General features: G+C 42.3%; 23 protein-coding genes across 57 annotated transcripts; 14 read left to right on the plus strand and 9 right to left on the minus strand.

Moving 5' to 3' along the window:
• The first annotated feature begins 735 nt into the window (after positions 1-735).
• LOC114786781 (zinc finger, SWIM-type containing 6) lies at positions 736-53,913 on the plus strand. 2 transcript variants are annotated; one of them, XM_028974234.1, is made up of 14 exons: positions 736-1,162; positions 26,070-26,426; positions 28,781-28,929; positions 29,036-29,186; positions 35,118-35,297; positions 36,407-36,583; positions 36,840-36,986; positions 38,128-38,277; positions 40,621-40,884; positions 45,527-45,662; positions 49,193-49,350; positions 50,441-50,604; positions 50,857-50,938; positions 51,034-53,913. In XM_028974234.1, the coding sequence occupies exons 1-14, from the start codon at positions 736-738 to the stop codon at positions 51,894-51,896; spliced, it is 3,405 nt and encodes a 1,134-aa protein (XP_028830067.1). In that variant the 3' UTR covers positions 51,897-53,913. The 2 variants fall into 2 exon arrangements, with proteins under 2 accessions (XP_028830067.1, XP_028830068.1); XM_028974235.1 differs by lacking the exon at positions 736-1,162 and adding an exon at positions 14,331-14,417 and having other exon boundaries at positions 51,034-51,896.
• Positions 53,914-82,924: 29,011 nt separating this feature from the next.
• Positions 82,925-95,192, plus strand: LOC114785146 (kinesin-like protein KIF2A). Of its 5 annotated transcripts, none has more exons than XM_028970939.1 (21): positions 82,925-83,134; positions 85,092-85,186; positions 86,108-86,242; positions 86,837-86,891; positions 87,000-87,107; positions 87,467-87,567; positions 88,069-88,164; positions 88,606-88,660; positions 88,752-88,914; positions 89,159-89,249; positions 89,551-89,614; positions 89,695-89,786; positions 90,136-90,278; positions 91,051-91,255; positions 91,326-91,436; positions 91,534-91,601; positions 92,723-92,836; positions 93,235-93,385; positions 93,780-93,881; positions 94,050-94,185; positions 94,263-95,192. In XM_028970939.1, exons 1-21 carry the CDS (start codon positions 83,074-83,076, stop codon positions 94,346-94,348), a joined length of 2,232 nt encoding a protein of 743 aa, XP_028826772.1. In that variant the 5' UTR covers positions 82,925-83,073; the 3' UTR covers positions 94,349-95,192. The 5 variants fall into 5 exon arrangements, with proteins under 5 accessions (XP_028826772.1, XP_028826774.1, XP_028826773.1 ...); XM_028970941.1 differs by having other exon boundaries at positions 92,723-92,806; XM_028970940.1 differs by having other exon boundaries at positions 82,926-83,134; positions 86,108-86,230.
• Positions 93,920-135,682, minus strand: pitpnm2 (phosphatidylinositol transfer protein, membrane-associated 2). Of its 8 annotated transcripts, XM_028970933.1 has the most exons (28): positions 135,036-135,232; positions 134,411-134,682; positions 120,899-121,089; positions 115,350-115,564; positions 114,905-115,026; positions 114,172-114,405; positions 112,970-113,302; positions 112,510-112,605; positions 111,908-112,012; positions 111,744-111,808; positions 111,083-111,139; positions 109,571-109,815; positions 109,226-109,415; positions 108,914-109,033; positions 108,540-108,769; positions 107,389-107,567; positions 106,862-107,032; positions 106,070-106,207; positions 105,225-105,389; positions 104,722-104,976; positions 103,749-103,897; positions 102,416-102,532; positions 102,179-102,295; positions 101,922-102,070; positions 100,829-100,978; positions 100,180-100,363; positions 99,722-99,850; positions 93,920-99,267 (listed from the first exon to the last, which is right to left on the minus strand). In XM_028970933.1, exons 3-28 carry the CDS (start codon positions 120,974-120,976, stop codon positions 98,914-98,916), a joined length of 4,347 nt encoding a protein of 1,448 aa, XP_028826766.1. In that variant the 5' UTR covers positions 120,977-121,089; positions 134,411-134,682; positions 135,036-135,232; the 3' UTR covers positions 93,920-98,913. The 8 variants fall into 8 exon arrangements, with proteins under 8 accessions (XP_028826766.1, XP_028826767.1, XP_028826765.1 ...); XM_028970934.1 differs by lacking the exons at positions 134,411-134,682; positions 135,036-135,232 and adding an exon at positions 135,496-135,682; XM_028970932.1 differs by lacking the exon at positions 134,411-134,682.
• Positions 135,683-136,244: 562 nt separating this feature from the next.
• Positions 136,245-153,875, minus strand: mphosph9 (M-phase phosphoprotein 9). Its single transcript, XM_028974714.1, has 24 exons — positions 153,788-153,875; positions 152,975-153,273; positions 152,746-152,893; positions 151,460-151,549; positions 150,679-151,169; positions 150,346-150,478; positions 147,710-147,782; positions 147,149-147,252; positions 146,948-147,070; positions 145,835-146,247; positions 145,536-145,685; positions 143,908-143,995; positions 142,974-143,189; positions 142,710-142,757; positions 142,566-142,630; positions 142,378-142,479; positions 142,160-142,294; positions 141,620-141,771; positions 141,305-141,475; positions 141,092-141,212; positions 140,536-140,636; positions 140,139-140,356; positions 139,519-139,587; positions 136,245-138,729 (listed from the first exon to the last, which is right to left on the minus strand). The coding sequence occupies exons 2-24, from the start codon at positions 153,235-153,237 to the stop codon at positions 138,628-138,630; spliced, it is 3,576 nt and encodes a 1,191-aa protein (XP_028830547.1). The 5' UTR covers positions 153,238-153,273; positions 153,788-153,875; the 3' UTR covers positions 136,245-138,627.
• A 936-nt stretch (positions 153,876-154,811) lies between these two features.
• cdk2ap1 (cyclin dependent kinase 2 associated protein 1) lies at positions 154,812-157,536 on the minus strand. The gene is made up of 4 exons (XM_028973898.1): positions 157,357-157,536; positions 155,656-155,750; positions 155,441-155,567; positions 154,812-155,302 (listed from the first exon to the last, which is right to left on the minus strand). The coding sequence occupies exons 1-4, from the start codon at positions 157,421-157,423 to the stop codon at positions 155,235-155,237; spliced, it is 357 nt and encodes a 118-aa protein (XP_028829731.1). The 5' UTR covers positions 157,424-157,536; the 3' UTR covers positions 154,812-155,234.
• A 1,109-nt stretch (positions 157,537-158,645) lies between these two features.
• Positions 158,646-172,967, minus strand: sbno1 (strawberry notch homolog 1 (Drosophila)). Of its 3 annotated transcripts, none has more exons than XM_028973327.1 (32): positions 172,548-172,967; positions 171,472-171,582; positions 171,169-171,270; positions 170,680-170,971; positions 170,145-170,245; positions 169,967-170,060; positions 169,654-169,814; positions 168,322-168,455; positions 168,149-168,239; positions 167,903-168,064; positions 167,663-167,798; positions 167,473-167,578; positions 166,889-167,042; positions 166,545-166,727; positions 166,337-166,434; positions 166,077-166,222; positions 165,683-165,877; positions 165,065-165,241; positions 164,793-164,965; positions 164,317-164,448; positions 164,097-164,232; positions 163,798-163,910; positions 163,643-163,714; positions 163,460-163,559; positions 161,984-162,058; positions 161,428-161,574; positions 161,240-161,334; positions 160,991-161,077; positions 160,774-160,911; positions 160,620-160,696; positions 160,036-160,229; positions 158,646-159,905 (listed from the first exon to the last, which is right to left on the minus strand). In XM_028973327.1, the coding sequence occupies exons 2-32, from the start codon at positions 171,577-171,579 to the stop codon at positions 159,763-159,765; spliced, it is 4,122 nt and encodes a 1,373-aa protein (XP_028829160.1). In that variant the 5' UTR covers positions 171,580-171,582; positions 172,548-172,967; the 3' UTR covers positions 158,646-159,762. The 3 variants fall into 3 exon arrangements, with proteins under 3 accessions (XP_028829160.1, XP_028829161.1, XP_028829159.1); XM_028973328.1 differs by having other exon boundaries at positions 170,680-170,968; positions 172,325-172,967; XM_028973326.1 differs by having other exon boundaries at positions 172,325-172,967.
• kmt5aa (lysine methyltransferase 5Aa) lies at positions 172,835-175,843 on the plus strand. Of its 3 annotated transcripts, none has more exons than XM_028973329.1 (7): positions 172,835-173,089; positions 174,029-174,137; positions 174,668-174,761; positions 174,853-174,940; positions 175,086-175,145; positions 175,237-175,427; positions 175,607-175,843. In XM_028973329.1, exons 1-7 carry the CDS (start codon positions 173,039-173,041, stop codon positions 175,815-175,817), a joined length of 804 nt encoding a protein of 267 aa, XP_028829162.1. In that variant the 5' UTR covers positions 172,835-173,038; the 3' UTR covers positions 175,818-175,843. The 3 variants fall into 3 exon arrangements, with proteins under 3 accessions (XP_028829162.1, XP_028829163.1, XP_028829164.1); XM_028973330.1 differs by lacking the exon at positions 172,835-173,089 and adding an exon at positions 173,197-173,651; XM_028973331.1 differs by lacking the exons at positions 172,835-173,089; positions 174,029-174,137 and adding an exon at positions 174,230-174,332.
• A 2,510-nt stretch (positions 175,844-178,353) lies between these two features.
• snrnp35 (small nuclear ribonucleoprotein 35 (U11/U12)) lies at positions 178,354-180,060 on the plus strand. Of its 2 annotated transcripts, none has more exons than XM_028972794.1 (2): positions 178,354-178,390; positions 178,719-180,060. In XM_028972794.1, exon 2 carries the CDS (start codon positions 178,719-178,721, stop codon positions 179,481-179,483), a length of 765 nt encoding a protein of 254 aa, XP_028828627.1. In that variant the 5' UTR covers positions 178,354-178,390; the 3' UTR covers positions 179,484-180,060. The 2 variants fall into 2 exon arrangements, with proteins under 2 accessions (XP_028828627.1, XP_028828626.1); XM_028972793.1 differs by lacking the exon at positions 178,354-178,390 and adding an exon at positions 178,395-178,493.
• Positions 179,477-187,462, minus strand: rilpl1 (Rab interacting lysosomal protein-like 1). Of its 4 annotated transcripts, XM_028972789.1 has the most exons (9): positions 186,980-187,462; positions 185,473-185,623; positions 183,812-183,930; positions 183,214-183,456; positions 182,616-182,780; positions 181,562-181,716; positions 181,374-181,478; positions 180,982-181,069; positions 180,186-180,326 (listed from the first exon to the last, which is right to left on the minus strand). In XM_028972789.1, exons 1-9 carry the CDS (start codon positions 187,265-187,267, stop codon positions 180,321-180,323), a joined length of 1,320 nt encoding a protein of 439 aa, XP_028828622.1. In that variant the 5' UTR covers positions 187,268-187,462; the 3' UTR covers positions 180,186-180,320. The 4 variants fall into 4 exon arrangements, with proteins under 4 accessions (XP_028828621.1, XP_028828623.1, XP_028828622.1 ...); XM_028972788.1 differs by lacking the exon at positions 180,982-181,069 and having other exon boundaries at positions 179,477-180,326; XM_028972791.1 differs by lacking the exon at positions 182,616-182,780.
• Positions 187,463-187,614: 152 nt separating this feature from the next.
• Positions 187,615-200,046, minus strand: hip1r (huntingtin interacting protein 1 related). Its single transcript, XM_028972787.1, has 34 exons — positions 199,913-200,046; positions 198,851-198,914; positions 198,553-198,695; positions 198,396-198,452; positions 198,215-198,295; positions 198,035-198,111; positions 197,887-197,948; positions 197,651-197,791; positions 197,522-197,579; positions 197,112-197,187; positions 196,818-196,943; positions 196,687-196,739; positions 196,507-196,564; positions 196,006-196,189; positions 195,834-195,922; positions 195,528-195,644; positions 195,322-195,423; positions 194,665-194,859; positions 194,321-194,431; positions 193,485-193,679; positions 193,164-193,311; positions 192,839-192,925; positions 192,632-192,739; positions 191,434-191,570; positions 191,220-191,330; positions 191,076-191,134; positions 190,847-190,877; positions 190,699-190,761; positions 190,490-190,590; positions 190,308-190,413; positions 190,080-190,203; positions 189,355-189,416; positions 188,176-188,481; positions 187,615-188,078 (listed from the first exon to the last, which is right to left on the minus strand). The coding sequence occupies exons 1-34, from the start codon at positions 199,994-199,996 to the stop codon at positions 188,070-188,072; spliced, it is 3,525 nt and encodes a 1,174-aa protein (XP_028828620.1). The 5' UTR covers positions 199,997-200,046; the 3' UTR covers positions 187,615-188,069.
• A 659-nt stretch (positions 200,047-200,705) lies between these two features.
• On the minus strand, positions 200,706-206,302 carry ccdc62 (coiled-coil domain containing 62). Of its 2 annotated transcripts, XM_028974112.1 has the most exons (13): positions 206,004-206,302; positions 205,868-205,908; positions 205,689-205,799; positions 205,189-205,375; positions 204,932-205,098; positions 203,898-203,999; positions 203,651-203,822; positions 203,206-203,307; positions 203,034-203,122; positions 202,654-202,754; positions 201,611-201,722; positions 201,325-201,528; positions 200,706-201,227 (listed from the first exon to the last, which is right to left on the minus strand). In XM_028974112.1, exons 1-13 carry the CDS (start codon positions 206,074-206,076, stop codon positions 201,186-201,188), a joined length of 1,503 nt encoding a protein of 500 aa, XP_028829945.1. In that variant the 5' UTR covers positions 206,077-206,302; the 3' UTR covers positions 200,706-201,185. The 2 variants fall into 2 exon arrangements, with proteins under 2 accessions (XP_028829945.1, XP_028829944.1); XM_028974111.1 differs by lacking the exons at positions 200,706-201,227; positions 201,325-201,528; positions 201,611-201,722 and adding an exon at positions 202,020-202,502.
• Positions 206,303-206,564: 262 nt separating this feature from the next.
• On the plus strand, positions 206,565-211,288 carry denr (density-regulated protein). 2 transcript variants are annotated; one of them, XM_028973066.1, is made up of 8 exons: positions 206,565-206,719; positions 207,381-207,490; positions 208,942-208,961; positions 209,070-209,154; positions 209,359-209,448; positions 210,394-210,510; positions 210,635-210,774; positions 210,987-211,288. In XM_028973066.1, the coding sequence occupies exons 2-8, from the start codon at positions 207,391-207,393 to the stop codon at positions 211,029-211,031; spliced, it is 597 nt and encodes a 198-aa protein (XP_028828899.1). In that variant the 5' UTR covers positions 206,565-206,719; positions 207,381-207,390; the 3' UTR covers positions 211,032-211,288. The 2 variants fall into 2 exon arrangements, with proteins under 2 accessions (XP_028828899.1, XP_028828900.1); XM_028973067.1 differs by having other exon boundaries at positions 209,368-209,448.
• Positions 211,289-214,543: 3,255 nt separating this feature from the next.
• Positions 214,544-215,690, plus strand: LOC114786930 (hydroxycarboxylic acid receptor 3-like). The gene has a single exon (XM_028974529.1). The coding sequence runs from the start codon at positions 214,621-214,623 to the stop codon at positions 215,590-215,592; it is 972 nt and encodes a 323-aa protein (XP_028830362.1). The 5' UTR covers positions 214,544-214,620; the 3' UTR covers positions 215,593-215,690.
• A 679-nt stretch (positions 215,691-216,369) lies between these two features.
• On the plus strand, positions 216,370-233,314 carry clip1b (CAP-GLY domain containing linker protein 1b). Of its 3 annotated transcripts, none has more exons than XM_028972809.1 (20): positions 216,370-216,484; positions 218,333-218,503; positions 218,680-219,173; positions 219,479-219,603; positions 219,700-219,895; positions 219,974-220,171; positions 220,286-220,389; positions 220,555-220,615; positions 221,545-221,649; positions 222,286-222,417; positions 222,832-222,948; positions 224,122-224,179; positions 224,281-224,531; positions 225,219-225,284; positions 229,137-229,243; positions 230,189-230,249; positions 230,328-230,484; positions 231,350-231,402; positions 231,489-231,601; positions 232,072-233,314. In XM_028972809.1, exons 2-20 carry the CDS (start codon positions 218,416-218,418, stop codon positions 232,292-232,294), a joined length of 2,709 nt encoding a protein of 902 aa, XP_028828642.1. In that variant the 5' UTR covers positions 216,370-216,484; positions 218,333-218,415; the 3' UTR covers positions 232,295-233,314. The 3 variants fall into 3 exon arrangements, with proteins under 3 accessions (XP_028828642.1, XP_028828644.1, XP_028828643.1); XM_028972810.1 differs by lacking the exon at positions 216,370-216,484 and adding an exon at positions 216,819-216,896; XM_028972811.1 differs by lacking the exon at positions 221,545-221,649.
• A 120-nt stretch (positions 233,315-233,434) lies between these two features.
• Positions 233,435-237,351, minus strand: LOC114786043 (B-cell CLL/lymphoma 7 protein family member A-like). The gene is made up of 6 exons (XM_028972813.1): positions 237,022-237,351; positions 235,594-235,675; positions 235,417-235,504; positions 235,090-235,257; positions 234,902-235,002; positions 233,435-234,771 (listed from the first exon to the last, which is right to left on the minus strand). The coding sequence occupies exons 1-6, from the start codon at positions 237,111-237,113 to the stop codon at positions 234,682-234,684; spliced, it is 621 nt and encodes a 206-aa protein (XP_028828646.1). The 5' UTR covers positions 237,114-237,351; the 3' UTR covers positions 233,435-234,681.
• Positions 237,352-237,543: 192 nt separating this feature from the next.
• Positions 237,544-242,026, plus strand: ddx55 (DEAD (Asp-Glu-Ala-Asp) box polypeptide 55). Its single transcript, XM_028972812.1, has 14 exons — positions 237,544-237,940; positions 238,024-238,074; positions 238,341-238,427; positions 238,526-238,617; positions 238,697-238,759; positions 238,874-239,023; positions 239,119-239,308; positions 239,593-239,675; positions 239,769-239,900; positions 240,044-240,136; positions 240,375-240,489; positions 240,915-241,083; positions 241,389-241,681; positions 241,765-242,026. The coding sequence occupies exons 1-14, from the start codon at positions 237,833-237,835 to the stop codon at positions 241,891-241,893; spliced, it is 1,755 nt and encodes a 584-aa protein (XP_028828645.1). The 5' UTR covers positions 237,544-237,832; the 3' UTR covers positions 241,894-242,026.
• Positions 242,027-244,432: 2,406 nt separating this feature from the next.
• On the plus strand, positions 244,433-253,339 carry ptpn11a (protein tyrosine phosphatase non-receptor type 11a). 2 transcript variants are annotated; one of them, XM_028971901.1, is made up of 16 exons: positions 244,433-244,690; positions 246,080-246,202; positions 246,311-246,505; positions 247,398-247,590; positions 247,687-247,806; positions 248,268-248,381; positions 248,490-248,586; positions 249,032-249,129; positions 249,228-249,386; positions 249,472-249,603; positions 249,909-250,063; positions 250,171-250,238; positions 250,307-250,458; positions 250,617-250,729; positions 250,808-250,901; positions 251,118-253,339. In XM_028971901.1, exons 1-15 carry the CDS (start codon positions 244,677-244,679, stop codon positions 250,875-250,877), a joined length of 1,803 nt encoding a protein of 600 aa, XP_028827734.1. In that variant the 5' UTR covers positions 244,433-244,676; the 3' UTR covers positions 250,878-250,901; positions 251,118-253,339. The 2 variants fall into 2 exon arrangements, with proteins under 2 accessions (XP_028827734.1, XP_028827733.1); XM_028971900.1 differs by having other exon boundaries at positions 250,808-250,892.
• Positions 253,340-255,004: 1,665 nt separating this feature from the next.
• pla2g3 (phospholipase A2 group III) lies at positions 255,005-259,111 on the plus strand. Its single transcript, XM_028974994.1, has 8 exons — positions 255,005-255,139; positions 255,827-256,310; positions 256,400-256,532; positions 256,623-256,757; positions 257,040-257,374; positions 257,452-257,581; positions 257,683-257,799; positions 258,952-259,111. The coding sequence occupies exons 1-8, from the start codon at positions 255,005-255,007 to the stop codon at positions 259,109-259,111; spliced, it is 1,629 nt and encodes a 542-aa protein (XP_028830827.1).
• An 847-nt stretch (positions 259,112-259,958) lies between these two features.
• On the plus strand, positions 259,959-404,507 carry ttc28 (tetratricopeptide repeat domain 28). 5 transcript variants are annotated; one of them, XM_028971082.1, is made up of 25 exons: positions 259,986-260,071; positions 260,144-260,285; positions 264,154-264,441; positions 343,353-343,500; positions 349,214-349,486; positions 351,681-351,811; positions 373,177-373,684; positions 379,713-381,054; positions 382,571-383,094; positions 384,984-385,093; positions 387,770-387,899; positions 388,672-388,890; positions 389,688-389,862; positions 394,060-394,200; positions 395,357-395,501; positions 395,654-395,833; positions 396,941-397,449; positions 397,985-398,232; positions 398,334-398,458; positions 398,733-398,964; positions 399,383-399,459; positions 399,840-399,863; positions 400,228-400,357; positions 402,038-402,145; positions 402,247-404,507. In XM_028971082.1, the coding sequence occupies exons 2-25, from the start codon at positions 260,256-260,258 to the stop codon at positions 403,845-403,847; spliced, it is 7,398 nt and encodes a 2,465-aa protein (XP_028826915.1). In that variant the 5' UTR covers positions 259,986-260,071; positions 260,144-260,255; the 3' UTR covers positions 403,848-404,507. The 5 variants fall into 5 exon arrangements, with proteins under 5 accessions (XP_028826917.1, XP_028826916.1, XP_028826918.1 ...); XM_028971084.1 differs by having other exon boundaries at positions 259,959-260,285; positions 402,038-402,085; XM_028971083.1 differs by lacking the exon at positions 399,840-399,863 and having other exon boundaries at positions 259,959-260,285.
• A 349-nt stretch (positions 404,508-404,856) lies between these two features.
• Positions 404,857-414,685, plus strand: pitpnb (phosphatidylinositol transfer protein, beta). 4 transcript variants are annotated; one of them, XM_028971092.1, is made up of 12 exons: positions 404,857-404,933; positions 406,356-406,386; positions 407,219-407,364; positions 407,473-407,564; positions 408,563-408,570; positions 409,339-409,413; positions 409,850-409,933; positions 411,536-411,613; positions 412,046-412,156; positions 412,232-412,354; positions 412,912-412,999; positions 413,959-414,685. In XM_028971092.1, exons 1-11 carry the CDS (start codon positions 404,914-404,916, stop codon positions 412,957-412,959), a joined length of 816 nt encoding a protein of 271 aa, XP_028826925.1. In that variant the 5' UTR covers positions 404,857-404,913; the 3' UTR covers positions 412,960-412,999; positions 413,959-414,685. The 4 variants fall into 4 exon arrangements, with proteins under 4 accessions (XP_028826925.1, XP_028826924.1, XP_028826922.1 ...); XM_028971090.1 differs by lacking the exon at positions 404,857-404,933 and adding an exon at positions 406,200-406,278; XM_028971091.1 differs by lacking the exon at positions 412,912-412,999.
• A 3,215-nt stretch (positions 414,686-417,900) lies between these two features.
• On the plus strand, positions 417,901-424,322 carry mn1a (meningioma 1a). Of its 2 annotated transcripts, none has more exons than XM_028973309.1 (3): positions 417,901-421,253; positions 423,264-423,322; positions 423,528-424,322. In XM_028973309.1, the coding sequence occupies exons 1-2, from the start codon at positions 418,442-418,444 to the stop codon at positions 423,272-423,274; spliced, it is 2,823 nt and encodes a 940-aa protein (XP_028829142.1). In that variant the 5' UTR covers positions 417,901-418,441; the 3' UTR covers positions 423,275-423,322; positions 423,528-424,322. The 2 variants fall into 2 exon arrangements, with proteins under 2 accessions (XP_028829142.1, XP_028829143.1); XM_028973310.1 differs by having other exon boundaries at positions 423,264-423,318.
• Positions 424,323-442,109: 17,787 nt separating this feature from the next.
• naa25 (N-alpha-acetyltransferase 25, NatB auxiliary subunit) lies at positions 442,110-460,573 on the plus strand. 2 transcript variants are annotated; one of them, XM_028974550.1, is made up of 24 exons: positions 442,110-442,197; positions 446,285-446,370; positions 446,463-446,601; positions 448,373-448,491; positions 448,615-448,689; positions 448,771-448,878; positions 448,965-449,043; positions 450,396-450,507; positions 450,596-450,682; positions 450,763-450,935; positions 451,422-451,534; positions 451,639-451,846; positions 452,228-452,317; positions 452,547-452,727; positions 454,111-454,210; positions 454,362-454,513; positions 454,614-454,739; positions 455,618-455,861; positions 457,423-457,549; positions 457,689-457,754; positions 457,826-457,923; positions 458,144-458,254; positions 458,494-458,637; positions 458,917-460,573. In XM_028974550.1, exons 1-24 carry the CDS (start codon positions 442,140-442,142, stop codon positions 459,034-459,036), a joined length of 2,916 nt encoding a protein of 971 aa, XP_028830383.1. In that variant the 5' UTR covers positions 442,110-442,139; the 3' UTR covers positions 459,037-460,573. The 2 variants fall into 2 exon arrangements, with proteins under 2 accessions (XP_028830383.1, XP_028830384.1); XM_028974551.1 differs by lacking the exon at positions 442,110-442,197 and adding an exon at positions 445,084-445,549.
• A 1,729-nt stretch (positions 460,574-462,302) lies between these two features.
• On the minus strand, positions 462,303-465,384 carry m17 (IL-6 subfamily cytokine M17). The gene is made up of 3 exons (XM_028974267.1): positions 465,292-465,384; positions 463,922-464,070; positions 462,303-463,653 (listed from the first exon to the last, which is right to left on the minus strand). The coding sequence occupies exons 1-3, from the start codon at positions 465,347-465,349 to the stop codon at positions 463,186-463,188; spliced, it is 675 nt and encodes a 224-aa protein (XP_028830100.1). The 5' UTR covers positions 465,350-465,384; the 3' UTR covers positions 462,303-463,185.
• Between the last annotated feature and the right edge of the window lie 3,963 nt (positions 465,385-469,347).

A 469,347-nucleotide genomic window follows, 5' to 3' on the forward strand; every position in this document is an offset into this window, starting at 1 on the left:
CATAAAATGCTGTAATATGGATTTTTGTCCAGTCCCTTTCTATTCTGTTCCCTCAAATTTTGGACCACGTTCTGCATTCTGCAGCAAACCCAAACATATATGTATATTTGTATATTGATGGTGTCCAACACATCCGTGTGATTCTGGCCCCAGTGGTTACCATGACGATGATGTCTGTGGAGTCGGGGTCTCTCCAAATTTCAGGGAAAAGCTGCGTACGAGGACATCCCAGAGCCAGACCAACCCACATTCTTTCAAAATAAAACGTCAGAGGAAGCGTCTCTCCCTCTCTCCCCCTCTTTCTCTTTTTTCATTCCATGCGACCGCCCTCCGCTCCTGAGCGGCGTGGAATGTGAGCTCCAGTCTCCCCACGAACTTTCCCCCCGCCCCGCCAAGCCGTTTCTCATTTTTCACGGTCAGAAAGGCACCTTTGAGACGCGCGGAAACGTGCGCTCAGGCGCGCGTAGTAAATAAAGAGGAACCGGGGAGAAGCTACACCCGCAGCCGTTCGGGAATTCCGCCTCCCGGTCCTTTTTTAGCGCTGCGCCCGGACGCCGAGGACACGCCCCCCCGCGGCCCGTCCACACAAAAGGCGCCCGGGCCCCGCCCACCGGACCAAATATGGACGCGTTGCCCAAACACGGCGAACAATCGACGCGAGCGTAACCTTTTCCCTTCCTTATCCCGTTTATATGGTGCGGCGACTTCCGCTGTTGCTGGTAAAGCGGTGCGATCATGGCGGAGCGCGTTCAGCAGCCCCCAGCTAAACGGCTCTGCTGCCGACCCGGGTACAGCACGGCATGCAGGCAGGGGCAGCGGGCCGGAGGACCGGTATGCGGCGGCTCGGGCCCTGCCCAGGGGGGGTCCAGCAAGACCCTGGTTCCGGAGTCGCTGTTGGACATCGCCGCGCGGAAAGTAGCGGAGAAGTGGCCCTTCCAGCGGGTGGAGGAGCGCTTCGAGCGGATCCCGGAGCCCGTCCAGCGGAGGATCGTCTACTGGTCTTTCCCCAGGAGCGAGCGGGAGATCTGCATGTACTCGTCCTTCAACACGGGCGGGGACGAGAGCGGGGCGAGCGGGGAGAACGGCGACGAGACGCGGCTCCCCTTCCGACGGGGCATCGCTCTGCTGGAGAGCGGCTGCGTGGACAACGTCCTGCAAGTCGGTGAGCGGCGCGGGTGGGGGAGGTGGGCGACGGCGCGTTAATTTATTCATCGTCTGAAATCGCACGCCGGCGGACCGCGCCGGGCGCCCGGGCGGCCCCGGTGGTTCTCCGTCCGGCGGCGGCGGAGGGAGCGAACAAAGGCGGACAGGAGCGGGGCGACAAAGGGCGCACCGCGGGGCTTTAAATCAGCCCTCGCCGGAGCCCCCGTCCCTCCCGTCCGCCGCTTTTCCTCCATTTTCTGCTGTTTTGGTCGACGACAGAAGCGCGTTTCTCTCTCACTCTCTTTTTACTAAAAAAAAAAAAAAAAAAACACGCACACACACGCATCGCGGAAGTAGGAACCCGAATATCATCTGTTCACGCGGCCGAGCCCTTTTCTCGCGTCTCTCGGACGTCTGTTCTGTGGAGCGCCCGCGTAACATTCCGCGTGTTTTCCTGCGTGGAAAGTGTGTACCTCGTGTTTTCCACCCCTCCACGTCCCCTCGTCAATTATTTTTTCTTTTTTTTTCTATCCCCCCCCCCAGTGTTATATTCGACGCGGTGTTTTCATGTGTCGAGTGGCCGTCGAGCTCCGGGGCCACTTTGTTCCCGTTTTCCGTGTTCGTTCGTGTCTTTTCAGCTTTCTGTCACCCTCGGAAAAGGAAGGGAAACAAAAGCGCCTTTTTATTTCTTTTCATTGCTCGTTAAATAGAAGAGATTTTCTTTCTCTTTTTTTTTTTGTAGGGGAAGAGGTGGGAGGCAGTGGCGATTTAAAGCTACAGGGCCACTATTTGTATTTTTTCCCCCTCTGTGTCGTTGGTTTGAGGGGAAAATATATGGCACTTGTCACCGGAGTGATGCCACCAGGAGGGTGACAGCCTGGGCTTCCCATTTGCATCTCCTGCCACCTTTTTTTTTTTTTTTTTTTAATGCAATGAGTTTCCAGAGCGCCGCCCTCGGAGGGGCTTCGGGGGTCCATAAAAAAAAAAAAAAATGTTCCTTCCTTTATTTTTTTTTTTTTAAACCCTCATTACCGTCCGTGGCTGATTGGGATCGTAACGCAATTTTCTGCATGACCATTCCCCCTCCCGTCCCTCCTCCGTGGGCTGCTGGGTCCGCGGTGCCTCATCTGGGCTTTGTGCCCTTCTCTCGGTGCCAAAACGGGTTTCGGCCCGCGTCTTCATCTTCCCCCTCCTCCTCCTCCTCTTTACAGCTGTTCTGATTTTCTCCGACAGGATTGTTGTGGCGTTTTATTTTTCTTCCTCCTCTAAGATCAAGAGGCGCTTTTTTTTGTTGTTTTTTTATTTCCAGTGGATTTGCTGTGTTATCTGAGCGCTTTTTTTAAGGCGTGAAGGAACACTCTGGTCTTTGTGCCTTGCGAGAGATCGTGCGCCCGGTTCTGTGTGCTGTGGATGGGAAATGACAGGAGTGCACACACAGGGAGGCTTTCTTGGCTGATTGCATCCTGGCCTGGAATTTTGCTGCAAAAATAAAGCCAAGAAATTATAAATAAAAGATGCAATCTTCTGACACGGGGCCCAGCCAGGCGGCTGCTCCTGGCGAACCTGAAGGAAGCTGATAGGCTGTCTCGCTCCGGCTTTATTGTTTTGCACAACACGGCGGAGGAATTTATTTTTGGTGCCTGGTAGGAGGATGGGATGTAGTGGGGGAGTGTTAAAAGACACAAAAGGCCCGGGGTTCTGTTGATGGGGAGACAAGCAAATATTCTTGTGTAAATATGATTTTGCAAAGCCCCTCCAATCCCCGGCATGTAGCCGCAGCCGGCCGCATTTACATCCTGAAAGCAGGGAGCGCCCCGCCACGGGTCTGCATGATGCCATACGGGCTCCACCTCTGGAAATCGGGTTTAAATTGCTCTTACACAATCGTGCCATTTTTACGTTTTTTTTTTTTTTTTTTTTTTTTTGTGCCAGACCTCTCAAGACACAGCGCTGTGGCTAATAGCTCTTGTCTGGACGTCAGGGTCAAGTTCAGACCTCCCCCACTGACCTACGATGGCCGCATCACCTTCTGTTACGCGTCTAGTAGGGCAAAGGTCAGGCCCCACCAATGCCAGCCTATTGTCCCAGGCCGATATCCGTCAAATTCCGAAGCGACTCGATATTTATTACAGGCGTTCCGGCGAGCTAATTTAGAAGTGGCCTGCTAGGCCTGTGTGCCGCGCTGTGGGCGTGTCGGTGTGTGGGTCCTCTTGTTGGCGTGGAAGGGGGTGTGCACGCTCGCTCCTGAATGGCCGCTTGGGGGAGGCGGGGGAGCTTTAAAAAAAAAATGCAGCGGGGCATGACATTTCTGACTCTTTGTACACAGAAGTGCAGAATTTCAGATCAGGAACTTAAATTTTACATGAGCATGGGAGTGCTGCTGACGGCCCGTCCACGGGCTTTTCATCTGGACTAGCGGAAAAGAGCGAGTGGCACCGCAACACGCAACGCGATGAAGCCGTCCGGGTTTGGCATGGGATGCTTGTGTTCCTTGAGAGTGTAGAGGCACTTTGTTTAAGGTTTAGTTTAGTTCATGTTTCGCTGTTGGTCTGATTTGTTGAATGGGATTTGCTTGGGGTTTCCATGTAACCATGTAAACACACCCCCACACGATACATATGCATACTATATGCTTAATATATATTATGCGCATGTGTCATACTTTGTGTGTGTGTTGCAGCTATATCAGTGTAGAAAGTGTCAACAATGAAGCAAGGCACAGAAATAAAGCCCAATAGCAATTTCTGGAAGCTGCAGAGGGCCTTACGGTACACATTTCCATTCTCACATTCCTTTATCTACAACGTGTTTCGTGAGAAGCTGTCTATATGATCCTGTTACACTGGAAAAGTTTTAATCATTTTTCCACACTAACATCGTCATGCGTTTCTAATCATACTGTTCACGTCAACACAATTCCACAACCATCATGCTGATGTTCTGAATGGAGCCTGTCTGCCATTATCATGTCCTCTTTTATAGATGCGCCTCTTTTTTTTTTTTTTCTCTTCTAAAGTAAGACATGACCCAACAGCCATGGTCTGAATGTGCAAAACTAGTCTTGTGTTTCAGGCAGGGCTGCGTTTGTGGAATTGAAATGGGAGATTAGATGAGAACACTGATTGACTGGAATGCAGTCGGCCTCCCAACATCCAAATACTTGACTGGCATCCAGTACCCCTGGCGCATAGCGAGAGTGGCTCTTCTGTCGGGGCGGGCTGCCGGGGCCCCAGCCGTGGCTGAAATAAAGAGGCTTAGATCAGCATCCCAGGCGCAGGCATCGGCGCCCTATCACCGCAGCCTGCTCGGCGACATCTTGGTGCATTTCCTGCTCGGGCTGAAATGGAAACAGGGCAGAGGAACCCAAGGCCGGATTTTATAATGGCTCTCAGTTAGCACTTGAGCTACTGCTTTCGACTACGCCGTCTCCGCCGCCGGGTTTAGGGCAACGTTTGGATATTATACACGTCAGATATGCTCTCAGGCAGGGTCTGTGTAAAACCATGATGAGGAAACGGGCCTTTTCGGCCCGAACCGGGAGCCACGTGGGCCGGCGCCCGACCTCTGAAACCTGGTTGGTTAATGCTTTAGACTCGCGCTCGCTGCTGACACAGCCTGTGGGCTGGCGTGCGCTTATTTATCCTGGATACCTCCTGTCCCCCTGCCTCCACCTGAATCGATGAGCCGGAGCACCGGTTCACAATGATTCTTCGCACGTTGCACATTCAAGGCCCCTTATTACAACGTGCCGTTGACCTTTTTATGGTTAATCCAATGTGCACGTCATATCGGCTTCATTTCGGATTCCCTCCTCGTTTCATTGCAACTGCCGTATGCATAATTGTGTGCTGTTTTATCAGTCAGTTCTGACCTGGCGTTTTCATTGGCTGAGGGGAACGACACTATAGTTCACTGCCTGTGTCAGTGAGGAAAAACTAGTATGGGGGGGGAACAGTGATTGTAATCTATGATGAGGTGTAATCTGTGCTCCAACACAGTATCCCCTCCCCGATCTGAAAGGTTTCCCTGCAGAGAAAGGCCACTGTAACCCCTCTGTTAAGTGGGGAGTGGTCTGAGCGTGTGTGTTTTGGGTGAAAAGGGGCTTTAATTGTTTTCAGGGCTCCAGCTGTATGTATTTTCTTCCCTCTTAGTTAATATTTAGTTAATCTTTAGACCCTAGACCTGTGGGATTGTTTTCGCACCACGCTCCATCCATCTTACCCTGATCTGTATTCAGTCTCGTCCCGCTTTGCCATTAACCTTCATCGGAGGTTGAGGGAAGAGGAGGAGGAGGGACGGAGGGGGCAGGCGTTGGAATGGGGAAAGAGGGTTTTCTGTCTGCTTTGTTCTTTCTGTGTGACACCTGCTGTCTTCTTGTCCATTTTTGGCATATCTGGGAGCAGACATCAGGAAGCTCAGCAGGGCTGGACCCTATAAAAAGGTCCGAACAGTACAGCCCAAAATCTGCCTCGAGGCTGCAACGGGAAACGTAAGGGAGTTACCACCGCGGACAGATTGTCATTCCTGTCACAAATCCAGTCACCAGCGAGTGTCTGGCAGCGTGGACTCATTTCGGGTCGACACCCTGATGCACCCGTGACGCACATCATAGGATCATCCCACAGAGGAGCAGGTTAGGCCACGGTGCGAAATCGCAGGATCTCTGTGGGCTTTCGGGAAACGAGGCGGGGTACGACTGCGAGTTTGTCCTTCCTGCACTGAAAAGGAGGCTGGAAACCCAATCAATCCTCGTTATCTACAACGCTGCACTGGGCCCTGGGAACCGCGGGGTGATAAATTGGAGTTTTAAGTTCACATTAATACATAAGCGTGGCCCATAAAGAGGTCTGCATTTGCATGAGGTGGTTGATGGTTCTGCTGGAGATGCATCTGTGCATGAATTGTTTTATAGAGAACATTACAGTAGTAGTGCGCAGAGGAGGCAAAAGTCCGCCTGTTCGTCACTCAGTCTTAGATTTTAAAGTACAAAAAAAAGCAGCATGGGCTCTGAAACCGGACAAATCGAGCTCTTCTGCTAAAAGCTAACCGGACCTCATGACCGAGTAATACAAATGAGAAGGGTGTTCTCCTAGGTGTGTCGGGTTTTAGTACCTCAGGTTCGTGACATATTTCTTGCAATTTTAATGCCAGATCAATGTTTCCAATGTTGTAGGAACTGTAACACCTCTAGTGACTCATATGAACACTTTCTGCTTGAGTCAGTCCCTGGTTACAGTAAAACTGACTGCACGGATCCGTGATACTGCATGTAGCATTAGGGTGAGTGTTTAAAACAGCTATTATTGTAGAGGTTCTTAGATCAGGTTATGTTGTGCTCTCAAAAAAATCTAAAATTGTCATTCTGAGATCTCGAGAAAATAACCTGTGGTCTTAACAGCTTTTCAGTTGAGATCTTGAGGAATGAAGTCATGATAAAATTAATTTCATGTCCTCTCCGGACTACCACCATCCTGGTAATAATAATTTGGGCCCTAGTTGTCTGTTTCCCCTACTCTTATGCCTTACTAGTTATGTCGATGCCAGCATTGTGATTGGGCTGTGAACGTGACATTAGCAAACGCAACCATGTAACATCTTAATCAGCGCTGGGAAAATATTAAAATGAAGGTTTTTGTCATTGTGATACACCACAAAATGTGTCCCCTGCGTTCAACCTGTTACCTAGTGAGCAGTGGGCAGCCATGAAAGGTGCCTGGGGAGCAGTGTGCGGGGACGGTACCTTGCTCAAGGGGACCTCACTTTGGGATACTTCCTTGGCTGCCACACCGCCCCTTGCACATCTAGCTCACTCACAATCTTTAGTTACTCAATCCTAGGTAGGGTCATGGCTTCTGGAGCCCAATGGGTTCAGCTATCTTAGCACGTTTTTTATATTTATATTACATTTTTCCTTTTGTACCTAAAGTTTATCTGATTATCTGTTTGCCTGAATATTTGAGACTCCCCTTTTCTAAAACTAATTACACAAAATGTAATATTTGTTCCCAGTCCACCAACGTTTTTGTCTGGGCAACAAATTACCAAATGTAAGGTGTCATTTTGATTCTACTAGTTTTTTTTTTTCATTATAAATTCATAATATTCGTTATAACTATTTATTTATTTATTTATTTATTTTTACTTTTACTGTCAGCTTTTGTTCAAATAGCTGATCAAGAATTACATTCCTTGCTAAGAGGACCATCCACCCATTAAGCGTTTCAAACATTGTTGAAGGCCCTTGAAGGGGGAGGCAAGGATCGTACGGAACCCTTGAGAGTTCCTGCTCCCCCACAGGGCTACAGTCTACCCACGATCCAAATTGCACGATCGGCCTGCCTTTGTGGTTCTAATCAAGAATGTTAGTTCTTGGTCGGTAGGGAAGCGGAGCCTCACTGTGACGCCCGACCGTCAGTCCTTGGGGTCACAGGTTGCACTGCTTCTTCCTGCTTGGTCTCCCGCCTCCCTGGGGCTTGTGTGTGTTTCACAACGCCTCCTATCTCGTTTGCTCAACACTCGGTTGACGAACGTCACGCTAATGAGTAATAAAGCAACGCTCCGCCACCCCCCACCCCCCCGCGCCACGAAAAAAAAAAAAAATTTCTTCGGTGACTCCCTGGGTTCGTTCTCAGAGAATCCGGTTACCTACCCCATCAGCTACACACCCACATGTCCTGCCTGAAAGTAAACAAACACACGGCCCGCCTCCGGGGGTCCGCACAAGTTCGCACAGGCATGGTCTCACCCTCTTACGAACAGGCATGTCCTCCCAACCGCCCGGGCGGCCGCCAGACGTTACGTCCAAAACCAGAAGAGCCTGAATTATTCGGTTTCGGAAGGGGATCGTAAAGCACCCGGGCGCAGGCTGCGGCGTGTAGACACCCTAACGTTCCTCATCCGGCCTCGCCGCCTGGCAGAACGCCGCCATCTACGGCAGTAGGAGGAAGTGCTGAGTTGTGCTTTTGGTGACCCCGACCGCACCTCACAGCACCGAGCACACATAGATATGTATGAGATTAGATGTGTGTATAACCAGAAGTGGGGGAAAACGCACACACACGCGTACAGAGGATCGAAGGGCAGTTATTGTGGGATAGTATAGTGTACCTTATGCCATGACTATTGGCCATTTATGCAACTTCCCCGTAGCAACAACCCCTTTCTCTGTGAACACTACTACCGTTTTTGCGTAGCATGACGTTCTATGAGAACGGCATTACAGGAACCGGCCTCTTCATTGTCATGGGACCAAACCAGAGAAACAAGTAGAGAATTTGGATTCATAATAAATTTCTCTGCATTGTATGCACACTATTGACTGGCCTTAATCATTTTTATTTACTCTGAAATGGAAGAACAGGGAGGCGCGGGGTACGCTCATCCACTGGCAAACCCCAAAACCAATCAAGATTTATGAGGGCATAAGCAAGACAAATGGATTGCCAGGCCCTCACCACAGAGGACGATCCGGAAGGAGAAGGCCGCCTAAATGACACATTTAGAGCAGGAGAATGGACCTGTGTGATTAATTTAGTGTGAAGAGAGCTCGGTATTGACGGTGCCATGGAATGGGGGGAAGAGGTAAAGTAATGAATGTAATTCTGTCTGCTAGCTGTGGAACGGGGGGGGTGGTGGTGTCTCTTTTCTAGAGTAGATACTAATAGTCATAGCAGAAGCGAATATAAATTGGATATTCAAGGCAGCATGACAAATCACTCATGCCAGAATGAAGGGTTTGCACAGAGACGTACAAAGAGGGGGCTCCTGGGTGGCGTTACTGAATCTACCGAAAGTCAAGTCTCTTTGAAAGCTGGCGGTAAAGTGAGTTTGGACTTTTGCCTTCGCCAACTTCCTAGAATGGATGCAATGCCAGTCTACTGTCCTCTGAATAAGTGGGATTTGAACCTGGGTCTTCTGGTTCATAGGTGAGTGTGTTACCCACTAGGCTACTAGCACCCTAGACATCACAGTTCATGTTCATGTTCACTCAAGAAAACTTTGTTTACATCCCAAGCTCCGGCTAAGCCTGTGTTTTGTTGCTATTGGTTTTGTGCTTCTGGGAAGTGGCCACATGTGCCTGTAGCGCTGACTGGGAATACGGGCTGACACATGGCATGCGGGGGGGAGCAGTAAAGGGGGAGGGGCTTGGCACAGGGTTTCGTCTTTGTGTTGCCGCGCCATTCAGATGCCTGTGTCTCGATTGCAATGTCAAGCCATTATTGTAGCCTTAATAAACCAAAAAAAAAATGTGTGCCAGACCATTGGATGTTGATTAGGGGTGGTAGTAGCCTAGCGGGTAACACACTCGCCTGTGAACCAGGAGACCCAGGTTCAAATCCCACTTACTACCATTGTGTCCCTGAGCAAGACACTTAACCTTAAGTTCCTCCAGGGAGACTGTCCCTGTAACTGCTGATTGTAAGTCGCTCTGGATAAGGGCGTCTGATAAATAATGTAAATGATTATTCTTTTATCGCTCCGGTGTCTTTAACCCATGATCGTCCAGGCTGTGCGGACAGCATAGATGTGTGAAATCCTGTAACACAACCTCAACGATCCACTGTCAGTGTGTTGAGAATTGTCCAGCACCTAAATAAAATCTGGTCAACAATCATTACCCGGACAATGCAGCTGACAGAACGCTGTGGTTTTGAATAACGGGACGAGGACAGAAGTCTAAGTGAGTCACCCCATTGGCCAGAGGCTGAGCGCTGGTGAATTTTAAGCAGAGACTGATGCCCCATTTCTACCTGTTTGGGTCTCAGTAGTAACACACTTGCCTATGGACCAGAAGACCCTGTCATGACTGCCCACTGCTCAATAAGGGTGATGGTTAAAAACAGAGGACACATTTTGTTGTGTGCACCGTGTGCATGTTGGTGCAGTCATGTTGTCCTACATCCGCTGCCACAATGATTTCAGGACCAGGCCGTTTATAAAAAAAACTATTTGTCTGGCTCGGGTGTCCCTTTTAAAGCCCAAATAAAGCTCTGTTCCATGGCTACATCCACTCTGTCTATCCTGTCTCCTCTCTCGCTCTGTCTGACTGCAGCATACGTACTTTCAAATTTAGAATATGACATGGACCTAATGTGTTGCTCGAACCACAGGAGTTTACAGAGAATTTTTTTCCCAATTCCTGTTTGACCTCCAACATAGTGCGACCACATTGTCCATTAACATGTTTTGGAATATACTCCATTATCAGACTGTCTTAACAAACACTGGCTTAACCATGTTGCCACCATCAGACTCCTTTTCCAAGTCCGTTTATTTCATGTAATGTTGACTTCCTTGGGGAAACTGGGGCTTTTAGAACAGTCTATACTTTTAACTGGTACATCTAAGTGTGCATTACGGTATGCCAAATGAATGGTAAGATGTAGAGAGGCCATACACCACTTCCTCTGAGCAGAATACATATGTGCTATGCAACACTCACATCAACTTCCAAGGCTTTTTTTTTTTTTTTTTGCCCTGTTGTGTTGACCTCTTGGAAACAAGTGAAAAATGGCTTCCTTTGAATTGGCCAAGTGAGAGCATATGTGTGGCCCTAGTGTCTGTTCTTCTCAAGTTCTCAGATGTTGGCATGCAGGTTATTAGGTTTTGTTCTACCAAAAGCGATCTGAAATGTGTTGCAGTAATTCATCATTTTTTTATTTTTTTTTTTTTTAAAAGGTCCCGTATGCATCTGGATTCCTGATGGGTTCGGCTACAGTGCTAAATCCTTATCCTGAGCGTAGGAAGTACTCCACTTTAGGGACCACTCGAGTGGCCTCTACGTTCTCTAATGCTAACTCCATTTATTCATCTGGGATTGATTTACCAGGCATTTTTTTTGTTGTCTGGCTTGTTCAGATGGAGCTGCTCTATTCCATGCAATTTCTTCTCACTGAAGACCAACCTGTTGAAGGTTTTTTTTTTAATGTGCTCCATAGTACACTCTGTATGCAATAACACAAGAAAAATGTCATTTTCCATATTTCTTAAGCAGTTAGCCAGCTATGATAAGCTTGTTGCAGTCTCTGTATTGTTGCCAACATTTCAAGTCTTCTGTAGCTACATTTACATTTTACAGCATTTATCAGACGCAACTTGTCCAGAGCAACTTACAATCAGTAGTTACAGGGACAGTCTCAGGGATACAATGGTAGTACATGTAGGCTGCGTTTGAAGCATTGTCCACGTCAGCCTGAACTGAAATGGCCAGTTGCCTGCATGTTCCCAGGCCCTGTTGGTTCCACAGACCGTCTTTGGCAGGTGAAGAATAGTCTCAACTTTTCCCCTCTCTCACTATTTTTATGCCCGCTTTTGTTTGGTATGTATGTGTGCATCCACAAACCCATAGCCAATTGTGCTTTCAACAGATTCATTAATTCATCAAGCCGGAGTATAATATCTGACCTTTGTTAATTAGTTTGCTATTTATGCCCTATCATTTATTCAGTCATTTAAGTTGGGGGCTGGGTGTGGCCGCTTTTGGCGTTCATTCCCAGCAGTAAGTCCAGTGTATTTCCTTTTCTGTGGCTTGTGACCGGTTTGTTCATGTCTTGGCGTATTCCTTGCATCACGACTGTGGTACATATGAGGCCCTTATATTCCTGTTGTGAAATCAAGTCCTCTTTTGGGTTTCACTTCTTTGATCAAAGGGCGGAACATCTTAAGGCCTGGAGGACTCCTCTAAATCCAGCCTGTCCTCCCTCCCCTTCCCTCCCTCTCTGTAGCTCTTCATATTCCCTGGGCCCTGCACAGAGACTCCCAGTGAGGCGGTCAGATTAATATTCATATGGATCTGGTTCAGCCTGTTGATCCCTGCACCCAGGGGCCGGGGGCCCTTCTCTCTGATCTTCAGCCGGGGCCAGGAGCACACAGCCAGGCCCCCTCCTCCTCAAGAAAGGGAGGATCAAGCCTGAACCCACGGACTATCACCAAAAACACGTAGGCCTCACTTTCGCTCCGCGAGGCATACTTAACCCCATCATGGCCCCAGTGTGTTCTTGAAATGGTTAGTTAAGGAATTTTGCATCTGGCCTCCTCTTCTTGAAGGATCCTCTGTTTAAGATTTTTTTTTTTTTTCCTCTCTCCTTCAAGTGTTACTCTGTGGTACAGCCCAGGCGTAAAAATCTCCCCCATGCTGTTACGTAAATCACCCAAGGTTACGAGAGCCTCGTGTTCGTCTCTGTGGGCATGAAGGTCTGGACATAGGCGGCCCTCCTTCGCACTGATTAACCCGTTAAGTGTCTCTTTGTTAACATGCACCACACTCCCAGCTCCCCCTTGGTGCTTCAGCATGGCTGAGCTCCTCGCGTTTGCTCGCTTTTCTTCTTCATGCTTGCTTGTTCTCAGCGAGGGGGACTGACCCGCGGGGACTCTGGCCAGTCCAAGGAATTAAAAAGGTGGACTGTGGAGGAGGGGGAGGACGTCCGTCACTCGAGGCCCTTGTTCTTGTTCTACCAATACCCTCGCAGCTGGTGAGAGGAGAACAGCTGACAAAACCTCGGACCAGGAGGCTCATGGGAAACCTGCGCTGTCCGTCAGGGCTGGAAGTCGGGAACGCCGCGACAGCTGGACGCGGGCGACTTCCCTCTCCGGCCCAATCGGAGCGCGTAATACGTCCCAGCGCTCACTGCTTCTCCAGGACCTTTACATGGCAGCTGCCCACAGTTCCGCTGCCTTCTTCTTCTTCTTCTTCTTCTTCTTCCCCAGCTGCTATTCTGGGGCAGTGAGAGGGAGTCGACTCTTCTGCACAAATAATCTTTGTCAAGTGGTTTCATTTGTGATTCACTGGCGGAATTTATTGGTTATTGTTTCCGAGTGACAGATTCCCACTGAGTCCTTCTGAATGGATCTCGTGTTGGGGGTTTGCCACGTGAGCGGCCGGGGTGGGCGGGGCACGACGAGCCAATGCTGGCGGATGTGGCTTTATTATTTTTGGAGTTGTGGGGGTCTTCCTGCTCTGGTTAAGTATAAATCTCATCGCGAGCGTCCTTTTGAAGAGCAGACGCGGCTCCGTTTGGTGCGTTCGGTGGGCTAATTTTTAAACCCGTCCGCCGGTTACAATGAGCTGCCAGCGCGTCGTGGTGGCGGGGAGAAAATAAGCCGTCGCGCAGCCTTGGGCGGCGGCTCTTTTCTCAGATTAGTTTGTTTTTTTTGTGCGTGCGAAATCCGACCAGACGTATTTGGGTTAAATATTGTTGCGCTCTCAGGAGAGCTTCTGTCCAACACCAGTTTGAGATTTTTTTTTTTTTTTTCCACTACGTTCAGTGAAGTGGCTTCTGTCTCTCGCCCTTGCCTCCCCCCTGGTCTTTTACGTCTTTTGACCGAATCTACAGTCAGATCCAAGACCTCGAGTAGTTTTTGTCGGCTCTTCCTCCTAACTCGTCCTTGGAAAACAAGTGAGGGGGGTAAAGGGGCCTTTGAAATTCTAAGCGGAGGGTGTGTGGTGGTTTTTTTTTTCTTCTCCTCTCTCGCTCTCTCTGGCACTCGGTCTTCATTGTCTTGGCCTGGTGAGAACTTGGGAGCGCCGTGTTTGCCAACAGTTGAATTCCGAGGACAGTAGGAGCGCTGCGTATCAACACAACAGGCATGTGTAGCGCCCCTCGCACACACAGAACTAACAATGGGGCCGTTGATGAGGTGCAGGCACTAAAACCAGCGCCATGTGCACACAGTGACATCTGTAGCCCCACGCTGCCGCTGCCGCAGAGTTTATTTACTCATAGGAAGTATTTATGAAGGACCCGGAACTACATGTTAACGTTCAGAAGAAGATCAGTTCCGTGTACACAAGTCACTTAGTCTCATGTTCTATTTTTTTTTTTTTTTTTTTTTTTTGTTACGAATAACCTGACAAACTTGCATGAATGAAATCAGCATTCTATTGGAGGACGACTTGTTGATAATGTTCCTTTCAACATTCATGCAGATGGTTTCATTTCACTGACCCCATTTTCAACTACAACACTCATTTACAAAGCGGGATTTTTGATCAACTTGATGTTTTTGGTTTCAGAACATGACCCTAAATGACCCTTAAACCTTTGAACAGTAGCATAGTGTAGCCGCGTGACGACACGAAAACGAAAGCCTCGTGCGCCGCGCAGCTTGCTTAATGTCGCGTACGGTGCGTGAACCCAAAATAGCGGCAAGGTGCGACCCGACGGTTTGAAGAACGGCCCCCACGGCGTCTGCGGGTTTGAGTGACTGCTGAGGACCGCTGGCCGTGACAGGACGGACCGCCACTCCCTGTCAGCAGCAGCCCTCTTCCCCCCACGGTTTGTGTTGGGGAAGCACAATTTTAGACTCGTTCGCTCGGCTATCGCCGGGAGAGAGGCTGCATATGAGCGGGCTGAGAAGAGGGGGGCGCGGGCGCAGCAGCCGTCCCACCACGTAGATCACCGTTTTATCTGCTGACACCGTCCCGGCTGCTGCTCTGGAAGCAGTTATCGGCCGCAGCCCGGCGCGGGTCAGCAAATGAGCGCATCCATTTAAAAAGGGGAGTTAGTCTGAGGTCAGGAGCATTTGTCTTTTCGTCTCTTTTTAACCCTCGTTTGACTTGTTCGTATTTTACACCGTTTTTTTTTTTTTTTTTTACCCCATAACCTGACAACCCTGGATCGTTCGACTTAACCGCGGCAAAACGTATTGGTGGAAAAATTAGATTTTGAGCGTGGCTTTTTTTTCTCCCTCCATTATATTTTTGAATGCCCCTTTGTTATTAAGACAGTGGGACGGTGGGAGCGGCAAAAGGTTCCTCTGTGGCCTCAGAGGAACCACGTGCCCCCAGCGGCGTTTAAAGAAAACGTGGCGTCGTGCAAGGCTGGGATGTTCCTCGTGCGGGCGTTTTATTAAAGCCGACCGGGTAACAGTCACTCACGTTGATCCGTTATTCAGAGGGCTCCTCCGAAAAGCTGACATGAAAGCGGCACGACTGCCCATGACTGCGCCTCTCCGGGTATTCCGGCGTGAAAAATAGAAATTTAAACAGCAGACGATGGAAAAGTTTTTAGTTTCTGTCTCTCTTCCTGGGTGTACGTAGGCAATTTAAAGAACGAACCGCCCCGGCAGGTTATGTCTGAGATCTGGGCTCCGTGTTTGAGGAGAAGCGGAATACGTGGAGTTCTCAACGCAGATCAGACGCGCCCGGCTTCGGCGGACACTTAATAGCGGCGCGATGCTCGTCTCGGATGGAATTACCGGCAATTAAATTTCAGTCGCTCGTTAGTAATGGCCTGCAGCTGGCGAGGAATGGCGGCCCGAGTTCGGGGGCGGGGGGGGGGGGGTCTCCCTGAAGAGCAACGCAGCGATGCATCATCAAGGCCGATGCCAGTGCCACCGGAGCCTCGCCACGTTCACCTGCTGAAAGTGGTGTTGAGGTTTCTCGACCAAACACTGTTAACAAAAAAATAAATCATTTAATTTCATTTAAAATGACGCACCAAATAAAGAACAATGATCGCTCGTTTCAGCAGCCGGGCTGAAAATATTGCAGATAAGTAATTATCACTGTATCACCATACTCTCACTCACACGCCGGCAACACGAGTGACCACGATATGCTGCCCGCGCCAACGATGGTGTGAATTCAGTGACCGAGTGATGCCATCAGATGCCGTACCTGTGCTGCTGTAGAGCTTGTAGCCGTTGTCTCGTCTCCGCTATTCTACCTGTGGCTTCATCACCGAGAGACCAGCTCGGCCGTCCCGTTTGGAATAGTGTTGGTGTCCGGTTGTCTGGAGGTGCGGACGGCCCTTGTTCTTTTATTCAGGTTCTCACCTTCGGCCAAGCAGCAGGGTGGACTAACTTATTCACACCAACAGAAGGAGCGTTCCGTTTAATGCACCACTTTATGAAGGCTGGGCCACCTCGGTGCAGAGAGTTTTGTGTTTGCATTATTAAAGTGAGTAGGTCGTGTCTGGGAGCAGAAGAGCACATTTCCTCCATCTCCAGGCCATAACTATGTGTGTCATTTAACGTTACACTGGGCTACCTTTTTTATTCTCTGTTATTTGTGGGTTTGAGCAGTTGGAGATTACTTCAGATGGCCTTCAGTTGACCTAGTTTGGTGAAAATTCCTAATGGAGAGAATTTGTGTGGTTCCCCCATTCCCAAAATCCAATTCTCTCCGAGTTTTTCCACCATTTTCCACATCCTAGCCAAACTGGCACAATAAGAGGCTCAGATTCCTTGTGGCTTCCCAGCACATTCACAAGGCCGGAGAGGCATCGTAAACCGCCAGGGCCAGAGATGGCAATTGTCTCCTTCACACACACTCTTCTTTTCTCTATTGGTGCCTGTAAAGGGCAGATTCACCACTACATTCCATGGGCCATGGTGGAGCTCTGGTGGAGGCCAGGAACGTGCACATCTTCAGTTTTACTGAACTGAGGGCAGGATCATCGGAATCGTGTAATGGCCTGCTCCATAACACTGACCAATCTGAAGTGGAGTTGGGTCAACTGTCGAGGTGTTTGGAAAGGTGTGTCCATCTGTAGATCTTCATTAATCGATTAATAGTGAAAGTGAAAGACCGTATAAGGTTGCTTAAAAATGAATTTTTTTGGGATTAGAAATGGGCGTGGTTCTAAACTGAACCCAATGTGCGGAGCAGCAAGAGGTGTTTGACATAAATTTAAATCAGAATTTTAATAAAGACGTTTAATGGCAATGGCATACATTATTTAATTTTTAAATGATGCGTTAACAAGTGTTTTGCATTGTTTCTGGCATTTCATGGCGTTGTGTGTTGTGCATGAAGCTGAGCTCGGAATTCATCGTAATATTTGAAGAGCGTCAGTCTTCGTTCTCCCCTCGGCTGTGTGAAAGAAGGACTGTAAGCCCCTTTTTTCTGTGTGGGTGTGTGAGGGTCGATTCAGGCAGAGAGGCTCATTTGCCAAATGCAATTCGCAGGCAGGCACCTTTCTCCTCAAGGTTGACATTTAAATCTTATTTGCAAGGGAGGAAATACAGGTTAACCTTTTCAAATGTGTTCCCTGCTCTCGTTCAGAGAGACTGCGAGCGCAGACCAGGGCGGTCCTCCCGCCGGACTGGCTGTTTGATGGATATGGGTGGACAACCCCAAGCTATTTATCGTCGAGAATGACGAGGAAAAAAAATAAAATTTTACTGTAGTGCAGCGCTTGCTCGGTTTCCTGTTTCCTAATGAGAGGCGGGGGTGATGAAGCCATGTCTAGTCACTTTAAATATAATTTGTATTTCATTGGTTCATTACATCCCAAGCGCTTCGCTTTCTGACCAGCTTGACCCGTTCTCCCGAAGGAACGCCGGTGCCCCGCTGAACTAGTTCCCCGCTTTGCCGGGGCGGGAAGGGTTAAGGGTTGGTGGCCGCGGCCCAGCGCTGGTATTATGCAAGCTGTTAAGCAGAAAGGAAGTGCATTACAAAATGCTGAGCTCAGAGCTCTGGCGCGCCGCCAAGCCTTTGCTTTTTCTTCTCCACAGCTGAGGGCTTTCTAAGCTTCCCACCAGTGGGTTTGTCCACTGTTTAGGAATTCTCCCTCCCTCTCTCAGCCCCTCCCTTTTGCTCTCCCTCTCTCTCTCCCCTCCCCCCGGTTGCCATGACGTCAGTTGCAGTAGAACGGTTCAGCTTAGGGCCAGGCGCGGTCGAGGCTGGGCCAACGGTGGGGAGTGTCCTCAGCACGTTTGTGTGTGTGTGTGTGTGTGTGTGTGTGTAGTCACACAGCGGATGTGGATATCTGCCAGTGTGTGTGGAGCGGATCCCTTGCGGCCTGGGCGTCAGCTGACTGTGGAAAACTGTGGAGGGGGAGTAGTGCTGGTGGGCGGGACTTTCGCGGGGCTCCTCCCTTTTCACTTCCTGTATCTTGCGCGCTTATTTTTCGTCATTGCGTCTGTTGCCAAATGCTTTGTAAGGTTCTTTTTCTTTTAAACCCTTTTAGAGTCAGAATTCCTTGAATTTTTGAGTAGGTCAGGCATGCAGGAGGATGAAAAATGTCTGTGTGTTTATGCCATGGGGAGGGGGAAAAAAAAACAGAAACCTATTAAATTTTTTAGCATCTTTCATAAGAAGCCCTGCTTTTTTTTATATGCATTTTTGTGGTTATTGAAGAGGTAAACGCTGCCGGTTTTGTTTTTGTTTACAGCGCCTCGGTAGGGATGCTCCCACTTGGAAGCAAATGCAGCTGCTGGATGTTTTTGAGCTGGTGGTGGATTTGAAGAGCCGTCCACAGACACCGAATTCGGCAGCTGTCTCCGCCCACCACTGGCTGCTCGCTTGTTCGTAAAATCCACCCAGTCCCGCATATTGGACCATTTTGAAGGGCGCTTGGCTGGAGAAGGGCATCCCACCCGTCTCCACACGTCAGCGTGGGGCCTTTTAACAGATGGAACGATGCGCTTTCATAAAGTTTCCAGGTTCAGACAGGGAATGAAGTTCCATATTTTGCAGTTCATAAATTATTATTTTTTTTTTTAAATCCTGAACAAGTCAAGTCAACCAAGAACTGTATAAGAACCATAACATAAGTATCAGACACTAAATAATCTGGTGCATGCGTCCCATCTTTGTTTGTTCTGAACTGCTGCGAATTAGCAGCAGAAACGATCATATTTAAAAATTTAAACATATTTGATTGACTTGAATATTCAAATTGGTCTTACCAAACAATTCTTCAGATTATGTGAATAGTCATTTAGTGACTATTCACATTTATTTAGTGATACATTTTGTAAATAAACCGAATGAATAAATCATAGACCTATTTCCATTGCATTTTTAAAGAATGTACTTTAAAACGTTACTGGTTTTATTTTAGCACATTTTTGATGTAGGTGTGTGTTCTAGAAATTCTTTTAACCAATTTTGCCTCTTAATTTGTTTTGCTGTTTCCAAATGAGGGTGGAATGCTTTCATAATGCCCCGCACATTATGAACGAAGGAAAATCCAATATTTCATCATTTTGTAATTGAATATGACTTAAACAGCTACTTTTTGATATAGTGTCGGTACCATGTTGCTTTTTAAGCTTTGATCATGGTCCCTTCGTTCCTCCAGGCCGGAATGTGGTTCCGGGGGAAGCCCCACTGTTTCCTGCATGTTTGGTGGCTTATCATGCTTTCCCAGGCGTCTCCTCCCCCTGGTGTTATGGCACGTTCTGTCTTTTTAAGGGACCAGAATTCTTGCCTTCCACATTACCACCGTGTCCCAGATAGCAGAGCCCATGTTTTTTTTTTTTTTGTTGGCGGTGGTGTGTGTGTTTTTCTTTTTCTTTTTTCCCCATGAAATGATGAAGTGGGTCGTAACTTCATAACCGCCAAGGGCAGCAGTATCTTTGCTGGAGGAATGACCAGTGCACATTTGCTGAGCCTCACTGTGGTCAGCGCATCCATCTTCTCCCTGGGCTCCGGCCTGATGGTACCGGTTTGCCAGGACAGGCCTGCCTTTTACACATTTACGTCCCTAATAATTGTCTGCTCAGGGTCGTACCGGAGGAGGGGGGCGGATTTGTATAGCTGCTGTAGTCCCCTGGTGTTGAAGTTGTGTGTGTGTGTTTTGAAAGGCCTGGTTTAGCGTTTCATCGTGTAATGTGAGGAAAGGCAGCTTCCATCCACCCACGCAGCGCTCTGTTGTATGACCTAAGAGACCACCCCCAGGAAACAGGTGTGTTTTCAGTTCTCCCCACCAGCTGACTGCGCGTGTGCACGGGCACGTGTGAGAGCACCCACGACCCCTGACAGAAATCTGCAGTCGTGATTTACTTCCTCCGTGTTCTGTTTTTTTTTTTTTTTGGCTTTCCAGATTTTTCAGACACAGGCTCGGGGTGCGGGGCTCGGGGGGGGGCGTTGTCTTCTGGAACCCGGACCCCCTGTGGACACGCCACTGTTTTGCAGCTGCGCTTTTCCGGGCCCGCGGGTCGTAGGGAGATCGGAGCAGGCCTCTGCCCGGCCCAGTGGCGCGGGCTGCCGTTCCCAGACGGGACCACACACCACGCCACTCGCAGGAAGCTTCCTCCTTCCATTAGTGCATTGCGGTATTAAGTCAGCATGGAGCCGTTTACAATGGCGCTGCTTCAACGGAGCTTTGCGTGGCACGAAGGCATGAAAAGCACTCTTATCAAAGGCAGGGAAGACTGGGGTGGGGGGGGGGTCTAATTTGAACGAGGTGTTTCATACTTCCAGACAACCTCCGCTTCCCAAAGCACAGAAGCAGCCCAAGCGAAACCAGCGAGACCAACGCCGGCGCTCAAACGGACAGTTTGTTAACGTGTCTGGATTCAAGGTAACAAATGAAGTGTGAGCGAACGCCACCTCTGGCCGTCAGCGGCTCCGAGTCGGTCAGATGTAATTCCAGACTGCGGCTACAGTCGAACCCCGCGTCCTGTTAGGCCGAAGGTAGAGTCGCGGGCTGTCCTTGGGTGAAAAGGGGCGGACCCTTCGCTGGGAGCTCAGATTTGATTACGGTGGAATCGCAGGATTAGATTTTCCGAAGTATGTTCTGCCATGATGGAGCTCACGTGGTCGCCGGGCTACTTTTCTGCTCGTGGTGGGGGAACCCGAAAGTGCCTGAGTTTGTTTAACAGGATTACGACTGATTCCTGTTCCTAATCTGTTCACCAGGACAGAGCTGGATTTTATTTATTTGTTTTTGCGACCTCCAGATGCCACGATGGTCTAAATCCACCGTTGGGTTCGGGCTTTTTTTCCCCCCCTGATTATATAATACTACAAATAGATTTCCTTAATGCAAAGAACACATCTATTTAATTATCTTGCCAGCTCCAATGTTACTTAACATAACCTGGTAACGTAAGGAGAGTAGGCTGCATATGTAAGGCTAGCCATGGGTTTGGCAGGTGTGTGTGTGTGTGTGTGTGTGTGTGTGTGTGTGTGTGTGTGTGTGTCACCAACACAATGTCTCCTGACATTCACCCTGCACCCTTTTACATTCATACAGCATAAACTACATCAGATATCATTTTTTTTAGTCGCTTACCAGCGCTGATTGGTCATTGGTCCTCCTTCGGGGTCCGACTTTTTTTCCTATTTGTTTGGTGTACAGTGTCCCATTCGTGATTTTGTCTATATATTTCATAAAGAGCAGTTCACAAATAAACATTGATTTTGACAATCAATCTCCTTTCCGTTCCTCCGCCGGCAACGTCCCTCGGTCTTGTGTTGCGTTCGGGTGCAACACAGATCAGTTCATGTGGACCAAGTGGGATTTCTGGTACGGATGGGTTGGTTTCTAGGGCAACAGCGCACGGCGTGCTAAAATTGGACTCTTGCGGAAACGCTCCGGCCTTGCGGAAACGCTCCGGCCTTGCGGAAACGTTCGGGCAAATAACCTTAAGCCCTGGGACTGGGGCGAAAATGTCAGGGTTTTAATAACTTGCACATGAGATCCAGAAGGTGAAATATCCGAGGAGCGTCTGCTGCTGGAGAGGTGAGGAACACCCTGATATCAGTCTCCGTCTGTGGTGGAAGTGGCCCGCGTGTTAATGTGAGCAGCACGGAGCGGTGCATTGTGGGTATTGCTGTGAAGACTAGGAACATGATATGGTCCCTGCTCCCCACCGCTATTTAAAATATCAGCGTGGATGAACTGAATAACCTAATGTACTTTTACGGAGGGAACGAGACTCCCTGAGACATTTCGTTAAAAAAGTAAGCAAATACATCATTTAGGGCTTTTCCAGGGAAACCTAAAATAGAGTAAAACTGAAGCTTGAGTGTGTGTTTTTGCTGTAGTCTGAGACGGGGCATTCTTTAGCCTGTTTTTCTGTCTTTCTGCTATGCCGCACCACCCCTTTCTCACACACACACACACACACACTTTTTTGGTTTTCCGTTGGTGATCATCTCAGTGGCAGACCTGTCTTCAGGGCTGCTCTGTAGGTCATGGGTAATTGGAAGTTTTTGAAAAGCCGGTGCTTGAAAAGGGCAGTCTTGAGTGGAGAAAGGTTAGTGGGCGAATTGGACCGGGGACAGGATGTGTGTCCTTGGTTTTTTGGGAATTCTCTGACTTGTCTGTTTCCCAAATGCTCTTAACCACATGCAACCCCCATTTTCCTTTTTTTTTTTTTTTTTTTTTTTTTTTTTTATAAAATTAATATTATTATTATTATAAATTTCTGTGAGCATGTGCATGAGTGAGAGTGACTTTCGGATGACTGGGGAGATGGAGGGTGAGCGTCACTTTGTCGGCGCTGAATACACCTCACACAGTTTATTATTGTGAGTGTGCAGGTTGCCCTGTCATGTGACTCCTCTGAGCATTTCCTAAGTGCTTTAATATAACTGACCGGGGTGGGTGTGTTAATTAAAATCACACTAATTGTCTGGTATTCCCAGTAACTCCATTAACACCAGCCTCGCCGTTGGCTTTGGGGGCAGTATATTACCCCCCACCACGTCTTTGATGGGTTTAAAATACTCTGACATAAATCAGAAAAAGTATGAAGTGGCGCGCGACCGCAGACGACTTTTGCATCGTTGGAAAGTTCAGAAAGTGGGGCTCATTACGTGGGCTGGAACCTTGGTTGCTGGGGGAAAAAAGGGGGTCAATCAGTCCTTGTCTAGTAAAAGAGATGAAATGTCATTGGACCGTGCCTACTGGCCTTATAGGAAATAGGACATTCAAGGTTTCTTTGTTGTCCTGTCTAGTCGCATAGTTAGAAAACAAACAAGTAAATTGCTGTCAAATACTAACCCATCCGTAAACTGGGTGATCGGACGAGTGTTTTGAGTGGAAAATGGCAGGATAGTTGCGGGAGTATATTACTTTCCGTTAAAATCCAGGTTTTCAGAGCCCATCCTAGGTCTGATTTATACACACTCGTGCTGGTGCTGGAGCTGTCCCTGCGTGTGCCGATGCGTTTTATCCAAAACAATGATGCCGGCTCCGGCGAGCAGCGGCAACATGAGTTTACAGGTCCGTTTCCTTATCCACTAGGCCACAGTTTAAGGGCAATAAACATGTATTGCAATCTCTGTTTTTTTGTCATTCTGATATCTAAATTAGAACGTATAAGTAGCTATATTATTCAGTTAACGTGGAAATAATTGTTGATCATTTTTAGGCAGTGAGTGGCCTAGCGGTTAAGGAAGCGGCCCCGTAATCAGAAGGTTGCCGGTTCGAATCCCGATCTGCCAAGGTGCCACTGAGCAAAGCACCGTCCCCCCCCCGGGCGCCTGTCATGGCTGCCCACTGCTCACCAAGGGTGATGGTTAAAAGACACATTTTGTTGTGTCTCCGCGTGCTGTGCTGCAGTGTCTCACAATGACAATCACTTCACTTTCACTTTCAGGTGCATCATAGAAATAATTGCTAGATTAATCGTTTAAAAAACAACCCTAATTTGCACACACACACGCTGCCCACTTTCCCTACATGTGGATTTCTCTCATTATAAATATTTAACATTTTGAACAATAATTATTTTACAGATGTTCATAGCGCTCTAACGGATTCTTAAGTCACATCACAGTAGGGGGAGAAATTCTGTCACTCAAGCAAAAAGGAAGAAGAATTTCTGACATTATGTGTTGATATTGGGAGGAGCCGGCAGTTTGCACACACGTCTGTCTGTCCTGGGTTTTCTTATAGTGTGATCATACCAGTCAGGTGAACATCACAAACATATTCCCAGTTACGGCCGCCTCAGCACCACACCCACTCACAAACCGAACGTGCTGATAGGTCATCGGTGTTGTGGTGAGCTGGTGAAATGTAAGAACACGCGCCACAAAATCACACGCACTCACACACGCGTGTTAAAATGAAATAGGAAAAGGTAGCATTGTTATTATTATTGATTGTGTGTGGGTGATTTTGTGCTGACAATTATAGTGATAAATTTCATGCAAGGTTTTTATTCAGAGACAGACAATTTTTTTTTTTCTGCGTCTGCATAAAACAGATGCACTTTTAAGAATTTCTCTGCCTGCTGACGTGCAACAATAAAAAAGTTTTTAAAAAATGGCACTAAATGGAAATGCTTGTATTCCTTTTTCTTTTATTACGTTAATATTTATAGTTATTATGAGTATATTTTAATTCCTTAGCTGCGCTCATCCTTTTTTTTATTATGCAGCAGTAAATATAAAAAAAAAAAAAAAAAAAAAAAAAAAAAAGAACTAGAATAAAAGGGAAAAAACATGGTGGAGTGAGCGGAGTCTGGAGCCGGCGCAAATAATTCACCAGCCTGCCAGAGAGAGAGAGAGCGAGAGAGAGAGAGAGGACCAGGAAGCGCCGGGGCCGACTGTAACCCGGGCAAACAGATGGCGGCGATCTGATGAACTGTCCACGACACGAGCCGGCAAAATTCTGTCCTCCACACCCACCCACCCACTCCCATCGCCGCCTGCTCATTAAAGCGCTCCCCCGTCCGACCGGCAAGCGCGCGCCAGCACAACTCGTACGTGGGCGCGTATTTGGGTGAGTGGGTGGCGAGTGTGAGAGTGTGTGTGTGTGTGCGTGCGTGTTTGGTTGTGAATCCGGTCTCGTTGGTCATCGGTTTGATTAGGTGCTGATGAATGGAGGGCTCGTTCGGTTCTCCGCTTCGTTAGTCTCCGCAGGTCTTTGGGAGAAAACTTGGTTCTAGATTGTGAAGGTGGGGACGGTGCTCCGCCTCCCAGCCGGCAGAACGGAATTAAGTAAGTAGGTACCTAGAGACCCGGTCGCGTCATTTGTTTATTTGCTGAGTGGCCAAATGCGAGTTTGCTTTCTTTTGTTTCCCTGTGTGCGAGCTTTTCACTGTGTGCATGTCGCTTTTTGTTTGTGTGTGTGTGTGTGTGTGTGTGTGTGTGTGTGTGTGTGACACACGGCTGCGTATTTCATATGTACACAGAGCCATGAACAAATCCTTACAGATAATGTGTTTTAAGCATGTCTGCTGTGTACCTTGTGTAAAGTATGCAGGTGCAGGAAGTGTGTGTGTGTGTGTGTGTGTTCCCCATGCTCCGCACCGAAGCTCAGCCCGTTGTTGTGCTCTTCGCTGTGTGGAGGATTTTGTTGTGAAATTGCCTCTGGCTTTTCTCCTACTACAGGCTAAGGGTTTTGTCAAGAGATCAAACGCTTTGTGTTTGCGGGGGGAGCAGTGGAGAGGTGGGCCGTGCAAGGTCAGCATGTACAGTAGCCATGGCGGCGTGAGGGGGGGGGGGGTGGAACAGAAATAAATAAAAACCCGGCCCACCTCTCACATGCTCTTGTTGCTGAATCTGTGAATCGGGTAATACTGGGGAATTCAGTAGCGCACGAATCTCGTGATCTGGGCGTTTACATGGCGGGTCAACTGTCCTAAACAAAGGTTTTAATATGAATCCACGCCTTTTAATAAGAGCATACATCGAGGCATTAAAACCGCCATTGGTCGTTACCGTAGTTATAAGGTTCTTTTTAGACAAGCCTGTTAATAAACTGAACAGAAATAAGTCGTATGTAATTTGCTGTAATACTTTTTGTATTGAAACAATCAATCAAACGTTTTTTATTTATTGCCCCCCCCCCCCCCCCCCTTTTTTTTTTTTTTTTTTTTTTTTTTATAGTATGTAGAGAGAACTGTTTTGCTGACGCGTACAGTAGGGAACGAGGAATTCACCATGTTCTTCTGAAACGTGTTGTGAATTGCGGACTCCCCCGGAGCCGTGTCACTGCACGTCATGAGCGTATCCTGGACGCACGTTGCCTACTTCAGATGTTCTATTTAAATGATCCGTAAGGCCCGCATTTGTAGTGGTGTGCCGCCGTGGCTCTGTGTCCCGGTTCAAACCCCCCGCTTCTCCTCCGAACATCTGTTCTCCAACCCTCCCTTCGTCTTCCACACCAACTCTCCTTCCGTCGCGATCCCACTCTGTCTCTGTAGATATTATTTCAGTGCCCTGTCCCTTCGGGGGGTTTCTGGTATCTTCCAGAGTCTAATTCTCCTTCTCTCTCTCTCTCTCTCTCTCTCAGGCTTCCACCTCAGCGGCACAGTGACAGAGCCAGCCACGCCGTCGGAACCGGAGGTCGTCTGCAGCGTGGCCATTAGCTTCGACCGCTGTAAGATCACCTCGGTGACATGCGGCTGTGGCAACAAGGACATCTTCTACTGCGCCCACGTGGTGGCGCTGTCCCTGTACCGCGTACGGCGGCCTGAGCAGGTCAAACTGCACCTGCCCATATCAGAGACTCTTTTCCAGATGAACCGGGACCAGCTGCAGAAATTCATCCAGTACCTCATCACAGTCCATCACACAGAGGTGTTGCCCACCGCACAGAAACTGGCCGACGAGATCCTGTCGCAGAACTCCGAGATCAACCAAGTGCATGGTGAGGGCGGCCCCACCCTCGCCGAGACCGCCGCTGTGGACGGGGTCGTTTCTGCAACGAGTCTCTTTGCTTTGCTTAGTTTCGGATTCTGGAGGGTAGAAATGGATGTGATCAGAGGGAGACGGAAATGAAGGATGGATGTGGCTCACTTCACGCAGAAGCTGAATAAGATGCTTGATTTACAGCCTGACAGTATTCAGAGTGAAATGGTTATTGACCTTTGGTGATCATATTATGCATATACTGAAATATAAGCACTAATTATGGTGAAGGTTGCCTGTTCGAATCCCGAGCCTCCAAGGTGCCACTGAGCACCGTCCCCACACACTGCTCCCCAGGCGCCTGTCATGGCTGCCCACTGCTCACCAAGGGTGATGGTTAAAAGCAGAAGACACATTTTGTTGGGTCACCGTGTGCTGTGCTGTGTTTCACAATGACAATCACTTCACTTATAGCTATAGTTATATTTTTATAATTTTTTTTTTCTCCCCCAATATTTTCTCCTAAGAGAAAAGAGGGAGGCTCCAAACCAAGAGTTCGGTTGTTTTTATGAGGCCACTTTGCTCTGGCTGTATGATTCATCATAGCAGCCTATATATAAAAGAAAAGTGGTTCTAGTCTACCATGCACTTGTGTTTAGAAGTCGTCCCCACCCTCAGTAACATGTTCAATAACACTTTATTCTCACAGTAACACTTTATTCTCAAGCGCATCCTGCTGGCCGTTGAATTGTTGCTTTAATGTATGTATCTGTATACTGTACAAATGAACAGAATATTTTCTGTAAGTTCTTCGTCTTTTCTTTCCATTTATTGATTTTATAGTGGTTTTATTTGAATTGTGGCATAAATTGTTTGATTTTATTTTATGACTTATGGGCGTCTCTCCTAATTTTGGTAATGTTGCAGGGCAACTGTAGGGCATTTAATGCTTTGAGAATTCTCGCAGCAAAGGTCCCTTATCCTTTACAACCAATTGGAATATTGTGTTACCAGACAGATTTTTTTAATATGGAATTTTTCTCCAGAAATCATTGATTAATGACTTCTGTATTGTGATGTGAACTTGCTCTGAATACCCAGGACTATATTTAGTTATGTAGTTTATCATGTATTCAGTTTTAATGAAGATGTTATGTTTTTATTCCTGTATATTAAGTATTATAGGCCATAGCTGCCGATATCTAGGACTGGCTAGTCAGTGTAGCTCAGTGTTTTTCCCGAATTACAGAGGATTCTAAATGAATGGTTGCCTTTCTGTTTTCTACTTTTTTTATTGTTTATGTTGGCATCAACAAAGTGCATGCGATCTCAATTTTCCTCTTTATGATTAAGTATATTGAGCCAAGCGTGCATGTGCATGCATCTTTCAGCATGAGCTCGCTGAAAATGACAAATTTAGGAGGAAAGGGCCCATCTTCTCGCTCATCATTCCAGCTTCCAGCACGCACAATGGCTTTATTATATTTCTCCTTAGTCAGGAAGGGGGAATCTGAAATGAATGCTCCAATTATGGGGCGAAAAATAAAGGGAAGTGGAGCATTTTGGGGGTAGACGGCAAATGCTTTCATCAGGACGGGGCTGTTTGACTTCATTGTCGGAATGCAGGAAGTCGGTTTGATGTGGTGCATGGGGAATCTTCCTAATAAGCCTTCAGCTTACTTCCACACATAGAAATCATCAACCTTTGTTACCGACTTGGGGTTTGCTTGCCTCAAACAACATATGTTCTGCAGCCGTGTGTATCTGAGGTTTCTCTGCACCCCTAAACAACTTTTTTTTTTTTTTTTTTTTTTATCTGCATGTGTTTGTTAAAGGAACAAGGGAACATCAGAATGTACTTTGCCCGAATGCTTTATACTGATTGTACACATCATAACAGAGCAGAGCGGCATAATTCGTGGCAGTGCTGAGCGGTCTGGTGAAGGTGATTCATGAGTACGGGTCAGGAGGGGAGGGGGGGTGAGCATTTCCGACCCCGGATATCTGTACCCCATTCAGTCCAGTAAAAGCTTGCATCAAAGCTTAATAATATGAGTGGCGTAGCAGCTCATGCAGTGTGGGAGCGTTAAATTATTATTTGTGAATTCAGGGACAGTTTCACCGAAAGTCAATCGCAGGCTAATTTAGTGATTGACTACCAAGATTATGTTATATTTTTAGATGCCCTTGATCACCCTGTTGCAATTGCAACTGCTTTTTGTAGATCTATTTCATCCAATCGTCCCTTTTTAAAAGGGTGTTCAGTCTCCCAATTTTCTAGTTCCACCACTTTTATATAGGCTGAATGTGGGGTAAAGTTTCCGTCGAATGACCGCTGTACAGGGTTGATTTTCTGTGTCTTGTGTCCTCCAGGGGCTCCGGACCCCACTGCCGGGGCCAGCGTGGACGACGAGAACTGCTGGCACCTGGATGAGGAGCAGGTACAGGAGCAGGTGAAGCTTTTCCTGTCCCAGGGAGGATACCACGGCTCGGGCAAACAGCTCAATCTGCTCTTCTCCAAGGTCTGCTCAGCATCCCAAATCCTGCTTATTAATTACACCTAAATTAAGTCATTTGTTTTAGTGTATTGTTAACTGCTATGTAAGCATTCAGTGTGTCTGTGTGTAGGTGAGGGAAATGCTGAAGATGAGGGACTCAAACGGAGCCCGAATGCTCACGCTGATCACAGAACAGTTCATGGCCGACCCGCGGCTGGCGCTATGGAGACAGCAGGGCACCACCATGACCGACAAGTACCGCCAGCTGTGGGATGAGTTGGGTAAGTATGCCGCGTTTCGCCAGGCCAGTTCCCTGCTCATCGTGGAAAAATGCTGTGCCTGGGTGGGGATTCTGGTTTAGGTGGAGGTTGCTTTACTGCGTGACGGAGCGGTGCAGTCGAATACCAGACACTGCCCTTGCTTCTGGAGCAAACCGTGGATGCGAGACCTGACTTACACTCTTCCTCATCCTGGATTTGGATGAATAAAACCAGTTAGACAGCTTTTAAATCTTGTATGGCCAGTATTAGCAGTAATATAGACAATCACATTTACAGCATTTATCAGACACCCATATCCAGAGCGACTTACAATCAGTAGTTACAGGGACAGTCCCCCCCCGGAGCAACTTAGGGTTACGTGTCTTGCTCAGGGGCACAATGGTAGTAAGTGGGATTCGAACCTGGGTCTTCTGGTTCATAGGCGAGTGTGTTACCCACTAGGCTACTACCACCCTACTCTTTGACTTGAAAACAAGAAAATGGAATGCATTGCAACAAATTATATTTTGTAACCAGTTTTAACTAGTCTTCACCAAGGGGGGGTTATCTTATATTTGGGCCTACACAACAATATAAATGTGGATTAGAAATTTAAATTAAAGGAGGCTCAGACAGAAGGCTCATATGATGAAATTCCGACTGAGTTTAATGAATGGGTTTTTTTTTTTCTCTTGTAAAAACTCACAAAATTCCATCACTGAGTCTTTTTTTTTTTTTTTTTTTTTTTTTTTTTGCGAAACATGACAATTTAAATCAAGGCAGAGGGCTGAAAGAGAAGACACTCTAATGCTAATCATCCTGTAAGTGGAGACTCGTCCGCTGCCGCCGCTGCATCCTGGGCGGACGGTGTAGCCGCTTGCTAGCGGGAGGCCCGTTCGTCTCAGAGGACGCCCATTTAGGATATGCTGCTGTTGCCAGATTGCACATTCACAGCATTTGGTCTTGATCAATATTGCATATTCTTTTCCCACTTAAGGCCCTCAAGGGGCTGCAGCCATTCAGCGCTGCGCGATAAGTACAGTCTACAGTTGCAGTGAGGAAGGGCAGCGCACCGACGCTGTTCCCAAATCAAGGCTCGTGTGTTTTTCTGCCCTATCCTTGTAATCACCATCACAGGACTCGCATTAAAAAAAATGGCTGCTGGAGCATATTTCAAGAGTACTTTAGTGACAACGTACCATGGAAATGTGTGTGCGCCTGCACACACACATTTCATTCTCCTTTATCTGCATTACTGAAGACGGGAAAATAATTGGAACGATGCTTAATCATTTTAATTGTGACTGGCTTGCCACTGCACACTGCCTGCCAAAGCCCAGAGCCTGTGATGTTTCGTCAATTTGGCCTTGGCACTCCCAGGCAGGCACAATAGCATAAGTCCTGTTCCCTGGGCAAGAGGGAGACTGGCTGAGTTATGATCCTTTCATTAAAACTTAAGCTATGCCGCTTTGCAATGCTTGCCGCGGGTTTCGAGAAGTGCCAGCACAGGCAACGTGGCGCAAGTTTGGGATTTGTGGTGGCCCAGAAAAGGCGAGCGGGAGCTGGCTGGTTTATTCATTATTGGACAAAAGCGATGAATGGTTGTAAATGGTAATGATATTTCCTTCAAAGTGTCAACAATCGAGTCAGAAGTTTCGTACACAGCGGCGTGGCTTATGTACGCGTAGACGCCGCAAGAATTTTAATCTGACCTTTTGACTGACCGGCCGACTGTATAATCAAGGGAAGTAGGGTTTGGACAATTCAATGGGTTTCAAAACAAAGCCTCTTCATAACATGATATTAATGTTGGAGTCGGAGATGAACGGCCTTTTTTTTTATTTGTCTGTTTTCTTCTGTGAATTAGTCTTTAACCACAGACGTGTTATTCAGTCTCGTGTGATCGTCACCAAAAATAGATGTGAATCTGGACAAAAACACTTGCATTATAGATCTGTATTTATCCTCACCGTGTCCCCTTTTAGCGACCGTGCAGTCTTGGTTGTATGAAAAAGTTCATCTGCTTTATTGCAAATGTGGGGGTTTGGTTGGATGTTGGGGGGTTGGGGCAACGTCCTCCCTCTGTCGTGAGGGTGAATCATTACTCCTGTCAGCCCCTCCGAGCCCCTCCATAATTGGAGAGGTCTTCGTTATGAAGGCAGCTCCCCCTTTCTCCTGACAGGTCCCGATAGTGCTTGGACCGTTTCATTAAATCCTGGACACTTAATCTGACACGAGTGGTCAGGTGAGCGCCGCCGAGATGAGACAGGAGATGCGGCGGGCAGAGAAGCGAGGCGGCCCCGCCCCCACCCCAGCCTCGTTCCTGCAGCAGCCGCGTTGATGAGTTAAAGATTAGGGTAATAGATTCCTACAGTCCCCCCCTTCGGCTGTTTTAATAGAGCCATATCGAGGCGGTCAAGTGTGGTGTCTGTCCTGGCCAGTGAGCGGTGGTAGCGGCGCGGCGTGGCTCTGGCGGCGGAGGGATACGACTGCACCTCGCACCCCGGCCTGCAGGAGCTGGTCGGACAAAGTAGACGAAATGGAGACTGAAGGCTTAAATTAGGGCCATAAAGGAAACGGAAGGGAGGGGGAGGGGAGTTCTTTCGTCCACACCCAACCACGCACAAAGCACGTTGCGGGCGTATGGATTAGTCCGCTCCGCACATCTCCGTATTGTTTTAATTAAATCTCCTTTTCATCTACATCATGTCCCGAGCAGGAAGGTATGAAAAATAGGCCACGACTCTCCTCTCCTGACACAATTCTACCGGCGAGCTGTAATCCCTCACGGTGTCTAGACGGCAGGCCTTGGAAGCGCTGCGGCAGCAGAGCAGCGCGAGGAAGAGGACTGAAACAAAGGGCCGGCCCCATCTATTAGCATAAAATATTTGTTTTGCTTGGTTTGCTCTTCCTTCCCCGCCGGCTTATCGCCATCTCGTCCTAATGACATATTTGTTTTGGTGCTGAGACATCAAAGCTGAAATGGCTTTTTATTGTCTTCACAGACAGTGGCTGCCTATTTTATTTATCCCCTTCATCCTCTTGTACCCCACTCGGCCATTTCTTTATTTTTCATTTTCACGTCAGTGGGCTACGGACTGGGCCGGCGAGGCCCGCACCCTGCCTAGACCTCCACAGATCCCCACCTCGAGTCTGTTGTCCTTGATGCCACCCCCCCCAACCAAACAAAGCGCCGAGGCTGAAGCGGCCCTTCCCCCACCCACTTTCCCCCAGCGTTTCCTCTCTGCCTCTCCATATCCCCGTTCATCCCATCCTTCTTCTCTCCCCTCCGCTCCTTTGTCCTTGTCATTTCTGTTTTTCGCTGTTTGTCGTCCCCCGTCCCCCCCCTCGCTTCCTTTGTGGCGAACGCTCCGTCTCCATCTCGCCCGCTCCATCCTCCCTCCCTCCCTGTCCGGTGGTTACTGCAGGTAGTCTCAGCGTGTCGTCCCGCAGCCGGCGCGCCGAGCGGAGGGAGCGATTAAACCATCATACCATACAATACGCGCGGCATGTGGCGTGGAGCTCCCGTCAGGAGCCATACATCACTGCCTAACGCAGCCAATGGGAGGAATTAGGGCTGGAATACGCCGGCCGGGGCCGGGCGCAGTCACGCCCGCCTGAGCGTCCCCAGCTCTCTGTCAAAAGCCTTCCTGGGGATTTTATGGTTGCTTGTGCGCTGAGCGACAGCGTGTCAGTGTTGTACAGTAATCAATCCATGTGTTGTTTTTGTGACCTGCATTCATTTATCTGAGAGTTACCGAGTGTAACATACCAAAACGAAATGGGCCTGTAAGAAGTAACACCGCCGTTAAGCGCGTTATTTTTAACCTGACTCCAAGCACGAAGCTTTATGATTGTGTGCTATTGTAAGGGAAGCAGTACTTAGGATTCACATGTGTTAGAGTTATACGCCGTTCCAACACTTATAAACCAGAGAAGAATGACACGAAGCAGTTGAGCTCTCTTTTTACTTGCAAGGAGAGCGATCAGAGACGACCATGCCTCCAAAAGCTCTGCCGTCTCTTCCGCTTCCTCTCTTTTTATATAATAAAGGGCGGTACATTCATCACAGGATCACACCGTATAAGCTTATAATTTGCATGTAGGGTTGTCTCTTGGTAGACGCTCCATCGCAAGGTCTTCTTGTTTTCTTGAATAAAAAAATGAATAAAAAAGAGAAACTAACCACCCATTTTGTTGGGGGTTTTTTTGTTGTTCAGAACACAACCTTAAATGTTTAAAATGTAAGGAGCCAGATGTTTGGCTACTCTGTCTCACACACACACACACACACACACACACACACACACTACTTCCTGGATTATTTAAATCTATTTATTTATGTAAATCCTTTGACCGGACTCCAGGTAGCTACTTGTAGCGCTGTGCTTAGTGGCGGCTCAGGGACACACAGTAGCCGAATCGGGAACTCACGAGCTGGCTGGACTGGCTGGATGATGGCAGTAGCGTAGCAGCTAACAAGCCAAGCTTGCGAGGCACATGCATTTCAAACACCTTGCACGCAACACTCCGTTTATCTCATGCCGAGAAGTAGCAGATCGCCGAGCAAAGTGTATATAGGATCAGCGTGTCATGGGCGTCAAACGCTGAGATCTGTCAAAAGATCTCTCCAGCTCGTTCCTTTTAACCGAGGAAACAGCTAGAGCTGAAATAGCATTAAAAAAAGATGATGTTGACCTCCAAAAGGAGCAGTTAGTCCCGGAAGCAACATCAGAATTAACAAGCTGATTCATGGAATCAGGTCAGTGGAGTGGGATTTTTTTTTTTTTTTTTTTTTTTTTTTTTTAGGATTTGTTGGTACTGGGTAAATTCCAGCCAATTATTGCCTTTTTTTCTGGGTAAATTACAAAGTAAGGTTTAAAAACTATAAAACGCTGAATTTGGATTGAATTTTGGATCATTTTTACAAGTAGTTGTAATTCCCATGAATGCTCTCTGTGAACCATCTGTGAATCAGAACCGTTTTTGCAAAGATAAATTAGTATTATTTGGGGCCATGGAACTGATGTTTTGAGTGACTGTGTCCTTAACAGATTTATTTTGACCAACGTTTGATGAAACTTCCTACTCTACTATATATACTCTAAGATTATTTGCACAAATTTCATGGCATTTTAAGGGATTCAGTATTTCCTCTCTCTCTCTCTCAATATATATATATATATATATAAATAAAATAAACTGCCATCATGACATGCTTACAAGCAGAATAAGTTTGTCATTTCAAACCATTTTGAAATTAAAAGAATTCTTTAATCTCATCATTTTACAGACGCAACGTTGACTTTTGAGGGGAACGGTCTGTTTTATTCTTTCTGTGGGCATGTTCTTTTCCATCTGCTCAGTAAACACTAACCTGAATGAGATTGGACATTGAGGCCTGGCCGGCCCCTCGTTGTGGCAGTAATAACCCAGAGGAGAGGTATGGCTGGAGGTCGCTTTGATTGTTCGAGGTGGCTGGGCTTATTGAAGCAGTCAGATGACCTATTTCTTTGTTTGTCTGTCTAAAGTAATGAAGCTGTATGTGAACTGAATGCAGCTTTTGTCGTGGCGGGGGGTTTAGGCAGTGGTCCGCCGTCCCTGGCCTTTCATTACGGACCAGAGGAAGCCTTCAATCTGAGGAGGCTTCTCAGAAATGCAGAAAGCCGTTCTGAAAGGGAAGCAGTGGTGCTGTTCTTTAGCAGTGTATGTTGGGTTTTTTTCTTTCCTCCCCTCGAGGGTACATGGCTTTGTACACAACCGGTTGTGGTAAATAAAGAATGTAAACAGTAAAGAGCAGAAGCCCGGGTCAGGTCCTGATAGGCCAGGCCTGAGTGGCATCTCAGTGTGAGGGAGAGTAATTGGTCGGGCTCGGAGTGGGGGGTTGGGAGGGGCGAGTGTGACTCCTCGCCGCCTCTCCCGCTGAGCTCTCGCTGTTTCTCTTTCTCCCAGGTGCCTTGTGGATGTGCATCGTGCTGAACCCCCACTGTAAGCCAGAGCAGAAGGCGTGTTGGCTCCGGCAGCTGAAGAAGTGGAACGGCGTGGACGTGTGCCCCTGGGAGGATGGTAACCACGGCAACGAGCTGCCCAATTTAACCAATGCGTTGCCTCAGGGCGCGCACGGCAACCAAGGTGAGTTGAGCCCATGCATAAGGAATTGGGAGGTGGGGGCTTTTAATCAACTCTCCCCTCCCTGTGCCCTCCCAGCTTCCCTTTATTAGCCTTTGTGTGACTAATGAAATGGTCCTAATAATACAGCCCCAGTTCTGTTCCGCAAGCTCCAGTCTCCTTTATCCTCTGTCCTTGCTTTTTGCAACTTGCGACTCGGGGCAAATTACAGACAGAAAAGGCTTTCGGTGCAATGTTGCTTTTATTTTTGGTGCTGTTCGGTTTTTTGTTTTTATGAGCAACACAAGTTTCTGGAACTTGAGGACATTTTCTAACTACTTAATTTTTTAAGGCCTTCGTTTTGGGGCTACTTGGGAATGAAAATCAGAATTCCGTTTTGCACTAATGATTTTTTTTTTTTTTTTTTGAGAAATTCTGCATTTATTAGCACCCAGGGAACCATGTTATAGGCAGAGCATATATTTAATTTACGTTTATGGCATTTATAAGACGCCCTTGTCCAGAGCAACTTACTATCAGTAGTTACAGGGACACTCCCCGGGTAGACGCTCGGGGTTAAGTGTCCTGCTCAGCGACAATATTGATACAATATAGCCAATATCGATACGTGTCAAAATATATGTGGGTTCTACTCCTAGCAAGTTCATTTTTGATAGCAATTTTTTCACAATTGAACTAAGAAGCGATGTTTAATGCTTAAAATAGAATAAAAAAGCGGTGACGTGGTCAGGTTTGCCCGTTTATTCGTAACGTCAGTGCTGTGCTCGTCATCCTAACCTGTTCCAGGCTCAAGCTGAACCGCACGATGGATTCAGCGTGGCACTGTTCTGCTTTTTCATGTCATCTGTCAGAACATGAATGGGTTCTTTCGACTGTGTTCAGCAAGATAATGATCTTCATTGTTTTATTGCACATCCCTATTTAAAAGTAAGAACACAGTATTATAGAGTAAGACTGAGGGGTGCCTCGTTGCCTCTGGCAATCGCACTGGCTGGACTGGCACTGACCGCTCCCACAGGCCCTGCTCGCGAGTGTCACAGCCATTCTCCCAAATTCAACACCGCTCTCACAAGGCCCTCCTCCTCCTTCCCCTCTCCACAACTCTCCCACAGATTCGGCCAGCAGGCCCCACCGGACTGTTTTCACACGAGCCATCGAAGCATGCGATCTCCACTGGCAGGACAGCCACTTGCAGCACATCATCAGCAACGACCTCTACACCAACTACTGTTACCACGACAACACTGAAAACTCGCTCTTCGACTCCCGCGGCTGGCCTCTGTGGCATGGTAAGCGGCCAGACCGGAAGAAAGACGTCTCTGTGGTACTTGCAGCAGAGGAAGAGAGGATAGTGAGTTAAAGAAAGACTGGGTGGGAGGTTGGATGGGGCCTACAAGGGTTTTTTTTTCCCCCTCTTTTATTTTTGGATGCTGGTAATGTCGCTGGGTGTGAGAGGTGACCGGAAAGGTGTTGCCTGTTTTTTGTGTGCTTTGACTAACTGGGAACACATCAGCACTGGCTAATTTACACCCTTCCACCTCACAGAGCACGTCCCCACGGCCTGCGCCAGAGTGGACGCCCTGAGGTCCCATGGCTACCCCAAAGAAGCGCTGCGGCTGGCCATCGCCATCGTCAACACCCTGCGGCGGCAGCAGCAGAAACAGCTGGAGCTCTTCAGGGCACACAAGAAAGGTGAGAGGGAGGAAGATGTATACAACTGTCACTTGATGGCCTTTTTTTAAAAAAGCAAATTACAATTTGTTCTTAAAAGTAAAGCTTGCTGAAACGCATGTTTATAACTTTAAAAGGTGTGGGAAAGAGGCTCAGAGAGAAAGAAGGAGTGACTGGGGGAGGTTCTGCTCATTATTTTTTACATTTTTTAGCAAAATTAGGTTTATGTACTCCGTTGATTTGAAATGACGGCCCAAAAACGTTGCAAACTTACTACCATTGTGTCCTAAGTATCTCCAAGGGGGGCTGTCCCTGTAACTACTGGTTTTAAGTTGCTCTCGATAAGGGCGTCTGATAAATGCTGTAAATGTAAATAAGTTAATGTAGGGTGTGGATTCCCGTGTTTGAACTCATTGGCAGTGTCTCCACATGAAATTGTCATTAATATAAATAATCTATATAACACCCCTAAAACTGTGTAAATTTTATTAAAACACCTATTAATATTTAAAAGTAATGGTTTCGATTCAACTTTTTCAACAGCCATAATATGTACATATTTTTGTTTTGTTTGTTTAGCTTGGACACAAGCATTTTTTCTGTTATTGGTATAAAAGCAGGGCGTGTGAGACTTTATCATCGACCCCCTACTGCTCTGATGAGTCGCTCCATTTGATTAATCACCCGCAAATCTCTCCTCAGCACTGTCCACGGCCAGAGTAATGCTTCATCTGCTGCGCTCTGCAGCCCAGCGTCCACTCTCAGCGCCACCGCCGGGTCAATTGCATTTAAATGCAAATGACTACCTGTTGTGTGAAATGGTGCCCACGCATTTTTCAAATTCAAATGAAGTGCCTCAGTGGCCCGCTCGGAACATTAATGTAAAGTGCCAACGCAAAGCTGCCTGCCTTCACCTGAAATGTGAGTCGCTCGGCACCCATAGTTGACTTGCGCCGGGATGATTTTAGTCTGCCTCAGATCCTCTTTTTCTTTGTGGAGAAGGCCCATAAGAAGGGGTGCCTGTATGTTAGTAAAATAAAATGTTATTTGGTGACTACTAGCATGTAATCTACAACCCAGCAGCCTTTACATGTGTAAAGATGTTTCATGTCTCAGTGACGTTGGTCTCCTAATAAATCTCATAACGTTGCTCTTATTCCAGATTTGCTTCACAAAGGGATCACCTCAATCACCAATCTGGAGGGGTGGGTGGGGCACCCTTTGGACCCCATTGGCACCCTTTTTAGCACATTGATGGAGGCTGGGCGTGGGGATGAGGACAGCTCATCGGGGGGCTTCCTGGACTTCTCAGGTATTCATGCTCACACTGTACCTCATGTTGGGTAGTTCAGTAGGGCCTCCACTGGCCTGTCAAAGCCCATTGAGACATACTATATGTGATTTTGGCCTATATAAATAATGTTGTTTTTATATTGGTGTGACCATAAAGTGTCATCTACTTACTACTTTCATGAGAGTGCCCGTAAAAGGCACATTTGCAAAGAAATCACACAACAAAATGTGCCCTCTGCTTTTAACCATCATCCTTGGTGAGCAGTGGGCAGCCATGACAGGCGCCCAGGGAGCAGTGTGTGGGGACGGTGCTTCACTCAGTGGCACCTCAGTGCTCAGCTCGGGATTCGAACCGGCAACCTTCTGATTACAGGGCAACTTCCTTAACTGCTAGACCACCACTGCCCCAGACCTGGTCATGTATAGGTCTTCCTGCTTGGAATTAAAGAAAATTTTAAGTAGACAAAAATGTCTCTTTCGATAATTGCCGCCAAGTAATCGAATAGGTTCAGAGGCTTTTCATTTTCTGACACCAAATGTAATATTATCTTTCTGTTAAATGTTGCCTGCACAATCAATTCATGTACAGTGTGTGTGATTCTGTGCTTGAATTGAAAGTAGAGGCCCTTTCATCTGGGCAAAGGAACTGGCACTGACTTCCCTCTTGCATTTTTAATGTCTTGTAATTTTAATGTTTTTATTATGTATTTATTTATTTATTTATTTTTGCACTCTTGTTTCACATATCTTATTCATGAGCGTTGATTGAAGAGATGACTATCACAATCAGAGCACACCATGGTGTAATTACTTCTTATTACAGCCTTTGGGCTCGGCCCGGACTGATTGGCACTGCCAGACGGGAACAAATGTTCCCCTGGCTCTGCCAAGCCTGCTGAAGATGGCAGCCATGGAGCTGGTTTTGGACCTACTGCTCTTTATGTGCTCTCTGTGACTTTACGGGAATTGCAAGTCTGCATTTGGCCTTCTGTGTTGGACCTCAGAGTCTCGATTCTAAAATGATTAAAGAATCTGTGTGGAGGAAAAGAAAATGTCTTGCATTTTTTGTACTCTTGGGCTTGGCCCCAGAGGCTCCAAAAGCATTATTAAAGCATAATGATGGTGTGGATAAATAACCCCTGGTGAACAAAAAAAAAAAAAAAGAGAGAGAGTGAAAATGGTGTAAAATGAGAAAAGAGGGGGTATGGAGTCAGAGAGACCATTTCCTTCTAATAATGATCCGATGTATGTTCTGACCACGAAGTTCAGTCATTAACAGGGCAGCATAACCATGGGCTGGCTGAGAAGTTAACTTCCTCCGTGCTGGAAAATGAGCTGCACTCACAGTGGCTTCAACTGGAAACGTGCCTCATCTTTCACTATTATGACACATTAAAATGTCGGAATGTGCGCCGTACCCAAGGGGGATACCTGTTTGGCAGCCAATTAAGAGTCAGGCACTGGTTTTTAAGCAGCAGAGGTGGCTCGGCATGTTAGCGGCTATGTAGCCGGAGAGCAGTGGCGGGTGAAGAGCTCACGCTGTCTGGATTCTCCCTCTCTGGGAGCCCTAAATCCAGATCAAAGAGAAATTTTTTTTTTTCGGCACATTTTCTTCATTTGTTATTCGTCCTGTTCGGTGTAGCTGCCTTATGTGGAGAATGGAGTTTTTTTTTTTTTTTTTTTTTTTTTTTTTTTTTTTCCCTCTCCTTCCTTGCATCGGAAATCCGAAACTCAACGGACATTGCTGCATGCAAATACTGTTACCAAATTAAAATGGCCCAGTTTCATTCCGTTTGTTGTTTTTCATCCCTACTTCCTTTTTAATCACTCCAGATTTAAATCATCTTAATTGAAGATTCAAATCAATCTTGTTCACATGAACACTGTTGACAATTATCGTATTGCTGTGTTCTAATTTAAACCTTTGCTGTACAGTACCGACCAGACGTTTGGCCCCACCCTTTTTTTTAATAATCCATAATTCCATTTCAAGTTAAAGCAACTGACTGGTTTTGAATAGTTTTCCAGCCACAGAGGCTGAAACTATTGTTTGTGTGTGAGGTTAGTACACTGACATTTAGTACATGCTTGAAAAGGTGCTGGGAGGATTTGGACTATTTTTGTTATTTCCAAAAATGGCAAGAAATGGATTCAGTGAATCTGTGCTGTTGTGATCAAAGGCATAAACTTTCATGTTAACTTCCAGTTTATGTTGTGTGTTTCTGTGTGATGAACACTTTTTTTTTTCGGGAGTAGACAAGGTAGACAGACTAAACCTGAGAAAAGCAAACATGATGTGTGATTATGAAACTATTTTAAAATTCTTTTAACTGTTAATATAATTAATTTATCCCTCATCCAGGCAATATGAGCTCAACTAAGTGTTCGGAGATGCAGCTCTTCCCGTCTTCGCCGAGGTTCCTGGAGGAGGGCGAGTCGTTCTTGGCCTTGGCGGTTGAGACTGCCCTGATGGGCCTGGGCCAGCAGCGGATCATGCCTGACGGCCTGTACGCCCAGGAGAAGGTCTGCCGCAACGAGGAGCACCTCATCGCCAAGCTCCAGGAGGTGGACCTCGATGACACTCTTGTCAAGATATTCCGAAAGCAAGCAGTCTTCCTGTTAGAAGGTGGGTGTGGAGAACGTGATAAACCATCTCTTCCAGAATTATGCTTTCACAAAATTTCACAAATAAGTCTCCAGCTCTCAACCTAAATGAACACCTATAAGTGATATATAATTTTTTTTTTTTTTTTGAGGCCATCTGTACCCCAACCCTAACCCTCCAACCCTCCTGTAGGGTATGAATGACATTTTCCAACTTGAAATGTGTCACTCGCCAGAGTGTGGACTGATAATGAGAGAACGTGCAGTGTGTACGCTGTGCTCTGTGAGGCTCTGAATCATCTCAAGAAAGAGGTGACTGATGAGCCTCGATGGTAAATCCAGCCACACGGCTGTGGGCGTCCGCCACCGCCGCGCTTCCAGTAATATTTTCAGTTTCGTAGGCGCTGACGTTTCAATCAAAATATCTGCCCTTTGTAAAGAAAAGGGAAAAAAAAAACGTGCCTCGCTTCTGTTGACTGCAGAACCGAGGACTAAGTTAGTCCGGGCTTAAGTGGGCAGGGTAGAAGATGCCTACCGCAGGGACGCACTGTCTGTCTGAAGCCTCTGGTTCAAAAGGAATGAAGAGAACTGATAGCCACAGCCTGCTGGGTTGTTGCCCTCATTCTGTCTAATGCCAAGAAACATCACATGGCCATGCAAAACAGGAAGAGCGCGCTTTCTATTCTGTACCGCCTTACAAAAGCGAGAGAAAAAGACTGCAGGGTCTGCAAATGTTACAAAGTCGGAGAAACCTTCACAAACTTTGGTCTCATGAATAATTTGAATTACTTTGCTTTGTGGTTTTTGTGTGTGTGCGCGCACGTTCATGCATTACCACTGTGTGTAGACGTGTGTGCGTTTGTAAGATTTGGCCTGTTGTCGGCCCGTCAGTTGAAAATAATCTAATGACAGGGAAAGTAAGGCTCTGGCATATGGCTTCCAGCATCGCAGTCGTTTTGCAGGAAAGTGTGAAAAACCATCCATACACAAAGTGGATCTGTGGTTTCATCTGGAACGAGGATGAGAGCAGAAGCTTGTAAAGGGGCCTGTAAGCAGATTACTGTCAGGGCAACGAAAAAAAGTATCCCACCCCATTTAGGATCTCTTTTTGTGTCGTCTCCCTATGGAACAAACACACTTCGCCTCGAAAAACATATTTTCCTCCCTTTCAGTTCTTCTGGCTGGGAGAGAGCGTGACATCCGGGTCGGGTTTCCGAGGCTGTAGAGGAGCAGGGTGGGGCCTTGTATGGGCAGAGAGGAGGATGATGAAGATCTCTGCCTCTCACAGGGTCCTGGGTCCAGCTGTAGGAATAACCACACACACGCACACGCACACACACACACACACACACACACTTGATCCATTGCAAATGCATATGAGCCATTTGCCTGATGTGGGGTGGGAAATGGATAGTCTGAGTGCTCCATGTTTGTACCTTGTGGTAGAGCTAGATGGCATTCCATTAAACGGATAACCAGAAATATCATTAAATGAAATATGATATTTAATGAATTATCTTGATATTCTCAGCAGTCATTTTACAGTTAATATCTTCACTTGCCGTTTAAGGTTAAAGATACCTGGTACAACAGTACACCAAAACTGAGGTCCTGCCCTCCACCCTCAGTGCAAAATGCCATAAAAAAACAGAAGATTAAAAGGTAGTAACATCAAAGAAGTTACACATAACTCAAAATAAATACGTAATAAATAAAAATAAGATGATCCTTTATTTGTCCCACAAGTGGGAAATTTACTAAATTCGTCAGGTCAACAAACACTGATTAGAAAAGTAAAAAATACCAGATAAAAATGACCAGGACTATTAAAAGGCGGTAGTGCATGGTGTCATAATTAAGTTAGTGAATAAAAAAAAAGGGGAAAATAAGAAAGAGAACTCAAAAATGAGTAGAGCTGATGTAACAGGCACACGGGGGCGCTGGATGAGTAAATAATGAGTAAATAAATCTGTACATTGGTGTGCAAAACAAGTCAGACGAGCGAGGTAGCGTACTGGTATGAACTGTAGTATAATGTGATGTAGTAGCAGCAGAGCAGATGCACTGTGTGTGTGTGTGTGTGTGTGTGTGTGTGCGCAGGTCATGTGTTGACTTAATGAGTGGTATTGTCTGGTCGTAAAAACGTCATTCAATTTGTTCTTGACCTCAGCGCCCCAAATCTCCTGCCAGAGGGCAGCATCTGAAAAACCCCATGTCTCGGGTGTGTGCAGTCTCTAGTGATGCTACGTGCCTGATGGTGTAGACGTCCCTTAAGGAAGGAAGGAAGAGAGTGACCAATGATTTTCCCTGCAGTGTTGATGACCTTCTGTAGTGACTTGTTCCCTCCAAATCGTGCAGCTTGAGTACCACACAGAGATGCAATATGTCACTGGAGCAGCGGTAGAAGACAGTCAGCAGCTCCTTCCTCAGGTTAACTCCCATGAGCGAAATGGAGTCACTGTTGGGCCTTCTTTACTACCGAGGTGTTGGAGCTCCGTTTCAAACTGGTCACCTTCTCCACACCCTCCTCGTTGATGTAGATGGGTTGCAGTTGGGTTGGTTTTTGAGGAACAAGTTGTTTTTTTTCCACACACCATCCCACCAGTCTCTGGACCTCCTCCCTGTACGCTGTCTATTCGTCATTGGAGATAAGCCCCACCACAGTGGTGATAGCATCATTTGGGTGGGAGAGTGTACAGCGTGTACAATAGAGGGCTGTGGAAAGCTTTGAGCCCACTCTGACTCTGTTTTCGATCGTAGAGAAAATCTCTAATCCGGCAGCAGATGGAAAGGGGTAGGCTAATGTCCAGTAACGTTTCTGTCAGTCTGATCGGAAGCCTAGCATAGCACCCCTGCTGTTCCACGTGGGAGATGATTGCTTTTTCAGTCGATCTGTTAGCTCTGTATGCAAACTGGTGGGGGTCGGATGTGATGGTGAGAGGTAGGATGGGATGTGGCAACAGACCAGTCTTTCAAAACACTTAATTATGTCCTTAATTATGGCTGCTGACGGTGGTCTTTTTGGCCAGTGGGACAATTGTGGCTGACTTCAGGCATGGTGGAATAGGGGATTGGGACAATGAAGCATTGAAAATCCTGGTGATCGCACCGGCCACCAGGATTGGTGGTCAGTGCACTATCTGAGGAACCTCCCAGTCATCCCGTCTGGTCCAGCAGCCTTCGTTCACCCCTCACCTCGATCTCCTGCAATGTGAAGCTGAGGCTGCTGCAGACTGATGTTCAGCTGCCATGTTGTTCTTCTGCTTGCAGTGGATTTAGATGTTGGATTCCCTGTTGTCGATGTGACCCTCAATCCTCCTCTTATATGCTGCCTTGGCCTCTTTATGCCTCTTTTCAGATTGGTTCTGGCTGTGCTGTACTGCGCTCCATCGCCAGATCTGAAAGCGGCGTCGCGTTGTCCCAGCAGGTCCTGGACATCTTTATTCATATTGAGTACACATGAATATGTTTGTCTACCGTGACACAATCTACACAGACGTTTATGTAGGAGAGCACAGATATGGTATGTTCCTCAAACGATCCTGCAGCTGATGTGTCGCGTCCTCTGGCCATCTTTTTACCATCTTCAACTCTCTTCCTTACTGTGGTGTGTGCTGGAATCAGTAGCAGGGACATGTGATCAGACAGGCCCAGATGGGGTAAGTGTTTTTGCTCTGTAGCCACCCTGGATGCTGCTGTAGTCTTTATCCAAAGTCTTCTTTTAATATGCTGTATACAAATCTATGCAGTGCTGTCTTTATATCAGCCTGGTTTGAAGTCTCCAGCTATGATGTGCACTGCTTCTGGGTGAGAGTTGTGCTGGTTGGTTAGTGCTTTTGTACAGCTCACCCATGGCAACGTTAGCATTAGCATCTGGTGGAACGTATGCAGCCGTTGCCGCAACGACTGTGAACTGGAGGGGTAGATAGACTGGTGTACATTTATCCGTCAGAAGTCCAGCGAACACTGACCGTCCATGTTCTCCGCATTTCTGTATCAGTCGTTATTTATGCAGACCCCTCTGCTCTTACCAGAGTCCCGGTTCCTATTGTGACTGTCGTGTGGCTTACTAGCAGCGTCGGGTATCAATGGTTTCAGCCAAGTCCCAGTGCTCCCAGAGACTTGGGAGCACAGAGGTTACAGGTCTGAGGTTGTTCCTCCAGTGTGGTCAGGATGCCGCACGCTCAAACATTCTTGCTGCCAGGTCAACAGTACTGGCAAAAATCTACGAGATTTGTTGGTTGCATCACCATGACTGATCAAACATTCCTATTACTGCTGATACCTGATTTAAAGCTCATTCTAAATGGGGAAACAATAATTCAGTCAACAACAAACATTATATCACAACAGTTATTCATGGAATGTATGTGTTTATATATTATGTTTTTTTTATATTATGATTTATTTTATTATTCACGTTTTTCACCTAGTCGTATAGTAGAAGCCTATTGGGTAACACACCCACCCATGAACCAGATGGCCGCATAGTCACAGGTTCTAACCCCACTTGCTATTATTGTTTCCCTGAGCAAGACACTGTCTCTGGGGGACTCTGTCCCTGTAACTACTGATTGTAAGTCGCGTCTGATAAATGCTGTAAATGTAAATCATTTGGTGATGCTGAGTCAGTGTGTGACTGTATGTGTTTGTGTCTCCTGCAGGTGGACCCTACAGTGGTCTGGGAGAATTAGTCTACAGAGAAAGTGTTCCAATGCACACATTTGCCAAGTATCTCTTCACCTCCCTCCTACCTCACGATGCTGAACTGGCGTATAAAATTGCACTGAGAGCAATGCGGTAAGCAGCAAAACCCAAAACCTGTCAGGCCTCCCTGCTGTGGGTGGGACTCCCCTCTCTTCATTTCTCTCTCACCTCTATACCTTTTATTTCTTTTTCTGGCCCTGTTTTCCAATTCTTATGCTTTGTCCTCTACTCTTCCATTCTCTACCTCCCTCTGCATCTGTTTTGCTTCCTCACATCCTGGCTCGCTCTCGCTCTCTCTCTCTCTCTCTCTCTCTCTCTCTCTCTCTCTCTCTCTCTCTGCATCAGCATGCCTCCCCCGATCTCTGTGCATCACTGCAAGATCTGAGGCATGCAAAGGAGCGAATTTACACTTGGAAAGATCAGGCCCAGAAATGGAAGTTTTTTGTGTGTGTGTGTGTGTGTGTGTGTGTGTGTGTGTGTGTGTGTGTTTATAGATGGGTGCTATCCGGGCTGCTGTTTAATCACAACTGCTTTATTTTTCTCCCCCCTCAGAACCTTGCTGAATAATTCAGCACTACTGAAAATGAGTTTTTGAAAATGTGTGAATAATAAATATGTGGCACAGAGTCTAATTTTGTCCGTAACGCTGCTCGGGCCTGTTCCTGTTTCTGTGTGGAAGCTGGTGGCCCGCGGAGCTGGGAGCCTTTTGGCCGTGCTGAAACTGTGTTTCCATGCTTTTTCTCTCCTTCCCTCTAGGACTGCAGAATATCCTCAAATGACCCTCTCTCTCATGTTCCAAAATTAACTGCCTCGGATATAAATGTTGCACCCACTTTGTGAAATATTTAGCTATTTTCTTCCGTGTCATTTTTTTTTAAAGGTAATCGTGCTTTAATGCCAGCAAAAAGTGTGTGGTCGTAAATATCAGCTCAAAAAACACCTACCGCTGCGATTTTCAAGTCAGGAAAAATAAAGCAAGGATTGCTCCCCTGGGGTCTATGGAATGCATCCTTGCCCCAGGGACATCCCATTTGCTGCCACATGGCAGACAAGTCCGGTGACCGCCGCTCCAAGTTTGAACTGTAAGTATATAGATGTGAGAAGCCACCGCCCCTCACCTTGGACTTAACAGGCCCAGGATAATGTAGGACCTGTTCCCTACAAAGACGTACCTATATTTAGCAGTCATGGCAACCCTAGGAACAGTATTGACTTGCATTATAAAAAGAGCGTGCCTCCCTGATTGGCCTGAGAAACCAGCCTTTCCTCCCCCGGTGAAAGGCCTTTGTGCCGTCTTATTCTATACTCGCTTCTAAATAAAAGAGTAGGTGTATTCGAGCTGGTTGATATAATATTGGCCCTATGAAAAGATTGTGCACAGTCCAATTGTGATCGCAATCGCGGCGGCTTGAATGCCCACCCGCATTCTCAGCCTTGGCACGGCCTTTTGTGTGTTGAGACTCCCAAGGTGTCTCCGCATTTCACTTTGAGCGGCCGGTATCTAATTCGCGAGCGCTTTTAATTAATCATCGGGGCTATCTGTGGCATTGCAGACGGAGTGCAAGTCACGGCCTGAACAGGAGCCGCCAGCGTTTCACCGGTTTCCCCACCGAACCCATTTAAGCCATTTGAAGCCAGTTAAACTCAAGTCAGACGGCAGGCATCCAGTTGAACGTGGACCAACTACGAATTAACCCAGCTTCCACCGTCACGCAGATGAAGATATTTGATAACTGCTAAGTGTGTCCAAACAATTTAACAGGGAGAGTTCCTTTAGACAGGCTCTTTGTAGGAAGGCGGGAACCACAGGGCTATGTAAAGCTTCTAAATTATGCCGGAGGGAAAAAGGACCGTCTGTCTTCTCAGAGCACCCCTGTTTTGGTGCAGGTGAAAAGTTCACCACTTCCTGTGATGTTGAGCAGAGCCTCCCGACAGCGGTCCGGTTTCAGGGAGTTATTGACATCCTCCCACCCTCTGGTGGTTTTACATTAAACGCCAGCCTTTGACTGCAGCTCTGTGAAGGATTTTGATAGGACAGGACTGATTCGTAGCCACTGTCGTTTCTAATTGCAGAAGAAACCTCCCCTGCAGTCTTCATACTCCACTTTCACAGGCTGGCCTGCGTTGTCCTTAACAACAAAATACCTTACTGGCCTGAATATAAGACTTTCTACCAAAAAAAAGATGTCTTTGGCACCATCTGCCAGTATTGTAACACATAGTTTGCTATGTTTACCTTATGCTCAAAAATAAGGAAAGTCTATTTCAAATATGTCATTTGGCACCATTCCATGTACTTTCGTGCATCATTTACGTTGATGTTGAGCAACACATTCACTAGTCCACACTTTCAAGCCCTTTGACAAAAACAAACAAGGCAATGGTGTTGGAGGATTTCTCTAAAGAAAGTCTTTCTGACATTCTGCAACTATTGGCTAAACTGCCCACGTGATGTATGGTGGTACTGCTTTAGGTACTGAAACCTTTACATCCAAATCGCTCTTGAGTAAATAACACTGAGTATAAACGAGCCTTTATTACCAAAATGCCATTCCTTATAAAATGGATTTTATATATCAGGGGTGTTGTGTTCATTTTGGCTCCATTAGATTCTGGTGTTTTATTCCAACTGAAACAAACCAAAGACTGAAAACACTAAGAATGTTAGCCCCCCCTCCCCACCCAAGAACACCTATCCTGCTCCCCCACTTGCTCTTAGCAGCTCCGGCATATGCTTGCAGGAGTCTGGTGTGTTTTCTGCAGGAGAAGATGGGGTTCATTAAGTCCCATCAGCTGGAGAGCAGACACTTGGAAATCAGATTTGATACCACTCCAGCGAGGTTAGTTAATGAAGCCAGGACCCCAGAGACGCTGGCTCCAATCTAACCAGCGTAACAGCAAGAGTGCGCAGCCACAACACAGGAAGTCTCAGGCAATGGCTTTTAATCCCCCCCTCTGTGTCTCTCTGGCCAAAGGAGCCGGGCCCGTTCGGCTGGCCGGTGCTCCAGCCCTCGCAGTTCTGTGCTGGCAGTGACTCAGCTGCGATGCTGTTCCAGTCAGGGTCCTTCTGCAACCTCTCCACTTCATCTGAAGCAGCCATTAAGGATCAGGCACATGCTTTCGCCAGCAGCTGGGGCTCTGCAGAGAGGGTGTTCTCACTCAAGCAGTGGGGTCATGTGGGGTCAGAAGGAGGTGGCGTGACTCCACGAGTGTGTGTGTGTGTGTGTGTGTGTGTTTGCGTGTGTGTGTTTGCGTGTGACCAAGTAGATAAAGATAGGAGATCATCATTTCATCATTTTCAGTTGATGCTCCAAATCATCCCATAGATGTTCAATCACCTTATTTCAACCAAGCTGAGTACCCTATTATATTATTTAAACTAAGCTTATTCAACTCTCAGCCTGACTCTGCTTTGCCAAAGAGTTGAGTAGAGCTTGAAGATCCCTGATTTACACACTTGTCATGTTGATGGGAGCATTGTAGAAATATTTCATAGGATATCAGGGGACCCAAGTCCAGACAGAAATACAAAATTGGAGTTCTTATTTACAGTTTTCCTTTCGGTGTGTTACCTTTCTGTTTCTGCATGACTAACAAGTCTCTGTTGTCTGCTGTTTTCCTAGGTTACCAGTGTTGGAATCCACAGCTCCTTCCGGCGACATGTCCCGGCCGCACCATATAGTATCAGTTGTACCCAACCGTTACCCACGGTGGTTCACCCTCAGCCACATCGAGTCCCAGCAGTGTGAGCTGGCCTCCACCATGCTCACTGCAGCCAAAGGTCAGTGCTGCCATCAAATCCCCACAAATCTCCTCCCACTGTCATGGGCTTTGTGTCCTTCCCTTTCCCAGTAACCTTTATAGCAGGTGTGTGGGTATGGATAGCCAGTGACAATGCAGGTTTTTGGGGTTCGCTTTAGGTCAACCACTTAATTAAGGTCTTGACTTGGCCCACACTCCTTGCTTTAATTAAAGTAATTAGGGCTTTGCTTCAAAACCTGCATCCACACCAGACCCCTTGAGGCATCAACTGCTCACCTGTGATATAGATTATATACACTGTTGTCTCTCTAATCCATTTTTCCAGCCTAGTGTTGGGGAAAAAAAAAAAAAATATCCTCACAAAACATCACTGCAGCACCTTGAAATCGATCAAACCCCAAAAGCCCCGAACAGTCAGCCAGCAATAACAGTTGGCTCTTTAAATATCAGTGGCTCCATTCCTGGGTCTTGCGTATTGATGCCATGCCTCCTTCTCCCAGTGGCGAAAAATGAGGCATCTTCTTTGCCCAGGAATGTCCTGGCAGGCTGTTGTGGCTCTACCCAGGCTCTGGTCGGAACCCTGTGCCAGGGAACGGTGGAATTATGAAGGACTGGTTATGCTTCTTCGCAGAGAAATGAAGGAGATCGAAAGACTGTAGGGTGTTCTCCCGTTGGCCTGATATCAATTTATTTTCTCAATTTAAGTCATGCATATTTAATTTGTGAGATAAGAAAAACAAAAAACCACCAGTTTTCGCTGTTGGGAGATATGTAGGAATCCGTGACCGTAAGATTAGGGAATTTAAAGGATGTTTTGTAGATCCCCAATTATCACTGTTTTTGCAGTCCAGTTGTTATTTTTGTCACTTGATTGTCATCCACAGAAGCTGCACTTGACAAACACCAATCACTAATACATATATTCATATTAGGGGAAAAAATGGCACCATAGCAAACTAAATTTTGTCTTACTGTATTTGTACAGTGCTGATTCTTTGATGTATCCTACAAAACTGTGTGTTGTCCCTTATGAGAACGCATCCATAAGCACATAGATGCAACGTATTGCAAACATAACATTTAAAGACTTTATCACTTTTCTGTTTCAGGTGATGGCCGAAGGTTAGAAACCGTACTAGAGTCCATCCAGAAAAACATCCACTCGTCTTCTCACATCTTCAAACTAGCGCAAGATGCCTTCAAAATTGCAACTCTAATGGACAGTCTGCCTGACATCACCTTGCTGAAGGTGTCGCTGGAGCTTGGGCTTCAGGTAAGACGGCACCTCAGAGACACTTTGTGGGTCTGCTGGACTGTAGCCACGTTCGATTGCAATTAGGCCATAACTCCCAGTGTTAATCTGGTCTATAGATAATGAGAGGTCTGCCACTGTTCCCAGCCTGGAGAGGACAGGATTGACCCTTGCCGTGGTCTTTTTTTGTTGCTTTGTGACTATAGAGCACTGTACTGAATGAAATGTCAAAATTTCCATTTTAAACAAAAATGATCGTATATTTTGCTCCAGGTAATGCGAATGACGCTTTCAACGTTAAACTGGCGAAGGCGAGAAATGGTACGATGGTTGGTCACTTGTGCCACGGAAGTTGGTAAGTTATCGGTCTGCTATTCTGGTGTGACACTGATGTAACGGAGTTCCCTTGAGCTAATGCATGTCTCCCTGTGTGTATGTGTGTCGCTGCAGGAGTCTACGCACTGGACAGCATCATGCAGAGCTGGTTTACGCTCTTCACACCCACAGAGGCCACCAGCATCGTGGCCACCACCGTCATGTCCAACAGCACCATCGTGCGGCTGCACCTGGACTGCCACCAGCAGGAGAACCTGGCCAGCAGCGCACGCACCCTGGCCCTGCAGTGCGCCATGAAGGACCCACAGAACTGCGCCCTCTCCGCCCTCACGCTCTGCGAGAAGGACCACATCGCCTTCGAGACAGCCTACCAGATCGTGCTGGACGCCGCCACCACAGGCATGAGCTACACGCAGCTCTTCACCATCGCCCGCTACATGGAGCACCGCGGCTACCCCATGCGGGCCTACAAGCTGGCCACGCTGGCCATGGCCCACCTCAACCTGAGCTACAACCAGGACACCCACCCTGCCATCAACGACGTGCTGTGGGCCTGCGCGCTCAGCCACTCGCTGGGCAAGAACGAATTGGCCGCCATCATACCCCTGGTGGTCAAGAGTGTGAAGTGCGCCACCGTGCTGTCAGACATTTTGAGGCGGTGCACGCTGACCACACCCGGCATGGTGGCGCTGCACAGCCGCAGGAACTCTGGGAAACTGATGTCGTTGGACAAGGCCCCGCTAAGACAGCTCTTGGACGCCACGATCGGGGCCTACATCAACACCACGCACTCCCGGCTAACTCACATCAGCCCCAGGCACTACAGCGAATTCATAGAGTTCCTCAGCAAAGCCAGGGAGACGTTCCTCATGGCGCACGACGGACACATCCAGTTCACACAGTTCATAGACAACCTAAAACAGATATACAAAGGCAAGAAGAAACTGATGATGCTTGTCCGAGAGAGATTCGGCTGACGAGGGAATCTCAGCGCTTTGTTTACTTGAGTCTGCCTTTGTATCTTTCTAAGTTATCAATGAAAAAGGTAAAAACAAAAAAAAAAAAAAACAGACAAATGGATTGGGGAGGAAAAAAATAAGAGCCACACCGGTATTATGTGTATAGACCCTATTTAGTTTGCAAAAAAGAAAAAAGGAAAAAAAAAACAAGATAAACTGTCATGTCGTGGACGTTTGTGTGTTTCCCTTTATTTGTGTGAATGAGTGAGAGAGCAAGATAAAGAGGTTTACACTGAGTATATGTTGTCCAGTGGCAAAAGCCCACATAGCACTCCTCTCGTTTCTGTTGACATCCCAGCCTCAAAGAGAAGAGATAATGGCTTTAAACCAAACAGAACACCTCCATCCTAAGTGACAAGTACCTCGTACGGATCCAGCTTTACTTCTCCGTCACCCAACTTTCACGTATTTTCAGTGTAGTGAAGCATGCGTTCCGGCTAAGAAAATAAGCAAAATTAGGTTTTTTTTTTTTTTTTTTTTTGGTTTTTTTTTTTCTACTTTTTTTATTTTGGGGACAAAAAAATGACAAAACATGCAGGCTAATAGACCTTTGACCTTTGCAGTGCTGTTCGTCCAGAAGCATGTAATTACACAACACACGTATCTCGCTCTCTCAAATACACACACACACACACAGATTAACACAAACACCCCCATTGTGCTTGCGCTTGTGGAAACTTAGCAACTGTCAACATACATTCTCAGGGATTTCTCTAAAAAAAATGAAAAAAGAAAGAATGAGAGCATTTTATTGTACTGTATATATGATAGTATATGTCTGAATATTGAAAAAATGTATACATTAACTAATTTATAAAAAAAAAATTCTATGTAATGCAAAATACTTGAAGCTGCAGTACCATGGTTTTAAAACAAAACATATCAGAAGGACTTAAAAAGTGCGCCTTGCTACAGAGGCAGGATATTAGGCAGTGATCTTCTATGCTGGGTATCTATGCAGAGCCACCTTCTCAACTGCATGATTGGACTGGTGTATTTTAACCGCGAATGGGGTGCGTTTTGTATGTAAATACAAGAAGAAAAAAAAAGATTTGTATTCAGTGTAGACGCAACTGTACAGGGCATCAGAGATACAGAGGGACACCCGAAGAACCAGAGCAGCAAGCCTTAGCATTAAGAATAGGGAATGCAAGAATCGCAGGCCCACGTGCCTCAAAAGCCTAGAAATGTAGAGATCCAACAGAAAAAAGGACTTCTCCTTTTGTTTTTTTTTCCACATATCTGTGTCAACGCAAACATACAGCTTGAAACTGGCCTGGCCGCACATCCATGATTTATTTTCCGCAATGATCAAATCACAAAGAAAAAAAAAAACAAAAGACTCACGTTTATGCACAATAACATGTACATGCCTACTCTGCTGACATTGACTTTGTGCAGGACAGAAAGTTGCTGTATAGGTCTGACTGTTCAATTTCCTCCTTTTTGTTTTATTTTTAATTTTATAAAAATGCTTTTTTCACTTTCGTTCCTCTAGAATTCCTCAAACAAGAACAGCCTTCTTTCTTGCCTTGTCTTAACGCTTTAAAATAACCAAACTGGAGTTCTAACTACCAAACGTGTTCATTAAAATGAAAGCCAACCTACTTTGGTTACAACTGTCTTTAATTTTAGCTGAATGGTTATGTAGATTGTGCTTTTAAAAAGCCCTTCTTTATTTTTTATTTTCCTTTTTCGGTTCTTTTTTTTGGTGCAAAAATGTTGTCTAGTGTCTCTTGTTCTCCTAGAGGTATGTTTGTAGCTCTTTTTGTTTAGGAACAGAAATATCATGTTCATTTTATTTATTATAAAAGGTAAACGATTGTACTTCATCACCTGTGTCAACATGCTCATGAAGTTGAAATTAAGATTTGATACACCGATATCAATTTATTTATGTAACTAAATCACTGTTTTATAAACTTGTTAATGATTCAACATTTTTTGTTTTAATTAAATTAGTTTTTTGAGAGGATGAGATGTTTGATTAATTTATTTTTTTTTGGGGTTTTTTCCTGTTGTTCCAGTAACATTTGATTGTTAGGATTATTTCATTGGCTGAAGGATGCAGAGGATACGAAGAATGTGTGGATGTCTGAAGATGATGTAAAGGCTGATCTGAACTGTGTTCATAGCATGTTATTGCAAGACAATGACTGTCAATGTACTGCTAAATTTACCTTTGTCATAGCAAAAAACAGTCAGGAAAAAATAATTTGAACCCCTGCTGATAAGAAATTATCAGTCTACAATTTCAATGGGGGGGTTATTTGAACAGTGAGAGACAGAACAATATAAAGAAAAAAGCACAGAAAATGTCATTTCAAAAATAGCTACAAATTAATTTAAATTAAGGAATTATTCAATCACTTTGCATAATGTGTACTTGACCTTGTGCAATAATGTGCAACTCGAACCTTCAGATCCCTCCACAGATTTTTCTTTGGGATTAAGGTCTGGAGACTGACTAGGCCAGTCCAAGTTCTTAATATGCAACTTCTTGAGCCAATCCTTTGTTGCCTTGGCCGTGTGTTTTGGATCAGTGTCATGTTGGAATACCCACCCACCACCCATATTCAATGCCCTGGCTGAGGGAAGGAGGTTCTCACCCAAGATTTGATGGTGAATGGCCCCATCCAATCCTCCCTTTTATATGGAACAGTTGTCCTGACCCTTTGGCAGGAAAACACTCTCAAAGCATAATGCCCTCCTCCAAACACGGACCTCAATTTTGGTCTCATCTTCACCCAGTCCTCATCTGTAGTGTGTTACTAACTATTTTCTTGTGACTATAGTACCAGCTGCCTTGAGATCATTTAAAAGTTCCTCCCATATAATTATTGGAAGAATCCTTACTCTGTTCTCCTAATCATTGAAATTCCTTGAGGTGAGATCTTGCCAGAGATTAGTAGTTATTTTATGGTTCTTCCATTTGTGAAGAATTGCACAAACTGTTATCATCTTCTCCCCCAGCTGCTTGGTGATGGTCTTGTAGCTCATTTTCAATGACATTGGCTGTATGTTTTGGGTCCCACACCACCCCTCTGCTACGCTCCCTCCACTGGCTCCCAGTAGCTGCACGCATCAGATTCAAAATACTGATGCTGGCCTACAAAGCCAAACATGGAGTAGCACCATCCTACCTCACAGCCCTTATTACACCTCGCACTGCACCTCGTATACTCCGAACCTCCAGTACTGCTCGCCTGGTCCCTCCATCTCTGAAGGTAAAAGGAAGATATTCATCTAGACTCTTCTCTGTCTTGGCCCCTCATGGTGGAATGAACTTCCCCTTGAGGTCAGAACAGCACAGTCACTGAGCACCTTCAATCAGTAGCTCAAGACCTTCCTCTTTAGAGAATATTTAGATTAACTTGTAACCTTCTTATAGTCTACCTTATGTATAGAACACTGTGAACTACAACAGAGTGAATAAAAAGATTGTATTCATAGTTGGGGATCCTACTGAACCAGAATTGATCACTTCATTGATTGTAACATGGAAGCACATTGGATAACGGGCAAATGCCTTAAATGTAAATGTCTGGGAGAGTTCTTGTTGCTGCGGTATAACTACGTTGTGCCCTGTTTCTTTGTTCGGTCTTGCCGTGGTGAATGGCCTGTCACTAAACCGTCTTCCACAACATCACCTTGGTAGCAGAGTTTGCTGTCCCTCAGAGAGTTTTAAACCTCCTACACAACTGTTGGTTTCAGTAAGTGACCGTATATACTAATATGTGAAATTGATGATCATTAGAGCCTGTCTGCTATAATTGATTAATAATACCTCGATTTAATCCTATTCCAAAAATATACAGTACAGGCCAAAAGTTTGGACACACCTTCCCCTTTAATGTGTTTTCTTTATTTTCATGACCATTTACATTGGTAGATTCTCACTGAAGGCATCAAAACTGAATGATCACATGGAATAAAGAAAATGAGAAGGTGTGTCAAATTTTTTTGGCCTGTACTGTACCTTGGTGATGGCAGTGGTGGCCTAACGGTTAAGGAAGTGGCCCCGTAATCAGAAGGTTGCCGGTTCGAATCCAATGAGCAAAGCACCGCCCCTACACACTGCTTCCCTGTCATGGCTGCCCACTGCTCACTCAGGGTGATTGGTTAAATGCAGAGGACAAATTTCATTGTGTGCTGTGCTGCTGTGTATTACAAGTGACAATCATTTCACTTTAAACTTTAAACTAAAAGAAAATAATGCTTGTTTGAAGGCAAAGGGTATAATATCATGATTTGATTTGGATTTTTCCTTTTTTTGCTACACAAGCTACAATTATGTAGATTTTTGAAAGCATTCTTAGTTTACAGCATTTTTCACACGAGCACTCTTGCATAGTACTGTAAATAAGGAAAAGCCCTGTTCCTTTTTTATTTTTAGTTGGATGAAGGTGCTGTAGATTTGAACACCACTATACTTGGCAGGATTGTTTGCAGCTGTGTTATGATGGTTGCAACCTCTGAAAAGAAACATAACCAAAAGGCACTATGTGGAAAGTGAACAAGCATTCTTTTAGTGAGTTTTTGTATGCTGCTGGGCATTTCTAGATTACACAAGGCACAAAGCTATGAGTGTCACTAATTAGATTCAGTATTTTCCTGTAGACAGTGACAACAAATCCCATTGTCTGTTTCATGAGAAATTTATGTGATTTAATGCTATGGATCATTTAATAGTTTCATGTCGTATGGAGCCTAATTTCAGAATTGCTTCATATATAGTTCATTTGACAAATTATACCCAGTCGGAAAAGATAATTTTGAATGAGAAATGTGCAGGATGGGGAGTAAAACAGGTTTCAGCTATCAAAATGATACATTTACTAATGCTAATATTTAAAGCATTCTGGTATCCTCCAGAAACAGTGGAGTGCATGTTGATAAGTCAAGCCAATCTAATTCCTTTCAGTGGTTAGCTACAGCTATAATTTCTAAATTAATCTTATAAATGATTAAAAAGGTATGTTTCAGTGAGCAAAGTACAGAAACTCTATAATAAATCATGTATTGTTTTACCTCTGCCCTTGCTTCCGCCTTGCCAATGGACCTTAAAATTTATAGTCTGTAGAACTTCTGAGGCCCAAAATCAGCCAAATTCATCTTACAGAACCTGTCAGACCAACTTCACACCCTTAATGTTTTCAATGGCCAACTTCCAGGTATTAGCTGGCCAGAAGTTAAAGCATGTCAGGAGAGATGATTAGAGAAGTAAAATGTGTCAGGAAGCACAAATCATGATTGGGATACCAGTGTTCATAGTGTTTCATTCATTATCATGTATGAATCAAGTTTCTTGGAAAAGCTGAGTGAGAAATCTTTTACCTTTTTTTGGGGTAGTTTAGAAGATGCCATCTCTCTTTCTCTTGAATGTTTTGCAGTGGGGCCAAATGTACTCACAATGACCAGACAAGAGGAAGCTTTAATGGATGTAATTTATCACAATGCTTTAAGATTTTATTTCAAGCCTAAAAGCATCAAAAGATTTTGGTTTTTGGTTATTGAGGTTCATTATGAGGCTAGTTTTACCCACAATGAGACAAACGAATGTGCATGTGTATGTTCACTCTACAATGGCCTGGTTAATATTAGACACTTTTCAATTTTAGTCAATTAGTCAAAATGTGAAACATGGCAAACATGACTGCATTTCTTTTTTTAAAAAGCCATTAGAAAATTGGCATTGTTTTTTGATTGAATGTTTTGGTCTGTATTGTTGCGGTTTCTAGATTCACCGATGTCTGTTTCCTGCCCTATAGGAAACAGTGGCTATAAAACTCACCCACTTGACTGAGTTTTAGTGGATGGTGGTAAACATCTCAATCCCTTATCATGAGGCCGACTCTAAAGCACCCTGCAATTACTCCTGAGGCAGAGCAGTTAAACAGCACCCTTCATGACACCAGCAGGAAAGCAACTTGGAACAATAAACCAGTGGAGCCGTCGTTTTGAGAATACAGCTTGGACAAATCAGTCATCCGCAGAGACTGACATTTTGATGAATTTGCTTGATTTCAAAGGCCTAGTGAAAATCAAAACTGGTTTTATACATATTCTCTCATATTCTGGGCTTCATTTGGGTCTATTTACACATTGTCATGTCAGGCGGTGCATGAATGGGAGGAAACACCTGGGAGCGATGGAAATGCCTGGAGTTGAGACTGTGGCTCAATGCCAGTGTCCTAAGACGCTTCCAACATACTGTGTACTAGCCATTTAGAAATCTCTGTTGTCATTGGAACCAAAAAAGACAAAGAAATTAAAAAACAAATCTCTTGACTACATGTCTGACTGAATATAGTCATTTTGGGATGTGTTTTTGGAAAGCTTCTGTCATTAATAAGAATTGCGCCACTTCGAGCCCTGCTCATACTGACCGAGCAAGCAGTGTCTGTGAATGCTGGCTTTTGTTCTAGAATGCTTCAGATATAAACACTCACACAATCACAACATACTAGACATTTCCAGAATTCCAGAGCTCATCGCTCAGTTATGCTGGGGTTGGAATTTGCTTAGTGTGGAAAGGAAATGTGGAATCATAGTGGAAATGTACATCATAGTGTTTAAAATTCAAATCAAACCATTTTTTTTATCTGCAAACTGTTGCAACTTCATGAAGCAGAGCTGATGTTCAAAGTCTTTTTTTATGTTTTTGTTGGTACTTAGCATTTCATGTCTGCAATCTATTTCCATCACAATCAGGATTCATTAATTATGTTTTGACATATCTCATCATTGTGTCCCCACAGGCCAAGATGTTGAGCTGATGAGAAAGTAATTGTTATGCTATAATCCATTTTTCATTCACAAGGCTAAAAAAAAAAAAAAAAAACTGGGAAATTCATCTGGTCGGTAATACAACACATACAAATAGACAATCCATTCCCCTAAAGACAGACAGCAGAAATATTAACATATACATATGCGGTTGTAAAAATGTATTTATCTGCCTATAAGAACAGGGTCTGCAAACTGTAGCAATTTTGCTCCGTCATTAAGCCGGCAGTCACCACTTCCAAAGTAATGAAGCTTGAAAAAGTAGTGCAAGGAACCAGCTCCTTTGAAGAGAACATATGGCTTAAACTCCTTGGCACACACATTTCCCAGGACCTCATGTGGTCTGATAACACAACTGATGTGAAGCAGCTCTACTTGTTAAGGACGCTAAGGAACGTTTGCCTGTCCAAACAGCTGCTGGTGTGCTTCTATTACTGCTCTGTGGAAAGCATATTCGCCTTTGGCCTCCCGGTATGCTGTGTGGTTGAGGAGATAAGAAGATCAAAATCATCACAGAAAACCTCTAATGGTCACCAACATTAAGTAGAGAAAGGGGTACAAAACCCAGCGGCCATATGACAGGCCAAAAACATCAAGGACTCACTCAGGCCACCTCTCCTTCCCTCTGCTGCCCCCTGGAAGACGCTATACGGCTTTCAAGTCCCGTATTTCCAGATGTCTGGAAAAAATTTCCATCTGGCCATCATCGAGCAACCAAGCTCTGCTACGGAACCATGCACGTCATCGAAGTACAAAACCTCATTATCATCTTGTGTGCATGTCTAACCCATGTTATCGCTGGGGCTGGGTTCAAATTGCTACTAATATTTCTGGAACTGAGTACAAGATACTGCCTGAATGGAAAAAATAAGATATACAAGTATGGGAAATCACCAGTGGCTGCCTGGCATGCAACACAGGGGCGACTTTTGGCAACATGCTTTGGGCATTTTTGTCTTATAGGTTCATATTGAGAGTTTGACTCTTTACTAAAGTTTTAGACTTAGGAACTTTGTATAGGTTGCATGAATATTGTACTAAACTGTGATCCTGCTAAATGTGATACCATCTTAATCAAAGTCGAAGTATTGATTGCATTCTGTTGCCCAGAAAAAGAGGCTGATGGGTGATGGAACAGCATCTAGAACGTAGACTAAATGTGCCCACTTCAGCATCCAGGTTTCGGAATAATATTATGTAAATTATATAAAGAGCCGCCAATTCATGCTGGTGTTTCTGTGTCCAGAGCCTTGTAGTAATATGCTAAATGAGCTTTAATGCAATACGAGAGACAGACCTCTTTAGATGACTGGATAGCACAGTGCACTCTGGTCTACGGTGGCCAAGAAGTGTAATTAACATTTCATGATGTAATTTGCAAATTTGCTTCAGTGATTAGAAAAAAGTGTCTTGCATATTGTAAATTAATTTTATGAAATGTTTGTTCATTTTCTAAAACGTTAATTTGATTCACAAAGTTTTGGCCACCGTAGTGTTCCTTACGAAGTGGAAGAAGGTGAAAGTGAGGTGACTCAATGAAATGTGTCTTCCGTATTTAACCGATCTCCATTGGTGAGCAGTGGGCAGCCATGAAAGGTGCAGTGTGTGGAGACGTTAGCGGTTAAGGATTTTAAGTCCTCTTCCTTACATGCAAGGCCAACCACTGCCCAACCGCTTATTAAACATTAACAATTAAAGGAGGACACCATGGGTGTTTAATCCAGTGACGCTTCTACCAACTGCACAAAACAAGGAAATGGTATCAAAACATACTTCTTGAGATTAATTGTTTGTATATAATTGGTTTATTCTCATTATATTGTTAATCAGATCAGATAGCAGCGGGTTTATTTGAGTTTGAGGACAATGAAGATGGAAAAATAGGCCCAAGCAGAGTAACTGTACTCTCAAATGATGAGTAAGCAGTCCAGAAAACTGCAACAAAAAGTAAGACATCAAAATGTAACCATGTTCACCCTCCAGACTAACATAATGCTGATGAGATCTTAAATGAAATAGTATGCGCTGCTCAAAAGAACTTTTCTTCACTGAGATACGTTTTTTTGAATTTCATTTTGCGTCAGTACAGTGCTTGTCTTTTTATGTTTGGCATCCAGTGGTCCGCCCAGCTCAAGGACCATCTGTGCCAAACGGAAGGGTGACTGACTGGGCACCCAGGGTCAGACACGGAAGAGTCTCTAACTTTCCAGACATTCGAGTCCACTCCATTAAGTAGATACTCAGCCATCCGCTTCTACAGTCCTCACATCACATGATACTCAACATGAAGACAGAGAGCACAGATTGATCAAAATAGGCTACAGAGACTGGTTAGAATATAACACTAATATGACACAATCACAATCGTATCACTAATAAACACTCAAGGTCAGCATGATTTGTGTGAGTGGTAGTAGCCTAACATGCTTAGTAACATGCTTGCCTATGAAGACCACAGGGTCACAGGTTCAAACCCCACTAACTACCATTGTGACCCTGACCAAGACACTTAACCCTGAGTGTCTCTAGGGGGGCTGTCCCTGTAACTACTGATTGTAAGTGGTTCAAGTTAAGGGTGTCTGAAAAATGTATTTTGATCTAGTAAATAATGTCAATGTCAAGTTCAACAGGTCTCTCTAACTTTCTATGCCAAGATTAGCATAAACCTATTGGGGTCTTCCTCCATAGACAAGAAAAAAAAAGAGGTCAACAGTCACTGACAAATTCAATGGAAAGTTGCCTTAGCCACTACCTTGTTGGCCAGTGAGAGCAGCATGTTGCTCGGTTTATACACAAACCGGGTTTATACACGTCTCGTTGTCCTGCCTTGAGATCTCCCCCGGGACCTAAAGCATGCATTTTAACCAAGGAAGACAAGTATAATCAAGGACCACATCAAAGTTCCTATTAAGAGTGTCTCATTTTAGAGCTTCTTTGCTGGAAAGAATTGCATGAAGTAGCCACGTTCTGGTGAATCAAGTATTGAAATATTAAGAGATTCACAAAGCTACATTTCTGTGATCAAATTTAAAATACTGTGTCAATTTAAAATACTGCATATTTTAGTGTTAATATTTAGTGTTTCTCTTCTTTTCATCACCATTTTTACAGCATTCTAACATCATGCCTTTTTTTTGTTCATGGCTTTAAGATTGTAAAACTCCAGGGAGACTTGAGGTATCTGAGGTGATTTATTTATCTTACAAAATGCCCCTTTTCTCTTATCCCAGGTGAATTTCCATAAATGCTTCATAAATAGCTCCTTTATTTTTATTTATGGACCTGGCGTTTTATAATTAAATTGTAATTAATATCTCCACTAGTCCAGTCTGCAGCTTCTTCCGTAGCTTCAGCTTGGTGATTAATGAAGCCCATCTATTAACTTACCGAAAAGCCAGGCTCCTTGCCACAAATTTGATTAAGGCATCACTCGAAAGAGCTCATTTCACACAAAAAGATGGGTTTCGGATTCATGTTAAAATGGTTCTTAATAACAGCGGTAATTCTCTGCAACCTGAGTACTCAGTGAAATAGATGTCTTGTAAGATTTATAATAAATGAAGGGGAATAGAAGAACATCAGTAATAGTCATAACTTCGGCACCATTTCACCAGAGAAATTTTTTAGATTGTATTTAAAGCAGGGGTAATGAATGACCTTTTAAACCACTTTATTCCTCAGATACTTTGATGGAGCGGAAAAATGGAGGACATACATTGGGGGGCGGGGGGTGTGTGGGTTCAGGGTGTCACATTGGACAAGAAAATGTCTGTTGCTCAATATGGTTCATGTTTTACCATCAACAACTTTGCAGACTCATTACATTTTCATGTATTTGTGCTTTTGTAATACTTTGCAAACGGATCAATGCCTCCTTGTTCGTATGCACAAGGAGGCTCCTCCTAGTTTAATATATATCTGCAGCCAAATGAGTTGTGAATTGATTGCACAAAATCAATTCCAGGTTGATCCAGTTCTGTTTGGGTTGCGTCCTAACATTGTGGTGATGTGAATAATAAATCAAAGCTGGCTTTAGAGCTGCTAAATATTTTTGGTGTGTGAGGGAAATCACTTTCTTTGCCGGTGCACTTTGATATTTATTTATACGTTTGTCCAACATCCTCTACATTCCCTCTCCCCACAGACGGCGGATGTCGATCGCTCCGCCTGGACAACGCTGTGATATTCCTGTAATCTTAGAGGGCAGACATAAAACACCACTCCTCAATTATTTAGAAACAGTTTTCAGCAAAAGCGTGAAGAAAATTCATCACTACTCATGTGAACTTCTGAGGATTCCTGAAAGGAAAGAAATGATTGGATATGCTCTGACAATACCAGATTTAAATAAACCTATTTATGGAATTGTTCTACTTTATTATAACATTTTTTAGAAGCCATTCATATCTTCACCTAGTGAAAAACCAAACATATTTGGCCTCAATAACCTGCTGAGGTCAGAGAGTACAATCCTTTGTTAGTCTGTCCCAGACAGTAACAAGGTAGGTTTACTTGAGTACTGTGAAAGTGAAAGTGAAACACTGCAGCACAGCACATGGTGAAACAACAAAATGTGTCCTCTGCTTTAACCCATCACCCTTGGTTAGCAGTGGGCAGCCATGACAGGCGCCCCAGGGAGCACCAGGGTGCTTTGCTCAGTGGCACCTCAGTGGCACCTTGACAGATCAGGATTCGAACCCAAGGGCCGTCTGATTACGGGGCCGTTTCCTTAACCGCTAGGCCACCACTGCCCGGTAATTTATTTATTTATTTATTTTGGTCGGGGGGTGGATGCTGGAGGTGTGAGGCCACATCGCTAACTGCCACGCCACCATGCAGCCCTAGTCTGATGCCATTCTTCATAAAATGTTGGAATTCGACAGATGCATCAGGAGGCTGTAAGGTTCTGTCAGGCTATTCACTCAGGCCATGCTTTCTAATTAAAAAAAATTTAGTTGTTGTTTTATCATGTGTGTGATGTAGTGAGGCTGTCCTAAATAAGGGCCAGGGACCGTGGTCACATGACTTAGATGAGCAGTGCTGCAGAGCCGTTCCCATTTTTTGCCAGTTGCTCCACTGATCTCCATGCTTTTCCTCAGCTGAGATGAGGTGTGATGAAGGAGGTGGCGGCTGAGATCACACCTGCTGTTCCAGCCCACCTGTTTGGTGACGGGCAGCTGAGCAGATGTGTGTCACCAAGTGAGCGCCGTCACAACACACACTTCTGGGAATCATCAGAGTGTGTTTACCACAACATGCAGGCAGGCGGTCGCTTAACATCTCTATTTCCTCTCCCTTTGCAAATTTGGGACAGCTACACTGGAACGATGATGCTCTCATTTCAGTTCCTTTTAGATGTGACAAGATCTCTGATGGGACTGAACGCAAAGCAGCAAATTATAAATCTGGATGTCTTTTTGCAGACATGCAGAGAGTGTACAAAAATACATGATAAATAAAATAACACACAGTACCATGTGGCATGGTACACAAAATTTTATTTTTATTTTATTTACTGTCAGAGTCAGCAGTGTGTTTTATTTAAAAAAGACCAGATCATCTCCTGTCACTCCCTGTCTGAGCCTCTTTCCCACATGTGTCTCTAAAATATACTTTACAGCAACCTTTAGTCTTAATAACTATTCCCAGATCCATAGCACTGAAACATAGATATTTTTAATATTTCTTTAGTGGGCTGGAGTTCAATCAGAGTGAAAAACTACACCTATCCATAATAAGGCAGAACCTAAAAAGATGTAATTATTATGATGACAAAAGAGCCCTGTACAATCCAATCCCAGCTTGCTTTTCTTTAACATTTACACTACTAAGATTTTGTATATGTAAATGTCACGGCCAGTGTTTAAACTGTCTTTTTGTAAATAACAATAATGAAGAGAAAGGCCAGCCTACCATTTTATTTAAAGGTACCTGGAGCTCCAGGGAGGGGGAAGGGGTAGGCAGGCGGTGCAGGTTTCTCCTCAAGCAATCATCCCAGATAATAAGCATGAAGGTAGGCCCAGCAGTGGGCCTGTCACACACAGTGAGAGAGAGAGAGAGAGAGAGCGAGAGAGAGGCTGAAGGAAGCTGTCGTGAGGAGCACCAGCGGGTCCCAGCCGTGCTGATGGAGCCGTCAGCCCAGGCCCTGACAGGTGCCCCATAATCCACTGCTCGGAGGTGTTCGTTCTCCACTGTTGCATAATGGACTATTGTTCCACATCACAGGCCGCCGCCCACTCTCCTGAAAACACTCTTCCCTGTGTGTTACATGAGCAGAGTTTAAAACAGGATGAGCATGTCTACACTCAAACTAAACACTAGTTAATTTTCTGAATGACCCGTCCTCCCCATCTTCAAACATAAGCCTTAAAAAATAATTGCATAAATAAGCATAGGAGTATCCAGCCAAGGAGGTGGCATTCTGAAGCCCCATCGGAAAAGGTGATGATAGGAAAAGGGGTGGTTGTCTAGTGGTTAAGGAAGCGACCCCGAAATCAGAATGTTGCCAGTTCAAGTCCCGAACCACCAAGGTGCCACTGAGCAGAGCACCGTCCCCACACACTGCTCCCCGGGTGCCTGTCATGGCTGCCCACTGCTCACCAAGGGTGATGGTTAAAAGCAGAGGACACATTTCGTTGTGTCACCGTGAGCTGTGCTGCAGTGTTTCACAATGATTTCACTTTCAGGAAGAGTAACCTTGCTGGCGGCGTTCACAATCACTGTCCAAACTGCCCTGATTCAGCGGTGTCCAATGTGTTTCTGTTCCAGCTTAGCTCTGCAACACATGATGCTACTAATGAGCCCACCACCTACTAGTGAAATCTGCTGTCGTGAAGCAGCGCTGGAACAAAAAGCCTGCAGACTGTGCAAAGCTCGGTGAACTGGGGTGGATAGCGGCGCCTTAATTACATTTTAATCTACTTTTCATGGGCGCGTATAAATCCTATAAGTACTGTGTTCTTGTTCAGTCTTGCTGCGTATCATCCTGTCAGCACAGAAACGTACAACCTGTTCAATACCCTGTTTGTAAAGATGCCAAAAGATTTAGATCATTCAAAATAGTAGACTTAGTTCTTTTGACAGTCATGACTTACCATCCCAGCTATATAGATGTATGTACAGATGTATGAAAATGATTAAAAAAAAAAAAAAACAACTATGCACACCCCTGACATCTGCATGTCGTTGCCTGGAATTTGGAGATTCCTTCAAAGCTTTTGGAAATTTCGTTGATATCATCATCTGTCCAGCTGCTCTGAAAAGTTGCTCCCTGTGCCACTTGAATACTGGATTTATTACTTTTTTTTTAAACAATGTGTCTGTTTTCCATTTCAGGCATGAGGAATCCGGGACCGCAACACTTCTGGACCCAGAGCAACTGGTGACGTGTGAAGCAAAATCTTCAGTTCGGAATCTGCCAAGCGTTGTGTTATCAGCGGAGCATGCTTAATGCAAGAAATTAAATGCAAGAAATACTTCGCCACAGCAAACAGAAAACCTTCTCATGGGCAGAAACTAAATGTGAGAAATGCAAGCCCATCTGTGTCCTATGAAGACGGTAGTTGAATTACGATGCCATTGTCATTGTCCATGAAAACAAGTCCATCCCTTTTGTTTTCTTTTGAAATACACTTGTTTCTTGAAGTTTAATAGAATGGATGCAACCACAATGCCAAAGGAATCGCGTTGGGGAAAAAAGAATGTAATATATATTAATTATTAGTCCTTAACCACTAGACAACCACCCCTTTTCCTTTCATCACCTTTTCCAATGGGGCTTCAGAATGCCACCTCCTTGGCTGGATATTCCTATGCTTATTTATGCATTTATTCTAAGGCTTATATTTGAAGATGGGGAGGATGGGTCCTTCGGAATGTTTAAATATTAAGAAAATGCACAAACAGTTGTGTTTCTGTGTAGCAGTCATTTCCTGAGGTCGTCATGTCTGCGCTGCACCGCTACGAACCTCAAGAAGCGATGGCGAGTAACTGAAGTATCACTTCTGCCCTCTCTCCCACCTTTTCATCACCAATTTTCTCATATTTTGCTCTTATGTGCGTTCATTTTTCATGATCTTACATATTTCGATTTATACTAAGCCTTTTTTCTGCTAATTGCCAGGCTGACTTTTCACTGTTTTGAGGTCTACTGATGACTGAAGCTTCCTAATACAAGGATTTAAAATTGGGTTCGTTGTACATTCCAATGAATAATTTGGGGATGAAAGATTTTGCAGTAACCTTTTGTTATGAATCTCCATGTAAACAATAGGTGACACATGTAGATGCCGATTCTGGGAAGCCTCACCTAACTGGCACCCCTGGGCTGAGCTATATTTTCCACTGCTCAAAGTGCATCATGGTCTGGAAGCTTCGTACCACTAGACAAAGTGATTCCACCTGCTGAGCGCACCATACGTGCTGCAACAAATCACCTTCAGAAGAGCTGAGCCTGGCTTTCTCTTTCCTCTGCCAACCTTTCATGTCAAGCAAGTGAAAAGAATTAAAATAGTAAATAGGACAGCGCTCGTGTAAGTCTACCTGGCCGCGACTGAGAACGTGCAGCACATAATTCAAGCCTTTTGCCGTTTGCCAGACGTTCAAGCAAGATAACACAACATTTCCACAACAATATTAGGTACTCGCTCAGCAAAAAGAAAGGAGAACGAGTGCAGCGCGCTGCAACGCAACTACCGTCTGGCAGGTAACGGGAGTAACGGGGAGCATGAGACGCCATGAAAAAGAAAAGAGAAAATAGATTTCACTTGTCACTCGTCTCCTGAACGCTGAGACATGGGCTCATGGGCTCAACAAGACAGTTGAGGGGCCGTGAAATGGATTTTTTTTTTTTCTCCAGCACGTGTCAGTCGGCCATTTTTCAAATACTGATAAATGCTGCGGTCTTAAACAAAACCCCCCGTCTCTCTCCGGCCTTCTTCTTTAAGCTTGAAGAGCCACCAGGCTAACAAAAGCAAGGTCACCTCAAGTGACAGCCTGTGCTCAGGCTTTTGTTGGGGGGGGGGCATATTCATCTCCCTATCGCCCGTCACCTCTTGACAACTTTTCATTGTATCCATGCTAAAATGGCTTTCAAGGGTATTAATTTGCTGGCGGGTGCCCCACAGCTCGCTGCCATTCCACCTCATTCTCTGGCACGGCTCTTCTTTCCTTCGTCCATCCTTTCTTTCTTCCTTCCTTTCGGTGTGTAAGGCAGCGTGCTTTGCGCTTTGAAGCGCTGCTGACCCTGGCTGAGCGTGTCTGTAATAAAGCAGAAGTGTGAGTGCTGGAATGAAATCCAATGAATTCCTGCATGGTGAATGCAATAGAGGGAGAGAGAGAGAGAGAGAGAGAGAGCAGCAAACAGAAGGAGAGGGGTGGGGCCAAGAGAAAATGCAGGGAGGATAGAGGAGATAAGAAGCACGGGACAAGAAGAGAAAGAGGAAGATGGAGAACACAGCAGTTCACCTCACCCTCTCTTTCACCTTCTATCTGCTAGCAGAGCGTATGACTTGCCACCTGACATCTGATCCCAGACTTGAAAAGAATTCAGGGTCTTCAGCATTTTTTTTTTTATCCCTCCGCTCCTCAGCATAGCTGCTGGGATTGAATCTATTATACAGTTGCTATGGAGACCCAGGCACAAATGCTGATAAAGTGTGTGATCTTTTTTTTTTTGTTCTCCAAGTCTCCATGAGGCAGACTGCAAACGAGCATGTCACATTTTGAACAGCCTGAAACTGCATGTGTCAGGGTGTGGGTGTGGGTGTGCGTGTGCGTGTGTGTGTGTGTGTGTGTGTGTGTGTGTGTGTGTGTGTGTGTGTGCGCTCAGTGAAATGCCTGATTGGGAGCCTGAATACTTGAGAAATGTGCAGCCCTAGGAGCCCGCAGTTCCCCCAAAAGCAGATGCAGACTGGACTGCTGTTCGGACCAGGCATCTGGTCTGGACGCCACTAATAATGAGCCGTTTTCAGTCGAAAGCCGGAGTGCATGCAGCATTGACAGGTTACAGGTGACTGCAGAATATGGCATGTTTAAAAAATATATGCATTATCATTCAAACCAGATTCCAAAAAAGTTGGGACACTAAACAAATTGTGAATAAAAACTGAGTGCAATGATGTGGAGATGGCAAATGTCAATATCTTATTTGTAATAGAACGTAGATGACAGATCCGAGTAAATTTATCATTTTAAATGAAAAATATGTTGATTCATAATTTCACGGTGTCAACAATCCCCAAAAAGGCTGGAAAAAGTACATTTGAGCATAACAAAGAGCTGGAAGACCAATAACACTAATTAGGTCAATTGGCAACATGATTGGGTATAAAAAGAGCTTCTCAGAGTCTCTCAGAAGCCAAGATGGGTAGAGGATCACCAATTCCCACAAAGACTTTACATCTATCATCATCAACTGTGTATAACATCATCCGAGGATTCAGAGAATCTGGAACAATCTCTGTGCGTAAGGGTCAAGGCCGTAAAACCATACTGGATGCCCGTGATCGCCGGGCCCTTAAATGACACTGCACCACAACCAGGAATGCTACTGTAAAGGAAATCACAGAATGGGCTCAGGAATACTTCCAGAAACCATTGTCAGTGAACTCAATCCACCGTGCCATCCGCCGTTGCCAGCTGAAACTCTACAGTGCAAAGAAGAAGCCATTTCTAAGCAAGATCCACAAGCTCAGGCGTTTTCACTGGGCCAGGGATCATTTAAAATGGAGTGCTGCAAAATGGAAGACTGTTCTGTGGTCAGACGAGTAGCGATTCAAAGTTCTTTTTGGAAATCTGGGACGCCATGTCATCCGGACCAAAGAGGACAAGGACAACCCAAGTTGTTATCAACGCTCAGTTCAGAAGCCTGCATCTCTGATGGTACGGGGTTGCATGAGCGCGTGTGGCATGTGCAGCTTGCATGTCTGGAAAGGTACCATCAATGCAGAAAAATATATTCAGGTTCTAGAACAACATATGCTCCCATCCAGACGTCATCTCTTTCAGGGAAGACCCTGCATTTTTCAACAAGATAATGCCAGACCACATTCTGCATCAATCACAACATCATGGCTGCGTAGGAGAAGGATCCGGGTACTGAAATGGCCAGTCTGCAGTCCAGATCTTTCACTTATAGAAAACATTTGCCACATCATAAAGAGGAAGGTGCGACAAAGAAGGCCCAAGACGATTGAACAATTAGAGGCCTGTATTAGACAAGAATGGGAGACCATTCCTATTTCTAAACTTGAGAAACTGGTCTCCTCGGTCCCCAGACGTGTTGAGTGTTGTAAGAAGATGGGGAGATGCCACACAGTGGTGAAAGTGGCCTTGTCCCAACCATGAAATTCTGAATCAACACATTTTTCCCTTAAAATTATACATTTTCTCAGTTTAAACTTTCCGTAAGGTTCCGTGATTTATGTACTATTCTGAATAAAATATTATCCACATCATTGCATTCAGTTTTTATTCACGATTTGTATAGTGTCCCAACTTTTTTGGAATCCGGTATGTATATGCAACTCATGCTTTATCCTGGGAAATTAAAGTGAATCAGTTGATTTTTAACAATACTTGATCATTAACATAAATTCAAAGTTGAGGGCATTATATCACTTCCATATTTCCAACCACCCAGCGTCTGTCTGACACCAGGACCCAGTTTCAATAGAAAACACACCAGAGCTGTTAAACACGCTCTTCCTGCAAAAAGAAATCTACTGCCACTCATACTGCTCCTTAAATAGTTTTGAAAGGCAGATTTGTCTTTCCTAATTATCAAAAATGTTAAGCAAGAAATTGTTTAAAAAAAGGCTAATGTATATTTAACATTATATTTAACATTAACACTGAAATGACTGACAAGCTTACAGAAAAGTTCTATTAGTTAAAAAATATATATTCTTGCAATTTCAATGGTTCATAGTGAAAAAATAAATATGTTAATGATAAAATAGTTTTTTTTTAAATGTATTTATTCTGTAATAGTGTTGTACAATTTATTATTATATAAATATAAAAATGTTCATCACAGATGGCACCAGAGCTGGCATGTGGAACTGGGAGAAGTGTGTACTCTGCCGTATGCCCACTGAAGAAATATCTGTGTGTAAAGTGAGCAAAAAAAACACTCTTTTCCTGCGTCCAGACGTCAGTCGTCCACACATGCCGGGTGTGAAACATGCAATGTATGCAGCAAACAGTTTGAATGCTATTTTTTATTGTTTGTTTCATTCCATAGATTCATTCTATCCCTGATCAAATTAATTTCACAAATAATTAACAACAAAACTGTCATTCACTCACTTCTCACCACCTAAGGTATGCAAATACATACACATAGAGCATGAAATCTCTCACACATGGTCCGAGCCAGGATTCGAATTCACACCCTTAGAGGGACAACTGTTGAAATAACTTTTCCATAGATGTTCCACTTCATAACTTGCTTGTTGCTAACGTCTCGTTGTCAGGTACTACCTTCAGAGCTCTTGCAAAACCTATGCATGGTCACAGCTGTTTTTGTGATATTATGGAAACCTCCACAATATAAAGCAGGGGTTTTGTTGTAAAGACTGATTTGTGTATTTGAAAGGAAGGTAAACTAAACTACTATGGGGCTCAGGTCAGGGGACATTGATGGCCGTACCATATGAGGCACTCCAACTGTGACAATTCTGCCATGATGTGGTGGAGCATTATCATCTATGACAGTTGGGGGTGTGCTGGCAAAATTGGGGGATGATGGGTTCTATGATGTCTCTGAGGTAAGAATGTGCAGTGACTGAGCCATGCACAATAAACAAATCTGTTTTGCGCTGAGTGGAGATGCCTGTCCAGAATGTTGCGCCTCCTCCACCAAAGCAAACCCTGGGGACCATGTTGACCTCAGTGTATCGCTCACCTCGCCTTCTCCAGCAACGCTGACGCTGCAAGGTGACCCAACACTCTGCATGACCATTGCTGCATTGTCCAGATCACATGGTCTTGTGCCCACTGCAAACGTTCATGGCGGTGTCTTGGTGTCAGTGGAATCACCTCCAACGGTTGTCTGGCATTCAAGCCAAAGCGGTGGAGTTGGTTGCGAATTTGGTTTGTCTGGAAATCTTGTAAACGGGCCTGCAGCTGTGACGCTGCTCATCAAAGTGAAACACCGTAGGTATGACATCCATTAAATCTCTCACAATATCCATAACTTATTGTGAGTAGTGTATGTGTTCATACTGTTTATGTATGAATTTGTATTTCTTTTTTTGGTGCTAGTGTTAGAAGAAGCCATTCCTGCGACTTTCTTTTAGTTTGTTTTTGCACTGCCAAGTGGTCTGAATTGCCATTATTTTAGATGCATTCCTAATGCATTCATTCTCCATTTCTGCAGAACAGCAGGAATCTTTATTAGTCTTTATGCGTAGCTGCAGCTAGAAGCCATGGTAGCACCTCCAACCATGGCATGCTGATATTACATACCAGCCTGCTCGGCATTGCTCTCGTCTGCAAATGGCTGCAGCAAGGCAGAGGGATGAAGGATGCTGTGGCAGTAGCTCTCCGTTGCCATTCAGCAGAATCCAATTTGCAGAGGCAATGAGGGATATGACACATAATATATACTAATTTCAAATCATTTAAACACCGCTTCAGCCATGCTTTATGTACATGCATGGCATGCATGTACAAACGCGCCCTTGTGGAGGATGTAGAAGACGCGTCCGAAGGGCTGAATGTCAAACCGTAGCCCCGTTTATCTCTCAAACATCCCCGTTACCCAGAGGTAATGACGACTCATACATGACAACTTATGACAACATGCAAAAGGTCTTTGGTATGCAAACACACCACGTATGTGCCATCTGGATAATGTCTTCCCATTGATTATGCAGTGCTGTGAATCGAGCCCAAGAGGCAGAAACGCCACATGCTCATTATAAGAACCCCGGCAGTTTATAAACCAAGCGCTCTGCTCGGCGGTACAGACTACAGAAATGAATAAATGTGTTGGAAGGCGCGCGGAGGCAGGCGGCCTCACGGCGATGCAACGGAGGACAAAAGAAATTCCTGACCACCTTTGACTTGTTTCATCCACTTAGGCCAGAGCAGCTTCAAAGTTCATTTATCAGTTTACAGATCACTAGCTCCAGTTAAAAGCTGTGCTGGCTGAGATGCTCTGACATGAGGGAGGGGGGTCATCTGGAACTGAAAGGCTCCATCGCTGCCGCACAGAAACAGGCGGCCATTACCATGCCATGATAGCGGATTTTTTTTGCCCAGAAAATTCTGTCCCTTCTGATACCAAAAGGCATCTTTTCACTCCTAAAGTGGTGCAGTAAGGCCACCATATTAACGGACGATTCCCAGAGGCAAATGAAGCGACTTCACATTGAAACGGTGGCAAGCATTAAAACAGATTTGTTCTGATTTCATGTTTTTTTTTTTTTTTTACATTACAGTAAAGTCACCTTCAAGTCAAATGACAATTCTGTGCATTTTTTGCATCATCAGAGCTGTTTCACTTCAGAAAGTTCACATGATGCCATTGTGTGATTTTGGAACACTGTGACAGAAAGCTACCCCTCTAGACTCAAATACCACCCTCACCCAATGGAGCCTTCTGAAAAAGTTCATATTTATTCTGAAGCGCTTACTCTATTCCTCTCAACACATGGAAGAAACACTAAAGTTAATGTTGACGTTAGCACTGCAATTTTACAACATCTTAATGCCAAAATAATCTGTGGTTAAAAGTTATAAGGTCTAGTAGGTTTTGTCATGCAGGTCAAGACATGTCTTCTAGTGGCATTTTCTCAAATTCAGATATTGCCATTCTTAAATGTTGCTTACAGAAGTGAAATAAACAACAACAAAAACAACATTTATTTCTAACATAGCCCAAAATCACATACAGTACGTCAAATGGACTTTGACAGGCCCTACAGTTGACACCCCCCATACACTTGACCCTTCTGCACACAAGGAAAAACTCCACACAAAAAAATCTCTAGGAGAGAGAGAAAAAAAGAAAGTAAGAAACCGTGGTAAGGAGTGATACAGAGAGGGACACCCTTCCAGGGTAGAGTGAGCCTGCAAATGGTGTCAGTGCAGGGTTTGTGATGATTTGTCCAATAAGAGAAAAAGTCCTACAGTTGTAGAGGTGGTGAAGTCCAAAGTGTAGTCCAGTGTCATGCTACTGGTCCATTTGAAAATCCCTGAAGCTTTAGTTGTTACAGTGGTGGTGGCTGTGGTGACCCTCTGGTTCGTTTCATGATAAGTCGTTGTTTCGCAGTTGCCAGCCACTCGGATTGAGATGATGTTTCTTATTTTTGCAATATTCTTGAGGTGAAAAAATGCTATCCTAGTGATGCAAATCGAATACCAACACCAAACTCAAATTTACTATGTGAAGACAAATCACCATTGATGTCCACAAACTGATACCAATTGGTTGGACATGATCTGAACCATACAAGGGTATCCTTAATTCCAACAACATTCTCTAACCTGTCAAGGAGAATAGCGTGATCAATAGTGTCAAACGCTGCACTCAGGTCAAGCAGGACAAGCAGCGAGATGCGGCCCTGATCAGAGTGCGATGATGAGGTCTAAATCCCGATTGATATACTTCTGCGCTCAGGTGCTGGGCTACAAGTTTTAAAATTAAAGAAATTCATAAAATCATCGCTACTATGATGATATTGAGTGATAGTATCCGTTTTATCTGTCTTATTCCTGGTTAGTTTGGCTATAGTGTTAAACAGGAATCTGGGATTATTTTTGTTCTTGTGTATTAACGAGGAGAGATATGTTGATTGAGACCCACTAAGAGCCTTCTTATAGTTAAGGAGGTTCTCCTTCCATGCTATTCGGAATACGTTCAATTTACTTTCGATGCATTTACGTTCTAATTTCCGGGCAGTCTTCTTAAGCGAGCGTGTGTGATCATTATACCAAGGTATTACATTTTTATCTCTTACTATCTTCCTTTTGTCGCTTGGTCGAGTTCAGCGGGGTCTGACTGTGATCAGCGTTGAAAAATCTGGTAGGGTGCTCTGTACTTGATGTAATTGTCCGTATGTCTCTATAACAAGGGGAGTTTAGTTTATTGTGTCTAAGACATATTTTAAAAGCGATAAGGAAATGATCTGAGATTATTTCAGATTGCGGAAGATTGACCATGTCTTCTATATTTAAACCGAAGGTCAGTACAAGATGCCTGTGACCGCCTTCATGAGTAGGTCCTATTATATTCTGTTTAACTCCAACTGAGTCTAGTATAGACAGGAATGCTGTTCTTAGGTCTTCTAATTTATCACAGTGGATGTCGCTGAAAATGATGACTTTATCCACATATACAACCAGGTTGGAAACAAAGTCTGTAACTTCACTCGGCGTAAGGTCCAGGGGGTCTATAAATAATAATCAATGGAATTAACTTATTTTTATTTAGCGAGACTTTGGTTTATGTATAATACCGAGATTATCATTATAAATGACTGCGACGCCAGTTACTCAACCTTTGAATCAGGAGCCACTACTTTTCATGGGTGATGATAAGAAAAAAAAAATTTTTTATAAGATATATTTTTATATAAGATTTATTTCTTAATTGAAAGAACATTCTATATCCAGTTTATACTACCGGCATTATTTTCAGTGAAATAAAAATTCTCAGAATCAATAAATGCAAAGGAAAATGGGCGGGGTCTAGCATGGGTGGGGCAATCCATGGGCGAAGCTGGACTTTTCTTTTGCATCATGCATATCTGAAAGCGCCGCGGCCCGTCACATGCATCTCATCCGCCTCCACATGCACATCGAGAAACATCTTTTATCATCACCATGTGTATGCTGCAGATGGGGGGGATAAAACATGCATGAGTCGCCCGCAGCTCTGAAAATAATTTTACTCATTTACCAGAGACGGAGAGAGGATGCATCCAACCAAGTCACCACCCATCATAGCGACAAGCTCCCAGCATGCTAATGAAGACTTAAGACAATGACTGACCAAGTGAATGTGCTCTCCCTCTGCTAGATACTGCAGAGTCTGCGCTACACGTCCGTTTCTTCCTGTCAGCGTGGGTTTGGCTGTGCAAGATAAATGGCAAAATATGTGCGTTTGAATTGCATCTTAATTCTAATGCGGTTTTCTGTTTGCTCTTCTCAGCTGGATGTCAGAAGGCAAGGATGCATTATAAACCACACAGCAGGCCAGCGTTTATCCCCCAAGTGTCACAGGCGCAGTCTCATATTCAGCCAGCAGCAGACTTGGCCCGTTCTAGCCTGGTAGTGAGCCAAACCAGTCCGAAACAGAGTCAGCTTCCCTTACCTGGCCGCAGCGTTGCAGCAGCCCAGACGCAGGAATTGATGAATGGGACGTTTAAGTGTGGAATATGAATGGAGGAGTGGGGCCTTGTGAGAATTCTCAGTGCTGTTGTAATCAACCCTGCTGATGGCGTCCCAGCCTTTGACTAATGGTCTTAAAAAGAAACCTCTTAGAGGTTGATTATTAAATTTGCTTTTTTTACAAAGCTAGTCTGCACACCCCCAGCTGCAGGCTAGTGGAAATATCCATCGATAGCAAAAAAAAAAAAAAAAACACGAGTTTATCTTTCTCTCTTACCCCCCTTCTCTATGTGTTTTTCCATCCAACCTGTTAAAAATGTTTCGGTCAGAGGTGGGCACCTGCTGAATGAGTTGTGATTTATGTCTTTCGATATTAACACATTTTTCATCCCATGTCTGTGTTGGAAACCGAGGCTGATGAAGGATGGGAGGTAATCAGGGCTCTAATGTGAAGAACGCCTGCCCACAAATGAGTAATGAAGTTGCTAAGAATTCAAATGGCATTAGTTCAGACGTTATATAATAAATAATTACAATGACTTTCACATGTTCATAAAGTCCTCTGGTGCAGTTATTTTCAGCCTTGCAACATTATTTTTTAATTGTCGCCTGAACATAGGGACATCTGAATATAGGGACCTCAAGAATAAATTTTTTATCTTCCATTTTAAGCTTTGTTCAACCTTAACAGAATGATTTTTCACATTATTGTTCTCCAAGCATTGACCACATACTAAACAGATGAGCGTTTTCATGTACAATTTTTATACACTGGAACTCAATGCTAAGGGGGTAGCATTTGTACATGGGGAAAAATATTAAAGGAGAAATATTTTTTGCTGTCATGACCCTTTAAGTCAGGGACTCCACTAGATCTCTGCAGTTACACAACAGACTGTTATGCATTGTGTATTATGAAACTTTTCTATCAGAACCAGCATGAATATTTTCAGTGATATAAGCTATTGTAACTTTTCTATTGGATCGTACAACACAGTCCCACCCATGACCCTGTCGCCAGTTCACCAGCCTTGCATGCAAGTTCAGAGACGGTTTCCTCTGAGTTGGTTTCAGACAATGCCATTGATTTTCAAAGGGATTGAGATTTGGGCAGCAGCTCCAGTGTGGGTTTTTTTTTTTTTTTGAAAGAAAGAAAGAAATGTTCTCATGAGCTTTAGTGTTCAGCACACAATACCAAATTCTCTTGCAGTATTTTGTTCCATCCATGCCTGCCTCTGATTTACAAGATGTCCAGTCTCTGTTGATGAAATGAAACCTCACATTTTCATACTAAAAATTGTTTACTGTATACTCTGAAAAGTTATTAGTACAAATTCCCACCATAATTTCAGCAGGTCAAAATTCTCAAGCATAATGGCAAAGACACACTTCCAACAATATAATGCCGAATGGGATAAGAGTGAACCATCCCAAGTGCTGACAACTCTTAATTCCTCTGAACTTCCATTTGAGAAAGCAATAACAAGACCGGACACCAGCTCCAACAGTTCTTAAAACCTGTAAGGATTAATATAGTATATAACATGAGATAGGCATAGTTTTAGCCACATTGGCAGTGGTTATAAATTATGTTCTTAATCATGGTTTCTATGTTAAATAAGAAGTTTATTTGTCAGCATCATTTACCATAGTAATCTTTATTAGAGACAGTATTATGTATCTACCGGATGTGAAGTGCTGGAAGATCACTGATATAAAGTGAATAGAATCTTGAGTCGTTGGCCTCTGAGACATTCCATTGACAAACCTACAAGCAGTAATTGGGCCACTATGGGTCTTAGAGATCTCTATTGATTTTTTTCTGTTTTTAGGCTGGGTTGAATCACCATTGTCTAGACATCAGCATTCGCATCTCAAGACCCCATGCTCCTTCTTTCTCACTCTGTTTACAATGACTGTGTAAAATTCATCAGAAAGTCAACATTAATTGAATATCAGTACATAACCTGACCAATTAGCAAGAAATAAGTTGAATTTTGAACTTGTACTCATATGAGTGTTGTTTAATTTTCAGATATTATATAAGAATGAGAGTGATGCCTGGGGAATCTCCTGCAGAAAGACATCATAGGGACATGAGGGAATATTGTTGACTTGAAGGAATCTCTTGCCACAGTCTTCAAGTATATGGGTACATGTCCACATTTTTTGTAGAAATACTGCTTTTCATGTCCCTAGTAGCAGATCTCAGCAGTGGGGTCAGCTTGTGCCATTGTGCATTGTGAAGCATTGTGCATTCTGATAACTGTCTACCATGATCAACATTTTGTGCTGTAGTAGTGAACCTGCATGATCACACCAGATAGACTTCACTCTTTATCCGTTAGTCTAGCAACCAGTTTACCAGTAATCCTTCCTTGGACCACTTTTGGTAGAAGCCTATTACTGTCAGTAGTTTTAATGTTCTGGCTGATTGATACATTCAGGGAGTATTGCATATGTGGTAAAAATGTGAAATTAATATATGTTAAATTGTACAAGCGCTTCACATAGAAGAGGTTTATTTGATAGCTGATGTGTCATCAAACAGAACCAGACATGATTTAGCTCTCATCTAAATTCAGATAAATAAGCAATGAATAAATGATGACGATTCAGCAGTGGAGAAAGATGCAGGCCTTATCTGGCCAGTTATGGAATCACTATCAGGCTTAGTTTAAGCTGGTATGGTCCAAGCTCTCTTTTTCTTCATTTTAGTTAATTGAAGTATTACAAGAGTTAATATGTGGTTTTACAGACCCCTGGTGCATTAAATCATGTTGTGGTCATTGTTGTCATGTTACCACAGTTTGGGAATGGTGATCTGCTCCAGAAAATTAATCCACTCAAGGACTGGGAAACATAGAATATTCGTAGAATTGTTGGGGAGAAAGCCCCCACCTACTTGGAGAACCGTATGACAAGATAGATGAGTCTCATTTGAGATGAGCTGTGCATATTCAGGACCAGCTGTAATAAAATCAGATGGATGGTGGGGTCCTTGCTAATAAGAGATTGCAAGTGAGGAGAGGGGGAGAGAGACTCTTTGGGCCAAAATAGAGTTTTCATAAACCTCTGTGGCAGTCTGTGACATGGCAGTAACATTAAATCCAGTCTGAAATGGAAATGCAAACTGAATTTAGTGGATCATCGGAGCAAATGTATCAGGTTTAGATTTGAGATTAGATTTGAAATGTGCATTAAGCTGTATTGCCCCCTGTTGAGATCAGAATTTATCAAATATTGCACCATTCCTTGCACAACGATATTGAGTATATTGGACATGAATGCATTGTTGGGGACCCCAGGGTAACAGTGCCACTTCAGGGGCTCACGCTGTAACTGCAGGAAGTGGCTGCATTACAGGCAACTTTGTCCAATACACCTTGGAGCATACAGATCTACAGTGGTGTACATGCTGATGCTTCATTATTACTACTAAAACTTGCACTCCTACCATACATATTGTTTTCAGACATCAGGCTGCCTTTATACTGTACACTATTTTAAGCAGAAACGCTGTGTGCAGTGTGTCTTGGTGGATATCTGCGGAAGGGCACTTTCAGCCTAGCTCATTGACGTGCAATTTAATCTAAAAGTATTTGATCACATTCCATTTAGCATACACTCTGATCCACTTTCAGTTATGAATTTTGGTTTTGTGTCAGACATTGATTCTATGTAAGAGTAGACATGGCACAGACATGCAGACGACAATTAAATTACAACTAAAGTACAAATAAAAAATGAGTCTACAAAAAATATTTAACAGTGCATCTTCACTGTACTAAAGGGCTCAAATAAACCGGTGAATGAGAATTTACCGGACCAGTCCAAATAAATTCCCTCATTCTGTCTTAATTTCCTACCCCTCCGTTTGTCATTTTTGGTATCAACTGATCTCCGCACTGACATGTTTGTGCTTCATTGATGGTGAGTCAAATATAATTTGAATAATAGAGGACGGCATGCCATTTGTGAAATATGCATTTTCCAACAAAAATTGACACGGAAATTTAATCTTAGTTCAGGGAGTGGCTTCAAAGTAGTCACTGGAGAAAATTAATTGCTGCCCGTGCTGCGCAAATCTGTGACAGTTTTTGAATTGCCGAGATAATGGCTTTATCATCAAAGCATGAAGACACGCCATGACATAAATGACAGCTAGCAGGCTGGATATGAGAAACAATAGGTAAAATAAAGAACACATTGCCTCTCAAATTCAATGAATACCCAGAAACAGTGTGAAATTACCAAACAAACAAATCGGTTTCCAAAGACATTATTGCAAAGAGAATTTTGCAAGGCCGCCACACACGTTTAGGGCGGTGCTGCTGCTGCTTATTTCTGGCTTCTTATTAGGGCTTATTAAAATGGACACCGAGAATTATCATGTTAATAGACAGGATGAAATCTGAGAATTATAAAAATTTTTGTCTCTTGATTGGGTGTCAAATATTAAGTCTCACAGCTTAGAATAATGCTGAAATGTCTGCCTTATTATGGGTCTATTATGTTAAGATGTGTAACTTAATTCTACTTCATTCATATTTTCTAACTGATTTTGCATGAGCTACAAACTTGAGTGTAGAAAATGTAGAACATTTGTAGAAAAAAAATGAAGAAAATCTGTTGTGACGGGATTAATGGGGTTAGTGTGTAAAAAAACGTACATAAATAACAGATCTCCTTTCCACAGTTATTGTGACTTCATCCAATCCCGGTACCATTACAAACATATCATTGAACTGAGGAACGAGGGAAGGCCAAAGAATTTCTAGAAAACCATGACTGCTACAGAGGAAATAATAACCTCCTACATGCATAAGAGAAAAGTAATCATCAAAATGAGAGATGGTCGAGGAGAAGACGTAGAAGGCCGGGTTGCTGGGATATAATTGGAGATCTTTAATGGTTTAGAGTTCAGGTTTGTGTAATGCTCATTTAATAAAACTATTACTGTTAAAGAAAAGATTTCCATGCACTGTGATTTAAATTGGTTTGATTTTGTATAACTGTACTGTTTATTTATTAACTGCATAACTTTACTGTACAGAAGCACTGCTTCTGAAGTCCACAAGATGGTGCAAGGCCACGTTCTTCTCTTGCTTCTCGGCCGACTTTGGAAAGGAAGTCAGAGACTTGCGGTTTGGGTGTGTGGGTTTCTTTCAGCTTCCAGAGCACAGCCAACGTTCACCAAATGTCCAGTAGGTCCCTGTGATCTCAGCGTTGAATTGAGTTAAATTGTTTTGGGTTCCTTATGTCTGGTAATATTATGGCCTGAATGTAAGTAATTCACCAAAAAAGAAAAACTGAGGCAGCTCTTCGCTGACTTCTACTCAAGACATGTGCATAATAATACATACAGCTACATTCTTTCATAGCCGTTAAATGTAACAAACAAGGTGGCACATTTTAATGGAGAATCGCCTACTGTACTGTTCAGAATGTCAGTTGTTTTATAAGAGACCTTTAATTTTTCTCTCCTTTGCCCATTAATCGTACAGTAGCCCCAGCGAACGGACTAGCGCGCCTTCAGATTTTGACAGGAAGGGGTTGTTGTTGCTGGGGAAACAAATGTAAGACAGCAGTGGCAGCCACCTCGGGGAGTGGAGAGGTGCTTTGAGTTGACACGGAGAAGGGGCAGCTTCATTCATCTACGGGAATGGAGTGCTATTACAGAGAGGAGTGACAGGCCAGCGCAAGGCACGGAGGGGGAGATACGAGACAGACTGACAGATGTTACATGGAGGGGGGAAAAAAAGAGCCAGCGTGCAAATTTACGATCCAGTGGCTGCCCCTGACGCTGCTGCAATTCATCCTGGGCCTTTGCGAAGGGAAAATGCACACCACGCCATGAGACGTGCGGGGACGCCTCTTAAGCTATGATTATAAGGGCCCCTGTTTGAAATGGGAGGGCGTTGCAGCGGTTTTCTTGCATTAAAGTGCGACATGAACACAGAGCGAGAGGACGGTATTAGAGTGCCAGTGTGTACCTTTGCAAATGAATGTTTGGGCCTGGTTGGTTTAATGGTGGCTCTGGTTTTGTGGCTCTGAACATGTATATTATTGGCTGTTTGAGAGGACATGGTGTGGATGACCAAGTCATGGGAACAATTTTTTTAATAAAAAAAAATACAGCTTTGAGTTGTCGGATCAACTGCGCTGATAAACTCTGAACTTCGTGGACTATGTTAGCGGCTAAAAACGTTTGAATACCTGGCAAAAACCTGACAACAAATGTAAATGTGAATCATGTCTACATTTTCTGATCACTGTCCAAAATCTGTGCAATATGGGTGAATGAGAACCACTCGTGTATTCAGCTGAAATCATTGTGTGGAACGATGAAGAGAGATTTATGTTTTATGCCACAACACCGTCACTACACACAGTGCTGAAAACATCCTGTATTTAGTTCAACGTGCCCCGGCCTCCAGCCTCTCCAGGACCATGTTTTCAGTCCTCTGCTGCCACCAAGTGTTTCAAGGGACACAGAATCGGAAAAAGACTTCAAAGCTGTAAAATAAGTCCAAAGGAGGAGAAAAAAACAAACAGCACTATTCAAGATAGAAAAAAATATCCTGCCACCCTCTATGAACCTAACGCATTATCTATCTATCTATCTATCTATCTATCTATCTATCTATCTATCTATCTATCTGTCTGTCTGTGTGTCTGTCTGTCTATCTATTATTGTTGTTGTTGTTGTTGATTGTTGTGGTTATTACAATGACGAGTCTGTAGTACGAGCCACAGGTTACAGAGGACGATGATGATGGTGATGAACAATGTCGCCATTCTCTGCAGAACCCCGTTAGGCCATCTCTGCTCAGGCTGAATCCTCCGCGCATGCGCAGTCCGCCCGCTCCCTCTGCTCTGACCTCCTCCCGGTTTCCGCAGCGCTGAGCAACTTGGAGCCTCTGCCATACAGACACAGACATAATATCCGTGCAGCGCTGTCGTATATATATATATATTTCATTTTATTTTTTTTACATGTGGGATGGCATCCCTTTTCGGCAAGATCCTGATCGGCATTCATGTGGAAATCAAACGCAGCGACGGTAAGTCACACCCAGCTGGGCTAAAGAGAGGATGCATCTGCGCCGGCCTCGCTCCCTCCATCGCCCTTCTCGTTGTCGCTCTCCGGCTGGACCCTCCCGCCCGTTTTAAGCCGGTTCTCCGCTCCGGAGGTGTTAGCCGCATCGTCGCCTCCCTGCAGTCCATCCTGCACATTGTTCCCGCGAGAAGCGAATTCCTGCCTCTCGCGATCGCGAAATGAGGATATTCATGTTCATTCTGATTTCCATTCATGTACACGCTGCAGCTCCCACCCTGCAAACTGCGGCTTTCTGCACCGAAAACGCGTCCTCGCCGACCGGACCCCGGAATCTGCTCCGTCCCCACTCTGTAGGACGCGTGTGTCGGGTTTTCGATGCGGGAATGTCGGGCAGGGGGTGAGGGACACACCCGTCACCGGACCTGAACGCCCCAGAAAGCCCTCAGCAGCAGCGGCCTGAGCTCTTTATTATGGGGTCCAGCTGAAAGTATGACAGTGAAGTGATTGTCATTGTGAGACACTGCAGCACAGCACACGGTGACACCACGAAACGTGTCCTCTGCTTTTAACCCATCACCCTTGGTGGCGCCCGGGGATCAGCATGTGGGGACAGTGCGTTGATCAGTGGCACCCACGGGATTCGAACCCACAACCCTCCGATTCCTTGCAGTGATAGTCCCGTGACCGAGAAAATCTTCATCCTCAGTACTTGTCGGCAGAACCATTGTTGTTGTCTGGTATCTTGTACCCAACGTGGTCTTTAATGTGTTCGATTTTGGTCCAAAAGAAGCCGGGTTCGGAGGCTTTATTGTTCCTAATATTAATATCATTTATTATTGACTGGCACCCGTTGCCGGCACTGCAAACACCACAGCAAGTGAGGATGTTAAGAATAATAATTACACACAGCAGCAGTGAATATGAATTATTAGAGATTTCTCACATACCACTACAGTGTGAACCACAAGTGTGAGAGTCCCTAAAACAGGATCTTTTTTTTGTATTAATATATTTATTGATCATTGACAACAACATTTTGGCATCAGCACAATGAGAAACACTATACAATTTAACAAACCAATAATACGGTGTAAATACAGTGTAAGCGAACATGAATCTAAAAAAATATATTTTGCATGAAACAGAAGAAAAACAAATAAATTATGAAATAAAGTAAAATATCAATACAAATAATTAATAGAATAGTGGGGATTCGCAATTTGATTAGAAAACCTTTCAAAAGGACAATACTGAAAACAATACAGTACAATTTTATTGTCGGCGTCCCACACTTGTAAATGTCCATTGTGAAATTGGCCATAAAATTAATGGCTGAAATACTGTTTGTTAGTCGGCTGCTTTGCAACACATTGATGGTATAAAACGGGGTTCACGTCGTCTCGTCTGGGTTCCGGATGCCATGTTCCTCATTGGGATGTGAGGGGGTCTTCCAGTGTGGATCATCCAGTCTGGGTGGGCTAGCGGGTAAGGAAGCAGAACCGCAAACAAAGGGTTGTGGGTTCAAATCCCTGACGCAACCCTACCCACGTACCCGGGCTTCGGACCGGCACCACGCGCTCATGCCTGGCCAGGGCACTGAAATTAGCCTGGTTAACCTGTCTTTTGCTCACTTCTCATACATTGTCACTGAAATGCTTTAACATTTAAGTGAAAAATCGAACGGACGGTGTAGCCTCGATTTCTCCTCTCAGGTGGTTTGTTGCTCGGAAGCTGAGAAAATGGCTTTCACAAACCCAGACAGCAAATCGAGGGCATGTTATGGCTCCTCGGTCTCCAGGCCATGGTTCCTGCCTGCCGGGATGCTGATGGGTTGATGCAGTTCAACGTTATGTGAATGACAAAGGAAATTCATTCATCAGGCTTCTGCTGGAATGAGCTGTTATTTTTTCTATTTTAGTCACATAGCTCCTCAAAAATCATTTTTCTTTGCCTTGTTATAGGACGAATACACCAAGCCATGGTTACGTCCTTGAATGAAGACAATGACAGTGTCACAGTGGAGTGGATTGAAAATGGAGACACCAAAGGGAAGGAGGTACGTTGTTGAGATGTTTTACCTTTTTATAAGGGGTAGTAGATGTCTAGTGGATAAGACACTCGTCTATGAACCAGAAGACCACAAAATTCAGACACCACTTACTACCATTGTGTCCCTGAGTGGGACACTTAAGTCAAGACACTGAGTGTCTCCAGGGGGACTGTCCCTGTAACCACTGATTGTAAGTTGCTCTGGATAAGGGCGTCTGGTAAATGGCAGAAATGTAAATATAGTGTCCGTCTCGATCTTTACATGCGTTAGACGTTGGAGTTCAGGTTCTCTCAGTTATCTTCAACATGTTATGTCAGCAGCGACCACGAGGAGATGGTGGACGTCTTCCTTCCTTGTGGTGCTAATCGGACTACACCAAAATACTAGATCTTTCTGGAGAGTCATGAATTGAAGGGCTGGGCATGATGTTCGTATGATGCTCATTCTTAGTTGAGAGTGGCATACACAATGTAAATACGTGTTTCGCTACTTGTAAAAATAAGGGATCTTAATTGATACATGTGGTATTGACATTTTCCTAATTATCTTGCTATCTAATAAAATTCACTACACTACAAGATTATGAAAAAAAAAGTATACATGCACATCATCTTATTAGGTAATTTTTTTTTATTTCTCTAGCAGAATTACTTCGGTTTAGAAAGTGTATCTAGCTCTTTCTCTGATGTACATGTGTCAGGATGAAGAGAGAATTATCCCAAAGCTGCTTTAGACTTGTGTCTTAAAATAGCAAGAGGGCTGCTGTTCAACACTTTGCAGACTCTTGTGTGATGAAAGATATTTAATAGGAAGTAGCATATAATATATTGATTTGTATGGATGGTTTTATTGTTTTTTTTATTGGTGCTTGATTCTTAATGTCCAGCGGTCAACTAAGCTTGGTGTCTGTGCATTTTTCCCTTATAGATTGACTCTGAGAGCATATTTGCACTAAATCCAGATCTTGCCCCTGATGAAGAAATTGCACAGAGTCCTGAGACTCCTCCACCTCCGACTTCCAGCTCTGGGAAATTAAACAAGATACCCAAGGTCTCTGAAAATGTAACCAGGCTTTCTAAATCATGACTGAATCATGTCGGATCATGGACACTGGGTTTAATTTGAATAGTAATACTTTTGCATTGGCAATTTATTATTAGGGTCTTTGAAATATTCCATTGCTTTACATATATGTTATGTGTTCAGGTAGTGAAGAATTTGATAAATTCTGATATGTAGCTTAGTTACATTTGAATTGTTACTGATGGGTGTGTGTAGTACCTGTGTAACTAATACTGGTATGTACACAACTGTTTATTAGCTTATGGCCATTTAGAAATGTCCTTGTTATCCATGAAAAATAATCTAAAGAAAATACTACAAAATTAATAAGAAATTACTCATTTGGGTTCGACTGCAGTTAGTCAAACCCATATGAGTCTTTTAGTAGTGAAATTCAAGACTAATTGATACATTTATACAGATATTCCTTATTTTAATTGACAAAACCACAGTTTTCTGTTAAAAAATTCCAGCCAAGTTTTTATGATTTTGATAACTGCCCAAATAATTATTTTTACATCACAGTTCTGTCACGATACCAGTGTGATTCATGTTTGCAGACCGAAGATAATGTAATGTTTTAATGTATTTCAGGCCCGCCGAACAATCGCTCCCCCGAAGAATGAAAACCCATTGAGGGATAATCGAGGTAAGCTTCCTCTGACCAGGCAGTAGAACATTTTTGCTGGCTTCTCGGGAGTCTTCGTTATGGCCGTACTGTTAATGGCCATGCTTGTCCCACTCTCCGTCTCTCCAGCTGTGGGAACGACACGCGCCCGCCCCAGTCAGCAGGCCAGCGAGCCGCCCATGCCTGCCCCGACGCCGCCACCCGGCCAGCAGCAGACCCTGCAGCAGCAACAGAACAGTACGGCCCGTTTACACACACAGTTCCTGTGGTTTCGCCTGTCAGGAAGGTTGGACCTTGGTTGCTCCTGCATCAGGACATCCTCTTTCTCATTGCTGCAGTCTATAAGCAGAACAAAGGGACTTGAACAACAAGATCTAGCAAAGAGCTTGAAGAATCCAGAACAGTATGCATCTGTTGACCAACTCAAACAATAGAGGCCTTTGTAGATGTTTGTTCCCACAGCGATGTTCCCTCATCACGCCATTGTTTATGGCTCAGTTTGATCTCAACCTATCAGTGAGGAGAAGGGGTATGTTGTAAAAACTGACATGTTTAAGGTGACACAGAGGTTTGGTAACGTGGCAGCTCTGTTGTAGCTCGCAGGAAGTCCAACTGTGTGAAGGAGGTGGAGAAGCTGCAGGAGAAGAGGGAGAGGAGGAGGCTACAGCAGCAGGAGCTGAGGGAGAAGAGAGCCCAGGTACTCTCACAGTGCCCTCTCCCAAACTGGGAGCCTGTCACGCTGCCAGGAGACTAATTCTGAGACTTATTATGGACACGTTCTAAGTTTCACAATAATACAGAGAGAGAGAGAGAGAGAGAGAGACGTGCTTTATTTTATCTAAAGAGATACAAGAAGCTCTGAACACATCAGTTCATGCTGCATCATGGTCTCCTTAATCACCCAGTGACTTAAACAGTCATCATAAGCACAGCATTTAGAAGAGGAATTTGCTTATGATAGAATAATTGAAGGAAAGAAAAAAAAAATTTTTTCAAGTCATAAAGAGAATTTTTGTATAATAATCACCAGCCTGTGATTATTATAAGGTGACACTGGGCCTCGTGCAGCAAGAGTTCAAGTTTTAGAGGAATTACAATGACTGGGTTAAACAGTATTTCCCTATACCGTTCCCTACTGTTCATGCAGTATTGTTCATACAGAGGCAGGTTGTTGAAGTTGGTGTTTCAAACTTTCCAGGATGTTGATGCCACAACGCCGAACTATGAAATCATGTGCATGATCCGAGACTTTCGGGCGAGTCTTGACTACCGGCCACTAACCACTGCAGATTTGGTGAGTGACAGCTCAGAATGATACGTGACTTTCAGTTAATGTACATGCATCTATGGGTGGAGCGTTTGGTCAGTAGAATGAGGTTCTCACCAGTCCAGACAGTCCTTACAATTTAATGCTGCAAGGCGAATATCAGTGAAAAGCACCTTCTCTGGATGTGGATCAACCACATCTCTCTGGACTTCGTATGTGAGGGTCTCAACTCTCCTTAAATTCCTGGAATTAATGGTTCAGCTCATCTGCATGGAGTATAATTTTTATATACTGTGTACAGACAGATTGTTGGGGGGTAGGGTTTTTTTATAGAGCTATAAAAGACATATAAGTATGTAAATGTAAGATTCACCAGTTCCCCTGGCAAAATTATTGCACATAACATCTGGGTTTTTTCTTCAGCAAAACATCATAATTTTTTTTTTACCTGAATTGTCTTATATTCAGATCGAGGACCACAGAATATGTGTTTGTGTGCGAACGCGACCACTCAATAAAAAAGGTAAATAATATATTCTGAGATTAGGAGAAAGTGACATCTAGTGCAAGCGGGTTGCTCACTGTCTGTACTCCGTACTTCTGTATTTCTTTAGAAATGACGATGAAGGACCTGGACGTCATCACCATTCCCAGCAAAGACGTCGTCATGGTCCATGAACCCAAGCAAAAAGTGGATTTGACCAGATATCTAGAGAATCAGACGTTTCGGTTTGATTATGCTTTTGATGACACTTCCACTAATGAGATGGTTTATAGGTAAAGCCTCTGTCCCTCCTGTGACTAGCACTTTATTTAAGGTTCTGTTGGAGATGTTCTTGATACATTAGATCTGGATGTTAATTATTATTGAGAGTTTTTCAATAATAATGGACACCTTTCAATAATACGTTTGTAAGAATGCTTTTGTAAGAGTTATGATGAGAGAGTGTAATAATTAGTTAAACCCAGTGGGTTAAGTGCAGTGAGTCTCAGATGTTCCTCTGGTGTTTGCCACCTTCAGGTTTACAGCGAGACCTCTAGTGGAGACCATATTTGAGCGGGGAATGGCCACGTGCTTTGCCTACGGACAAACAGGAAGCGGGAAAACTCATGTGAGTCCTTTTGAATTGATGGTTTCTCTTGGATATTATTGGTAGTGACACACTTTTTGCGTAATAAGACCTACATTAAAGGAAAATATTTCATCACAGTTGCACCTTGTTTATTTTCTCTTCTTTTTTATTCTTTCGAACCTTTCTAAACATTCACAAATTCATACCAATAATCTGTTTCTGTCTTTCCTGAGGGAAATTCTGTGTGGTCATTATGTTGTTATATTTCAGTTCATTTCAAGTGTGTCAGTACAACAGTGGCTCTGTAAAGATAATATACTGAAAATGTCTTTTTCCATAGACCATGGGGGGGGATTTTTCAGGGAAGAACCAGGACTGCTCCAAGGGCATATACGCTTTGGCAGGTACGTACCGTTCTTAAATTGAAATGTGCTCTATAATTCTAGATAATTTTATCCTAATCTAACTCTGTGTTTTCATGTAGCTCGTGATGTTTTTCTTATGCTGAAGAAGCCAAACTACAAGAAATTGGATCTTCAGGTGTATGCGACATTTTTTGAGATTTACAGTGGGAAGGCAAGTACAAGCTCAGTGGAAACACACACACACACACACACACACATACATACATACATATATATATATATATATATATATATATATATAGAGAGAAAGAGAGAGAGAGAGCATATAAAGGGTCACCAACCCTGGTCCTGGAGGCACTTTTTTTTTGCGTTTACCTTCATATAGCACACATGATTCAACCTCTGAACTCGTTATTGAATTGAATGAGGTGAGGTGGAACATGGAAAGATCCAAGCTCTGCAAGACTGGTGCCCTCCAGGACCATGGTTGGTGACCCCTGACCTAATAAATGACTCTGGGCATGAATGCAGTGCTAGAGCTGAGCTGTCTATGGCCGCAGGTGTTTGACCTGCTGAACAGGAAGGCGAAGCTGCGCGTGCTGGAGGACGGGAAGCAGCAGGTCCAGGTTGTCGGCCTGCAGGAACGGGAGGTGAAGTGCACAGAAGACGTCCTCAAGCTGATAGAAGTCGGAAACAGCTGCAGGTACGGCATGAGCGTGTGGCATGCGCCCGTACAGACTGCCTACAGAGAGCTAAACAATGCATGGGTCACATCTTTACTACTTTTTCCTGTGGCTAAACATCCTGTTTAATTATTATTTATTTGTTTGTTTGTTTTACATTGTATTACACTAATTTAAGACTTTCACCCAGAGTGATTGTCATGCCACATTGGGGGAGAAGGGAGAGGCGTAAATGCTTGACATTTGAAATGAAAACGTAGGTTTTAATAAATAAGACAAAAGGCACAGAAAACAGAACTGAAATGCAGCATAACATCCAACTAAACAGAACAATGCAGGACGAGGTAGTGAGGGAGAAAACCAGCATACAAGGGGCATCCAAACAGCCAACAGATGGGGCAGATTAGAACCCTGGTGTGTATGTGACTGGCAGAACCTGACTCGGCGCAGAAGCTTCAGGACAGTAGGGGACTTGTGCATGTAGTTTTAAAGAGACTTGGAAGAGAAGTAGTGAGATTGTCACTGGTCCCACAGAGAGGGATTGGGCTGCTCTGATAGTCGGTAGCTCATTCCAACATTATGGACTGCAGACGGGAACCAACTGGACGGGGATGGAAACGGCATCTGACATTCCAAGGAGGAGCACAGTGGTCTGAACTGAGCAAAATCATTTCTGACTGAGTTCAGGCCCTAAAATAATTTAAAAAACGACACCCAATGTCAGATTAACTGCATGAAATCAGTATTGGATTAGTAATGGATTTGTTCTTTGTCGTTTCTTCACCTTCACAGAACATCTGGACAGACGTCGGCCAATGCACACTCATCTCGTAGTCACGCCGTGTTCCAGATCATTCTGAGAAGAAGGGGGAAACTGCATGGCAAGTTCTCCCTGATAGACTTAGCGGGAAACGAGCGAGGGGCCGATACTTCCAGCGCTGACCGACAAACCCGTCTGGAGGGAGCAGAGATCAACAAAAGCCTGCTGGCACTGAAGGTTGTAATGATCTAATGATCTGGATGCTCTCACTAGCACGTCCATGCTAACCCCACCCTCTGTCTCGTAGGAGTGCATCAGAGCTTTGGGTCGCAACAAACCTCATACTCCATTCCGAGCCAGTAAACTAACCCAAGTCCTCAGGGACTCCTTTATTGGGGAGAACTCCAGAACGTGCATGGTGAGATGCTGCTGTTGGACGAGTTGAGGTGGATGGTTTTTAATGTTGCACGACTTTTCCAGAAAGCTCATTTTACTGGACAATTTTATTTGCATAGATTGCAACCATCTCCCCTGGAATGGCATCTTGTGAGAATACACTGAACACGCTGAGATACGCTAATCGGTATGTACACTGTGGGGTTTTTTTGTTTTACGTCTTATTAATACTAACTAGTCCAACCCTTATTTTATTCATATGTTATATTTCTCAGCTGATGACTGTACTACAGTAGCGGTTTCGACCTTCTTGTTGTATAATTGGCTGGTGTGACGTGAGGTTTATAAACGAGGTAAAGGTTTGAGGATTGGTAATAAATGTCATTATACATCCGCACCAGTAGGTGGCATCAGTTACAGACCACACAAAAGGCGGAGAAGCCTGCTGTAAATGGTTATATACTGTAGTCTATGTTGGTTAATACATTTAATGTAATAATATAATAATGTTAAAATGTTAATGTCTTACAGGGAATCTTTATTTCATTAAGCCCTTAAAATTGCATAGACATGTGCAACATTTGCAGAAACTGGAGTAGGGATTTTATGTGTTTTTATTTTGCAATGACGTGCAAAAGCTTAAAATGTCTGTTAATGTGACAAATCACAAAGTTAGTGGTTTAATGATGCAGATTTAAAAATTGAAAAGGCACATAATTCAGAAGTAGCTTGTCCCAAGGTTCCAGGTTCCTTATAGAGATGTGACCTGGTCCTTGGTCACAATCATCGGAATGAAAGGGCCGGTGATGCAGATTTACAAGGACGGACACAGGGTGTCCTGATTTATTCCACAGAAGTGCTTATTAAAATAATTGGCTGTTGTACATCTTCATATTCAAGTGTGGGGCAGTGGTGGCTTAGCGGGTAAGGAAGTGGACTGATACCTGAAGAGCTACAGGTTCAATTCCAGAACCGCCAAGGTGGCACTGAGGTCCCCTTGAGGAAGGTACTGTCCCCACACCCTGCTCCCCGGGCGCCTTTCATGGCTGCCCACTGTTCACTAGGGTGATGGGTTAAATGCAGAGGACACACTATCTTGTGTGCTGTGTGTCCTAATGACTAAATGTTAATGAGTAAAATCGTTTCGCAGAACACTAGATTGCTAATTTTCTTATGATCCACAGCATGCTGGGTGTTTATGGGGGTGGGGCAGGGTGTCCGATCTGTGCGCTTCCTTCGCCTCACCAAATGATTTGTGTGTGTGTGTGTGTGTGTGTGTGTGTGTGTGTGTGTGTTGGCCAATCTCAGGGTTAAGGAGTTTGGGATAAGCCCTTCCGACATCCCGTTCTCGCAGGGAGGCGGCGGTCGCTCTGAGCTCTCACCAACCTATGAGTATGATGACTTTGCTTCCTCACCCAGCAGGTCTCACCCTTTTCCAATTTCTCACCAACACTTGAAGAAACTCTGCTGTTTCTTTGTTCTTTCTCTTCTACTTTTCTTCTGTTGTAAAAATTGTGTTTGGTGCCATGGTGGGAAATAACAGAAGCATGCTTGTGTGTCTTTTTTTTCTTCCTACTTGCTCATGTCCCCCATCACTGCATGCTTAACACTTTTGACCATCTCACGCGGTGCCTTTGTTGAGGTGTCCTGCTTATGTTTTTAGATGCAGCTGGACACGTCTCGTAATCAGGGACCATTTTATGTTTGACATAGTTACCAGGATGCATCTCACGCTTGTTTGTGTTTTTTTTCTTTCTCCCATTTATTGGTTTACCCCATAACATGACTTCACCTCATGCTTCTGCCTCCTCTTATTGCAGGGTGAAAGAACTGACTGTGGACCCCACCGGGGTCAGTGAGGGGCGTGGCAGTGGTAGCCATGCAGGCAATCAGCTGGACATTCTGGAGGCGCAGTGGGGTGTGGGCAGCTCCCCCCAGAGAGACGACCTAAAGCTGCTGTGTGAGCAGAACGTAAGTCTGTGGGAACATCTTGCTGGTGGGTGAGGCGGAGTAGACTTGGGCATCATCTAGGCTCACACCATGGCCCCAGTACCCCAGTGGATAACACTCTCGCATAAGAACCACAAAGTCACAGGTTTAAACCCCACTTACTACCACCGTGTCTCTTAGCAAGACACTTAACCCTGAGTGTCTCCCGGGGGGGACTGTCCCTGTAACTACTGACTGTAAGTCGCTCTGGATAAGGGCGTCTGATAAATGGTGTAAATGTAAATATCGGTCAGGATATATTTACCTGGTTGGCCACTCCAGCCGTGACACTGTTCATAAACCGACCTGTATTGATAAGGTAAATGCAACTAATAAGATGCTCCTGATGAAATGGATGGTAAAAATGTGTGTGCAGGAAGAGGAAGTGTCTCCACAACTCTTCACGTTCCATGAAGCCGTGTCTCAGCTGGTGGAGATGGAGGAGCAGGTGCTAGAGGACCACAGAGCCGTGTTCCAGGTACGCAGTCATTTAAAAGAAACATCTGGACTATCCGGTTTCCATAATTCATTATCTTTATTGATTTGTACAAATAAAACATTGTAGTATTCACATAACAACAGCCAGTGTAACAAGATTCATGTGCAGCTGTGGGTCCATTATAAGAAAACAAGTTTCTGACCGCAGGAGTCCATACGCTGGTTGGAGGATGAGAAGGTCCTCTTGGAGATGACAGAAGAGGTGGATTATGACGTGGACTCCTATGCTACACAGCTAGAGCAGATTTTGGATCAGAAAATCGATATATTAACAGAACTCAGAGGTAAGTGGCGAGCTGCATTTCCTCTTCCATTCATCCCGTTTATGACACATTTCTAAACTTTCCACAATCTTTCACAGACAAAGTGAAGTCTTTTCGCTCCACCCTCCAAGAAGAGGAACAGGCCAGCAAGCAGATAAACCCCAAAAGGCCACGGGCACTTTAAGCCTTGAGATTCCCTGAAGAAGTGGCCACTAACCTCCTGCACATTTGCATCATTATAGCTGTCAGTAACAGACTTTTCAGCGTTTACACCATCTCCAACACCGTAGAAACATAAGTGTTGTACCTAAAGGACACAAAGGCTGCTTGTACAATAACCTGATGTGTTTTTTTATTGAAGTTTTTTTTTTTTTTTTTTAGTCCTGAAAGAAGAAAGCTGTGTTGGTCCAAGATAGCATTGGCCTGTTGATGTTTGAGGTCAGAATGTCGAGTTGAATGGACCCACTGAATGCATGCACACATCTGACAACACTGTACTGAAGTATTCTTAACAGATTTGCCCAGTGTGCGTCCCTCTGGCGTGTGTAAATATGGGAATTTTTTTGATTAGGTTCGAGTTCTTCTGCCAACTAGGTGCTTAACCTTCTGGTTACGAGTCAGCCACTGCCCCAATTATGTGGCTCAGTTCTGTTTTCTCGCAGAAATCGGGTGTTTTCATTTGGATTTTTGGTCTTTTTCCACATGTGATGTTTAATTAGGGACTAATTTTGAATGAAATGTGAACCTCATTCACTACTCGACTCTGACTCTACATCCACAATTAAGTTTGTTCTTTTTGTTCACTTTACTCCTGCAGAATGTCTAGTGTTTACAATTTGTTCCCATGTTGTTTACCTTCCACTGCTGATCATAAAAGAAAATCATCTCATTTAATAATTAAAAAAGGTTCTTTAAGAAGAGAAAAATAAAAAATAAAAAGTTCAAGATGAATAATCAGTGCAGCACTGGTTTGGGGGATATCTGCTTCAATGTGAAATGCTGAAAAACAAATAAAACACTTGACTGACTGGGTCGTTCCTTTTATGAGGGGGTTTTATTATTATTACGTTATTATTATTCTGTAACCTCCAAGGTTGTGAGTTCGATTCCCGGCTTGGACCTTCTGTGTGTGAAACAAGATAAGATTATACTTTTTAGTCCCACAAGTGGGAAATTTACATTTTCACGGAAGAAAATGGACAGTACAAGATAAGAGCAGAAAAAAATAAATAGCATAGAGAATGTGCAGACTGTATAATATGAAAAGTTCACTATACAAATAAACAGTCTGGATAAAACCGGATTAGTGTATTAAATTCTCATAATTTGCATGCACTCCCTGTGTTGGTGCAGGTTTCTTCCCACCATCAAAAGGCATGCACACAAGGTGGATTGGATGCAGACACACAGTCACCAGTGTCCCAGCGATGGGCTCCAGCAGTCGAGACCCTGAGTAGGACTGAGTTGTAGAAAGTGTGTGAGTAAAACTGGAACTTTAGCTTCTGGGGCTATATAGAACATTCTTCACATCTACCACATCAGGCATTATACAAGTCCACCTACAAGTGGCACTATAATAACATTTTGGTTCACATCAGGGACCATATTGGTACATCTTTGCCCTCTGAAAGTGAATGACAAAACATTTTTTAGAAAATTGGGAATCATGTGTGATTGTACATTGGAAATTATCTTGCAAATGGTCTTTACCAATGGAGCCTAAAAGATTATTCCTGCCCTCTGATGACCCCACAAATCCAGTGTGAGCAACTGGATGAACATTACTTCATAATTCACAAGTTCACCTTTCTTTCTGTGGCCATATGCAAGCTATCATTACCTGTGGCCAGTTCTGAACACACACGTCACCAGTACAGAGTAACAGAAACTGTCCAGCTCTTTTTAGTCCATAGAACATACATATTGAACAGTGAGCACATCCAGATACAGGATGGTAGAAAAGGAAAGGTGCTGGAAATGTCCTTGTGCAGATCAAAAGACTCTTGAGTTTTTAAAGGTGCTATGAGAGAAGCATGTACACAGAGGTTTAATCATGGTAAATGTCACCCCAGTAAAACCTACAGGATCCTAAGGATTACACCGGGAATAATAATCACATTCATCTTGATTATTGCCACTTCCATATACACCACACATCCATATTTTACAAGGTTACATAATTATATATAATTGTAAATATGATGTAAAATATGCAGTATTTTTATAATGCATGCTATACAACTATAACAAACATATTATATATACATTGTATACATACACACACACACACACACACACACACACACTGCATATGTTAAAGTGGCAATAATTTAATTTGTATGATCACCACATTAGTTCTACTTCCATATAATAAAAATATCAGATGGTGGTTTTAAGTTACACTTTGTGCTCAAGTTTTTTTATTTAATATTTTATATGTACTCAAGAAGCAAGGCCCAGTCTGTATTTATACTGCAGGGATTTATAAAATTGACCTGTTGGAGAAAACGTGTTATAAAATTCATACAATTTAGGAAAGATGACACTTCATACTAAACTACGGTAAAATCCTATGATTTGTTGACCTGTAAACTTAAGTGACTGAATCTACAAATCTTTGCTATAATTCGAAAGTCAGCAATCTGATTAAGCATCTCCACCATTTGGCTGTGCTCCTAAATAAACTGAAATATGCTGAAGTTATTTAATAAGTGAGAACTTGAGGCGGTAGATCATACCTCACGGCACAGAAAATCCCCACTTTTAGGCTTCATGGATTCTTTTTTATTTCAGACTGACCCAACATAGAGCCAAAGCACAAATTGGTTCATTGAAATAAAAAGGACCAGCTCCTTAGATGTTGAGTTATTACCATTAAGCAAAGGATTTCGGCAAAGCGGTCAACACTATTTCAATTTCTAGGGTTCCTTCATGGACGCAACACAATAGCTGGATTTGTGACCTTCTGCAGCATGTCTTGGTGAGGATTGAGGGTGGCTGGCTGGAGAGCTGATTGTCAGAGCTATGATGCCTCTTTAGCTCAGCTATGGAGAGAGAAGAACAGAAATGCTCACACACACCATTTTAAATGTAAGATTTGAACAGAGTGAACCGCAATGTAAATGTCCATGTAAATCAACATTTTGCAGCTCTGCTCTAAAAGGACCATCTGCCAAAAAATGCTGACCCCCAGCTTCATGGACCAGATTGTTTTCTGAGTGTCCGAATGCGGAGCGTGGCAGGTTGGAATGAAAGTTCTTCTAGAGTTGTTCTCCAGAAACAAGGCTGATTCAAATAATTCTTTATATAAATCATTTAAATCATCTTAACATTATCTACACATGTTCCTCCTGGTTCCGCCTGCATTCTCCAAAAAATACCTAGCATTCTCCAACACACAGCTCAGTAGATCAATTCCTAATCAATGCCAATAAATATATTCAGATAACTTAATGCTATACAATAGTTAACATTAGAATCAATAGCTATAAACAAACTATATATACACAATATAAATACAGTTCTGTTCATTACAATATACCCTCATACTCTACAAATAAAAATAAAAAATAATAACAACGAGCATTAAATTAAAAATACCCTCTCTGTGGAAATAGCTTATATGTGGACAATGTTATGTGGTATCAGACATAAAAAGGGTGTAATTTGCACATGGGAAATAAAAAATAAAAAGTTGGATACAAGAAATGCCTACTTTGGCACACATGCCCTGCAGCATCAGGATTATGCGCTACAAAAAAAAGGACAATATATGTAGGGATGTAATGTGATGTAAAAACACTGGCTTGCACAAGTGAGTTACTACAGCTTTCAACATATGATTTTGGCTGGACGGTTGAAATCCATGGTGCTACAGGAAGTGCAAAGCTGCACGCATGAGTACCGATCACATTCAAATGTTCCTTCACTAAGGAGGACAGCAACCTTCATGCTGAACGACAGAGAGAAAGAGAAATGCCCCTCCCCCCAAAAAAGACCTGAACTAAAAACACAAAAATCAAGTTTCGATTTGTTTCTTTCTAAGAGGTATTTGAAGCAGATGGCCAGGTAAAGGGATTGCGAGGAAGAGTCCCAGAGTCCAGCAACGCCATTCGTGCCATGCCCTGTGACCTTCCAATACTAGTGTTTACTAAGTCAGGCCTCGGATGACTTGCAGGCCATGCTAAATGCAATTTTATGGGTTGCTGGGTGAAAGGGACCATTCATTATTGCCAATGGCTACATGGTGGACTTAAGTTCATATCCTTCAGTGAATAGGAGTTTTTGCAGAAAGAGACAAAGAGCGAGGACTTTAGGGACAGGTTCTCCATGGCTGTCCTGAGCAGGCAACTGATCTATAAAGGACATGATAAAGGCCAGCGACATCTGACCCCTCTTACTGGATGGTGGCGATGGGGGCAGAGCAGCACTTTATCCAGCAAAGCAGCTATTTGTTTCAAAGCAGCCATCAGTCTCAGCACAGACTCTCCACAGGGCTTAAGGCAGGCGGTTCCCTTCTTTTTTCCCCCAAACACCCCATTTTTTAAAAAATTAAATAAAATACTGCTGGCCATGCTGACTCTCATGCTACACTAGTAATGCCACAAATGATGTGTCTTCGTTTGCGTAATGGGTAACAATCTCTGTAACATTCTCTCCACTTTTTGGTCCAGAGTTCAGTGCCTGCAGCCTGTAGAGATCCAGCACATTAATCTCAGAGCCTCTCTGGATTAGGGCCTGGAGAAAGCTCTACTTGGGTGCTAGCACCACACCCTCCAGCTTAGTGCTCCCAGTACGCCCCCAGCAGCCTGCAGCGATGCTCATGCTGCGCTGGGCGCGCTCGGCTCTCTCCCGGTCACCCTCCGACTGGCTCTGAGTGCGCTCAGGGCGGCTGGGCAAGGTGGCAGACGCAGATGAGCCTGGGCCCGGTTGGGAGTTGATGGTGCGGAGCAGGTGGTTGCGCTTGCGCAGGAAGTCGCTGCCGCCGCCCAAACCGAAGCTGCTCTTGCGCATGACCATGCGAGTGCTGTTGGTCTTGGCAGGTCGTGACCTTTGGCTGTATTCCAGCTGAGACAAGTGAGAGGCATATCCATCGGATATAAACTGTGGGATAAGAAAAGAAAAGAAAAAGAAAAGCTAAATGTATACATACAAAACATTTACTGAAGTTTACTGTGATCAGTAGTTTAGGAATATAAGAATGGATTTTTTGCACAGAATATTCAATATTCAATTCATTTTTCCAGTATTTGTTCCCAGTCAGCATCAAACAGGTGACCATAACATTGTTATTATTGAACCATGAGAATGAGCTGATAGCTGTGACATCATCAGTAGCATTTTAATAGCCCTGTTCGAGTTGTAAGGAAGTCTGGTGCATGATTGTCAAGTAAACCCTGTGGGGAGATGAGTAAAAACAGGACTTTACTCTTTCACTGCACAAGTCAAAATTTAAATCAGAGTTCAGAGGCTCAGTACTGCCTGGCCTATTGGGTAAACAAAATGACATATTCAGGACATTAATGAATATTCAAGACATTATTTCTTAATGATCCACCTGACACTGGTGTTGCATCTTCTTAGTTGGCCTTCCAACAATATAGATCTGGGACGGGGGCAGGCCTAAAGAAGAGTAGACAGAGATGTCCTTGGTGGAGCCATAGGCAGCAAAGATCTTCATGTGAGCCTGAGGATTACAAGAAACATAAAAGGCAAAATATGTATGATCAGACATTCCTGATGTTTCTGTTTATAAGTAATATTACACAATCATTTGAATAAAGCAGTGATATCTCAGCGTTTGTATTTTTAATAAATTTGCCTTTTTTACGTTGTCATTATGGGGTGTTGTGTGTAGAATTAATTGGAGGAAAAATTCATTTAATACATTTTAGAATTAGGCTGTAACATAACAAAATGTGGAAAAAGTGATATGCAGTGAATACTTTCCGGATGCCCTTTATATATTATCATTCATTATCACTTTACAAAACCCTCTGTTTCTGCTTCTCTCACCTCAGAGATGAGATACTTGAGGAAGTTGGCTTTGTGTCTGAGTGGGTCATGCACCAGGCCATCACAGAAGGATACGATGCCATGAGGAAAGTTATGCTGGGACAGCCAGGCCACAACCCGCTGCTTCTGCATGTCCGGCCGCCCAGTCACATAAACAATCAGAAAGCCCAGGTCCTGCCAGTGCCTGACAGACGAATCAAAAATATATACCTCACCACACAAGACCAAGGTTTTGAAATTCAGGCACACACTTTAAAATACATATTCTGATGCTTGCCCTACCATGCACTGAGAAATCATGCCATGATGAGTGATTATAACTGATAGCCTTAATTGGCTGTATGTTCATGGAGAGGGTGGCAGTAGTTTAGTGGGTTTAGTCGCCTATGAAACAGATGACCACAAGGTCATCTTACTACCGTTGTACCACTGTGTCCCTGAGTAAGACACTTAGTTGCTCCAGGGGGCCTGTCCCTATAACTACTGATTGTAATTTGTTCTGGACAAGGGCGAATGCCAATTATTCTTGCGAAAGGAGTAAAAATTGTCTCTTCATGACCTCCTTATAAATCATGCCAATATGTTAGCACTACAGTAAAAGAAAAAGTGAAATATTTAAGTCAAAGGCTCATTTTTTCAAGACATCTACCTAACAACATCCACAGCTCCAGCTCTGACTTTAGGGTCACTTCCCATTATTGATACACTGGCCGCAAAGGATCCATCGATGCTGAACACCACAAACTCAGTGCCTGTGGGTAGCACAGTCAGGTAGCTGTCTGCAGATGTGTGGTCACCCCTGCTCACAAAAAACAATACAGTTCAAATATTTACTCAAACGTCTCACAATTGCATCTCAAAAAAAATTGAATATCGTGAAAACTGTCAGTTGTTTTCAGGATTATCTATCATTTCTGAACACTCATAAATGCAATATTCATCTGCATCTACAGGGCCTATAGAAAGTATTCAACAGAGAGGCAGCACAGAGACCCCTAACGAGTTCCACAGTAAAGACTGGAATATCTGTCCAGAGGACCACAATAAGGTGTATAGAGCTGGGCTTTATAGAAGAGTGACCAGATGTTCTGGTCAGGTGAGAGTAAAATTGAATTTTTTCGGCCACCAAAGAAAATACTATGTCTGGCGCAAACCCAACAATCCCAAGAACACCACCGCCAGTCAAAAATGGTGGTGGCAGCATTGTGTTTTTCGGGATGTTCTCCACTTGCAGGGACTGGGAAACTGGTCCGATATGAGAGAAAAATGAATGGTGCAAAATACAGGGATACTCTTCAGCAAAACCTACGTCAGTCTGTCTGTGATTTGAGACTGGGATGGAGGTTCACTTTCCAGCAGGACAATGACCTGAAGCATACTGCAATAGCAACACTCGAGTGGTTTAAAGGGAAACCTATACATGTGTCTAGTCAAACATTTAAATAGTCTAATCTTTGGCCAAAATGGACAAAAATACCAAGATATGCCAAGCTCATACAGACTTATGGGGTGAGCCAGCAACCTTTCGATTATGGGTCCGCTTCCTTACCCGCTAGGCCACCACTGGCAATTACATCGGATTGTTAAAATATTACCTATGAAAGGATTTCCCAACAAAGCAATGCATTAATAATTGGCAGGAGCTTCAGGTTGGAAGGTTCACCTTTTTAAATTATATGAAATTTATGAAAACGAAATCTTTCACAATATTTTTAGATTCCATTAGTAATGCCAAAACTCACCTCACCACCATCTTTACAGGGTACACACCAATGCCTAATCGCTTACTCTCCGGGATGAAGTAGGAGATCCGGCCACTGCTGTTAGTCAGCTCTGTGTCAAAGTAAACCCATTCACCTGATGGAGGCTGGGTCATGATGTAAACGTCCACCTTCAGGCAGAGGTGGAGGTGAAGGTGAAGGGGCAATGTTAACCCAGATGTAATCCAACAACAACACAGATTAAGGTTACACAGAAGCTAAACAGAAACAGTGCTGACCTTTTCTCCAGTCAGAGTGACCATATCCAGGGGCCCGTACATGAAGCGACCCATGACCACCTGTGTACCGTCCTCCGTGAACACGGCATCATTTGCACGATGGTTGGCTGTAACATTCTACAACACACAGATACACACTTTCATTTAATAAACCATTGGGAATGAACATAATATACAACAAAATAAGTAGAACATTCATGGGATCTGATCTGTAAAAGAAGTATAATAACGACTGACTCTGATTTTCACGTGGGTTCTCTTCCTCTGCCACTTCTCTCGTGGTTTATTTGGAGTGAACTCTGACACCTCCTTACCATCCAGCTCCAGGATACTGGAGTTCTCATGCCTCATCACCTGAGAGAAGGAGATGACAGCCAAAGGTTTATAATTAATATCACATGAAGGTAAACCTCCCAACCTTAACACCATCACAGACTACAGAGCGATTTGACACAGAGAACACTGTCAGACCAGACAGAACAGATGACACTCCTTTACTGAAGAGGAGGTGTGTGCAAGCCTTAGACTCAGGTAAAAGTGTATAAAGCATCAGGACCTGACGGAAGACCTGGCAGGGTCCTCAAGTCATTCGCTACTCAGTTGGCTGGACTTTTTCGCAAACATGTTCAACCTCTCCCTCTCACTGTCTGTATTTCCTGCCTGATTCAGCTATCATTATTTCTCTACCCAAATCCTCAATCCTTAAATGACCAGTTCAGTCAGCACTGCCATTGGTGGGAGGAAGGGTGGTAGTAGCCTAGTGGGTAACACACTCGCCTGTGAACCAGAAGACCCAGGTTCAAATCCCACTTACTGCCATTGTGTCCCTGAGCAAGACACTTAACCCTAAGTTTCTCCAGGGGGGGGGACTGTCCCTGTAACTACTGATTGTAAGTCGCTCTGGATAAGGGCGTCTGATAAATGGTGTAAATGTAAATGTAAGTCAGCACCTTGACACAGTGTTTCATGAGAACCACCTCATACTCAACATGACCAAAACAAAGAACTGAGGTATGGTAGGTGATCCTAACAGGTAACTGGTATGGAAACAGCCCTGTCTACAGCCGCAAAGCTCTGCAAAAAGTAGCGAGGTGACATAAACCAGCAACACGTGGACTTAAACACCTGCAATTTGCCCTATTGCACAATATATTTGCATATATAACTGTGTGTGAGTGTGTGTGTGTGTGTGTGTGTGTGTGTGTGTGTGTGTGTGTGTGTGTGTATATATATATATATATATATATATATGTGTGTATGTTTCTACATACATACATAGTACATACATACACACACACACACGCGCATATATATGTGTGTGTGTGTGTGTGTGTGTGTATATGTTTATTATTTTGGCATCCCACTGTTGCTTGAGAAGCTTTGTACACAAGAATTTCCCTTACATGCACTGTATTGTATTGTATTGGTGCAATTTCATTTGTCGTCACAAAGAAAATTTCACAGTCCAGTAAAAGACTGGCCTGAAGTTAACCACAATCACAAAATTAGTTTTATAACTTTTCAGTTGTGTTATACATATAATAAGTACAAATACTGAAATGGACATTACCTGTCTGAGTAGAAAAGACACCACATCGGTGGACTCCCAGTAAGAGGCATGGAAGAGGTGAGGAAGGGCCACAGTTGGGAAGGCGGTCAGGGCATCAGGGCAGTACAGGGCAAAGTCAATGCGCTTTGTGCCCCACCAGCGGGCAGCAACTTAAAAACAAAGCACAAAGTTGACGAGATTATTATCTGATGATTTTGGAACCAATTTATTCACTTGTGGCATGTTAAGAAATCAGAGTTTCAGAACATGCAGAATTTTACTCAGTCTAAAAAGGAAAATTCTCAGTGGGAAAAAATTCAAAACAAATCATGCAATGTGATGTCAGGCATAGTAAAAATGTAATATATTCACTGTGTGTTTGCAGTGTTCACAGTTGACAGTAAATAATACATAATATTCATATTAAGAATAAAATTGTCTCTTGCATAATTTATTTTAATAGGCCTATTCCTATTTGAGAACCACTGCCATGTAGCAAAGTGTCAGGCAAATGTGGAGGCAGTGTGTGTGTGTGTGTGTGTGTGTGTGTGTGTGTGTGTGTGTGTGTTTGTGTGTTTAAGGATACCAACATGTATCTGTATGTGTTCATGCTTGTGTTTGTGTAACAATTATCTTAATCTTAAAAAGATTAATATATGGAAAATATTAAAATGGCTGTGTGTCACATTGCATCAATTGTCCTGCTTTCTTACAGATTCATTTTGAACAATAACACAGGTATACATATTCTTGGTGCAAGACTGAGTTAGAAACATCCTGCAGTACTATGAAAGTCTGTGGTAAGGAGAACAAGTATCACACATAATCGCACGAGTTTGGGAAAGAAACTCCACCATCTGAAGTCCCAGATGGCGTCACAGGAGGAAAGGGCTCCAGCCAGGGACAGAGGTGTCTAAGGGACCTGAACAGAGGGATACCAGGCAGCAGGGAAGAGGCACACCCAAGATGAGGTGAACTCTTCAGCCCAGACTACCTTGCTCGAGGTCTAGCTGTGCAGCTGGTGATGCCGGATCAGAGTTCAGTAGAGGTGGAGACTCTGAACACACAAAGCTTCCACAGTCTGTGGAGTCCAGGAGGCCGGACCCTTCGTCCAGCTCTATGTAATTACCCAAGCGCAGTTTGTTTCGTTGCTTGGGTGAAGGGCTCCTTATGGACAGTTTATGGTATGGGAGGGCGAGTTGGGACAAAAGGCTAAGTTTTTTGGAATGATTAAGTTGGCATGCGTGTGCTATGAGACAAACAACAAAAACAGAATACAAAAGAAATAAGAGCATGAATACCTAAATAAAAGTGAAAGAAAAACGATAGAAAAGGTTTTATTTATAACAGGATGGACAAGAATGCAATATGAATTATCCTTCAGGCATGGTATCTGACCTATGATGGTATCCAGATTGTTTTGTTTTTTTTTTATGTACAAAACAGTGAACAGGAGTATCTCTTTCATCACCATGCATAGCGCACATGACCACTTACTGTTGGCTATGTTGGTGGCAGTGTAACTGTCGGCCATTCCTGAGACCTGACTGGCAATGCTGATTTCGCTGGCCCTCCGTGGGGCTCGGGACAGTGAGGCAAACAGAGGGGATGACGGGAAGGAATTCTCAGAGAAGATACCACCTTGAGAGTGCACAACATCAGCTACAGCAGGAAGACAAGACAAGACATCATTATAACACCAAAGCAGTAAAGGTGGCTGACATACATTTTACAATTTCAGAGGACACATTTAACAAATACAAGGACAAGCATGCAGCACCAAATATAAAAAAAAGAGCAGTACTAAACATAGCGCCATCAAAAGCATTCATTTTACATGGTACTCGGGGTCTTATTGGAGATAAAAAGCATCTGACTAAATTTACAGCTGCTGTGTGGAACTCTACTGGAAAACCATTGGTTTAGTGTAAATGAATGAGCTAATGCATCTATATAAGAATGGTGCTTCATTATAATCAAACAAATTTCTTAGGTTAAAAGTAAATAATCTTTTTTTTTTTTTTTTTTTAGAAAAGTACAAGGATACTCACAAAGCGCTTACATTTTACAGAATTTACTGATTAACCCAGCGCAACTAGCATTGATTAATTATAGGCCCAGCCCCACCAGAGCATAATAGGGTTTGGTGTGCTGCTGAGGGCACACAACTGCAGTATTTAAGGTATTCACCTTATGACTTTGTGCCTCAGCTGGTAATAAGTTGAACTGCAACCCAAAAGTGTTTGACTACACTTTGATTAATTAAGAGTATCCATGTACCCTAAGCAGCACATACAAAAACACAAAGAAGATGGCAGACAGAAACAGGAGAGGCTACACACATTCTGCTGAGGCTGGCGGCACTTGCCAGTTTAACACCGGAACAGGGATTGACGTTTCGCTGATACCATCCTGGCAGTGCAAGGGCAGGCTGCCCCCACCGTCCAACAACAGGTGGGGGTTGCTCTGGATTGTTTCCACTGCCAAACAAATGGAAGTGCAATTGGAGAGAGTGCCACAAGGGGGAGGGGGAAGACAAAAATGGAGACACAAAGAAAATAAAAATTACATTTACAAAACTACAAGAATACCTTAGTGAACTGACTTCATTTATGGACAAGCAAAAGCTGGCTTGACCTATGACCAAACTTTCATGCAGTGCTTGTTTGTTGAGTAAATTAAGCATGTAAACTGTTAATAAATAAAAAAGATATTTAAAGTGTTTGACTATTTGACTAGTCATTATTAGCCTCCCTCAACAAGTTCCAGGAAGCTGGATTCTGTACTATTGAAGAGGACACTGCAGATCAGCGGCAACATTAAAACCACTTGACCTGTCAAGACCTGGACATCAATTTGGGTCATTTATGATCCCTGCTGCACGCCCCAAAGATCTGAAGCACCAGTTGTCTAGCGCTGGTCATGTCAGGGGTTACTTTGTTCTGTAGCCTTGAATATTTTTCATGTTGATTGACGTATGCCACCACATTGACAGGCACCATTGTAAACAAATAGTTAATATTATTCACTTCATCCCTCTGTGGTTTCAATGTTCTGTATGATGCTCTAATTTAAATCAGCCTTAATGTAAACATTTGTTGATTGTGTGCAGTGGCATGAAAGTTGAGACGTACCAAGCAGAGCAGAGTTGCCATCTCCCAGTGGGAAGCGCTGATAACGAGGTACATTAAAAGGGGGCAGGAGGTGGAACTTCTTCTCCAGAAGGGGCTCCAGGCGTGATGCTGAGGGATCAGCAGGGTGGAAGAGGTTGTATACCTGCTGGCAGGCTGGTCGGAGATGAGACACTGGAGAGAAATCCAATCCAGAATGACCATGAGTCAAAAAGCATAAAGAGTACTTCATACTTCCTATACAAGTAGTCATTTACATCATCAGTCATCAATCCCAATAAATGAAGTGAAATTTTCTTATGTTGTCTGTTCTGTTAAGTCATGCTCAATCATTAAACGAGGTAATGGACTAGTTCACTCCAAAACCTTATTTTCATGAACAAATCTAGTCTCATCCATCCTCCCCAGACTGTGAACATGCTAGCTTCAGCTATGCCCTTAGATTTTCTTTAACAAAAGGGGAAGCACTTACTCTAATATAATGTATTATTACAAATCAGTCTAATGTGAATGTTTTAATGTGATCTTACCATCCAGTGTTGGAACAACAGTCTTCCTTAGGGCCAAAACCAGGCCCAGTGGCGAACCAAACAAAAAGAAGTCTGACACCTCAAAATCAAATTTGCCAAGAGCCCCTCCTCCCTCCAGCATGGTACTGCTGCTGGATCTTCGGGAGCCTGGGTCATTACGCAGCACACTGGAGTGCAAACTAAAAAAAAAAAAAACACACTAAATAAAGATTCTGCAGATTCAACACACCCAAACCGCAGCAGTTCTTGTTCCACCTGTCTTTGCATATAACTAGAACAATGAGTGCAATGCAGAACTGCTATATATCTATAGATGGGGATTAAGGTATTTCTTAATTTGTCTATTTTCAAGTCTTTGTTAGTGCATATGCGCACATGTGAGTCACCAGGAACAGACAGTGCTACTAGAAACACACCCAGAAAGCCCTGGATCTGGTGCAAAGCCATGGCAACCACATGGTATAAACAATTAAGTAGAACTAATAGAACTAATGTTGGTCCAACATTATCAAGGATCTAACTGAGAAGAAGCAATGACAAAAGGTGATAAGTCACTCTACATTTAATTCATTTATTTTACTGTAGTATATTCACTAAGGTGCAAGTGAGGTGTGAACGAAGTGTCAAACTGAAGGTGGCATTTCTATTGTTTTATTGCAGTAGCACAGGCACATTATGTTCATTGGCCAGACGCTTTTATCCATTTAAGCTAAAAGAAATATAATGCTGCTCAATTCAATTGCATGGTTTAGGAGAAGATGTGTCCACTAAGTTCACACGTTTTCTATAGTTTCTTAAAGGAGGTAGCTCATTCCACCATTTGGAAAGATCTGCTTTAATTGGTCTAACTGGTTATTGCCAACTGTTCATTGCACTGATTTGTTGCCCTGTGTGCCCTTGTGTCTCATCATCTTGAATGTCTGTGTTAATTTAATAAAAAAACAGACTAATAGCTCTATCAGAATAAACCCAATTTTTGTCTAAAACAAGAATGCCACATTTATAACAAGAACTACTGTACCTACTGTACTGAATGTTTAGTACTGGGCCAAAAATAAGAACAATTCTGTAGTACAGATGTCCTTAAGACTCTTGTGAAACATTTTAAATGCATCCAATGTGTGTCAGTGAATGTGTAAGAGCACTCTGACCTAGACAGAAAGGCCTGGTGCTGTTTGATGGTGTCAAGCTCGTAGGTGGAGGAGTCACTGCGTTTCCGTGGAAGCTGCTTTTTGGGGTCATCGGGGCCGCTGCAGCGTGGGATGTCTATATTGCTACGGCTAAGGTGCCGGCTGCCCTCCAGAGCAGACGGAGAGGTGGACCCGGAACCTGATAGGTAGCTGTTGTTGATCATAATTCCCGGAGACAGGAGGTCATTGTCCTGATGAGTGGGAGGAGTTCATGAATTGGATGGAATGGAAACAAGTAAGATGGAAATTAAGCGCCTCTGCTATGAGAAATAACACACATTTTCGCAAAGCGAAATCAATGTCTGAGTCTGTGCTAATGCTTTGATGCCTCTTACCTGCATGCTGATGATGCTGCCACGTCTGCTGCTGTTCTGGCTCTCAGGCACTGTAACACTACTGCTGCAAAGTGCATCAAAAGCCAAAATCCCTCCGATGCAGTCACCAATCAGACACACCTACAACAACAGGTCTCAATCAACACTCTGCTGAAGATGCTACACTGCTACCTTGGTTCTTGACCATTGTTGACATAAAAATCAAATGCGTATGGTGATTAGATCACATGCTTTTTGAGAAAATGTAAAATACAGGAATTATGTAGAACTCCTACAGCAGAAGAATTCTGTAGAAGAGCTTTTCATACTAACCTGACCTGAGAATATGGCACCTTCGAGTGACCTGATGAAGTCACTATACACCTTATTGGCTCGCACAATCACCATGGCCACGGCGTCCTGGTACTGCGGGGCAGAAGTGGCCAGCAGCGGCAGGGCTGCCAGCGGTATGTGGTCCTGGCTGTTGGAGAGGCAGCCCTCGTCATAACTATAAGGACTCAGACTTAAGATTGAAAGGAAACAGGAAGCAAACATGAGTGTTTTCACACTTTCCACACTTAACTTCAGATATTTGCTATGAATCAGAAAACAGAAAAAAAAAAACTAAGTAGGGAGGGTGTGAGTGAAGAAGCCTGCCCAAAGTATCATGTTGCTCACTTGGACACCAGGGAAAAGGCCTCAGCGCAAACTGCAGGGCAGGGCACCAGGCGGATGGCGATGCGGCCCAGTGCAGCGGGATAATGCACACGCATGACTGTCTCAAACGCGCTGCTGATGGTGTTCACATCTCCCTGCTTACTGCTCTGCTCCCCTACGCCCGTGTCCAGTATGTTCCCACCATGGAGGACCAGGATGAGGACATGGATCTTTGAGGGCTGCAAACTTGTCTGAGCAGAGTCATCCTGAGTGGAAGGAAACATAATGTAATATTACACCATATGTACAGATGAAGGATCGCATGGCAAACTTTCAGTCAATGTTGCAAATCACATGCCCCAAATCACATATGGAGAATGAATGGGATTAAGCAAACTACTTGGGGTTTTTATGAACAAAATAGACAGCAGTAAAGTAACAGTGAAGCTGCAAATGATGCAGTGTCCACTAATGCAGCATATGTCTGCCAGGCAATGGATCTGCTTTTCTTGGTCTAATTGGTTATTGCTAACTGTTCATTGCACTAATTTGTTACCCTGTGTGCTGGTTGCATTACCCAGAAAGTTGCCTTGTGTCTCATCTTGAATGTCTGTGTTAATTTGGGCTCTAGTATTCCACAAAAAAAAACAAAAAAACAACAACAGACTAATAGCTCCATCAGAATGAACCCAATTTTTGTCCTAATTCTAAAGCGGCCTTGTTGCATAATATATGATACACATGCCTCACGTGCACATGGTCCAAATTATCCGTAAAACAGCTACACATCAAAATAGACCATTAAAAGCATGATTGAGATAGCGTTCGCAAAATATTTAACAAAAGAGACTGACAGGAATATTACACTTGCATGACCTATCAAACAATCAGATAACAATGTAGATTATAAAGCCTCGTTTAAGGCGAAAGTTGTTAGTCATGGCAATTATTTCTCCCTCTTTTAAATTGGAGCAAGCATGGAGTGACTTGACTGGAGTGAAATGAAATTAGAGTGGAGCACGGAGCAGTATTGAGTGAAACTGAGGTGCGGACAAAGCAACAGCCTTGTGAGCGAAGAGAGGAAATAGTCTCCATTCCTCTCACAAGATCAGATGTATATTTACTTAAATAGTTTAGATGGAGAAACACAACAGAATAAGGTGATTACACTATTCTTAGACATGAAAATGGTTCCAGGTTCCATCATATACTATGACATTTTAGCTGGAAGGAGCTTGATTGAAATAGTCTGATTTGATGGAAGTGCTGTTAATCTGGTGGATCTTTTAGTCTGATTACTGATGTAATACTAGTGTCCATGTATCCAGGGACAATAATAGCAGGGAGCTTTGCCAAATGGCAGAATACAATTTCTTCAGCATGCATTCCTAAGACAAGAAGAAAAATGTAGCTGCTAAATTCTAATAAATACAGACTGCAACTAGAGATCCTAATAAGTAATCTGATCGCAGGGTATCTAGAGGGACTGAGGTTGAAGAGGTTCAGATCCATTAAACCTCTGAGAATACTCACAGGTGAACATGCAACTCTGGCCTTGTGGCGCTTTCGGATTTTTACAGGGCGGAACTTCTGAACATGAGAAAAGAGAAACGATGAAGAGCACCCCAGAGAATCTCAAATCTGAGAACTACCCTCCCAACCTAGCTGTCACTTCAGCATCATGAAAGCGGACCCATGATCGGAAGGTTGTCAGTAAAAAAACTCCCAAACCGCCATGGTGCCACTTAGGGACGGTACTGAGCAAAGTACCGTCCCCACACACTGCTCCCCAGGCGCCTGTCATGGCTGCCCACTGCTCACTCAGGGTGATGGTTAAAAGCAGAGGACACATTTCGCTGTGTCACCGTGTACTGTGCTGTGTTTCACAATGACAATCACTTCACTTTCAACTTGACCTTGAGTTCACACACGAGAGACCTTTTCCAAGCACGTATAAAGCCTGCACTTAACAATTTCCAAGCATGTTCTTTTTCTGACATATTAGGCCTTATCAGGGCTTTTAGTTTTGTAAATCTATAGAAACCAAACAAGAATTGCTGGTGTCTTCCTCTTGTAAATCGCTTTGGATAAAATAGTCTGCTAAGTAAAGTAAAGTAACAGTGGACCTCCTCCTCTCCACACCCTTGTTGCGTTTCTTAGACCCCTAGACTTAGGAACGTGACAATGCTGATACCTCATTTATCCTGTCAACACTCGCTGCTTCTGTGAATTCACCCCCTGATTCTTGATACAGGTCACCTGGCAAAAGACATCACTATATTAGAGAAATCAAATGTATGCATTTGTGTGTGTGTGTGTGTGTGTGTGTGTGTGTGTGTGTGTGTGTGCGAGGCATACCCTGTGCTTCGTCAGCTTCAGAGGTCTCAATTTTGTCCATCAGGTCATTGGAGCTCCACTTTGTGATCTCTTTAGGAATTATCTCCTCATTGTCTGAGAAGTCCTCTGAGGATGTAGAGCGTTGAATTACTAAGTTAAGCATCAAAGGTCCAATGAAAATTTTCAGATTTTGAATCAAATCATAAACCGTTGTCTGTATAAATTAGTCCTGAAAGATGTACAGATGTATTGGTAGTTACAGTCAATATTAAAGCAAAGTTCTGAATAAAGGCTCTACCCCTAAAAGAATAAAAAAGCTCTCACCTGTCTCCAATATAACATTTTAATACAGAGGAATTTGCTCAATGTGTGACTCAGCACAACAATTTTTTAAAGCATATTACAATTTTCAGATCAACTATGAACAACTGCTGAATGCCTTTTAGTAATGGAAAGTAACTCAAGCCAGTATCAAGGATTATTTATATACCTGCCTCAATTCACCCTGCCTTGGTTAAAACACACACACACACAACACATATAAACACAAACCAATTTTGAAACAATTGGTGACAAAACTATTCATGACTGCACATTTGGCAAATATGATTTTGGGAGATTACCATGAGCATCAAAGTACTCATCATCAGTGCTGTCTTCCGAATCTCGAGCAATGCTTTGCATCCTCCATTCTGAAATGCTGTGGCGAGATGGGCTTCCTGGGTGAATACCAGACAGGAGGAATCAAGTCAAGTAAGGTCAAGTAAGCAATATCTTCTGTGTTTCCTGTTACCATAAACATGTTTACCACAGTTAAAAGCACAGCCCATTGTATCACCTTAACCTTATCATAAAATGAAGAATCTTTGAAGAAATAAATTAAAATTCCTCATCTAATCAAAAAAGCAGTATCGGTAACTAACTCGGCACGCACAGCTTAATCCTACAGCTATTGCTGGATTGCTCCTCTCTACTTCGCTCCCGGGGCCTGAACCTGTAATTATTGCCTGTAATTCACTCTGTAGAAGAGCCTCAGTTAAATGGATTGAGGTAAACAAAAAGGCACTGTGGAGACAAACTCACCCCCTCTCTTGGAAGAGCGAGAGGATCTAGAGGAAGTGGACCACTGCTTGGTGAGCTCTCCTCGGTTCTCCAGGGTGTCACCCCGCCCATTGGGGGGATCGGAAGCATCTATGGAGCTGATGGCCTCTTTGGCCTCCTGGTCCATGTCTGTAGTGGCCTCTGTACCGTTGGCCTCTCCCCCCGCCTCGTTGCAGCTGTACTGTGCCATCTTGGCCGCCAGGGCCAGCTGTGTCTCCAGCTCCAGCTGCCGGATGTCCTCAATGGTCAGCCCATACCACTCGTCTTGCCAACACCAGGCCTGACGATGGGCACGTACCATCACCTTCCGTAGGCCTGGCACAAACAAAGCCCGCCCAAACACACATTAAAGACAGTTCAGCCATGTTTAAAAAACAGAACAAGACTACTCTGATCATAAAGTGAAAGTGAATTGATTGTCATTGCAATGCACCGCAATCACAGCACACGTCCTCTGCATATAACCCAGCACCCTTAGTGAGCAGTGGGCATCCGGGGAGCATTGTGGGGGTACAGAACTTTGATCAAGGGACCTCAGTGGCATCTTGACAGTTCAGGATTAAAACCTGCAAACCTCCAATAAAGAGGCAGTGGAACCACTGCCCTGATTTTAAGCAGGATTATCACTTAGAATATAAATGCCTTATAATAAAAGATGTAAAAACAGTTTTTTTCACAGTCAAAAAATGACTTTTTACTTTATCAAAACTACCTGGTAATTGTAACTACCTTTTAATTTTAAAGTGCAAGCCCACTATAATAATTTTAACACAATAATAACACAATATGTAATAACAAGTAATAATTATTCATAATAATAAAAAAAGACATGTTGTGGTGCAACTATTGGATCAAGACCAAATTAATGAAATGAACAGTTTCATATGGTTAACATGTAAATATATATAAAAAGGCGTATCTAAAAGCTGCTGCTATGTGAAGACAGGAAGGCTTCAGGCCTCCTGTCTTATGACTTTCACAGAATCAATGCTGCATTTTTTTACGAGGAAGCCAACAATTAAATGGCAGTCCAAGGACTTTCCAGCATGTTTCGATATGGAGCACAGCGATACTAAAGATGCCCATGGCCTGAATATAAAAAATGTGCAGACCAGTAGTGTAATATATGCTTATAGAGATTTTTTTTTTTCTAATTGTGCAGCCGAATTGACTAGTGAACATACCAACATCATGGATAAAGCGTTCAATCTTGGACTGCATGCCCCAGTAGCGAAACTCAACCTTGCACAGCTTGTATGCACACATGACGGGGGTCCTGTCAATGTCTTCATTGATTTCCTCAATCCAGTTGTCAGTGAGGGGGCCTCGCCTGGTTTTCAAGGACTGGTAGAGTTTGGGGTCTTCTTCCACAAGGTATTCATGAGGAGGAATGGGGTCTTTCACAATATCTATAGGATCTAGAAATACACAATAGAAATAAACATGAAATGCATGTTTATATGTAATATATACTTAATTACCTGAAACTAATTAAAGTGCATGTGCAAAAAGTATCACAAGTATCCAGTTGGAGAACATTCATGCTTTCACCCCTTTAATCAAAACAGGTATGTTTATGTATTTGCATTACATGGCCCAGCTCCTTCAATGCTGACAGTGCTTTGTGTGCTGGCAGACAGCCACTAGGTGTCCCCCCTGAATGCCATACAGGGCATGGTTACGCAACAGTGTGCTCAGGATCATTCCCTAGGCAGAGGGCTTTCAGACGGCTTTCAGCACCTGTCCTGGAGGGTATCTAGGCTGCAAAAATCAGCCTTGTAATTTTACCCTCCCTGCACGTACAATCCATGCATGCTAGAGACAACACAGGTTTAAAAGACAGTGGAATATTTACTGCAATGTCGATCTTTACTTTGTAAGGCCAAAGATCAAAATGAGTTTTCAAGACAACCATACCTACAGATGTTTGTCGCTTTTCTGCTGAAGACAAATTAAAGACATCAGTCTGGGTCCCTGTGTCGGGTTTATAGTATGTCTCAATGTCGATGGAAAACTTCTCCACAAACGGACATGTGTAGCTATGAGAAATTAGATATTGTATTATTACACACATATATACACAGACACACTACAGGCCCAAATTTAGGGCCCACCCTAAAAAAAAAAAAAAAGAAGAATGTAATAGTAACAAATAATTCAACCCCAAATGCTCAGACTTCTGACTTACTCGGAATTGCTTGAAAGGATACAGTGAACCTGTGCTGCTATGAAAAAGACGTGGGGTGGTGATTTTCTTTTAATGTGAGAGTAGACACATAGATACGTACATGCATACAAACATAAACTGCACATACACACATGGGCATTTATCTGTGAAGTAACAGTGAAGTCGCAGTCTCACCGTGTACGGGTGTAAGGGTAGGCGTTCCATGACTCTTCCTCCACACGAAGGGCAGCTTTGGGCAGGATGGAGCGGAACCAGCTGGGGATGTGCATGCCAATATGGTAGACCTTGTGGGTATACTGGCCTTCACCCCCAGGCCCATCAGTGTAAGGCCGATTCTCCAGGATCTCCACCCCACTGCCCTCACCACAGCTCTCCTCTCGGCTCTTTTTCTGCATGACGACAAACGGCTTGGTGTCACATATTTAAATATTATACGTTTAAATACCTAAAACTACTAATTGCTCCGCTCTATTATGAAGCAAGATCAGGAAGTGCCTTTTTTTTTTAATGCCAGCATCAGTAAGAAAAGGGCAGGGTCTGATGAGAGCAGCTACTTCCTGACAACACCCTCAGAACATCAAGAGCCTCCACCATCAGCCGGATTTTATATTTATTTATTTGCAACACTCTCAGTCATCTGCCGTGGTAAACTGAGTCTCCAGCAATCAATATCCTTGCACAGTGATTGCCAAGCTGCTTTCCTTTTCTAAGCATCTTCTAAGGGCGTTGCCAAATGGATAAGCGGAGCCGGGAGCCTGCAGCAGGGTTATATGTGCTGGCTTTGTAACAGAAGCTGAATTCTTGTTCAATAAATGACCAGCCTTGTAAACTAATCGCACAGCACGTTGCTGTGCTAATGGCTTAACAATATGACGACACATCACTATGTCAAGGTCCCATCTACAGAGTGGATGCATTGTGAAGCAAAATATGAAACTAAAAAAAGTGCAAAGTTAAGACCTCTCGTGTAAATCCTATTTCTATCCACGATCAGCACATTTAACACAATGTGCTTCCTGACAAAGCAGGCACAGGTAGCTACTGGGAGCCAATGGAGGGAACATTTGGGAAGGTTAAAAAACAGTTGTGCTGCTGCATTCTGCATTAGTTGTAGAGGCTGGATGGCATTCAGACGTAGACCTGCTAGAAGGGAGACAGTAATCCAGTCATGAGATTACTATGAACTGAATGAGTATCTGGGTGGCCTGTGTTGAAAGGGACCGCAGATCCATCTGATATTGTACAGAAGGAATCTGTGTGACAGACTGGTGATGTGAATTGAGAAGTAGAGTTGCTTGTCTATAGTTACTCCAGGGTTGCATGCAATTGTAGAATGAGAAATGTGCGAGTTGTCCAGGTGGATAGCTGATGTGGTAAAGACTCTACTGGAATTAATATTACTTCGTTTTTTGTGGGATTGAGTTTAAGATGATAGGCTGCGATCCAAGATGAAATGTCAGTTAGACATGCAGAGATTCTGTACATAAATGTAATGTACTGAGTTCCAGTAAAAAAAATAATGTATTCAGAATATATATATAATAAATTTTGATCTGTATGTGTAAAACAGCTGTGCTCTATTGTTATTCGCTTATTGTAAACATTTATTTTATATTCTGAATTCTGTTACATCGCAACCATGGTCAATGATACCAAAGATAGGCAGTGGTTGCCTAGTTAAGGAAGTGGCCCTGTAATCAGAAGGTTGCCGATCTGCCAAGGTGCCACTGAGGTGCCACTGAGCAAAGCACCGTCCCCACACACTGCATTTTATTATACTTTATTATTTATTTAAAATAGAGTAAATTCAATATCAACATACTGAGGTTGTTAAAAACAAATGCTGAGCTTTCTCTGGATTAAAAATAATATAATACATATCAAGAGCATTATGTATGTATTTATGTTATCATAATTAAAACAGTGGAGTTTCAAAAGCCCTGGGAACTGCACAGCACTTTTGCTTGATTAAATATTTTCCAGAGCACAGGCCTAAAATGTTAAAAGCTCCCTTCAGCCCATTTACATTGGCAGCCATTCTGTGTTGGTGATTTGTTTTCATGATTACATTTTTTTTTTGTCCTTGTGACAGTCTGTTGAGAAATAGCAGGCCTCCCACAGTTTCAACACTTTCCAGCTCTTTAATATATGCATATGGTTATGACTGCCACGCAGATCATTGACAGCTGACAACTTCTTTAAGGAATTTATTAAGATGTTCCATGAGCCAAAACTGCACACGCACACACACACACACACACACACACACACACACACACACACACACACACTTCCAGACACTATAGTGTTGCTGAACCTGTAAATAGTGTAAAAGATTGCATGGGACGATTGTATGGGACCAAAATGCTAAAACAATTCTGTAATGTTTGTACGTTTACTTGTCCTAATATTTAAGATACTCATATAATGTGGAACATATAACTCATATAATGTGGAACATCATTTAATTTCAATGTATTTAAAAAAAACTGAAAGTTTTGCAGACCTTTAAAACACTGTTACCTCTCATGATGTAAAATTTGTACTAATTTCAATGAAATTCAAAGCAAATTATTTTCATAACCCAGACATTCAAAGTTCTGTTTATATATGTTATATTGAATAGTGCATCAGGCTTAATTAAACTATTCATATTATGCACCACATTTTAATTCTTCCCAGTACATACATGTCACACTTGTTCAAAATTCTGTCCACTAACTATGGGGATAAAGTAACTTGTGTCATCAAAATGTCCCAAGAATCACGTAGTGACTCGTCCTTTGGTACAAACACTGAGGATAATGGCTCTGGACTGGAACTGGAGGCAGCCAGATGTGATGCAACCTGACATGAGACGGAGGAGCCCTGGTCGGCGAGCCATTAAAATATCATTTTCTGAACAGCAGCAGCGTTGGGCTCGATGCCAGCGGAACAGACAGAAAGCTTTTATGAATGATATTTGCTCTGCAGCTCTTACTCCAGTCCACCGGATGGTAAAATGTTACATAACAATACCAGAGAGAAAGAGCTGCATGGACAAAACGTCTCTTTCCTTTAGTAAACAGAGCAAAGCGGAAAATATTACATGAAAAAGATTTTAACATTTTAACTTTATTAACTGTTGATATATTAAGTGACACCAACTATAAGATCACAGGCTGAATTTACAAGACTGAGAGAGTACCAGCATACCACTGCATACAATTTTACTTTATGCTGCTATTACACTGCACCAGATTCCATTTCAAAAGGTGTGGCAGCTACAGAGCCTGTCACATCGGCAAAAATGTAGAGCCAAGCCCAGAACGGGAGGGGGAGGAACATTTTCATTAGTGGAATTCAGGCTCTCCTCCCGTTTTCAGCAGCTCAAGTGGTGCTGCCAGACATGCAGTCAGACATATACCAGGCTCTGGGTAGAGGGGTAGGGTGGGGGTGGGGTGTAGACGTGAGCATCTGTTCTGACCGCTGCTGCAGTGTCTGCATCTGCTTGTGCTGCAGTAGCCAATATGTCACCAGCCTTGCTGACAGGCCGCGTCACGGCTGACACCTGTCACGCTGGCCGCCATCAGTTAGGCGGGAGCCTGTGTGGTGTTATCTTACAGCGCAGGGAAACAAAGACGAACTACGTAACATGCAGAGGGCAATTAAAAACTGAGCATCCATCAAAGCATGTTACATTCTGATTAATATTAGGGTAGGTAGCACAGGCAGTTCCAGTCATGTTTATTCTCACATTATATTTCAGATTTATTCTAATTATATCAAGTAAATGCAATTAATGTCATTAATCAGAAAACCTTAGCACCTTAGTGTGTGTAATTTAATTAGAAGTTTAAAAAAAGAAAAAAGGTTAAATAAGAAGACTTCCTCCCATCATTTCTGAGCATAGTCCTTTGTTTTAGTTGTTATGAAATGACTGAGAAGACATCAATCAAAATGCATTTGGTGTTGTCCAGTGGTTGGTACTTTAATTAGTGTCCACTGTTGTAGTCTGGTTGTAGTCTGTTTTTAGAAATGAAGTAATATGGCAGTCCGTTACTGTGTTACTGTGCCCTCATGACCGTGCTATTATGTTACGTTAATGTGTGCTTGTGATTTCATTCATGAGGTGCATGTGTATGAGAGGCCGCATCAAAGCCAAGGTGTTAAAATAATAAACTAGTTGTTCCTCTAACCAGTTTGTTGTGCATTTTTATGCTCCAAGACCACACATGTATTTCTTTCAAGCAAACACTACAATTTCAAACTTGTGATTAATTTTCATCCTGAACTTTCCTCACACAAGTTGTATGTTTAAAGCAGAAGTCAGAGATGGTGTAAATGTAAAGTAACTCAATCTGAAGGTTTTATCAATGTTCAGATTACCGCATAACCTCAAAATTCCAAGAAATGACTGTTGGAGTTAAAGGGAACTGCCCTGACCATCTGTCTGCTGGTCAGCAAGCAAGTAGTCATCTTTTGGGTTAATGCAATGTATTCATCTGCATTAAGAAAAAAAAGAGCAACCCAACCCTTTCTAAAAGAATCTTGGTCCCCATCCTATGTTTTGACGTATTACTTAATAGCCAGCACCTTGGAACTCTGCCTTGCCCATTGAAAATGATAAGATGTCTGGCTGAGAAGGCCAAGAACTCCAAAATAACCTATGCCTAATGCTACACACACATATTTTCTGAACACACGTCAGCATCAGGAATAGTCTTGCTTGTGTGTAGAGGTTGCTCCAAAAATTTGGGAGCATTTTAACAAAACCTGTGCCGTTGTCCTGGCAATGTGCCTGACCTTTCCATCCACCACCTTCTTCTCATAGTGAAAAGAAATGACACCAGCCATTGCCACGCTCCTGCTGATGTCACTAGTAACCATGGCAACAAGAGCTCAGCTGTGACGCTGCACAAGAGGGGGTTGGTCAAGGAAAGCAGGAATCGCAGAACAGACAAAGCAAAGGTGTCATCCTTCCTCAGACTGTTCATGTCTCCCGCATTCATCATACATCTGCCGACATTACTGCAGTACAATGTAAAGCACTGCTGCATGGGTAGCTCCTGGGCTATCTTGAGCTTCTGATAAATAACATCAGTGAGTGACATTCAACATGAATGCTAAGAATCCAAGAAGTTTTAACGCTGCACAATATGGACAAATGAGATACTACAGTCCACACTCTACTATTGCTTGTGTAATGGCAAAAACTGAAGGTTCCTCTATGATTTACACATGCTATAAGAGAGGCAGCATCAAATGTATAGCCCATATAATGCATATTACTACATAAAGAGATATGAATGGTAAATAATTCATTCATAATCTGTAGTAATGCAAACATACACGTGGGGTGTAGAGCAATGCTAAAGATAACTAGAAAAACTCTGCATGCTTTTACATTTTATTTTTGTAAAATAAATATACCTAAAGACCTTTCAATCTGTACCAATTTGGAATACATTTAATCCCATTGAAGATTTTATTAAATTTTTTAAGATATTGCTATTTATCTTGCAATAGATTAAAAAATTGACCACCCATTTACAAACCTTGTATAAATGAGGAGGTTGATGCCTGGATGTGTTAAAACCATAACATCAGCATTTTCATTCTTTCTCTGAACATTTATGATTCTCGAAAATTCACAACCTATCATCTTGATACTCAAAATGCTGAAATAAAGTAGCTTTAATAATTCCCATCAGGCACTTCCTGATGGAAACTGAGGCGCTGACCTGGATCATGTAGAGCTGTGCGATGCGGTACTCCTCAACACTCATGGGCATCGGGATCCGGTACTCCTTAATCAGCATGTTTATCCTATCTGGAACTCTAAGCAGTCTGCTGGGTCTGGGGCAGTCCAGTCCAGAGAGTGGAACCTATCTGAGGTGCATCAAAATGCTGTGGTGGAAGTCATTGCAGAGACCTGTAACAGAGAGAAGAAGAAAAAAAAAAAAAAACAAGACAATGTGTAGAACAGCAGAAAAAATGCAGTAGCGTTGGGGTACTGGTAGCTACTACAGGAATATGATCCATATCTTCACACTGAGGTAAAACATCAATACTCATAATGTACTCTAGCACTCTGTCCATCTGATGGACTGTGGGCACCATAATTCATTTCAATACACAACATCAACTTTTGCTGGAGACTAGTGCACCTTTTCTCCCATTTATACTAGAAACCTGTTCAACAAAATCAATATTTCTTTCCGTCATGCTTTCATTTCCATGTGTAGTTTACAGATTCAGCTCATTTGATTAGATTCACAAGTGACAAGTCTGTATTCAGATGTTCAGATATCTTGCATTATTTTGAACCTCAAAAGGAACACAGAACCAAGAGCTAAATGCAATTACTACATGGCTTGCTAAACCTCATACAGAAATATTCATTAGCCTGGAACATGAAAAGCAGCGGGCATTCCCAAGAATTCATGCATTAATATTTTAGTGTATATTACATTATTTCAGTCTAATAACTAGGAAGTAATAACAGACCTTATGAAAAATTTGCCATCTCAGAATTCACAGGCACACACCAGAAACTGCTGTCACAATGTAATGAATTAAACAGCACCATTTTCAGGTTACGCAGCCACTTGCAATAAAGCGCGTGACATGCCGCACTTTAACAGGCAAGGTTTCAAAGTGATTAAGTGATCACTGTTATAGCCCAGACAAAATGACACAGCACCTGATACACTGTGCATTATACACAGCGTATACACTGTGATACACTCCTACAAGATTACATAAGATGGGGGGTGGAAGCAGTACCTTGGCCAAGGACCAAGTGGATCGGTGGTGATGTTCGTCTTTCGCGCGGCATGGAGAAATATGATGTACCTGCTGGTGCTACTGATGTCCAGACGGTAGGACAACGCATGCAGAGCCTTCAGGGGAATCACATGACACGTCGCCTACTTAGTGTAAGATGGATTATCCTGGTGGTGTTACACAAGTACTCCTTAAAGCAAAGAGAGTATGCTGAAGGAGGGCCTTAGGTGCTTAAGTGTCAACGTCCAGTGAGGGTGATTTCAACTATCGGCTGAGAGACAAATTCCCACACTGCAAAGGGAAAAACAACCTCTGATCTTAGTTATTGTAAAATCATTTAAGTGATTTAATAAATAATCATTTAAGTAATTATGATAATAACTTGATTCACAATTGGAGGAAACCCGTGAGAGCATGCAAACCACACACACACACAGACAAGGCCAGAGACAGGATTCGAACTCTCAACCTTGGAGGTATGAGGCCGCACTCCGCACTTAATAACTACTTTTATCTGTACTTTTATCTGTACTAATTCCTTCAAAGATTCATAGAAAGGTCTACATAAAAAAACAGTGCAGCCTAAGGCAGCTATTTCCAAAAATTCTAACTGTTCTTTTTAGGGTTGTCAAATGGATTCTCGGATATTAATTGACACTAAAATGTAGAATTGCCTTTGATACCAAGTATCACTGGTATCGATACTTCAATTCCAGTTTTGATCTGCCATTTTCATGGAATTCAACGGCAGATTACAGCAATTTTCAATATGCATTACAGCAGGCAGCCCCTTCACTGGCTACCTGGAAGACCCAAAGTTTACATGAGATGCACACCATGCTTGCTAGGAAATGTAAGGGTTCAATTTTAATAATTTTAGCTGGGTTCGGGTCACGACAAACTTGCTTGGTATTTCTTTCCCCTTTATATTAAATGTTAATATTTTATAAAATGTTTATTTGATTCTTGGCCTCCATTGTCAGGTGATTCATTTTCTTTGCGTGTGCTACAAGTTTCCCCTCCTCTGGTGATGATTAAAAGTAATCTGACTAAGGTACACACATGTATTTATATCTCACCTCTACCCTCCTTCGGTGGCCAGCTCGCAGAGCAGGGACGAAACCCTGATAACCTTGTTTTTCCACCCTGTTGTTTTTTACCAAAGCAGAAGATTAAGATGACCTTCCAAAAGCACAAACTGATTCCTGCAAATAGTTTTAAAAAACAGTAAAAGCCCAAGCACTTTGCCGAGCAGTGATTAAGGTGAATAATGAAAGTGAAAGCAAAGTGGTTGTCATTTTGAAACACTGCAGCACAGCACACGGTGACACAATGAAATGTGTCCTCTGCTTTTAACCATCACCCTTGGTGAGCAGTGGGCAGGCATGACAGGCGGCCAGGGAGCAGTGTGTGGGGACAGTACTTTGCTCAGTGGCACCTCGGTGGTTCAGGGACCTTCTGATTACGGGGCCGCTTCCTTAACCTCTAGGCCACCACTGCCCCACAGTTTGCAGGTGAATAGTCAGACAGAGTTTTTCAATAAGGTTCTCAATAAACTTTTTCTCACCGAGTCGGGTTATTGGAATCTTTATTTTCCATGACAGCTTTTGTAAACCATTTACAAGTAAATAACACGTAAAGAACTATTTTACAATATTACACACTTTCCTTTGAAAAATAAAAGTGCTAGACGTTTGAAATAACATAAAAAATGTATCAAATAAATAAACGAAGGAATACAAAAAAAGCTGTGCTTGCTTGCATTATGAACATGCTGAACTGTGCGGAGTTTGCCTGGAATCGTTTAGCAAGTGATACGGATTCGACAACGACAGCCTCTTCACCATTGCTGAAAGCACGTCTACATTGCGTTGGAGTGCGAAAGTCCTACCTCAACGGAAACACATGTAGTAGGCTGCAGCCGCCACAAACACAAATTATACACAATTGGGATTTTCGAAAATGCTTTTTCGGATACCATTTTATTTGTTGGATTCTGCGATTCTGTCCCTGTATTCCACATTGTAGAAATCATAGGGCCCTGTAATTGTTCAAAGCATATATGCAAAAGAGAAGCAAGGAGTTTTTTAGTTTGGCTCAAAAACATTAAAATACATTTTCTTTCATTCATTCATTTTTTTATTTGTTCATTTGTTATCTATTTATCAATTTATTTATTCATTAATTTGTAGTATATGGTGTTATGACTTTTTAAACATTCCAAAAAAAATTTTATTAATTAAAAAAATGTGTTTGTTCCCCCCCCTATTGAAAATAGTACTGAGTATTGAGTGCCATCCTTAGTATCGCTGTCGAGTTTGAAATTTCAGTATTGTAACAAGCCTAGTTCTTTTCAATGAGGCAAATTATCTGGATTAAGCAGAATAGAAACAGTGTACTACAGATATTTTGGACAAACCGTAATAAGACGTGTCTGTCAGTACGTTTAAAGATGCATACCTTAGTCCTAATGGGAATGGCCTTTTGTATTTACTTCAAGCACTGGAGGGAAGGAGGGAAGCATCCTAAATCATGACTATTGCAGCATTTCATCCTGATGATGAAATAGTGTCCCCTGTGCAAAGGGACACTAACAAGAAAAGTGTAATTCTACAATGGAAGAGTAAGAAACCTTAGCTGCTGGGGACTAAAATAAAAATGTGTTTGCTATTATTTTCCACACCTTTGCCAACAGCATACAATTTCTACTGCTATTTATGGATCCCTCCTATCGTGTTCCTATGTTTACAAATGTTCCAAGAACAGTGATGTATGAAACCTACTCTGAGTATAGTTTAGTCTGGATTTTTCCATTCTGGACTGGTGATGGCAGAGAGTGAAAAGACAGCTGTAGAAAGAAACCATAGAAATAAACTATATAATTAGTTGTTGAGATCATCATGACAATTAACACCAGGTCAAGACCTTAGGTAATTTGTTAAACATTCAAACTACATACATCACTTCATTAGTTCGAAAAAGCCATATTGAGCCAATATCACCATCCATTAATAATCGCGGAATATGACTAAATAAATTAAATTATTAAAAAATGCATTACATGCATATGACAGTACTCCTAATAAAGACACTCAAGCAGTGCGGTGTAATTAATTCAGGCAGTGGTGAATCATCAGACAATTATATTCTAAGATTAAATTAAAACAGTAAAAAACATACACACACGCACACACAGCCAGTCCATGTCAATGATGAGGCAACAACAAACCATACTGCTAATAATCCAGACTTGTTACATTTTCTTTTTTACCTCAGACTGATGAACCCAACATTAGTTCACATCTGAGCATACGCACAACACGATTTATTAGCCACAATCACAACAGCCATAATGCTACTGGCTGATCAATCAGAATCTCATTTTACATGCCAGCCATGTGGTACTGGACTATTGTTATAAAAGATAAATGGGATTAAATTAGCATAGAAACACAAAAGGTAGAATGGGTCAAACAGAGGTTCAGTTGAGTGCTCAGATGGTGTCATGTTACTCTACATTTTCTCACAGTCACATCACTTTCTAATGGAGTGACGAATGTAAATGATGCCCTCATGTATCAAATACATGTTATGACAACATTACACCACTGTATCTAGAAGATCTTGACACTTGGATGTCGTTTAGCAGCCATTCAAACTACAGACAGACATAATTTAATCCACAGGCCCCTAAAAACCATGAGTCAGCAGCACAACCATCGCTCATTTGCCTATGCAAATCTTCACTAGTGCAGATGTGGGCTCAACAATCAGATTGCTAACCATTTCTGAGGCACCAAATGCCTGGACCACCAATGCAATTCAGTAGAGAAAACAAAATATTGTGAACATGCTCATTGTCCCAGGTCCTAAAAAACATGGCTAAAAAATGACGACTGATGTCTCTCACCATTTGCAAACTGGTCGCGGTTTGTGGAACTGAATGCAAAAATCAATGGTAATGGCTGCTCCCGACCCTGTATAAGGGTAACTCTACACAGGCACTGCAACGTAAGAGAGGGGAAGTGAGAATGTGGTCTGGTCTTCCAACAATCCGGGACTGAAGCATCACCAACAGTTTAATACTTTATCACAATGGTTCTGTGTGTGTGGAAAAATTTAACACAACAGCATACGGCAATAAATGCACTTCAAGTAAAGGAAAGAAAAACATTTCTTTCTGTAGCTCTGTCTGTAGATCTGCAAATGAAAATACTCAACATGTTCCTAAATCCTAATAAAATAACGAAAGACAAACTATTCAGGGCAACTGATTTAAAGTTTAGCAGGAGATATAAATATAAATGCATTGTAAACATTTAACAACCTGGAATCATAGTCAAATGCAAAAGCATCATGCAGTCAGGTCGTAGCATTCAAATACACTCTTTTGTTTTTCTTTTTGGTTTCGGACATTTTACAAGAACTTCCACTGACTTCACACATCCCACAGAAGGCATTTTACTACTTTAATAGTTTTTTTTCTAAATGCATTTGGGCATTTCATTACTCATTCATTTAAAGCCACTGATTACACAAAACCCAATGTGAACCACAGACAACAAGCAATTCTTTTGCTTATTTGAACTGCTGTAAAATAAAAAAACATTTAAAAAAAAACATTTATGAATTTGTATGCTCTATTAACAAAATCCTTGATGACAATGACATTTCACAATTCCTGATCTTCAACCTGCTGCTCTTTCAAGCATACCTACCTCAGCAACACTGACCACAGGTCCCCATGTCATCATCATCAAAACACAGAGAATCTGCCAATGTGGCTTACAAAAGGTCTCAAATCCACCGCTTTGCCAGAATGCAAATAAAATAGATTTGTTTTTTTCCTTTTACCTGTGAGTACCTCAGCGCAGCACATATATTCCACTCGTCTGAGTACGACGTACATTCTTATTTCAAAATGTAAGCTAGCACTTGCCACTATGCATTGATACTGCAAGGGACAGTCCACAGATAGTAAAATAAACAGACCATCTCTCTTTTCTATTTCCCTAGAACCTCCCCCCCACCCCTGTGTTGTCTTGCATCTCCACCTCTTGTGGAGCTATAAAGAACTGTAACCATGGAGATGCAAAAGGCTGGTCTGGGATTGGCTGTTACCGGTTTGATGCATTTTACTCAGGGACAACCTCCACACCAATCAGGGCTGCTCTTACAGTCACTAATCCATCCCTCTCCATTTATGGGTCCCACTCATGGGTTTATCCAGCCAGATTCACGAGCATGGAGACTGATGTGTGTGACAGGGCATTCATATCTATGAATATGTACATGGCATGAATATGTACATTGTGTCACCATCTGAACACAGTACAATGCTGTAACAAAAACTATGTTTTTTTTTTTGTTTTTTTTTAAATTTCAACACACATTACACAAGATTACAAAAGGGCACATTTAAAAGGACATGTTAGAAGAGCACAAAACAAGGTACCATAAGTGTGATTTATCCATCAACATAGCTGAGGTAAAGAGTCAGTGCAGGGATTGTCGAAACCTAACTACAGCCTTCAGTCAACCAAAAAACAACTCTACATTGTATTGTAATACGTATGCTCATTCAAATAATCAAACAGTGAAAAAATATACAGAAATGTCATCCTTCTCAAAAGGAGAAGTATAAATGTTAATTTATACAATCAGTGCTTGGTCAGAGTGGAAGTATTCAAGGTAATTAAAAAATAGCAAAAACATAGGCCAATAATCCTATAAATGAAAGAAAATTAAATAATTTCTGATGATTTTAATACAGAAACATCTTACACCTAATCTTTTGTCTTAGACACAGGCTATGCTTGTAAAATTAAATACTATTTATGCCCCAACAATTTAAGTTTGTGTGTATAAATCATGGCTACACATGGTAATGATGGAGCCACGAAGGAAAAGAAAAAGCTCACTGATGTTACAGTATGCAGTCCATCACTCATACTCCATCAGCAGGTCTCAGTTAACACAATCATCCATCCAACAATAGCAATCTGCTAAATTTAATTTATTTTTAAATCCTCTGTCTGGGTTGAACTGCAGACACATGACCCTCATTCAAACACTGCCCCTTGCTTTCACTGGGCCCGTACATGACCAGTGCTGAGCTTATCTCTCAGCAACAGAAGCTAACATATTGCTTCTTTGTAGGTCTCAGCTATATTAAAAAAAAAAAACCTTTTCCACTCACTGTACAAACATACTTCCTAGTATTGAAGTGCAGGTACTTTGTGGGGCCTGATCCCTTTCCAAAAATAGATCCACTGTGTCACAATGGGACAGAACAGGTGCAACTCTACACGCTGCGAAAAATCTGACCATATCTGATGTTCAATGGCATCTCCAAATATCCCACAACAATCTGATTTAACATATTTACGAACATCCAATCATATAAATGGGAGGCCAAAACACAATGCTTGAAAACGAAAACAAGAGTATATTTGGACAATGGATATCACCCACAGATGTATAGAGATGTAAAGAAGCTATAATTGTACTGTATATAGAAACACATGAATGATATACAGCCTAAATAAATTTAAAAAAAGGTCTATGGACTGACGGCCTTTAAACCAGTCTTGTTTTCTATAGTAACCAGAGATTATAGTTAACTATGTTAACCATGAGATAACTAAGAGTTATAATGTACAGGGTCACTAGACTAAATAAACTGGCTACAGGGAGCAGGCGGTGCTCAGTGAGACAAACGGCTGATGAGAAAAGGAAGTTTATTTATAGAGCCGGCCAGCTGATGGCTGCATCACTCCACTGTCTTTCGTTTCTTTAAATTACAGTAATAAATCACTCACCACAAGGGGATTTGAGCTCAGATAATCGCCGGGCACTCACCTCATCAAGAGCCACCACTCAGTGCTATTAAAAAGAGGTCCTTTAGGAAAGCTCAATTTAAAAAGTGTCACTGATTTTTACCCCCAACTTCCAACAATGAAAAAGGGGCAATCACATATGATGGTAGAAATCCTCGAAATGTTTGAACTGGAGACGTATTTTTACAATTCAATTAAAAAAACCTATGTATACGGTTTCAATCAGCCACAAATATCCTGCATAACAAAAGGAATTTCCCTAAAAAAAAAAAAAAAAAATCGACGAGCATATTTAAACTCACAAGATTTGAACAAACTTGTTTGGGCATGCCTTAGTTATCATTTTTAATGAATTGACAGACCTGTTATTTTCTTATGTTTAGTATCAATCCCACTGGATATGTGCCTAGTAAAGTAAGAATTTCTCTGTGAACTGAGCTGCATCGTAGATTAATTGTGTTGTTTGTGTTACTGTATACTGCTTATTTAATGCAGTAAATTAGTAGGTGATTGGTGTCTTTTTTAAGCTATTTGCAGCTCTATTCATAGTCACCATGTTTATCTGTTATCCCATTGCAGTGCCACACTGCAAACCAGCCAAATAAGCCCTGCTTGTAAGCATTATCGAGCCTATCGAAAAAGGGACAATGGATTGGCTCATTCTATGGCCAAATAACATGGTTATAAATGGATAAATGGATTTTATCTGGTGACCAAACAAGGAAAAAAAATGTTTAATCAGTTCACACACCAGAGAACAGTTAAAGATAGTGGAAATATCCATATGGCAGCATGGCTTTTATTTCTTGATATAAATACAATAAATATTAGCTTAATTTCAGCATTTGAATGCTATAGCTACATTTTTGAAGAAAAAGCCAATTTTAAACAAATATTTTAAAAATGCATTCCCCTTAATAATTCAATTATTTCAAATATTAAAAGGTCCCCCATTATGAAAATCCTTTGCATGACATTATTTAACATTAAATAATCTAGCCTGTCTATGGTGCTGCAGTGGCTAGAAATGGCGATATCTATAATGAGCGCTTTGGTCATTCTGCTTCTCCGTTCAGAGAGCAGCAGCTCAGTCAGTCAGATCTGGAATCCCTCCCCTTATGTTGTCATAAGGAGAAAGGTAACCTCCTCTTTCTCAGCCCACCAAGAGAATTTCCCACCCCTCCCCTAAAAAAGGAACTTCACAGACTGCCGTGGCTTGAAAATGTGCAAAGTATTGCAGTTGCTAGGTGATTGCCAGGGTGGTAGTAGCCTAGTGGGTAACACACTCGCCTATGAACCAGAAGACCAAGGTTCAAATCCCGCTTACTACCATTGTGTCCCTGAGCAAGACACTTAACCCTAAAATTGCTCCAGGGGGACTGTCCCCTGTTACTACTGATTGTAAGTCGCTCTGGATAAGGGCGTCTGATAAATGCCATAAATGTAAATGTAAATGTGATTGGGTGAAAAAATAGTCACAAACGTGTTGTTTTTAATTTCGTCACACGATAAAAGTGGCTGTAATTCTGCACCTCGGCTGAATTTTGTGAAGAGTCTTCAGATACAATATTAGGTGAACACTAAGATCTATATAAATCAAATTAATAAATAATCATAATAGGGGGGGGGCTTTAACAATAAAGCAACATTATGCAAACATTATACTCTTTCTGAAAAAAGTGAACACTGGCTAAACTGGCTAAAAACATGTAATTTAAATAACAATGTCAATATATTATTATTTGCATTATGTCAATGCTAAAATATTAGGTGTAGCAGATTACTTCTTTTTTCTAAGTTTAGCCAGTGTATGGATGCACATGGATGTTTAATGTGTTTTTCATAAGAGTAGTTAAAAAATACTAGTTTGCTGTAAATAGTTCTTTTTACTGTACTATAATGATACTGACAGCATTTTTGTTTGGTTTATGAGAGGATAAAATATTAGGTGTGACAGATTACTTCACTCTTAGGTGAAACACAACAAAAATACTCCAGTGTACTTTCTCCACTGTCAGGCTGTTCTGCTTGTCTTATGGGCTTTCAGTCATCACATTTGCTACCACCCAGCATAATCTCTTAAATATCCCTGATTGCTTTTTGATCGTTTCCAAAAACATTTGTTGTATATTTGGTTAATAAATGTGACCTGAACAGGTACTGTCCAGGGAAAAGAATTGTAGATTGTAGAACAAATTGTTGTGGGTAAATGACGAGGTAGGTTAGCATTAAGCGCATTAGCTTCAAATGGCACCATAAAGCCCTTCTGCACAGGAAAAACAGTTGGAGCAAAGTGATCTATGAATCAGGATGGGAGAAACTCGAGCAACGATGGCTCCACTGGTTATAATGCATTATCTTCCATTTCCTTCACGAGGAAATATTTAATTCCACTGAAAACAAATCCACCCAGTGGGAGAAATGTTTCCATAATTCATTTGCATTAGGCAATATTACAGGACAGGCAAATGCCAGCCCAAGAGGGGATTAGAGTTACAGAAGTGGCATATCATTACCTAAATGGCGGCCCATTCCAAAAACAAAATCGCTCTTTGTCCTGTTGGCCTTTCAAAACCATGTATCTGGTTTTGTTCATGCAAGTGAATGCAAGGCCTACACTGGTGCATTGAATGATGATGGCCATAGGAATGATGACGATGACCAAAAGGAAAGCAATTTGATACATTTTAATAATTCTGTTCTCTATGTTGAGTCAGCAACAATGTAGGAGACCCGTATGCACTTCATGCCCACTGCAGGACGTTCTCCACATTCTCTATGATGTTATGGGTTTCTTCTTAGGTGAAAATGGGTATGGTTGGAGTAAGAGGCAAAGCAGGACATGCAAAATCAACATAAAACATGCAAGGCAATATAAAGCATTAAGAAGGAACAAAAAATTGTCAAACTTAAAAGGAAAGGAAAGTGCGCCACAAACAAAACGAAACCCCTAGGTGTTAACTCAATTATCCATTTAACAGCACTTTGCCGAGTGGCAAAACTTAAGCTACGGTTTCCTTCACTGCTGGTTTGAAAGGAGCAGGAGTTTTACACTGGTCCAGTTAGCATGTAAACATGGATCCAGGGAGAAATCAGCATTCATGGAAAGGCGTGGCCCAGGTTGGCTTCAGAAACTGCAGTGTTGCTTGCTCTCTCTCTCTCTCTCTCTCTCTCACACACACACACACAGTCTAATACCATTAGTGTCTGGAAGGGCTCCAAATGCAAAAAGAAATATACAGGCTTGAAAATATACCATTTTGGTGACACATTGCCAGAGGCTGCCTGAGACACAGGCCTTTCTTCTCCACCCCTGGAGCCATTTGTTACAAAGATTAAGAATCTATTAAGACCAAACTGCCCATTTCCTGATTGCATTCATTAATAATGGGCCTCTTCTTTGTGGAGAAGACTAGTGCCCACGCACCGCCGCGCACACAAAACAAAATCTGTCACTGTGGAGATGGCGGCATTGATTCAAGGGTAACTCTTAAGTAAAGAAAAGCGTCTTCTGCTGGGGTGTTCTGTGACACAGCCTATTATAAAAAACGAAGAGCACGACTGTTGCGGTTTAATGAGCCACTGTGTATCTTTTACAGAGACGAGACTTCTAATTAAACAAAGCACTCCAAAGCAAGATAGAAAAACAGTTCTAATGACAGTACTACTATACGGACATCGTTCTTCACAACATTTTGAACAAAGAGTATAGATGAAATAGGTTGAAATCCAATGTCTTTTCAAAAGATCAATAGAAAATGTAGAAGATTTTAAATGTTTGAACTGAACAGATACTAGCATGGACACTTGTCCAGACTTTTCTAAGCATATTTCTGACATCCAGAATATGATCTATTGACATTTATATAACCAAAAGGAGGAGCCTGTAGGCTCCCGCTTTCCTCATTGTGGAGGATTTACACTACGCTACGCAATGCATCCGATGTGCCGTAGTAGCGCAATATCCCGCCTCCTCTTTGTTTACAGGGGCACGCGTGCAATCGCAGCTACCGCCACCATCTCCTGACCCCGGCCACGATGCGCAGATAAAAGCCTTTTAATTCAAGAAGTCAAGGAGTCACAGAGCTACGACCGCTCATCCGTCTTCAAATCTTCAATTCGTGTTTAATAAGACATAAAGTCATAAGGCATACAGACATAAGGGCAGACGTATTTCAGAAAGATGCAGCTTTAAGAAACGCCCCCACGGACGACTGAAGCGTGCAACGTTTTTACCGTGCCTTTGCACTGCGTCTTTAAGATGCAAGACACTGGATACGAAAAGCATGTAAAGAGATATGTCCACACAGAAGAGTAATCCATTTAGGGACCACTGGCAACATCAATATCAGCCTCTCCATGGGAGAATAGAAATGGCGATGCTATAATTATGTTCAACATTATGGGGGGTAATTATTACAACCATGCCAGGGGGAAAAGGGAGCAGCGTGGCACGTCCTGATGTGAAAAATAAAACCTATTTTGAGCAGCTGTGAAACAATTGGCCCAGGGCAGAGTGGAAAGAATTACGTTCTGTTGGAGTAGTGAGCCACGCAGCTTAACACAGAGCTGACAGGAGACCAATAAGGCTCTCATCTACTGCCCTGAGAGACAAAAAAATCCCACCCCCTCAGCCGGACGCTCCTCGGAAAAGCAGATTTTCTGCGTTCTGCTTACGTCCAATCACAAAGTGGCGGGTGTGTGCGGTTTTCTTAAAGGCTAATTGGCGTTCTAAACATTACGGAAACAACGTTGGAAATTACGTTTCCCGAAGGTACATATATAGTCCAGATGGGCATGCACATGCGGAGGCTCTACAGTACGATGGACCCACCACGTACATACGCGGATATACAACGATCATCTGACTTATTGATGAGGTTACTTGATCGCGGTCCACAGCGACCAGGGCTCGTTTTCATGGCTCAGCCGCGGGAAAACATGAACTTAATGCACCGTGCACCAATTATTCTACAGCGCAAGTCCAGTGCAAATCTTTCAGTCAAACTACTCAGTAGAACGTTTAGCTTTTTAAAAAAAGTATTTATCTGGTCGTGCTGGTGTCGGAAAGGTAATGGGTAAAGTGCTGTCTTACACAACACACCGACACAAACCTGAATTCCGAAACCCGGTCAAAGAAATCCCAACACAGCTCACACTGGCTCAAGAGCCAGGAAGAAGCTGAGGGCATCGTCAGCTAATTCTTTGTCCAACGGGCTGCTTTACATTTACATTTACTGCATTTATCAGTCGCCCTTACAGCTAAGTGCTAGGTGACTTGCTCAGGGACACAATGGAGTGGGGTTCGAACCCGGGACTTCAGGTTCATGGGAGAGTTCGTTACCCACTAGGCTACTACCACCAGACACCTTCATAGCAGGAATCACTAAGGACAAACCTAATCACTTTGGTATGTTAATTAGGTGGAGTAAAGCTCACATACACACACTCGATGCGGACCAGTCCTTACAATAAAAGGTGCAATTTGAAGCAGCAGTGTGTGTCACGTACGCTCCAAGGGCATCGTACGTTGATGAAACAAATGTGAAAAGAATCTATCACTGGATACGCTGCCCTCAAATTAGTAAATCTGTGTCGCCATGTTTGCAACACTGCGCGGAAACTCACCTTAAACCGTAAGTGTGTGTGCAAATACATTTCAAGCCCGCCCGACGAACAGGTTTGATCGAAAGTTTTCGGTGGGCCGTTACTTCTCACTCTGCTCCTGACAGGTAACAACCCCCGAATCCCAACAGGCCGAGCGTGAGTCACCGGGCCAAGGCGTCCCCACGCCGTCACGCAGACATCCCCACCGGGTTCTCGTGATCAGGGAAATTTTCCTCTCACCACTGCAGACTGACACGGGCCGCGTTACTGCGTTAGATGAGGCGCAGGATCACCTATGCATCATGACAGAAAGAAGCAGCTTGATGCAGGGACCACATTCAGATTCCACATGAGGCCACTGTCCAAAGTTTACAAGACAATTGATATCTATATATCTATATATCTATATTTAGTTGGACTAAGTTGCTTGATGCTTCTCCTCTAAAAAGGAGAAGCATGCGTAAAATCCCGAAGTACCGTGGGTTACCAAACCCACCAGCCTGTCGGGAAAAATAAATAAAAACCGATCTAATTCCTCAGCGGCATTTTCAGCCACAGTTCACTTCGCACGGAGAGCACCACGCAAAAAAGCCCGAACCCCGGCGGCGCTGCCACGCATTCATCGACCACACGCAGGGTGCCTTACCGTGAAAACGCCGCGGCGCCGGGCAACTTTTCAGTCCCGTGAGCCACGTAGCCGCAGGCGTCTCCTAGCAACAAAACCCGATTACACCCGAACGGCCGAGTTCGAGTTCGGCGGAATTCGAAATGGCGCAGAGGAGCTTGGCTAGCGGTGCGCGGCTAACAGCGGCTAATGTGTCAGGAGCGGCTCTCTGAGAGAGAGAGAGAGAGAGAGAGAGAGAGAGAGAGAAGATGGAGAGAGAGAGAGGGAGAGGGGGGGAAGATGGAGAGAGAGAGAGAGAGAGATGGCTAACCTGGCGCCTGTTGTTTTTTTTTTTTTTTTAAAGCCAGTCCAAGTAATTTTTTTTCACCAATAATAACCTGGCGAGATTAATGTTGCTGCCTGTGTTGTAAACACGAGACTGTGTGTCTGTGTGTTTTGGTCATGTTGAGTAACGCGGACCGGGCACCGGAGCACAACCTACCTGTCATCTTCTCCTGGCACGAAAGTGTATTTATTTGGCAGCTTCTCCGGCAAATACAGTTTCGCCGTTTACAATAGACTGAAATTAACCAAACGGGTCCTTAACTTTTTTTTAATTGTCCCCCCTTTTTAATGAAAAAGGTGCCGGTGGCGCACCGACCGCATGCATTTCTCAGCAGGCTGGCATGGTGCTGTGGGTGGGCGCTGTCCAGTGGCGGCGTGCTGCAATGGCAATTTTCCACTGAGAACGTGAGATCAACAAAATTACGTGAAATGTCAGCGTTAATGTACGGAAAATATTTTTACCAGATGCTGGTGTGACCTCACTCGCACAGGCTTATGGACACTGTATTGCGAAGACATTTCTTCTAACTGAGGAGAATAACAACACTTAATTTTTTTTTTCTTCGTCGGATGGGGCATTTTTTGCAAATTTCCCCAACTTATCCCGCTGTTAACTTAGTCTTGCTAACATGCATGCTTGTGATCTGATGTGTTGCGTATACCCATCACAGATTTATTGCTCAGCACACTTCCGTGTGTAAAGATTGTGTTGCTATTATTACATTTTATTGGCTTCTGCGGCAAACAGTAAATCTTTCATGTGAAAGAGTTTATGCATTTCCATGCATTATTTATTCACCTCGATTTCAGTGTAAATATTTCTCAGTGAGCTATGTAGCAAATTTTTAAAAATTGCTAACACTGGTAGTAGTTTCATGCATAACAATTAAATGAAGTTCCTTGTGCATAACCACTGAAATGGGTTCGTCTTTTTTTTTTTTTGAGTGTAAACACAAGCCACTGTCTAGTTTATTTCACTGTTAATTATTCATTTTGTAAGTTGGTATACCCTGAATGGATGGATTTCACAAACCTATGCAAACACGTGCTATTTAAAAAAAAAAAAACTATAAAAATTCAAAATGAACCCACCCAGGGCATTCCAGCACACAAAAAATGCACCCCATATTTGCTGGTTTTGTTTTGGAATGAAGCCAATGAATAAACATAACAGTGGCCATTTACCACAAGGATGTTAAATTAAAAAGGCATGGAACAGTGTGTTTGGGTCTTAAAAAGCACTGGAACTTCACATAATCAATTCTGTCACATTCATAGAAATTATTAACACACAAGAGGCAATTTATCAAGTGTTGTTTGGAAGAAGGCAATTACAAAAATAAATAAGTAAACAATATTGAACATGGAATGGACAATGGCAATAGACAAGCTGGGCCTGTATTCACAGAATATTGAAGAAATTAATATTCCAATAAATGTTTTTTTTTTTACATATGCAGACACAGCGCCACCAGAATGAATTGCCACCATTTCACTTTTCCACATTTTCTTATGTTACAGAATTATTCTAAAATATATTTTAGTTTGCTTTTACAAAATCATCTACCCAAAATTGTCTATAATGGCAAAGTGTTTTCATGTTTTCAGACATTTAAATCTATAAAGACTGAAAACCTTCTAGCACAATAGATACTTATATATTCAAACCGTTTTATGACACTCAAACTTGAGATTAGGCACATCCATTTTTCACTGACCATTCTCAAGATCCTTCTGCAACTTGATTTATGTTAAATACAGTTGACTGAATATGATTTGGAATGGCACACACTTATCTATATGAGGTCTCTCAGTTGACAGTGCATATCAAAGCAGAAACCAAACAATGAAGTACAAGGTATTGTCTGTAGACTTCTGAGACCAGATTGTTGTAAAGCACAAATCTGGAGAAGGAATCAAACAATTTTGGCAGCACTGAAGGTCTCAGTTATTTGTAAACTGAAAAAGTTTGGAGCCACCAGGACCCTCCCTAGATCTGGCTGCCCAGTCAAAGAAGGGCCATGGTCAGAGAGATGATTTAGAAACCAATCCTCACTAAAGAAGCTTATTTTGCATTGTCATTACTTAAATATATTTTAGATTTTTATATTATAATGAAGCTGTAACATAATAAAGTGTGGAAACCGTGTAGGGGTGTGAATACTTTATGGAGACCCTGCATGTATGTGTGCGTATAAGTAGAGCTGGGAGATAGGGCCTAAAAATATAATCTCAATTTAATAAAAAAAACGATCAAATTCTCCCCTAAATGTCTTCCTTTATTAAAAGATGAGATATGGCACATTCTCCAGCAGCTTAGCTGTTTTTTCATGAGTTCTGTAATAAAGAAGCCATGTGGGTATTTCAGAAAGTATATTGTCGGATTGCTAGCTCATATCTGGGGTCAAAGGTTTTTAGTAAATGCATAAACTATGTAAATATGTTTGATATGAAATATTAAAGTGCGGTTCTAATTTCTTTTCATCTTTCCGTACTCTGTGCAATGTGAAAAAGAGCTTTTAATGCACAAAGCAAGCACCAGCCAATGAAATCTGTGTTTGAAAGTTGTCAGTCACATTAATACAGAGTCAAGTAGGCTGTGAAACAAAAACTAGTTGTCGCTCCGTTCCTCAAACACCACCAATCACTCGGGTTTTGCAGACTTTTCATCCATGCCACATGAAAATGTCTGAAGAGACAAGCTCTTCACCGGACCTGTGTACTGCCATAAGTCTGTCTGCCTGTCAAACTGTTTCAAATGTGAGGATTTCAAAAGAAGATGAACCTGAGATCGCTGTTTTATGTTAGACATTGTTTTAAAGGAAAAAAACAAATCAATTTAAATCTAATAATATTGATTTATTGCCCAGCTCTAATTATAAGAATCAATGATTGAATAATCGGTCATAAAGCTTAATTAGGTTAAGCAATTGATATAGTCTAGATAACCTCATAAAAAATTTAAAGATTTGTGAATACAGCCCCAGGTTCAGAATATGGCCGCTTATATGATAGTATAACAGAACTAACCTGAATGTGGAGTAGAATTTCACACTTTTCACATAAAAAAGTAAAGATTTATAAATCTGCATTTTAGTAAAATATACTTCAAAATTTGCCAGTGACATTTCAAAAAACATATAAAATATATTCTACAGTAATAAAAAAATACAAAATATTTACTTGTTATATGCACACTGGATGTCACAGGCGAAAGACTAAAACTTAAACTGCTTTGTGTCAAACAAAGCAGCTTCAAATATCTATCTTTCAGACACAGAAAAGACTGCTATATATTAGAGGAATTTCGCAAAATGTTGAACCTCTTCAAAGTCATGCGGATGGATCCAAGGTCATGATTGACTCTTTCCAAACGATTCTCTAAAGTAACCTAAAAAAGAACAGATGCAAATATATCAAACAATGATCTCAACCAAACTGAACACTTAGATGGCATTTCCATCACAATACCAGATAGAAGAATATTGTACTCTCCAGAAGAAGCTGTTGGGCTCTGTGACATTTTATGTAGTTCTTTTTTTCTTTGATCACTTGTTTTCATATATGCACACAAAAAGTATGTTATATCTCACCACTTCTGAACATTCCAAAACTGCTGATGTCATGATATCAACAAGCTAACAGCCACGTAATTTAAAGTGTTGCAAACTTAAGAGGACAGCGGTAGAACCCATTATTTTATAGTATTTTGAGTCCTCCAGATGGCAGTAGAATAAAAGGTAGCAGTACTGACAGTAGATGAAACTCAATAATAAATAATATTCATACTACAAAGAAAACCTCCTCTGTGTAAACTGGTCAAATGTTTCTTTAAAAAAGTAAAATATTTTTGGAGGTGGCACTCATTGTGAAAACCACTGGTTTAGAATGCACACACACAGTTTACATTAACATTTATGGCATTTAGCAGACACCCTTATCCAGAGGGCTTAATATCAGTAGTTCCAGGTACAGATCCCCCTTGAGCAACATTCTGAAAACACTTGTTTTATAGTGCAATTTCTAAATATATCCAGATATGCATGCCGTTTACTATTTCATACATCATAAAAGTTATAATTGCACCACATTAAAGGTTATTTGATGTACGTTACCATAGAACACAAATGCAAATATCAAATGGTACAGCACTTGTTTATATAAACCATGGAGTCAGTACCTCATCTAGTCGGCTCTGCAAAGTAGCCCTAGCACCCGTCCCTGGAATCCTACTTAGTGCTGCCTCAATCTGTTAAAGGAACAAATAAGTATAAAGCTGGAGAAAAGTACACAGCCTGAAACCACAAGAGGGGGTGAATGAGCAAAATATTCAAAATAGAAATCATGAACTGGACACTAATTGAAAACAGTAAAGCATAGTTATTCAATATGTCGCATGAAGTCACAAACTGTACAGCACAGAGTTCTTTCTTTGTTATGCTACATTCAGACAGGCTTAATACTGACAACCAAATTAATTAGAAACCTTGACAATGTCAGCCATAATGAGGTGCTTCACATTTGAGGCTTTGTGTTTTATGACTCCAATCCACAAGCTCTATTTGCTCATTTGTCTGCCAGGCAGGAGAGAACAATATCCTGATAACAAGCTATAAAGGATTTCAAAAAGGAACCAATTAATTCTTTCACTGCTCCAGTAAATCTCCCATGCAAACATATCAGAGCTTGAGAGGTAAAGCAGAAAAACGATACTGTCTAATGAAATGCTGGCAACAGAGGCAAGACATTTTTGCCTATAGGATGTAAGTTTAGCAATATAAATGGGTACAAAACGTCTACCTGCTGCTTCTCTTGGGTGAGTTCATCGAAAAGCCGCTCTGCGTCAGTTAAGGATTGTAGCTGGTTCTGGTACGACACACCCAAATCATTCCTGAAGTCTGGAAGCTCCAGTGGGGCATCTGTCTCCTGGTCCTGCCAAGCTGACCTGGCCGTACCTTCTTCTGCGGGCTGACTGGAGTCACCGGACTCTGGGGTGATGTGGCAGGACTCCTGGTTGACTACGGACATGTAAACCTTATTAGACTTTAGACAGTATAACATTCATTACTGTCCATGCATAAATGACACAGCTGACACGTGGCCTAGTCCTATTCCTCAGCTAAACCACTCATGCACAAAATATAAACCTAAACCTGGATAGTCAAGTTCTCTTCTTGGTCATTGCTGTTGGACCTACCCTCAGTCCTTTCAGGTTCTTTAAAACAAAGCCTCTTTCGTGGGCTAAGATGAGATGCCACCAATGAGCCACCACCCTTTTGATCCAAGAGCAAATCAAACCTAAAGGAAGCATAACAAAACAACAAAAAGTATAACTCATGCATATCAGGATACTGGGGATACTGGTGTGGTGGTAGGTAAACATACGGGTGAACACCATACTGGGTGAAATGGATATACACATAACAAATGATCAGCCCTTTCCACTGGAAAATTATAAAATTAATTACTTAAACCTGAAAAAACACGAGTGCCAAAATAAAAAAACGTACTATTATTGAAAAATAAAATAGAAATACACAACATTCTACACTTTATATACTATTTCCCATTTGTTTAAATAAATGTGTTTAAATGTAAGAATTAAATCAAAATGTAATGATTTTTTTGTTTGCTCTCAATTTAAAGTTGGCAACCTTGGTTTTCGTTGCTAAATATATTTTACATTACACAAAAAAAGGAAATGAATGAAGACAATGGACGATCTATTGTGCTTGTATCTGTACTTCAGTTACCTGTTATGCCTATAGTGCTGCAGTGTTGGAGGAGGCTCAAATGCTGTGGAGAAGTTCTCAGTGGGGCAGCGCTTGGGACTGGACTTAGCAGATAGCGGAGTAATCAAAGTTTCTCTTTTAGCTGTTACAAACAAAACAAGTACATTCAATTCACATATACATTATAGAGACGGGGACAGAAGGTAAAAAAAAAAAAAGTTTAATTCAGCATACTGGGAGTGGACACAGGGACAGCCCTCTGTGCTCTGGGTGGGAGCGATGAAGAACGATGACCCAGTGGAGACAGGCTTCTCTGAGCTTTAAGCACAGCACCTGCCTTTGCCTGAAGAGGCTCCTGGAGACCGCTCTCCACAAAGCCCAAGGTGGGCCTGCGTCGATCCAACCCTGAAAATAGACAAAACCCTACAACTGATCAAGAGTAGGATATTATATAGTTCTGGTTCTCAACCAAGACTCTGTTAGAAGCTAGATTTCAGTGATAAGGAATTATGAGCTTTTTCAAAACAACACCGAGACCCTGTAACTGACTGGAAGAAGTATAGTTGCTCCTGGAGACTGCCCTTCCTTCAGTTGCTCTGGTTTCCTCCATCTGAATCAATGCCTTCATCATGGGCGTTAGCACCACTTCCCTTTTCCCCACTGCTGGTTCTTGAGATTCTTTCAAAGGGGGAGAAACATGCCTGAAATATAGAGGACCATATCATGAACAACCCAACCAGAAAGTAAAACAATAAACAATGTCTCTGACATTAAAAGTAAAAGTGAAAGTGAAGTGATTATCATTGCACACGGTGACACAATGAAATGTGTCCTCTGCTTTTAACCATCACCCTTGGTGAGCAGTGGGCAGCCATGACAGGTGCCCGGGGAGCAGTGTGTGGGGACAGTGCTTTGCTCAGTGGCACCTCAGTGGCACCTTGGCGAATCAGGATTCAAACCGGCAACCTTCTGATTAGAAGGTTCCTTAACCACTAGTCCACCACTGCCCCAATATCCCATACATATAAGCCTTCATTAAATATGTAGAAGTTTATAGGTTTCAGTGGGGGTGGTGGGGGTATACATTACCTTCTGTCTTCATTTACAGTTTTATCAGAAGACCACGATGACACAAGGTCTGGTCGAAGACATTTCCTGGCACAGGACTCAACTTCATGATGTCTTTTGTTTGGTGAAACAAGCAGGTCAGGGTGGTGGAACAAACTGGTTAAAATGGGTCAAATATAAAAAATAATTAGACTTATCATTTAAAGACAAATCATATAAGTCACTTGAATTTAACTCACCCAGCTCCTGAGGGTTGTGAGTGGCTGTGAGCAGCCTGGCGACTCTTTGCCATATTCTCATGTTCCAGTTGTTTGACCTGTGACTCCAGCTTGGATATTAACCTGCAAGAAATAGAGGAGATTGTGAAGCAAAATACAACTTCTTTGGCTATGCACTTAAATCTAAAAATGCACACATTCATCTGTACCTTTTTAGGTCAAAGATCTGCTCATTGGCTTCATAAAGCTTATTCTCTGTTAAAACTAATTTATCCTGTTAAGAAAAAAAGTACATTCAATGAAACCTGCAGAGATTTCTGAATTCTTAAAAATAGAGTAAGAAATGTCTGTACCTTTGAGCTCTCATGATCCTTTCTTAGAGATTCGTATTCCAGGAGAAGCTGAAATATTGGCAGAAAATTAGTCAGTGCTGTATGCCTATAATTGGATTACAGGCATACAGCTTCCCACAACAATAATACATTAGCTTAAAATAAGCCAAATGTACATTGCAATTCATAATTATGAATTATATTTTAAAAGCAACAGGCAATTTAAAAGCAGGCTTTATGCAACAAATCTGTTCTTTGGCAGCAGACTCTCCAGCACAAACTCACGTCCTGCATCATCTTGTGCTCTTTCTTCAGACGGGCTTCTCTGTCATCTACGTCCCTGTAGGCATTCTGCACAGCGTCCTCCAGCTGACGTATACACTGTCGCAGCTTGGTGACAGTGGCGTCTTTCTCCCGGCTGTTCAGCTTTATCTCCTCCAACCTCAGTTGCAGAGCCTGCACCGTAGCGCTGGCCGACTCATACCGCTCTGGCCATTCAGCCTAGATACACACACAGAACATGGTTACATGCTTTTACAAGAAGTTCATTTTACACACACAATTGCATCCTTGGATTTACATTCTTGGCTCTATACACCTTTATGTGGCTCTATGACATATTCACCTTTACCACTGCTCTGGTTCCCAAATTTGGAACCAGTGCCACACTTTCCCATATAAAAACATTTGGTGCCGGTGCACAAAAAAGGAACCAAACAGGTCCATAAACTTTGCTGGTCTAGTAGGAAGAACTCATGAAGTCACGAAGGAACGGCGGAGTGATCGGCAGTTTAAAAGAGAAAATGATGGAATGACAAATTCAGCTAATGTGGAGCACTGAAGAAATTAAAGCTCTTCTAGCTTTTTAGACATCCACAGAAATTCAACAAAAAAAGTGCACTTAAATAAAGTGTAAGAAGAAATAAGGGAAGAACTTAAAGTTGCAGGCTTCACACGAGCAACTGAATTGCTAAAAAAAAAAAAAGAAGTTACAGTATTAAAGGGTATTGTATTGTATTCTGATGTAATAGATTCAGAGCTGGGAATTTTGTTTAGTGTGTATGGCCTGTGACTTATTATGATGCAGCTCACTATGAGCTCCTGACTAGTGAAAATGTAGACCAGTTCTCGGTTGGTGCCCAGATCAGGCCAGCCGAGCACCAGATCCGGCACCAGCACCAGTGTATTGGAAATCAGGTAATAGAAATGGAGGTCCTACCAGCTGTTTTTCCAACAGCCGGTTCTTGTTCTCCAGTTCCACAACGCAGGTCCTTGCCTCATTAAGGGCTTGTTCCAGGTATTTACACCTTTAAAAAAAAAGAAGAATACAAGGAAAAGATCCCATGAGTTTTGCTTTATGTTTAATAATGTTACCTAGAAAACTGTATGACTGTGACAAGCTAACAAGCACTAAACTAACTAACCCCTGGATTCCACCAAGCATTGCTGTTATGTGCTGCAGCTGCAACGTGAAGCATATACTCCACTCTTATGATTCCACCAGATGCACCACTGTCCCACAAGCCCCTCCCCTACTAAAGATATGCAACTAGTGTATTATTGATGGAAATGACTCTTGGGGACACATCAGCTGACCAGTGTGGTAGGAGCCTTTTCTCATGAATATTCATGAGTCTCCCTTAGCCACTCAAAAATGAAATTCACTTTATGATCGTGTGTGTGTGTGTGTGTGTGTGTGTGTGTATATATATATATATATATCACATCCTGCAGGCACTGCATGAGGCTGAATATATTTTTAACAACTAAGACAGTCTCAAGTCCTCTATCTATGGCATTCATAGCACGACATGACTGGAGTATCTTTCTAGGAAAGTAGAACATAACAATAATAAAAACTACAACAGACAAAAAATTAGAAAAAAAGGCAGACCATAGGTTCTTACACATTTTTAGAAAAGAATTTCCATGATTTTTCAAGTATTCTAAGGCACATAGTAATGACCATACGATCTCTGAAATTTCAGTGCAAATTGAAGAAAAAAAATGCCCAAAAAGTCAAATTCACCAAAATATTGTTAAATCTACATTTCTGACAACCCTAAATAGCTTAATTTAAATGGCAATGTTTCTTCCTCCAAGTTCACACAGCCTGAGCAAGAGTAAAATGGACCCAATCATGTTCCAGATTAGATCATTTACATGACTTTTAAAAGGAGACATGCGACTGTGGAGGTGCTGGAATATGGAAGCAACGGACGCAGCACAATGAGACGTGGTTCACTACTTAAAGGCAGCAAATATGCTATAGACCTGCGTTGTAGTTGTAAATGTAGAAAAATGCGAGGCAGTAGTAGCCTAGTGGGTAACACACTCGCCTATGAACCAGAAGACCCAGGTTAAAATCTCACTTACTACCATAGTGTCCTTGAGCAAGACACTTGAGCCTGAATGTCTCCAGGGGGGGACTGTCCCTGTTACTACTGATTGTAAGTCGCTCTGGATAAGGGCGTCTGGTAAATGGTTGTATATATGTACTTCATTATACAACCATGTATCAATCAGATTTCAATGACTCTTCATTAACTTTATATGTTTATTTTGTATTCAAAAACTTTTCAAGACCAGGAAAATTCTCTTTTCAAATTCCATGACTTTTCCAGGTCTTTAATGACTGTACGAATCCTGACGAGATCTCAGCTCAGAGTGAGTTTTAAAGAATATAAAAACAAAACCACTTCAGAGATACGACATATGAAATCATCGAAGGACCACACTGACATACTGCATTAAAAGGTAAAATGATTGCATAAATCTGTTAAAGAAAACTTGATTTTAAAATTTGCAAAACAAATGTACCAACACAAATCAATAAAATGTCTCCACCTCTCTAGCAGAACTTGGTTACTTTTCTCCACGTCCCGTGGCAGATCCGCCAAGTTCAGTTTTTCCTTCAGCAAGCTGATCTCAGACTCATAGTATGCTCTGACATCAGCTATGTGGCGGGAGTGCTTCTCCCGTAGGCTCTGCCTCAACCTGAGGAGCAGAAATGTGGGCAAATACACCTTAACCAAGAAAAAAAATGTTTAACCACTTCTGTCTTTACCACTGTAAAACTGGCCAGCAAACATTGACAAGCAAACATTGAATCTCAGACTTGAATTTAGAATAGACAGAGTGCTCACAGCGAGAGAACCACTGGATCCTCCAGAGAGGGGACTCTTTCCAAATCGCCTCTGGCTCCCAGCTGCGGCTCTCTGCTTGGCTGCTGGAAGGGCCGCAGTGTCAGGGTGGCTGTGTGGCTGCAGTCCTCCTCACTGGAGCGCCGCCGTCTCTGCTGGGCTGCATGGGAGGTAGAGGATGCAGCCTCCCTGCTTGGCTCTGGGAGCTGGTGCCCAGAGAGGCTGCTGGCATTTGAGGTGCAGTCGGTATCTGTCTGGGTCTGCAGAACTACGGAGTCTGGGCTGATGGGGGCTAAGCTACCGTGGCACGCCAGTGGCTGTGAGGGGAACGAGGGACTGCTGAAGTGTGAGGGAGAGGTGAAGCCAGAGGTACGCTCAGACTGTCTAGTGTGCACCGTGGGGTCCAATGTCAGCACCTTCCGTATGGAGGGAAAAAAAAATATCTGTGACTTCACTGACAATGAATAAATGTTTCTATTATCCGTATACTAATAAATGGCTTTCGGGGGCGATTATTGTTGATGAATAAAAAGAAGTCTAAATGTGGTTTACAAAATAAAAGTATACTAAAATGTCATTTAAACAAGACAAGACATCTCCTCTCATCTAATCACGTAATTATTATTCAGTATTTCTGTTTAACGTCACATCCTCAATTCCTGTTCACACATTATTTCGATTCCAGAAGGCTTGTGGTGGGTAAAACATGTATGGTGAGGGGTTAGCAGATGGCCAGGGGAAGCGAAGCAACCCGTGGACACACTTTCTTAACAAAGAACTGGGGAAAAAAAGAATGTGTGGTCAAAAAACACTGGAAAGAATGGACGTAGACTAAAACTAGAATAAAATATTCATATATCATTCTGGTTTAAATAAGATTAAAATGTTCAGGCATTTAGGCCCCGTCCACACAATGTTTTTCTCTAAAACAGTAAAATTTCTATCCGGTCTGGCCACGGAAACGTTTCAAAGGATGGCAGAGTGCGCTAGGGTGGCACAAAGCCAGAGTTGGAGTAGAGGGTGAATTAAACCAGTCTTACTTACTGAGTTGAGTTTTAGTTTTAGACAATACTAGAAGTAAAATTAAGACTATCTAGACTATATAACTATATATACCTGTGGAGAAGAAGTATTAGAGTGAGAAAAAAGGTCCCACTCCTGGCATTTGTGCTCGCCTCTCTGCTTGCTCTGGTAGATTTCTCTCAGAGATACTGATGGTCTGTTCTCATTTGGAGGAGTCTGTGGACAGAGCAAGTGTCAGAGGCCATGACTTCAACCACATCAATCCCAAATGTTCTATTTCAGGGCGTTCCTTACCTGACTTCTGGAAACCTCCGGCAACAGGAGAAAAGCGCCACTGTCAAAGCTGTCAGGTAGAGGGTGGTAAAGCTCATTTTCATCCAACTTCCAGTATGTCAACCCTATGGATGTGGGGAAAAAAGAACTAAATTATTTCTGAAAAACAACAGGACAACAGGAATAAAATATACACAAACAATCAGTTTAGAAGTTTATTAAGCGCAAAACAGCAAGTGCCTTTACAAATCAGACATTTTTGTTTATTTGTAAAATTAATGAGTGGAGTGATAAACTATTAACCATGCTGATGAATAATGAAACAATTTTGACATAATAAAGCAGGATCAAAAAAGAAACATTACTGTTTTGTGTTGTAGGGGGGGAAAATACCGTTAATTAAATGAGAATATCACTGCTAATGTTCTATAAGGACACAATTTAATATAATCTTTCAAATATTTTTATATTTGAGCACACTGTTAAAATGTTGACATGAGATAAGAGATGTTTTTATTGCATACTATGAAAAATCCCTTATTCTAAAACAACACATAACTAATCGGAATTTTCGATCTTTACCTGATGCTTCAGAGAAAAGGCTGTCACTTCTCCTTATAGTGATGAGATTACAGGGTTCCACAGTGCATCCTTTCTAAAATTCATTCAAAACAAGACAGGGCCTGCGGTATAAGATCCCAGGGGTGTTTTCACATTTTAGATGTGCACACAATGATTTATTGCAAGTCAAATTCACTGTTCTCTTTCAGCCGACCCACTCAACATCTCACTATGAGATGCCTTCTTGCATGGCTATTTGATCAAGCCCAATTCATCCACAACTTCTGGCTTGGCTGGATGGTGCAGGGAGAGGCCTGCCTCCTCTTAATGAATCCCTGAATCCTCATCCGATCACTCATTCATGGTATTCATCTGAGCTACCACTCGTCCAGTGGGCATCAAACCGTGTCATGCTGAGAAAATTTTAGAATTTATTTAATCTAACGTTTTACCAGCCTTTAGACCTTTATTGAGCCATTCTCACCAGTGATTCTTTCACCAGCTAAGAAGGTTAAGGAACCTTAACATCCCTGGCCCCGACAATCCGTTCTGTCTCGCATCAATGATTCTGAAAGGACCCGACACTGCTGCAGCCTCACTTGGACCACAAGGAGGACTGTAACTAGCCTAATGACTGTGCTCCTCAATGTCACACAAAGACTCTTTACATGTCTACAGCATTACACATTCAGAATGTCAACACCAAAAACAAATATTGTGTTGTATTCGGTATCACAATTGGTTCATATTGACTGATTTAAACAACACATATTTTCAAACTTGCATATATACCCCACATCGGAAATTCCTGAGATTTGCATTAAAAGGTGTGACATACTCATTTAAGCTTTTTGGGCTGCTCTAGCCACTCGCACACTTGACATGTGTCTCATACAGCATTACTTCTTTCCTACCATCGCAGTCTCAGTTTAAGAATAAAAAGAATAAAAGATTAAAAAGATTGTATTTATAATTGGGGGTCCTAGTGAACCAGAATTGATCACTTCATTGATTGTAACAGGGAAGCACGTTGTAAGTCGTTCTGGATAAGGGCGTCTGCCAAATGCCTTAAATGTAAGAATAAATCATGCGAAGAGCTCCCTTGTCCCGTCATAGCAGATACCTTTTCTGCTCAGGAGGGCGCCCCATCTCTGTGGCTCTGTGGCATTTCGCCCGCATCTCCTGGGCAATTACCTCCTGATCAGGACGGACAACACCACAGAAATGGTGTAAGTGACTTTTGCTCTCTGAGCCTGCACTGGCCTGGCTCACAGACTCCAATTGTGGAGCAGTGTTCACCTTTTCTCTTTGCGAGTAACCCAAGTTCCTGGCCAGCTAAACTTGGGAGCAGATCTGCTGTCCAGAGGTCACACACATTCTGGGCAGTGGATGCTCCATCCCGGGGTGGTGGTGAAGATTTGGATGATGTGCGACAAAGCTGTCGTAGATATCTTTGCATCAGCGGAAAGCGTTCAGCGTCAGCTGTTCTTGATAGCAATACATTGGCCACGTAGGCCATGGTTGGTGGAGATGTGGAGATTCATGAGCGGTTCAATCTGACCTCGGCTGGCCTGCCACATAATATGATCACCACTATTCATAGTGCCATGGCACCATCCACTAAGTTGCTGTATGACCTGAAGTGGCGAATATTTGAGAAGCGGTGTGCGGAACATCAGGTGGTGTCCTATCAGTGTCCATTCCGGTGATGCTCTCTTTTTGTAGGAGTTATTGGAGTAGGGCAAGGCCTTTGCTATGTATTTGATAATGCTTTCTGCTTTCTACATGTGTGTGGGGGTGGCGGCAGTGAACTCTCACCCCCCCTCATGTCACCCCTACCACCCTGGAGTCTGTCACTGATACTGGAGTCCTCCTTTTGAGACTCTGACAGAGGTGGGGCTGAGTCTTATAAGACAGTCAAGCCAGTCTTATAACACAGTCATGCTACTTGTGCTGTTGACAGCCAAGCAGGTGAGAGAGCTGTATGTGATCTGTATGTACAGCCTGCACACAGTTTTTGAGGCGACCTAACACCCCAATCTGACATTCCGTCCCAAGGGTTTTGAATTCCTTCAGTCGCTCTTCAGTAGATCTGCAGCCTTTTTACCTGCCTCCCTTCTCCTTGTCACAGCATCGTCAGCTCAACTGATGGCCATATAGACCACTGCCTATAAAGGCCTTTATGGGCAGGGGGCTGTTCTGGGGTGTGTCTATGGCTGACTTGTGTTCCTCAGCTAGTTGGGCATGCCCTGACACTTTGCAAGGTTCCACCACCTGGATGAGACTACCCCTACTCTTGCGCATGCAGTCCTGGGCGTGTCTTAATAGGCATGCCTTTTCGTGTGCTTTCACATGACATTCACAGCAATCGGTGTGATTTCAATACGCCATAGTTAGAGGTATGGAATGAGGGCAAAGACCGGATGTGTGCAGGCGGACTCATTAAGGGGAGGCGGGGCCTCCCGCTGCACCATCCGGCCAAGCCTGAAGGCGTGATTGAATAGCCATGCAAGGGGTGTGTCCCACAGTGAGATGTCTGATTCATCTCCCTCAGAGAACTAGGGTTACAACTGTAACATTTCATTCTAATGCTATGTTTTATAACACTGCATGATTCAGTTTAACAATAATTTGAGTTAGATCTGTGCTTGACTTACATTTTCCTGATTAAAATTCCCTGCAGGGCTCCTTTCCTCTGTTTCCTCAGGCTGGGATGAAAATGACTCTTGTGCCGGTTTGTCTTTCTTTTGTCTGTGCTTTTGCTTCTGTGCCCAGGAGGTTAGTGGCTGACTGTAATTTTGTTGTTCGTTTTGAGAAATAGAAACATGTTTTTGAAAAACAGACCACAAAAAAACAGAATGCATATCAAAACACAACATATCAGTGCAACATATCAGTCACAACTTATCAATGTAAATGTAAATGTATCAGCGATGTATTCATAAAGCCTGAAGCGCAAAGCACTGTTACCGCCTTCATGTGCAACCTGCCTGGAAGCTGGAGGTCGGTTTGGAGAGATGAGTTTAGTCACTACTGCTGGTTTGGCCATAATATTCTGCATTTCCTGTTGGTGCTCTTGCCCTTTCACAATGGCGTCTGGAGAGGGGGTATTACCCAGTCTGTGATCCAAATGAATAGTGGGCCACCTGACTTCATTCCTCTCCACACAAGCTCTTTCTGCAGACCCCCGCAACCCTGAATCCAAAGCGGGCTCCCAAGTAGACAGGGTCCCATAGCCACTGCTCAGCTGAACAGTGACAGTCCCCTCTTCTGAGCTCTGTCCCAGGATGGCAGATGGTTTCGGAGGAGACAGAGAACTAAGAGTCTGCAGAGCTGAATGGGATTGCTGGCGGCCATTGACCACATCCGGTATGCTTGTGAGGTCTTTTGAAACAGGTGTGGAAAGGTCCAGGGCATGTGGCTGGTCACTGCTCTGTTGGTTCTGTAGCTGCACTAATGTCTTAATCTCGTTCTGTGTAAGCTGATTGAGAAAAAGAGCAGACAAGTGTCAGTGTCATACAGAAATGCTCCACATTAAAGCAAGACTATACTGTAAAGTCACGAAACTGAGTCACGAAAGTGTGTGGCAAAAACTTTTGATATACTGAACACTAATTCAGAGCGGTTATTGCATGTTGGAAGGATAACTGCATTACTCTAAGCAGCAAGTGGTATTATTATAATCATATAGCACATGATAATACAGTCAAAAACAAGGCACACAAACAATGGACAGACACACGCCCACATTTAATAGTAACAGCATCTGACCTGTATTTGGCACTGATACTGTTCTTGCTGGGCACGGATTTGTTCTTTGTATTGCTTTTCCACCAGCTGAAACAGCTGCAACCACCTACCCTGTTGAAGAAGATGTTTACATGAGCATGTGGTTTATTTGCTGAAAGAATGAAGGAGAATTATAACTGCAGCGTGAACCTCTATGATACTCCCACTTATCAGGAGGAATGCTCCCAGAAAAAAAAGCTAATCAAGCTGAGTAACTACAAAGAGCCTACTTTGGTACATTTAATGAAATAAATTCAATACCTTTAGTGACATGTATGGAGTACTACGAGTGCCAGAATAAAACCGATAATCAACAATTAAACAATAAAACGTAATGAATAATTAAAAATGGAAAATCAAAACATAATTAAATAATTCAATAAGACAGGAATTATCATTAGCAGTGCATCATGAATAATTTCTATTGGTCAGTCTGACCGAAATGGGTGGGAATAATGCTGATCTAGCCTGTGTCCTTCCCATTATGGTGTTACCATTCATCAAAGCTACCATTCAAGATAATGGTCAGAAAGTGCCAACATAACTACAAATACCTCAAATTTCTCCGCTTTTCCCACAACATACTCAGGTTCAGCATCCCGTTTCGATGTAGTCTCCTAATCCTACAATTCCTCTTACCAGCTCCGCTGGAAACTCACAGATGAATGGTAGCACCATGGTGGAAACAGCTACAGATAAAAACAACCATCAGTACAAGCTCAGACTAGATCAGCATTAGTCCCGCCCACTTTGATGGTTCAGACTGAGATAGAAGTAATTCATGATGTGCACAAATTAAATAAATTGTGAAATATTTCAAAATGACATTTAATTAATGAATTATGTTTTTTTTATAATACATGTCATATTGAATTAATAATGATTTAAGCTTCAATAATTCATGACTATTTATTTATTTATTAATTAATTACTACAATCTACAATCGGAGTCGTCTCTCCAGACAAAACAATGACTCTGTGACAATATGTTGTGAAGGAAATCCTGCACTGACACAAAGGTGAGAAGAAGTGCCTGAAAATCCAATTTGACACATTACAACTGCTGTATGTGCCAGCACAACAGAGGGGGGGCATCAGCTGGAGCAGGCTCAGCCCTCCTTAGTCAGAGCCACCCACATGGGGCCACTCTGTTGTTAGCTAAAATCCACCGGGAGGGCCTCAGACGCTGGCCTATAAAAAAAAGGAGTTGGCCACCTCAGCACATGCTCTCCTGCTACCTCTGGGGAGGTCTGGAGGCAGCTTTTTACCTCACAGTTTTTCCAGATTTCAGGTTCTGTCTCTCCACTTTCCTGAATCTCCTCAACCAACGTTCTGAGAGTCTCCAGGAAGCCGGGGTTGATGACGGCCAGGCTCCTCCCTGAGTTAATGTCCTCCTCAGCATTAAGAAACAGCCTCCTAAAGCATGTGACAACCAATGAAGACAACGGGTCTGGATATTGAGCATCCTGTACTACAAGCCGTTCAGCTCCCACTGACCTTATTTTCTGCGAAATATTGCATGCTGGTGAGGCTGGTGGCCTGGTGCTTAAGGTCTCTGCTGATGCGTGGAGGAATCCCTCCAAGGTTTGACCAGAGGAGGCTGGAGATTGGTCCTCTTCAGGTCCAGCCAGACCAGACGCCGTGTCCTCAGAAGACACTATGGAAGCTTCACTCCCCTTGCCAAAGTTAGCACTGGCATGGTCATGGCTCTGAGCCACAGAGCTGGACACATCTTCAGAGATGCTGTCATCTGTGGACATGCTGAGGGATTCTTTAGGTACGCGTGTGTCTGATATCTAGTAACCAAATACACACATGCATGAGTTGGTAACCAGCACAAAACAATGTCCTCTAAATCCATGCACGGACTTGAAGGAATAATTACTTAAATCCATATTACATTAGGAGTACTGAATAGTCATATTCTTTGGTCAAAAGTAACACTGACACTAGTCTGGCGAGGTTTGTTTTGAAAGAAACCCTAACAGCAGAGAGACAACTGGCAACCGGGTGAAACAAAAGAGAAATTCAGTGAGGGGACAGTGTGTCACCGCTACACTAACACGGCGTTGTCTGGATTTTCTGCGTTAACCTGCGCACATCCGCAGAGCTAATTATTTCGCAGTTCGGGGTTCGCAGTAAGGCGCGAGGCGCAGGTGTGCTAGCAGGCTAAAAGGCTAACGGCAAAGCACTTCTGTGGGCGAGGGCTGACAATAAAACCCCTGTCCCCTCACCAACAAGGTCAACGAGCCAGCCATTCCACAAGCAAACCGCCCGCACATGCCGAGGCTGAACACGGGGACGTCTCACCTCTCAAAGTTGTTACTTCTCCCATATTGATGCTACCATCCTGCGCTGAGCTCTGCTGCAGTAGCAGCACAGCGGGGGTTGCCAGATGTCGCGGGCAAAACAATCGAAAGATTTGCACCGTGACCAGCCCGACCTTCATACATATCATTTAAATATACAGCATTTACCAGACGCCCTTATCCAGAGAGACTTACAATCAATAGTTACAAGGACAGCGACTTAGGGTTAAGTGTCTTGCTCAGGGACACAATGGTAGTAAGTGGGTTTAGAACCTGGGTCTTTTGGTTGATAGGCAAGTGTCTAACCCACTAGGCTACTACCACCCATATCAAATTAAGTGGAGGCTAAATTTGCTTTGATGTGTTTTGCAAAGGTTTTTAGGTTTTAGAAAATTCTTAAAGTTCAAATTTAACGTTTGATTTTGAACAGAACATCGATAGTTAGGAGTGAATTAATACGTTATTATTAGAGTACGCACAATACCCGACTCTGCAATGTTTTTACTTTTTCTGTCCTGGATGTAATCCGCGACAGACATTATTAAGCCTAGAAAACTAAGTCGAATGTAATAGGCGGACCTGGCAACACCATGCACAGCAGTTCAACGGCGCTAGACTCACCAAAGCCGCGCCCACAGCCGAAAACGAGTCCCAAACCAGAGCCGCTGATTGGCCAGAAAACGCGATTTCAACCCATGCAATTGGCTCGAAAGACTGGGGAAAATATTTAATGTGAAAGCAGAACTCAAGACTGCTTTTGTTTCCGATACGGAAGTGTTCACCGACGGTGATGTATCAAAATAACTTATTAAAACGGTCCCAGCAACGATATAAACGCATATTGTGCTAAATAATATATGAAGGAAGAGCTGTAAAAGAGGCGACACAAACATGATCATTTATGTGCACAAATAACCATGTTGGTATTTTATTGAAAATACATTTTATTACACAAGGTAATAAATACGTACAAAGATGGACATGACATGATTTTCAGAATCATGAAACATCTGACCAAAAAGCAAACCATTAACAATTGATGTGATCATAAAAACCTAGCAGAAATAAAAATAATAATAATAAAAAGCCCAATCCCAAGTCAGTTCTAAATGTTACTACTCTAAAACCTATACAAAGCATGCAGTTTCTGTGAATAAGTCGAGGAATTTAACCCCATTGCATGCATTTTTGTTTTTATTTCCTTGTAGCTTCAATTTATATTCCAAAACATAACACTTAAGGAGATGATGCTGTCTGACACTGACAGTAAAAGTATCAAAGTTATGCATATTTTCCCTCTTCCAAAGATTGGAACTAGTCAACACTTCACTTGGCAGAAAACAACTATTATATTTCCTTGAAAAGAAAGTCATGCAGCGCTCCTGCGAAAGGGAGAGGAGGTATCACGCACAGCTCAGGCATCTCTGTAGAGGGATGCAGATCCACAGCTAGGATCTGGCATTTCTCTCAGTTTCTGCCAAACATTCCCGCACCAGCCCTCTTGCATGGATGATACCTTGAGGGCAAAAACAGTAAAAGTAAATGAGGTTTTGGAAGCATAAAATCTATTGACTGAAAGGCACAATTTTATATGCCATTATTATTCATTATAATTATTCTACTAAGCAGAATACGTTTAGGGAGGTGCACATACCTCGTTTTAGTCTTTCCATGGCACTTTTACTCCCTGCATATGTAGGTCGAATTTCTTTGCCCAGTTCTTCGATGATGGCTAGAAGTTCAGCATATTTGCTCTGAGGCACTTGGTTTCCACTTGAACCCTGAGCAAAAGGGGAAAAAAGAAATCAACTGTTAAAAAAAATGCCAGCTGTTATACAGCATCACATGTGGGTTTTTAAATAAACCAACCTGTAAGAAACCCAAGGAGGGTGGCCCGTAGTCACTCAAAATGGGTCTATATGACTGAACTGTTGCCAAGCTGGAAGGAGAATGTAGGTGTCCAACTGAAATACAGGAAATAAGGAAACAACAAAACATCAAACATTTATTCTCTTTCCATTTCCCTCGATTATCTCAAACATTTACATTTTACATTTACAGCATTTATCAGACGCCCTTATCCAGAGCAACTTACAATCAGTAGTTACAGGGACAGTCCCCCCTGGAACAATTTAAGGTTAAGTGTCTTGCTCAGGGACACAATGGTAGTAAGTGGGGTTTGAACCTGGGTCTTCTGGTTCATAGGCAAGTGTGTTACCCACTAGGCTACTACCATCCCGAAACATTGTCTCAACACGATGAACCCAGGATTTCCTCAAGCTGTCGCCACCAAGAACCAGAGATGACTTCAAAACCATGCAAGATCAGTTTAGATTAAACCAAAAAAATGAAGCACCTCTAGGTGGTGGAATGAACTTCCCCTCGAGGTCAGAACAGCACAGTCGCTGAGTATTTTCAAATGGCTGCTTCCTCTTTATAGAATACTTAGACTAACTTGCAGCCTTCTTATAGTCTGACTATAAAAAAACTACTATAAAAAAACTACAACAGAGTGAATAAAATTATTGTATTCATGGTTTGAGTCCTAGTGAACCAGAACTGATTACTTCATTGATGGTAACCAAGCGGTGCTGGACCAGGGCCAGGAGGATAGTGAAGGACCTCAGCCACCCCAACATTGGACCATTCTCTCTGCTGCGATCAGGGAAGTCCAACACAGAGAGAACGAGGAGGAGCTTCTTCCTGCATGCTATACGAGCTCTCAACCACAACACCACTATACAGGACAGAACTCTAATAGACTCCAGCACTTTCAATCACTTCTGGACTCAATCCCCCCAGAATTTTGCACAAATGATCACTTTACACATTTGCACACCTTCACCCTACCTGTCACACATATTTTATGTTTAAAAACATAAAATTGTAATATTTGGTTATGTTTGCAATATTGAGGTCTATAGCAGTCGCAAAAGCATTTCACTGTATATCAGTGTATATCATTTACATACCGTGTATGACGATTTCGTTCTCGTATATTTATCTATACAAAGCCCACTTCACCCGACGTAAAAAGCGGTCGTAATCAGGCTTCTCCTGACACCTTATACGTCAGAGCGCGTCGCTCCCCCGTCCGTCCGCCGCGCGGCGCCTCGGCGCAGCCGCCGCAGTTCCGCCGTCGGCCGCTAGATGTCCCCATTGAGCCGAGAACCAGCGCGTCTGAAGCAGATCAATCAGCCGCCCCGGGGAGACAATCATGGAGGGAACGGAGCGGGGCTGATTTCACAAGCCAAAGGGATACATTTTTTTTATCATCACACCACGGCCTCCGGCCCGACAATAGCGGGCAGCGGGCGGCGCGCTCGGCTTCGGCGGACGCGGTTAACCATCCTGCCTTCGCCCGCGCCCGCCGAGGCGGGCGCAGAGCAGGATTTTTCATTAGTAATAATGGCGGATATGATTTAGCCTAGCTCAGAGGATCTGACCCTGTATCTAACTGGACAAAAACTACAGAAACGCTCCTTCCTCAGGTATTCTTCGCGACGCCAAATTTTTCCACTCGACCGAATCGGCGTGAATCGGCAAGATGAACGCGCGCTTTTAGCTTACCCTGGTTCCCGGAGTTCCCTGGAATATGCTGGTGGGCATTGGGTTTGTAAGACATTCCCAGAGACATTATAAATGAAAGGAATAAAAACGTCCCGAAATTCGCGGAGCGTCTGTCTCTTAGACACTTTTTGTTTACAGCACAGCAGCACCGGCAAATATGGCCGTCACTTTATATTGACACCCACAATGCAATCCATCATTACAGGGGCAAATCGGCCACACATCGATCACCCCAAATCCAATATCCACTCCGATCGATCGGCGTCCATTTTCAGCGTGTCAAAAGAAATATAAACATTAAAAAATATATAATAATAGCATTTTGGGGAAAAAAAATGTTAAAGGAATTTTTTTTTTTTTTATCAAAACAGGAAAACTTAGTGTATCATGTTTCAGTTGACGGCGTCTATAAAACAACGCAGCTTTTTTTTCCTTTTTTAACAAATAGGGTAAATTGTAGATGTAAAGTAAAAGATAGCACTTATTTATTGAAAACTGCTCTAAATCTAAAAATATATTTTAATAAATCCTTTGGGAATAATTTTGCAGTGTGAAGTGGAAAATTAAACATACAAATAAAAACTTTACCAAAGTTACGGCAATATTATAAAAAAGATTGAAAAAAAAAAAAAAAAAAAACATTTTATATTTTTTTACACACACACACACACACACACACACACATATATATATATATGTATGTATACATTCATTATCTATACTACCTGTCAAAAGTTTGGACTATGACACAGGACTATGAAATAAAAAGTGAGGTTATGTAACAACCAAAAAAACTTTGCAAACAAGGCAAAATTGTGACATTTGTGGCTCCAAATTAGGGAGTTGTGATGGCAGCATTTTGCACTCTTGGCTTCTCTTGAGGGGATAGGAATGATTTTTCAACAGTCCTGAAGCTCTCGTCATTTATGTTAATGAGCGTCTTAAAAAGCAGCTTTTGATGATGACAATAGTAAACCAAGCAGCCATGGAGGCAAAAAAAAAAAAGGCAACTCTGAAAACATTCACTTTCTCCTCCTACAAAAATACTAATTAACTTTCTTGCCTCCATCTGCATGAATAAAAAAGCATTTCAATTCTATGCGAATTGTGACACTGCTGTTCTAAAATGTTTTGGGAATGGACTAGTTTTAAGAAATGTGATTATCAGTTTGATCCGTTTGGCTTTAGTCAATGAAGTTATGTTTAATTAAAATATTTCCTATAGCAGGTAACAAAGCACTTAACATATACATATAGACAAAAAATACATACACTAAAGTTACGCAATATCAAAATGTTTGTCCATAAGGAGTTTTATTGGTCATATGCAAGAGGTAGAGATCTTGCACTCTGTTAATATTCTTTGTACAACAAAATCAGTCAGTAGTGCAACTCGTGCAAGGATGAAATGACATTGTCCTTCAAGTGTTTAACATCTAGTACTTTAAGCAAAACATGTCTCTTATTTATAGGATATGCACCTATACACACTTGTATAGCCAAAAAAAAAAATTAACCCTACCCTGTCAACATTTATAACTTAAAACAAAAGCCCGGAGAAAACTTCAGCTCCTGTACATGAATGTTTCAACTGACTGTAAAATAAAACCTATTGTATTTTGTCAGCTAGAGGTTGAGCCGTGTTGAGTTATGCAGGGTATCCTGTTGGGCATCCATTCCAGTTTCTTAAATAAATGCAAAACAATTTCCACAAATAAATTAAACTGGGGAAAATATCTGCTGGGAGCAAAAAGTTCCATTCTTTCAGACACTGACCTTGTTCAGTTTTTAATTAAGAGCCATGCAAAATGTCACAGTCCTTTATATCCAAGAGGTCAACAAAATGAAACACGGAAATGCCAGCCCTGGTAAGGGTACAGAGTAGCCTTAGTGGTTCATTCCAATGCCATGCCCTGGCTGTGGAGCGGTGGATAACTAAGGAAAACTGTTGTGGGGCAGGCCATGCACACAAAGACATTACAAAGAATGTCTCAAGCTTCCTTTAATGGTGACTTTACCTTTGGGAATGAAGATGTATGTAGTTTAACCCCTGAGTGCTGACCTGGAAATGGTACAACTGACATTTCGGTCACTTTGATGACAAAGGGAAGTGAGGTGCAGACAGGTGCATTCAACCATTTCTGCCTTCTGTCTCTTTCGTCTCCATCTTGGTTGGGAAAGTGGGGTCCAGAGCCTAGAGTTTTGCGGAAATGGTCCAGCAAACTCTTTTGGGAACTGCAAGTTGTCTTTGGATTGAAACCCTGAAAAATTTTATACCAAAAGCAAAGTGTTCTCCAACACAATATGGCTACAGGGAGGGGGTCAACAGGGGGTCGCTTGCAACGCAGAGGTGATTCCCGTGCCTGCCGGGTAGATGGGGCCACAGTAGCATCAGTGGGGGTCATGCTATGTGCTGCCCATGTGGCTAATGCTTTGTGGGTGCAGTTGCTGCCACATCTGCTGCTGCTGCACAGCCAGCTGCTGAGACTGGTCAGACGATGAGAGGATGTTGGCCAGAGGAGCAACACAGTTCGTGGGGATCATCAGACCTGGGACAGACAGGGGGGAGAAGAAAAAAAAACAATATAAAATCTGAAAAGATGCTGGCTGGACAAGCACAGGAAATAGTGTCTTAGGCAACAAATGTTATTTACATTTTTTTTTGCTAAATCAACATACCCACAATCCTCTGTCCATCCTCTGTTCTCAAACGCACAATCTGCATTTTTACATTGGTTCCACTGACAGAGGCCAAGACGCCCTCAACTTTGGTCCACACGCTGAGTACAGAACCACAGAGGACATAGTATGTCCTGCAGCGAAGCCCAATCTCGCACTGCAACCCCACTGACGCTTTTTTGCAGTTTCCACGCCTGGAAGTAGACGCAACAGGTTTATAACATTTACAGCATTTATCAGACGGCCTTATACAGAGTGACTTACAATCAGTAGTAACAGGGACAGTCACCCCCTGGAGACACTCATGGTTAAGTGTCTTGCTCAGGGACACAATGGTAGTAAGTGGGATTTGAACCTGGGTCTTCTGGTTCATAGGCGAGTGTGTTACCTGCTAGGCTACTACAGCCCTACTAACTAAATAACTAAATAAACATCTAAATCTAACACCTATTATTTTTATTGTTTATTTCTTAGAACAATGATATGGTAAATCAGTTTGGAGAAAATAAGAAAAAGTTGGCCAAATGCTGGTTATACAGTGATGTAGACTATTAAACTTGTAAAGTATATACATGGTCACTCACCAATAGGCATGAGAACATATTTCAGCCGAAGAAACATACTGATCAATCCAGTGCTGCTTAGCATCGTCAGAAAGGACCTGTTTTAAAAATAGTGTTTAAGAGTAGGAAGGCTTATAATTCTTTACATTCATTCTAAAAACTGCTCCCATATTACCTTTTTACACTTTTTCCGAATTTCTGCGTATGTCTCCAGTTTGAGCTGTTTCCCTGTGTTCGGTCTGTAAACTAGGAATAGTCTCTTTTTGGTGTTGATTTCCTTAACCAACAAGGCTGTTTTTTTGTTGTTCCGAACCTGCACATAAAAAAAAATAAAAATAAAATTAACAACAAAGTACTACAGCTGAAGCGGGAAAAAATATGCAACAACTTACCTGCACATAAAAGCCATCATCTGGTCCATTCTGGTCCGCCCATACGTGTGTGGCATCTTCCCAAGACAAGCCCCTCTCTACACTCACCTGAAGGGAGGAGAGCAAAGCCCAGTCAGAGCCAAAACAATCTTTCAAAGCATTTTAATGTCAAGGCTAAAGATGAAGATGACAAAAAAAATAAAAATTCTGGAGAAAAAACCAATATGAAAATCTGAATTTACTTTTATTTCTGAATGCTACATCGCATACCGTGTACAGTTCAACATGTCCTGATGTGGAATATCCTGGGGTCAAGAATTTCTTGAATTCCAGCTTCTTAACTCTCTCTTCTCCAGAACCCAGATCTGAAAGTTATTTTAAAATACACAAAATGTGAGTCTGCTGCATTTTTCTACTGTATTTACATGGCATCTGGTAGAGAAGTGAAAAGAAAATACCCAGGATTCCCATGTCATATCTTCCATTCTTTTTCGCATTCTGGATAACTGCTGTTAGTGTGTCAGCGAAGTACTGAAAGAGGGCATTCTGCTGCTGGACTTCCATGCCAAGAATCCGGTTGAGGAACTTCCCTATATTATTGTAATCTACACAAAGAATGCACTGGATTAACATCAAAGCAGTAGAGGCTAAAAACACTAGAAATAAAAATAGCTTCAGTAAACACAGTCAAAATGAACATTTATTCTTCCTTCTAAACAAAAACGTTCAAAACAGTAGGTCCTTAGAAGGAAAATCAATCGTCGGAATTACCAGTATAGATACTGGGTGGTTACATAAAAGTGAAGTACAAGCTAAATTGCCCTTAATTATTATAGGCTCATTTAATTTGAACATACCAAAAATGCTTTAGCCTTTACCACACTATTCATGATTTAATACTGTTAAGAGTATTTATTACAGTAACTCCAGTCTCTTCTCCTTTTCAAACTGGTGTAGCTGGCTACAGTAGTTTCAAAATAAACCAATTTCCTTTTTAAGAGCCTTTTGTCTAACCTTTGTCCAGCGAAAGGATCCCAGATCGGTCTTCAACATTGATCAGTCCTACACCAATTAAGCCATTTCGGATTTCTGTGGAGATAAATAAATAAACAAACAACCTATAATCTAGACTTATGTTGTTACAATACTGTTCACTAATGTGGTGTAAAAAAGAAAAACATGATGTATTCGGGTGTAGTGGGTGACTTCTAAAGGTGTTAAATCATATAATCGATGTGGACATAATGACGTTGCTTGGTGATATCCTAGCAGCGGTATAAAAATCAGTGTTAAAACGTTAAAAAGTAATGCTGATAGTGACTGTGGCGGCCTGAGCTACAGAGTTTCACATTGCGTGGTGCGGCACCCGGCGGCAGTAACATTTTTTGCGCAATCAGTGGAATCCAAGCGGGCGAGTTTTCTTTCTACCACTTCGAAAAAACACACGAAGAGGGAATGGAGGAAAAGCTGATCTTTCTCTAAGTGTCCAGAGATCTACAACACAACATTATCGCCTCACCAGGACCAATAGAAAAACATGCTTCCTGTTTGTGCTGAGCCCGTGGCACCCACAGCACGTTCAGTCTGAAAGAATCTTGAGCAGAAAAATGGTCTGTGTTCAGTCCACACTCACCTGACCCAGGAGTTTTTCTGCCGTTTGTGGAGTCAGGGTAGTGAGGACTGGACACAGACCATTTTTCTGCTCGTTGCGATCATGTAGAAAAGTTATGGCGGGCATTGTGATGCTTCGACATCGAGGCACTGATAAATCGGAATCTAATTGAATTGTGAGACCAGTGAAGGTTCACACCTCTAGTGACTACACCACTGTTCCCGATTTCCTGTACTGCTGCTACACAAACCAAAGAGAAGCAACGCTCCTTTGTTGAACACACTGAACTTGTTCAAAGTTTTCATGAGGTTACTATTGGTACCCAATTACATCCACAACAACCAGAAACGTGAGCACAGCTACATGATTCACAGTGATCTAATCATGGTCCTGGAGGAACGACTGCCAGGAAGTTTTTGTTTTAACCATGGCTGCAAAACTCTGCACACACATGAAGTGAAACTGAAGCACAGCAAGCACACCACGAAATGTGTCATCTGCATTCAACCCATACCCTTTGTGAAAAATGGGCTGCCATGAAAGATGGCTTGGGATTCGAACTGGAAACCTTCTGATTAGGCCACCACTGAACAACATTATTAGATTTCCATAAACAGGAAACACCTGAGCCTAAGTAAGGTAGGGCTTGAGTGAACATGTTTATGCAGATGTTCCTCCAGGACAAGAGCTGGGAAACACTGTTTCCATATTCCAAACATTTAGTATAAAATGAGTGTCACAAAATCACGTATATATTGGCACAGGCTGTCCAGGAGCTAATCCGCATGTCAACACAGAACTGTGCAGTAATAGTATCTACAGATTTTTGATACCTATTCCAGCCAGTTTGGAGTCCCTCTCCAGGTATTAAAACATACCTTTAAAGAAATCTCCTTCAAATTCTGAAGGAGGAGAAACTAAAGGAGAGTCCAAGTTGACAATTGACTTCATAACAATTTCCAGGGCGTTCCGTCCATACTGTAGAAGAATAAAGAGGGTCAAAGCAGGGTTCAAGGTTCAAGCAGCCTCTGATACATTAAAACTAATCTAATAGAGCTTACTTTGTTGTCAAAGTTGAAACGGCTAAGGTCTCTTGTCTCTGTGGCTCTTCTGTCCCCATGAGTAAGTGCACCCTGTTTAGTACAAACATTGTAAATCAAAATGTAAGCGGGACTAGAAAATGTGTATAATAAAATGATACATAAATTCTTCTTACTAAGCTCTCAAGTCTTTTGGCAACAATAGAGGCAAATCTTTGTTCTCCAGCCAGCTCTGAAATGAGGAACACATACTCTGGGGCAGTGACCTGGTTGGATCGATGAGTTCTGCCTGTGGTTTTTGTTAGGGGGTGTGACAAAAAAAAAAATTCCAATAATATATTTTAATAATAATGTCAAATACATCCAACTGACATATTGTGATGACCAGATCACAGTACATGTATAAAAACCCACATGCACGTTACTCACCTTAATCATATGATTAAATAATAATACAGGAGGAAATAAATCTTACCAAACTGTTGTATAGCTCTGTCTGCACTCCAAGGCAGCTCCAACGTCATGTGGACTCTTCTTCTCTGGTTCTTTACCCTGCGATCTGCTTGTAGTGAAATGCCAGAGCTGGCAGCTTCAGAGATTATAGCAATATTCTACAGAGGGTGACAAGAGAAGCCTTATTATTTTGTTAAAACACACACAAAAATGCTAAACAAACAAAATAAGTAAATAAAGACCTTCTCCCCGTCCATAAACCTCTGCTTCTCTGTAAGGTTAAGGATTTCCACCGGAACATCCAACTCTGAACGAGACTCGTAGGATATGCTGCCGTCGTCATTGCTGACCACTCTTCCTTTGCGTCCAGTCATCTAAACATATGGGGAACACACCACACACAATCACTCACAAGCTGAAATGAATTTATGTTTCAACAATATTATGAAACTATGAATTTGTCAAATTAGTTCAAAGCTCAAACTGGCTGATCATTTTACACCCTATCGTTCTGGATTCATCTTTGCAGCAGCTGTTCTATTTATACAGGGGAGTATTGTTTACGGCTAATTTCATGCAAAAAAAAAAAAAAAAAAAAAAAAGCAAGCACAGAAAACCAACTGCATATTTCACACCTTATTAAAATACACTGTATGTGTGGGAAACCCACAGTAACACTGCCGCATGGAAGTGTGCGAGCCGTAATCTCTCCGCCTACCTCAGCAACACTTTCTGGCCCACCAAGCTCATCAATGAGTTCATCAAGAGTGTTGGGCGGCAGATCTTCAGCCAGCTTCTCCAGCCGCTCCAACAGATCTCGCTTCATTTGCTGAGCATTTTCCACTGCATCCTGACTGGTCATGCAGCTGCTGTCTTCAGTTTCAGTCTTAGCTAAAAGGGAGAGAAGTTTTCATTTTTGGACCACCATTAAAATGCCTTCATTTTGGAGGTGCACTTTGTATGTTAAATACTATAAACAATATAACTTGCCTACTACTGGTGCACTACTAGATGCGGATTTGACAGATGGTGTTGAAAAAGAAGGCCTGGTTGAACCAAGACCAGAGGCTAACAAGGCACTTTGAATGGAGTCTGGGTCAATGCTCTTTTTCTTCTTCTTGCTTTTCTCTTTGCCCTTTTTAGATTCTTTCCGTATAAGCCATGGATCTGGGGAGGGGGAGGGGGAACAAAAATTTCAAATCATCCCAAACACTAACATTTCAAACATTTTACATTTACGCCATTTATATATCACAACAGCTTATAGCTATGAGTATTTACAGGGACAGTCCCCCTGGAGACACTCAATGGGATGGTAGTAGCCTAGTGGGTAACACACTTGCCTATGAACCAGAAGACTACAGTCACAGGTTCAAATCCCACTTACTACTGTTGTGTCCCTGAGCAAGACACTTAACCCTAAGTTGCTCTAGGGGGACTGTACTGATTGTAAGTCGCTCTGGATAAGGGTGTCTGATAAATGCCATAAATGTAAATGTAATGTTAAGTGTCTTGCTAAGGGACACAATGGTAAGTGGTTCTTCTGGTTCATATGAGAGTAGTCTGTTACAACCCTACATGTGATAACATCAACACATGAGCACTCACCATCTTCCTCGTTCTCACTAGACTCGTCCCTAAAAGGATTGAAGTCATCTTCATCGTCTTCCCCAGAACTGACAGACTTGAAGCTGTCATCACTTTCCGCCTCCCTGTCGGACTCTGAATTGCTGTCATCTGAACTGCTGCCAGAGAGTGTACCTGACTTGCGCTTTCGCTTAACTCCCTTAGACACTTCTTGACCTGTGGCAACACATTCCAGACATTTCAGTTTGACCATTTTATTGTCACTAATCTACAATAGAATTGAATGAAACGCAAAATATTTTTTTAAAATGGTTCCATATTCAACTGCTTTAACAGACAAGAAATGGGGAACAGTTGCCCACACAATGTGTGATATCTGACAGTGTAGGTGTCAGGAAGCTCTGTGGTTTCATACCTTTCCGCTTCTTGCCCTTCTGATCATTAGGGGCATTGCTGGGCAAAGGAGTTTTCTTGGCAGACAGGTCGATTCCCAACAGACTGAAGAGCTTTTGTCTATCGGGTGCAGGAAAATGCTTCTCCACTAACGACTGAAACACTCCCCTTCACAAAAAACAAACAACAGGAATGGTGGAAACAGCCCAAACATGGCATTTCCATGAAACACAATACAACAAAACTTCAGGCACCCGTGGGCAGTGGAGGTGTAAAACTCACTTAGCAGTGGAAACAAAATCATTGAGCTCTCCACCACCTTCTTCCAATGCTTCCAGTGTTCGAGCCTCTCCTGTTGATTGCAGACCAATGACAACACACTGGAAGAGAAGGGGGAGGGGGAGACCAGGGGGTCAATAAGTTACCATATTATCCAACATATAATGAAACACAAACATACATTTAGTTTTATATAGAAAAAGTAACATACCTTCCCATTCTTCACCTCCTCCCGAGCGAGCTGCACGACTCGACGGACTTTGGCAGCAATGCACAAATACTTGAAAAACCTCTGGTGGGCAGACCAGAACTGGCCCCACATGGACTTCTTCATGCGCTGCTCTGCATCCATCAGGTTGGCTGCCTGCTGAAACTTCTCCCGCGCACTCACCCACTACAACAGCGAGTTTGGTGTCAGTACAACCATTCAGCGCTTTAAAATACACATCACAAAGAATGAGATTTTTCAAATCCATGATAAAATTGGTAATCAACTTGACTCATGGAAATTGATTCCACAGAGGGAAACTTCCACTGCCCATTATATTAACCTACCAGACGGACTGCTTTGTTGTACATCGAGACGTAATTCCGTGACAAGGGCACTTCGTCGATCTTAAATGTCACTCCTGTAAAACTCAACTGCCGAGCAATGTACATGCCTCTCAACTTCATATCCATAGCAACAATCTCCATGGCTCCAACGCCCCTGGTACACAGAAAGTTAAATTAAAATGTGCACAAAGCATTTATTCATAATACAAAATATTTTTTTTGTAATCCTGATTACCCATTCCAGATACAAAACTAAGAAGAAAATATGAAGTGAAGTAAAGACAAGTAAAGAGCAGTGACTGTCTAGCGGTTAATGAAGTGGACCCGTAATCCCCCAAGGTGTCACTGAGGTGCCACCGTGCCAAAGCACTGTGCTCACACACTGCTCACCGGGCGCTTGTCATAGCTGCCCACTGCTCACCAAGGGTGATTGGTTAAAAGCAGAGGACACGTTTCGTTGTGTCATCATGTGCTGTGTATCACAATGACAATTTATTCATTCGAATCGGCAACCTTCTGATTCCTTAACTGCTAGGCCACCACTGCTTCACTTTCAATTAAAGCCTGAAATTTAAAGTGATCACCTTCGTTCCACAGCTTGAATGAAATTGGTAAACTCCTTAAATGGGGTTCCCTCCCCCCAGATTCCCAGGCGATTCATGTAAGCCATATTCCGTGGCTCTGAAGCCCCTGGAATTCAAATTACAAAATGAGACTTTACATGGTGCATTTGGCTATTCTGCCAATTTAACATGCATCCTGGTGTGTACATACCAGTGGCACTAGCATAAACAACGCGCGCTTTGGGCAACTTGTTCTGCAGCTCAACAACTGCCAGGCCAGTCTTGGTTGGTTTGGAAGATCCGATGGGGCAGACATTTTTGGCTTTATGACATTCATCAAATACAATCTTAAGATTTAAAATCAAGGGACAATATTGGAAGTGAAAATGGGATCAACTTCAGTGCCTTAGAAATTACTAAAAAAAAAATTAGACATATTTATAAAGGATACTGCTCCATCAAAGTCATCTCCACACCAATGCAGGAGCTGCTTGAACCTAGTCTTATATTTTCCCCCAGATTGGCTTTCTCCAATAAGAGAGGAGTATGTGGCAAAAATTACACCCTTTTTCACACTACCATTGTGTTTTGAGGATATTTTGCCATATTTGAACTGAAAGAGGAGAAATCACACTTTACATGCTGTCATCAATTTGTGAGTCATTTATAGGCCATTCTTTAAAATTATATGACTTACCTTATTCAAGGAATGGACCTGAATGTTCTTTGCCCCGATGTCTCTCAAATCCCTTTCTGCATCATATTTCAAATCATTAGAGACACTGAACCTGAAAAAGAAAAGAAATTCTGTGAAGAATATCTTTATCTGCATATGTGAAAAAGTACATAACCAGAAAACAAAAGGTTTACCAGAGTGACCGCTTCCTGCCGAGCAGGTAATTTTCATAAATAATTCCAGCAATTGTCCTGCCTTTCCCAACACCAGCTCCATCACCAATCAAATAGGCAGCACGGTCACCATTGGGAAGGAATGTCTCATGTTGCTATAAGTGAAAATTATATCACAGCAATTTAGACTTCAGAATATTACATTTTCATACACATCTGTAGTTAGCTTCAGATGAGAGGTCCCCAACCCTGCTCCTCATTTTAATATTTACACTTGAGAGAATTTAGACAAACTTATCGAGAGTGCCTTACACTCAGTAGTTACAGGGACAGTCCCCATGGAGACACCCTGGGTTAAGTGTCAGGGACACAAGACTATGGGTAGTAAGTGGGGCTTGAACCTGCGACTTTGTGGTCTTCTGGTTCAACAGTGTGAGTGTTCCTTGTGATCTACCAGGTGCATCTGAGGTCCGTTATAACAGATATCAGACTACTGGGTATGGTGATCAGGGAAACTTAATTCTGCCCAACACAAACTCAACACTCTTACATACAATATCTGAGAAGAGAACCGTAAAGTACAAGAGTCTGTGATGAACATCAGTCAAGTCCGCATGAGTGTTAAAAATGTGTAGAAAAACAGGATTTATTCTATATTTGTTATGGCAACATAACATCACATTTTGTTGGTGTAAATATCACAACATGAGCACACCTTTTTGCTCACAATATAAATTCATTTATGCAGAACATTTGCAGATTAGATAAATGCTAGCGGGAGGAATCATGATCACAAGGTGAGTGCTGAATGTAGGCCTACTGGATTAATAATAAGTCAGCATAAGTGTAAAGTTTATGGTCTAACTGGTGGAATTCGAGAGCAAAGTTTTAAGTTGCCTTATTTGCATTGGAAACCTGCGCCGCATTTGGTCTATTAGCATTTGAGAACAGAGCTGGAATAATTGTTGAAAATATGAACCTGTAGAATGATCATGAAGAGCAGGGCAGGATTACTATGCATTACAGAATATGGTGTTAATTGCAGTTAGAAGGAAGAAAGAAAAAAAAAAAAAAAAAGCCAACTCTGTTCTCACACTAATACTTATTTCAACAAATAATTCACCAAAACTAAAACCATACAACAAATTAATTTAAATTGATCTGCTTGTTGATGTCCACAAGGCAAACCCTCGATCTCTTGCTCTAAGCACTTATGGGTAACTAGCTTCAAAGGAAAACCCAGATTAAAATGAAGTACTATCTAAAATACCCAAATAAGAACCCGCATCAACAAATATTTTCTAGCAAATGGTTGGAAGTGAAAGCCAAGGACGTGTTGCACCCAAACATTACCTGCGCTGCGTAAGTAATGGCTTCAAGCTGTAGGGCAGAAAGCCAGCCCCTGTCAATGGTCTCCTCTGGAATGGACAGCCTGTACCACACTTCAGGGGGCTTCACACTTGAGAGGGAGCTGGTCTCCACCACAGGATCAGGATGCCGCAGACCAATTTTCACTGGGCACAAAAAAGGAGGTCGCCACGGTTCACTGAGGACAAATCAATCTCACTGATGGGTGACAGCAGGCTAATTGGTCTTGGATTATGACTCTAATGACACCTTGCTTTTAGTTTGACAAAAAGAACCATATGTGGTTTTAAATGCTTACATTTCATTGGCATGTATTCTGCATAAGTCTCAGCGTGGCCCAACTCCTCATCATCCTCCTCTTCTGGCTCATCCTCTTCTTTAATTCCTGGTACCTTTCAAATATAAATTCAAAATGTATTAATTGAATAAATATTAATAATACTTTGGTAAGAATTAAAAATTGAACAAAAACTCACATTTGTGGGTGAGAAGCTACGCAGTTTCATATCATCATTAACCCATATTCTGGCAACGTCTTTGCTTGTCACCTCTTTCTTCACCCCGTTGTTAAGTTCAGCTATTGGGAGGGAAAAGCAAAACAAAACATAGAAGCTTGAGAACATTCAAGTCATAAACTTTGCTTCATCCCCCAATTCTGACCAAAAAAAAATAAAAAATCCCGATCCCAGATTCACCAATTGTGCTCCTGTGGGGGACAATCCTGTGCGTGTGAGAAATTGTGACCTTAACCCTACCCATACCTGATTTATTAATCATCTTTGAGGAAACCAGAATTATTTCTGTAGAAAGAAAGAATTTGCAATTCACAACAGCAAATATTGAAACTCTCTCCATGAATAAGTCAAATAAAAAGCATAAAAGGATGGGGGAGAAATAAATAAATAAACAATTATTATTAAAAAGTCTAACGGCGAGACGAAGCAAACACATCCCCGAAAAATAAGCAACAGAAAACAGAAATAATTTCTACACTGTTAAACACAGACTCACTTGTGCCTGTAGCTGTTGCTGTAGCAACAGGTTGGGCTATATCAGGAGGAGGCTTCAGCTTCATGAGTTCAACCAGGCTACTGGTCTTGAGGAGGTCTTTCAGCTTAATCTGTTCCCTGTCAAGTGGAGCTGCACTTGTGACAGTGGATTCACTCTGGACAACCTTCGTCACTGTGATGGTCTGCCTGGGTGTAGATCCAGACGTTGGTTTGGAGACAACAACGGTTCCCAGTGATGGCAACTGATTCAGTTGATTTAAGACAAACGTGGTGGTTGACGGCTGAGGCTTCTGCTTTAAGAAAATATCAAGGAAATTTAGCTTAAAATTATGTGAATCAAATATTATGTGAAATAAATTTAGTTTACACTGAGATCCAAAATTACATAAAAAAAAAGCTCAGAATTACTGACATAACATTATGCCAGGATGAATATTTATTTATGTGATTGTAGTCTGACTAAAAAACACACATGACTGGAATTTCTTACTCTTATAGTGACAGTAGGTGTAGGTGGCCCTGGGTGCTCCAGTCTGACCATTCCAGCTGCCCCTGTGGCCATGCTGACATCCAGGGCATTTACAGAAACAGACTAGCAACACAACAACAAAAGGCATTTTGAGCATAAAGAGTTAAGAGAAAAGTAAACATCCTCTACAGGCACTGACAACTAAAGTTTTTGACACAAAAGTAATTGAATCAATTAAGTTTTGATGTCACATGTTCAGGGGGGAAATAAATCACACACCTTTATAATAATATTACATGCTTCTGTAATGAAGATGATGATTACCTGTTGTGGGACCGGGAGCAGGGAAGCCTCTTCTGTATCAAACAGGTCATTTGGGCAGATCCCACTTTCACTCAGGGCAGCCAAAAGCAAATCTTGTCCTGGATCCATCACCTGCAAAATGTACACTCCGGGTCAAATTCAAAGAGAACCCTATTCACAAATAATTAATAACGCCCCAAAAAATATGCACCGAGGGCTAAAGTGGATAAAGGGCTCTAAGTACCCAATAAAACACACAACTCACAACTCATCTCGGTAAAATAAACATGCATTGAAAAAAAAAATGCATTTAAAGAAAAACCTTTACCCAAGCGTTGTCAGATCGAGTTCAAATAGAGAATAAGGGAGGAGAATACTTTTATTTAACCGGACTTTTAGACAAAAGTGAACCGCTAGTCACCATTTGGCTGCATGTAGAGCGTGTAGTATCGCGCAACCTCCATCTAAACACGTGTTCTCCCCAGCTAGCTACAACACTTCCTGGTCTGACGTTGCTCGCTAGGTAGTAATGTTCGAACCCACAGAGGGGTGCACAAAAAAAAGGCCACAAAGCGGTTCTAATTATTACACAACTGCATCGCGTGTTAAAATTAACTACACAACAACACGCTCGCCGCGAGAACCGGCGACAAAACATTAGCGTTAAAAAAAAAAAAAAAAACTCAGCCCTAGAAAAACATTTTATTCACACAAAACAAACTCCTCGTGATATCCGCACTCAGCGGTCTCCGGTTGTTAAATAAAAAAATAATAATAATGGCCCCCAACTAGCAGATAGCCGCGCATATTAAACACACAGCGTTCCCTCAAGTTTTAAAGTCATGCGGCTAACTAGCGGTGTTGTCAAACTTACCCGGGCTGCCGACAGCTACGAAACGGACAACAACAAAAGGTGAAGTTGTGGCAAAAGGCGACAGCGCGACTCACGCCGGGCAACGAGCCGGCAGTGTGTTTCGACTTTCAGCACTTTTGACGGCTAAGCGACGCTGCCTTTTTATGTCCAGTCACCCTGGCGGTGTGGCTACATCGCGCTAGTTAGCTGCAGCTTCGAAACGGGAGAAAACAAAACCGCGGACCTCGTCAACACAAGTCGCCGCAGAAGACTAATCGCATTCCTCGGACGCGTCTACCGCCGCCCTCGTCGCTGCGGAGGTCGAGGCGAGGAGCGCACTTGTCGGAGTCGGGAGATCCCGCGAGTCGCGTCGCGGCGGAGGATGTTTTTTCCCCTTTGCTTTCCGCTCGTTCGCTAGCTACCCGCCGCCATCTTTACCGACAGCGACAGAGTCCCGCGCGGGTCACGTGACGCCGAACGCGGCGCCGCGTTTTCCGCGATGCGACCCGGCTCTCGGCGCCGGGAATGTCCCCTCTTCTCCGGGGGAACGTGTGGCGGCGCGGCGCACTCGCGCCTTCCCTCGAAATCTCACGCGCAACGCGGACATTTTTAACAAAAAAAGCCCCCGAGAAGCCGCGGGCTAACTGAGGTCACGTGACGGCGCCAAGCCTGCTCGCGGAAGTGACGCACGGCCGCGTGCTCCTACGGTGCAGGTCAAAGGATGCCGGAGACGCCATGACATTGAGGTCGTACCGCAACCCCAACGCTGACCTCTTCGCTCTCACGGTGACTTTGTAGAAAAAAATTGTTTGTTCTGCTGATTTTTGCCGCTGTGCGGTATTTAAATGCACGCAGTTGAAACATATGTGTGTATTATTATTAGGCTGAAGGGTCTTATCTCTCAAACTTTCAACAACACGAGCGGAGCTGAGTAGAAAGAACTGCGTTTGAATTAAACCAATCGCATTTGGTATTCGTTTGACTCTTGTGGTCCATTGCACTTGGGGGAAACTCCTGGCCGGGATGCCCGTGCGCCCGCTGTCGGACGGTCGCCGCACTGTTGCATCCGGAGCGTGTGTGCGGGCTCCTGTCCTTTTAAATGTTCGCATGGCCCTCTCCCTCTCGAACGAGTTAAGTTGAGAACATGGCGGCGTGAAACTGTGAAAACTGCCTCGGCCCGGGACCGGATAAAAGGAGCCGCGCCGCGGGGGAAAGTGCACTGCTCGCGGATTCCGGAGGATGCCTTTGTTCCGCGCCCCGAGGTCGGGCCGGGCGGTAGACTGAAAGCCGGAGCCGTGCGCGTCGCCGGAGCAGGAGGAAGGGAAAACGCGAGGCTGAGATGAGCGGGGTACGTGCGCGGCACCTTCCCGTCAGCTGTTTTTTTTTTTTTTTATATATATAAAGTGCGGCTACGGTCCGCGACGTTCCCCCCCGTGATGGAGTCCCCGTTCAAACGGCGAGTATTGTTCTGAGTGCCAAAAGACGGTCGAAGAAGGAACGTTCCGACATAATCTGCTGGGTTTTTGTAACATAAGTATGGTTGAAAAGGCAAAACCCAAAAAAACAAGCTAGTTTCTAAAAACAATTAGCCGGGACTAGCGAGCCGAGAGGCCCGTATGTTGTGGGCGTGTGTGCCGATTGCAGCCGACGTCGCGCCACTGTTGCGTTTAAAACGTTTTGTGAACGTTACATGGCAACTTTACTGCTGTGTGCTTTCTGTTAAAGGACCTCTTGTGCAATGGACACTCTACTGTAGCCCTCGTGGGCCACAACCATATTAAAGCCACCCAGCATAATGGAGAGGAGGAGCCGCAAAAGCCAGAGAAATATTCAGGTATAAATGTCCGCGTCGCATTCGCGCGTACTACGTGTTAAATGTCTGATTTAAAAACGAGAGGATATACAGTACAGGCCAAACGTTTGGACACACCTTCTCATTCAATGTGTTTTCTTTATTTTCATGACCATTTACCAACAAGTGCTAAACACCTCTGGGAACTCCTTCAAGACTGTTGGAAAAGCATTTCAGGTGACGACATCTTGAAGCTCATCGAGAGAATGGCAAGAGTGTGCAAAGCAGTAATCAGAGCAAAGGGCGGCTATTACTACTAGAATATAAAACATGTTTTCAGTTATTTCAGCTTTTTAAGTACATAACTCCACATGTGTTCATTCATACTTTTGATGCCTTCAGTGAGAATCTACCAACGTAAATGGTAATGAGAATAAAGAAAACACATTGAATGAGAAGGTGTGTCCAAACTTTTTTGCACTGCACTGCATAAAAAGGCGTTGTAAAATGCAAACAAGTGAATGTTTGTATGGATGTGATGTAAATCCCCCTTCCTGCCTTTTGCATTGCAGCCGGGAGGCAAAAGCAAGTCGACACAACAGACAACCACCAAGCTCGTCTCAGTAATCAGAGCAAAGGCACACGGCGTAAAGTTAAAGTTAAAAAGTGTGTACATCACTGACACAGAATAAACTGTCACAGTTTGGTCTTGGTTTTGCGAAATTACTTGACAAAAGTTGTCATCCTTGTTGTACAGTGCTGAAAACAAGAATGACCGAAATCGCAAAGTGACAGATTATTTTCCCATCAGAAGAAGTTGCAGGAAGAGCAAGACTGCATTGAAGGTAATTCTGTACAATAAAATGATCTGTTTTGATGTTTGTTGAAATTCTTCTCATGACTGTAGAAGTGTATATAACAACTTCTTTATTCAGCGATTGAACGGTGTTGGATTAAATAGTGTTAACACCGTTTTATGTTCCTGTACAGTTTGAAGAGCAGAAAAACATAGATGAATTAATTTTAAGTGGAAGTGAGCCTGGAATGATGGTAATATTATTTTATTAACACAACATCACGTGTCATTCTGCCTGGTGATTAAGTGCAATTTACAGGTCTGCTGTATGGTGTTGATTTACAGGTTCAGGACACTGAAGGAAAAGGAAGGGGGGTGTTTGCTACCCAAAGTTTCCGGAAAGGACAGTACGTTGTTGAGTATCATGGAAACCTGTTAGGGGTAACTGAGGCCAAAGAAAGGGAAGCCGCGTACGCACAAGATCCTACAACTGGCTGCTATATGTATTATTTTCAGTATCTGAGCAAAACCTACTGGTAAGTTAATATTTCTTTTTATACAGTCTGCCATTGTTTGACACTCAAAAATATGTTGTAGTCATTTAAAAGTAATTAATTTGTAGCGGATTTTATTTATTTTGAGAACATTTCATTTGTTCTTTAGAAAAACAAGGCTGATGCCTTTGAACCTTGTTGTATAAACCTTGCTTCTTCAGTGTGGATGCAACAGCAGAATCCGGTCGTTTGGGAAGACTGATCAACCACAGTAAAACTGGCAACTGTCAAACCAAACTCCACGCCATAAATGGAACACCTCACCTCATACTTGTGGCCTCAAAAGACATCAACAAAGGAGAAGAGCTTCTGTATGATTATGGAGACCGCAGCAAAGCTTCCATAGCAGCTCACCCCTGGCTCAAACACTGATGTATTAAAAAAAAAAGGGAAAAATACCTTTCTTTTTTTATCTAATTATTGCCTTAGGAAACAGAATATGTTTGGTGGATGAAACAGTGACTTAAATACTTTTAGATGATGGTACATATTTCTTGTCCTATGTTGCTACTTTTACGAAATCCATCCAGCTATCATTATGCTTTTTTTTTTTCTTTCTTTTTTTTTTTTTTTTTTTTTACACATTTCTTTTTGTACATTTTATATACTGGTAGATCAGTGCTGCCAAAAGCATGCAGGTAGTATCTGATGTTCTGCTTTTTTATACAAAATCTTAATTCTTGTAAAGCAATAAGTATTTGCTGTACCCAAATGTTCAGTGTGCAATACTGCAGTCTGCAAATTTTAACAGGCTTAGAGAAACTGGAATGTCTTCACAACCCAAAAGGTTACTCCATTTTAGAGGTGTTACCAGTTCACACATCTCAAATGTTGTCTTTTTTTATGTACTTGATCATATCTTTTACATAGAAAACTATTATGATTAAAACCCCTGCTCTATGTGAATGCATTTAAATGACTCTATATGCTGGTATGGGCAGAAGTATATAAAATGTTCTCTTTATGCAGGTTTAGTTTTTCTTTTATTTAAAATTGTTCTTATTTAACTAAAATATGACCTTGAAACTAATACTCTGTTTTCAAAACCTTTATTTATTGTTCCCTCGTAAGCGCTCCCTTTTTATGTATTAAACTAACATGCTTGAATTGACTTTTTTTCTTCAGTTTTTGAGTTAATTCAAAGTAATTTAATGCATTTAATAATGCGTATCCTCTGCCATGATTGTGGGTTATTTATGCTGGAAAAGCTGAGGGCTGGCTTGGGTCAGCCTGAACCTGGACACTCTGGTGACAGTGGCAACGATGATTACAAACTACTGACAGTTATGGACAAGTTCCGGCACCCTCTTCATGCCAATCAGAACCAATCAGAGGAGCCCGTTCAGTGGCTGGATGCTTCCTCTCAACTCCAGAACTAACAGACTTATAGACCTGTTTGTCCCCTATGCACCATCAAACTGATCATCTCCTCGATGGGGGTCAGGAGGGGGAACAATTTAACCAGACACAACTGGACATTTTAACATTACTTTTTATGCAATAGGACACATGGCACTGTACATTTATTATTTGTTAATTAGTATGTCCACCACTATTATTACTATTTATGCTATCATCTGAAAGTTGAGTCATGGCAACTGGACTTTCTTTCTGTAATGTCGAGACGTTTCATTCTGCATCCACAGAACTTTGTCAATCTGAGGGAAGTTGGCTTGTGCCCACAAATTTATCCTCCAGGTTGGTTTCACCTCAGTCCTGCCTTGAATAGGAAAATCGTTTCGTTTGGACGAAAATGTTCAAATATTGGACAGTGAAGATAGGTGGTTTGAGAGAGGAGTGAGAGAAGCTTTGCATGTGCAAATCAACAAACCCTCACTCAACAGAGGTGGAGGCCTCAGACACAACTTATCTTCAACCTATAATGCTGCTCTTTCATCCATCCCCAGGAAAATCAATCCCAATTCACACGTCCATCCGGTTGGCCACATTTAACGATTGTGTCCCTGAGCAAGACACTTAACTCTAAGTGTCTCCAGGGTGGGACTGTCCCTGTAACTACTGATTGTAAGTTACTCTGGATAAGGGCATCAGATAAATGCTGTCAGTGTAAATTCAAGGCAGGAGTCAGGTGAAACCAACCTGGAGGATAAATTTGTGGTCACAAGCCAACTTCCCTCAAGTTCTGTGGATTCAGAATTAAACGTCTTTACTTTAAAGAAAGAAAGTCCAGTTGCTGTTATTCAACTCTCAGACAAATTCATCTGGATGACTGAAAATCTTCACAGATATATTTATGCTACCTTTCTCCTCCTTTAATTTCCTTATTATATATTTAAAGATACGTCTCTGGCTCAGGGACTGCACCTAATTCCGTTGTACTTGTTAGATATTCCAATTTTTTTCTATATATTTTATTATATACATTTTTGTAAGTCTCTAACCCTTACATTACTTTATATTCCTTTTTATATTATATGCTAGTGTACTGCTGCTAGGAATCTACATTCTTAAGGGATAAATAAAGTTGTACCTACCTAAACTTGCTAAGAATCTTCATATGTAAGTAGGAGGGTTTCTATTTTAATTCTTTTCAAATTTGAGATCAGTTTTTAGCTTTACTTCTATGAAAAGTAGGTAATGTTATTTAAACAAAAAGTCAATTAAAGACTATTTGCACTATATAATAAACCTCCTATAAATTATAAGTTAAATGTTTTAAAGTCCTGTGATTAGATTCCATACAAAAACCATGAAATAGCTTTTCCTGAGTGTGTTCATAGAATGTAATAATTACACAATAAAATATAATACAAACCAAACGTTGTTAATGCATATTAAAGACCTGTCTACGCTATTAAAACAAAACACCGCAGTCACGTCATTTGGATGCGGAACCTTTGTTTTATTTTGTTAGTGGCTTCTTGTTTCCACACGGACAGTTTAAAAAAGACGCATTTGTACCGGGGAGGAAATATACTTCCAAGGTATCGTAGTTCATGTTAAGCTTTGTCGACGGTCCTGTAACATACTTTAAACTCCTCGTAAATGTTGCACCAATGTTCTACGGCGTTCTAGATGGTTCTCTTTGTACGTGTTAGTTAGACCCTTTGCATCGATTTTGCGTCTGTATGTTTTGCTCGTTCAGTCACCAACTTGGCTTGCTTACTGTAAAATAGTATTAGGTTGTGCATGATTTGCGAAGCGTCCTGACAACGAAACTAGTCGATTGGTTTTTAACACGTGTTCTTTGTGAACCGAGTGCCTTGTAAATAGTTGCTTTATTTCTTCTTTTTCCCCCCTTTTCCGTGGTAGATGATGAGTGAATGGAGTCCAGTGGCGAAGGTCTACGACCCTTTGAAAGCAGGCAGCATAGATGGCACAGACGTGGAGCCCCACGACCACGCCGTGTGGAGGGCTATGCAGGCACGCTACCAGCCCAACAAAGGCGTCTCCGGCGATCCACACCTCACTCTTTTTGTGGCGCGGCTGAACCTGCAGACGACCGAGGAGAAAGTCCACAAGGTCTTCTCCAAATACGGGGACATCCGCCAGCTGCGCTTGGTGAGGGACATCGTGACTGGCTTCTCCAAGGGCTACGCCTTCGTCGAGTACAAGGAAGAGCGGTCTGTGGTGAGGGCCCAGAGAGATGCTTTCAGACTGGTGGTGGACCAGCACGAGCTTTTCGTAGACTTTGAGCAGGAACGGACGCTGAAAGGCTGGATTCCACGGCGTCTTGGCGGAGGCCAGGGTGGGAAAAAGGAGTCTGGCCAGTTGAGATTTGGTGGACGGGACAGACCCTTTCGGAAGCCCATCAGTCTTGCCACTGCAACGACGGCGCAGGAAAGGACGACTGAGCGGAGGTGGGAAAGGAGCAGTGAGAGGGACGACCGGCATAAAGAGAGACACCGGCCTTCGTCTCCAGGCCGAAATCACGACCGAAGAGAGGCGCGGGAGAGATGGAACGACCGCGCCGATAAAGACCACTATTTGGAGAAAAGGGGCTCGTGGCCACAGAGGGACCGAAGTACAGAAAACAGAGGAAGAGATGAAAAAAGATACAGGCACAAACACAGTTAGAAAACCTGGCGGATGTATTGCACAAGTGCTGTTTACCTCCCGCAAATTCACACTCAAAATCTGTTAACTCATTTACAACAGTTTTCAAATATGTGCACTGCAGGTTTTAAGGAGTACATTTCGATTATAGATTATTAATAGCTATAATGTGGCGGCATAGTTCTGAAGTCGAACACAAGACCATGTATGAGTTTATAGCATAAATAAGTGTGTTTGCTGTATGAAAACCATATCAGTAAAGGCATTTACAGTTTCAATACAAAAGTCCTTCATCTTAAATCCAAAGATAAAAAAAAAAAAAATCATTTTTCAATATAAAATGTTAATGAATTATCAGCCGTCTCTGACACTGGAACCATGCACTGTCTATTTCTAGCGAAAATGCCATACAGTTCCACTGAAAGCAAACTGATCTTCATTTCTACAAGGATAGTTCCCTTTTTTTTTTTTTTTTCTTGCAGATTCATCGCGTGGCTTGGTTTTAATATTTCGGTTTCCCGGTTCCAGTTTATTTTCCCAACAGGACCACTCCTGCTTGCTGACAAGACAAAGGTTGTGGTTGTCCCTCACTCAAACTGCCCACATCGTGTATCCCTTTGTGTTCCTGCGTGACTGACTGCGTTTAGGGTTCATGTTGATCGTTACGGGGTACAGTGCAGCTTGAAACATGGTTTAAATTAGATGTCAAAGGAAGCTTGTCTTTCCAGTGGTCACATGTGTTGCAAAGCCTCCTGGGCCTGTTCTGTGTACACGTCATCTTTCCCAGCCCAGGAGCCAAAGCTGTCGTCTGACGACGGCTGCCTGTGCTGGCTGCGCTTCTTATCCCGAGAGAAAAAGTTAAACCTGCGGAAGGAAATGTACAGAACATTCTTTTTACAGTATTAGCCTTTTTTTTTTTTCTCAAATGAGATATAGCTGTGTCATAAAATACATTATGCAAAACTGAGCATTGTGGAAAAAGGTCATTTGTTTGTTATATATTAATTATGCTGATTCAAAAAAATTATGTTCACAAATGTAAAAAAACTGTCACAAGCCACTGATTAGTCAACTCTAAAGCAAGAACAGATTTTGAATTCACAAAAGCTGGAAATACAAAAAGCTTCAAACTAGTTTTAAACCAGTTGCCTGAACAGACTGCTGTGTGCGTGCCACAATACAAAACAAATGCAACGGGGAAGGGAAGCAGGATGGACGTCCCATCTACAGGAGTTGACTAGAGACTACGCTGGCAAGCAACTGCCAAGTGAGCATAACCAGAACCCGTGATGTAAATTCAACATTAGGCGATGTTAAGCAGACCGGGGGCATGTGGCATGGAAAGCATGTGAAACCGATCGCATTATTCTGACTGGCTGATTCTACCAATCCAATCAGCCGCAACCCCACAATCAGCCAATCAGAATACACCTAACTACAGCCGTTTGCGATAGGTGCATTAGCATATTAATGTGTTAAAGGATGCAAGAACGCAGGGCAACCACCAAAAAGGCCATACGAGTGAAATAAGTCGTCTGATTGGCTGTAAAGTGGGGTCATCTGGAATCAACCCAGCTGCTACCATCGGCATAATGGCCGTAAAGATCCTGTTACAAAAAGGCACAGACATGTAGAGTTCAGAGAGAGGTGACACATCATTACCACCACTGAACAGGAGTAAACCCTACAGCTATTTCTACTCTTCCCACACATGCCTGGGCATGAGCTCTCACTGAAATGCCCCGAGTTTGCTGATCACGATTTGCCATTTTCAACGTGGACAAAAACCGCACAGCGCACCAATGACAGCGCGTTATACATGGCAAACGGGCGTCAGGTCTGTTCAGGACATCTTGTAGAAAATGTGTTAGTCAGGTTTGTCATCGAGATGCATTTGTTTTAGATACTCACAAACGCTTAATGCCAGATTCTGGCTGGGTGCCTGGGCGTGATCGTGGCCTCGATAGAAAGGAAGGGTCTGGTGACGGTGGCACAATTTCTTCTTCCTGCTCCTCACTAGAAAACACACCAAAAAGTCATATCACGTAGCATTTCCAAATGTAAGAGGCAAAAAAAAGCAGAATAATAAATATGGGTGCCTTTTGTAATAGGCGATCTCTTCTTGCAGCATAAATACTTTGGCTTTCAGCTCATTGCGCTCATGCAGGACGTCACGCAGCTCTTGCAGGGTGAAGCGAGGCCGATTGGGGTCCTTCAGATCCAGAGCTGCTGTGTCCTCCTCACACAGTGCCTCCTGGTGAAAAATAAGGTCCATACTGAAGGAATTGCTAAATGCTAAAGAAAAAAAAAAAAAAAAACCAATTCATAGCACTAGCATATTAGCTTATTTTCACTGAACATGTACAGTACAGGTGTGTTTTCTTTATTTTCATGATCATTTACGTTGGTAGATTCTCACTGACGGCATCAAAACTATGAATGAACACATGTGGAGTTATGTACTTAACAAAAAAGATGAAATAAATGAAAACAAGTTTTATATTCTAGTTTCTTCAAAATAGCCACCCTTTGCTCTGATTACTGCTTTGCACACTCTTGGCATTCTCTCGATGAGCTTCAAGAGGTCGTCACCTGAAATGCTTTTCCAACAGTCTTGAAGGAGTTCCCAGAGGTGTTTAGCACTTGTTGGCCCCTTTGCCTTCACTCTGCGGTCCAGCTCACCCCAAACCATCTCGATTGGTTTCAGGTCCGGTGACTGTGGAGGTCAGGTCTCCACTTTTTGTTAAGTACATAACTCCACATGTGTTCATTCATAGATTTGATGCCTTCAGTGACAATCTACCAACGTAAATGGTCATGAAAATAAAGAAAACACATTGAATGAGAAGGTGTGTCCCACTTTTGGCCTGTACTGTACAAGTTTGGGAGCATAATTTGACAGAAGCTAAAAGGACAAATTTTCAGATACCACATATTTATAAAAACCATGCTTTTAGGTAATTATGGTCCAGTGGGGAGGGAAAGTCTATATTAACTAATGGAGCAGGCAGACATGCCAACCAAGTGTTCACAGAAAGACCCTCCGAGCAGCACTCCATCCCTTAAAAGCACACGTTAACAAACAAACAACCCACAAGCTATTAAGAACGGGATTAGTTTCAGAACACACAGGTCTGCTTGCTGCGGGGTTACCCAGAGTAACATGGCTTCGTCCTCCTCCTCCTCACTCTCAGCACCACTCTCTGCGCGGGCTGAAGCCCGGGGCACGAGGGGTGGAAGATGTTCGCCAAGCTCATGGCCTCGCGGGTGGAGGTCAGGGCATAAACCCTGGCCCTGACAGGCCACAGCTTTTGTAAGCTGGAGGTAGATGTTAAAAGACAGCGTACACGATAGGGCAACCAGATTTGCTGAGTCAGTTTTCTTTTCACACCATTCCGTGTCTAAACTGACTTCTACGATGTTATTCTTTATGGACCAAAAAAATTCTGGAATATTTAACCAGAATCTCAACACTCCCATTGGAAGCTGAAATAATTTTGATTTCTCCACATAATTTGGTGCTTTGTACTCAAAGTCTAGGATCCTTGTCATGTGAATCATGAAATCCATCTTTTGGTTTGAAGTCAAGCTGTTCAGACATCAATCCTGACTAGTAACATCATGATAATAAAAACAAAGTGACAGAAATGCTATGCTACAGTTTAATTTACAGTTGATTTTCATAAGCATATATCAAAAACAAAATATATTACGTCCTATCCACAGATGTTTCTCCCCAATAGAGCTCTACCTGTTGTGCAGGTGGGGGTTCCGGTTCCTCCTGTGCCTCGTGGCCAGACGCGTAGGCCTGCAGGCGCTCCTTAAGCCTGCCCACCTCTTGCCGTAGCGCCCCAAGTTCCTGCTGCCTGGCCTGAGCATAGGCCTCCAGCTCAACCTTCTGCTCTATCAGAGCCTTTCCCTGCGCATCCACCACGGTGATCTTATGCCGCAGGTCATGGTTGATCTTCATTAGTCGGCTCTGCTGCTGCTGGAGCTACGAGCAGGGGAAGAAGTTTATGGAACATTTATGAACTTGTGTAATAATTGTGTAATAACTGTGCCATTACTGAACCAGTCTCCAGGATTCATGTTTACAGATTTTAAGGGATTGTCATTTTTGATCTCATAATTAGTGCGCAAAAGTATGCAAAATTTAGTACCAGTGGTAAAATGTTATGTTTTTTTTTATATTATGCAGTATTTAACATGATAAATACATATTTCTATTTTAACAGAGACTATAACCCCTCATTTAATAGTTACTTTGTACCAACTATAAAACCCTTTTAAGATGATATTCGTCTAAGATCAAGCCCCTCTGTTTGTGAAATGTAGAACTTGCTCCTTACTGCTTCAATGTCCTCGTTCTTGAGGGTTAGCTCCCGGTCCTTGGCACGGATCTCATCCCTTTGCTTGTCGACAATTTCCTTCAACTTCTTCATCACTTGCCTCTCCTTTTCTGACATTCCTGACAATTCAAAGGCAGAGTGTATTACCAATACAGTATATATATGCAGTTTACACTACAGGCTTTCATACAGAAAAACAATGCACTGTTAATAATTTCATCTCGACTATTCTATAAACTCACTCACTACCCATAACCACTCAATCTTAAATCAGGGTTGCGGACCCGGAGACACACACACCATTCTCCTCACACACACAAGCAATTTAGTCATGTAGTTCACCAAACCAGCCTTAACATTTCCAGATCATCCACTTGCATTCATTTACATTTACAGCATTTATCAGATGCCCTTATCCAGAGCAACTTACAATCAGTAGTTATAGGGACAGTCCCCCCCAACTAAGGGTTAAGTGTCTTGCTCAGGGACACAATGGTAGTAAGTGGGATTTGAACCTGGGTCTTCTGGTTCATAGGCGAGTGTGTTACCCACTAGGCTACTACCACCCATTCACTATTCACTATATTCACTATATAACAGCAATAGGGAGACAACGCATTACTTGGACTTGGACACATATTATTGGTTTGAGCCACTGATTAACTCACAACAGCATTACAGACACTCCTGCGCCTCAAGGATTGGGACAGTGACACTGAGAAGGCAGCAGCTTCCCACCATGACAGGGATTCAGGGACAAATTTTAGGAGTCCAAGAACTGACGACCAGGAGTAAACAATTTGGTTTAGAGGTTAATAGAATAAAACAGATCTGGTAAAGACTTAATAACTAAGCCAGAATAATCACACACACACACACACACACACACACATACACACACACACACACACACAGTGAGGACGTCACCAAAGGGTGGTTGTGCTTTTTATATTCGGTCACTATGGAAACCAAAGGGCAGTGACTGTTAATCTCATGACAGTAACTTAAAAAAGTCCCACTTTAAACAGACGCCCTGACACACTCACAACAGCCATTAACTGTCTTGTAAAGATACACACTGATTATAGTTTTACATGCGCTGAGGCAGTGGCGCACTAAATTTGCCATGACTATTCCCGGCACTTCGGACAAAACAAGTTAAGCCGCAGCCAATGGCTGCGATTCGACAGCGGACAGCACCTGTCAAAGGCCCTGAATAAGCAGCTGAAGGCAAATGAGCCAGCGGGGCCCTGTTCATCGGCCGGATCTCTTGGCAGGTTCGAGGGGAGCAGGCCTCGCCTTTATTGCTGAGGAACACGTGGGAGTGCCAGAGAGACTGAAGGCCCTCTGTGCCACCAGGGTAATGTCACTCATGCAGCAACCATTCCTCGTCAGGCTGTAGAAGGGGCTCATTGTGTGTGTGTGTGTTAGTGTGTGTGTGTGTGTGTGTTCGGACATTTGAGGGACAACAAGCACGTACATGGACATGTGTGCAAACAAAGGAGTGCGGTAAGCATAAATCTATGCATTTAGAAATAGTCTGTAACAGATTTTCTAAATGGCATTTGCTTCTCTGACTAAATTCTTCCAAAAAATCTGGATCATATTCATAAAATATTTTGTGTGTAAAAAAAACAAAAACCTTTTTTCCCCCCTTGTACCTTCCTGCCTCTGTAGATCCTCATCTGTCATTGGACAGTCCTTGATTGACAGGTTACTCAGCAGATTCTTGTTCTCCTCCTGCAGCTGGGCGATCTGGGACAACAGATCCTGAGCCTCACCTCTCCACACATCTTCCACCAGCTCCAGCTCCTAATCTCACACACACACACACACACAATACACAGTAAAGCACCTAGATTTGTATCACACATCATCATGTGCACATGTCCAAATGTCTTCATTCCGCTGACCACATCTCCAGCAATGCCCCAGTTACAAACACTGCAGTCAACTTCTGACAATGTGATACATATCACAACAGAGGGGTGTTACGATTCAGTCACTATTCCACTAAATAAGTAAACTATAAATAAACTATAAACTACATAAAACAAACACAATTAATAAATTAAATACTGATATTTTATTCGCATGAAAGCTGGCTAAATATGACCTAATTAGAGTAAAAGACAATTACAAAATTACAGAGGCGGGACCAGACAGACTGGAAAACAATGACACGTCATTGCTGTGTTGGAGAAAAACAGAATGCCAGGAGCATGAGGCACATGGTGCAAATTGTACGATGCACATTCGTCTTCCTCCTGGGTGCTTTACCCTGCACTGTCCCGAGAATCTGATGTTCCTACACATCAGAATCATGGTGAGCGGTTAAGGAAGCAGACCCGTAATCAGAAGGTTGCCGGGTCGAATCCCGAGGTGCCACTGAGCAAAGCACCGTCCCAAAACACACTGCTCCCCGGGCACCTGTCATGGCTGTTCACTGCTCACCGAGGGTGATGGTTAAAAACAGAGGACACATTTCATTGTGTCGTACACCCTGCTTGCTGTGCATCAGTGGCACAGAATATCGTTTTACGGCCTTATTATGGCAGTGGTTCGTCCATAAAACAAATATTGACTGGATTTTAAGATAAAACTGGGTTTGCACTGGGACATTGTTCAGTCCATTATTACCTACAGGCGGCCAACGAAGACTAAAGCTTTTCGTCCCGTTTCATAGCCAACCCCTCAGCCTATTCAGTTGCACCACTGAGGTGCCACCGAGCAAAGCACCGTCCCCACACGCTGCTCCCCGGGGCGCCTGTCATGGCTGCCCACTGTTCACCAAGGGTTATGGTTAAAAGCAGAGGACACATTTCGTTGTGTCCCCGTGTGCTGTGCTGTTTCACAATGACAATCACTTGGCTTCCGCTTTAATTCGGCCTGTTTTCCAATCCCGATGCACTGTGCGCTGTAAAAATGTATCTTTGGCTCCTGACTCACAGTCACGGCTGTGACGCGGCCAGTTCCCCTCGTGGATTCCTGATGGAGTGTCCTATTGCTCGTGACCTACTTTGGGAGAGGTCACATCCTGCCATAGACAGGAACTCTACGGGAACGGCTTTATCCGTACGGGATACAGGCAGCTTCCCATGGGAATAGCTGTAAAATGCAGCTGTAAGACAAAAGCTTGCTCTATTTATTGCTTTCGTGGCTGATCACCTTTTTGTGTTTCCTTTCTTTTTCCATGCGGTCCATCCGCTCCAGTCGTAGTTTATCCAGCTCGAGTCGCAGCTCCTCGGTCTCCGGGCTGATACTGCTGCGGCTCACCAGCACTTCCAGGATCTCCAGCACCCGCACAACTTTGGGCATGAGGCGCGACAGGGCTTCGCAGCCGTACTGGTCGATCATGCGCTCGAACTCCTGGCCCACGACCGCGGCGATGTCGTACACGTCCATCACCGTCAGGTCCGCCACGTTCTTCTCCAGCGCCGAGCCGAAATCCTCCATGATTCCCCGCGGGAGCGCCAGTCGCGAACTCGTCCTGATCGGCGGGAGCGGGACGCGGACTACGCAGCGTCAGCCGCGTCTCTGCTGACGGCGCCCATCGTGATCGGAGACCGTAAACGGAGATGAAAATAACAGCCGCTGCCCCATCGAAGCCCCCCTGCCGCCGCCGCCGCCGCCGTCCGGTCGTCAGATGGCAGCGACTACTGCGCATGCGTCAACCCTAACCAGCTCTTAACCAGCTCTTAACCAGTTCTTAACCAGCGCACTGTTCGGCCAAGTCAGATGGATATCGGGATTTTTTTAATGCACTACACAAGACAAATACAACAAAAAAAGTTAGACTAATGTTTCAGTAAGAGTAAAATATATTTTTTTATTATTTAGAATCACATTTGTTTACTGACAGTTTCAAAACCAATGCATTTAAATCGGTGGCAAAAATAAAGCAATACCATCAAAAATGAAACCACATCAAAATACAAAAAGGAATGCAACAGCAAACCAAGGCTTCCATTGCACTGAACTAAATTCAGAGTCAGTTCTACATAATTATTGTAAGTTTCACCACTGCTGCATTTTGTGAATGTTTTGAATGCATAGATAATTATATCAAGTATACAAACGAGTCTTCATATAACAAAGTTAAGCCAACTTTAACTAAAAAGTGTTTTAAACAACAATTCTTACAAGACACTTATACACTAATATTTGGATACAGTGCGAGTGTAAAGTGATGTTATGTCCCGTTTTTAATAGGATCGGAAATTAAAATCTTCTTTCACCCCTCTGTTCCCGATGCCTCTCATCGAAACTGTAACGGAATAAGGTTGATGGTAAATTCTTTATTGCAGAAAGCAAACACAGTGAGTAAAAGTAAGAACATAAGCGAAGGCTGAAAATAACCCTACCGCACTCTTCAACAGGGTTCCAGATCTGTGGAAGATAGAGGACTTCTTTGTGGGTGCCGTCTTCTGGGCTTCCTGTCTCACTGGCTCGGAGGAAAATGGGTTTGAAGGCCGACTGGCGAGGAAGGGATTGGTAGGAGGCTCTGGGCTCAAGAGGACGGGTGGTGGTGGAGGATAGTTGGCTAAATCCTCATCCTCCGTTCCAGCAGGCTGATCCGTAGCTCCACGAAGCTCATAGTGTTTCTTCCTCAGCTCTCCAAGGTGAACTCGCTCTTTTTCCAAGCAAGACTCCAGCTCAAGTACCCGAACCTGCACAACAGGGCACATTTTTTTCTCACAACAAAAAGCAGTATGAAACCAGTATGAAACCAAAAAGTGTACTATGTGGTAAATAAAAGGCAGCTGGATTTGTCATTAACAAATTATAACTAGTTTCTGTATTTATTAGACTGCTTTCAGAAAGCGGTCAGCCTATGCTGTTTTTTCTCTTCCTTCTCTTCCTCACATACAAGTAAACCATTAAATTAAGTATTCAATAAACAAGTAAACTAATAAAAAAAACAACTATTAACTAAATTGTACCACTGACTGTGGGATCTGTAAGGTTCCATGACATGAAAAATTTGTTTGCTTTTATAAAGGTCTTAGTTGTACCCTAATAACATATATGAAGTCTCTTTCCAAAATTCATCCTTGAAGTCCTACAATGAGATTTCCCCAGGACACGCCGTTTCTGTGTCTGTAGCTTTAAATGATAATGAGGAGGAGCGAGGTGGGAGGAGGAGGAGAGTTTAAGATCCAATCACTGAGCAACCGAAGCCATGATGGTCGGTGGAGATCATGTTTTAGGGGAGGGGTGGGAAATTCTCTGGGTGGGCAAAGCATGAGAAATGGGAGGTAACCTTGACGATATAAGGGGACAAATTCTAGCTCTGACCGTCTGAGCTACCACTCTTTGAATGGTGAAGCAGAATGACCAAAGCACTCTTTACACCTATCACCATTTCTATCCACTGCAGGACCATAGACAGGCTAGGGGAATTTGTATTAATGTTATATAATCTCACAAAGTGAAATTTTCATGTCATGTGACCTTTAAGGAATGGATAAAAATAGTTTTTGGGAAGTTGAAGAAGAAAAATACAAAATGCATTAAGGTACTGCAAACACTTGGATACATACCTGGGTCTCCATTTCCTCTTTTTTCAGTTTAATCAAGGATAACCCTGAAAAGTCCATAGGGTCTACAACAAAAACACATCGGGGCTAATAAATTCCAAACAAGTTTAAGCATATATACTGAATATCTAGAATAATGTTTTGTGTCCATTATGGATGCAAGGTTGCTTATACTCTACTGTGACATAGATCCAGATTATTGAATGCAAAAATTCTGCATGTTATGCTAAATCTCATAAATAACACATATTTCCTAAACTCTACAGGGACATCATCATATGTATGTAGTTCCTGGATATTGTGTTCTACATTTCTTCCTGCTTAGTGATGACCTGCATAGCTACAATTCAGCATGAACTAATTAATGTGGTGGGACAGTAACACAAAGCCAAGTTGGACTCTATGAAGCTGCAATTTGTTTCTCCATGACAATAATATTCTATGGGTTCATTCAGTGGGTTCACTCTCTGCCCACTGACATTCAGGGAATAAAAATATCATAGACCGAGTCAGGACAAAGTGGTGCAGAAGATAATTGACTTTGAAATGTGAAGGAGTTAAATAAAAAAACTCTTCCCACATGGAAATACAGATACACAAAAAACAACTTACGTACACTAACAAATGACATTTCCTCTGTTGCTGTCAACCCCTTGGTTCACTTGTACAACCAGTGTTTGCATCTCACACATTTCTATTAGGCACAACAATTCTTGACTCATACACACCCTTGTCTTCGAACTGCATCTGACCAGCCTTTGTGGATGTCACCACCACAGCAGCCATGTCATTAACATGACGGGAGGCCTGCTGCAAAGTATGAAGCTTCCTGTTGTTCCGATCTGCCTTTACCTGTATGTTACACATAAAAGGGGAATATGGAACTGTTGATTACGGAACATTATTGATTTATTAGAAATGTATTGTTTTGGTGGATAATCTGGTGGATTTCATACCTTGGAGGCTGCAACAAGCTGAGCAGTACTTGCTGCAATCTCATGGGAGCAGACAATCAGCTCCTCAAACTTTCCATTGTTTGAGACCACTTTGTCAGCTGAGTTGCTGAAAAAAAACAATGACAATATGTATGATTGGCCATATTACTATGACTGTTTCCCCAATAAACACACACACTTACAGCAGCTCTGTGGCTCCCCAACCAACGGACTTGGCAGCAGAAATGAGCCCCTCGGTCCAGCATGAGTTTTTAGCATAAAACTCCTTAACAGAAGCAGCTCCCTGTTGAGACAGGACACCAGCGATCTGTGTGATCAGTGAGGAAGCAGCAGGCATTTCATGTTCGCCTACTGCAAGCCTACAAAACAGTCCATAAACCACGTTACTTACTCTACCACCCTCCACAATGTCCTTCTGCAGGTCTGTGGCCGATGTGACCAGCATGTGTACAGCCTGTTGGACACAAAGGAACGAAAGGTGACCATCTGGAAAGAGCTCTTTGATATTTTGCATTGAAATACAAAGGGATGGATGCTACCTTCATCAGATCAGAGCAGGAATGGATGATGCTGTCAGAAAGAGGTATGTTAGAACTTTAAACCAAATGTACAAAATTTGTATTTTATGTATCCAGCTCATGCTGATTGACATGAGGGTCCTTATAAATGAAACCTATCAAGGAACATTTGAAGCAAATGTCTTAATTACATGTTTAGAAACACATAAACATCAAGACCAGAGAACTATTTACATTATGAACAACTAACCTTTGGTTGACCTCTAGTTTTATTCCAGATGTGTCCCTCCTCGCCTGGTTCAGGATTTCCTGCATGATGAGATATAAACTGTGATGAGTTCCAGGCTTTCTTGTTTTATCTTGGAACTTGGACATCAAGCAGTATTGCCCTTACGTCCATCCTCAACACGGCCTCCTCAATGGCAGAGGAAGTAGCAGCCATCTCTTTGTCCACCATATCTCCCAGCTCCTCCTTTTGAACGTCAAGGCCTCTGGGTCGAAGATCCTGAATGTGAAGAGCATGTGTGAACATTTCTACTTTCAAATGAAGCGGTGAGTTGGTGCAGGTCAAGTCAAAGCAGTTTGCATTTTTTTTTTTTGTTGTTCACCTGGCCGAGGTGCAAGATGCGCTGGATGACATATCGGATGGCAGTGGGGTCTGCACGAGGGAGAGTGGCCTTGAACTTGAGTTCTTTGAGGAACTGCAGACAGTGAGTGGCACAGTCCCGGCAGTTTTCAGTCAGACCTGCAGCGGCATAGAGAATCATGGACCTGAGAACTAGCCACTGGTCATGAAAACATGTCAATTTTCAGTATTTGCTCATCTATACAGGCATGGTTTATAAATTATGCAAGCATTAGTGGCACAACCATTACTAGTGTCCAATCCCATAGTCTTATTGGATCTGGCTCAGCATTTCCCTCTCCGGGGTTCTCCTCTGCCCTTTTCTAGATGGGGGGTGGCAGCAATTGTTCCTGCGGTAGCCCTCTAGGGACTCCCGTGCCCTATGGGGGTCTCTGGATGTCTATGGCCTGGGTATCCTACTTGTTGGCTTTGTGTCCTGGGGTAAGCAGTGCTGTGGCTCCCCACAAACACTATTAACCACTTACATGGAGAAACACACAAAGGTGTGTTACACATAAGGGCTCACATAGGTGCACAAACACGTACTCACAGACACATTGTCTGGGGCAGCTGAACATGTCTTGTATTATTAGTATTACGCGCTGTTAAATAACATTTAATATTCATTATTTACTGTGATTTATACAGAAGTTTATTCTGCTGTTTCTTTTTTGTCTGTTTAAGCAGGTATAGAAGCACATGGTCGCTGTCCTTCACCAACTCTCCTTCTTTCCTCCACCCTCCATGTCAACTTCTACACCAACTTGTTTTTTTTTTTCTCTCTCTCTTTGCCTCTGTCCACTGGTCATGTCTGCCATGACTGTAGCAAGTTAAATGAGAAAAATAAAAATATTATAATTATAATAAAAAAGGGCCATGAATGATAACAGCCCAGATACACATGCTCACTTTTTTATGTTGATGTTTACATGCCTAAAGAATACCAGTGTAAATGGTACGAGAATTAAAATGGATTTACTGCAGTCATTATTATTCCAGAACCCATCCTGATGCACTGGCACAGTGCAGGGACATACCCATGGTGTAGTGCCAGCCCACTGAAGGGCATTATCATAAAATCAAGTTCCATAAATTATTTGTTTTTAGTAAAGAAATTGAGTAAATAGGACTGGTCCACCACTAGAGGCTGCTGGTTTTAGCTGAGTGTGTACTAGACTCACGGTCAGCCTGGTCTACTGGTGCAGAGTGTGATGTGGCTGCTCCATTGACAATAGTGTCTGCAGCAAGGTGGGAGAACTGGGTTACTGCCCTCAGTAGCCCACTGGCATCTATGAAAAAGAGACAGCAGCACAATAACAACAGTCAGGCTGAAGTTGATCCACACTGTTAGTACAGAAATAATGACATATTGCCATATTCAAACTCACCATCCAAGTTCCTCAAGTAACCCGTATGGCTTTGCTGCATTTTGTCTATAGAGCCCAAAGTAGTCTCAGCACGGTTGATGAGGTAATCTACAAGAGGAGATCAAAGACCATGATTCTCCAGTTGGGTGGTAGTAGCCTAGTGGTTTGTCCAGAAGACCACAAAGTCACAGCTGCAAACCCCACTTACTATCATTGTGTCCCTGAGTAAGACACTTAACCCTGAGCTGCTTCGGTCAGACTGTCCCTATAACTGTCCCTATAATCGCTCTGGATAAAGGGATCTGCTAAATGCCATAAATGTAAATGTTGACGTTTTTGAGCTCACCTGGAGAGCTTGTACAGCGCACATGCAGTGGATCATCCAGTTTGGCCACCGCATCCAAAACAATCCCCTCTGCTTCAACCACAGCACACTGCAGCAGGGAGAACTGCTCATCTTGAAGCCTCTGCTGCAGGTCTAAGTCCCGTCCGATCTGCAAAAGCATTAAAAATTACCTATGAAATAACTGTATGGGCATTTCGAGTGATTAACAATTTGCTTCTGGTTGTCCAAGCCTGGTTTTAATTACCAAATTAAAACTAGCACATCAATCTTCACTTCAAATGAAGAACAGAATTTGTAACTATGAAACTGCCTTTTACAAACCTTTGCCCTTAGTTGGTTCTGTGCAGTGGCAATTTCCCTGTTGCTCCTGTCCCTCTCCTGCTGCAGGGAGGCCTGGTGGAGATGTGCATCCTGGCGTAGTTTGGAAATCTCAGCCTCCTGCTCCCTTACGGAACGCAGTAGAACCTCCTTCTCGGTCTGAAGCCCCGCTAATACACTGTTGAGGTGGTCACCAGCCTGGACTCACAAACACATATACACACATGAACAATTTATGAAAATTTCTTACAGATAATAAGACTGGCACAAATAAGGCCTCAACAAGAGTACATCTTGGTCTCATCTTGATCTTGGTCTCTCCCACTCTGTAAACTAGTGAATGATCTCCTTCAAGCAAACGTCTAAAGATTGAAAATTGAGGCAGATGGAATATTGCATTGCTGCTCAGTGAACAACAAAGGACAATAGAGTCTCTGGACACATTTCTTTCTTTTTTTTTTTTTACACATAACATCATTATTTAAGTAAAAAAAAAGAAATTCTATTATAAATGGTTAAGGTAAATCAGAATTTGATGAAAGGGTTTGACATAAGGGTTTTTGTTACGTTAACAGCCTAGACGTTTGTGGTTTCACTGGAGCTTTTGCACATTACTTCACCTGAGACTAGTGGATGTTTAAATTATTTAAAGGCAGTCCTTACTTTTATTCATATAGGCAGACTTTTGTGTTTATGATGTCACGTTCACTAGTTCACCAACCACAACTCTGTCTGGATGTTTGGTTTGGACCTTACGTAAGTGAGATGTACTGCCAAAACCGGGATTAAGTATTCCACAGTGAGGAAGTAGGGTGCAAGAGAATGTGAAAAGTGCCCACCGATTCCTTGAACTGCAGGGCACTTTGTGCTCTGGACGCCTCCACCCTTTTATCCTCCAGCTCTCGCTTTAGCCGTTCGATCTCCAGCCTCTGATCTTCCTCTCGTTGCATCTGGACACACACACACAAATCTGAACACTCCATTCATTCATCAGACATGCACACACTTGCTATTAAAGGAAATCTAGAGGTCAATACCAAAGTCAGTCATGGATCTGTGCATCCAATCGGTTCTGCATTATATTCATGTGACATTTTTTATTTTATCTTTTCTTTCTTTCTCCAAAACTGACCAGGAATAAAATCCCTGTCTATGCATCTTAAGAAACCCTGGGTCTGCGAACCTTGTCCTGCAGCTGGTTCTGCAGTACAGCCAGCTCTCTCTGGCTCCTGTCCCTCTCCTGCTGCAGGGTGGCCTGATGCATTTGTGCAGCCTGACGCAGTCGGGCGATCTCGGCCTCCTGCTCCCTCACAGTGCGCAGAAGGAGGTCCTTCTCTTCCTGCAGCCCCACCAGCAAGCTGCTGAGATGATCATCCGCCTGCAGCACACAGACATGAAGGAGTGTCCAGCACAAACAAGTACACTGTGTCATTTGGGCCTCAGGCCCTGTGAAATTTTACATTCAGACTAAAATTAACATTTTATTCTGAACCCGCAACCTGGATATGTGTATTCATGTGTGGTAGTAGCCTAGTGGTGAACATACTCGTCTATGAACCAGAAGACCATAAAGTCACAGGATCAAACCCCACTTACTACCATTGTGTCCCTGAGTAAGACACTGGATAAGGATGTTTGATAAATGCTGTAAATGTAAAATTACTACTGCCTGTGTTGATAGAAAAGTGTTGATCCGTCTGATATTGTAGAGAAATGATACACATAATGTTTAATCTTGCTTATTCTTTCAGCGGATATGATGAGTGAGTGAGTGTGAATTTGCAGTGATAATTTAATCTATGAAGGTGTGTGTGTGTAACTGTAACCCAGTTAAACTTGCCTTTTCCTTGCTTTGCAGATTACTGTGAATCCGAGCCACCTCAGCTCTCTCGTTCTCTAGCTCGCGTTTCAGTCTGTCGATCTCCAGGTTCTGGCCATGAAACTGAGGAAACAGGGCCATAATGATTATCCCAGAATGAAACAAGAAGCTTGATTTATTTCTCCATTTGATTTCTTCACAAAGTTCACAGATGATGGACAGAACACCTTGGTGCTGTTTTCCAGCCTCATCTTTTCGACCTCATGCTCAATCTGCTGCTTAGCCCTGACCGTCTCATCTTGACCCTGCTGAGCAGTGGCCAGGAGCTTCACTGTGTCTGCATTCTGGGTGAAAAAATATAACAATTATGTTATTTCTGAATATCTATACCAGTTGTAGTATGTGTGTATATTGAACTCCTTTTGTGCACCTTTTTTCATTCTAACTATTTGCACCTTGAAACTTTATTTTTAATTAATGTGCAACAGGAATTAATGTCATAAGACATAAGCCTACAGGGATCACTGCTGTACCTTTCTCATGAGATCCGCATGCCTTGATACAAGTTCAGCATGCTTCTCCTTCAGCCTGGAGAAATGCAACTGTGCAGCCTGGGCCCTGCCTGCAGTGATCACAAAGGTTTGACTAATCTTAATGTGTAAAAATGATTATTTAAAAGTCATACAGCAGCAGTGAGGCACTCACTATCAGCCTCCTCAGCCGTGGTGTGCATGCTGGCATTCATTGCAGTGTGAGCCCTGAGGGCATCCATTTCCATGCGAAGGCGCTCGTTCTCCACCAAAGCAATCTGCTTGTGAGTACGCTGGTCCTCCAGTTCGGCCTCCAGCTGATTCACCTGCGACCTCAGCTGCATGACGCACAGCTGGGCCTAAGGAACAGCAGGACCACAAAAAGTTTAAAAGATATAATCACTATTATTACAAAAAAATATATTATTTTTATGTTTCTGAACATATCTAGATTCTTTAATCCCAGTTCCAATGAACTGTTCCCTGTCTGTGTGAAGGAGAACCAGATTACTTTTTTTTACTTACTTATTTCCTTACTTACTTTTAACCTTTTTGCAATAAAGCAAAACGATCTAATACTTTGTTTTGTGATGCCCTCTGTGTTATTGTTGCTGGCTTCACTTGATTAGATACCTGACCAGGGCATCTCATACACATGCAGACTCCCACACAATACCTCAGCCTGGACCTCTCTCTTCACAGCCTCCACCTCCTTCTGCAGGGTGTCAACCTCCCTGAGTACACATCAGCATAAATGTATGAATAAACCTAACATCTTTTACGGTAAAATAATGAAATGTTCAGTGAGCATATTCTAATAATTCCATTAAAGGCCAGACAGAAAGAAAAGTATTACCTTGGTTCAAATCCCTGAGAGGGAGGCTCAGAGTAGTTGTTGTATGCATACATCTACAAGAAATAATGTGTTTAAAAAACGGATGGCCATCCGTGCAGTATGGAGACAACGTGCCAGTGATGCCATTGTACCATTGGGTAGACCATGCCAGGTATGTCAGTCTGCTCGAGGTCCTCATCCTCAAACAGCTTATTCTCTACCACGACTGGCTTGACATGCTCTGCCAATGCAGCACCACGCAGGAAGTTTGGAGGGGACTGTACATATGTCCATTGTCAACATAGACATACATGGGGCACAAACACAGACGAGATGACTCGAATACATCTACACTCCTCAATCATTTAGATTTAGGATTGTAACAACAAGAAAGGACTACATACACAAAGTTTTCACCTGAGACAGTAAATGGTTCCCTTGCTTACCTCAGGCAGATCCGGAATCTGGATAATGGTTTTGAAGTATTCGATTTGTCTGGCCCGATCAAAAAATACTGTCAAGCTAAAATATGTGAGTACAACAATATATGAGTTACTAGCATCTGCAACAACATGCAACATGTATCCATTTAATATGATTTGTACTATTTAACATTTTATTGCTTTTTAAATCAGTAGTACCTGAAAAAAAATTGAAACGCTACAATCAATAGCTTCTTACTGACTTAACAAATTTCATTAATTTATTCATTTGTTTCTTCATTCATGCACAAATATGAATGTTTTTATGACAAAAAAGTACATCGGAGTGAAGAAGTGAAGAATTGTATCAGCACTTAACGTAGAATGTGATAAATAATGTGGTTTGTATCTTTAGAGTCAATTCACTTGTTTACCCATTGAAATGCTCACGAAACTTCTCCCGATGCTCCAGAAGCGCATCAGCAGGTATACCTGTGAATTAATTTTTTTCGTTTATACTTCAATAAGCTGGAATGCTGATGTGATTTTACACATTTACTTACGACTGTGCAGCTTGAAAAGCAGCTTGACCAGAAGGTGATACAGTGGGCCGCAGTCTTGGATCACAAAAACCAGAGGAGCCAGGCGACACTGCCCCACTGAAGTGGCCGAACTCACGTTGTTGGAATCCATCTGTCCAAACACTGGTAACAACATCATGGTCGACTCAAGCCGAGATACAGATATTCTCTTGTGTGTCTTAACATACAGAGTCCTTGGAAGGAAAAAAGCTGCTTACCCGTTTCTTCTAATTTCAGTGCTGCATCCATGTAATCGAAGACCTCTAATGTAGTTTCAAATCTGAGAAGAAAGGGGCACATGGAGCTCTATGAAGTCATTCACACAAATAGTTTTCCTGCACACTAGAAACGCGTAGAAAGACTCACACTTTGTTGATATCGACAGAAATGATCCTGTCAAGAACTGTATCAGGAACCTCAAGGTTTGGTGGGATTTCTGTGTACTGAAATTTTTTAAATATTAATAAAAGGCATTTTTTAAAAACAAATATTACTATAAGGATACAGTGTTTATGCTGAAGCATTTTAACCATCTTTGCGTTTTACCTTTTTATGGAATTCAATTTTGTGGCACAAGAACTTTGAGTATAAAGCAACAATATGCCCATAGCGATCATGGAGATTTCCCTGAGGAATAACACACATACATACACATATATTTCTTCTGCCAACATAAACTCCAAAACAGCACCAAGAACATCCATTTCTAAACACATTGTTTACTCACCCACAGGACGCCAGTTTGCTTAATATTTGGGCAATGTCCATAAGTGTCCCGAAGTGTCTGCCAAACAAAAAAGTAAATGCATTAGAACATTGCCACACCTCCCCATTTGTTTCGGTGCGCTTATTCTGAATGTAAACTCCTTTCAGACAAAACTCACGTTGCTATGTCCGTCCCGCAGCAGTTTGTGCACCATGTAGCAGAACTTCCAGGTGAGGATGGCATTACTGGACAGAGGCAGACTCACCGCATGGGACCAGAAGGTCACGGCTCCCCCCTCCTTATGGGTTCCCATGAGGATGTCTATAATTCCGTCAAGTTGTACTGTATACTGTGCATTAATGCAAAACGTCCTCAAACAGCGAACACGGTTCGTGTCAAGCGTGCCAGTGACACGCTGTACTACGTCCATATAATGGAAATGAAAATGAAAAGAAACACGTGGCATCAAAGGATACTGCGAGCATGCTTCTCCTTCAGTGGAGTCTCTGAGCTTGTGATGCATTTGCTAATGCTGTTGAGCTAGAGTGGGATGAGGAAAACAAGGGAAAAAAAGTGAACGTTCCTGGGAGATGCTTGTATGATCTAAGGTTCGGTTGTGCAAAATCTTAGAATGTTTGCTGCTGTGAACAGTTAGGTGAACAGAAGAGGACAGAGTTAAAAATTACACATTTATTTACTTGTTTATTGTCTGGTATAACTGTTCAGTGAAAGGGGCATCGCCAAAGATGGCAGTTCTCTGTTTATGATCTCCTGTAAGTTGGAGGCAATCGGCACATTTTCAGGTCGCTTCTTCTTAAGTTTGTAATGTTATTTAAAAACGACAGACTGTTGAGTGTTGGGAAGACCAACACCCAAACCAAGTTCTTTCTAAAACAAACTTTGTCTGCCACTGTAAAATGCACAGTACGTGATTAGTAAATGTTTTAATAAAGATAAAGACACTGTTTACTTTCTAAGAAAGGATCTTGCAGGAGTCTAGCATTCGTTCGCAAGGAGATATCATATAATTGCATAAATCGGAAGGCAATGCCTTATGAAAAATTAGCTCACTATTTGACATACTTTTATCAGGACTTTATTATCAAATAAAACATTTAAAGTATATTAATTATTATTACCAACATATTCTTTTGACCAAGCAATTACACAGCAATCACGCCAATGTATTTCTATCTATTCCAAGTATGAAACAAGCTGGATCAAAAGAATACGTCACCTTCCTCACTCTCTATGATTGTATGAATCTCACTAAGAATGTACTTTGTATAAATGTAAAGGAGTTATATTATTGTCACAAAATTTTTGTATATCCTTAAATGTGGCTCAGCTAACTAGAGAGTGGAGACTCACATCTGATATGGAGTTTGGAACGAGGAAATGGTCCAGTTCTGTAAACTTTTACAGTACATCGAATAGTATACATACATGTTAGAAAATGTCACTTAACCGTGAACGATGCTCGCATTTTTGGGCGTTTTGAGCATGATTGAGCATGAAAAAAAAAAACCCACTTGTACCTGAGATTTGACAAACTGTTCTTTGTCCGCTGCCAAGGCCTTTTCCGACTTCTCGTTTTTTTCGCTTTTATTCCTGGAAGTCATCCTGCCGACCTGCGAGCCGCTCCGCTCCTCTGTGGAAAGTGGCGCTGGAATCTCTTCCCCAGCAGCCCGGCGGGATCGGCGCTCTGCGCTGTTGCCAGGTCTGGCTATATTAAGCGGTACAGGTGGTGCTGTTTTCTTTTTTTCAAGTTCTTTGTAAATACTGCTATCCACGACTTCGTTTTTAACTTTATAATGAAGCGTTTGAGGTTTTTATAGTACAGTAAAAACATCCTTACTTACCCTTTCTAAGCAGGTTAATGACGTCAGATTAATTCGAACTGGGAAGATAGTAGGAAAATTAGTCTGTAATGGATTACATTTTTTGTAGAAATACCATATTACTCCATTACGCATACATTGTTTATGAACACGTAGGCTGTTTTTTTTTTTTTTTTTGTCTTTATAAATCTAGCTGGACCTGGCAACCTCCAACTCTGCAAGCACTCAGCCTACAGGACAGGGTGGTAGAACTGTCCGTATCAGACGTTCCTCCATCTCATTGTGCTCAAAGAAAGCAGAGAGCATCGCATGTGTGGTGTTTTTGTGGACATCCGTATGTATAATAGACTTCATCGATGATTTGAAAGTAAAATCCATGTCACAAATGTCTTATTTATGGATTTGAGCTCCAGCAACTGTACAAACACTCAATAGTGTTCATATATGTTTATTTAAAAAAAGTAAGACAAGTACAATCAGAAAGCACCGTATCTGTCCAACAGTAAGAGATTACCCTCTTTACCAATCAGACAGGTTTGTTCACACTGAAACCTGAATGGCAAAAACAAAAGCAGCATTCAAGTCCTGAGATACTGGTTTAGTGTGACCACATAAGCTTATAAATAGCCACACATATGACAAAACTATACAACAATATACTTCATTTAAATAACATGGGATTTGGGACCGACCTGCAATCTTACATTGGGACTTGTTAATACTGTCTTACAATACAATACAAACTACAATACTTTATGTATGAGTCTCACTCTTCTTGTCATGCTAAAGATTTATTTCTACATGGTGGGAACAGGTTGTGCAGGCTGGATCAAAATGGATAAAGGCCAAGTCCAGAGATCTTTGGGTAATCTTCAGTGAGGTATATGGTTAAAGTTGTGATAATGATGGATGAGAAGATGGCTGGCATTTAATCTTTTGTCTCGTCCCTTCTCTCATTGCCACTGCTGGTTCACAGAGATTCCTTTTTTCTCTCGTATAGTGATGGATTATTCTTAAAAAAAACACAGACACAGAGACACAAAACATCACCATCATATTCAGTGGCAGATGACAGAAATAAAAAAGCTTTTTTCCCTTTACAAGCTCACCTGCCTTGGCTGACCACTTCCCTGGCTTGAGATGGAGGCCTGGGTGTGACTGGGTGAGCCGTGATTTTGTCCATTGTTGTAGATGGGGCTACAACTGAGACTAAACTGAGAACTATGACTGTGGGTGGGACTTTGGGAGGTTCTATTGGTGGGTCTTGAATTCCCCAAAAAAAATACTGTCTGGCAAGAATCTGCCCACAGAGACTGCAAAGGAGGTGTGCAAGGTGTTATAATGTGTTTGTACCCATAATGATTACAGGATCCAGAAAAAAAAAAGATAACTCACCAAATCATCTCCATTAAGGTTAGTTCTTGAGACACACCCACTTTTGGAAAGACCTGGGCTTTTTGAAATGCCCTGTGAGGGGAAGCGGGAGTCCAGATGCAGATGCTCCTGGCTAACAAGGAATAAAAAAAGTGTGTAGAGTGTGTATAGCATTGGAACCACTCTAGGGTTTTTGTTAGTGTACATTGAGTAAAAATTATAGTGTATAATCTAAAATTTATTACATTTGTTTTTATTAATGTAATCATTCAATTGTATATTACGTACTTTGTTGTGTTTTATTCTGCTTGACCCCCCCCCCCACACACACACACTACTTCAACTTGACCCCCCCCCCCCACACACACACACTACTTCAACTTGAATACCAAGACTTGAGACTTGACTTGGAATAAAAGGACATCATCTCTGCAATTAATAAAATCTTTATTTTGAACATATGCTGAAACAAATTATTGGATCCAATCTAGTGGTCACAGGATGCCCTTATTAAGGCTTGCTGAGATCCACCACCAGCATGGTGTAATTTGTCTCTGGGTCAGGATCCACCACCATGGCCAACCCAACATTTCCACTAATGGAGACGCTGGTTACATCTGCAGGGTTTTCTCTTGATGGACTCTCAGCCAAAGGGTCCTCAGCTATCAGGATGCTGTGTGCTGCCTCTTTCGATGGTAGGATTTGGGTCTCAGTAGGATTTGGGTCTGACCTACAGGTCTGCAGCTCTGTCTCGACAACTGGGATGGCCACTGAGCTACCAATCTTATCTGAGGCACCGACTCCACTGTCTTCAATGGTCGGTCTGTCTCTATCTAGAACTCGATTTTGTTCCATATTTTCTGTGACATTTATCACTTTCTCTCTTTCTTCATCCCAGGCTGTATCAGTTCTTCTACAAGTACAAGCACTTGCCATAAGTATTAACTCTTCATTTGAAAATTACAGTCATTTACCCAAAAAACACACTAAAAATACTAAGCATAGCTGAATGTGGAGCAGACTGAATGCAGAAAGCAGCTGGTAACACCTGCAGTGTGACATACCTGCAGTGTGACCTTTGACATTCAGACTGTCTTGGAGTCTCTTGATGATTGTCCAATTTCATCCTCAGCAAGGTCAAGTCATTTTCCCGAATTTCGCAAACCTGAAACAGAGGTTTTCCAATTACCCTTCACATGAGTCCTCACAAGGAATCATCAAGAGGTAAACCAGACTACTGAAATAAACCAATTACGAAATGTCACTGTAGAAATATGCAGATAAACCTGAAGTGCTATGCTGCATTGCATAACATGGTCTCACACCTTGAACTTGTTAAGAACACTCTTCTTAAATCTCACAGCAGGAATAAATATATTGAATTGGTATCTCTGATCATCAACATATCCTAGGAACATTGAGGGGTTCCCAGCAAAATAAATACCTTCTGCATAGAGTGGAGCTCCGCCTCCAAGCGCTGCTGCTTTGATCGAGCCAGGCTGAGAAGCTCATCCTTCCAGTTTTCACCCTCACCTCAGAGGAAAAAAACAAACAAACTCTTAAGTCATTTCAAACCAGTTACAGAGGAAAGGCTTTAAGTCTCCACCTAGTGTTACCTGTGAGGACCAACTCTCTTCTCAGCAGCTGGTTCTCTTGTTTCAACCGGATGAGCTCTTCTCTCTGAATGCTGTTCTCAGTTGTCTTCTCCTGAAGCTCCTCTGCAGGGCAGATATGAGATTATGCAAACCCTTGCTGTAACATTACAGCCTAATGACGCATCATATGAGTTTGACTAACATTGAATGAACCCATAGAAGCTGTCCAAAACCCACTTCTTTTAATCAACCTGATCTCTTAAAAAAGGCAGCTTCATTCTGTTTCTCATACAAAATTATAAATAAATTTTAATAAAAAAACAGGAAGGTGGCATTAAAAACACCTGGTTTTAAAACATAGATGCCAGAAAGTAGCAACTGCAAGAAGAAACATGGTAAAATCTACTAAACTGATTAACTAAGTAAATCATTTTTAAGGATTGAAATTATTGTGTTAGGTTTGCACCTTTGAGCCCTGCAATCTCACGTCTGGTCTGTTTGGAGTCATGTTTGTATTCTTTTAACTCCTTCAGTAATTTGTTCTGTTGTGTTTGCGACTCCAGTATAGACGATTCCAGTTCACCGATACGTCCAGAAAGATCCAAAATGTGATTGGTGGCCTCAATCACATCATTATCCTAAAAAATGGAAGTCAGATTTAGAATTTGGTGGATGAGTAAGTATAGTAAAAAGTTCTTTCATGACACCGTTACCTTTAACTTGAGCATGGAGCTAAGCTCTTCCTCCCGCACTTGCAGTTGGCCAATTTGGGAAGAAAGTGCCATGATGGTGGAGTTCAGGCTCCGGGTACCCACCTTAAGTGTGTTCCAAAATAATAATTCACATAATTCATATGCAATTGAGCCTAATGTTTTTTTTCCAGAATCAATAATAAAGCAGAGCAATATATTTAGACTTATTTCGAATATGCATGAACACCACATTGCTTTGACATTACAACATATTATTAAATACACATATTTTAATAAGCAGTTACATTCATTCAGTTATGTTGCACTTGAAATAAATATGTATACTTTTAAAGTAAACAAATATTTAACATAGTTTCTTTTTTAACATGCAACAACGCTCACTCAATTTCCTTAGCCACTTCCGGTGTCCCACCCACTGTTGCCCAGAGATATACAATATCCACGTATACGTTAAATTTACTTAATTAAGTGTCATTGTGAAACACTGCAGCACAGCACACGGTGACACAACAAAATGTGTCCTCTGCTTTTAACAATCACCCTTGGTGAGAGGTGGGCAGCCATGACAGGCGCCCAGGGAGCAGTGTGTGGGGACGGTGCTTTGCTCAGTGGCACCTTGGTGGATCGGGATTCGAACCGGCAACCTTCTGATTACGGGGCCGCTTCCTCAACGCTAGGCCACCGTATTAGTATTTAGTAAAACTTTGTATTTTTACAGTCATCTAGGCAAGTGTAAAAGGAAAAATACCACCTTTAAGAAGCAGTTGAAAACCCATTTGTTCAAAAAGTATTTCAGACAAGTCTAACACTTACACACGCACACACACTGAACAAAATGTTTTTTTTCGTCTAGCACTTTCCGAGCATGTTCTTTTTCAAACAAATTAGGCCTTATCAGGGCTCTTAGTTTTGTAAACTTAAAATCTATAGAAACCGAATGAGAATTGCTGGTGTCTTCCTCTTGTAAGTCACTTTGGATAAAAGCGTCTGCTAAGTAAAGTAAAGTAAAGTAAAAATGTGCTGTGAATCTGTACCTCCAGGTCCTGCTGCTGTCTGGCAGCGAGCTGCTGCTTCAGTTTGAGTTCATGCAGCTTGTTCTGTGAGATTCTCAGCGCTCTGCGACCATCCCTCTCCTGTAAGTCCAGTTCTTTCATGCGCTTGGTTACTTCTTTAATAATCTCGTTCCTTTCACTAAGCTCATCTGCAGAACAACAAGGCATTTCCATGTCTACCGATTTCACTGACATTGTGAGCGAAAATGCATTTTGGAAACATATGGGGTTTCTCATACCCTTGAGACGCGCACACTTCTGCTCCAAGGCTAGAACTCTCTGGTGGTCCTGCTCCCAGGACTTCTGCCGCTTTTGTTGGGCCGCCAATGTGGTGGTAAGCTCCTGTTCAGCTTCTTTCACTTGTGCAATGAGTGCCTGCATCTCCCTCCTCTGCTTCTGTATGGCTGAGGTCTCTAATATATCCAACTAGAAAAAGAGGAAAAACATAATATAAACGCCCCAAGAATGTGTTGTCACATATTGCTTTTTTTAATATTACTTTCAATTAAACACTGAGGCACATAAAAGTACTTACATAAAGTAAGTACATTTTACATAGAGACAGACATAGTAATCAATTTTATACTGTAATGTATTTAATTACTCCCATTCAGATGCTCATTACCACACCCCAGAGCAGCGTTATTAAGGCATCGTTACTCCTCGTTGTATCGATTCAGGCGGGTTAATAGATTCTAGTCGTAAGAAGGGAAGCGGTGGCGGACGTGACCTGCCCCACCTCGCTCTCCTGAAGGGTTGGAAGAGTCGCAGAGAGCTGAGGGTGGTAGAGACGCTCATCTGTTTGGTCTGCAGCGCCTTCTCTCCCTCTGACAGGCACCAGGGCAACACTCTGAAAGTGAGGAGTGTGTTGTGAGCAAAAAAACATTTTTTTACTGTATTTTCATTTTCAATCTTTACCTTTTTCAGGGGAGTGCTGTGCCAGGGGCTTGGTTCTATGACTGAAAATAACAAACACAACTGTTCACAATAACTCGTTTGGGGATGATGATGATAATAATGCATTAATTATATTAAATAGATGCAACACTCTTACCATTTGTCAGCTGGGAAAAGTTGGAAGTCGAGTCTAGTCGGCTGCTGCGATCATCTCCTCCGTCTCCATCCATCGGAATGGAGCGGAACGTCTGGACCTGTTGAATCGCTCCACTCGGCAGAGACCAAAGGGACGAGGTGACGTTACACAGTTTCTTTAAAAACACTCGGCAAACCGATGGCTGTTAAAACGTTCCAATCAAAACATGTGTTCATATGTGGCGCCTTTAAATAAAAGAAGAAAAAAGAACCAGCGCAGCACACAGGCAGTCAGTTGGACATGAAGAGTTCATACGTAAATTCAAATCAGTTGTTGACGAGTTGACAGCAAGGTGGGGAGACGCGTGGTGTTCCGTCAAAAGCCTGTGATAAAAAAATAAATCTAATCAAAAACCATAATCAACCATATGTGAGATATAATAGTGACAGGTTTTGTTTAATGGCAATTCAACGCTGTTATTTCTTGGAAAGGAACTAAATTGATTACAACAATCAATTGTGTGAGATATCAATTCAGGCAATGGATGGACACCCATTATTGCCGTGCCAGACTCGCGTTCAGGGCCGCCGTGAGGACCCAGAGCTAAATCAGACTGTGGAGGTGTGCTCAGCCTGTGAAGTGCTTGTATTTTGGTGAAAATATCTGTCGAAGTTTTTACCCAATAATGCGTAAGACGTTGCTGGAGGGCGAATAATATTGCTTTTCGTGATCACGGGGTATGTACACGGTCGTCTTGTTTCTCCTCCAGACCTCAGACATGCGCCTGCCAGTTGTCTCATGCTAGCCTGCCTGCTAATGAATGGGTGGAAAAGTATCAAGAAGAGACCTTACGTGTTCCAGGCAGATACAAACACACAAACTCTTACGTTTCCGAGGACGCGTGTAAAGCACTTCGCTCGGCAATAGTAAGAGCGAAGTCTTTTCTTTTTCTCTTTTTTTTATTGGGTTTCATCGCAACAGTTGCAACAAAGCCTTTTTGGGGTGCAGCAGAGTTATCAGCGGTCTTGCCCGACTTCCGGGGAAATAAACAGCGTGTTTGTCGCGGCGCGGTTCGGCGCCGCACCTCGGGCTCCGGCTCCGTGTGGTTGTCGTGTCGCCACCGGTCCAGATGTCACGGTCGTTGCGTTGTCGCACGTTCAAGGGCAAGGATCTGCAGACTCTTGAGATCAGACCTCCTGATAGATTAATGTGTTCTGTCATTCTGTCCGTCTTTCAACTCGGAAGGTTGTTGCGGGATTTCTAAATATTTTATGCACTTATTCATACATTGAATATTTTTTTAGTTATTATTCACAAATTTCTGAGTAATGTGTGCGGTTGAGTTGCCCTTTTGTGACCCCACAATAAATTTAGAAAATTTGATTTTTTTTTGTTTAGGAGACAAACCATGGCTACCACAGAAAATCCAGAGTCGCCAAACGGTAAAGGGGATTCTGGCTCAGCCGACCCGAATGCAACTTATCCACTGAAGGTGCTTTATTGTGGAGGTAAGAATGAAATTTCATGCTATAGACTTAATTTTTAATACAGCCTAATTAATAGAACACTCTGGAGCCTAATTAATAAATGCAAATTACCTATGTATTTATTACTGTATATATAAACACTGCTCAAATAGAGGAAACACTTAAAAATGAGACATTCTAGATCTGAATGAATGAAATTTAAATTCTTATTAAATTCAACATTTTCTTTAGAATGTGCAGACAACAACAAAATCACACATTATCAATGGAAATCAAATTTATCAACCCATGGAGGTCTGGATTTAGTCACATTAAAAATTAAAGTGGAAAAACACCTTACAGGCTTATCCAACTTTGATGTAATGTTTTGATTTAATGTTTGACGTGTGGCCTCTGTGTGCCTGTCTGACGTCCCTACAATGCCTGGTCATGCTCCTGATGAGGTCTACTGAGTGATCTCCTGCCAGACCTGGAATAAAGCATCCGCTTTAGGTGGATGGAGCAAGACATGGTGTCCCAGATGTGCTCAATTTGATTCAGGTCTGGGGAATGGGCGGGCCAGTCCAAAGCATCAATGCCTTCGTCTTGCAGGAACTGCTGACACTCTAGCGACATGAGGTCTCTGGCAAATGTGAAATATGCTGCATAGTGTTGGGCTGTGAGCACAACCCCCACCTGTAGATGTCGGGCCCACATACCACCCTCATGGAGTCTATTTCTGACCGTTTGAGCAGACATATGCACATTTGTGGCCTGCTGGAAATCATGTTGCAGGCCTCTGACTCCTCATGTTCCTCCTTGTACAAAGGTGGAGGTAGCGGTTCTGCTGCTGGGTTTTTGACCTCCTACGGCCTCCTCCATGTCTCCTGATGTACTGGCCTGTCTCCTGGTAGTGCCTCCATGCTCTGAACACTATGCTGACAGACACAGCAAACCTTCTTACCACAGCTCGCATTGATGTGCCATCCTGGATGAGCTGCATTACCTGAGGCACTTGTGTGGGTTGTAGACTCAGTTTCATGCTACCACTCGACTGAAAGCACCACCAACATTCAAAAGTGATCAAACATCAGCCAGAAAGCATAGGAACTGAGAAATGGTCTGTAGTCACCATATAACCACGCCTTTATTGGGGAGGTCTTGCTAATCGCCTATAATTTCCACCTGTTGTCTATTCCATTTGCATAACAGTATGTGAAGTTGATTGTCAACCAGTGTTGCTTCCTAAGTGGACAGTTTGATTTCACAGAAGTGTGATTGACTTGGAGTTACATGTGTGTGTGTGTGTGTGTGTGTGTGTGTGTGTGTGTGTGTGTGTGTGTGTGTTTTTTTTTCTTTAAGTGTTCCCTTTATATTTTTGAGCAGTTTGTTTGTTTAGGGACTAGCATTATTAAGGAATGTAATTGATACATTTAAACTCTGAAATGGCTTCCTTACTGTTTCTTGTTTTTTTTTTTTTTTTTGTCTTACAGCATGCTCCTTGCCAACGGAGGTGAGTATAGCAAATTATCAAGCTATTGCAAAAAAAAAAAAAAAAAAGGCTCTTTTGTAGGTCATCAAAAGGTGCATACCCTTTATCAGTTGTTCCATTCTGCAATAGTACTGTGAGTACATGCCAGAGCCGGCTAAATGCAGACAGTGGCTGGAGAAAAACCTTCCAGATGTCTATGCGAGCATGACTGTTGGTAAGACCTCATTTAATATTGGTGTACTATTTCTATGTTCGTTTTTTTTTTTATTATGTATGGTTTGTAAGGCCCTCCAGATTTGGATGGTATGTTGTGATTTTGTTTGTGTACATTTGTTATAAAAGTAACAGCAGTTTGTGAAAGAATAGTAGGTTTGTGCATACTGTGAAATAACCTTTTTTTCTGGGTTTGTGTTTATTGGCTCTGCAGGGAATACTCCAAAACAGGAATCTGCAACTGGGCAGGCGCCCCCTGCTGCTGAGGAAGAAGAGAAGAAAAAGCAGAAGCGAGGTACCTATTTTGGAAAAAATAACAAGTTTTAGTTCAATATATTTGATTAATAAACAATGCTTTATTGATGCAGTTAGATTTTTTTTCTTCGTATTGTTAGCTTGGTTAGCTTTGTTAGCCTGAGAATCTTATATTTTGGCATTAATCGTCCCACCATCCCATTCCCATATGGATATATTTAAACCAATGGCACTATATCCCCTCATCCTCTCTCTCTCTCTCTCTCTCTCTCTCTCTCTCTCCACCTCTCCTTCTATCCCCTCTCTCTCTCTCCACCTCTCCATCTATCCCCTCTCTCTCCTTCTACCCCCTCTCTCTCTCATCTCTCGCTCTCTCTCGATCCTCTCATCTCTTCCTCGCTCTCTCCTCCTCTGCTCTCGTTTCTCTCCGTCTCTCGTCTCTCTTCCCTATGTCTCTCTAGCTTATATATATATATATATATATATATATATAGTATATATATATATTAGATAATATCCAACCACCTATGGTGCCTCACCAAATATGTGGCTATGATTTCTTAAGAAGACAATAAATAACAGACGTTTTAAACTTTGATTCTTTTCTCCATAAAGGGTGCAGGATTGGTTAAATGGCTAAGCATGTTGTATCTAAGAACGGCTCTGCGTACTCCAGCTCCCGAATTTCCCAGTCTTGTGCACTTATTCATATGTGCCCTTATATAGCAATGATTGAGAGGACCTGGTATTGGAAGTTATGAATGACTAGTTTATGACCATAAAGTAATTGAAGACAGAGCTCTAGAACTGTCTGGTTCAGTGGAGTATTTCTCCTATCATCAGGGATAAATGTGGTAAGTTAAGCTGTTTCATAGGAACCCATATATATTTGTCATCTTTTTCTGTTTCCTTGTAGTCTCATTATATGCATAAGATTGAAACACTTTGTTTAGTAATATTAAATAACATGAATGTCATATCTTAGGTGGCCGAGGTCAAATCAAGCAAAAGAAGAAGACCGTTCAGCAAAAAGTCACAATAGCAAAAATTCCACGGGCTAAAAAGAAATATGTCACAAGGGTGTGTGGCTTAGCTACATTTGGTAAGGCAACATTTTTCTGCACTAGTTCAACATATGTGAAAAAATATGCATATTTGCAATATAATTTAAAATTTTTAGAAATTTTGATAATATTAAGATTTTGCTTTAATTTGCCCCTCAACAGACATAGACCTTAAAGAAGCCCAGAGATTCTTCGCTCAGAAATTTTCCTGTGGTGCCTCAGTAACAGCCGAGGACGAAATCATCATTCAGGGAGACTTCACAGATGACATTATTGACGTAATTCAAGAGAAGTGGCCTGAGGTGAGCAACATTTTGAACTCTCTCTATGCACTTTTTGGGGTTTAGTTAATTTCCTGCAAATTATTCATTATTCAAATTCATTTTTTTATTTAGATTATTCTTGGTTGTTTTATTGGGGGTGGTCTGTACAGAAATTTAAATTTACTGTTTAGACTATACTCTGGTGACCCTGTGCATTTTCAGATTTTGTTTATTATCATTTATCTACACAGGTGGATGATAACAGCATTGATGACCTTGGAGAAGTCAAAAAGTGAAGACCTTATGTGCACTTTTACTGATATGGATGCGATGTGACACAAGTTGGCCAAATCTACACATTAAAGTCATTTTATATCTATTTTATTTACTGTGTAGTAATCTGTGGACTTGGCCACTTCATTCAGATACTTTCAGTTCTTGATAGCTGCTTTCTCTATTGGTTGCCAAAGGTCTAGTATGATGTGAACTCCAATATTTCACCAAAACCAGAAAAAAGGTGTAGGCCAATAAAATTGTGTCATTGCCTTGTTCACTGTACAGTTCTTTTTATCTTTTCAGTAACACCCTTCAATCACAAACTTGTCACATAATTGTGTTGAAAAATCTATTTTGTATTTTAACAATGAACATTTAAAATGGAGTTGTCTTATATTTTGGCATTAATCGTCCCACCATCCCATTCCCATATGGATATATTTAAATAGTTTTTTTCCAGGTTTAACTGCAACAAAGGGGACACATATTCTAGATATCATTAATATGTCATGTAATGACATTACTAACATGCAAATAATTACATTATCACCGTGACACTGATTTCCTCTGTCAGATTTTGTGCACTGGTGTGTGTGTGTGTGTGTGTGTGTGTGTGTGTGTGTGTGTAGATACTCTACCAAACCCAAGTCGGAATTGTGTTCAGAAAAACCAATGGCGCAATATACCCTCATCCTTTTAATATATTTTCTTTTTTTGATCACACATCATGTGGCTCTCATTCTTAAGAAGACAATAAATTACCTGCTTTTTAACTTTGATTCTTTTCTCCATAAAGGGTGCATGATTGTTAAATGGCTAAGCACGTTTATATAAGAACGGTCTGCTACTCCAGCTCCCAAACTTATTCAAGTTTGCCCTTATGTAGCAACTTTTGCACATCCTACTAGACATGATGTCTAAGTTATTAAATGAAAAAGAGAAAGAAATCACTGACTTACGTACAAGCTTCACATAAGACTAATTCAAGCCAATGGCACATATCTAAGCCTTGAGTTGGATTAAGCCAGGACTGTCCATAAACCAATGTTTTTATGCAGATGTTTTAAATTACCTTTAATTTTGGTTAGAATAAAAAGAATTTACACAATCCAAATCCCAGGGTGCTCAATGATCGGTCTAATCTCCAACGACAGTGAGTCAGTTTACAGGGAAGCGGTATGGAACTTGGAGGAATGGAACCATGAATTATAATACATTTAATTTATAGTGCCCTTTTCATCACAAGATCTCAAAAGGCTACAGGTTTTAAAAACATTAAAATAGAGAGATTAATTAAATGTCTGTAGGGGCAGGGCAAAGGTTTTAAAGAACCCTTGTCTTAAGATGTTTTTAAAACAGTCAGTGGGTTGTGGAGCTCTCAGGATGTCAGGGAGGGAATTCCACAGGCTTGGTTGTGGGTTGAGCAATTCAGGTCCATGGAAGGGAAACCTTATATTCAATGCTGACGGAGTTTGGAAGCCAGTGAAGTGAGTGGAGGATGGGAGTGATGTGCTCTCTCATCAGGATCCTAGCTGCAGTTTTTCATGTATTGGAGCATCTGAAAGCTCTTGCTAGGGATCCCAAAGATCAGTGCATTACAGTAGTCCAGCCTGGAGAAGATAAAGGCATGGACTAGCTTTTCAGCATCTGATAGGGAGAGAATGGAGCGTAGTTTGGAGATGTTCCAGAGGTGATAGAAAGAGGTCTTGCAGAGGTAGTTGATTTGAGATTCAAAGGTAAGTTATGGTCCATTTTTACACCAAGATTGGTTACAGCTTATGAAAAAGAAATATTGGAACCAGAAAAGGTGATGCAGGTTATGGGCGATGATTTGATTGGCTTGCTTCAGATTTCGAGCTGTTGAGCTGGAGGAAATTGTGCTCCATCCATACCGTTATCTCCTCCAGACAGATGATGAGTTGAGACGTAGATAATGGTGATGATGAAGATGGGGTTGCATCTGTGGCATTGACTTAAAGCTGTCTGCCATCAGCGTAGCAGTGGAGTGAAAATCCATGACTTGAGAGATAGAGAGAATAAAGAAAATGGGGCCAAGGACTGACCCATGGGGAACACCATGGGTGGAACCGTGGAAATGTATTCTGTCTGGTTTGTAAGGTATGATTGAAACAAACAAAGTGCAGTGTCAGTTAGTCCAGTGTTGAAGTGGAGCTGGTTTAGGAGAATTTTGTGATCGACAGTGTCACATGCAGCAGATAGATCCAGGAGGATGAGGAGGCAGTGGGAGCCAGCATCACATGAGAGGAGGTCATTTGCGACTCTTACAAATGCAGTTTCTATGCTGTGAGTGAACCAGAAACCAGACTGAAATCTTTCATAGATGTTGTTAAGTTTTAGGTGGTTTTGAGGATGGCAGCTATTTTCTCAAGCACTTTGGATAAGAAGGGGAGATTTGAGACAGAACGTATGTGATAGAGAGAAGAAAGTTGTACATTTCAGAGCATGTCCTTTGGGAATATTGTGATGTTTGAGCTGCCTGATAAAATAGCTTTGGCTCTTGACGCTTTATATGAAATTATACTGTAGATAACTGTACTGTAGATAACTATACTGTAGGGGCAGTGGTGGCCTAGCGGTTAAGGAAGTGGCCCTGTAATCAGAAGGTTGCCGGTTCGAATCCCGATCCGCCCAAGGTGCCACTGAGGTGCCACTGAGCAAAGCACCATCCCCACACACTGCTCCCCGGGCGCCTGTCATGGCTGCCCTCTGTTCACTCAGGGTGATGGGATAAATGCACAGGACACATTTCACTGTGTGACAATCACTTCACTTTAATATCAATTAATACCATCAAGTGAACAGCTTTACATTGCTTTTTGTAATCATAATTTGCCTGGATATGACCCAAATGGCTCATCTGTATAACCTTAAACAGAACTAATAGAGAAGGTAAAGTATTTATAAAGTATTTAAATTATGACTTTATAACTGAGCTACTACATTTGCATTTAATTTTGTATTTTAAATTACTCTTGTTTTAAGAAACCAGGGACACCTCATGCGATTGATCATTTAAAACCTGATCCCCAGCCAGACCCGAAGCAAATTCTCCCACCACACAGGGAACAAAAGGTTTTAAAAAACACCCCTGTTTACATGGTCACCAGAATGCGCACACATGTGTGGGATTTCGAACTGTTCATTAATTAGGTTATTGTGCTACTTTAATTAGCTTGGGCAAGGCTGTAGTTTTCCACATTGTGGCAAACATTTAACTGGATTTTTCTCTACGGAATACGTCTAAACATCATAGATCACATCAGCATGGACCTTGTTCACTTGTATTGCTTTTTAGAACCATTTGGCACTCCATTTTAGAACCATTTAGCACTCAGGATGATTTTTTTTTTTTTACAATAAATTTTATTTAAAACCCAAGTGACTATCAATTAAACCACATTAATGAAACCTTGCAGTACATCCCTAAAGATTTCTCAGTCAACCCTCCTGGGTGTCATCCTGGGTGTTTTTATGTATTATAACATTGTTTGCATAAGCACACACAGTAAAAGTGGCTGCACTTCTGGAGCCTGGCATATCAGCAGCAGCGCCATCATCAACAGGACACATTCTGGCACGGCTACAGCCATGGACAACTCGACAACCGTGTGCTGCTCTTTCAGCGCGCCAATGTTGGATGTCGCGCTGCCACCAGTCTTATTCACGGAATTCATCGTAGGCCTCATGGGGAACTTTCTGGCTCTGTGGATGTTCATCTTCCAGAAGCAGAACTGGAAGCCCAACTCCTTGTACCTCACCCACCTTGCGGTTGCAGACTCGGTCGTGCTGTTCTGCCTGCCTTTCAGAGCTGACTACTACCGACGAGGCAAAGACTGGATCTATGGCGATGTGCCCTGTCGCATTTTGCTTTTCATGCTGGCAGCTAATCGAGCTGCCGGCATCTTTTTTCTCACCGCAATCACCGTGGACCGCTATTTGAAGATCGTACACCCTATCAACCGGGTCAACCGCATGGGCCTGAGCTATGCCATGTGGGTCTCCTGTGGCCTTTGGATGCTCATCTTGGCAATGACCGTGTACTTACTCACCGAACAGCATTTCTACTACCACAATAACCGCACACAGTGTGAGAGCTTCAACATATGCATGGGCTTCACACCGCTCAACACCTGGCACAATGTCTTCTACGTGGTCCAGTTCTTCTTCCCCACCATGATCGTCGTGTACTGCACCATCCGCATCACGCTGCAGCTGAATAACAAGACCGTGGATACCCAGGGCAAGATCAGGAGAGCGGTCTATTTGGTGATGACTGTGGCCGTCATCTTCATCATGTGCTTTTTCCCAAGCACCATTTCACGCATTGCAGTGTGGATACTGAAGACCATGTATAGCGAATGCTCCTATTTCCAGGAGGCTAATTTGGCCTTCTACACCTCTGTCTGTTTCACATATTTTAACAGTGTGTTAAACCCAGTGGTGTATTACTTTTCAAGCCCTGAATTCAGTGGAATACTCCAGAAGTTCTTCAATAAAATTCGACAGAAGTCTTGGGAAGAAACCCAAAGCAGTGCTACTGTGGTATCTGGGCAAATGTAATGTTTGAAGGGTGTTGCAATTTCAGAACATTTGTTGTAGAACAAATATTATTTGACAATTTAGTATGCTGAGAATTATAATGTGTACATAATTATAATTATAATAACGCAATAATAATCAAATAAAAACCACAATATCCTTTATGTCCTCATAGAAGGGCCTGTGTTTGAATGTTTTTGTGTTTCAGTAAGCAGTCCCCAAAATGTCATTTTCTGTACTTCTCATTTGTATGCTTTGTTTTTATCTTGACTAATACTGTGCATGTACTTTTACAATAATTATGACATAATTAGTCTATAGAAATCTAACTATTAAGTATCAACCTTACAAGTATATATATATATATATATATATATACACACACACACACACACACACACACACACACACACACACATATATACATATATATAGTGTGTATATATATATGTTTGTGTGTGTGTGTGTGTGTGTGTATATATATATATGCACGCTATTATAACAGCAATAGATTTGTGTACCTCTGCTCTTTGGATTTAGTGATTACTGAATTATTAAAATATTTGTGACAGAGCCCGACTTTGTAATTGTTTTTTTCCTCAGGTCTTTGTTTTTAAAACGTGTGTCATAAGTATAGCCACCATTTAGGACGTCTTCCAGCTTTAGCTTCTTTGTATTATTTGTTATTTTCATTAAAACCATGTGAACTTGTCACTTATAAGGAAGGGGAACACTGGTGTGTTGATAATGGTAAAGAAAACCCTAATTAATGAACCTTTATTCATCGGCGAGCTGGAAGGGGGACGCTGACGTCATCGCAGCCCTGCCTCCTGGCAGCACCGTGTTTTTTACAACCAGCGCTTTCTAGCGGGACCATGGGCAGCGTTCCTGCCTCGCCCTCCGCGGAGACCAGGTGAGACAACGTGGGCGGTTCACCCGAACTCCCCCCGAATCCATCCGCATTTTCACGCCTTATCGGATTCCGAGGCTCGGGCTGCGCGCTGGTCTGAGTAGCTCGTCGGCCGCACTGACGAGCGCCAGCGGATGGGGCGACTCTTTTATTCCGGTCTCTTTACTCCCAGAACCGCTCCAGCGAACGGCATAAGACCGTGGCCGCACCCGGCGTGGCGTCTCGTGTTTACTCTAAGTGTTTAACACCCTGGTTAACCAGGAAGCTGGCACCGAGTCGCTAAACCTGTGGCATTCCATTGTGTTTCAGACGAGAGCTAAGTGGCTAACAGCTAACCTGGGTACCGCTTTACCTCCTCGAGTCCAGCAGCATCACTGCAGCTCGCCCAGAGATGAGATAAAATCTCATCTCACAGGTCATTAATGGATCACTGCCGACTAACATTTATCAAGACCGACTTACAATCAGTAGTTACAGGGACAGTCCCTCCCTGGAGTAACTTAAGGTTAAGTGTCTTGCTCAGGGACACAATGGTAGTAAGTGGGATTTGAACCTGGGTCTTTTGGTCCATAGGCGAGTGTGTTACCCACTAGGCTACTACCACCCTCCATAAGATCTCACACACACAGGGAAATTAATGGACATAACAGCCCGATGGAAATATACAAATTGCAAAAGAATTTAGCAATCTAACATGAAAGAGGGGTCAATATTTGTTATGATCTGAGAAAGTTCTCAAAGCCTATACTTTCACTTATTTAACAAAGTGTAAATTGATTTTTTTTAAAGAGCCCAAATACCTGTATTTACAGTAAATATCAGACATACATATGTCCAAACACTGGATAAAAAGACCATGCTTAGAAAGTAGAAAGGGTTTTTAGTGATGGATTACATATAATCATGTAGGTTCGGGTGCAGCTAATTGTGTTCATATTGTCATAGTTCTTTCAATATGATCAATTTTAATATCAATTTAAAGGTGCAGCACTGATCCAATGCCTCATCGTTTGCTTCTCTTGTGGCCAGGGATGAGGTGTTGTTATGATGGTGGGGTGCTGTCCCACCCACTATTGCTCAATGGTTAAAATGACATTTTTAAGTCTTGAAACAAGACTAGACTTAATATTTTTTATTTGCTTGCTTATTTATTTTTTCCCTCTATGTGTTTGCATGGGTTTGAGTTTTTTTGTCAGCCTGACTGTTTTATAATTGCCTGTTTTTGCTCGCTCTTTGGTTTTAGAATATTATGTGATGAGATAACAGTTGCAGAAATGCATTTAGTGACATTTGCATGCTATCCTGCTAGTAAATGCCACGCCATGTTGCTTAACACCACTCCATACCTGAAGAGGTGGTAGTGAGTTACTATAGCCTCCAGTTTGTAATGCTGCCTGAAATTACATCCAGGTGATGTCTCCAGTTGTCAAAATCTTACACATTGCACCTTGAATAAGTTTGTTTAGCCCCTCTGCAAACCTCACGTTACAATAAACTTAGGAAAGGAACAGGGTTTTAATGCTGTCACCACATTTATGGCATTTATCAGACGCCCTCGTCCAGAGTGCCTTACAACCAGTAGTTACAGGTACAGTCCCCCCAGAGACACTCAGGGTTAAGTGTCTTGCTCAGGGACATAATGGTAGTAAATGGTAGTAATGGTGGGATTCTGAACCAGAAGACCCAGGTTCAAAGCAAGACCACTACCACCCAGCCACATCCATGAAATTAGTCACATAAAAATCCAAGTTGTCCAATGGAATGAAACAACTAAAGAACTGAACTGAAAAAGTTTTTAAGTGATGATTTAGCATTTCAATTTATCATATAGTTTAATATTTTTTTCCTCAGTACCTCAAAGCAGTGTGCACCTTGGTTGAGCATGGGAAAAGCTAACTCATCTTCAGGGCAGTAGAGTCATAGAGCTGGAAAATATGAGCACAGGAAAACCAAGCGGCATCAAACCACCCAGCAAAATAGCCAAACCACCTGGGCTGTCAACCAAGACCGTGCCCTCCTCTGGTAAGGGTAATTCCATATACGTCTGAATCTAATTTAAACTCTTAAGTGTATATTTTATTTGTGGGCTTATTGACACATGATGATTGGACAATTAAATTAGAATATCTAATTTGAGCAACATATATAACCATATGAGTAAATTTAGCCCTTAATTATGTATACTTTCCCTCTGATAGCTGACTCAAAGCTTCCAACCTCTCCAAGTGCTCCAGCCAATGCTGCGACTCAGGATACAGCAAAAGACTTCTGCATAGGTGACCGGGTGTGGGTAAACGGAAACAAGCCCGGCTATGTGCAGTTTCTCGGAGGGACACAGTTTGCACCAGGCCAGTGGGCCGGCATCGTTTTGGACGAGTCCATCGGGAAGAATGATGGCTCGGTGGCAGGCGTGCGATACTTTCAGTGTGAAGATCTGCGGGGCATCTTCACGCGCCCCTCCAAACTATCACGGGTTCCTACAACGGGGGGTAACGAGGGGGTTCAAAGTGCTGCTGTTAAGTCAGCCAGGCAGTCCTCACCTGCCACTACTACTGCCACCTGCAGTGAGGTTGTTGACACGAAAACATCACTTACTCAGAACGTGGCGCCCAGTGATTCCATGTCCAACCTCTCAGAGACTGATTCAACCAAGAAGGCGAGGCGGGAGTTAAAGCTGGCCGATCGTGTGCTGGTAAGGCCATAACACGGTGTGAATACATAACCATAGCAATCATATGTAGGTGTATATTGTACATTTTTGCTTTCACATTTTCACATGCTCATAAACATATTTTTTTTATTTTGTTCCTGCTATGCAGCATAATAGAGCCTATAATGTTGTCAAAGTAATATTGTCCCCAAAGGAATGCCAGTTTAAGCATTTAATTTTTCATTATGGACGTAGCAATAAAGGTTTTTGTACGATGCCAGTAAGTATTCCAAGTAGTTATTTATTCTCGTTTCATATTCATGTCATTTTGTCATTTTGATTCTCAGATTGGGGGAACCAAAGCAGGTGTGGTGCGATTCCTGGGTGAGACAGACTTTGCAAAAGGAGAGTGGTGTGGGGTAGAGCTTGATGAGCCCCTGGGCAAAAATGATGGAGCAGTGGCTGGAAGCAGGTAAGGGGTAGCATGAAAAGTAATGAATCAACATCTAATTGTAGTGTCTTCTCCATTTTGTTCTAGTTTCTGGATACTAGTGTACCTTTTCTGCAGGTACTTCCAGTGTCAGCACAAGTATGGCCTGTTTGCTCCAGCACACAAAGTGACACGCATTGGCTTCCCATCCACTAATGTGTCCAAGAGTGCAGCACGTAAGTCTGGTCTGAAGCGAAGTCCAAGTGGATCATCAGTCAGTTCCCTAAGCTCTGTGGCCTCCTCAGTTGGCGGCAAACCCAGCAGAGCAGGTCTGGTAAGCGCAAATTTAACAACAGAGGCATAGATTACAATTAGTGACATCTTGCTGACATGTGTTTTCGTTTTTTGCTAGCTGACAGAGACATCGTCTCGCTATGCACGCAAGATCTCTGGGACCACAGCCCTGCAGGAGGCATTGAAGGAGAAGCAGCAGCACATTGAGCAGCTGCTGGCTGAGCGGGATCTGGAGAGGTCGGAGGTGGCCAAGGCCTCAAGCCACGCTGGAGAGGTGCAGCAGGAGCTCGCCTTGCTACGAAAGGGTCAAGAGCAGGTCAGCACCTTTACTGCCTTCACTCCACATTTAGATATTTAAATAAATTCAGTAAGAATGCTAAAATGGTTGATTGAGAAAAAAAATCCAGATTTGTGTTTCTTTTTCTATCAGTATGCTTTTGAAATGGAGTCCAAGCTGGATCAACTTCGCATTTTGGTAGAGACTGCTGACAGGGATAAAGTGGAGCTGATGAACCAGCTGGAAGAGGAGAAAAGGTGAAGTGCTGTTAGGTGGATAGAATGTTGGGAGGCATACATTAGCGGGCTCTTATTAGGTTAGCTGAAGGAAGGGAGGCAAGGAGTACAGCGTGGAGAAATTAGAGCAAGGACAAAATAGAACAAGTTTCTTCTGCACTAAAAGCTCTTTTCTCTGCCTTACAGGAAAGTGGAGGATCTTCAGTTTCGAGTAGAAGAGGCCTATATTACCAAAGGTGACCTTGAGGTAAACTTATTCTTTCTACACTACAATTAGACATTGATGTTTGTTTCCTCTGCAATTTGCTAAATTGAGCATGCCACCTCATCCAGAATTTAAATGGAATTTCAATTAGTTTTCCTCTGCTGTTTAAAGAAGACATGTTAATTTAGTACCATCCATAATGCATCATTCCAAGATTTCTTGTGCCCTTCAGTGCATATCCACCCTTCATGTAGTTTAAAATGCAAGCAAATGCATATTCCTCACTGACAAAAACATCCATCTCTGAGATTTTGTACATAATGGATCGTTGTTCCAGTCACTATTGTATTCATACCCAGTAAAAACCAAATGAATGAATATAAGCCAATGTTCATTTTCTTATTGCTCTTCATTCAGCTGACAGCCTGACTGTATTGCTCTTCTCAACGTGACTCCTTGCCATTGGCTTGAGGCAGTAGCTGAGGACAGCTTTTTCACTACTTCTACTACTGTAGTTATAATGCCAACCTGCCACTGCATTTTACTCTGTAACCCATGCTTTTTGAGGAAATTATCCAACAGGAGAACTGAAGCATTATCTTGTGTGCATTCATCTGTTCACTCATTCATTCTTTCTTTCTTCCTAATGCCTTGCCTATCGTGGGTTGCACATGCTTTCTTCCTTCATTAATTCGTCACATCATTCTTTTGTTTGTCACTTTTTGCATTTTCGCTTCTTGCCCAGATATTTCACACTTGCATGCACTGAGCCATGCCAGGCCATTCTCCACTTTAACCCTTTCATGCGGCCCTTGTGCCACTGCAGTGCCACTGCAGTTTCTGCCTTTCAAAATGGAAGAGGAGGATGTTGACGTCTGCATGCGGCTCTTTTCTCTTGGCATTGAGCTTGCATGTGACAGAGGCACTGGTGTCTTCTCTTCCCTTTTCCCCCTCCTTTTCTCTACTAACAGACGCAGACCAAACTGGAACATGTCCATATAAAGGAGCTTGAGCAGAGTCTACTCTTTGAAAAGACCAAAGCTGACAAACTCCAGAGAGAGTTAGAAGACACTAGGGTAAATGGATCTTACTCTCTTAAACAAGAATTGAGGCAGGGGAGGTAGGTCTGTGGCCCTTTCCACCAGGGCCCTGGTTGGGTGGGAGACATGGATTTAACCCCTAAAGGGTTGATTAATTGCCGACTCTTGGATTCTTTGTTATCTGGAAATGGCTGCGGATTCATGCAAGGCTGTCATAGAGCAACAGAACAATCATTTTTATCAGCATTATTGGTAGTATACTGATAAATCCAGGTAGGGCAGTCTCTTTTCTGTATTTATTATGTTCTCGGTCACTTGTGTTCATTTTTGAAAACCCATGTATTTACAAATACAGCATTTGGCAGATGTTCTTATTCAGAGTTTACATTAGTGCTTTATATCAGTATATATATATCAATATCAATCACTGAAATCCCTCAGTTGGTTCACTATTTATTATATAGGTAAATGAGATGCCTGGTAAATGAGCTGCCCTTTGGTTTTATATGCACTTAAAACATTCAAATAATACTGTGCTCCCACATGCATTGCTATTCGTTAAAATGCATAGAAGGCTATGAAAACACAATCCAGGTTCGATGATGGACACTATTGTTGTTACACGTCATCCCAAGCTTCACTGATGTGTCGCTGGTATGTTGTGTTACATAGCTGGCCACTGTTACGGAGCGATCTCGGATCATGGAGCTGGAGAGGGAGGTTGCTGACCTGCAGATCAGACTGGTGACCGCTCTGAAGTCAGATGGGGTCCGCTCTTCTTCCCCTCCACTTCAGGATAAAAGGGTGAGTGTCTCATAATCACATAAAGCGGGAATAAAAAGTGTATTTGTAGCTTTTTTACAATTCATTGCCCATACAGGATCTATATTGCCAATGGAACACATTGTTTTTACAAAGCAATACCTAATCATGCTCACATTTACATTTACATCTACGGCATTTGGCAGACGCCCTTATCCAGAGCGACTTACAACGTGCTTAAGTTACCATCGATGAAGAGATCAATTCCGGTTCACTAGGACCCCAACTATGAATACATCTATTTTATTCACTCTGTTGTAGATTCTGTACACAATATTCTTTAAAGAGGAAGGTCTTGAGCTGTCGTTTGAAGGTGCTCAGTGCTCAGAACCATGTTTTGTTCCATTGTGCTTACTGTAGTTTTCTTAATTCATATGGATGTTTTTTCTGTTTTAGATGAGGGAGTTGCTGTCTGAACTGGAGGGAAAGCAGAAGGAAGTGGTGACATTACAACTGAAACTCAACTCATGTGAAAAGGAGAGGAATGGTCTTGAGGTGCAGCTGGAGAGCATGGTATAAAGTGGAGCACACACAGCAGCACTGGCTTGATTACTTAAGCCAAAAGACAGAATCACTTGTGTTTTAGCAGTGTGGTTAGTGTACTACATGGTTCCTACAGTCATTAAAAAACTGGATATTTGAAATTTAGAATGTTTTGGAATACGAAATAAACATATAAACTAAATAAATATCTAAAAACATATAAACGAATAAACATAAAATTATGGAAAAGTCAGTGAAATCTAATGATTGACATATGAATGTATAACGAAGTACATTGTTCCTGTAGGACTGCACAAGAAACTTTTTCTATGTTTACAACTACAATGTTTAAAACTAGCTCAGGTCTACAGTATCTTTGCTTGTTTTACATAGTGAATCATGTACAGTTGTGCTGCGTCTGTTGCTTCCATTTTCCAGCACCTCCACAGCCACATTTAAAAGTCATGTAAATTACAGCTGATAATCTATGCCGGAACCCATTTTACTTGGCCTGGGGCTTGCGCGAACATGGAGGAAGAAACACAGTCCTTAAATTAAGCTTTTAAGGGTTGTCATATGTTTAGTTTAACAATATTTTGTGGGTTTGCTTATAGAATTTATAGAATGTATAGTCGTGAAAATTTGCCTTAACATAAAAGTAAAAGTAAAATCGTTTTAAATTATTTTCTAAAAATGTGTAAGAACCCTGGTACTATAAAAGCCATTCACAACTCATCACATTAGTAATTCAAATTAAAATATCAATTTATGAAAGTTACATGCTGGACATATCATTTGACCTGAGTCAGGATGAGATATTACTTTATATTTAGAGGAGCAAGAGAGAGAGATAAATGTCCAATGGCGTAGATCGCTGACTGATTATATTGTTTACTGTTCCATTCACTGTCTGCCTGTTTATAACAAGGTGGTCATTTTGTTGGAGTAGCTATGCTGGTCATGTGGGACAGAGGTTGATTTTTACAGTAACTCTCTATCACCTCTTGAGGTGCACCATGGTATTGCAGGATGCTGTTGCTTGTTATTTGGCATGCCGTTTCCTATAAGCATACACAATACTTCCATCAGAACTGTTATTTATGATTATTTTGATTTGGTTTAGCTTTTTTTTCTAATTTTCACCCTGAAAATGTTGGAACTTTTTTGTCTTGTGATTGCATCAGTCTTTATTTTTTATTTTAGAAGCAGAAACTACTGATGTCTTCTGAAGAAAGTCAGAAGGCAGCAGAAATCTTTCAGGGTAAATAAAGTAAATAATGAGTGGATAAGCATATGTTTTGCTGTGTGAATTCAGTGTACATGTTTTATGACTATAATATAAGAACTCCACTGTGTTTGCAGAAATGGAAAAAAGTGTAAAGGCTGATAAAGAGAAGATTGATCAGATCTATACAGAAAAGGCCAATCTGGAGAAACAAATGGAATCCCAGAAGCAACAGCAGAAGGCCCTGTTTGAGGAGCAGGAGCGACAGATGAAGGAGCTGCGGGAGAAAATGGACGAGGCAGAAGAGAAGATCAGCAGGGACAGAAAGCGGACTAGGTTGCTGGAGGAGAAAGTGGAAGAGTTGAAGGCCTACAAAGAGCAAGCTCAGGTTAGCCTACAGCCTAAATACACCCTAGCTGAAATCTTTTGCATATTAATAAATCACTATAATTACAACAATGTTCAAAAACATGTAATAAGACTATAATTAATATATTCACATGAATTGGTATATTTTGGTGAGGTTCACGTATATTTTATTACATCTAAATGGAAAATCTATTTAAATGAATTCTACAGAACTCAATTTTAGGATTTAATGGCATCAAAAGAATCAGTCGATCAGTCACAGCCGCCCTATACATGAAAGTATACCCCCGTTGGGTATTTCTTTTTTAGGCAATCCAGTAAATTTCTCATCATGGCTGAATAGTTAATAGAGCCTTTTGACTCCTGTTGTCAAGGAACTTTGGTTGCTACGGAGAATTCCCAGTGGGAAATTATGGGAAACAGAATGTTTTTTTTCATAGCGCCAAAAGAACTCATGAATGGACAGCTGTAGACAAATGCTGAAACTTGCCATTTTATGGCATCCTAAGAAATCATGTTCAGAGAAAGCAGACCCTTCAGTGGTCGGCACATTAAAGCTTCCTCTGAGAAGAGAAACTGAATGCCGGGGTTGAGTCCTCACATATACACCATTTACATCCTTGTAACCAAAACATGACACATGAAAAAGACATCAGGCCAAGTAGGTAATTTTAATTTTAAAACAATACCTGCTTGTTTTGCATAGGAAGCTGACAAGGTGTCAAAGGACCTGGAGCAGATGCACCAAGAAAAGCAAGACATTCAGCTGCAGGTAAGGATCGAGAAACTGTATTTATTTTGATTTCACATGAGCTGAGATGGGTTGTCTGCCTTTGGATTATTTGAGGCTGATGGAGCCCAGTTTCGACAGTGGCAGATGGCAGATTCGGAGTTTAATGTCCATTAAGACAAAATGCATTTGAAAGAGTGCACTTTTACTGAGCATTAAAACACTGAAATTCCCGATCCCCACCTGCTTTCTTTGTAGCTCAATCTAATATATCCTTCATTATTCACAGCATTTGGCGGACGCTCATATACAGAGCGACACAGGGCGGCCTTATATACATTTATGATGACTGTCTTATCTAGAATATTTGACAGCAAAAGTGTGTTTGATTTCCTTAGAGAGAATTAGAGAGGAAATTCTTAAGCCGCTTTAGTTGCCCACATCTGGAAAAGACGGTAAAATGGACAGAAAAAGTACAATAAAACTGCGCAAACAGCCTCGGTTTTCCCTCTTACACAAAACAGGCTGTCATGCTCTTAATAGGATTATGTAACGGTTTAGATGGTCTTTGCTTGGTAAATTGCTCTTTGCCCCATGGGGGTTTTCATTCTATATTCAGTACATGTGCTCACGCACATGCTGGAGTGTCGTTGAAAGATGGGAGGGGCGGTTTCTGCCAGACACAGCAGTGTGGATACAGTACTTCAAATATGCATTAATTTTGTGTAATATGGGATTAGGCACACTTGATGTGTTATACCACGCCCTTGAATATTTCAGCTTCATGTCAGAAGAAAGCTGTATATATGTTTTATCAGGTTTAATATCAGATGTTCAGTAATGCACCCGGTGAACAGACCTGGCATTAGAAACGCTCTGTAATTTAGACAATAAACTGGGCCATTGATTGTGCAGCCACAGAATTTGTGTCTCTGGCTGTGATGCTGACAAATGAATAGAGAATTTGCATGTAACTCACATACACCGAACAACAGCTAAACATAACGAATGTGAAGATAAACATGATAAACAGAATTCACAGGTCAGAATTTCCCTAATATCCTAAATCCATCGAATAAGTGTTCTGGCTTCTTTTTTTATGTCTGATTTTTATAAAAATTAATAATTATCATAATTAATATGCCCTGGCACCCACTATTATGGATTCACTTTCAGTATAGATTTGTTCCTGTTTTGTGCTGTGCCAACTAATGGCGACTTTAGCCTCTGTAGACAGATCTTTTCCCATATGGTGTTTGGATTTGATTTCTAGCTGAACACCATAATCTTTTTGTTATTATACGTACCCAGTACGTTATGCTTATCTAAAATACAGGACGTTCATATGAATCACTGTGAAGAATGGGAGGGCCTTTGTCCTGTCCACTTCCTTAGGGCAGATGGCACATGTGGTTATGTCACAGTACAACTGGAGAGCAACAGTGCAGAAAACAAGCAAAATGCCCTCATGGTATTCTCATACGCCGACAAGTGAACCTTTCAGAGGCTGAATGCACACATTATCATCTAAATGTGTTTACAGTATTAAATGTGGATCAATTTACAAGATGTTTTTAATCTTGGTTTCAATGAGTGCTAACAAAATATGGATAGAAAAAAAATGAAGGGATTTTTTTACATTCCTCCCTTCTTGAGCCATCCTATATATATGGTGCTTTCAGAGTTGCGGGACAAAATCATCTAATCAAATTGGATGATTACAGGATGATGAGTGGCAGTGTTAACCATGTATGAAGGGCGATTTGCACTGATGCCCAGCCTCCTTCCATCCTAGCTTTTCCTGCGGGTGATATAGTCATGCACATGCTTGCATGCATGTGTGAGACATGTACGGTTGTGTATTTTCCACATCACTGTGCATCATCACTCCACAAGGACCTAAAGAGGTCATCTGCGGCTGTACTTGAAACACACTGTACACGCTACGTTCCTTCACTAAATTTAATTCTGCGCTCATTTATTGCTCCTCCCGGTAGCAGCTGCTGTGCCAGCATGTCCATTAAGATATGCTAATGATCAAATAAAAATGCTAATTTCTGGCTCCCTCGTGGACGAATTGGCAGAAATGCTTACACTGACTGTCCTGGCCCTCTTATGATCATCAATGGCACACTCAGTTTGGAATGGTGCTTGATGATGAGCTAGAGGAGGGTATGTATGGGCCAGTGAATGAAGAGTGGGGGGGGGGGGGGGGGGGGGGGGGTGGACAGCAGAACCTGACGTAGAGGAGGGCGGAGCTACAGAGCTCTTACATAATGACTCTGGCCATATTAGACACTGTTTGTGTGTGAGAGAGGGAGAGCGGGAGCTCTGCCTGAGAACAGATCGAGCGCTCACAGCGTTCCGTCGCACGAGCTGCTGCCTCTCAGCGGGGGGGGCTGAGACAATGTATTATTGATACCGCTGGCGGGCTGGAATATTCAGGCATGGACACTGGAGCCTTTCCACAGACCTGCCACAGCAGCATCTATGCATCCCACTTTCAGGTAACGAAGCCCAGACTGGGGTCCTGAACATCCTGTTAGCTGGACCAGCAGCAGACCGCCACAGAAGCCAAGTCATTTTGTGGATGCGAGCGGGTGCCGGAGTAGGAGATTAGTATTCTGTGCTTTTTATACTACAGATTTGGGAGAGAAAGTCGTTTGGGGTTTTTGTGATGCAGTATTGTGAGTGATTGATTATTATCAGAAATGAACGGACACCGTGAACGACTGACAGAGCGACGCATGTCACAATAAACACAGTAACTTGATGTCACTTGAATGATTTTTGGCTATGCTTTACATTTTAAAACTCAATAATTATTCAAATATAGTTCAAGTAAAACATTAAATGCATATTGGAAAGTGAAAGATTGCTTGGTCATATGAAAGAGAGTATAGCATGGTGCAATGCTTTTAGGCTGATTGAGAGTAACATGGGCCAATGTAATAAATTCCCTATAAATGGACCCTTGCTGCGTGAAAGGAAAATGGAAATACGGATTTACGGATCGGGTCATACATTATATTTCATTTCCTATTGTCTGGTGAATGATGAAATATGTTCATGAACATTCTGCTTGTGAGAAAGATTTGACAGAAATATAATACCTCCTTTGTCTCAAAAAAAAAAACTACTAACATGTCTCTATAATGAAGTGCGGTTATGGCGTCAGTGTGCTGATAGCAGAACATAAAAAGAACACTTTATCGCCATGCAATTTGCAATAGCCTTAACAGCAACAGGATGTTGGGACTAATAAATGACAACAGAACAGGTGCATATTTGGAATTCTGGTACAAACATTTGGAATATGTGAAAATTCCCTAACACAACACTGGATGCATGACAGTCTGATCAGTTGGAAAGCACTAAGCCTGTTGCAAAGCTGGTGTATACTTAGACCAAAAGACGTAAATCTCTTATTTAAGGTGGCTCAAGCAAGTGTTAATTCGTAGGGATTGAATGCTTAGTGCCAGCGATGTAATTCAGAATTTTTTTTCCCCCCAACATATTGTGACTGTGCAATAATAATGAGTAAATTTGTATAGTAATAAGTGAGAAATTTGGTTGACTTTTGGTTCACTTCTGGCGTTTTTAAAAATAAATTTGTTGATACTTAACTACTGTTAAGTAATGGAAGTACTAAGTAAAAGGTATTTACAGTGTCAAGCCAGTGGATCAGTAATCTGAGGCAAAAACTCAGTTACGTCCTGAGACAACTGTGGATGTGATGTCAGTGCTTCCATTAATTTTCAGTTTATAAAGAGACTGTCATATATTTTTATCCGTCACACTATTTAACATTTGCAGCCGCCATTCTGTGCTGAGTAAAGAGGATAATTGTACCCATCTCCTGAGTTGCCCGAACGCTTTTATCCCTCCCTACAGCTGGAAGCACTGAAACAGAAGAACTTGCGATTTCAGGAGGAACGCAGCCGCTCCGGGGAGCATCCCAGCTCCGAGAGCCAACGTACCGAAAGCCCGGGCACGGAAATGTAAGTGTCTAGACCTGAAACCACACAGTTTAAATAAGACACTGTAGGCCAGTAGAGAAAATAGTGCCTTCCACCAGGAAATCCACAGACATGCATGTGAACATGTCCTTTCAATTTGTTAGTGAGATTTTCTAAATGCGCCACATATATTTCTGGAGTACTATTCATTATTGCATCGGCAATAGTGGACAGTTTAATGCAATTTCACCATGTCATTCTCATATCTGCTGGAACTGATGAATTACAGAATGATGAGGGAATGACGTCAGGTCTCCAGATTGGGAGTTTGGTCATTCCCGAATCACTCCAGTTTATGTCTTTTCAAATGGGTAAATCATGAATGAACATGAAGAGACACACCAACAGATACTTTATGCTTCTTAAATTAGCACTGGTGTGCAAACGCACCTGCAAATCACTTTCTTCTATTACATAACCCCCCCCCTCAGACATTACAGCATGAAACATCCGTTTTTAATGACTCCGAGAGATGCGTCCCAGACCAATTTTTGGACATGCAACTCCAGCTCTTAATTACAAACAAATGTCTTCTCAACCTCTTAGTTTTAAGAATTACCAATTTTTTGTCTTTTGTGAATTAGAATGCATGCTGTGAAACCGGCTGCACTTTGTGAATCTCCTCCTTTGTCTCTGTATCTGTCCTGGAAGCAGTCTCCAGCCAGGCTGTTCTGTGGGAAACAATGCGGTGTTTTCAGAACATCTGCCCCAGTATACAATGATACAAAGAAAAATAAAAAGCTGTACATTTTAAAACAAATGATAAATGTCATTTGAAACAAATGTTAAAAGTTTGAATGTAGCATGACTTGAAATATATGTTTTTTTGTTTTTTACCAGAACACTGGATTGAAAAAAAAAAAAAAAAAGTCACATTTAAAATAATATGGGGATGAAAGTTCTTTTCTAATTTGTGTGTTTCTACAGGGACCGCTCCAACGTCTCCATGTCTGAGAAGGACAAGGAGTTGGAGTCACTGAGGAATGAGGTAAAGGCACTTGTTAAAGGTGCTTGATGAGCATGTAATAACCTTCACTGGTCTCATTTTACCCCTGTGACCCACCAGATTGCAGTCCTGCGCGGTGAGAACGCCATGGCCAAGACTTTGCAGTCAGCCGTGGAGTCCCTGGAGAAAGACAAAGCCCAGCTACAGAGCAGAGTCCAAGGCCTGGAGCAGCGGCTCGGGGGACAAGAGACGGCAGATGGGGACAAGATCTCCTCAGGTTGGGCTGACAACCTGTATAGATGATTTTAAAGCATATACTTTGAGAAGTATCCAGTAATACAGGTTCCGCTGGCCTGTCTATGGTCCTGCAGTGGCTAGAAATGGCGATATGTATTGCTTCACCGTTCAGAGAGCAGCAGATCAGATGGTCAGATCTGGAATTTGTCTCCTTATGTCATCATTATGCTCTCATACTTTTTCCAGCCATAGAATTTCCCACCCCTCCCCTAAAAATAGAGCTTTTTTTTTTTTATGGTTCCGTCACGCGAGACTTTTTTTTTTTTTTCTGGAAAAACACCAACATGACTGGACCAAACCTTGTGGTTTCTGAATGTGGTTCCGCGAAATGCCCCCTCGACTTCTCAACTTCTATACAGACACCGAAACGGTGGGGAAATCTCATTGTGTGACTGGCTCAAAGTGGCTGTAATTTTGCACCACGGCTGAGCATTATATACTATATCTAAAAAGAGGCCATGGGACCTTTAATCTTTAAAAATGAAGAGAACACATATTCATGCCAATGTTATGAAGCTTTTATTGCTATCATAACTACTAAATTCATTAAATCCATTCCATTCATTAATGGAATGTAGTTACTGAATAATAAAGACTGGTTCTGATTTTCTATGGTTTAATGGGTTAAACTCAGCTGTAGCCTGTCTTATTTGAAGACATTGTACTGTGTTCTAGCTGCAGTGGGTGCTGCTGTATCTGTGTCAACTAGTGCAGAGAAAGGTTTTCCTTGTGGGATCGATAGCACTGTCCTGGTTTTTGCTGTGATGTCTCCCACTGTATAATGCTGGCCTCAATTCCATGCAATTCCATGCTAGACTCTTCTGCATATGTTTCTCCTGGTGCAGGTGATGCAGCTCTGGAGCAGTTGCGAGAGGAGAAAGAGTTTGCAGAGGGTCAGGTAAGAAGACTTTTTTTAAACCATAAATTAGTCCTGGTAAATCATTAGTATCACAGCTATTACCGCTGCCCTCTTTTTTGATGCAGATAAACTTCCTTAACTCTGTCATCGTGGACCTCCAGAGAAAGAATGAGGAACTGAAAGCCAAGCTGCAGAAGATGGTTGTAACAGAGTTCAATGGAAATGAGGAAAATGAGACGTAAGTCCATCTGAAAAACACACTTTTGCATTGCTGATAGCTGTATTTTGAATTCACTTCTACACACTCAAGATATCCTAAACCCATGTAGATTTTATATACAAGATGACTCCAGAAGGCAGACATGGCCCCCCAAAAAATAGTGGATATACAAGTTTGTGCAAGCCAAACATACTGAAACATACATGTGGTTAAGACAAAGGAAACAGTTCAACATAACTGGGTGCATAATGGGAATGGGAAGAGAATCAGACCAAATGTAACTTGTACAATGGTGGCCTCTCATGGCTGAGGCCTGGTAGGGCCACGAAATGACAGTCACTTGTGCTCTGCGTAGAATGCTTAGTAAATTCTGTGTACAGTAATCCAGGAATATATAAAAGGTTAACATATGGCACAATATTTACATTTTTGCAGAACATAAAACAGAATATTATGTTTTGTGATCTTTTTCTTTTTCTACTCACCAGCAAAAGAAGGTCCAAGAAGAAAATGCCTCCTCGTGTCTTTTGTGACATATGTGACTGCTTTGACCTGCATGATACTGAAGACTGTCCTACCCAGACACAGCTGCCTGACTCGCCCCCACACACGACCTACCACGGCAGCCGAGGGGACGAGCGGCCATACTGCAACATCTGCGAGACCTTCGGCCACTGGACCAACTCCTGTAACGACGACCAAACGTTCTGAAAAAGTAGTTCCTACAGGGACCTTCAGCGCACAGATCGGCCCTCGCCTGGATCTGTTCATCTTTTTACCTGTTGTTTGTCATCGTTGACCTCAAACTAAATGGAAAGACTGTAATCTTTGTCCCTATTAAGCCGAACTCTAAAACAATGCACATTACAATGCTGCTTTTATATTCTGGTCTTTGTTGTGTCTTTAGAAAACCGTAGTAATGTGGATGGTCTTATTACAAATGTGTAGTTAAGGAAGAAAAATCCAAATATGAGTACAAGTACAGGGAAACTCAGACAAGGGCCTGACAGGGACCAAATATATTGCCGCACTAGCCAATAGTAACTTTTTGCACTGCGTACTTTAACATGTCCCCTTTTTTCAACACAACAAATTTTTAGGGTTCTTCTAAAATATATATACATATATTTTTATTTTTTTTAAATAATACATGTCAAAACAACAGAAAAATGTTATAATTGTTGTGTAATTTCTCTTTCCTGTCATGTATATGAAATATCACAATATCTGAAGCACAAGAATGGGCGTTGCTGCAACTTACAATACAAACGCTACATTGTGTTAATTAACAATTTAATTATCAGTTTAACTGAAATATTATTTAATATGAGCATTATCCATTTTTTATGTATTTCTGTTAATATACTGACTTATAGCACAAAGGCACTTGTATTTACAGCATTTATTGCAAGAATTTTGTGGACTATTTCTATTTGTAAGTTATATACTGTGATGGTATGTTACTGTTGCACTGTTGTATGTACTATATGCTGACACTAATTATGTGTAACAAAATTATATGGTGTCTTTTATAATGTCATCCTCATTTACAGCGATCAACTTTGACAATTTATGTGCCCATAATATTGGAAGCCTATTCAACACATACATTAGGTTTTAACACTGTTATTTCCCAGTATTACAATGGGCTACGGTCTCAATTTTTAACAATGGAAACCAGTTATACGGTGAAATTAAGCAAATATTAAATTAAAATAGAGGCAATTAAAACCAAATAGTATTTTCTTTTTCTATGAATTTTCTTTCAGCTAACATTTTAATAACACACACAAACACTATATTAAATATAGACTAGACAGATCTGTAAATAAAGCAATGACCCATTCATGATGTGATTTCAAAATGTTTTACTATTAAAATCATATCCATTTATCAGAACAAAACACTAATGATGGCATAAATAGATAAGAACACAACCCTCTATCTGTACATCCAATACAGGACTGACAATTTGGTCCCATATGAATGAATTTTTGTTTTCTTGATGTGTAGCACAAACAGCAACAGTTACATTGAGAACATGAGGGCAGTTTGACAGACCTAGACCAAAACTCATCTCAAATCGAAATTATGCAGTCACATTTCAACATGGTTCGTCTTTCAGCATGCGTGTGGACCCAATACCTAGGCACCAGACTACCCATCAAAAGAATGCTTTAGTCGCAGATTAAGTTCAATCTCTGTCCACAAATCTGGCCCATATTGGTTACACTGACGTACTAGCTCTGCTAGACTGTACATGAGGTATCTTCTGCAGCTTGTAAACGATTCTAGTCGCTCTAAACACAATTTGGCCATTATTTGACCCTTCGTGCATGTCAAATTCTGACTGGAATCTACTTAACATAAGGTACAAAGCAAAACCAAACCAACGCTTAATGCCCGTAGTTAAACTGTTAGTAAAATGAAAAGTCTGCAGTCTTGCTTCCGAGTAGCTCCTGTGGTGCTACGTTTAAGGCGTGACGTGACTGGCGCTCCACATGTTGGAATATTCAGTCTAAAGAAGGTGCATCTGCTAGACCAGTGGTTCCCATCCTGGCCTTGAAGGAGTCCCTTAAGGGCTGAGAACCTCTGTGCTACACCACAACACACACTTCTTGAAAATACAGGAGCAGGTTCTTCTTAATGTCCTAATGGAACCAATGCACTTGGAACCTAAATGTTAACAACACAAACAAGGACATTCATAACCCAATAGGACAAGGCACACCACCATGCAGAACCTGTGGTTTTAGCCATATTTTCACTGCTGTTTCACTAAACCGTTACACACACACACACACACACACACACACACACACACATGAATTTGATAGGTTTGGTAAAATTGAAGCTCAGTCGCACAACTTTTGTTACCAACCCAACACTTCCAAGTTTGATAATCTGCTGCCAAATTGCTGCTGTGACCCTCCAGGATTCCATACACTCTTGCCTTAGCTGGTGACCGTGTCTATCACGCACCAGTCCTTATCTAGGAGGAAACTGACAGATAAAGGAGAAAAAAAAAAAAAACAAAAACACACACTAGGAAACTATGGATAAACATGAACGCATGAAAAGCTCCCTCAAAAGTGTAGTCAGTGATTCCTGGAAGAACTGGCCTCCAGGTCTTCAGACGGAGGCTCCAGTTTGCTTTTCTTACTGGGAGGAGCATCTTCAGCTAATTCCTGCAAGAGAACAAAAACGAAATGTGAACCACGAACACGTCTGAAGGCAAACGAAACCGATTGTGCCTGTTCCCCATTTATGGAGGGAGGGGCCGCGCACGTTTCAGCACCGACACAGCGAGCGGGGTACCTGAGTGACTCTGCAGCTTTCAGAAGAATGGTTCTTTTCTCCGGAAGACAAAGGGTCTTTCTTACCAACATCCGAGGAGTCTGCAGATAAGCTTGTTTTTCCTGCGCAGAACAAAATGGTTAAATCTTCTTAAATGATTCAATGGTTAAAGTGACACGATGTTTTCGTTGGAGCGGACAATTTCTTACTGTCGTGAGTTGGACTGTCTTTATCGGGAGACTGGCTCTGGCCCCTCTTCAGCTCACCAATGTCGTTCTGTGGGGTGGCAGTGCTCTCTGGTGCTGGACTTGTACTGCAGCTCATCTCCTGCTTTACCGGAGAAGAGTCGGTGATGGAGCTCTGGTTGCTGTTTTCATCTGAAGGACCAGTCATTAATATTATAAGAAAATTCATGCAGAAACATCCACCAGAAAAGAAGAAATTATTTGCACAGAACATCCAATAGTATTCCCATTTAATATTAGAACTAAAGCAATCTCAAAAGTGCTGAACATGCCAATCCAGCCAGGACACACCATGCATGTCCATCATGCCAGGAGACGAGCTGTTCTCTGGAGTGGTGACCTCTGACCCATATTTGTCGTTCTTGCCTTTCTTCTTTTTCTACAGACAGTTGCAGATATTCAGTATTTATGGACGCGACACAGCAACGTACGATGTATTATAATGAATGATCATGAACCTGAACTTACACCGTCGGACTTCGAGTCGGTCACTGGAACCCATTTATAAATTCGTAAGGACGTGTCACCAACAGTGACCCATTTCTTCTCCCTGCAGAACAACGCAACCAAGACGATTAGGCTTTTTAATATGAATCCGTTCCAATCATTTTTCTTTTGAGGCATTAGTATCATTAAATAAATGGAAGACGACGTTTAGGTGACAATCATACACTTGCGTTCAAAACTTTGGGGTCATTTTGAAAACTATTATAAGTAACACGCAGGCATTCAAAACGTGTTCATGAGGGTGAAAGTGAAAGTCACACGTGATACACAGCAGCACAGCACACAGTGAAATTTGTCCTCTGCGTTTAACCCATCACCCTGAGTGAGCAGTGGGCAGCCATGACAGGGGCCCGGGGAGCAGTGCGTGGGGACGGTGCTTTGCTCAGTGGCACCTTAGCAGATCGGGATTCGAACCAGCAACCTTCTGATTACGGGGCCGCTTCCTTAATCACTGCCCCAAGTAGTAGCCTAGTGGGTAACACACTCACCTATGAACCAGAAGACCCAGGTTAAAACCCCACTTACTACCATTGTGTCCCTGAGCAAGACACTTAACCCTAAGTCCCTGTCCCTGTAACTACTGATTGTAAGTCGCTCTGGATAAAGGCGTCTGGTAAATGCTGTAAATGTCGCAAGTGACTCAGGAGGCTGCAAATATCTGTTAATAATGGAATATCTGCATACATGTTGAGAGGAACTTTACACTTTACACATCAGCCTACCTGTTACACATATTTGGTTATGTTTGCAATATTGAGGTCTATATCAGTCGCAAAAGCATTTCACTGCATATCATACCGTGTATGACCGTGTACGTGACAAATACAATTTGAATTTGATACAGCAACATCAGCAAGAATTCTCAATCATTTTACTCCAGTCAAATAGTATCTAACACCAACATTTCTTCATTATCCGCGTATTGCTGTATTTTGATATTTGGGGGTCTCCGCCCCCCGTCTGCCCTCGACAGGCCCGGCCGGCCGGGCGGCGTCTGTGCGGAACCGCGAGCGGCTCCAGCGCTAAATTTAAAAAGTTGGCGTCGCACGCGTCCCCGCCGTCCCGCGAACACCCTCCGGCCGAGTCGCGGAGATCCGAGGTCCGTCGCGCCGCGGCCGCGAACCGGGCGCCGGCTTCCTGCGGCTGCCGGGAAATGGCTCCCGCTCCGCGGCCGCGGCGGAGTCGCGACGCCGAATGCGGCGGCGTTTCGAACACGCTGCAGCCGGCGCGTCCCCGGTCCCGCCCGCGAACAACCACAAAAAAAACCCCCAAAAAATAAAATAACCCGTCGCGCGTTCCACGCCGCGCCCCGGCTCTTTCTCCCACTCGTGCCCGCCTCCCCCCTCCTCGGACGGGGCTTTGTTCAGTGACGAGCGCCGCCTCGCTCACCATTTTCGTACTTTCTCGATCGCGGCCATAACCCGCTTGACGTCATCCTTGGCTCTGCTGCGGGTCTCGGCGCGGACCGACCTGCCCGACATGTCCGCGGCTGTGGTGATGCTTTAAAACTCCTGCGCTCCGGCGAATTCGGCAGCCCGGTGTTTACCCCGCGGCGCGCGTTCACGTGCTGCCCGCGCGCGCCCCCGAAATGCGCGAGATGGCGCCAGTGCGCGCGCCTGCTCCCCCGCCGACCACGTTTTTTTGATCCAACTAACGTTTCACGTCTGTTATTTATTCCGTGAAAACGCGCTTTCTCTTTCTCGGCGTGAGAAACGCCGCGTGTGGCGCGTCAACCCTGAGCTGGAAAAAACCCACTTTCCGTAGTAAACAATCCGTATTTAAAACCAGCGAGTAAAGTTGGGAGAAATATATACACACACACACACATTCGATCATATCCAGGACAATACTGAATCACTGCAATAATTAACTTATATTTCTTTCTGAAGGGTTTGCTAAATCGATCCAGCAGTGGTGTGTAGGTTAAAAGCCTCCGCCTCCGTCAGAACGTATTTTAAACATTGCGATTGAAGCGGCGAGGCAGCTTCTTCTGGAGCGAATTGACCGAGCGGTCGCGTTGAAATGGACACGTTGTCTTATCTTGTCTTTGAAGCGGTCTACGGCGCTAGGAACCAATGTTATCTGTGTCCCGTTGGTTCCGGATGAGGGTCGCGTTTCTGCACGGACGGAAGATGGCGCGGGGCCGGAAGTGAAGTCGGCATGGTTCAGTAAGAAGACGGCAAGACGGCGGTTGTGGGTTATGGAGAGCTTTACCGAGGGAACGTGGGACGGTCTCCCGGTGGCGCTGAGTCGTGGTGTGTTACAGACCGTGGAGGAATTAGGCTTTACCCACACGACCCCAGTCCAGGTGCCAAAAAATGCGTAAATCTTTGTTTATAAAAGTTTCCGCTGCGTGCTGTGGACTCACAACTGATGCTTTCCTGTTCGCAGGCTGCCTGCATCCCCCTCTTCATTAGCAACAAAGATGTAGCTGCCGAAGCGGTAAGTGTTTTCATTTTTCACGGCCTAGCGGTTAAGGAAGCGGCCCCGTAATCAGAAGGTTGCAGGTTCGAATCCCGATCCACCAAGTTGACACTGAGGTGCCACTGAGCAAAGCGCCGTCGCCACACACTGTTCCACTGGCGCCTGTCATGGCTTCCCACTGCCCACCAAGGGTGGATTTTTAAAAGCAGAAGGCACATTTCATGGTGCTGCGCTGCAGTGTATCACAATGACAATCACTTCACTTTCACGTTGTGTATTTGTAGGTAACGGGCAGCGGCAAGACACTTGCTTTTGTTATTCCGATTCTGGAGATTCTTCAAAAGCGCGAGGAGAAGTTGAAGAAGATGCAGGTAAATGTTTCCCTCGGCGTGTGTATGGACGGACGGACGGACGGATTCTGTCCGGTTGACTGTTTGATTGGATGTAATTTGTGTCCTTTCCTCTGCAGGTTGGTGCCTTGATAGTCACGCCCACACGCGAACTGGCCGTTCAGATCAGTGGAGTGATTGAACGTTTTCTTAAGCACTTTCCACAGTTTAGGTTCATGATTTTTTCTCTATTTTAAGCTTCTGTCTGGCTTTCTTTCTTTTTTCTGTCTAACATTGTCTTCTTTTTTTAGACAGATTCTACTGATTGGTGGTTCCAACCCAATTGAAGATGTTGAGAAGTTCAAGGAGAATGGGTACAATTCAAAGTGTATATTATTATTTCTTTTATGACCAAGTATGCGTCATGTGGTGCCAAGTCTTGGCCCTCTTATGTGTGTGCTGTTGTATGATTTAAAACATGTCACTAGGGGGAACATTGTAATCGGTACCCCGGGACGTTTGGAAGATATGTTCCGCAGGAAGGCTGATGGTCTTGATCTGGCAAGCTGCGTGAAAACACTGGATGTGCTTGTTCTGGATGAGGCCGATAGGCTTCTGGATATGGGATTTGAAGCAAGGTGCACCTTCCCTACTAAAACCTACAGCTTTTAAACCAGCTCCTTGTTCATTGTCTTTAACCCTAACACAGAAAATGTCTTCCTTTTTACTTCAGCCTTAACACAATACTTGGGTATCTTCCCAAGCAGCGGCGCACTGGGCTGTTCTCTGCCACTCAAACTCAAGAGCTGGAGAAACTAATGAGAGCCGGTCTTCGTAATCCTGTGCGTATCACAGTGAAGGAGAAAGGCGTGGAAGCCAGCAGTTTACAGAAGACTCCATCACGACTCAGCAACTACTACACAGTGGGTTCCATGATAATAATTCCAAACTTTTCAAATGCATACTTTCAATATTGAGAAGATACAAGCTGTAAATTTACATTGCACTGTCCACTTTCTGCCATGACAATGTAGTGACATTGACATTATTCAATGTATAATATCTATATGTGTGTACACACCCATTTGTTTTGGCATAATTATCATAAATTAAGCTCAAGTCATACTCCTCAATTAGAGAAAACAAAATATTTGTGTGCTATATGATGTTTGTTTTGAGTATATTTTTGAGTCTCTGTTTTGCACAGGTATGTCGAACAGAGGAGAAGTTCAATACTCTGGTGACCTTCCTGAGGCAGCATAAACATGAAAAACAGCTTGTATTTTTCAGGTGTGCGAGATTCTACCATTTTCAATTACAACTTATTTTACTAGTAGATTTCGAACCCCTCTTCTCATTATGTGCTGTCTTTTAATTTCTCAGCACATGTGCCTGTGTAGAATATTTTGGAAAAGCCCTGGAAATGCTGATCAAGAATGTTACCGTCCTCTGCATTCATGGCAAGATGAAGGACAAGCGCAACAAAATATTTTCTGCATTTCGGGAGCTGAAGAGGTTTGGAGGGGTCTTTTTTTTTTTTTTTATCCATTAGAAGTGTTCCATAGGGTTTTAAGGTTTTAGGCTCACCTTTTAAAGGATTCTCTGTACTTCCCTTTTTTGACTTATTTTTGTCTGTTTATTTCCCTTTGTGTTTTTAGCGGAATCCTTGTCTGCACAGACGTGATGGCACGTGGCATAGACATACCAGAAGTAAACTGGGTGCTTCAGTATGACCCTCCGAGCAGTGCAAGGTATGTTCCTGCCTCACCCCCAAATAAAAAGGTGGGACCAATTCAGAGATGAATACCAAGGTGCTTTAAAAAAAAAAATTCTGGTCTTCAAAAAAAGGTTTTATGATGCATATATAAAGCATTGTATCGGTATACATCTTCAGATAATAAATTCAGGAAAACAGTGATGACATAATTAATAATCCAGGAAAAGATGACTGTGTACTGCATTTTTTATATGGATTCTTTACTGTGACAGCTCTTTCGTTCATCGATGTGGACGGACCGCTCGCATAGGAAACCAAGGCAATGCCCTTGTCTTCTTATTACCAATGGAGGAATCCTACATAAATTTCTTGTCCATCAATCAAAAAGTAAGTTGATTGTAACCCTTTCCCTCAAACAAACACTCTTGGAATGGTAGTAGCCTAGTGGGTAACACACTCGCCTATAAACCAGAAGACCCAGGTTCAAATCCCACTTACTACCATTGTGTCGCTGAGCAAGATCACTTAACCCTGAGTGTCTCCAGGGGGACTGTCCCTGTAACTACTGATTGAAAGTCGCTCTGGATAAGGACGTCTGATAAATGCTGTAAATCTAAATTATGTAAATGGAGTATAACCTCATCAAATACTTATACTCCAGCTATTGGCAGCAGTGAAGCATTTTATATGTTTTTCTAGGATGGATTTGCTGGAATTATTTATTTTATTATAAACACAAACCAAATTTGTGCATTGTGTGTTCTGCACTGTTACCATACCTTTTTACCTTATATGTGTTATGTTTTCTGCAGTGCCCATTACAGAAGTTTCCACCCATAAAAGATGTGGTTGATCTGCTGCCTAAAGTGAAGGCGATGGCCTTAGCTGACAGGGCTGTGTTTGAGAGGGGCATGAGAGCGTTTGTGTCGTACGTCCAAGCTTATGCAAAGCATGAGTGCAGTCTCATCTTTCGGGTCAAAGGTAAACCTTCGATGGTGTGTGTCACTATCTTTTGCAAATGTTGTAGAAAACAGAGGCTGTTAAAATAACATGGTTGCTAATAAGGATTTTATTCAGTAATGATATTCAAGATTTTTGGGGACATCTGTATATTAAAATTAGACAGCACTGTGACTGAGTATAGAACATGCACTCATCGCTATTCATACCTTTTTGTTTAATGCAGTTAGGAATAATAGCGTTGGAGACCAGAGTGGTGTGGGATAAACCCCGCCAACGCTGTTCTACGTGGTTCTGAGGGAGTGTTTTTTTTTTTCATTGGTCAGATCTAGACTTTGCCTCCTTGGCCCGAGGCTTTGCCCTCCTGCGCATGCCGAAGATGCCTGAGCTGAGGGGAAAGACCTTCCCAAACTTTAAGGAGGAAACGGTGGATACGGATTCCATTCGTTTCAAGGACAAGAACAGAGAAAGACAGAGGCAGAAAAAAATTGCTGAGGCAAAAGAGAAGGTGAAGGAAGCACCAGTCAGGAAAAGCTTCATCAAGAACCAATCCTGGTCCAAACAGAAGTCTAAGAAAGAAAGAAGAAAAAAGGTGGCTGCAAAAAGGAAGCTTAACGAGGTGATTATTTAATTAAATTTTTTTTTTGGGGGGGGGGTAAATGTAATGTTCTTTGTTTGCAGTACTGATTAAGTCTGTTGCAGGGGTCCGATGTCGACGACGAGGACATGAATGAGCTTCTCAATGACACTCGACTTCTGAAGAAACTCAAAAAAGGCAGAATCACAGAGGAGGACTTTGACAAGCATGTGGCAGGAGGACAGAAATCTTAACATTGCTTCAGGACTATCACTTCACTTTATCATCTTCACAGCATTCTGCATTTTGTGCTACTATGAGGCATGTGCTATTTTGCAGAGCAGCAATGATAAACCCTGTAAAGAAGTAAATGACAACTTAACTCCATTAACCTGTGCGTGTGTACGGAAAAACAAGTATTCCATTTACTAAACTATATCTCTGAGCGAATGGGACGTCAATAGCACATGAACCAACGAGATGTACAGGGTGGGCCATTTATATGGATGCACCTTAATAAAATGGGAATGGTTGGTGATATTAACGTCCTGTTTGAGGCATATGTGAGGGGGCAAACTTTTCAAGATGGGTGGTGACCGAAGTTGGCCATTGGATCAAACTTTTGATTTTTTTCAATAGGAAGATGGTTATGTGACACATCACATTTATTGGTAACCATATAAATGTCCCACCCTGTATATCCAATAGAACAGGAAAGAGGGTCTGGGTTTAAAAACAAGTAAATCAATTCAAACGATGTAATCCTGACTCCACACTGGGCTGCAGAGCTTAGAGTAGAGCCAAACACCCGCACCCAACCCTTTACAAATCCGAGGGTTTAAGGAGAAAGAGGACAGACAAGGTCAGGGAATGTCAGGTTTAGGAATCAATACAGCATCACAGCGGGTTACCATGGCAATGGAAACATCTGCTGCGGCAATGTTCAAGTGAGACAGAACGAGACACTGCTACAGGGCAGTGAGTGTCAGAAATCCCCCCGTAATCAGAAGGTTGCCGGTTCGAATCCTAAGCCGACAAGGTGCCACTGAGCAAAGCGCCGTGCACACCATGGTTAAAAGCTGAAGACACATGTAAAAAGACAGTGGTAGAGAGAGAACAGAGGTGTTAAACTCTTTCTCCCTCCTCACAAAAGCACTGTATTCAACCACTCCAACTTGATGTTACCTGGCAGAAAGAGGCATGGCACAATAGAGGTTAAAAAATGAATAGTTTCTAATTTATTAACACCGGTAAATAATTATTGCAGTTACATGTGAATATTGTATGTAAAAAGGTACCAATGTTACAGAGAAAACAAAAAGGAGAAGAAAGAGTAAAGAAGGAGAGAGAAGAGAAGCCATGAGGAAAAAATGAGAGGATAGGGCAGACTCGAAAACCAGAAGATCCAGTTTCGATGGAAAGACAGCTGGGAAAAAAAAAAAAAAGTCCCTTTTCCACATGTGAACAGACCTTTATACCCCTGGCCTACAGGAAGTTGTCACAGACCAATCAGAACCTGTTGTTTCTGATGTCGTGCCCCGGTGCCTCCCATCTGGGGAAGACAAAGAGAGTGGGCGGTCCTGACGGCCAACACCTCACACGTTTGGCTCGGGGGCCTCCCGTCTGGGCAAGACAAAGAGGGTAGGCGGTCCCGACGGCCAACACATCACATGTTTGGCTCGGGGGAGGCAAATGTTGCTCTGCCGTCTGACAAAAGGCATGTAAAACAGAGGTGTTGAATCTTCATGCACAACAAAGGCACATTTCTTCTTGCAGATGGCCGCTATGCAAAACAAAAGCATGGTCCTGTGACGCCCCATCTTACACACATTTCGTCGTGTCACCGCGCCCTGTGTTGTGTATCACAATGACAACTATAAGAACAGACGTGAAAATCCTTCGAAAACTGCTTTCGATTTCTGTGTTTCCAGCTAGGCGCAGCGCCCGATGGCTAATTTTGCCCATTCCCTACACAGCGTGACCTGAACCTGAGTTCGGGTGAAAAAAGCATCCGGGTACATTAAAGTAGTCCCAGTTCACCCCGAATCTCACTTTTATATTAAAATTATATTCAAGCTCCATACACTCTTTGCCGAGTGAGCAATCGAACAATTCATGACCAGAAATGTCCAATGATATTCGAATTAAATTAACGTGTGGTGCAAACTAAACTGTCGAGCATCAGTGTGTGCACTTGCAGAAACAACTTCAGCATAAAATCAACAAGAATTTACGATGCCACGTAAAGACGCAAACTCTCCGTAATGAGGAACAAAGTTCTTAACAGAAGTTCCGTGCGGTGTGTGCCGTTCAAACCAAATAAGATCCTGCCCCAATTCCATCATCACATGGCACGAACGCACTTCCAGTCACAGGAACATTTTATGAAAAGTGCGGCAAATGTGTTAGTATTCGGCGAATGTCTGTTCATTTGTTGCGCAAGGAATCCAGCACAGAGAACAACTACCGCAGACAAGAACGTCAACTTTCGTTGTTCTTCCGCGCTGAGCCACGTGACTAAAAGCAAGCCTCTGATAGGTTAAACCGGTTTTTGCCACGTACTGCGTACGCAAGCGACATCGACACGCGTGTGTTTGGCTTAATACTATTGTGTGTAACGTGTCCAGTCATGAAGCTCGCGATATAGCGATCCGTTTCTATTGCTATTCAGGGCAACTCAAGATGCCATTCCTGAGCAGTTTTGAAAAAGGATCCGTGGAACGGGAGTAACGCAGAGTCGCCGATCTCGCGTGGGAAGCGGCCGTGCGCTTCATTACGCTCGTCGCACATTTGGTGACGTTTTACAGTCGACTCTCTCTCGGAAATCTTTGCGGCCGAGGCCTAAGCCTTCCCTTTCTTCCCAATTCTGTGGAAATCCGATGGCCGTCTGCGGTAGCCCGTTCTGAGCGGCGTCCCGACCTTATGCGCAAGCTTCGCCGGACGTAAGCGGTGGCGGAAGAGCGCCGTGGTCTGTACTTAACCAAAGTCAAAACAAGTCCACAGGGCGAAGAACAGTGTTTGGTGGGGGGAAAAAAACATGACATCTCGCAGGTAAGGTCTTTCAAAAACGGGCAAAAAGCTGGCGCGGACCAACGCCCGGTTGTGTAGTTGTGTCGCCCCCTCCACTCGGTTTCTTTTAAACGTTTACGTACGTCAAGCTCAAACATTCGTTTTCTTTAGGCGACAAGTCGCCGGCCGTCTGAATTGTAAAGTTACTTGGCTATTAGTTAGTTGGCCCTGGTTCCTGAAACACCCCGCTAAATGCGGTGCGATCTACTCGCTCAACTCTTTGTTTACAGTGGAAGTTATAGGACGCGGACGTTGTTGTTGTTGTTGTTGTTGTGACGGCGGCGGCGGCGCCGTTTGCGGAAATGGAGAGTTGTGTGGCCAGCCGCTGCTCTGGGTTTTCATTTTGACGCAACCTCGTCCAGGGGACGGGTGGTGCTGTCACACCAGCCCGTGAAACAAGCGGCGGCCTCGCCGATAGTTTATTTTATTACCCGCCGAACGCCGCGCCGCCTTCTTCGGTCGACCCGTCGGCGGGGGGAAACGCGGCCTTCGGCGCGGCTAAAACCCAGAGAAGAGTTCTGCAAGTCGCCTGGGAAAGTTCTGGAATTTCCTCCGTGCGGACAGGACAGAGCCGTGACTGTAGCTGAAAGGTTAGGAATGCACCTTGGAAAGTCACCAGCGAGGTTGCTGTGGCCGTCGCAGAACTTTATTTATTTCTTTAATTGCGAATAACCATCTAATTGTTTCCATTACATCAGCGTCAGTATGATTATAGTGTAGTAATGCGCGTGCACTTGCACTGAACTCTGGAATATACGAATACAATTTGTTCAGTCTCGGTTACAGTCTCCTTACGTTTCTTTCGTAGTTTTCCAGGATGTCGTGTGTAATTTGGCGGACGCGTGTCGTCGCCAGAAATGTTACAGCTGTCGAAAACCGGACTACCGCGACGCATGCGCACTGACGGAACAGAGTTGTAGTTTTTTTTTTTTTTTTGTCATCCCTGTCAGCATAAAAAAAAAACATTTCGTTTTGATGCCCTAGTTAAGGGTTTGATTAAACAGAAAGAAGCTAAACGTGTTTGGTTTAACTATTGCCTTTATACAGTGACCACTTCACCTGTGTCTGGTGTCTGGAAATCCTTTTTTTTTTTTTTAAACAGGCTTTCAGTGGAATTTTAGTGGAATTTGCTGTGACGCATACAGCAAAATTACTTCCAGACAGCAGTGAACAATTTCCTTATGAAACATGAACTCCGTTTCTTTACTTCATGTGGTCTCATTGTGTGTATGCATAGTGGCGGTGATAACGCTGTTATCCATAAATGGGAACTATTGGATATATATAGAAATTATTGGGGCGCATTGCAATATATGTTGTTTCATGGGATGATTTTTTCAGTGTATGTGGTAATGTGATGCTTTAAAATAGGTGGTTCCACCCAAATATCACTGGCGTGGAGGCAGAGAACCTTCTGCTGACCCGTGGCGTTGATGGCAGCTTCCTCGCCAGGCCTAGTAAGAGCAACCCTGGAGACTTCACGCTTTCTGTCAGGTAGGCGTCCATGACATTTCAGTTTTTAGTGGGCATGTGACATGGGTTGTTTAAACATAAAAAAAAAAACTTGAGTCTGTTAAATTGATGCGAATTTTGCAAACTCAGGCGCAATGGTGCAGTCACTCACATCAAGATCCAGAACACGGGCGATTATTACGATCTCTATGGAGGGGAGAAGTTTGCTACGCTGGCAGAGCTGGTGCAATATTATATGGAACACCATGGGCAGCTGAAGGAGAAGAACGGAGACGTTATTGAGCTGAAGTACCCCCTGAATTGTGCCGATCCCACATCGGAAAGGTAATCACCTCGGAAATACTTGATCCATCGTTAAAAGGCAATGTTCTCCAAGGTTTTTAAATTTTTGTGCTGCAGTTAGTTCCAACCTGGCACTACGATTAGCTGGAAGACTGACTCATGTCTCACACCACTTTTATTTGCCTTGTTTAACTAGTAAACTGCGTTTGACTCCGTCACCAACAGCCAGACCGTAGAGCAGATTAGACATCACAGAAGCTTATGAGGCCGAAATGCTGATAATGCTGATAGCATTGCCTTTCATGTATTATGATCACTGATATGGCACAAAACTGTTTTATTTATATCTGAACATCAAGCATTTGTGAAGCATACCTCAAGCAAATATTTTAATTATAATAATAATTGTTTATTTATTTGTTTGTTTTAAATGTACATAATTCAGTTGGCAATTGTTGACAATTAGGGGCTCAAATCTATATGGTACAAGAAATATTCCCATTTTTGGTGTCCTGAATTTAAACTCTGTCACAAACACACCATCTGTTTTCCTCCCATATTTTGTCTTTCCTCTTTTTCCTTTGGAATCTTCTCTGAAGTGTTTAATTTCCTTCTTGAAGGAAATTATATTCTTTTGGTTGTAATTAAGTGAAAGTGATCGTTTTTGTGGTTGTGATGCACAGCAAGCACAGCACATGGTGCACACAACAAAATGTGTCCTCTGCTTTTAACCCATCACCTTAGTAAGTGGTGGGCAGCATATGTGTGTTTGGGTGAATGGTACCTTGCTCAAGACGGATCTCACCGGCACGTTGGTAGTTCAGCCTTAATTTTGTCCTCAACATTACTCCAAAATTACTTATAGTATTAACAAATACATTTCAATTAGATTTCTACCTTTTTAATATTAAAAGGACATTGTTCTCCCTACCAGGTGGTTTCATGGTCACTTGTCTGGTCGGGAGGCTGAGAAACTGCTTACAGAGAAGGGGAAAAACGGCAGCTTCTTGGTGCGAGAAAGCCAGAGCCATCCTGGAGATTTCGTGCTGTCTGTCAGAACGGGCGACGACAAGACGGACACAAGTGACACTAAACCTAAAGTCACTCATGTCATGATCCGCTGCCAGGTCTGTCACTCGTTTTCCAGGAGGAACACCGTTGCAGATGTGCTTCTGTATTAACAATGTATTTAACCCAACATTCTCCTGACTTTTATCTTGCAGCATGATCTCAAGTATGATGTTGGTGGTGGAGAGAAGTTTGATTCCCTTACTGATTTGGTGGAACACTACAAGAAGAATCCCATGGTGGAAACACTGGGCACAGTTCTTCAGCTGAAACAGGTACTCTTTATGTACATTATGTTTACTTATAATCTATGAGGCTTGCACTGTAGGAGCAGTTGTCACATCAGGCTTTATAACGTGGACAATCTACATTACAAACAGATCTGCAAGAGAAAGTATACTGTTTTGTATGTTGCAGATTCTGTTTCAGAATCAGGTATGATTCAGGTATTATATTCAGGTATTATTCTGCTGGAATGCATGAGCCACACATTTGATTTAAAAATTGTTAGCTAAAATGTGCACAAATGTCCCATTACATTTTGACGTGTCATTATTAGCACATATGCACAAGTCATTCTGAAGAAATATGATGACAAATCATTAAAACCAGTTGTATTGGTGATTGGTGGTTTGGGAATGTTGCATTATTCTTCATTTATGGTCTGCAGTGCTGAAATGCAAGCCGGGTTTGCGCCTGTTAAACACTATGTTTATTATGTCATCATTATCCACAGCCACTGAACACCACCCGCATCAATGCTGCAGAGATTGAGAGCAGAGTGAGGGAACTGAGCAAGCCGGCTGAAGTCACAGATAAGGTCAAACAGGGCTTCTGGGAAGAGTTTGAGGTGAGGGCCTTTGCATCTCGTCGCTTTCTTTTGTGAAAATGTAACTTGTTTCCCGACAAACTTCCATCACATTTAAAATGTCGTCCGTTACTTTAATTGCATTCACAGACGCTTCAGCAACAAGAGTGTAAGCTGCTGTACAGTCGAAAAGAAGGGCAGCGGCCTGAGAATAAAAACAAGAACAGATATAAGAACATCCTCCCTTGTGAGTACAACCTGGTGCCTGTCCACTGATTTTGACCCATTCAACTGCCCTGGTTTCAGGGTCCTATTTCTGGCCACCGCTGCAGTTTGTTTAATACGTTATTAGAAAAGTTCATTGTGGTGAAGAAAACAAGTCTCAGTACAATTTGACTGGCAATAGTTTGCCGGAACTCAAATAATCTGAAGGTGTCTACTAAAATTTGCATAATACATGCCCTTGTGGCTCCTCATTGGTTATAGTCTGCCATTATTTTTACTTACTGACAACTATTCATTTTTTTATTTTGCATAATTGTTGTAATTAGTCATAGTCAATTTATGGTTTAATTTATGGTCAACTTAACTGACAAGGCAATAAAATGTTTTGCATGATTTTTTTATTGTCATGACAGCCCTACTAGCAGTTACATTATTTTGGTCTGACACGTGTTTTTCTTGAACTCTAGTCGACCACACCCGTGTGGTGCTGAAGGATGGAGATGCAAATGAGCCGGGCTCCGATTACATCAACGCCAACATCATCATGGTCGTAAACAACATCATGGTAAACCGATTTCACAAGGATACTGACTTGCTGAAAACACATGGATTACAACACATGTTGGGGTCACTATAGGTTACAACCGCCCTTATATTTTACAGCCTGAGCTTGAGACAAAGTGCAACAATCCTAAAATGAAGAAGAGCTACATCGCCACCCAGGGATGCCTTCAGAATACAATCAGCGATTTCTGGAGGATGGTGTTTCAGGAGAATTCCAGAGTTATTGTCATGACAACCAAGGAAGTAGAGCGGGGCAAGGTAATGGCTTCTCTTCATTGACTGGTTACAAGACATATAAATTCCTGCTACTCCCTTTGAATATTTGGACATGGTCCCTTTGCAGAGTAAGTGTGTGAAGTACTGGCCGGATATGTCGGCCTTGAAGGAGTATGGCGCTATGCGTGTCCGCAATGTTAAGGAGATCTCAGCACATGATTACATCCTTCGAGAGCTCAAGCTGTCAAAGGTTGGACAGGTAAGAATGAAAATTTAATGATAAGTAGCAATGCAATCTTCACATAGTCATTGGGACTAATTTGGCAATATATTGTCATACTTCCTCTGGTGACACATGGATGACATGTATCTTCGTAAGTACACGAAAGACAGAGCTCTTCACACTGTTCATATGAGTTCTTCACTCATATGAACTGAAGCCATTAATCAAGGCAGTAAATTTGTATCATATTTTTTGTAACTTAATGTTGTGCTTGGTGTGGTCACGTGTCTGCTTTTCCAGTACCTACTTCTATTACAGCCGTAGTCATGTTCTCTCACCAGGGTAACACGGAGCGCACGGTTTGGCAGTACCACTTTCGGGCCTGGCCTGACCACGGTGTTCCTACAGATCCAGGTGGTGTGCTGGACTTTTTAGAGGAGGTCAACGTCAAGCAAGAAGGCATCCTAGAAGCTGGTCCTATTGTGGTGCACTGCAGGTCCCTGAAAATCAATACTACAACAATTATTGCTACGATACTAATGTTAAAATGAATGGACAAAATGTTTCTTTTCTCATTACCTGGTTTCCTTCTCCCACTTCAAGTGCTGGGATTGGACGAACAGGAACGTTCATTGTGATTGACATCCTTATAGATGTTATACGAGAAAAAGGTATGTCCTTTTAATGATTAAATGAACCCATGGCAGCACATTTGGTCTAAAATGGACTGATTTTTCAGGTGTGGATTGTGACATTGATGTGCCGAAGACCATCCAGATGGTGCGGTCACAGCGCTCAGGAATGGTACAGACAGAAGCACAGTACCGCTTCATCTACATGGCTGTGCAGCACTATATAGAGACACTTCAGCGCCGCATAGAGGAGGAGCAGGTGGGACTGGCTGTTTGAACATTTCAAGTGTTAAATGTCTGTCAAGTTTCAACAGGTTTACCATTTGCTGTGTTATGTGTTTTTCTTTAACAAAGCTGGAAATTATGGTTAAATTATTGTGTGTCTATAACACTTGCTTGGTTCCTTGTGGTTTTTAGAAAAGCAAAATTAAGGGGCGAGAATACACCAACATCAAGTACTCTCTGTCAGACCTGAGTGGTGGAGACCAGAGCCCTCTGCCTCCCTGTACCCCTACTCCAACATGTGCTGAGTAAGTCAAGTTGTACAATGACCTGTATCTACATCCTACCATGTTTAACCCATGTTTATGTTTGTTTTCTTTTGGTAGAATGAGAGAAGACAGTTCCAGGGTGTATGAGAATGTGGGCCTGATGCAACAACAGAAAAGCTACAGATGAGGGTCAAGCCTACAGGTAACTGAGGTTAGTTTAGAAATACAGCTGAATAGAATGGCTTTTTGGAATAGTGGGATCTGTCCTGACTAGTCAAGAAGAGATTGATGCAACTGTAATGAAAGGCAGCATGTAGATGTGGGGAACTGATGTTCCATGTTTGATTATCCACATCTTTGACCAAAATAAATTCTAGATGTATAGATGCATTGTGTTATTTATTTTTCTGTGTCTCTGTTTTGACAGGAACTGTTTTTGCTAGCCAAACCTGAATACCTGAGATGCGACCATGTCTTCATAGAGATATATATATAGATATATATATAAAATAAACTATTATGGAAACTACAATTGGTCTATGAAGGCTCAGAGATCAACGGATGGAAACTGTCTCCTGTCCTCCTTCTCTCTGCAGAGTAGCCTTGTAATCACTCGCTCTGAAACCACTGTGAACATCATGAAGCCTTATCCAGACTAAATTCATCGGTTAGCTTTCGAGTGTCCATATTGTTCACGCAGGCTGCCATTTACAAGTGCGGAGAAGTGCTCACAATCTGTCTCTCTTCGTTTCTCTGTTCTTTTCTCTCCACCTTGTTGTCTTTTGTTAACCATTACCAAAGTTTTTTTTTTTTTAATTGAAAAGGCTTGTGCCAAAAAAGGAAAGAAATTATCTACATCTATCTTAGCCTTATTATACATATGGAAATGGGAGAGAAGGGACCCCTCTGTAAACAGCAAAGGGAGATTTTGCCTTTTTTTTTTTTTTTTTAGTATTTTGAATTATTATTTGTTTTTTTTTGGTGTTTTGTTACATGAGGATGTATTCTTGTAAAGTTAATAGTGAAAAGGTCCATGGGCAGCCTCACTAACTGACCAGCACCTGCCCGGCGTGTTATTGATTCAGGGCGTAACTGGGAGATGGACAAAGTAAGTAGATTTTTAGGCGGCGAAAAAAAAAAAAAAAAAAGCAAGCTGTTTCCATTTGAAGCATAGTGTCTTTACGGCCATCTGTGTTGCAGCAGCAGCTCTTGCCTTTTGTCCCCCTGTGGGAGAGCTCGTCTCACTCTGCCTTGTGTTCCCACCCAGTGGAACCCTGTTTGAATGGGAATCCATTGGGAAGGAAAGGGGACCTATTCACCATCCACCTCAAAGTTACTGAATGGTCATGGATGTGTTTGACAGACCTGGTTGCTTCACAGGGCTGCTGACTGGTTGTAATTTTTTAAAATGCTATTTTGTCATCTTTTTTCTGTTTTGTTTTTAATTGCCTTTAATGTACATAAAAGCAAATTAATTTGAGAATCACTGTTTTAAGAGTGACTGCACACTTTAACTTCGGCCACTGAGCCTTAGGTTACTGTTGCCATGGCCAAGTTGTTATTAAGCCCCCTCTATGATGGAAGACTTGTATTAATTTTAACGTAATATCACCTGTTCATTAGTTTGTCCTTTCCCCAAAGTCTGTGTGTGTGTTGTGTGTGTCCAAATTCTGGCTAATACCCCCCTCTTCCCTCCTGTAACCTATTCAATCACAATTGTCTCAGTTTTCCATTAGATTAAAATTCATTGCTTCAAGCTGATTGCAGTATTTTGCAATTGGAATTCTCAATGCTTATTTTCATATGTGCTTTATAATAGTGAAGTATAAATATATATATATCTTCATCATTTCAGATGTGTATCCCCATCGTTACACATTTGATTGCTCGCATTTTTGGCCCTGGCATTTAACGCCAAGAGGATTAGAAACTTGATATTTCATCTCAGTGTCAGCCTACCTTGCCTAAGCAGAGGGTGTACTGTGGACTCGAAGGCCAAACTGTTGTCCTTTTAACTCTTCTTTGTCTCAGATGGGGGTGGTTGCCCATGACTGAGTTGGGGGATATTCTTTGTATCTGGTGTACTATATTGTTGGTGTGTCCATGTTTTGTCCAACCTGTGTTGAGTGTCTGTAATGGTTTGTACTAGGGGAACATTTGGTTGGTGTTGTCTGTGAACATCCAATGTTTGATGCCTTGCCATCTCTTCTGACTTGATTTTTTTTAATCCCTTCCCATACACCCATTGTCATATGTGTCCTTTTTTCATACAGAAAACAATATATATATATTCTTGGTTACCACATGACTCTCTCTTTTGCTCCCTCTGTCTTTCAGTGGTTTTCTTTATTTCGGATAATGAACACTCTTCAGAACTCACTCAGTGCATAAAACACCTAATGTGAAATGTACCATCCAGAGAGGAAAAATGTCAATGCAAGCAAACTATATTTTTAACTTGTATATTGTATATGAACATCTTGTAGAGGAGAATGTACTTACTAAGCATATCTAATTGCCAATAAGATGAACTGTACGTTTAACCCAGCAAATTCATGGGGCTGACTGAGCCTTACACAAGCTAAAGAGGTTTATTGTGTTGTGTGACTAACTTCCTTGATGACAATAAATGGCAAACTCACACCGTTACTTGTGTGTTCTTTTACTATTGTTACTGTTTTGTATGAACATTATTCCCCAGTCACATTCCCATAAATCCTACAGGAAATGCATTTTTGGATCGCACTATGAAACTTCTTTTCACTTCTTAACAGTGAATTAAACAGTGAAAATCAGCCATATGATTATGATGTAATATTTAAGCATCTAGGCATGAACTCCACTCGACTGCTTAATAACAGATTATTTATTTGGAAAAGCTAATTGAACACCAGACCTGCTCACTGTACGTTAAACTGGTTTTGAGTTGAAAACTTTTTTTTTTTTTTAACATTAGTAATCACTAAAATGCCACAAAATGCCCCAAAGGATACCTTAAAACAAAATATTGCCTGGAATTTCCTGAGCCTGAGCCAATGGAGGAAGTGTAAGGTTTTCCTAGAAACAAATCAATGAGGAATTGGACTGTACTTACACATCCTCTGATAAAGAAGTACCTCACTAGAATGCAATCATAAATCATTTAGTGTGTCTCAGTTGAACTGAATTCTTTATGATCACGTTTCTCATATATACGAGCAATGTGATGTGATATGTAGAATTATTATCCTTATTGTCCTTGAACGTTCACTCAACTGCAAGTTCAAGTCTGAGAGATTATGCAATCAGTTGCTGTGATCAGTTGATGCCAGATCAGTAGAACTGACCAGTTATCTCTGTCTCTGTGTAGCTGTGACCTGAATCCTTTTGAACATTCAGAAGGTTAATATAGAACAAAGTTGCTGCCATAGTTGCTGCATATGAATCATGGGAATAAAGCCTATTATATTCACTCCTGTCTGTACAGTACAGACCAAACGTTTAGACACACCTTCTGATTCAATCTGTTTTCTTTATTTTCATGACCATTTACATGGGTAGATTCTCACTGAAGGCAAAACTATGAATGAACACGTGGAGTTATGTACTTAACAAAAAGTGGAGACCTGGCATCCATTTACATTTACAGCATTTACCAGACGCCCTTATCCAGAGCGACTTACAATCAGTAGTTACAGGGACAGTCCCCCTGGAGCAACTTAGGGTTAAGTGTCTTGCTCAGGGACACAATGGTAGTAAGTGGGATTCGAACCCGGGTCTTCTGGTTCATAGGCAAGTGTGTTACCCACTAGGCTACTACCACCCTAGTAGCCTAGGCATCCAGTCACCGGACCTGAACCCAATCGAGATGGTTTGGGGTGAGCTGGACCGCAGAGTGAAGGCAAAGGGGCCAACAAGTGCTAAACACCTCTGGGAACTCCTTCAAGACTGTTGGAAAACCATTTCAGGTGACGACCTCTTGAAGCTCATCGAGAGAATGCCAAGAGTGTGCAAAACAGTAATCAGAGCAAAGGGCGGCTATTTTTGAAGAAACTAGAATATAAAACATGTTTTCAGTTATTTCACCTTTTTTTGTTAGGTACATAACTCCACATGTGTTCATTCATAGTTTTGATGCCTTCAGTGAGAATCTACCAACGTAAATGGTCATGAAAATAAAGAAAACACATTGAATGAGAAGGTGCGTCCAAACTTTTGGCCTGTACTGTTCGTCGAACTGTCGTTATAAGTTATGCACGAAGTTAAAGTTAACATCAGGCGTGCAGAGAGAGATCAGAGCGGGTTTAAAAAAAAAAAGGGACGATTATCTGAAAGATGACGAGGCGGAAAACTTTGCGCGAATCAGGCGAGATTTGCACCAATCGCCGCCGACAGACACGCAGCGCGGACCGGCGTGAACTTTGCATCTCCAACTGGGAGCCCGAACGAGCGCCCGCCAGCGGGGTCAAAGTTCACCTTTTTTTTTTCTTCTTTTTTTTTTACGTTATCATTTTTAATTCGCGTGACGTCACGGCGGTGATAGCGGCCGTTTAAACTTCCGAAATGAAAGAGAGTACTGTGTACAATTATCCTTACAGGGTCCCTATTAGTTCATCTTATTGAAAACCCTCCCGAAATTGATTTAAAAGTCTGCTAAGAAAGACTTCTACAAAGTCTACATGACTATCAATAATACATACGCATGGCCATGGCAATGGATTCTTTTTTTTTTATTATTGTAATTGCATGTGTTGTGGTGTTTACCTGTTACGACACATGTAATAAATGGTGTGTAATACCTCCGGCCACATGTGGCCATGTACAGACGTGTTTACCAATAGTCACGCCTATCTTGTCGGGGCCGGTCCTCTCCAACGCAGTGTTGACATAAGCGCCGGGTCCCCCGCCCATGGAGCAGCCCAGGCCTATAAATATTACCAGATTTTGTGAGGTAAATCAGATAAGGCAGGGATTGGGCATAGCAAGTCTCTTTTTTTCAAGATGCATTAGCCAAAAATGGACAGGTTGTGCTAAAATGCATGAGTATTAGCACTATTATTAAGAGAACACAGATTGCTTGGGTCCAAAATGCCTGTCAGACGTATATATTTCTTGGTGGGGACGTGTTTTTTGATGTCCCATTTCATGTATGCGCAGGTGCAGGAGGACTACAGAGAAGACACCTTCTGTTTTTGGACTAAGTTGACCTCAGATGGCTACACCCATCACACTTTTCTCAGACGGACACAAGAGAGAAATGAAGCATCTCTGGTCCTCTACCACACTGTTTGGGTGAAGAACCTTCTAGTAAACTGCGTGAAATGTGACGAAGCAGCCGTCACGGAGAGCTACATCTCCAAGTGCAAGTCCGCGGTTGGTTTTTCTGATAGTTCAGACAAGCTCTTCAACATCACTCAGGTTTTGGGGAACAGAAGTATGTGCGCCATGCCATTTAAGCCAGGAACCAAAACCTTACTGCGGCACAGACGCGACCTCCAGAATGGTCAATCTGTGTTGCCAACACATCAAAATTCTTCTGTAGCCACCAGGCCGAAGTCACGACGTGTGAAACGAGCTTGGATGGTCCCAGGGACACTTTGGTGTGGTTCAGGAAACCAGGCCGAAAACTTCACAGAACTAGGTTAGTACAGCCTGATGGCACACTGATGCCTTGAGATGTTCGGTTGAGAAGAGGATCCACTGACTGACCACAGTTTATCTTTGTGACAGGAGTTTTCTCCCAGACTGATGAGTGCTGCCGTGAGCATGACCACTGTGAGCATACCATAACCTCTTTTTCATTGGAATATGGCATTTTCAACCACAAACTCTTTACTTTGTCCCATTGTGACTGTGATGACCGGTGAGGAACTGCGTATTTCTCTACATTTAGGTCGTCCAGTTTCTGTTTTTCTGAAACGTTTTATCCTAAAAGTCTGAAATGTTGTTTCAGGTTCCGCCAGTGCCTCAGCAGTTCTAATGATGGAATGGCCAACTTTGTTGGTTTTGGCTACTTTAATGTCCTGAAAATGCAGTGCTTTGAGTTTTCCTATAAAATGCAGTGTGCTGAGAGGTCGTGGTGGGGGACGTAAGTATTTAATTTCTTTATTTCCCAAAATAGCTGTTGCCTATTAAGTCTGAACTGTTCTCTATATACTTTAAGTCAGAGGCTAATATTAAAAAGTTAAAAGCTAAAAGTCACAAAATTTAGTAATTACATCTTTCTAACATCTCTGCTACTTGGTTCCAATGACCCTAACCCTAATAAATAATTAAGAATTTCATATTAGTGCCAATAAGGTGTTATCCCTGCAGTACACACATTTCTACAGATTAATGTTGAATTCTTTTGTTCTTTGTTATTTAACAGGTGTATTACATCTGAACTTACTCAGTATGCAGTGGTACAGGATGCAGAAGAATATAATTTCACACATACAGCCTCAGCAGAAATACAAGGAGAACCTTCCAGTAACGTAGCAGCCTGTAAATGGAACCCAAAGGATCCATTAAAGGGCCTGACACCAGCCTCCACACCAGTCCTATCAGAATCAAATTCCGATAAGAGAACAATAAACATCACAGTGACTGGAGGGTTAGAATCCGCCCCTCCCAGCACCCCGCCTTCATCTCAGCCCATAATCCAAAATTCAACTTTAGTCATAGACATGCTTCGTAAACCTGACCAAGACACCGCATACAGAGGTGAGAATAAAAAAAATGGAACAAATAATGCAAATTTCAAATGTGCAACTGAATGTTTTATTATTGATTTTTCCCAGGCAAACTGGAGATATGTGCCGTCTTTAAAAGCCTGGACAGATGCAGGTTCCAGATCCCTGGGCTGCAGGAGAAGTTTGGTCTGCACAACACAGAATATAAAACCATGTACCACTGCAACTGTACGATGAGGTGTGATGATGTTACTTGCCCATCTCCGGGCAATATGTTGCATGTAAACATTCACTTCAGACAGAAGCCAAACATTGTGTGTCATAACCCCTATCGCACAGGATAGCGCAACAGCTCTCTCCAGTGACTCTGGATGACATTCATTTCCTGCTCATGGACTTTGTTTCGGAGACTTGCTTCACACTGTCTCGTCCTGCACAAACCCCAGTGGGCAACAGGTTAGTGTCACAAAGTGTGCATGTCACTGCAAACTGTGCCAAATGATGAAGCTGATATAAGCGATAACATAAGTGGAACATTCTGGAAGGTCAGCTGGTGTAACTAGCGTAAATATTCAAAATTCAATACAATTCCACCTTCTTATATTATTCACAGTCACATAGTAACAGAACAGACCACTGGCTGAAAAATGAACTGCTAGAAAGGTCTGTATGTTGTGATAACTGTGGTCGTAAGCTGCAGTGTATTTACATCACCGAGAGAAACACTGAAATCATTACATTTACAGCATTTATCAGACGCCCTTATCCAGAGCGACTTACAATCAGTAGTTACAGGGACAGTCCCCCCCTGGAGACACTCAGTGCTAAGTGTCTTGCTCAGGGACACAATGGTGGTAAGTGGGATTTGAACCTGGGTCTTCTGGTTCATAGATGAGTGTGTTACCCACTTGGCTACTACCACCCAGATCAGTTTCATTAGACTGGCATGTTATTACAACTAGCATTTTGGTTTAGTTTGTGAATTGTCCGCGCAAAATATGGTCGCAACACTTGGTCGTATTAATGCCGACATTATGTTAAAATGATACAAAATTAGTGTGATAAAGATGCCATACATAGCGGGCATTAAGCAGGATATTCAACAGAACACAGCTACACAGTACCTTCAAACTGTCGTTCTTTCCACAGCCCGATAACATAGTTATCAAAGACAGTATTGTCTACTATTGCAGGAAAATACAGATGTTTTTGTCATGCTGAAAAAGTGTTAAGACTGTACAGTAGAGAATCTATTTGAGCCCAGTGCCTTTTGCTAGGTCATATAATATCAAAGAACGCCAGAGGTATTGATACAAACTCTGATCAAACGCTTTAATTGGATTTGATGTGACCAGGTATGAACATGTTGGCAACAGCGTTAATTATACATTTATTTAATGAGGTTCCACTTCCTCATTGTTCAGTCCATCAAATTACGAGAAGTAGAAAAAAATGGCCCCAGTGATGGAAGTCCCCAAGTGTAATGCCTACAAGGCATCAACTACCCATCCACCCACCAGACACGCCACAGTTTTCTAAAAGCCGAGCTGCTAGGGGATGGACGACTTTTGTATTCAACCTCTGCTCTTCCTGTGCTTTCATCCACAGTGTGGTTCTCAGTAAAGTCCCCTTCCTCCAGCGGACGGGTTCGAATCGCAGGCACCACCTACTGACCATCAAGAGACTGAGCAGCAGAAGAGCCAAGAGAAAAGACACGCCAGTTCGGCTCTACAAGAAGTGTCTGAGAATGCACTCCAAACTACAATGAGCGAAAATACTTTAACGTTACTTCAACGTAGTATCTTTTATATTACCCTGCATATTTTGCACTGAAATGTTATATTTTTGTGTCTGTATATATGTGTATATATACACATGTGTGTATGTGTGTGTGTTGCAATTGCATATAATTTATTTCTTTGTAAATATGAAGCACTTAAAATCTGTTTAGCATGTCTGAAAATACAGATAGTTTGATAAAAGTTTGTATTTACGGTTTCATGTACAATTAATTAAGCATTAATTATGCTCACATCCATAGTTGTTCATTCTGCTTTATTCTATACATATCTACATATGATAATAAGGACAAACACCAAGGCAATAAAACAAAAAGGATATGCAGCAGAGCTGTACCCAACTTTAATTTCCATATAGGTGCATACACATCATTGCCATATAGGTGCATGAGTGGAACACTGACAAAAATTTCAAGCATTAAACCAGCTTATTCATTCTAAAACAGTCATCTAACACTCATATTCAGGATGTATTTATCTCATGTATTTATAACAAAATCTGATAAATAAAGAAAGGCATTGTATGTTTGTTCAAGTGTAACTCACTTCAATAAATCCATAAATTCCATGAATCCATATCCGTGTGCACACATGCACTGTTATAAAAGCTGGCGTCGCGGAGGGAAGTGAGGTGGGATGTGGTGCAGGAGAAGGAAGGTAACCCAACTCCCCCCTGATGTCACGGGCGGCGTGGAGGGCCGCTGGGGTGGAGCTGGAGCTGGACTGTAGCTGGACTGGAACTGGAACAGAAACTGGGACTGGTACGGGAGTGGACTGGACTGGACTTGATTGCAGCTGGACTGGACTGGACTGGAGCTGGATTGGAGCTGGATTGGAACTGGATCTGGATCTGGAGCTGGAGCTGGAGCTGGACTGGAGCTGGGCTGCCTCTGCCGGACGAGAAAATCCGCTACATGGGGGTGGTGGTGGTGGGGATATGACAACATGGCGCACATTTTCCCCTCTCCTGGAATAACTTTTTTTTGTGTTTTGCCTTGAAGTTTTAACCAGCGCCCGAGGTGGCTGCGCGGCCGCGTGTTTTTCTCATCTCCCCGCGACGTGAACTTATCATGGGATGAAAGTTCCGGGCTGTCGCTGAGCTATCGAGGCGGGATGGAGAAGCAGGGGACGAGGAAGGAGAAGGTGAGTGGACGCTCCCTGGAAGGCGAGGCCTTTTCTTTCATGTCTTGTTGAAATAAGTATCGCGACGCGACGAAACGAGGCAGCCTGTCGCTCCAAGACGTCGGAGTTCGAGTCGGCAGTTCCAGCGCCCAGGACGTGCAGTGACGATCAGATATTGCAGCCTGACAAGTTTAACTATTATTATAATAGTCATGCATACGTGTGGAAAATATGAGTGAAAATGGTTAATAAGGCCTCGGTGTTTCGGCCCTTTTACTGCTGCATCATAAACACGGATGCAGGATGTGGACCCGGAGAGTCGTGGAGTTGAGCAAAAACTAAAACTGGAAGTTCCCTGCGAGCGAAAAGAAATAACATCATGGCTAGCTATCACGAACGTCACCAGCATTAATGTCATTTATTATAATGTAACTGCAGAGTGGCGTCTGCTGCAATGTTCTGCACACGCAGAGTTTTAACAAACCTCTTATTTAACCAGGCGGCTCAGATGGACCTCTGGCTGACTGCTCTCCAGTATTAATATCATTTATTACAACGTAGCACGTTTGGAACTAACTGCAGAGTGGCTCAGATGGACAAAATCACTTCTTACATTTCTTACGCTGGCGTGCTACCACCAAACGGTCGGCATTCGGCCGTGTGTTAGACATTTTGGAAGGAAACCCAGTTTTTTTTTTACAGGCCGGCTCGTCCGGTAGCTTTTTTTCCTTCTTTTTTTTAACAATCATTTCTGGAGAGGATATTGAGATGTGAGAATGAATTTCTTGGAAAAAAAAAAGGGCGAAGACTCGTCAATAATCTGAAATCTGCTGGTTCTTTAGAGTCGCAATGGCAGCAGCAAAGTCTTCCGGGGTAAATAGGCTTCCTCCCAGCCTAGCACGCCGTTCAGCGCCCATTTTCCGGGGGTTGCGGGGTACAGCCTTGGGATTTGCCAAAACCTAATAGACCAGAGAAGGCCGGCTTTCTTCCTCTTTATCATAAAACCAGCAGTCAATGTGCTTTATTATTTTTTATTCGTGGCAATAAAAAGCTAATGTTGCTAACAACATATTGGCTTCAGGTAGCGAAACATCACATTTATAGCTGGAATGTTCTGGAGCGCTGGCGGGAGGAGAACTGGTGTCCACGGGACGTCGAACGTAAGGACAGACGATACCTGCTCCCTTTCGGGGGACTTGTTGTCTGTTGGTTGGGCGCTGCCCTGGTTTCGGCTTTACAGCATTGGGTGCCAAATCGTGCTTTGGGGTGGACGCCAACGCCTGTTTGTTGAAGGCGGGCCGGTGTCGTGTTAGTGTGAAGTTAATGGGTTTTAAGTGCCGTTTGGGGCGCTGCATCGCAACCCAGTCCAAGGAAAAGGTTTGGCCCAGTGTGCTCCAAACTCAACAGCATTACCGCGGCCTCGAGATAAACATCACTGATCCTCTGTATGTGTTCATTTCCATCACCAGGCAGCGTGCCGTCAAATGCTGCTTGGCTTTGGCGTCTAGCGCGAGGCGTCCACGGGGTGTGTGTCTTCGTGTGAACTTTCCACCGATGGGAGGATGCCGTTATCGGTTGGAGGACGCCAATGCGAGACGCTCACAGAGCCGTTGTGGATGCCCTTCTCCGTTCAATTTGACCTCTTGACCTCGGTAAATCAAGCATCGTGCATGATGGAAGGAATCTGGAAATGTTAAAATGCGTGCTATGCATGCACTAGTTAATTATTGTGATTAATGATATAACCACTTGTTAATTGCCCAGAAAACAGGGTCACGTACCTGCAGTACGGTGTTTCGCGCGGCTAAGAGCTCGAGGATTAGCGAATTAATGCCGCAGTCAGCTGTTTGGAAAGGAGGGAACGGTGGGTCGCAGCAATCTCCTTAACACCACGGAGGACCCATGTGCCCCCACTTGGTTAAGGAAGCGGCCCCGTAATCAGAAGGTTGCCGGTTCGAATCCCGATCCGCCAAGGTGCCACTGAGGTGCCACTGAGCAAAGCACCGTCCCCACACACTGCTCCCCGGGCGCCTGTCATGGCTGCCCACTGCTCACTCAGGGTGATGGGTTAAATGCAGAGGACAAATTTCACTGTGTGCACCGTGTGCTGTGCTGCTGTGTATCACGTGACAATCACTTCACTTCTTTTTTAAGACACACTCAGCATGTAGCAAATGGACCTGATGGACCTATTTGGTGTCGTGGACGCCCAGTTGCATGCGGTGTGCATCTCGGAGGCGAGAACAGTGTCATTTAAAGATAAAGGAACCGTTTTTTTTTTTTTTCATTCCTCTTTGTGAAACTCGTGTTTTGACAGGATGTCGGTGGAGCATCCATCCACACGTGTGCACGCGCTCCTCGGCGTTGGCGTGCGAGGCGCAGCGCCTGTGCGGCGGCGAAGGACCGTGTTTATTTGCACATGTGGCCCGCGAGAGTGTGCGTGTGTTAATGTTGCCGTCTGAGGTCGGCTCTCCGCTCGCCTCAGCCCGAGCCCGGCTGCAGCCTCCCTCCTTCAGCTGCCGTTCCCAAATTTGTCCGCTCAGAGTTCCTTACGCCAAGGCTCTCATTATCTTCCTTCTCCGCTTTCCCCCTTCCTTCCCACTCAGATGACAGCCAGCGTAAACATGCCCAGGAGGGCCGTCTGGTCTTCTGGACTTTAAAGCCGTCGCAGCCCGCATTGATGCAATTCTGACAAATCGCTCTGTTATAGGAAACATTATTTGCAGTCGTGCTACCATTACAAGCAGATTAGGATCTTTATTAATTCCCTTTAAAAGTATATGCATGTTACATTCGTCTTTGCATTGCCTCGACTGAGCAAGGAACAGGGTAGTAGGGTATGGGACTCTGTTCTATTCTATTCCAGATTATTGTTCAGACTATTATTAAGAAACCCCTGAGCTGGCGTAGCGCACTGTTAATATCCTTTGGGAGGAGCGGACTTCACAAAGCTGATTTTTTTTTGGCCCAGTTTAGTTAGTCTTTGGTTGTTTCTTTTTATTTTTATTTCTTTGCCTTTTCAGTTTCCTCTCTCGGCCCCGTTTTGCCCCGCACTGCCCCGGCTCTCGCTCCCTCTCTGGAAGTAATTACCCTGCTACGCTATCCCAGAGTGCCTTCTGGGGAGGGAGTGGCCTGTCCGACAGATTACAGGAGAAGCAAGGGAGGAGTGGCTATGTCTGATCTCCTCGCTTCTCCTATCGCCCTCCCTCCGTCTTTCGTTTCGGCTCCCTCCCTCCCCCTTCTCTGTTTTGCGGATGCTCCAGATGTGGGGCTGTGAGGTAGCTGCCCATAAATTTCCTGCGTACCCTCAAGTCAGCGAGCAGTTGCTGCTGCGCTCCTGCCTGTGGGGTCGGCGCTGCCAGCGCATTCGTGGGTGTAAACTTTTAAGCGAGAGTGTGTGTGCGTGTGTGTGTGTGTGTGAGTTGCTATTCCTTCCTATTATGTTTTTGTAATATCCCATACATTTTTAATTTTTTTTACATTAATCTTCCCATGAATCAAGCTTGTTTCAGTGTAATAAGTGGTGCAAGTGTTGATGAGTGTGTAAAATTCTTGATTCAGGTCAAAGGTTTATAGTTTACTGATAAAGTATGGAAGAAAATATTTGTTTATTCTTTTTTTGTCATGATATTAGTTTTGATGATTTAAATTTTTCTATTTATAGATAGTTTGTGCTCGTTCTAACGTTCTTAGCTGAACCCATTCCTGTCTGTCAGTCGATTCTATGGCTCAAACTCAAACCAAAATTTTACAGGTTTGGCTGCAATATTCTGATTGTAATCATAAACTTAATACGATCACAATGCACTGCATTTCATATGATGTGCTAATAAGAAGTGCGGTTCCACTAATGGATGCCCACCCACCCATGGGTTCTCCCCCCTTGCAGTTTTCTATTTTCGGGCCGCGTGTGCTGGGCAGGGCGGTGCATGCGGTAGCGGAGGGGCCTGGCCTCAGCAAGGCCGAGTTCATGGAGAAGGTGCGGCAGAGCAACGAGGCCTGCCAACTGGGCGACTTCCAGGCGGCTGTGCAGCTCTACGGCGAGGCCCTGCGCGCCGACCCACAGAACTGCATCCTCTACAGCAACCGCTCGGCAGCCTACCTCAAACTGGGCCAGTACCAAACCGCCCTGGATGATGCCGTCAAAGCCCGTCTGCTCAACCCCAAGTGGCCCAAGGTAAGGCAGTCTGCATGTGCTGTACATTAAGCTGTGACTGGCTACTTTTCTGCACTTCAGTCAACTAGGATTTTTTTTACGCATTTTGAGTACAGATGGGTGATAAGGACATTTTTTTTGTGTCACCATGGGGGTGATGATGTCCACGCCCACAGGCCGTGAACATCACTGAATGATGACATTTACATATACATTTAAGGCCTTTATCAGATGCTCTTATCCAGAGCGACTTACAATCAGTAGTTACAGGGTCAGTCCCCCAGGAGCAACTTAGGGTTAAGTAGGATAGTAAGTGGGATTTGAACCTGGGTCTTCTGGTTCATAGGCGAGTGTGTTACCCACTAGGCTACTACCAACCTATTCTTAAATACAGTTTATAGTCATACACCAGCCAGCTATAGCATTGTGACCACATGCCTAATAGTGGGTATGTCCCCCTTTCGATGCTGAAAAAGCTCTGACCCATCAATACATGGACTTCACAAAGGCCGCTGAAGGTATCTGAAACCAAGCGGGTCATTTAAGTAAATTGTGCTTTAATCTGACACCCATCTGTAAATTGAGTAGAATGGTGCTTTAGTGCTCAGTCTGCCAAGTTGAAGTTTCAGTACCATTACATTCTGTTTATTGAACTAAATGTATTTAACTGTTGGCACAATTTATAAGATGCTTTGCAGTAGTGTATAGTACTCTGTTCTATTCTATTCTTATTCAATTCTATTCTAGAATATAGTGCTGTACAGTAGTGTACAATTTGCACAATATCTGAGATGTTTCTTACTCCAGAATATACAGAATGGGCATGTATTGAACAACACTGATTTGTGAACAAATGTAGTGGACAACCCTACTGCAAAGTCTTAAATTTGATTAAAGTGGCCTTACGAATGTCTTTAAAATTCCTATAATTCCTCAAAAAATTGTCTAGAAAAGTTGGTTTATCTATTCAGGCCAACGCGGTAACAAATTGATTGTTACTTGAATGTATTTTTGAATCTCTGGTTTAAATTCTGGTTCATTGCTAATTTGATGGTTAGACATGCTTTTTCATCCTTGCTTGAACTAGCAGTTAATCACTTTATACACATTACTGTTATTACACCGGTTTCTGACACCATCCTGCAACTGATGAACATTGGAATGTTGATGTTGAACTTTTTGGTGCTTTTCTCACTTCATTTGTTTGGTGCGTCTCTTCTATTTTTAAATGCTGGAATACGGGGAGTGGATTCTTGAAAGACACAACAGTGTTATGGATTTTCATTAACATGAAAATGTCCTAAACAGTTTTTGCCACTGCACGTTATCCTTTTACAGCCTTACAACCCTTGACATTTCAGCCAAGTCATTAAAAAAGAAATAGCTCTCAGTTGACTTAACTGGCTAAATGGGGGATTAAACGGCTGTTCTCCAGGTTCGAGCTGCATAACAATGTGCAGCTTCCCTCCAAGACCACACTCTCCGCTCCTCCCTGGCCCTGAGCAGATGTGGTAAGATGAAAACGCTCGGCCCGGGCTGCATAGCTGCCACTCCGCTGTTTTCGAAATCTCACTAGGTCCTGGCGGGGAGGAGGGAATTCTGAAGTTGGCAGAAACTGCAGCGTAAGAGCGCTCTCGTTCCAGCACAATGAACTATGATGTGTGAAGTATTCCCCTTTTTAAGCGCGCCCCTCCTCGGGCTCTTTGGAGGAACGAGGGTCCTCTGTGTTGCCATTCAGACGCACCTACGACCGCAACGGGGGGAAAACAGCGAGTCTGGGCTCTGTGTTTTGTGGGAACCAGCGCACGGCCTTTCTCAGTATTGGCTCGCTCTGCAAGGGAGCCAAGCTCTGCTTCCTTTTTGAGGAGAATAGAAGGAAGCTGTGGGTGTGGGGGAGCGCTGCTATTTTGTTGTGGAAATCCTGGACGAGGCTACCAGCAAAGCTAGATTTTTGTCGGGACAATAGCAGCAGAAACATTCTTTCGATTTTATTGGCTCTTGGGGTCAGATCGTTCTTGTTGCTTTATACACTCACACACACACACACACACACACACACACATATATATATATATATAGAGAGAGAGTTCTTTCAATATCAGGAATGTGAAAACACATTTTGTTTTAGGACCAGAACGGACGGTAAATATCGTGTTGGCGTGCTCGAATTTATACACGTACGAAACTTGTTCATGTCCTGTTGGTTTACCCCAGAATATGGGGTATGGGGTATGTGTGGAGGTTGAACTGGGAGGGGATCTCATCTGCATTCTGCACAGAACGGCGGTGAAAGGAGGGGCTGAAGTCAAATCGGTGTGTGTGCGTGTGTGTGTGTGTGTGTGTTTTTCACAAGTGTGTTATGTGTGACTGGACCATTATAAGCGCAGCTGCTGTCTAAGACTTATCCCCTTAATGAGCAATTCAGCCCGACTCAAACCGGCACGTCTATTTACCGCAAAGTTCCCTCATTTACACTCTGCGCCTGTGAATAAAACCGTGAAAAAACCGGGAGGGAGAGGGAGGGAGGAGCGGGCTGGTGTCATAGCGCCAGGCCTACAGTGTCATTATCACGGGGTCACAGACAAGGTCAGCCCTGATTAAGTCCCAGTAAACAGTGGACGCTCTGAGAAGGCCACTTCTGCATCTCCCCTTTATTGCCTCCCGCAGTGCCCTGTGTTGGCACAACAACGGCGCGGCCGTAGAGAAGGGGGGAGTGGTGCCGTGCACCGAACAAAAGCTAAATTCTTTTTCTTACCCTATTCTTTTATATTTTTTTTTTTTAGCCGGAACACGACGCTTTTGTCATTCAGCGTTTCTGCATGAACAGCGATTCCTTTCACTGCTTGGCTTTTTGCAAGAGAAAGTCAACGCTGCATTAAGATGTTTGTCCCATTTCTGTCTGGCTGCAAGGTTAGCTTTTGGTTTGGCAGACAGCCTGATCAGGACGCTGGCCTTGACTCACAAAACTTTGCCACCTTGTAGGTTTTTTTTGTAGGAGACCCAGCTGTGACTTCAAAGAAGCTCCTACCCTGGTGAAGGCAGGGCTTGCTGTAGCTCTCTTCAAACACTTATCTCTAATTCTGTCCCCTGGAATCCCAGCCTCCTCCATGATCAAAGGGCGCTGAACGCACACTTCATCGTTAATGTATGGACCTTTCAGGAACTTGGCTTATGAAATTAAAAATTAATTATTTAACACAAGTGTGAATTACAATACAAGTGGTTTTCATTTAATTAGGCAGATAATAATAAAATATAACAATAATGCAGTGGCTTTTGTATTTATATCAGATTGAAAAATATGCATCTGGGAAGCTCCTCAAAGAGCGTCATCTCAAAAGAAAGAGGCAGTTTGCTGCTGAATGCCAGAGAAGCAGGCCACAAGTCAGTTTTCCCACAGAGCACTGGGGCCAGCGCCTTCCCTCCGTCACTGGCACCCTGCTTTTATAAAGCAATATTCCAACCACACCATGTTGCGTTCTCTTGAGAGAGTCACAGAGACACATTTTTTAGCATTAATGCCGCTGGGGACCTCGTTGCATTTAAATGTCCTTCCACGGGCCTTGAGAGATTATGCAGCAAATTAATTTTAAAGGTCCTCTTCAAACAAACAGCATGTTTTGCTGACTTGCTCTGGTTTGGAAGTTAAAAAGCAAGAATTTGCCCGACCGCAGCCCAATTCAGCAGCTATATAACCAAAAACAACGACTTTATTGCAAAAGCTAAAGGATGGGTTCATTAGTATGTTACAACTTATTCTGCCATCTTCTGTTTTTATTGAGGTCACATAGTTTGCTTGTTTTATTATCATTTTATGTAGCTCCACTTTAACACGAGAGCTGCACAGACAAAGAGCATCCTGGCCACGCCCTTAATTTGACTTTGTTGTTAATTCAGTGCTGATTATTCTACTTTATAGGACTATGTGACAGATTACAGATATTTTAAATAAAGAAGTAGCTTTGATCTTCATTAGAACTGGGATCATTGAGGCTCAGTTGTCTTCAAAAGTTTTTCCTGATCTTCCCCTTGTGCTCAATTTCAGAACAAAGGGCGGAATCTTTTCTGAATTATATATTTTCAGCACATATTTGGAGTCTCATACTGGACTTCAGCTTCACCTTCAAATTGTTTGATGTGTGTGGGTGCTCTTCTTTTGTGCTCTACTTTAATATTTCATGAAATGCGTTTTCTTGAATGTCAGTCAGACAATGGTTTGTTTGCTCCATGTGGTATGCCTTCATGAAGGACACAAGAAAAGTATCTAAATCTAAAAAACTAAATGAAATTGGAAAGAAACATTTTATCTGACAATATGGAATCTTGTCATTTCAAACTTTTAAATGTAGTATTCAACAATATTAATTTCAGATATAAAATGATCTATCACTATCAGACATAGAATAGGGTAACATCATTGTCTGGTTTCTTTTTTGTCATGATTATGTTCAGAAGTCACAACTGTGGTAAAAAAACAGCTATACTGCAATTCACATTTGAATGAAATAATTGTTTTGACCACTAAAATTACATCAATTGATTAATTTGTGACTCGGCTGAAAACAGTTGCACTTATTAAAGAAGCAATTCAACTGACCTTCTTTACATCGAATGTGGGTTAGACTACATCATTTTTTTTTTGTTATATTTTCTCATTTCATGTTTTTCTCTTTTTCACGGAAAGCAAAGATATTGCCATATTACTCATTTTTGGTAGTGGATTTTTCTTGCATTCATTAATTTCTTTCTTAATCAGAAGGTTGCCCGTTTGAATCCTGATCCGCCAAGGTGCCCCTGAGATGAAACTAAGCAAAGCACCGTCCCCACACTCTGCTCCCCGGGCGCCTGTCATGCCTGCCCACTGATCACCAAGGGTGATGGGTAAAAGCAGAGGACACATTTTGTTGTGTCACCGTGTGCTGTGCTGCAGTGTATCACAATGACAATCATTTCACTTTCACTTCTTTCTTCTAATGCCAGAATTTATTGCAATGCGTAGCACAAACACCAGAGGGTAGCATTGCATCATTCATTCTATGCAGGATTCTGGAACTTAATCATAAAAATCAGCGGGGACAGTGAGATCCAAAATTATGTTGTGGGTTTTCTCTCAGTCATTATGTATACAAATGACACTTCTCTTTCGGCACAAGCATAAATTTTATTCTTACTGTTTTAAGGAAAAATGTAACTGAAGAGGAAACCTCATCAGACAGATGCACAATGTTCTTTTCTCCTCTCTCTGGCTAGGAAGGACATTTATACAATTATTATATCTGTCTCTTAATCTTTCTTGTTTGCTGGCTTCCCTTTGTCCTGTTGTCACAGGATAACGTCCTACAGTCCTACAGTGTTGACAGGAGACCTAATGCAGCTTGAGATTGTGGCCAGATCTTAACCCAAAAGAGTCTGATCCATTGGAGGAACTACCTCACAATTTACCTTGGTTGCAGATGCCTTCAGCGGCCTTTCTGAATTCCATGTATTGATGTGTCAGAGCTTTTTCAGCATCGAAAGGCATGTGGTCACAATGCTATAGCTGGTTGGTGTATGACTAAACACTGTATTTAAGAAAAGCCTTCATGTTTTCTTTTGGCAAGATTTTGAAACGATATCACATTATATCTACTGATTTTAACTGTGTGCTAAACGCTAAAGGTTAATGGTTTGTGCTTGCCGACTTGTCCTGGATTCTCTCTTCCTTCTCTTCCCGAGATAGTGTGGGTTTTCTCCCACAGTCCAAATCCATGCGGGTCAGATGGATCAATAACCTTAAATTTGCCCTGATATGTCTGTGTGTGTCCCCCCCCCCCCCTTTATCCTGACATAGATAAGCAGGTTTGAAAAATGGACGTGCTAGGTGGGAAATGTTTAAAAGATAATGATAAGCCTAGTTATTGCCTCTGGTGAGCGTCATTGGTATCATTCTGTGTCAGCATCTGTATGTCTGAAAGACAATTGGTCCCACAAGCAAGTCTAGGTGGTAATGTTAGATATGCAGAAGTCCAAAAAATAAGCATGAGGCGTGGCGCCTACCAGTCTGGCCTAATGGAAACTCACATGTGACTCCTCTGATGATTCCTATAAAGCATCATACGGAGAACAACTTATGATTCCTGCCTCTGAAGGTGCCAGGTTGATGACAGGAGTGCTGATAGCAAATAATTGAGTTCCCACCCGAGGACAATCACACATCCCAATCCGGAGCATGTAGCACTGGTGCGGTTGCTTCTTTGTTCTTGTGAAGTGAAAGTGAAGTGATTGTGCATCAAGTGATGTCTGGTAAAAGAGTGGTGAAAAGGTTTTGTGCCCCTGTACCAACTAGTATATTTGGCTTCAATTACATACATTGGTTGTGCACATTTTTGTTGTGTTTTGTTTCAAATATACCAAATATACCTATTAATATACTGTTTGCTGCTTATGCTAGATTTTAAATGAAAATAAAAGTCCGGTTTTACTACCAGGTTCAAGTCTAAGTATAAGGTACTAAGTAAGGCGTGTTCAGGATGTATATAAATAGATTAAAAAATAGTTGTGTCTTGAAGAAGAGAAACTAACGAACTATTACTTTGACTTTGACTAACAACCCTTTGTGATGTTATGTAATTATTTTAGTCACAACAGAGTTTAAAAAAGGATGCATGCTACCTCCTCGCCACTGACATTATACCAACCAATGAGCCCTATGCTTAGCATGTAATGCTGTGTCTAGGGTCAGTTTGAAAACAGTCCTCTATGTATGATAGTTATGCCACATTGCCCTACAGATATCATTCAAAATGCAAATGTATGAGCCTGTTCTTTAATTGTATGCATTTTCAGCATTTATGAGTCACAAAGCTTCTGTTGTGTTCATTAAGCTTCAGTGGAGGTGCTTAAACAACAAGGCATTTGAGCCATAAAATGAAGTTGTGTCACACTACAAACGGAAAAGCAATCAAATGAACATGCTGGACCATAACTTTGATTAAAGCGCATTGTTTGACTCATTTTGATCTTCAAAGGATAAAAAAGTGAGGAAATAATTTGAAGGATCAAGCCATCCTTGTTTAAGGAGCCTCATTCATTAAAAAAGGGAAAAAGGGTCACTGATCCAGTCACATGCCGTTGTGACGACAGCATAATTGAGTTCTAAGGCATCACATGAGGATTTGTGTCACTGATTTCTTGAAAGCAGTCAGATGGCTGCTCTTTGAGCTCCTTCAAAAACACACTGATCCCGCCATCACATAAGCTGAGAGAGTATTTTGTTCGAGCGAGTGCGTGATTCTTGAGCTCAATCTTATGCATCGCTTAAGAGGCGTTAAGGAACAACGTAGTTTTTTATTTTGTCCATTCTGTAAAAGAATGAAATCCTAAAGGTCATAACTTCTGCATTTGATTTCAACACCACACATGCAATGGTTAAACCTGCCATCCCACATTATACAAGGAAGAGATTCATTTATTTGGTGCAAATGGTAGAGTGGAATCAAAGAATTAAGCGTATTCTTCTGTGCCATTTTTCATTAGTCAGTCTATGTGTTGATGTCTGTATGCACATGAATTTAAGCCGTTTTATGCAATTGGGGCCAGATTGCTGGTTGAGCAATCCAATGTCTGGTTAATTGTGTGTTAAAAAACAATAAAATACTTCTCTCTTGATGGTCACCATGCTAGATTAGACAATCATCATGCATCATTTCAAATTTGCAACCCTGTCCTATCATCATTTGCTTTGTTGCATTATGGGTCAATCGTGGCAATAAAAAATTTAAGAAACCCTATGTGTTAAAGTCATTTTATCTGTTTGTGAATCATATAATGCATTTACCACACACTGTTGATTCGGTTCCTTTTATTCCAACGAACTTGTACCAAGTGTTATCAGCCAGGGGTTTGAGAGTGTGGTGGGTGTGGGCATGGCAGGCTGTGACACGGCAGGCATTTGCAGAGTGTGCGGGATGTTCTCAGTCGTCGTGGAGTGCGGTGCAGATGCTTTCTGTGCAGCAACACCCTGAACATCTGTTCAAGCGGCGGCACAGCCTGCCCACACTGCTGCATCAGCGATGTGCCAAGCAAACCATCATTTATGTTCGCAGATTCAGCATGGCCTCTGAGGAGGTCGCAGGGAAACATGGTGCATGAAGGAAGTGGAACTGTTCTGTTCATGTGAATGCTTGACTTATATTAACTATGATGGGCCTAAACAACAAGGACAGACTTAATTTGGGGGTAACATGGACGCAGGCTCACCGAATGACTATGCTTTCTTGCCATTGATAGAAAATAAATTCGATTAGAAAAAATTGAATCAGCTGTTGTCAGTAGAACTTCAATGCTGAAAATGAGTATATACTGTATATATACTTTACAGTATAATTTAGTACACTGTATACTGAATTCAGTAACCACCTGTTTCTTTTCCAGCAGGTGCGGGTAGGTGGATTGTTTCTGATTAAAAAGCATTGGCTGGAGACACAACATAGGTATAGTGTCACATAGGTATGCCATGACACCAGGATAATTAGAAGCTTGTAGTGCTTGTAGTATAAAGTCCGCTTGTCAGTGTGTATGGAGTTGGATTGTGCGGCGGTATGTGTTTGTAGGTGCATGACTATAGTCAGGCTGGCTACAACAGATGCTTGAGGCTTGAGCTTCTGACAGTGGGCCACTATTTTTTTAAGCCCCTCGCTCTGGTCTTGCACGTGGGCAAGTTGCACAGAAGCGAACCCAGACACTTGGCCTTGCCTCTAAGCCTGGGAAGCCTCTCTGCATCTGTTGAAATTAACCCTCGGGCCCTTCTTTGATCCTCAGTTGAAAGTAATGGCTGTTGACTGTGTGAGAGTTTAGTTGTGTTTCCAGTTTGTTCAGAAACGGTTATATATTTTGTTTGGTGGTGTGTTATAGTGAGATGCAAACATGCTCTCTACAAAGAGCTTTTTGTGTGCCGGTCCGGAGTTTTGTATTGTCTATCCTAATTCCCGATTGTGTACACGTGATGTTTATTTTATAAATATAACCTCAAGGTGTGTAGTTGGCATCAGGTCATTGTGTATGTGTCCTTGTACCCTGTTTTGTATATTGTGGAAACCCCAGTACCGTGAAATTTGTACAAATGTGTACTTCCTTTCTGCCTTATCCTGTCACCATGACAGTGAGTGTATCTGTTCAGAATGGGGGCAGAGTGGGGCAGTGGTGGCACAGCGGCCCCGTAATCAGAAGGTTGCCGATTCGAATCCCGATCCGCCAAGGTACCACTGAGGTGCCACTGAGCAAAGCACCGTCCCCACACACTGCTCCCCGGGCGCCTGTCATGGCTGCCCACTGCTCACCAAGGGTGATGGATTAAGAGGACACATTTCGTTGTGTCACCATGTGCTGTGCTGCAGTGTCTCACAATGACAGTCACTTCACTTTCACTACACTTCATGGTCAGTCCATGTTTAGTTAGCATAGCCGCCTAAAATCAGTCAGCCCTAAACTCTACAGTGTTTGACAAGTTTCAGAGACAAGTTTGTCTCCTTGTCTCAGCCCTAATTAAGATTTTTTATGTGTTTCCAATTGATCTTTCTATATAGGCCTATCCATTACCTCAATTCCTTGTTGTGTTGCATGTCTTTATGTTCTATAAGTGCTGTCTTTAGTTCAAACTTATAGCTATTTAAGTTTTGTTGCTGCAGAAAATATTGAGATATATATTTTTGCCAATGTTGCATACCTCAAATTGCAACCATGAACGTAATAATGTGTGATAATATTTAAAGATATTTTAATATACTCGTCTTATCCAAAATGCCACGTCGGAACAAACTGTGGTATAATTATTATATGGACTGGCATAAATTTTGCTAGACTTTAGGTTGATTGGCAGAATGTATGTGTATGTGACATAAACCAGATGCTGACCTTAAAAGTTGATGTGAAGGTGAAATTTAATAACAGAGGTGCAGAAACTGTTTATTAAGCAGAATCTCTTTCCGGCGTGAACAGGCATGTCTCCAAAAATTATACAACAACATCAACAACAGTTTCTGTCCAATTGAGCAGCTGTCTGATGTCTGCCGGACTATTTTATTTCCACTGCTGCCAGGGTGACGGTTAAAACGAGGCTCTCTCCCATTCCCTCTTCCCTCTCACTCACACTTGCCACTGGGTTCTGCCAGCGCACACACTGGAAGTGGAAAAATATAAAAGGCAAAATGTCTGCAACCACTAATAATGGGGTCTCTGTTGCAATTTCCAGGGGAAGGTTAAATGTAATGAACAATCAAATGAAGGATTTGTAATTACAGGCCACGCTATGGATGAAGGAAAAGGATTGTAGGTTGCCGTGGGTTGGCATAGAATTATCTGTTTAACTGGGTGGCTGGGTTTGGGGCTGGGGCCCGTTCTGAGCGAGGTCAGCGTGTGTGTGTGTCTCGCTATCTCCCCCATCAATCATGCTATATTTACACCGTTACAGCAGCCAAATCCACGACTGCTGCATTTTGGTTTACTTTTAAGTCAAAGCTTAATTCGAGTATTTCTGTTGTAACCAGGGCACAAAGTCGGCACAGGGCCCTTGGAGAGGGCAAAAGTCTGTCACCGGGCCTGGTCCTGTTCCATCATCTATGAAGACAGCCAAGACAGCCCATATCAACCCAGCCACAAGTTGGAAGCAGATATGAGGGATTTTTGACATGGGCCAAATTGTGATGTAAAAACACTCCAAAACAGCAGGTCTTCTGGGGTGTAACTAGGATGCAGTGGTTGTTGTCTACAAAAAGTAGTCATGATATGTGCTGGAACTGGTTTGATATCATGCAAGTGCTATTGCCATATAAACAATTGAGAACAGACGTGCATCACAGCTTGAGGTGCATGGAGGGGTGGAGGTCCAACCATTCACAGCACCCATGCGGACTCATGTCTGCATTGGGCATCAGAACATAATCATGGAGTTTACGTACACTCTGTCATGTTCCCGTCTAGGGGGAAGGAACGTGGTGAATGGAGACAAGGCGGAAAACACGGGCCGCACAAAAGTGTGTTTATTGTGCGTGTGGGGCGTGATATATAGAACAAATCCAACTAGTGCACCACCATAAACCCCCAAACACACACAACTATGTACAACGCTGGTACCAAGCCAAACACACTAACAGACATACAAATACACACACACACACACACACACACACACACACACAGCAGAGGAGGGTACACATAGAAGGGAGAGCCAACACTAGATACAAGATACACTCTCTCCTCTTCTTATGCTGGCAGTGGCATATTATCCACCAGACCGTGGGCAGAGCCAGCAATCAGACACTCCTAAGAAGGAAAAACACACAGACTAGCAAGCAGAGATCCCCTCATTACTACTGTGCGTGCGAACGTTACCTTGCTCAAGGGGACCTCAGTGGCACCTTGATTGATTGGGAATTGAATCTTTATTTAGGATTTAAGATCGGATCCATTTATTCATTACAACATATATTGCAAATAGAGAGTTTTTGACAACTTGGGGGTGGTATGGGAACATCATATTTTTACTTTTCCCTGTGCCTCCATTTTCTCACTACATTCTCACCGCTGTGCAGTGATCTCGCCCTATCTGCTTTTGTGCTTTTTTTGTGTCACTGATTACATTCTCATGTGTTCTGTGCCCAAGTGGCATAAGAAAGAAGCCACAGATGGAAACAGTGTCTGTGCTGGTGAGGCTGCACACTTTGAGCAAGGCCAGAAGGCTTCAGGCATGGAAATAAAAGGACTCCAAACATACATATTTAGAGTTTTAAAGAATTTTAAACATTGAATTCCAGAACTTGGTAAAGACTCTCAGGAGCACAAATGAAATAAAGCCCTATTGACCCTGTATATTTAAAAACTTGTGCTAAAAATCACAAGAAATTTGTATTCCTGTCTTTAACAAAAGTGCTTTTATTAAAAAAATTAATGTGCTCTTTTGCAGGCTTCACCTGTCACGCTTACCATGATGAAAAGTGCGGGCTTAATGTCCTAGAATGCCAGGCTTCAGATATAATCTCAAGTCTAAATGATTTATCAGTATGCTCTCTGGGTTTATTTCAGAGTGATCGATCAAAAGCCTGTTTAACGAATAGGTCACTTTCAGTGGGGATTTGTGTGTGTGTGTGTGTGTGTGTGTGTGTGTCTGTGTGCATGTGGGGGGTTGGGAGGATCACTTTCTTTTTCATTTTTATCGCTTTTCACTGTGCTGGTTCCACGACAATCTTGACAGCAGCCACCAGCAAAGCTGTCAACATTTATTCTTGCTGATGAACGATTACATCTTGCTGTCAGAACCTCCTGTTGCTGTAGTGGAACTGTGGACATGAAGCAACAGATTATACAGTATATGTGTGTGTGTGTATTAGTAGTTAAATATAAAGTAGTCAGTGTACAGCTTGTATAACAGTGTAAATATTCTTTTCCCCTCAAAATAGCTAAACATACAGCCATTAATGTTGCAAAAAAAAAAGAGTAGATCAATTAGCCATTTTCCCTCCCAGAGGAGGTGTGACTCTTTGGTGTTATAAGGTGGTAGTAGCCTAGTGGGTAACACACTCGCCTATGAACCAGAAGACCTGGGTTCGAATCCCACTTACTACCATTGTGTCCCTGAGCAAGACACTTAACCCTAAAAAATTGCTCCAGGGAGACTGTCCCTGTAATACTGATTGTAAGTCGCTCTGGATAAGGGCGTCTGATAAATGCTGCAAATGTAAATGTTATAAGGTGTTAGGTGTGAATGGGTGTTAAGAGTGTGAGTGTGTTGACCTTGGTGTTGTCACTCTCATGCTCTCTCATAGGGGGCAGTGTTGACCTAGCGACCTTGGTTGTTGTGGTTTAGGGCCAGTGCTGAACATGAATGGCAACACTTACTGGGACATACTGAAGCAAAGCATGATCCCCTCCCTTCAGCAACATGACAATGACCCCAAACACATCTCCAAGACGACCACTGCTGGACTGGCCAGGCATGTCTCCAGACCTGAACCCTGAGCATCTGTGAGCATCTGAACCCTGAGCATCCACTGAAGGTGGAGGAGCGCATGTCTCTAACATCCACCTGCTCCATGATGTGGTCATGGAGGAGTGGAAGAGGTTTCCTGTGGCAGCCTGGCGAACTTCATACCTATGGGAGTTAAGGCACTGCTGGAAGATGGCCACACAAAATATTGACGCTTTGGGCACAGTTTGGACATTTTCAGTCAGGGGTGTACTCAGTTTTGTTGCCAGCGGTTTAGACATTAATGGCTGTGTGTTAAGTAATTTTGAGGGAATTTACACTGTTATACAAGCTGTACACTGACTGCTCTACATTGTAAAGAAGTGTCATTTCTTTAGTGTTGTCCAAGAAAGGATATACTAAAATATTTACCAAAATGTGAGGGGTGTACTCGCTTTTGTGAGATACTGCATATGTGCTCTATGAGAATTCATTGGCAAGCCGTGCAAGCAGACTGAGAACATTTCACTCCTTGTTCTTGGAAAAAGAAAATATATCTCAGTTGGTTAAAGGCTTGTTTTCTTGGAAACAGGACTGTCTAAGCCTTTTTGAAAGTGGTTGTATTACACCATTTAGCAGCAGGACTCTATGAAGGGAAACTGGCATGTGCAGCAACACCTTGACAACATAGTAAATCTTGCAGACGGGGTCATTATGTACCCAGAGTGCAAACATTTTTGCAGGAAGGAATGAAATGAACCGGATTCGGCAGTGTATGGTGTATGCTCGTAGCCCTCCAGGCAGTACATTTCACCAGCTGTTTAATTCCTCACTCCAAATCCCTCCATTTCTGTTCTCCCATCAGCCCCTGTGAATGGTCCCTGAGAGAGTTGGGCAGAATCAATGCGGAGTGCTGCTGTCTAAAAGGTGGTCAATACCTGGAGCTGAGCAGGCAGCTCGCCCTGACACACTTATCCCAGCAAGGATCATGTGACGGCAGCGCTCAGAGGTCAATGGGTCTACTGGTGAAGGCCGTGGTCAAAGAGTCGCTGCTGGAGAGGCCGAAGTAATTGTTTTCTGTTATCTGTCTGCCCATGTGTGCTGGAAAGCATCAGCAAATAACAGATAGTTAACATTTGACTTGCTCTCTGAGGTCCTTTAACGGCAAGTGTAGATCGATAAAAGGGAAAAGATCAGCACTTTATATTGGGAATATACAAAGCAAGGAAAACAATAGAATTTTAAATCAATGTGGCAGTGTCCTCCAGATCAAGGTCTCCATAAGGCTTATTAAATGCCCATGCACAAGCCCAATTCGCCGGCTTTCGTCCAGCTAATTACTTAACCTACATTCCGACTAGTCAGAGAGTGTCCTCATTTCTTTGAAGCTTGTTCTTGCTGAAAGGCTCACGGGGACAAGGTTTTGTAGTTAGAACATCTCCGGTACAAGGATCACATGATTCAGAAAATCCAAACTGTTAACCCTTCTGGTACTTTTGACTGGGTTGCTTTCACAATATAAGGCAAACCAATCATACTCTTCTTAGATCTGTGGAGCACTGTTTGCACAATATATCCAGCTCTGCAATAAAATGAGACTGCAGCAATGTTTGCTTTTTCACTTTCTTCACTGATGGACTTGTGTCTGTGTAAAGTTTAACACGTGAAATATATTTAGTTTTTCAATAATCTACTGACCACATCTGAATTTAAGTATCACCATTAAATAATGTTAAACAATGACATGCAAATGTGATTAAAGATTGTGTTTAGTTATTTATTAAAAACCTTGCTCCACAACCAATAAGTTCATCATTTGTGGCTCAAAAATGTGTCACAATGCATGAATAAAAAAAAATTGTAATACATTGAGGATCTCTGACATTACAGTCAGCACTTAGTTCCAAATTGAAATGGTGCCCTCACTTTGCATGCTTTACAAAGGGCTTGGAAGACACATTTGGACACATTATTTCCTGATAAAGATGGTTAGCTTGGTTAAACCCATACATAAACTGTCACTTGCATTAAATTACACTTACAGTATATGTTGTTACATTTTATACTTCAACACCAGTCATTTACATTTATATTTCTAATGATTTCTTGTAATAAAATGGAGGGTTTCTTAGGCTTGGCCCAAACCGTAGTTGAATTTATTTGGATCATTGAATCATTCATTGGAATCGAATTAACTTGTCATTTGACTTTGTAAAGGCTGTCATAGGTTCTGTGGCAGGTGGGGAGGGTGTCGAGTTTGATGGCCTTCAGCTCTTGCTGGGTAGGTTCGTGGCCGAGTGTGAAGCGGCTGGGATGAGGATCAGCACCTCCCAATCTGAGACCATGGTTCTTGACCGGAAAAGGGTGGCTTGCCAACTCCGGGTCAGGACAGAGGTCCTGCCTCAAGTGGAGGAGTTTAAGTATCTCGGGGTCTTGTTCACGAGTGAGGGAAGAAGGGAGCAGGAGATCGACAGGTGGATTGGGGCAGCATCTGCGGTGATGCGGACGCTGAACCGATCTGTCGTGGTGAAGAGGGAGCTGAGCCAGAAAGCAAGGCTCTCGATTTACCGGTCGATCTACGTCCCAATCCTCACCTATGGTCATGAGCTTTGGGTAATGACCGAAAGAACGAGTTTGCGGATACAGTAGTAGAACCGCTGCTCCTCCACATCGAAAGGAGCCAGTTCAGGTGGTTCGGGTATCTGGTCAGGATGCCTCCTGGATGCCTCCCTGGGGAGGTGTTTCAGGCATGTCCTGCCGGCAGGAGGCCCCCGGGTCGACCCAGGCAGAGGAGCTGGTGGTGGTGGCTGGGGAGAGGGCTGTCTGGGATTCCCTACTTGGGATGCTGCCCTAGTGACCTGGACCCGGATAAGCGGAGGAAGATGAAAAAGAAGAAGATAAGAATTGCTCCAAGTGATCCATGTAACTATGTTTGGGTTAAATTAGCTAAGAATAAGAATCTGAGAATGTAATAAACTCTTACTAATAAACTCTTTCTTTTCTTTCTTTTTTTTTTTTTTTTGCTCAGTTGTAAATTGAAATTTGTCACCTGACAAATATGCCCCTTTATCGTCACGGTGAAGATCGTTCCATATTTGTTTTTCCAACACTTATCAATAATTGTGGGAGCCAAGGTGACCATGCAAGACATAAATCAATGCTATATTCTGTTTGAGATTCCATGAGATTCCATCCTTCCTGAGGATGAGTTCAGTCAGCCATGGGCAGCCATGTTGGTGGATGCTACTTCTCCCTACCACTGCAGATTTGTCTTTTTCAGAGTTAATATACTGTTCAAAGGGAAGCTGGCAGTGACAAGCGAGGCAGAGGGTGCTTGTATGAATGTCAGTGAACTTGACTGTGTTCTGCCGGCCGGGTGTTATTCAAGTGGTGTGGGAGTCTGACAGCCCATTACTCAGATTCAATCTTCTTCAGTGGTGACGAATGCTGGGCAAACACAAGGTGCAGTTTCTTCACATATCGCCACTCATTTGGGCTCCCCACAGTTTTACACATCCAGTGGATAATATGATCTAACTACCAATATGGAGATTTGTAAATCAGTTGCAAGAGTGTGACATTAACAGTGTTAACGCTGAGGTGTTGATTCCTGCTGTGAGCACATATGTACTGAAACATCAAAGTCTTTCTTGTGTTGTGGGACGTGTGAGATTTGATTCCAGATCAGTATGAAGTGAAACAACTGTTCATTTATCTCGTTGTGTTGTTTGGGGAATTTTTTCAATTCCAATTTGCAAAGTTAGTGTTTGCTGTTACATACTCCCTATGTCAATCAGGAAAAACAGAAGAAGTACAGAGAAAGGTGTGTGTGTGTGTATAGATTAGAGAGAGATAGAAACAAAATCACTGGTGAAAACAGTGAGTGGGAAGCAAGAACAAAGTGAAGTGAAAAGTCTGGTGACAGCAGACCCTGGATGTGACAGCGGGATTCCCCCCTTTTTGAAATAGGGCCACAATTTTTTACCAATCCTGGCAAGATCAAGATCATTCAAAAGTGAAATATTCATTTAACTCAACTACTATTATCAATGCATTTATCTCTTTTAGTATTAGGTGAGTGTCCACTTGCCATTTTTAAACGATTACTCTATTATCTGGTGGGTGTGTTGCAGTGACCAAAACCGCAGCCAGGCACCAGGCATCACTTAGACGTCACGGTCACCAACCCCCTGACTGACAGTGATTCTCCCCTTCCTCCCTCAGGCTATTCTTTAGAACACCCACAGTGTGAAAGCTCTTTGTCCATGTGAAGGGGGTCACCCGGAGATTTTTTAGATCAGGGCATCTGATGTAGTCCTATTGCTTTGTGCCATGCTGCAGGATGCTTTCATTATGACCTTCCATTTATACCGTTGTTACTTTCACATTCTCTGTATTCATTTTTCATCTGTTTGAACAGCATGCACATTTTAGAACATCTGGAAACATAATGGAATTATTGGTGTTGTTTTTTTTGGGTCTGGTTTAAACAACTAAACGACATTGTACGTCAGAACGGATGATTTATTGATAACATTTTCTTTTGAAATGTCAAATCTTAGATGTGGTATGTAATTGGCTGGGTTGTATTTGGTGTGTGAAAAAGAACAGATCTGGCTCTTTTGTTTGCTTTGAGATATTTATTGCAGAGATTTAGCAGAAAGCAGCACAGATGTCGGACATGATTATGGACTTGCAGCCTCGTCTGAACGGCCCTTATAACAGGCATTAATAATTCACTGAGCAGGTGTCAATCTAACACTTCCTGGCTGCCGTTCCCACCATGGCAGAGTTCTTTTGGCTGCGCTGTTGCCCCGTTGAAGCCCCCGGAACAGATGCCTCCGGCAGCCAGTCTCTTCCCCCGGCATCTGGCTCTGGGAGTCTGTATCCGCTTCCCGACTGTGCAGGCCACTCCAGCTTCCCAGTTTAGATCAGCAAAGGATAAGACAACACACTTTACTATTAAATGAGGAAGAAGAGCAGCTATGTTTCATAATGCAGGTCATACAAAAAGTCTTATGGCATTTGAGTCTGTCAGCAGTTTCCTACATTGGAGTTTGGTTGAATTTGCATTGGATTAGAAAATAATAAACTGATGAATACACATTTTAATACAAATAAAACAGTTTCACACATGTTAATAAGGACATGAATGATTCACAGGACTCAATACATAATGAATTTGGAATAGGTCAATGGTAGTTGAAGATTATTAGCGGATAACAGAACTGTGTGTCACTGGCTCGGTAGTAAATGTTTATAGGGAAATTAGAATTGGGGTTAAACTACTGGGAGATTTTGAATGTAAGACACTGAAACACGAGTTGAGGGGGATTTTAGTGGTTCGAGTTGTTAGCTTTGCAAAAAAAAAAAAAATCCAATTGGGAATGCTTGTCACATTCTTTTTTGGGTTGGCAGTCACGCTTTTTATTTTTTATGTGACTCCCTCAAAAACTGTGAAAAGGCAACCAAGAGAAGGAAGGAGCTCTTTTTTCAACAGCCACCCCAGGGAGACATGGCTGCAGTGCATCTGGTATATGCAGTGGACACACAAATGTTCACATCTCAAACTATCAATATGAATATGATGGTGACTAACTTAATGATGAGTGGATTATTACTCTTGTTTGTGTTTATTGGTTTTAAAAAAAACATATTTCGAATGATTCTTCCAGTTTCTGATTATTCAGATACAGAGGGGGATATTTTAAAGCTGTTATTTAGCACACTGTATGTGGAATATTGGAATATTGAAGTTTGCCTATGCAAATTGTGCATGTTTGGTCTAGCAGTGGACATGGACAATGTTGCCAGATTTTGATTTTATTTTTGCTTTTTAGTAAATAAAATAACACAAAGAACATTGGTCAATGTCCGGAAACACACTATACACCGCTTGCTCGTGACAAAATCTGTTGCAGGACAGGGAGCATTGGACAGAGGTTCACTTTGAAAGGGTCCTGATCACATGCACCCAATAGGTGGCACCATGCAAGCCCAAGGTAGAGCTGTCAATCTTTGCCATGGGCTCCTGCCACTCAAAACATAAGGGTTAAAAATGTTTACCCCATGTGATGAGGATGATTGTAATGAGTCCATAATTACATCAGATAATCAAATTTCACATAATATTAGGTTGTCATTTCTTACACAGTTTACATTAGGCTGCATTACTGCATTTATGCCATTATTTCCTGTTTTTATCATTTTTCTTGCAGTAATAACAAATTTGTTATTTTCCACAGTCAGTAGAATCTTCATACTGACTGAAACTGCTAAGATCAACATGGAAGCAATGTTTATCCTGACTATTTTCGCAACTAGATCTGCTGTTGTAACCGAGCCGAGCAGCTGATTGCCTGTTGAACGCGTCGCCTCTCCGCTCTTTGCGCCGCAGCTCGGAGCGCGTCGAACAGCAGGTGCGTGGACGCCGGTCTCCGTCGCCTGTTGAGGCGGCGATGCTCGGGGCTGGAGGGCGTCTCCTGAGGAACAGCTGCAGCTCTCATCATCTTCGGAGCTGCTCCTGTACCCTGTAATTATGTGCTTGATTAGAATCGAAGTCGCGGCTGCACCTTTTTTGATTATGATGAGGCCTCATAGGGCACTGGAGTGCTTATTAAAACAATTTACCCGAATGATCCGCTGGGAGCATGGCTACCACTTTTATTTAAATTCAAGAATGATGTTGATGCTTGTCCGTGTCCATTGTTAAATATGCAAGTGAGTCGTGGAAACAAAGCTGTTAACAGACTAATGAATGAATCACTATGTTCGGCTGAGGAAGAAGGACGAGATGACAGTAAAAGGGTTCCATCTGATAAAATGCTATGTGGCATGTGACTAATTTAAAAATCAGCACTTTTAAGATGAAGCACAGTGTTATAAAAGTGAAAAATGTTTTTTGCAATTTGGTTTGCTGGTGCTGTAAATCGAAGGGGCAGTGGATTTGAAGGGGCAGTGGTGGCCTAGCGGTTAAGGAAGTGGCCCCGTAATCAAAAGGTTGCCGGTTCGAATCCCGATCCGCCAAGGTGACACTGAGGTGCCACTGAGCAAAGCACCGTCCCCACACACTGCTCCCCGGGTGCCTGTCATGGCTGCCCACTGCTCACTCAGGGTGATGGGTGCATCGTGTGCTGTGCTGCTGTGTATCACACGTGACAATCACTTCACTTTTTCTTTTAATCAAAATATGGTAATAATAAGGTATTATGTCAGGGGCAATGTGTCATGGGATGTGGGTAGGGAAGACGTGTGCTGGTACTCCTCAAGATGAAGAAGGTGAAGCTACTCATCATGTTGTGGTACCAACTCAAGTGTTCCATGGAGAGAAATAGTATTTCAGTCCATTTCAGCTGGTGCCACAGTGATAAATAGGTGTTGTCTAGGACAGGTGTGAGGGACGGACACTCTGTCACTCTGACAAGTAATTTTAAATGCCACCGGCATGCACACGTTATGTCAATATCCTTTACAGTATAGAACACATTGCTATAAATGTCTTATGTATGTATTGTTAAAGTGTACGATAACTGAAATGTGTGATGCAGATGTTGCTCGCTCTCTCTTCCTTGGTTTCTCTCTATGCATGTCTCTCGATTTGTCTCTGTTTAACACTGTGGTCCCTGTGGCTTCTGATAAAGCCTGAAATACAGCCCCCATGCTTAGTGTTCAGGTTTGTTTGCCTTAATCGCTCTGTTCTTGCAACAAATGAGATCATTCATCTTGGCCACAATGGCTTGAGTGGTTTCGATGAATTCACACACCCTCTCTCATAGAAAATTAATTAACACAGTTTGTCTCCATCTCAATTCTTTGTTTCAGTGCATTGGGCCACCCCCTCCGCCTCTCTTTTGTGACAACAATTACAATGCCTCGTTTCTGAATGTGTTGTCTTATTCGGCATTCTGAGGGTGAAGCAAATGGTGTCATGGGAAAAGGCTGCTTGAATGTTTTAGATAAAAAGCAAAAGGGCATCAATTCCACTCTCATATTCTTCACTGGTCTGACTTCGCTGTGAGAGGCAATTGCTTGTAGGGGTGGTTGTGTCCTAATGGTCAATAGACCCCAATCTTCCAAGTCCAGGTGCTACCATTGTGCCATAGAGCCGGATGCTTAACCTTATGTGTGTCCACTGACTCTAAAGCAGTAAATAGTGAATGGAAGCTGCTTGCTGATTTACTAGAACATGTTCTAGTAATTGGTGCCAACCAGATGCAAGGGTATAGGGGTGAGTATTGCAACACCACATGCTCCATGCAGAATGTGACATCATTTGCACAAACACATAGCACAGGTTTGCCATTTTAATGAAATGAAGACATGATGCAGCCACAAAGGAAAATTGTATTCATCACTGTTACAATCTGGTAGAAAAAGAAAAGAATCCAATCCAAGAAACATTTTACCTTCATCATCATCATCATCATCATCAAAAGCCGCTTCATGGGATGCTTAAACATGAGTGAATGATAAGTGTTCAGCATAAACCTTCAGGACTGTTGGAAACTGTCCCCGTTAAGGTGGTGGAGAGAAGCCAAGTGTGTGAAGTGCTGCCATCACAGCAGAATCAGAAAACCAGCAAAAATTATTAAACCCAAAGGAAATTGCTTAAAAAAATTGGCTTGGAGAACATAAAATGTTCAACTTTTATCCTTGTTTGCAACTTTTTCTTTATTTATGACATAATCTTACGTGTGTTAATTCATAGTCCTTGAGTCTTCGATTTTGTTAATTTACATTTACATTTACAGCATTTATCAGACGCCCTTATCCAGAGCGACTTAAAATCAGTAGTTACAGGGACAGTCTCCCTGGAGCAACTTAGGGTTAAGTGTCTTGCTCAGGGACACAATGGTAATTGGGATTCGAACCCGGGTCTTCTGGTTCATAGGCGAGTGTGTTACCCACTAGGCTACTACCACCCCTCAACTAGAACTTGCCCTCACCATGTTCCTCCTTCTCAGCAGACTTTTACCATTATTGCCAATGCCTAGAAAGGTGAGCCTTTTGGAATCATCACTTCACCTACTTGGATCAATAGTGGTCTTGATCCATGGCATCACAGTTAAACTCATATGGTCCATGATATGGTCTTAATTGTCTAAGGCCATGTGCTGTTATTGGAGACCTCGAAGGAATTAAGTTTTAAAACAGTGCAGGGGGGTCTTGTCAATCTTGATGGGTGATTGTATGAATTCAGGCAGTTGGCTGAATGATGGACTCACAAATTGGTCTTCTGCCCCTATCTTGGGGAATCCTCATATTCCTCACATCATTATATTCCATTTGGAAGAAGTCCATTAGAAGATCATAAAAACAGCTTAGTTGCAGTGAGCTTAGTGGCATTGACTTGACTTAAATTAAGTCCAAGGGCTGCAAACCTGTCACTGGAAAATCCATGTCCCTTGCAACCAGGATTTCAATTGAAATATGAAAACCAAACTGAATAACACATTCTAAGTCACAGATAATTACACTTATAATTATACATAATCCTGCATTTTCAAGCAACAAACCTTCAGCCATACAGATGGAAAGCTGAGGCTTTCTATAGCAATTTAGCTAAAAATGTAGCTTTATTATTCACAAAAAAAGAATTTCAAAGACCATTTCAAATTGTATCCCTCTAGAGACAAGTGCAGATAACACTCAACAGCATACTGAAATCTGTATGGATCTCTCTTCGTTCATATGTGCCTGTGTGTTTGTGCATATGATTGCTGTGTAATGCGCCAACATGCGGGTGTTTGATTTGTTACTGCAGACAGGGCATAACAGAGTGTAATGTGGCAGTTTATCACATGCCGCTGTAGGGCCGCCTTCACCGGGGTGGTGATAAGTCAGCAAAAATGGCCTTGCTGGGGATTGGAAGTACGACTCAAGCATGGCTCAAGCCCAATTTATGGGAAAGGCAGCACAGAAACAATTCCAGTTGCCCGCCCACTGGTCAATATTTGCAATATGTCTTTCACAAACAGTTCCATTCAGGCGGCTGTGATAGGTTTTGATTTTGTTCATTTTCTCTAACTGCTTGTTTTGAAGATGGTTTTAAAAGAAAGGCCTATTGTGGATCCAGGCATTTTTGCATTTTGTTTTGATTGTTTATTTAATTGTATTTAAGTTTATTTAATTATTTATGATTGTAATTTGTAATTACAGGAAATTATAAAAGCATTGATCTGAAAAGCAATAACATGGTGAATATGTTGAGGTGTGAACAGAATGAACAGACCTGCCACTGTGCAGTCAGTCTCTTCATAAAGCAAAGCTGTTAATAATTTAAACCAATATTGTGAGGCCGGGAGAAGGGAAGGGGGGAAGGGGCTGAAAAACCACTCATACAAATGAAGAGGAAACCAAATGGTTTCCGTTGGCCTTTCTTCCCGGCGCTGTACGTACGACTTAATGCACCCTCTTAATGATGTCATTGATCCAGGGGCCGTCTGTTCTCTCCTGCCGCTGGCAACGAGAGGGAATCCCGTGTAGAGGCACTTTAATTTACCAACATATAGAGACCTTCTCACTTTTATAAAACCCTGCTCCTAAATTTGCCAGCGCGCTAAAGTGAAATGAGAGAGAGAGAGAGAGACCCCCCTCTCCTGGGCTTGCTTATTAAATTTCCAATCAGGGCCCTGCAGTGGGATGGCAACCATAAAATACAAATTCCCTGATGTAACAAGCCAAGCGAAATAGGGGCTGTTCTGTGGAAATGGCAAATTGCTTGGCTCTGATCTGAGATCTGAGTATTTGTAAAAGGAGGGCCTGCAAAGTGTTACATCTTTAGCTACAGTGTAGTTAAGGCTCGGAAAAACACAGTGCATGTCGACCATTAACATGGTGTGGGTTTCTATAACTGGTCTGTACAACTGCAGCCTGTAATCGTTCCTCAACCTGTTACCCAGCCCACTGTGTGTCTGCACAAATTTAAGCGCCTAACTGCTTTAACTGAGCTACCAGATGGATCAGGGTTGAAAGATGGAAACACTATATATAGTAGTGGCCAGTTTAATAGGTACAGGAGGGAACAGGCAAATCACATGGCTGAGCTCAACACATGAAGACGTGATTGAGAGATTCAGTTGTTGTTCAAGCCACTGATGTTGATTGCTGGTCCCTGAAATGGTATTCACAGCATCTTACGAAATGCTGTCAATCTGGTATTTTCACCATCTACTGTCTCAAGCTGAATTTTGGATAGTATATGAGATCTAGTTACTAAGCAGAGGTTAACTAATTAATTAATTAATTAATTAATAATTAAAAAATCTTGCTCGCTGTGATGAAAACTCACTTGTTGAAAACCCACTTGTTCAAAAAGTATTTCAGACTAATCTAATACTTACACACACACATGCATACACACTGCACAAAAAAAAAGTTGTTAAAGTTGTTAAGTGCTAGATGAAGAATATATATATATATATACACACACAAACACACACACACACTTTGTCTAGCACTTAACAACTTCCGAGCATGTTCTTTTTCTGACAAGTTATCAGGGCTCTTAGTTTTGTAAACTCAATATCTTCAGAAATCGAACGAGAATTGCTGGTATCTTCCTCTTGACGTCTGCTAAGTAAAGTAAAGTAAAGTAAAGTAAAGCAAAGTAAAGTAAAGCAAAGTAAAGTAAAGTAAAGTAAAGTAAAGTAAAGTAAAGAATGTGCTGTAGCCCGGGTCGGAATATGAAAATGAACATCATGAATCTGTGAGCCAATTCTATCTTTCTGTTATTGGTACAGTGTCTTCTTGGCTTACATTCGTCCACTTAATGCCATTGGAGCATCATTTGACCGCTACAGTGAATATGGATCCAGTCCTTTCTTGTCCGTTTTCCAGTAGCTTCTTCCAGCATGATAAGAAAAGGCCACATCATCTCAAACTGGTTCCCTGAACAATTTCTGGCACTCCAGTGGCCTCTGCAGTCCCCAGACCTCTGGATGAACAGAGTATATTTGGGATGAAGTGGAACAGGCGTTTGTAGCATGAATGTGACCGACAAATCCCAGAGAAACGTTACTTCACAATTGCTGAATGCATGTTGTGTAGAAGCTAGGCTGTTCTGAAGGCAAAAGGGGACTGGCCAGGGCCATCCAGGTTATAGTTATAATCATGTTACACAACTGATCATATAGTTTTTTTAATTTTCTTTAACAATACTGATTATAGTTTTTGTAGTAGCATCGTACCTTACCATTATGGCACAGTGGGTGGGGACTGTTCTAGAAAGACTACAACAAAACTATAGTATAAAAATCATGACATGACATTACATATAAAACTTGTAGTGTTAGGAGTTGATTGGACCCAATCATGCAAAAAAAGGTTGTAGATATTAGGGCTGCATGATTGATTATGGTCAAAATTATAATTACCTTTATTTTACCAATATTGTAATCACAATTATTTATTTATTTATTTTAGGTAAAACATTTTACATTTTATTGCACTTTCTATTTTAAATAAACAATGAATGAACAAGGCTTTCAGTTGTAAATAATAAAAAAAAATTTACCCAAGACAAAGGGCTAACAAAAAATAAATAGCAATTACAAATGAAGAAAAAAAGAAGCCTATGCAGAAAAGGCACATACTACAAGGAATAAGAGCAGACTACAGGTCTACAGACAAAAACCAGCCTGTCAACATTTTCTGGCTTAAGAGATAATCGAAGGCAAGTCACTATGTTTTATATTTAATATGAAAGATAAACATCAATTTACCTGCTTATTTGGAAAAAAAAAACAATTATAGACAGGGCAGGTTCATACACAGAACCTTGCATAGATTTTTCAAGAACTATAGACCAGTGTCAGAACAGAAGCTGTGCCTTCACTTTGGGGTCGGGGTGGGAAGATAGATGCTCTGGTCTGTTACATGAATGATGTTAGTTGAAGCATGCTGAGAGGCTGAATGTGAATGTGTGTGTGTTTGTATATGTGTGTGTGTGTGTGTGTGTGTGTGTATATATATATATATATATATATATATATACACACACACACACACACACACACACTGTATGAGCGGGCAACCTCAAAATTGAGACAATGTTGGGAGAAGGAGGTGACAATATATATCTATATATACACACATATGTATATATGTTGTCACCTCCTGCTCCCTACATTGTCTCAGTTTTGAGGTTGCCCGCTCATATGGTCGCCCCCTGGTGGTTGGCTGACTATTGGTTGAGAGATTAGAAATGCAGCAGAGCCCACTATTTAAATGTAAATATGCCAACGATCACCTTAATTTAATCATGGCAGGCAAAATCGTGATTAAAATTAGATAAAGTTTGCAGCCATTTCATTCAAATTGTGTAACATATCGCAGAGACATATTTAAGACAGTGATACCAACCACAGGAATAAGGTTCAATGGATGAGGGAGCTGTGTTCTTTAGAATTTGGTTATGCCCATCTGAGCTGAATCTTACAACAGGTTAAATGTCTTCAAAAATGTTGACATCTTCCCTAAACACATTTGTTACAAACCCACTATATCGAATTGCCATGCATTAGCAAAACCATCAAAACCCACCTGACTAGATTAATGAGTCCGAGGTCTGCTAGAGGTTTCTGGCACGCAGTGTCACAGACATGACTTTCAAACAGATGCTCAGATTGACCTTTAACCTTGTTTTCAGTTTTGAGTTTGTGGTCCCCTCGCCATTACTCTGCCTTTCGATTAACTCTACCAGCAGAAGTCCTATTTTATGGTCTATTGATTTTTTTTCCCTGAATGTATCAAGTCAGCACTAGACTGGGTGGTATTTTGAAAGTCTTTATTTGCCATCAATAAAGGAACTGTAACCGCACTATGTGATGAATGTTTCTACCCACCTGCAGCTTTATGAGCGCCTGCATGGTATTTGCGTATTGACAAAAGCTAAAGATTTTTATATGAGAAACAATCCGCATTGAGATTTTGGGATGTATACAGTGAAAGGTGGAATATTGACATTTTCATAGTGGTAAAACCGTACAAGGCTTAATTAATGGAGTCAGTTATACTTGATCTTTTTGGCATGCTGTTCTTTCCTTGCAATGAATTGGTATTTATGCACCATATCTCAATACACATTCTTTTGTGCTCCCTTACATTTGCAATTACGGGTTTTTAGTTGCACATATTCTTATCCTGGTTACACCAACAACATGTGAAGGTGGGGTCATGAAAGGGGTCAAAAGGACTTCTAAATTGAACCACAAACTAATTAAAACATGGTGGAAAATTTTAAATATCAAAAATATTTCAATGCTGTGGCTGAAAAGGTTTCTAAATTGTGTAAAAAAAAAAAAACTCTTAACAAGGTTGAAGTAATTGCAGTTTTCCACACACTTTGCAAGGCTTTCACCTTCTCTCTCTCAGCAAATGCAAGCTTTTTGGTTGTACAACACAGTTGCATCAAACCAAACCATACTTTTGTGTGTCACAGCCTTGGTGTCACAGCCACTGTCACAGCCTTGGTGTTAAACAACCAATAATCTCTCAATCTCAATGTGTGTGAGCCGTGTGATGTCGGGAAATGGAGAGTAATGATGCTGGCCACGCTGAGGAATGAACAGACTGATGTGGAATAAATTGAGACATGGCCGGGGCGACCCTTAGCTCACCAAGACAAATGAGTTCCTGGACATGTTCTGCAGTCTGCTCTGGTCGCACTGCTGCCCATGCAGAGCTGCAGAAGCTCACGTACACTCTTTTAACCCATTAATTCCTGTGGCTGTGTGGAGTTAATATGGTGAATTCCATTTCCTCCTTTTTTCAGTACCTATATTTAGAACAATAAAATGAACAGTAAAAAAATTACCTAATTAATTTACAAATTCTCGTTGAGTAGACATTTATTCAAAATTTATTCTATCACTGCATATTTAAAATGAGGAAATAGCTTTAAAAATTACTCATTAAAATCCAAAACGAAATTTGCCATTTCGCTCGCTCATTCACAATTTGCATTCCTGCATGTTTGCCTGCAATTTATGCACAATAAATATGTGCTTAACAGCATTCATGAAAAAACAATGAAGCAGCACCAACCCATGGGCATAAACAAATAAGTGAGCTGTTGAATAATTGATGGATAGTGTGTCTTAGGCAATATAAGCTTATTGTGAGTCATGCTTTTAGGCTATTTCAATAAAAGAAATTTGCAGTAGCTGAATGTGTTCCCCCTTTTAGATTCTGGAACTGGTCAGCTGGTCGTTCTTGACTTCAATTTAGGTTAATCACATAATGTGAAATTGTTCTGATATTTGTTCTTTTAAATAAAATGTAAGTTGTCAGTATCTTAGATCATGAATCATTTTAGGCTGGTGTGTGGAAGTGGGAATTGTTGGGTTAACGTTGCCGATATTCAGCCACATCCACGAACAGCACCCAGTGAAACTGCTCCTGGACTCCCACCTCTTTCCTCATCGGCCTCTAGGTGGTTTTCCAGTCGTAATCAGACAGGTTATTGATTGCCAATTTCTTCAGGAGTAAACAGAACGATTCTCTTCACAGACTTTTGTGGTGATGCATTTATCTTTCTTAAGAGCACAGGATTTTTGAAACTCTCTGATAGCACTATACAGTATGAATCTTGTGGTGTGTATATTTATTCATTGTTATTATATTCAGCATATATTCTGAGCAAAATATTCTGAGCAAAAAGAAAAGAAATGGGAGTCCTTAGGTGAGGCACATTCAGATTTATAATAAAAATAAGGTGTTCAATATTTTTTCTCACTAAATGTGTCTCACATTGACTAATTAAGTAATTTCTTAAACTTGTTCAACTGTATTTAAAGTGCAATCGCACAACTGTAAAATGACAGTAGAGCCATTTTCACTTCTAGCTCTTCTAGGGCATTTATTTAAGTGTAGTTTTATACCATGCATTTGTTAATATGATACATTATTCAGATTAGTCACCAAAACTAACACGAAGAGTGTTTTGCTGGTAAAATTAGGTCAGACAGACTCGATGACATGCCAAGAGCTTATATTTCATTATCTTCTTTTATTGGATTTAAGGCCCAATCAGAAATCTTAACATGATAAAAACCCAGAATATCTCTTTCACCCCATTCTCTTGTCGCTGAGCCCTGGGGGACGTGTGGTTTGCTGTTGCTATGGAAACATAATTGTTCATTTATTTTCCTCGTGTAACGTTTTTTATTTCAACACATTCATGCAACAGTTTAACATTCTGCAACATTTTTTTTGGTGTAGCAGCATATTTCAGCCAGAAACTAAAGCCAATGTTTCATTTTTTCTTCTTTTTTTTCACATTTTGTAAATTAAGACAGCTTAATCTCAGCAATACAACCTGGTCATACGATTGCTGATGTGCTAAGCTCATATATGAATGCTAGCTCCATTGCAAACAAAGGCCAAGCTGACTTGAGATCAATTACATGAGATCCCATGTAAGACTAACCACAGAGAGGGGGGGCTTCACCGTGTTGGAGAGCGATACTCGCCTCGATGCCACAACCCAAACACCCCGCGAGCTGATCTGTGGGATGCGACTCCCGTCTCTGGGTGGCCAGCCTTTAATTAGCCGGCAGTAACCAGAGGCGTGCCGTGCGCTGCGAGGCTCTTACACCTGACGACGGGCAGCGATTACGCTGGACTTGAGGGATTTTTCTGGGCAGTGGGCCACCTGGGGCGTTATGGATTGTCCCCCAGGTGGCACGAGCAGCAGTTTTCTCCTTGATTGTGTTTGTGGCGGTGACAACACTACCTGCAGTTTGTGTGGCAGGTTTTTTTTTTTTTTATTTCTTTTTTTTCTGAGGGAAAAAGACTGTGGATCCTTTGCAGGCTCACCGAAACGCTCTCATAACATCAGAGAAGACGTGCGGTGGGGGGGGCGTGTGTGCGCTTTAGTGTGCTTGTGTGTGTGAGCTCTTGATTTTCTGTGGTGACTTTAATAGCTTCTCCAATTTCTTCATTTTTTTTGTGTGAAGGGAGCCCCCTTTCCCCCTTCCTTCCTTCCTTCTCCTAGACTCTAGTGGCAGTCAGACTGATGCTTTCTGGCAGAGTGTGGAATTGGCAGAGCTGGTTGGAGACCCGAGCGGTAGACCTGATTGGCACGAAAGAAGAAACGACTTTCCTCATCGATACTTGCCTCACTTTAATGGTGCAACAAGGCAGTAAAGGTGTTCCTTCACCTGACCCCATGAGGGGAAGACACGTGGCTGCTGATGCCAGAATGCTGCTGAGCATTTAAACTTACAAGCTCTGATTATATGTGTCAGAAGTAAGTGATGCAAATGGTGAGGTTGCTCTCGAAGTGAGTAATAAACAGCAGCGAGCGTCAGACGCTCTCCCAGACACGCTCATGCTCTGCCGCACCGGCCTGTCATTATTACAGCACTTGTCACAGTTGGACGTTGTCTTTCTGAACCTTCTGCTACTGAGTGGGGAAAGAGAGAGAGAGATTGCTGCTCTTTAATCAGCCAAACGCTCAGTGCTGTTCGAGATTTCGTGTGTCTTGCCTCAATGTAACTGTTTCTGTTGCAGGTTGAGGCTTTTCCGTTATGGGTAGTGTCACATAATTTATCATATTAAACTATTTCAGTGAAGACAATAAGACACTATTAAACTGAAGACAATAATTATACACTGACTGACTCACAATCCATAACCACTTAATCCATAAATCCATATGACGGTCATGGGTCGCCGGGTAGGGGGGGGGTGTGCCAGTCACACCCACAGGCTATTTAGAGTCACCTATCCGCAGAGTGTACATACCTTTGGACAGCAGGAGGAAACCAGAGAACCTGGAGGAAACCCACGCCATCAAGGGGAGAACATTCTATCTTCACACACACAAAACATGGGACCCCGATCAAACCCACGACTTTGGAGGTGTGAGGTCACAGCACGACCCAGTGTGGCCAAAATAAAATCTTTTTAGATAATTAAATTTACAGTGTTGGCCCAAATGAAAGACAACCCCCTTTTTTGAAGACTATTTAAGAATATTGATGTTTTGTGGCAATCTACCATTGTCGTGTTTTTGCACTGACACGTATAAACTTATATTCTTACATTCAGGCCTATACAGTACTTGTTAAATTCTGTTTCCATAGAAACGTCTTAAATGAAATTTTCCTGCAAGAATTTCTCGGTTTGATTACATCTGATGTAGGTGTGCGTGCTGTGTGTGTATGTGTGTGCACCTGATGAAAGAGGAGGTTAGGTGGGAGTGGGTGTGAGGCTGATTGATGCTGATGGCTGCAGTCGCAGGGTGGAGGTGCAGCGGTGGATGCGCTGTGGGAGAGCAGGATGGGGTACTTTGGTCCGAGTCCTTCTTTCATCTTCTGTGTACATTGCTCACCGCTGCTTACACCTTGACTGCATCATTCATCGCGCGTCCCACCGCATGCAGCATCATTTTGAGATAAGCCGAGCACTGATGGCTGGCAAATGGGAAGGAAATCTTGCCATGCAGGCGGTGCTGAGGGTTTTCAAGCATGGCTGCTAGTCTCTCTCTGATTTCATCAGCATCGCTCAAAGCCTTGAGAAACCGCCTCGGTCTGTGAGAATGTGAAGTGCTGATGCTGTTAAAAACATTACTGTGGAATTTGGATAGGCCTACACACTGTCCAGATGAGGACAGTGAGGACGGCACCTAGGTCTGCAAGTTAGGTTTCTACTAGGCTTGTCACGATACTGAAATTTCAAAATTGATACAGATACCAAGGATGATATTCTATACTTGATACTATTTTTGATATTACAGGGGGAGAAAAAGCAAACACCCAAACTTTTTAATAATTTTTAAAATAAATAAAGAATATTTGTAGAATATTTGAGTCAAAACACCACATGTATGTGTATATGTATGTGTATGTGTGTGTACATACACACACACACACACACACACACACTACATAAAGAAATGAACGAATAAATAAATAAATGAATGAATAACTAAATAAACGAATAAATGAAAGAAATGTATTTTAATGCTTTTGAGCCAAACAAACAAGAACAACAACAACCACTGCTCACAATTTAGGTATTGATACCAGTGCTAATTTATATCAACATTTTTGTATCGATTCATATTTTTTTGTAGCAACATAACTGAACTGAACATTATGAACCATATTTTCCTGGCACTATGTAAGATGTAGCATATGAAGATGTAGCATATCAGAATGCTTGAATGAATGTATGGATAATCAATCTGCTTTAGATACCTGCTGGTGCCCCTGTTTGTTAACATTGGGAAGGATGGAGGGAAACCTTGCACTACACTAGGAGTGATGTATTTACAAGAATGGGTTTAAACCATCCAAAGATACAGAATCAAGGTTTCATCTGTAAACATCACAACAGTAATCATATGTATACATATATTTATTTTTTGATGTATTATAACCATGTAGAAATGTAATGAAAGCTTTAATATTCTGCACTCCTCATTGTCTCTGTGGAGGACTGTGATGTATGGGGGTTGGTGGATGAATGATTAGATCTTGATGGAGATTAGATGATTGCGGTGCATGGGATGATCTGTGATGAGACAAATGCAGTGTGAGCTTGAAAAAGACCAAATACAAAAACTGAGCTGCAGTCTCATGATGCCATAAAGGGAATTCATTCTTCATGATAGATGATTAGCAGTTAATACCAAATGTTTGTCTATCAAGGGTGTCTGGACAAGGGTTTGGATTTGATATGGAAGGTGGTGGACAGGCAAGTGTCCTGAATATCCTAATTATATTGCACTTCCTTAAACACAACAATGTGCAATTATGAGCAATTAAGAAGGGGGTAGGGAGGTATCCCCTCCATCCCTAACATGCACTGCATTATTACAATGCTGCTAAATAAGGTTATGAAAACACTTTCCATCATTTAGCCTTCTAGGTCAGTGGTTCCTTGAAGCCCCCATGCCTGTGTCCAGGACAAACCTGGACCATCCAACCCCAATTCCTTCCTGCATTAAAACAATATTTTTTTTTATTAAAAACTTTTATTTACAAGAAAATAAACAGCAGTTTTAGGTTTTTGTTCTCCTTGTTTTACACTGCAGGTTATATAGAGTTTATATCAGAGCTGTAATGAACAGCCCGGCTTTCTCTGCTCACCCTAGGGAAAGGAATTATGGGGTTTTAAATTAAAAAAAATGACAGGAACACAAAAATAAGACATCCTAGATCTGAATGAATGTGAAGTGGTTTTCATTATGATGCACAGCAGCACAGCACACGGTGACTCAACGAAATGTGTCCTCTGCTTTTAACCATCACCCTTTGTGAACAGTGGGCAGCCATGACATGCACCAGGGGAGTAGTGTGTGGGGACGGTACTTTGCTCAGTGACACCTCAGTGGCACATTGGTGGCTCGATATTCAAACTGGCAACCTTCTAGTTAGGGGACCATTTCCTTATCTACTAGGCCACCACTGCCCCACAAATATTCACAAAGATAATTAAATATTCTCATTAAAACTTTGTTCTTTACATAGGTGAATATGCTGACAACAAAACCACACATAAAATTTATCAACCCATGAGGACTGGATTTGGAGTCACACTCAAAACTAAAGTGGAAAACACACTACAGGCTGATCCAACTTTAATGTAATGTATTGATGTAATGTAAGTTCATTGTTTGTGCCACATGACAGTTCTACTTGCTAGCATTGGTAAAACCATGAGCTATGACTTCTTATCCTATTGGATATTGACTATTATCCTATTATTTGTGTTATTGGGATTTTATAAATGTAATGTTTACAAATCAAATTTTGGTAACCTTTGCGCAGGTAATGGTAACAATTCTGTGCCCCCACTGTGATCTCTGGTGCACCCTGGGGGGCTGCGGACCCCAGGTTGGGAACCACTGTGATACCCTCAGTTATGCCATTTTCTGCAGCCACTTAACACTGACACGACTATTGTGTGCAGGCCATGGAAGGTCCTCCTGATCTTTTTGGAGCTGTCTTATTCTCTCGGGATCAAATAGACCACTATTTCACACACTGACGGGTCCAATAAGGCAGAGGCTCGTCTCTGCCACCAGCTCCTCAGCGCAGCGGAAGCTGCTGAAGCCTTTCGGAAGGGGGACTGTTCCTTGGAGCTACTGCCCCTACTGGTTTCCTTTCCCTCTGACCTTCCAGGTTGTCAGGAAATGAATGTGATTAAAGTGGACAAGTGATTTTGCAGGCACAGGACAGTGCTGTGGGTGTGACGTAAGTGACAGAGTCTCCATGGTATCCAAGTAAAGGTGGCTGGAGTATATTTAGCCAGGCTTCATGCACAGTTGGTACGTGAGAGATAACATTACAAATGTGATTCTGAGTTATTGCTTTGCTGCCCCATTGCTGAATTGTTCCAAAATGCTGGTATTAATGTGCTGGAATCATCCATGGAAAAACAATGAAGGCATTTTTCAGACACAGTTACTATTGAGACCAGTCTGCATTTTTGTTCAGATTGTCAACATTCAACAAAAGGAAATGCAAATTAAAATTAACATATTTTTTCATGGAGAGGCATGAATGTCCTGTTAAAATGAAATATAAGTTTAGGTTAATGATCTGTAGCAAAGCATCTAGAAAAAAGTGTCAGTTCAAGGAGGCCACATGTACCTTTTTTGAAACCTGTTCCTGTGTTTCATACTAGATCTGCCCTGTGGGTGAATGAAGGGTATTGACACTTTCAGTCGTTACAGTCCGACCAATAATGATACACTCTGTAATTGGCTGTGTATTGACCATGTTTTTTTTTTTAAAGGAATTTTAACAGGTGGGACTGCAAATGTCTTTCATACATTGATGTAATTTCAAAGAAATTGGCTGTGCTAAATATTACTATAAAATGTGATGAGAAAAGTGTAATAATGTAAATGAAATTTTAATCAGTCAGTATAAATGCAAAGAGGCACGCTAGCCATTCCACATTCGTTTTCTTTAAGATACATCTATTGATGGCCATTGACTCACATCACTAACCATGATGAAAAAAAAAATTGTGTAGCTCCCAACAGATCACTTTTAATTCCACGAAGGTAACACTAGATTTACTTTCACATTTGAAAGAAAACCCTTTACGAGCATCAGCGGTGTGGCTGAGCTGACAGCAGAGCAGAAATCCTGCAGATGCCCTGCGGTTCGAGACAGCAACGTGATGTAAAGAGAAAATGGTGTGATAGCTACTGGATCAGCATGGGGCTGAGCAATGAGGCGTGTGCATGCAGGCCTCCCTTCAGCTGGCTGAGCTGTGTGGGGGCGTCAGGAACCCAGCAGGTTTGGGACAGCAGAATAGGTTAAGGTGGAAGAGTCGAAGGAACATGCAGAGCGCATGAAGAATCTGCGGCCATTTGCCTCCCAGTGCACTCCATCCTGCACCACTAATGGCCATCTCCAGGACTCCTGTGGTAATGGGGTTTTCAGCAGATTTGAATGCATCTCAGGTACATTTTGTTTCAGCAAGCAGCTCATCAGCTGAGAAGTCGACGTGCCACCCTTTTAGTGATTATAAAGCTGAACAAAAATGACCTTTTATTTTTCATCATCACCAGCATTCTGAGTATCCAAAACGTGCATAAAGAAGGTTAAAAAAGCAGGAATATAGCATTATTCTAGAGCTGCCAGCTTTAGTCCATTCTTTGAAGGATTCTTTCAGTATAGACTGGAAAATAAGACTTTCTAATAAGCATATTTCTAAGACATACTAATTCATAGAAGTACCAGTCGGTCATGAAATATGCATAGCTCTATGCCTCTTATTTAGCCCCCACTGGAGGAAGCCAGGAAAGCTTGTTATATGGCTGTGATGTGTCTGCTGTAGTGAGAAGGCCAGAAGAGATGACTGAAAGGAGGGGATATATGATATCACATCTCGAGATGATCTATGAACCACTGAGCATGGCACACTCAGCATCGAACATAAGATTTACATGTCTGGACCGTTAAATAGACCTTTCATCTGTTGTGACATAATGAATAGTCACGTATGCCGAAATAATAAGTGAGTCCAAACTTGCTTACCTTGCACAGGCACTAATAAAACCTCAACTTGATAAAAAGGTGGAAAAGTTAAAATTATTTTCGCTACGAAAGGATAGAGACCTTGATGTAATGAGCATGAAATGTACATTAGTTAAAATTGACCAAAAAGGGACATTGTTTTCAGAAGACAGCAGATGTAATGCAGACAGGGCTGCATGAAGCTGTGATTACTCCTCAGCCAGCTACGTATATCAGTGGACTGTGTGCTGTGCGTCACAAAACACAGTAATCACATTTCCATGAGGAACACAATTATTTGTGTTTACCACTTATCACATATATTTTTGCCCATATTCAGAAATCAAATGCAAAATATGAGTTGAATGTTAAAGTTAGGGCTACAATATTAGGTAATATACTTCTTTTATGTGTCATTGCTGATAGGTGAGGACTGCTTATAGGTGATCATTAGCAAAGAAAATGTTGTATTTGGCATCATCAGTGTGTGGTAAAGGGTAAAAAAAAAATCAACAAAACCAGTAGTTTATCATTCAGCCAGACAGTCCAGTAACTCCCATACCTCCATGAACTGGACTTTAGCAACTCTGTGCACTGACCTTCTATCCTTTGTTCCATTGTTAATAGTCATCTCCCTGGTGACTTAGTTAGATGATTAAAAAATGTTGACTTCTGAGGATCTGGTGCCTTAGATTAGAGTTCCAGGCTAATAGACGTATACCCATGCAGCCCCCATTATGCACCTAACATGACTGAGATAATAAATGATGCCTCTGATATCTCTGATAACTAATGGATTTGAAGGCATCGCCTTCATTCACTTGGGTGCTCAGATGGATTGCAGATTTGGTCAACATCGGGACTGCAGGAGAAAAGGATGGATATTGAATAAGAGGAGCTGGGATTCTGCACGTGTATAAGCACCTATCCGAATGAATCTTTTGCAATGTTTGCTGCCATATTTTGAATGGATGTGCCATTGGTACGGAGTTCAGATGAGTAACTAAATATTTGAGTGATGCACTGCTCCCTTGCTTGGTATGCTTGTTATCAACAGGTCACATCTACTGATTAACCTTGTCCGTTTTATTCAGACCCAAACTCACTGACCTGTATGCAGAATAGTCTGGAAATGGTCACCGTTTGCTTCATTACATGGAGAGACAACAGGGTTCAACGAAATGTCTGTTTCTTCTTGCTTCCTTTCCAAGTGTACAATCAGATTTCATGGCACTGTGTAACTATCAGAGGTGAAATATCAGTGGTTCAGAAGGTATCAACATGTTGTTCTTTGCAAGCAGGTGGTTGTACTAATATAAAACAAGCTGGTTCAGTGCTAGGGTTGCAATAAACATGAATATTGAGCAAATGTTAATCTGAGTAAAACATTTAAATGTGTCTGTTCTTGTATCCATTGTAAATTTGACTTATCAAAGACACAGTCATTGAGTGCTTTAAATGATTTTATAATATAGTCTAAATGAAATAAGGTCATCTGCTAGATGTAGGTTGTATTGCCAATGGATTTGTTAAGTTAACATGCTCACATAACATGTTGAATCAATCTATGAATTCGTAGTTACATGCTCAAGCAAGAATAACCTTTTAATAATTTATTCTGAATAATAAGCTTAAGACATAAGAAGAAAAATAATTGCCTGCATTTTATTATTCTGGGAGAAGAATTGAATAATTGAATATATTGTATGTAGTTACCATGGAACAACACTGAGAGATTTTAATGCTGAGGACAAAGACCCATCTGGCACAATCTGAGTGTAAATTGTCCCACCTTTGTCATTTTCCATTGGTGGGGCAATGGGAAGGGTATTCACTTATTTTTTCATAGTTGTTCTCTCGAATCATTAGTTTGCTAATGTTAATACAATAAAACAGACTATTCTAGAGCCAAGCTTGCTTCCCTGGTTTCCATGGTTACATAGACCATTGGGGTATCACATTAAGACAGAATGTAATTTGACTTGACTATATTTTTGTATAGACTATTGTTTGTGCTATAAAAATTTAATTCTGTAGATTCTGCTAATAACGATGCATGGCGGTACCTGCTTGATTTTACTGTAATTGCTTCATGGCCATAATTCTGGACCAAGGTGGCACCTCAGTGGCAACCTTCTGATTCAGTGACACCTAAATTACCTTCCGAATATGGGAGCAAAAGCATCATCCAAAGCTCTGTCCCCACACACCGCTCCCTGGGCGCCCCCTGCTCACCAAGATGAAGGGTTAAATGCAGAGGACACTTTTAATTATGTGCACTGTTTCACAATGTGTTTCACAATGACAATCACTTCACTTAATTGATAGCTCCTGTTTAATATTACATTTTATATTCATTTTATGAATATAGTAGCTGTCAATTATCAACTAACTAACAGGAATTAATGGCTTGCATAGTTTTTTTTTATTTTTGTCAAAAAATTGTAATTTGTTTTTCTATGGTTAAGCTTGGGCATCACCGTGATACAAATGCATGTATTTGTTTTGTCTGAAAATAATGAATAATTTTTTTTAATGATTTGGTAATTTTACAGATATAATATATAAACATTAAAGGTGAGGGGGGGTTAATATGTGGGTTGACTTACCAAAAGGGTCCTAACTGACTAATGTTAATGGTCTATCAATCATCAGTAATATTAATAATGCTTGACCTAAAATAAAAGGGTGACATTTCCTTTTTAAAGGGTGACATTTATATCCTTTTTAAAAATGGATACTGCATTGTGTGTGTGTGTGTGTGTGTGTGTGTGTGTGTGTGTGTGTGTGTGTGTGTTTTTTTGCAAGACCACCTGCCTTGAGATGATCTTATCAGTGTAAGGGTCCGGTCAAATATAACAACTAGGATGAGCTGTCAGAATACAATGGTTATTGAATTAGGGGGGAATTCAGAGGTCAGTCCTATCTGATTTGTTCTCTTATAAACCAATTTGCTTGGGGGTATTTTGTGGGGTAGGGACAAGCAACATTAGTGAACAGCTACTGGTGCCACAGTTGGTGGCCACTCCCTTGAGACCCATTGTTTCAGCTCCATATCTTCTGGTGATCCATCAGGGCTGTGTCTACAAGCTCAAGACCAAACTGCCTAGTACTAGAAAGCCTAAAACGTCAATGGAGATTATTCAGACTGACCTCCTGATTGACCCCTCTTGAGACGGTTATAGATGAAGTTCTCATGTCACCTCTGCTGGGGGTCAGGTGGCATCATGGATCCAAAGGACACCCACTATCAATCCTTCTCAATCGGGAAGTGTAATATTCAATCACGCGCCATCATGTGTTGGGATAGTGTCAATTTGGTGCATCTGTTTTTTGGGGTAAGTTGCATTGTTGTGGCTTATTTGTTTGTACAAAAGGAAGAGGATTTATTTTGTTTTCACCCTTCTTCCTGCCCCATGGAGGAAGTTATGAGGCATCAGAACTGCTCTCTGCAGATAGAGGCTCTGTAGAGCAGAGATACGGAGCCGAGCATTAATTAGAAGTGCTCATTACTGCCTGACGGTCAGGTCGCTGAACTTGCTCACACACACACACACACACACACACAGAGAGAGAGGGAGAGAGAGAGAGAGAAGTAGGTTAATAACGCTTTGACACATATATAATAAACATGTAACTACCTCTGTAACTTTTCAATGCCTAAACTCAATTTCTATCCCTGAACATTTTGAATATATGAGAAGGCCTCAATGTTTGCAATGTTTAATATTTATGTCTGTAAAGGCTTTTGGTCCCCACTAAAGAAGACACACTCTCATACACATTCTGGCAAGTGAACAAAGTAAAAAAAAATCTTAAACATCTCCAGTGTTTCCATGGAAATGCTGTTTATGTATGAATATAAATATTTCTGTGTTTTATTTGGGTAAGACATATCTACTGTCTTTTGTTGTTCTGAATGTTAGTAATTAACAAGCCTTTTTTCCAGTTAGCTCACATCATTTTGGCATACGTTCCAAGTGTCTTTTTTTGTATTTTTTTTACAAGGCATAAGAGCTAATCTGCATCTGGATGAGTCCCCCTCACTTTCTGACGATCTGAGATTTTGACTGCAAAGACAAGAAAGGCATGTGGGTATAGATTCTATTAGATAAATCAGCAGAAAAGCTGAGAAATGTTGCTGTCTTGATTTCTTCTCCAGCTATGATTGGGAGAAGCAGAACCCAATGGGCCAAAGATTATATCTGCAATGAACACTTTCACTGTCCTTCGTGGAGGCTGAAAAAGAGCTTTGCTTTTTGCTATATTCCCGTCTGTAAATTCAGATGAATAACGCAACATGCCATTATCTGTACATCGTAAAAGTGTAGCTGTGGTTAATAATTATAGGCCAGCTGTCTCCCTTCTTATGTGGTCAGCTGCATTAAAAAGACTTCCATTAAGCTGTTAGGCCTTTTTTTCCTGGTCATCCATCAGATCTTCAATTGGATTGAGATCGGGGAAATATGGAGGTCGAGCGAAAAACTTACTCAAACCATTTCTGGTTTGAGGAAAAGGGTCGGTTGAGGCAAATAAAAGGCCATTGTCAGGATTCGAACCGGCAACCTTCCAGTTAGGGGACCATTTCCTTACCCGCTAGGCCACCACAGTCCCACAAATATTCACAAATATAATTAAATATTCTTATTAAATACTTTGTTCTTTACAGCATCAAAAGAGGTTTCGATCCATCGATGTCTGGTTTATGGACCCAGCATGCTTCGGCTGTGCCACTCTGCTACTCACAACATCTACTCTTTAGATATACTCTCCAGATTAATACCACCACCCAAGGTTTTGTTAGCATCACGCACTCTGCTAGTTTCCTTTCGTCCCATTGTGCATTCTGCTGGGCTAACCTCAAGGGGAAAATCAGACCCATGAAAAAGTTGGCTCGCTCTTCTACACCCCACTGGTAAATGGACAGGGTCAAATTTGGTAAAATCCCAAAGAATGATTATAGTCCTTGAGTTAGTGGGTTTAATGTACGTCACGCAACAATTTCAGTGCTATATGCAATACTGAAATATTTTGTCCTTGTGCACACTAGGTCATGATAACGTGTGAAAGTGGTATCTGTCCGTCAACACATTCATTTCTTCTGAAACTAGAGCTGAAAACAATGTCAAAGCAATTTGCCGAAAAAGGAGGCATGGGGACTCCTCTAAATCTCTATAATCTCTTGGTCCTTAGACCAAGGTAAACATCAAGGGATCCATCTTTAAAAGCTTTCGGCAATAAAGCAAAGACTCCAGAATGAGTATTGAATTACCATGGGTTGTTATTTGAGAGACAGATTTTTTTTAGATTTGTACTGAGTGACAAGATGCAGAAGTCTATTTTTAAAACTGTTTTGACCATCTAAGTTTATCAGCATTTGTCATTTATCATCCCTTTCATTTTCCATGCAGTCGGGGCCATTAATTGATGTGGTGCCCAATGGCCCTCTTCCTTTTCTATTATTTTTAAAGAGGACTACTTCAAATGATTGTCTATGTACATTAAACATCATAAAAAGTATATATACTTAATGGTCGTTAAATTTTAATTTTCTTCATGGGGCTCATTAATAGGACATCTCGGGCCGCTTTGCTGTTTTTGACATTTTCATGCAAAATACAGGGCAGCCGTGGTCAGCTGACAGACCATGAATTTAAATAGGATAACATTAGTGGAGAATCTCAGACCAGACAGTCACAGCATTGTCGGTCTCATGATGGAACAGAATAATTACTAAAGGACACTTATTCTGGTTGCTTGTGGGTCCATTTTAAGTACTTGTGAATTTTTAATTAATCAACTGCCCCTTCTAATAATTAATTTTTAAATAAATGTCTGTGATGCAATGGGTATCCATCAAAACACACATACTACAGTCAATCCAGGCCCAGAAGTGTACTTAGATTGCATGTCTTGGCACACAAGCAAGCACGACTCTTATCAGCACTTTGAGCAGTTTTGTGCGACCATTTATTGTCTTCAATTCTACTTTAAATGGAACTTTACATCTAACACTTACACACGCACATGCGTACACATTGCACAAACAATACAAAAATGTATAAATACATTATAATTTTTCTTCGTCTAGCACCTAACAATCTCTGAGCATGCTCTTCACTGACAAGTTTGAGCCTTATCAGGGCTCTTAGTTTGTAAACTCAATATTCTATAGAAATCGAACAAGAATTGCTGGTGTCTTCCTCTTGTAAGTCGCTTTGGATAAAAGTGTCTGCTAAATAAAGTAAAGTAAAGTAAACAAGGGGGTGTTTTTAGAGCAATAAATCCTGTGTATATTTTTTATCGTTTAATGATGGTTTCGCCCTGCATTGTCAGTAGCATCTACTTTGCAAATTTATGTGAGCTTAGTGCCGTAGTTTAATCTGTTTAATTCATCATTTAACTTAGTTTTGCCATTTTTCTTTTTCTTTGTGAAATGCCACTGAATTTCTCCTTTTGGGATTGCGGACATTTATGTTGTGTCTGGATTCTTTCACTTCTCTACAGAACTTACAAGCTATAATTATTTTATGGGTCAAGTGGACCCACGGCCTTTAATGACTTATACACATTTCTAATTACTTAAAATAAACATGGCCCTTTAATTAACATGGTCGACATTTCAACCGTTATATTTTGACCGTGACCTCCTCCAACAATCAAACACGATCGATTAGGGAAGTAAATTATCACAGTTATGCAGCGGTAGCTTTCTGAGCAGATGAACTCCAGACAAGCGAGATCTTGTTCCAGGTACGCTGTTGCAGAGTGGTTGTGCGGGTAAATGTATGGTCCTACGTTATCTCATTCGAAACATTCGAACCCGTAGAACTTTGTAGAGGGCAGTGTTGTGCGGGAGATGTAAACCAGCAGCATCGAAAGTGATTGATTTTCTGAAGAAAAAGGCGACTGTTGGGATATTTGTCGGAGTGGAAAACCATGGGGCTGAATCTGGCAACCCCGGGCAGGTACCGGAGAGGGGTGCTGATGAAGTGAAGGGGTGCTGTATCCCCGCGTCTGATGAGGAACGAACCACACTGCACCATACGACGCCGTGGCCTGCTGGGCGATGGGTGTTTTTTTTTTTTTTACATTTTTTTTTATTATAACCTCGTAAGACGGTTCGCGGGCGCAGGAACCGGCGGCGCTACGACCCCGGCGCCGCCGCCGCTTCCGCTCAGGCGCAGCACCGGAGCGTCCGTCTCCCCAACTTCACTCCAGAGCTGTTGCAGGACATCCTCGCAACAACTCGTCCAAAAATTCCTCAGATTTTCTCCCGTCTCGCTCTCTCTCTCTCTCTCTCTCTCCATCCAACCCCCTCCCTTCCTCCCTTCTTCCTTCCCTCCCTCCCTCTTTTTGAAGTATTTTGCCGCTTCCTCGTTCTCCCTCAGCGGTCCTGGGGTTACAGTTGGATCTCCTCTGTTGGAATTACGTCTCTCTTATGGAATTTTGGAGAGCAAAAAAATAAAAAATAATAATAAAGTGTGACGTTTGGAATACCGTGCGTCTCGTACACAACTGGACGCGAGGAGTAATTCGCTGTAAGTTGCTGGGAGTTTTACAACAAGAAAAAGAACCAGAAGGAGTCCCTCAAGAAGACATTTGCGACCAAAAAAAAAAAAGAAAGAAAAGAAGGAAAGAAAGACGGGCGTCAGGTTACATCTCGCCCTGTTCCGCGTCCGGCGGCCGGAGGATGGAGGGCCGTTTCCCGCGTCGTCCGACGGGGAGCTCGGCCTCCGGAGCCGGAGCCGGAGCCGGAGCAGCATGAGCGGCTCCCCCCGCGTCTCTCCGCGCAGCCCGAGAGTTTGATGCTCCGCGACATTGCGACACCGCTGTACAAATATGATGAAATGGCAGCCCCGGAAGAAGGTGAGTCTCTCCGGCGGTCACACCCCTCTCTCCGCGCCGCGTTCCTCGGGTCGAGGCGGCTGGAAGCGGGCCGCGGAGTTCGGGAAGTTTGGAAGCGTGTGATGCCCGCAACGCCGCAGCGAGACGCTCGTCGGTTCCGAATCCCGCGTGTCGTCTCGGGGAAAAAAAAAGTCAAAAGATGGACGTGACTGTACAAACTGCGCTACTGCCGTGCGTGTCGGTGGGTTTCACTGCGAGCTGCAGCATCCCTTCCTTTCCACGTGGGGGCGTGGATAAGTAGATCAAAGGGAACTGTACTTTCCCAACACACAAGGAGGATGTTCTGGAGACTGGACCGTGTGTGTGTGTATTACTGATCGAGTGAAGCGTTTGCATTTCAGTATAATGTATAATGTGGGGCAGTGGTGGCCTAGTGGTTAAGGAGGCGTCCCCGTAATCAGAAGGTTGCCGGTTCGAATCCCGATCTGCCAAGTTACCACTGAGGTGCCACTGAGCAAAGCACCGTCCCCACACACTGCTCCCCGGGCGCCTGTCATGGCTGCCCACTGCTCACCAAGGATGGTTGAAAGCAGAGGACACATTTCGTTGTGTCGCCATGTGCTGTGCTGCAGTGTTTCACAATGACAATCACTTCACTTTTCACTTTTTTTCCACTTTAAATCCCATGCGTGACGTTTGAGTCATGCACTCAGCTGCGATTAGGCCCGCCTCGGAAGATTAAAACAGCTGGAGTCCAGAGCACAACAGCAAAAAGGCCAACCGGCATCACGGAACCGGGGTTTAGTCACGGTTAGTCACTGCTACAGCGGTCCAAATAGGGACGCAAGCAGATAATTCTGGACGAGGAGTCGCAGCTGCTCTAGTATCACTCGGCGGGCGTCTCGCTGAATCACTCTCGGCGCTTCACACTCGTTTCTGTGACGCTCCCCGTTGTTGTGTAGCCGTCTAGCGGGATAAAAAGCAATGCAACAACACAAAGCGGCGCTGAAGGCAACTTAGCTACACACATTTTCGTGCGCATGTGTTGATGTATTATTCACTGGTGCGTGTGTGTGTGTGTGTGGATCATCTTGCAGCCACCATTTGATTTGTCAAGAGGCCCAAACCCTCTTAGTATCCAACCCGTTGTTTTGAGAAGGAGAATAATAGCAGCCTTCCCCACTCATCCTAATCCCCCTCATCCACCTGCGTGAGGAAGGGTGGGGCACACGAAGGAGTGGCAACGACGACCGCTGGTCAAATTTCCTGCGTGTATTTTTTCGCAGGCACCCCCTTTATTTTCGGTTATAGTTTTCAAGTTCAAGTCGTCCGTTCCCAGTAACCCTTTGAACCGCGCCGTGCTCATGTGACCGTGGCGTAAGACGTGGGAATATGTTAATTACCGACGCTCTGCTTTGTACTACAAAGCCGTCGTCTTTATCTCACTCACCAGGCTGCTGTTTATGCTGGCGTGCAGAGTTTTAAAAAGCGAGGCGCCCCCTAATGCCTGGACCTGCCGCATTCCTGTGACCTGTACACGACCCCGACCCCCCCCACTTCATGGAGCCCCAGCAAATCGAATTTAGCCACAAGTATTTTACATTTGTTTTGGATTTTTTACCCTTGTGCCGCATTACAAAATTCACATTATTCACTAATAAATGTTCAACAGATTGGACTTATGTATTGATAGAGTGAACATAAAAATAAAAGGAAAAAAATAAGAAACAATCATTTGCAGTGAGAATGCACAAAAACATAAAAATTCTGGACGATCTGAAATAAAACTGCGATAAATCTGCCATCCCTAATGAATTATGGCAGCTTTCATGGTCTCTCATCGGTGTTATGATCTCACATTTTTTTTATATACTGCCGTGACCTACGTTGACCTCTGAGGAGCCTTGGCTGCAGCTGGCCTACGGTTCACTGGAGAGTTTCCCCTCACTTAACACACATGCTTCAATTCTCTGATGTTTACCACCCAGATGAGCCATGGCTCCGCCCTCGAGGAGACCCCCGCAGTAGACCCCTGCTCTGCTTCCTCCGTGTCACTTCCTTTCGAAGCCTGAATTCATTTACATTTACAGCATGTAGTTACAGGGACAGTCCCCCCCTCGGGGTTAAGTGTCTTGCTCAGGGACACAATGGTAGTAAGCGGGATTTGAACCTGGGTCTTCTGGTTCATAGGCGAGTGTGTTACCCACTAGGCTACCACCCTAATTCCAGGTTGCATGTAGTATTTCTGAAGCCCTCACCTTACCCAGCCCCTTCCCTCTCGTTCTTGCGCCTGTGCAGATCAATAGTGGTTCTTTGGTGAATGCGTATTGATTTTGCTGCCTGCTGTGCTTTTGATTGGATTACTTTAATATGTTTGATGGCCCTCCGCATTTACGGTGCCACTGTCAAAAGCTGCGTTCAGAGCTCAGACTTTGTTTGCCGCAGATTACACGGATTACTGCGCTCTCTCCTGGCAGCGCCACTGCGGCAGATTAGCAGCGCTATCCATTACTCGTTCACAATGACTAAGAGCAAGCCTCTGCCCCAGAGGTTATCTATTATGGGCAGCAGATGGAGATATAGTTATTCATCTTGTCAGAAGAGCTGAATCAGGGATATTCAAGATTTTCCGTCCCTCGCTTGCCCGTCTCTCGCTGTTTTCTTTTGCGCCCGCTCGCGTTCTAATTAAAGATTTAAGAATTGTGTAATGCTCGGATGATGAAAGCCATTGAAAGACAGGACCAGGGAACACGTATTTCTCGTTGCCTTTGTTAAAACACACCGCAGTGCCGTTATATCGGAATGTTTTTAATTCGGTGGAAAGAGGACTCGTCTCAAGTGATTTTTAGATGGACTGCGGTGGTAGGTTTTGCCCACCCCTGCCTCGATGATCTCTTACTGTTGTCTGTCACCATCTTCTGTACAACACCTCTAATGCGTATCATCTTTTCAGACGGAAAACAATGAATTGTTGGAAAAATTGACTGTTAAACCGTTGTGATTAATGTACCCACACAAGACTGGCCGGAATGGATGGGTTTGTCACACTGGACATGGGTTCCATCAGCATATTGTCCTCCTAGCGATGATGTTGGCAGATGATTAACAGCAGCGAGAAGAAGCACCTGCTGTGTTTTTTATGACACCATGTATTTGGGGACAAGGGCATGGGGACATCGAATCCCCCTTTTTCATCCCTTATTGCGGTGAGATCCTTACTATGACCGTGGCCTCGTTTTCTGTGCCACAAGGAATGTCTGGCAAGAACAAGACTAACTATTCTAACTTCTCCTTTAGGTTCACCTGACTCCTCTGATGGCTCCAGTAATGGCTTTGGTTGATCCAATTTAGCTTTGGCCAGCAGTTCAATAATTCAGTAATTAGTTGAATGTGGTGTTTTAGCGTGCCGGTGATGGTGCGCCTGTGGAGGGCGTGCCAGAGGTGGAGATTTAGGCTCGATTGTTTGATCGTGTAATGATGCTCCTGATTGGTATTGATCGGAGGGTGCCAGGCCGTTGTTCCAGGAGCCAAAAGCAGCCTAATGAATAAACACGCCGAGGTCCAAATTTGCAGCATATTTTCCTGTGTGATGAGGTGGAAACGTCCCAAAATGCAGAGGGCCTGAAGGATTCAGGTGCTGGGCCCGCCTGAGCACAACACGAAACACGGATTTCTTGGAAGCTGCTGCTGAATTGCTGGTGTGTGTTTGTGTCATCTGCAGAGAATTAACATACAGGGTGGCTTCCTTCAGCTCTGATTTCCTCTATAATTTGCATAAATTTTGACTACAAAGTCTCGGAAAAGATAAGATCTGTGACATGATGACAGCCTTCCTGATCTCTCAGGGTTTGCTGCTAGCAGAGTTAATGGCACAAGTCATACATTTCCTGCAGAACTTTGCAAGGGTGCCGTGTCTGCCTGCCTGGTTTAATAAGAGCTCCGTGCGTTTTATCAGTGTGCCCCGGGAGTGCGTCTGATATAACAAGAGCTGAGGTGGCTGGGAGATGGAGTGGTAAATGTTGAAGCATGCCTCCAAATGCTTAGTGAAATATAGTGTGATCGGGCCGACGCAGGCCAGGGGATGGGTTGAACTTTGTGAGGCCGCTAGCCAGTGTGTTGTTCTGTCAGACCATCAATCAGGGAGCACAGCCTGCCTCTAATTCCTAGCCTATACACAGTGAGCTGGCTTGTGTGGCCTATAATTGGCAATGTGAGACAGACAGTCTGTGATACTTCATACCACAGCCAGTCTGTTTTGTCTACCGAATGATCAGATAGCTATGGCTCAAATATGTTGTAACGCAGTAATGGAACGACATCCAGGAGTTTTCTTTCATGGGATTTGGTTAGGATGTGTGGTCACACTATGAATGTTCCTCCTGGATTGTCGCAAAACCTTTCAACTGCAAAAAAATAGCAAGTGAAACATGGTTTAGGGAAAACTAGTCTGGTCAATTAACCAACGTCTCACACAGTTTCCTGGATCTGCTCCGGTGGGCTAACTCATGTGTCCCCCAGTTATTGCCTTAAGGCAAAAATGTACTTGCTGTGAGATATATATGTGTATCAGTACACAGTTGTGTTGTTAACATTTGTGCTGATGTACCTGAGTATGAGCTTATCTGCACAATAATCAGTTATGAAATAGAATGTGAAAAGAAAATGACTATGGATTAAAAAATGCTTTGTCTCTTCCCTAAGATGTGTTCAGTCTGCACTCCCCTGATGCCACAAACACCTGAAAACTATGGAATCAGATTTGTGCCAAAACTTTGAACCGGACTGAACACAGACCATTTTTCTTCTCATTGGAGAAAATCTAAAGCTGCTTCCAGACCAAACGCATTGCGCTCAGCACAAAATACGCATGCTTTTGCTGAACTCCCGGTAAGACAATGTCGTAAGATAATGTCAGGTCGTAGGTCTCTGGACAATGTTTTTTTGTGTGTTTGAAAGTGGCAGAAAGAAAACTCTATTGAGTGCAAAGTTCAAAGTTCTACTAATGGCCACAGTGCCAGAACAAGGCCGCCGGGTGCCGCCGGGTGAAACTCCTACCCGAAGCAGCGCTGTAGATCAGGCCACCACAGTCACTACTGGCACTACTTTTTAATGAGAATTCTTCTACCGCCACCAGAAAATCACCAAGCAATGTCATTATGTTGTAATCGATTATATTCTGCACTGCATCGATGCAATGTCGTCCACGATTCATTTCAACACTTCTAATAGCGATTATATCACACGTAGCTATTGCCAATTGCCAATTGCCAAAATATTTGTGGTATCCAACCTCCAGGTGTGGTTTTGTGCAGGGACAAACCCGTTTTTTTATATAACACGACGTGGAAATGTGGATGCCCCACCATCTTTAATCCTGCTTGCATGACTATGACCGTGCTGCTGCAACAGCAGGCATATTCAGCAACAACAAATGGGGAGGTGAAACAGAGAGAGAGAGAGACAGAGCGAGGGAACGGGCTCTTCTCAGTCTCGGTCTGCACCTTTCAGCTGCTTCATCTTGAACCGGGCCTGAGACAGGTTCCAAATGGAGCTCAAAGCGGTACCTGTCACTGCGCTCTTAGAGCGGGGTAGTGAAAAAGGCAGAGCTGTGAAAGAGGCAGATGTCCTGGTGGCAGCTGCTGGCGTCCCAAGCTTGATGAATGGGTACACTGCTACTTAAGGACATCCAAATCCTGGAAATAGCTGTTTCAATTGGGTCGTGAGGAACAAAAAGGGGTTGGGAGATTCAGGTTTGTTTTGCACAATGGTACTGTAACCAAGTTTCCCTGTGACACACACTGATGTTACTGTGCCAGTGCTCTTCACTTTATTCATTGGTGGCATTGAGTGGACATTTAAGAAGTCTTGAGCAGGGGGATACATGTTCGATCATTCAGGTGAAAGTAGCATCCATTAGAAGGGCCATTGTGATCTTCTGAAGGAAATTTAAAGGCACATAACTTTCTACACAGCCCATTGATGCAGACTCTTACTCTTCCTGCCTCTCTGGCAACAGTAAACAGCATGTCAGGCTTTATGAATAATATAAAAACCAATAATAAGATAACTGGAATTTATGTTTTCAGCAAAAGCTCTAGATAAACTGATGGACATGTTGTGGCAAATACCATAAGGACTTGAAGGGTTTTCTGGTTTGGATGTTGCATTTTGCGGTGATGGAACACTGGCACAGAATTTAAATGTTTAGATCACTAAAATTATTAAGGTAACAATAGGGACATAATAAGGTATATGGAAAGTCAGTTCCTCCATGATTTTATGAATTTACAGTTCTGCAATTTCAAAAATGTATTCAAAATAAATGTAAAATGTCAAAAAGGACTTTTTTATATTATATATTATATTTAATATACCGGTAACATTGTATGTTGCTGTAATATATTGCTACCCACTATAACTTCTTAATGTCCCAAGCAAAAGGAAAAGTTTAGAAATGGAAATGCAGATTGATCAAGGAATTATCCTCATTTAGGTTAATCGAGCTCTTTGATAATGCATTATGTTAATGTGAGCAGTTTAACGATGGATTAATATTCGGGCTCAAGCACTAATGTGTCATTACAGAGCAACTGTTAGACACGCCGTAGATGCAGACATCCAGAAAAGTCATGCTACACACAGGGAAGAGCCCTTTGTGTGTGGTTATGTAGTGTGTAAGTGAAGTACATCCCATGAGCAGCTGAGCAGAGCGATCCCTCTCAGCTCCTCAGCCAGGCCTGCCTCCACACTGCCAGCGGCTTTTTCACTGGGAGGGCGACTATTGGGGCTTTTTACAATGAGAAGGCCATGAGAAGCCTGCAGAGTATATGATGTTGTGAGTGTACGATGTTTCCTGCAAATACGAGCCAAAAGCATACAATTACTCCATTTAGAGGATTTTATTTATTTATTTTTTTCACACCAATTTGGTGGTTTGTGTTTTTTATCCTTAGTGCTTTACAGTTCACAGAGAAAAAAATATACATACAAGTATGTGCCTAGATGTTGTGTCACCAAGGTCACAGTTTTAAATCCCAGCTGTGTTTTGTCATGTCTGGCCAAACACAACCTTTTTAGGGAACAAAGTTTTTGGGTAAATTCACCATTGGTGTGTGTTGAGAGTAATGGGAACCAGGACCTTTCCCAATGCACAATATCCTGTTAATGGTGAACATAAGCATGAGAAACAATATTTGAACGCATATATGTTTTTGCACATTGTTTTTGCCTATTGCATCATAGCATGTGTCCACATTGTTTCTATTTCAAACCATTTCTCTTCAGAAGTAAGACCTAAAATCCCCATTTAAGTACCCATCGCACAAATTTTTCCCTCAGTCACCTATTTTGGACTAGATGCGGATGCCTAGTCCACCCTAGTCCACACGGGAATCAGCGAACATCGCAAATAAAATCACTTAAACACGCTGGGACCTCAGCGGCTATCAAACAAAAATGGCAACAGATTATCAGTCTTTCATGAGAAGCCATCTGATGGGTGATCGAGTGGACGTTAAAAATAAATGAACAACGAGTTCTGAGAGCAAACTTCACCTTTTAGGGTGACAGCGGGTTGGGAACTTCTTTTTGATGAAGTTGAATTAGAGAGGTTGCTGAATTATTTGTTATGACATTTGTGACTCTTGGATATTGAAGTCCTGATGTTGCTGTAGATTTATGTGATCTTGCTGGAGTATGTGTGTGCGTGCGTGTGTGTGTGGTGATTCCCCTCTGCAGGGGTGGTGGGGGAGGGTTGTGATGTAATTGGAAAGCCGCACAGGACTGGTCGGGAGAAATTAGAACAGGAGGCCATGGGTTTTATACTTTGTATCATGTTCCACCTCAGCACATGCAAACGTTCACACACACACACACACACACACACACACACACGCACACTGCAATGCGAATAAATCTCAGAGGTGCGATGAAAAATGTCGAGGTTTCAGGTGGGGGGGTTCCTGCACCAGCAGCTGTATGTGTGTCTTACATTTCTTCAAGGCGAAGCCCATGCAGTCACCTGGATGAGTAAGTCCTCAACCAGGCAGAAGATTCAGCGGCAGACGTTCACCACAACCCAACCTTCAGACTGCCGTACTGATTTGTTTCCAAATGTAGCGCCTGCCACGGGATTCATTTTCAGTCCGTGTTGCCTATGAAGAGTGAACTCTGAACTAGATTTTTCTCCTCTGAAATGCCCTTTAAAGGTTTTTTTTTCGGCTGACAAATTGGTCCCAGCGAACACCAATGGAGCCTGACAGAGGTTCGTTCTGCTCCCGTAGCTTCATTTCTTTCCACCTTATTGGGCTGCTTTTTATGGCACCTTTGCTATTGTGCTCTTGAGTGTATCCTGCGTGTCTCTAACGCTGAGTCTAGATTTAGGGGTTTTGTTCATTAAGGGCAACTGTTCCTGGTGTAGCCACTATAGCAAGCAGCCCAATAAATATCTAGCTTCAACTGACACACTAAATAATTCATAGCTGCTTGAATTGTGTAAAAAACCATGCTAACATTCGTCTTACATTTGGTCCAACTATTGGGAATGATGAGTTTGTCTCACACATATAAATATACATTATGCATAAATGCTTTATCATAGTTGTGCATTGTAAGACAAATGTGAAAGACATCAAGGACGAATGTTGACCGAATGCAAAATTGTCCTTCTTAGACTTATTTTCTCTGAAGAAATGCTTGTGACATTTCATAAAAATATGTCCAAACTGCCTCAGTGATGCAATGCATTTGCATGCTAAGCCTCTGTGAGTTCAACTTTCACATCAGTCATGGAATTGTCCAAAGCAATTACATTTTATAATTTTACTACATAATTTTGGTTACCCCATTTAAAGTGTAAATCTACCATTACTTCTTATTTCTGTTTTGATAATTTGGTAGCCCTGTGGTGATGACCTGTGATGTCCTGTAAGAGGTCTAAAGTGAAGTGAAGTGAAAGTGAAGTGATTGTCAGCACAGCACACAGTGCACACAGTGAAATTTGTCCTCTGCATTAACCCATCCATTAACCCATCCATGACAGGCGCACGGGGAGCAGTGTGTGGGGACGGTGCTTTGCTCAGTGGCACCTCAGTGGCACCTTGGCGGATCGAGATTGGAACCGGCAACCTTCTGATTGCTCCTAAAATAGGTTCCAGATGAATAGATCCCAGATTAAACCCTACTCTCAAGACCTACCAAACTGGTCACCAGTTTACTGCCCTCTGAAGATGAAAGTGAAAGTGAAGTGATTGTCACTTGTGATACACAGCAGCACAATTAACCCATCACCCTGAGTGAGCAGTGGGCAGCCAAGACATGGCACCACTGGCCCAAAAGGGAATAATAAAAAAAGGCATGTCTCTACTCAATTAACTACTTGCTAGGACAGCCCATGGATTCTGCTTATGTCTCATTTATAAATGTATAACATAAGTGCTTTCCTATTTAGACAATTATTGTCAAAATGATCCGATTTGTGAGCTCTGGCCTTTATGATTAACATGATTCCCAAGTCCTAAGGGGCTTCGGGGGACTCGAGGGGAAGCGTCTTCTCCCCACTTTGTGTAATTATGCCCTGTCGTTTTTCAAAAATTGAAAATATTCCCAAAGGGGATTGGATGTCTTGGTAAGAAGATTTTTATGCTTTTCTGGACAGCCTTATTGTTGTCTCTTGGGAGCACCCAGTCAATGAGACCAAGCGTACTGCTCTCTCTATGCTATGCCTGCTCTTTTCGGTGGAATTATGTACACCCAGGTTCACCAGGAATGAGAATTGCTAACAATAATATTTCCATGATGAACAACAAAAAAGTGTTTAAGGTGTCTTTAATCCTAATGAAAGGTATTGAAGTAGTGAGGTAATGAAAAATCACATGGCCTCCTCTGTTTTACCCACTGACCGATGGTAGTTTGGCGAGGTACTGTCCTTTTTCACAGCCTAAGGCGAGTGTGCTGAGCTGGGCACACCTGGCCTGGACCAGGGAAAGAAGACATGATTTTGAACACGGTGCTGCGAGAGAACACAAAAACGATTATATTCCTCCTGAACTAGAAAACGTCTTGACAAGTTCATTTCAGAACTCAAAACATTACAAAACATTACAAAACATTTGCAACATTATAAGATATGTTGGTCCACATGGTGTTGTGGTGATTATCGATGTGGTCTCAGTTTGAAACCACGCTTGGAACCTTGTGTGCAGACTATGTTGGTGTGGTTTCCTCTGTGTTCTCCGGTTTCCTCCCCAAGGCAATTCACACTAGGCGAATTGGCAACTTTGAATTGTCCGGACGTGTGAGTGACCCTGAGTGGGTCCCCGCCCTGCTCCCAGCAGCCACGACCCTGAGTAGGAATAAACGGTTATGGAGAGAGAGTGAGTGTGTGTGTGAAAGAGATGGCATATGTCTGGATTAAATGTAGTTCAGTCCTTTCACATCCTCAGTCTGACCGAACACATGCAGTTTTATATCTATTTTGTACTCTACAGCTATATGGCTATGAGGACAGGCCTGCATCTGCATCTGAGGACATGCATATAGCTGTATCAGTAAAACGAATTGATGTCGGTGTGTGCAATCTTGCTGGTTAAAATGTTCACAGCATGTGCTGGCTTCCGCGTGTCCTACTTTCTACCCTCCATAAACCCTCCTCAGATTCCGATCCTGAGCCTTAGCAGCCTCCTGCGGACGCTTTAGCAGCACTTATCACAATGACACGCTGAAAACAAAATGACTTAAGCACATCATTACTGTCTCTGAATGCTATTTGTTTTCAGTTTGCTTTAAACCTTGATGGAAAATGTGCCGTAGAAGGTCGGATGGGATTTTATTTGAATTGTCACTTTCCAATTTTGTTTTGTTCTCCTTCTCCAAGGCAAGAGAAACCTTGGCATTTGTCTGGACTGGACAGAACTGATTTAAAGTTGTCGTAGATCGGAGGCTCATTCTCCTCTATCATGCAGTTCTCCATCACATAAAATCCGTGTTAATTATGGGATGTTTAAGAACGTAGATCATGCTCTCCATGACATGTTGCCCACACACACACACAATTTATTATTTTTTTATATGAAAGAGATTGGTGGTGTGTCTCATACTCTTATCTCTTCTAGCCGTGGTTTGTTGACAGGCTCTTTAATCCCCAACGCGTGTCTCAGTTATTATTCGCTCTCCATGTTCAGCCAAATGTAAACACAGCAATCAAATACCCACAAGCCTCTGTGCCAAGTCTGGATATTTATATTGAAAAATATTGTTTCTCACCGGTTTTCGCATGGATGTGGCGAGTGGAGTGACGGTGACTATTAAACCCAATTCTAGACTGAAGAATTTGCCTGAAAAGAACCACTCTGGCGGGCAGGGTGTGCTGAGAACGAGGTGGGCGCTGCGAGAGAGAGAGAGCGCTGATATTTACTTTTTTCTGCATGTGGCCTGGGTGGAGCTGCACTTGTGGCTGCAGACTCGCAGCAGATGGGCACGGCTGCGGGCACGGGACTGAGAGCGGAAGTGTGTGGCGGCCGCATGAAGCCGGGCTGGGCCGCTGGATCCAGTACAGACAGTCCACGTTCCGGTGGATCAGGGGTAGTAACACCTCACTGTCTCATTCTTCCTGTAACAACGTTCTTTCTCTCCCTCCCCTTTGCCACCATCCATGCTCACTTTATTATTCCCCTCTGGAATTAAATGTTTAATCACGTTGAATGTACAAGATTGGCCGTGACTTGTCTGTGTGAAATATTAATGCGGTTGAAAGCGAACTCCGTGGCATAGCATCTCACGAGCATGACTCCTTCCTGCCATCCTGTCTTTTGGGAATATTCACAAAAGGATCATTAGTCACAGTTAGATCAAATAAAATCAATGTTGTGTGTGCATCATCCGCTGGGAAGTTGCAACTAAATCTTTCGGGGTGCAAAAAGCAGCTAAAATTATGTTGAGCCGTGCCACCGGACGTTTGCCATTCACGCTACTCTAAATGCGGTGGGTGTGTTGAATAGTTTTGCAGAAGGGCAGGGGATGTTGAAAGGCCACAGAACTCTTTTTTTTTTTCTGCAGGTAACATTATATGCCAGATTTCCAAAGCTGAAAAGAAAGTAACATTGGACCACAGCGGTGATGAGAAAACCAGAGGGGCCAAGGAGGAGGGATTGAGATTTGCCACTATTTTTAGCCCCGTAGCCGTACCTGTGCCAAGTCCCCGGAGGACCAACCCAATCCGCGATTTCTCCCATGCTGCTCTTTTGCGGAACTCTCGTGCTGGCCTGTGCGCCAAGTCAACTTTGTGCAGAATCTGACGATGTTGTTAAGCGGTTGCTTTCCAGTTTTACCGACTTGGACGGACTTGGAGAGCCATGATTGTTGGTCCAATGCCCGAAAAGGCTTAAACACAACAGTGCTGAAGAGTAGGATGGCATAATTCAGTGTATGAAATAGGGCTGGGTGATATCAATATCAGAATATCAATTCTTTTTCGAAAAGGTTTGATGTTGCCCTTGTTCGTTTTTGTTTTAGACATTTGCTTTTGGTGCAGCTGTGTTTGAGTATTTTTTGGGGGATTTAAAAAACACATTATGCACTTGAGTTACAACAAAGTTGACAAGATAACAGGATTACCATTGTTGACAAAAACCGGCAATTAAAATAGTCGTCCCTCATCACCTACTCACTACTTCCAGCTCCAAACAAGTGAAACAACCGTCACCAACCCACATGGTCCAATGTGCGTAAATACGTAAATGCTGTCCGTCTTCTCCGTGCTCTGTTTTATTTTCTCATCCTGACTCCTCCCACTCCTTCATGGTCCAGTCTGAAGTGGCCGTTTTAAATATGCCATTGACCGGCAGGAAGGGGGGAGCAGCATTTACACTCCGGCACTGTCCCCATCTGCAATATGGGTGTCATAAAATATCGATACAGCAAAATATCGCAATATATTTTACGTGGTGATATGGTATCGATACAAGGACATCAAATGTCAATATTTTTGTATACAAAAAAATTGTGTTTTGTCTGAATTATTAAAGTAATGATCCACACATATCGAGGAACGTGAAGTGATTGTCACATGTGATACACAGCAGCACAGCACACAGTGCACACAGTGAAAGTTGTCCTCTGCATTTAACCCATTCACCTTAGTGAGCAGTGGGCAGCAATGACAGGCGCCCGGGGAGCAGTGTGTGGGGACAGTACTTCGCTCAGTGGCACCTCAGTGGCACCTTGGCGGATCGGGATTCGAACCTGCAACCTTCTGATTACGGTGCCGCTTCCTTAACCGCTAGGCCACCACTGCCCCACACAGTGAATCCCTTACACACTTTCATCTTTGAACTGTCATATGGCGTGTTGATCGAAAGGATAGTTAGAAGCCAGCAAGTGCCTGCGTTGTTCCATGAGTCAAGTCAGGCAGTGTAATATGCAAAACTTCAGGCTGCGTGACAACTTAATGTATTTTTACGTGGTGGATTTGTCTTATTTTATAAGATTGTTGAGGTGATATGTGCATATTATGTTGATTACATTGTTTGTCGAGCGAGTCCAACATCCCGTCTTTTTCAGAAGTAGCACACTGATCCTGCAGAATCTTGCACGCAACAATACAACGATTCCCTTTTGTCAGTGAATATTTTTTCATTTATTTGTAAGTGTACATAATCTGTGATTGAAATAGCCTTCTGTTGTAACTTGATACAGAATGTTTTGCACTGTTTCACTGCTGCTGATGTGCCAGTCCTTTTTTTTTTTACATTATTTGGAAAATAAACAGTTTTATTTAAAATGTCAACAGCTTAAATATGTTTTCATCTTTATTATTTTCCACATAATTTAAATAACGTCTTGTAAAAGTGTAAAACCTCACTAGTCAATGACTAGTTGACTATCAAAATAGTCGGTGATTGCAACCCTAAACAAAAATGAGCTGCAACTAACTTCCCGTCTTGTAAAACCATAGCAACTAAGTTCTTCTGTGTAAATATTAAATAATTAAAATACCATTAATTTGGCAGGAATAATGGATTTAACTTGTGCACTCCTATTCCCAATCCCAAATCCCATTCAGGTACACTTTTTTTCCGAGGGAACAGGCTGTTCTTTTGTAACGTGGAGGGATGTCATGCGGCCTGAAAACTGCCCTGCTCCTTTGTTCTTGCACAGGCATGGTGGGAATCAACATGTCATTCTTTATAACCACGCTGTCATGTTTTATTCTCTTAACCGAAGTTATGCCTCTGTGTTCCAGTTTGTTCAGATCAAATCTCTGTGATGCGGACACATTGAAACAAAAAGAATAAATTTTCTATGAAATGCTGGACCAATTCTGAACTAAATTAGAAACCATCAATGACAAATTCTAATGCCGGATAACAGTGAAATGAAAATTTGTAAGTCAAGGTTTGAATTCCCTGCAAAGAGATTGATGCACTCCTGTTTTAAGGTGATTTGTTCCTATTGTATGTCTTTTTGGATTTATCCTGTCCTTTCACACTATGCTCAACTCTTACTTAATTATTAGTGAGTAACGCCTGCTGTGCCTTTCTGGGAGATGTTGGTGACTCTCATGTTTTAGAAGAGTAGGTCTTTGGCAATTGGCCATTTCGTTTTGCAAACAGGGCAATATCCAGAATAGCTCTTTTTCTGGACACCCAACAGCAATTCTTTTTTTACATTTATCACACGCCCTTACCCTGCGTGACTTAAAATCAGTAGTTACAGGGACAGTCCCCTTGGAGACACTCAGGGTTAAGTGTCTTGTTTATAATAGTAGTGAGTTGGGTTTGAACCTGTGACTTTCCTCTATATGCTCGTTTTTTTGATGGGGGTTTTGCCTTGCTTCTCGTTTACAATTTTACAGTGATGTCACTCAGAAATATCTTTTACCGAATTGTATTTTTTCTTTTCTTAATTTTTAAATTTAGGTACTTAAACCAAATGGCCAGGATTTTTTTTTGAATCTGTGTAAAAATTAAGATACAATTGAATCTGTGTGTAAAGTTAAGATACAATTGAAATACAGAATAATCCATATCCCTGTTTTTTCCCCCCATTGTTCTCCCGTGTGCACTTCTCTGACTCCCATGTAGTGCTCCCTCGATTGCCCTGATTGTGTTCACTAGAGTACTTCAGGCTGCCATGCTGGAGAGCATAAGTGTGTGTGTAATATGGAGTCCACTATGAGTACCTGGATGATGCATTTTACCATAAGAGAGTTAAATGTAAAGCGCTCCAAGGTCACTATATCCACTACGCAGTGGAAGGAGAGAGAAAAAAAGGCAGTTGCAGATGAATTTATCCAGGTTTTCTGTTGGCAGTCTTCTCTGAAAATCAGGGAAGATCAAGATAGAGTTCCAGTAAGTCATTTAGGTGTCACCACCTATATTAACGCTGTGGCAAATTAAAAAACATAATACATTTAATTACTTGAAGCAATCCTCATAAAGGTTATTGTTAATTTACTAACTTTTGAGAGGCAAGTCACTGCATGAGCTTTAATGTGGGGCTCAGTGTCCGAATGTTGATTACCCAGTGGAACTGATTCAATTAATTGAGGCTGTGAGGGAATTCTGGAAAGATGGAAGCAAATTAAATCATAATTATCAGCTACTTAGGAATGGCCATACCTGAGCGATTTTAGATGAAGGCAAATGGGTGAACATGACAGAAGCGTCCATGCAGGAAACACACGGAGTGTGGACTTTTATTGAGATAATAAAGCTTTCAGCGCTTAAGTGAATTATCTATAAGTATATAAAGGAAATTAAGGCATCTCTTTACATGTAACCTGATCAAACATCCAGATATCCACAACCTGATTGTTGCTTTATTAAAATAATATTTACAGCCAAAAAAATGTATAGTTGTCTATCATGATCTGTGTGGCAGCAAACACATCCCTCCTGGATAAAGCTGTCATCTGAGGCTAAGGCCGATGCTGGTATAATACCAGTGATCATTCATTACATTTTTATGTAAGTGATCACTAACGTTATTGCATGTATTAAATTTCAAAATAGGGGTGTGTATTGGAAAGGATTTCATGATACGATACGTTTCACGATACGTGGGTCATGATACGATTATATCATGATATATTGTGATATTTTACAGTTCACTGAAAATGTAAAAACTAAGCTGATATACAAGATACTGTGGTCAATCCATGTGGATCACATTACATTAATGATTCAGCCAAAACATCGCTATTTGACATACAATATCTCTAGGTAAAATATCACAATATATATTGCTGTATGATATAATAAAAAAATTGTTCGCAGTTTGCATTTTTTAAAAACCCTTTCTGGTTTCATTCTGAATGTAAGTCTATGTCTAACACCGGTATATGTATATATGTGTTCTCACTGGCTGAGTGCAAATTGTCACTTGATTCCAAATGAGAGGTTTGATTGTGCTGTATATTGAATCGTACAGAACTAGTGAAGACTCTTTTCCACATGTATGCTGCCTTTCAGATGAACTGAACATTGCTCAATGTTCGTCAATAGTTTTTTGTACAGATTCTTTAATCTAAATGCACAGATGCTCAGTGTTTTTTTTCACAGACATGCTTTTAGATCATTTAGAGTAAGCTTTATTTAAAAAAAAAAAAGCAGCATTAATTAAATCTTCAGCACACTGGGCTGGAACTCAGGAACAGTGAGGCCAGACACATAGGTGGGCACTCACACCAGCAGCATGATTAAATGCTGCACAAGGGAGGCGCTGAGATAATTGGAAGGCAGACGTCTGGGTAATTCGTCTGTTTCATGCCACTCAGTGTCGCTCGGTCACCGTGCTGTGGCCTGAACTGTCAGTTAATGTCACGTGGGCATATGTGTAAAACCCACAAATGGCCTCTGGTGCAACTCGGTGTTTATAAGTTGATTAAAGGGTCAGACTTACATGCAGTGTTACACTGGTTCCTAACATGGCATGGACAAGGGAATTAGCTGCAAAAGACCACATCCGAGACTGATCCCTGCTGCCAGATATTACGCATTCTGGAAACTCAGTTTATGACATTTTTAATACTAAAGCTTTTTCCTTGTGCTAGGGTGAAAACACATCTGGCACGGAGCGCAGCACCGTGCAGTAAGCAGGGCTTGTTTGCTAGTGTCAGGTCAAAGGCCTCTTCAGGATTTGCATAAATAAGTGAACAAAGCAAGAAAGAAAGATTATGTTTAATGATGTTTGTGCATGAGGCGTATTGACAGGCACAGGCCTCAATCGTCCACAGTGAGAAATTAGTGGGCCTGTTCCCATTTTAAACTCTGCTTATAAAACCATAATCAAAGGTCAGGATGGCAGAAATCATCCCACACAATGGCAGTTTGTTTCTCCTCTTTATGGTCCAGATAACTATCAAGCGCTTTTATCTGTTTTATCTATTTGTATAAATCCTGAGGATGACTGTAGTTATACTAAGGCTGTACAAGTAAAATGTAATAAAAACATTTGTGGACTAGACATGACGCACATACCGGCATTTCAACGTTTGTCTGTGCTGCACTATTGTTTATTCAATGCATGACTAGTAGAGACAGTCTGTCTTAATGCAGGACAAAATATTTAGTTCAACTTAGTGCGTCTGAAAAAAAACCTCGGCTGCCTCGCTGGCTGGCCTCTGAACAGCCACCAAAATCTTTAATTTCATGGTGTCACGCTGTCATTTTCTCACATAGTAATTTTAGCACACATTTAGCACCCAAGTGCAGAGTGTAACCATTTCTGTACAACCTGGCAGCCTTTTCCTCGCTGAACGCGTATAGAACCAGCTGAGCGCGGAGTCTGTTTTGCCTGTGCGTGTGGTGATGGGGATGAATATGGATGGGCGGTGCCCTGCTGAAGAAGGCCACACATGACTGGTTGCAGTTGCTGCGCTTTGTTTTGATGATTATTATCTCATTTTTATTTAGGATTCTTTCCTCTCTAAACTGGCATAATGTCTTGCTGCATTCCAGTATATATATAACAGTTCATGTATAAAACATATTATATATGCTATAGTCCCCTCTGTCACAGTTTTGCATAAGCATATTAGCAAGCTTTAAGAATTAATCATGATTACGATTTTTTTCCCTAAAACCATTCGAACAACTTCGATTTATGAATATGCAACAGGATCAAGTGAAGTAAAGGCACAGGAGGAGAGTGGAGTGTAACAAGGGGTATATGTCCGCCTTTCTGAGGATGCTGCCAAGGACAGCCAAGCCATCGGGAAGATGCATTGATCTGGCCCAGCTCATTACTCTACAGCCATTTACCGTAATGCAGAGTAAACATGTATAGGCTGCAGAAACGCAGGGTATTCAATCTTGACAAGCAACAGTCTTGACAGTTTTTGTCTGCAAAACAAACTTTGGAGGCCACTGTAAATCTCCCAAGTGTGCCGGATGTAGACCTTCGCTTTGCTCCTGCAAGGTAACTCTGCGTATTCCGCCCGATAAAGCCGAATTACAAAAAAATGCTGAGGGACATTTACATTTACGGCATTTGGCAGACGCCCTTATCCAGAGCGACTTACAACGTGCTTTCAAGTTACCATCGATGAAGAGATCAATTCTGGTTCACTAGGACCCCAACTATGAATACATCTATTTAATTCACTCTGTTGTAGATTCTGTACACAAAGTTTGACAAGAAAATTACAATTTAATCTAAATATTCTTTAAAGAGGAAGGTCTTGGGGAGTCGCTTTCAGACTTGATTTTCAGAGACATTATTATGGATGATAGTCCCATAAATGTTTCACAATATTGTCTGTAATTTCAGCTCGGCCGGCGTGGTTTGCAGCCATCCAGAGTTGCTCGCTTTGATCATTAATGTGCAATTCGAAGCATTTCAAAGTACCGCTGCGAGCTCTCTCACACCATTGGAATAGGATGTTAACAGGGATGCAGCTGATGTCACAGCGAAGAAGCGTTAATTAGTGGGCGCGCGCTAATAGGCCACGCTCTCATCGAATCAGCAGCGTCATGTCACCCACCTTGCCGCACTTAATTACAGCGGCATGCCATCGAGCGCCTGCAGTACACAAGGCGGTTGTCTTCCTGCACGTCCTGTGAATCACATCAATTCGTTTGGAACCTCTTTTGAAGCGTGCAGCCTCGGCCCAGAAAATCCCAATAACCCCCACCCCCCTCCACTCCAACTCCGCTCCCTCGGGGGCTTCCTGGTCACAGATCTTTTGGGTTTATTGAAGTCCGTAGATGGTTTAGATCTCATTAAGAGGAGGAAATGAGGCCGTGCAGCAGAAGGGTCTGAGCCGACAGGGTCCCGGGAGATGGCGGTGACGGTAGGGGATGGTCATCTTATCAGCCGTGAGTTTGTCGGGAGGAAGATGACAGGTGTTTGAGTCCCCAGGGACTGCACTCATTAGCACTGAGTGCTGTAGTTTTACTCCGTCTCTCTCTCTCCGACGTTCTCCCACCCCGTCGTTCTCTTTCCCTTTGTGGTTTTGGGAATTCGGAGAGCCCGTTGTGTTCTGACCTTTTCTTCTCGATGGATAGAACTGGTTAAACTGAAGGATCTTTGAATGGATGGAGGAGAGGTATGAATGAGGAAAAAAAAGTTTAATAAAATATCAGAGCAGAGCAATGATCTTATTGTATAGCATTAACATCAGTGCTGAAAACAACAATTTGCAACAAGAAATCAGGTCATCTGAGAGGAAAAAAATAATAATTTCTAGAATTAAATCCTGATATGAATCATATTAAGGACATTTCATTTAACAGAAAAATGACGATTCCAACATACTGCATTCTAGTCTGACTCCCTCTGTCTAGACTTTACTTTGGCTTGTGTAAAAATGATCAGAAGGGATCCCTCAGCAGGACCTAGGTTGTGGGTGTGTCCAGACTCCAGACACTGTTCGTGTGTGGATCTGTATGTGCGAGACGGTTGGTTTTAGCGAACTCAGGAGCAATAGACCCTGTTAAAGAGGCTTCCTCCAGCTCTGTTCAGTCCTCATTGTGTGTTTGCCATGTAATTGCTCCCCTGAGACCTTGAGCTCTTGATGCTTCATCTTCAAATATGGCACAGATAAAAGGCAAGCTTATTAAGAAAGCCCAGGCTTTAATAAAGCAGCTCTTTATTGTGTAGAAAGGGATTCATATTACTTAATGAAGACCCCCTTCTCGGATGAGTGCATTTTTGAACACCTCTGCCCCCTGTTTTCCATAGTCTTCACTCTTCATGGCTGTGGTGTTTCATCTCAAGTGTCTCAGACTTCAGAGATGTGTTCATGAGAGGCCTGCCTCACTTATTGCAGCCCAAGGCAACTACAAGAATAGCACACAATTCACGATCATAAACCCCGCCCACCTCTCTGACATTACATCAGCTGCTGATATGCCTCAAGTGAGCAAATTAGCAGTACAATTCTCAGCAGCAGAATGTCAATGTATCCCATTGCGGAGCTTTAGGCAAACTAATTGAAAACTGATGGGTGAGTCAACCAGTTGTACCAAATTTCCATTGATTTTGTTTCCAATTACAGCTGTCGTACACGTCACAAGACAATACAGTACAATAGAAGAAAAACGGTCCTCTGTTGTAATTACGTTAACTGGCTTGTTCAGTCGCATCACCATACATCACAAGATGTTCCATCACGTCAAGTCAAGCATGCTTTAGGGGTCACCGGGCAACTAAAAGGAGGATCCGTTTAACCTAAACATCTTTGTTTCAAGTCCTCGACTGATAATTGTGGCCAATATTTTACTTATTGCTAGATCAGAAGTTCCCAGCAAATGATAAAATTCGAAATAATGAATGATTATGGTTGTTTTTTGTTATGTTTTAAAGGAGAGAGAGACAGAGAGAGGACAGAGAGGGTGAGATGGGGGTAGTAGCCTAGTGGGTAACACACTTGCCTATGAACCAGAAGACCTAGGTTCAAATCCCACTTACTACCATCGTGTCCCTGAGCAAGACACTTAACCCTGAGTGTCTTCAGGGGGGGACTGTCCCTGTAACTACTGATTGTAAGTAGCTCTGGATAAGGGTGTCTGGTAAAATGCTGTAAATGTAAGACAAAGCTGTGACAGTGATTGACTGGCACATTTATTGCCTGTCTGTCCCTCCTTTTGTTTACTTTAATACGAAAGGCAGTGGCCAGACAGGGGCTTTAAGCAGACTGTCACGGTGGAGAGAGTTCATCTGCTCTTCGCCACGGCAGACGTCAGCTGCTCTGACCCGGTGACAACTAAACAAGGTCACTTATCAAAGGGACGCCTTGACTTCCTTTATTCCAGGTCTTATTCGCCCTGCTGTATGGCACTGAGGTCCCTGCATCTGAAACCTGAGCTGGGGCTCCTGTTCTGTCTACGTAATTAAATTATGCATTACCTAATGCCACTTGCATTCAGTAATTAAATCAACTTTCCTTTTAAACATGCCTGCCACGTCTGATATACAGGTTACATGAATTAATTGTGTGTCCTAAGCTCCATTTCGCTGAAGATGAGGGAGGGAGTCTGCTACTTCAATTAATCATGCTGCTCTGGGAACAGATCATTTTTTTTAAAGATATTACCAAATTAAGTTCATTTTCGCTGATATCAGTATTGTGTTGAATGCGTTGGAAACGGTCTGCCAGTTTATAACATACAGTGTTATACCAACTAATAAAATGCAACAGCGAGTTCATCAAAAGGACCTATGGATGTGTTGTGCCTGAGTTAGGAAATCAGAATCACAATTGCAAAAAGAAATTGTGGCCAAAAGTTTGAGGAAGCCAGCGGTTGCAGTACACGGAGAAATATGTGTTGATAATGTTTGTTTAATGCTGTGTGATTTTGTTTGTCTACCCTCTGATGTGTCATAAATGGAGCTATCAGCTGCATTTCATCTTTTCTTCTCCTGGTCATATTGATTAAAGTGTTTCATCGGAACCCTTTGCTGCCACAAGATGAATCCCTTATCTGGGCACGGTGGCACATCTTCGTCGCACCGTTCATGAAAGCAGAGGCATTTCTGTTTACCTGCTCAGCGCCCCCCCCCCCCCCCCCCCCCCCCCCCCCCACATCTCCTTCACACTCAAATCTTTCATTGAGATGTCTGAAAGGGAGTCGATTTGTTTGCTCCCCCGGCTCTGCTCTTTTCTTTTGATCCTCGCCGGTTTCGACCGCAGTTCATTTCTCCCGGTGACCTTGAATGAATAATCTGTTGCCCTACAGGAAGTTCACAGCTCCAATATCTTATGAGTAGCCCTCATGGCTTCTACACTCAGGAAGAGCTGTGTTTGTCTGAATGGCGTAAACCTGCAGGCCCTGAGTTTTGCTCTTGGCATAATAGTAACGGCGCGACCGAGCCCTTCCCACGGTTAACTGAGAAAAAATAAAACAAAGAATTATATGGCTTACCATGTTTAAGCATGTGCTGCACTTGCTGCGGTCAGCCTCAGACCCGGAGCGTGAGGAATCGATAGCCAGCAGCATCAGCTCGCTGAGGTCAAGTTCAAGGGTGCTGTAGTCTGCAGTTTAATGATCCTGTTGGATCCTGGACAGAATTATTCACTGAATATTAACCTCCCCCGTCTGTTCAGTAATGTTATGTGTGTGTAGTTATGAAGGCGAACCGCTGAGGATTGTTATTAACCCACTGGCCCAGAGAAACGTTCCTGAATAGTCACACGCGAAGCCCAAAAAGCCGCCATCAGAGCACTTGTGTGTCAGTTCCCAGGGTATGGGCCGAGTGGAATTTTCTGTCCTACTTTCTCGAAGCCCTGATGAACACTGCCTGATCCTCCTGGAGCAGCAGGGATCTACACAGCGTGCACGATTTCTTTCTCAGGCATGTGTTGAAGTATGTGTTTAGAGAGAGTGGAGAGTTTCTCGTTGTCGTAGAAACGTGACTGGACAGTGGCATCATCTTATCACACCTGGATACCTCTTTACTGATTCATCTCGTCATCGATGCAACGCGATGCAGACGTGAACGATTCTGCATTGATGCAGTGCAGAACATAATCCATTATATCATATTGACGTTGTTTAAAAGTTCTGGTTAAAAAGTAGTGACGGCAGTGACTGCCTTATCTGAGTAAGCGCAGATAAGGGTTCTGACTTGCTGCTTCCAATTGCCATTTCGTTGGGGTTCACTTGATGCTGTTTAACATTTTTTTCTGTTTAACGTTTTTTTCTGTTTAACGTTTGTCGGGATTTAGGCAGAAACCCATGGCAAGAAAACATTGCATGCAGTGTTTTTTGATGCCATCCAGACGCTTTGATTTGCTCCAATGAGAAGAAAAGCGGTTGTGTTTAGGTCGTCCTAATTTGACCCCACAAAAATGGCAGAAAAGCGCCTGGTTCAGACATCAGACCTTAACTCTCATCTCGCTGACATATTTGAACCACTATGTGTGATAATGTAGTAAAGAATTGATGGGATTGTGATGCATCGCTAATTGAATCATTGTAATCGAACCGTGAGACCAGTGAAGATTCAAAACTCTAGTGTATATACATTTTGGGGTTGGTTACTGGTAGTCCATATGTCGGTCTGCTCATAGGACACTAATTGAAGGCAATATATTGTTACATCCTTTGGGCCATAGAATGGTTTGGGGTGCTCTGTGTTTGTGCGTGTTCCCTTTTAGGCGGTCTGCTGGGCAGAGATTGGGATTATGGTTCCACAACCGATTCCCTCGTCAACTGCCAGCCAATCAACGCACAGGACTGAAGTACTTGAGGACCATTCCAACCACCATTCGGGCCTCATTGTTGTGGAGCCGGCGGAGGAGGAGGCGAGAGGAGAGTGGAGTATTGTAGAGTTGCAGAGTTAGAGATAAGCCTTTGTTGTGTGTTAGTGGTTAGTGTTGTTAGTTGTGGCTTTGTTGTGTAACTGTATAGTCTCTCCTTTCATGGTGTGTTGTCCTCCTGTGGATTGTTGTGTAGTTGTTGTATATAGGCACTTTAGGTTTGGTTGATTGTTCACGGCTTGCTGTAAATAAAAAGCACTATATTTCACTTAGGCCTGGTATATGTGTATTCCCACTGCACATATTCCCCTCGTTTGTTGTCATGTTTCCCAACCCCTAGACAGGGACGCGACAGTATCTAATTCTACTCTACACTGTAATTTGTCCTATTAGATTCTATTTCCTTTATTGCATATAGTTGCAGGCTATACATTCTCAGTAGGTATAGCAAGTGAAAGTTGGCTTGTGTCAGAGAATGGGACATGATAATATGTAAATGTTAAATATTGGAGGCTGTTTCAGGATAAAAGTCATATTGTGGTCAGAGTGTGTTGTGTGGTCTCTATAAAACTACACATTTGGCATGTTGTGGTGCTGATAAAGCATGAGCTGTTCATGACAGAATTGTTATGAATGTGTTGCTGGAAGGAGGTACCTTACTATAGATATGATTTGTGTGTTGTAAAATTGAGCCACAGACCTTTTTCGCCCATTTAAAATGAACCTAGACGTCTACCACTCAGACTTATTACGCAGCGGCGCCAAGCAGGTCACTGGTTCAGCAGTGTGAATGTCCTTAAATCATAAAGGGGACACTTTTGGCAGGTGCTTTCTGCCTGTTTCCTGTGCCTTGGATCCATGCCTCCCTCAACGTTTTTTTAATTTTTTTTTATCAGACACTCATCTCCTTAGCTGAAGTGGATTATCTCCTGGGCCTGGGTGGCTAGACACCATTTGTATTTGCCCTGCTGTCACAGCATCCTGGCACCACCTGCAAATTAATGACCGGCTTAAAGGCCAGAGAACAGAGAGCAGAGTCACATCCAGACGTGACAGCATCTACTCTGTCTGGTCACGTTTAACCATAACAGCCCTGCACAGACGCTGGGTGAGTCTTGCCCTTCTAGTTAAATAACCCTCTCCATAGTGAACTGCGTTCAGAAGCGGAAAAGGTTACTTCATCATACAGTCCATTATGCTTTGTGCAGTTTAGCTCTCAGGCATCATTCATAGTCTTCAGGATTTGTACTATATTCTAATTTATTTATGCAAAGATTAGAAGCTGAAATAAAAAAAAACTTTATTCTCAATTAATCTGGCTTGACATGATGACTCACAGGGAGTGCTACAAACCTAATAGCAATAATCCATGCAGATTAAAAGTGTGCAAATATTATAAATAAATGGAGGAATTGAACATGCTAACACGTGTTACGCATATTGAAAAGAAGCTCTCATTTATTATCTCATTATTTATCTGTTTTTTCATACACCTTTTTTTCAGGTCTGTAGTGAAAATGGAAATGTGCAGTTCACTGTACATAATACCCATAAATCAATGCACTTACGGATATTTATTTTCAAACCCACGGCTCATTTTCTCAAAATTATCGGGTTGCTTATTGCTTGACTTCAGGATCATGTGCATATGAAAACAAAGTCATGTGACAACATGGGCTATTAAGCCTCTGCTCACATGTGTAATTCAGGTTTGATTCCAGGAATCTAACTAACCACACAGAGTTGGCAGAGTCTGTTGTGAGGCTAGAAAGACGATTTCAGTCAATTCAAAACCCTTAAACTGGAAATTTATATCAAAAACAATTAAAAACAGACACACAATATGACTAAATTTATAATGCAATTTTATCCTACTGTGTGAGCTCACTATAATAATATAATAATAGTGCCAGGATATGAGGAGTATGTTGTAGGAGAAGCCTGTCCACAGGTGAAGGCCACAGGGACGAGCTGAAAAATGCCCACTTGTCTCTGTCTGTGGCCCCTACACTGTTTGATAAATTTCCCCAATTCTCCCCATCACTCCGTACCAAGCGGCCTGGCAGTTCAGTGTCCGGCTCGGCCCCGGGTTCCCGCTGTAAGGCGGCGACCTTCACCCGCCTGTCCATCCCTTCTCTAAAGTGCCTGCACCGCGCCGCCACCCCACCGCACAGCTCAGCCTTTAGCGCCGCATCCCATCGCCCAATTATGTATGTACCTGTCAGTCCTGTCTCCAGCTTCCTCTCCCCTCCCCCAGCTCTCCTCGCCCTTCACATGACCACTGCTGCTGCCAGGCTTAGCGTGCCGTCCTGGAGCAAGGTGACACGATTCTGCGAGAATTCAAATGTCTCCCACTGGATTTCCGCTGTCACTGCTCATATAACACATTACACAGAGGAGGCGCACCTATTAAGGAGTGTGTACAGCCATGGGATCCCATCCGGACCCGCGTGTTTATCACCCGCGCTCCGGCTCCCGGAAACGATCGCGCCACTCGTTTTCACAGACCGCCACCTCTGTTGCTTGGCCCACCGCTGCTTTACGGTTGCCATGCCAGCGCGGTACAGACGGCCTCATCCGTTCTTCACCTGCACTTCCCTGGCTCATTCATCAAGTCAACATTTCCTTTCCCGCCTTCAGAGCTCCCACACACTTTTGATGATTTTATTCGAGTTCAGCGTGTGGGTTGCTTGCCGATAAGGGGGCCAAGGGAGTTCTGTGAAGCATGCATGAGAAATGGAGCAACTATGAAGGGAATTTAAGATTTTTTTTTTTTTTTGCTCTGGCAGTAGGTGTGAGTGTGCAAATGTGCAAAGAGAATTTGGGGAAGGGTTATTTTTTTTCCTCCCAGCCTGGGAGACCGAACTGGTGTCCTGATTTTCCAGACTGTACCCATACGTTCTCACTCAGCTGTGGCTTTTGTATGCATACGTTGCAACAGCAGTGAAAAATTGCCTTTAATAAAGCCAACAGAATTGTTGCTTGTCCAGATCAATCCTTCCCTCTGTTGGCACACCAGCTATTGTCACAAGTAATTGCAGTAAGTCCCTTGTTTTATAAAATAAGACTTTTTTTGGAGGGGAGAGGGAGAAGCTGAAATTGCGGTGGCCTCAATTTCCTACTCCAGTGCTCTTCGTGTCCCTGCGCTGAGCCACTGGGGACGGCTTGTCTGGATACTGTTGCTAGCAATTCAGGCCTATCATGAAGGACCAGGGTCATCTGCATCTCAGTAGAGCCTGTTGAGGGGGAGAGTTGTACGCTGTAGGACTTTAAGCTGGTAATCTCCACCAGACACAGCACGTTTGGAGATGAAAGTGCTCCATATGCTCCACTTCTACATTTCACGCAATACATAATAGTTTATAGTCCACAAGGTTCTGACCTAGGTCCATTGCTATTTTCCTTATAAATGTTACCTTTAGGTCACGTCATTCGCAAACACAGTATTAGCTTTCATTGCTACGCTGACGACACACAGTTATATTTATCACCAATGCCAGGCAAGAGGCAGCAGCTGAACAGAATAGAGAATTGTCTGAAGGACATTAGACAGTGGATGCTCACTAACTTTCTTCTGTTAAACCCCGATAAGACAGAAGCTCTTGTACTTGGGTCTCAAGTAGCCAGACATAAGCTGGCTGACTACATCATAACCCTGGATAACCTTTCTGTTTCACCAAGTACAGCGGTAAAGGACCTAGGTGTCCTCATCGATGCAGGTCTCTCATTCGATTCACATGTAGATAATATCAGTAGGATAGCACTCCATCACCTTAGAAATATTTCAAAGATAAGAAACATAATTTCAATGCATGATGCAGAAAAGTTGGTCCATGCCTTTATTACATCAAGGTTAGATTACTGCAATGCACTACTGTCCGGATGCTCTAGTAGGTGCATGAGTAAACTCCAGCTAGTTCAGAATGCTGCAGCCAGAGTTCTAACTAGAACTAGGAAATTTGACCACATCACCCCAGTCTTACAATCACCCATCAAATTTAGGATTGACTACAAAATCCTACTTTTGACCTATAAAGCTCTAAATGGTTTCGCTCCACCTTACCCGAGTGAACTCTTACTTATTTATGACCTGCCACGCCCCCTGCGATCAACGGGTGCGGGGTCACTACTGGTACCCAAAGTACAGAAGGTCACTGCTGCTAGCAGATCCTTCTCTTATAGAGCACCGCAGTTGTGGAGCGGCTTGCCGGTCAGTGTTCGGGTCTCAGACACATCTGTTTTCTCTGGCCTCCCAGACACCATGTCAATTATTAAGTCCACTTTATCACACTTTATCACCTGTTAAGCACAGACAGTGTCAAATTCACCTTAGTTAGGCTGTCCTAGTTAGGGTACCGGGCCACTGTAGCACCAATATACCACTATAACCAGATATTTCAGTATCAGTCGTACAATGCCACCGTCTGCCGCTGCTTCTGTTTGTTTTCTCCGAGATACTGAATCAAGCGCACAGACTACTGGCAGATTCCAGTGACGAGACCAGCAGATAAATCCTGGTTCCTGCTAAAAGACGACTTAGCATGAAACGAACCAGAGGGTCACCACAGCCACCACCACCGTAACAACTAAAGCTTCAGGGATTTTCAAATGGACCAGTAGCATCATATAGGACACGTAATGTCCACCATGACACTGGACTACACTTTGGACTTCTCCACCTCTACAACTGTCTCCTATTGGACAAATCACCGCAAACCCTGCACTGACACAACTAGCAGGCTCACTCTACCCTCTAACTCTGTATAACACCTTCCCACGGTTTCTTACTTTCTTTGTGTGGAGTTTTTCTTGTGTGCAGAAGGGTCAAGTGTGGATGTAGGGCCTGTTGAGCCCATTGAGACATACTGTATGTGATTTTGGCCTATATAAGAAATAAATGTTGTTGGTGTTGTAGTTTGCAAACTATGGGGACTGTTTTCCAACTGGCTCTTGGTCACTAGTGTAAGGTCAAAAACAAGAAAGAATTGATTGCTGTATGTTGAAGAACAGACAATAAACTACAATTTTTGTTCATGTAGAATTGTATCGCTCACCCAGAACATAATCTTTGTGTTTTAAATGTGAGATCTTAAAATAGGAGCCTGATGATTGACAGCCCTAATGTTAACTATATCTTCATTCTTGAAGATTTGGATGATCACATGCACAAACATCATTAAATGTTATGTTTCTCTTTTGTTTCATCTATTTATATGCAATTGATGCCTTTAACTTGTGTACAAGCCCCCCAACTCCCTTCAGCTGCTTCAGTGTGGTGTACATGGGTGAAAAATACCTGACAATGAGGAATCGGCCTTTTGACAATGAACCAAACTGATGTTGGGGAGATTTATTTGTGTGTGATTTATTTGCCTCTGTGAATTATTTATTGCACCTCTCCCCTGTTCCTCTCCTGGGTCCCTCTGACTGGCAGCCTCCAGGTTGCGGTGGAACATATTCATTTGTCCCCTCTGGATTGCAGTGGTAAAAACTACAACCCAGTTAATGACATTTGATGAGCTTCCCACAGAATGGATGATTAATATTCATGCAGATTAGTTGTGTTATTCTGGGCATCGGCTGCACAATAAGGAACAGTTGGTGACGGCAGTTTCAATTAAGGTCCGTTGTTTGGTTTTTAACACCTTAATCTCTCTACAGGTGGACACCATGAGCTGGCTAGCATTCGCTGGCGCACACTTGAACTGGCTCATCCTTCTGGTTTGCTTACAGAAATACACAAGGCTGCCTTACAAATCATTGTCATATTGTACCAAAAGCCCACATCAAGAATAGCCCCTGACTGTTTAGTTTGCGATAAAAAAAAGTGTCCTTCTGAAAGTCTGGAGTCTGGAGCGAGCGTGGCACAGCTCTATATTTATGCTGGTGCATGTGTTGTGAATTGAAGTGTATTTATCTAGTAATAAGCCTGGGAGATTTGCATTCCAATGACTGTGGAAACTGAAACATCTGAAATACACACAAATATAACATGAACTGTGCTTCACGCACACATGCACGCACGTCTTCTTCTGAAGGGCTAATGTTGCCCAGGCCTAGACTTTGTTCATACGTTTAGTTTTGTTAGTTAAATGTAATACATATGGACATAAATTAATGGAATATGCTTATTTTATTTGAGTTTTTTGGGAATTTTTTAAGTCTAATTTGCTTAATATATGTAAATTAGGTTCTGCAGCTTCTGCGACAAATATATTTTCAGGTTTTGGAAAGTTATTCTTGATGCTTTAAATATAGAACTTGCTAGTAATATTCTGCACATCTCTTCTGTCTTGTTTCACTGTGCTGCAATTCTTCGTTCTTTTATTCTTGCTCTTACGCTTAACGGAGCATTTTCATGTTAGCATTACTGCTGACACATTTGAAAGCACTGGTCTTGAATTTTTTTAATTGGCAAAACAACACTGTTCAATTGAAAGCAGAAATTCTTGAGGCCCTTTGGTGGAACCCGATTTGTTCAGAATCTTGATTGTAGTCATTTATTAACATCTACCCAGGAATAATTTGATGGCTGCAATTGAGATGCTTGAATGGTCATTTTTGTACAGTTAGGAGTGGTACAAATAGTTTCACTGTGTCATGCTGAACAAGGTGAAGGAGAAGACAAAGAAGCCTGACTTACTGAATAACAAGGGATTTTAATAAATGAATTAGAAACACAAAGACTGGACAAAACAACTTATATAGGGAATCAGAATATCTTTATTGTCATTGTAACAAGTACAACAAAATTAGGTGCAGTCTGAGCCAGAGCCACAATACTGTGTGCAAAAAAGAAAGTAAGAAAGTAGCGCTATCTTAAAAGGAAGACAACTGGCATATATACTAATATAATACAAAATATAATACAAAATATGATGCAAAATATAAAATTAAAGGGTGATCACTGATCACTGCTATCACCCGTATTCCCATCACCTGTCTGGCCTTAATGACTGTGAGTCTGTTGGGTGGGGCCTGCTGGTGTCTCCGTAGCCTCAAACATGTTTTTCTGAGAAAATATGCTGAAGCTCATCAGAGGGGGTTGTAACTTATCTAAATGATCTGTGCATTCAGCCGGAATCTGGTGGCAGCAGACGCTGTGATGCTGAGACACATCAATCTTATTTTGGCCTCACGCTCTTCTGGTCTGAAATGTGTTAAGAAATGTCATGTTTTGCCTCCTTTCTAATTTTTCCCCCCCAGATGCCATCTGTCCTTCATTATTGTAAGTATAAGTCAGTAATGAAGCATCTGCTAACTTTTACATGCATGGTGCTTATGCCCTTGCCCAGATGTACTGAAGCATGGCTTCAAATGTTGAAATTCTGCAGGAATTCCACATTGTTTTATTGAACTATTTAACAATGAGATGACCACAAGCAATTCCCAGAATATTCAGATTTTTCTCTACATATTGGGTTGTAATGGCAGAAGTGCAACATAAAAATAGATTTTAATGACTTATTTTAAGTGAAGCAGATTATAATAGTTTTAACTGAATCATATGTTATGAAATTAATACAAACCACTGTTTCACACAGGCCACAAGACAATATTTTCTCTTATGACAGTTTTGCCATCAGGATAGTCTCAATCTTAAAACAGGTCAATACTAAGTCAAAACAAGCTTAAAAGCAAGAGCATGGCTCAGCAGAGAATTACTTGGTTTGTATATGAACTTTTAAACAGTTTAAAGATGACTGTGACTTGCTACACAGAGTTTTCAACTATTATGTCTTACTAGAAGCTACAAGTGAATTATAAAGTTCCTTCTTAAGAATGTCTGAGTTAACTGGCCCTGTAAGATTGTGTAAACAAGGCCAAAGATGCTTAGAATACATATAACTGACAAAATATTTCCAAAACACTCTACAGTATCCAAATGCTCTGTATAATCACCTAGAATTAGAGCTGAAAATGTCATGTTAACATTCTCATAATAATAGTATTAATCACATCATTCTCTTATGTCCACTAACGCAATAAAGGAGTAGACTGACAGAAAAATTAATGCAAACTTCACTGTATCGTGTCTTTATGTTACATTAATATTTTATTTTAATACAATATCTGTGTTAATTTCTCAATTGAAATTAGAACATAATTAAATTTTAATTAGGCCTTTCAGAATTAACATGGTCATTTTGTTTTTTGTTTTTGTCTTGTTTATTTCCTGTGTTGGGTCTGACACAGATGCTAAATTCATTTTAGCCAAAGACAATTCCTGCTGTTGAACAGTGTTTTTCAAAGTTTTAGGGATGATTCAGATAACACTCTGCCTGCAGAGTGTGGAAATCAGGCCAGACCAGATGAAAATATTTAAACACTCACAGTACCATGTGACACTCAGTAAAGGAATACATTAATTTATCAGTAAATTAATTCATCCTGTACTTGCAAGCCTTCTGAATGGGTTGCAGTTGGCATGAAAAAATGTTGCTAGGCAGCCTGTGACTTCGGGAGGGGGTCGAGTGTACCTGCTGTCTGAAGTCTGTTTTAGTCATTATTATCCTGCCGGCTGGGGGGCTGTGCTTACAGGCTGCCTCCACAAGCACACATCTCAGGCACAATCAATGTTATGGTGGTTGACAGGAGTCACACTCCACTGAATGGAGCATCTTAATGGAGGTCTGCCAAATAAAGTAAAGTAAAGGTACTTACTCTGCTCTTACTTCTCAGTTGCTTCGATTGGCATTATTATGCAAGACAAGCTGTTTAAATTCTCTCGTTAATATCTCTCAGTTGAAGGCCTCTGAAAATGAAAGTATGCATGACTGACTGGTACAGCTGTAAAATGCATTAGTGTTACTCATTGGGAGAGTGTGGTGTTATAGAAAATGGAGATCCCCCCCCTCCCCGGACATTCTGCGACTGCTCAGCTTATGATAGTCTTATGATAGCTGACAGCAGAAAGGATGGAGGACAGTCATGGCAGGTGCCAGGGTTAGGGTGAGCAGTTGGCCTTTCCATATGCCACCTTCCTTCAAGCCAGCTGTCTGATCCACTTCACCTGATCCTCAACTGTATTGTTCCATTCAGAAAAAACACCCACAAAAAAGACCAGATTTTCTATATGTGGTGATGGGGGTATTTATTTATTAAAATACAAACATGTGATTAGTTGGTTTACTGCATACCTGTAATGGCTTCGCTTGTAATGTATATTATTACATTATGAAAGTGAAGTGATTGTCATTGTGATACACGGGAAGCACAGCACACAGTGCACACAACAAAATGCTTCCTCTGCTTTTAACTATCCACCCTTAGTGAGCAGTGGGCAACCATGACAGGCGCCCGGTGTGCAGTGTGACAGGATGGCACTTTGCTCAGCCTTCCTATTACAGGTCCACTTCCTTACCCACTAGGCCACCACTGCCTGATGTTGTTCACATTCTGCAATTAGGTTTTTTATATTGTCACATGATGTTTTCAGATACAAGAGTTAAGGTCTCATACACCTGTGTGGATGCTTTGATATATGAGGACGCTTCCTGAAAGAAGACTCACCCACTTTGATTCTATTGTTTGCGTGAAAATACGTCACGGTGCACAGCAGTTCTATTTTTAAAGGGGAATTTTTATGCCACTGCCAGAAAATCACCAGGAAATGCCATTATGATAAAATTGATTGTTCTGCACTGCATCGATGCAGAATCGTCCATGTTTGCATTGCAAAGCATCGATTATACAATAAATTGTAACACCTCTAGTAAATAGCAGCTTGAATGCTCATTTGTGGCACTTTTTGTTAAAGTGCCATAACGTCTTTTGTTTTCTGCATAGTAAATGAGCATAAATGAGATAAAGATTGCGTGATATAGTATCCCCTTGTTCCCCTCTGTTAATTGTTCCTCTGTATGTTGCACTACTGAATGTGAATGAAACAGTGGTTGACTGTTGAAAATGTCTGTTTTTCTTTTTTTTCTTCAGTCCTGTCACTGCCTTTAGCTGTACATTGAAAGGCAATTAATATTTTATCCACCGCAGTGGCCTGCAAGGTTCCGTAATAACATGGTTAGACCAAAAGGTTAATGTGTTGAATTCAATCTCCGTCCCCATTCTTCTAACTTAAGTCGTCTGAAAAGACAGGATGTCTCTGTAATCAAAGTGTGCCCTGTGCAAACCGAGAGCTGATTGCAGTTCTCGCTGTAAATGCTGTCACGTCTCGACCCAAGAGCGGCTCCTTCCAAAACTGTAAGTGAAGATCTAATAAGAAAGGGCCATCTGGAGGTTGTGCTAAAGTCCCTTTGCAGCCCAGCCGCCTCATTGTGTGCAAGACCTTGTTTAAACAGCATCGTCCTCTGGGTGAGTGTAGTGAAATTGGTGGCTATATCTATGGAGCTGAGGGTTACAGGGGTGAAAAGACTCAAATTAAACAGGAATTGTGTGCCACGTGTATTCAGTTGGGGATCTGCTCTGGGCCTTGTAATGTATGGTAGGCCTCTGTTTTAACAGTGCGAAGTTGTGGTGACGCACTACTATAATACTCCTGCTTTATGTGGTTTATTTTTTTATGTGCCATCAGTGAATCAGTGAATTTCTATCAGTGTCTGGCCACCTTTTGGTGCTCAGGGTCAATGTACTCCAGACCAGATCTGTGCATTTGTCTTGTCTTTCCCTGTTTCTCATGGTTATTTGAACCTGTGGTTAAATGAATAAATGTGACCAGAATTGACTTTGTTGCTTCTCAGATGCTAGTCTGCCTTAATTTTAAGTTTAAAGTATGAAATAAAAAATGCTGATGCTGTGTGCCGATAAAGTGCGGTGGGAAAAAATGATTATGGTTGAAATATGCTGTGAATCAAATAAAACTGTTAGGGTAAACTTGTGGAATGCAGGGAATTCTGATTTGGAACTACTGAATTTGCACTCATCCACAACTACATTTTACATAGTGCAACAAAAAAAACCCTCCTAAGTATCAATTTTACATGGGCCCTATTGGCTATTTATATCCCAGTGTGTTTGCTGGTACCACGTGAACATGACAGTGTTGACGTTAATGACCTCCCCCTGACAAATTTGCATTATCTTTACTGGCTATTGAATAAAAGGCCTGATTGAAAAGAATATGTCGTTCATCACAGGGCAAACACCAGTAGGACACTTCTTGATTTATGCCGCCATAAATCTGTCATTGCAGGATTTGTTTCATTCCTGTCCCTATTTTGGATTTGGCACCTCCTCTGGTTGCTAAGCAAGATGTCAGGTTTTTCAGGTTTAGGCAGGTTTATCAATAGTTTTGGGGTGTTTTTGTTCAGATTTATTCTCTCAGAAAACTTTATTGATCCCAAAGTAAACTGTGTACATCATACCTGCACAAACACACAAAATACAGTATTGTGTACAGTTTTTTGTATTATTATTGTAATTTTCTTGGTGTACAGTTCTGATATCAGTGTAGCATATATCGGTGTGCAGTATTGTTATAAACTCTTTTTGTCTCCCTCTATAGGCATACTTCCGACAGGGTGTCGCCCTTCAGTACCTGGGGCGACATGCCGATGCACTGGCTGCCTTTGCATCTGGTCTGGCCCAGGATCCAAAGAGCCTGCAGCTACTGGTGGGCATGGTGGAAGCTGCCATGAAATCCCCCCTGCGCGGTACGTATCCTTCTGTGTGTCACAATGACTGTCAATCCAGCTGTGGCATTAGGTATCTGTTATCATAAAGCGGATATACGGGCTGCTGTCTATCAAAAATATCTGTGGATGCCACTGAATGTATGATGGAAAATAACACTGTCACTCCATTACAACAACAACCACTTCACTGTATTGACCCATATTAAAAATGTGGTCCATCTTACATTCAAGGTCTAGACAAAAAAGGTTGTGAGTTTGAGTCCTGGCTCGGGCCTTGTGTGTGCTGAGTTTGCACGCTCTCTGCGAGTTGATGCGGGTTCTCCGGTTACCTCCCACTGTCCAAAGCATGAACACAAGGTGTGAGTGAGTGAGACAAAACAGTATGACAAAACAATTATAAAAAGTGAGTGAGAGTGATTGAAGGTCTGTCAAAATTAACTAAATTGTAGTGATTTAGTAAAAAATCAACCACTGTTGTCTATGTCATAGTTTTAATTGGGAATTATACCAAGCTTTAGTTTTAAGAATGAATCGTGAAAATTATTATTAACTCATTTCAAAGTGTGTGATTAATTTGTTAAAAATGTAATTGATTGACAGCTCTAATGGTTTTATAACAAATGCTTTATACTAGTTTAGAAAAAGATGGGTCATCTTATATTCAGGGTTGTCTTTTATTCAGGCCAAAATGGTAATTTCTGTTGCAGATGTCAGCATAGAGGAGACAGTTTGAATTAGACATTGCGGACGAAAATAAATTTTAGTCTATTTGGTTATTGAAACACACATGGGGATGTGTACCATTATGCAAATGGGCTTTATTACTTTGTCACGGATAAAAATGTTGTGGACTGCACAGCAATGTCACACCGCACCCTTCACTTTCACTAAATGAGTTCTCACTGGAAGACCTCCCTGCAAGTAATGGATGTTCTGCTTTTATGCAATTGGGGCCGTCTTGTTATATATCTGTCTCTGCATAATGCCACCTTCTCTGGCGGGGCATTTTCTATGAATTTGTGATAAATAGCTGTCGAGGCAGAGAGCACACATCTGCAGTCCCTGAATAAACTGATGTCTCTGCTTGAGGACAAAGCAGCGATAGCACAGAAACCCATGGCCCTGGGACAGCATCCAGAAAACGACCCAGTTTATCCGTTAATTATTTACCCCCATGCTCAACAGAGAGGATGTAGATACAGACATAAGCAGGTGCTTGGTGAGTAGATTATGCAGATCATTTCCTCCATATCTTCTTCAAAAAGCAGGAATTAGTCCTCATCGAGTGATAAGAAGTGACTGGACTATCTCTCTCTCTCTGTCTGCTTCTCACTTGTTGGGCACTCTTTTTGAACTGGTGCTAAGTACAGGACTACATACTGTGTGGGGCTTGTTCCCTAGTGTACAGTTAAACTTCAGGATTTAGTAGATAAGCAGATAAAGTAGCTGCATAGTAATTATCTTGAAGAAGAAAAACGAACTACTTTTTATTTGGTGTGTAATTATTTGGGTCACCCAGAATATGATCTTTAATGATGTTTTAATAAATAGATTCTTAAATGGCTGGAGCCCAATGATTAGAAGCTCTCATGCACGTTAGTTTGTCATTTTGTCATTTTTAAACCTGCACCCATCAATACATCACATGCACAAACATCATTAGGGCCTGAGCACCTAGTGCATAAGACCAAATTGAAACCTCTAGGATTATCATTGTTTCCTCAAAATAAGCCTGTTTTGATGGCCTACACATGCTTGAAAACTCATGAAACTTTGCACGTCAGGAAATTTCTTGTTTTACGTGCATTGTTCCTCAATATCTAATTATATATACCTCTTAAGTCTTGGTACAGTGAGCTTTCCTTGTTTGGCTTATTCGTGGCATCACAGAAAATTTCAATTATTCACCATATCAATTAATTTGCTGTCACTCATGCAACATCCAATCTTCACCAAATTTCATGATTGGTGAGAGTCTAGACCTGAAAAACTTCAGGAATAGTCAAAACGCCACTTGGAAACATGAAATGACATGATTTACAGTTTGATTTATTAGTCGTTTGCCCAGTTCTCCTTGAAGAAAATCTGTATGAGCTGAATTTAATTCTGTATATCTGAAATGCTGTAAGCAGCATCCCAAACATTACCCTGAGTTGCATAGCAGTGTGAGGGCCTGATCATCACTGCTTGCAGTTTTAATTAAAAATTTTATTTCTTTATGTAAATTTCTTTATGTAAATCTTTGACCTTACACAAGCGACAAGTCCCATGTAAATAGTGCCCTTCCTATAATATGTTCACAATTTCTCTAGTCAGTGTCATCTGTGCAAATGCTGATTCTTTAATGAATGCCATCCTCATCCATCTCATCCAGGCTAGAGAGTAGGAAGTCTGAGGGGACAAGGACTCCACAAATTGCAGGTAGTGAAGCGCAGAGTCTTTTCATGACGTTCAAAGTGGGGAAGTTTCTTTCTGCCTATTACAGCTTGGCCATGAATTTGTAGTGGGGTCATTTGGGGTGTGCTGATAAGAGCTAATCACTGAACATCCAACATTATATAATGAACCTGCAAGTCGTCTGGTATGGCTTTTTTTTAATGAGCATGATTGTTGCAATCGTATTTGTGTGTGTATGTGTGTGTATGTATATATACATACACACACGATTGCAGTCATGGCCAAAGGTTTTGTGAATGATACAAATTCTGGTTTTCACAAAGTTTGCTGCTTCAATGTTAATTATAATTACAAGCATTTTATAAGCTTATAAGGGCTTCTATTGACATTTACATCCCGTTTTTGCAAAGAGTCAATATTTGACATGCTGTCAATCAACTTCTGGCCCAAATCCTGACTGATGGCAACCCATTCCTTCATAATCAGTGCTTGGAGTTTGTCAGAACTTGTGGGTTGTTCGTCCACCCGCCTCTTGGATAAAGGTCTAGGGAGTTTCCTGGCCATGGACCCAAACTTTTATTTTTTTGTTTCCTGAGCAACTTAGTAATCACTTTGGCCTCATGACACGGTGTTCCATCATGCTGGAAAAGGCATTGTTCTTCACCAACCTGTTCTTCGAGGGTTGGGAAAGGTTACTGGTGGTGGATGTTTTGATACCTTTACTTTACTTTACTTTATATACCATTCTTTATGCTTTACTGTTGCATGCTTTATTTTTTACTTTATGCTTTACTGTTGGCTCAAGACAGGACTGACTGTAGCCACGTAAACGATCATGGGAGAAGGGCCTAAGTCAGCAATGTGACCAAGCACCTGATGGTCACACTGTCAGAGCTCCTGAGGTACTCTAGTGTCAAAGGAGAACCTTCTAGAAGGACAAGCCTCTCTGCAGCAATCCACCAATCAGGCCTGTATGGTAGAGTGGTCAGACGGAAACCACTCTTTAGTAAAAGGCACATAGCAGCCCACCTGGAGTTTGACCCATTGATCTCCAGGTCAATAAGGAAGTAGCCCCATAATCAGAAAGTTGTGGGTTTGAATCACGAACTGGCAAGGTGCCACTGAGCAAAGCACCGTCCCCACACACTGCTCCCTGGGTGCCTGTCATGCCTGCACACTGCTCACCAAGGGTGATGGTTAAAAGCAGAGAACACATTTTGTTGTGTCACCGTGTGCTGTTCTGCAGTGTTTCACAATGATAATCACTTCACTTCTACTTCACTTTCCCAGTGAAGCATGGTGGTGGCAGCTTGGTGGTGCAGGAACTTGGAGACTAGTCAGGACCCTAAGCAAGATGTCAAAGGAGTGGCTTCAGGAGAACTATGTGTCCTCTAGTTCCCGGCCAGAGCCCAGATTTGAATATGCACACACATGGATTGGTGACTCTGACTTGGCCATAGGTGTGAGTGAATGTTGGTGTGTGAGTGAACTGCCTTAGTAGTGGTACTTCAGATAACAGTTCACTGATGCTCATCAGACCTGCGCCTGGCAAGTAGTTGTATGGGACACCTGCTGTGATGGTCTGGTGATGGTCTGGGCTAATGGGGGCTCTCCAGTTTAGTGATGGGGACACTGCTGTAACAACGTTAAAACCGAGGTCCCCGTGGTAGTAATACAAAGTTCTATGTGGTAGAAAGTACAGTTTTTTTTGTCTGTCACACCTCATATTTGGCTTGTGGTATCTATTGTGAATGTTCTATTTCTTTCTGTAGATCGATGAAAGTGCATTTAGCTGCAATCTTATTATTAACAAATGTGAAAAAAACCCTGAATAAAATTATGATAAAACTATCAATTTGAAATGATTCCAATAATCAAAAATATAGATTTTCTGCATGACTTTATAGACAATGTTGTGCACATAAGCTTCAGCAAGGGTATAGCCATTAGTTCTGACCTCAGCTGAGATGCTGCTCTACAGTACACTGGCCTTAAGCTTGTGACCACAGCAATGTGTGTGTTTCGTCTGTCAAGATTTGTTTGAAGAGATTCATTTTTTGACAGAGAACACATCATGTACCAGGAATACATATTCCCTGTTTTCTTGCTGTGCCTATGTGTGTGTGCATGTTTTCTTGGTGGGTTTATCTTCCCTATTTGATGTGAGCTTATTCAGGTGGCAAAAACATCAGAAGCTGAGCAGAAATGTTGCTCAAAAGCCAGTGACACTCGCCCTTGTCTCGTGACTGCTGAAGTGACTCAAGACTGTTTTGCCTTGGGGGAATGCAAATAGATGGGGGAAAACATGAAATGCAGATTTGCACTGTCACTTTTTATTTCTTTATTTAGCAGCTATCTAGTGGGAAGTTTGACAGGTATCCATTTTTTTCCTGTTCACATGAAAAGCCACGTTAAAAGATGCAGTAAGAACATTGTTGTAGTGGGCCATTTAAACTTTTTTGTCGTCTGGTGTCTTGGGTAAATTCATTTTAAAATATATGTTTTGATGTTATTCTGCTTTTTGACCTTGGTGTAATTTTATTTTTATTTATAATGTGATTGGAAAGGCTGATCTGTCCTGTGCTGATTTATGGAAGAGCTCAGTTGCCTTCAGGGAGACCCTGGTGGCTTTGAGCAATCGCTTTATCCTCTCACTCTCTCCTGCACTGTCACTACTCTGAAGAGAACATGGTGATCGTATCATTTGTCCATGGCACAAGATCTAATTAGACATTTGTGTACAGTGGGCTAATAATGTACTAATGACACCCCCTGTTAAATGCACATGACCAAGGGCATCTTATCTGCAGGGGTGCACTGGCCCATCTGGTCTGCTGTCTCTTGGTCAGGAATCCTATTATCAACATTGTCTGCTCATTACAAGGTAATCACATGTGTGTATAAAATTCCTTGAATGCCCATTTGCCCCTTTTAGTGTAACATGGTTTGGTATCAGCACTGGGGTCCTGTGGATGCAGAAATGAGGCCAGTTGTGCCACCTTTTAGCTGCACATACCTCTGAGGGGTGGTGGACAATAAGCACACTTGTGAGAATTTTAGGTTACATTTTTGAAAACAGAATGCATTGATGATCCATCTGTTGTCATTGTTGCTAAGCAACATCATCTGGGCAGTAAATGCTTGAGAATGGTAGGAGAAGCTTGTCGCTGTATATTGTGAGAGATAATAAAATGAGACAGATATTTGATACTAAGATCTGATTCTGAGATTATATATTTTTATAATGTCCCTTCTGCTATGAAAGTTGGAAACTATCCGTGTCATTATTTGGTTTAATTACTTTGTGCTTTTCTGTGTTGGTCCATGAATGCAGAATCCCTGGAGCCCACCTATCAGCAGCTGCAGAAGATGAAGCTGGACAAAAGTCCCTTTGTGGTGGTGTCTGTGATTGGCCAGGAGCTGCTAACTGCTTCTCATCACGGGGCATCCGTTGTGGTGCTGGAAGCAGCTCTGAAGATCGGCACCTGCAGCCTGAAATTGAGAGGCTCTGTCTTCTCCGCCTTGAGCAGTGCCTACTGGTCTCTGGGCAACACAGAGAAGAGCACAGCCTACATGCAGCAGGACCTGGAGGTGGCGAAAACCTTAGGTGAGGAACAATTATGTAAATTTAGTTCCAGCTACTGGCTATGTCTGGCTATTCTACGAATGACTAGAATTTCTGATTCTTTCAGTTTTCATACCTAGATCAACATCTGTAAATGTCAGTGTGTGTTAAATGAGCACACCTTCAGATCTGAATAAAACAACACAAAACAGGAACAGGATGGCAGACAGGACTGTGGTGCACAAAACTGTCCACAAAGGGTAATCGAAAGTGCAGAGCTGAGAACAAAGCACACAGTCCAAACCAGTAATCCAAAGGGAGTAGTCCAGCCTGAATGGCTAATCCAAAAGTGAAATCCAGAGAAAATGGTCCAAAGGTCAAGTACAGTAAATCCACAAAGGCTAAGAAAGAGGCATTGTTTGAACTACAGATGGGGCTGTCAATGGAAGAACCATATCAGAGTGTCCAGGTGTCATAGCCAGCGTTTTATCCTAAGCAAAGTGTCTATAGGACATTTCTCTTTGTGATGGGCGGGACATTTTTGATAACACACTTTACTTTATCCCCATAACTAGTGGTCAGAACTATGAACGAGATTGACATGTATATTGGGGCAAAAAAGTATTTAGTCAGCCACCAATTGTGCAAGTTCTCCCACTTAAAAAGATGAGAGTCCTGTAATTTTCATCATAGGTATACCTCAACTATTAGAGACAAAATGAGAAAAAAATCCAGAAAATCACATCCTCTGATTTTTAAAGAATTTATTTGCAAATTATGGTGGATAATTTGTATTTGGTCACTAACAAAAGTTCATCTCATTACTTTGTTATATACCCTTTGTTGGCAATGACGGAGGTCAAACGTTTTCTGTAAGTCTTCACAAGGTTTTTTTGCTGGTATTTTGGCCCATTCTTCCATGCAGATCTCCTCTAGAGCAGTGATGTTTTGGGGCTGTCGCTGGGTAACACGGACTTTCAACTCCCTCCAAAGATTTTGAGATTTGGGGTTGAGATTTGGAGACTGGCTAGGCCTCTCCAGAACCTTGAAATGCTTCTTACGAAGCCACTACTTGGTGGCCCAGGCAGTGTGTTTGGGATCATTGTCATGCTGAAAGACCCAGTCACGTTTCATCTTCAATGCTGATGGAAGGAGGTTTTCACTCAAAATCTAACGATACATGGCCCCATTCATTCTTTACTTTACAGGGGTCCCTTTGCAGATGTTTTTGAACCCCCAAAGCATGATGTTTCTACCCCCATACTTCACAGTAGGTATGGTGTTCTTTGGATGCAACTCAGCATTCTTTCTCCTCCAAACACGACAAGTAGAGTTTTTACCAAAAAGTTCTATTTTGGTTTCATCAGACCAGTGGTTGGTGAATGCCCCCTCAATTCTATAGGCTCAGATGTTTCAATGCCGATGGGAATCTGCATGATTCTGGCTGCCATATGGTGACAAAGGCTACTATTAGTAGCGCACTAAATAATCATGGATTACAGAGAGCTCCAGGCACATAGTTATTAGTTGTACAGTAGTTGAGGTAATAATGTGGTGAGATGAAGAATTCACATACACCCTATTGTAATTAGCATGAACACTTTCAGAAAATATTTAACCAAAGGAAAAAACAGAGGTGTGACCCAAGGGAGAGATCTTAATCATCGATTTAATCATCTTGAGCATTGGCTGCACAAAGTGTACCCTCCTGAAGGAGACAGTGCGGGTTTTGCCACATGCTTTCAGCCCCAGTGGAATAACGCTTGACTGGATGTCTTTTTGTCATAGTCACTCGCTGAGAATGCTAAGGAGAAATTCAAATGACCTTGCAGGGACCAGTAGCTGCTCCAGCACTTCCTGTCATTGCAAATAAATGGGCCATATAAAATTAATTCTGGTGCTAAATATAATTTGGGTTCCCTAAATGTCTCTGTTATGATGGGCTGATGGAATCTTAATGGTCTAAATTAGTGGTTAATCAAATTAAGATAATACATCATGACACATACTGTAATTTGAAAACACCACATTTACATGGATTTGAATAAAGATGGTTCTGGAAATGTGGCAAGGTTGATTATAACAAGTGATGCAAAAATCATGTAAAAAAGGATACATTTTCTTTTCATTTTCTTTTTAGTGAATGTTGGCTAAAGTTTGAGCTAAGTTGTTTTTTGTTGTGTGTGTGCATGTGTTAAGTTGCTGTAAACCTGACATGAGGTTTCTGCTACTGTAGGTGACCAGGCTGGAGAATGCCGTGCCCACGGAAACCTGGGGTCGGCGTTCTTCTCCAAGGGAAATTATCGTGAGGCCCTGACAAACCACAGGAATCAGCTGGTCCTCGCCATGAAACTGAAGGACAGAGAGGTAAACACTGTGAATGTCCAAGGCTTGGGACCAATGTTGGGACATCATGTGCTACCTACTGGTGTTCTGTTCAGCAGTGGAATGTGCAGGATTCAGCTTTTTATTTATTTACATCTTGATTTCAATTAGTGACTATTATATCTTAATCATTATTAGACTATATCCAAAAGTTAAGATTAAAGAATGCTGTAAAGGTACTTGTAAGCCATTAGAGTGCTGATGGACAGATGGACATCATTCTTCTGTAAGAATGTACCTATGCTGGTAGTGAACATGCTTCTGAGGCATTATCCCAAAATATCCCATACAGTCAGTGATGCTCACATTGTCACTCATTCTAGAATGATTTTTTCTCATCGCCATCAGTACAATCGTACCTCCTCTACATACATTAGAAATGTAAGTTAGAAACGTATGAAATGTGAGATGCTGTAGTTAGTAACAGGTCGAAATGAAATCAGCTTCATTCATAAGGCCCCCTATAGCAGACATAAATATATTCCTGTTCACACATGGTAGCCCATGCTGTCATCAATTAAAGGCTCCCCCACTGCACTCACACCTCCTCCGAGCAACCTGCTGCCCCAGTCCAATGAAATGGAGGATGTCAGGTTCACATTATTTTCCTCCGCATGAGAGGATAAAGGTAGGAGTGAAAGGGGTGTGCAGGTAAGTGAGACAGGGAGTGTAGATGGTTATTTGTGGTCCTGTGTGTTAGGCTGAGAGAAACTGGGCTGTTCTCACATCTGCTGTCTTGGTGACCCTTGAGTTCATCACTCAGCGTGGTCTTTAGAGGGTTAGAGGGGAGTTGGCTCTCAATCACTGGTCTTTTATTCTAGAGTAGAGGACTTCCCCTTCAGAGTTGTACATATAACAATAAATATTTATAAATAATTAACAATTTGGCATTATGGCACCATCTGGAGGACACACCCCTCAATGAGTGGGGGGCACTGAAATTATAAAACCCTGATGTGGACATGAATCAGTTGGCTTGAAAAACTGTTTTGTTTTACTGGGGTTGAGATCTAGCTGATGAGCTACCATCCATGATGAGAGGTCTGTAGAGACCAGTCAGAAACAATGGAGTGAGAACTAATTTGAGAATATGCAATAAATAATATAGATGGAGAAGTAATGAGGACCTAGTACCAAACCATGAGGGATGCCGCAGTCTGTGTGAAAGTCCCACAAGGTTTTGGCTTATTATTTACCTATGTTGACTTTTTTAGATTATCACAGTTGCAGTGTTCTTTTTGGTATTCTTTATTATTTAAGGAAGTTACACTAGATGTAGTCTGTCTGATAATAATCAGGTGAGCAAATTGATCATTACATAGTGCCAACAGATTGTGGTTTCCAGACTGAATGGAATGAACTGGAACATGCACATGTTAGTTGTTCTTATATGTATTGTATGTTCTTGTTTAAATTAGGATATCAAAAAATTTTAAAAAGGTTGTTATCATGAGTAACATTTGTGTGTTAATGAAGGTTGTAATGGCTTGAGATGATTAAGCTTGTTTTTAGGGGACCCCCCCACACCCATGATGATCTCTGTGCTCTTCAGTCTAATGGCATCATCTGTCCCAAACTATCCATGTTCATCTTGCATTCAGCGGTGACCAACTGTGTGGCGAGCTGTGGCCCCAGGCACTGAATGTTGCCAAGAGAAGACATTTCGTAAATGACTTTCCTGCCACCCGGTGTAGTTAGTGGTTTGTCATGTACCATAATGAGGTTGCATAGGAATGCACCCAGGGGTAGAGCTTAGGCTTGCGAGGTGAGAATGATTAAAATTGCTGTCCTAATACATTTCTGCTCTCCTTTGAGACAAAGAATTTAATAGTTTTGTTGTGAGGCTGCTGCTACATATTGCCAAAATTTAGAAATTGTGCAAAAAAGGTCCATCGTATTATGGGGTTATAACTGCTTCAGCAGGGTGGTTTGAGGAGAAGGGGGAGCCGGATAAAAATGTTGTACACAAAAGTGTGAATTCCACCATGGACGAATAAGAGTCAGTGAGGTCATGTTTTTTTACGCTTCAGCCTCAGGAAATACCCTCAGCGTGCTTCCGCCATCAGCTGCGGACTTGAACTGGAGCATAAACACTCCCACAGCTAATTCAGACCCACTGTTCTGCTTTGTACAGTGGGACTATTCTCCATGTGTTACGTGCAGATGTAACTTCCTGGCACAGATTTTTGGGGAAAAGATTTTTGTCCCAGATGCAGCTGTTGACCCCAACCTCTTGTATGTAATTTTAGAAACGCTTGATTTCTTTTATGTATTTGCTTTATATACGTTCCTTAAATTCTGTGAGCAAGCTAAGCCAGCTGTTTGTAGATCTCTTTCACCTCTTGTAGTGCTTTTAGCTGCTGAATGGGCATTTAAGCATCTACTTATAGCAATTGAAAGTCAAAGATGGAAATTTGAGCCATTCAGGGGTAATAATCAATGTAGAAGAAAGAAACTGACTGTGACTGTTTGCATTATTCATCTTCTACATCTCTACTGCTCACAGTTTCAGGTGGAGGATAAGTAAAACCTAGATCAAAGATACAACCACACACACACCGACACAATCCACAAGGCACAGAGAGAAACAGCTGCAGTGTGAGCAAAAAAGTTCAACTCCAGTTCTGCATCAAAAAGTCAGACATTGTGCTTAACTCTGCAAGTCTTCACGCCTCCTGGTCCTCATTATGTATGTGGCATTTTAATCTCATTTAGCTGACATATTGTTCATATGTTCATTAGAAGTCGCAATTCAGGATATGACAGCAGCCATAATTGGTTTTGTTTCAACTGCTTAGAGTTTGACTCCCCGGCTGATCGGTGATTGGGAGGCATGCAGACTGTCAGCTTGTTAATTGGTGGCAATACAGTAAGGACATGTTTTTCATAGTTCGTCAGGTGTGCAAGCTAGCTGATGATAGAGTGTGTTTGTGTGTGTGTGTATGAAATTGTTCTTTTGTTCTAGAGAATTGGAGAGAATCTGTACAAATGTTATCTTAAGAACAATGTAAGATAAAAACCTGGTTATTTAGGAAGCAGGAGTTTACGGAAGAAATATCATATTATTTTTACCCATTTGTAATGTACACTGTTATTACTGGGATCCTGTGTGTTTGCCCTAATTTGTTTTCTCTTTATGCTTAGAATGGGCCTTAGAATGGGTATGGATATATGGCCTGATAATAACACTTGTCTCCTGGAAAAGAGGAACCAGGTGCCACATGGAAATTTAGTGAGGAGGAAAAAATCTATTTCTTTTTTTACTCGTTGTTCTTTCATTCTGTCATTTTGTGCCACTGTGTTTTGTTCTGAATCAGGTTCCAATCGAAAAATCCAATATTCTAATTCAATAGAAGATATTTTTGGATTGGTTGAAGATGCTGTGCGTTTTTAGTAAAGGATGTTCTGTATCAGTTTGGTTGAATCTAACTGGTGTTTTTTGGGAAGAAGAATGTTTGTGTCTGAAGGTCATCAGCAGTTGTGATTCTGTACGCCTGAAGCTGTATCCCCAGGAGGATGGAGTACTTCCGACAGCTTCCTCTGCCGGAGAAGTTTACTCTCTCTCACACACACACACACACACACACACACACACACACTCCTTGGTGCGAAAGAATATGCTGGGATTTTGTGTTTTGTCTGTGTCATCTTGCTCAAGGTGGCAGAAGATCACGACTCCAGCAGGTGAACAAACAGGATGTTGTCAGAGATTAATGGCTGCTCTGTTATTGACTACTTTCTCCATCCTCTCTCATCCACCCTTTATTAACAAGTTTGCCTTTGACTATTTAATCAATGTGCAAACTCATTCTGCTGGCTGTAAAATATGGAGTATAACTTTAGAACTGTGTCAACAAATGTAAATATTTACTTTATCCGGAGTGATTTACAGTGTGCTTTTATTTCACCATCTATGAAATAATCAGTTCTGGTTCACTAGGACCCCAACTATGAATACAATTTTATTACATGAACCCGACTAAAAGAAATTTACAAGTTACTCTATGTATTGTGTAAAGCAAAAAGTCTTAATATGTTGTTTGACTACACCCAGTGATTGTGTTGTTCTGACCTCAAGGTTAAACATTATGGTTGACATTATGGGCGCAATGCACATGTACATCGATATTGCATCGAAGCTGTGCAGACCATAATCGATTTTATCACAATGACTTTGCTTGGTCAGAGTTTCACGCTGCGTGGCGCGGCACCCGGTGGCCATTACGTGCCACCAATAGAATCCAATCAGGCAAATTTTCTTTCTGCCCCTTCAAAACATACACGAAGTGAGGATGGAGGAAAGGCTGATCCTAACAATCTCTGAGTGTCCAGAGATCTACAATACAACATAATCGTCTTACCGTGAGTTTAGAAAAACACACATACTTTTCACGCACCCACAGCGCATTCAGTCTGAAAGTGGCTTACAATTTACAGTACAACAATAATGTCAGTTCAATTTACCTTCTGTCACTGCAGTGAAATTAGACATTTTGTTTTGAAAACAAGTGGTTACAAGCAGCCATCTTGGAAGAGAACAATACAAAAATTTTTTGCTCATTGTAGCAAATAAACGCATCCATACAGATGTACAAGACCTTAACTCATCTATTTCAAAAACATCATGTGACCACGTATGGGCTGCATCGTGATGCATTGATATCGAAGCACTGAAAATCGCAATCGAATCGAATCGTGAGATCTTGTGCAGCAGGAGAAAAGGAGAGGAACGAGTACTGAGCCTTGAGGGATGCCAGTGGAGAGTCTGTGTGAAGTAGACATGGATCCTTTCCAAGTCTCTTCAGAATGGACAGGAGAGTCTTGTGGTTAACTGTATCAAGGAGAATAAGACTTTTGCTGATCTGGCTGCATGTAGCTTCTCAGAATCACCTAGAAAGACCGTCCCAGTTGATTTACTAGCTCTGAAGCTAGACTGGTTGTTGAGACATTTGAAATGATAGCTGATTGTAGACACAGCGCTCAAGGACTCTAGAAAGAAATGAGAGAAGAGACACTGGTTGGATGTCTGCAGGATCAGCTGTGGGTTTCTTTAAGACTGTTGTCACATGACCAAATGTAATTGAACCATTTATGATGTGAGAAATGAAGAGGATAAGGTCAGGAGATATGGGTTGGAGCATTGTGGAGGGGATTAGATCAAATGGACTTGTGGTTGGCTTGCCTGTAGATATGATCTGTATGATTTCATCTGAAGTAAGCTTTGAAAATGGTTCTATAGTAGTTGTAGAGTCTTCAGAGGGTAGAGTAGGCGTTGTAGTGGTGGAGAATGTAGTGGAGAATCTTCCCTGTGAAACAGTTAGCGAAAACTGCTGTTATGTGTTGATATGAACACAATCTCTTTAGCATGGTGATTGCAGCTAGAATAAACTTTCCTATTAACTAGATAACCTGCAAAACCACAGGTTCATATCAGACTTATTACAATTGCAGCCTTGAGTAAAACTTTCAGTTGCTCTGTAGTACTGACCGGAAATCTTTCCCCCTCTTTTTTTATGTGTTTGGTATCACGACTGTTGTCGCTATAGTATTAATAATAATATTAACGGTTTATCTAATATAAAGGTTTATCTAGGTGTTATTATAATCTAGTTTATATTGCATTACATCTTGTAATTGTGATTTTTAGTTTAAGTTGAAATAATTTTTTAATGGACTTCTGAACTTTTTTGTTGCAAAAAGCAGTTCTGCAAGCACATCTGGCCTTTGTGATTAAGCCTTTTTAAATGGCCAGTTCAACAGCAGCACTGTTGAGCCTGGGGCTGGAGTGGCTGAGGAGGAAAGTCATTTCGAGGCATGGAAGAGTGTCCTGCAGCCAGCACGATCAATAAGATTCCTGTCAGAAAGATTAATGGGAGTTTTAGGAAGTCCATTTTAATGAAGGCAAGAGGAAGAGGGAGAGGGAGGGTCAGAGAGAATTTGTAGAGTGTGATTCCAATTGAGTCTGGTCATGTTGCTGGTGATCGGATGAACCCAACAACGGGAATTATGCATTCAAGGGCAATGACAGTGCAGCTTTTACAGTTATGTCTGGACCAGACATGTCTGTATTTTAATGGTTATTTTATCCATCTTTGTTACAATCAATATAATCAGCATCATCATACAAATACATAATATAATAATACATATTTAAATTATAACAATATACCAATTTTTGAAGACTAATTCATGGACTTGTCACAAAATATCATGTTTGTTACCATCGACCAGTTTTTTGTCTAGACCACAAATGTAGAATGACTGCTTTGTAAGATACATTTTGAAAAGAAAACTTATTTTCTGACAAATATGGTATTTGCCCCCACTTTCTGATTAAAAACTTTCAACTTTCTTTATTATGTTTTGGAGTAAAGGTTTGAATTCATACTTTAATTTAATCAGTTTTTCATTAAACAAATATATATTTCGGTTTAGTTTGCTAGACATGTTCCATGTAGACATATTCGAGGTACTGACAACTTTATTGTTAACATTTTTTGTCTTCAAATGTTAATAAAAATGGAATGCAGAAAGCTTTCTAAAGACAATCTAAATTAGGGTGGAGAGTAAGTACTTATTATATTACTATTGTGGTCTTTGACTGCTAGAGGGAATGTAGCACGTGGTTTTGTAAGAGCTGAAAATAAACAAAGCCAACTTGCGTGTGATATTTCACCAGAAGAATGCAGGCTGAATTCCCCCTCTGAGACAAAGCGCTGTTTCGAATCAGCCCGACGGCTAATAAATCTGTTTAAATTGCTTGTTTCTTCTTCTCTGAATGCGTTTGTACTTGACATGTCGTCCTGCGAGGACCGTCTCCAAAGTGCAGTCAGCAGGAACAGCTCTGATGTTTAATGATGGCAAATTTGTTGGCTGAGCCTTCAGTAAGCGTGAAAACTTATCTCACATGAGGGAGGCAGTGGAATTCACAGAAATCATGACATAAATAGCCCATTTTTACTACATGAAGGCCAGGGCCACTTTGAGCATCTGATCTTCTCTTTTGGAGAAGGTTGCACATATAATGCAAGCCTTTATCCCAATGGAGGAATTCCTGTGAGAGTGAGAAGATGCTCTATTGCAAGAAGATCTGATGCTCAGCCAAAGAGCATAACAGCTGCTGGTCATATTCTGCCAGTCTCACAATGCTGAGAGCGCTCTCTTTCTTCTCTTTGTCTCTCTGCCTGGCTCTTTTTTCCACTGTCTCATCATCTGTATACAGTTACACCGATCTCCACATCCACTGTTTCATTTCAGTCTGCATGCAGGCTGGAGTATTGTTGTGCCAGTGGACCCCACCCAACGCGGTCTGACAGCAAAATAATAATACTTCTCACAATGTGCATTATCCTCTATGACATCATTGTCCGCTAAGTGCAGTGCTGCACGAAAAGTGTTGGGCTTGTTCACTTGTTTAAGGTAAGGCAACCTCATGATTTACACAAATAAATATATAAAACAGTTACATTTAAGGCATTTATCAGATGCCCTTATCCAGAGCGACATACAATCAGTCCCCCTGGTTGCAGAAACTAACTTCCCTTTTTGTTGGTTTTGTCTAATTACTTCTGTCACCCAGAACTCAATCTTTAATTGTTTTTCTATACAGACTTAAAAATGGGAGGAGTGACAACTCTCATGCACACTACATCGCCATTCCTCTTCATTTCTCTCACTGATGCTAACCTGAAAACCAAATGGCGTAAATGTAAATATTTACAGCATTTATTTACAGCATTTATCATTTACAGAATTTATCAGACACCCTTATCCAGAGCGACTTATAATCAGTAGTTACAGGGACAGTCCCCCCCTGGAGCAACTCAGGGTTAAGTGTCTTGCTCAGGGAAAGTGGGGTTTGAACCTGGGTCTTACCCTCTAGGCTACTACTACCACCCCCTATTTTCAAATGCATTAATCTGTACCTATTGCTAAAGCATCACAAATTTTCAATTAACAATGCTTATCTTTATTGGGAAAGATCTGAAGCATGCTTCTACATGTATAATTTTTTTCAATGCAGATTAATGACATTATCAATCTTGTTTGCAAATTTGTTGGATTATCTCATCCCTGTTGGATCACATGCCAGGAATTAATGATGCACGCTCTTAGTGTCACACATATACATTCTTTTCTTAAACTTATAGGTATCTATGATGGTATATATCCAACACAAGTAGTTTAAATGGGTAAATCTTATATTATATTAGTGTATTCTGTGTTCCGTCTCTTGGGGACATTTGGTGCCCATAAACACACATACAGACACACAGGAACATTCATTTTTTACCCCTGCAGATTTCCACTTTCAACACAAATTGATGAAATGGGCGCTGGAACTTGAAGGGGAAATTGATTACTTGAGGGCTGAAGGATGCCTCTGAAATCAGACAGCCACACAAAGATGAGTAAATTGGATTAGACCCCCTGTCTCTCAGCCCTGTGTGTTTTCATGCAGGGAAAGAGCCCCACATGGCGAACCCTCTTTTGGGAAATCAAACACTTGTCTGGCCTGTTGGTGCTTCCCTCTCTCTTTCTCTTTCTGTGTGTGTGTGTCTCTCTCATTTTCATCTGTTTACATGTGGGATTGCGGGAGACCCTCAGACAGCATGCCGGAATCACTCCAAAGGAATTGCCTTGTGTAAAAATTGTCAACAAGACTTTATTTTTATAGCCTCCCGTGCATTACAAAAGCCCGTCTGTCTACTGATCTTTTGTGTGTGCGTGTGAGAGGGAGTACAGTGTGCTTTAGCACCATGTCTGCCATTTTAAAGACTCATCTTAAAGACGTGTATTTTTCCTCTTTCCTAGTTGCTGTTGGGTTCGTGGCACTGGTTCAAATGACTAATAGCCGTGGACATGCAGTAAACCGCTAACTAATGCCTTCGGCCGACACTTTTTTTCAGCTGCGGCTGGTGAGGAATATAAAATGATGCCACTTTCCTCTCTACTCAGAGAGACTGTGACTAGTGAGCGGTATAAGTGTGTCCCAGCGATGTGCTTTAAAGAGATACTTTTTCATTCCTCGCGTGTGAATTGCTGCAGAATCCGGTTCACTCCAGCTGTTCTGCAGCTCAGGTTTCCTGCTTGTTCTCTCTGGACGTCTAAGACATCACAAGGTTTGCCACAGAGTTCAGAGAACAAGGAGTGCTGCTCCATCAAGATTAACTAAATATATCATGGGATACTGCTGAGCAAAATGTACTAGTTTAATGGTGGAAACACATCAGTTTAGAAAAGAACATCAAGGTTTGGTGGGTCAATGTCCCTCTCACAGCTCAGATGTTGGCCGACACCAGTGCAGTTTATTGGCAAGAATCTGGCAACACAATACTCACATCATGATTCAATGGTTACGTTTCAACATGCTCACCTACGAACCAGAAGACCACAAAATCACAGGTTCAATTCCCACTTACTACCGTTATGTCTCTGAGCAAGACATCTGAGTGTCTCCAGGGGGACTGAAGATAAGTAATCAGTTGACTGTGGAAAAAACTATACAGAAACAATTAAGCTGTCAGACATGATGCCATGTTGAGCAGTGTGTTGTGCAACATTACAGCTCTCATTTTGTCTGTTCTGTACACCTATTTAGTCATTAAAAAAAAAAAAAAGTGAAGTGATTGTCACATGTGATACACAGCAGCACAGCACACACAGTGAAATTTGTCCTCTGCATTTAACCCATCACCCTGAGTGAGCAGTGGGCAGCCATGAGAGTGTGTGGGGACGGTGCTTTGCTCAGTGGCACCTCAGTGGCACCTTGGCGGATCGGGATTCGAACCAGCAACCTTCTGATTACGGGGCCGCTTCCTTAACCGCTAGGCCACCAACAGACTAACAATAATTTTATTGTTAGATAATGTCAAACGTACTCCTCTAATTAGTTCTGATAAGGCATGCGTCTTTTTATTTTTAAAGACTTTACATAGGTTTCTCAAGAGTGCCGTGTGCCTAGAAAGCTGCAGGATTTTTATATCTGAGAAATGTAAGTTCTCTGTGGTTGTTACTGTTGAGTCAGGTTTTTTCATACATTCATACAAGAGGCTATTGAATAATTCTGCTATTGAATTATTTATATATTAATTTTCTTTGGCCCATAGCTGTTTTTCCAGATTTTGAACATTTACACCTTGAATCTAGTGCTAATTTATATGAGACCCAGTCTTCTAACCACCACACCCCTTATTGAATGGAGATACTCACGTGACCATTTTCCAACACATTTACTTACTATTTGTAACCAAAACCATAGTTGTTCACTTGGTGTGGCTGATTGGTGTATATATGATTTATTTATATTGTGGCTGAGTGGTGTATATGTGATTTATATTGTGGATTTAAATCTGTTATATAAATAATGAAATACATTAAAATTGATGCACATTTTATCCAGCAAGCATTTCTTTTTATATGTCTTGTCATCTGTGACTCCAGCTGTTCAGCAAAAGATGGAGGACGCATTTCACATTAATCACTGTCACCATAACATAGCACTCTGGCAACAACCAAGCAGCTTTCCATCCAACATAGACTGATTTGCAATGTGAAAGTAAAAAAGTACAGAAAAAAGTAACGCTTGACCTGTCTAGTTATTTCTAATTATCAAAAAAAAATCCTTAGATTTAGCCAGGCAGGGTTTGAACACAGGTTTCCTTGTTCTGGGGCAGCACAGCCTTTATGCTGCCACTGTGCTGTTCTACATGAGCCCACAATCGTAATCCAGTGTTGCTTATTGCAGTAAATGTATGTGGGAGATGTCCAGAAGTCCAGGGGAAGATAATGAGCTACCAATCAAGCATGTGGATAACTGCTAATTGGGTCCTTTCTTGCATAGTGTTAAGACATTTACGTCAGTACTTTATTTTTATGAGTTGAAAGCAGAATGGAAGCAGCTACTGTAATCTGTGACTGTTAATCTGCAACAGGAGCAACCTCAAACACAAAAGAGGACTCCTGAAATGGCCTCACATGCTGCAAATTGTCAGCAAATTATCACCAAACGATCAGAGGCCTCTGCTTGAAGCGCCTCTGAAAATCTCTTTTTTTCAACCCGGGAGCCTCCACCTCCCATTGATATTTTACAAGGTCACCCCCACACTGCTCAGATGGGCATGCCATGCATAGCAGGTTAATGATCGGGTAGGCAAAAGCACACATTAGCACTGGCGGAGAGGCAAATTCACTAAACTGTCAATAAAAACTTCATTTAACGGCTTCTTTAGGAACTAGACATACATCTTCCTCAATGTATGTGGTTATGGTAAAACATGTTAATGTCCTCTTTAAAATATGAAGATGAATATTTTCCCTTTTTTTGATTGACAGACATATTTTGTATACTTGCCATTTAGACTGACACTGTACATGAAAATTTACATTATGAGAAGGATGAATGTCATTTAGACTGACACTGTACATGAAAATTATGAGAAGGATGAACACTGCTGGACACCTGCATCCAAACCTTTCTGGTTTGGAATCAGGAAGTTGTGCTCTGTAAAAGGTTGATTGGACGTATTCGTATTTTAAACACACGGTGTTGCAGTGCATCACACAAAAGCACCAAACTGAAGAGGCGGAAAAATGTTTTGCACCAACGACTGAAGAAAGCTGAAGATTAGTTGCCCGGCTGCTATGTTGCTGCCTGACTGCTGGAATTGTGGGTTGCTCTGCTGTTACTCCCACTGGCTTCTTATTCCTGCATTGCACCTGTCGTGCTCCGCTGGGAAAGAGGCATCAAACACACCTGGGCTGCAGTGCTGCCTGAGGAAGTGCAATATTTCGTTCGATTGTAACAAACCCGGCTTGCAACCTCAGTGTAAAAAATGCTCACTTTGAAATTGAATATGATGTATTAATGTCGGGATGTTTTTGCTTGATTTTTGATTTTTGCAGGTGCTGGGTTTTATGTTGTTGTACTTCTGTTATCGCGGACTTCGGTAAAACATCCCTCATTGCTCAAGGTCAGAAGTGAACACTGCAACAAGAAATTCAGCGTTCTCTTGATGCACAGACTTAGGCCCCTTAGAAGCAGGGTTATGCATTGTATAAATGACATTTTATATTACTGTTATGGCAGTCATCGAAATGTAAATGATCGCACATTTTGCAGTAAAGCTTGCTACGATGCATATTAAAACTATGACCGAGATGAGTGTGGGATTTCTTACTAGCTCATCAGGCAACCTTTTCAATTTTCAATATTTGCCACACAGGAAGTAAATGAAATGTAGCAGTGTTAATTTATTTTGACTCATTACATATTTAAAAATGGTTTAACACCTTTAATTATTACAAATCTGTAAAAAAAAGCACAAGCACAGAAGTGTATTCATAAAAAAAAAATTCAATAATGTGCCTTTGCCCCTGAGTGCCAGACAGTTGTCAACTCCTCCCAATCTCTCCAATCCCCTCAGTCTGTCTTTCCCTTTCCCGTTTATTGTGCTTGAGATGGTTTATTTGCTGTCAGCGTGATTTCCTGAAGTAAATTCAGATCTGAAAGGGTTTTCCCCTGATGAATGCCTAGAGCGGCAGCCATCAAGCGCTGCCCAGCGCCCTGTCACTGATTTGCCGACTTCCAGCCTCTATCTGCTGGTAGACCGCTTCACATGACGCCATTCCTTTCTGTCCTACTGAAAGATTCCCACTCACGCTCTCTCACAGCATCCGACCAATTTAAGCTTGCTGAGAGTCTGCTCTGTACGTGACTGGTTCAGGCTCAGTCTCTTTGTCTGCACTGAGCACTAAATAGGTGCCGTTACTAGCAGACTTTTTTGCAACACTCTCATTGTGTGTGTTCATTGTGGTATGTGTGTATTTTTCATCAGATCTCGTATTAACTTGGACCGAATGTTTCAAATAATACTCAAATACTTCAAATACCTCAAGAGAGTCTGACTGGGTTTCGGGCTTCAGGATATATTGGTGCAGATCCGTTTAATGCTCCTGCAGTCAGCTGTCGTGCCGGGACGTCCCGTTCCCACACTGGCGCTGAGATTTACAAATCTCACTTTTGATCAAAGCGTGAATTATTCTGCCAATTTATAGATTCTGCTATGCCTTAGATTTACATGATGGATAAAATCGATTTCATGCATTGCATTTTTTTTTTTTAAAAAACCCATCTTAAAAAGAAACACACTAAGACTTTATTTGGAGGTGAAATTAGCAAATTATGTCTGACAACTACTGTGCCCTCTAACACTTCTCACATTTCCAAATTTTGAGTTAAACTTCTTTTTTTTTATGCAGCTCAGGTCATTCTAGGACTGTTAAAAGGACTGTCTAGTTAAATCATGCTGATAATCCAGAATTGTCTTCTTCCAAGCTGTCAAAAGCTTCTTTCTACCCACTACTTATTTCTCATTAGCATTGTAATAATGTTTAACAATGTGGATGTTACCATATTCCACAACCAGATTGCAACCAAGAATGATTCTTTTCATTCTCATCTGCTTCCCATGCTAAGCACATACAGATAATACAAAAAAAAGTCATCACATGTACATGTACATGTGCCATGAAACTCAGGTTCCTCCTGTTTCTCTGGATAATCCTTGAGATGTTTCTGCAGCTTCATTGGAGTCCCTCTGTGGAAAAAACAGTTGATTTTACATGATTTGAAAGGCATACGCCTGTCTATATAGGGTCCCACAGGTGACAGCTCATGTCAGAGCACAAATCTAGCATGAAGTCAAAGGAATTGTCTGTAGACCTCCGAGAGATTTGTCTCAAGGCACAAATCTGGGGAATGCTACGATCTCTAGAGAGATCTTAAAATGGCTGTGCAACAAGGCTTCCCATCCAACCTGATGGAGCTTGGGAGGTGCTGGAAAGAGGAATGAGCCAAGCTTGTGGAATCATATTCAAAAAGAGGCTATAATTGCTGCCAAAGTATTGAGCAAAGGCTTTGAATACGTGATTTCTCAGTTTTTGTATTTTTAATAAATTTGCCAAAACCTTTCTCACATTGTCATTATGGGGTGTTGTGTGTAGAATTCAGAGGAAAACAATTTAAGTTTAATCCATTTTGGAATAAGGCTGTAACATAACAAAATGTGGAAAAAGGGATGCGCCGTGAATACCTTCTGGATGCACAGTACATGACTGCCTTGGCCTGGAACCATCATGACCAGGGTGCATCTGGTTTATAGCATTCCACTGTGTGTGCTTTTGTAGAAGTATGCTCGATAGAAAATATATTCAGCCACTGATCCCAGCTGCTAAAGATATTTTAATAATCTTGCTATGTTGTGCCACGCGAATCATCATCTGCCCCTGGTCTGCTGTATTTCACACCAACTACTCCAGTTTTGGTGCGGGACTGAGTGTGAATTAAGTTTTTCTATGTTATATGTGCTCTACACTTAACAAAAATTGATTGAAAGGCTTAGTTTGCAGTCCATGCAATGTGTTATTCCATTATATTCCAAAAATCAACAAGGAAGCAAAGCATCTTTAAATAAATGTAAAATCTCATTTGTTTTCTTTGATATCTTTGATTCAGTACCCGTGTTATTGTGAGCGATTGCAACCCATGAATTCTTCCAGTGCTGTAATTTGGTTTTGTCTGGCAAGATGGATAAGATGGGAAATGCAATTTACACACAAGCGTTTCTAGGATTCTTCACATATGCTCAAGATTGCAGGATTTTTGCCAGTATATCATAGACGTATGCTGAACATGGATTTATCCTCAGTGGCTGATGGGAAACACCGGGCCGCGGATCTCCTTCGTGTTGGAAGGATAGCGGAGGAATCTGCCGGAAACCAGGTGGTTTTGGCCGATAACCAGTGTTTATGTAGGTCACCATTTGGAGAGCTGTGGGTTTTTTGTTTGAGTGATTCAGCAGAAGGGCACCTGAGGCATAATTTTAGCTTCACAGGTTCTTTTTGTGTTCTGTATTGCATAGCATTGCAGCAACAAGGGTACTTTCCACCGCATTCTTTCAGAACCTTCCAGCTCACTTTATGCATTGTGCTGCTTGGTGGCTTGAGGATGAGATGGAGAGCCGTGATGAATGGGAGCAGGGCATGATGAGGGAAGCCCAGGGAAATGATAAAGATCAGGGCAGTGATGAGAGTAACCGCGTCATTGAGGAGGAAGCAGAACACTGGAGATTAGAGTAAAAGAGCCTTTTTGGGAAAGTGTTTCAGGTTGGAGGGCACAGATCGGCTGCAGTTGTTCTGTGCTTAAAAAGCCAGTTATCGAAGCAGAACGTGTGTTAGATCGCTGCCCCCATCCATCCTGTCTGAGTCGTTTGTCTACTGATTTGACTTGTGCTGAACACAGCACTACATTCTAAGCGTGGGGCCTTTCGTTATTATAAAAAAAATAATAAAACAAGAAAGAAAGCAGATCTTTTGTTAATATAAGTCCTGAAGACATCTTACTTTACACTAGTCATAGGTTCTTTATTATTTATATTAACAGCATAAAAATCAGAATTATGTAACCAAGTATGTCACACACAGCGTGGTGTCTTTAAAGCAATATAGTACAATACATAGTATAAAGATCAATATAGTACTTTAATACAGTATAAAAAAACTATACAAAAAGAACATTGGAATGTATGAGGTATTATTTTGTTGCACAGTTCCATAGTTGCACGTTTGATCTTGAAACAGCTTTTGTGGGCTTTATGACCCCCCACATTAAAACACTCTTGCTGCTTTCTCCTTACTTAATTATCATTGATTATCTTGTGGCCAAGACATCAAAGGTAGATGGAAAATGGGATAGAAAAATGGGGTGAGGAACTGGATCACCTTGACAAGAACCAAACTGTTCCATTTGAGTTTTTTTATCTTATGTAACGTCTCGATATCATTGAAAAAGTAATTTAAGCAAAATAATTAATTCATTGTGTGGTCTGCTTGATAAAAAAGTAATAACCTAAATTCAAGCTTCTTGTCCATTTATCTTTTTCCTATGTGCATTACTCAGGATTCTCTAAGACTTCTTCTAATAGGCACCTGATCGATACCCTTGAATTAATCGTCCAATAAGGGCACTGAAGTGCAATTACTAAGACCAGGTGACCAGTCTGCATTTGTTCCTTTTTCCTGGGTTTGATGCATGAGCCAAACAGACATTTCCGGTACCGGTTCAGATGTAGCCTTGATATCAGAACCCCATCCTCAGCAAGCTGTTTTATGTGTTTTCACCACAGTTGAGGTGAGTTGGAACAGAAATTGACATGAAAGGTGTTCTTTGTAGACTTGATGCTCACATTCACAGTGTCCTTTTTTAAACCTCCACTTCACTACAGATGACTTTGCCTGCGGTGGCTTTTCTTTTTGCCCTTTTTGTCACTGTGTCATGTGACCAGCCATGGTAGTTCATGCTCTCCCAAGAAAAACACAGGGGGCAGCCAGAAGTCCAGCAGACATAGGGCCCGCCAGGGAAGAGAGGCTGTTTATTCAAACGGACCGGTTGACCAGAGGAAGAAAAGGAGAAAGTGTCTCTGTGTGTTCAGATATGGACAGAACAGTGGACTCTCTCTTCATTTTGGCACATAAATGCACAGTCACCAGAACCCTGAACATGGTATGACTCTCCATAGTCAACATTTGTGAGCATCAGAGAGTTTGAAGCAAATTGTATCATTTAGAAATGTGTTAACTGATCATGGAAATCAGGAATTTATTGTCTAGGTTTGTTCACTTAATGTCTAGAGAAAAATTCTTAGTGACAGTCTATTTGTAGGCTCTTACACTGCGAGGACAATCAGGCATGCCAAAATTCCAATGGTTCTTGTTGGGTTATCTGCTCTTGGTGCTGAGTTTTCCATAACTTAAGCTCTGTTGTGAATGTTTACTGTCATAAATCTACATTTTCATGAGAAGGACTTGCATTAAATATCATTACACATTCATTCATCAATATTCATACACATTCATCATTGCTCAGTCATCACTGGTAAAACAATGACCGCATGACAATTTTAACAAGTAGTTTAGTTGAATAAAATAGTAAAATAAGATAGTGAGAGTGAAGAAGGTGGTAGTAGCCTAGCGGGTGACACACTCGCCTATGAACCAGAAGACCCAGGTTCAAACCCCACTTACTACTAGTGCTGCTCAATTAATCTAATCGCAATCGTAATCGTGATGTCAGTCTGTGCAATTACATGAACGCAAAAAGCTGTGATTTAAATGATTAGTACATGGATTGAATCGGCAACATATCACTCATTCTCTCAAAGTTTGCGAGCTGACTGAAGTCTCACTTCAGTCGAATGTGACGTGTTTGGTCACATGACTTTCGATTCGGTTCAATGGAGACCTCAGATTCGTGACTCGCATAAACATATGGGTAGACGCCGTATGACGAGCTGCATCATACATCAACGTCGCCGCCATATTGCGAAAGGATCTGCTATGGAGAGAAGTGCATAAAAATGCCTCACTCTTGTGCTGCTTGGGGCTGTACAAACCGCTGTACGCTCCAAACCAGATCCAAAATCCAAAAGTCTTAACCTTAGCTATGCAAAGCTATGCATTCCTGTGTTCAAGTCAGCCTCCAAACAACGTTTTGGCTAAACGTAGGCATTAACTATTTAGACTGTTCTTAGCTGTTTAGTTAACTTTTCTCAAACTTTGAAGGTTTCCTAAAGAAATTCACCTCAGTTTACAAATCTTAACCGTAGCAAAGCTATGCATCCCTGTTTTCAAGTCAGCCTCCAAACAACGTTTTGGTTAAACGTAAGAACTATAATATGGGATTTTATAATGGCCAAATATAATCAAAACAGTTGTTTAGCCTTACCAGGGTTTGTCGTTTGACAGTAATGTAAAGAGTTTTTTATGATTATTTAATTTTGTAGAATATTGTATGAAAGCACTGGGCATTTCAAGTTGTTATAAGTAGTTTGTATGTTTAACTTGAAATTAAACATTTCACTATTAGTAATTTGTATGTGACATTCCATTGATATACAAGCAAGTGTCCTTTATCATATCGTAATCGCATATTGCAATATTGATCTCAATAATTGCAATATGTCTTTTTCCCCAAATCGTGCAGCCCTACACTACTACCATTGTGTCCCTGAGCAATAACCCTGAGTGTCTCCAGGGGGGACTGTCCCTGTAACTACTGATTGTAAATCGCTCTGGATAAGGGCGTCTGATAAATGCTGTAAATGTAAATGTAAGAGTTTTAGTGTAGCTTTAGATAAGGCATGTTTTGCGTGAACATTTGCATTATTTTAAACAGAGCCATAAAATAAGTGTCAGATGTTTAATGATGCAGCTGTTCCCGAATGCTCCCTCTGGTGAACTATGGAAACATGCATGGATGTAATATAAATGAATGCATTTTGATTGTGTCACTAGTCATTTATGTTAATAAATGTTAATGCAGAAGATAATAACAATGAAAATGAGAAGTCTTAATAAGGTAGCAGAAACAGACTGGCCCTAATAAAACCAATCTAACATAGGGTGGTAGTAGCCTAGTGGGTAACACACTCGCCTATGAACCAGAAGACCCGGGTTCAAATCCCGCTTACTACCATTGTGTCCCTGAGCAAGACACTTAACCCTAAATTGCTCCAGGGAGACTGTCCCCTGTAACTACTGATTGTAAGTCGCTCTGGATAAGGGCGTCTGATAAATGCCGTAAATGTAAATGTAAATGGTTGAATGTAATGTTAACTGTAATGGGAAGCCTTAATGGACCATCTATAATTCAAATTAATTAAGAGAAGTTCTTAGAGGTATTGCTAGGAAGATTGGTTGTGGATATGTGTTGAGCTTGATGCAAAAACTTACTAGGAATAGTGCGCTCTGTGTATCAGTTTGTTGTTCTCCGCATTAAATTATACTGTGCCACCCTACATTATTTTATAATAAACTTTCTGAGGACATTCCTGCCACTCTGAGAAAGCCAGGGAGTAGGGAATCAATGCATTGGTAGACAGTTGACATAAGCAGAACTAATTCCTTGTTCAGAGAATGTCAGATAAGGGAACCTCCCTCGACAAAATTTTTCCTTTGGGAACATCCATCACCAACTTCAACAACATAAACAGAACTTTTACTGCGGAAATGTTACATGACTGTACACAACACATAAAACTTACAATAATTATCTACATGAACAAACTCCTCTCCAGCACCATGTGTACCCCTCCTGCCAGGGAACCACTAGATAGCTATAAAGCTATAGCTATAAAGTTTTATGTACATCTAGGTCAGGAAACACCACCGTAGAGGCCAAGCTTATGAACAGGCTTTAATTAGACACAAATATGGATTTGAAAGCACCATAAACCAAAATGAAAAATTATGATAGCATCATGAGATGCATGAAAGTGTGCCCTTACCAGTAAGAGTTTGATGATTATAAAGTAATCTGTGGTGAAAGTGAAGTGATTGTCATTGTGAAACACTGCAACATGGTGACACAACAAAATGTGTCCTCTGCTTTAACCATCACCCTTGGTGAGCAGTGGGCAGACATGACAGGTGCCCGGGGAGCAGTGTGTGGGGACGGTACTTTGCTCAATCGGGATTCGAACCGGCAACCTTCTGATTACTCCCCCAGTAGCCTAATATATGCAACAATGTTCATTTTGTAGATTTCAGGTATGGTAATAGGTAAACCTCCTGTGGCTCAGTCATTAACTTTAGGGATTGTCTCTTAATTAACTGATTAAAAAACTGATTGGATGCATCATGATGCATCGATAATCAAGGCATTGTTAATCGTAACCAAATCGAATTATGAGACCTGTGAAGGCTCTGACCTCTATGGGCTACAGTGAATTTTATGTTCAAATTGTGTTCATTTATTTTGAGTGTGATTAATGTTATAATTTTGACTGCCTTAATATTTTTGTAACTGCAGAAAAAAGTAATTTGAAGAGGGGCTAACCACAACATCAAGTTTCAGAAGGTACTTGTACTTGGCCTGTCCCTGATAGTGTATCTGGAAACATAAAGAGCTGGGGGTTGTGATGGAGGGTAATTGCCTCCTTGTTCCTGCATAGCATCGTTCCTGAGGCTTTAAACTGGGACAGAATGCTGGAAGTCTTTATGTCAGGTAATTGTTTCCAGGCATTGTGAAGACATTTATTTTCTTTGTTTTTGCTGTCTGGGCAGTTGTTTTTTTGTTTGAAAAGACACTTGGGTTTGGGATATTAACCAGTTGGGGAAACACTCTAGTCAATGGTAAAGCATTCAGTGAATTGATTTGCTTAATAATAGTGTTAAATGTTAAAATAGAAAAGGCTGGGGAAGTATTGCCCTGGGACAAGTGGGGTCTCTTCGCAGGTTAAAGGCTCCCTGCTGCACGGCAGCACAGGTGTGGAAAAGAAGCACTTGCTCCGAGGACGCTGCTGTGTTCCTGCTGTGTGGATTGGTTAGGGGGCGCAGCGGGTGTCTCTGTCTCCCATAAAGGAGCCTAACCTCCCGTGAGAATTGGGATTCAATTAAAGGCACTTCGCTGTCTGAAGCAGCTTAAAGACCGCTGCTGCGGTGATCTGCTGGAGGGAGGGATGGAGAGAAGGGAGGAGACAAGGGAGGAGACAAGAGAGAAAGAGACGAGAACAGAGGATTGGAGCTAATGGGCTTCCATGTCACCAGGAGAAGAACCTTTTGTATTCTATTCTACATCCTTTTTAGACACACATTTGACCCCTATATCAGTCTGTACACTTTTTTTTTTTTTTTTATTAAAAAAAATAATAATTCAGTAAAATGATAGGCAGTAGATTTGCATTATGAGTAGTTTTGCTGGGTTTTGAATCTGTACTGTGAAATTGATCAGAATCAGTGAAGATCGTTGTTGCAGTGCAGTGCTAGTGCTTAGCATGATGGCCATTTATGTGGAATATATAGTAGCAAACAACTCAACAATGACAGAGGGGAGAGAGAGAGAGAGAGAGAGAGAGAGACAGAGAGAGATATTGGAAGTACTTGTCATTATGTTGTAATTTTGTCTCAGTTTAAGATGCAAAGAGCAGTGTCATTTGTTGTAAACTTTGTCCTGGCAGCAAAGCACTTTCAACCATTTTCTAAAAATAAGACATTGGAAAAAAAACAAGAATTGGAAATTGCAGCAGCAAAGTTGCAATGTAAAGAAAAAAAACGTCCAAAAAAAAAATGCTGACCAAGCTAAGATTTTTCATACTGCCTGCAATATTTTTGGGTGATTGTTGATTCCTTCGCTACAAAGATAGCTCTTCCTAAAAAAACTCTTCCTACATGATGTAACTAATTACCTCTGGACATAAGATATGTAACATCGCTATCTTTTAACTTTATTTAAGTAAAGTAAACAGTTAATGAAACAGACTTCCCGGTTTTGTCTCCCTTGAACGCTGCAGGCAGCGTCGTCAGCCCTCAGTAGCCTGGGTCATGTCTACACGGCCATCGGGGACTACCCCAACGCGCTGGCCAGCCACAAGCAGTGCGTTCTTCTTGCTAAACAGTCCAAGGACCAGCTGTCCGAGGCTCGTGAGCTTGGCAACATGGGAGCCGTGTACATTGCCATGGGGGACTTCGACAACGCCGTGCAGTGCCATGAGCAACACCTGGGAATTGCCAAGGCCCTGGGCAACAAGCGCGAGGAGGCCCGGGCTTACAGTAACCTGGGCAGCGCCTACCACTATCGACGAAACTTTGACAAAGCCATGTCCTACCACACCCACGTTCTGGAGCTGGCGCAGGAGCTGGAGGAGCAGCCCATTGAGATGCGTGCCTACGCCGGACTGGGCCATGCAGCACGCTGCATGCAGGACCTGGAGAGGGCCAAGCAGTACCATGAGCAGCAGCTTAGCATCGCAGAGGGCCTGAAAGACAGAGCTGCAGAGGGCAGAGCCTCCTCCAACCTGGGTAAAGTATTTTCATCACCCAAATGTTATTACCTTTTCATGGCTGACATTTTGAAACATCTCACCTAGCTTCATTCTGCTCCTTGCATACAAACCCAGTTACACACAGTTGCTGATCTCAGATTTATTCATCTTTAATGTATGCTTCAATCCAGAATGACCACAGCAATTAATTAACCAGGACCTTAGAAGTGTCCCAGTCTTCTACCACATCTAATCAGACTGTATGCATTTACTTAAAAGAGACAGCAGTGTCTGGCAAGATACACTGAATAACAACCAAATCAGTAATGCAGTCAGAGCACACTCCTCTGGGGTGGAATTATTATGCGGTTCCATGTGCTGCTTTGTGAATGTGCAGGCCTGATCAGGGCCCCTCGACTCTTTTCTTTGACATATCTAATGAAGGCATTGTTACCTGTCAGTATTTGCTTATGTGCAGTTCATGAATAAAACAGATTATGTTTCTACATCCTCTGGTATCCATTGGAAAGCCTTGCATAAGATGGTAAATAATTTACAGCAGTCAGCCATATTTGCACTGCAAAAGGAATGAAAGAGAAGGAAGTGGAGACATTTCAATTGACATTTGGCTTGGAATGAACATCCCTAAAAGGGGTACTTTTTTTTTTCTAATGCACTTCTGCTCATTTGGTAATATATAAAAGGTTAATTAATTTGCCTTGAGTTCTTGTACCTTGTGGAATTCATCGTTACTGAAATATTTTTCTCTCGTGACATAAATGTAATGGCATGATAAATGAGTCCCATCAAAACCAAGGCCCCAATTAAGTCCGACTGTTTTTGACTGCAAATTTCACAGTAAAAATTCCATCCGAAATCAATGGCAATTTTTCATTAAATTATTCAGCTGAATCAAACCCCAGGAGCTCAATTCACATGCTGGCTATTAGCACCCCACTGTGACTATGCTTGAATTGGCAAGAGCTTAGATTGATTGAAAAATGGCTCTTGTGCAATAAACAGATCAAAATAGATAGGTAGTTTTTTTTTTCTTTTTTTTCTTACTCTTTTAAGTTTTTTAAGTACACAAGTATACAATTATCCTTCTTCTTCTTCCTCCTCTTCTTCTTCTTCTTGTGATTATTATTAAAACCATTGGTATCTAGACAAAGTCTGTACAAAAATGAATGATCTCGTTTGAATGAGCTTGTTTATACTTGACTGAATTAATAAAATAATTGATCAAAATGACAATTGGGAATTTACAAAAAAAAAAAAAAATTCCTTACACCATATCCTGTTATGGTTCCTGCTTTTTGTATTCTATGCCTTATTCACTTCTCTTTTTTGGTTTTGTTTTGTCACCATATGTGATAAGTAAACTAAAGACAGCCTTTGCATTTATCACACGCTGCGACCATACTGCCACTCCACTTAGCACCAAGCTTCTACATCAGCAGCATACAAATCAGACAGACCCCACTGCTCCTATTCTCCTATCACCCAGGTGGGAAATCCAAGCAGCTCACCTTTCACGTGTCTACAGTTGTGCCTTGCTGTTCTGTCTGAGCTCATATTTTATTTAAGAGCTTTCTAATGTTCAGTCGCTGGGGTGATATTCAAGCCCTGAGCTCTCCAAATTTGATCCAGTTTGAGTGCTGAGGAGACAGAAACCTAAGAGAACGGTCTATGTGCTGGGAGTCTCTGTGGTAAATACAGGGCTGCCACAGGGGCCCTTACTGTTCTTGTCTGGTTCGCTGTGGTCTGAACATCAAGAAGCATTGTTTCTTTGGAACATCTGTAATTCATTTTGTTATGGCACAAAAGGATAAAAATAGCACAGGTTATTGCATAGGCAGTCCTGTGTAATGGCTAAAATAGTTTTAAATCGGTAAATGTGGAAGAATGATGACAGCGCTGTGCTTTCCTCTTATAGGAATATTATATTTTAACAATATCCTCAACATTTACAACACATTTAGAACATTTATTAACCACAGTGACATACAATCAGTAGTGACAGGGACAGTCCCCCTGGAGACACTCAGGGTTAATTGTCTTGCTCAGGGACACGATGGAAGTAAGTGGGGTTTGAACTTGTGACTTTGTGGTCTTCTAGTTTATAGGCGGGCATGTTACCCACTAGGCTACTACCACCCACAACATAGCTCATTCCATGTCAACACTACTGAATGGACCCAGAGCTCATCTTTGGACATGTTCAATTCAAACACATACGCAGAACATATACATTTTGGGTTGATTCTGCTCCAAATGTAACTGTAATATGTCAACATTGTTAAAGTTACATATAAAATGTATTTCAGTACCTTTTTTGTCTTATGAACTGATTTCCTAAATGCTAGATCATTTTAGGGTTTAGGGTGTACAGTATAAATCAGGAAGCACTCAAATGAACACTCTAAAGGAAAAGAGACAGCATAACTTCAGGTGTTAAACAATAAAACAACTTACACCCAGATGATTCCTCTCTGCTCTTTAACCCTTTCCCTAGCCTTCTCCGGTTGTGATTTCAACTCCCTGTTCCCTGTCACCAGCCCCTCTGATCTGTTCGCTCGCTGGGGATTTACCTCAGGGACCGGGTACATTTACATTCTTGCAGCGTCCACAGGGGACTCTCTGTAGTATAGGCTGCCTCCCAACTCCTCCTCAGTCATGCTGCTCTATCACCCTGCTGGGTTTTCTTGAGCTGTGTTATACACGGGTATATCAGTGGGCCTGACAGCTGCATTTTGAATGGGTAATCAGACCCTGCGCATTCAAATATTTACGACGAGAATATGCAGAGCCACAAAATCTACCTATAGGCTCCTGAAACTGTCACATGTTTAAATGAAATTCTGTGACATTGCTGTAATTTTCACATTAAAATATCTTACTCCATGTAATATCTACTTAGATAATATCTACTTAGTCTACTTAGGAGTAGATTGATGGAAGGAATGCTTCAACGTGAGAAGGAGAATATATATTTGTGCCCATTTTATTGTAAACAATCATGTCATAAAGTTAAAAACATTAAATATTAAACATTAAAAGTGAATTCTTTCTTAAGTTTAGTTTGTAGTTGTTACAGATACATTTCCAAATGAACTATGCACTAGGTCTAAGATGAGGTGTAATGTGTACCTACATCACATTCTGCTGAGCATCTTGATGGGACTTTGCTTAGAAGCAAGTAAATGTTGTCTTTCAAGCTCTGCTTCCTTGATAAATGAAGCAATCATGGGGTCAAGTATTGATAATTAGTCACAGAGGAAAAATAACTTTCTTTTTTTTGTACAGAAGGCCTCTAATGGCCCCCTTGTGCCAGTACACATGCCTGGCACCAGCCCTAATTGGATTTTCCACATGCAGCTAATCTTTCGCTGGCTGTCACTGACCGTGAGCAGATTGGCACCCTAATGTCTGAGAGGATGCCCCCTGCTTCCTTTGCTTACAGTCATGCCTCCTTGCCCTCAAAAATGCCAACTGCCCCATGGGCAATAACCTAACATGAAGTATTCTTTCACACTTGTAAAAAGACCGTGGTAGGGAGAGAACTGAGTGTAGAAATAACTCTTTCTCCCTCCACGCAAAAGCACTGTATTCAAACCACTCCAACTTGATGTTACCTGGCAGAAAGAGGCATGGCACAATAGAGGTTAAAAAATTAACAGTTTCTAATTTATTAACACCAGTAAATAATTATTGCAGTTACATGTGAATATTGTATGTAAAAAGGTACCAAGGTTACAGAGAAAACAAAAATGAGAAGAAAGAGTAAAAGGAGAGAGAGAGAGATAAAGAGGCACAGCCATGAGAAAAAATTAGATGATAGAGCAGGCTCAAAAACCAGAAGATCCGGTTTCGATGGAAAGACAGCTGGGAAAGTAAAGAAAAGAAAAAGTCCCTTCCCCACATGTGAGCAGACCTTTATACCCCTGGCCTACGGGAAGTTGTTACTGGCCTACAGGAAGTTGTCACAGACCAATCAGAACCTGTTGTTTCTGATGTCACGCCCCCCCCCATGCTTAACAATTGGCACAGGAATGTCACATTTCTTCTTGCAGACGGCCGCTATGCAAAACAAAAGCATGGTCCTGCGATGGTCGCCATGCAAAACAAAAGCATGATCCTGCGGAGCCCAATCTTACACACTGAAGGCCAATTGTATTTCAGTACTAATGAAAGGAATCATATTGTTATTGTGATGCTGGGTCTGTCATGCCTCAGTGTAGCAGCTTAGCATTTTTCTAGAATTTAGCTAAATACATAGAGTTAAAAGACCCAGAGTTAAAAGGTCAATTTCGAGTGTAGAGGTGAGTAAGACTGGCAGCTTCTACAGTCAGAATATCACGGCACAGTCTCGGATCCAAATGCATATCAAAAAGAATTTATTTAAAGGAATTCCAAAACCACACAAGAGAACTGTGACAGGGAGTAAGAAAATCAAAAGGAAATTGGAGAGGGGAACTGGGAAAGATGGACTGCAATCACTCAGACACAAATGGGGAAAAGGTATGAGGACGACAGAAGGGAACACGCAGACAACGCCCAGGGAAACCATACAGAATACACACTCATCAAACAGGTAGAGGAATACAGAGGACCTAACAATGATGAAAACCCAGAGAACCAGATTGTTAACAGAAACATTTCTGGATTGTAAATTTCAGTTGAAGGGACTCACTTCAATCAAGGCAATCTTTTTTGTGTCTGTGCCTTTTAGAATATTTTTTTTAGCAACCCATTTTATTTTCTTGCTCATGTCTCGATTTTACCCAGAAGGTAAAGTTGAATATAATAGTTGTTACAAATGATACATTTTACAGTTTATCAGTTTAGATGTTGCAGCACAAACAGATACTAGAACCAGAATATAATTGGGCCCATCTCTGAATCCTGGGGAACAGCACATAACATCACTAGTGTTGGACATAATCAGTCTAAGACAACATAAACTTCTGTTAGCAAGATAAGAGGAAAAGCGTAGGAATATTGTTCTATCAAATCCAGAGAAAGAATCATAGAGGTGTTGTCATCACAATGTGTGGCTTATTGTGCATTTTCCTGTCATTGACATTATACAGATGCATGTTGGTTTTCCAGAAGTAATATTTTCCTCTGCTGCTTCAAAGCAGTGGAGCGTACTTCACGAATCCCACCAGCAACCAAGTTTTTTCTTGCCTGTGTCTTGTTTTCCGCTCATCCCAGCATTTCCCGCATGCACCATACTTTGAAAGCTTTTTGACAGAAAGGAACAGATTAGCGTGCCTTGGAGAGACTTGAGCCAAATTGTGTGGATCAAGATTAATAACTCCCACTACTCTTGCCCTCAAATCCATTTTCCATCATAAGTATTCATTAGCCTCTTCCCCAAAAGCCTCTGTGCCAACATGCTCTAGCCACTTCTTTCCATGTTGTGGAACTGAGGTTGCAGGACTGTAATGTTATACGGGGAATGATTATTTTATGGAAAAGTAAAGAAACAACAGTAGCTGAACCAGATGTAGCCAAAATATCTCCCAGGGTGAAAGAGCAGTGGTTGTTTTGACGTCTTTTGCTTCATATCATGACATCTTAGAGGTCTGGAGTGTACAGCCTTGAAAGGGGTATTTTCCTGCTTGCTATTTCATGCAGTTATTTACTGGTTCTGTGGTTGGTAAGGTTTGGTGGTGAACAGCATCTGACTTTATCAGCCTTTTTTTTTAAAGGATTTGTTAGGCTATGTCTTTGGTATGGGGTGGGTTTACTTTACAGTTTCCTAAATTAAGGTAAAACATTGATTGCATGAATGGATGCTTTTCACTTTTTGGGTATTTTGAAGTTGGAGGTGATTGTGCTTCTAAGCCTCTTGTGTCCTGAGGAGAGCGACATAAGAACGGAAATCTTTCATTATGGTGTAAAGGTGATCCCTCAGACAGTTTTCCTTCCAACTGTGGGGACAACTGGAGCCATACTGTGAGAGCAAAACCCATAAACTGCTTAGACCCACTAATTTCTAAAAATTTAATCTTATGAAAATTGCAGTTGGCTGGTTAACTTACTATCTTCTTTCACAGGAATCATCCACCAAATGAGAGGAGATTATGAGACAGCCCTGAAACTCCACAAAGCTCATCTCACCATTGCCCAGGAGCTCAGTGACTATGCTGCCCAGGGCCGAGCCTATGGCAATATGGGCAATGCGTACAATGCTCTAGGAGCATTTGACCAGGCGGTGCGCTACCATAGACAGGAACTACAGATTTCTATGGAGGTCAATGACCGTGCCTCCCAAGCCTCCACCCATGGCAACCTGGCAGTGGCTTACCAGGCCTTGGGGGCACATGACCGTGCACTGCAGCACTACCAGAACCACCTCAACATTTCTCGTGAGCTTCGGGACGTCCAGAGTGAAGCCAGAGCACTGAGCAATCTTGGCAACTTCCACTGTTCCAGAGGAGAGTTTCCCCAGGCTGTGCCCTACTATGAGCAGTACCTACGGCTGTCTCCTGACCTGCAGGATATGGAGAATGAAGGCAAGGTCTGCCACAACCTGGGATATGCACACTACTGCTTGGGAAGCTACCAGGAAGCTGTGAAGTACTATGAGCAGGACCTGGCACTGGCCAAGGACCTCCATGACAAGCTGAGTCAGGCAAAGGCCTACTGCAACCTGGGTCTGGCCTTCAAGGCCTTAGGTGACTACACCAAGGCTGAGGAGTGCCAGAAGTACCTTCTGTCTCTAGCACAGTCACTCAACAACTCACAGGCCAGGTTTCGTGCCCTGGGCAACCTGGGAGATATCTTTGTATGCAAAAAGGACATGACTGGGGCCATTAAGTTCTATGAGCAGCAGCTGGCCCTGGCACATCAGGTTAAAGAGCGTAGGATGGAGGCCCATGCCTATGCCGCCTTGGGAGCAGCCTACCGCATGCAGCAGAAGTACGACAAGGCCCTAGGATACCACACCCAGGAACTGGAGGTGTACCAGGAGCTGGCCGACACTCATGGGGAGTGCCAAGCCCATGGCCACTTGGCTGCAGTGTACATGTCACTGGGCAAGTACACCATGGCCTTCAAGTGCTATGAGGAGCAGCTAGTTCTAGGCCAGAGACTGAAGGACCCCAGTGTGGAGGCCCAGGTCTACGGCAACATGGGCATCACAAAAATGAACATGGGGGTGATGGAGGAAGCCCTTGGCTACTTTGAGCAGCAACTGGCCATGCTGCAGCAGCTGAGTGGCAACGAAGCTATGCTAGACCGTGGGCGTGCCTATGGCAACCTGGGTGACTGCTATGATTCACTTGGGGACTTTGAGGAAGCCATCAAGTATTATGATCAATACCTTTCAGTGGCACAGAGTCTGAATCACATGCATGACCAGGAGAAAGCATACCGAGGTCTGGGCAGCGGGCACAGGTAAACAAATCTTTTAATTGTGTGGTTTTTTTACATTACAAACTACATCTCATCTTGTCTTTATTAAACATCAATATCCTTGCTCATTATGAGTGTAGTGAGTATAGACCCATAATTTGAAGGATGCTAGTTCAAATTCAGAACCACCAAGGTGCCACTAAAGTGCCACTGAGCAAAGCACCGTCCCCACACACTGCTCTCCTGGCGCCTTTCATGGCTGCCCACTGCTCACTAAGCAGATGGGATAAATGCAGAGGACGTATTTCGTTTTGTGCACTGTGTGCTCTGCTTGCTGTGTATCACAATGACAATCACTAAACTGTCACTTTTTCACTTTCAATTGATTTGCGCTATATTTGAGTAAATTATGATTTATTAGCATAACATTTCAAGAGTCTTTAGTCATCAACTGAATGTGAGATATATAATATTCGTTACTGAGTCCTATTTGTGCTATCTCTAACTATAGGCCCCTATGTAACCTATTGGTTTTGGGTGTGTCTAGAACATGTGAAGGTTTGTTCAGAATTGTGTGCCTGGAGAAATGTAAATAATCTGGGGTTTAAAAAAAAACATAAAAACATTCTCTCTGATGCTTCATGCTAAATCCCTTGGTTTGAAGGTTCCAGGAAATGTTTGGGATGACAATCTACATTTTGCTTCAACATCTGTACCAAAATCCTTCTAATAAATATGCAACCATTTTTTACTCACTTTACTTGGCTGCAATGCAAATAGCATAACTCCACTCCACTGTCTTTAATATATCAATATTCCAGGCACCACTACACAGAAAAAGGGCCAAGAGATGGGATTGTTCTATGTCACAAGACAAAACATCATCCACCAAATGCACTTCACTTACAAATGTACCCTGACAGTTGGACGAGTGAAGCCATTACCTATGCAGCGCTTGCCTGTGATTGACAAAGCCATCAGTCCAACAACATGCACCAATATCCGAATGGGATTTTTTCCCCATCTGCAGTCACTTTATGTTAGACTGGGTGTCTACTTTAATTAATTTCTAGTTGTATCCACAAGTACTAAGTTGCTGTAGCAATTTCTGTGTCTCACACACACACATATTCCTCCTGCATACATAGAGGCAAGAAAATATGATAAATGTGACAGAGCCGAGGGTGTCAGCTGCGGTTGGTGGTTAGGAGGGGGTGGAAAGGGTGGTTGTGAGAAGCGGGGTGGCGGGGAGAGGCAGGGATTCAGCCTGGATCATCCATCAGTCCATGGCGTTCCCGCAGCAGCCCAACAGGAAGGTAAATTACATTGTCAGCAGTGACAATGCAGCAGGGTTCTCCTCGGTGGAGCTCAGAGCCGAGAGTATGGAGTAGACGTGAAAAAAATAAATAAAAAACCCGCCATGGGGCTCGTTACGGTGAAGAATTAAAAGCTGTTTGTTTCATTTACACTACAATGTGGCAGGTCCTTTTCATGGAAGCAAAGTGCTGCTGGCCTGTGTATTGGATTAATTGTGGATCCCTGTGTTTGCTCTTGTCAGGGCGATGGGCAACCTGCAGCAGTCTCTGGTGTGCTTCGAGAAGCGGCTAGTTGTGGCCCACGAACTGGGCGAGTGTGCCGGCATTGCCCAGGCCTACGGGGAGCTGGGCAGCCTTCACTGCCAACTGGGCAACTATGAGCAGGCCATCTCCTGTCTGGAGCGGCAGCTCGGCATCGCCCGCGACACCCAAGACCGACTGCTGGAGGGCGAGGCCAGCTGCGGCCTCGGCACAGTTTACCAGCTGATGGCCGAGCACGACATGGCCCTGCAGTTCCACCAGCTGGACTTGCAGATTGCAGAGGAGATGGGCAGCGCCAGCTGTCAGGGCCGCGCATACGGCAACCTTGGCCTCACCTACGAGTCACTGGGCAACTATGAGAGGGCGGTGGTTTACCAGGAGCAGCACCTGAGCATTGCAGCACAGACCAATGACCTGGTTGCCAAAACACTGGCCTATAGCAGCCTGGGCCGCACCCACCACGCCCTGCAGAACTACTCACAGGCTGTCATGTACCTGCAAGAAGGTAGGTTATTATATGATCTTTTATATTATAAATGTATCTATATAACGCACAATGTCAACATTTTCAACACTACTGGTTATGAAATAAATCTCCCAATCGATGCATCAAGACGCAGACATGAACGATTCTGTTTCGATTCACTGCAGAACATAATCAATTATATTGTAATGACTTTGCTTTGTGAATTTTTGGCAGCGGCATAAAAATTCCAGGTAAAAAGTAGTGACTGGCTGAGTACAGCGCCGCTCCGGGTAGGAGGACAAATTGAATGCCCTCTGAATGCCAAATGCGTTTTTGCTGAGCTTTGTAGCTGCATTCGATTGCCGTTTCACTGTTTAACATTCGTCTGGATTTCGGTAGAAATTGACGTCAAGAAAATGTTGCATGCAGCGTTTTTTTAATGCCGACCGAACACTGGTGCCAAATGCCCGTGCGGATGCTTTGAATTCCTCCCGAGTGAATTCACTGTTATGCCGTAAAAATGTGATAAAATGCCCCCTAATGTCAGCCAAGAGATCCGTATGAGCTCTGGGGCACCAAATAATTCCATAATCACCCCGATCCCAGCTCCTGACAATTACCTCCCCGAGCCTCCACCCCACACACCGAGCGAGCAGGTGGAGGAGGGAGAAAGGCCAACTCCTATCAGATAGATGGGGTCTTGTCACAACGCCGGCTTACCAAAGGCCACCGTGTCCCTCTCCCAGACAGCCAATTAGTTCTGAGTGGCCTTGCCACGGTTGGGTGGGGAGGAGTTTCATTCTCCTCTCACCTTCACCCAAAGCCATGCTCTCCTGAATACATGTTAGATTAACACACACTTTCTAAAAAAGGGAGTTAAGGTTTTGTTGTATTTTTTATCTCATCCTTGTAGCGCTATTGGCAGCAAATTAGCTTGTAGCCATAACTGTGATGGTGAATGTATGTCTGCTCTGGCATGTAGAATGCCGGTTCATGACCTTTTATCTAGTCACACATGCCTTTTCTTACTTGTAATTGGATCTGTAGAAGTCATAATAATGATGAGAATGCAGACCCTGCTGGCAAATATCTTCAAAACTCGTGACAGGAATTGTCTCAGCATCACTGCAGTTCATCTCCTCCCAAGTTTTAATTAGCCAGAGGCAGAGGAGCCACCGTGGCGTGGCGAGGCGAGGATGATAACGCTGCGTTCACTGAAAAGATCACTAGTGAGAGTCTCTTTTAATGAGTCCCAAATATTGTCATGTCCTGATGGAGATTTTAAAATCAGTACAAAAAGGGGCATGGAAAGATTGGTCCAAAGGAAGAGCGGGAAGAATCACATTCCTGCGAAGACAGGGAGCCTGGTCTTTGTATGAGCTAGACACATATTCATCTTTTCAATAAAACGTTGGCCATCAACATTTTTGCACATTTACATCCAGTCATTCATCTAATTCTTGAATAGTAGAACAACTGTTCACTATTAATATAGTGACTATTAATTTATATATATATATATATATACACACACACACACACACACACACACACTCTAACATTTTTAGTGTATATATATTTTTGCTTAATCACATCTTCCAGAAGTCTAAGTCTACTCCAGACGGCCTTTCTAAAAGCATTGTATTTTATCATCTGGTTTTGGGAGGCCTGAGGAAAGGTTAATGCAAATCGTAACCTTGTTTCGCCACTGTTGCTACCCTGAAGTGATGTAGGATTATGTGTGTTTCCCAGGGGTTCAGTGGTAGCAGCAATATAGTTCAAATTGTGCCGTTAACCTATGGCTTTATTGCTGACTTCATTGATCACTCGGCTTCTAGCACCCCCAGTTTGTGCTGGGCGCACTCTGATGATTGTCTTTCTTTAATTGCCTTCGGTTTTGGGTTTTATCTCTTTTATTTTTTCGGCAGGTTTACGTCTGGCGGAGCAGCTTAGCCGGCGTGAGGACGAGGCCAAGATCCGTCACCGGCTGGGACTGTCACTCTGGGCCAGCGGGAACCTTGAGGAAGCCCAGCACCAGGTAGGTCTCATCTTACCCAAACACTCATTCAGCACACTCTGGACTAATCCCACAGGCTGTTGTTGTGTCTGATGTTGATTACCGTCTGACAACTGCTTGTGTAACAGACTGTGGAGATCGCTGAAGAGCAGCAGGACAGCTTTTGTTCTCCTGTCAGTCTGAGCTCTCAGGGAGGCGTGTGTGATAGAGCTCACAAAAGACTCCTGAGATTTGATTGTTTCGTTGAATTTTGCCATAAAGCCTTTCTTCTGAAATGGCATTGTGACTGGCTGAGAAAAATATAGTTTTTTTGAGCTGCAAAAGCCCATTCCTTGAATAATGCTGCTTAAGAGCAGTAGGGTCAGAGATGAAAATTACTCATCATGGAGGCTAAACCCAACGTTTCTCATGTTATAAAGTTTTATAATGTTGCAACAGTCATAAATAAACATCGAAAGGGAAATCACAATGATTTCAATAACCGTTGCTTTTACCTCACAGTGTACTGTATTATTGCTTAATTATTGCATTAATGAAACTTAGGCTGATCGGTTTTGCTCGAAACATTCCCAGCATTCAATATTTTCCAATTTTAAGGGGAGAATAATCTGCGATATGTGGAAAACAAGTGCTGTAAGAGCTTTTAATGGAATGCTGGATGAGTTAAAACTGGTTGGCTGTAACGTCGAGTGAGCTAGAATAGCCATGGTGTGACACCAGTATTTTTAACTCTGCCTGTAATTAGCAGAGTGACTTTATAAGGCACGTGTTTTTTTTACCGCTGTAGTAAATAGACTAGCGCATGAGTCTGTTTGCTATGAGGCAGGGGAGGGGGGTGTCTCGAGCTCCAACTCCATATATCCTCTAATTGACTCTGCACTGTCATTCCAGACAGGCCTCAGACATCAGCAAACATTCCCCATCCTGTCTGGGAATGCAGATGCCCACCACGGTCCCACTCATCTTGTTTTTTTTCTCGGTTTCATCTCTTGCTATATTCCGTGATTATTTTCCATGTAATTCTCTTCCATGTAATAGCTCTTTGGTTCCAGATATTGGCTCCTAGTGTTTAGGGGCACAGGTGTGTGTGTGTGTGTGTGTGTGTGTTTGTGTGAATGCAGCCTTTTTTCATCATGTTATTTCTTCGGTGGAAAACTCTCTGATCTCTGTAGAGTCTGAGAGTGTTCCCTGAGGACAAAGCCGAAATTGGACTTGGCTCTGTGATAAAAGTTATTATTCTTCCAGTTTTTCTGTTACGTCACAGGGGCCGGAGTGTGTTCGTGGGCACTGAACTGGGGCACTAACTTTAAATTAAAGGATATTCATTATCAACAATAGGTGTTTATGACAAGTTTGTGCATTTGTGCATCAGCACTACTTCATAAGTGAATATGTACAAGGTGACGAGCCAGGTCTGCTTTGGTAAGTGTGTGTGTGTGTGTGTGTGTGTGTGTGCACTGCTGATGCATTCCAGGTTTAATTGATTGCAGGCTGGCCTTGGCAGATGCTGACGAAAGGCCCTCAGCTCTCCGGTGCAGCATTCCATTGCTGCAGCTAATTTACACACACACACACACACACACACACACATACAGACAAACACAGCAAGGCACTACTCCCACACTGCCAGACAGACACCTCAGTCATCTCTGCAACACGAGACACAGCTTGATCACTAAAGTCGCTCAGAAATAGGCGGCGCTAATTGAGTCAAATGAAATTATGTTTCCGTCAGACCCGCTGATCAGAAGGCATCTGATCATCTGACAGATGCCTCATGTGATGCAAATGTCCCATGTTATGAGGGACTAATGAGACTCCCATTCCTGAGACAACACAAGTGTTAATGGGGTCGAATCTGATTAAATATATTTCAGGCAGTAAAAATGAGCGACTGTGTATAATGAAGTTGTGTGGTCAGTCTTATTTTAGCCAACATATTTGAGGGGGTATTTATAGTACAGAACGGGGCAAACAGCAGACTTTCAACTGTGGCTTTTAGCCAAGTGCTGCTGCTATTTTGAGGATCCCTGCCGCCACCTACTGGCTAAAATTTACAACCGCAGGTCTTGCAATTCAGGCTTGAACACTGAGCTTTAATGTTAATTTTTTTTATCTGATCCCCCTTATTAGAGATAGATTAGACCTTTATTAACTGTGAGTTAACTGCTTAGTGGTTAGTAATTGGCAGTGGTGGCCTAGCGGTTAAGGAAGCGGCCCCAACCAGCATAATGTTGCTGAATCCCGGGCCGCCAAGGTGCCACTGAGGTGTCACTGAGCAAAGCACCGTCCCCACACTCTGCTCCCCAAGCACCTGTCATGGCCGCCCACTGCTCTCCAAGGGTGATGGTTAAAAGCAGAGGACACATTTCATTGTGTCACCGTGTGCTGTGCTGTAGTGTATCACAAGGACAATCACTTCACTTTCATTTTGTGCAATCTATACATCATTTTTTTACCTGTTACTGATACATTTTCTGATTTTGGAATGCCAGACTACTTCCTGACCACATAATTATTATTGGCTGGATTCAGAGATCTTGGAGATAATGTTTTTCTGAAGGAAACTGTGTCCTGCTAGTCGATGTCATTTTTAAAAACATTTTTCTGGAAATATTTTCCTATGGACTGCTGCGTCAGTCCATCCTGCACTGTAATACATAATGAATGAATCTGCATTTTAATTCTCTCCTGCAGCTCTATCGGGCATCAGCGCTATTTGAGACGATCCGTCACGAGGCCCAGCACAGCACAGACTACAAGCTCTCCCTGTTCGACCTGCAGACTTCATCCTACCAGGCACTCCAGAGGGTCCTTGTCAGCCTGGGTATGCAGGCCGCTTTAACACGATAATAATAATGCTGTTTATTTTCCAAAGGAGTATAATAATGCTACCTGTATCCCTGGGTTACTGCATAACTGTTGACTGACCTAATTCCCCATCTGTAATCAGCCACTTTCTAATCAGCTTCCCATGAATTATACAGATCAGAGCTGCCCATGCTGAGACCACGAGGCTTCCCAGCTCTGCCTGAGCAAACAACATTTTTACAGACTATGTACATACTTTAATCAGCTCGTTAAAACAGCAGTTTAAATAAGTCACTTCATTGATCTTCATTGATTTTCTGACCCCAGTACATTATACCACATACACACACATACATTAATGCATAAAGTGTGCCTTCAGACAGCATTCAGGCTTCTTCAGTTCTCTTTTTCTTATGTTAATCTTCCAAATCTAATGCAAGTTTCTTTTTTATCGTCATGCCGTGTGTAGATAATTCAGGAAAAATCTATTATATGAAAAATCTATTAGCAGCAGATGTTCGATATTATCTGTATTTTGGTGAAACTACCCAGACATTTGTTTGTGTCATTTTTTTCTGTCACCAAGATGTTTTTATAAACAATATTTAAAGTGGGAGGAGCCCACATTAAATAAAGTGATTGACAGCTTCTTCCTTTTTCCAAATTCTGGACATCCCCCCTCCTTGCAATATGTCACATGTGCATTTGTCCCATATCCTCCCTCCTCTTTCTCTTTGGGGGCATCAGCGGACCTGTAATAAATAACATGGGTTTCTTTGTTTATGCAGGCCACCATGATGAAGCATTGGCGGTGGCAGAGCGGGGTAGGACCCGGGCCTTCGCTGACCTGCTTGTAGAGAGGCAGACGGGCCAGCAGGACAGTGACCCCTACACGCCCGTCACAGTCGAGCACATCCTCGACACAGTGAACAACCAGCGCGCCCTAGTGCTGTACTTCTCCATGGCTGCTGGGTACCTCTACAGCTGGCTGTTAGCACCCGGCTCTGGTAATGTCCCTTCTCTTGTCTTTTATTTACCCTCATACCATGATTGGCATGGTGGCTATGTGCCATGTCTTTGATGTGTTTTTAAAAATACCTGCAGAACATTTTTTGCCATTGTTTCAGTTTGGGTAAGTTTAGTCATTTCATTATGTCACATGTTTTACCTGTAGTCACAAAATGCACGAAAGTGAAACTGCTATGTAGGTTACATGCAGCACATTGTTGCCAGATACCGGATTGTTTCAGACCAGAATTGTCTAAACGTCTAACCTGCTGAAACTATCTGATACGTATTAAACTACCACCACGACTTACTGTAACATACTTAATTTAGAAACTAGATCTAAAATACTTATTCCTTTTCCTGAAATATTATATTCAGCATCTGGCAATACTGACAAGGAGCCAAAGGTGTAAATCAGCTGAATAATACCAATATAGCTTTGCTCCTAATGAATCATTGCAGCGCAAGGACTTCGAGCCCAGATTGTAACTGACACTGGTCAGTTGTTATGGTTACCCATTGGATGTGCTATTCTTGAGCTGGCCGCCCTTTTTTTTTTAATGGAGGAGCCTCTTTCTGCTACTTATTATTATGTATGTATTGCTGTATTATTATGCATAAATTAATCATTTAAATATTGTATTGATGAACACATTTGCAATGGACCTCTTAGAGAGATGTAAAAGACACACACAAAGCTAGTGCACTGAAAAATGTATTTGGCACGCAGCTCTCTCTCCTTAAAATTCTAATTATCTTTCCCACATCTAATTATTCCTTTCCCACGTCTGCACAGGGATCCTCAAGTTCCATGAGGTGTATCTCGGAGAGGGTGTGTCTGAGGGTGGGGCAGCTGAGTTTCATGAAGGCTGTGGGACTCTGCAGGCTGGAGTTGGAACTGGAGGTTCCTCACTGGAACAGCTCATATCAAGCGCAAGGGAAGCGCTGGGGGTCGACTCCTACTACAGCAGGTAGACTCGTCGTCTCTTGCTGTACCCACATTGCACATATCCCTGACCAGGCACAGTTAACCAGTGATGGATAGGGGGGTATCAAATACATGTATACAAATTATATTTACTTTGTTACTGTCCACCACTTCAGTCAACTCTCCACTACAATAAGATTGCATTTTAACTACAATAGGAATTAATGGTCAGGATGGGCATAATTTCACCACAAGGCATGTGTCTCCACTTTTTTCAAAATGGTTATGGAAGGAAATGTGGATTTTTTTGTTTGTTGAATCTTTGGAGTGCAGCATTATTGTTGTTTTTTTAGCTTTACATGTGGGTCAGCATTCATCTGAATAGTTTTGTGCAACCAAGTGGGAATTGAAATATCCGCTGGTCCAACAAAATCAGTAAAAAAAAAAAAAAAAAAAAAGAATAAAAATATTTTTTTATTTCATCGACGGGCTGTGAGGTCCTTTTTCCTGGTTGGTGTCACTTCCAGGTTGGATGTAAAAAATGTGACTTCACAAAACTGAAATGTTTTTTGAATGTTTGAATTTACTTTTGAAATGCAATTCTAATTGGTACCAATATACCTGTATAAATATGTGCTCAGTAACCTTCACTCTTTCAGGTCTAGTATTGAGGAAAACAGTGATATCCTTTGAGGTCACTGCTCACTCTTCTTTTCCCACACTTTCTGTATCTGCAACTCTGTGAAAGGCTTGGCCCTCACTTGACTCACAAAGCCCACGGCTCTCTGTATTGATCTAAGCCTCATTTCACATTCCCGGCTCCCAAACAAAGTTCCCTCCATGAAAGGCTTGGCTGTGTCATCCCTGCCGAGCCTCTCGGGAGTGGGGACACTCCAAGGTTGCCTTGTTTCAGACTGCCTGACTTCAGCCAATCTTGGCGGCTCAGCCCACAGACCTGCCATTTCTCTCTGCAGTTGAGGGCTAATCCCCAATTCATCAAAGGCGAAGGCTGACACTGGGAACGGTTGCTAGATCGACGGACGCCGCTTGTCAGCAGCAACACTTTTTATTATGTCATGGTCAAATGTTCCAGATTTGTGGAAATGTCAGTGCTGGCTGGATGGATCAGTATGTTTGGCTTTCTTGGTATTAATTTGTTTTGGCTACATTATCCCTAACCAGATGCAATGGTCATGGATTCCCGTGTAAGAGTCTTACTTTCAGCCAGCGTGGCAGCCTTTTTGAGTACATCGACTTGGACTGGCTTTTTAACTTGGACACTTATCTCTGAAATGCAAATGAGAAGCCAGTTTGATTGATATGCTTAATGTCTGCAAGTCTGATCTAGGAACTGAAAAAAAAAGAGAAAATAATCTTTGCAGCAGTGAGCATTGGACTGGGTGTTGGTCAATCCCTCTAGGATTTTGTGGAATTCTTTGGAGAGTATTGAAGCCTAAAATCCCTGACTTCATGGCAGCTGTTCCAAAAATATTTAATTCCTTGTTGTCACATTTGGCATGAGTAACTGTACGTAAACGATCGGGCATAAGACAACAATGGAGTCAACTGCAACTATGATAAATGCCAATGTCATGACTTTTAGCAAATTGACTCTCTTCATGTCTGCTATTGTAGAGTGTGCTCCAGCAGCGAGACTGAGAGCGAAGCTGGAGACCTGCTGGACCAGCAGTTCGAGGAGCTCAACAACAAACTCAACTCAGTTTGGTGTTTATTGGCATGACATTGCCAATTAGGGGCAGTGGTGGCCTAGCGGTTAAGGAAGCGGCCCCGTAATCAGAAGGTTGCCGGTTCAAATCCCAATCTGCCAAGGTGCCACTGAGGTGCCACTGTGCAAAGCACCATCCCCACATACTGCGCCCCGGGCACCTGCCATGGCTGCCCACTGTTCACTCAGGGTGATGGGTTAAATGCAGAGGACAAATTTCACTGTGTGCACCGTGTGCTGTGCTGCTGTGTATCACATGTGACAATCACTTCACTTTGACTTTGACATGCATAATGCAAAATCCTGCAGGGTCCGGTTAGTCGCTGCTTGGTCAGGTCACGCATTAAGCCACTGTCTTACTACTGCTACCACATTTTACCCTCTGCTCCAACCTGTGACTAGTGAATGGAGGTTGTTCTGGATGAAAGCATTAGCCGCAAAGGCAACAAGTCAAAGAAAAGAAACATAAAACGTAAGCAGTGAAAACAGAATCTAAACTGAGGCACAGCCTTGTGAGGGATGAGCCACTTCTGATTCCATCTTTTCAACACGACAATTCCATAGCACACAAAGTCGAAAGAGCCTGGAAAAGAGGTGTTTTCTTTTGAATCTTGAGAGGAATTAAATCCATGAAATCATGTTTCCTGTTCTGGGTTGTCTCATTGAGTTAAATGATTGAGTTAAATGGTGTGAAGATTAGATGTGTCAGAGGTGTCCTGTGGATTTACAATTCCAGTCAAAAGTTTGGACACATCTATTCATTTGTTGTTTATTACAAAACCACAAAAAAAACACAATCCCAGGAAGGGATGCACTGATTTGGCTTTCTCAGTTCTGATACCTGGCACGGCTGGGGACACAGCTGGGGGCCCTGTTATGAAGACCTGTCGGGCAGCAGACCAACGGTGCGACATTTATGTGGACCCTGTTACTTACCTTATGTCTGTTTTCAGTTCCTGGCAATCGGGTTCAGTTCCTGGCAAACTCTTGCGGGTTTGATTTTGCTTGTTCCTTTGCTCTTTCCCCAGTTTTGGACCTCGTGCCATTTTCTTTGTCTTAATAAATCATTGTTCCCAGTATGTTCCATTTCTGCGCTTCCTTCCCCCATCAGCCCACGGACGTGATGATACCAATATCTGTTATAGGGGATATCGGGTACCAATGGGTCACCAGTATTTAATGAATAAACTGTCTTATTGTGGGGAGGAGACTATTATTCTGTAATGTTTAAGGAAACATGAGACCTAAATATTCAATTAAATAATGTTTTTGTCCTTGAAAGACAATATTACAAATACGTATTAAATACACAATATTTAAATAACAACTATTTGTTCACCAGCGTATTAAGTCCAAATTGACTTACAGTGCAAAGTGCAAAAATGTCACGAATTAAAATGTACTATGTAAATCACAAACTAGAGCATGTGGGATTCTCATCAGAGAGAGCAATGGTGACCTGTTGCTCTGACTGCTCACCTAAAAGCATTAAGTAAGCATGGTTAGGGCATCTCAGTGCACCAACTTCACGATAACAACACATAATAACTATACCTCATTACTTCAGTTAACAAACTGAAAAGTTGGTCTGTAGGTTTACATGCTGTTTCAACAATGCCATCAAAACTCCCCAAAACACAGCAAATTGAATTGGTACATCCCTAATCCCAAACAAGGTGTTACAGCTTTTGCTGTGATGGCAGCATTTCACACTCTAGACTTCTTTCTTCGCTCGTGTTAATGAACATCTCATGGAACAGCTTTTGATTATGATAATAGTGAACAAAACAGTCAGGAAGGTAAGTGGCTGACAAAAGTGAGGGCCACCATGCACCCTCACAACTCCTCTGTTGACTGTACCTAAATACCCATGGCAGCCAAAGAGGCAGTGCTTTACATGTATTGCTTGATTTAGATGATTTAAAGCACTTTTCTCAACTCTTAAAGGTCCCCTGATATACATTTTTTTGCTTTTATATAGGTTGTAGTGTTCCCATAATACTGTATCTGAAGTCTCTTTCCAGAATTCAGTCATGATGCAGAATCAAAACCACTTTTAGCCAGTCACACAATGAGATTTCCCCAGGACGGGCCGTTTCTGGGTGTGTAGCTTTAAATGCTGACAAGGACCAGAGCGGCCTATAGCAGTGAGGGAGCATTTGCAGAAACTACATCATCAACACCATCCACCAACCACAATGTTTGGTGCCCACGGGCCATTGTGTAACCTTTCCCCTTATGAGGACATAAGGGAAAAAATGACGTTCTGTGAACGGCGAAGCAGAAAGACCAAAGCACACTTTACACCATTTCTAGTCGCTGCGGGACCACAGACAGGCTAGGGGAACTCGTATTAATGTTAAATAATCTCACAGAGTGAAATTTTCCTGATAGGGAAATGACTAAATTATGAGACTTACCTAACTGAGGCAAACCACCAGTCAACTGCAACTATGATAAATGCCAATGTCATGACTTTTAGCAAATTGACTCTCTTCATGTCTGCTATTGTAGAGTGTGCTCCAGCAGCGAGACTGAGAGTGAAGCTGGAGACCTGCTGGACCAGCAGTTCGAGGAGCTCAACAACAAACTCAACTCAGTGACTGATCCCACAGGCTTCCTGCGAATGGTGTCCAGGAACAACCTCTTCAACAGGTTGGAACTATGGCGATATGTTTTGACCACTCCAGCAGAACTGTGAATTCAGTTCTATTGTTGTCTTATGCCCGATCGTTTACGTACAGTTACTCATGCCAAATGTGACAACAAGGATGCAAAATGATATTTTTTTCTGAAATCCTTATGTAGAGGTGTAGTTCATATGTCAGGAAGTGCTTCACCACTAAGTAATAATTAGCTTGTACGTCTGTGGAATTGGATTTTTTTAGAAAATGATAAAAGAGTAAAAGCGGTGGCAGAGACTGCAGAGGACTTGGGGGAAATGTTAGCATTCGGCACCTCTGCTTCTTCCTGATTAGCCTGGAGAGAGCTCTGAGAAAAGGTCCCTACAGGCAGGGCTTCTCGATGGTGGTGGGAGCAAGAGACTCTTTTAATGAGAGGGACTTTTCACAGGCAGTCAGACCCGAGCAGCTGATTAAGGACTCTCACAGCTGGTGAAGGGTCATAGGTCATTATCTACACAATTTGTAATGGGAGTATAAATAGTGCATGTCAATATCAAATATTTTTCTTGGCTTAATGGGTGCTGCCTGTGACCCATTCAATTCAGACCTGATTCAATTTCTTATTTATTAGCCAGGTTTGACCACTGATGTTCCCACTGAGGTTCATGTCCCTCACACATTTAGGGTTATTTGTCAGCAATCTGATGGAAAGTAGAAAAGCAGAAGGTGCTAATATTACATTTACGGGTATATTTTGATTGTGAAACAAACTCCTTAACTATGGGTGTGTTTTGGGCCAATACATGTAATGACTCACCTTTCAAAGGCAGGGGTGCAAAATTACAGGGAGTCCAATTCCTATTGTGATTTATCTGACAGTTCAAATCAGTTTTCAGTCGAGGAAACAGACCTGCTTGTACACAAAGGGAAAATGCACAAGCACATCATGTACAGGAGCACCACTGTTCTACCCAATTATAGCACCAAGCCGTAGACAGTATTTATGTAAATAATATAAATAAAATATTCTATATACCTGTCAGGTGTCTAAGTACATACATAAGGCACTTTGCTTATGTATGTAGCAATTTTCCAGACAATCTTTAGAAACACATCACCATCTAGTGGATGCTGCACAGTACTGAAGTTAAAGCCGAGTGGGTTGAGGCACACTGTCCTTTTTCCAGGAGCTGCCAAAGCATGACGAGCCTGTTCAGCAACACGGTGTCCCCGGTGAAGGAGAGCAGCTCCTCCCTGCCTCGTCGCAGCAGCGCCCTGAGCAAGCCCCCGCTGCGCGCCCTCTATGACCTGCTTGTTGCACCTATGGAGGGGGTAGGGCCTCTCCCACATGTCGAACTGTGGATCTGTTTTTGTATAATGTGTGCCTTAAGCACTTATGTTGAAACAGGGATTGTCAGGCCCATCTGTTGTTTATTTTAAGTCGATAAAAGAAGCTCTGTTTTTTTTTTGTTTTTTTCTTTCAGGGTCTGATGCACTCTAGTGGACTGGTAGGGAGGCACAGGCAGTTGGTCTTGGTCCTGGAAGGGGAGCTGTATCTCATCCCCTTTGCTCTGCTGAAGGGCAGCTCCTCCAACGAGTATTTGTATGAGCGTTTCAGCCTCATTGCTGTCCCATCCATCGGCAGCCTGGGGGCTTCTGCCAAGGTGTGTAAATGCACGCACAAAAGATGCGTCATCTGAATCAAACACCCTTTACTGTCCATCTCCATCTATTATGTAGGAATTGTCTCTACCACAATTTGTCAATGTTACAGCCTTATTATAAAATAAATGCATTTTTTCCCCTCAGAATTCTACACACAACACGACATGATGTCAATGTGGAAAGAGTTGTACTGTGCCTCTGGATTGGAGATACAGGAAACAGAATAAAATAATGCGATTAAACTAAACTTATGTTTTGTCTCGTCTGCATTTCGTCAAAAAAGTTTGTTGACCAAGATATTTCGTCATAAATTTAATTGACAAAAACAACACTAGCTATAGTCATCTTTCCCTCTATTCTGACTAGTTTGTCAGTTCCCGCACCTGAAAAACATCTCCACAGCATGATAATGCCACCACCATGCTTCACTGTAGGTATGGTATTTGCCTGATGAGCGGTGCCTGGTTCCCTCCAAACATGAAGCCTGCCATTCTCAGCAAAGTGTTAAATCTCTTCAGACCAGAGAATTTTGTTTCTCATGATTTGAGAGTCCTTCAGGACTTTTGGCAAACTCCAGGCAGGCTGCCATGTGCCTTTCATGAAGGAGTGGCTTCCGACTGGCCATGTTACCATACAGGCCTGATATGGTGGATTGCTGTAGAGATGGTTTTCCTTCTAGAAAGCTTTCCTCTAACCTCTGGAGCTCTGACAGAGTGACCATTAGGTTCTTGGTCACTTCCCTGTCTAAGGCCCTTCTCAGTTTAGGTGAGTCCTGGTTGTTTTGAACTTCTTCCACTTAAAATGTCCACAGGTGGACTCCAATTAAGCTCCAGTTTTTCTATTTTTAATAACTTTGCCAAAACCTCAAGTAAACTTTTTCACATTCACATTGTCATTATGGGGTGTTGTGCATAGAATTTGGAGGGGAAAATGCATTTAATCCCATTTGGAATAATGCTGTAACATAACAAAGTGTGGGATAAGTAATGTGGGAAAGTCATACTTTCTGGATTTGTTATTTTCCAGATTTTTGTAAATTTGTTATTTCAAAGCGTAACATATACAGGCTGAATTAATGCTTACTTGAAAGTCTTTCTACCCCTCAGGTTCACCCCCGGCGGACAGGACCTGCCCTTTGCAGTGGCAGCAGCTCCATGGCGGCAGTAGTGGGGAATCCTAGGCTGCCTCCTTCTGTCATGGACCGCTGGCTTTGGGGACCCATGCCATCAGCTGAAGAAGAAGCCAACATGGTGGCTGAGCTGCTGGGCTGCCAACCTTTAGCCGGCCCGTCCGCTACCAAGGAGCGTGTAATGAGTGCCCTGACCCAAGCCGAATGCGCCCACTTCGCAACCCACATCTCCTGGAAGCTGGCGGCCTTGGTGCTCACCCCAAGCCCAGACGTGGGATCAGGTGCAGGCCATAGCACCACCTGTGGGAGCTCGGGCCCCGGAGAAGGAGGAGAGAGGTCTAACTACACCATCCCTGAGAGCTTACGGGTCCAGGACAATGCCAGTGACGCAGACAGCATCAGCGACAGCCCCCCCCTACAAGAGTTCTTGCTCACAGCAGCAGATATACTGGACCTCAGGCTTCCTGTCAAATTGGTGGTGCTGGGGTGAGAACACAGTGAGAACTGGCAAGGATCTCACGATACGATATGTACCATAATACATGGTGATCCACGATATAGTACACATTGCGATACTAAAAGCCAGATAATATGTGCGTTTATTAAGATTGAATTTTATTGTAGGACAGCTTCTTTGGCACACTAGAGGCTTTCAGGCGCATCCAGTGTTATCGCAAGACCTTCTTGTTCTGTAAGCATGAAGGTAGTAAAAACTGAAATGCCAAGCATTAATTCAAAGTACCCCTGCTGTACAACATCATCTACGGGTGTAGTTTATAGTCGCATGCTGACTTTCACCTCTTCTGACAAAAAAGACAATATTTGATGTACCTGTATCGACAATATCACCACGTACAATATTGCGATATATTGCTGTAACGATAACCCATACTTACATCAACCTGAGCAACAACTGTCATGTTCAAAAACACATGTGATAAGGAGCATTGTCAAGTCTATAAACCACTAAGATACTTCGACCCCAACGTTTCCTAAATCTATAGACCTGTTTGCTTTGCAGATCTTACCAGGAATCAGACAGTAAAGTCACTGCAGATGGGGTGGTTGGCCTGACCAGGGCCTTTCTGGCAGCCGGGGCCCAGTGTGTGCTGGTCTCTCTCTGGCCGGTCCCTGTTGCCGCCTCCAAGGTGTTTGTCCAGGCTTTCTACACAGCCCTGCTCAATGGCACAAAGGCCAGTGCCGCACTTGTAGATGCCATGAAGACCGTCCAGAGCATGAAGCAGTTCTGCCATCCTTCCAACTGGGCAGGTGATTCACTATTTAATGTCTGTGCAGATTTTACTCAGATTTCTAAATTTTAGTAAATACTCCCCATGCTTGTGTATTTTAACATAGCTGAATGTGTGCAGGCTTCATGCTGATAGGCAGCGATGTGAAACTGAACAGCCCACCGTCACTGATTGGACAGGCCCTGGCTGAGATTCTGCAGTATCCAGACAAGGCCAGGGATGCACTAAGGGTTCTTCTCCATTTGGTGAGCATTCTGACAAAGCAAAGGACAACTTCATTGTTCACTAATTGTAAAACATTGAGAATTCATTTGCATTACTCAGTTTTTTTTAGCAGTATTGTGAGGACAAAACTGTTGGCACATTTCTTGACTTTCCATATGAGCCTCTCTGATGTAGCCCAGAAGGGCCTAATCCAGCACCTTCTGCTCGTACTCATAGCAGCAAGCACCACACACTGCAGCACTTCTAAGAATCCCATGTCTTTGTCTGACCATCTGCTTTCGGATTTGTGAGCAGGTTGAGAAGTCTCTGCAGCGCATTCAGAATGGACAGCGCAACTCCATGTACACATCTCAGCAGAGTGTGGAGAACAAGGTTGGCGGCGTCCCTGGTTGGCAGGCGCTGCTAACAGCCGTGGGTTTTCGCCTGGACTCCACCGGCAGCGGGCTCCCGGCAGCCGTCTTTTTCCCCACTGCAGACCCAGGGGACCGGCTACAGCAGTGCAGCACCACACTGCAGTCTCTGCTGGGTACGATCACAGCGACTTTATTAAATAACCTGTAATCTGTTATTTGTTTTCATGTTGGAAAATAATACTTATTTAATACTTATATGCTGTGTTTGTAATGTCTGCTGACTTTCACTGCAGACAAGTGGTATTATTAGAACATGTAGGGGATATAGGTAATTTTGTGAAAGTAAGAAACCATCATCCAGAATGCAGATGAAGGGTCAATCAGCAGTCAGCCAACTTTGTAGGCCGCTCCATATGTGCTATATTCCATATGAGCTAAGTCTTGTTCAACATATCCAAAATATTGCCCATCATTAACAAGTTCAGGGACAATAAAATAATCCTCTCCTGTTCTACTTGAACAGTGTTCTGATGTGGTTAATAGTGTTAAGCTTGGTTCACACTAAAATAGGCTTTTTCCTCTGCTCAACAGGTTTGCCTCCAGCAGCCCTGCAGTCCCTCTGTAAACTCATCACGGCCTCAGAGACGGGAGAACAGCTCATCCACAGGGTAGGGCTCTCAGCCTACCCAATCACAGGAGTGCATGCCATAATTAAATTAAAAACAAGCACACCATATTTTTTTGGCTAATTTAACTTTATTATTTCCTTTATTATTTAAATGCATGTTTGACATTGCCTCAGATAATCTCTTTGAGGTGGTAAAATTCATGTTTGGAGAGTTAGTCCAAGAAAGGACAGTCAAAGAGAGATTATTTGAAGCAGTGCAGTCTACAAAGGCCAGCGTTTCATTTGCATCGCTGGTTGATGTCCCTGTCTTACTTGTGCTGTACTGTGACTGCAAGCATGTCCTCTGAACCTTGCTATTGAATGCCCTGTTCTGCCACTAAAGTCGACTCTTATCTTTCTCCCCTAACTCACACACTGAAGGCTGCTAAAAATATGGTAGCAATGGTAAGTCTGCTGTCACTGCTTCACATTTACATTTACATTTACAGCATTTATCAGACGCCCTTATCCAGAGCGACTTACAATCATTAGTTACAGGGACAGTCCCCCCTGGAGCAATTTAGGGTTAAGTGTCTTGCTCAGGGACACAATGGTAGTAAGCGGGATTTGAACCCGGGTCTTCTGGTTCATAGGCGAGTGTGTTACCCACTAGGTGTTACCCACTAGGCTACTTCACCAACCGTAAACTGATTTAAAATGGAGGCAATGGGTGTTGTATTATTTATTTTACAATACAGATTTAATCCAAAACTGAAAAGCACCACACTGGGTAGTTTTTATCTGATAAGGCCAGTTTTGTTTCCTGTAGCTCCATCAAGTTCTGGTCCAGCTGCAGAATGGAGAGAAAGAACAGGAGTTTTCTCTGGCCTCCATCCAGGTGACCATCAGCGTCCAGCTCTGGCGGCTGCCTGGTTGCCATGAGTTTCTGGCAGCTCTGGGTGAGTTTAATGCTTTTATACAGATACAGTTTTCATAAAACCTGTACATGTACAGTCATGGCCAAAAGTTTTGAGAATGACACAAATACTTATTTTCACAAAGTTTGCTGCTTCCGTTTTTATTATGGCAATTTGCATATACTCCAGAATGTTATCAAGAGTGATCAGATGAATTCCCTCTTTGCCACGCAAATGAACTTAATCCCAAAACCCCATTTCCACTGCATTTCAGCCCTGGCACAATAGGACGTGCTGAGATAATTTCAGGGTTATGCTTGAAATCATTGTTCTTCCTGGTTACCTGCAAGGAAACACATGCAGTCATCATTGTGTTACATAAAAAGGGCTTTACATGCAAGGATATTGCTGCTACTAAGATTGCACCTAAATCAACCATTTATCAGATCATCAAAAACTTGCTTTTGCTTCTCATTCAAGGGAGTGGGCTCACTCACAATTTTGCCTAAGAATGGTACCAAAACATCCTTCGACAGCAAGAACAGTTAGGTGAAGAACAAGGCCTTTTCCACCATGATGGAGCACTGTGCCATAAAGCCAAAGTGATAACTAAGTAGCTCGGGGGACAAAACATTAACATTTTAAATCCATGGCCAGGAAACTTCCCGCACCTTAATCCAATCGAGAATTTGTGGTCACTCCTCAAGTGGCAGGTGGACAAACAAAAACCCACAAATTCTGACAAACTCCAAGCAGGATTTGGTTTTATAAAATAAATTAAACACAAAATGGTCCATAATGGCAAAGCAAGAATGTGTTTTAAGTAGAGGTGGCCATAGATTAATTTTCTTAATCTAGATTAATCTCACTGTAATCTTGGAATTAATCTACATTAATCTAGATTAAAATGGCTCATTTGAATTCTGCCGAAGGCATTCAGAATATGTGTGCTACCCAAATAATGACTAAAAGTAAATCTTTGAGAACGGGTTTCTCAAGCCAGGTGGCGCATTAGACCAGGGGCTCATCTCCTGTTTCCAAAATGCATCACAAACTGCTTGAGAAAGCTGTTCTACTATGATAATTGGTGATGAAAATAAATTATGTTCAATAAGATGTATTTGTGTTTACCAACTGTTTATTCAGTTAAATAGCTGCATCCATGTTACCACGTCAGTATACAGTATTAAAAGAACATTAAAAAAAATATTCACAAAATAACACACATGCAAAATATTCGTAATATGTAGATAAATTAAAATGAAAGAAATAACTTTTTGCACACAAACCCCACGCACCTCTCACAGCTCACGCCATGTGTCCAAGAGACCTGAACCGGGTCTCAAAAATAAAATATAAGTCTTTAGGAAATAAGAAAATAAAAGACACAAGAAAGAAGAAATATACTTATAAATCTAGTGTAACCATTTAACTCGGGCACAATAGCTTGCGTAGTATAGACCCAGCTCCCAACCCAACTTTGTGAATAGATTAACGGCGATATTTTTTTTTTATCGCCCGATAAGAGTCTCACGTTAACGCAGCACGTTAACGCCGATAACGGCCCACCACTAATTTTAAGGCATTTCTTAAAAAAATACAATTGGTACATACGTACACAGACTGTTCGCTATGACAATCAAGAAAAAATCTGATTTTAACTGCTCATCATTGAACTGATGCTCCTACAACTTGTTTCTATTCCCTGCTTGTTCACTGCAGGCTTTGATCTGTGTGAGGTCGGTCAGGAGGAGGTGGTGTTGAAAACAGGCAAGCAGGCAAATCGCCGTACTATGCACTTTGCGCTTCAGTCTTTGTTGGCACTTTTTGGTAAGAACATTTTAATTGAATCTGCCATTTGTCTTCAAATGACTGCCCCTGTACGGAATTTCACAAATGTGCCATTATTCTCGTACCTCACTTTTTACCAGACTCTACTGAGCTGCCGAAGCGTCTCAGCCTGGATAGCTCTTCATCGCTGGAGTCTCTGGCCTCAGCCCAGTCCGTCTCCCACCAAATGCCACTGGGCTACACCAACCCTCCCTTCTCCCCACCATGTCCCGACAGCCTGGCCTCTGACGCCATTTCTGTCTACAGTTTGAGTTCAATAGCTTCATCCATGAGCTTCCTGTCACGACCAGATGGTGGCAGTGACTTCCTGAGCCACCGGCACGATCTGGAATGCCATCGTGGTGGCCTTGGGGTCTTTGCAGCCACCAGACACACGACAGTCCCACGCAGCCGCTCTTCACCTCATGGAGCTGCAGGAGGCCAGGATGATGAAGAGTATGAGGGCTTCTCCATCATCAGCAGCGAGCCACTTGGCAGCCACTGTGACACTCTCCCCCGGCCGGCAGGACACCGGCAACAGCGTGGAGGTGGTGGCAGGGGAGCAGCAGCCAAGAACTACGGTGCATCGGTTTCATCTCGGGGGAGCGTGAGCACACCAACATCCCCAGTGAAATCCAGCCTGGTGCCCAGCCCTAACTCATCATTCCAGAAGGTGGGCAAAGTGAGCAGCTCAGACACAGGAGAATCGGACCAGTCCAGCACAGAGACGGACAGCACTGTAAAATCGCAGGAGGAACGGACCCCCGGAGTCCCTCTGGACCCACAAGAGCTGGCCCAGAAGATTCTGGAAGAGACGCAGAGCCATATGAGGGCAGTGGAGACTCTACAGAGGTCTACAGGACACAGCAGTGGCAGTGAAGGGGCGGGTGCAGGGGAAGCACCCACTCCAACCGGGGAGTCAGGTTTCCGGTCTTCCGAGACCAGCGCCTTCAGTCGGCCAAATAGCAGGTCCAGTGTGAAGGCCCAGTCCTCCCCGCTACCCTGCCGGCCCAAACCCCCATCCCGAACATCATCCCTGCAGAAGATAAGTTCTGGCTACAACAGTCCAGCCACCTCAGAGGCGTCCCTGAAGGAGGGCAGCCAGCCTTCACCGACCCTGGACAGCCATTCCCAGTTCAAACTGAAGTACCCCAGTTCCCCATACAGCGGACACATCTCCAGGTCCCCCAGTAACATTTCACCAAGCTCAGGCCACCAGTCTCATGCCGGCAGCGCCCCCTCACCGGCTCTATCTTACTCTTCAACAGGCTCCACACGCTCCAGCCCAGCTGACGCCCCAGACATTGACCGACTCAAACTGGCAGCCATAGATGAGAAGGTGCAGGCCATCCACAATCTGAAGACTTTCTGGGCCAGCACAGCTCAGCATCCACAGTTGGGTCCCATGCGGGCTTTCCATGGTGGTAAGGCCAAGATGAGCGCTGCCCAAAGGGATGTTCTTGGCCTCCTAAACCTCTCTCCTTGCCATAGCAGGACAAGCCAAGACCAGGCTGTTCACGACCTGGAACACAGTACTAAAAACCCGCCCAATGGCCACCACAAGCTCGACCCTAAAAGAGTGACTCCCTCACCTCCTGCCTCCACTGGCAGTAGTCCTGGTTCGCACCCTCTCAGACTGCCTACTGGCAATGGGTATAAGTTCCTGTCACCTGGCAGGTTTTTCCCCTCATCCAAATGCTAGTGGGCTCTTTGACTTGAGATGGTTATTCATCTGGACAAAAGTAAAGGAAGGCAGGATGAGCTGTGTCCTCATTAAGGGCTACAACATGTCTGTGGTTTTGGACTGACTGAAGTACATCTTTTCTCCCTCACCAACACTGTAAAAACTGATTAAAACACATGCGTATCTACGAATGGACACTGAGCAAGTAAAAAAAGATTATACCAGAAAGGTATATTATAGAAATAAAAGAAAACTTGCTGTTTTGTGTAAGTGACGACAATGCAGCTTGGGTTTATTTCAGTTTGATATTGGTTCATTTTAATATAATATTAATTATTGTTATTATTATGGATTGTAATTGTTATTACAGTTATTTGTTTTGTAAATTAAATCAACTGTTTTGCAATCAGTATTATACATTTTATATAAAAAAAAAAAAAAACAAGCAAACCATGCACAGGAAAAAGAAAACATTTTCATATTTTTATTGAAATTGTGAATAGGCACTTGTATTTGTTTCTGTTTAAACCGAGTGTCTGTATGAAAGCATGGGTCCTCTTCCTATTCAGTGTTTTATTGTCATTTTAACATACACATTTTGCAAATGTGGAGTCATTAAAAGACATATCATGGTTGATTCACAGTAAAATGGTCTCAATAAAAAATACATGAATTTTGCGCTTTCGTTTCTGTCCCATATTTATGTTCACACCACTTTTGAAAAGCTCCTAATTTCAGAGAATAAACAATATAACAATAGCAACATGGTTACATTACTTTGAGTTTCATTCGGTTAATTGCATGCTCAAAATATGTGGTCTTCTGTAATAACAGTAATAGTTGTTTTTTTATTTTTATTAAAAAGAACCTCCTCCTTGACCCAATACCCCGATGCCGAAATGATATTGTAAAGCAATTTGTCAACTTTGCAAATCAGAAAGCATCATGGATCAGGAGGTCCCTGAGGTAAAGGTATGGTAGGGTTCTGCGGTTAGACCACGCCCCACGGAGATGCCACGCCCCTTGAGCGCCACATTGGCACGACGTCACCGTCTTCGCGCAGCCGCAGCCCAGGGAAGAGAAGATGGTGCTTATCAAGGAATAGTGAGTAGGAGTGCTTTAAATAATACTCCGTTCTGGGGTTTTTTTTTTTTTTTTAAGTGACAGCTTATGAAATTTCTGCTGAAGTTTGTGTCTCCGGTTACATGTCTTGCGTCTTCGTTGCCTTCGATCGTCCGAACGCACTTAAGCGCGACTGTTTCGGCTGTGAAGGGGAATGAGACCGGCCTAGTACCTATGCTAAGCTAACTGCATTGGTCTAACTTGGATACTTGCCTCGTATTTGCGACGCGCGGCCTCTGGTTACGAGGCGACCAGGGCGGCTCCTCGTCCCGTCCCTGCCCGGCTCAGGTCCCGCCCGAGCCGGGGAGCGGGGCCGCGGCGCTGCCGTGGAACTTGTGAGGAGGAGGGCGCCGCGCTCTACCTGGCTAAGCCTCCCGGTTCCGCGAGTGACAGATTATCCACGAAAGTGCCTCGCGTCGTGTGCGCTTATTCGTTGTTCCTCGCTGCCCAACTGGAATATTTACTCTGTTAAATTCCCGCTCCCACCTGACTGTTATTCTGACGCCGGGTTCTTATGCAGTTTGTCCCCCCCCCCCCCTGGGTTCGAATGAACTGAATTGAGTGACAACGTTTGGAACGCCGAGTTCCGCAGTGAGAGTTTTCTGGAACTCGGATATTTGGCCTCGCTGTAATACCTGCTGCGATGGACGTGCGGCCCGACCGACGACTAAGCTAATTATATGCAGCGCAGTCCCGTTAGGCGACGGTATTTTTAGACGTCGTTTGCCCCTGTTTGTGCCTGCCGTGGCCCTTGTGCGGTCAGGCTTAGTTCTGTGCGTCTCCCGACCGATGCCGATTCGTCAGTGACGGGCAGGAATCAATGGTGATCCAGCGTCCTCATCGGAACAGCGCCGCCTGGGCTTCAGGGTTCCTCCTCCTCCTCCTCCTCATCCTCTCTGTTCCGAGATTCTCACCAGAACAGACCAAAAGTTCTTTATTTTCATGACCATTAACGTTGGTAGATTCTCACTGAAGGCATCAAAACTATGAATTAACACATGTGGAGTTATGTACTTAACAAAAAAATATGAAGTTACTTTAACGAAGCAAGTTAGTTTTTTTATGTTTTTTTTATTTTTCGTTAGAGACTGAGGTCAGCCATTTCACACCCAGCCAGAGACAGGGATGCAGTAGAGGTGGAGGGTTGCGAGCTGATGCTGCCTGATGCTGGGAAATCTGTGCTGTCCTTCCATCCATCACACTTCGTAAATGGTGTGAAAGAGAGAGGGAGCGAGCGAGCATGTTTCTCATAGTTCTTGCCGACCCTCAGAGCCCCAAAATTATTGTGGGTCTTGATGGAAGGCTCTCGTAATTTCTTGTTAATTAGGTATACCTCTAATATAATCTGAGTTCTTTGTCGTCTCAATTGTATTTCTAACCTGTGATATTTGTCTCTCCCTCTAGCCGTGTGGTCATACCATGCTCTGTGGAAGAGGTGAGTAAAAAGTCACTTTGTTGTAAACTCTGTTCCGTATTCACTGTTTTATACCGTTCGCCCCTGGTGTAGTTCATATGAAGACAGGCTCCAGGTTTAACCCGGCTGTCTGGATAGGGTTGTGCATGTTAAGGAAATAGGATTAATGTGACTTAGCGCATTCCCCCTCTGATGTATTGGCGTCGTCTCCAGGGCTCAGGAGTTCACTAATCTGTGCTTTAGGACTTCACAGTGGCCTCGTAGGACAGTTATGTGTCAATATTATTATTACTACTACTTCTTAATAGGCTTTGCTATGCAGGTGATTTCAGTTGGTCTTGTTAGTTTTATATTAAAATGTTTTTGTTTTTTCCCGTGGGTGCCCGTGGGTTACTTTTATTTTTTCTTGATAAGCGCCTACACGACTTCCTGTCTGCTCCAAACATTGTGGTTTGTGAATGTTGTTGATGATGTTATTTCCGCGAATGCCCCTCGACTTCTATAGGCTGCTCTCCTCCTCATTTGCATTTAAAGCTACAGACACATAAAACAGCGCCCCCTGGATGGACTTCTACCGCAGTCACAATGAAGCCAAGTGCTAGATATGCTTAGACATATTTACTCGTCTAATTTTTGACTGACTTATTTTTGTCTTATTCTCTGCCTCTCTCGGATCCGCCGGTTTATTCACTGCACTTCATATACCCTGCGTGCTATTGTTCGGCACAAAAATCCCTACTCCTTGCGGCAAAGAAAAAAAACATGTTCATTGGAGTCACAACCCACTATTTGAGAAACTAAATGTCAAACACCAACACGCTCTTATGTGTTGACCGTCATTTCTCCAAACCAGTACCAAGTGGGTCAGCTATACTCTGTGGCTGAAGCCAGCAAAAATGAGACGGGTGGCGGAGAGGGCATAGAGGTGCTGACGAACGAGCCATACGAGAAGGATGGAGAGAAGGGCCAGTACACACACAAAATATACCATTTGAAAAGGTCAGGGCTCATTTATACTCCTACACAAGTATGCAAAATACTGAATTTTCTGCCCATACAAAAAAAAGGATATCTTCAGTGCATTAAGATGATTTTCCTGTGTTTCAGTAAAGTGCCAGGATTTGTGAAGATGATTGCACCAGAGGGGGCTTTGGTGTTCCATGAAAAGGCCTGGAATGCCTACCCGTACTGCCGCACCAGTGAGTCCACCACAAATGCGCAGCATGACCTTGTCACACAATTCACACGTATTCACTACCTATTAGAGATAATTGACATACGTTAATGTGGGATACCTGCTGTGCATCACGCTAGGTTCTCACATCTGAAGGCTTGTGAGTCTCTGATCTGAGGTCATGCAGTGACCCTGCCACAGAAAAATTAAGGAATTAAGAGAACGTTATACAGTGGGACCCCCTTTCCACCAATACTAACTAAATGCCCCCAGAGGCTAGTTAGCCACCATAGAGAATGAACTGAATAAACCATGGTAGTATTATTTAGTATAATAGAATTTTCTCTGTTTATTTGAAAGCGATTAAAAAATACAGATGTTTCCAGTTCCAGTTCAGGCTGGCTGGGGTTATATCAGTCCATCCAGCTAAAACACTGGCTCTGTCAAGTTCTCATGCTGCTAGTCCTTCTGAAAACTGATAGACTCTGCACTATGCTAGCTTTATAAATGGTCACAATATCTTCCTGGTTTAAGATTCAAAAGTGTCCCTCATAATCTTGATGGAAAAGGGGTCTGAATGGTGCTATGCTGTAACAGCAAGATCAAGATGACAAGATCATTCAATTCTTTAAAGTAAGACAATGGGTCATCATTTCTGTCTGTTGTCGCCCCTGTAGTCAGTGTTCAGTTAATGCTTCTTTCATGATCTAATGCGAACTGCAGATGTACAATGTGGCGGGCCTGTGATCCCTCTGCCCAGCATCAGAGTATATTAATGCAGTTTTTTTTGTTGCATGCCAGCAACATTTGTTTTTTAAGTAATGCATGACTATCTGTTTTCTTCATTGTTCAAGGCCATTAGAAGTTATATAAGCTTCATCTCATGTGTTTGGATGTAGAGAAGAGAGTCATTGTTAACTATGATTATTTTCAGCAGATGACAGAATAAGCAGTCAGAATATGTCAGTCAATAAGTAAATTTTTTTTTTCCCTTCCATGCATGCTTACTTCATTTTGCTTCAGTTGTGACGGTGAGTATTTTGAAACTGAGACTCCTTAAATATCCATAACTACTGAAATACTACTAGGTAACTTAATGGTCAGTTTCACAAATACAGCATGTGAGTTTTCTTTTCTTTTGAGAATAATGAGGATATGACTGCATTTGAAGTCAAGACAATCCAAAATGTATCTGATCATGAATTTTACGTATCTCAGGAAGAAAAGCTGTTTCCCTCAGCTTCAGTGCCATTTGTTCTTGTCTAGAGAGCTTAATTAGTTGTTTGAAGAAGCCAGTCATACTCTAAAGTTGCCCGAGAGAAAACCTTCCCTGCATAGTGCTGAGCTGGATGGATGATTTAATAAACTTAGGCATGATTGCCAGCTCTCACATGCTCTGTTATAGTCATCTTGAGACCACAGACATGCAGATTGATTTTCAGCACGTTAATTCTAGATTTCTAATGAATGTAAGTGAACGCTGCCCGAACGGAAACAATGTTTTCATTAAAAAATGGAACATGTAATCATTTACTTTCTACATCCTATTTATATAAAAGGATATGAGACGTGATATCACTTTGTGTATTATTATTATTATTTATATTTCATTCCCCTACTGGCATTGATGTTTGCATGTTAAAATGCATGTTTTGAATCCACTCTTCAGTTAGTGTCATTTGTGGTCTAATCACTCACAAGCTTTAATATGTAAAAATATTTCGAGTTTATAGGCATGCTTCTGTTTAAAATGAGTTTGTTTTTGCTGTCCATACATTATGTTTTCCCTCCATTTTTAGAATGAGTATATGAAAGATGACTTCTTTATTAAAATCGAGACTTGGCATAAACCAGATACGGGATCAATAGAAAATGTGAGTACACCCATACTATTAACACATTGTGAAGGAGGCAGTTTCCTTTAGTTCAGAAAGTTAAACTTTTACTTATACTGTGTTCATTACACATCCAAAAATTTCACGTAGCAATCAAGATCAATTAAGTAATGAGACACAATGCAGAAATGTCCAACTTCTGAAATGTCTATTCATTTTATTCATATGTTTTTTGGGGCTACAGGTTCACCTCTTTAATTAAATTTTTTTTTTGTACAACCATTACAAAAGTGACTTTTTTTTATTATTATTTGTTATTATTATCTCACCATATACAAGTACATATAAAGACAAGATTGCAAAACTTTGGGGAATCACAGAGTGCGAAAAGACATTTAAAATAACACACAACATCGAAACATGACAATGTTGTGATGATATATTGCTAATTTAACCTCTCTGCCTTCTTTAACAGGTACATGAACTAGACCAAGAAACATGGCAGACAGTAGAAGTTGTTCCAATTGACATAGCAGATAAATCACAAGTTGAACCTAGTGTAAGTAAATGTGATCCTTTGTCATCTGTTTGTCTGATTACTTCTACTTAGCAGACTGTCGCTAAGCAACCACACATGTAAACTGAAGCAGTCATTTCTTGTGTTAGAAATGGAAATAAGGTTGACAAATTGTGATGTCGACAACATGGAGTGCATCTGGTTGTGTTCCTGGTAATCACCAAAAGTGGTCCAAAGAAGGGCAGTCATAGACTGAGACATGTGGTGAGCAAAAAGTAAGAGCGTCTAGGTTGATCTGCCGAAACTTTACACAGTGCTGAGAAGCAACAGAGAAAGACCATTTTGGATGTTCTGATCCATGCCGTTCCCATCTGCTGCTGATTCATTTGTGTGAGACATTAAAGGACAGGTAGTTTTAATCTGAATTGGGCGAACAACCTCCATGCGTTGAATGACATCATGCCCAGTATCCAAGTTCATCAGCGGTTGGCCTAGCAGGTAAAAAAATGAGCAAAGTATCGTCCCCACACACTGCTCCCCAGGCGCCTTTCATGGCTGCCTGCTGCTTCATCAGTGGATGGGTTAAATACAGAGATCACATTTGCTTTTTTTTTTTTTTTTTTTTCCTTCCCTCATAATAGATCTGTTAAACTCAATTAATGAGTCCCTTGAGATCAGAAGGGTTCCCATCCTTCCAGCCCACACTAATGTAGGTAAAGATGTGTGCTGAGGACACAACTAATCTCATCCTTAAGCTTCCATTATTTATGCAAAGTGTACCAGCAAGGCTCTTCATCACCTGTGGAGCAAGAAATGGGGATTTGAGATTGAGGTGATTTAGAAGGTGAATGGGTGGGATTATGTGATGGTAGCAGGAGGCGCAGCTGTGCTTATTGAACTCACGGTTTGTGGCACGTCTTCGCTGTCAGCCTGACCGTAATCCTGTGTGCTTGCCATGTTCTTTAAAAGGTGATTGATGCAGTTTGGCAGCCTTGGGGTTATGGCTGGATCTTATCAGCAGGTAGACTCTGTACTAATACAAATCTAGAGGTTCCCATGGAGCGACCGTTTAGGGCACATCTTCACTTTCTCCTGGATTTTGATGTTGTGCCATTACAGACCAGCTGAAAAGCTACAACTGGTCCCCAGCTCCTTTGAAGGGCTGTAGAGTGTCTATATGCTTTGTCTTCCCTTATGCTGCTAATTACTTAATTGGTTGAGCCCTGAGGCTGGGCAAATCCTGCGGGACATCTGTTCAAGGTATTCTGCTCTTAGATCGGCAGTGGCAGTGTCCCTGTATTTATATATAGAGAGCGCACGGCAGCTTATGTAATTATTGATTTGTCTTTCCTTCTTGCAAGCTGAAGAAAGTAAAGATGAGTTTACTTTAGTTGACTGGGATAGTATGGGGTGTGGTGCTCAAGCGGCGCGATTGCGCCACATGGGCTCTGTTCAGTCAGAAAGTCGTTTAAGCCTGATTGAGCCCAACTTATGCACATTATAAACCCAGCAATATGCTTAGAAAGCAGAGAGGTTTAGTGCAACGTTTCAAAGTCTCCTAAGTGCTGATACTTCGTTTTCAGTATATTATCTTCATTTTACTTTGATCTGTCCACCTTAACTGTCTTTGCTTTGTGCCTTCAGGACTACAAGCCAGAAGAGGACCCAGCACTTTTTCACTCCGAAAAGACGGGCAGAGGCCCTTTGGGCCCAGAGTGGAAGGCATGTTGCATTACTATATCACTGTCATCTGAAAGGAATAACTATATTGATGGATTTGACTGTTCAAAGTAGGTTACATCTTTTAAAACATCTAAAAAGACACAAAAATTCAGAATGGGCAACTTTGAAAGTCATTGGATGCTACACTACACAACATTACTACATTACCCCCTTCTGGTCTCCAAAACCACCTCATGGAAAATATTACGTGAGAAGTGAAATGATTCAACCCTCTGATGAAGCAGGGTTGACATTCATGTCTCTTCTACAAAGCCCCTTTTCTGTCATAGTGATTTGCAATTGCCAGTTTGCCTCCAATGAGTGATTTGTCAAGTCATGTTGTCTCCACCAGGCTTTAATCTTTGCTTCGGTTAACCACATATTAATACCATGTATTTGTTATAATGTGGTTTTGTTCTTCCTTTCATTCAGAAAGAGCTTCTTGCCCAAACAGATGTTCCACGAATGTGTGCCTACAAACTGGTCACAGTCAAGTTCAAGTGGTGGGGCCTGCAGAGCAAAATCGAGAACTTCATCCACAAGGTACACGTTCTGCTCGCGTATGCTGTATTGCTGCGTAGTGCAACCATTTGAACCTTTTCTTTATTCCCAATCCAGCAAGAGAAGAGGATCTTCACTAACTTCCACCGCCAGCTGTTTTGCTGGACTGACGGCTGGATAAACCTTACCATGGCGGACATCCGACGGATGGAGGATGAGACACAGAAGGAATTAGAAGAGGTATGCCGGTTATACTTTTTATATGTACAACAATTGTTAGTATTAACTGTAGACCATAATGTTATTGACTGACTGACTTACATTTATTTTAACATATTTCCTTTGCTCCACATTTGAATATTTAATTAGTGACTACACTACTTATCAATAAACCCAAAGATTTGAACTTTTATTTTTGTCTATTAATGACTTAAGAATATGGAGTGCTGTGACTGCTTTTCCTATGTACTGTTTTTATAACATGTGTATATATATATCCCAAAATACTTACTTTTTTTTTGAGGTCGTGTGAGCACAGGACAACTTCCCCTGTTTGTAAGAAAGGCATGTTTGTAGTAGCTCTGAACACGAAAAACCCTATTCTGATACCAATAAAGTGTCTTTCTATTCATAGGGAAGGTCTTCCTCACACCATAATGAGATGTTTGCAGGTTTTGTTGCATTCACGTCTTTTTTACTACTGTTCCTGTAGACCATAACCAGTCATTCCTCGGGTGAGCAAGAAATTGTGTTCAGGCTCTATTTCAGCCCCACTGATGATTCTCCTCTGAATTTAGATGCGCCAACAGGGCTCTGTGCGTGGCACAACAGCATCAGAAGAGTAACCCAGCCCCTGCTTAGCTCAGAGGCAGGTGGAGCAAGTCTGTAAGTTCTGCAGAGCCAGGTGGACTAGGCAACATATGGTCTCTTCTCGTCACATCTCATCGTTTTGTCCTCTTTTCAACTTTGTTCTCTTTGGCACCTTTTTTTTTGGTTGTTTCACCTAGTTGCATTGCTTCTATCTAACACCATGAGGAAGCTTTACCTTTAAGGGACAGATCAAACATTTACCCCATTACACCCGATTCCAACCAGCAGCTTGCAGGTGCAGTAGCTGTTTGTAATGTGCAGAGTTCTTGCTGATTTTGTCCCATTCAGACTGTCCCTCTCTCTGCAGATATGTTGGCACGGATGCCCTGTTCCTCATAGTCATGATGGAAGTAGTGCAGCTGGGTGCTGTTGCATGGTCTTTGTGAACCTGTACTAACTGCTCTTGCCATTTACTCACCTCCCAAGTCTCATTCATTCTATTCAATATTTTGTCCTCTTTTTATTTGTTGCCTGTTTGTTTTTGCTAGTTTGCTTTTTTTGTACCAGTTGCACAAAATTGAAAGAAATTCAAGGTGTTTTGTCAAATTTGTTTTGTTGCCTTAACTAAACATGGCTGACTAAGTGTTACTGTACCTTCTTCAGGTGGTCAAGTGAATGATGGAAAATTTAATCTCAAATTTAAATGAAAAGGAGGTGTGCATGTTAGATCTTATTCTCAGTTGCAGATGAGCACACTTCATAAATCACTTTCACTTCACTTATATGGCGGTGCCATATTGAATAAATGGTTACTGTCTCAGCTTGTTTGCGCAACCAGCTATTAAGTGTGGCCCAAACATTCAGTGTCCTTCCAAGTATGAGGACACCCAGATGTTTGAAACAAATGAAGGCAAGGAGCTCAAATATGTGGCTGATGGAACTTGATAAATTGTCTATCAGGTTTCTACGGATTTTGGTAATTTCATACTTAAATTATAATATTTTATTAAGTGTCCTTTGTCTTTCTCTTTCAGCTTCGTAAAACAGGTCAGGTTCGAGGCACCAGTGCTGCACATGAACAGTGATTTGGATCAAGAATGCCACCATGACGACGACATGAGAGAAGCTGGCCAGTCATGTGCTCTGTGCTCCAGTTTCCTGCAACTTTAAGGGGAAGTTTCAACTTAGTAGTATTGTTCCCACCTCAGCTTATCTGCAGGTGTTCTATCGACAGCAATGAAAGTTCTGCATACAAAAGGAGAACTTTGCACTAGATGAAAATGGCCTGTTGGCCTGGGTTTGTCATTCACCACCACCAAGACGGTTTATTGTCATTAATAGCTTTTACACATGTGCAGCTTTCGCTGCATAAATGAAACCAAATTTATGAATGTAGTAAGTAAATCAGTTGTAATATTCTGACTCTTTCGTGTTCACATTTGTGTATCTGTTTGGATCTTAACAAATTATTAATATTTTTTAAAAAACTCATCATTGTCTCACTTTGGCTTCTCTCGTTAGGGGTCGCCACAGTGGATGAAATGATCTTTTCGCAAAAGTTTTACATTGGATGCCCTTCCTGATGCAACCCTCCCAATTCACGAGGGCTTGGGGCAGACAGAAATGCAGTCAGATGCATCCCCAGTGACTGGGTTTATATTTTTTACGAACTGTAATGAATAATATACGAAACTGGTCAACATAGTAACGTCTGGAACATGCCTTGAAAAATAAAAAGCAAAACCCTAGTTTGCACACGAATTTGCAAGATCCACTTGCAGTGTACTGTAATTATTTATTTCTTTTTGCCCATTTTCCTACATTGTTAGTGTGTGTCCGGAACCTGGGGGATTCATATTGGCATCAGAATGTTATGGTGTTACAGTGAGAATTGGCTTACTGAGAACATTTCACATTCTCTAAATTAAAGGAGTCAGAATAAGGTACAACAACTGACTGCCAAACAAACAAATGGCTGAGAGAATTATTATTTTTGCTATATCATGATATTGAAAGTGAAACTAATAGACAATTTGTTATGTGTCCCCCACAGGAACAGTGTTTATCCTCATGGTTCTTGTTCTGTCTTTGAAATTCCAGTTGTTTGTGCTCATTTCTGATCTTGTGTTGCTGTTGTTGTGCGGAAAAAGAACACGTCCTCATTAGGGGGATGTCAATGGCTGGTCAAATAATAATTATGATTGTAAATGCGGAAAAAAAGCATGCTGCTTATTTATAGGGCTGATGTCACACACACACACACATATATATATATATATATATACACACACACAGACACACACACACAGTCATATGAGAAAATTAGGACACCCAATTAAATAATCAGCTCTTTATTAGGAAATTCAAATTTTATTTGTCACATACATTTTCTTACACGGTATGATATACAGACTGTATTGTTCGACTGTATTGGTGACTGAAATGTTCACATATCAATGTCCAATCATATTTTATGTATGTCTGGAAAAGAAAGTGACTTAATTACAATAGAACAACAAAAATAAAATAAAAAATGTACACATAAAAAAAATTTTTTTTTTTATTTTAAATGGAGGAGAAAGTTAGGACACCCTACCCTCTAATAACTAGTGTTTTCTTCATTTTTAGTTGTATAGTTATTATTTGGATCCCTCAATATCATCAAAATTTATATTAAATATCCATATCCAAATATATTTTAAAATATACAGGCTTTCATAGGGTGTCCAAATTTTCTCACATGACTGTATATATCCCCGCTGCTTTGGAAATGATTGAACGCCCACTTGTCTGGCTGCATTTAGGATATGCCACTGTACAGGGGCTATCGATTAATACCATATTTCTGTTCCATTACAGAACATTTCAGTTGTCTATTTATACCCCGTTTTGACTTGTGTTGGTGGTTGGTGCATTTAATACTTACACATAATAATCTTAATTTCAGAGCTAAAGATTTCCCCATCATGAATGAGCACATGTACCTTTAATCTGTATGCAGGGCTTTAGCCCGTCTCCTGGTTTCATGTTTCCATACAGAGTGGTGTTCCAGGAGGGATGATGGCCTCTCGCGGTCTTTTCATTGGGTGTCAGCTGGGATGCTTTGTCTCTTTTTTTTTTTTTTTTTTGGGGGGGGCAGAATAAATTAAAAGCATCTTGTTTATATTTGCTTTTAGGCTTTAAATGTTTTGTTTATTTACTTATTTATTTCCTTTCTTCCCCCCCTTCAAGAACAAGGAAACGTTTTAGGAACAGAGCTCCATCACCTCCCCACAACCCTGCTGTAGCTGCACAAGCGTACATCACCCCCATTTCTTCTTCCACAGGGCACTTTGTACCAGAAAGAATGTTCTCCATTGTTCCTCTGTGAATGGACGAGTGTGGACGACGCAGCGGATTTCTCTGTATGAAGCAGCGCATTACTTGCGTATCCTACGTAGCTGCGTTTCACCTCGTACTGTACATCCAGCACCACGTGTCTTCTCTCCTGAAGCGACGGGTGCTCTTACGTCTCGAGTGGAAATAAAATGCACTGAATAAAGATTAATAGCATTGTTTCTGACATGTTGTATGGTTTACATCTGTGAACTTGGATTTTATATTCTATGACCATGACTGAGGGATTTGCCGTTTTTTCCTGAATAGAACAGTCAAAGTCAAAGTCAGCTTTTGTACAGAACATGCAGAGAATTGAAATTGCGTTACTCTCAGACCCATGGTGCTTACAAGTAACATTAAATACAAACAGTAACATTAAATACAGAGGTATAAAGATAAGCAAATGTATACCATTTTAAAAACACAATATACAAATAAGGGCACTTGGTGGAGAGTGCAAACCACGTAAACAATGTGAACTATGTAGTGCAACAGAGCTTGTAAGTGTAAAAGTGACAAAGTGAGGTAGTTGGCAGTCCAATGCTGCACAGAGTGACTGGTGCACGGTCAGTTTGTGTGTGTGTGTGTGTGTGTGTGTGTGTGTGTGTTAAGAGTTCAGAAAGTTTGGGGAGAAGAGCCGGGAGAGAGTTGAGCTTCCTGACAGCCTGATGGGTGAAGCTGTCCTTCAGTCTGCTGGTTCCGCAGTCTCCTCCCTGATGGCAGCAGGCTGAAGAAGGTTTGCATTGGGTGGGTGGGATCGGCTGCTATGCCGAGGGCTTTCTTGGTGGGGCGTGGGCTGTAGATGTCTTGGAGGGAGGGGAGAGGGACACCGATGCTTCTCTCAGCTGCTCTGACTATGCGTTGGAGAGTTTTTTGGCAGGACGCATTGCAGGCTCCAAACCACACAGTGATGCAGCTAGACAGGATGCTCTCGATGGTTCCTCAGGATCATTTATTAGTGGCCATGGGCACACAAGTGGACCATTGGAAATTAATAAATGTCATAACCATAAAAACGGGGCTCCTAAAAATCATAATTTTGTTCGTGAAGACTGGGGCGATAAAATCGGGGCTGTTTGTCTGCGGAGAAAAAAACCCCGAGTCCCCTTCCACACGAATGTGCGCCGGACGGCCGGTAGGTGGCGCTGTGCGTCTTTCAAACGGTCTCGGGACTCGGGAGAAGATGGAGTTCTGCAAATGAGGTCGATCAAACGGCATTTTCCCCAGGCAGGACAGAACGTAGGATAATGATAATTTAGGAGAATGTTTTATTAAATACACTCGATTAGCCCTGCTCATTGATGTATGGTTTCTGTTATATTTGCAACAAGCATAATGTATGACAAATAAGTAGAAGAATCATGTTTAGTTTAAACAAATTTCCAGAAAATACCAAAAAAAAAAACAATATAATAATTTTAAACAAATATATGACTGATGGGTGTGAATGTAGGACTCTGCGTCTCAACTGCGAATGGCTGCGACGAATCGGTTGGAAAAAACAGTGAAGGAGGAGTAAAACTCCTCCTCCTCCTCCTCCTCCTCCTCCTCCTCTTCCTCCTCCTCCTCCTCGTCCCGCCCGCGGCTCCTGCCTCTGGCCGCCGGAGGAGCCGCGACGCGCCGCCAACTTGTTGCTGAGCGGCGCGGTGAACCGGCGCTGAGGAGACGCGGGCAGCGCCAGAAGATCCACAGGGCAGAGAAATTCTTCTTCTTTTTTTTTTTCTTCGTGGATTTGAATGGTGTGGAGAACGCGCGGTGAAAGTGGGATTTATTGCGGCTTTTTTTTTTAAACGCCGGAGTTGTGCGAGTTGCCCGTGGGTGCGAGACCGTGGAAAAAGGCAGAATATCGCGAGAAATGTCCTCCTCGTCACGAAGTTTTTATTCTTCGTTTTACCCCACGCAATGCGCGCGGAATCAGCTTCAATGTGTCGGAGTAACGAGTATATGACCTAAAATTTACATTTAATTACAATTTTAATTTAATTTAACTCAGGATTAAAACAGTAGAATTTTAAAGAAGATAAAAGGGGGATAATGGCAGACCAGATCCACCTAAATCTGGCCGTGGTTACGCATGCGTGAACGTCTGGACGCTGGTGTTCATCTGTGTGTGGAAGGAGATGCAGGTCTGGCCAGAAAATGAGCTCCTATTATAATAGTCCTTGCCTTCACGTCAGAGCTCCTTCGTTTGCTGCGGAGCCGGACGTGAACAGCATCAGCATCCCTCCTCCACAGGCTTTCAGGATGGGCGCCAACGGAGAGACCTACGAATTCCAGCCACGCCGACATCTCATGGGATCACAGCAGGCTTCCTTCGGCCCCTCCCAGGACCTGCTTCCCCGGGCTTGTCAGCTCGGCACACCTTGCCCGCAGGACGATGGACGTGCAGGCTACGGCAGCGGAAGTACAGCCCATCAGCAAGGCTTTGGTCGTGCCGCCGAAGGTCTGGCTGGAGAGTGCTTTTCCCAGCAACGGCTACTCGCCATGACTAATTTTCAGCCCTCGGGACGCTGCAACAGCAGCCATCCTGTGCCGGCCCCTTGTCTTCCTCTGGACCAGTCTCCTAACCGCGCGGCTTCCTTCCATGGCGTTCAGCCACTTTCACCCGACGGTCGGCATCCAGAACTCCACAGACTGCCTCCACAGGCCACCGTCAGGCCAACAGAGTTTGGCTTTCCCTGTGATCCTCTTCCAGGGAGTTTTGAAGTGGCAGGGTTCCCCGTCCCTGACTCCACCTCAGACTTCCGTTATTGTTGGCGAGGGGACCAGCTGGGGGGAAGTGGCTACTTGGGCATCAGTGGAGTATCTCAAGCACCTATGGTCTTCAACTCCAAAGCTGCCAGGCAGCTACCTCAACAGGATGCATACTTGGAAGTGATTGAGAACAGGAGGAGAAGGTCTCTCAGTGAAGAACTAGACGGCAGCGTCCCATACAGTATGGTGGAACAGCAGAGCTCTCCGGGGCTTCCTGCAATGTTCCAGACCTCTGACTACAGTAATTCCACCATGCGGAATGGTGACGCCTGCTTTCACGGTCATCAGGTGGTCTACCCTGCGCAGAGGCCAGACACGGCAAATCCCGGCATAAATAGGCAGCAGATGATTGGCCCGACTTCACAGCAGACACATCCCTTTGGACACTCTACTTTGTTTAAGAGGCCACGATTTGATGTTGGAGAGAGCCGTGGCCTCGTGAATAATCGCGCCAGCATGGTGGATGACCACCTATCCCCCTCCATTTTCCCAGGATCTGTGGGAGAATTTACGTCTCAGATGATGGATGGGTTCTCGTCAGGCCCCCAGCTGCTTGCCGCTGGCCCTGAGCAGCGGTGTCAAAATGCCACCATAATGATCAAACAAATGGCCTCAAGGAGCCAGCAGCAGAGAATGAGCCTCCCATTAAGCCACCACGGGGACCCAACTTCAGTTGGTCTCGAGTTCAGAAGGCAAGTGCAGAACATGCCACAGCCTAGTCCTGAAAAGAAGTTGAGTCTTCATGGAAACCCATCTCAGGAAAACTCTTGGTTTCTTGGGCCACATCAGCAGTGTAGAGGAGGAGCTGAGCAGATACAGAATGGACACGTGGGTTTATTCAGACAAGGACTCACTGCTGTGAATGTACTGAGGTCCAATAAAGTTCCTCAAGAGGGATTTGGGCATCCCCATGATGCGCACTCTTCACTCGAAAAGGGCATGAGCAACGAACAAATGCAAGGTCTGGGTGAAGGCACCATGAAGCAAATATCCACCCCGGTGGGGAGGGCACATCACAGTTACTTTTCTGGTCTGGCAAATCGGCATGCAGCATCTCATCATCCCCCCACAGGTCTCCACAGTTCGCCTACAAGATTTTCCCCACCCATGGAGCAGCCCTCTGGCCAGACACTCGGTAAGCTCGGGGCCTTTTCTTTGGGCAGCTCGAACAAAGGAGCTTCTAAAGACAGTGTTTTTGGACAGAGCTGCCTGGCTGCCCTGTCCACTGCCTGCCAGAATATGATTGCCAGTCTTGGGGCCCCAAATCTCAGTGTAACATTCAGTAAAAAGAGCCAAAACGAGGCCAAGCGCAAACCAGGTCAGGTGCAAGAGGATATAAATGGCAACATCTGCAGCGGGGTTCACGGCCCTGGGGGGGAGTATTTACACTGCAACGTTCCTCACAATAGCCAACTGCCGCCTTCTGGGAATAGCAACAATGCGGCAACAAGTCAAAATGGTACGAGCTACATAGGGACAACGGAAGCTAACTCTGTCTCTCTGGACAGCAGTATGAACTCTAGGGGTGAGGACAAAGCCCCCACAGGAAGTGGAAGAGGGAGAGGGAAAAGGAGAAGGGACAGTGGTCATATGAGTCCTGCGAACTTCTCCCCGCCATGTAGTAGTGGTCTTGGCATCAGTCCGAAGTGTCCCAGCATGGTCAATGTAGGAGTTGAGGGCCAAAGCAAAACCATAGATGCGTCTCTGGTTTCTACCGCCTTTGGGAAACCTGACCTCAGAGCTTCTCTGGACAGCGGCATCCAGAGTGTGGGCAAGTCCGACACGTTTTCTCCACGTGTCGATTATCTCGAAGATGCCAGTCCGACCTTTTGCGAACCGGCACGGACATCGTTCGGCGGTTTGGGTGCGGTCGGTGAGGTGCATCCCCTGGAAATTCTGCAGGCACAGATTCAGCTGCAGAGACAGCAGTTCAGCATCTCGGAGGACCCGTCTCCGGGAGGAAAGACTGGGAAAAAGGGCGACTGCCAAATCCCACAGAATAGTGACTGTGCCTTGGCAAACGGTAGCTCAGACACAGGCGAGGGATCTCTGAATACTGTTGACCTTGACTCCCTCATGGCAGAGCAACATGCCACCTGGTATGGCCCTGGCATCAAGCCCCAGTTAAAGGCCCCTGGGTTTGACAAGTGCATTGCATTCTGGGGATCAGCAAAAGATCAACATGACAACAACCAAGGTAAATGTCATCTCTGGCCTGGGAAGTTGAATATGAAGTAATGTTTTGTTCTGACGGTTGATGTTGAACAGTTTATACCAAGGACTACTACATTCCAGGCTACTTACTTTGCTGGTATTGTGGTATTATTAAGATGCATACGTTGTCGTTTCAGTCACATAATAACAGTTTGGTCTGTTCAGTCTCAGTTTTTGCTTGAATGTATGGGACATTTTGCGATATAGGGGATGTATTTAATTAGAATGTATATTTTAATATTTGGAATATTCATTATTTCCTTGGTTTTTGTCTGGAGTATTAGTGAAAAGCCTTTTAACGTGTATATTCCCAGTAAAATATATTTTCGCAGGTCCACTTCTAAAATGTGGCGTAATTTAATACTGTACCATAAACTTGTATGTTAAAATGTCCAGATAGCCGAATGCGGCTTAATATGACCTATAAAAATATAATGAATATTTATTATTATTTATTTATGAAAAACAACCAAAACAAATGACCAAATCAGAATGGACTGGACATATAGTAAATGGTCATTTAAAAGTGGTCAGTTCATGTTTATGTCTGTTTTAGACCTGTGTCTGAACCTCAATTTCCAAACACACAAGTTGTAATCTTCATTCTGCAGACTTGCATCACAGACTAACCTCTGTTTTTGATATTTATAAAATCATTTTTATGTCACCTGTGGGCTTTAAAACTTAATGTTTCCACCCCAGACAATTTAAAAATGTATTTCTCCGGTGAGAAATGGATGAAAATTAATCTTTTTTTTTTCTTCACTGAATTGGCCCAACGGCACTAATTATAAGAAATGTCGATGCCAGGGTTTAAGTGGTTCATTAAATATCTGGATATATTTTGACATTCTCTAAATCTGTGGAGAGGTATGTCACATATAAACTGTCAGATGTTCTGACAGCTTTGAGGCTTTGAGAATAAACAAAATCTGAGCTGGTATAAAACATCATAGCGACTTCATCAGCAGCAAGCACTAAATACTACTTTTAACCAAACTAGTGTTATTAAAATATTTCTACTTATTATAATATGTTAATTCAACATTCATTCTGAGTATTACAAAATATACACAATTCTGCCACAAGGGTTTTAATTTCCATAATAAATAATCGAATAAAGACATGTTTTGACCTGTTGACCTGTGTCTAGGTTTTATGGCCCATGGGGGAATTCAGCAATCAATTTTTCATCATCAGTTATTCCTGCATAAAATATTTAGATAATAAATATTATCTCTGCGAGAACTTTATTTGCCAATTGAGTACCCTCATTCTTATACTCCTGAGTTAATGGCATCTGAAACAGCCTCTCCAAGTTACAGCGTCTGCTGTAATCTGGGCAACATGTCTGAAACAGCAGAGCCAACCATCCAGACAGCAGCAGCCAGGCAGACAGACAGGGCCCCACAGCGGCCCTCCCTCCTGCAGTCACAGATCTCATAAGACAGGCCTTGTGCACTGGGAGGAGGGGGGCTGGGGGTCTGCCCCACAGCCCTGATGTGAGTTGCTCTCTGTCGCATTAGTGAAAAGACTTTTCTCTCTTTCTGTACAATAAATTTAAGCAGGTCTGTTTTGTAAAAAATGGTTTAATGCGGAATATTTGAACACTATTCCATAAACAGAGATTTAAAAACGGTCAGATATGCAAGTCGGCAACATCATGCATCAACAGTTGTATGAGATTTATATGAATAAATACCAATGGTGCAACATCTATTATGCAAATGAATCACCAATAAATGCCTATGATACAGGAAATGGTCAATATTAAAATACAACTCAGTGGCTTAAATGTTCAGTGCATTTAAAAGGGACGCCACCAGGTCCTGTTCATGTCCAGCCAGCAAAACTCTATCATCTTGCCTGCAACAAAAATAGAGCACTGACAAATTTGTTGTCCTTCTTAAGAGATTTATGGACACGTTTTTTGAACAATTTACAGCTATATGGACACATGATATCAAATGACGTCATATTGTTTTGTTTCCAGGTCACGGGTAGAGTCATGGTTTTGACCTGAAATTGTCTACTCCTCAAAACACCACGTAGGTATGAAACAGTGTTCCACATGCATGTGCATTTTCTTGAATATTCATGCTGCTAGTGCCGAGTCATTTGCACGACTGTCAGTCCTTTTTTAAAAATGCGGTGTCCGCGCTCATATCTGTTGATATCTGTCGTTCCTGCGCATGAGAATAGTCTTCGGTTATGAGGGGTAGCTGACGTCTGTCTCAACTTTGCGCGCTCTCCGCAGGTGCTGCCCTCTTGCCGTGCCTCAGCTGGGTGTGGGGTGGAAGTTCTCAGGCCTGGGGAAGGGTTGGGGGGCAGCCACCCACTGTGCCTGTTGCCGCCATGCCCGGATCAGCTCAGTGGGATGCGGCCCCACTACTAACCAACCTCACGGTTCTCCACTGGGAGTTCTGGGACGGTTTTCAACACCTGAACTCAGGAACACATGTCAGGGATGGCTCGGAAAAATGCGTCTCATCAGACATCAGAGGGGCATACTCTTCACTGAGCGTGAGGAGTCAGATCTGGAAGTTTATGTGGCTTCATCCCTCTCGTGTGTACAAGGTCCGACAGAAGATAAGGAGAGTTACAGATCAATACAGAAATCTGCTCAGTATAAGCTTGGTATTGTGGTTGTGCATATTTTACAGATTGTTTTAACTGTGTTTTGATATGTTTATGTAGACTTATTTAATTTTTATAAGTGTATTATTTTTTTTATTATTATTTATTTTTTGTAAGTGCAACCTTGTTTAGTTTAATGCATCTTAAATCATGGACCATTGTACTATAAGAACACATTATACAGACCTGGCTGGGTGATTGAGCAGAACATGAACGTTCCAGAAACCGCACTGTAAGTGTTCTTATGGTTCAATAAACTGTTTTTCTTTCCTTTTGCTGGAGAATCAGTGTTTGATTTGTTTTCCTACAGACATTTTACACTTTTTGTATTTAGCTTTGCCGTTGTTGATCAAGTTGAATGTCTTGTTCTTTGATATGATTTTCGATGCACCAGTATTAAAGTGTCTTGAAGTAACGTGCTGTTCATCTGTGCCTTAATTGTCTTGTGCGACCGTAGCCGTATGGGAGTGTGTGCGTTTTGCCAGAAGCTTTAGTTCCTCGGGAAGCTGGCATGTCTAGATCAACCTTTTGACTTTGAAAGGCCAACAGGGGTTCTCCCGCTTCCTTCTGTTTTTGGAAATCTGATATTCCGGCTGAGCTCATCCCTTTGTGGGCTGCCTGGCAAGCTGTGGAATGCCATTGTTTCAGCGCAGCTCTCGGGTCTATTTGGGTTTCCCCCCTTTCAGTTTCACTTCTTTGACATACAGAACCCATTCTGCGTTTAAACTAACTGATCTTGAATATGTGTGGTCAGAACTGACACGCCATTCGATCAGGACAAAGGCCACCAACAAAGGAACTTCTTTCAGCTGCACCCTGCTTTAGGCCGTCTTTTACCCATTTCTTGATTTTGATATGTCGGTATGTTTTCTTTAGCATTTTTCCTTTTCTCTTTGATTGGTTAAGAACTTAATAAGAGCCAGTGGTACAGATTAAGTGATAAATGTGTAGATAAATTAGATTGTGCCATGTCAATTGTACTTGTCCTACCGAGGACAAGTGTGCGTGCACATAGTTAAGATATATGTTCAGTGTTGTTCACTTTAAACAGCACAAGCTCTCTTTACCAAATAAATATTCTACTGACCCCACATTTAAAAAGGCTTTGTAAGGGAAATTCCTTTACATTTTTCTAATGAGATTGCATTACTAATAAAGTTATATTTATAATGTGTACTCAAGGTGATTGACTTGTGAGGGTATCAACCTTACATTTACAATGTGCAAAAACCTTTATAATCTTTTATATAATCTGTGTAAATATTGTGCATTTGTTGCCAGTTATTATTTCTGAAGTATCTGTCTACATGCTGTGTGTGTGTGTGTGTGTGTGTGTGTGTGTGTGTATATAAATATTCATATTATCTTTGCAGATGACATGCAGGTTGAATTGCATGCTGTACAGACCGAGCTCCGCTGCAGCATATGTGATGTTAATCATCCTCTCAAAAATGTAACCATGCAGCAGGAAAGGGGTTTAATTTTTTTTCTGTGTGTCCAGAATTCCCAAGTGTGACACCCTGTCGTTGAGACAGAAGCTTTAACGGGAACGGCAGTCCCAAAAAAAAAAAAAAAATTTAAAGAAAAATGTTCTAGCGCCAGAGGGCCGAAGGTGCATTTTCTTTGGCTGACAGTGGACATTTTTGTACTTGTTTTTCCAATTTTCTGGAACCAAAGCAAGACAGTTTTCACATTTGGAAATGATTCTGGTTTTACAGCTTTATTGTTTTTTTTTTTTTAAATATATATGTATGACTCATTCTTGCCGTGGATTTTTTTCCCTTTCAAGAAGCTCCTCATATTTTATTTCCACTTAGAATTCGGTCAGAATCAGAACTGGTGAATGATGTCAATTAAACAATTAAAAAGGAGCAGTGATTGTTTTCTGCCGAAACTGAAGAAGGTATTACTCTTCCCCTGCGTGTGTGTCTGACAGAGGAGCACAGCATCCTTTACCCTCCACATACACGTTAATATGCGGTACAAGTGGTTCCAACACTGCAGGCCTTTCAAATGTCTTGACAGTCCCCCCCATTCATTCATTTATTCATTCATTCATCCCCAAGCCGGCTTTCCCTATTCATTACCCTTCATAGAAGAGAACCACAGTGGGACCGCCAGCCAAAGGGAAAACAGAGGAGGAGGGGCATCTTGGTCCTTCTTGGCTTGAAGAAAGGGATCAGGCAATTGGTGTGCAAATGCAAATGCAAAAAAAAGAAGCAGCTTAGCGATCCCCAAGGGAGAGTAACCACGATGAGGACGTGTGTTTGTCCCACTGTGGGTCCCACACAACACTTACTTCAGCAGCGGCATAGCGCTAATGGAAATCAGCAAAGTGGAAAAAAGGCGTCTTTATCTCTACTTTTTGAAAGAACAGAAGAATAGGGTTTGGAGTGATCCTTTCACAGCTGTCCTGGTCCTGGGAAAGGTTGTAACATCCTTTTTTGGGAAAGGGTGGAGTGTTTTTCCTGGTTGTGAAATACTTTATTGTGTGTTTCTATGATACTTTTGTCATGTTGTGAGTTGATTTGGAAAGTTCTTCATTGAGTGTATCTCAATGTCACTGAAGGTGCACTACAGGCCAGATGTTTGGATTCATATTTTTAAAGTTTTTATTACATGTACAGGGCAAAAGTTTGGACACACCTTCTCATTCAATGTGTTTTCTTTATTTTTATGATAATTTACATTGGTAGATTCTCACTGAAGACATCAAAACTATGAATGAACACATGTGGAGTTATGTACTTAACAAAAAGTGGAGACCTGGCCTCCACAGTCACCGGACCTGAACCCAATCGAGATGGTTTGGGGTGAGCTGGACCGCAGAGTGAAGGCAAAGGGGCCAACAAGTGCTAAACACCTCTGGGAACTCCTTCAAGACTGTTGGAAAACCATTTCAGGTGACGACCTGTTGAAGCTCATCGAGAGAATGCCAAGAGTGTGCAAAGCAGTAATCAGAGCAAAGGGCGGCTATTTTGAAGAAACTAGAATATAAAACATGTTTTCAGTTATTTCAGTTATTTCACCATAACTCCACATGTGTTCATTCATAGTTTTGATGTCTTCCCGGAGAATCTACCAATGTAAATGGTCATAAAGACCATTTATTGAGTGAGAAGGTGTGTCCAAACTTTTGGGCTGTACCGTATGTACTAGAAATACAACAGTCTGGTTTTGTAAGTTTTTTTTAGTCTGTAGTAACATAGTATTTAGTCACAAAACCTGAAGAAAGTAAAAGTAATGTAATGATTCCCATGGTCAGGTATCAGGTGTGTGTTTAGTACATTGACATTCACTTAACATGCTTATGAAAATGATTCAGTTAATCTGAATATAATCAAAATTAGATTTTTACAAAATCTGGGGGTGGGCCCAAACTGAAGTGTAGAAAATGACACAAAATGAATGACTGTGCAATAGTTTTACAAGGCTCAGATATTGTCAAACGGCTAAATGATAACAGAAGTGATAATGGATAGGTCACGGCCTTGTTTGCTGTGTTTATACGAAACCTCGTCTTTAACATGCGACTTTCCTCATCTCTTATTCATTCACCCGTCTCATGTATTTTATATGATCACGAGGGCAAATGGAAGGTGTTCCACACTCCTGCCAGTCACCCACACGAAGACAGGCAGCAAATGAGTATCTAAAGAGGGTCACGTTAAAGTAAAAGAGCGTTACGTGTTCACCTTTGTTTTTGTTTTTTTAAATAATATATTCAGTAGGGATGGAACTGTTTTTTTATTGAAAGTTTGCTTGTTCCAGTTTTGCTTTCTTCCCTGCATTCGTAGCCCTCCACCTCCATCTTTTGGCTAACCTCACTCCCATTTCCTCCAGAGGCCCCAGGATGTCAGTAATTGCGTGGGACGTGATGGGCTGGGCCGCTCTCTGTCGGTGTGATGGAGGCCGGCAGCAGAGCTACAGGCCGCCTCTCTGGCCCGTCTCGTTGCAGTTGCCAGTAGACACCTTTAATGGGCTCCAGGCTGCCAGAGAATGATCTCCTTCCATCAACTGAACTAAAGTGATATGATGGCACCATGTTTCCTAAAGCTGTCCGGCTGAGAAACCAACGTACCGTATCAGGAGACTGTGCCAATCGATTATAATGTTTCCACTGTAAAACAAATCCTTAAAAATGATCTGTTCATTTAAATTGATTTGAAGTAGCCTTGTTATCCAAGGTTAAATGTCCAATTGAAACATTTACAGTAATTACAGAGGAAATGTGATAAAAGTACAATTACGGATCTTCTGGTCAGAGGTCTGCTCTCTCCTCAGAGTCGGATGAGACAATTTAGTTGATTAAAAGGTTAAAGAAAGCTCCACTCACAGAAACAGCATAATGCAAACAGTTCATTTGTCTGACTCCCAGCTAAACCCCAGAAGAATACGGCCTGATGATTAATTAATCAGGGAACTGACAGTCTGAGCCTGAATTATTCATTCTGCTCCATGTCTGTAATTTCTTCATCTCCATATTAGATTCCTGCTCCTCCGCGGCGCTGCACAGGGTTCACTCCAGAAATCTGATCGCTGGCCAAGAATAATGTGCAACTATCCCAGCGAACCGCCTCACAAGTCTTTACGATTCTCTCAGACACAAATGTAGTTTGATGCAAACTAAATGACTTTCCTTCATATTCACTTTTAAAGGAGCTGCTGCACCAAAATTTGAGAGATCAACAGACAGAAATGTATATGTTCAGCATGGTACTGATATTATTATATTATATTGATGATAATCAATTGATCATGGTGTGCTGGTTTCTTCCCTCAGGCCATTTTCAGTTGCTGATTCCAGTCTTGACAGTCCAGTCTCTTCTTTCTCTTTCTTTTTTCCGCTGCGAGCGGTTGTGTTTGTAGTACAGTCTTCGGGCGCTTGTGTAATTAGACTATTAAGGATGATCCTGTTTCAAGCTCATGGCTCGGCGCGGCATCATGTGAAGGCCAGTGTCGTTGTAAGGCACCTCCGTGTATGAGGAGATCTGTTTAAACATCTCTTTAAAGAGAAAGTTTGAATGTTAAATATTCATCTGTCTAGGGCACAACATTAATCTTCACATCCAAAGGTACATTTTTGGATTCTGTTTTGCATTTGGTTAAAGTGTTTTACAAAGTAAAACTTGAAGAACTTTCCTCTCTGGTTCACATCCTGGCTCCATTCAAGACAGAGCAAGCAGCTTTTTCATCTCCCAGCAGGAGTCTCTTTGGTTGCCAATCACTGTGAAAAGACTAAAGTGGCCCAAATGCCTTGTAGTGGAGATTATCCATGTTAAAATAGAAGCTTGATACCATTTAGCACTCCTCTCTGTGGGACGCTAATGAGCCACAGACTGGGATTGGTTAAAAGTCAAGAACCCTCTGGGCTCATTCATGAAGACATTTTGGTGCTCTGGTGGTTCCCATTTGACCATTTTCAGAAAGTGTGACACATGCTCATACACATACACACACACACCTGTAAAATCTAGCATTTAATATATTCAGGAAAGAAGTAAAAATATATTCCTTTTATACAATGTGACCAGTACCCTGTTTAGTGGGGGTTTATAGTGGGCATCACAAATATCACTTGTCCTTGACTTCGCACATTGATACAGAATTAGTCCTACATTCTGCAATAATGTCATTGGGCTGAATGCAACATTTAGACAAATAAATCATCTGTGAAAAAAATGCAACCATCACAGGTCTAGTGCCCATCCTGGCCAGCTACAGTACCATTCTTTTTCTGTAAGAAAAAACACAGTTCCATATGCTCAAATATTTTGTTATTTATAAGTTATTCTACAGTTATGGTCAAAAGTTTTGAGAATGACACAAATACTGGTTTTCACAAAGTTTGCTGCTTCCATTTTCATTATGGCAATTTGCATATACTCCAGAATGTTATGAAGAGTGATCAGACGAATTGCAAAGTCACTCTTTGCCATGAAAATGAACTTTATCAAAAAACTATTTCCAAAGGACGTGCTGAGATCATATCATCGATCCTCTCATTAACACAAGTGAGAGTGTTGACCAACACAAGGCTGAGGATCATTCTGTCATGCTGGTTGAATTAGAATAGAAGACTGGATGCTTTAAAAGGAGGGTGATGCTTGAAATCATTGTTCTTCCTCTGTTAACAATGGTTACCTGCAAGGACACACGTGCAGTCATCATTGCGTTGCATAAAAAGGGCTTCACAGGCGAGGATATTGCTGCTACTAAGATAGCACATAAATCAACCATTTATCAGATCATCAAAAAACTTCAAGGAGAGAAGTTCAAGTGTTGTGAAGAAGGCTTCAGGGAGCCCAAGAAAGTCCAGCAAGTGGTGCAGTGGGCAGTGGTGGCCTAGCGGTTAAGGAAGTGGCCCCGTAATCAGGAAGGTTGCAAGTTCGAATCCCGATCTGCCAAGGTGCCAGTGAGCAAATCGCCGTCCCCACAAACTGCTCCCCGGGCGCCTGTCATGGCTGCCCACTGATCACCAAGGGTGATGGTTAAAAGCAGAGGACACTTTTCGTTTGTGTCACCGTGAGCTGTACTGCAGTGTTTCAGAATCACTTCACTTTAGTTTTTGTTTTTTAAGCGCCAGGTTCTCTCTGATTTCTACTTGTTTTTGGTCATTTTTACATCATCTGCTGCAGGCATTTTTATTTGTTTCCTGGATCTTCTTTCCTTCACAGTTTCAGACCTACCTGGTTGTTGAGATCCAGTATTATGGAGCATCATAGGTGACACCAAAATATCAAGTTCCACTTTTCATGTTCATTTTAAAGGCATGTTCCAAACTATTTAGCTCTGTTTTGCCAAATATGGGGGTGTTTTGCAGTTCTTGATCACTTGTGGTGACAGGCCAGACACTAACTCTCCTAATTACCTTTCTGCAGGGTGACTGGGTGTAGAGAGTCTCTGGCAGAAAAACCTCTCTAATTGGACTATTTATAGAATAGATCTGGTAAACTTGCCTTAAGGATCACACAGTCAGGGGGAGGAGTAAACGCTGAGCCTCACTTTCAGTGGAAATATATTTATTCTAAAAATTGCCAAGGCACATTTCAAACACCTTATGCCCCTTATTAGAACCCTTGGCAGTGTTTGCGCGCACTGCACAGTAGCTAACATGTGGTGACCTGGAGTCAGGTGAGAATGGTAGGAGGTCAGAGTAACCTTTGGTTCAACAAGACAAAGGGAGTCATATGTCTTCATCTTGTGCCTAGTGCTCAACGTCTCCATTTCATGAAATATGGGGCCCTGCGAGGAGAATTGCGTGCTAGACCTTCAATTTAAATAAGGACCTTTTGCCTAGGGACCTTAGATTAGCAAGGGTCTGGAGTTACCATTCATTCATTCTTACAAAGCAAAATTCAAAAGTTAATGTTATGGGGGGATTCATTTGGACAATTAAATTAAATGTAAATATCCCCATTCTGTATTGCAATTAATGTAGTAATGGTTTAAACTGTTTAATTGCAGTTTATGACTTCTATAATATAGCATAAATAATATATGGATATTGATTTCTTTGTAGAAGAACTTGGAAAAACAAACCGTGAAAATATTTGTATCAGCGATAGGTACCAGATATTTGACTTTGGCATAGAATATGTTACAAGATGCAGTCTGTTGACTTCAGTGAACCCCTTCAGAAGAGCTAGAGCAAATTTTGCCTGCTCCAGTTGGCTCCACTGCAGTATGGTGATGCAACATAGACGGATTAATCGCAGGCTCTCCCTCTGTGCTTCCTGTCCTCATGCACAGATATCTAAAGCAGGGTTTAATCTCTCTCTCTCTCTCTCTCTCTCTCTCTGATTCAGCCCCTCTTGTTACGATTAGGTGTGCCGGAGACTGTCTGGCAGCTTCCCCCACCTCGGTTTGAGCAAGACCAAAAATACTCTTTGTACCTCGTGCTCTGTACACCCACAGCACTCACAGAGCACATGCTTTGGATTTCTTCCACTAAGACTAAAGTTACTGAAATAAAGATGACCCGTGAACTGCAATGAACCTAGAGAGAACGTAAAATAATGAGCAGCACAAAAAATGTGTCATTCCCGCCAAGCACCTTCCTGAGTATGGGTGACAATTTACCAAGTTAACAAACTGAGCCATTTTACTAAAACAATAGTGATGTGATGTGAAAGTGAAGTGATTGTCACACGTGATACACAGCACACAGTGCACACAGTGAAATTTGTCCTCTGCATTTAACCCATCACCCTGAGTGAGCAGTGGGCAGCCATGACAGGCACCCGGGGAGCAGTGTGTGGGGACGGTGCTTTGCTCAGTGGCACCTCAGTGGTACCTTGGCAGATCGGGATTCGAACCAGCAACCTTCTGATTACGGGGCCGCTTCCTTAACCACTAGGCCACCACTGTTCGTTTGTCTTTCGGTTATTTTACTAAATTTTTTTGAACACGTTAATTCTTATAGAAGGGTTAGGGTTAGTTCCATCTGATTTTTGGAAATTTGAATTTTAAACACTGATTTTTTTAAACATTAAAACAATGTTTCTGAATATTTTGCCTTTGCAATATTTTTACATGCAAATAAATTCTCAGTAAAGGATTTAATCATAAAAACACCAAGTAATACTATCAAATTCAACTTGTGAAATTCAAGCTCCTGGGCCAAAAGAAAGACATACGGCTGGCAATACGGAGAAAAAGGTAGTACATTTTATAAATCTTTACATTTTATAAATCGTATAAAATTTAATTGGTGTTTGAAATTTAAAGGCCAATAAAATCTGATGGAACAGGTTTTCTTCCCTGACTGAATGTTTCAACATTCAGTTTGCTTAGTTATGTAGAATTTGTGAATATGAATTAATATGTATGAAAACATTAGATTTTAATAAACAAATGACCTTCAAGACGTACTTGAGGCTTACCGGCTTTACACTTTAAAAGATGAAATTTTGCAAAAAAAGGACCGAAGGGGTAAAGGGCACAGCACTGGCAATTATGTGAATTTTACCTCATCAGAGGGAGTCTATAATCGAAAAAGCTGATCTCATCAGTTTACCTGACCTTGAGATGGGATATGCAAATTGTGCACATTGTGCAGCAGTAATAACACCGTTCTCACTTAGCACTGCACAGAATATACCTATAACCTCATAGAACATGGCTAGATGGAGTTTAGATTAGGGTCTAGACCCTCAATGCATAACAAAGCTAATTAAGCATCTATAGGGGACAAGTGGACAGACGTTTAGGCCTGTCTTGAGATTTTAATGCACAAATCAACAAAACGTTACAATATACATATGTAAATGAGTGGTTTTAACACACTATAAGAGCAGTTTATAGAAGCATGGGAAAATTTGTTTACATGTTTCTTGTACTTTGCATCCAAATTTTGGAAATGATCTGTGTACAAACCTTCCAGGCCTCTTTTTGAGCGTAGTTTCAGCCTCTGTGGCTGAATAATGTAGTAGCAGTATGTTTTCTTGTAATAAATCAGTTTTTTTTTTTTTTGTTAAATAAAAGCTGTGTGTAGAATTTATTATTTTTTTTTTTAAATTCAGAGGTTGGAGAAGTGCTACACTGTTGTGTGTGTAGTGAATTCATTATTGTCAAAAATCCTTTATCAACTGATTTTATAGGTGTGCACCAGGCATGCACAGAATAGGTCAAATAAATAAATAAATAAATAAACAAACGTTTGGACACACCTACTCATTCAATGTGTTTTCTTTATTTTCATGACCATTTACATTGATAGATTCTCACTGAAGGCATCAAAACTACGAATGAACACATGTGGAGTTATGTACTTAACAAAAAGTGGAGACCTGACCTCCACAGTCACCGGACTGTGTAAGTACATAACTCCACATGTGTTCATTCATACTTTTGATGCCTTCAGTGAGAATATACCAATGTAAATGGTCATGAAAATAAAGAAAGCACTTTTGGCCTGTACTGTACATATGTGTGTTAGGGTGACTGCCGGCTCCAGCCTGTCCCCGGCAAGAGTCTGCAGACTTCGAAGCACATTCATTAACCAGGAGGGAATCTTACGTTTGATTAATAATTCATGTTGTTTACAGGAACAAAAGCTGCCATAAATGAATAAAGGCTTTTTTGGCATTGGATATCAAAAGAGTGAGGGCATAATGAAGACACTGTTCTGAAAGTCACAGGATGCACGTTTGATTGTCAGACGGGATTTGTTATTATGATATAATTGTCTGACAATGTGTTCCATTTCACTCCACGTCAAAAAAAAAACCATCCGAGCAGAGATCTCGGACTTTGCTACAGTGACACTAGATCCCATGGACATGTTTCACACACCAACAAACAGACGTGTTGATATATTTTCACCTGCTGCTTCTGCATGCAGATGCGGCAGGTAATGAGCAGACAGCCATGCAGAGTCCGAGTTTCCAATGGGGGGTGGGGGGTGGGGTGGGGTTAAAAAGAAGGAGCCGGAGCCGCTTCCTCCTCCCACCTGCATCTGCTGGAGCGCCGTGCTGGGAGACGCTGGGCCGCCATGTGACTGACAGGTATTGAGGAGACGTTGTCGGCCTCCTTTGCTCATCTCTGCCTGGTCCGCTGTGGAGGGGAACTCTCCACTCATTTGAAGTGAGAGTCTAGCGGCGTGGTGGGTGCTCAGCTGGAGAGTGGGTGGATATGGGGTGATGGGGGGAGGCAGGGCTACTCTTCAGGTAATTGCTTTCCCGGCTTTGACAGAAAGTGAGAAAATGGTCAGTCTAAAGGGATTTGTGGTAAGGCTAAGCGCGTAATGTCTTATAAAAGCTAACTTCTCCATTGCCAGTGCAGTGAACATCACTGGGGATGAAAGAATGCAAATGAGGGAATCACAGGTACAGACATAATTAAATAAATCTTTACTTTTCCTATCACATTAGGGTCAATTATTCAACTCCGATGCTTTCACAATGGCTCTAAAGCAAAGATTGAAAATGTTATAGTAAGACCTGTAGCTGCCCATTTGAAAAAGCCACGATGGAAAAGGCGTTTTTGGAGGGATAAAAGAAAGCTAGATTGCTAGTCTGTATGTATTGCAGGGTTGAAGGTCTACTGTGGATTCTGTCTATGCACTTTTACGCTTGTACTGAGTTCTGAAATCTTGAGTTCTTAGAATAATTTGCTTTATTAATTCATTTTATTTATGAGAACTTCTAAACATGAAAAGAACAAAATGTTCTAGGTACAACATTTTTACCTTTTCTCTACTTCATTTTCTTTTGAAGTTTGATTATGTTGAGTTCAAATGTTGGGTTTATTCAAAAATGCAATACAGAAATTTTGACTTTATTTATCCCTTTTCTAGCTCTTTCACATTGACTTGATTCACATTGACTTGGTTCTAATATGACTTGATTCTGAGTGGTTTTGCTATGAGCAGTGTATAAAGCAGCAGCTCGGTGTGTTGGTTGTACACTCCTGCAGGGGAAACAGCAGACCAAAGACCCAGCCTTCCTCCGCCTCCAAAGGTCAAACAGGCCCACCCCCCACCCCCCTCTCTCCCTCTATTACTGTCTTTCCTTTCAGACTCTGCTCAGTCTTTTCTGTTCTCCTTTGGTATAATAACAAGACAGTCCTATGCTGCCAAAGGAAACAACTGTCCTTCCCTCACTGACAGTGTCCGAGCTCCAGCTCTGACCTCCCTGACTGCACCACTGCAGGTCATGAGGTCTGGACTTTGACTCGTCTTCATTCTGTTTTTCTTCAGCCAATTAGAGGTGGACTTGGATGGTGTGGTGTGTTTTGGATCATTGTCCTGCTGCAGAACCAAAGTGTGTTTCAGCTTAAGGTCAAACAGATGGCTGGACCTTCTCCTTCAGGATTTTTGGTAGACAGTAGAATACACGGTTCCATTTATCCTTATTGTAGTTTGGATGTTGTTATGGGGTCTTTGGTGACCTCTTGGATGAGTCCTTGCTGCGCTCTTGGGATAATTTTGGTCAGCCACCCTTCTATGTTTTGCCACTATTCCATGTTTTTGCCAGTTGTGGGTAATGGCTCTCATTATGGTTCACTGGAGTCCCAAGGTTTAAGAAATGTTTTTTTCACCACTATTCCATGTGTTTGTGTGGCATTATGAGGCTGGTAAGCATGCAGACAAATTAATATGTAATAAGGTAATATCTGGGCTACTGATATGTAAAGCCAAGCATCTGGTTTCACAATTTTTTGACAGTTATAATTAGTTTAGAAATAAAAGTTCATTTCTCCTCTTCAAGATACAGATAATTAACATTTACTCAATATTCATAGATGCTGTTATCCAGAGCGATTTACAGTCAGTAGTAACAGGGACAGTACCCCCCTGGAGACACTCAGGGTTAAGTGTCTTGCTCAGGGAAACAATGGTAGTAAGTGGGGTTTGAACTGGTTACTTTGTGGTCTTTTGGTTCATAGTCCGAGTGTGTTACCCGCTATAAACCCTGAGGATGCCTTTGACTGGTGCGTATAACGCTAGTTTGAAAATAGTGGCCAGCTTGGTCTCAGCGTGGCTGAATCTGACAATATTAGACCTTTACATGACGTGCTACCACATACTATATAGAATAAGTCTGATGGGACCTGACCGAATCCAATCAGTCTTCTTTAAACCAGACCAGAGACAGAAAAGAGGATTATTTATTTACCGCCAATCCATCTGCCATAATTCATATACCACCACCCATTCTGCTGTACATGGGTTTGCTGCACGGTGTTAGGATTTAAAAATAAAAAATGGTGGGAAAATGTGGTATTCACACCGAATTGTAAATGGGGCTTAGATATGAATGAGGAATAAGTAAATCTGGCGACAACCATTTGGAGAGCACATTACTGTTCCCTGCTGATAAGCGCCTGTCTCCTTCACAGAACAGAGGCGACAGGTCTACTGGGCTATTTAAGGCTATTCCAACAAATTGTGCCTTTCATTAGAGCTCGCCATGAATAGTGGGGCTGAATAAAAACTGAAAGGCGGCTGTCAGAGACTGGAGTCACTAAATAGGTATTCTGGCCCTGTCCTGTCAGGTAATGGGGAGTATGTTTTTTGTGAGATTAACACTGCTCTGGGTTTTAATTTCAACTATGTGGCTGGCAGGATCCTGGAAGAAGGTGAAACATTAACAGGATACAATAATGACTTTTAAAGAAATATTTCAGAAATAATTATGTGTATAATTATTAGGTACGATATCTACTCCAAAAGTTGAAATTCCAGTGTAAAATCCCACGCATGATGCATATCATTAATGACTTCTGTTTGTGAATAATGATTGGTGGCTTTCAGTTTGGTACTCAAATGTGTGAAGGATTCAGTGCCTCTTCCATCCAAGTCTGTTTGTAAGACTAACTGGCCAATATTTTATGCTTTTTCAAATGCATTTGCATTTGCTAATACATTTGGCACAAAGTTAGCATGTGTGCTGACAGACATGCCAAGTGCTCCTTTATGTCCACCAAATACATTCTATGCCACCAAATGAATTATAAAATGAATGATGAAATGAAGTGCAGTTGCCCACAGAAGGATAAACCCCTTTACATTTAGTACAGAAAAGCAAGGTGCTGATGGTGCTGAATAGACATCAACAGGTGTTCAGGGCACAAAATGAAACAGTTTTAGATTTGATGACTTCTTGCTTTTGTGAACAAAATATGATGCAGCAAGGTGTCAGCTGATCTCATCAATACTCTATATAATTTCAAAGATTGTAATAAGCACTAAAGGGACACTTGGGTGAAATCTTCACTTTCTCTTCTTCATGGCTACAAGTCAGCCTCTTCTTAAATGTGGCCTCAAGCTTTCAAACACGCTAAGTCTATTTTTCATATTGTGAACTTTTAGAAACAGGTTGCATATTTGCATCATTTGTTATTAATCCTAATCTGTTCAACCGTAAATTTGGGGCAGTGGTGACCTAGTGGTTAAGAAGGTTGTGGGTTCGAATACTGATCCGGCAACCTGTCACTGAGGTGCCACTGAGCAAAGCATCATCCACACACTGCTCCCCGGGCAATTGTCATGGCTACCCACTGATGGTTAAAAGCAAAGGACACCTTTCACTGTGTCACTGTGTGCTGTGCTGCAGGGTTTCACAATGACAATCATTCACTTTCACTTAAATCTGCTGCCAAATAAGAAATCTCTGCCAAATAAGAAGCCTCTCAAAACTTCTTAATTGCCAGTTATCATGGTTACAATGCTGTAGTTAAAAGAAATTATATGTGCCATAGATGAGCTTCATTTATTTTATGTGGATACCGTTGCCCATATTTTTGATAAATGAAAAAGTTAATCATAATTTCCATGAATATTTAAAATATTTATTTCCGATAGTTGTTTTTGAACCCAGCCACTGTGTTCATAAAAATACCCCAGAAATCCCAAATGAATAATGTCATTCAAATCTATGGTGTGTGTATATAAACTGCTGACCACAGGTCAGCACATAAAGCATATAATTTGTATTACTCTATTGTATGATTAACAATGAGTTTACGATGTATCTCATTTAGATCTTTTGTGGTCTTTTTTTATTCATTGACTTACTTTTTTTTTCTGTATGTGAGTTAATGAAGGGAATATCAATCACTGTGCTGCACTGCAGGACCTGCCATCTTGGAGGAAAGCATCACTGAGGGCATTGTCTTTGGCTGCAAGGTAATTACCATCACTGCCAGGCTCAAGGAGAGAGGTCAAGATGGATTGCAATCAAATCGCAACCTGGCTTCTGTGCCTTCGCTGCATTGCCCTACCTGTACATGAAATAGATGCTGAGTAGGCAGTACACTCTATACAGCCCCCACCTCACAAAATATGAACCACAGCTGGAACTCCTGCAACATTTTTATCTATTAGGAAGCAAAAATCAATATTTAATTATCTGTGAGCTTTTTGTGTCGCAGCATCTTTAGATCAGTTTAGAACAGGGTCACAGGTACAGTGAACGAGTGACATGCAGAGGAGGCTGACTGAGTGCTGAATAATTTACTGCCAGGCAAATGAAAAATGTTTGCATTGTTGTTAAAGGGCTGCTCTCTGTGGCTCCACATATTTCTGGCTCCATTTTTAGCCTCCTGGAGAATAGAGTTTTCAGAATCAGAATCAGAAAACGTTATTAATCCCGAAGGTTTTTGCCATACGTACATACGTATGTACAAGACATGCAACAAGTGCACAGAGAGACAGACATGCACTTATGAGTATAAATAAAAATTAAATAAAAACAAGCACTCAGCACTTTGTACAAATAAGCACTTTGTAGATTAAATGCATTGTGAGAAATCAAATGCTACACAAGCTGATCAAAACCAGTACACCAGTAGGGTGCCTTGTGACTGGTTTTATAAAGGCTGCTCTTAACTGGACACATGCCGCCAATTAAACTGAACCATTGAGAGTGTCTGTTTTGCAAATTCCATTCAATTCTGTTGATTGTTATAATTATACAAATCCATTTGTTTAATGAATACTGAAGTATATTAAATGGAAAAGTGTATTCTTGTATTGGCGGTACTAGCCTAATGGCTACTTAAGCTACTTGTGCTCTGGATAAGAGTGTCTGATAAATTCCATAAATGCAAATGTGCTATTATTGAGGTTGTGATATAGGACCTAACGTTTAGCCTCCTTAGGAAGCAAATCACATGACAAAACATAATTTACCAATCTTTCTTAAATCTCACCACATATTGGGAAAAAACAGACCAACATTGAAAATGTTTCATCAATACAACAACTGCAGTTAAATAATATACATTTAAATAATTGTTGTCTTTCTTGATATTTTCATTTTAACATATGCAAAGTAGACTTTCTGACCAGCCGCTCTTTTTTGCAAATATCATTTAGTCAGAGGACTGCCATGCACAGAAACAAACAGTTTGTGTGAGAAGGATATGAAATGAGACTAAAAATTCCCTCTTCACGGGGTCTCTGATCCCAATTCTCCTTTGTTGTCCCTGGCTGGTGGAACAACTTGCCCTGCTCCATTCAACTAGCCCAGTCTACTTCCACCTTTAAGAAACAGTGGGTGGTAGTAGCCTAGTGGATAACACACTCGCCTATGATACAGAAGACCCAGGTTCAAGTCTGATATAAATATAACATTATATATATATATTAGAATTACCTCATTCTTTTAATACACATAGCAGTTATTGCAAGATGTCAGACACAGAGAAAAAGACCTCAGCCAAGTTTTAACCATAGTCTGAAAATGCCTAGCCTTGACAAGCCCATGCCAAATTGACTGCCTTATCTTTAAAGCAGGGTGTGAAGCAATTGATTTGCCCTGTTTTAATCAATTTATTTAATTATACATATTCATCTCTCTCTTTTTCCCCACAGCTGCTGAGCAAAGATACTGTGGCTGTGAAAATGTCTAATCAATCCTTCAGTGGTTTGAATGAGAAATAAAAGCATTGGATGCCATCACTGTGTTTAAGTGGCCAGTTCAACTAAAGGAAATGGTTGTACATTTAATAATAATTTCTAGATGTTGAGTCTTGTAATGTAAAATTACTTTTGCATAGATGCTATGGTGAATTAATTTGCTGATGGGAGATATTTATTTAAGATTTAATAACGTTTGCACTAGATGAGCGAAAACATGACTAATCTCAAATGAACAGGCTAATCATGTTGTGTTGTATTCCAGCAGTTCCATATGAACTGCAATTCCAGTCATGGTGCGCGTGTGCATTTCTGAGGTTAGGCACCATTAAAGTTGCTATCCATTCAGCAGGGAGATCTGGAGCCCACTTAATTAAGCAGTGATGAGGAAATAAAAAAAAAAACGTCGGGAACATATGAGATTGCACTTCACACTGATAGGGTCTGCTGAGGGAGTGTGATGAACCACCTGAGGTCTAGACAGACAGACGGGCAACCTGGGATTATGGAAATCTATTCCTCTTTTTTTCCTGTCCCGTCTCACTCCATCTCTGGTGGAATGTAAAATGATGGCCTGTTGTTTCTGTGTCTGTCATCTGCATAGAGGGCATTGCTTTTCAATGGCGCTTATCATGCGCTACAGAACATCTACATTTCATTGGGTTCAAGAACAGGGGGCTGAACGTCCTCAGTCCCTGATGGTGACTGCAATGCGGAGCCCATCATCTCAGAGGTCCTTCAGCTATGAGCCTACAGCCCTTATTATCTGTTACGTGCATTTAATGACAACACCGACATTCTCGGAAATTCTGACACTCTTCCGATACTGGGTACACATTGGAAAACAAACTTTTTAGCATGCTGACAGATGACAGAATATATGAATTAATTAGCTCACGTTGGACACATAGTAATCACCAGTAGGAGAACATAGTAATTAGTGACGCTTGTTATAGAAACACAGCAATCAGAGTGCTATTCTGATCATTACATGTTTGCGTGCATTTGGATCCATGTCAGCGGTGATCTATGGGGAAATGATAGTACTTATTTGGTTTTGGCAGCACATTAAGGCTGGTCTGTGCTTTCGCTGAAATCCTTCCTTGCAGCACATTCATCGTGCCATTCATCGATATACTGAGAGATATTGAATCATAATTTTAGCTATCACAAATGAGAATAGGCGCGGTGCTGTGTTTGTGTGCACATCTGAGAGAGAAGACAGAGTGAGTGCAGCTCCTTGTGGCAAAAGCACATTACTACACATATTACTTCTACTCACATGCAAACCCCCTGAAAAAGCCAGACACGCTTCCAACTGGAAGATTCCTTCACATATGGGCACATTGTTACAAATCGGTTTCTTAAGGACACTTCCACTTAAGTGGACACTTCTGCTTTATGTTAGTCAAGGTCATTTTGAAACAAAAAAGTGTGCCTGTGTGTTGATTGTCTGCGTACCCAGCATGGTTGTGTTATTATGAAAAGCTCCTGGAACTTTGATCTGATTATGATTCACACTACGAAACAAAACGCATGTTCCATAGGACAGGACAGAGGCTTGTGTTAGGAGCTGCCATCCTGACAATCAAATCAATATTTAATGCAGAACATTGATTCAGGTGAGTTTTTATATGATTCCTCTATTATATGGCTTAATAAGAATGTACATGAGAATGTATTAGTTGGGTGTATAGGTTATACTTCTGTCTATTCATCAGCCATGAAACGAGCAGTGCGCCAGTATTTGCTTCTCCTGGTAATACAGCAGAATAAACGCTCCCGCCGCCTATATTTAACTCTGCGCCGGGAGCGCCGTCGCGCCGCACTGCGCATGCGCGCGTCTAAATCCTGCTGACCTCCAACATGGCGGCGAGGGGCCATGTGCACGATCCCAACGACAGGCGACTCAGACCCATATACGGTGAGTGTGCGGCGCCGTCTGCGCGCGTACGTGTGCGGCGTGCGATGGCCGCCGCGGCGTCCGGGGGGTTTTCCGCCGGGGACGCCTCGGAAAGCGGGCCCGGCGGCGGCTGCGAGGGCCGCGGCGAGGAGCCGCGGACTGGGCTGCTCCGCAGAGCCCAATGACAGTGCACCTTGAGGCGGACGTCCTCACCGCGGCGGTCCCTCCTTTGTCACCGGGCGTGTAGCTGGAGCCGCCGCGGCTCTGCTTTGTTTTAGTGGCTTCGTGGAGATTTGACGCTCCGGCCGAGGCGCTTGTGCCCAAAGGCGAACTTTATCCCGAGAAAGACCGGCGGCGCCTGGGCTCCGCGGCCTTCAGAAGCGGCTTCGCTGGGACGAGGACCTCCATCGTCGGGAGGCGTAAGCTCCGGCGCGTCGGCTGCGTTACTCCGGGGCTCCCTCACCTTCACACGACTCTGTGACACGAGGCTCGTTGGTTTGTCGCCTTGTAAACGTTCATAGTCGCGTTTTAAAGCGTTATGTCTGCCTGTTAGCCGCAGTGTCCGAACCACGTTGCCTTTATTTTTGCGGTGTTTATAGGCACACACATCCACCATTTACATATACATCATACGTGTAATAATATCGTCATCATCATGCTGGTAATATTGCTCATTTCATGTCATGTCCTGCCTTACAGGTAGTCCTGTTTTTATCCTAAACGACCCTACCTGTTCTATGCAGTTTGCAGACACGCTAAAATAATCTGTGAAAGCATGTGAACCCGGTAGATTTGTTCTAGTGACCCGAGCCCATGCCTGAATGCAACAGGGTGTGATTTCGTCTTGCCCAGTGTAGTTTTTACTGCGGGTAAAGTATGAGTAACTACACCACAACTCGCACACGGCCTGCTTTGGTCACTAGTTACTGTAACTTCTCGGCCATCTCCCCGAGATTTCTGCCTATTTCACCTTGAATCTGCGAGAAGCTTTTATGTTCTGTTTTAAGTTGCATTTCCATATGGGTCATTTCGGAGCTGCGTAATTGGCTAAAAAGGCAAATCGTGTCCCCAATAAGTCAGGTCTGGTATGATGGTGCTTGTTAGCTGTCACCTCCCGCCCAGGATCATGGCCAGCTCAATCCCGTGTGGATTTTACAGTCCAGATATGTAGTGGCCCCGCCGCCGGAAATATAAATCTCGAGTGGCAGGGATAAATCTGGGGTACAGGATGGGTCACGGCGCAACTATTGTCTGTCCCAGTTAATTTTGGCGCTCAGCTGTCAGGCGCAGTGATGGGCTGTGATATTTTGTCTGGCGCGCCATTAATCGCGTCCGACGGGGAGGTTTGCTCTTGTGGCCTGGTTGGAGTTCACCACGCGTCCAACGTAGGACATTATTCAGGTTCGCCCATCTTTGTGTGTGCGCACTTATTGCACTCGGTAGGTCGCCCAGTTGACCATGTGATTACAGGGAGTGCAGAATTATTAGGCAAGTTGTATTTTTGAGGAATAATTTTATTATTGAACAACAACCATGTTCTCAATGAACCCAAAAAAACTCATTAATATCAAAGCTGAATGTTTTTGGAAGTAGTTTTAGTTTGTTTTATTTTTAGATATTTTAGGGGGATATCTGTGTGTGCAGGTGACTATTACTGTGCATAATTATTAGGCAACTTAACAAAAAACAAATATATACCCATTTCAATTATTTATTTTTACCAGTGAAACCAATATAACATCTCTACATTCACAAATATACATTTCTGACATTCAAAAACAAAACAAAAACAAATCAGCAACCAATATAGCCACCTTTCTTTGCAAGGACACTCAATAGCCTGCCATCCATGGATTCTGTCAGTGTTTTGATCTGTTCACCATCAACATTGTGTGCAGCAGCAACCACAGCCTCCCAGACACTGTTCAGAGAGGTGTACTGTTTTCCCTCCTTGTAAATCTCACACTTGATGATGGACCACAGGTTCTCAATGGGGTTCAGATCAGGTGAACAAGGAGGCCATGTCATTAGTTTTTCTTCTTTTATACCCTTTCTTGCCAGCCACGCTGTGGAGTACTTGGACGCGTGTGATGGAGCATTGTCCTGCATGAAAATCATGTTTTTCTTGAAGGATGCAGACTTCTTCCTGTACCACTGCTTGAAGAAGGTGTCTTCCAGAAACTGGCAGTAGGACTGGGAGTTGAGCTTGACTCCATCCTCAACCCGAAAAGGCCCCACAAGCTCATCTTTGATGATACCAGCCCAAACCAGTACTCCACCTCCACCTTGCTGGCATCTGAGTTGGACTGGAGCTCTCTGCCCTTTACCAATCCAGCCACGGGCCCATCCATCTCGTCCATCAAGACTCACTCTCATTTCATCAGTCCATAAAACCTTAGAAAAATCAGTATTGAGATATTTCTTGGCCCAGTCTTGATGTTTCAGCTTGTGTTCAGCCTTTCTTACCTTGGCCATGTCTCTGAGTATTGCACACCATGTGCTTTTGGGCACTCCAGTGATGTTGCAGCTCTGAAATATGGCCAAACTGGTGGCAAGTGGCATCTTGGCAGCTGCACGCTTGACTTTTCTCAGTTCATGGGCAGTTATTTTGCGCCTTGGTTTTTCCACGCGCTTCTTGCGACCCTGTTGACTATTTTGAATGAAACGCTTGATTGTTCGATGATCACGCTTCAGAAGCTTTGCGATTTTAAGAGTGCTGCATCCCTCTGCAAGATATCTCACTATTTTTTACTTTTCTGAGCCTGTCAAGTCCTTCTTTTGACCCATTTTGCCAAAAGAAAGGAAGTTGCCTAATAATTATGCACACCTGATATAGGGTGTTGATGTCATTAGACCACACCCCTTCTCATTACAGAGATGCACATCACCTTAATATGTTTAATTGGTAGTAGGCTTTCGAGCCTATACAGCTTGGAGTAAAACAATATGCATGAAGAGGATGATGTGGACAAAATACTCATTTGCCTAATAATTCTGCACTCCCTGTATATTCCATTCTCACAAAGAGACCATAACACGGTCATAACCCACAACGCTGAATAGCACGTCTACACCGCTAATGAGGAGGCAATATTCCCCATTCCAGTTGTTACCATTTCACTGTTGCACTTTATGTACTCCTTTATTATCTAGGGGTGTTGAAATGAATCGGGGAATTGATGCATCGCGACGTGGACTATTTTGCATCGATTATCATAATGACGTTGCTTGGTGGTTTTCTGGCGGCAGCATGAAAGTTCTCGTTAAAAAGTAGTGACTGTGGCTGCCTGATCTGAGTACAGCGCCGCTCTGGGTGGGAGTTTCACGCTGTGTGACGTGACACATTCTCACGCAACCAATAGAATCAAAGCGGGTGAGTGTTCTTTCTGCCACTTTGAAACACACAACACGACATTATCGTCTTACCGGGAGTTTAGAAAACATGCTGAGAGCGGCTTTAGATTTTGTCCAATGAGCAGAAAAAAACGGTCTGTGTTCAGTCCGCACTCTCCTGACACCACGGACGTCTGAAATACAAATGAGATAATAGAAAATGAGATAATAAAGGGACCGCAGGAGCTTGGACCAGTCTTCTCGGTTCCTCTGCTTGGCGGAGAGGCGATCTGCATCAGGACCGGCGCAGACGACTAACTTGCCCACAGCATAGTGCATTTAAAGGAGAACTACCAGTATATATCATTGTTACAAGGCCACAGTTTTTCTGCTCATTGTAGGAAACCAAAGCGTCCACATAGGCGTACGAGACCTTAACTCTTGTATTGGAAAGCATCATGTGACCATGTAGAAAATGATGGGATGCGTTGATGATCGTAATGAAATTGGGAGACCAGTGACTGTTCACACCTCTAGTATTATCTCAGCAATCTGTAATCTTTGTCTTTTTGTGTATATAAGATTTGATTATATTGTTGTCTTTGTTTATATCATTGTGCTTGAGGGACACCTTTGGCTGGGATCAAATTCCTTGTATGTGTTCTCTCATATACTTGGCCAAAAAACACTCTTCTGACATTTTTATAAAATGGATTCGTTGAGAAGAAGATATTTGCATATGTTATATGACTGTTTCTACTTTTTTCCTCTTCAGATTATCTGGACAATGGCAATAATAAGATGGCAATCCAGCAGGCTGACAAACTGCTCAAAAAGCACAAGGATCTTCACTGTGCGAAGGTAAATGATCATCTTTTAGCATTTAAAAAAAAAAAAACATTCGTTCAGACTATGTTCAGTCCTAATCATTTTTTCCCCACATCATGAATCAGGTCCTAAAGGCTATTGGCCTGCAGCGCATGGGCAAACAGGATGAGGCGTTCACACTTTCTCAGGAAGTGGCCACCCTGGAGCCCACAGATGAAAACTCCCTGCAGGCCCTGACCATCCTTTACAGAGAAATGCATCGACGTGAGTTGTGTTATGTTACATAGACGCTTTCTCTTTTTTTACAATGACATGAAGGTTAATACATTTTAGATTTTTCTCTACCGGTTGGACTGGGCAATATGTAAAAAAGAAAAATCTCAATATTTCCACGTCTGTTGATGTTAATATACATTAAGATATTTTTTTTACATTTTTTTAATTTTCACAAATATGTGATTACATTTTAAACATTATTTAATATGTGATATTTTAAATATTATTTATTTTCAGAAGTTTAACATAAATGTACGGGAGCTGGTAACAAGGATCGGTCACTTTAATCCATTGCGTTTTGAACTGTACTTACTGGCGTCTTCTGCAGTAAAGTAGGCTATTGCATTTGTGCCTCTTTGTTTTTTGTCGTAAGGCATGGCGCTAGTGAAAGTGAAAACTATGGACTGTTGTAGTGCAGATATCGCACTGGCGCTTGCTTGTGTGTGGATTCGCAAAGTCTTGTGTTATGCGTTCTAAGGGAATTGCTTTAACCACTAACGGCATTGTGGGAGATTGAGTTTCTTAGGGGCCGGGACAAGTGACGTGCTTACCTAGACAAGAAGAATTATTTCTTTTGGAATGGCTGCACAGTAAATATATACTCCTGTTGGGGAGAAACAAAAAGCCATAATGGGCAATATGACAATTTATCACAATATACTTCCCTTTTTTTTTTTTTTTTTTTTTTGAAATTTTGCTGGAAATTTTCATGTAGTCTGTGTATTATAGTGTGTTTTCTACATGCACATTTACTGTGGAAACAGAGACTGTGACTCCCAGGAGGCCGTGTGTCTCTGGGTACCAGTGTCATGGTGGGCCTTTGTTCTTTGCAGATGTTGCTACAGGTTGCTATGTGTTATGGTTGATACGCGAGGTCGCCCTCAGAGGAGTTGCCTGGTTGCATAGCAAATGTGTTTTAGTCAAGCTGATCACTGCCAAGAAAAGATGCAGAGTAACATTTATCCATTATATGCTTATTGAGAGAGAAATCACAGTTGTGTACATCAATTATTATACCACTGCCAGTTCCAGTGCTGTATTTTGATTGGCTCGGTGGATACCTGTGAGTGTCCCATGTGTTATTTTGTAAAGTATTTTTAATAGCTTGCTGCATTATTATAATGTCATATTAGTCCAGGGGCGGTCATTCACTGCGTTTTCTTATACATGTTTTTAATCTTTTACTATGTTGTTTTAAATGTTTTCTGTTTTATTCGACCCCTTGTTTCTGCATGTTCTCACTTATTTTATTCTATTTTCTATTTATTCTTTAATTTTAATTAGCTTTTTGTCGTTGTTGGTCCTGTCCCTGGTCATTTCATTTTAATGTACAGCTCCTTTATTGTGTTAAAGTGCTTTATAAATAAATATGATATGGTAATGTCTCATTGAACTGTTTTCTTTTTTTAATGAATATATTAAAGCATATAGATAATTTATAATATAAAGTTTTTTAACACACTCAGATATTTACTACCTTTAGCATTGTACTTACAGCCACGTCGCAATATCTCAGGGGTTTGCACGACCTTGAGTGTATAACCACTAAGGACGAGACAACAGCATATGGTTGTCATTCTGTATCAGTTCATCTAAACCATCCATCCTGGGGCAGTGGTGCTATCAGCGAGAATGCTTCTGTCTGTTTACTGATGGTTTAATGGGATTTTTACTTCACCACCACAATGAAACTGTGTTGTGCAACATTTGATTTCCATTCACTTGTTTGATGCTTGCGAAACCCTGTCTTTGTCTGTAGCGGAGTTAGTAATCAAGTTGTACGAAGCTGCCGTGCGGAAGGTTCCCACCAGTGAGGAGTATCACTCTCATCTGTTCATGGCCTACGCCCGCGTGGGCGAGTACAAGAAGATGCAGCAGGTGAGACAGGATGTTTTTTTTTTTTTTTTTTTCCATGTTCAACTTATCCACGATTCTCCACAATTCTCCAGACCTGCAGAAGGGTTCCATAAAGATGCTTTTACTTTGTCTCCAATGGAATAGGCTGGAATGGCGCTTTACAAGATAGTTCCCAAAAATCCATATTACTTCTGGTCAGTTATGAGTTTAGTCATGCAGGTGGGTTTATTGCTTTTATATACCAGAGCTGAGTCAGCGTGTTACCCTTTATTTTAAGCATGCACATCTTTCCGTGTGTAGGCCATCTCAGCGCAAGACGAGAAGCTCTCTCAAACCATGTTCCTTCCCCTTGCTGAGCGCATGGTGGAGAAAATGGTGAAAGAGGAGAAGATTGATGCTGAAGCAGAGGTGAAGAGAGAGGCTCTTTGCTGTTGCTAGGCAACACAAACGCACCACTTAAGTAGTTTTATCATCACTTTGAATTTGTTTAACAGGTGCAACTTTACTTCATGATTTTGGAACGGTTAGGGAAGTATGAAGAGGCATTGGACCTGTTACGGGGTCAACTGGGAGGTAAGAACCACAATTTCCTTCCTTCCTTAAAAAAAAGGAATAATACTTGTAATAGTTTTTGGATTAATTGAATGTGATTGCATTCATTCCTGCAGTTTTTGTGTGTGTTTGTGTGCAGCTTTGCAAAATGCATGCCGTACATTAACCATTGCTTGTGCATATATTCACTCTTTAATGTTGAACACAGGGTTAGTGCATTCGAAACAGTGATTTTCATGGGTTTTCTTTTGCATGAACAATGGCCCTAAATAAATAGTCTGCAGCGAGAAAGCAGAAACCGCATGCGCACAATGCGTAGAAACAGGATTCCTAGGTTCAAAAACTGGTTCAGCAGTCGGTGTGGGCCTGTGTGTCATAGGAAGTTGTTTTTGAGTGAGGCTGTGGAACAAAAGGCCTAACCCTCTGGGAGTGGTGTGGGTATCCCCTCTCCCCCGGCACTTTGCATAAAATTGTTGCAGCCGTCATGTTAAAGAACAAATAAACTGTTATTTTCAAGGGGATTTTTTTAACAGTTTCTTTAAACAATCTCACTGAATAATGTGCTGGGCTTTTACAGCCTTTTTTTTATAATGCATTTTTGCATTATTTTAAATTTTTAATTGCAGGTTTCATTACAGTTGACATTTTAAGGCAGCTTCACGCTGTATCATTTCTGCTTTTACAGACGTCAGTCAGCTGTCATCAGAGAAGCGGTGCTCGTAGTCAAATGGCACTTTGTTATTCAACAGCGGGTGATTTCTTGCTTCTGACACATTTTGGGCCAGACTCCCCTGGCGTGCCTGCTGACTGGGTTAGGACTTTTGTTGTAGTACTAATTGGAATAATAATGTACCATATATGCCTCTGTTTTGTGAAATGTGCCCATGCCATTCCATAATTGTGGATATTTAGGCATCTGGGTTGTTCGGTGTTGTACGTGTAGCTGCGTTTTAGAGCTGGGTGTATCCAGGGGGACTGTCCTTTTTTTTGTAATTCGCTCTGGATAAGTGTGCCCGATAAATCCTGTAAATGAAAATGCCCCTTGTTCGTCACACAAAGAACAGCATTAATACAATTTTTAAAACAGAAAGTGAACTGTGGGGCATAATGGGAGACATAGTCCTTCCATGACTGTGTAATGCAGTGTTTCCTAATCCTGTTCTTGGCAGAAGGTACTAAACTGCAGCCTAAAGTTCAGGCATTTAAGAAGTTTGTGACTTGTGAATGTGACTTGTAGACAGTGCAGGTTGTAATGAAAACTTATTATTATTATTTTTTATATATATATATATATATATATATAAAAAAAAACACCTTTCACTTTGTGTGTGTATTCCACTGAGGCATTGTGTGTGTGTGTGTGTTTCATTTAGAGAAACTGACCAGCGAGCTGCAGAGCCGAGAGAACAAGTGTATGGTGCTTTACCGACGTCTTGAATGCTGGCCTGAGTGCAATGCCCTGTCCTTTAAACTTCTCCTCAAAAAGTCAGTTTATGCCCCAGGAATAAAATGTTAGAAATTGTGAGACATGTATTAATGTTTGTTTTCTTCTCATTGTCATCCATTTCTCAAGTCCTGATGACTGGCAGTTCTACTTGTCTTACTTCGAGTCACTTTTTCATCTTATCGACCAAGGCTGGACTCCACCAGAAGGAGAGCAGTGAGTGAATGGATCAGATTTTTTTTTTCTTTAATTCCAGTTCATTTTTAATCCCTTTTCTGTGTAATTTTCTGCTGCAGTTGTGTGGAGGGGGAGGTTCATTCCTCCGTGGAACAAGCAATCAGTTTTGTGGAGGAACGTATAACCGCGGAGGATGGAAAGGATTCTCGGCCTTTACGGGGGCCATACCTGGCCCGCCTGGAGCTCATAAAACGGCTGAGGGAGAGGGGCTGTCCTGAGGAGCAGCAGCTCGGTAACTAGACTTTTTGAAACAGCTTCTTCAAGGAATGCCAATGTCTGTTAAATACCTTGTAGTAAGACTGACCGTTATATACGTTATACATGAGTCATTATTCCTTTGTCATTGCTGAATCTTCTCTTTAACTGTGCGAGTGAAGAAGCATGGGTAATTTAGTTGCAAAGCCAAACTCTGCAGCACCTCTGTGGGTGCAATTTTGAGAAATGAGAATCAAATTTGTTGCGGTTTCACACAATCCACTAATAAATATGTTAATTAATATCCGGTTCCATTGATGAGCTGTTGCAGCCATAAAGTACACCCTCAGAGGGTTATCCCTGCATATTATTTAACAAGGCATATAGACAAAAATCTAAGTTTAATGAATAAAAAAATGCATAAGAATTTTTTTACTTTATTTAAATTCATTAGTCTTCTTCCTAAAGTCTGTGGAGACTTGTGAAGGTCCTCAGTATGTGTGACTGGTTTGGGTGTTTTCAGGTGAACCACTTGAGCTGATGTCCCAGTTTTTTGTTAAGTTTGGCAGTAAACCCTGCTGCATCACAGACTTGAAGATCTTCTTAGACCTGCTCAATCCTGACCAGTATGTTCAGGTGAGCCGTCTTTCTTCTGTTTGTGTCCCAGGATGGAGGTGCTGGTGTAGTGCCAGTGTGTTATGTGGCGTGTTTGAGTTAACACTCTTCCTGCTTACCTCTAGTTTATCAACAGACTAATGGAGGCTGTGCCTTTGGGTGCCCCAGAGAACAATGGCGTTGCCCTGCCGGGGGACACTCGGGCCCTGCAGCGGCACTTGTGTGTGTCCCAGATCACCCGATTACTGGGGCTTCACCACATGCTGGATGCTGCTGGAAAATTGTCTGTGATAAGAGAACTCAAGAGCCACTACCACAACGGGCTGCAGTTCGGTAAGTTGAGGTTTCTTCCTCCCCACTGATATTGCACTGGAGGTGTTGTACACAACCAAGGATGCCATGAGGTGAGACGCTTATCCCACTCATCATAAATCATAACAAAGATTGAAAAAAACAAACAAAAAAAAACATAGCTCAATCAAGTACTCTGATGGAAAGTTTATGAAATTAAAACTGCCAACGTAAAGCTATAACCTGGAAAGCGACATGGTGCTCAGGAACTCCACCAACAATTCTTCTCTTTATATATATTTTTGGCCTCTTATCTGTGAACTGTTACCTATGTAGCAGAACATTAAGGTTTACTGCTATGACATTTGTCCTGCACTGTGATTGAATAACCCACTGAACATGATATTTGTGGTTGTCCCGTAGGGAAATCGTGTTTGAAGACAGAACTGCAATTTTCAGATATGTACTGCCTCATGATTGCGCATGTCTATGTAGACCTGTGGAAGGACACTGGTAAAGATTTTTTAATTTTTTTTGTACAGTACGTAATTGTGATTTTGTGTTTTTGGAATATTTTTCAATGCTTGGTTTGAGTATGACTTCTCTAAAATTCATTGTTTGAGTCAAACCATGTGGAGAAATGTTGGGATGAATAACCAAAAAATAACACTATGGCTGGCGCATCATAGAAATCACTTCTGGACATCCTTACAGTCAATGATTATTCTTTTTCCCACTCCAGGGGATGAGAATATGCTCTGGCAGTGTTTAGGGATACTGGAGGAGGGTCTTTCACACAGCCCATCAAACGCCCAGTTTAAGCTGCTGCTACTTCTCCTCTTCTGTCAGCTGGGAGCTTTTGAGCCTGTGGTGGATCTCTACTCCAGCCTTGATGCAAAGCATGTCCAGCATGATACTATAGGGTAAGTGGCAAAATTAAAATCATAGTGATGCATCAACTTACACAACAAGTCTAAAAGGGGACATAGATATGTCATCAAGGAGCCACATTTGTCAGATCTTAACAGCTGAACATGCTTGTGGGATACTATCTACGATTGAAATCAAATATTCTTCATAAGGTTCTTCCTGAGGTTTCTTCGATGGGGTTTAAGTCTGGAGACAGCTGACCATATAAAACTCATTTCACTTCAGACTACAGGTTTTGCGAGTTTTTTTTCAGGGTGGGATGTTTAGGGAACTAAGGTGCTGGAACACTTGCACCACATGACGTTCTTGCAAAGATCAAAATGGCTGAAAACTGAACAGTTAATAAACTGTTCATTTGTTATGGGAAAGTATATTGTGATCACTTTTTTTGGGCATATATCACCCCTCTCTGAATGATTTGACACTTCCTCCTCCATGTTTGATAATTGATGTCATTCATTTGCCTACTCGATTATGTAAAAAAAATCCTGTGTGATGAAACTTAAGAGTTCAAATATTGATCAGTCTTCAGTGATCCATAAGTGGCACTTCATGACTTACACACTGTGAGCAAGTCATGTGTGTCTGGTATAATAATTCTTGTTAAAAAGTAGTGACTGTAGTGGCCTGATCGGAGTACAATGCCGATCTGGGTAGGAGTTTCACGCTGCAAAGTGCGCCACTCGGTGGCCTCGTTCTCGTACCGTGGTCAACATTTGAAATTTGTTGAGCTTTCACCACTGCGCCGTGACTTATTTTTGTGTGACCAATAGAATCGAAGCAGGTGAGTGTGCTTTCTGCCACTTCGAGAAACAAACACACAAAGTGGGAGTGGAGAAAAATCTGATAAGTCTCTGAGTGTCCAGAGACTTAGAACACTTAGAACACTCCTTACCAGGAGTTTAGAAAACCACACAGATTTATTCACGCTGAAGCACACGGCGCAAAAAAAGGTCTGTGTTCAGTTCACACACTCCTGACGCTACGGACGTCTGAACCAGCCGTTTTTCTGCCGTTTGTGTAGTGGAGGAAACTGGTGACGTTTGCAGAGAAAGGAAGCTTTTATGTAAAACAAAATACGTGAGTTTTTTTTTTTTTTTTGCAAATCGAGGTGTCCACATGAGAGTACGAGACCTTTAACTCTTGTATTTGAAAACATCATGTGACCATGTAGAAAATTTATAGGATGCGATGCATTGATAATCGTAATCGAATCATGAGACCAGTAAAGGTTCACACCTCTACTTTTGACTGGAACTATGTATGTGCTTTTTCACATTTTTCCTACTTTGGTAAAAGCATAATACCAGTTGCACCATTGAGAAATGCAATACATTGGGTTAAATGTGATAATTGCTTCCTCTTCTCTGATACAGGTACCTTTTGACACGCTATGCAGAGTCCTTAGGCCAGTTTGCTGCTGCTTCACAGTCCTGTAATTTCTCCCTCAGGTTTTTCCACTCAAACCAGAAAGATGTACGTTTGTGTCCTATTATGATTTATCATAATTAGAATGGTGTCTACCCAATGATTGTACATTTAAAAATGTGCAGTAACTTAAAATTCAATGTTCACAGTTTCTTAACCAAACCATTTAATCAATTTTCTTTTATTTTTGTTTTTGTAGACCTCAGAATACATAATTCAAGCATATAAATATGGTGCGTTTGAGAAAATTCCTGAGTTCATCGCTTTCAGGAATCGCCTGAATCAGTCCCTGCACTTTGCCCAGGTGCGCACTGAGAGGATGCTGCTGGACCTCTTCTTAGAAGCAGATATGTGAGTTCTGCATTTGGGGGTGTTTTTGTGAAGCTTGATCCTGTTAGTAAGGAATTAAAGATGGTACAAATGAACTGCAGCTTAGTGTCGTCTGGTTTAGATCATCCCCTCTAGAGGACAGTGTGAAGTCCATGTCTCTTTGTCCTGAAGAGGATGATATCTCATGGGACAACATGAGGGACAACAGGGACCTCACTGTTCTTACCAGTTGGGACCCTAAATATCGGTAAGACGCAATTTTCTTATAAGATTTAGATTAAGTGGGGCTTTGTCCCACAGTCAAATCTAGTCACATATGAGAACTCTGCCGGCATCTCTTTAAATGATTCTTTATTACATGGGTCTCACTGCAAAGCATACCTGTCAACATAGGAGTTTAAAACTAAGGGAAATGTTTTGAATGAAACTATGGGTTAGGGGGTTAAACCTTCCCAGCAGTCACAGACGGGAGCAGAGAGTCAATCCTGAAATCATTATTTTGGAGCCATTAGATTTATATCAGAAAATATTTTATTTAAACATTTTTATTTATCTACAAAGTATGTGGGTCTGCTCCTCTGTAGTCCTTGGGATGATGTTTTAAGAGACCTGAGAGTGGTTTTGAATTTCTCTGGCAAGCATTCTGTGTGGGTAGCACTATACTCTGCTGCTAGTTGATCAAATCGTTTGATTTAAAAAAGAATGTTAAAAGTTTTGGAAAATGAAATCTGATCAACACATGAATGTATAACAAAATACAAGGTTCCTTTTTTTTTTTTTTTTTTCAAAATTTGCACAAATTTTAGGGAACATATGGCCATTAATGGAAATTATTTTGTAAAAATGTGTAAGAATCTTGACGCAGAGCTCAAATATGCATGTTTTCTATTGAAACTGCTAAAGTGATCAGCACATTTTCACATATTTGAGTGATTTTGACCTTTTGCGATGTCAGCCAGGCATGATTTCATATTTGCTAGTGTGGAGAAATTCTTCTCTGAGAGCAGTGTGCTCTGCCCTCATTGCTTAAATAATTCAGGAAAAAATACACCGCATGCACATACCACATACTGTACCGGTGAGAACTCATTCAACGTTTTCTTTATGCTTTGGCGCCCCCTTCAGACAGCTGACCGCGGAGCACAGACAGCGGTCCCTGGAGGAGGAAGCTCTGTGGCTGAGGGTACGCTCGTTAACGCTGCGGCTCGTTGGTGCCTTGGCCTCAATCAGCCACCCGCCATCAACACACAACTCTGAGAAGACCACAGAGAATGGTGTGGTGCCTAAAGCCTCCACCCTACAGCACCTGCTCTCTCAGCTGGAGAGCACGCTGAGCCAAGCCTCCCAGTTCACTGAGAAACACACACAGGTTGGTCCATGGAGGGCATGTGTGGATGCAGAGTCTCCTCCCTGTAGCTCTTTTCATCATTATTTATGGCTCCGTGAGATAATTATGGAGATACATTTATGTCCAAAGCAGTCATACTTAAATCTCACAATGCCACTTTAATTTCTATATTACATTTTTTTTTTTTTTTTTTTTTTTATTTCAGTGCTCCATTTATTATCTAATGAAGTTATGCAGAAATATTGGATTTTTATAATAATAAGTAATAGCCTTTTTTTTACATCTTTATAATTGTGTATTAGTGTGACAAACAAGCAGACAACCAAACTTTAAATGCTTTCCTAACCAAGTTTTAATTTCTCTAATATATATTTTTGAACCTTTGGCCTGTCACGAACAGTCTTTAAAGAATGAGTTTGTAGGAAGTAATAATCAGCAGTAATCAGTCCTGCAATTCTAATAGTAGGTCTTCATATTTCGACACATATGATCATAAGGCGCAAAAAAGTCTGGTGAAAAATAACTCACTTGTGATAATTAGTTTGCAAGGTGATCCACTTAAAAGTACTTTCCACATTATTAAGCCGAGCACTATGGCTGCCAAAAAGAGTGAACTAGTGAAGAATAGATATTTCATAAAAACCTAAGCGTGAAAACCTTGTGGCTGATTCACACATAAGGCACAATGAGGAAGGTTCCTGTCAGAAAAATAGACCGGATTTAGAGAACAGCTGCTAAAATACAATCACAAAGCAGCATAAAGGTGTTTCAAATTGCTGGTCTCTTAGGAGCTGGTGTTAGGAACCCCAGCTATTTAGCCACCCCTAACCAATTCTCACAAGCCCAGAAATAGATGAAGACTCTTTCTCAAATGGTCTTCAAAAAGCATTCAAGCAGAAACTCTCCAAAAAGTTCTAAGGATGCAAGGAAGCTGCTATAAAATAAATGGTCCTATGACCTCCTAAATTACTGTTTCTAGTCCTATAACCTATAAATTTTTTTTTTTTTTGCAATTATATAATTGGGAGGTTTGTTCAGTAACATTTGTATCATTGTATTGTACACTAATAGATGATGACTTGAAACTTACTTGACATGAAAAATATAATTTGCAAGATAATTTAAAACCTGTAAACAATGTGCATGTGTAACCTCCAGCACACCAGTCTTAATTAAAAAAAAAGTTTTTTTTAAAAGACTACTTCCAGTGTTATGTGGATGTTAGTTATTTACGAGGGAGATAGTTGGTAAGTACGATGTAAGTACACTTATGAATCTGTTGCGGTGACCCGTAAACCTACACTGTAGCACGTGCAGTGTCAACTGAATGGATAAGGCACTGTAAGACAGTGTTTGAGTCCTGAATGCATAACTCTGTTGACGTTGATGCTTGTATTACAACATTTTTGCAAATGGGGCAAATTATATATGTACAACTTATTCAATTATATTTTTTACAGTGACATTCACACAAAAGTATCTCCATACATAATCCCCAAAACTTGCGCCCACTGCAGCCTTGCACAGATCAGCCTTGTTGTAAAATGTGATTTTAACAGCATGCTGCACTTGCTCGTTTCAGCCATACCCGTTCTTTGGTCCACCCTCCACTCGACTGGCACAGGCCCTGGCAAGTGGGAGCTGTCAGTGCCAGCTCTCAGCTTTCCAACTCACTACGCTGTTGCTAGAGCTGGAAATAGCCGGGTTAGGTGAGTTTTTGTAGTTATTCTCTGCATGTTGTACTGATATAACTTTGCCTGTAATGAATCCTTGAATCTCCAGGATAGAACCACATTTTCAGTATGGACGAGTAGAGTTTGCTGATCTGTTTTGTGTTCCTGTTTTTAGACGAATCTGCAGAAATTCAGAAACAAATATCAAAGTCTTTCAAATCTTTAATAGTACAGTTACAAGGTAAGACATGCCTCCTTGTGTTTCTGAAAAGCGGCAACATTGGTATCCTAATGCTCTTCTTTTATTTCTAGAAATACTTAGTAAATGCAAAGGTGATCTACTTGAGGTAAAAGATGGTCAGTGCAAAGCCCAGCCTTCCCTGCTAGAGAGACTAGTGTTCTTTGTTGAGGTGAGTCCTGTGTTCTCATTCATACCAGTCACGATCAGGTTAAAAAGAAATTGCCAGTTTGATCTGGACACGTAATTCTGAGACAGGACCGAGAGAACCTAGCTAGAGAAGAAATGGAAGACTATCCCTTCTTGGCCTGGAGTGAATACACCCTGAGTAGCTGTAAACCTGACTTGTATTTACTCTGCTGGGCTCACTCTTCTCTTACCGTCCTACACAGACAACGAGTGTCGTGTTATGGGTGTCTGGTTACTGTGGTGGTGTCCTCAGACCGCTGAAGTCCAGCTTGCAAAAAAAGAAGAAGAAGAAAAAGGAAACCACTGTGGCACTGGTAAACGCCCATTTGCCACTTTTTGCATGTTCTGTGATGCAGAGCACTTACCAGTCAATATTTACAGGCAATAAACAGCACTGGAATAAATATCCAACTGGGGGTAGAGTGTGGTTCTCATGGATTAACACTGGGATTAGTGGTTTGTTTGCTGCTGGGGTGCTATCACACACGCCATTACCACTTTTACTCCAGTGTCTTGCATATCTTACGCCATCCTACCATCTCCCCCTGCACAGCCGGAGGTGTTTACTGGCTTCCAGGAGTACACAAGCAGCCTGCAGACGTTGCTCTCTCAGAGCCTGGACCATATCAAGGGGCAGGAGGTCAGCCTGACTGCACTGAAACTGGCAGACCTTTCCCTGGAGGGACAGAACTCGGAGGTGAGGAGGACTTTGTTCTGGTGTAGGCCAGCTAAAGGTCTAAATTGTATCTAGTACACTTGATTACCTAAATGTATTGATTAGTTATCTGCCTATCAACATCCCTAATAGTATCCATACATGGATTAACATGTTCAGTTGTCAAAACCCCAGATTAAGTGCCATTGTTGATTTAGTTCTGTTGAAAACGATATAATGTAGTTAATCATGGAAATAATTATCCTCTCAGTGTGTGCTCATGGCATTTTTAATATAGAAATGTTGCTTGATCCATTTCAGGAGGGAACCTTTACAAAGGCTGCAATGGACAAGGTGCAGAGCAGCTACTTGCGCTCCCTTCAAGAAGTTGGGGAGCTTCTGAGGAAAAGAATGGACACAATGAAGGCCCTCAAAATCTGAACACTCAGACCACTGCGCCTACGCGACTGCCCTCTCCATCTTAAACCACCTCACTTCTCTTTCACCACTGCATACGTTACAGCCTTTAAAGGCAGAATACACTTACGGTTTTCTCTCCAACCCAACTCAACCCACACCGCACACCCAGATCACATCTCCACTTCAGCACAAACAGCAGAGGTGCTCTGAACGAAAGACTGAGTTGAAGAATCTTCATAGTAATGCAGAAAAACTAGATGGGAGAAAGTCATATGAGCAATTTTAGATGAACTATTCTATAAATTATTGTACATAGTGCGCAGATTATAAATATCAAGAACTCTGAACAGAATTGTCGTCCCTTTTGGCCACCTGTCTTCATTGCTTCTGAACAGTGGACCACCGTATACACCGTTTTTTTTTTTTTTTTTTTTTTCCTTCTCTAGGACTAATATCAGTTTTTTTTTTTTTTTTTTTTTTAAACTGGCTTTCTGGTCCTTCACTGGCTGTATGTACTGTAGCTGCTCTGATTGTACAGAGGTAGTGCTGCAGATCTCCTGATTCATTAAGGTTCGTTTGTGGCCTTGCACAAAAACAAGCTGTTAGAGAACTATGGATAAGCCTGTGCCAGTTTTACAATACATACATTTTTTTTTTTTTTTTTTTTTTTTTCAAATTCAAATTAGTGCACTAGAAATGTTGGAAGTAAATTGCACGTGATACATTATTTAATATTTGATAAACTACAAATTAAAAAACTAAAGCATTCTGAATAGTGTGAATAATGGATAAAACTAAGGGTCATTGCTGAACATTTACAATTCTGAATGATATCGGTCAAATGTTCTCAAAGTTTCCTGAAAATCGGTCAAACATGGAATATCACAATGATGAAACATTGTAGGAAGTTAACTTGCAACTCACCCTTGTGTCCATTTGTCAGTGAAAGAATGACAAGTTGTGGTCTTGGTCTGTCTGCGTTAAACCCCAGACCCTCATTACAGAAACCAAAACTTTTTTTTTTTTTTTTTTTGTACAGGTCTAATTGTATACCAAAAATACTTCTGGATACTGTTGTGGTTTTAGAAGATACTGATGTCTAAAGGGCTTTAAATGTGCAGAGCATCTTGTTGGGGAAGAGGAACAGCAAACACTGCTGCAGTTTACAACTTGAATTTTGGGTTTTTGGAAGTTTTTTTTTTTTTTGAGCTTTGTGTATGTACTCTACAGCATGTAGAGCAGAGTGTAGGTTTATCTTTTGGATATTTTTTCAGGAGAGCTCTTTATTTAAAAAAAAAAAAAGTGGTTTGTGAACTTTATATTAGCCCCTCAATCAATTTATCAATCAATACATTTTTAATATGTCAATTCCCAACTCCAGAGTTCAGACAATTTGGAATGCTATGGATGGAATAGAGCTCAATTTTGACATGCTAACGAAGTGGTTTGACAATCTGTTCATTTTGCTGAGCTCTCAATATCTGTTTTTGTTAGAAAAGAAAATAAACACACTGGAATGTCAGAGTTTTTCTATTAAATGGGAAAATTTTACAATAAACATATCAGTTTATTTTTGTTCTTTAAGGTGCACCCCCCCCCCCCCCCCCCCCCCCTGCATCCTGGTGGAGGCTTAAGTATGGCTTTAATTTATGTTTTATCACATTTCAAACTTCTGTCATTTCACATGCAAACTGAATGTGTCTCTTCTGTAGGAAAACATTATTATTATAATTTTTTTTTTTAGCCTGGTTTCCATACGGTTTTTAATTGTTTAGACAACAGGAACAAAAGAAGGAAGAATTACAATACCGTGTGAATGAATAATGAATGTAAGGAGAGAATTGTATTTGCAATATTTGAATAAATAACCAGACTGTACTTGTAATTTTCTATATAAGTGATGTGTCTGCAAATAGGGGATGATGATCTATTGCCCACCATCATGCATTTCCTTCTTTCCAGCATGACAGTCTCTAAACTGACTTCAGGGTTGCAATTTTTAGCCTTTCAATTTTTATTTTTTTTTTAAATCCCAAACATTGTAAAATTCACACATTTAAAAAAATATGTTTCTCTAACTCAGAAATGGTAAAAGTTTTTTTTTTTTTTTTTTTTAATAAAGCTTTCAGAATAGACTTCAAATATTTGTGTATTTATATACTGAAAAGTTATTGTTAATGGTTGAACAGTGGCTGTGATCTTCAAAATTAAAAATGTGAGGGTGGTTGCGGCTGCTGCCAAACATTTCCCCTGTAGTGAAAGTGAAGTGCTTGTGAGTCACTGCAGTACACTGTGCACACAACGAAATGTGTCCTCCGCTTTTAACATCACCCTTGGTGAGCATGACAGGTGCCCAGGGCCAGTCAGGAATCGAACCGGCAACCAGCAGCTTAAAATGTAGTTTCATGTAACGTTTTAAAACAGCTTCCGTATGGAAACTTGTATTTTGTTTAAGGAGATGAATAAATGTGTACAGCAAACCCTGAGCACACCCTCAGACTGAACCCGGGTTCTCTGCTGTCTCTCTCCTGACCAATAGTGGCACATCCAGGTGACGGTCACACACTCGCATCTGTACGGTACGTCAGGGTGTATACGTGCTTTTAATATTATAATTCTGATCCATAATCCAAATGTAAAAGCTTCAGTGTTAAAATGCATTGTTTCATTTAACAGCAAGATTTTAAAATAGGGAACTTCAATGCATAACCCAGGGTAAATCCCAACAGCTTCCAGTTTTCAGAAGCTCGTGACTTGGGGAAAGGGCATCAGCGGTGATCACAGCTGTGTGTGTGTGTGTGTGTGTGTGTGTGTGAGACCTCTTTTCAGTACAAATGGCAGTAATCTTTCTATGTAGATTAAGAGATTAATCCTGATCAGTAATATGTCGGTGGGCCGCTTCTGATTAACTCAAGTGTCGATAGTGATAACCTGTCTCCTGCGCCCGTTTCTGCCCGCGATGCCGTTGCAGTTACATAAACTATTTTTAAAAATATGTCCAGACTTTGCAAATGCTCACACCGTGTGACTGGCCGGCCCGCCAGCCGGTTGCATAAAGACTTTCCTATCTGATACTGTGCTATCCTTAAGACATGCGTCATGCCGAGGTGAGATCACAGAATTGGCGTCTCTTTCAGTTCCTATTTTCTTGTGGCAACTTATTGGCAAAACATAGACTTTGCCAAGTCAGTGGCTTCCTTCAAATCCAGATCCACACATAAAAACACAATAAAATACATGTGCAATAGGCCTCGAAGACTGTTTATTTGGCAGGATTATTGAGCACAAAACAGCTAGTCTGTCACCTTAGTTCTAATGGAAATGGTTAATGAGGCATGTGTCTTGTCACATTGTGACATTCTTGCAAATACAGAACTTGGACTCGCTTCCTAATTAGCATGTAAAGATAAAGTGCAATTAAGATCAATCAGTTTTTTTTTTGTTTTTTTACAATTCTATCACTACTGTCCATGTGCAACACATTCATTCTCATTCATTATTTATTCAATGCATTTAAATAAAGGATTGTAAGAACAATATGAATGGATGCAAGTTCCCTGTAGCCCTGTGCCAGTCGCAGGTCAGCATGATAAATAGAAGCCAGTTCATTGCATCTACCTTGGTTCTCAGGACCATCTTCACTTTAAAACTAGCTGAGAGAAAAGTAGACAACGGTGGACTGTCTCAACTTATAAAGCACCAAGCAGCACTGAAGACTACAGACATATCAGAGATAGACAGAAACATCCCAGACTGCAAAATCAGATAAAAGCAACATTGAGAGAATAGTCATGAAGAAGCACCAAATCTACAGTGAAAGCGTTTGTTCTGTTTTAAGTTCATTGATGAAGAAAGTTGGCGTTGAGACAATGTAGAATAAAAAAATCAGTTTAGCTGTAATTCAGCATGTCTGTGATGGTGCTTTGCATGACCAAGCAAACTGAGCGAATGTGCTGCCCGTCTGGCCTTCCTGGCGGGGAACGCCCACCAATGACACAACGTTTCCAGACTGCATACAGGAACTAAAGGAACTGCTTCCATTCTGTAAGTTCTGAACAGCATTTCCCCCTCATAAAATCTTAAAACATAAATAATAAATAATTTAAATACGTTTAAAAAGAGAAAACATTTGGTTGTCATGTGTGTGAATGCAGGCAGTTGTCAGTGGCTTTAAAGGTTCCTCTGAGATTTCAAGGTCCTTCGTTTGCACAGTTTGCCCTTGCGGTTCCTCAGTTCCTTCATGGTTTGCGAGAGGAAATCCTTAAATCTGGTGAGGACCACACAGCCGTATGCCTTCTGCTGGAAGGTGTTCTGTGAGGGCGGAACCCCAGTCGGGCCCTCAGGGGGCTCTGGGATGGGTGTGTTTGGTAGGAGGATCTGCAGAAGGCAGTTCACCCGGTGGGAAATGTGGTGGAGACGCTCCTGGGTGCTGGTTAGATCGGTTAAGAGTGGAGTGGCGTGTGGCTGCAGGTCCGTCTGCTGCTCCAAAACCCTTTTGAAATGAGGGCTGAACTCCTTCAGCCGGGCGTAGATGCTCAGCATGCGCTTGCTCACATCCAGCTCAGAGATGTCCGCTTCTGGGACGTTGTCTATCTGCACGTGGCAGATAAACTCTGCTGAGTCGCCCTGGGAGGATTTCTGGAAAACAGAAATGAGATAATTGAGGCATTCTGCAGAAGAGGTGATGATTCCTATTCTAATTTTAACCAAAAACTCATATCATATTCATATCTCATCAAACCATATAAGGCATGTATTTGATTCATGCCTCCACAGTCAAGAAGGTTCAACTAGATCACAGCACTTCTAAGGGGAAACCCAGTTTGTGTTATTCAAGCAACTTGGAATGGCCAAATATAGCAGCAGAAGTTGGTGAGTGAAGAAGCTGAGGCGCGATTATACTCACGTATGATTTCAATAGCTTGACGGACTGAGCGTGCATGAGCCGGGTGAGCTTTATGCTGCTGTTCAGACTCCTGCCGCAGCTCTGGTTCCCGCATGAAAGTCCAGTCCTCACAGATGCCACACTTATTAAGAGGAGAATGTACAGCAATCCTGAAAAGACAGGAGATCAGTATGGGGCCAAACATGCTCCATGCAGAAGTGCTTTCTAGAAGCCAATACCCCTGTGACGAAACAGCATACAATTGTACTATTCAATTTCATCCCATTCTGACCCAACTTTAATAGGGGTGTATATTGGCAAGGATCTCACAATACAATACGATTATATCACGATATAGTGTGATACTGTACATATTGCAATATTCTACAGTTTACTGAAAAACAGAACTGATATACAAGATGCTGTGTACGATATGTGTATCATGTTACATTAATAATTCATCCAAAACAACATAAAGTTCAATAATAAATTGATAATAATAAACTGTGTTGTCTTTGCATTTTAACACTGAACTAGTCGACACCAAAAACGTTCAGATAAAATGCGTACGGTTGAAAAGAAGATATTTAAGTGCCTAGTCAGATATCTAAGGCTGGTGTGGTGCTTGTAGAGGACTGAGCAGATATTTGATGTCCCTGTATCGATACAATATCACCACGTAAAATAGTGCAATATATTGCTGTATTGATATTTTCGAACACCCCTATTATTTAATATACTGTCATAGTTAGGGTATACTGATATACAAATATATTCAAAGTGTGATTTAACACAAAATTTTACACACTGAACCTACACACTGATTTGGGTTGGAATTATAATGATACAATTTTTGCAGTGTTCACAATTATGGAATAGTCAACATATTATTTTTGTATATTGTGTCATATTTAGATGATTATTGATGCTTATACAGTATAGTAAATACTGTGAAGCTGGGTGAAAAGAGCATGATAAAAGTACACTCTAAATGGTATCATTATGTAAACAGGATACAATTTTTTCACACGAATATACTATTCCGTACACACTGACACAAAGCCGTGTCTTTAAAACTCCCATGTAGCTTTTGACACTCTCTGGAACTACAAACTGTATTCATGCAACGTAGTGCCGCACAGTGGACTGCAGCACCGGTACAGGGGGTATAGGGGGTCAAAAGCTAGTACATGGCCCAGTGCACCAACAAAATAACTATAATTGACACCAGTATGACAGCTTTAGTGGTACTTTTATTTAATACGCTGAATTCACTAATGCTCAAAATGAATAAAACACGAAAAGAAAAAAAAAACCTGTGCATTATATTTTGCATCAAGATATCATGGAAGCGCTTACAACTTATGTGAAACTAAACACAGGTTACTTACTAGGCGCAGACTGGGTGTTTAGTCCCTGGCAAAGCATGATCCTGACATTGCCATTCATTCTCTTAAGCGGTGGCAGAGACAAGTGAGAGACAAGTGCTCAGACTACTCATGATCACTCCCCTCGAAGACGTTTTAAAGACTGAAACCGCACATTCGTCACAAGAGGAAATGATGCTGTTGACCTTCTGAGGCAATCAGATTTCCCAGAAGTTTTCTTCTTTTTTTTGTGATTATACATGCAACAGAGCATGCATGGCAATGCCACCTGAAACATGTTCTGATATTTCTCACTGGGCTCTGAATTACATTTCTCAGGCTAGTTATTTATTATGAATGTACCATTGTACTACCAGTTGGAGAATTGCACAGGGTGAGCATGCTCCCATTCTGCAAAATTCTAATAAAAATATAAAAATCAGTGAAATACTAACCTCTTCAAACCAAACTGTATTGTGACAACATTTGGGAATTTTGATTCCACATGATCAGATACGTAAGCACAGAGGAAACAGGAAAGAGTGTCTCAAGTCATACATCACTGCAATGTTGCAGAACGTCCATTCTTGGAACCGTTTGAATTATGATTTTATTTTTGGATTCTGTTTATGTTAAATTAAGAACTACATCTGCATGAAAACGAGCCATTATCCATGAACACAATTAATACATTTAATTTAGAAATTTAATTTAGAATTCGGAGAATGCAACAGGACAAGCACGACTGCATTGAGCAATAAAACATGACATCATGATTTACAATGATGACACCACAATCAGTCTAGAATCATGCGAATGTTTAAAGATCTGTCTGCATCTCTTCCGCTGTGGCATTAGCGGCCTTTGATGTGGTGGGATTTGCGTGGGTCAGTAGCACTTTGTTAACGATCTGACGAGAGAAGCCTCTCAAAAAGCAAAGATCTTAGCAGGTGTATGACGTGACAGTTCTGAGGAATGGCTGGGTCTTCAATTCGAGAATACTTCAACTCAGCATTCCCAAATCCATTTGTGTTAAACTAGCATGAGTTGTAGAAGGCTGGACCCCTTCAACTTGTCCTTACTTACCTCACAAATACTCACCTACCGCTCTCACGTTCAGGTTTCAGACTGGTGCACCCTGCCTTAAGCGGGTGACACAACCTGGGGAACTCTGTTGACCACAAGCCTGTCTGCATCTAACAGGTAAAATGGTACCACAGCCGCATTAATACATCAGTCTCACAGCGCTGGTACTTTCCGTGTAACTGCTTCGACTTTGTTCTACCATGCAAACACTACCCAGGCATCGAGGAATTACAAGAAACGCCACAGTGCAACTTCCTTTACTTTAATTGCCTTTGATGCAGACTACTGTGTTTCATTCACTCTCATTTTTGTGTTGCTGTGAACATTATGGGGGCATTCCGCTGAATTTCACCAGATCTGAATTTCTCACCTGCATATGCTGCCGTCCCAATTCTGCTAAGCTACCAAGGAGAGGAATGCATTTGAGGAGTGTGAGAGCAACATGTTGCACAGAGGTCAACTGGGCAGTGCAAAGAGCAAAATGGAAGAGACCGTCTATTGTTTCCCTACGACCTAAAACGGATACACCACTTTATATCGATCTGTGGAAAAATAAGAGCATCAAATTGAAATACAATGACTGGAATGAAGGTGCCGTTTGTAGCTTCATGCTGGTGGAGCTTTTTATTTACACCCAACATCCGTTCCCAAAAAAAGGTGACATCTTTGAGTGCGGGAAGTGCAGGTTTTTAAAAAGAAAATTTATCAAGAGCAAGTGAAATTTAAATTTGTCCATGTTCCACCAAACTCAGCTTGAGATTAGCCCATTAAGCCCGTCATCCCATTTTTCTATAGCAGCTGTAGCCGTATAAGAAAAATCTTTTCCTGTTTATGAGGAACATTTCAGTCTGTCGATGAACATATTGGCTTTGGGATTGATGCACTAAAAAACAAATCAAAGACTCAGAGACAGTAACAGTACATACATTCAGCGCAGATTTCAGAGTTTAAGAGATTTCAGAGTTTAAGAGATTTCAGACATAACTTGAAATCAGTTTTAAACATGGTGACAAAACGTACATGCACATATGATAAAATGTGAGGTACCTGACTAAGACAGTTAAGATGAACATACCTATGGTCAATTTAGAGTCGCCGATCCAGCAAACCTTTCAACAGGTCAAGCATCCCAAACACTACAGCAACTCAGTCAAGAAAAAAAATTAAGGCTTATGGAATGACCTAGTCTAATTATTAACTGGTTTGGATGAAAATGTTCTGAAGTGGAGTCCAGAAGAGGACCCCATTTAAAATGTTGTGTGATTTGGAAATGCAGTGTAACAAAACCCTTGATTGTCTTGAAACTTAAGGACTACAGTATGGAAAGCGGTCAAAATGTTCAGCAAGTCAATTTTGCAATTCTGTTAAGGTGACAATACAATCCAAGGGTGAACATTTTCCACAGAACAATCCATGTTGGAATTTAAAAAGGGGGGTTAAAACACAAGAGCCTTATAAAAAATTGGAAAAACAAATCCAAAAGAGAGGTGCAAGAAGCTTGTCAGCATATGAAATGAAATTGGTTAGGATGAATAATAGGTCATGTGCACATTTATTAAAATACTGTATAATTTTCATTTGCCTCAATGCACATCAGCTACAGGAACTTTGGTGTTCATCTGAACAATAATCTGAACTGGACACACAACTCAGGTGCCCTCTACAGTAAAGGAAACTCAGGTCTTTTGGAGTGAAGGGCCCACTCTTTTAAACCTTTTATTACTCTGTGGTGGCCTCAGTCTTCTTTCATGGTGTGGTCTGCTGAGGAACCCCTGCTGGTGATGGTGTGGTCTGCTGAGGAACCCCTGCTGCTCTCTTCTAGGATGCCATCTGGACCCAGTGATGACAGTGAGTGACAGGAGAATGGTGGCTAAGCTGTCATCCCTGTTGGACAACATCTCCCACCCCATGCAGGAGACCCTGACAGCACTGAGCAGCTCCTTCAGTGGCAGGCTGCAGCAGAGACGGAGAGATCGAGGTCTTTCCTGCCAACCACTGTGACTCTACAACAGCTGACCACACAAACACACACATCCAGTACACCATTGTCATTTTTCTTATGTGCAATATTGTGTAAATATATCCACTCTTATTACTGTAGTGATTTTTAGGTGAGGAGGGTTGAATGTGGCTGTAGTGTCATGTGGCTGTAGTGTCAGCAGTTCCTGCACGATGAAAGCATTGATGCTATGGACTGGCTCGTTTCCCAGACCTGAATCCAGTTGAGCACATCTGGGACATCATGTCTCACTCCAGACTGTCCAGGTGTTGGCAGATGCTTTAGTCCAGGTCTGTGTGGAGATCCCTCAGGAGACATCTGCCCATCTCATCTGGAGCATGTCCAGGCGTTGTAGGGAGGTCATACAGGTACATGGAGGCCACACACATTACGGAGCCTCATTTTGACTTGTTTTAAGGACATTACATAAAAAATGGAACAGCCTGTAGGGTGTTTTTCCACTTTAATTTTGAGTGTGACTCCAAATCCAGACCTCCATGGGTTGATAAATTTGATTTCCATTGACAAATCACACAAAAATCGTCAGCACATTCAACGTAAAGAACAAAGTATTTAATAAAAATATTTCATTCATTCAGATCTAGGATGTCTTATTTTTGTGTTCCCTTTATTTTTTTGAGCAGTGTATTGGGCACACCATAAACATACAGCACCAGTTATCAAGTTTTGAGAAGTGGACAGTGGAAGATCCATTAGTGAAGTTACTGTATTTATAGCTTGACACCTTCAGCCACAGGGAGTGATTCAGGCACAGAAGGTGAATCAGACAAAGAGTTTTATTTTTCTTGTTTGCAAAATCCACTTTTTTAATGTTAGTGTTTAGAGCATCTCTTTACATTTACCGATTGCCAGTGGGTAAAGATGATGACTGAGCATTGTTAATTGTGCAGTGTTGACAGGAAGGAAGGAACTAGAAGTAAACTCCCCCCTCACTCAAAAAAAATACAACTTTTTTTTGAGAAATGCAAAATGCT

This window comes from Denticeps clupeoides, chromosome 3 (genome assembly GCF_900700375.1).
Source record: "Denticeps clupeoides chromosome 3, fDenClu1.1, whole genome shotgun sequence".
Taxonomy (NCBI): Eukaryota; Metazoa; Chordata; class Actinopteri; order Clupeiformes; family Denticipitidae; genus Denticeps; species Denticeps clupeoides.

Excerpts from the sequence above, each read along its gene's own strand:
- LOC114786781 (XM_028974234.1), top strand. The coding sequence starts at position 736 with ATGGCGGAGCGCGTTCAGCAGCCCCCAGCTAAACGGCTCTGCTGCCGA. Across the intron at positions 36,987-38,127 it reads CTTCAGGGCACACAAGAAAG|ATTTGCTTCACAAAGGGATC; the intron begins GTGAGAGGGAGG and ends CTCTTATTCCAG. Across the intron at positions 50,605-50,856 it reads CGCTGGAGCTTGGGCTTCAG|GTAATGCGAATGACGCTTTC; the intron begins GTAAGACGGCAC and ends ATTTTGCTCCAG.
- LOC114785146 (XM_028970939.1), top strand. The coding sequence starts at position 83,074 with ATGGCATCCCTTTTCGGCAAGATCCTGATCGGCATTCATGTGGAAATC. Across the intron at positions 89,250-89,550 it reads CAGGAAGCGGGAAAACTCAT|ACCATGGGGGGGGATTTTTC; the intron begins GTGAGTCCTTTT and ends CTTTTTCCATAG. Across the intron at positions 91,437-91,533 it reads AGAACTCCAGAACGTGCATG|ATTGCAACCATCTCCCCTGG; the intron begins GTGAGATGCTGC and ends TTATTTGCATAG.
- pitpnm2 (XM_028970934.1), bottom strand. The coding sequence starts at position 120,976 with ATGCTGATTAAGGAGTACCGGATCCCGATGCCCATGAGTGTTGAGGAG. Across the intron at positions 111,140-111,743 it reads GTGTTGACAGGATAAATGAG|AAGTTCCGCCCTGTAAAAAT; the intron begins GTATCAGCATTG and ends TCTCATGTTCAG. Across the intron at positions 103,898-104,721 it reads ACAGCTAGACCTCGAGCAAG|TTGCTGCCCGCTGGTGGGGC; the intron begins GTAGTCTGGGCT and ends TTTGTTTTTAAG.
- mphosph9 (XM_028974714.1), bottom strand. The coding sequence starts at position 153,237 with ATGTCCACAGATGACAGCATCTCTGAAGATGTGTCCAGCTCTGTGGCT. Across the intron at positions 151,550-152,745 it reads AAATCTGGAAAAACTGTGAG|GGTAGGTGGTTGCAGCTGTT; the intron begins GTAAAAAGCTGC and ends CTTCTTCAACAG. Across the intron at positions 145,686-145,834 it reads GATCCAGTGGTTCTCTCGCT|GTTGAGGCAGAGCCTACGGG; the intron begins GTGAGCACTCTG and ends TCTGCTCCTCAG.
- cdk2ap1 (XM_028973898.1), bottom strand. The coding sequence starts at position 157,423 with ATGTCTCTGGGAATGTCTTACAAACCCAATGCCCACCAGCATATTCCA. Across the intron at positions 155,568-155,655 it reads CCTCCTTGGGTTTCTTACAG|GGTTCAAGTGGAAACCAAGT; the intron begins GTTGGTTTATTT and ends CCTTTTGCTCAG. Across the intron at positions 155,303-155,440 it reads CATGGAAAGACTAAAACGAG|GTATCATCCATGCAAGAGGG; the intron begins GTATGTGCACCT and ends TTTGCCCTCAAG.
- sbno1 (XM_028973327.1), bottom strand. The coding sequence starts at position 171,579 with ATGGATCCAGGACAAGATTTGCTTTTGGCTGCCCTGAGTGAAAGTGGG. Across the intron at positions 164,966-165,064 it reads TAGTAGTGCACCAGTAGTAG|CTAAGACTGAAACTGAAGAC; the intron begins GCAAGTTATATT and ends TCTCCCTTTTAG. Across the intron at positions 160,912-160,990 it reads ATGATGGCTTTTATGTGCAG|GTTCGGAACAACAAAAAAAC; the intron begins GTAAGTTGTTGC and ends TTTTATGTGCAG.
- kmt5aa (XM_028973329.1), top strand. The coding sequence starts at position 173,039 with ATGACATTGAGGTCGTACCGCAACCCCAACGCTGACCTCTTCGCTCTC. Across the intron at positions 173,090-174,028 it reads CTGACCTCTTCGCTCTCACG|GACCTCTTGTGCAATGGACA; the intron begins GTGACTTTGTAG and ends TTTCTGTTAAAG. Across the intron at positions 174,941-175,085 it reads AGAGCAAGACTGCATTGAAG|TTTGAAGAGCAGAAAAACAT; the intron begins GTAATTCTGTAC and ends GTTCCTGTACAG.
- rilpl1 (XM_028972788.1), bottom strand. The coding sequence starts at position 187,267 with ATGGAGGATTTCGGCTCGGCGCTGGAGAAGAACGTGGCGGACCTGACG. Across the intron at positions 183,931-185,472 it reads GGATCTACAGAGGCAGGAAG|GAATGTCAGAAAAGGAGAGG; the intron begins GTACAAGGGGGG and ends TTGAATTGTCAG. Across the intron at positions 183,457-183,811 it reads AGAACGAGGACATTGAAGCA|CTCCAGCAGCAGCAGAGCCG; the intron begins GTAAGGAGCAAG and ends CCCTGCTCGTAG.
- hip1r (XM_028972787.1), bottom strand. The coding sequence starts at position 199,996 with ATGACTTCCAGGAATAAAAGCGAAAAAAACGAGAAGTCGGAAAAGGCC. Across the intron at positions 198,696-198,850 it reads GAAGGAGAAGCATGCTCGCA|ACATCCTCATGGGAACCCAT; the intron begins GTATCCTTTGAT and ends ACGGAATTATAG. Across the intron at positions 191,571-192,631 it reads ACCAGTAGACCAGGCTGACC|GTCTGACTGAAAACTGCCGG; the intron begins GTGAGTCTAGTA and ends ATGCCGCTGCAG.
- ccdc62 (XM_028974111.1), bottom strand. The coding sequence starts at position 206,076 with ATGGATGGAGACGGAGGAGATGATCGCAGCAGCCGACTAGACTCGACT. Across the intron at positions 204,000-204,931 it reads GACAGCAGCAGGACCTGGAG|GTGGGTACCCGGAGCCTGAA; the intron begins GTACAGATTCAC and ends AACACACTTAAG. Across the intron at positions 203,308-203,650 it reads TGAGATTGCAGGGCTCAAAG|AGGAGCTTCAGGAGAAGACA; the intron begins GTGCAAACCTAA and ends TCTGCCCTGCAG.
- denr (XM_028973066.1), top strand. The coding sequence starts at position 207,391 with ATGGCTACCACAGAAAATCCAGAGTCGCCAAACGGTAAAGGGGATTCT. Across the intron at positions 209,155-209,358 it reads CTATGCGAGCATGACTGTTG|GCTCTGCAGGGAATACTCCA; the intron begins GTAAGACCTCAT and ends TTGTGTTTATTG. Across the intron at positions 210,775-210,986 it reads TTCAAGAGAAGTGGCCTGAG|GTGGATGATAACAGCATTGA; the intron begins GTGAGCAACATT and ends TTATCTACACAG.
- LOC114786930 (XM_028974529.1), top strand. The coding sequence starts at position 214,621 with ATGGACAACTCGACAACCGTGTGCTGCTCTTTCAGCGCGCCAATGTTG.
- clip1b (XM_028972809.1), top strand. The coding sequence starts at position 218,416 with ATGAGCACAGGAAAACCAAGCGGCATCAAACCACCCAGCAAAATAGCC. Across the intron at positions 219,896-219,973 it reads AACCCAGCAGAGCAGGTCTG|CTGACAGAGACATCGTCTCG; the intron begins GTAAGCGCAAAT and ends GTTTTTTGCTAG. Across the intron at positions 229,244-230,188 it reads GAAAGCCCGGGCACGGAAAT|GGACCGCTCCAACGTCTCCA; the intron begins GTAAGTGTCTAG and ends GTGTTTCTACAG.
- LOC114786043 (XM_028972813.1), bottom strand. The coding sequence starts at position 237,113 with ATGTCGGGCAGGTCGGTCCGCGCCGAGACCCGCAGCAGAGCCAAGGAT. Across the intron at positions 235,258-235,416 it reads TGGCATGATGGACATGCATG|ATGAAAACAGCAACCAGAGC; the intron begins GTGTGTCCTGGC and ends CTGGTCCTTCAG. Across the intron at positions 235,003-235,089 it reads AGACAGTCCAACTCACGACA|GAAAAACAAGCTTATCTGCA; the intron begins GTAAGAAATTGT and ends TGTTCTGCGCAG.
- ddx55 (XM_028972812.1), top strand. The coding sequence starts at position 237,833 with ATGGAGAGCTTTACCGAGGGAACGTGGGACGGTCTCCCGGTGGCGCTG. Across the intron at positions 239,024-239,118 it reads GATATGGGATTTGAAGCAAG|CCTTAACACAATACTTGGGT; the intron begins GTGCACCTTCCC and ends TTTTTACTTCAG. Across the intron at positions 241,084-241,388 it reads TCTCATCTTTCGGGTCAAAG|ATCTAGACTTTGCCTCCTTG; the intron begins GTAAACCTTCGA and ends TTCATTGGTCAG.
- ptpn11a (XM_028971901.1), top strand. Across the intron at positions 249,130-249,227 it reads TGGTCGTAAACAACATCATG|CCTGAGCTTGAGACAAAGTG; the intron begins GTAAACCGATTT and ends TATATTTTACAG. Across the intron at positions 250,239-250,306 it reads AGATGTTATACGAGAAAAAG|GTGTGGATTGTGACATTGAT; the intron begins GTATGTCCTTTT and ends CTGATTTTTCAG.
- pla2g3 (XM_028974994.1), top strand. The coding sequence starts at position 255,005 with ATGACGAGGCGGAAAACTTTGCGCGAATCAGGCGAGATTTGCACCAAT. Across the intron at positions 255,140-255,826 it reads CGCCCGCCAGCGGGGTCAAA|GTGCAGGAGGACTACAGAGA; the intron begins GTTCACCTTTTT and ends ATGTATGCGCAG. Across the intron at positions 257,375-257,451 it reads CCAAGACACCGCATACAGAG|GCAAACTGGAGATATGTGCC; the intron begins GTGAGAATAAAA and ends GATTTTTCCCAG.
- ttc28 (XM_028971082.1), top strand. The coding sequence starts at position 260,256 with ATGGAGAAGCAGGGGACGAGGAAGGAGAAG. Across the intron at positions 349,487-351,680 it reads GGAGGTGGCGAAAACCTTAG|GTGACCAGGCTGGAGAATGC; the intron begins GTGAGGAACAAT and ends CTGCTACTGTAG. Across the intron at positions 383,095-384,983 it reads TGTCATGTACCTGCAAGAAG|GTTTACGTCTGGCGGAGCAG; the intron begins GTAGGTTATTAT and ends TTTTTTCGGCAG.
- pitpnb (XM_028971089.1), top strand. The coding sequence starts at position 406,247 with ATGGAAGGCTCTCGTAATTTCTTGTTAATTAG. Across the intron at positions 406,387-407,218 it reads TACCATGCTCTGTGGAAGAG|TACCAAGTGGGTCAGCTATA; the intron begins GTGAGTAAAAAG and ends TCTCCAAACCAG. Across the intron at positions 412,355-413,958 it reads CACAGAAGGAATTAGAAGAG|CTTCGTAAAACAGGTCAGGT; the intron begins GTATGCCGGTTA and ends TTTCTCTTTCAG.
- mn1a (XM_028973309.1), top strand. The coding sequence starts at position 418,442 with ATGAGCTCCTATTATAATAGTCCTTGCCTTCACGTCAGAGCTCCTTCG.
- naa25 (XM_028974550.1), top strand. The coding sequence starts at position 442,140 with ATGGCGGCGAGGGGCCATGTGCACGATCCCAACGACAGGCGACTCAGA. Across the intron at positions 450,936-451,421 it reads TCCTGAGGAGCAGCAGCTCG|GTGAACCACTTGAGCTGATG; the intron begins GTAACTAGACTT and ends GGGTGTTTTCAG. Across the intron at positions 452,318-452,546 it reads AGACCTGTGGAAGGACACTG|GGGATGAGAATATGCTCTGG; the intron begins GTAAAGATTTTT and ends TTCCCACTCCAG.
- m17 (XM_028974267.1), bottom strand. The coding sequence starts at position 465,349 with ATGAATGGCAATGTCAGGATCATGCTTTGCCAGGGACTAAACACCCAG. Across the intron at positions 464,071-465,291 it reads AAACACCCAGTCTGCGCCTA|GATTGCTGTACATTCTCCTC; the intron begins GTAAGTAACCTG and ends CTGTCTTTTCAG. Across the intron at positions 463,654-463,921 it reads TCAAGCTATTGAAATCATAC|AAATCCTCCCAGGGCGACTC; the intron begins GTGAGTATAATC and ends TCTGTTTTCCAG.